The sequence below is a fragment of the Neodiprion lecontei genome, chromosome 6 (genome assembly GCF_021901455.1).
Source record: "Neodiprion lecontei isolate iyNeoLeco1 chromosome 6, iyNeoLeco1.1, whole genome shotgun sequence".
Lineage (NCBI taxonomy): Eukaryota > Metazoa > Arthropoda > Insecta > Hymenoptera > Diprionidae > Neodiprion > Neodiprion lecontei.
The window spans coordinates 4,942,540-5,487,356 of NC_060265.1; the positions used below are offsets into that span (position 1 = coordinate 4,942,540).

A 544,817-nucleotide genomic window follows, 5' to 3' on the forward strand; every position below is an offset into this window, starting at 1 on the left:
AAATTTCGCTCGTATTTTCAAATGTGTGTTAAAATACACTCGAAGTGTTAAGAAGCGTCGTTCTTTCTCTCCCTATCACCTTTCTAGGTCTTTAAACCACTACGCAGCGTTAAATACCGTCTCATATACGAAGCATCCATTTCATCTCGTTCAAAATTAGCGCATCCGTGATGTATTACAGTTACTCTGAATTTTTTTCCATCCGAATGCTTTTCGAAAAACAATTCTGCTCCTCCACCCAACGCAGATACTTCACTTGCGACCAGCTAAAACAACGTTTCGATTCTATGCCTATGAAAATTCAAGATCGAGAGAGCAAATGAAAAGTTGTTGGAATAATTATGAATACTAATGTTATGGAATACATCGAGCGGAAAGGAAATTCGCAAGGCGTGGTATTCTAGATATGTCAAAACTAAGCTAGCGGCACGTGTTTGCATTGTTAGAAAAATACCCGTACTCTACATACACTGTTTCTAATCTTTTGCTACATTTGGTTTAATCCCCATGCTTCTACAGCACGAATAGTCGGAAATGTTTTTGATTATCCATAATAAAATAAAAGAAGTAACAAAGCTCAAGTTTATTGTTAAAGCTCTAATGAATACATCAAACTGCGGTCGAATTAATTCATTTATTATAAGCACATGACCTCTGTATATTTGATAAATTATTCCTAAATACATTGAAACATGTATTTATAATGAAAAATCATGCAATGGGCTGTGTAAACTATAAACTATAATCTCTATCGAATAGCTGCTTTTGTGTCAACAGGGCTTTGAGACTCAGTTCAGTTCGTCCTCCTCCTCGTCCACCTCCGACCACCTCCAATAATCGCCAACCACCTCGAACAACCACCGATAACCACCTCGGGTTGTACCTGGAATAGCAATGAATATTTTCAGTATAAGAACACATCAAAAATATTGTTCAAGGATTAATATAATTAATCAATTAATTAATAACATAATCAAATTATTAGCGCATTTGAAGCTACTGAACATGTGCTTGCGCGAAAAATGAATGGAAATAATTTATTGTAAACGTGACAAGTTTGTAATATTTCAGATGAAATATAATTGCAATTGCCAGCAAATATTATAAAAATGTTTTACTCACCGAGCACAAATCCTCGTCCTCCTCGTCCACCGTGTTCTCCTCGTCTTCCTCGTCCTCCTCCTCGTGCACCTCCGACCACTTCCAACCACCGCCAACTACCTCCAACAACTACCGCTAACCACCACGGATTATACCTGGAATAGTAATAAATATTTTAAGTATCAGAACACATCAAAAATATTATGTGAGGATTAATATAATTGATTAATTAATTAATTGATAATATACTAAATTTCATTAGCGCATTTATAGTTACTGAATTTGTGCTTTCGCGAAAAATGAATTGAAATAATTAACTGTAAACATGAAACAGGAACCACGGAGCGCTTGTCCTGGAAGTCTAGTTTCACCGGGTAGCGGACCCGGAGCGCAGAAACTACGGAGCGCTTGTCTCTGAAATCGAATTGCACCAAGAAGCAGACCCGGAGCGCAGGCTCCAAGAGGTTGAGAACCCGGTATTCGAAATTAGCGGAGCGCGACTCTCATCCGTCCGCTCTACTGCGCGGTTGTTTCCAGACTGAGGAATTCGGCTAGCTGATTTTCGTCTATATAGATTGATGACGTCAAGAGAAAAAATTTTTGAGTGACGTCACTTTCTGAACATCCGAACATCCAAACTTTGGTTTCGAACTTTAATACTATGTATGATGATGTATGATGTGATGTATGATGTCTGATGATATGATATGATGTGTAATGGTTTTACTTTTCACATTTCGTACAAGATATACGCACTTTATCGTTCCTGCCGATTCCAGACTCAAGCGGCTAGTCCCTTCGATAGTCAGCCGTTGAATAAAGATATATTCTTCAGTTAAAGGGTCAAGTAATAACGCTGCCGTTCTGCGACAGTTGGATTATCAAAAATTTAGCTCGTACCTTTCAAATGTGTGTTAATATACACTTAAAGTTTCAAGAATCTCCGTTCTTTCTCTCCCTATCACCTTATTAGGTCTTTAAATCACTACACTTCGTTAAATACTCTCTCATATACGGAGCATCCATTTCATCTCGATCAAAATTAGCGCATCCGTGATGTATTACAGTTACTCTGAATTTCTTTCCATCCGAACAATTTTCGCAAATCAATTCTTCGTCTCTACCCAATGTAGATACTTCGCGACTAGCTAAAACAGCGTTTCGATTCTATGCCAACGAAAATTCAAGATCGAGAGACCAAATGAAAAGTTGTTGGAATAATTATGAACAGTATGTAATGTAAATACATGGCGGAGCAGTGGGGCGAAGAGGACGAAGGTGGTCGGGGATGGTTGGAGGTGTTCGGAACTGGTAGGCGGCGGTTCAAATTGCTTCAAAAAATCCTATGACGCAGTATTCAAGACTTTGTGGAGGAGGCTGGGTAGAAATAATGTAACCTAAACTTTTCATAGTCACTTTTGATCGTAGAATCAAAGTTACATCATTCTTATCCTTATTTTTTAATTTATTCGGACGTCTAGAACTAACCGAGGCTGAACCAATTTAAACTGTATTTGATTTAAATATTTCCAGTGTTTGTCATTCAATCACATCATGTATCGTATATTAGTTTTTTTATTTCTGACAATCCTTCACTTTAAGTGGGAAAGCAGCTCTTCCTACGAATGCTATACCATGGAGCCTTTCTTCATGTTATCCTTAACAAAGAAGTTTCAAATCATTGACATTCGATGACCATTGACGTATTGCTGGATTATACTCAGAATGGTGGAATTCATCGTTCCTTTGTATTCGTCGCTCCTCTTTTATCCGTTTCACGTTCACTCGCGACTCGATACCGACAAAGAGGCGTTGAAAACTGGATTCCACAAGTTCCCAGGATGAATTATTTATTCTTCAAGTTCTCCTTCGAAAATTGAACCCTGAGGTAATAGCTGCAGCGGCGTATATCCACGCAGCCATTAAGAAGCAGGCTTGAATAGCGTTTTTAAGGATAAAAATGCCTTGACAGAAAAGAATATTTGTGAATCATACTGGATTATAAAAATTAAGCGTTACTAATCATCGGGACTTCTCAATGACACTTATAACCGTCGACATTACATCTGGCATTTACTTACGTGTCAAGGGTATTGTGGCTAGGAGAGCGACACCGACAACGATATCAGCAGCATCAGATATTCTTGGACATTCTCTTGGCGTCAGGACCTGAAGAGCTGCAGAGGCTGCTCCGCTTCCAATACCAAGGCCAAAACTTGCCAGTGTCATGGCATCCAAAGTCCTCGAAATCCATGTTACTGAAACATAAAAAATTCAAATTCCCAAGAGACACTCAGAGGCTGAAGGTAAGTGAACCACAATATCCGAAAAGTATAATTGTAGTAACTTATATATTAACCCACAATAAAGACCAGCGGAGGCAAAGAAGGGCCCACCAAGAAAGACGAATTGCGATTTTCCGGATTTCTGGTACAGAGCCACGAGCGGTAGCTCAGTTAAAGTCCTGGAGAAGCCACAGAGGCTCACGAGAAAGGCTGTCTCTTCGACCCTGAGGCCGGGCAGAAGCTGGCTCGCGAAGACTGGCAGTATGGAAATGACAACCGCAACGCCGAACTGGTCTCCCAGTCGGAGTAGAACGTTGGCGACAAAAAGCGAGTATGTAAAAGGTGTCAACTCGACGCCTTTCGGCAGGACGTCGATTCCCTTCAAGTTAATATCTCGCGTTTTCTCTTGGAGGTGCGATTCCCGTCCGTGTCTTTCCTCCTGACGGACGCCCCCGTTCACCCCGACGCCCGATTCTTCAGCATTCAGAACCACCGCTGTCTGGTTCTCTTCGTCCTGGTCATGATCACTCTCGCATTCCGATTCCTCGGGAATACCCGGAAGCACCTCAACGTAATAGGGAGGCCGGACTACGTACGAATCGTACTCGATTAGCTGATAAGCCATCCTGTACTGCTCCAGACTTGGAAGCGTTTCAGGAACCGCGGGTGTGCTGCAGGATAAGGAAAGTGTGAAAATACTTCAACCCCAGCAATGCAGGCCACCGCCACTCATCAAGGTCGAGTAAAGACGTAATTATGTCTCATACATGGACACTGTCGTGATACCCTCGTCTGGATTCTGCGGTTCGTCCTCCTCGCAAGCAATTATTGCCTTTGGTTTTACCAGCAGAGCCAGTGGCACCGCATGCAGGGTTATTCCGCTCAGAACCAATAGCGCGTACTTGGGTCCAAGCTTGCGGATGAAGAGGCACGCTATTAGCGGCCACAGCGAAAGACCGATTCCCGAAACACCGGTGCCCATAAGCTTCCATTCTGCTGTACCTTGTGAACGAAGGAAACCGTATCAGAGAATGAAATGATCAGAGTGACATTAGTGCTTGCGGTCACTTTACTTGCAATCTGTATACCTACAGTATACATGAACAGCAATATATGTATATTGTATGTGTATTAAGTGGAAGAAATGAAGGTTTTGCTGAAGTCAAACCAGCAGAATTTTGCCACTCTGGTAAAACTTGTTTGCTGTAATTCACTAGTTACCCGAATGCAACTTCATTAGCTTGATCTGGAGACGAACGAGGCCCATGCCTATTCCCCCCAGAACAACATAGGCCACGTTTCCGGCGAGGATCTCCTGGCACGATGCAGCGATGACGGAAACGGCAACCGTTGTGATTCCAAGGATCGTCGTTACCCGACCCCCGTAACCCCCGATGATCCATCTCCAGCATGCCTCTGATCGTCAATGAAATTTACAGTGAATTTGGACTGTTACTGTTTCGCAAGAAATTAATTACCGAGTCACACGAATACACTTGATACTAACAATTAATCAAACGTGAGCGCATATCGAGGTGCAATCTGCCAATCGTTAATCCCTGATTCTTCGATCGAACGTAACTGCAACTGCAACAATCTATGGGGTGTTCGAACAATAAATATTCGAGAAAATAACAACGCTGATTATTCACCGCTTTACCGATGTTTCAAGAATTTATTTACGGCACCAATGTAGTCATGTAGTGTTTGCGACAAGATTGCTATGATAAAAATCTTGGAATATATGAGTAGAAAAAAACGAACTGAAATAGGTAATCCGATAAAACATGACTCATATACATTCAGCTCTCGCATGTCTGACAATGCGAAAAACACACACGTATCGTGCAAAGTAACCCGTGCATGGTACGCGCGTGAAAATATATGCACCACAGTTTCTATTCCGTAGAGAATCACTGAATAACATTCTCAATCCAATAAACTGTTATATCGTCAAATGCTCAATCCATGTTATCCACTATAATCCAATTTTATTGCTATAAAAACACGTACTTCTATCGAGCGTAGCGGCAGAGGCTTATAATGTGAGTTATACGGCAGTCTATTTGCGCTACACCGTCAACCCGATGATGGATTAATGTCTGGAAGGGCTGCATGTTACCGATAACATCGATAGTCGGTTGTGCATTGGAATAGGGTTTAGCATCGCTTAAGATCGGAAAATATGTAGTAAAAGTAAGAGGTGAGAATGATGGAACACAAGAAAAAAAAACATAAAAAAATTAAAGAATAACATGCAAAATTACCAGATATGTGACGTGTGACGGCGTAGAAGAGGGGCACGCATATTCGAATCCAGTCCAGTTCCGTTTCCTCGTGACTTTTTTCTTCACTGGCAAAGATTCCTTGGGCGAAGAACACGCACTCACTCAGCACCTGTTCACGCGTTCGTTATATACGCGAATTTTAATACTTGCGGCACATTCCCTGTTTTCTGTACGAGTGCGTAATTTACATGCATATATTGTGTGCACTCAATCGTGACTTATACCTGGACCGCCGACACCGATGTAACGATCTTCCAAGTCTCGAACGACATCTCACGTGCTTTTCCGGCAATAAACTTTGCTATCCGATTTTTCTAATTTCTTCTGCACTCCCCTTCTCTATTTTCTTCACTCTATTGCCATCCCTTCAGTTCTTCGATCCTTCTTCGGTGATGAGTTTGACACTACGACTTGCGCCAGACCGCGGAGATTTCAGCGAAAGATTATCTTCCGATTTTCAGGATATAGGAAGGGGGTGGCGAGACGGGGGAGAAAAATTCTGGGAAAATGAACAAATATAAATACAGGAAATACGATGTAATATTGGAGATTATTTACGGTGGCTGTACACGCGATGGACAGTGGTCAAGTATTGAATGCAGGTCTGTAGAAGCGGCTGAAAAAATCTTCGGGAACGAACTGTATACATGTGGGTAATACTCCCGTATATTGCTGATCTTATCGATATCCAGCTACAAGCATTATCTTATCGCGAACTACGGTGCGCCGTATGTACAACGTGCAACCAACATGGGTGACGATGAACGATGGATGCGGAGGTCCGTCACCTCGATCGTGTCAGTGTCATTGCTCACGAATATGATTAACACGTACATATTATGCACTCTGGGTGTATATAAGAGTACATTTAATACAATATTAGGTCTATGTATACTTGCGCACGGACTCGAGTCTTATCCGCGACTGTTGCCATCGACAGCTGCCACTGCGGCGGCTTAAGGACAATTTTTTCTTACTCATCTATACGTACATACAACACGTTTATGTACTTGCTCAACAGACTTTATTTATTGAGAATAATAAGAACGTGCCAAGTTAGCGTTGTTTGATCGGAATGTGTTGTAATATGGCCGCAGAATTAATATCGATCTCTACATGTTACCACTCCTCGAGTCGATTCCTTCGCATCGCTGGATCATCTCGAAAGTCCTTCGAATCAGTGATAAGCTTCACTGGATTTGGTTAATCGAATGGATCATTAACGGGTGATGAAGTATTATCTATTATTGTGTGATCCATGTCTTCACTCCAGGATATTCACGTCTCATTTTTGGTAGGAGTGGATAGTTACTGACGATGATTTTATGTCGAGTTCCAGGATAGGTACATACGTCATAACTGATGTACTGGAACCACTTGGTCATGATGAACATAGTTTCATAACATAGTTTCGTTAAATTAACGAGCTGTTAGATCAAGCGGAGTTTGTACGTTTGGACAAGGGTTATTGCATGAAATAATAAAAAGCATCGAGACATAAAAATTGTTTTATTGATATACGAACGGAGACAGTATAAACGTACGAACAGCCTGGATTACAATTAAGATAGCAATTTAATGACGTTTGCAGATATTTGCGCAGTTGTTTCGCGCGTTGGCATTTTGAAAAAACGCAAACTCACTTATACCCTCCCCACTTTTCCGGCTCCACGTGCCTTGCTGATCGTTACACGTATCACACGCCAAGAAAAAAATATAATGCTGCGTTGGCGATTTGTTAAGTTTCATAGTCGTCGATCGATGTATTAATGATTAACGAAGCGCCAGAGACACTGTTATTAAATTTAGAAAATAGTCAAAACTTTTAATAGCGTCGCATAACATTGTGAAAAATCTAAATCAAGCGCACACTGAATGTGTCAGATTTTGCGATGGTTAGGATAAGAGTGTGGCGTGATTAAGGTAAAAATTGTTAATCAAAAATAAACTAAATACAGGCGTTGAATCCGGCGAACGGTGCGGATTCATATAATAATGAAACGTAATCGGTCTTTACGGTACAACGGTGACCAATCGAATAATATTGCGACTAATATCGATTAATATCGAGGCTATCGTGATGTAGTTATTCGCACATTCGTTCTCGTCCACGTCCCCGCGTGTATACCGAATTTAAAAGATATAAGGCTGTTCCCGTGACAAACGCGCTGCTGGGATTTCGTAACGACAAAGTCAATTGCTCTGATTAGATTAGAATTTTAGAGGCGGCTCGGTACGCAATTCCGTATCATTAATATTGGTATCACTATTGTTGTTATCGACATTATTATTTGGATTATTTTTATGATCGTTGTTATACTTTAGCCACGTATAGTTACTCCTTTATCGAATCATCGAGCAGTGACATGCCCCGTATGCTCTGACACTGTTTATATATACGGAAATTTTACCCACAAAAATCATGTACCATAATTATTTCACATTATAAATACACACAATAAACTTACAATACGCATTACAGCTGGTATGCTTAATTTCCTATCTGTAATACGTAAGCGATCGATCATTGATTCAATCAATCACTCGATTCCAGTCGATCGAAAAATCTCTATCAACCTGTGACGTGAGAAACGTCGAGATCGATTCTACCATGTCAATCAATAGCCCAGTTCAACTGAAAATCTCTTCGAGAACTATTTCTTCGCCATTTTATCTCTAAGGTTTTTTTTCTCTCTAGAATTAGTTGTTCATAACGTAGACATTGTACCATGACTTGTCAAGGGTTGATTCTTATAAAAATTTATGGTAATATCTACCTCGATCGGACTCCAGCTATGAGGGAAAAGCGTTAGAATTTTGCATTGAATAACCCGTTTCTCGATTCCTGAATCCTTCCTTTCCCTGATCCGGAGTAGTCTCTACTGTACTGCAGAGCACAGTCCGGAGTCGTGTGTACGCTCTGTAATAACTAGGTATGCTTCTAATTAGATCACTTTCTTATCACTTGCTGACTGGTTCTGAGAGAAATCGAGTGAAACTGATGCATAGATCGTAGATATGCAGATTGAAAGTAAAATTACTGCAGTAAAATTGGGCAGAAAAGATGGCCAGTGAATTCTGTAAAAACACATAATGTAAGTTTAAACTTCGTCAGTAAAAATGATCCAAAGAATTGTAAATGATCGCAAAACTCTTGAGCTGATATGTTTTTTTTTCTCGTAAATTTCACAATGCGATATGGTACTTTAAAAAAAGAAATTCAACTTTAATCTTTTAGAACAAGATTTCTATTTGCAACACTATTAGTAAGATATTACGGCATTCCAGAACGGCTGATGAGTTCATTTAGCAGCAACAAATCCTTGATTTCATCTTGCTCTGGCTTTATCTGCGATAACTGTGCGACTCATTCTGTTTCATTCTGAAATGTAGGAAGATGAAATTTCGCCTGGAGCTGTAGATATCGCGCCATAGCGTCTTTCTTATCAAAATCAAAACTCATTAAAGAGTCACTATTTGTACGCAGTATCGATACAATTAAGAATTGCCGAAGCTCTAGATTCGCGACGAACGACTGGCAATAGTTCTCCTGTGCATATTGCATCGAATGGAAATAATTTGTACCAACTAGCGTACGGTAAAAATGAAATCATTGGGTTTTCAAAGGAAGATTATTCGAACTGGAGTTTTCACCCCTACGCGCAATCCAGATTTAATAACTTAACAAAGTTGAACCAAATAGTAGCAGGTGGACAATTGTGTGTATAACGGAGGTGAAAATTATTCTCTCTGGTTCGTACAGCCGGAAGTATTCGATCCATGGTTATTATGAATAGAAATTGTGAATTATGAACAGAATTTTACGTAAGTAGTTCCGTCTTATTGACTCTGAGGTTGGCAACTATCAAGCTCTTTGTGGTCCCACAGACGTCATCGCAAAAACAGAGGTGTGATTACACGATCTTAATAGCATCAGTACAGTGGTAGGAACCATTTCTGTTCACGGATGCAGAGTAATGAAGAACGAATTATTATGACCGTGTTAAGACGTCGTTGCTACACCCACACAATGCTCCTGTTCTACCGATCAACAAACACCTACGCGTCGATAAATGAACAGCGAAAGAGAGAAAGAGTGAAGGCGCGAGAAGTTTGAGAAAGAAAGAAAAAAAGAGGAGGAATAAAGGGGGGAAAAGCCAAGACCCGTACTCATCAGTACTTGGGTGTGTTTGGACCCTGTAGTGATAGGGCACAGCTGTAACACTCGTTGGAAATTGTGGTGCCTGTTCGCCATCTTCGAACCCATAAAGTCGCGGCTTTGATCTACCGTAAAAACGGTTTTCCTCCTTTTTTGATCTTCTCACCTCTCGTATTTTCGGTTCAGAGAGCTCAGTTGGCAGTAAGAAACCGCCAATCTACCTGAAATCGGTCTGCGGTGAATTAGTCACAAGGCCATTGTCATATTCATAGTGGAAAACTGAGATACGCGATTTACGCATAAGGTGCCAGAAGGAATATCGAGCTGAAGACATGCAGGGACGAATCACCCGTGGATATTTTATAGTAGTAGCATTGTTTCTGGTAAGCCTGCTTCTTGGCACTTCGCCATTATCTTTCTTTTCGTCATCTTTGCTCGATTTTTTCTTCGACCATTCGATAAACAGCTCTTTGAACCGTTATAGAAATCCTTCGTTAACACTCGCAGCAAATCTAGTGATGGAAAATAAAACAACAAGGCTTCAAACTGATTCGGAAAGTTTCTCTGCGTCGACTTATGAAATGGTTTACATCTTTTTTGTTCTTTTCAAAATTTGATCAAGTTGAGATTTTCTGTCGACTTTTTTACTCCAAGTTGCAATCAATTATAAGTTTATCGAGATTTTTATTATACGCTGAAGCGAACTTTCTGATCAATTTGAAATCTTGGTTTTATGTTTCAAATCTCCAGCTTTGTCACCAGCTTTGGTATCGCAGTGTAGAGCGAAATTGCAAGCCCATTTTGAGCCTGCAACAAAGTTGCAGTTGCAGTATATTCTTGTTGCGAACTACGCTACAAGTAATACGTGAATAGATAGCGATGAAAAATTAAATTATATCAAACAAGAAATGCGTATCGTCAGTTCTTCCGGAATGTTTCATTTATAGGGTTTCACCATCGACGATTGAATTTCGTGATAATAGCGACAGCGTCAGTTCCGTATTTCATTATTAGCCTATTGTTCAAAGAAATTTCACGTTAAAAAATAGAAAGCAAGTTGCAAAGGGTACGCCAAAATATATTGCAATTGTAAATATATAACTAGTTTTTCTCTATTTAGATTTGAATCGAAATGTGCCTTTATTGACTGTTACGTATGTATTAATAATAATAACTGCGTCGGACAATTTGCGGTTTGGCCCGAAATCACGCAAACAATTATTTTCTACTTATCATGTACTTGACGAAAAAATAATAAAATACCAGATTAAACCATGTCTTCTTTTTAACAACCCAATCCCGAAGAATAAACTTGAGCTTTCACATGAATGGGAATAGGAACGAAGTATAGGTCAGCTTGGTTTGATTAATTTGTAACATTTCTAATTAATTTTCGGGATGTTGGTTGCGGTACGCTTATACGCAAACGCTCGCTAAATCACTTTTCAATCTCGACCATATACGAAAGCACTGGTTTGGCGATAAATCATTGCCTTGCAATTATATTCCTAGTGTACCAATAAGTGAGTATGCGGAATATCCATTATTAGAAAATGATTTCATGTTTGTGCCTTAGTTCACAGTCTTTCAATAGCAATCACTAGAAAAATATCTCACAATTACCCTAATTTACTAAAATTATCACATTTATGAGTGTAACGATTTTCCAGTTTTGACACATCCATTGATAACGATTTTATTTTCATACGGTCTTATTCGGTATAATTTACTCACATTATAAGTATAGATTTCAGTAAAATCCTAAACTGAGAACGCTGAAATAAATGAAAAATTATTATGGTATAAAACCAATTATATATATCTTTGAACAGGCTTGCTGCTGGATGAATCCGAATGACGCGATCCCGCACCAAATACGTTCACGTACAAAAAAGCAGGTATATTTTCGCGTGGTACCGAATTATTATCGGCATATTACATCTCATTTCACGAGAAATTTTTGGTTCTTCATTTCTAATCAAGTTTTTCCATTTTATAGCTCACACTTACCTTCCTGTTCAGAAGTGGCATATAACACATATGCATATAAAACACACGATTGGGCAGCGGGTATCAGCTTGAAATTGGATTTCAGAACACATTTCGTCTTACTTTATAGTTCATTTTTGCATTTATGAACAGAACAAACGGGTGGGGTACAAAAATACAAAAGATTAAAACGTTGACGGCACGAAATCCTGAAAGTCAAACTACCGACAGTTGAAAACGTAGGAAGACCATAAATACGAAAGAGATAACTTGTAGAAAAATATAAATTGATAACGCGAAAATGTATAAATAAATTTATACCGATTTTTTTTTTTTTGACTGGCCAAGATTTTGAAGGGCAATATGATTCCATGTGGTTAGCTAGTAATAACAGTACAGTATTTTTTTTAATTTCCCGCGACTCTCTTTCAACCTTTGTTTTAAATTTTAACCGTAATACGTCAGACCTCGAATAATCGTGATTCGATTTTTATTTAACGTTGAACAGGTAAGTCATCGGGTCAACCACAAGTCAGCTGCAAATACAGCGAGCCTGTCTTACGATGCACTTGGACATTTGGACCTAAGACGAGACCGGAAGTCGGTACTACCGGGTGGCCGTGAGAAATGGAGGTCCTTGAAACGAACGCTGAGTTCAGGAGGTAAAATGAGAAACATTAACGTGAGCGAAAACAAAAATATTGCACCCTACTTGCTCAAGAATGTTGAACTCAATCGAAAGATCGGGTTTCTGGAACATTTGACTCAATCGGAGGATCGAGTTCCAGAGTTTCCGTGGACGGTGATGGAACCGTTGAAAGTACAGGCGAAAAACTGCACCGAACCCCATAACTCGGATGACAGATATTCGAGCAGCTTCAACGTGAATTCGACAGTTAAATCTATCTACGCTGGTAACGATTTCGAAGTAGCAGGTGAAGCCGAGACGAAAAGAACCAGCAGCGTACACGTTGGCGAGGATATCACGCTGTGTTGGATAGAGACTACGACCATCAAGGAGGACCACCACATGCATCCAGTGCAGAGACAAGTGCTCAGAGAGTACACTATATCCTTCGAGAATGCTGCAACCATACCAGAACGGTATCTTGAATGTATTCAGCTGGAGGGCGAGGTCGATTCAACGGACAGCAGCTTTCCAAAATCGACCTTGTTCGAAGTGGTGGATGAAAACACTCGGCATAGTCGTGTTGTCAACTTTACTACGGTGAGTCACACCGACGACTTAACCGTATGGCAGCACAAGCGAGTCCAGTGCGGAGTAGGCCCAGTTGTCACCAAAAACGTCATTGAGTGGGCCGCGGAACGAGCGGAACATCCGAAGAGGAGAATCGAGATCAAGGTCAGTCCCAAGATCCACCGGCTCACCGCTGTTCCCACCGAGACCGAACCCTGCACAACGGACCTCATAGACTGGCAAGTTACGTCAACCACCACTTCTTCCTTCATCGTGGACTGTGGCCCAGGATCAACCTGCGAGAGCTACAGCAACTGCGCCGAAGAAAACTGTGGCTATTCTTCGACTTCTGAGGTAGACGTGTCTAACAATCTTTGGCAGGAACAAGCTACCACGGCTTCCATAACACTCTCGGATAGTTCGGAATCGGAAACGTCAGTGACTACGACCACCGAAGTCTCAACTGCAATGTCGTCAAACTCGTATAACCAGGACTGTGGCCCAGGATCGACCTGCGAGAGCTACAGCGACTGCGCCGACGAAAACTGTGGTTATTCTTCCATTTCTGAGACAGACGTGACTGACGATTTTCGGCAAGAACAAGCTACCACGGCATCCATAACACTCTCGGATAGTTCAGAATCGGAAATTTTAGTGACTACGACCACCGAAGTCTCAACTGCAATGTCTTCAAACTCGTATAACCAAGACTGCAGCCCAGGATCGACCTGCGAGAGCTACAGCGACTGCGCTGACGAAAACTGTGGCTATTCTTCGATTTCTGAGACAGACGTGACTGATGATCTTCGGCAGGAACAAGCTACCACGGCTTCCATAAAACTCTCGGACAGTTCGGAATCGGAAATTTTAGTGACTACGACCACCGAAGTCTCAACTGCAATGTCTTCAAACTCGTATAACCAAGACTGCAGCCCAGGATCGACCTGCGAGAGCTACAGCGACTGCGCCGACGAAAACTGTGGCTATTCTTCGATTTCTGAGACAGACGTGACTGACGATCTTCGGCAGGAACAAGCTACCACGGCTTCCATAACACTCTCGGATAGTTCGGAATCGGAAACGTCAGTGACTACGACCACCGAAGTCTCAACTGCGATGTCGTCAATCTCGTATAACCAAGACTGCAGCCCAGGATCGACCTGCGAGAGCTACAGCGACTGCGCCGACGAAAACTGTGGCTATTCTTCCATTTCTGAGACAGACGTGACTGACGATTTTCGGCAAGAACAAGCTACCACGGCATCCATAACACTCTCGGATAGTTCAGAATCGGAAATTTTAGTGACTACGACCACCGAAGTCTCAACTGCAATGTCTTCAAACTCGTATAACCAAGACTGCAGCCCAGGATCGACCTGCGAGAGCTACAGCGACTGCGCTGACGAAAACTGTGGCTATTCTTCGATTTCTGAGACAGACGTGACTGATGATCTTCGGCAGGAACAAGCTACCACGGCTTCCATAACACTCTCGGATAGTTCGGAATCGGAAATTTTAGTGACTACGACCACCGAAGTCTCAACTGCAATGTCTTCAAACTCGTATAACCAAGACTGCAGCCCAGGATCGACCTGCGAGAGCTACAGCGACTGCGCCGACGAAAACTGTGGCTATTCTTCGATTTCTGAGACAGACGTGACTGACGATCTTCGGCAGGAACAAGCTACCACGGCTTCCATAACACTCTCGGATAGTTCGGAATCGGAAACGTCAGTGACTACGACCACCGAAGTCTCAACTGCGATGTCGTCAATCTCGTATAACCAAGACTGCAGCCCAGGATCGACCTGCGAGAGCTACAGCGACTGCGCCGACGAAAACTGTGGCTATTCTTCGATTTCTGAGACAGACGTGACTGACGATCTTCGGCAGGAACAAGCTACCACGGCTTCCATAACACTCTCGGATAGTTCGGAATCGGAAACGTCAGTGACTACGACCACCGAAGTCTCAACTGCGATGTCGTCAATCTCGTATAACCAAGACTGTGGCCCAGGATCGACCTGCGAGAGCTACAGTGACTGCGCCGACGAAAACTGTGGCTATTCTTCGATTTCTGAGACAGACGTGACTGATGATCTTCGGCAGGAACAAGCTACCACGGCTTCCATAACACTCTCGGATAGTTCGGAATCGGAAACGTCAGTGACTACGACCACCGAAGTCTCAACTGCGATGTCGTCAATCTCGTATAACCAAGACTGTGGCCCAGGATCGACCTGCGAGAGCTACAGTGACTGCGCCGACGAAAACTGTGGCTATTCTTCGATTTCTGAGACAGACGTGACTGATGATCTTCGGCAGGAACAAGCTACCACGGCTTCCATAACACTCTCGGATAGTTCGGAATCGGAAACGTCAGTGACTACGACCACCGAAGTCTCAACTGCGATGTCGTCAATCTCGTATAACCAAGACTGTGGCCCAGGATCGACCTGCGAGAGCTACAGCGACTGTGCCGACGAAAACTGTGGCTATTCTTCGATTTCTGAGACGGACGTGACTGATGATCTTTGGCAGGAACAAGCTACCACGGCTTCCATAACACTCTCGGATAGTTCGGAATCGGAAACGTCAGTAACTACGACCACCGAAGTCTCAACTGCAATGTCTTCAAACTCGTATAACGAAGACTGTGGCCCAGGATCGACCTGCGAGAGCTACAGCGACTGCGCTGACGAAAACTGTGGCTATTCTTTGATTTCTGAGATAGACGTGACTGACGATCTTCGGCAGGAACAAGCTACCACGGCTTCCATAACACTCTCGGACAGTTCGGAATCGGAAACGTCAGTGACTACGACCACCGAAGTCTCAACTGCAATGTCGTCATTCTCGTATAACCAAGACTGTGGCCCAGGATCAACCTGCGAGAGCTACAGCGACTGCGCCGTCGAAAACTGTGGCTATTCTTCGATTTCTGAGATAGACGTGACTGACGATCTTCGGCAAGAAAAAGCTACCACGGCATCCATAACACTCTCGGACAGTTCGGAATCGGAAACGTCAGTGACTACGACCACCGAAGTCTCAACTGCAATGTCTTCAAACTCGTATAACCAAGACTGCAGGCCAGGATCGACCTGCGAGAGCTACAGCGACTGCGCCGACGAAAACTGTGGCTATTCTTCGATTTCTGAGACAGACGTGACTGATGATCTTCGGCAGGAACAAGCTACCACGGCTTCCATAACACTCTCGGATAGTTCGGAATCGGAAACGTCAGTGACTACGACCACCGAAGTCTCAACTGCGATGTCGTCAATCTCGTATAACCAAGACTGTGGCCCAGGATCGACCTGCGAGAGCTACAGCGACTGTGCCGACGAAAACTGTGGCTATTCTTCGATTTCTGAGACGGACGTGACTGATGATCTTTGGCAGGAACAAGCTACCACGGCTTCCATAACACTCTCGGATAGTTCGGAATCGGAAACGTCGGTAACTACGACCACCGAAGTCTCAACTGCAATGTCGTCAATCTCGTATAACGAAGACTGTGGCCCAGGATCAACCTGCGAGAGCTACAGTGACTGCGCTGACGAAAACTGTGGCTATTCTTCGATTTCTGAGATAGACGTGACTGACGATCTTCGGCAGGAACAAGCTACCACGGCTTCCATAACACTCTCGGATAGTTCGGAATCGGAAACATCAGTGACTACGACCACCGAAGTCTCAACTGCGATGTCGTCAATCTCGTATAACCAAGACTGTGGCCCAGGATCGACCTGCGAGAGCTACAGCGACTGCGCCGACGAAAACTGTGGCTATTCTTCGATTTCTGAGACAGACGTGACTGATGATCTTCGGCAGGAACAAGCTACCACGGCTTCCATAACACTCTCGGATAGTTCGGAATCGGAAACGTCAGTAACTACGACCACCGAAGTCTCAACTGCAATGTCGTCAATCTCGTATAACGAAGACTGTGGCCCAGGATCAACCTGCGAGAGCTACAGCGACTGCGTCGATGAAAACTGTGGCTATTCTTCGATTTCTGAGACAGACGTGACTGACGATCTTCGGCAGGAACAAGTTACCACGGCTTCCATAACACTCTTGGATAGTTCGGAATCGGAAACGTTAGTGACTACGACCACCGAAGTCTCAACTGCAATGTCGTCAATCTCGTATAACGAAGACTGTGGCCCAGGATCAACCTGCGAGAGCTACAGCGACTGCGCCGATGAAAACTGTGGCTATTCTTCGATTTCTGAGATAGACGTAACTGACGATCTTCGGCAAGAACAAGCTACCACGGCATCCACAACACTCTCGGATAGTTCGGAATCGGAAATTTTAGTGACTACGACCACCGAAGTCTCAACTGCAATGTCTTCAAACTCGTATAACCAAGACTGCAGCCCAGGATCGACCTGCGAGAGCTACAGCGACTGCGCCGACGAAAACTGTGGCTATTCTTCGATTTCTGAGACAGACGTGACTGATGATCTTCGGCAGGAACAAGCTACCACGGCTTCCATAACACTCTCGGATAGTTCGGAATCGGAAATTTTAGTGACTACGACCACCGAAGTCTCAACTGCGATGTCGTCAATCTCGTATAACCAAGACTGTGGCCCAGGATCGACCTGCGAGAGCTACAGCGACTGCGCCGACGAAAACTGTGGCTATTCTTCGATTTCTGAGATAGACGTGACTGACGATCTTCGGCAGGAACCAACTACCGCGGCTTATATAATATCTTCGAATAGTTTGGAATCGGAAACTTCAGTTACTACCTTCACCGAAGCCTCAACGGCGATGTTCTCAATTGCGAATAACGAACACAAAATCGTTAACTATCTTCCACCTCCTGTCTTCGAAAGACCCACACCAATGACTGATCAGCCTATCGATCCTTCTGAAGCGACCACCGCGTCACTTGCATCATTGTATGACATTCCGAACGCCGGCTTTGACAAACTCACCACAACGTCCTTTCACGAAATCACGACCTCAGCGCTATCAGACGTCAAGTCACCTGAATTCACAGAAGACGTCTCGATCTTGAGCGTGACGATGAATCACGATATAGTACACGATGTAGAGACCGGTGATCAGACGGTGGATTTCTCGCCAGCTAATGATGATTCGTATTTCAGCCCTAGCGATTCAGATGAAACAAGCAAATCGAACGCTTCTGACGAAACATCAGTGTCCTGTGAAAGTGGGGGGTCCTGCGTTCATTCGATACTCTTTGAGCGAACAACAAACTCTTGGGAAGACGAAACCAGCATTGAGACCGAAACCCGTAGAGACGGAAAAAAGACTAATATTGAACAACTTCCCGTGACTTTGACGACCGACACCGGCTACATTCAGATTACGAAATTCGGCAGTTATGATAGTGTGGAATACCTTGCTGACAAAAATGTGGCGTCCACCACTAAGACCGGCGAAACTCATAATGGAGACGAGTTTTCGCCACGCGTGACGATTGTTGGTTTGCTAGATTTCGAAAGTAATCGAGCGACTCAGTTACCTTCTTGCGATTCTAACTCAGAAAATTGCAGTTATACTAGGGAAAGCACCAACTCATCTTGCGACAAAGAGTCTGGTGGCTGCTCTCCAGACAACTTAAAAATCTGTGACAGTGATTCAACTGGCAGTTGTGCTTCACCACAGCACGCTCGAGATTTCCCTGAATTACCATCAATGACAAGCTCAACCCCCATTGAAGTCAGTAACACTTCAACGACCATGAATGATGTACCAACAATTAATTTAAAGCAGAGACACAAGTTGGGACTGAGGATCAAGATACTGCTTGAGCATGTAGATGACAATAAAGAGAAGCAGAAGCTAGTTGAGGTCAATAAGCATTTACTGTTTCGTGAGCAGGCGGATGAACAAACGGACCAGACACTGATTAATCAAATCGGGGCGTTGAACAACAATATTGACATTCAGACCGTTCAAGCATTATTCAATTGTTCGACTGTAGAAAAACTCGCTGGAGATCTGGGTAATATTTCAGCTGAATATCTCGCGTTGCACGGTGGAGCCAAAAATATACGCGTTAACAATTCCAGGAACTCACACTGGCGCAAGAAAAGGGACGTGAGTTCACTGTCCAAACGAGACGTGGATTCAAATTTGAAAATGAGTCTGCCAGAAATACTCGCTGATGTTCATGCCGGATTGGATCACGTTATGAGTCAAATACCGTCAGAACACGCAGTGGTTAAACGGAGCGGAAGAATGATAGAACACGAGATCCCACAATCTCACATACTGGAACTCATATCGAATCCGCAGGATAATCGCATCCACGCTAGAATTAAAAGAAACATAGGTATCAATGACGTAGCAATTAATGAAAAAGATATGCCGAAAGACCTTCAGGAAGTTGGTCACTGGTCCAACGAGGGAGTAAGAAGGGGATTGAACAGCGGTTACGTTCGGACTCTCACTGAGTTTACTATTTACAGGGGTCCATAAGCACAGTGCTAAATATAGGATAGACCAACGATAATTGTATTATAAACGATCGTGCAAATAAAAAGTTATGTAGTTACACACGAGTCTTGTACCACGTGGTGAAAATGATGTATTTAGGTTGATTCACATTTGAAACGATACTTCATTTGCTCAATTATTTTACTCAACAAAAATCTGACTAATTCGATTAATCACGAAGCTATGTGTGAAATACAAACTTGGAATTAGACCGGATAAATGTGCGATTTCGCGTAACTATAGCTGCCAACACGTCATAGCAATAAGTCAATTTTATTCATAATAAAATATTTTTAAGTGATTCCCATGCATGTTCTCAGTCTAATTTGTACAAGTATACGCAGACGGTGCGACGCACTTTGACTTTGTCGGATTAAAGATCGTTGTTGTTGGACAAGTGAATTCTTCCATGGTAAAACTTCCGTCACTGTTCAGGGTGCAGAAATAATACGTTTTACACGTTGTGTCCGTAGTTATCGCATATCTACCATATGCAGTGCAGGCAAATATTGTAGTAGTTGCAGCTTCGGTAGTGGTTGCAGCTTCGGTAGTGGTTGCAGCTACGGTAGTGGTTGCAGCATCGGTGGTAGTCGTAGAATCTGTGGTAGTTGCAGAATCTGTGGTAGTTGCAGCATCAGTGGTAGTTGCATCGTTGGTGCAGGTATAGGCACTTGAGTTAACGCACTTTGCAACTGTTGGATCAAACACCGTCGTCGTTGGGCAAGTTTCATTGTACCGGGTGTAGGTCCCGTCATCTTCAGGAAAGCACAAGTAATAGGACTGACAAGTTGTGTCCGTAGTTATAGCATATCTGCCATACGTAGTGCAGTCATATGCTGCTGTTGTGGTGGTTTCTGTTGCCTCAGTGGTCGTTGAATCTTCTCCATTTGTACAAGTATAGGAACTAGAGTTAACGCAATTCGCTGTCGTTGGATCGAAAAGCGTCGTCGTTGGGCAAGTTTCATTGTAAACGGTGTAGGTCCCGTCGTCTTCAGGAAAGCACAAGTAATAGGACTGACAAGTTGTATCCGTAGTTATAGCATATCTGCCGTACGTCGTACAGTTATATGCTGCGGCCTCGGAGGTCGGAATCAATGCTGCGATGCTCGCAGCGATCTGTTAGAAATGAAATTCGACTTTACAGAAATTCAAGATTTTTTAGCAATCAAAAACGAGTTCGATTATTAGATATGAGATACGTACAATTACAGCAAAGACCTGCTTCTCCATGATCACTTCAAGCGACGTTGATATACTCCTGAAGAATGATCGAACGATCGGGTGAATAGTCTGCTTTATATCGGTTAATAAGCTGAGTAATTCATAGATTGTATGTTTATTGAACCAGTAAGTAAGTCACGTGTGTCATTTAATTATTACATCCAGAATTGTCAGGGTCGTATTTGCCAATAATTAAATTGATAACGCTATGTTATCTCTCCTTCAGAGTTTTTGAAATTTTATAATTAGATACACATCACGTCTTGCAGCTCGAATGTATTCAAGAGAGTCCTGCCACAAAGGTTGCCGGATATCAATACTGTCGCGAAATTCTTCCAATTCCATATTCACGAGGGCAGCCATCTCATTGAATTTCGGTTTCCATTTTGCGAGCGATAATTTTATTCGTATAGATTGCGAATAGGTGAAAGCAGGAGATTCGTTATGAATTCGTTAGTCGTCTTAAGACCTAATTCAGATTCCGTCGAGCAGATGTTCGCCGACTTGATTCGTTGGTCGGCTTAACTCGCAACTTGCGCTATCGTCTTTGCGTACACGCGAAAGTAAAAGTCCCCTCGTGAGTTGACCCAGGCTTTTCTCGACGCTTGACACTCGTTGCTATTTTAATCACGTTGAACCGGTCCCTCTTCCAATTGCACTCGCATTAATTTACTCAGCTGCGACATGCCTATACCGCCTACACAAACTAAGGAAAAAAGTCAGTGCATTGATAATAAAATATTATCAAGCATACATACGCTCGATTTATGGAGTACTGAAAATAACGCGCCCTACTAACGCAGCGGTGGATTTCGCAGATAAGATATCTTGCCAGTCGTAATAATAAAAAAATTTATTTACTCTCGATTCGACCAAGGATTTTTCGTCACCACATTTCCGTCTTATTCTTTGTAAACCCAGGTCTGAAAACCTAAAAAGTTACAAAACCTTCATAAATCGCAGGAAAGTATATTTGTCAGTAAATGGCTTGCTCGCGATGCTCCGGTTGTCAACGACTTTCGTTTCGTTTACCTTTCGTTTGAATTTTCAACACGTTTGCTTCAACGTGGCGTCACGTTTGCAGTTAGTTACTGTTTCTTTCATTTTATACCTGTCTTGATACAATCTTTTGGCTTCTCCGTTAGCTACCGACACATATCATCAATCATTTTGCTATCCCAAACGGTTTTTAGCTACATTAACGTCTCATCTGACACTCACGGTGACAACGATAACGAACACGACTGACAAAAAGGTACATAATACCAGAGGAGGCCATCAAACTCATGACTACTTTCACGTCACTTTCTGGCGATTTTGTATTCCGCAGGAGCGAGTGCTATCCGAAGATTTCCTCATTCTACTACGCGATCCGATCGTTTGCTCGCAGTCTGTCAACGCCAGTGTTAGGTGCGGCTTTTTCGAGGATCAGTACGTCCCTGAAATATTTATTACACATTATTATATTACGAATTCTAACCTGCTGCGCATTGGTTAGGTATCGTTGCCTATGGTATGAACGCTGTGACGATGCTATAGGACGACTTCGAGATAATCATAGAGTATTTTTCGTTCCTCGACACTGCACTATTGAGGATCGGAATTTGAGATAAGATCATTTCGGTGAATCATACTTTCTTCTTCGTCTTAATGGTTTGGTCAGATTCCTGCGAAAAGAAATAATCACCTGTCTGGAATTCGTTTGTCGAATGCCGCGCAGCCCCTTTTTCGGAGGGATAAGTCAGGGTAAAAAATGATGGCGTCGATCGTTGCTGGCCATTCCCTGAGACCCGAGCAGCTAGCAGGTAAAATATCACCTGTTTAAAGTGTTCACGGTGGGCAGGTATGCGGGTGGGTGTTTGTTCAGGTATCCTTAGACCTGGGACCGGCGGCAGCCCCCCTCCGAAAGAAATGGAGCCGAGGACCACTAGAAGTAGCCTTCGCATGCCTCGTCGAAGGAGAGAATCATGCGTACCAGGGTTTTCGTCGTGGATATAAGCAACCCGGGGTACGGGGACGACCGACTCTCTCTTTGACCCTCACCAAGAGCTCGTCTACCTAGTGCTTACACATAATTTCATTCTTCGACATCCTTTCGTTTTGGAACAACGCGCGCTGCACCATCGGTATCTATCGGAGCGTTGTGTTACGTTGATTACCAAAATTTTAGAATCATATTATTCTTAGTTTGTACATGTTTAAACTCATTTTGCATTTAGCTAAGACGTGGAAAAATATTTCATATCTATGATCCTCATCCCGGATGATTTGATTTATGCATTTTACCTGTTTCCAATTGTGTGTTCAACGTTTGTGATTAAATTCGGTGTTTCGCAGTTAATGTGTGATGCTACAACATAAGGAGAGTTAAAATGGATATCAAGCTTGTGAGTAATTATACAAATTCTGATCACAGACGTTCCTCAGTCTTGTTCTCTGCATGTTAATAAACCTGATCATTATTAAAGACGGTGCCTGTGGCATGATTTTCTATGCAATGTTGTCCCCGTCAGGTGATATCCTTAAAAATGATTCTATATAAGACATTTTGACTGTAACACCGAGTCGAAGGAGGAAATAAATCTCATTTTGTCACGTTTATTATAGAATTACCATAATCGCGTTTCAGCTGATCAATCGATGGAATACGTATATGGGACAGAAGAAAGTGTCTCAATATCTGTTTGTCTGTTTGTTATTCTCTGGGCAAGGACTCTCAGCGAATCAGCAATCGTTAAATCCGTCAACTGATATACGTGCGATTGAATGAAGTTCGACGTTTCGCACTGCAGCCGCGTTTCTGCAGACGTATGTATCTGGGTTTGGTTTGAGTCCAAAAGGAAACTTCGCGATACGTGACCTTAATAGTAAATGCAACATAGTCGTTCACACTTTTCTCTCCTCAATTCTCGAGTTGCATCGGTGATGAGAATTTCGAATGGTCGTGGTCTTCGAATTCGACACAGTTTTCGTTTTTCAATGAACACAATATTTCGCCCGTACAGTCGAAAGCCGACATTGACGAAATTCGACATGGTTCTAACAATTATCGGGAGTACTCTAACTCGGGGTCCTCACGTGCTGCTGATGCGTGCCCGCAGTGTCTCTTCCTCTTCTACAGCTTCTGAGCTTCCGTACAGCTCTCGCATGAACCGCCAACCCACTTACCTACATTACACAGCGTCATCCCGTGCTGTACTTATGGATATATTATACACACACTTCACGTGTCCGTATAGTCACTCACGCTACAGCCAGTGGTACTTACGGATTGTCGTTACCTGCATTGCGGCTCGTTATCGTTCGCGTGTTGACTGTTGTCGATCTTATGTCACGCGCTTTGAAACTTTCATCTCTATATATCTCTTCTTCGACCATGACCCGATCTCATTCGAGTTTTCCATACAAGGATCATTCGGATGCAGGTCCAATTCAGGTCTGAGATCCAGTTCTCAGGGCCATGGCGAATCAGAGAATTCATGATATTTATAACATCTTATGCAATTTATTCTTGATTATTATACTATGCACAAAAACTTAAAATATGCGATTTTTTTTTTTTACCATCGAGTTGAATAAGGTGATGATTCATTATCGACCAGAAACTTTTAATTGGTCTCCATAAAGCTGTAAAATAATAAACCAAACCCCAGTTATAGTAACACACCTGTATAAGTCTGGCTCTGACATTGACTCTGACACTGGTTCTGAACATACATTTGAAATCTATTGGTGAGAAAAAAAAAATGGCACAGATGAGATAGAAGAATGTGTATTACGAGGGCAAAGAGAATAGAAAAATAGAGAGATAAGATTACCTGGTGCTTGAGCAGCGTGCGAAACTCTCACGCACCAGCTCTCCCTCTTTTCTTCTCTCTCTTGTTATCTCAGTATTTTCTCCGGTTCCGCGTGCTTCAGGGCCTTCTTGAATGAAACTATATCTACATAGGCAGGTAAGTGCATAAGGAGAGCAAGAGGCCGTATCATTCGACGATAAACCGGAAACAGTCGTAGGAAAGTGAACTTCGTGCTATTGACGTGAATACTAATTGTAAAGCTATCCGAATATTCGAATATATGTTGTGACTATAATAGTTTAGCAAGTCCTAGGCTTTGCATACTACGGAATAATTCGACACTCTGTATAACCGTATAATAGAGGTATATCAATAATGATCACAAAAGTCAACTACTACCATTGTAATCTCGAAGAACGAGACTCGAAACATAATTCACGTTGGCATCTAACAGCAAAGTTTTTTCATAGTGCCATTCACCTATGCCGATAAATTGCGACTTGCAAAATTATACGAAGTTTCTTGTTATGAGTTTAGAAACTGCACGTTACTATATAGCTCCAATCAGACTAGTCGTATTGCACATGTGACATTAGTTTTCACGCAAGTAAATTACCATCATTAAATATAACGTGGAACAAGGAAAATAAACATGAAGAAACCAATCGTTTCCCCGAGATACGACTGGAAAGACGCAGTAATTTCTTTGTCACCATTAGTAGTATTTATCGGTGGTAGGACTGAAGGGGAAACTGGTACACGGTCGTGTTAGTATAGAAATCGATCTCCAGCTGCAATCTCGATGTGTACGCGTCTACTTACTCTCTATGAGACCGTGCGTGAATTTCTAATTAAACAGTAAATACAGAATGAAAATGTCAGTGTGCAGGTAACAGCCTGGTACGATGGCTGCGAACATACTGCGAACGATGCTTCAATTTTCATGTTACTACTCAATAGCCGAAATTCCGTAACAATTCAATTACTTTGTTTCAAGGAAGTTTTAACTTGCCGTGACGTTTTATCATGAGATATTGATTGTTGTAATATCGAGAGTACCCGCGTTTGTATTTTCTTACGGCAGCCGCACTCCGACGCGTTGAAACGAAAGTAATGCCGATGCGAGTTGTAGCGCTAATTTACCAGCAACTCTTGCATTGGCTACTTGGGGCGTTGGAGATAACTGCAGAGATAACGAAGCTAAGGTACACAGCCACAGGGCCTGAGAACTCTTCCACTTTCATTGACCCCAGACTTCTAATCTCTGGGAACCGCGGCTGTGGCCACGATGGATTAGACGTACTTACCACGAATTTTCCTCCATCTACCAAAAATTACCCGTCAACTTAGAGTTTCTACTAATTAAATGTTATTCTGTGGTTTAACACCTCGGCGTTAGTCGACTTAAAAGGGTTCGAGGCGAAAGCGAATGATTTCGACTTTCCTAATTAGCTTGATTTCACGCCTTAACCACCACTCGAAGGTTGGTCTGGACCATCCTGCAGCTGCATAAACAATTCCACGTGAAAACATTATTCTAGTAAAACCCACGAGACGTGCAGTACTGAGCAGAGCACAGCCATGCAGGCAGGTTCTCACGGCGTGGCCCACTTAAACGTGGTTTCCTTGTTCTACACTCGACGCATCCGCACGCTATATGATCGCTTCACTAGCTTTAACGCCGTCTTCTATCATCCAGACGCGGATCAAGCACCAGAATCATCTTTCACAATCAGCAGCTACACTGCTTTTCTCGCAGTTACCTGTAGTTGCATCGAGTCCAATTTTACCGCCAATAATGCATCTGACCGCGTCCATAAGCACGCCTACTTTACGAGCAACCGATACCCGGGTAATAACCAGGGGCACCGATAGCACGTACAGTGTTGGCGCAATGTAATCGTCTATGCAGCCGGCACACTTTAGCGAATCGATTCCGTTTACCGGTGGTTGGCTAAGCCTCGATTACGTGACCAATAATAGAAACAGGGATGAAAATTTTTCTGGAAATAAGAATTTGTAATTGATTTCGTTTCAGAATTCCACCTGGGTGGCTCTGGTACTTGCCGTTCTCGTTCTCGTCATCGCGACGAGTTCCGCTGGTCACAGGAGTCGCGGATCGGGCAGAATCGCTTACAGAGGTCACAATCGACGGGAAGTTCGCGACTACCTCGCCCCGCCGTCACAAAACGCTTTCGACACGAGCTACGGAATTCCGTCGCGCCGGCCGTCTCCGCTGATACCCTATCGACCTGGCAGATACTTGGACCCTCCTCCAACTCCGTCGACCGAAGCACCGGGCTACTTTTCCAGGTTCATGAGCTGGATTAATCCATGGGGAGGAACTACAACAGTCGCGCCATCCGGCTACCTACCTCCAGAGGTCAAGGCGAAAGAAAACAAATGCAGTCCGTGCAACAAGATACCCTGGAACCCGATGGCAAATAACGGTCAGCACGATGCATACGGGTCAGGCACGACGAACGTAGAGATCCAACCTAGCGATGGTCAGGAGGGGAAGAACAACGGTGGTTCATTCACATTGAGCTACTCGGAAGGCATCCGTGTCCCTGACTTCAGCTATGGACGTCCCACCAGCCCGCAAACCGAAGGTTTGCAACCGCCACCGGCGGACTTGAGTGCATCACCACCGATTCCGTTTCCTTATTTATATCCAGGCCCAATGCCGCCCCTCTTCAAGGCCAAGCCGTTCCACTCTTCGCCGGATTTCTTCAAGCCTACGCCTTCCATCCAACTGACATCAGGTCTGCCAGAATTTACTCCCGAGTCAATACCGAACTTTTCCGGCCCCGAGCAACAGCATCTTGACGATGGACACGTGGACGTTCTGCCCCCAGGCGCAGAGGTCGATATTTCGGGTCATGGTACCGAAATTCGTGACACGCCACCCCCTGGATACGGGGGATCGTCTTTCGAAAGTGAAGGGTATCACGAAATCGGGTACGGAAGCACCACACTGAACGTTGACCAGTCAAAGACAGTTACGGCCGGCTACAATGTTCAGCCCCCAGTAACCGTTGAGGTAATTCATAGCGTTCCTGCAGCTGAATTTTCGGCGTCAGTAGATCACCCTGTACACTATGAGGAGTCACCGATTATTGATCTGAGCAAAGATGATCAGAGGGAACCCCAGGGTGCGGTGCAGCAAAATGGCGGCAGTGATTATACGCCCGGATTAAATCCACCGCCGAATGAAGCAGTCTATTCCTACAATAGCAATAGCGGAGATTCACTCACAACGGTCGCAGCGAAGGATGAAAGTCGTAAAAACTCCTACGGTATTCCCGTGAACAATAATCTACTCGCGGACTCACTGGCTGCTTCATCTTCTACAAACGGAACCAGTTTTTCACCCACGCCGTCTTACAACATTCTAGGTGTCGACGAACTCCCCGTCAGTCATGAAACTGCCAAATCAAACGCTTACGAGAGCTTTCCGCCCTCGACGGAGAAACTTTTAATATCTGTCCAAAATTCAGAGCAGAATTTTCAAGAACCGAGCAAACAGCCACTGAATGGCTCTACTCTACAACAGCAGACTCCGCTGAATCATGGGAAGATCGTCGACAGTTATCAACAGAACATAAAACAACCGTCCAGCGGTCAGTCAGCCGTCATCCAAAATCCAGAACCTCTTGTCTCGTATCGCCCCGATTCGCTCTACGTACCTTATCCCCCGTATTCTGGAACTAACACCCAACAGGTAGGCGTCAAATCCACTGGAAACTCCCAGCCGCCCGTAGCCATAGGTCCAACCACCGAGGAGCCGTTCTTAGATGCTCTGCTCAAATCCTACGACAATTTCAAACAGGAGATGGCTGTGAAGGACTATCAGGAAAGATTGAGGACAGAGAGCCAGCAGAATCAGGGATCATGGAATTCGCCTTCACTCAGAGGCACGACTTGGGTCTCGCAACCGCAGCCGAGTTTCGCAGTGCCGGGGAGCATAAATCCCAGCGTTTTCCCCGGTGGGAATACGATCAACTCCCAGAACCAGCGGCAACAGTCGGGAGTCAAAAGAAACAAGCAGGTGATTGAGAAGTGTTGTTGTGTATTTTATCATTATCATAAGTATCGATAACCGTATGGGATTGGAGATGTCATACCTCATGTCATATGCTTTACACCATTTTTTCTTCCAGGTACAGATCATAATTCCTTACACCTCACAGTACACGCCGAGTCCATTTCAGCCTGTCCCGGATGATTGGAGTGGCCGCGGTTCCCTTGAACAAACTCAAGGAAGGAAAGTTCCTGTGATTGATGAAGCAGATCACAACTATGTTGGACAAGAGTCTCAGAATGTTGAGATTAAGAGGCCATTAAGGCCCTTGGAAAACCTGTTATCTAAAGAAATTTCCAAGAAACCATTTGTCAAGCAGGAGAACAATTCCATCGACGTCACGAGGCTTCAGAAGAACATCGACAATTGGACTATTCAGGTGAGCGAAGGTTTCGAATGTTGTTCCTTACGGCTTTTGCATTTCCCACATTCTTATTTGCGATTCATTTACTTTAGGAATACTCGCGTGGAATGACTTCGAGCACCGCTCTACCCAGTTCTTCGCATCCTTACCTTCTGCCGTCTAAAAAAATACCAAATGAATACTTGACCAGCACTCAGTCCTCGGCTCCCCAGGAAAGGATTGACACGAATCAGTCCGACTTACCCGGCCTTAACTACAATGATCTCGAACACGAAGGTGCTGCAAGTGGCCGTGTCGACGTTCCTCATATTCAGGTTACTCTTCTGAGCATTTAATCCACCACAATTACCATCCGTATATATTGATTCCTATAAGTTGAAATTCGTGACTCGAGATTTATTTAGCAGATGGAATCAGTCGGTGAAGGTCAGAGGAAGAAGGACTAATGATGTGCAAAAACATCACACACAACGTAAATGCAAAACAAGGCAGTTTTTTTCTCCTTCTGACCTTCACCGACTAATTTAATTTTCTTAATATACTGACTCCAAAACTCAACACTTGTTTTTTGACTAGGTATTTCGCGTCGAGAGCGTGTCTAAGTCAACTGAGACCGATAAAAGCCCGATAACCACGTCCACAACAACAGAGAGTACGACCTCCGCATCTTCACCTTCATCTTTCACATCGACGTCACCGACGACGACGACGACTCAACAGTCATGGGCTGAGCTTCCGGTGTCTATTTCACCGCACAACAACGAACGAGTTTACGTTGTCACGCCACAGCCGGTGAGAACGTCCAAATCAGAGAAATACGAGGCAATCGAGAGAGCCTACCAGGTGCTACCCCAGGCGGTTAATAATCTGGCATCCGCGTCTGTGAGCGCTCCCGAAGATTCCCCCCTTTGGGGAATTATGGAACACGAAAAATACGCGAGAAACGACGAAAGAAACCCGAACGCTACCGTTCCGATTCTCTATTCCGGACATTCTAAGGCAAGCATTGATTATCCGACCCAGAACCAAGTTTCGCGATTTTAACACGAAAACGCGAAAAACTAGAATACCTCTTACTTGGATAACTCATATCTCATTTTTTCAGGTTTCCAACGCAAAATATTGACCGTCTTAAAAGATGATCCACGACTGCTCAAACTGTCGAAGTAATTTACGATTGAAACAATTTTCGAGTGAACGTGAAGCTTATATAGTATTTATACGTAGATAAAATATCATATTGTGATTTCTGTGCGAATGATTTGTGCATGGTGTAGATGGACAACTTGGGTTGCCTACAATAAGACTGTGTTTTGACATTAATGTAATTGATAACGTAGTTTTTAGTTAGATTATATTAATCCTATGCTTACAATGTAAATGCGCAATAGTCATGTCCTGTGTATATTTCTTGTGCAGCAAGTTTTCCTTTTTCTTGCTGAAAAGGACCTAATTGCCAGTTATATAATGTATTGTACACGTGTGCACTCTGCACACATACACTGTAAAGTCGAGATAAGTAAACGGCGAATTTTCAAGCTTCAAAATAACACGTGCCTTTCAAACGTAGACAGTCGTAATCCTCTTCTATCGTTGCTTCTATTAGTCATCAACTGGATCATTTGACAACTCGACGACGTAAAGATTTACAGCACTAACGTAACTGCTAGTCGCTATCTGCGGAGCGCTTTCTCTGTTCGCCATAAAATTGGTTCACAGTTTAATTTTCATTCCTTGCAGTTCGTCTTTTATTAATCTAGATAAAAAAAATCTCTTCTACTACTTTAACGTGACAAGATTTCTTACCCAAATGGACAAGGAAGCTGAGATGGCTTTTGAGTTTTTTGTTTCATCCTGAGCCGCGTTAGCGACGAGAGGAAGTGAGATCGAGGAATGTTATTCAGAAGTGTTGAGCACTTAATATCATGGGAATTCCAAGCCGGAAGTCGATGAGAAAAACTGACATTGTCTTTCCTTCCTCTCGTCCACCATTGAGATTCTCTGCGTGTAATTCGACGGCCTACGAAACGTGAGATAAAAACCACAGGGAAACGTAGAAATCCGAAAAAAGTGGTTAAAAAATGTCTGGAGCACCAGTAAAACCTAAGATTAAGTTTTGCTGCGTCGTTTTTTTTTTATTTTTCTGTCGCTTATGAGGTTAAGGTGAGTAAATGAGAGAGTCCGTGGGTACCTTAGAGAAGATTTTATTCGCTACGCTGATGATTACCGCTGAAACAACCAAAATAATTAAATTTTTCTTTTCACTGATGTTCTGTATCTATGCGGTTATGCAAACAAAATAGTAAATATGTATCTGAATGTATATATAATGTGTATTACATGCAGGTATGGCGAACCGTGGCTCAGTTAAATAGTGAAAAGAGCCTGAGTTGATAATTCTGCTTCCGTCTTCTACGATGTGATGGCTTCATCATTATTTTCAGCATTCTTTGACCGTCTACTCATTATCTTACGTACGATTATTTCCAACGTCCACATCATCACGGTGATACTGGTTATCCCGTTTATGAACAGTAAGCACAAGTCGTAGTTTCCCGTCTTGTCCCTCAGAAGACCTACGATGAAACACAAAAATCACATTTTCTCCCACAGCGGATTTCCAGTATTCTATTAACAGCTACAATAGCACTCCAATGAAATCTTGTCTATAAATTCTGTTGATAATCAGTGAAGTCCCAAGGGTATATTTTGAAAACTTACCGAGCAAAGGACCAAGGATTAAAAGTATGATTCCGTTGGTCACCATTTGGATCCCAGTAGCTGACGCGAGTTTTTCTATTGGTATATAACTAGCGAGTGTCAATGACATGTAAACGGATCGAACCCCCTTCGCAACGCCAAGACCAAATCCAATGATCACAATACTTCGGAAATTTCCAGCTAAGAAAAGACCTACAGAGAAAAAACAATACCTCATCTGTAAAGACACTGGGTCACATGTGGTCCTTGGATCTATAAAACTTTGCTCTTTTTAGAGCATTACTTACTCAGTCTCGTGGCAATCAGCATGATTAGACTGAGAAGGTACATGACCCTAGGCGGTTGTTTGAGAAACTCCCCAATGAATGGGGCGAGTGCTCTGAAGATCAGATCTGTAATTGCCACACAGCTCATCACTGTAGCAATCTGCTCCGTGTTCAAGCTCATGTCGCTTAGGATGAAAGGTGTCAGAATTGAAAAGTTCAACTCGGCAAATACCGCTATCGACATGCCGAGCATTATGCTTACGTAGACAGGATCACGAAGTAGGTCTAAATCGAAGAAGACGACCACCGAATGCAGCATGCTACTTATTCTCGACTTCTTGTTTTTGATCTCTTTCTGTTCGCGGTTTCTGAAAATGCGTAGCTACGTACTATCGATAACTAGTTAAGAAGGGCGGGTTGGGACTTACGTCTGCTTATCATCATCATTCTCAAAATCATCCTCCTCCTCGTGAACAGTTTCCACCTTCTTCTTTTGCATCAGGACTTGGGACTCACTAGCCCTTCGCTCATCGTCTTTTCCACCTTCGAATATCTTTATGCTGCTACCCAGATTGATTGTGTCCAAGCTTTTCCCTGCAATAATTGAAAATTTGCGTAAGATCTTGCTGGTGTGGGTGCCACAAAATATTCAAACTCATCTACAGCTTATCGAAAACTCACCAGAGCTCCACCATTTGTATGTAGGATCGGAACGTTCCACAGGCGTAGTGGTTGTTGACGAACCGTCTACCTGGCTGACACTCCTTCTATATGATTTTTTGGCTGCTTAAAACCGTGGTTATCATATCATTGTCGGCTCTTGTAAGAGACATTAGGCAGTTTATTGCATTTCATGGCGCATTACCTGTATTCACCGTGTAAGTTATTGACTGCTTTCTTGGCACGAGGGTTTCAAAGCCGTAGAGGCTACCGGAATCAACTTCGTGATCAACGCTAGACATGGTAAGTATGCGTTTTCGTTCAGTTGCTACTATGTCCTCGTTAGATCTGCCGATGCAGTGCCGGCTGTTCTTTCTACCTTCAAAAATTAATTTCATTCCTAGGCGTTAGTTAATTTATATTCAAGGAAATTTTCATTTCATCATTTTATCTTTAACTATTATTCATAATGAGGATGAAAAAAATTTAATGGATTTGAACGTAGAAACAAATATAATACTTCAGGAACACGTCATGCTTAAGACGTCATATCAGGTACTTCGCTGGTAATGAACCGTAAAAAATGTAATGATAGGACTATCAGAAACACGGTTCTGAGATTACATCTAACACACGCTTGAATTGTGTTCAATATGACGTATCTTGTAATTGCAAAAAAGCTGAATGCCTCAAAATGGTTCGTCAGACATCTGCGTACCAACCTTTCTCCTCAGTTTCGACGAGCTTTGGCATAGCTTCCGGGTCTGATTCCTGAGTGTCCTCTATCAGATGCCGTTCTATTGGCTGCAAAAGAAGAGCTGCTACCAGCACGTGAAGACACAAGCCGCCCAAGATAAAAGTTGTTCCCTGTCCTCCATAAGAAAAGGAAATGACACAAAGAAAAAATGTTAATTGTTTCCTCGCCTTTGTATCAACAAACTGATACACAATGAAAGAATTCTTTATGCAAATCAGTTCTTCGTTGTTAAAGATACTGCGATACGTACCGTAACATCGTATTTCAACAGCAGCACCGATATTAACTGGGGTACAACAATTGGGCCTAGTCCATTTAGAGTCATCGCCAAGCCCACAGCTCGACCTCTTTTTTTCATGAAGTAGGAGTTCAGAGACAGAGAAAATGCCGAATTCATTACGGAGGTGCTGATAGCTGAAATGTTGATTGAGAGTGAGTTAATTTTTTCACTTTCCATACACGTCACAGCAATTATGCTCTACTTTGAACTCACAGCATATAACGCCGTAGGTGATGATGAAGTAAATAAACGAGTTTGCCCAGGCGCAGAGCATTAGTCCTAATGCGTAGAATATGGCTGCACATACCGCGACTTTTCTGCATCCAAAGTAGCGAAGAAGTGGACCATTAGCGAGGCCCAAGGCCATCCCACAAGCGGAGTTAACATTTAAAATAATAGAAATGTCCGTTCCGGACATGCCAAGGTCCGCGCAGGTGCCTCTGAAAAGCAGCCCGAATCCTTGCATTACAGGAATTGTACAGATCTGAAGGAACAAGAATTTGGCTAAAACTATTTCTGACTGAAAACCACGTATAATTTATATGAAATAAAACTTACCCCGTTTATAGCATAAGCTACAACGATCAGCCATCCCCAACCTCCATCCGGTGGAACAAGCCTTTTCGACATGATGACTTCACTTCTTTGATTTTTGCACTCACGTTTCTTCATTTCCTCTATTTATTTTTAAATTACAGTTCTGACCATTTAGTTTGCCAGTACAGATCATTCGGATATCACGGTTAATAAAATAGCTGTCAAAATGATCTTGTCAATTTTGCAATGATAACATTTCAAGAATCCGACCATGAATAACTATACTCGTTTTTATGGTAAATGGTTTATTGTTATGTCATAAGATACCGGGTCTATCTATTGCAAGACCAGGGCGTGTTAACGAATCTCGAAGGTACGTATGCTTCGTCACGACTCGTAGACCGTTTGAATTAAAGTATTTTCGCATTTACACCTGTTACTGGCGATAAATGATACAATGACTGGTATTATTCACTCTTCGACCGATATCTGAATAAATTTACCGTGTCCACGTACTGGGCCGATACAAGAGATAAGCTTTCGTCTAATCTAATCGGCTCGCTTATTCTGACCTTCACAGTCGCGTCATAATCTGTAACTACTTTGAAGATAAAAATCTTTGGCATTATTCGACACCAAAACTTGGCGTATCAATTCATAATTCGCTGATGAATAAGAATTCTCGACCTCGTATATAATCTATTATAGAATCTTGGTGATCGGTCAATTAAGTAAACGTAATTTTAGTTAACGTTTCGATCCGGATATGGGCCCTCCTCAGAACGAATTATTTATTTAACTGTCAAGAACAACAAAAAATTTTTTTATAAATAATAATACTAGAAGTAATCAGACATTAAATATTGTAGATGTAATACTCTTAGGGCTATTACATATTGTTGGTTAGTAAGAACATTTTGATTAATTGAAAAAAAAGAATGGCTTTAAGTGTTATTTACCTTTTTTTATAAGTAAGTGGACTAAGATGTAGTCGAATTCACAATTTACAATTAGTGGAGACAATGTTCTTTGAGTGACGGTAGTCAATGTCAATCTTCTAGTTATTTTACATGTAGGAGTTAATAGTTGGAAGTCATTAATTAAAAAGGTTAAAGAACTATGTTTCTTCACAGTCAGTATGTCATTGTGTTAAAAGGTTTTTAAAGAAGATCTCTTTGGCAGTAAAATTAATTTGCAAGTGTCCAAGAAGTGGAGGTAACATCTTGTCTAAGATTAACAGAATTGGTGTGACCTACAATGTTGCTACATTTCTAGTAATAGTCTTTTATAATAATTGTGTTCTTCACAAAGGATGTTTGTATTGTCGTAATTAAAAGTATGTTGTTTATCGATACTATGTTTTGTTAGAGCCGTGTGACGTTCTTCAATCTCATATACATTGCGTTGGTGTTCCCTGATTCTGGTGTTAAGGTGGCGGCTAGTTTGATCTATGTAAACTTGGTTGTAATCATTGCAAGGTATTTTATACACAACATTGGATCGTTTGCCAATGGGGATCTTATCTTTTCCCGTATCAAAAGCTAGTTGTAAATCTTTTGAATTTTTTCCAACAAACTTGACATTATGTTTGGCGAATAGGCGGTTCAAAGACTCAAAGAGACCAGATACATATGGGATGGGGATATATGTAGTAACAGGTCTATTGTTATCGTCTGCGGGAGCAGAGTCAATATTATTGTCAGGTAAGTTGTTGATGTAGGTGCGTCTCTTATTAATATGTTGGTGTAATAGGCCATGAGGGTAATCATTCCATCTTAGTATATTGTATATGAGCGACAGGTTTTTTTCGTGGAACTCTGTACTGGAAAGTTTGATGGCTCCGTCAACTAGGTTAATGATGGTGCCTATTTTTTACAGTTAAATAAATAATTCGTTCTGAGGAGGGCCCATATCCGGGTCGAAACGTTAACTAACATTACGTTTACTTAATTGACCGATCACCAAGATTCTATAATAGATAATTCGCTGATCTTATCTGGCTATGAAAAAAAAAATGTCAGATTTTTGATTAATTTTAATCTCTTTTTTCCGCCGTCCCACATAAAATTGAGAATTTTATGCCTAATAGTAACTACTAGCTCAACAAAAGATTCTACTTTGCATAGTAGAAAATAAGTAGGTATTACGCTCTAATGATATACGAAGCGATAAGACGAAGATCAAGCACGCCCAGAGCAAACTCTTGGTGAAGATTTGGTTTATCTCCAACTGACCTACCGGTGGCGGCGTTAATTATTGATTTGTTACCAAGTACAAAAAATAAAATTTATTGTACTCAGCAATTGATTATTTTTTGTACATATCTCTGTCTGGTATTATAAATTAATTCTAGTAAGATATTATTAGTTACTTGAGGCACGTCATTGGTGTTCAGTTTTATCTTCCGGTTACTCGACTATTTTTTGTTCTCATGATCCCAAAGAGCAAGAGTCCAGTATTCAAGTTCGTACGTGTTGGTGACCCATGGTCGTTACAAATACACGTATATATAATATGCTACCTACGATACAACTGTTAATATTTATAGGTGAAGAGGAACAGCGTTCCTTCTTCGTATGCCAACCGATTAATACTGCTATAGATTTCTTCCGAGATCCGTTTTGGTTAATGTACTCATATTCATATTATATACATCAGGTTCCGAATTCACGATCTATTTCACCGCCGCATCAGACGACTGTTAAAATATCATCAAGACTTCTCAACGTCTCCGGTGCACTCTTCTTCTGCGATCCTCTTCCTCTGCCGCCATTTGGTTATCCATTTTTCGGTAATCCAAGATATGGACGTCATGAACGTGAAGACGTTTAGAAAATGGAGCATCAGGGTATAATCACCGGTCGTATCACGAACCCAGCCAACAACTGGACCCAGGACGAGGAACATGATGCCACTGAAGATGAGTTGCAGGCCAGTAGCTCCTGGCAGCCGATCTAGGGTCACATGCGTCGGAATAACCAGAGCCATGAATATGGTCTTGAATCCTTTTCCTACCCCGATCCATACAGACAGGAACATCATCATCCAGTAGCTGTGCATGTGGGCGAGAACTGAAATAAAGAGGAAAGGATGGAGGCTCGCGTCAGCTTGCAAGGATTACTATTTGCGGAATCTTGGGTCCAGGGCATTACCGGCACGACCAACTGCCATTAGGCAGACACCGAAGACGAAGAAGAACTTGTTTTGCCATCCGATGTACCCGGCCACGAACGGTATCAACAGCCTGGTCGCAACGTCGACGCCAGCCAGAATTGACATGGCCATTGCCCTTTCCGTGGGGTCAAGACCGTACTCAGCCAGGATGAAAGGTGTTAACAGGGAGAAATTGATCTCTGCAAAGTTCGCAAACGTCACGCCCATCATCAAGTTCACGTAACTCAGGTCCTTCAGTAGGTCAAGATCGAAGAAGATAACTACCATTTTGAAGAACCGCTTGTACCACGGTGCCCCGGGATCGTACTGAAAGGTGATTTTATCATGCGCCAATGGATACATCGACTCGAATCGTTGCTTAACGCTATTCATTGGTAATCAAGGCATTACTTGAACCGGTTTGTATTCGTTCTCGGTTTCAGCGACTTGATTGTCCGGCGCAGTTTCCGGGGTGTTCACCCTAGTTTCGAAGATTTGAGCCAACCTTCTCTTAACGCACTCCTCGTTGTTGCATTTTTCCTTGTTACAACCTTCGTCCAGGTGTTCACAGGACTCGCTCACCATAACCAACGGGGAATTGATCGCCGATGGTAGATTCGAGAGTTTTCGTTTCGGGAGCTTTTCAGAAAGGTTGCTTCGCGATTCGCTCTCGCTGTTTTGCCTGTCGAAAAGAAATTTTATAGTTCAATCATTTATTCAAGACGAGCAATTTTCACCGTGTGCATGTTATTACCTGCTCAGAGCTTTGCAGCTTGAATGTCTGCTTAAACTCACTGACGGGTACCTGCTCAAATTTTTCTGAGAATTCTCCCGATTTGATATTTTATTCGAAGCCAGGGAGTTGTTCGAAGCCGCGATTGACTGTCGGGAATACCTGAAAAAAAGGGATATTTTTGACAAGAGGTTTCGTCATTTTTTGGCGTTATTAATTCTAGCGCAGAATTATACTGAAGACAGTCTTTGACTGTTGTTAACAGACCATCCATCGTTAGCTCTTGACATCATCGGTGTTCCGGGGTTGAAGACGTCGATTCCAGAAGCGCCGTGCTCCTCATCATCGTAGTAAAGATACTGACTGCTGAACCTTTCGCTGAACCGATTCTCCCTGGCCAATTTCGTATTTTCATTAACATTCTCCAAAGATTTACTCTGCGATTCGTTCAAAAGACTTTTCCCGCTTTCGTCAATTTCCTGTTAAAGCAAAGTGCGGTCATGTCTTGTGATTCGTCCAAGCTTCGTTGACCAATGTGAGTAAATCTACAGGATCTTACCGCTCGATCGATGGCTTTCTTTTTCTTTATGTGCCACGAAACTGGCTGCAGTAGAAGGGCGCAGGGAACAGCGTTGAACGCAAATCCGCCGAAAATTAGCACAGTTCCTGCGACTCCAAAAATCGGCAACAGCGGAGTGATGATCTGTGGAAAAAACCAATGCAGGTTGATCAGCTATCGGCATCACTCGACCTTCATTTATGGAAGTGTGTAAGGACAGGCTGATAAGTGCGTAATGATTACGGCAGTTCAAAATCGCTACAGTGTGTATTCGGCACTCAGACCGCAAAATAACACACAGGTGATAATTATCAATACAACTGCAAGTAATTAATTAACAGTGATAAGTTACGAGCCACACGAAATCCCATTGAACAGAGGGATAAAAAAAAAAAATGAGAAGAAAGGAATAAAAACGATTCATCTTTCCAATTGAATACTTTCCTTTGAACAGGTTTGCACTTCTATTATAACCGGTTTATCGAGCCGGAAATTACTTTCCCTGAATTCTATTCACGTTCTCGATGTCTGCAGTTGTCCGGCGCTGCATGTCAATGACCGAACACAGCTCAACACAGAACGGGTATAATTAATGCCAATAATAAAAATTTACGATCTTTATTTAGGGGTCAACCAGTTTTGCGAAATCAATGTACTTCGACCTTGTTTTTGTTCGAATCGTGACTTGAACGGGCTTTATTACACTCCAAGATAAAACCGTGTAGATATTTGCCTCATTATTATTTCCATGTAATGTCTACAACGTTTTATTACGCTTAATGAATAATAACGTTTGTCATGCAATTCATTTTTGTTTGTTTCTTCGTTGCGACAGTGATGTGCAGAATTATCTGAACGTAAATCAAATTCGAATACATGATTTTTTCCTTCGTACCGGAGATTATTTTTTTGCTTTCAGCTCACGCAGGCGCGTCAGCTGTAGACGTGTGGCGGCTTATTGATTCCAGTGAAACGATTCCGAGCAGTAGAAGTCATATCTATTATTGGGACGATGCAGTGTACGCAATTCTGATCTGATAATTACTTGATTTAATCAATGTACAATGATTTGATGGTGATCGAATATATATGGAAAAAAATTGATCACAATTAAGACAACGATTAAGAACCTTGCAAGCATAAAGCGGCAAGCATTGAGTAAATATATTGCGATTATCGATATTCGAGGTTTTGAAAGATTCCAAACATCTGGCGATAAGTTGAGTATTTTTTCTACCAATCCCGGATTACCTGAGGCATGATAATTGGTCCTAGACCAGTACACGTCCAGCTCAAACCCGTTGCAATTCTTCTTTTTTTCTTGAAGTAGGTATTCAAAGCCAACGAGTTTGCTGATGACGAAATTCCGGTACCCGCGCCTAGATGCAAAAGTCGTTAGTTACAAATTCGAGTCAATGTAAACTGCTCGGAGAGTTGTATCCATGCTGAACATCTGAATATGTACTTCTGTTTCATTCGGGTAAACTCAACTGGGAATTAATTAATTCTAATTAAAAGTGTGGTTCGTATACCGCACCGAAAAGAATGGAGAAAAATATTAAAATCCCGGTGAAGGTCTTCATGGTGGACAAAGTAGTCACGCATATTGCACAGATCAGAGCTCCGGAGAGTGATACTTGTCTGTAAGTGAATCTTCTGAAGAGGGGTCCATTGGCCAAACCTGTGGGATAAAATGTGCAGATCAGAAAAAAAATCGATCAATATCAACGGCAGATAAAGAAGTAGCAGCAATATTTGTGTCTTGCCGATTATCAATCGGATCAAGACTTGTTTTCAAGTGAGACACCCGCTTCGGTCGTAGTAATTACACTTGACGATCAGTATGAATTTGTTTGTTTCCAGGCTAATAAAAATTTGATTGCCCAATCGTCTTATCAGAACTGGCATTATTTCAAGGATTTAATCTAGTACGTATACAATATTTGCCGAGATATTTGCGGCTTGCAGACTTACAAATGAAGAAAAAAAAAAGACTAGTGAGATCATCCAGATTATTCTGCAGGATCTTCTTGCTGCGCCTTACTCTGATAGCACTTAACAATTGTGATAATTATGTATTTGAGATATATTATCACAGCACGAAATTTGGCACGTTTAAATTTTAGGATCTCAGTTAAAAGTAACCTTTTTTAATGGGTGTCACAAGATTTTACTGAATTTAACTTTTTCATGCTTGAGGATAATTGTAAGCAACTGCTTGCGGTGTTAATTATGCAAGTCTCACAGATACTTTCACTTGTGAAATTGTTCGACTTTCACGATATTCGTCTAACTTGATTTCATTTATGGGCTAGCCGTGAAATTGTGGACAGCAATTTAAACTATCATTTCTTCACATGTCCCAGCCATGCAAATTGTGTAGTAAACGTAAAGCATGCTGTTTCCTTGTGTACATAGAGTAAGTAAGTACAGGTGTCTTCCACACAGAAACACTTCGGGGCTTATTGCTGGCTTGTTGGTGTTTTTGTGTTCGTCTTTCTTGTTGTTGTCTTTCTTTCGTGTGATACCACGTGATCGCACTTGTAGTGTGTGATGCACCGGATGACCCTACTGACTTTTTTAGATTGTTTGAAGTTCTTCGTGTTTTCAGATCCGCTGCTTGCTTATCTGCCATTTAGACCATTTTGCTGAATCCACGAACTCGCCCAGGGGTTTATTGGATGCGTTCAATAATTCGTAGCGCATCAGCTGATGATTAACTCCAGAAATTAATTGGTCCATGATGTGGTTCTTTATCTCAGCTGCTGGGAATTTACATTTTTCTGCGAGGCTTCTGAGTATCTGGACGTATTCTTGGATCGATTCGTTCGATTTCTGCTTACGTTTTCGAAATGTGAATCGAAGTAAGCATTCGTTCGCGGCATGGCTATAGCGGCTTGCTAATTTATTTTTCACCTTGGCGTAGCTTGGAGTCTTCGATCCCATCTTCGTTGTTATGACTATGAGGGAAGACGGTTAGAAGTTGGGGGTATTAAACCGGACAGTCGATTGGAGCGAGGCTCGTTTATTCACGATGAGTTGACCCACGGGCAGTCTACAGTACACTGCTCTCTTACGTTCTAGGTGGGTGGTTTTCTGGTGGGGGAAAACACCTATTCTTACTTACTCTATGTGTATGAGGATACAGCAAAGCGTTTCAAATGTCAGCAAAGCAGCCTTGGTAAATTTTGCCAAGCTTTGAAACGTTCCACGTACATTAAAGCGAATAAATTTTCCATTCATTTTGTGCGTTCTCTCCAGCAACGGAAGACGGCTGTAGAGCGTCAGTAATCGATACTCTGTGACGCCGACGTAGACGCAATTCCTCGATCCTCTATAATTATCGTCGTCTGGTTTATTTCAGGCATCGTTTTTCGAACGTGCGGCGTTGGTTTAAGCACGGACATGTGAATGTGTCTCATTGACGTACTTACTCCACAGGATTTTAGCGACATGCACGGTACAAAATTGTGCAACACGTTTTGAAAATAGTCAAACACAGATTTGGTCGTGTAGAAATTTTCGATTGGAATCCGGACACTCACCTATGCACGCGGTCACCGCACTGTTCGTATTGATAATGGTGGTCGTCTGCGCGGAGGTGATTCCCAGATCTTCAAACTTGTCTCGGAATATGATACCGAAGGACTGGAGGACCGGGAATATGCAGAACTGTAATGGGAATAGGGTCATGACTTACTTTTCAGAAGACGTAATTGAGTATCGAAGGAAGAATGTCAACTCACATTGGCGAAGCCTGCTCCAAGGACCACAATCCAACCCCAACCCCCATCCGGAGCGATAAACGGCTCTTGCTGCTTCTTATCATCGTCATCGTGCTTCTCTTGTTGTTTCATTTCTTCCTTATTCTAGCCAATCACTTGACCGTAACTTTATTTGCTAATTTCAACAGTCAGACAACGTCACTTGAGACATTGACCACATCGGAACAGTATTTCAAGTTCAACGACTACTACAGTGAATTTACTGTAACCGCAACTGGCACATTTTTCCCATACTTAGCGAGGTATTTGATTCTTGACTTGTTTTCACCTCTCACATTGATTGAATTCTCGGATTATTCGATCTACGATAGAAAATAAACGATCAGAGATATTTAAATGAAGAGAATCGAAATCGTCTACAACCTGATCTGCACCCACACTCACTGATCAGGCCCATTCACGCCCCTCAATATTCAAGTAACTGTATTCTGTGTAAGAAAAAAAAAAACAATTCTACGCAAATACTATAATATAACAGTAAACCGCTATTCGGCTGATCAGGTGACCGATTAGTTTGGGTTAAACTGGTTCGTTTTTCGACTGCACGAGATCTCGTCGAACCTGCAGATTGTCGTAGATGGTACGATCTTGTTTCCGTAGTTGGTGAACCTTACTCTACCACGACAAGAAAGAAATGAGATCGTCGTATCGGTGCCAACGTTTCATTACTATACGCAGGGCACAGGCCTTGAGTAGTGTTCATGCAATCACTGCAGTCGATCTTTCTCAGTTTCCAGCTGACTCGTATTATTGTTACTGTTTGAATCACGCACGCATGGCTGCGCGCACCATCCTCTCTCTTACAACTGCTTGTACGCAACCGCGTGCTCTTGCCTTAAACGGCCTTCTAACCGCAGTCCCATTCATTTCAAAACTGTCACTTTGGACCCACGATATGAGAACGCACGTAAGATCAAATCACGATTACTTTGTCTCGTGGTCTCTTCATATCTACACACTACATCGCGGATATTTGTGAAAACCTTTTAACAAGCAAAAAACTCGGCACATATCTTATCTGTAACTTTACCGTCTGCATCGGAGTAATACAAACTGATTTAAACTATACACCTGTATCGGGTGAGCATCTGAGAAAATCAGCTGTAAATGCATAACATTACGTTTTACACGTATCGTACGTTTTAAAATCGATTTAATTCGAGTGACGACGTCAGTCGTTCAGAGCCAAGTGCCCAAGTGCATACCACGCGCGTTTGAACTTGAGGGTCATCAGAGAACGAGACGAGCTTTGATAAATATCGGGAACCTCGGCCGTTCAAACGAAACACATTCGCATCTCCGAGTGTGGAGAAAACCAAACCACTTGTAATTAACGGAATGCCTTGAGAGCTTGTTCACTCACGATTCGCACGACTTTCTTCAAGTATCGGTTCCTACATGGGAACGAAAGAATTTCTCGGATATTTTCCTGCACAACTTGACGACTCAATATCAACCACGAAACCGACGGATTAATATCCGCCCCTAGGTTAAAGTCGCTCATCACGATTCATTAATTCCAGAATCAGCTATTCTGGTCTAGCTATCGCATGTTTGTGGCGATACGCGGTAATGTCGTAATTTCTTATATTTTCCCTCTTCTCGTGCGACCTTTACCTCCAGTAGTTCGTGAGCCTACAGCATTTCATCGATGATAGCGTGCAAAAAAGGCCGCGGTGATTATCGTACAGATATGGATAGTCAATCATCTCACAGGCCCTAAAAACATTCAATAGATGTCTAATTTATTGCTTCTAGCTTGGTCTTATCAACTTTGGACGTAAAATTAACGACTACCCGATTCAATGGTATATTATACAACGAGTGCGGAAATCACCTGTTTCGCGCACGAGGTCCATATACTATTTTTCCTAACAAGTGTGCGAAATTCCAGACAATGGCGAATAACGACAACAACAATAACAGAAAAATTTAATAAACCATGTAACGCTATATTCCGGCAGAAAGCTGTAAAGAAAACATACACGAGTAGACACAGATGACCCATCCGATAATCCTATACCTCTGTATTTCGTACAAATGAATGTAAATAAAAAATCATCTTTCCCGTCTTTTCATTTATACAATTAATCAAATACGGGTATTTCTGCAAGATCCGTTCTAAAGATTTATCTTTATCGCTTGCACTGAGTGAATAGCTCGCTTATAGGTATAATAATACTCATGTACACGATTATAGGTATGCTTATTTACACGGTCTGGGAACAGTTGTTTATCCTTATCTCGCAAACAAGAAGAATAAAAAATCAACTGCAAGCTAATTTTTATTCTACTTATCAGTCGCTAGTTATATATGTAGTTTCGAATTTCATGGTGCTACAGAATTCACAGTCATTATTATGTAATGTTTAGGTGATTTCGATCCCAATATAATATACACGAACATAATTCGTAGCTTAAATTTTAACCAAACTGTACCCTGAACTGATTTTATTTCAACAAATTAAACTACTTAATTTCAAATACGGTTCTCCTATTCCTTAAGATCATTGGACAGTCTCAAGGACGTATGGAACTTCGCGTCATTGTGATTATGGCCTTGGTTGTACAACGTACCACGTGAAAATAATATAATTGAAAAACGTATTCAATCATCATAATTATCAACACAGTACTTCTATATGGACAGCAGAATATCTTAATTATAGTTTCACCTAACCGGGTAGATGGAACGGTTCTAGAATTCTCTAAACTGTGTCAGGGAAAATTTGAATGTATTTCAATAGAAGAATTTCAAATACGCATGCACGGTCACGAGGGCGCGAATGGAGCACAACAGCTGATTGAACCCTAATTCAATGGATGACATAATTAGAATCTGCTAAAAACTCGTAGTACAACAAATTTCACCTTACTTATAAACTACACACACTTCAGTAACCACACAAACAGGCAACACCGATCACGTGCGTCACGAAGCTTCCGATAATAACGTCCGAGCAATAGGTTACAAGGGAGGGAGGGTAAGAAAAATTTGTTAAAAAAATACAGCAACCGTCGATGATTTTTTTATAAAATATAAAAACTAGCTAAAGGAGAGGGAAATTTGTTTTGAAAAATAAGTTTTCGTCAAGCATCGTAACGGGAATAACGGGAAGCCATGAACACGCGGTGGCGGATAACCGAGAACTGGTCACGCGGCGGAGAAACGACTCCATGAAACGCGAGGTGGATACGAGATTCTCGAAGCATACACCAGAAGCGCTGCACGTGCGCAGAGGCTGCGTAGGCATCAGACTTGCGTAAACGACGATGAATAAAGTCGACAAATTTTCCTAAGGTCGAAACTACGAGAAGTTCGGACGATCACGACCGTCAAACGGAAAGGGAATCACCTTCGGCCAAATTCCGGGATACGTGCCAATTCTTCTTTCCGACCTTGCCTTTTATACTTCGTCGTATTTCTTATCCGCTGTTTTTCTCAGCCTCGTGGCAGGCGAATGATATTCATTTAGTTTCGCCGCGAGAGGATTGCAGATGACGATTCTAATTCAACGACCCGAACCTAATGTAATAATAAATCTGTGATGATATTCAAATCGTATTCGTAGTACGCATGACCACGTGCAAAGTATATCAAATTAAACGAGGACGTACTCGGACTGTTACGGATCATTAAGTATTGCCACATGTAAAAACGACTAGTTAATTTATTGAACGAAAGTGCGCGGATCACGCGCTTCGGGTTTACAAATTAAACGTTATGGTCCAATATGACTTTGAACTCGACATCGATATTGGAACGTGGTTATGTACAATACATGCATGCATATGTGCATGTTACAGATTAAACTTACCCAGATCTGTAGAGGCATGGATTATTTATTAATTGCTTTGATTTCAATAATTGATATAAAGCTTCCGAATTTTCATAATAAATTCTCCATCATTTTTGCTCGACGTTCCGAACAGCTGCTGAATTTTAGCCACTCGACTTGCTACTTACGATTAGAGTCAAGTTTGCCTCGCCCCGGTTTGTTCTGCATTCGATTTTGAAGATGTACAGGTCAAAACCGTGCTAGATTAATGAAGATTATACAAATTGTCCTCACTTTCGTTTTAAACATCTGTGTAAAATTTGAAAATCAATTGTCTGAACCATATCGGATTTATATTACTTTTAATTTTTCGTGATTCAACATTGAGCCTGACAGTTTCCCATGAGAATTAATGTAAAATCACAAAAATGAATGTGAGAACAATTTGCATAATTTTCATTGACCTGTCACGACTTCGACCTACACTCCTGTACATCCTTCAGTCGTTACGCGCAAGTGACCGTACGCTGATTGAGAAATACTTTCGTCGTTGCAATTCATTATTTCCAATTCAATTGTACAATTCTATAAGAGTCCTTGTGCATGCATGCAAAACAGCTGTATGCTACGAGCAAGATGACTAATTTTCTTCACAGTTTTTCCCATCTTGGCTCGGTTCTTTTGAAGTTTTCCTGCTCGAATTGTATACGCGTTCGCCGATCCATAGAAGGATGCAGGAGAGACTCAAGGCTGACGTGAAATGAAGAGACGTCACATAGCTGTGAGTCTTGTCATGAACCAAGCCTACGAAATTCACGATTATCCAATCATTTTTGCCTATCGTTAAAATTTACTTTAGGCATATTTCTAGCATTAAGATAGCCGGAGCTTAAGAGTAGAATGGCGAGGTCATACAGGAGTCACAATACCAAATTTTCGCAGAGCTAGAAATGGATTCATAGAATTAATACACATAGGTAAAGGGTGGTGGTCAAAATCCCGAAAGACCAAAAGGGCGCGAATCTGACATTTGAAAAGGCAACTATCTGACTTTTCGGTACTTTCACGATTCAATATCTTATCCTTCGATTCCTGGCCATTCTTAAAAAAAAAATGACGACATAAATTCATGTATACGTCTTGTCGTATTGACGGTCTTTCCACGTTATTAATTGTCGGTAGTTTGACTTTCGGTATTTCGTCTCGTCGAATTTTTTATCTTTCGCATTTTTGTACTCCACCCATCTTATTTGTTCCAAAGATTCTATATTTTGGATTTCATATTTTACCTTCCAACGTTTTAAATTTTTTATACCACAACTTCCCACGTTTGAAACTCCACGAAACAGGTTTTCGCATCTTTGAAAATTCGGTATTTTGAGACTTTTACTTGCAGCCACTTTACTTTTTGACTCTCATCCGGATATTATCGACCATGGATAACAATCTTACCTATCAATGGACCCAGGGTTATCGAGAGGACACCATTGCAAATCATCAGGAGACCGGAAGCGGCTGGTAACTTTGCCAGGGGAACATTGTCTGGAACAACCAGGGCTTGGAATACGGCTTTGGTACCTTTGGCGATGCCAATGAGCAGAGAGGCCGCAATTATTACCATGTACGAGCTGCTCCACGATGCGAGAACTGGGGGATATTTTTTTAACTGGTTTTGAGCGTGTTAAATCACGTTCCAATACAAGTATTCCTTTTCTGACGTTATTATTTCTAATCATCCTTATCGTTTGCTCAAATGAAAATATTATTCCTGTTCCAAGAAGGAACAGAACACAAGTTGCTAATCATTGAAAAGAGGCATAACATGGACCTCGAAATAACGACGTGCATTGTTTCAATTCTCACCCGATCGTCCTAGGATGGAGCCCAAGAGGGAAACGGCGTAGAGGTTCATAGAAGACCAGCCGAACTTCTGCGTGATCAGGGGAACGCAGAGCCTTCCGCTTATATCCGCCGAGGCCTGGACAGACATTACCGTCGCGACTTCGGAGGGTGTGAGGTTCGCCAGTTCTGAGAGTATCAAGGGTATCATCGAGTTGAAATTGTACTCGGATACGAGTGTTATCCCCATTCCTGAAACAAGTGGAAACAGACAGATGAAGAGGATTGACGATCGGTAAGCCAGATGGAAGATCAATGCGTCAATAAAGAGTAATTAATCACCCAGGACGATGACCACGAAGTGGTTGTTACGGAGAAGATCGAGGTCGAGGCTGGCTGAAATTTTCGACAGTATGCTCTCGCTTTTCATTTTCGATTCTTCCAGCGCGGAAAAGGGCAATAAGTTATCCTCGACTACGATGGTATCGCATTTTTTATCCTTGCTTTCATCCCCGCGAAGGTTGACGATCAGCTTGACTTCCTCCAGAGCAGCGGGGGCGGAACTTTTGCTGGAATCATCGGCCGTCTCGATTTTGTTTTTGGTTTCAATGTCGCGACTCCGGGCTTCCGGGTCTCCAGAAGCCACTGGGACTTGTTCCACGTCCGAAATCTCTGGGAATTGAAAAATAACACATTCTGTACTCCTAGTATTTCACAGCTCCCTAGCGCAGTGTTACCTTGCCGTTTGTATCCAGAGGACGCAGTAAACTCGCCCCGATAAAAGAGTGCAGCGCAATTGCCGCCAGAATCAGTATCGTTCCCGTCGTTCCGTAGTTATTCAGAAGCCTGACTATCAGCTGGGGCATCACTATTGGACCCAAGCCAGAAAGTGTAATCGTCAGGCCCATTGCGACGCTCCGTTTCTTACAGAAGTATGTGTTCAGAGCCAAGCTGATTGCGGAGTACATCATGCTTTGTCCGATGGCTGCAGGAAAAGCAAAGTGTGTGATTAATACAACTCAGTGGTCGAATCGATAATATGAATACTTTACTATCGCCCCTTCGTATCAGAGGTTGACGAAAAATTCTCTTCGGGACGTTATTATGTCATTGAAACATTAAGGTATGAAACGCCGGATGTCGTATGGAAAAAGCAACAACTTCCCCTGCTCTCTTGTTTTCACGACCCGGTAGTAATTAATACATATTGCTTGACTTGAAGATTGTCCTAAAACGCTCGGGTGAAGTAGGCGCAAAGTCATGAAAACCGTGTTCGACACTTAATTATGTCTTTTTTCATCCATCTCCGCAATAATAACAGGAATAGAAGACAGTTTGACATGAACATTCGGCAAGAACATTGAATCGTTTTGCTTCAATTTCGATAGCACGATTCAATTACGAAGTGACTTTTAGTGAGGAGATTAGATAAGCAGTCGTCTACAGATTTACTTCTTATCAATTACGGCAGCACGCAACAAAAGTTTGTAGTTACTTTGTTAAATACAAGACTTTTTTCTTAATAGTCAACGATCTCCGAATCTTGTATACCTTTTGAATGCTGTTTTCGCACTTTGAATTTTATGGTGTTTAAACGACGTGTCGAAAGCAAACTTTAACGAAACTCAGCGACGTTATCACGAGACAACCGTTCGACTCGACTTCACGAAAATTCAAGGTGTGGCTATCGCACCGTTAATATCATACCTATGAAAATACAGTAGGCGGCGACTATAGTCCCCAAAGAATCGGCAAAGGCGGTAAGACAGATTCCGAAGAAGATGACAGTTGTTCCCAAGTGGGCGACGGTTCGGAACGAGAATTTCTTCATTAGAGGTCCGTTTATCAGCCCAAGACTGCCCATAATCGCCGCGGTGAGAGAGAAAATGAATGACATCTCCGTTGCCGTCATTCCTAGCTCTGTAAACCGGCTCTTGAACACGAGACCGAAGCTTTGCTGAAGCGGTAAGAGCGCCAGCTGGAACATGTTACAAATTATTACGAAGACAAAGAATAAGAAATTATCAATCTTTCATCTCTAAACTGTAGAGCTTACGATTATTACTACAGTTCTTTTAGTTTATTGGTCAGAAAAGAACGAATTTCACGTCATCTTACGTTACTGATGGTGACGGCGGCCACGACGACCCATCCCCAGCCTCCGTCAGGGGCACTGGACATCTTCGGGATCAAAATTTGTTTACGGATTTCTGAAAGAAGAAAAACAATGATAGTAGTGAATTGTCGGAACCCGATATATCGGTAGGAGTGTTCGATTTGGCCAGATTACGTTAAGTCGTGTCACCGGTTACAGCTAGACGTAACTCGTGATTTACCACCAGCTTTGATAAAGTAAGCCGTGAAAATGTCACCTCTCAAAATCCTGCACTTTATGACGCTTGAGATAATAGGAGAGGATTTCGTAAAGATCATCAGCGTCCCCCGTGACTGAGTCTCGCTTTTCAAGCAGTCGTAAGGGCCTGACCTCTTGGAGTGAAAACTCACAATTGCAATTTAGTCATGTTATCTCGTGATGTGCCGACACGAAATGTCGCCTCTTTGCGCATCACTTATAGCGCAGATATAACAGTAGATATAGATAATAGCTGTTAGACCCAGTTGATAAGATAATTGGAAAAGTAGGATAGATACACACGAAGACCGACTTCGTTAGACGGAGAGAAAGAGGCAATTATCAGCCGCTGTAATTGCCTCCGATTTTCTTCGTTTAATCTGACGGTACGATTGCGATGATTTAAACATTGGGTTCTACTATCTACTCTGAAAATTACCAACTCGTTCTGCATTGTGGTTCATGTGTTCAAAGAGCAGAACAGTGTCGTTTTGGGTCTGAACGTACGCAAACACGATTATTGGCTTTTCAATTTACCTGTTGACAAAGAAAGAAAACGAGGAGCATACGGACCTTGTTCCAACGATGATCCATCGGTAACTTTCTTTATCGGTTCTTATCTTTCTCGCACAGACAACTCATTGAATTTCTTTGGATATAAAATTCCGGGTATATCTCGAGGACGATTTGCCGTATGGGTTCAAATCGTTTGATAATCCACAATTTTCACGATTTCAAATAACTTAAAAGTCGGATCGTCAATTAAAATTTGGAGCCAAGTCTCACCTTTCTCGTAAAATCTCCCCCCATTTTTCCAAGTCGATGTTGCACAAGAATTAATCTACAGACTTATGTAGATGCGGGAAATCGGTGTGTTTGGTTTAATGTCTGCTCGATATTTACGTCTTTTCTCAAAAGACCCTCGTTCACGACTTCAATAATCAGCATTCTGATGAAGCGTTCGTCACACATCAAACACCGAGAGCGGAAAAACACTATTCACACTTACATTAGTCGATTACAAACAATACGAACGTAATGTCGCAGCGTCACAACGGTTCGAAGTCGTATGCAGGGCGACAGGGCCGACTACGAATCAAGTCCGTCGCAGCAGAACACAATGCGGGGCGAATGGCCAGCTTCACTCTTGCCCCGCGTGCTAACGGTAAGAGAGAAATAGAGAGGCAAGAAGAGAGCACGCTTGAACGACGGAGAAAGATAACCGGTCATTCCCGCATGCTACAAACTGGATCCGTAAGAGTTGGAGTTGAAAACCGACTACAGATCGCACCACGTGTTGTAAAACTTGTTGCAGGTCGGCAAGCAAGTTGGTTTCGAATTTTGGTTCAAATTACCCGTCAAAACCTGAATAACAATTTGATTCATGGCGAAATTTGATAGAGCGATAGACTCTGTTATCTTGATAATTTCACCTCGGGCGAAGCAGCCAACGAGACCCAATGGACCGACATGAAGTATAGAATGAAATAGAATAAATAACGTATTTATTTTACAGCTTGAATATCTAAAGTTCCATCGCTAAGCATTTTATATCGCGGTGTTTTGTACATGAATATCTACCAACTTATTTTGTACTCTCGCTTACATATTGTGGATTTAGACGGATATAGCGGTCACAGAATAAATTATTTAAGAACCAGCGAAGTTGATCCCAGTGGATAAAGATAACTGAATCGCCATTAATCGCTTCAGATGCTTATCCACGCAAATGTTTCACAGTTGATATGCGCTTTTATCACAGACACGAGCTACGCATGTATCTAGACAACGCTGCTCATGCATTGAAATAATTATCGATCACTCTCTTAATCTTGCCTCCGTATAAATTAAACCTGACGAACGAATTGTTCGACAGTTTTGGCAAAAAATAAAAAAGGAAAAGAAAATGAGAACAGCATTACTGTCCTCTTTTTCTTCAATCTTATTTTCACTTGCGATCATCGATCAATGAGGTCTACGGATCAGCAGTGCAGACAGTAATTCACTACGGTGATGATCATTGCGCCAATTCCCTGGTAGTTTAAACCATTTTACTCCTGGCACCAACCTCGCGTTGGGAACTGCTATCCATTCGCTTGCGAATCTCTTTCACTGCAAATTCTATCCCCCATGATGTTGTACACAGCATAATCGATGCCGTCATCGAGTGTATGCATATTTGATAGCTTCCAGTCCAGTCCCTGATGTGCCCTGAAAATTATAGGCGGTGAATCAGCTTAAATTTGAATGACACATTTTGTTAGCTCCAAAAGATCGTTGAGAATATGTTCAACGTACCTAATACAGGCCCTAAGCCAGCAACGAACAGACCCTTGAAAACCATCAACATTCCCAGGGCCGAGGGGACTTTGGAGGGTGGGCAACTTTCGGTAACGCTAAGATTGAGATTCGTCAACGTAATGCCTCGTAAGAATCCATTGAAAATCAGATTGGCCATCAGAATTTTGCCCGCCACTTGTTGCGCCATCGCTGAAAATCAATTTCCACACGTAACCTCGCTGTTTATTCGGTGTCATGAAACTACGAGCACCTAACACTTACTCGAACGGCTGATGCCAACCAGAAATGAACTGACCCAAAAGACCTTCCTGTTCGCGAGTTTCAACTTTCCGAATATCATTGGCATCGTTAGTCTGGTCACGACATCCGCAAAGGCGGTGAGAGAAAGGCAAAAGGCTATCTCACCTGGCACCATCCCTGAAAATACGTTTCATATCACTTTTACTGTTGCGAAAACCCCGTTCAATCAAGAATGGAGACTAGAAGCGTTTGTTTTGAGCTCACCGATGCTTGCTAAGAAAAACGGTGTTATCATTTTGAAGTTCGATTCCGCCAACGAGAACAAGCCAACGCCGATAACGGTGTTAAGGTACGTGATATTTGTGAGTAAATCCAAGTCGAAAAAGGCGATAATTTTTGCCTTAGCCGACTGCCATGCCGTTTGCTCGTCACTCGGTTCATTTTTCTCAGAGTCTTCCTCGTGATCTTGTAATTTTTTATCTAAAAACCGTTCGACTCAATCATCTTTGCACCTCGTGGTTCACCACGTTACACCGCAACTCACTATTGTTCCCGTTCGATACGCTATTCGTCGATAGATCCACGCTAGACATGTCAGAGGAAGTGCTTTTTCGCCGATGTCCATTCGACTTCCCGTTGTCATCTTTCTTCAATAGCTTCTCTCCTTCCGACACCCTCCCGTTTGACTTTAAAGTTTCCGACTTCAGCTAGAACATTTTTCATGTCTTAACACCATTTCTCTTCTTTTGGTTTACAAATATCTCCTCACCAAATTAAAGAATTTAAAGTATCAGTGTGATCAGACTGGACAGTTTTGCGCGCTTTAATTCTCGTACGGTTTTAGACATTGTCCTACCTTGTTGTTGGGATCTGGTACCAAGTGCCAGGATACAGGTTGAAGGAGGCAAGAACCAAGGACTGAGTGCAAAGCCAAGCCACCGATGATGAGAACGGCACCGCGAAAATTGTAGTGAATCAGAAGTAAGTGCACGATCTACAAAACCAGCGTATTCACAATTTCATCCACCATTCATCGTCGTGTGCATCATTTGGCAAAGAGGAACATGGCGGTGGAGGGCAAATAATAAATCAGCTCCGAGATAAAACCCACGTCTTATAGATCAAGTCTATGCGACCGTCTATAATATGTATATTATCCACAATTAATGCATTTTACGGATATTATACGCATTTTAGACGGTCATTTAGACTTTACCTACACGTGTGTTCTATCTGGGAGCCCTACCTGCGGCATGCACATCATTCCCAGAGTAGTACCGGCCATTGAAAGTCCAACAGCTTGGGTTCGTTTCTGAATAAAGTAGCTATGCAGTGAAACGAAACCTGCTGACATTGCAAATCCTATCCCAATTCCTGGGGGAAATCATCAATAACCATACAGTACTGTACGTAATAGTTACAGACTCACTTTCTCGTGAATTATTTTAGTTTCATCAATTATCATACTAACCACCGAGGACGCTGTAGGTACAGATTATGTAAGCTATGCTGTTTGCTTGCGACGTTAGGATTAAACCTGTGCAGCTTAAGCAGGCGCCGATTATTCCAATTTTACGACAGCCGAATTTCTTTATCGCCGGACCCACGAACATACCTACGTCAACAGGTCTGATTACTTTTCATTTTTACAAATTTATCGGATACAATGGAAGATAATATGAAGATATATTTACCTGAGAAATTCACCACTGATTCGAGGATCCCTATTATCAAGGTGCCTCCAACCGTTGTTACGTTCAGTTCCTTCAGCATATCTCCAAAAAGTAGGCCAAATGATGGGTCCAAAGAACGAAGCGAGATCTGAAAAATATTTGCACGTAATTACTCACCCTACAATATAAGTTTATTGCTGTTATTTCATCTTTTCCATTACTTTGTGCAAGAGAAATAGTGTTGAGACATCTTTATGATTCTTGAAATTGATGTCAACGAACGTGCTTGGATAAGAAACGTGGCAAATAAAATTTCAGAACTGGTGGGTATTGCGTAGATTTAATTATCACGCCGAGAAAACCGTTTTATCTCGGCATTGGAAGACTGTTCACAAGTAATGTTATAATGTTCGGAAAATTTTTTTCTGATTACGTTTATCAGACTGTTTCCCAGACAAGCCATCCATCCCCACCCACCATCCGGTGGCACGAGCTTCTTGGTCTGTCCCTTCATGATGAGATCCTCTTAAACTTTTCCGGTCTCAACAGGACGAGCTTCCCGTTTCTGACGATGCGAAATACAACGTTCCATCAGGTGAACCGAGACTCAAAGAATTCGTCAGGCGAATTCCACGGGCGATATCGGCATTAGGCAATATCAATTGACAATGAGACCATTTTATCACTACTTCGATCGATGGATTGTCAGTTCGAAACGAGATGGTGCGATTGCGTATCATCTATATCAACGTAAACGGTAATCGGATTACGCACAACTGCGTGACAGTTTGGCGATATGTCCAATCCACCTTCATGTGATCATGCGTGTCATTTACAATTAAGCGAACTTTAACATATCTCATTGTTGGTAGATTTTACAGAACAGCCGTACCACCACCTATGTTTCATCCTCTGAATGCTCAGTTCCATAAGCACAGAAAACTGTCCCGTTTATCCATCAATTCTCAAACAGTATAAAGTTGAAAATCTTCAACGCAACCAACCGAAAGGACATGAATACTTGTTTCCGTCAATGTAACGGTATATAACTGAAGCTACTTTTGCGAAACAAATTACGTTTCAGTGTAAAAGTTGCGATTCCGAAATAAAAAAAAAAAATGTTACACTTCTATATCTATTTGTTCGAAACAGTAATTAACGTCGTTGATTTTCGCTAAAGTATAAGAGAAGTAATCGAACGCTACGATAATTTCTACTTCTTTATAGTACGTTCAACATTATCTCTGAACTGTGAACCCTCCACGCATAATTTGAATCTGTATCTATAATGATTACAAATATGTGACTCACGTTTTCCCACCATGTGATCACGGTCAACAGTCGGGACGAAAGATTCAGACTCCTTGTTTTTGAATCAATCGGTCCAGCTGGGCGACATTCTTGCACCCTTGAAGTTTCACCATTTTGGTCAAGTGATTAGATACGCGTTCCCGGTTCATTGCTGTCGATCCAAATAGGTATTCTGCGAAAAGAAAAGAAAAATATTATGCATCGACAAATTATTAAAGATAGTATTCCGCGAAGCGCTGCGATGATAAACGAGTGGCCTTGCTTCAGGTGTGAAGCGTAGCTTCCAAGAATGTCATCCGTATTCGATGTAACGGCTGAAATCAGAGAGCTTGCCTGTGACCCCTGGATGATCTAAAATATTTTAAACCAAAATCAGCCTGACCAAAACGTCATACTACGAGACAGCAAATACCGTTCTTTCCCTATTCAAATTGTCTTAAGAGAATGCAGCATCGTTTTTTCGTTCTTCAGTAAATTATACGTCACAACAAATGGGCAACTTGTCTGTAGTTATAACATCAGAGTATAAGATTGTACGGGTGGCGTTATCGTTTATCGGCGTATTGCTGCAAAATGACCAGAATTTTCAAAGATATACGCAAAAGTAGAGCATCCAAACACAAAACCTGCACAAGCATGCAGGTTTAGATATTTTGGTTTACTTAAACTATCGGCAAGAAATTATTATTCTGATACTCGTCTATTCGTCGAAGTGAAGAATCGTTAGGGACGAATTTAGGTTGGCTGCAGATGAAGTTATCGATATGGAGCGCATAATCTTGCAGTGCAAACACGACGCACAATTTAATTCATAATCGATTCTGTTACATAGATTTTCTGGTTCAAGGATGTTGCGCAATAGAAAAAAAAAAAATGGACACCGAGATTAAAAAGAGGGAAAATAAGGTTCGTGTTATGTTGGTGAACATGGATACACGATTTTTTTTCTAGAAGCTGAGACCTCATGACTATTGAGGAGATAACGCTGTGAGAACTTGTGTACACAATCGTTGTTATTTGCCGCGTGACTACGCAAGTATTTACAAATTTATTTTATCCGGAATACGGGCGAGAGTAGGTAAAACTCGCAAGTCACAGTGATTTACCACGTGAGGTTTATTACACGATTTAGATGCAATCGGACAGCTCGGCTGATCTCTGTGGAAAACGCTGGATTCAATGCAAACAGGCACTCCACTTTGAGTGGGAGATTTTCCACTAATTGCACAAGGTCATCTGCACAAACATTGAGAATGAATCAGACTAGGGACATTCGTGTTGCCTATTTTAAAAATTACTAACATTACTTGAATCTGAAAAACGGAACGTTATGATACAATATGCATGTGTCTTTCGAACAAATTATCCCTGCTGATTTTTATTTGGGTCAAACGGGTAGATATCGCCTGTAATTAAAAATAATCTGGACCGAAAATTGTCACCGACGTTTTACTCCAAATGGTCATTGAGAGTCTCGAGAAATTGCAACGATTTTATTTTTCACTCGCCCTGCGATTACTGCTAAAAATAAGGTGATTATGACACGACCAAGGCTGAAAAAGAACAAGATTTCATGCAGTAGGGGGTTCAATGAACAGGTTTATCAGAATTGCGACGAACGTGAGTTGCGCTTTTAATTGTTTGATTAATATCCAGTATTTGTTGTAGGAAAAGAGTACTAATCACAAGCCCACGTTTCGTCACGTTGAATATAAAACAACGTATTCAACTAAATCTTTGTCGTTATGAACGAAAATTTCAACCAGATGAGGTAAATGGGTCGGTGGAGCAAGGATGATTGTTGAATTTTTTTCATTCCAATAGAACGATATCTCAATGCAACTAACCCCCGACGTTCGTACGTGTGGCGGATAAGAGCGGTGATGAACTCATGAGACACCCATATGTACAGTTAGTCTGACTACAGATAAAGTCTTTTCCATAAACAAGCCGGGTAAGAGTGGTAGACGTTCGGCTCCTTTTATTGGACTCTAGTCCGTTCTCTGTGCGGTTGAAATTGGACGGCGTTGTCCGACAAAAGTTTAATTCTCACTTTTCCAATAGACGTCGTAGGAGACACGTTAAACTTTGACTTAAAAAATTTACCTGCTGTTAATTGAACTGGATTATTATGCTGGTGTCACGAGGACTGCCATAATAAGAGAAAAGAAGACTGTTTCGCAAAAGCAATGCGTGTAAAAAAATAAATAAAAAGGACGTTGTACGTAAATAAATATTGAAACGAGATAAAAAGGTGCTTATTTACCAAAATTGGTGAGTTTCACGATGACGATGACACAAAACGTTGACGGACATCGTCAGGATGAATCGAAAAAGGAAATCGCTTCGCCTCTTCCACAGCGCGTCTTGCAACTGACTGCGGAAGAATTGGCACCCGATGGGGGCTGGGGATGGATGGTTGCCGCAGGGACTGCCATATCATACGTAGGCACTCAATATGTGTCTATATATTTTTTTTTGCATCTCAATGATTGCACCGTTAAATTCCGAAATCTAGTCTATAAAACGTTCCTCTTCAAACCCGCAACGTTTTCTTTTTCTTCTACTAGTAATAACCTCTTTTTCTGAGGATAACGGGCAGTATTAACCAGGATTGTAACATTTTTAATTGAAAGCGATGTATTGACCTTTAATTTTTTATGCCGCAATGAAAATAATTTTCTTTGAGATTTAGGCTTTCGTATTTTACGGAGGCTCATGTACGTGTGTAACCGTTTCCTCAGATAGTTTGTCTCTGCCCGACATCATCGCTTGGATTAGTATACGGCGATTTTTTAGAAACGACCGGGAGTGATGGATCAGCCCTAACTTTGATGAACGCCATGTTCATGCTCAGTTTTTCATTTGCCGGTAAGTTATTCAAATCGTCGATCAATGATTAATACGGACATTTCTTGTTTTCTCGAATAATAATAAAAAGGTGAAGTAGAAAGAAAAAGCAAAACGATTAGCGATCTAACCGCTACATTATCGCAATCGCAAAAGATACGTGTAAATAAAATAGACTCATTTCAGACATGGATCACTTCTTCGATTCAATTAGTAGTGTTTCTTTTTATCTCGCACAAGGTTAATTAAACGTGACACGCATCATTTAAGCTCAAGTCAAACACGTCAGTTGTGAAAGAAAGAATGATAACTACGTAAATTGGGTAATTTTGAGAACGTGAGAAAAATTCTCGTTACACGGGACATTATTTATGAGCGAAGCCCAGAAAACTACGTTGCTAAGATTCACCGTCAGCTTTGTATAATGTTAAAAAATTTTCAAATCACTTCATCCTCTTCAGACTGCTTCATCAACAGAGGCTAACATGCGGAGCAGATATTTTCATAGTAGGATTGAAAGTTGACGCGACCAATTCCGTTCATATCTTGCGTGTTCTCAGGACAGTGACGTAGTTGGAAAAAATAATACTCGTAAATAAATACGCATGCATTTTATACAAACGGTCAGAGTCTGAGAGAAAGAAATGCACCCGATAAAATTTGTACATTGATCCATGTGCAAATCAATGTCGTTTACTTCAAGGTCTTTTCTGCAACGAGCTTCTCAAGAGGCACAACATTAGGCATGTCGCTGTGTGCGGAGCCATGATTTTTTCAATTGCAAATTTTGCCACGATTTTTATCCCGAACGTACCCTATCTGGCGGCCTGCTTTTTTATCCAAGGGATGGGAGTTGGCATGGTTCTCAGCATCATCAACACCAGTATGAACGCATACTTTGTCAAGCGCAGGGCATTGGTAACCAATAATAATCAACCTCTCTTGTCGATCGAGATTTTTTAAAATAAACCTCCTCTTTCGCTGACAATAAACTTGGATTCCAGGTGATGACTGCGCAACAAGTGGTTGTTGGTTTTGGCGCAATATTCTATCCGTCCCTAATCGAGTATTTCCTAAGAACTTATGGTTTTCGGGGTGAGAAACTACTCTTAAACTTGCACCAAATAGTTTTTTCTTAATTTTCGGCACGCCATCAGGCCATCCTTCATGATATTTTTTCCGGCCTCAGGCTGTTTGACTTTGCTTGCTGGGCTGAGCTTCCACGCAATCCTTGGAATGTTCACGATAAGTCCAGTGGAGAACCACTTCAAAAAACCAAAAATAATTAGGCATAAGCCCGGCGGAAATGTTGGACATGTAACGAACTTTAAATCCAGTGGTAATAATGACATTTTAATCGAGGGGAAAAAAATTATTCCAATTGAAAGAAAATATTTGGACGATGAACAAGGCTGGGAGAAAAATAAAAGCGTTCCGAGCCTCAGAGTCGAATTGGAGAACGAGAAGCCGCTATTGATCGATCGCTTGAAGGTGCACTTGAAAGTTTTATACTCTAATTTCAGTCAGCATAGCTTTTTTTGTAACGAGCTTATCCTGCCATGCACAACTCGTTTATTTTTTCAGGCACCTCGTCGGTCTGAGGATCACGTCGATTCCGATTATGATATTGAGAATGGATGTCATTTTAGGAAAAGCAAGGGGTCAACTCTGGACATGCTGTCGAATCAAATTCCCATGATAACGGCTACAAGTGTGTCCAGCATGCCGGGTATCGGGGCGTTTGGTGATGTGGGTCATTCGATCTCCGATATGACAAAGAAGAACGAATCTACGGAGAAAAAGACGATACTGTAAGATATTTGGTAATTCTTCAGCTAAAATCGGAACGATTCGTAAATTGTCAACCTTTCATTATTCAGGTCAATCTTGGGAAACTTCTTCGAAGTGTCGCTGCTGCACGACCATTCCTTTGTTAATATATGTACGGGAATGAGCTTCATTTTTGTGAGTGACCTGACGTTCGGTGCATTTGTTCCAATAATAATGGCCAACGGTGGATACAACAAGCAGGAGACTGCTCTGGCCCTTACTGCAGGCGCCATTGCTGAGTTGGTATCCAGAGTTGCTCTCGTCGTCTTCGCCATGTTCTTCAAGGTGAAAGCCAGGAATTTAGTCCTTGGGGCGACCTATGCTCTGCTCTGTGGTCGATTAGGTGAGCTTTCAATTACCATTTACATTTTCGGCTCACCCTTCACATCGGTCCACCGTTCACAGCGTTTTTATACTGCACCTCTCTGATTGACATCGTCGTCGTGATGTCATTCTCTGGACTAGCGCGTTCCTGGTTTCTAGTACCTCAGCCACTGGTTCTCGCCGAACATTTCTGCATCGAAAAATTCTCCGCAGCCTACGGGCTCTTCTCAGTCATCAATGGATGTCTTACGATTTTTATTTCCCCAGCGACAGGTGAGTGTCACGCATCCGAAGCATCATCGAATGGCATATGTCGAGCTACGTAACACAATGTGTCGAACTTTTTTGTACACAGGATTCGTGAAAGATTGGACCGGCAGCTATGTTATTGCACAGTACATGCTTATAGGGGTAATGTTACTCTGCATCATACCTTGGACTATCGAACTTTTGGCTCACAAATATGTTCTCAAACAACAAAAAGCTGGAATAGCGACCGGGAATTGACCCTTGTTACTTTTAGCTTAACTACCATGTCCATGCGAACTTGGCGCAAATACTGTTTTACTTATGTTAAGTTATTTTTATGTATTTATGATTAATAATTAGTATTATTTCTTGATTGAGGTGCAGTTGTAATTTCTCTCTCAATGCCCATTTCCGGTTTTCGCAAAAATTAACCATAAAGATCTCGCTACCGAAAGCTAATTCTTGATCGACTTCGCCAATCTTGACGTCTTGACTCCTTCGTTTTTTTCGCGTGAATGTCACTTCAGGATGGTGAATTTTCAAAATGTGACAGACCGGAGGTGACTTACATTCTTGTAAACTGGTGGATCTTGGACTTTGACTATAGTCTTGGGAGAAACTTGGAACGGAGCTTTGGCTCAATTTACAAGTGTCGCGGAACGGGGCACTCTACACCCAAGCAATTCATGGGGGACGCAGCCAACGGAAAGAAATTATTCACGAAACTCTGCGCCACTTGTCACACGATGGATAAAGGTGGAAAGCACAAGATTGGACCTAACCTTAACGGCATCTTAGGCCGGTCAAGTGGCAGTGAGTCTTACCAGGCGAGGTCATTTCGCTTCCTTATATTCAACGTGATTTAAAAGTTCCGGTAATATGCGGTCAGCGTGATTTAGGTTTTGATTGATGTAGGGGAGAATATTAAAGTCGGTAGAACCGGCTGTGACCGTTATGCCCGATTAGTGCCTGCTTTAGCCGTTTTTTAACGAGTGCCAATACATAGGTGCAGCTGGCTTCGCATACAGCGAAGCGATGAAGTCGAAAATGGTTACTTGGAACGACAACAATATGGACGAGTATCTAAAAGCGCCAAAGAAATTCATACCTGGTACCAAAATGGTATTTCCCGGAATTAAAAAGGCCGAGGATCGACGAGACGTTATCGCCTTTCTGAACAGTCAGAAGTAATCAGGACGCTGAAACAGCATCTTCGTTAAATTGTAAATTTGGAACTACGTTTTGTCAAACTGATAATCGTACGTGATTTCTGGCAAAGAATTAATTTTATTCATTATCATGAACTCGAGACCCCGGACTCGTTTCAAACAAACACAAATTGTTCTCGGTAATCTTAGTCCGAAATCTGTGTGATGTAGCACAAATGAGTCTTGGGTAATTAACAATGTTATTCTCTGTTGATGTAAATTGAGCCTCTTCTTTCCCGCGATTTATTTACCTACGTACAGTCAACCTAAAGTCAAAACTCCGTGATCTCGTCGATGTTACGTATGTACTACACGCCTGTTTTCAAGCTTCTTCATTCGTTCAGGTCCGATATTGAATGCGGCTTTTGCTCATGGTTAGAAAAATAAACGCATCACGTTACAGGCATTTCTACAGTTCTTTAACTTTTTACGTTCATAAAAAATACTCAACCATGCATACACTTAGTATACATCGTATATCTTGACCTGCTAGTGGTTGCCGCTTCCGTTTAACCTTTTAATTACGTATGCAAATCGAACTTTGCTACTTATACTTTCTAAGCCTATTAGAAATGTATACGAACAGTTTTGATCAATCAAGTGATCTGCTGATACATTCAAGTAATCGTGATGGTAAATTAATACACGGGTGAAAAAAAAAGTTGCAAATCATGCACAGGACTACTTTATCATTCGATGACCGAGTTTTACCGACGCTGTTGTTATGAGAAATAGAACATTTATTCATGGTGTGAAAAGAAATTCACAACGGGAGATACATCGTTTCCTTATACCTACTACAGAATATGGGACACAAAATAAAGCTGCAGGTTAGCCGAGAATAACAGTGACCGGAATGAAAACTGACAACCATGTTTCCCACCTCACTTGCCAAAAAACGTTATCAATTTAATGGGCAGAATGCGATTCAGACCTCACACGAGCATTACGCGGTTCGATCCTAATCCGAAATCCATCCGCTCGCTTCAGTATGATATCAGGCACAAGGTGGAACTCCTTTATCGGTACGTCTGACAGGATTTTATAATGCCGGAGGACAGTTGACAGCAGAACCTTGAGCTTCAACATCGCGTATTTCCTCCCGACGCAGGATCTGTTTCCAAAATATTTATTTCCGTGGTGAATCCCGAGATTTTCGTAATCACGGAAGCAAACTTAAGCTCACCTAGGTCCGGCACTGAAAGGTATAAAGCCGTAGTAGTGTCTCTGCTGCATATTCTCGGGTAAAAAATTGTCCGGATTGAACTGTTCCGGATTCGGATAAATCTCCTCTTGCCGGTGAACCTGATACGGCGGTATCAAAACGGTGGCTCCTTCGGGTATAACGTAGCCTCCGGTTACTGAAATGATTGACAGTTAATCTTTCTTTCCGGTAGCTCTCTTTTACGAAAGATTAAATCGTTCGAAATAATCCATTGAATACCGAGCTTGACGTCTTCATTGAGCTTTCGCGCGATCAATGGAACTGGAGGAAACAGCCTGAGCGTTTCCAAAATCACTCTCTCGAGGTACTTCATTTCCAAAGTGTCGTTGAACGTCGTCTCCCTGTCCGAACCTTCAAAAATTTCGTCCAATTCTTGACAGACTTTTTCCTGAAGAAAAAAAAAAAAAAGTTAAAGAAAACGATGAGATCCATCTACGACTTTAATCCGTGTTTCACCTATTATCTTCTCACGTCGCACGTTCAACACAATTTTTTCAAACACATGACCAATTATTAGCACCAACCTGAATGTCCTGGTAATATCCAAGCAAGCACAGAACAAAACTCGATCCAGCAGCCGTTGTGTCGTGTCCCTGAAATTACATCAGACTTCATAAACAACCGGAATTAATGATATCGGTATATCCTTCATCAAACTCACTTCAAACATAATCGTATCGACTTCTTCCTTTATTTCTACGTCGGTTAAATTTGCCCCATTCCGGGCGAGTTCCATCATCAAGTCCAAAAATGCCAACCGTTTCTTTTCCCCTGGGTTATAAGAATTTTCAGACTTTATCGCCGTAAATTTAAAACCATCATTACTGGGCGTAGAACAGAGAAACGTGCTACGAACTCACCGACATCATTCTCATCAATATCGTCCAGGTCGTCTCTAACATAATCATACCCCACTTTCTCCTCGGTTGAATTTTTTTCGAAAACTTCGGGTTCAATATTCTTACAACTGTCGACTGATTTGATTCGTATTTTATCTTGTGTCGCCATCGCGTCGTATTTACTCCTCTTTTCTTTTATCACATTGTTAGTCAAGCCGTGAATAGTACCTAATAATTTTTCTTGCGTTTTGGCAGGCTTGGTTAAATTAAAAAAGAAGTCAAAACGTGTCCACAACTTGTATGACCGCCGATGAACTATATCGCACATTCTGTTGAACAAAGATATAACTTTTTTACGAATCGCTGATATCACAATATTACGAAATGCATCTCAAACCCTTGAGAAGAAGACTCACTTCATAACTGCCATCGCGTATTCGAAGCCTGCTCCGTCCATCTTAGTGTCTTTGACGCCCATGGCTGTTTCCAACAAAATGTCGACGGTAGTAGCAGACAGGTAATCATGACAATCAAATTCCTTGCCTACTACCTCCCGCATCTTCGATACTAAGACTTTACTGTTCTCGTAGAATAACGGCACGAATGTTCTGAGGATACTCAAATGAAAGGTTGGTGCGATGATTTTCCGATGCGACCTCCACTTTTCACCGGTGCTGATGAGCAAGCCTTCGCCGAGCCAGGGTTTGAAAAACCTACGGCAGACAACCAAGAATTATGCTTCATCTTACGGGGACTGGCTAAGTTTTGGGTAGTCTGAAAAGTACCGGTATTCAAAGGACTTGTCGATGTGCACGTGACTGCTTAAAATGATCTCGATATCCTTCGGGTCTATGATGAAGACGTACAATAATGGACCCATGAATGCTCTGATCACTTTACCGTACGAAGCAAATTTCGACAGCTTGTCGATTATTTGTGTGGGTTCTACGTTCAACACTATAAGTGCATTACCTAGGAACGGTACAGTCGGTGGTCCTGAAAGCACATCAACCTTATGAACCAAATTTGAAAAACATTCATTGCCTGGTCGCAAATCCACTTTGTGAGTGACTATAATACCTCTGGGAATGTCAAAGCTTATTTCCGATGCATACCTGGTATCAGGTGACCCATTTTAACGATTCTCGAATTTTCCAAGTAATAGTAAATTGCTCCGAAAATTGCACTCAGGATCAAAAGGAGATAAAATACAGCCATGGCTAGATTATGTGACTAAAAGACGGAGATCAAGCACTGAACTGGTGTAAAATGTAGCGCTTAATGTGATTGTCTGCGTTCGTAATTACGCGTCGAGTAAATTGAATAATGCTGCAATGGCAGCGGAAAGTTGCGACCAAACTGTTACGGTGAAAGGCAGAAGCGCGATTGAAGTGCGAGTCCCGAATGTCGGAATCTTATATAAAGCTTGCCCGTAAATGCGTCAAGTATATTTCCACTCGGTAATGCCATAAACCACAGCAGCAGAATGACTTAACCCTGACACGAACGAAATAAGGTTCGTTTCATTGCTTTAAGAATGCCAATACTAAGTGACGTGTTTAATTTCCCCAATCGAAATACCGTAATCGAAATGCAAACAGACAAATAACTTTTCACGCCCAATTATTTGATTTTCAAAACAAGGCCGCAATTTATTTTTATAATCGCATTGCGGGTTACTACGTTGCGGATATATTCTTCATTGACCCATCTAACCAGATAGGCTTTGCATTCAAAGTTGCTTAACTCCACCGCCTTACCTTAGGCAACCCAACGTACACATGACTTATTTTTACACAGTCTAACTTGAGCTTGAATTCCCAGAAAACTGGACAGTATTCGAGCTTTTCGAATTCGGATGAAGATTATATTACAAAAAACAAGCATAAAATTTTCAAATTTCATTACAAGTTTTGAGCTTTTCGTTGCGAGTTGTATTATTTCTTTGGTCCAGGTTGTGGTGCCATCGGTGAGAAAATTTGAAAATAAAGGGCACTCTCTTAATAGGGCCGTGATAGTACAAGAAGGGATGCGATTTTTTCAGGAATCGGATGCCCCCCACCAGTTAACTTCGCACGAGGGTCGCTACCCAAAAAAGTCGCAAGCTCTCTCATTAGGGTCAGCCTCTCACGCAGGTGCAGACACATTGTTTACGGTCCCATTTCATTTTACTTTAGCTTGAAAATATACTTGTTTGTCAATAGTTTAAATGGGAATAAGTTTTTATTTATGCGGTAATAGAAATAACAGCACCATTGCATTTTCTGCGCGGCGCTATTGAGAGAGTGCGCTGTATATTGATAGAAAAGAATTCCCGTGTACACCCGCCGCACGGCTTATTGTTAGCGTGATATTTGTAATACGGAAAAATCCTTTACTCAGACTTGTGAACCTGAATCCAACGAATATTTGTGATAATCACAAGAGTGGGATTGCGAAAGAAAAAACATCCCTTATCGAGAACCGATGAGGAAAAACCCGTAAATCCACGATTAAAAGCGAGCCGGCGTTCCGCGGTTACAGTTGCGTAATTTGATAATTTGGTAATTTTGTTGAATTGGTTTCGCCCGAGTGCTCGGGGTTTTTTTTTTTTTTCTTTTTAATTCAGTTTTGTTGTGTTTTTTCCTATCCGTCTCGAGGGTCGGCTTCCGGGCACGTTCTACGCAGGGGTTACACACGTCATTTCCGGCCCGCGCTTATTTCCGGCTCCCCTGTCGCCAGCGAAAAAGAACAACTCATTACCTGTCGGCAAGGCCTGTTCAATGCCGTGAGTCATTTTTAACGTGCATAAAAATGAGCTATACGCAACAAACAATTTCATTACGGATCAACAGCGCGAGGCATAGCGGATTAAAACGATCGTGTGCGTGTAACTCAATCACAAATTGTAATTTGAATGATTATTTTCACCCCTGAATAAATATTAGGATGTATTTTAAATATTCGATAATGTAAAAAAATATCAAGTACAAAATAGTCTTGTAAAATGTATAAACTTAGCTTAGGTATAATCGTTTTAATGAAGGCACTTGTATTTACACCCTTTTGATTAAATTAATTTCACCGTATTTCAAAATACACAATTCTGAATGATATGATGCGGTCTTGGATTTATCGTATTTCGCCGGAAGTGATCGTTGCGTTGATTATCCGATTAAAAAAATATCATTGGCGTAACATTTGCGGTTCCATTCGTGACCGGAAGGTATTTCCGAGAGTAAAAGCACGGGAACAAAAATATTTAACACCTCTGTCATCCTTTGGAATGCAAAGCGAATTACTTATACCGATATATTATGTAGATGTACGTTGCATATTGTCAAAGAATAATCGTTCTTCCGTAGAATCTACTAGTACTCGTCGTGCCTACAATGGCCTGCTATGTTACATACATGCGTGTATAACTTACATAATTATAACTTAATTTTAATATCATTTTGCAATTTCACTGACATCTTATAAGACTAGTAAACTATAGGCACTTGGGAGTTTATAAGAATATTTACAAATCAACTGGAACATGTGTTATAACTACGATAAACGTTACTAAAATATGGGGCTCAACGCGTGTATAAGTATAAAAATATTTGCAGTTGACGAACTTTTTTTTCTCTTCAACGAATCAGACGAGTCTACACTTTTCAGTTAGTTATATTCGTTTGGGGTGATTATTATGGACGATGCTAAGTAACGGATAAGTACTAGCTCCAAGTATCACGGAATATTTACGTCTATTGTTGCCTTTGGATATAATACTGAACTTATATGAAAATAAAATATATAAATGATAGATAAAAGGATTTTTTTTTTCTTTGTCTGCTTCGTTTCACTTTATAACCATCTGCGCGTGTTTTGAGATAGTGATTACATTCCGTAATTCTCTCAACACCCTTTTGTGTCATGTGTGTGGTTAGAAAATACGTCCTATGGTTTCAAAGAAAATTAGAATTATAACTTTAGAGCTTTTTGTTGAAAAAAAGTTTTTTGAGATCGTGGATTCTCTCCGGCACCTTCTCGCATTTCGGTCATGAAAAAATGTCCGACCCCAGATGTTGAACTGTAATCAAAAAACAGGAGGCGTTATTAGTCGAAAAAATATTCAGGTAAATGTATGAATCAATTCTCTTAACGCACTAAGCCTGTTTGTTGGATATATTAATTTATAGACTCTGTCAATTTAACTAGCGAATTTTCTTCGTTCATATCTTTTTCTTCTATCATCCATCAAATTTATTTATTAGTTTTGAAGCTGACGCAAATTTTGTTTATCGTTCTCCTTTTGTTGGGGAAGTGAACCGTAAAGTGTAATGCATGCATAAAAAGTAAAGAAAATGGATCTGGGTTGTCGGAAGGACCCTGTACTTAAGGAGTGACGCGACGTAAGGAGAATAAACAGCCTCAAGATCCGCTATCTAGCTTCTGTCGCTCCTGGCAAGGGCTGCGCGGGGAGGACGGCACCAGATGACGCAACTGTCTTCTGCACGGTGCCCTGCAGGGTCCCAACTGGCTGCCAGGCTTGAGAAACGGAGAAAGAGAGAAACGGATGAAAAGAAGAGGGAAGATTAATTACGTCTGTCGTAGTTTTTCAGCAGGTGGAGTTCCGGAGAATCGATCGAACGGAAAAGAAAATAAAAAGAAATGTCGTAAATTTCGAGAAACAAGGAAAACAGGAAACTAAGTAACGAAGAGGAAGCGAGGGAATAGAAATAGTACTCGAGTTTTGCTTTTCTCCACACTTAGAAAAATTTTTAATTGTCACTGGTAAAAGTGTGTTATTGTATATAAATTATAGGATCACTGCACAATCCAAATCACGTTTTTTCAATGCAACCAAAAAAATTAATTCTATTATTCTATCCCGTCGAAACAAAACTATTTTAGTCCTTTCGGAGAAAACGTTTGTTAAAAAAATTTGAGAGGTTCAGTTGAAAATGCGAAATCGCAAATCCACACAGTAGAATCATTTTGTAATGTTTGCAAAATCATTTTTCTATTATTGCGTGACTGTTCCGAAATATTGGTTGAAAAACGATGTTATCTTTTCGTATTTTTTTCCAGCGATTAACGCTGCAATTTTTTGGTCGTATTTCTGGGTCACCGATTAGTCGACATAGACGGTAACAAATTGATTTTTTGTTGATAACTGAAAAAGTTTTCCCCGAGTGATCCCGAAGAAAAATCTACTTCCGAAATTTCGATTCTAAGGAATTTCCATAACAATGCGTGGATACAGAGAACGAGATCCATCCGAGAATATTCTCTCCCTCCTTCTCTCTTTTCCCTAAATCTCACTCGCGCAACTACAAGCTACTTCATCTCCCAACCGTTCGCCGTTTCCTCGAGCCATTGTGCAGCCCGATATACGCTGCATTCTGTCCCGCGGAAGACACAATGTGAGCAAAAGTATTTCATTGTCATGCGAGACGGGGACGGTGTCGTGTCAGATCGAGGATACACGTGGGGAAATTGAAATTTTACCTGAAACGGTAGGAAAAGAAGGGAGAAGGGAGAAGAGAGAGAGAGAGAGAGAGAGAGAAAAAGAGAAAGAGGGAAAATTAATCCGCCAGAACGAGAGACCGTGGTCGAATTTACAAAATTTTTATTGAAATACGCATCGACACCCAAGTTCTTCCTTTACGGCCCTTGAGGTCGTGGGAAAGATAAATTCTATTTGGTGACACAAATGCACACAAACGCGCAGCATCTTCTTTGACGCTAGGAAAACTGGGTGGGGAAAAAGAGAATCGAGAGAGAGAGAGAGAGAGAGAGAGAGAGAGAGTGGCGAGGAGAGCATAGCCACGTGAGCCTTCAGTTTCGACGCAAGAACAGTCGGCCTGAATTTTTTTTCCTTTTTCTTTATTTTTATTCCACCCTGTATAATACACGGACAGGTACACTCTTCCCTCGGGATCTCGATAAGGGATCTGAAACAGGCTCGGATCACGGGTGACGAGGCTTCGGGCACTGTTCACGCTCCTCGAAATTCTGGAGAAGACGGCGTCGTACAATCTTCGGAGAGTCGGAGAGCAAGATCAGAAGATCCGACGAGCCGGGCACGCGTCATCGAGCAAAAGGACCGCGAAGAGTTCATCGCCGGAGTTCGGATCGGGAATCCAAGTGATTCTCATGCGGGGCTGCAACATGTGGCACTGAGTGCAAGAGAGAAGAAACCCCCCCACTCCATTCCACGTGCTGTTCCAAACCCAGGGGAACGACGATTTTCCGGTAGAAACGGAAATGCCGGGGATGCGACACTCCGGGTTTTTGAAATATTAGTGTTTTGACGCGACACTCCTAATGGATCTACTGAAATAGTTAAATATCGAGTTTCCTTCTAGCGATGTTTCACGGAAAAACTCATCTTTGATAAAATTTTATACGTAATTACCATACCAACAATAATGTTTGTCTCCGAAGTAGTCGATTTATTACATTATTTCAAATTGCTACACCTTACAAAAAAATTCGAAATTCAAATATATTATGTCCCATAAAATTTCAATTCAACGAAGAAAAATAAAATCGTATGAAAAAATCGTCAAGTGTATATCGTAAATACTTACTGTAACGAATAGACACAACCGTCTGCGGTGGAAATGAAAATTGAGAAAAGAATTTGATAAATTAATTTGCCGCGGCAAGACCGTGCTCGTAAACGGCGAGATGACCTCACTTTATAATTGTACAAATTAACGAATGCCCCCAAGAGGTCGGGGTGATCACGACGTGTTTGTGCATAGGACCGAGTGCTGGAGTATCCGTGTAAGAATGTCGCTCGAGTAGAGATAGAATCGTGGGTAAGCAGCGATGTGTGACGTGTCCAAGGCGGTCGAAATCTCCAAAGACTGAACGGGGAAGCTTCTGCTGAATTTTGCCGCTGCCTTTGAACTGAAAAGAAAAATTTTACCGGCCCAGGACAGAAGCTGTGTGTGAACCGGATAAACCAGAGCGGATCAGAAGAGCTTGAAGCGCTATCTAAAGTGGGACCAACGCGAATGGCCCGACTGCTGGAGTCTGTTCACGGGTTGACGCTACCCAAGTACCCGATCGTCCGATAAACGAGTCGAAAACTTGGACTGCTGAGGGATCGACGTCGAAGGAACCGCATGGAATAACCAAACGAATGACGATTCAAGGTGAAGCGTCTTCCGATGAAAAGCGTCGAAAGTGATTTCGAAACAGCTTCCCACAATCTTTAAAAATTTTATTGCCGAAATCGCGTGATTCTTAGACTCGAGCAACTCACGCAAGTATGATGAGCTCGCGAAATTCGGAGTTGAAAATTTTTCACCGTCACGTCATTAGAGTTCAAGGATAATTGTGAGTGCCGGTTTGTCCTCGAACGTTGAGCCTTCGGACCAGCAGCTCCGAGCCAACGCGTGTTAGCCGGCAACGGGTTTTACACGGGTTTACAGAGGAATGGTATACGAAACAAAAGAGCTAAGTCGTTTGTAGAATTATGCTGGTGAAGAGCCCGCATGGTTGTAGGCGCGACACTCGGACGACACGTCTTCTCTTATCAATATACATTACCGGCATGTTAAAGCGGGCTTCGTATCTACGAAACGAAGCAGCGTGCACGGCTACGTTGTTGAAAAGTTAAATTACGGATTACGTACCACGGATCATAGTCGGAATCCTCCGGGGATGTGAGAGGCGCCGTATTTCCGTTGTGGACCACAAGTTTCCGTAGATGACCCGTTGGAGTTGAACGAAATTGGAGGAAATTGGACGGAATCGTAAACTCATTTCGTTTCCATTTCGAATTATACCGCAGACGGGCTTACCTCCTCGACGAGGACGAAATCGCCAAGGATCGGTGCCGTTGGATTGCCGATCTGGCGGCAAGCATATGGCACTCTTGGCTGACCTCTTACCGTGCCGTAGTTGTGTTCCTAGCCCATATGGTACTCGTTTCGGTAACTCGCGCAACGTCGCAGCTCCACGTCCAGCCTCGAATGTCTACTCCGAATGTATTTATAGTTTGCGGTTTGCGGCTGCATATGGCGTTCTCAACCCCGCGCGTTTGTAATCCGCTTCCACATACCGCTTACATGGAACCGCGACTAGCTGACACACTCGACTTTTAAAAATTTTCGGAAAGGGAGTGAGAGGGATATGACTGGCTTGGATGGACCGGGTCACGCCGCTATTTCGGTCTTTCCGGCACATGGCTGTCACGGACCACTTCCGGTTTGCGGGCTGCCCTCGGACCACAAACGAATTTCGAAAAATCGTTCCCACCTTCGTGCCACGATTTCGAATTAGACGACTCGAGTTGCTGCAGGTTTTGGAAGTTGGTGTGGACATTTTTACCGGCCAACGTATGCGGGCCCTTTCACCTTTCTCTCTTCTCCTGCGAGTCGCCTCGACGAAGCCATGCTCTTGCAAGTAGCACGTGCCGACCCGTGGTAATACACGATTTCTCACTCAGCGTAACTTCGCGAAGTAAAATCGGCCACGTGGCACCGAATATGAACGTTCCGGGAAGTTGCAGCCGCAGGTGTCGACGCTACTCGCCGCGACGGTGGTCCCGCAGAGGGTAATTATTTGCAATAAAGTAAAACGCAGCGCACTTCGAGGAGGAGTAGGAGAAAGAGAAGGAGGAAGAGGAAGAGGAGGAGGAGGTGGAAGAAGAAGACGAAGAAGTCGGATCGACTGGGTTTAATAGTGGCGGTTGGGGCGGTTCGCTGTTTGGTAAGGCGATGCTAATTGACTCTCGCCGACCCCCGGCTTCCAGCTCCTCGACGAAAGTTGTTCGCGTCGATCGAGATGAAAATAAGGAGAGAAAGAAAGAAAGAGAGAGATATAGAGAGAAGGAGCGACTGCTGTCAGTTACGAGGCAATTTTTTGCCAGCATAAAATTAAAAGTCGAAATTACGAAGAGCTGTTTACGATCAACGCATCGCTTAAATATACGACTTAAATGTACGACTTCGTATCGGGAGCTCGCGATCTCCTGCCCCTCATGCGTTAAGTGGCACGCGCGTTATACCTGCCTACCTTCACGATCCGCCCGAGTATGTCCGCTTGGAAGGTACAACATATAACTAACTAACTATATCGTTCGAATTACAAATGAGAAGAAGTAACGCGGCCCACTCGAACCTGATCCGGGCAACGTCTCATCCAGGCCATTCTCGCCCTCAAATTCATCTTGACATCGCGTCAACGCTGCCGAAGTCGATCGACGAACAGAAATTACAGGTCCGGTCTCCGCGTTGTAATTATTTTATGCAACAACGCTCATTTTTCACGATGACGAAAAAAATTTCAATCATACGAAACGGTGTTCGCACTTTCTTAAAGCCTTTCGGTCTTCTGACACAAATTCAAATTGAATGAGGGACAAGAAAGTCAGTTTGTTCGATACTGTCGCTATCAATAACCAATCACGCGAATCGAAAATGCCGAAACTCGATCTCTCGTATCACTAAATTCTCTTCATTACGGTCAAAAAATTGGCCGTCGTGAATAAATAACAACGCGACTGAATCTATATTTCTTCCATACAATCAATTCGTCGTACCAATGTGTATAATTTCGTAGTACCTACTGACGAGGATTGACCATTCAAAATCGGTTGATGAAAAAATGTGTCGCCAATCATAAGGCGCGGTCTGTAACAACTTGGTTACGTCTCAGGACCCAAAGTTGAGCAATAAAGCAGTGAATCTTTACTCACCGTAAGATCGGCGACGCGACATCTCGATTAAATAATTCACGCATGCGTCAGATGCTGCGCGTGTTGATTGAGTCGCCCCTGTTCCTGTTCCCACCAGCTAACAACGTCCATCACATCGCTGGTGCCAGGAAGTTCTTGTTTGTAATAAAGAGCCCCGGAGAAGACCTCGGGACTGGCTGCGTATACGGTACCACCCTCCTCGCTGTCACCCCCGCTATACGGCGAGAGTGGGGCTCGAGGTTCGAGGTTCTCCTCGTTCTGGGTGTAGTACTCGCATGGCGAAGGCGCGGGAGTCGGCGAGAGACGAGAAAACACCTGGTTACCATGGGTCAGCACCCTCGTCGCGTCCAAGGGCTCGAGGTTCTCCTCGTCTCCGACCGACGCTGGGTAGAATTCTGGCCCTGGCGATTCAACCATCGGCGACAACCTATATTCAGAAATTCACTATCATCTAGGAACAAAGAACCGCTGCAACATCGAGGGTATAGGTTTGGTTTCATCGCAAACAGGTCACTCCGATGAATTTTGTCGGGTTTTGGGATCTATATATCACCTAAAAAGAGCCAACTCTATATTCTCACATCTCAAAACATCAGTTCTACACTATCCCCAATTAATTGTGATCAAGTGAAATTGATGACCAAAAGAATAGCGTCAAAGTTCGAAGTAACCGTAAATATTTCTCGACCGAATTGAGTGACGGAAGTTCCTTGAGGAACCTGAATGTCTGCTAGAATGAATTATTATAGACATGTCTTACCTCAAGCAGGGCGGGGGCTTGACGTCCTCGTCGTCGGCCTCGTCGTCGAGGACGAGTCGTTCCCCGGACCCGTTATGGCTCGAGGAGATGATGCTGCTGGTCGGTGAAGGTACGTTTTGTCCCATTCCAGTGTTGGGGTCGTACTCCAGTCCGTCAGCCTCGGCGAGAAGCCGCTGCAGCCCCCTGATGTACTCGACGGCCATACGGAGGGTCTCAACCTTGGACAGTTTTTTCCCCCGGTCCCCGTAGCCGGCGGCAATGTGTCCAGGAATGTGCTGCCTGAGGGTGGCGAACCCGTTGTTGACTTGCTTGACGCGGTTTCTTTCCCGCGCGTTTCTCCGCGCAACCGCAACCGGCGGCGGTTGTCCGTTCTTTCCGTGCTTTTTCAACCGCGACGGATCGTAAGGCGGCAAAACGCTGGCACTCGACGCGCTGGTTGTCTTTGGTACTATCAGGTGCGGCTGGTTACTCAAAATGTTGGTCTCGTTGTCCTGCAGCGTCCGCAAGAGCATCAGCTGTTCCTGATCGCCCCCGTTTATCTGCAACCGGTTGCAGAAGACCGTGACACCCATCGTCGTCATCGTGCCAGTTTGTTTTTCTCACCGAGTGTGAAAAAAGCAAACGGATGATGGTGAAAAAGTTGGAAATTCCTTGCGAGGTTTTTTTATTGGACGGAATATGTTTTCGCGGTTTTCATTACGCCGATTACGGACGATTCGTGAAAAGAGTCAGACTTGCGGAGAACTGAGGATGAGGAAGGAGAGGGCAGTGGAACGATGTTAAATCAGAATTGACTGTAAATTAGGACGGAGAAAAAAAAGAGAAAAATCGGTATCGTGATTCGTGATCACATACGGAGACCGAGAGACGAGTTCGTTGCCACCACGCTACGAGTTTACGTTTACAAACGATTCAAACACATCTTATTCTCTCGGTGGCCTAAACTACACTCTAATTGTCTCGTTGTGTCGTTGGTTAAGTAAAGCATGAGGTCACCATCTATTCCGACGGTTGTCAACTTGGAATTTGTCCACACACTCGAGGCCCGTTGTAACCGAACGTTCGAGGAAACCTTGACTAAGTACCCGACGCTTCGTGCACTGTGTTTTTCCTCCTCCGATATCAGGAACTGAATGTCTATTGTATCCGACGAACAACGAAAGAACTGTTAACGCCACACACAACACAGGCTTGGTCGGTAGTCCGATTATCGGATCAAGCTGCGATGAACTTTGGTCACGAATTCACTGCGAGTTTTATCCACGAAGGGTGTTCGACCGTTGCGAAGAGCGGGTGAAACTTTTCACCGGTTATCAAATCGCGGTTAGTTGCACGGGATGATTAAAAATTTCACGATCAGTGAACGAAGGTGCGAACCCCGTGCAGACGGTGAGTCGCGACTGTTGGTGGGTCGATCCGACAACCGATGGTATCACAACTTGGTTCGCACTGCATGGCGTCTGAATTGAGAATGAGTCGACATCGACTAGATGGGTTATAGCCTTAGCATTTTGCGGGGTACAGAGCAGGCTGGCATTAGGGGATACGTCGAGGGGCCCGTAGCTCGGTGGTGGGGATTTCGAGCACGCGCCACCGGGCTGTCTCCCTCAGGGTACCCCGTGTTTTCCCGTCTCCCCTGCAGCCCCCGGAACTGGAAATAAAGGGGAGCGACCATATGCCCGAGGGAGGCTGCCGGTATAATGCCCGTCGGAACCATACGTGTCGCGTATCACAGTGTGCGTAGAGTTTACACAGGCCCACTTACGCGAGTTATCTCCGCCGCACGCATGCACGCACATTTGTATGTACGACCGAGCATTCGCCCATCGACCGAATATTGCATTACGATCTGTAATGGGGTCTGGCGAACGGATCGTGGATCGAGGAAAGCGAGATCTCGGGGCGATAGGAGCTAACAAATGGATTTCGTGATTTGCATTTTTCCGCAACCATTTTCCGCCCCGCGTCTTCCTGCCCCGGACTCTCGATTTTCCCCGACGAAGTCGCGTCGCGGATGAAAAAATCGGACCGAATCGCGTCCGGCTAAACCGGATTTTTCACCACAGGTAAGACCCGGCGTTTCAGGCTCGGAACTTTTCACGAGGCTGATTTAATTTTGAATATAATCTAGGCCAGTCAGTCTAGGGACCGCCTTACCTACTCCTGCACAATGCGCCCTGTATAATAAAAGAATGGAAAGGTCTGCAATCGTAAAATGCCGCGACTCTCGTCTAGGCTCAATTCCCTCGCGCGGGGTACGCGAGGCACAGGATGAACCAGAATGAAACGAACCTAGGTGGGTACCTAGTACCAACACACGCTTATAGCCGTGCTCTGTGCATGTTCGAGCACTAGATTTCAGGCCAATTCTTGATCGGGGAACGAACCCTGCACCTCGCGGCCGGGGCGCGGCACAATTTACAACACAAAATATAAAGTGGGTTCGGGGTCTGTGTGAACCTTTATGAACTTTAATCCGCGCCACTAACCAGTCCGCTACTCGTTTCGGGACCGGCGCAGATGGGGCAGCCCTTCAACGTTTCTGTTTTTCAACATTTTCCAACTGAATTCGATTCCGGGTTGGAAAACTAGAGGAAATGTTTCTTCGTCCAAGAGCAGCGTGAGCCGAACGAGCGGCTGTTGACTGGCTGCGTCACCTCAGAGCCTTTTCGGGCCCAGTGAAAAGGGCGCTTATAGGTATCAACGCTTATCCATGACTCTCGGTGAGTCAGGGTGGCAACACACGTGCGGGTTGTTAACGGGGGTTAGAATATTAATGACGGGTTAAAGTTGTGATTTATGGAAGAGGGGGTGGATGAATTTCTCTTGGCCTTTCCGAAATACCCATTTCCATAGATTATGGTTTCCTGATTGATTCTCAACGCTTGTAGAAGCCGGCGAGGCAACGTTCTGAACGCCTTTATCATTTCACCTGAATTAATTTATCTTCAATTCAGATTTCGAGAAGGAGGAAAATTAAATGGAATAACAAGCAGGCAGGATCGATCTATTCATCCTTGATACTCTAGATTCTCGGTTTGATCCTGCGAGAAAGAATCCCGTACAAATGAGAGCTTTTCGGGCAATGTATATCGAGTTTCACCGGCAATAGACTCTTCCCTCGATTCTTCCACAGAAAATAGAGGAAAAAAATATAATGGGATATGGACTACCCAGCGCATATCCCAAGTCTCACGGAAGTGTCGGATTTCTGGGATCCGAGATCCCGGGATTCCGTTCCTTCTTTCGGTTTCACAGACTCTCTTTATCCCTCCTTACTGCTTCTTTAGCATCAGCGCCACGTGCTAACCGTGTCCAAACTTTCCTCCATGTGCTTTCAGTTGTCTCCCAACCGCGTTAAATCTGTGCTTGAGATTCATCGCCAAAAGAGTTTACAAAAAGTTGGGCAAAAAACTTAGAAGGTGACAAAAAAAAATTCGAGATAACGCATGAAAGCCTTCCGGCAAGCCGCACAACGTGATTTCTTTCCTTCGTGGTGGAAAAAGCTTTCAGTTTCGCGTACTTAAACTTTTATAGTCAGTTTCGTGAACATGGAAAGTTGCTACAAGCGAACTTGCATCATCGTGGCAATTAACTCACCGTCAAAAAATTTCAACGTACATAATTTATTCCCTATGCCATGCGAAGAATTTTCGCCATATGTTCCAATACAACGCGTGCATTGGAATCTCTCGCTTCCTCCCTCTCCCCACGCACTCTCGTTTATATAAATCAAAGGCTTCACGCAGGTTTCGAAAATTGTTATAGTTCCGTGCACAGTGGGAGTTTGAACACGTGTGTGCTCACTCATTGTGCCGAGGGGACGGCGGGCGACCGGAGAGCGAACGACGGAAGGCAGAGGAGATAGGGAGAGAAAGAGAGAGATGAAAATCTAGGGGGTGGGCTAGTGCGGGCCCTTTGTTGGGACGCGTGCCTGCGCACGTGTTCGCGACCAATAGCGGTGGAAATGGTAATGGCAATGCCAATGGCCACCGCCATTCCACTCCACTCCCCTCTCCCTCTCGTTCTCTTTCTCTCTCACCGCTCTCACTACTTCGTACACGGTAATTGCGCGCATTCGTGTGAGCTCACATCTTTGGGTGTAATAACACGCACGCAACCTCTCGTTATGCAACTGCACCATGGGTATTCGCACCTAGAGCGGTCTCCCAATTATGCATTCCGAATGGCAACTGCACTGGCACACGCTTCGCTGATTTTTGGACCGTACAGAATCACTCGATAATTCCATCCTCCCTTTTCCTTTTTTGTTACCTCTTTGTCTCCGTCCGTAATCCAGGACAGTCGGGTAACTATACTCGTAAGGGATACCCAAACACACGTGCAACTAATTTTTCCTATATCATTTCCATTTTCAGCAGTGTCGACAAGTTTTTCGACTCCGGTTTCGGTCCGGTTTCACAGTTCTACTCCGCGTGAATTACGACAGTGTGGTTTGCATGTGGTTCATCCTTCGTCTGACTTAATCAGGTTACGAGGAAGAGGAAAGAAATTAACAGAAAAAGAACGACGGATTATCGAGCAATGGATTAACGGGAGTACCAGTGCTTCGGCCACAAGTCGCATTTGTGCAACCTGCGAGTACGTGTGATTCACGAATCGACTCGTTCGTGAGCCTCTACGTTAATCGTCTCGGTCATTAAAGGACCGTTAAAGTCGTTAGTACACTCGAAAGACACATATGTCAATTTTGTGTGCAAGCCTGCGTCCGTTCAGGAACCAAAAGTTGAGCTAATTAATAAACCTGTAGTATGCGAAAGGCGATGATGAAAGCGTTGTGATAAATCGACGGATCGGTTATCAATAAGACGAAATGTATTCGGTGTGAAGAGAGCCTTACGTGCGACGTGTGGCCGAAGCGTGGCTCTCTCTGGTCCTCCGAGGCTCTCGAGGATCCGGCACTCGCAATGGGAGGAGCGCGCGCGCGCCCGAGGGAGAGACGAGGAGAAACGCGTGCCCGAAGTAGGTATTTGACGTGGGACCAGCTGCCCTTCGGGCTTTATTTCACGTACGGCGGCTCGGGCTGGAAGGACCGTAACGTGAGGTAAGCAATACTCCAGAAAAGGGAATAACTCTTTAACTCGTCACCTTGCACGCGTTATGGTACACAAGACGTGACACGCACTACCTAAAATGTATTTTTCATCGAGTATGCACAACAAGCGCCGGTTGATTATGCCCTCGTCATCGTTTCCTCCTTATCATTTTTAATTACGTCTGCTTATATTCTCGATGCCGAAAACGTGCATGCCATCTTCCGGCCAAGTCCTCGTCTCGAGAACCGGAATTCTGCCCCAACATCACGGGAAGAGAGCGCTCAACAAGTGGTTCTGAAATGTCCAAGGAGAGAGCCACTGCGACCCTCCGGTGGTGGTTGGGGTGGTTGGGGTGTCTCGGCTCCCTCTGCACTCCGAGTAGAGGGTGCCTAGGGGGCTTTTTTGGATCGAGGGGGAACCAAGCCATCTGTCCGCATATGTTATCCCCCCACGCCGGGGGACACCGTTGCACGGTATACCGTAAGGGAACTTGGCGCTCGTCCGAGACCGAAACTACCATTGCACACATATGCGTGTAGGCGAGCGCAGGAACTCGTACGAGGACTCGCGAGGAACGACTGGTAGGACACTGTCCGATGAGGAGGAAGTAGGAAATAGCCACCGTGCCACCGTCTCCGCCCCGTCCGTCACTGCCGTCCACTCCCCAAGGGATCCGAAAATAAATGCAGCTTTGGCATATAATTAGAAAAACATGAAACGTAAACAACGGTCACGTGGCTGCGACCGACGGCAGTTGCGAAGAAATTTTACACCGAATCCTATATATATATATATGTATATTATTTGCCTTTCAATCTGCACAGTGGAATACGAAGAATGATCAGTGAACGAATTATGGCTGGCAGAGGTCAGATGCGCCTGCGTAAAGGAGTTTGAATTTATTCGTTTCCCGCTGAAATCATATCTCGGTGACGTCACACGACTTTAGCCAATGGGCAAATGAGTGAACGGTCGCCGCTGTGCGCGCGCAGCGCGTTTCCAACTGAATTTTAAAGTATCACCTCTTCCCGACGTTCCGTAAGGATCCAGGCTTGCGATTTCGAACGGAAGAGAACAAAAAATGAGTTCTCAGTCCAGCACCCTTGACGCTTAACTGTTTCTCTTGGTTTTTGTTTTTTTTTTTGTTTCTTTTTTTGCCGTTTCGTGTAAAACTTCCGGTAGAGAAAGGCGCACCGTGGTTCTCCGCGGATTGATTCAGGGACCTTTCGCCTTACGGTGCATCAAGAGTTTTTTTTTCTTTCTATTTTTCGTTATACCTGCATGAGCCGCGGTGCGTATGCGTGGTTACGCGAAGCACGCTTATGCGTGTCTACACGCACCGAGGCAGGGGATTAGCGAGAGGTTCGAGGTAGCGCAGCTACCTTGCACCTTAGGGGCATGTTGGGGCATCACGCACACGGACGCATTCACACAGGCGACGCGGCGCGACGTATAAAGGCGAGTGAATTTATTTCGGGGTGGAAATCGGGGACCCGTGCCCTGTGCAACGCGATTCTTTTGTTCAATTCCGTACCCAACCCGGGGCCCCCGATGCACTCACACACGCACCCGACACCGCACAAAGCGCTATTTCATTCCGTAGCACGACGACGGCGCGCAGTCTAGCCCTCCCCCCCTCAGGAAGGGTGCCTCGTTCCCCGCCCCGCCGAACCTCCGATCCTTCTTGCCCCGCTACGCATGCTCACCTTTCCTTTCCCCGCGTCCACGCACGGAATCCTGTATGTACGCACTTTGGGGTGCCTATTGCTTAGCGCGAGCTTACCTGCAGGCCCCGGTTTAATATCTCGCTCGAGGGGAACGCCGTACGTGGTAAGTTAACTTTTACGAATAAGGAAAATAGCCACCGTGCGACTGCAGGCTTGTTGTAATTACTTTACGAAAAATATCAAATTTTATAGATCGACGATGAGAAATTTAATCTTACACACGTTGCGATCATCGAAATCCTCAATAACGAAGCATTCGACGTGTGGAGAAATCATCCAGGATGATGTTCTACACCTGAATATTATAATTGCAATTTGTTTCGGCGTATTTCGAGTTTTCCTATTTTCGAATTAGAAATAAACTTGTATGCAATATTATTTAAAAATTCCTTCTTTCGTCGTTCGCTTCTTTTGAAACATTCTTCTCTCAGAAAGAAGAGTTCACTTTTTCGGGTAAAATTGTTAGGGGTGAGGAGAGGCCGATCAATGAGAACCTCTGGCACGCGCCATGCGCGCTTCTATAAGCACCGCGGTTATTCTTACGTCGATTATAACGTAGGTATGGGTGGTGTACCTACTCGCGTGTGTATGAATACGAATACGCCGATGTACGCATGTGAGCCACCTGAACAGGAGCAGCGCAACCAGGGCGGGGCAAGCCGGGTAGAGTCAGGTTCCAAGGGCTGCAAATCAAGGCCAAACTACCGCACCATTCCTGAAGAAAAATTTATTTATACCACGATGCAAAATAGAACTGGTTGCATTGGAAAAGAGAATCTAGGCGCGCCAATTTAATCATCGTTTCGTCAAATAATTGCTTAGGTTTTTAGTAACTTCAACATTTAAACCGACGATCAAGGGTGCAGCGACAGTTTTTAGGGTGCGGTTGAGGCAGCGAAAAGAAACGGTGATTTCTTATAGCCGGTTTGAAGACGCTTCGAATTTCGTATCTAAGTGTGTGTAGGATGAAACGGCGGAACGGTGCAGGATCGTCCTTTGAAAAGGAACCGTTAAACGTACGTCGGAGCTGGTACACCGGGTGTCCTCCTCCTCCTCCACCTCCTCCTCCTCCTTTCCATTCTTCTTCTTCTCCTGTGCACGGGGCTTTTTTTTATAACTTGTCTAGACAAACTCGGTGGAATGAGTGTTGACAGCGTTCATGGATTCCGAACTTATTCGAGTCCATCCGTCGGGCTCGTCGAAGCTCTTGAGACTCCCGACTATCAGGACTCGAAAGCTCGGCCGAAACCCGTTCGATCACTCACAGTGAAGCACGAAACAGAGTTCACTTTCTCGATTCAAAGATCTCACCGACCAGTGAAGCTTTCCAATGTAAGAATTTCGTCGAATTTTTTTTACAACGGTACAGTTACTCTTTAATAACAGAAAATTGTAAATTCTGCAAAGGGATCAAAAGATGCCTCAATTTTCAAAAACAAACGACGAAGTCCGCAGGATCGATATCAAAATTGTGCAGCAGCAGTTATATTATACACACGAAAATTGAATTATTGATTTGAGACGAGATCGGAAAAAAATTGAACGTTTTTTCGAAAAAAGCTGGGTCGTTTCGCGGAACGGTTGAGTTGGATGTTGAAACGATGATCTCGATCATTTAGAACGCCCGTTAGATTCGGGTGTAGTCGAAGCGAAAATGGAAACTGTTTGCACGGGGGAACATATACTGCTGCGGCGAGTATAAAGAAGATCCAGAGATCCCGTTCGATCAGTTTCGATCAGCGTCTGCATTTGGGTTGCATAGTTACAGCGATCGAGAAAGCTAGAATTTGGGTCCGGATATCCGCGATCTTACAATTAGTTCCGTCTGACGTGAAATTTGCTTTTTCAAAGAGCAAAAGAGATCGAAATCGCAACCCTCGGATCGGATCGAATTATCGATCACGTGTGATCGTTCGGCTTATATGTAAATGCGAAATTGGAAGAGTTTCTCAATTACGGTCCATATTATAATTTATGCTTCTACTGCACGCTTTTGCTCCTTCGGTTATACCAAACATACATACGTAAATGCAAACAGGCACACGCACATTTACAGACACAAGCGACAGTCGAGGCGGTTTGAACGTCCGTCGCTGGTTCCGATGCACGGCTACAGGGCACCAGTTTGATATGTGAGTGGTGGCACGCGTCCCCGAGTTATCGGAGTGGGGGGGGGGGGGGGGGGGGGGGCAGGCAGGTGCGTCGCGGCGCCAATTATATTTCAGAAGGTAGAGAAGGAGGCAGAAAAAAAAAAATGGGGGTTAAAAAACGTGAGGTAAAAACCTGGAGAACAAAAAGGAGATTATGAATCGGAGAAAAAGAAGAGGAGAAAATAAATGAAAATCACGCCGGTGTATAACGAAGAAGTAAAAACGCAAATCGTGCACGCGCGTCGCGAAAGAGAAATAGGTATAACGTTAGAGTGAAACGTGAAAGTAAGAACGAAAAGGAAATAATGAAGTGAAATAATTGAGACACTCGACGCGAAATGATATAACGAGCCACGCGGGCGCATAAAGAGAGCTAAAGACTATGTACCCATGATAAATTCAAGCCTGTGTTGTAAAGCCAGTTGCGATACGTGTACGTGGATGGATTGCCTTGAGGGTATTTACGTTATTAATGGTTAGTGATCTGCATACCGTTCGGCTGCTGCCTCGATCGTCTCGTCGATAAATCAACCTTCAGGGTCGTCAGGATTCCCATATTCCGAGAACATCCTTGAGCTTAAAATACGGTAGCGCAATCTGCCGCAGAAAGCCCTCTCTTTAAATCTCTTTCCTTACCTCTCGATACAAATTTCATAAATATAAATTGCGTATATTTTTCACCGATGAGAAGAATCCTCGCGAGTGCGCGCAAAGCAGATTCTCTGATTTCCGCATAGTGCCAATCAACAAACATTATGCGTGCAAGGTTACATTGTAAGCCAAACTTTGCCAGTCATCGGCTATTTGCAATGTAAATGTTCATTAAGCTTTGAACAGTTTCTATTAAACAGGTTAAATATGTCACAATAGACGAATTCATTTGTCGCAGTAATGAATTAAGTATAATCCAACCCTTTGTCTGTAGTAACGGCCACTGAAAAATTCACACTTATTTATCATGACGGAATATATCCTATCGGCAAGGAAAAATTGCTAGTTCACGGGTTACAATTGTGTCACGATGAAATAAAGCGAGAGCATCGCGTTTACCGGATACTGAGGTAACTGAAAAGATGCGATACATATCGAGAAACACAAAGAGTGAACCGTGCAGATCGACGATCGGACGAAGTACGAACTATAAATAAAAATAAAACCGCGGTAAGATCAAGATCATAAAAGGATGAAAAATAAAGTAGTGAAAAGTCGGCACGGCACGCGCCTCGATCTCTTCATATGTCGAAGTGACATTGAGGTAGGAGGTAGAAATATCGTCGAGAGTGGCGTGCGAACGGCAGGTGCTCCGAGCCCTCATCTCCGTCTCACGACAAACTTGCCTGCACGATCGAGTCACCCTCGTTTCTCCGTCAACTCAACCTTCCCCCCTTCCTCTAATTGTAACAATAACGAGAAAGCGACTAATCAAGGAAAAATCGACAAACCAATTTCCATACGTACTCACGAAATCGATCGTCCCCGTTAGTGAAATACATTTTAGAACTATCAGGCGGCAACAACGCCGCGCGCATTTCATTCCGATCGAATCGAGGTGACGGACAGCGTAATTTTCGTACCGTCGCTTCTGTGCCACGTGCCGTAATCGTCGTCGTACAGTCTTGGTAAATTTACTCCCCGGTTTAATCTCGTTACCGGAGTAAGGAGGACGGGGCGGTATCGAGTGGCACGAAAGAGGCGAGGATAAAAAAAAGTCTGAGCTCGATAAGATGCACCTGTCCACCACCCGGAGGATGCCGACCGGCCGACGACGGGCAGCAAGGTGTCCGCAATGTCCTGCAGCACGTTCGCCGCGACCAACACACGCGCCCCTTCGTACGTCGTAATAAGAAGTGGTGGGTACCCACTGAACGAATGCCGATCATATCCGATAGCGGGACTAATGAGCTATGGGCCTCTCTTCGCTCGGCCGGCTGACCGACGCGACGGCCTTCCCTCCGCGGCTCGTTTCGAGGATTACGCCCCGACACCCGGACTGTTTTCCATAAACACGAGAAATTTACAACCCGGTCGATTCGGAGAGCAGATTATACGAATTTTTATCGGCTCGACGTCGCGCCTTCTTATACTTACCCTTATGTACGAAAAGGTGGCCGCAACTGATGTACCGTTTCCCCCCCCCATCCCAACTGCCGCCCCGATTCGCGCGATTAAATTGTCTTTCACTAATTGCCAGTGGCATGGTTTCTTTCCTTATTGTTGTTGTTGTTGCTATTTTAAAATTCGTTCGATTGAAACCAGTCTACTTGGCGTGAGCGATGTCTGTAATTTCCCTGCATATCCCTGACCGCTTGCGTGAATTTTTACTTTTTTTGCATCTAATGGACGTTCCCAACGGTTCAGAGACTCGGTGTCACTGTCGCTCTCCGTCGCTCGCGATTATCTATCGGAAATCGCTACCAGCTCTGGATAACCAAAGTCAATGTTTGAATTTTGCGCCGAAATTCACATCCCCCAAAAGAAGAATTCGAAATTTCCGGCGGCCCAAGGCCTGGGGGGTAGGCAGTCGGCGGCGGCGTGCGCGATGCGTGGTGAGGTCGGTCAGGCTACGCTGAATGTCGAGAGTTCCCCGAGGACTCGAGAAGAGAAGAAAAGGGAAGAAAGGGGAGCGAGGAGAACGAGGGCACGGGTGTTCCGGTATCGACGCGTGCGACTAATTTCGTTGCACAAAGTCGGGTAATTGGTAAATTTTTATTTTCTCTCTTTTACCGAATCAATTTTTCTTCCTCTCCTCTTTATTCCGCGACGTGCTTTTCGCCATTGGTTCCGCCCGCGCGGTTCTCGCAACCTGTACACGGAGTGACTCGGGTGAAAATATTACGCGGGCAACAGACGCGGAATATGGTCCGACGCAAGCTGAATGGTCGTCTCGTTAACACACATTTCGTCGGTGAAAGAAATCCCCCGAAGCCCGCGATCATACCGAACGGCACGGGTCTCGCCTCGGCGCAACACCTGCACGTCCACCTCGCTTCGATCTCAAATGAAATTACCCGCTCTAGCGATACAACGGTGGCCGAGAAGATTTATACGGGAACCAACCGGACATCTGAATTCAGGTTTGCTCGTGTTTGACGTGCCGTTTTACCGCTCGGGTTGTAGCTCGTGGGCGATGTCGGATTAAGCACCGAGGGCGAGAGCTTTTCGAATTTGGACATTTCGCTGAATTTGTGCAAGAGTCGAAAAATTGAATGGTCGCAGTTGTTTCTTGCAGACATAAATATGTGCTCTACGACAACTGTTATTGTTTAGACGCGTTGAAAATTTATATTGTAGCGTGCTTCGAAACGGAGATAAACTTAGGCCAGAAGTGTGACTTTAGTGTTCCACCGCCGTAAAACCAATTTATCAACCCTCTGTTCTTGTCTCGACGTCATAAAAAATAGCTCGCACTTAACGGTGTCGAGCCTATCTGGGTGAAACTTGCACCTTTTATTGGCTTCATCTTCGACTTTTCATTAGGCGAGACGCTTGACAGAGAGGCCGTAGAATATCTGAGAATATGTCTGAAGAAACTCACCAGTCGAGATTCCTTGCAAACGACCGTCATTCGCATGAGTAAAATTGTCGAAATTACTACATTAAGAAACACTGGAAATCGAGAACTCTTGATACATATTTACTACAAATATTTTCACGTGATGTTCCAAACCCCGAGTGTTGAGTACGAATACGATTATACACGGACTTACACAAGCGTGGGGATTCAATTTGACACGGTGAAAAAATAATTGGTAAATTCCGAGTCCCTGCCGGTTTCGTGCGGCTGATTCAGCCCTCGGATAGAAACGTTGAATTCTCGAAGTCTGTCGACTGCGACAGAGATTCGAGCTGATGGCCACCCCGTCGGGGGGCGGGTCTCCAAATTCATAATAATTTTTATGTGCGACCGCACGGACGGGGCTGACGTCTTCAGCCGAGGAACCCGACGCTGACTTGTTGTTGGAAGGGCGGAGTGCGCATGAAAAGTCGAAGATCATTTGAGCGCGTTCGGATTGTGTGTGGTAATTGAATAGGTGAAAAGTTGATACCGGTATTGAACCGCGCTGTTAGAAACGATAGTGATTCTCTGGCCCGAAGCCCGGTTACGAAGACTCTGTGCGTAGGATACTTTTTTTTTTTGACTCCAGACGATCGCTGCAGAGCATCGAATTAAAGTTCCTGCAGGGCATAAACGCGTCTGGACTCTGGAGGCGAGGGGTCGTTATCGTCGGATATCCCGCGTGGCGCACCGCGGGCTACGGCAATAAAGGAAATTTCCAGAGGATCATTTTCATTTTCATTCCCATTCCCATACCCATCTCGCAGACGCGTTTCGCCTCGCGACCGTCCACGGACAGCCGGATAGCCGGCCCCCGGGGGTTGGGAATTACACACCTCCGAGCGCGCTATCGTAAAGTAGCTAAACTTTACAGCTTTATAATTTCATTAAAATTCCCATGCTTCGGAGGTACCCGAAAATCCCCCGGGATCTCCTTCTGTCTCGGCTCAAGCTCGAACTCCACGGTGTCGTTTGCTTTTCATCGTTCTTTCCGAGACATGAAATTGAACTAAAAACAGAAACACCGAGAAGATGTCGGAAGTTTTTCACAGTCGACCGAAAAAAGGTTTTTTTTTTTTTTGCGCAATCGATGCGTAAATTGACGTTCCGATTTTGACAACCGTATTTTTTTGTTTTTTTTTTTTGGTTCTTAATACCACACCAATTCCGTCGAGGTCTTCTTTTCGCTCGCGTAGGAGGGCTGAGATGTGATATTTGTTCTCAAAGATTACCATAACAATGGCGACGCATAAAACAAAAGTGTTCTTTTATGTGTCGGATATAGGTACGGTAACTATACCTGCAGTGCGTCTCGCGAGATACGGAGTTTGAAAAAAGGATCCTTCCTCCCGTATAAGATGATTCCTAACGATAAGCCAGACGCCTAGAGCGCATCTAACAATACCTCGCCTCCATGCTACACCATCTTGATAATAACACCCCGCTGTCAGACAATTTGACAACGGATTCGTCTCTTTCTGCTCCTCCTGCCTACCGCACTATTTTTCTGATGTTTATTTTTCTTCGTTTTTCGTTATTGTTTTCTCTGTTTTCACTTGTAGGATTTTGGAATTAAGAATTAGGAGAACGGAATTCAATCGCGAAATTATCAAACGAAACAAAGACGGACGAGAGCGAGGCTTCGATCGCCTAATGAGATAGTCCTGGAAAGCACGCGCGTGTTCGACACACGCATAAAAGCTCCAGATCCAATCTGTGCGCGCGAATAATGGGCCGAGGAGTCGGATCCACTGATTGGTAGACGTGTTTGGATAGAAAATAATAGACTCTGTTATTTCCCTTTGTGTTTCCTATTTGTTAAATTCCAATCTCGAGCACCCTTTGTCTCGGTTGTTGTTTTTCTTTAACGGGAAAAAGTGGTGTAGAAGAGGATCTTCCAGATCGCATTTAAGAGAGTTGCAACGTTTTGTTGATTAGAGATTTCTGGTTGCGATAAATTCGGTTAATTTGGAAAGTTGTTTCCGAAGGAAAAACCAGGCACCTTTTCGATCCTCGACTTCTCCCCGGTCGGTTCGGCTAAACAAAAATAATTTAGTTTCGGAGGTCGTAGATTTTCTAGACGATCGAGCTCGTCCGGTAACGCAAGATCGTTATCGGAAGTCAGTTACCGGTTGTTACCGCTATTTATGGGGAATCCCTAAAGGAGATTTTTCTAACGAAGCTCGTGTCGAAGGATGGTTACGATAATAACCCGGCCTAAACGCGTTCGGAATAAAATCTTTTTCATTCCACGAACGGGTTTATGGCTCTCACTACGCGTATTCTCAACTACCTCACAGGCAACACACAAAATTATCACACTAGTATATGGTTGGTGATTCAATTCCGTACATGAATTTAGGGCTCCAAAAATCCCTAGAAAATCACAAAAAAAAAAGAATCGTACATAAATTCCGTTGGCAAAATAATTTCTAATTTCAAAACTGAATTGAAGAATAATAAGCAAAGAAATTCCTAAATTTTGGTTTTGAGCTTCGAAGTTCAGAGACTTGATTCGACGAAAAAATTACGAGACTCAGACAATTAATCGAAAAAGGGGATTAAATCAAAGCGAAAAGCCTTATGGTATTTTTTGAAGTGCACAAGCTTCCTTTCGTTAATGTTTTTTTTCTCCCCTTCAAAGTGAATGACGAATCAGTTGATGAAAGTTGAGAAATGTGGAAATGCGTCGCGTCGCCGCATCTTAGCCAGCGGCGGGATTAATCAGCCTCGAAGAAAGTGGTGCGTAAGAGACGAGAGATGAGCGAGTTTCTGGAGCCCCGCACGCGTCGGCGTCGCCGTCTTTGGTCGGCGATCCAAAGTGTCCTGCACCCGTTCCCGTTGCCCCGCTTCGTCCTGGCCCAGGTCTCGCATCAGGAGCGACGGTGTATCATTATGAACTCGCGTGCGCAGCCTCCGGTCATTCTCATCTGATCCTCAACTCCCTGGGCTCTGGGGCCGGGACTGGACTGGGTCCCGAACCGGGGGCCCGACACATACACGCCCAACTCGCCTTTCCACGCGCTAGTGTCGGTGCTCCGCGTCAATTTTTTCCTTTCTTATTGCTCCCTCGGATTCTCCTTTTTCTCACCGCGGGCCCTGCGGCGAACGTCCGAGTCCGCCTCACACCGCGCGCAAATTGTTCCATTCTACAGGATGGATTTATCCCTGTGCATGGATTTCTATAAGCAGGATTACTCTCAACATTTACTTTATTCTCTCTTTGGCTTATGACTTGTGGTTTCGAGCTCGGTTTGCAAAAAATTCGTAACAATATTTTCGGAACTTTCATCGCCAGTGTTTAAGGGTCCAGTTCGTGGACCAGCGTAAGTACTCCGAGTTTCGTAGGCTGTACGTCCGAACCGCGGAGTGGCGGCGGCGAGCTTCGTAAAGGCCGCACGAGCCTCGGAGGATCGAAAAGGTAAGATAGATGGTGGGCCCCGTGTGCGGGAAAGCGACGCGGCTACGATCTCGCCGAATGAATTCCCTGCCCGAGGGGGAGATGCGAGGAGGGGGAGTAAGATGAGGAAGGATAAACTACGGGTCCGAGGGTTGGTGGGGGGGAGAGGGCCGAGGCTCTGTGGGAACTCGAGAAGTTGCCGGTGCCGGTGCTCCGAGCAACAGAAGTAACAGAAGACCATCGGGGGGCGGAGGAGGGTGGTGGAGGGGTTGGCGCGCGTCTTGAAATGCCGCAGGACTAGAGGGAGACGGGAAGATGCCGGGAGAGAGAAAGAGAGGGGGGTGGTGGGGGGTGGAGAGAGGGAGAGTCGAGAGCGCGAGACCGGCGAAGACGCGGCGAGATACCAGGAGGCAGAGAAGCCGCGCACGTCGGTCGCGTGGCGACGTCGGAGGGGCGCATGCGCGCATACCTTTCCTCCACATTCATCCAGGTACCTACACATTTACAAGGTATACATTCGGAGACGAGAAGCGTCCAGTATTAGGCTTCCATATCAGCAGCTTCTCTTCGTTCAACGGCTAGACCGGCAATGTGCTTTCAAGGTTAGAGGTCGTGGTACAGCTACTGGATAACAACTTCCAACACACATTTTAAATTGGTATCAATCCTCGAACGTTCACTAGTTGGTTATATACACGAAATGTTAAGGTACTGGATTGTTACACAGACATTTTTTTAATACACATTATATAGTGAAGCAGAGGCGGAAAACAAGACGATTTAATAGAACGATCGCTCGCTTTTGGTACCAATAATCACTTATCGCGCGGCTCGGGAAATTTCACGAAGCTTCTTCATTACCGAGGCGTAGATCGAAGTGAATCACTTTTGGGTACAAAGTGTTTTCGTTTCAGGAATTCTGCCCAAGTATCTGAGAAGACCGAAGAACAGTACGCACAGAAACGAAGGTAGATAATGACGACTGCAGGAGTATAGGCACATTCCATATGGGCATACATTTATATATCCCCTTATACTCCGCACGATCAACTTGTCTTACTGTACTCATGGATACGCGGTACGCGGTGAGTTGGAAGGCACGCATAGCCGCGTAACCAGCAGGTTGATACGGAAAGAGGCGATGGGCAGGGATCGTGGGGGGGCAAAGTAACGCACGGTGGAAAAGGACAAACTTGAGCCCTGCGATAAACTGGATGGTAGTACTCTCGGTACCGTTGGGTCGAAGCCGGCCAACTTATTTCAGTCCCAACGCGTACCGTGCGTTTGTACCGCAAGTAGGTAGGTGGGTAACTGCCGTGTAAGGAGTCCGGGTTTTGAAACAGGCTGGAGGCCCGAACCCCGTTCCTGGTGCGAGTCCGTGGAGGAAAAACCAATCGTACGTGTTGCTCCCCGCACTTCTCGGGTCCGCTTCACCTCACCGAGGCGCGTTGACCAGGTACCAGTTTCGAATTCGAGCAGATTGCACTGCGGCCATACGTGAAGAGGCGAGCACCTTATACCTGCAAGCCCGCGTCACCTACGGCACCGATTCCCTTTACGATCTCTCAGATTTAAAGGGGCTGTTCCCACGGGATGGTAGACAATAGCTCGACGAGTTTGGACTGCGGAGAAAGAGAAAGAGGCAGACTGGTTTCTTCTTCAGGTCTCGTTCCGGTAACGAGACAAAACGCCGACGGAGTTAATTAGGGGCGTGTAATAAAGTTTCTCGTTTTCTTTTTCCTTTTTTATAACGTGCATTAGTTTCTCAGCTTTTATCACAGAAAAACTAACCGATCGCTAATTGCACGCCTATCGATATCAGTGACACTGGCACCAACCGTACTCAGCCGATCGAAATACCTCGACACCAACGTACACGCGATATAATGACAATTTAGCAAAAAGTTGTGTAAATTGTATCTGTCTTGTTACTCTCATCTGACTTCAGTTTTTCTCAATGATTACAGGCCACGTCGAGATCAGGCGTTCGCCGAACGATTCCACGTTGCAAGGTATCCGCTGCACCGATTTCCATCTCGCATTTCTCTTCCTCGTATTACGGTATAAGGTTTGGGTACGGTCTTGGAAAGCCGTTCTTGATTCCACTTCTTCGTTGCTAGAACTCGTTCGGCGAATTTACATCCCGCGAAGAACAAATAATGTAGAAAGAAGAAAAAGTTAGGATAAAATTACGGTTTTCAGCGGGTCCACAATAAGACGTGGCTGAGGCAAGGAGAAAAATGGAGCACGAAGCAAGCGTGAGTTCGGTAGTACGAAGCTTCCAATTTGGACTCTTGGTGAACATACGATTCCGAGAGTGTGCCTTGCCCCGCCCTTCGTTGGCTTCTCTCTCTCGCGTTTTTTCTCGGATCTTGTTACACCGGCGCTCGTATATTGTTTACGGCTGGTACCAGAGCAAAGTGAAAAAGAAATCGCCGCCACTGCAGAACCGTGCAATCGAAACCGCGCCGAACGACGTCAGTAGGTCCGTGGGCCACTCGGCCAGTGGGATTGGTTCGATTCCGGGTCGCGAAATTCCCGTCGAGTCGATGGTAGCGGAGCAGGTTGAGAGACCGGGGCTCGTTCTTTACGGTTGCACTTCGATTCATTACCGAATTACATAGACCAAAGAACGGGACGAAAGCGTACACTAATCATAGATGAATGGTATCAGATTAGCCGTATGTAATGGGCCCCTTGCCGCACGAAAGTTAATGGATCGGAGGAGCTGGAAGCGTCTTGGAGGCTCGCCGGGCAATCGACGGTCATCTAACGATCGGTCCGAAGAGCATGAGGGTCCGGTGTATGGGACGTACAAGGTTGTACATATGTACACAACCGCGTCCGATATGTGTAACAACGAGAGCCTCACCCCGAGATCCATTTCTCTCTCATTAGTCCTGCCAGTGAGATCCAGATCTCGGCAGTGCGGGAATAGACAAAGACCAGAGCGAGGAAAGATGTATCATTTCGAAACACAATGGCATCGGTTCCGACCTCCGAAACGCGGCTCGTTCCTCCTGAGCGATGACCATGGTCACCTCCTATCGCCGTGTAGATCAAACTTGTCTCGCACCTACCAGACAGTCGCTCGAACATACGGCACGATGTAAATCATTTCGAACCTCTTTCGCCCCGATTATCCGTCTCCTTTTTCACTCTCAGATCACAGCGCCATCACGAAGTACAGTATAACCAGGAATTGGATAACAGAAAAAGCTTTTCCGCCATCAGCCCGATTTCTTCAGCTTCAAGATGTCCATGATCCAAGAACGTTACACCCGACGACAAGTAACCGCTGATCCTAATTCAAGATCGTTATCCTTCGATCGAAGCCTCCTCGTTGTGGTTTGTTGAAATTCCTGTTGGACATTCGAAGCCCCGGCGAGATGCTGCGCGCTTCGGGAGTGGGATTGTAACGGCGAGAGAGAGAGAGAAAGAGAGAGAAAGGGATAGGGAGATGGGGGAATTTCTGGCCCCGAGCACGTGCGGAGGAGCGAGGCACGCGAGGACCAGCAATAATTACAGCCTCCCCTTACCGGTACGCGAGGAGCCAGCGAGGCCAAGCCGAAGGAGCCGAGCCGCGCCGCCGCTTCGGGTGAGCCAGGTTATCGCTGTATTTCGGCGGGTTGCCGATCCCGGGACTCCCGAGCACCGAGTGCAGTGCGGTAGACTCGGTCGTCGAGGACAGGTTTTCGAGGTGCAATTATTAATAAGAGATGCTCCCGGCTCTCGGGATCCAGCCACTCAAGGACCGGCCGCCGCGTCTGGTTCCGTTCATTCATTCCCCTATTTATTCGTCCAATTCCAGGGACCAGGAAACCGTCGGTACAGGTCGTTAACGATTCCCAGATGCTGTGACTTTCCTTGCCTCGTAGAAAGAACACTGTTCCAATAAGCCAACTCTCGGTTTGAATTGAGTTTTACGAAAACGGGATGAATCTTCGCTTCCACAACACAGAGCTACTCGCTCCCTAGGGACGGCGTTGAATGGAGGCATTGTCGAGGAGAAGAATTCGGAGGAAGTTTGTTCCCGTAGCGCCGAGCGGTCTCTAAGGCATTGCGCAAATCGGCTGTACCTAGTCGTCTGTATTGTCGGTAGAGACACGGACCTTTGTCAGGTTAGTACCTTACACTCGGTCTGGGAAGTTGAATGGACCTGAAGTGTACTAAACATAACGACAATTACGCGGATTCCCTCGGTGTGAATGGCCCAGTGCTAGTTTAACTCCAATTACCGTCTTCGCCTTGTGCTCCGGGCTTATTCTCTCGGATCGCCCATGGTTGAGGAACAAACCCGAAACCCGGAGGAGCGCTTCTGAGGTCGTTAGAATCCCATCGCAGGTTTCGGGTGAAAGGGCTCTCCTCGTGACTCGAGGCTTCGGTTCTGGAAATAGTCGCGCGCGGTTCTCCCTCGAATTTGCAGCAAGGAGAAGAAGGAAGAAAAAAAAAAAAAAAAACATGTTCGCAGCGGAACTTACGGAATATTTCTCACGGGCTACACTTTCTCGAAATTGGTCTTCCTTCCGCTCCCGATCTTCGGTCTTGATCTCTGCATCCGAAAAAAGTCCAACCATTGATTCAATTAAGACAAAAGGCGGGGCAAAAAATTTTCTGTTTAACTAACCCATAGTTTTTCATCGTCCGTTCCTGTCCCAGTGCTAATACACCTTTATCTCGTCTAGCTCGGCAAGTCGTTGGTTTCTTCCTTCCCCTCCCCCTGCTCTTTTTAATTTTCAATTTATTCTTACCGGAATCTTTTTGTGGGTCGTATCAATTTATTACTTTTTGTGTCGGCACATACCAGGTGGTCAGAAGGGTTGATCCCGCTCCCTGAGCCTCTCAGGGATAATTAATCTACTTAATATCAGCGCCTCCGAGAGCCCCGGGCCGTTTGGCAAAGTCACATCCTTCCTGCTCGTCCGCAGGCAAGGATCGCTTGATCATTTTGAAAAAGTTTGTAAGAGGATATCGAGCGTTTAGAGGATCATTAGCGGGTTTCCCGAGACCCCCAAGGGTCAAACCTCATCGATGGAACCCGGCCGGCAGACGATCTCATGTATATCCAACGAGAAGAGAGAATTAAATATAATAAAACAAGAAACCAATTAGTCCGAAAATTGCCTGCAAACTATGTATGTATATCGTGGCCTGCCAGAAGCCACGCAGGCACCGGAAAGGTCCGACTGAACACGGACAAGTCAAACTTGTATTATACCTATATGTTTACGAACAATAAATCTCCGTCTCTATCAGCTCCTCATCCCCCCCCCCCCCCCTGTACGTACCGATTCCAAAAGTATTTTTTAAGGCCTCCCGTGGGACGTGGAAGGCGCGTCGGAGCCGCCGTTCGAAGCCTCGTGTATATTTAGGCTGGCATTAGACTGGCTTGACGAACCTCGCTGGTTATTAGCGTCGGCTTATCCTGCAGACCCGAGTTTTTTCTTTTTTTTTTTTTTTGTTTCACCATACAACCACTCAGACGGTCGTATCACGGGCCCAAACTCCGTACCGCAATACCCCGCAGGGTAACGCACTCCACGACTCTGGCTGGGGGCATACAGGGTAAATAGAAATTTACCAAAGAAGAATACTCGTATATATCGAGCATGAGAGGATCGAAAAGCTGCAGGATCGAGGAGGCGGAGGCTGCAACAGCGATCCTAGAAAAATATTTATATTCTTTGGTTGCGTTCGAACGCACCCAGCGACCGAGATTCTAATTGTTTTCCCGAATTCTGTTCGACCAGACGACTCGATGCGTTCCGCGGTCTCATTTAGGACCTCTCCTCTTCAACGCCATTATTCTGGTCCATTCACCGAGGGTTTTCACTCCATTCGAAAAACCGCCGTACGGGGCAGAGAGAACGGAGCGAATACGCGCGTGACAGAATCTCACGCCTCGCCATTCATCCCTGCGGGCTTCCCGGTGGGCAGGTTATTCTTTCGACGGAGGCAGTGCTCTTTGTCGCCCCGAAAGAGGAGAGAGAAATAAAAGTGAAAGAGAATCGGGGAAGAAGAGGAGCTGAAACGCGCGAGCGCCGAACGTACGCTACTGCGGCTCTGTCGAATTGCCGTGCAAGAAACGACCGTTTGTGTGGTCAGCATGAATGCCCCCCCAAATCGGCATCATTTTCGAGAGGTTTTTCTCCATTATTCGCAGACACTTCGGGGCGCATGAAAATCGCCATCCCGCCTCCTCGAGGACAATACCCTATGAGTATGAAAAGTCGTCCCTGGCTCGACGCTCGATCACGATCTATAGACGCCTCGGGCACAAATCCCGGTAACGAAACGGCCGACGTCGTATACAGTCAGTTCATTATTAACGTCGTCGAATATATTTCCAAAGAATCAGATTGACCGATAGATCCCGTACGAACTTTGCACCACGTGGCCTCGGCGTGAATTTTTCTCCGAGATGAATCCGGGGCTAAAGAGAGGAATGCATTTTTTTTTTCTTCCCTTTTTTTTTCTCTTCTCCGATTCACCGCGCGGATGAAATACAGAGGATTTCTCGCGGAGACATCTCAATAATCACGATCATATATCGTCGACTCTTTTCCCGGGATATCTAACTGCAGTGTATACAAGCGGGGCCCTAAATCCCTCGGCGACTCACGGTCCGAGGTTTAAGGGATATAATGGGCTGAAAAAATAAAACGTTTTAGAAGCAACAAAATACCAAATTAGGAACCGAATGTCACACTCGATCCACGCGGCCCTGCGGCGTACGGTGAATCGGCTTCCAGAGCCCGATCGCTTATCCCCGGTTGGTCGGCTCGTCCCGAGGAAGAGGCAGACACGAAGTGGAAAAGGGACGAGGCGCGGGTAAACGCGCTGCACACACCCGAAGAGATAAGGACGAAACGTGAAGCTTCGGGGTGTGTGGAAGCTCGGACCCGCACGAAGAAGACGGAACCCGGGCGAACCTAACGGCGTGCCACAGGTGGATTACCATTACAACCAACGGGCAATATATTTCCCGATCCTTTTACCGGGCGCATTTGGTTCGTTAGGGTTGCACGGGCCATCCCGCGACCCGCTCGCGTAAGTGGTGATGTATATTCAACAAGTAGGCGTTCGTTCCTTCGTTCCTTCGTTCAACGACCCTCCCCGTCCCCCGTCCCCCCGACACCGACGTCCAGCCAAAAGCTCCGCTCCCTTCGAACGGACGAGTTTTATACGTCCGTATAATACTCGTATCCACAACTTGTGTATACGTACGAGGCTTGGATGCCTTCATTATCTCGACCCCAGCCACGCCGCAGCGCCAGCTCATCCGACGATCGTGTATATTATATGCGTTATGCGCACCAAATCTCGTCGCACGCTTTCAAAGAGATACCGAGAGGGGAATTCGGAGCTTTTCGTGCGTACCTACTGGGAATTGGCAAATGACCGGAGATGTATTGTACAGTGTATTTGAAGGGCGATGGACCAGCTTTGCGTTCTTTCGCGAGCATCACCTGAACGCAAAAGTCTCTCGTTAGCTCTGAAATTGATTTCGGACATTTGATTCCCAGACTCGATAAGGTATTCATGGGAAATGTCCGGTCGAGTATGACTTAATTCAAGTCGAAGGTGATAAGACATGGCGCAAGAAAATTTTAAATTTCAAATTAGGTATGTAAGCAACAGTGTGTTACTCGTCGTCGAAGCGAAGCAGTTCGTTAGGTCCGAGAATGTAAACGACTATAAAGACGTCAGAGAAGCGTCCCTTTGTTCGTTGGCTTAGCCGTGGGCAAGAAGGAGAAAGAGATATTGGAACTCGTAGCCGAGATCAACGATCAAAATTCGTTTGACCGAATTCCTGGTCTCGCGGTGACATCTCGACTTTGACTCGAAGCCGCTGAACGAACTACAAAAACGTAGATTAAAATCGTCGGTGAACGCGGAGGTTCCTCACCGGTTTTCCGTATCGCGGAGATACGACAAAGACGTCATTTCGTGTAATTGGCACTGCATCGGCTCGTTCCTTATATCGCGGGACTGCATCTCGGCGAACAATTCGATGATATCTTCGCGACGATCTGCCGCGTTCTGAGCATTTTTCCCGACTCACCTTATCATCGCGCGCTCAATCGCTTCTCCCAAAATAGACGATCGCAATTTCCCGTCTTTCAACTCGGGATGCTCAGGGCTTTCCCCGCAGTCCTCGAACGGATTGCAGGGTCGAGCATCGGAACGAACCGGTGGACCACACGTAGTCTAGTCGGCCCCAATCTCGGCGAATATCTAAGTAGTTTTTCGTGGGAGATTCACATCGCCAGATTAATACCATCGAGCTCCAGTTTAAAAACGTGGGAAGACCCGGACCGCCCTTGGAGAACCACAAAAAATAATCTCAACGTCATCTGGAAAACAGAAGTGGGATTTTTAGAGCATCGCGATCTCGTAATGCCTCTACCTACTGGACGGATGGATGACCGATCGTCTGCCGCGCAGCTGGGCAAACCTCGTCCAAAGGTCAAAGGTTCGCGATCTTGAACGCCGGCACGGTGCCACCGATCCGAAACGAGCTTTTTACTGGCCTAACGACGATTACAGTTACGTTGCAAGCGATTTGAGAAAAAAAAATTCCAAATAATGTATGGCAGCTTTATAGTCTTAATTACGAATCGACCGTTCGGGTAAAATCTTGATTGGTTCCCGGTTCTGATAAACGACGCATCCCGATCGCGTCGAGCTTTCGGATCTGGATCGAGACAACTCCGAAACAGTTTTTCCTTCGTGCTTTTCGTTTCGGGTATATTTTGTGGCGACGGGAGGTAAAAGGCGCGTGGGTGGTCACCGATCGGAATTACTTTTCAATCCTGAAAGACCTCGGTGGGCGAGTGATATTTACTGTGCGATTCATCGGACGTCACAGCTGCGGGTCACGTCAGGGCGCCACAAGCCAGCCAACGGAAACGGCCCCCCGCTGGCGTAAATTTGACGAGGCAAAACAGCAGCGCACGTCAAAAAATAGGCGAGTGATAATTGAAGGAAGCGTATTTTCGTGCAGGTCGGAAGTTTGCGCGTGAATCGCATATATGGAAATGCGAAATGGTGCGAAGTGAGGCGATTGTTCGCCATGCGCTAAAGCTGGATGTGCAATCGACGTTTCACCGCATGCGTAATTGATCAGTGTATGTTATTACTCGCGTTTCGTTACCGGGTCAAGCTCGATCACGACTGGTGTGAAAAACAAGGATTCAAGTTATTTCGTGTCAATGACGCCCAATGACAATGAAAGGTCGCCGCAATCTGCTTTGAATATTTTCACGCGTACAACGAGTGAGCATCGTACGTCGCTTTGATCGCATGTACGAATATCTTTTCACTGGTAGTTTGCACGTGTAACACCCTTAACGACCCGCCGTCTCATCTGAGATTTCAGAAAAGAGTAGATATCACGAATGCGCTGTGATAAATACTTGGATATACTAAAAAAAATACAATTACGAATCTTCGTTTTACAAATTTTTTTTCAGGTGTCACCAATTTAAGTGTGATAAAATCAGCGATTTTTATAAGAAAATTTAAGATTTCATTTCAATCAAAACTATTTGTATTCCAAGACACCCGAGCTATGAATATATCTGACATTCGGCATTAAATTATTTCCAGCGGATGAAATCGACGCGCGTGAGTTTCTCAGATGCGTTGATGCGTCAAGTCTTATCTAGCTCTGTACATAAAATAAAGGTCGAAGCACCCCAACGGTGGGGATCAGGACTCAGGGTCCTATCCCAACTTTTAACTGCAGCGGTTCGCCCAGGTATACAGTGCATACGAGTTTCTTCGAAAGAGAGAGAGAGAGAGAGAGAGAGAGCGTGAGAGAGAGAGAGGGAGGAAGGGAGAGGCTCCTTGGATCGGCGATGGGAATACAAGAGGCTTGAGAAGAGGAATGGAAAGGGGGAAGAGATCGGCCGAGCGGCATCCCCGGGGCGCAGGGGAGGAGAGGATGTAGCCACCCTTAGCGTGTATCGTAATAATTGAAATGAACGTTAATGTCGCGCCGATCCTGTCGAGTAGTTGAGTCCAGAGGAGAATGATGTTGATTTCATTGAAACTTTATTCGCGGTCATTCGCCGTTATTGCATTGCCGCGTCTCGTTCGATGCATCAATGTGCAGGGTGATCAACCCTCGACGCGAAGCCGTTGAGGTTTTGTTAAGGGAGCCGTGATCTCGTCTTGTTCGGTCACTTCATTGCTCTTATTATACCGAACATCATCTTGTAGACATATATTTACCCGAAATCGTCCCCGAACTTTTTCTTCACCCTTCCTGAACACGTAACGATCCGACTTGTTGCTGCCGATCCAGCTGTATGCCCCTGTATCGCACCCCTTATGGCCGTTATTATGTACGTGATACGCTTTTAAAAAAAAATATTATCAAACGTTGTAAACAACGCTTGGTATTGTCGTTTTTTACAACACCACCTTTCAACGATATTCGAAATCAGTTTTAGGGTTTACCTGATCGTAAGGGGTTAATCAAGCTACATTAAAAAGTCGAATTTATAATCAGTCATTATATACCGCTGTAGCTATGGGAGTGAGAAAACCGTATTTCAAACAGATTTCTGTTCCTAATAAGACTCCTATTTTAAGTGTTAGGTGATTCTTTGAGAATCTCTAGGACTTAGATCGGCAAAAACCTTTTTGAAACTGATAAATTCAACAGGTTTTTGCCACGTCCCGTTTGTAATATACTCATCCAGAACCGAACGTCTCGATGCATAAAAAATTCTAAAGAAGTTTTCGTGAACCTTAATGAAACCCATTCGATTCCAAATTTTTGACAAAGATCTAATGGACACTTTTCCAATAAATTACTTCATCACAGCTACTACTCGTCACCGTTACGGGGGATACTAAAATAGACTGAAACCAGGTTAAGCCTGAAGTCGGAATCTTTCGTGCGTGCAATGGGGAAACTTAATAGGGTATATTGATTTTTTATTTTTACGTTGAACGTCTTATGCTAAACTCAGTAAGCTGACTCATGCCCACTTCCTCTTCAAAAAATTCCTGCGTACGCTACGCCGTAATTCAATTTCAAATATCGTGAAACTCATCCTATGTAATCACTTGTAATTACCTCCTATCGAACACCTCGGACATTGATCGGTCATTGATATTCTTGGAAACTATTTCTGGAATTTTTTTTTTTCACACGTATCCGTTAAATTCCAAAAACTAAAATTAATATCCGACCGAATTGCGCATATCTGACGGCGTACGCAACTGTCTCTCGACGTTTGGCTCCGCTGCGGTCGTGAAAGCCTCGGATGCGCGGGCCGTTTCATGAAGAACAAAGAAGGAATTAAATTAAAAGAGAAGGCCAAGGTAGAAGCCGCTGCTGCTGCTGCTGCTGCTGCTGAGAGTCCGTAAGCCAGTATTATCCGGACGCAATGCGCGAGTCCGAAGAGCCGAGATTACACGGTTAAGATTCGCAGCTTCGAAGAGACGTCGCTAAGCCGATTTCAAGGAATAATATTCTAATTTTCGGTATAGTTTTCCCGGATGCGAATGGCGAGCCTTGAGAAATATCCCAGCGTTTTTTTTTTTTTTCTTTTTTTTTACCTCTTGTTTGGATTTTTCTACCGAAGTTCCAATTTGGTAAAACCAATCTTGCAGAATCGTGTTTTCTTATTTGTATTTTTTTATTTTTCTTCTTCTTCTCGTCTTTCTCATATCTAACCTCGGGATCGCAATATATAATTGGACTCGCGGGCAATTGTATCCGGGCAATCTTCTTGCGGTTTGACGCAGGAAATAGCTACCGTGAACGTCATCAGTGCGGGAGAGTATAGAAAAATGAAAGAATAAAAGTAAAAATAACAGAAGGATTGGAATAAAGTAAAATTGTATACGCTGCAACGTGATAGATGTACAGTACCGATCCGATCGATCGCGTCGATCAAGCTTCGCGCTGCTATAACTTCGTGATCGATTTGTGAATCGTTCGTCATTAGAATCGATCATTGCCATGTTTAGGGGGCGAAGAGTATAATTCTCCGCAATTTCGACTGGTGGATTTCAAAAGGATCTCAAAATCGTACGCGAGAATAAATCACCGCCTTGTAAATACGAAATTCGTGCACGCAACGAACGTATCGAAAATTTTCATCTGAGAGCCGTTACATTCTCGACGAAGAACGATCGTTAATTTTCAAGACTTTGAACCACGTTTCTATTTACTTTAAAGTTTAGATTTCCCCTGTGTTCAATTAATTTTTATCATTCTGCTTTCCTTCTCTCTTCTCCCGTCGTACCATCCCGTGAAAAAGAGTCTTAAAATGAATCCGAGCATCCCGCAAGACCTCCGTAATCTTCTCCTGAGAACCGAACAGCCTAAAGCTATTCTCCTCAAGTTCCTTCAGGATGATTATTGAGCGCGCCGCACGCTGAGGTAGCTCAACTTTAACCCAGAGATGTATTATTTTCTCACACAATACTCGATGTTTCATTTGTGGTGAGAGAAATTTTTAAAAATAAAAAAAATTAAAGAAAATAAATTCCTGATGGTGACATCCTTCTCTGACAAAATCCTTTCGTAATTTGTCAAAGATGGAAGGAAGTAATGGATCTTGTCCATCCTCCATCCTGCGATATCCCTTTCCTGGTCTCCTGTACCTGGTAAACCGGCTCAATTCTGTCGACGGTTCGTCGATTTGTTGAAGAAATATTTCCACCGAGACTGGCACAATGAGATTCTGGGGATATTATTGTCACCGTACCGGTATTAATGTCTCGAAGTTTTAAATTTTTCGTTGAAATTAGGTACAAGTGTTTAAGCCCGTAGAGTCAGGTGCTTTCGTGAATAGATTTCAGGTTAAGGTCATCGTTTTATTATCCTTCGGGGTGTACTTATTTCTACCTGCTCCGATGCTTATCGCTTTTCCGGCAATAAACTTCGTGAATTTCATTATTTTCCCGATTTTTCATTCTCGTTTACGAAGCGCCACAGTTGAATACATTCGACTTTGAATTATACACCGTTTCGCCCCGGATTTAGATCGACGTTGCGAATATCGTCAATCAACAGCTGATTTGTTTTGTCTACGTTTTTCATTTTTTGTCGGCAAAAAAATTTTACCGAGGGTAAAATGTGCAACATTAATTATGAACACGTGTTGGTTTAATCGGAAATAAATAACGATAATTTTTTATAGGCATATTTAACATTTTATTATATATTTAACAATTTATTTTCAGTTTCTCCGTCATCTATGTATTTACAAATTCTATATATAAGGCACTGGCATGAATCATTCGCATGTAAAAATTTATATGGCCAGTATTTTTTTCTTTTCTTTTGTTTTCATTACAGCGTTCCTTGTACGATTCAACCGAGAATATTATACGTGGTTCATTATTGTACGTAATACACAACTGGCCCTGCAACACGAGTGTGCGCACGATAATAAATATACAAAATATAAAGTTTACGAAACCACTGACCGTACGACAAATGTTCGGGAATCGAGTAGAAAAATGAGTATACCGATTCCTCAGTGAATGCTTTTTAAGCGAATACGATTCTTTTCTTTTTACTAGTATAGCCGGATGAAGATGCAGATGCATGTATATAAACATATGCATAATTATATATATATATAAATTGGGTTGTACCCGTTTATCGAAAAATAAATATTACAACGAGCTTATAGTACATACTGCAGTCAATATTTTTCCTGTCCATGCTGAAAATTCGTTGCGAGTCCAAAAAAAAAAAAACCATATTGTAAAATCTTGCGCATGACGTACAATGCCGCACGATTCTTATACACGTAATAGACAAATTATGACAATTCTATGCAATGGCAGTTTACACTATACGTGTAACATATATGATATGCGTATAAAATACTATTACTCGGGCATTCTACTTCAGAGAATTGATGTACGTATTCTGTATATAATAATAATAATAATAATAATAATTATTATAATAATAATACTAGAAATAATAATAATAATAATAAGTTATACGATTTATGTAAAAGTTATAATATCTCATAAGGCACCTTGGAATGCTCATCTTTAAGTCGCGCCCATTCAACGCGAGCTCACGTATTGCTAGATCAATTTTTTGTTTTACAAGGATCCCGCGGCTCAGCATCTAAAACAGTATCTGCTTATCGAAATAAAGAACACGCGTTCAATTTATGATCAAAAGCTGCTGAAATAAACTACGTATCAAATGTCTTGGAAATCAATTTTTGTAGCTATCATTATTATCTTCATATTTCTCTTAATTTGAAGTTTTTAATATTTCCTATCCTCGATCTCCTCCCTATTTTCTCAATACTAAATATATCTATATAAAAAAAAAAAAAAAAATATTAAAAATCTAATAGTAGGATTTTCGTTTTTCTACGTGTACTACAGTTATCGTACCTACAGTATATGTACATTGTACAAGTTTCACGCTGTACAATATAACGCTAATTGATACACGTATATGTATGTACAAATATATATATATAATTTTAAAAATGGAAAAATTATATGTATACATGTATATATCTGCATATCTCTCTATACATATATATATATATATGTATAGAAAGATATGCACATATATACATGTATACATATAATTTTTACAGAGTATGACTAGATCACATATAAAACAGCCACCGTGTTTCTCTCTATATCTTTTCATCAGCGTATTTCTCGTCTCTCTCTCTCTCTCTCTCCCTCTTTCATCTTTGTCTACTTCCTTTTTCCGCGTAACCTCGGTTTTACTGGCCGTTATGCTGTAACAAAGTAAGGAGGTCATCGTTAGTTACAATCGATATCATAGATCTATCTGTTTTCGCATTGACAGTTATATCGGAATATATCGATAGTTGAACTATAACACGAATCAAGATGTACGAAGAATCTTTTTTTAACCAATCAATGCGGTAAAATTTATACGCAAAAATATGTAATTTCCGAGTAAAAATCCTAGGCAGAAGACGAAGTCTGTCTTTTCCCAGGAACACGTGGTTTCGCAGTATCTCCTCGGAAGGCTCGACGCCAGAAAGGCTGGATCCGAATATTCGGCTCAACAACTCAGGTAGTCGGCTATGGGGAATGATTTCAGGTAAGGGCGCGTTTTCCAAGCGATGACGTCGAGGGGACCGAAGAGAGAATCTTAGGGACCACCGTCGTCCTTACACTCTTGACGATCGTCGTAGCGACGAGCAACGCTGCCTGAACACACCGAAAGCAGCGCGACGGGCAAGAACGAACACACACGGGAAGAGAATAGCGACCGGTTGAAAAACCGACAAAAGGCGAGGGGTGGGGCTATGGAACCAAGGAGAGACTGGTATATCCTGAAAGATGCATTCATTCGAGTTAAATGCAGCGCGCGAGACGAAATCTCGGAGGGCCCGGAGAGAATGGAGCTGACGAGGACGAAGGAATGATCCTTTGCGTGTGCGTACAGGCGCGGGAAATCCTCCGGAAAAATATCAGCGACAATTGTTTTCAATATCAAAAAAAAAAAAAAAAACGTTGATAAGAATTCGATGAAAAAATTTTTGCGGCACATCTTGTCGCCGGAATCAACAATTATGGAATACGGAGAGAAAATTGATTTCGGTTTTTATACGCGCTGTCGCAAAAACGATATCAGGGGGCGAGTATGAGAGAAAAAAGAGAGAAACAAAGTGATAGAGTGGGAGGGTAAAGGGGGTGAAAAAAAAAAAAAAAAATTAATTCGAAAGACTGCAGCGAAGAGAGGTGGAGGAGGAGGACCAGGAGGAGGAGTACATACGGTTTCGAAGGAAGAGAAGCTCGGAAGAACGTGAAAGAAGAAGTGTCGAACAAAAGCTTCTTCTTCTCTACCTCTCGGATGTGTACTGGTCCACCGTTCTCGCCGGCGCGTTCTTTGAATGGAGTCTGTGCATTGAATGGTCGAGATTTCGGCGAGGGTTCGCTCGCCCCATTGTAAATGGCAAGGTCACAAATCTAGCCGGAGGAAACTCTTCTTTGAACGTCACATTCATACACACATATACGTCGATACGTATAATATAATACGTGCCGGGTATTATGCACGGTCGGTTGGCAACAAATATATCGGTGGAAGAGAAAAAAAAAATAAATAAATAATAAAATTAAGAAAAACTGAAAGATCAAAGCTTGCGGGTCGAACGCTTGCAAGGAACTCGGAAGACTCCCTACGACGAACGGTAAAAAACGTGAGTGATCGCGATCGCGACGACTAATGTAAACCGTAATCGCACCGTCAGTCGTAACGGGGTGCAAAACAAGAAGTTAGAGAGCGTGTACCAACCTGACGATGCCACGGTGGGAAAGCCTAGGTGGCGCGTGAACCGGCCTCATTGACTCTGCTGCCACCACGTGATGACGTCGAGGAGTTCCTCGTCCTCGGGACTCATCGGTTCGTAGTTGTCGTAGCTGTCGGAGTGCTGGGCGTAGAGGGTGCCGGTGGCGGTTCCGTAGCCCTGACTTCCACCCCCCGAAGACGCCTCGGAAACGAAGCTGGGCGTCGGAGAACTGGAAGCCTCTGACGAGGGTGGCGGGTTGAACGAGGATTCCGCACTCTGTCTGAGGTGGTGATGGATCTCGGAACTGTGGGACCGGAGCTCGGCGGAAAGCCGGAGCTCGCCTGCCGATTGGTGGCCGGAATCGGCACTCGAAGAGGTGCCGAAAGCGGTTGAACCGGAGGACTCCGAGGAGCCGTCGTTCTCCTCGAGCAGGCGCTGAAGACTGCGGATGTACTCTACGGCCATCCGCAGCGTTTCGACCTTCGAGAGCTTCTTGCTTCCGGCCCGAGACGCGCCTCCGGTCCCGGCCGTGTTTCCGCCGAGAGCCTGAGCCACGCTCTGCGGGATATGCTGGCGCAGGGTCGCGAACCCGTTGTTAACCTGTTTCACGCGATTCCGCTCGCGGGCGTTTCGCCGCGCTACGGAGGCCGGTTGGTGCGGAACGGCGCTGTAGGGTGTCGCCTGGGCGTAGAGCTTCGCCCGCTTGCACCCGTGCTGCAAGCTCTTCGACTCCATGCTCCCGGTGATCCCGCCGCTGCTCGTCGACACGATCACGTTGCTCCGATGAACCTGGGACCCAACACCCGAGCCCAACATGCCGGCGTGATGCTGCTGGACGGTCAACATAACTGGCAACTCGTTAAGTTTCTCTTCCTTAAGTCCCACTAAGGTCATGTCACAGTGTACTTCGCTGTTTCTATCCCACTTGCGCTCACGCTGGGACTCACACCCGGATTTCAAGTTCTGCGCGCCAATCACGCGGTTTTGTGAAAGTAAAACGTTGTTTCAAAAACGGGCAACGAGCACGAGGAAAAACGTGTTAGTCGGTTGTCGGCCGATTGACGTTTCGTTGGATAATACGAAACGAAAAAAAACGTAACTTGCGAACGGTTTCAACGTTTGTAACTGGGAGTACGCACCCCCAATGCTTACTGAGTGGTTGTGGCTCCCGAAATGCTTGCCCGTGGAGGGTTCGGGGCCTTATATAGCCGGGCGGGCACGCGCCTATCCCCACCAGTCGGTCCCCGCACTCGATCGGATCGGGCCCTAAAGGCCCCCTTCCCCTGCCGCCCCGCCCCTGTCTCGCGCACCTCAGTCGAGCGCCCCTTAGGCCCTAAGCCCCGTGATTCTCATCTGACCAAAAACCGTTCCCTGCTCGACGACTTATCGCTGGTACTAGGTTGACGGGTAAAAAACGTGTTTGGCTTTGCGATACCGAGTCGAACGTTTAAAAATTTTCCAAACGTGAATCAGCCGCTGTTTTACCCGCGTACCGGGACAACTTATCCTGCGGCAAAGAGATCATCGGTACTAGTCGTTAAACCACCCTAAAATCGTTTCATCGTCATCCTCAAATTTTTTCGGCCCGCCGCCTACCTCGCCTGCGAGAAGGATTTCGGTTACAGTTGCATAGATGCGGGGGAAAAAAAAAATCGTACCCCTGGGAACCGGGGTCTCGCAGGAAGAGGAGGATCGACGTTGACGAGAGAGACGCCGAGTCGCCGTTTCGAGGGGAAGCTGTACGCGGCGAGCGTCTCTCCCTTCCACTGGACCTGGCGCGCGCCATGGCCCCTCCGACGATCTCTCCTTCTCTCTCTCTCTCTCTCTCTCTCGCTCTCTCGGTTCGTCTTCTTCTTCGTTTTTTCTCTCATCCTCCAGAGGCACCCGACCGACGGCGGCGGCATACGCGCGCGCCTGATTCCGAGGAGAGAGAGAGAGAGAGAGAAAAAGAGGGGATTCAGCACGTGTGCGTGAGTGCCTATACTCGTTTGAACACACGCACGCACACCAACGCAGAATCCCAATCCAGACTGCACACCGCGCTCGATGAGGAACAGGTATACCCTGTTCCTAGTTCCTCTTTCAGCTCCACAACCCCGGTGCTCTCTGTCATACACTCTGATGTCACGCGAAGGGGTGTCGAGACGTTGAAAACCAAACGACTATTTTAACCCACACTTTGCTGACCCCCACATTTTGCGCAATGCGACCTCACTGCACAAATTGCAATTTCATCGGGGTAAGACTTAGCGTCGGTGAATCTTGGGATGTGCGATACTTGGGAAACCAGTTTTATAAATCTGTCAGGGTCGCAAATATCGCTGACGCCATTTTGGCAATTTGGAACTGTTTTTTAGTCAGCGAGCTAAGAGTCCGACTAATTTTCAGTATACCTTACCACCCTTAGGGATATCTCACCAAATACAAAATAACCGCTCACCGTAATCCGGTGTGTTGACCTGACAATTGCACTGGTAAATACTCGGTTCTTCTTCCTTCCAAACCATTACCAACTTTACAACGCATCGAGTCCCCCAAAAACGATATCCAATGTGTAGGAAACATCTGTAAAAGCCGTGTACGGTAAAGTTTATAGCGGTATAGCCGACTCTTGTTCCCGAAGAGTTACTCGTCCCGATATTTAGCACAGGCTTCCCGAGGACTGCGGAGCTAATTTGTCCGTTTGCATACAACCTGCGAGACCGACTAATTCGGGTTGAGGGTAAGGGACCCTGCGGTGTACACCGATCGGTGCCTAGTAAACGGTCTCGGTTACCGTTAAGCCGTAATCCAATTTGACCAAGACTAATTTCCCAAGATCAACGCGTACCTACGTACGATGCAACGAAAAAGAAGAAACTGTCCCTTTTTCCCATGGCTCCGTAATCTTTCGGCGCGCATTGCACGACGATACCTCTCGACCGGATTCGTTGCCCCTCACGGATTACGTGGTCTGGGCATCGGAACGCGGGCATTACCGGCCGGATCCACCCTTTGAGGAAACAATCGTGACTCGATAAAGCGCGGCGCATAAGCCAACGTAAATTCCGGGGGAGCGAGATAAGATAGGGCGCCGGCTCAACGGTCAACTCCGAATCCCGTCGAGGCGTACGCCGCTTGCAGGCGGTTACGTTCGCCTCTGAAACGGATAAACCGGGTCGTTCCCTGCCCGTCCGAGGTCCTCGGCTCCTCTCGTCCTCCAGATCAGGTCAGTCCGGCTCGGCCCTACCCCAATGCGCGTGTGTTACGTCGTCACAATGCGGTCGCACACGTGTGCCGCGGGGATTCCGTGTCGGTGTGGAACTTCGGTGGCGCGGAAAGAGGTGGCGGAGAAGGGGGGGGGGGGGGGGGGGAAGCTCAAAGGATGATCCATGTAACAATTAAAATCCTAATCTCCGTAGTCACATGAACTCCTATCCGGGGACGATGAGTCGTCTCCTCCTTATTCAGGATCGACCGCGTTATGTCCTGCGATATTGTGTCCACCCTATCCTCTTGCCGTGCAGCATTGCATAACCTGATCCTTTTAACGAGGTTCGTGAGGCTGGAATCGATAAGTTTTCGGCAACTTTAACGCGAGGTTGAGTATTCGTTGAATTTGAATATTCGTGAGTTGGAATGATTTTCTGAAAATTGCGACGATAAAACAGGAAAAGGAAATGAAAAAAGTCGTACCGAAATTATTATTAACATGGATATCGATTGCTTGTTTTAAAATCGTCAAAATACTGTTAGATTCGTTCGATTTCATCCTGTCACTATTCCCTTTATTCGAAACCTGATTATTCTCTGTGATTCAACTAAGACACTTTTTTTATTATCTTGGTATCGTTGAGTATCTAATGTTTCAAGATTGCCAACGATATCGATTCTGACCACCAAATATAGCGTTGCTGAATCGACCAATGAATGAAAAATGAATTTGTGATAAATGGTAGTCTCAAAAAAATGATAGGGATGGTTGAGTAAAATTGGACAAATCAACGGAATTTTTGCCTTTCCAATGTGATTTCAAATGAAAACTCTATATTTTAGCTCTTGCTCTATTAGTTACAACAGCCTTATTTCTTGCATATTCAAGAAAGTCGTCTCAGTTTATGTCTATGAATTTTGTACTATATATATAGATATATGTTATAATTAACAATAAGTATTCACCTTCGACTCACCAACGTGAGGTTTTCGTTAATACCGTCCGGACATCGATCTTCCTACCACTCTGTGTAGCCGGTAATTTATTCCGGGATGATTACCGGGGTCAGAGCTGCACCCCTCAACTACAATGAAATTATAAAAAATAATAACGGTGTAGCTTCTCTCACGGCCGAAAGTTATCTTCGCGTCAAGCTACGCGAGGCATCAGAGATAGATAAATTTTCTTATACATCGTTATCGGATATTATTGTCCTTAGAAATCGATATCTCGCGTTTTTAATTCCGATCAATTGCTCGCTGCAAGTCTTTGCTCATATCAGCAGACCATTTTGTCACGGCTTAGATTACTTTAACTCAGTTTTGAACGGCGATGAGTTTAATTCTGTTTAACAACGTGAACAGACCCCGATAAGATATTGAGAAATGCAATGGTTTTTCGCTTGATGAAACCAGCTTACAAAAAAAAAAAAAAAAGAAAGAAAAACTGAATCTGTTCGCGCAAATTCCACCCCTAAAATCGGGTCAAGCGAACGATAAATATCCGAGGTCTAATTACTGGATGAATATATATAAAAAAAAAAAAAAAAAACTTCACCACTCGACCAGTCAGGCATATATGGGAGGAAAACACGTGAATACCATAGACGGTGCAGTGTGGCGGCTGGTGGGGTCGCAGGGGTAGGCGACACATGGTGCACAGCTCGTCGACGACAGGTACGCGCAGCACCGACATGGTGGAGCCGTATTATATGCATAGGTACGTCGCATTCCTCCCTTCTTCGTGGCACATAGTCAGGTAGGTATGTATACAACGAGCGCATACCGTGGCACCGGGTATATGAATGTAGGTACAATACGTAGGTACGTACTGTACGCGAATATCACCCGGTGCGGCCGGCGGGCCAACGTATGCCACATATGTCACGTTCGTTGCAGGTTACTGAATTTCTAAACATTCTCAGCACCTTCTGTTTGCTGGGGTGAAGGCGGGGCTGCCTGCAGTTAGCCTCAAACCTGGGGTCACATCGTTACAATGCACATGCGAAAGCACGATTTACCTGCCGCTGCAGGTCACGCGTGGTTTCTTTCCTTTTTTTTTTTTTTTTTACATTCGTTTTTTGACGCGTATTTTTGGCCCTTGATACTTTGTTGGAGAAATTAGGCAACCAAGGTGAATAATAGCAGACTGAGCAGAATCTGGTTGAAATAACCTCTTCGCAATAATAATAAAGAAGAAAAATAAGTCACTGATTTAAAAACATAAAATTTACTTATTGTTCGAAAACTGCTGTAATTAATATAACAATCCTATCACTCTGTCCAATTTTGATTTAGGATGAATTTTGCTTAGGTACGTTGAAAGAGTTTCTTTTGTTTAAATTTAATTCAATAAACTTGAGCTGAAATTTCTAAGCACTGATATTATTATTATCATCGTCACTTCTATACAAGACTGATATTGTTCCACTGTATTCTATAACCAGAACACTCCCTGCTTTCCTTTTCACACCGAGCTCTTCCACGATTGACTGGAAATTTGGAGGGTGTACGACAGAGCGGGATGAATATCTAGTTGAATAAAAACTGACTCCGATTCACTCCACGTATCGACGGATGATCGATCTCGAAACGAGCTGACTCGGAATATAGCTGTGTCATTTATATTTATTGAAGAGATAATTACAAGGATCTGGGCGCGTGTGTATCGCGATAACGAATGGAACTGTAAATCACTGTTAGAAAATTTCGTGTAATAGCTGTGACCGAGCAAATGGTTATCCCTGTTTAGCGATCCTCATAGATTTCGAGGGTCCGTTGCAGGCCGCGTGTTCGTGACATGATTAATGATCCGGATCTCGTCACAACGTCGGCGTATCACCGATCCCGGGTTTCCTTCCCCTTGATCGCATCCACAGCTCGCGACACTATCGCTTACGAGAGGGAGAAAATTTCTTCTTCATCCCTGCGGGTTGGTTGTTTATTTTGTTTTTTATTTTTTATTTTCTTTTTTTTTTTTTTTTTGGTTTCATTTATTTATTTTCTTTCTTCTTTTTTTTTCATTCTTCTTTTCTCTTTTCTTCTTCAAGAAAGGGCCCCGCAAAGATTGATCCACCGAGGCGAAGATGGATGATGATGCGGAGCCCAGGGTCCGTCGGTCCCGAACTTTCGGGATGCGTGCGGCCGTCCGAGGAACCGAGCGCTTGCTGACCGCCTCGAGAAGAGGAGCCAGCTTCTTCGCTCGATGAAATTATAAATTAATAATCCGACCGATCACCCCTCCTCCCTCCCTACCGCCGCCATATTTTCTATGGGCGTCGAAATTGGCCCGACCGATACCTGGTAGCTCCCTTCAACATCGGCGCACAGCCGCGCATAAACCTCCGTATAATTCGATGAAAACTTGCCTATTAGCCTTTCCTCTATCGTTACGTGTAAGTATAATACTGCACTCGGCAGGATGCAACCGACGAAGAGAAAAATTAGTGATCATTCTTATACGCAACCCGTCTGTAATCAAAAGCCTCACATCCACCCCTTTTTCTTCACCGCATCTATTGAAAAATGATGGATTTTCATCACGAACACAATTAAATCTTATCCTGCGTTCCTAAGCTCGAATACTTCTATCCTCGTCTTCTTTCAGCAGTATCACGCACTGTTAAGCCAGAACCAGGGAAGAAAAGATATTTTCACTGCCATGCCGTTTAACCGATGAGCAATGGCTCGGATGGCGCGGGGATTTGACAAAGTGTCCAGATATGTATCAGAGATTCCGAGGTGCGAATATAATCTGCGGCCTCGGCTATGCTTCACGGAGAGTTGAAGCTGCGGAGTCTCGATGGCGAGTCGGAGTTTAGCCTGAAAAATGCCGTCCGCTCTTCGCAATGAGTTGTTGATCCGGCCGCCGCGGTATTCTCGGACTTTTATCTTTATTAATTAGGAACCTGCTCCGGAGATTTTATCCTCTTTAAGTCCAGCACCTTATAACTCGGTATTTCCGCAACGGTAAGAAGAAAGACAGAGAGAACGAAGGAGAGATAAAGAGAGGGGGAGAGAGTAAAAGAGGAGAGGAGATCGCCACTCTCCGTTTGCAGTGAACAGAGATGAAAATCGAAATTATACAGGAAATCAGTGGGATGTGGGAGGCATTTTGGGCGATCAGATCAATTTTCGTGCGATCGTTGGGGAGGTTAATCTTCGGTGAATTAAAGTTATCTCAAATATCCGAGATTTTTTCTTTTTCCCTTCGCCTCTTCTGTGAAATACGGAGCTGGAAGGATCCGTTCTTCCGGGCGGTCGCCGCCAAAGAGAAACGTTTACCGACCTACGAGAAACGACGATTTAGATAGTTGCACGTTAAAACGACGAGATCAACCGGCTAGATATACTGGCAAAGATAACGAAAATTCAAAAACCGATGGAGGACGAAGAAGAGGAGGAAACGCTTTCCAAGGAAGGAAGAAAAATCCAGCACCTTTTGTACCGCCGGATTACGAGAGGGGGGAATGGCAATAAACGTGTCTAAACAAATATTTTCTATTCCTTTTATTCCTCTCAACTCCCCTGAACAAACGGACCGTCGTCGTCGCAATGTTTCAGTGAGAAATTTCGCGATCCTAGTTTAGTTACCACGATCAAAATCCCAATTCCTTTTCCGTTTCGAGGCAGGAATCGTCGCGTCAAAGTTCAGAGGCGTAGATCTGACGGCGGTCTTCGCCGCTACGTCACGTCCTGAATAGACATCGATCAATGAGGTATCTGAGCGACGAGTATTTGCTCGGGAAAGATAAACCGGGGCTCCGATTTATCTCCGAGTGAACAGAGCCGCCGTTGATCGGCCTACGCAAGTCGCATGTCCGGTTCTCCGGACAACAGAGAAACCCTTTGAGCCGATCTCCGTAATCGGACTCCGTCTCTGACTCATACCGCGAACGAGAATATTCCTTCATTATTTTACGCCCCTCGATACGGCCCAGATCGGGAAACAATGAGACACCGATTCCCGGTTTTTGCCAGAGGTTCCACGAACGTCCGCGGACTCTGTGAATGGAGTCCCGATCGTCCCTCGGGTTCGCCTCAATGAAGGATGAACGTGGATTGAATGCGTAATCGAGTCTGATGCCGGGGTTGAAAAGGACCACTTGCTTGTCTCTCGGTTGTTTGCTCGCGGACTCGACGCATCTAATGCAACAAAAACACCTCGCACGCTGAGAGAAGAGAGAAATTAAATCGCCCCCTCGATTGTCAGTCGACTCCAGTCTGGTCAGAAAAGCGTTCTTGGGTACAACAGTTTTTGCAAGACCGAATATTCGTGCCGAAGGGCATGATTAACGACGATTAAGGAAAGTAAAACGAAACGAGAGAAAAAAAAAACAGTATACGAGCTCATTTTCAAATCTTCGAGTATACCGATAGAAAAAAAAAAAGTATCGATTCGTAAATTTTGTTTGGTTAAAATACATTTTCAAACGAATCAGATTAGACTTTCTTGCCTACGCCAAGTAAACTAATAATCGATAAGGTGATATTTAAATCGAATCTTTTTGCGTCGATCGAGTGCACGTGATTTTTTTCATGAATGTATCATTTTCACATGGGGGAATAAAATATTCGAAATGACGAATCTTCAAAAAAACTTGAAATCTTATTCGTATAGAATTTCAAAATACGAAGATACGAGGTATGGAAAAATGAGAAAAGGGATAAGAAAAGCAGGATATTAATCTGTGTTTGTCCACCTGTAGGCCGATAAAAATTTTTAGAAATTTTACCGTCAACGCGGTTCATAATGTTGATTCAACAATCATGGATGCGAAAATTTGCTTTGCAGGGATTCCGAGAAATCTTCGTATCTCCCTCACGCGCTTCCGCGTGGCGCTTTTACGTAGTTCCAGAGTTTTCCGGTGTCCCTCGGGACGCGATCGTCGTCATTCGAATAATAAAATAAAAGTGCCACGCGACGCCCGACGTCGGCGATTCGAGATTCTGTGAGAACATCGGGCTTGAAGGTATAAGAAAATCGAGCGAGACTCGCAGCAGCGTAGAAAATTATAGCCGGACCACCGCGGGACAGGGGCGTTAATTATCAGGGTTAATTATCAACGTGTTCTCGTAATTGTTCGACTTTATTGTCCCTCGTTTCGTTTGACGATGCTGTGGCCCATCTTCCGACTAATTAGAATAAAAATTCTGACTAATTAATATACCGATCGTTTGTCCGAAGCGGTTTGCTTTGCTCCGCGTTCTCAAAACCTCTAGCCTTTCGTTATTGTTAACGTCCGATGTGTTTCTCTACACGGCGATGATCGCTTGCCACGTTTCGAACATACCCGAGTTCAGATCCCAAAAAAATTCTTCAACATGGGTCAAAAATATACCGGTGCTTTTTCTACCCTCTGTGGGTGGTCCTGTTTACCTTTGCTCAAACTCCCCGGGAACGATTTGCCTCGAGAACGAGATCCCGCTTCGGGGATCGTTTTAAATGCCCCCGGCGTATCCGTGATACGGAGAACCGCGTGCTCTGCACACGGATTTACAACATTTTCCGAATTCCTGCGAATCATCGAGCGGACTCGCGTAATTTGGGACCAACCCGTTCCTTCTGGAATACCGACGACTGCGGAGTAATTCGCTCTCGAATCGGAAGTGCCTCCGAAAATTTTCAAACCCTCCTTTTACAGAAAACAAAAAAGAAGAATAAAAAAGAAACATTCACCGACAGAAACGCCCCGCTTGGCGGCCGCTTTGTACCCGCCAGCTTCCCAATTTTACGGGGGTGTGACATACTTTTTATTCAATTTACTAATTTCACGCTGACTTCGCCTCCGTCAGCCATTCATCCGACCTCTCACGCTGCACGACCGCGTTTAATCAGCTCGGTGCACGCAGATACGAATTTTCCGCTGCGGTCACACCGTGGAAATACTCCGATTTAATTGGAAGAAAAAAAAAAAAAAAAAAACAGAATCCCTACCGCACGGGGAGTACGACGAGTTTCTAGAATTTGATTGAACCGTAAAGTAAGACTAATTTTTCATTTAACAAAAAATCAAAAAAATACGTAATAGGTGAGTTTCTCAGGGTTGATAAACAATTCCTTGTATTTTCATTAAAAAATCTAAGTCAAAGTCGAATAGCGTGCGCAACGCTCTTCCTTTTTTCTTTTTCAATTAGTCTCCATTCGCACTCGATCGATCATACGTATAATTAAATTTTCTCGAATTCGAACAATCCGCGAACAATACGAAATGAAAACATGTTAGGGCTTTCCTTATGTATGGATGTAGATCTAATGACCGGTAGTGAACCACTCTAAAAAAAAACAATCCAGAAATCCCAGCCATGGTATAAATGCAAGAAGCGCATTCCCACGAGGGTTGAAAAAAGAATAGAAGAGCGCAAAGGAAACAGAGTTGAAAAAATCGGTACAAAAAGGTAGCAGAGCAAATACTAGAGAAGAATATCAGGAACGCGTAGGGCAGAGCCCCAGATTTGACTGTTTTTTTTTTTTAATTTTTGTTACCTTTCTTTCCTTTTTTTTTCCCTCCGACCCATAATTTCTATTAATTTTCAAATTCAATAATAATTCTCCACGCTACAAAAACCCGTTTTTTGTTCCCCCATCGACGCCCTCTAGTTTCTCTTAGTCCACTCCCCTCGGACAAGTCCTCTATTTTTCTCTCCCTTTCCCCCCGTCGGATTCTCGAAATGTCCAGCTTGGCAGCGTGCAGGGCGGTCCGAGAACCCCGAGTACGGGACTTGATTCCGTTTTTTTATTTACTCATTTTCTTTTTCTTCGTAATTAGACGAACAAATCGAAAGTCGCGCGTGCATTCTGGACTTATTACGTAGTTTCACCGGCCGGCATGTGTGTCGCCTGAACGCGTATATTAATTCAGGCATCTCGGCTGGTTATATACTCACAACTCATGCGCCGAAAGGGATGAGAGGCAAGCGCACTTTGTAACGCGACAGTTATAATTCCGAGGGAGAGTTATGCGGAGGATTGATTGTGAGGAGGACGACTGGACCACACAGAACGAGTAGGTTGTACTTTTTTATCGTCATCAAATTAACTTTCCGTGTTTCCCTATCCAATTTGTCCGACGAGATTTCTTCCATTACCTTCCCGTACCTCACCGAATACAACTGGAACCGTTCCCTTCGTAAACTTTAGCTACGAACGATGCGCTTTGCGCGATACGATGCATTGTATTTATAAAATCGCAAGTCAGCCGATTTTGTCCGTTAGTTTCTACACACTCGAAATTTGGACCACGATTCCGGCAGGTGAAACGGCGACTCGAGAACGGTATTTTTTTAGCGATACCGAGATGCGGCAGACCACCCGATAATTACCATCGTGCAAAATCGTTCCCAGCTCGTTGCCAACTGTAATTACACCGATCCTCAGGAGCTCCCAAGTCGGAGACGAACTCCTTGGATGTTGCTATCGAACGATCGGCAAATCTCCGCCCAGCAGAACGCGATCACCTGTCGTCGAATTTCCGGCTCACGGAATTTAAAACAATTCCGGAATATTCGAGATTTCCATACATTTTCATCGTATGAAAAGTTATTAAGTCAATAATAGTAGAAACGATTATGAAGTACATTTTGAAAAAAATCGATTGCGTTGAAACGAACCAATATTTTTATCGGTTCGAGGTTCGAAATTGCAAAAAGACAATTCATTACCATCCGCCTACCATTCCATGCAACGCAAGTCTAATTTCTCCATTAAAATATGCCCATCAACTTCACCGTATTCACCGCAAACCGCAACAAGGATCGACAAATAATGATGGTGATTTTAGCTTCGAGATGAAAATCGAAAGGGAGTTCGAGACAAACGTCTTCGCTCGCTTATTGCAATCAAGGACGCAAGTTGCCCTGCATAAAAAGCCAATAACAAGAGATACCTGCGAAATGAAAGAATCAAAAGTAACCGGTCGATGGTTACCTCGTGAGCGATGAGTCGTATTACATTTACGAGGATCTGTAATAACTCGGGGTAAAGTGTGAGATGAAAAATCAACAGTAAGAGATCATAAACATCGCAGTTGAATAAATAACTGCAATAACAGGCAGTTCTTGGAACACCTTGCGCATGGATCTTCCAAGCATTGCTCTCGCGGTGCAAGTGTGATTATTGTTCAGTGTTTAGCCAGAGGGAAATATCACATAAAATTAGAATATTTTGATGTAATTGCATCGTATTTTTTCATATCCGATACAAAAGATAATTGCAAAAGTTACATGTCATTTAATTACACATTGTCCAGCTGATGTCACGCTGTGCATTTTTTCAACTCTTCAAACTTGCTTCGATTTTGCAGTTTCGAATAAGAAGAAAAATCAGAAAAGACGAGTATTCAAACTGCAAGAATATTGAGTTGACAAATAACAAAACAGAAACTTGATAAAATCTACCGCAGAAACATCGACAATTAGCATCACTCAATCTTTACGTATGAGAAAAAAAATGTTCAGCTTCCATAATCAACGGTACCCTCAACCTCTAAATCGCAATTTTTTGCAAAAAAACTTTTCTCGCAGGTCGTAGGTGATCGGGAAGACAAGCGCAAGGTGCCGACAGGGCGCGCACCGCGTTGCAGCGACTCGGGGACCATGGGCCCGGGGGCCCGTTGAGAGGCGCTGCAGGTGTGACAAGTCCGGTGGTCCCCCCGAACGTGAGTCCCCATGGCCGTGTGGGGAGCGACGCGACGTTCCGTCGGATTCGGAGGAGAAGGTGGAGGGACGTAGCCGCCGTAGGTAGGTAGGTAGGTACCTACTTCGGGTTTGTAAAAATAGTGGATAGGTACGAAGGCGAGCGGGGTCGTCGCGTGGCGCTGAGAGCCTCAACCCAGTCGCAGCTGTCCCTCAACTGCAGAGATCAGCTATACTATACGCGTCAGGCCCCGTTCCCCGAGTCGAGTATGCAGAGGGGCCCGTCCGCGTAGCGGCTCCTTATTTTCGGGCAAATATCAACGTGCGGACGAGAATTGCGCCCCCGAATTCTTCGGGCCCGTCGGTCCGACCGTCGAGAGCGGCGGTAATTTTGAAAAGTGGGCCCGTCTTTCCCCAGTTTCTATCTCCCGGCGGATCGTCTTCAACTTCGTACCCGGTTCGTCATCGCCGTCTCGTTTTTGACGGTCCATTGCCTTCGCTCTCCCCTCCCACTGCTCCTCTTCCACCTCCTCGTCCCCGTCATCCGCTTCCTCAAAAACTGCTCTCAGCACGCGTGCGGTAAACGGACAGCTATATGCGGCCCAAGTTTGCGGTCGGCTGATCACCGACCGCAGAGCTGGACCGCGGCCGGTAGCCGTGTCTCGGCTTTTGTGTGCATAACAATACACACGTTTGGTCCGACGTTAACGAAGCGACGGTTCGTCGGCGATGTGAAGCCGGAGTGAAGCGGTCCGCTTTTTCTCACACAAGTGTGGTCGACCGCACACTCACGTTAATTGCATCGAAGCATTGAACTTGAAGAAGAAACGTTGTCCGACATGCTCCGATATCCCTAATTTGTACAAACGATGCAAATCTCGACGTAATCGAATTATCGGCCGTCATACGCTATTTTTTTGCCGACGGTACCACGCGATCAGGTAAACGCTTAATTTTTGATCATCGCGACGAGAGATCGTGTCGTTTCGTTTTTTATCTATTGCTTGTAAAAGCAGTTGTAATTTTCTTCACCAGTTGACCATCGCCTGACTAACGATTCATCTTACAATTGCATCCGAAAAACGTCGCGCGTCACCGATTCTTCGGAATATTTTACTCCCAGCATTCCACGTCCAAGTACCTTTTCATCGCGAAAATATCTTTCTCGCCTCAGGTTAAAAAATTTTGCGCGTTCGGAACGAGGTGGAAACACGAAACAGCGAGGACGATACCCGGAGGAACCCAAGGAAATGGGGAAAAGTTCCTCCGTGTCCAGGTTGTAGGTACATTGAACGGTGAGTCTTCGGATCCTGTGGTTTCAGTCTCGACATTGTCAAGGCCACACGATGTGCTTACGTGTCCATGCCGCGCGTTCACAGGACACACGATACACACGGTCGTCCGTGTATCCTGCACTGCCTACAGAATGAAATGATATTTTTTCGTTTCTTTTTTACCACGTCGAAGAATTTCCTCAAGTCGGTTTTTTGCCAATTAGTTGTCTCAGCAGTCCGCGATGTATTCAGTTAGTGAACCGTTGAAATCCTGTTCTATTTATAGAAAGAGAAAAACCTTGAAAAAACTCGGCAGTCATCGACGAAGTGCTGCTTTTTCAGCTGCATCTTGCACCGGCATAAATGTTAAATAGTTGCAAGCATAAGAGACTGGCGGCGCTAACCACAGGCCGTAAGTACTACAAAAACCGTAATACTGCCACGGATTTGAATGATTTTTAAACTTTCAGTGGATTCATTCGGACACGTTTAACTCAACGGCTATCGAATTGTCATTTTCGTTGTGAGCCAACGTTTGCTTCATTCTACATATTCGCTATTCTTCAGTCTGTTAAATCTTACGCATGGAGCTCGGTCTGAAAATTTGAATTCGATATTGATCTCGGGGAATTATCGTTTTTCATTTGGTTAATGTGATTGCATAGATTTTTCCAACGAAAACGATGACATTGAGAACCTTACTGACGTTCGTTGCATCCAGCGACTAAATAACGATTTTTAAAAGAGACAACCTTGGCGGTTGCGAATATCGCAAAATCGGAACGAGTAAGATCACTTTCCTTTTCTACACCGATTGTACAAGTTGAATATAACAGCAGTGTACGAATTGTATATAAATTGCATACACCTACTTTGTCGAGTAATGCAGTACTCGGAAGAGACGGTGCTTACTTTGTGTAACATTATCCGCCATATCATCCTCTAATTACACGGTATGATTTATCCAGCGTCACGTCCAAGGTTTACAGATGTAAGCTACAAGGATACGCGTACGTACGCGACATGCGTAGATAGGTATGAACGTAACCGAGGCTCACCGTCGGCGCGTGGCTACTGCAGGGCTGTTGGAGGGGATGGAGAGATGAGGACAGGGTGATGAGGGAAAGTCGTGGAGAGAGAAAAGGAGGGGAGAGGCGACGGGTACGCGCCTCTGACAAGAGGACATCAAAACGCCATCGGAGGGACCAAGAGAGTCTTGCAGGAGGATAGAGATGGCCGATGCACCTGCCCTGCAGGGGGACGCGACGTACGCTCGAGGTGCCCGTGGCGTGCCCCTATGCCCACATCACCGCGGGTGAAAAAAGCCGAGATAAGTCGCGTAGCCGTCACTACGACCGTAGATAATAATTAAACCCGATGTTTGCTGTCCGAGCTGAGCAGACGCGAGGAATGAGAAGAAGAAGAAGAAGAAGAAGGGAGATAATGGAAAACATTGTACCGGGAGCAAGGACAACGATCGATTGTCCGCGTAACCGAGGATTTATTGTGTCAACGAGTCCTCCTCCTCCTCCTCCTCTGGTAAAAGAAGATGGATAAAAGGAGGCGAGGAATGGCCAATTATCGCAGGGTGATCGTTAGGCTTCAATTCGCAATTCATGACTTCATTCCCGTTCCAATTTACTCAATTACCGTGGTCAGGAGGACGTTGCGCCGGGGGAAAAACTCGCCTCCGGAATCCGCCGCGAGGCTAGAGCCGAGCCAGCTGGCCCCGGACCGCAGACTAGACCTAGACATCGGTGGACCGGTCCCAAGGCAAAAAGCGCACCTCGAGCCGAGCTTAACAGCGTACGCGCGCTCCTGACCAACTGAAACACTGAGACGGCGAGAAGAGATGAGAGGAGAAGAGAGGATAAGAGGAAAGTGGTACCGCTGCAGGACTGGGTTAGCGCCGCGGGAAACGCGAGGCCAGCAGCATCTCAATACCTACGCTTCGAGCGATGCGATCCCGCCGTGCCGCGCTTGTTTTAGGAGGGTTAAAAATAAACGAATTTCACCCGCAGGCGGTACCGCCCGTCTTTAGGTACATGATCGCCTCATGCGGGTACCTTACCTTACCTCGACTCGTCACACGTGCGACGAGAAGAACTCTCTCTCTCCGCCTCGATCCGCCGTTGCGAAGCTCGAAAGCTCGACTGTCTCGAGTTTAACTGCCGGCACTTCGCGTCTTCGAGTATCCAGACTCTTGTTGACGGTACGCGTCACCTTAAGCATTCAATTTGAGGAATTTTGTCGATTAGAGACAGACTCTTGACGCGGATGTACTGCAAGTCGGAAATTCTAAAACGGATCGTGCTCTCCAATTGTAAATTAACTTGTAGCGAAAACTGCGGAAATCGCACAACGGATTGAATGCTCACTCCGCAAAAGTGAACTTTTTCACTCCAAACGCTTGGAACTTCATTCGATTTGAAGTTGCGCAGTTCTCACTCTCTTGCTTCATGATTTTTCATTCCATTGGAGTGAAATCTTACTCCAAGCGAAAATTAAGATAGTGATTTTCCCCGATACACCCAACGCCCGGAGGATCGTACCAGCGATCCGCATTGCGACGTCGAGCTGAGGGAGCTTTCGGGCTGGCCGTAGGGCTCGAGGCTCCCGGACCTAGGCCAACGATACCTAGCCTCGATGGAAGAGGTGCGCCGGCGCAGCTTGCGGCAGGAAGTCGTTTCGTCCGTCCCACTGGTATCTCGGTTGCGGAGCGGAATAATATTGGTGTGCTGCGCACGAGTGTGATAGATCAAGGCGACTCGGATAACGGCATTCAACCGGGATTTGGTGTTTGGCCAGATTCCACGCACGGTAATCAAGGGCAGGTTATAGATTGAGCTCTGTTCTCCATTCTTATCCCTGGTCCTCCGTGTTTGGAGGTCGTTTTTTCTTGCCTTCTTTTTTTCTCTTCTTCTTCTTCTTTTTTACACACAAGTCACACCGACCTCGGTATATGTGTACGAAAATTTACGACGGCACCTGAAAAAACCTGCTGCACGCGTTATCTCCTTGGTGCCCGAGACCTCCGCAGCCGAAGGAGACACCGAAGACGGTGTCGTTGTTCGTTGGTTACGGTGACGTCGCAGTTTTCTCCTTTCAAGGACCTCATTGTTCGACGAAGACGAAAAGAGTCGTCCCGTCCATATTTATCGCGACAACTATTTCACACGGTCTCGAGACGAACCATCTTCACCTCACTTCCGGTACACCCTCATCAACTGACGTCCACATATTGTAGCGTCGGATGGATCGCACAATCCGGTGGATGATTTGTACCGAATCGAAACGTTGGCGTATCTCGAGCCCGATTCTTTTTACAATCCGTCGCTGTACTGTATGGAATGTTCATTAATTGGCGAAAAAGTATATAATTATCGGGCCGATGCTGGGAAACCAAGGAACCGGATGAGCGACGATCGCGTCTGTAATTTTCGTCGAACACTGCGCCTTGATGCGTAATGCAGACTCTGGAGAACTCGCGTCGAGAACAGAGCGTTCCACAATGGTTATGCATGCGTCGGTATTCGGGGGCTGCACGGGTGTGAGCGTTTTGTGTTTTTGCCCTCGGGCCTTTTCACTCTCCCCTGTAATACATCTCGGAGATTTTAGAATCCCGCGGGAATGAATGAAAGGGAGATGTTTCCCAGCCGAGATTAAGATATCACGCTTCACTTGTGTTATACTGGAGTTAGACACCTCGCCGTAATCCAGACAATAGCTGCTCCCTCGCTCGCGGGCTTGTAACGGTACACCGTGCATCAGACACCGTCATCTTCACTTTCTTCACTTTTATTATTTCACCAAGTTCAAAAAATGATAAAAAACAAAAAGAATTGAATAGACAAACAAGTAAATAAAATAAAATTAACTCAAGAGAGAAAGGAAAACGAATGTTTTAATATTTTCCCGTACTCTCTTCGCTCTCTCTCTCTCTTTCTCTCTCTCGTTTTTCCCACTTTTTATTGCTATCTCCATTGTTGTACGAGCCTGCGAGATACGCCGACCAGTCAGCTAAATGTGAGAATTAAACGTTGGACTATACGTGTCACGATTTTTGTGTAATAGCTTGATAATTTTATTCTACCAATTTTTCGACAGATTGAAAAATTGTTAAAGAAATTATATGAACAGTTGGGCAACTTTTCAAAGTCACCGGTAGTTATTCATTCGTACGTATACATTCAACGTTCAACTAACAAATATTAGAAAATAATAGGACGGTGCTGGGTCCCAAAATCTTGGGAAGAAAAGCTCGGATCCCGGAGGGATTGGGAAACCCGAAATTTTCGGGACTCCCGAGGTTTTCCGGGTATTTCTTGATTTCGAGAACGCGATCCGAATGGAATTTATAAATCGTATTTCAAATCTTCATACGGGTTTACAAGTTGAAAATAAATAACAATAGACAAACGGATGAGTGAAATACAATCGACAAATTCGATGAAAAAATTTAATTTAACCCGTTCGTACAGCACTTGGATATGAAAGTTGTGAAAATTTGACTTAAATACCGTCACGTTACAACTGCCGGATGCTAGATTATCATCATTTTTATAATAACAACGAGTATAAAGGGTGGTTCCCGTGTTTGTTACCCACTCACATGTCTCAACCGACACGAAGTTTGGCAAAGTTGAAATATCTACATTATTCAAAACCGTGGTCAACGAGCGTCGAGTATCAGATACCCATAGACAGCACCGCGCATAGCTTTGTTGCACGGTATGTAAGCGCTTATACCGTACATGTATGCGTATATTGTGTATATAACACAGGTTTGACAAAACGCGGGAGTAGTACAGCCATGTGTTTCGATACACTCATGCAGCTCGTGGAAGGTTGGCGCCCTGCCCTGATTACACCGAGCATCACCTGCCTCTCGCAGGTGGTGGAAGTGCATACATTGAAATAGTTGCTTCTACATGTTTTATCCCCCTCTTATTCCCCCCCCATCCGTCGCAAGCACGCGCTCCACTCTGTACAGCGGTCGATTGATAGGGTGGCACTGACATGCACACACACACGAACACAAAACCACTGACCATCATCTATATCGAAACACGAGTGTAATATCGCCAAGAGCGATTACGGCCGGTGGTTGGTGACACTAGCGTTTGATCACCGGGGTGAACGGCGTGAGATAATTTCAAACATGGGTACCTATAACCGGCCGTGGAACGCCTGATCGGTTCACAGGAGCATCTGTTTGTGCATGACTATTTCGAACGAGGATACAAGTACGATGTAAGCGACCCCCTCGATAGTCCGTAAACCGGATGTATTGATTTTTTATAACCCCCTTGAGCTGAAAACCCGTCACAAGTGTAGGGAAAGTAAGGAAGAACGCGATATTTGGGACGATTATACCTATACCGAGGGTCAGTTGAGCCAAGCGTGATAATTATTTTAGGAAACTTGGTGTTTTCCCTTGAATATTACCACGTTTATAGATAACCCTTTTCCAAATAAATTTATTCCTTCCGACAAACGCTGTATCAATCGAGGGTTGAATTTTTCATGCAAAAAGGGTCGTCCGAACCAGCAGAACGCTCGACCGTCCGATGAGGGGGAGGATACCTGCTTAGCGAACCCGGATATAAACGCATCTGCAGTTCGCCCCTCGACCCCGAGAATCAAGATTTCGATATTTCAGCAAAAGGGTTTCTCTCTCCCGAGGGGATGCAGGGAATGGCGCGTGCCCGCATCACCTGGCCCGCCCTCGCGATGCTACGCACCGATTTTAAGGGTGCTGCGTAGGGTCCTCGAAAAGAGAGAGGTGAAGAAGAAGGAGAAAAATAAAAAAAAAAAAAAAAAAGGAAAATAGAATGAAGAAATCACAGAGCGAAGATAGGTAGGAGGTAGGTATATACGGAGATTCGGGTAAACACAGTCGCATGAGCGCAGCTGTCCCGGAGCCTCGACGTCTCATTCAAAAGGATAAAAATTCGCACTGCATATTATACGTGCATATATATCGGGAAGGGGTTGTTTGTCCTGCCGATGGCGGAAGGGTTGCGCCGCTCCCCGAATTTCCCCCATTATGCATTTTCGATTCTCCCCGTCACCCATCGATGCCGGACCATTCTACAAGAGCACCGGGCATCTGCCGGTCCCCGGCTCGATTGCCGCGTTCGTATCGATGCTCTCTCTACCCTATACCGGCAGCGTCAAGGAATTGTAAACACAAGGTTCGGTGCGGGTGTTGCGACGCGGCTCGGTACCGGGCTGCACACCTCCGAGGTGCAGCAGCGCGTGCGGACGCGGGGGTGGCCGCCAGGTGCTCACGATCGGTGGGAGGGAGAGGGGGCGAAAAAAATGAAAATAAGAAAGAGGAGAAAAATTTGAAGCCGCGGCGAGGGGGGGGAGAGGGGGGTAGGAGGAGGAAAGGAAGCAGCGCAAGCACCCCCACCTACGTGACCGTGTACGTGTAACATACTTACATAGTATATATAACCTTAGGACTGATCTATCTGTATGCTGAAGGATAGACGGGGGCCTTTGGTCACCGATGATATATCATACTGCAGAGGGAATAACTATAGTGTTGTGGTAACGTGCTGTAACATGTATAATTCAGGTATGTATATACTTGAAGAACTTCGTCGATCATCGTTTCGTGAAAATTGTCATCGGTTTACTTGAACCAGACGATGTGTGCAGTTGGGAGGGTAGTTTCTATGTTTGAGATACTCGCAGTTTGTTGGGTTGGTTTTCTTATAGGGTTGACGGGTATTGTTTGTCTGTGGTATATTTGTACGAGTACTTGATTGAAGCGATGAGAAAAACTTGACAAGTATACGGGGGTTAGAAATGTGAGGAATTTACAGATTTTCAGTGGGCATCACGTGAGTACAATCGTATAACCTGAAACTGAAAAAAACTGTCAGATAACTAATGGCTGACAAATTTAAAACCGCACGAAATTCAACCGCATACCTGCACAGCACACCGTAAAATAAAACTCGAGTTGAAAAAACCGCGCTCGAATCCAGGCAATTGAAATGGGGCGCAAAATGGGAAAGGGGGCGCGAATCGACGTACCGATATCATCGAGTTTCCCACGGCCGTAAAGGGTGCGTGACGCAGTCCTGGTCATACGTATCAACGGGAGTCTGCCTTGCGTGGGGTATACGTGTAATAAAAGCGAAGGCCTGAATCGTGAGCCGGGGCCGGTTAATTATTCGTTTCTGGTTGACGGGGAGAAAAACGTGGGCGCCATATGGCGCTGAATGACTGTTTTCGGAAGCAACCTGTGCCCGTGAGTAACGGCTTTTTTTAAAATCGCGTGAGCGCGCGGAATCGCGGTTAAACAATATCGGCGGAATCGCAGGAACGCATTCATTTCGTCGCTTGTGTTATCATCCGGAAAAATTGTAACGAACACCGCGTAGCCGTTCAGCTCGCGCAGCGGTTTTACGTCGGGTGCAAATCCAGGCTCGGGAATTAACGGAACAGAATCGCATCTCCGCGGCCATATGGTCGGCATGATCCACGGTCCAGGGCATCCGGGTGCCAAACGGCCTGCGTTCGCCGAGCATACGGCGAGCACGAAAACGGACACTGGATACCCCGCAAGAGTCTCGGAGATTTTCGGGCCCCGTATGTCGTCGTCTGGCCAAAAATAAGCCTGTCGGATCCCGGCGATCCATGGAGCGGATCGAATTTGCCTGCACCGAGAATAATTTCGTTTGTTAAAGTAACTAGAAAAATTGAACAAAACAGGTATCGTTAGATAAAACTGTTTGAATATTGTTGGGATTACGAAAAACGAGGTACGCGTAACCATTTTGCGCCATTGTCAATCCTTTTTTGGTAATTGCAACGCAAAATCAGTTTGTGAGGTTTACTCTACTTTTTTAGCTAAGCAAGGCTTTAACGTCAATTTATCGTTGCACAAGCATTAAATTTTCACAACAGTTGCGAGAAAATATAGCAACAACGATCGTAATGAGAAAGAACAGTAACGGATACTAGACTTTCCGGTAAAAGCTAGAAAACTAATTTTCATTTTCTAAATCCTGGATCGTGAGTTTGAGAGTCGGCTAATTCGACCGAATGATGAATAAATTATTGATGCTCTAGAGAAAGAAAGGCCTGAGAAATCGATCGAGAGTCTGGTGTCGTTATTGTTACTTTCAACAGAAAATGATACAAATTTTTACGCTCAGAGGATAGTCGGTTAAAAAATGGTCTTAGGACCGGTTAGGATCCAGGAAATTCTAGATCAATGGTGATTAAAAAAAGTTGGATCAAAGTATCTCCGTTTTTGACTGTATAATGTACCTTTTGAAATATTTTTTGAACATTTGTCTCTTGTCATTTCACGGTTCTTTCTTTATCAACTCACTCTGAATCATCGGATATCCTTGTCAATCATTTCGATATTGCATGTCGGTCCATATACTTGATGAACGTGTGCCAGAAAGTCGACACATTTCCGATTTGCCCTGGGTGTAAAAAAAAAACCTGGTTACCGTGCTGCCAAGCGTGTTTCGCGTGTGAATTTGTACTTAAAACTCATGCTGCACGAAGGAGTTGCATTGCAGCGTCTTCGAGGCACGTGCGGCACGCGTGCTTCGGCGCCAAGACGAAAAGAATAAAATGAAATTTGAACGTAAGTTGCATACAGGCGCGGGTTGGGTATGAAATTGCGTGAGTAAAGAGGCTGCAGAGCTGAGGAGAAAAGGAGAATCAGAAATGATGTTTGGAGTAAGTAGACGGCGTACAAATGAAACGGTGTCAAGGCCGGTACAAACCGGAGAAATTCTGACCATAAAAATTAACCCGACACTCTTTTGTGCTTCGGCCTGTGAGTTACGAGTCTCCGCGAGCTTTTCTCCTTCTCCCCGCGGATCAGCAACGCGTGGACTCCGGTTTTTGAGACAAAAAATATTCATCAAAGATTTGACCGTCGCATCGATCGATCCGATTGACCCGCGATCAAGGACCGCGGCGATCACTGGACCGCGCAAGGAACACCGCGAAGATCGAGAGATCATCGACGGAGCGAAACGGTCGGCCAGAAAGCGGCCGATTCTACCCCCGGAGAAATCATCCGGAACCTCATCATCCCCGTTTCAACGATCCTTCGATCTACACCGCGAACAAAACCCGAAATTACCCCACCGGCGTCGACTTAGTTTTACCAAAATTATACCCCCCAGCAGCGTGTCAATTTGTTTTGTAATTCTCAAAGTCGGGTAGAAATTTCTTTTCTTTAGCATAGAACGGTGCCGGTGTTCTGAGAAGGTGAAAACCCCTCCAACTCAATATGGGAACCATATTAACAGAGTTCGAACATTTTTTTGTAATTTTCGAATAGATATCGGAAGGTGTTTGCGCTCTGATGAAATGGAAACTGCAGTAAACTGACTGTCAGTGTTTCGAGTATCTTTTTGCGAAATTGAAGCAGGTACCCAGATATCGCTGGTCAAGCTCTCCGAGCTGAAAAGGTCTACCAAAATTCAAAGACTTCGGCATTGTCCGAAGTAAGTAGAAGCCTGACGGTAGGCACGTACCTTTACGATAGAGTGATTTATAATTCACTCTTGCGTGCAGAGGCAGGTGTTATACTAGGATGGAGTCTGGATCGTTGATCCATCGAGCTTTGTGCGTGTGTGTCTGGTTAATTCGCTCGAATCGAGTAGATAGTCGATAAGTGTACAACGAAATCGTCCCAACAGGCATGCGTGAACGGAGTTTGGAGGGTCTTAATAAAGTTGCAGGTTTCCAACATAAATCAACGTATGCGTAGGTACAATGAGTTTTTCGCCCTCCCTCACCTTCTCGACGAATACTTCTGAATTTATTTAAAACGTTAACGGGAGTCCCGTGCGTTTGCGCATAAATGTTGAGAGGCCGAGTTGCACGCGTGCAACGCAGAAACGCAAACAGGTGCTTCGAAACACGCGCGTTTTTAACGGGGCACAAACGGTCGACCGGCGCTCGAGGTGACTAGCTTCGCGGTGTATACCCAACACAAAAAGGTGGTTATAAAGCGCGCGGTAAGAGAATCCACCTTTTTTACTCTCCTCCTTTATTTAGCCTCCAGAGCCAGCCGAGCGTGAAACCACCGTCCGCGGGGGTCCGGAATTACCCCACGTACGTTGCCGATGTTGGCGGTGGTGGTTCGATTATCGGGATCAATCGCGTCGGGGTTGGCGTACAAAAAATTTTAAACAAAGAGGAAGATGAGGAAATAAAATGGAATAAAACGAAGATGAAGAAGAAGAAGAAGAAGATCGACTCGACTCCGTAAATAAAAGTGAAAGGAAAAAATAAAAAGGGAATAATATACCACACAAAGACGGTGCCGACCGGCCGCTCAACCGTTTACCCCTGGTTTTTCCCACTCTGCAAGCGTATTACTTTATACAAGTACGATCATGTAGATGGTCTAAGAACACACTGACGATCGGAGTCAAGCCGGTTTTGCGAGTGCGATATGAATTTATTTGTTCATCCGATTCGTGATCTTTTTCTCTGCATTATACGTATCGTGATCGGTATAGAATCGGACTGATTTTGTCGAATTCGAGCGGGAACGACTCGCTCGAGAGAGAGAGAGAGAGAATTTATTCATTACCGCCTAGTCTGCGGGTGGTGCAATTCCCGTAACCCTAAATCGCAGGGGTTATGAAAAAAATTTGAATTTCAATTTAAAAAATTAAGAACGAAAGGTAAGGAACCGGGAACGACGAGGCCGTCTTTGATCGCGATCTGGGATCCACTCGGTGCCCCAAAGAGTAACGTACGCATGAATATATGCATGCGCGGGACGGAGTATCATTTTTTCTTCCTAATCCCGTGGCGTCCCACCCTCACCCGGTTCCTATGGTGTTTATGGCGCTCCCACGGCGACGGGGATGGCGCCGTTTCGAGGTGCGTGCGAACAGGCAATAACGCGCAACGGAGGTGAATAAGAGCTGTTAGAAATCGAGGGAGAATTTAAGCCGTAGGTGGTCCGCGGCGTGAAACGCATTTTCAGTCGAACAAGTTGACCGAAGAAATTTCTCTCCTTATTGAATCGAATTGGAAGTGCAGTAGGTACGCCGCGGATGAAGCTGTGCGGATAAATCGTTCCTCGATCTTCGATCGATCCTCCAAATATCGTCCGAGGTCGGAGCAATCGCTCGGCCGTGTCAATTACGCAATAGAGATTTCGTCCCCATTTTCTGTCAATGGATTCGAAAATTACGTGTTTCGCTGTCGCAAAGTCGGGCTGATACTCGAGTAATATTATAAATCATTTCCAACTTGTTCGGTTCGCCAAAGTTACTCGTTTTTCTATTATACCGCGGCGATTTCGATTGCAAGCAGCTTCGGAGAGTTGAATTACTACACGAAAGTGAATTAAAAATTTAACAGAAACCAACTCGTTCGATTTGAGAGAAATATCAACGATCAATAAATTCCTTTCCCATTTCTCTTATACGTTTGAAATGATTATTTTTATCTTTTTTTTTGTTCACAATGGAAGACAATTTTCGTACAAAGTGATCGATGCGTTCCAATGAAACTCTGTATAACACCATTTTCGCGATTGATCGACGCGAGTCTCAATCCGCACGGTTTTCAGAAATATATGGACAGAAGCATGGTCACGTCCCGGTAAGATATGCCGGTTTTATTCCGTTGGCGTCCACCAGGAAGGACGCGAAGAGACGGGTGAAGCTATCGCGGGGTCCGTGTAGAATTTACTAATTTCTGGAACGAACGAACGCATGCATATGGAATTCAGAGGAGCCCAGTTTTCGCTTCGGGAGGTAGAAAAAAGCACCCGCGAGACAAAAATAACAGAAAGAAAAACGAAGAAAAATTATGAGAAAAAAAAAAACAAAAAGAAAAAAAAAAACCAGACATACGTTATATCACATGCACACGTACACGTGATAGATACAATTTCGAATTCCGAGCGTGATTCTGTTTAGCATGTGGCATTGAGACGCGGCGTACGCATGCCAACCGTTATTACTCGTTGAGATTTCTTGGGATTTTCTTTATACGACGACGCGATGCATATGCAGCGGATCCAGCCGCACGCGCCGCGACGCACGCCGTCTTCTCAGCTGCTGGTGGCGGTGCCGCCGCCTCCTTCTTCTCCTTCTCCTTCTCCTTCTCCTCTTCCTCTTCCTCTTTCTCCTCCTCTTCCCTACTTTGAGCCAAGAGAGAAAAAGAGAGAGAGAGAGAGAGAGAGAGAGAGAGAGAGAGAGACTCTGATTTATGGAGCTGCAGCCTGTGTTTACTCGTCTATTACAACAGCTGGCGCCCACCGCGCGTTCAATTATCGCGGTGAAATGTGTAACGCACAAATACGTAAACGTGTAAGGTATGTATCCTAGGTAAGATGAATTACGCTTCATTTTTTAATCGCCACCGTCGACGCGTCGCTCGGCGATTAGCGTCGCGACGTTTATTCTCGACGAGAATCTATCGAGGGATGAAAACCCCACTGCGTGTCACCGAGATCTTCATCCCCCGAACCGCGGGATATTATTATGCCGCTTTTCTAAAGGGTTGAACGTATATCTCGTAGGTCTGGTTTATACCTGCGGTCATTTTCTTTTCTTATACCACACGGAAGACGATGAACGTTTTGGGGACAGTGAAGTTCATAACCCATACCAGGATACGCAGAGTGGTATGATTTCCCGTGAGAAAATGTGGAAAAATTCACCGCGTCAAGGTAGAGGAAAAGAAAACTACAGTCATTCGGAATCGTGTCGTCGATCCTCGTTCCCACGACAGTTTCGTCGTAAGAACGAAATATTTCAACGATTCTCGTTTATCGAGTTTCAAAAATTCGTGAACCATTTATAAAATGGAATATTGGACGATTGATTATTCAGAAAGAGAAAGGTGATTTTTTGATTTACATTTTTTCGCACAATTTTTCATTCTGCGGAATTATTTTTTCTCGACGCGAAATTCCACGCGGTAGTATCAACCTGCGAAAATACGATCTCCTTTTCTTCACCGAAACTCGATTCCCAATCCACTCAAGATTTATATTTGTCATTCGAGGTGGTGTGCACACCTGGGCAAACCGCAACCCTTTGAGGTAGGCCTTGTGTGCCGGAAATCGGTTCCGCGTTCTTTGAAAAATATCAAGATTACGGTAGAAAAGGAGTCGAACAGAGCAAAGAAATATGAATATAAGATCGTGAATGGCCGCATACGTAGTCGTGGGCCACCCGGGTGAATGTGGCGAATTTATTCGCCCCGCTTGACAAAAGTTTCATAATTTGGTCATTGTCGTTTGTCAAAGTGATTGACGCTGTGGGCGCGAGTTTAAGAATCACCGAAACCGAGGGAATTCTTCGTTTGTGAATTCAGCATAAAACGCAGCTTGACAAATATCCAAAAACTTCCATCGATCCATACGCGATGAGTAATCAAAGGCCAAAATCTCGGATCAGCAGCCACTGCGCGACCTGCATTATTCCCACAATCATTACATTAGCCGTATCACCGCCCCCCGGGATTTTTAATTGAAACGCAATGATCCCCGTTCTTCGCTGGGTCGGAGCATAAACAATCCAGGAAGGCGTGGATGAATACGAGGGTCTCTCGCCCTCGGCGCAAGCGTTAAAGCTTAGCTTCTTCTCGTAAAAAGATTTCCCGAAACTCCATCTACGTGCTAGACAAGGTGGGCCTGAGCGGTTGTATAATCTATTTCCCAGAGCGAACCGATATATCAAAAAATAATTAGCCCTGGTACACCCTGGGCGCCTGGGCTCGGGATTTTATAACACCATTTTTACGTACGGCTGACCTCCCACTGACCATCGTCTAAAAGCGCTCTTCGGTCGTTCGGCACTTTTCCAACCCCCAAGACGCTCCGGAGCTCCCGGAATCAGGTTGCAAATTTTCAGAAGCCGGCTAGCCGAACCTGCGCCCGTATACCAGGCGACATCCGGGACTTGTTACAACCGGGTAAAAGGACCGCGACGGCACTCAAAAAAACCCCGATGTTTGTCCCCGCGTTAAGTGACTTCTTGACTTCTTCCCGTCCGTCCGTAACGCGGCGTTCCGCACAGGGGATGGGAAATGCAAACTTTAGGTACACGCCTGCGACATTGGAAAAACACTTCCGAGTTTGAAGAGGACCCGGACTTACAAACGTGAAAGGACGCAGGCTTCTGCCCCCGGATTCGGTTCCCTCGTTAATCGTAAGTCGGGCCGCAAGTCTCGCCCTGCGATCGTCCCGATCGATTATTAAATAAAATTGTCAATTTAACCCCGCAGAGCCATCGCTCGGCGCTAATTAACCACCGTCGTCCTCCATTCCAGGCACGTTTCGAATACATTCCGACCCTCCAATCACCGCTGAACGTACATTATAATGCGTTACAGCTACGGTATAAACGCGTTCGTGTCAAGCTGTTACGCTACTCGCCAGTCGGTTGATTAAATTTCGGGACATTAATCAAGCCCGGTTTTAACCCGCGATAGGTAGTAATTACCTAATCACCCGGGCCGGTGACGCGCGGGGCACGATCAGCTTTCGACCGAGAATCATCCTGGTCCATATACCATGTACCCGTAATAACCAGGCCAGGTTTGAATATTACACGTAGGTAACTACGCCCGATCATCCCCGACGCGAAAGGCAGCTGCCGGCCGGTCAGTTCGGATCGTTCGTTCGATCCTGTAAAAGATTTTTCCGAAGCCGTTTCGTTGCCCCTCGCGGAGGAGATGATAAATAGAATGAGAAAATCTGTGCCTATTTGCGGCATTATTCCGCCGCTCGGTGTCACGTTACAGGAATTAGTTCTGCAGATGCGGTTTGAGGGGAGAGATTAACGAGATGGAAAGTATTACGCGCATTGCTTGCGCCTTGGCGGCTTCGGACAGAGAAAAAAGCCACTCGCCACGGGGTCCCGGTTTCGATTTCCACGGATAATCTTTCCCCGAGCTTGTTTCTTTCTTACAGCCGCGTTTCTGACCGATCCTGATCTAAGACAACGCTGCGTTTGCTCATGAATGAAATTTACAAACCCAAACACCGGATTTACTTCCTTTGTCAGGAAACGATACACCGTGACCCTCGGCTATACGATTACGAGCCCCTCGCTCACCTTCGTTGCTTTGCGCTTTTCTTGTCTTCCTTTACACCCGAGAACAGGCTTCAGGTGCGTAACACGGAAAACCGATTATCCTTCAACCGCACTCGTTTCTATTCGTTTCTTCGCGTGCTGAATTAAGAGATTCATAGTAAATCCTCTTACATTTTGAAACTTTGTTTCGACGTTTTCCTCGGAAACTGAAAGCGAAACTCTCGCTAATCGTCTCTCTAAATTATGTGGAGTGAAGACCGAGTCACGGATTTTACTACAGAAAATTTTCTCCTGACAAATCTCTCTCGCGTTCGAAAAATTTATAAGAGAATTTCACAGTGGCTCCGTTTTTACTCCGCAAAATTTGGGAACCTAGTTCATCGATTTCGAATCATAAAATGTCATTCGCGTTACAACCGTCGTGCTTGTCAAATTTTTCAAGCGAACCTGATTTCCATATTGATTAACCGAACAAGTCCCACAATATATCTTCTCACGAAAAATTGGTCGCATAAAATACATAAAATACCCCGATGAAATTATACTGAAAATTTTCCAGATGCTCATGAGAATTTATTACACAGGATCTGAAATATTATAAAGTTATAAATATATTCCAGCAGCTCCTTAACGCCGAGCAATAAAATGACAACACCTGCAGTCCTCCGACACTGAAGTTGAAATCGTTTCTTAACAGCATCGCTAATAAGCCGTGCGTGTAATTATTCGAAGCTCGAATCTGCGGTTTAATTAAGGCAGGTAGAACTCGACAACTTCAGAAAGAAGTGGAAAAAATATAACCCAGCCTACGTCGCATTTTGAAATCGTTGGAAATTTTTACAGACGGGAATGACGTTCACGTATCTGAATTTCATTTTTTCTCATTATACTTTTGTTGTGAAAATTTACTATCAAGGTGCGCGTGTTCGTCGAGATGTCCTTGACGATACGAGTCGCTTCGACTCGACCGAGACAAGATAAACCGCGGAATTATACGGGTACAACAAATCATAATGTCTGACTCTACAATGCCGCTTATATTTCCCTCAAACGAACACACACGGCGTCTCGTTTTTAGCGCGAAAGTGATTAAACAACAAATAAAATAGATCGAAGCCGCTGATTTTTTTTTTAAATTTTTTCTCCACTCATTTTTAATTATACAGATACGCACATTGATTAATTATTTTAAATTGCACCGATTCAAGCGTTTCAGCTTTCACCAAGAGAATTAGCCGCGAATATTTTCGACCGGTCCGATCGACTTTTACTCCCCTTACACGCACCTTGGTACAGAATTGATACACGAAGTCCGTACGGCTCGAGTGTGATGCAGAAATACCAAAGACCAGAGAAAGCGAACGCTGTATTAACACATACAAATTATACGCAGGTACGCTGATTGTGAGCGTTTCACGCACAGAGTTTGCGTGGCGCGTGCCTCGCTTACAAGTCTCCTGGTCAAACAAAATAAAAAAATGTTTAAAAAAAATAACAAGAATTATCAACCACGTTACTGGCAAATTGGCAATTATATTCTCAAGCCTTGGGATTTATTCTGCGATATTAATAATCGTGCACAGCGTTTATTAATACACGTATAATACAGCTGCCTCTGGACACGCTTGCGGATTCTTGTTTTTTTATTTCTTTTTTCCTCTACGGGCAAATGGTGAGGCTAAAAATCCGTTTCTAACGGAATTACGGAACGCAGCCATCTTTTTCTTTGTCTTTTTTTTTTATTTTTTTTTTTTTTACAACACTATAAATACCTGTGCATGGTTTTTTTTTTTTCACCGCGCTTCCATTTCGAAGAGAGAAAAAAATCGTCGCATTTCAGTGCAAATACGGGCAGGAAGGCTGGTGAAACGGGCTTTCAAGATTTTTACCTGAATCTCGAATACAGGCAGATCCAAGATTTGGTAAACGGTGTTTATTTTTTGCCCGATATTTTATCCCGTTGTCGGGGACACGGAAAAAACGATTCTCGCACCTCGAAATAAATCCGAACCGATTTTTTTACCTTACGATCGCAGAGTCGACTTGTTCCGTTAAATTTTTTTTTTTTCCCCCCTCCCCATGTTCTCTTCATTCCACGCGACTGCGTGTTTACCACACAGTTAGAAACTGCGAAATCCCGATTCGATGTGCCGGTAGATATATTCATTTTGACGAATGAGTAGAAAAAGAAAAAAAAATTATCCCGTCAGCATAATCCTCGGCCGGAGAGAAGAAAGAAGAATTTTTCACTTGTCACCTAGGGTTCCAACACCATTTCACCGTGTAACATGGTGCGAAAAAAAATGTGGAAAACCTTTGCAGGGTGCATATATAATTATCAAGAATGAAAATTCCGGCTCGTCGAGTATAGGTAGGAGAAATAACAAACGACGTACAAATTAACCAGCGAATCAGATCCGATCCGTCAAATTGCGGGGTCCGTCAGCATCGTCGAGCGATTATGGAAATGGTGGATCCCATGCACCGAATAAGAACAGGGCCTTCTTTCGAAACCCGGCATAAAATTAAAGGGCAAAAAGTAATCTCTGATCGTATGCGTACGAGTTTGAGCGATGCGCGATCCTCGAGCCCCCCCGCCCCATAAAAATAGGGGGTGCCAATTGTTCGCGACGTACCTGCGAGGGCAACAAGTATTATAAAAACGGCGCGTATATGTGCGATGTATAAATCGACGTGGATCCAGGTCGGGCGCATTGTGCCGACGCTTTGTTCGCACGTTGACCGAGTCCCAGGGTGCTTGGCTTGGTTGCCATATTCCGATTCTAACTTTGAAATGATTTTAGCTGGGAGCGAAGGGCGAAGATTTGGGACCGAGGGTCCCAGCCCTTAATCCATCTTCGCTCACGAACGCGGTGAGCGCGTAACGGTTCCATTGTAATTTTCGCGTTCGTTGCGTGGGAGGAATTCGAATCTCTCCTGCAATTCGTGATTTTTTTTTACACCGTTGCGGTACGAAAGTGTGGAAATTTGAATCATTTTCAGCTTGAATATCGAAGGGTTAGAGAGGGTTTGGAAAGTTCGTTCTCAGCGTGAACCGATTTCAGTGTTTTGGAACGAGATTTTTTTTTTTTTTCTTAGACACCCGTTAGACTTCTCTGATCCAGTTCCCGGTCTCATCCCCCTCGAAGAGCGAGCAGGTAGAAATACGTTGAATGATACTGGGCCTAGTCGAGACAGAGAGAGAGAGAGAGAGAGAGAGGCTGAAAGGATGGGATAAAAAAGATCCTGCCCCAAATATCGTTGATTGAAGGGAGCCCGGGATCCGGGGCTAGGAAAACTGGTACCCGCGGGTAAGATCCATGCGAGAGACTTTGAAATCGACGCAGGTAGAACCGTTATAGTTTAACCGGGACAATGCCGGGCGCCCCGTATAATAACAATATAAATTTAGGTTACCGGGGGCAGCAGCAACAACAACGCTGGATTTCAAAATTGGAGTGCACAGTGTTTCTGAAACGTGCAAGAAAGCGGAGAATCGTTTGAAAAACATTACGCGACTGAAAGCGACCATCAGTGCACAAATATAGAGTGATCAGAAAATAGAAGAAAATTCATCGAATAGAATTTCAACATGTAGAAAATGGGAGTAAATAAAGGTAAAAATAAGAATGATCACACGAGAGAGCGAAACGTCAAAATATCGAAATTTTAAATAGTCAAGTATCGAGTTCATATCATTTCAAAACACAGAGGCAAATTATACAAAATACAAATTATAGAAAGCTCAATACGTATATGTCAGGTAATCGTCAGGCTTAACAAAAATTTACCAAGACGCTTAAAAATGTAGAATCGACAAAAATCCTAACGAGTTCATATTTTGGCTTTCAATATTTCACCCCTCCACACTTGGACTTTTCCATACTTCAACTATCTACGTTTTAACAAGTAACGAAATAAATTTTTCCGTCTTCGAAAATTAAATAATCTGACTTTTTCATTTTCTGATCCCTCAACACATTTCTAACCCCAAACCGCTTTACCACACACCAGACAGGGAAAAGGTTTTCGAAAAATATCCATTAACGGAGGTCGGAAGTGGCGGAAAGTCGATCCTGATGTCCCGTTGGCAAACCAAGGTCAGAAACCAGAATACAGGAAAATTGTAAGGGGCGGGGGGGGGGGGGGGGCGGAGGATGGGGGAATTTTCATGGTCAACAGGGTACAGATTCGTCCGACTCCCGATTCGGCTGGTGGTATTTTTTTTTTTCTTTTTTCTCTAGGGGAGGTTCTCGTCGCAGCGTCGAATGGTCGGACCGCATCGAGCGGCTTAATTGATGTGACAATATTTATCATGTGAAAATAAAATGAAGGGACCTTCTTCTTTACCTGCAGCGAAAAATTTATTTAGGACAATACCCCGCGGTAGCTTATGCGGCGTTTCGGTAAGTAGCCGAGAGGCTACGCATCGATGGTTGCGCTACCTGATATATTAACACATACATACATACCTACGGTCACATTGTCAAGAGTAAAAATTACCCAAATTCACTTCACAAACCGCGGGTCCTAGGACCTGGTCCGATATCAAGATGCCTCGTACCTACAATTCCTTGGTAAATGAAAAAGGTCTTCCTTGGCTTCCGGCAAAAGCTCCACGGTATTAATTAGGTCGACGATAATTTTGGATTGATTCAAGATGGAATTATAATATCTTACTTTCGTTTATCCTTCTTCCTTTTTCAACTTCACTATTAGTGACGTTGCGCGTAGTGCCCATTAGAAAAGTTATCTGTATCTTCATAGTTCGGCCGGGCGATGATCGGGTCGAGAGGTTCCGAGAGAGCCTTTATGGTAGCCGCCCGAGCGGCTTTATTAATATAATTAACTTATAATTAGTATCTTCAAAGGGCTGGGTAGTCTGCTGGACCGAGTTTTCCATCTCTCTCTTTTCACTCCCTGCCTACCTCGGAGTCCGGTCACTCCCGCATTTCTTCTTTGGTTCCTGTTCACTCTCACCGATGAGCAGCTACCTGTCTTGGACGCTGACGGATTGCACGTGGAAATTGGTCTCAAGCTCCCCCCTTTTCATACACGTACGAGGAGAATTTCTCCCAGCGCAAATTTCCCGAGTCCCTCTGCAGGCCCCGTTCCTGCAGGTAGTTATAAAAAACGCATTGCGGGGCATGACGCAGGGCGAGGAACGTGGAATGGGTTTATTAAAAGTGTAGACTCTAGACGATCGCTGGCATCAGGTATAATACACGTTTGTGTAACCTTTATCGCGTACGGGTTCCGACGGTCATATATTTCGTGTAGGGTTACCAATTATTATTTTTTGTCCCTAAAAGGGACCAGGTAGTACATAACTCATTTCGAAGCAGCGCGGGGTTTTTCGGCTCGCTTCTGGAATTTTTATTAATCAAGATTTATCGCACGAGAATATGTATACACACACATACATGTATATATGTATGCATGCATACGTTGCTGCTGCTGTTGCCGTCGCTGTTGTCTCTTGTACAGCACGACGTAGGTACGAGTCAAATAAATTATCGTAAAGTTGTTGCGCATAGCGTAATTTTATACCGATTCCACCCATCCACGAAGGCTTTCGTTAACGATTCGAGTTACGTGAGTGGAGTTCATTCTCGTCTTCTCTCAACGTTGATCTTTCGCAAATTTATCTAAATAAATCTAATTTTCCTTTCGTCGTAGAAACACGAGCGGTAGAACATCGCTAAGCGTCTACCAAAAACATTCGAGAAGAACGAACGTTGGTTAATTGAGAGGGGTGGATAGGTGTAGGATGAATGGGGGGTGGGGGCCTTATAGACACGCAGCAGGTTACTTGATACTTTTCCTCAATTGTTCAGCTACCAAAATATCATCGAGGTTACATAACTGGCTGACTCCTCACCGAAGCAAGCTGAACGAGTTCGAGTGCCGAGTGTCGAGTGTCGAGCCTGAAAGAAAAACATTTCTCAAGAGCCTTAGGCAAATGTTGTTTTAGTTGGCGATGAAAAAAAAAAAAAAAAAGACGAAGAATGAAAAGAAGGCGAGAGGGAATTTTAAAAAGGGACGAAAAATGAATCTTTCCGTCTATACGTCACGCTCTCGAAGCACGTGCGGCTCGTTCCGAACACTAAGTTTCATCAAGATATTCGTCAAGTCAAGTGACCACGTATCGACACAGGCAAACAAGTCCGTACAACTATTGGGTTGGGTTAGGTTCGGTAACGAGGTACAAGTTTCTCAACATTGAACCAGAAACGATCGTGGCCTCGATCAGCGGCAGATGTTTCACGTCGAGTGTTCGATGACGAGTGAATATTATACGTTCTCTTAACGCGTCACAGAGCTTTCATGTATAACCGCTATGGTCAAGTAATTTTTCATATTCGTGAGACATCGATTTTCACCTATTCTCTAAAGAAGAAAATAATATCAATAATAACAACAACAACAACAACAAAGTATACATATCAATAATTAATTGGGACTCTCCGGGAAACGCAACAAGTCCCCAAATAACGATCTATCTATAAGGAAGAAAAGGACATAAATTCCGACTAGCCTTGAGAGTTCTGAAACGTTAACCGGTCAGTTCGATCGCAGCTTTAATAATTCCATCGACTTTCGAACGGGAATATCATCGATCGCGCTGACTCACCCTTGCAGGCGAGTAACGTGAATCACCCTGTATAACTCGGTATAGTAAAAGGTTATAACGAGGTGTGAGAATGATCGGCGGCGACGTCGAGGGTTACAATCAATCCTGATTACTCTTCTATCGCGTACAGGCAACTTGGAACCAAACCACCACGCGGTTCGTGAATCGTGATTCACTCTTTGGCGGAGTTTGTCAGATCAAAGCGCTCCGTCTCGTTTGCGCAGACGCCGAAGCGACTCGGGGCGTCCTTCTCGCGCGTCGCGCGCATCCAGGGCCCCTCGGCACGAGAGAATCGTGCAGGACACCCTCTGGGCCCAAAGCGAAACGTCGGGCGCACGAACAGACAATCGGGTACAGCTGCTCCCTTGCGGGGGCGCATCTGCCTCCTCCCCAAAGAAGGGTGGGGGGGAGGTCGTTGAATCGAGATCCGAGGGCCCGGAGCGAGAGCTTGTTCGAAGGTGAGGTCCACCCCCGACTCCGTGGCGACCGATAGACAATGCCGGGAGTTTTGTTAATTGAAAATTTCAATCCCCGATAAAAGAAATTCCCCCTCGTCAGGGCTGGTCAGGCACCTTTTTGTCCCTTTCAAAGGAAAATCTTATACTTCGGCCTGTCCGCGGACACTTTCAAAGGTGCGAAGATCCTTTTTGCTCCTCTAAGAGCGCTGACACCTCTGAAGAAGGACACACTCGAAATCCCCGCCTTGAGAGGTGAAGTACCTCTCCGAAAAAGGGTTGCGTCAACATTATATATACCTAACAATGAACGCGCTCAGGAGTAGGGAAAATTCGTCATACCTTGCCGAAATCATAACATTCGTTCCTACCGACGTTTCTACATTCCACGTTCTATTTTTCGACACGGTATGTCGAGGAATTTACGAAAATCAGTATTAATGCGCTGTGAGAATGATATCGTGCCATCCCGTTATTACGGATTCGAAAACGAACTTGAATAACGATCTTCAAGATCTACGAAGACCGCAACAATTGCACAAGAATCTCGATTGACCGTCTCTCGGGAAGTTGGAAAGCTGCAACAAAGTTATACCGCGGTGGGTGGAGCGCACTTGACGACTTTGTACGCACAAGGGTAGGTACACAAAAGGCACGTCTTGCTGGCTTTCCTTCTTTTCCATTGTAATTCACTTTTGTCGTCGGTCAGCAGGGGCCAGAGTCCAGATTCCATTCTCGCAAAACGCCGCGGTCAAATTATAAGCTAAGAGGGAATTAGCGCAAGGTACTATTCCGTCGTCCATCCCGAGTTACGTGGCGTTGCGTCGCCGTTATGCGTCGTCCGTGGAGCAGCGTTGCGTTCAGGAAACTCGAGCACCCGTGAAATCGATTTCTGCCGATCGGATTTGCGATCGATGGCCCCGGCGGTCTCGGCCCGCTCCTAATCCGACCGTCTTAAAAACCCTCTCGAACCCCTCGTGAGACGCAAGACCTAAGACTTCCGGTTTTAATAAGATTTAGTGACCACCGTTTTCGGTCCAAGAATCTGCGGCTTGTTGCTCTCGCGTGTGACGACAAAGCCCGACGAAAATTAATCATCGAGCAAGAAGTAAAACGAAAATAGGGGTAGTTCCGAGTCCGCGGGGCAAAGGGAAATCCTACAATGCTTCGACGATGCGGCATTAACTCGGACTTTCCGCCGTTGAGTTCCCTCGACAAAGGTATACAAATTGCCACTTCTTCTATGCGAGACTCGAATCGGACTTGGAATAAAGCGACACGATCGTAAAATCTAGCTTCAACGCCGAATGGTGAACCCCCGCGTCTTTTTACAGACGTAGAAAATACTCCCAGGCGACGGGGATCTTATCGCGGTAGATGAATCCCGAGATAAAATGTTCCGTAGATGTGTTCTCTCCGTCTCGCCTCTGCGATTCGTTTCCAAGTTCAACAAAGTTCTCTTACACAATTTTCCTTTTCCAAACAAAACAATCCCGCGTACCCTGCGACCAAGAAGGAAAAGGATACCTTAAAAATTCCCCGTATCCGCTTTGTCGACGAAACGAGACGCCGTGTAGCCTCTTTAACCGTTTTCACATCGGATATTGCCGACGAAAATCGACGTGCGGAGAAAAAGAAGAAGAAGAAAAAAAAAATAAAGTAAAATAAAATTCACGCCGAATGAATGTAGAAAAATACTCACTTTTGCGGTAACCCGAGACCCAACCCTTTTTCTGTATCGTTAGGTATCCCTCCCCATTGATCCTTGCACGCTGCCTCGAGAAACCCGAACACTCAGGGTCAATAGTCTCCTCGTATATCCTCTCGAAATTTTCCCGGAACTCAACCCTTTTTACTCCCCCAAGATTTTCTGAACCCGTTGTTGCGCAGCCAACGCGGAATAAAATCTCGTCCAGCCGAAATAAGGATGCTGGACAAAGAAAGCCGCGATGACGACGGAAGAAGAGGAAAATTCGGAGTATAAACTATAATAAACATGCAATGTTTTTCCTGCGAAACGACCGTATCAACAACTGCGATTAGGTAATCGAACGAGTATACATGTGTCAATTAAATTTGGGCTACCACGCATCGTCGGGTCAAAGACCGGATGAAATTTATTTTGAATTTAGTCCGGTGATTATTAGTCGTAACGAAAATATCGGTCGTGGCACCTGCTGCAAGCACTTGAGCTTAATCGCTTTGTAGAGAAGTGTGCGTAGCCACGAACCTACAGGGTAGAAGAATTTCTTAATTCGCCGCTCTAATTGCACTTAAGCTGGTTACGAAGTTTATTTTTCATGTAGGTACACCTTTCTCACTCGGCCATCTCTCTCGCACTTTCTTCGCGCCGATGAGAAGACGAGAAGTTGGTAAGGTGGCCGAATTTCTACGCCGAACGTCTTACGTACCCACCGCGCTTATTGCACCCTTCAATTATGAATTTCAGGGACTTTTAAAAACCCGTCGTAAAAACGCCGCTGCCTCTCAATAATTGTTTAATTACTCGCTTTTTAGTCACATTCGAAGGACTCGTTCGAGACAACGCGCCGCTCTTCTTCTACCCCTGCAGCTCGAGAACTGCCTTGTCACCTAACAATTAGTCGATCATATCTGCTCCCGAGCGGCGAGGCCTGATCGTGCGCCACGGTGAAAACAATCACCAGAGTGAAAAGAAAAAAAAAAAAAAAAAAAAAAAACGAATGAAATATAAAGCTAGAGAATAGTGCTTGGAAAAAAGAGAAAAGAAAAATCAAAATTGTTCGTGTAAAAAAAGAAAAAGTAACAAAAACCGAGATTGCGAAGGATAGCTGATCAAAAACCGCGAGAGCAGCAAAAACCCTCGTTATCGATGAATTTCTTTTCTCTTTCTTCGCTCCTTGTTAAAACGCGTCGTAATTACTATCCGCACATTTTATACTCGAGTTACTCTATTTGTTTTTCACAAGACGGAGGACTGGAAGAAATAGTGTCGGATAAAGATTTGGGGATGAGTGAAAAAATTTTCGCTTACTCGGTACGGCGTTGGAATTAGAGGGTAGAGCGGCTGAAAGACAAGGCTTGTATTTATTTACCTTGGTAAATATATTTTTTCGCGTCTCGTGTCCGCCAGTCCAGCTCGCTCCTTCGTCTTTCGGATGCCGGATTTGAGTTGGAGAGCAAGAGCGCGTGCGCCCGCGGTGTGTAACCAGCGTCGATCCGAGGCACCTGTATTTTTTTCACATACACCTGCTCCTACGGTTTCTACCGGACCAGCAGAGTCGAGCTGCAGCGTCTTTAATGCTTCAGGATGCGAGACGCGAGACGCCGAGGCGAGGCGGCCTCTCAAATAATCCCCGTCCTCTCCTCTCTCTTTTCTCACTTCTTACTCCGCACGAAATCCGTCCATCAACTTCGTCATTATTACCCCTCGAACGCGTGCCTCGAATCCCGTCCGTATTATACATATACACGTTCAATTATCTCAGTTTTCTTCATCGATTTTGGTAATTGCCGAGGTATACGAAATGAAGAGCTTGGTTAAACCTTTCCGGTAGCACGTTGTTGTACCGAGTCAACTTTTAGTACCGGATAGTATTCCATGGTTTTCGGGGTCGCTGTTTACGAATCTGAGAACAGATTTTCAAAATTTAAGATGGTGGACCCAACATGGTGGTCCAAAATTTCAAATTTCATCGAATACGGTCAAAAAACTCGGTGCAGGAGTTTTCGGGGTCGCTGATTCGATTCGCCATACTGAATTTTCAGAATCTAATTTCAGGTTCGTAATCAGTGACTCCAAAAACCTCTGCACGCAATTTTTCCTCCAGATTCGATCTAATTTGAAATTTTCGTCCACCTCAGTGGATACGCCATCTTGAATTTTTAAAATTCGATTTTATATTCGTAATCAGCAACCCCTGAAGCATACAATTGATGTCAAACATGTATACGTGTAGAAGGGTAAGTTTCTCGGAAATAAATTGCTCCTTCAATTTTCACGATTCTTGTCAATCGATCTGTTTCTAACAATAATGATTTACATTATACAGCAACGGTAACTCTCGAATATTGAAAACCTATCAGTATACTATCAGAAATAGAAAAACACCGCAAAGAAACATGTTGAAAAGTTCTCTAAATATACAAAAAATGGATATAAAATATGTGGTAAGAATAATTACTTATTATTTGATAGAAAAAATGTTGAGTTGATGAAGCGCCGATCGATCGATTGATCGAAGAAACGGTCGAGTAATCGGGAAAACAACGCATCAAAATTTGAATTACTCCGCGCCCTTACAACGCTGAGAACGGAATTTCAATAAAACTACAAAGTTAATTTTCTTAATATGCGTACATGTTTTATTCTCCCCAATATTTCTCTTTGGATGAAAATTGACTTCAGTTTTGATCGTTCCATAGCAAAAAGCTGTTTTCAATCGAATTAAACCTATTTACAGCTGTCACCGAATATTCATTCGAGTACCGTTTTCTTCGCGTTTTTGTTCCCTCATCCCGATTTCACTTCATCGAAACTGCGTTGCTCCAATATTTTCCAGTCGTAGTTTACGGCGGACCGATTTTCGGATCCTTAAAGCTCGGCAGGATCGCGCGTGCCGGACACACTTTTAGGGTCTTAAAGTGTCGGGGTCAGAAAACGCCGGTTAAAACGCCCATCGAACGAACGAACGGTAGAGCATTATAGAGGCTGTAGGAAGTGCCAATTATGGGGTGTCCGGCCGCTGACCGGAGATCATAGAACATCTGTTCTCGAAGCTTAGAGGCGCAAACCGACACCCGCAAGCCCGTTCCGCAGCTCGTCGGCAAAATATTATACGGTGATGACCCGGAGCCCCTCGGCGAAGCCGCGAGATTCGCTCGCCACTTTTATCTCCTGCTCGTCCCTTTTTAAGACTCAATTTTTGTTTGTTTCTCAGGCCGACTTTTACGCACCATACATAAGCACGCGTTATAGCCGAAGCCCAGCCATAGACAACATCGGCTCGAACGGCAGCTGCGCTAGTCTCGCGGACCCAATTTAATCCGAATATATTAACATCCCTGTGTGTTGGTCTATATATGATGCCCTCACGTGTGCGACGGGATTTTCAGATCGACTCGTGCTCGATCCCTCGCCGCATCGCTTTTTCCTCCGATCATTCAATTTTTCTGTTATTTAATATCGTTGTATAGGCCTGACTCGTATGGCTAACATTTTTTGCCGTATAAAGGAGCAACATTCCTCGACGATCGATCGGATTCGCCTCGTTTCAGTAACGTGTTTTTGTGCGATCTTTGAAAAACGGCAGGCTCGACATTTCCATTCGTATCGCAAACGTAGACCGCGTTCTTCTTTTGCGAGACATCGAATAATATCTGGCCTAAACTGATGAACAGAATCAGCATCCAAACAAGTGTTCATGTTTGGTTTAAAAGAAACTCTACCGAGTAGCCGATATTCCTAGGATAATACATGAAAAGTATAAAGAATTGAAAATATCCCCTCGGCGAGATTTTTCCAAACATAAAAACGGAATCCTTCGACAATTCGTCCCTCGGCCAGCGAGAAAGAAGGCCGTTCGTTTCACCGAAAACCTGCCTGCGATCACATTCATAGGACGCGTGGCAAACGGCCAGCTGAACACGCGTTATCCAGTTTATCCCGTCCGGGTTTTTCAATCGCTGGATCCTTATCGGCGGGCGATCTTCCTCGTTAGCTGGCAAAGTGTGACTCTCGGAGTGCTAGGATCTAGGACTGAGGACGAGGGTCGCGGCTTGGAGGAAGATTAGCGGAGGCTAGTTGCATCAGTTGCAGCGATACGCGGGACCAGGAAACCCTTTTGCAAGGGGTCCGAGACCCGATGCGCGCTGATATCCTGCGGGGATATCTCGCAGGGATCCTGAGAGAACGAGTCGCAGGAGTCGCCCCCTTTTATCGCCCTTCGAAGGAAATTTTCGAAAAATTTTTCGAATTTTTCTAACCATCGTTTCGAGAACCGCAGCAAGCTTTGATCTCAGGACTCGTCGGTTGCGTGTCCGAGGGTGATTTGTGCCCGGGTATACAAAGTCAACCCGGAATCGAGAATAGTCGAAATGACGGGTCGAAGTTTCCCACAGAATGCGGGGTGGACTCCCGATCTACTTGTTTCTCAAAATCGAAAGAATTTCAATTCACCGGCAATAAAACCGCACGGTTCACCCTGGACCGCGGTATTTTATACGAGAATAGACGCGCCACACTCGCTCTTTGTGCTACCGATTTATTTATTTTTTACCAGCTTCCTGTTGGGCGAGAAGAGCCAGAAAAATAGAGAGACAAAAAGAGTTTCAAACGACGCGGATCTCTGCTCATATTCTCCCGGTATTTATCAACGTCTGCAGGATACGAATCAAGGGGGAGTTTCATTTACAATACAAAGCTGCCGGCCGGTGCACTTCGGTGCTTCGGTGTGTGGCTTGATGCGTTATATGCATGTGTGCGTGTTTAGGTACCGCGGATTTACGCCGAGACACACACGGGACGAAACGTTAAATCGATGCCAAATTTTCGATCTAGATTTGACGCTTTTTTTTTTGCGATTTCTTTCTCATCTTTATTTTCATACTTTGGAAATCGCAACCAATAATTTCCACCTGGATTGCAAGGAATTGATTTGATTACGCAAAAGTTCAATTCCAATCCAACTTCAATCATCGCTTATACAGCTTTCTTGTAAATAATCTCAGTAACGAAATTATAAATCTAACCAACTTTTAAAAAAATTGATACAATCGTATCGCAAGCTTTGTGAAACGACATATTCACTGATCGTTATTCGTTCTCCTTACGTCGATGCAATTGTGAAAGAGAAAAAGAATTTGCGTATAATTTCTATCGAAAGGTAATTAGCTCCGACTTAAAGCTCAGAGAATCCGTATAAATTTACAGTCGTTCGCATAATTAGACACGGAGTATAAATCTGTCAAGTCCGTATACACAAGCCATCGTGTATACTACATAGTTTCAGCCACGTGACATCGGCGGAGTTCGCCCACACGGGAGTACTCGGAACTCGATTTCCATTGAGTGAAACGTCGATCGGTTGGCCAGACTCGATCACGAATAGGGCAGGGAAGATTTAATCAGAGACAATCGAGAGATATTCGGTTTAAAAGACAATCGACTCGCCTCCTACCGAGCGTCTTAATTAGTGGAACTTAATCCGGAGTCTCCGCGCGGCGACAACGATCGATATTCTCCCTTTCTTCTTCCCTCGAGAAACCCGAGTCCAAGTTACGTGTGGGTGAAACGAATAGTAATAAAAGAGAAAATACGAAAAATTCTGAAAAATTTCCAACTCCGTTAATTGGAGATTCGAGGTAATGAGTCTGAAAGAAATGAGTTAATAAGACCGTTCGATTTTCAGAGAGAAGATCGTGCCCGTGGAGTGATTACATTTTTTTTCGAAACCTTAGATCTATGCAGACGCGAGGAGCGCGAGGGCGAGAGATAATCGAGCGAGAAATGACGTCGTTTCAAAGTAGCGATAATCTCTGTTTCAGCCCCGAACTTTTTTCCAAGTTAATTGGGAATGATGGGCATCAATCTCGGATCGAATAAGTACGTGTATACATATAGCATAGAATACGCGGCCTAGGTGATCGCTTAATTATATCTCGTGATCTGAAAAATGACCGTTGTTACAGGATTTCTTCTTCTCGGGACTCACGGAGGCGTATCGCACGTATGGTTGAACGTTTTCTTCCCCCCTCGGTTATTCGTTTGATTTTTATTTCTTGCCCCTCATTCGCTTGCCTCGGTATTTTCATAATTTATTCATTTTTCTTCTCCGTTTTTCCCTCTCTCTGTCTTTCTGCGTCTCTCGCCAGTTCAGCAATTTCAATCTTCGCCACCTTCTTTTCGTCGTCTCGAGAACATCCTCGTCCTTCGGCCTCTCCGCTGCCCGATCCTTAAAGTAACGAATCAGGCTGAAAGTCGGCTCGAGTTACGCGTAGCGTCGCGGCGTCCGTCCTTTCAACTCGGCGATAATCAGCACCCGGCGAGTTCTTAGAGTACGTATACCTTAGTTTCCGCGCGAACGTTTATGCATATCGTCCCTTGAATATCTCGAGAACATGTCAGCGCCGGTGAGCCGCGGACTTTCGAGAGGATCGAGGCTAATCACTCCGTTTTCTCGTTTTAAGCAGGACTACTCGAGGCATTAGGTATGTATCAACGTACCCAAGTGTTCTGGGAATTTTATTTTCAATCAAACCTGAGACGATAAATCGGCCTCGCAATAGTCGGAAAAAATCGTGGAATAACAATCGATCCAGCGCCTAGCAGGACGAATCGAATAGATTACAACCTCCTTATAAATACCCGCTTTATAGTTACGGGCCGTGGAAGAATCGAAAATTCGAAAACGGCGTCGCGTCACGGCGTCTTTGCCGCTGGCAGAGGCGAGTGCCGTAGAGTATAGATCAAGGAGAAACCGGGGCCATTGTTTTCGGATAACTTTTTGGTAGACCCTCGTTCAAAAATTGGGTCGCGCCAATGATCGCGGAGCTAAAAGCGGGGCGCTACAAGGAACCGGGACGAATCTCGGATGGTTAACTAAACAAACTATGAGACTGCGTTTAAAGCGAGCAACGGAATGTCAGGAGAGGGAGAGTACCGATCGAAAAAGTGATCCAGCCCCGTAGGACGATCCTGGTGCACCCAATTTCGAGATAACCGAACCTCTTCCTCCGGGTGCCCGAATACTCGGCGGAATCCATTCAAGGGGCGATTTTTCACGGACCCGAAAATCGGTGTATGTTGTGTATATACCGGTCCTCGGATTGATCGGAAAGACCGAGGGATATTTTTCCCCACCTTTGTCGATTCTCTTCGGGGGTGGTTAACGATTTTTAATCGGGTTCTCGACGTTTTCCTTTATCGCATACCCTCTTCTTCTTCTTCCTTTTCTTCTTATTTTCACTTCCTTTTCTACCTTCCTCGTCGCATTCAAACTTTCTTTCAGGACCACGTGAGGCTCCATTATGAACCGATCTCTGCGCGAGGGATGGCCATTCATCACTTTCAAGGGGGTGGGATTTTTTTCCCCCTTCTGACCACTCCCATCATGCTCTCTGGCCGGCGGTAATAACGTGTTTAATAACACCGATACATTCAAATATCTCGATTTTCAACCGTTTTCAGAATATGCCGCACGCGTCTATATCTTATTGGGTATAGCAAAGTGTGTTCGTATTTTACAGTTTTCTCTCTTTTCACTGCACGCTTCCGCGCGTCAAACCAGCAGCATCCTAACGATCTCCCGCCACTCCCATGAGAGGGACGGGGGGGAAAAAAAAAAATTCACCGATTCCTTCCGCCGCGGACGTCAGAGGCGTTTCGTAACACGCGTAGACGGGGGTGTTAATCTCAAGCTGGGATAATTAGCCGGCCGGAAAGCGAAGATAATCGATTTTTCGTACTGTATGCACATTGTCAGAAATGTAAAAAAAAAATTTTCCAACATCATTTTTCCAACGCCAAAAACTCGAGGCGAGTAAGGAAGCTAAGGGAGAAATCCACCCACTCAAACCGGACGAAAATACCAACATAGAAGATTTTGGTCGAAAGCGTTCTGCCGAGTACAAACGCGAACAATCGAGAACAGCCTTTTCGCAGTTTTCTAGGCAAACATTCAGCAACAGGGCTTCGATTTTCGCCAAGTTTACGGTAAGTCTGCGCATTGAGCTGGAAAGAGCGCCACCCCCGCCTGAAGTTTTTCCAGTGATCATTTCGTGTAGCTTCTGCTATTGTTGGTCGTAAATCGCGGTGATAATTCTTACGGAAGAGGATTAAATTAACTCGGATCAGCAAACGGTGGTATTTGAAGGGGCTGAAAAGGGGCGCTGTTTCGAGTTGTTAATTTCTCGTAATAGGAATAAGTAGGTACGTACCGACCTAAGTCGAGATTATAACTACCCTTTGAAACCTATAGCCCACTAATCTAGTTTTAATAGTCGGCAAGAGCTGGCTTGTAACCTGGCGACGAAACGGGGATACTGGACACCTCGGATATATTATTCCTGAGGAGTAAGTTGGACGGCTAATCTGGGACGCGCGACAACGTCCAAGGAATTTGGGATAGCTCGGCACTAAGAAAAACTACGGGGTATTTCCAAAGAGCGGAAACATTAATTTTCAACCACCAAAAGACTGCAGTTTCCCCAATAATGGTGCAGGCTTCGGTCATCGTTGTATCCATGGATGCCGCCTGCCGATCCATGGATTTTTCCTTACATTCGTTGGGTACTTGTTATACCTATACAGTGCGTATTTGTTGTGCGCCAATTTTGATCTTCTCCTTCTCTCTCGCTCCGTTACTCCGAGAATCTCTCGTTTCGTGCTTGTGTACAGATTAACCAAAACTTTCAAATCGAACTCGTTATTTCTACACCCGCGGCATTGTCCCTATTCTAGCCATAAGAATTCAGTTTTCAAATACATCGACACGCAATTGCTGCAAACATACTGGATTCATCGGTATCAAGGAAGAGCGCAGTAGAAAAACCGACCAAGTAAATTCCGCTGCGACACACCGTGTGTCTTCCCGAATGTTCTATATCCGGTGTATTTCAGCCGCGAGAATCATCGACGCGCGTCTTTGAAGTTTAGGATCGACGAGGAATAGTAAGGAGTAAGGATAAAATCGAAGGGATGCGAAGGAGAGCGGCGACGCGGCGAAGGGCGAATTAACATCTCAGGAATTACGGAATGCCCTCGGGTTCTTGTCGGAATTCTCATTCTTATTCCCTCGCGTCTGATCCTCCGCATCCCTCAAGTCCGAGTCGAGGAATATCCGAACTGATGCGGCGAGATCCTCCGGGACGAAGTTTCGTTCGACTGCGAGCATCTCCCTCCCTTCCTCTCGCCCTCTTCTCGTCCTACGCACAAAGGAGGAAGGAACCCCTGCGCCTCATGCTCCTCCGAGTCCTGCGGCACTAAATCAAGTTTCGTTTCGTTTCGTTTCGTATCGTTTCGTTCACGTCCGCGTACCTGCGGCGGTACACGCGTGCACGCGTACATGCGAGGACCAGCAGGACAAACAGGATCGGGACGAAGCGGCGTGGAGAGGCGGTGAAGGGAGGAGGAGGAGGAGGTCGAGGAGGAGGAGGAGGAGGGGGAGGGGGAGGGAGCGCGTGGACAGGCGAAAAGGACCCATAATGCATCTCGAGCCATTGATCCCGAGCGCTGCTGCTGCTGCTGCTGCTCCTGCCGCCGCTACGTTGCACGCTTGCCTTCTTCTCTTGGCCTCTGTCACTTCATTTCCATCCCTTCCCTCCTCGCTTTGTACTCGCCGCTTCGCTTTCCTCCTCGGCAGAGCTACAACTCTGCATCTTTGTAATATAGCGGCTCCGATCAGCGACGGCCGTATAACAAACTGTGTCCTGAATCCTTATCCTGTTACGCTTGCCTGTGCGAAAATCGCGAGAAAACGGTTTTTTCGCATTTTTCGACGATCGACGCCGCCAAATTTGGTTCAAATATATTATATCGCGGTTCTTATGGATTTCAGGGATGAAAAATAATATACATGATTTCATATTGCTTATGTACAAGTGTTTCGATATTCTTAATTTCCACTTTCATCACGACTGAGGTTATTAATGTTCTCCGTAATCACAGTTTATTACCGCGTATATTTTTTACATTCGAAATACTCCTCCGTACTCAACGTCTACGAAACTGCTATAGAAAGTTTGTAAAATCTTTGGAAATCAAGTTATAATTCGATTCAGAGAACATAACTGTGGAAATATTTGTGAAAGTCTCCAGTACGACGTCAAATACCCATCGATCTGTACTTTATATTACATACTTCTGCTATAAATCGAGATGAATGTGTTGTGATAAAGTTTAAATCAAGCTTCAAAATTCACACAACAAAATCTAGAAAACCGGAACTTGATCATCGTGCGAATTCATTGATCACGTGATAAAAATCGCGCAGATAAGATCGAAAACATCGTAGATTCGAAACATCGAGGGTGAGAACGAATTCGATTCAAACCATCGAATAATTGATAATCGACGTGATGAGACGGGGTGACGTTGAGAAGATCCCAAGGGGCAGGTTACAGACAGGTACAAGGAAGTGGTCGACGAGTGGAGCACTCGGGGTCCAAAGGATGTGCTCGCAGGTACCGCAGGAGTTGCACAAGTGAACGATGTACAAGGTATACCCACGTCTTGACGATACGATACGACGCGATAGGATAGGGATACATGTATAATACGAAACGTAGGTTGGTTGGTTGTGTTTCGCTTCCCCGGTTCCCAGGCTCTCTCGCGGCCGCAAGCTCGCGCGATCGTATCTCAGGGAGGATTTATTGTTTGGTAAATCATTTAGTCCCTGCCAAGCTGCCGCAGGGCCCGATTCCCGGTCCTGCCCGGCAGTCCTCGGACCGCAGGATTACCAACTTGACCGCAACGCTTGCGCTTGCCTTTATTTTTCACTCGACATTTCCCCCCTCCTGAATCCCCTTACTTTTCCACCCCCCTTCCCAGCGCCCCTCACACTCCCTTGGTACGCCCGCGTATCGTATTCTCTTATTCAATTCGTACAGACCTACGCATTCCCGGCTCGAACTGCACTCAGGCCCCAGAGCCAAACCGCCTACGTATAATTCGCAGCGCGGGATCGGGCGAATCGTGGGCGTGTATATACACATATGCGCGCGCGAAGCGAGAGAGGATATCTCCTGCCCTCTCGAACCAGTCTCTGTGAGACGCTATCTCACCCGTGCTTCGGACATGCGCTCGGGATATGTTCGAGGGAAGTGGGTTGGCTAAATAATTAATAATCCCTTCCTCGACGCGCCGGCTCTGTGTAAGGTAGGTGCGCATGTTCCTCCGCGAGTACGATGCGCGCGGGCGAACCGCGCACTGCGTATTCGGCGCCACGCATCTGGATTATCATCGTCCTGCGCACATCTATGCGCATTAACTTGTTACATGACTGTAGCGTGGATGGTCAGGGTCCTTGCACCGCACCGCGTGCACTTGCTCACGAATTATAGTGGCTGATCGTTTTACTAACGCTACCGTACGCGATGATCCTTTTCTTTCGGTTGCATTCCTCATATTTCGTAGATACGCAACGCTGCAGGCGAAGAAGATTTTCGTTTCGAAGCAAATCTCTAAATACACTTGGGGTTATCAGAGAAATTTTTTTTCTTTTTCCAATCCAGCCAATTCGTCAATTGTGAAATTTTTTATAAAAAAGCTTGTAATAATTCGAAAACGTTCAGTTTTGTATGTCGAAAAAATTTTCCCCTATCGGGCCCAATCGGGTCTTAATAGTATGAACATATTTTACATGGGTATAAAGCAGAAGAATCAGAAATAACTGAGTGATGTTTCTTTTTCTTTTTTTCTTTTTTATGGTTGATCGAACGATCATTGAAGCAAATGCAGTATGTTAAATCGTCAACAATATTTATAGATAATTACGCAATCAATGCAATTAAATGGCCTGTAGCATCAGCAGCTGTGTTACTTGGACAGAAAGAAAGAAACATTATACGACCTGATTACATTCTATTCCTGTGCTTTCTGCTTCTTATATAAAATTTGCATTTGATTTTAGCCTGTTTAATATTGCGATTTGTCGATAATAATCTACGTCTTTGCAATATCGTGAAATTGAATATTTATCGATACCGAAATGATAACGAAAATAAAAAGAGTGTTTCGTCGAATTAGTAGAGAGTAGTCTTTTGAATAAAAATAGCCAACGAGTGAAATCGATCGAAACATTTGATACATTTGCGAACATCTTCGAATCTAAGCTTTCGTCTAAAATTCCATTAGCTATATTCCGTCTGTTACGATCCTTAAGTTCCACGTGCCAGGCTAGTCGACCGAACAGGATCTGAACAAGAATTAGCAACCAAACGTTCCAATGTTCATTCGAATAAGTTGGTGAAGTCCATAAATGTAAATTTGTTGAAATACCTTGAATTACGAGGATAAAACTAAACTGCGTTATTCAATTTTCGAAAAATTTAAAAACGTTCGGCCGCTACCTCTGGCTACTAGCTTCAGGTTCATTCCGGCGCACCTGTACTCCGAAACCCGAGAGCGCGGTGCCCTGAAGATTCGTATTTGATTTTTTCGTCTACTCCGCCTCGTCCCTCCCCGCGGGCAAAGTCCTCTATTTTTCCATCCGTCCGATGCCCACCCTCCGCCCCTCTCCAACTCGGCCCTCCGCCTCCGAGACGCGTGCCCGTCGCGCGCTCCACCCTCTCACCCTCTCGCCTTCCGCCTTCCGCCCTTCGGCCGGCTTCGGTCTCTTCTTTTCTCGGCGACGGCACCGTCGGCCAAAGGATAATAAAGATTCGTTGGAGAAAACTTGATCGGTGGTCGGGCGGACGTCGTGATTCGGGGTTCCTCGGACGTGAGGGGCAGGAGCTCTCTTTTGTTTAAAACGGGGGACGATATCAAATTTCAAACGAACAAAACTCGGAGAACGCACTGTGCGCTGCGGGCCGAAGCACGCGTGTCCTTCCTGCACGCGACGCGATATCAACCCTGCACGATCCTTGCTACGGGAATTTCAACCGTTGGATGTCACTCGAGCTTTTTAGGATTCGGGGATGTGAGATTGTGGGGAGAGAGATTGAAAAACGGAAAGGTCGGGATATGGAATTTTTGAAAAAACGAGGACAGAATCTACTTTATAGGTACAATTTTGAAATGTTGAAAGTCGAAGTATACGGTAAAGTTAAAAAAAAAATTGCAAAGCTTATGGCGGAAAAAATTCAAAATGTAGAATCGTCAGAATTCTAAGCTTGACTTTCTATCTTTCGATTTTCTATGTATTTTTAACATCGAAAATCTGATATTCTCACTTGACCATTTCCTGATCCTGCCACGTTTTTACCCCTAGACCGAGAAGATTTTTCTCTCCAACCTACAGCTCGATTGAAAATTAAATCTCGTAAAAAGAAATGGGTAGATATTCAAAAATACACGTGTTGGTATAAATATTTAAAAACCTTGAGTGATAAAATAAGATCTTGAGTTGCGTTTACAAGTACAGCACATACGGAAGAGAAATAAGAGATGTAGATTGCCAAGGCGAGCTGATTATTACCCGACCAATAATCCCGACGCTAAGTGCGTCGATAATCAGGGCTGCAGGTAAAAAGAGCCGACCTGCACAGAGGTTTGAGCCAGTCACTTTGGCGGCGCGTTTATTTTCCATCCCGACTCGTTTCCCACCGAGAACTCGTTCAAGTGTCTCGATTATTTCCAACGCGTGTGGGTGAATGAAACGAGGCTCTTGCTCAGGTCACGTGCGTGTGGATCGACGCGGGGAATGATCTAGGAAAATAACAGGGCAAGGATCACACACACACGCACATACACACAGACACAAACGACGGATTTCTACCGGGTCGTTTGCATATGTTAAAACTGTCTTAATAGCCGCTGCTTATCGAGGCCGACTGTACGAGAGGCGATCAAATTTGTATTCATCTCAGAACGGTCGAATTGAGAGATGGGAAGAAAAGGAGAAGCGAGAGAGAGAGAGGGAGAGAGAGAAAGAGAGACGGAATAAGAAAAAGAAGACAAGAAAGTTGTAGAGAAACGTATATTAATACTGGAATATGACCAGCACTGGCGAGATAAGAGTTTGCCTTTCTCTAAATATCCATCCTCACAAAACGTAGAAAAATTCAAAACAGATCGATAGAGATCTTTCAACGAAAACAAGAGTTCGCGGTAAAAAAGTGAAAGGGATTGGTTCGGCAAAAAATTAACCGCAAAGGTGATCATTGAGAGGAAGATTTGCGATAAGGGGTGAATGTTGCGACGTAATACGATTTAATTACCTCATAACCCCGTCTCGCCGCAGTTTCTTCACTTTGTTAGAATAAAATTTAATTTATACGCTGTTGCGCTGTAAAAAAATTAGTTAAAAAAAAAGGATCTTCATATCGCGCAACGTTCGAGAAATTCGTTATACGTTATAACGATCGGCACAAGATATTCCTTCGTCTGTTTATTGTAGCTATCATTTTGACATGTATTTTTATTACGCAAAAAGAACGCGGCAACACTTTTTATCTGGTACTTCATATTCTGCTTTATATTCCAGTAACTTTGCATACGAGGATCAGAGGTAGCCATTTCAATTTCTCTGCAGCTGCGTTTTTCGCCACAAAGTTGTTACGTCTTTGTCAGACGCAATATTTTTAACATTTTACTCACACTTCTGACAATTCTCTAAATGCAGGTGAAGAATGACCCACGTCCCGTTACCTGGACCATCGAAAGTAAAATAAAAAAAAAAAGTCACTGTGAAAGAGGTCTGAATTTGAAGTTACAACCTCTCGCCAGATCGCATATTATATATATTCACTCACAAATTCCTCCCCCATAATTTGTTTGAAATATATTTTCGAAACGAAACCCTAAAATCACGGATACCTAACGGTATACCTGCTCTGCTATATAATATACCAAAGCTGGCTACCCAAACTAGCCGAGTTTCAGGGACGAATCAGAATTAGGGGCCCGTTTATCAGAAAATTTTAACATTTTGTTTATTGATGGTTGAACGTACAAGTAGCGAAATAAAAAATAAAATTACAAACAAACAAGTAGGTGTCGAAGACTGAGTACAAATAATTTTTCCATGACATGTCTAAAATCCTGACGGACATGATAAGTTGCATTTTTTCGTAGGTAATACGTAAATGCAATTTCTTTTCGCTGAACGCACATTTTATCCCCAGTTATTAACATGAACAATTTCTACATAGTTTATAAATGATTTTCCGACAATTTTACTCATTTTGAGACTCCAGTGATTGGATCATTTGAAAAATTTGTCAATCCTGAGGCCCCTGCGAGTTTGATTCGTCCCTGAAAATCGGTCAGTTCAGCCGGCCAGTAATTCAGCGTCACATTAATGCTACTAATGCTCCTCGGTATTGCTAAATTACAACAAATTAAATTGATATTAGGTGTGTGTAAAGTGTAACATATACATAGAGCGTTGTAACAGGCACTCAAGAGTCCCGATCCGAAACTCAGAATTCACGATCCGAGGGCCTATCGCCCCCGGGGAATCCGGAAAAAAAGGGCTCGCTGAAATAAAATGACATAGAATTTGGTGCTATCATTTCAAAACCGTACCGCAAAGTATACGCCGATTTGTTTCCCGTTCGAATGGTATATGCTGGGCTAGGAGAGACGTCTTGAGATAATTTGGTCAATATCGGAGCAGAGTAATTTAAAAATTAATACGTATTATAGATTTCCAGAGAAATTTTCTACCGCAAGATTGATCCCCTCAAGGAATACAATATTTTTATTTTTACTATCATTCATTTTTACCGCGTTTGTTCCTTCTCTTGCAGATTCGTATTATACTTATTTCGTGCAGTGTTCTTTTCTGAAAATTGCTTCTAATATTTCTCTCTTAACTGAGAGAGAAAACCATATTGAGGAAAGAGAGAGTGAGAAGGAAAACAACAAAATTTTCGGTATAAATTGACAGAGGGTTATACAAAAAAATTTCGGAAGCAGACAAAGAATTTTTTTTTTTTTTTTTCTTCCACCACTATTTCGCTCTACTTAGCCGTTGATTTTTCGTGCCGACAGAATACTTAGCACTGTTACACACGCAGCTGCAGTTTCGTCGGAGAACGGCAGCGTGCCGCGAAACCGCGATGAGAATTAGGAATTTATGAAACGATCTTTCGCCAATTTTTACGGTATATATACACACAAAGTTGTGTATATCGGGCAAAAAATAGGGAAGATACGAGCAAAAAATAATACGGCTACTTATAACCAACCGCACCGAAATTGATTCGTTCGTATATTTCTGCGGGCTTTTTAGCAGCTGCTTCTGCTCTTCCAACAGCGGGAACCCTGCGTTTCCGCTACAAGCATTTTAAATATGACGTTCGCTTTTCGAAGCGTAAACGAGAGCTGCCTTTCAGCTTCGTATTCGTGACGCTAATTGGAACGAGTCTGGCAAAAATCTACGCAGAGCCGATGTATTCGTTATACGAAGATTGAAACGTGTATGAGTGTATAAGGATTGGCAAGTTTGACGGTTCGAATTTTTTTTTTTTTTTTTCAAGATTGATTGACATTAAAGATTTCTACCAATTTTATAAAATCAAAGATTCAAACTAGCGGTAGTATAACTTTAAATTCTGTAAAGATATTAAGAAAAGTATGCTATATATTCTTGTTCTTCTAAACTTTTTTTCTGGCTTCCTGTTTTCTTCTTTTGCGTTGGTATAAGATAATCCATGTAAGGCAGAAGGTGGATGAGAAAAATGAGAGGAATATTAGAGGGAGGGAACATCAGGGTTCGGGGGGCAAAGCCGTTCTAAGAGAAACTGTGTATAATAAATTTGAGGGATCGCTTAATGAAGTCATTTGAAAATACGCCACCCAACGAAAACGAGATTCTATCGCCTCGGAGTTAATTGGATAAATCGTATTTCACGGAGCGTGCGGTCGACGCCGACGCCGACGTCGTCGATTATCCGTACTTCGGTGTCATGCCTCAGGGGGGTAAGAATGCGAAGGAGTATTAAAAAGAGGGTGATAGAAATCGGTGGAAGAATTATACTTCACACGTCGAGCGAAAGATGCGATAGCAGAACGACGAGATTATCAACCGTCTGGAAAAAGCGATCAACTACATTCCTACATTGAGAATGTAAAACAATTTTTCCCACTGCCGCAGGGGAATTGTAAAAGGAAAAAAATCAAATCTAATCAAATTTGGCCCACGCCCGTAATGTGTGTTTTTTTTTTTTTTTTTGTTTTTAATATTCCATTCACGTATGCACGTGAGGTCGACCCCCCGTGACATAATTCTTTTACTCGACGCACGGGGGGCTCGTGTAGATACGGAATGGTTATTTACTTGTTTCTTTTTCCTCCTCTCAATTTTGTAATATATATCTCCCCGTTGGAACGCCTCGTTTTTTTCAAACCTGGCCACCCCTTGACCAAACAACTACAAAAGCGGCTGATGCGCGGTGTAATATAACCGAGCAATAATGCGCCCCTTAAAAACGCTCGAACGACTCTCGACGATGCTGGACATGAAAGAGAAAATTATATCATTTGGGAATAGGTACCCACCTTAACCTAAGAGAACCGAGGTGGCGTGTGAGATGAACGTGAATGTGAAAACACAGAGTCACGATTCTTCCCCGAATCGAGTCTGAGCTTGAACGGAAGTCGTTACGGGATTATGGTATAAAAATTTTTTCAAATCTAGCCACAAACATGAGGAGATTTATGGCGAGAACATTAGATCCTCTTCTAGAAAAATTTCGGGATGAAACCGCAGATAGAGACGTTTACCTGTAAGATGATCGTTTAGATATCCTTTCTCTTCTCCCCGTTTTCTTTTTTTGCACGATTAGAAAAAAAAAATACCAAACCCAGGACACAGGATGAGTGTCCAGGCGCGAGAGAAGTCGTACACCTGAAAGCTGATTGTAAGAGGGGCGAGTTGATGTTTATCAACGAAAAAACTAACCGCGAGGACAAGAATGATGGAGTATAAAAATGGAGAAATCAGGAAAGGAAGAGAAGGGTTGCGCTCACAAAGGACCTCCCCCCCCCCCCCCCCCCCAAAAAAAAAAAAAGCTCGTCACGCGACGGAGCGACGCCGCATCAGATATCCATTTAGCACTGTAGCATATCAAAAAATCTAGCGGCGAAAGAAGATGCATTCTCCCTTTATGTTCTGTGATTTTCCACTTTTCTCTTCTTTCTCATTTTACTTTTATTTTTTCCTTCACCCTTTATTTCCCACCCTTCGACCACTACGCGTCCCGCTTCCGCAGCTTACACGATCAGCTTGCGGACCGCGCGGCTCGTTTTCGCTCGTGCCCTTGTCCAAGCCTCTCCTTTTTTTTTCTCCCCGGCAACTAGCTCTTTTTATCCTCTTTCAGGCATCCTCTTTTTCATCTCCGGGGCCCCCGGTGTAATATTCGAACTTTGATAATAATTCCTCCCCCCCCCCCCAACGCCACCTCCCCTTACCCTCCGTCCACCCTCTTTCCCCCCTTTCCTCGTCGCCGTCATCGGGTGCCGCGCTCGTTAGCCGATGCACCTGTACTGCAGTTCACCGTGCGGCCAGAGTTAAAGTTGCCCGCTTCTCCGACCGACTGAAATTTTTCATTTCGGCTCGGTTCCTCTCCATCTTTGTCTCCTCCCCCCTCCCCCCACCCCCCCCCCCCTCCCCCCGGCCCTTTTCACTACCGCCTTGTCCGGAATCTCCATCCCCCTCGTCTTCCCGGTTTAATTGCCACGTATTACTTTCCGATTTTTCATCCCACCCTCGACCCTTGCCGGCATCATCGTGCCTCTATCCTAGAAATAGAGCGCGGCCAGCACCCTTCCCTCGACAACGGCTTATACATCTCGTTTGTCCTCACAATCCACGAATTTTCCACTCGCTTATACACCGGCCGACGCGAATCGGTGTAGAAAAAAACAAAAAAAAAAATAAGATGAAGATATTTCGACACACCTGCTGTCGAGAAGTGTTAATCAAGGAGTACAGTTTTTTATTCAAATTTTTTTAGATATATTTTTCCAAACGTAGGGTAGTCGCGTTGACGGTGTTCGGAAGAAAATCTCTGAAATTTTAAAAACCTAGGAGGTAATCAGCAGCTTTCGATGATTGCGACAAGAGTCAAGAAAATGTCGGGAAATTTTGTCTGCTTGTGAAAGTAAAATGAGTAAGGCCCAATTTTTTTCAAATCTAATCAAAGCTCTTTTTTTTCTCTTGCCGCGGCATCAGAGTTTATTCAGCGCGATCAATTGAAGTAACGATTTTTTCGAAAACAACCAGACAATTATCATTTGAACTGCTCTGAAATTGTGAAATCGCATCGACGCCAAAAATGCAAGTGAGCAGTAGTTGGAATCGATCATTCATTAGTCCTGATCGGAGAAATCTTGGAATTTCATTCAGGGGTACCAGACAGGCAATTTCTTTTTATTCTGTTCGCTCTTCGTGAGTACTTTGTATACATTGACGAGGTCCGCCAATGCGACGATAACTGTAGCGTATGTGCGTCCGTGTGGATGCGTATGTGTAAATAACTACGCAAGGTGAATTTTTTCGCGTCGAAATAAATAATTGAACATTATTTCCAAAAGTGTGTGTGTGTGTGTCTGTGTGTGGAAAAAAGTGGCAATTCTGTATAAGATAATGAACCGATCATTGAAACGCGAAACTCGTAAAACTGGACCGTTCGTATTTTGAAAGTGTAATAAATATCGTTTCGGGTGCATCAGGAGCAGCGAACGAGGCGCGGCGAAGGCAGCCAAGGAGCTGCGGTAGAACGAAACGAAAGGAAGGAAACGAAACTGCTACGTTCGCGTTGGACGTGCAATGCACCTGCTGCCGGACTCTCTCAATCTCCCTTCCTCTTTTCTCCGCTCTCTCCTCTCTCCTCTTTCTCTCCTCTCCGCTGTCCCAAAATACACATCGAAAAGAACCCGGCGTCGCCTCCTCGGACGTAACGTAACGCAGCGCAACGCAACGCAAGGCAACGCACCGACACGCGTGCGCTGCGCTCAAGACGCACGCGCGTGTGTTGCGCAGCGTGCGAAGCGAGGCGCGCGCCGGCGCGCGCGTCTCTTCTCCCACCCCGTTTCCCATACGCGTGCCATTCCTACGGATATATAAACCCGTACCTCCTGCTCCGTACACGCCTGGAGAGCGTCATTATGCACCGTCTACGTGCAAGCCGATGCGCCACGCGCACTTCACCAACACCAAACTGACCATCGCGGCACGACGTTGCATCTACTATCGACCTAAGCCTCGTAGTGTTACGCATTTTACGGATTTATTTTTTACGCATTTGGTGCAAGACTTTGCATACTTGGTACTTCCATTCTCTGGCTAGATGAAGAAAATCGCGCTGCAAGAAATTAGTGTGACAGATATTTTCTGTCAGTGTCTCGTCGTTGCGAATATTATATAACTTTCAAAGATCAAAAATTTTAATATGCCAATAAACTCTAGCCTGATGAGTGTTGTATACTAATTGATTGCATTGTATTTGAACCGTCACGAAAAAAAAAAACCCAATTTGGGTGTAAATTTGTATCCCCAACTCATGGATAATGCTAATTGCCCATAAGAAAAAAGTTGGGGGTACGAATTTACACCCAAGGTGGGGTTTTTTTCCGTGAAAGAAGTGGCAGAATTTAATAATGAATTTTTTGTTCTATCGAAATAGTTGTATTAAAAAATTTACTCTCTTTATTTCGGAATCGAATTTGTATTAGAAACATCCTGCTTTCGGCTTGAAAATAAATATTTCCAGATAGATTGTTCACCAACGATTTATTCATACTTGAAAAATAGTAGAATACTTTCGTCATGAAGCTCAAAAAAGCTTAATGAGAGAAATTTTCTAAAATCATTTAATCATAAATAAAACAAAAACAAATAACAATACTGCAACAATCGACACGAGTGGCTTTTAGTCCCGAAACAATGCAATGTATAAGAAAATGGAACGAATTTGAGACTGTCCCAAAATCTTAACTAATTGTCTGTGAATGTCACCATTGGATATTCTCAAATTTGATGCAACCCGTTGCGACCACATACCGATCTTGTACAGCCAGTGAAAATATGTCCCAAGCATATGGAGAGAATTAATTTTCACACGTAATATTTTCCATTAAAGGAGGTCTTTAAACGTATCGTGAGAAAAACGAAGTGATTCCGAGGTATTTAACGAATGCAAGCCTGCACGCGTCCACACTCATGATGTATGCAGCGAACGCGAGAGTAAATACAAATCGCCTCGAGGGGTTTCGCGCCGGTATCGAAAAGAAGCGGATAAATAAAACACTTTTCACTCGGTGATTGTATAATGTACGGCTGGACCGCTTTGAGTCGGTGAAGAACCGCAGGTACGCACTTAACGTTGAATGACGAAGTATAAGGAGGCATCGACGAAAGATGAATGACAGGTATCGAACGGTTGACGTGGTATTATCGCTTATAAAAGGATTGACGATTCGCTTTAAAGCCCGCACGAAATAAGGAACGAAAATTACTCTCGCAAAATCAACCGGCTCTTACGTAACAGGCGCTAATTGTCCCTTCGTTACGTCGACTCTTGCACTCAATCCTGCATCTTGCATCCTCTTCAATCCAGCGATGCAGAAAAACGTGGAGAAACAAGTCGAACCATTCTATTACTCTTTCTAATTTAAATTAATTCCTTTTAAAAATTCACGCATATTTTCTAATATGAATGTAAAATTTGAAAATCGGAATTATTTTACAAAGGTTTTATCTTCTTTTCTGGACAAGTTTGAGACGGGTTGTTTTTTGTAATGGCTATGGCTTTTTTTTTTTTTTTTAATCTTTTTTTCTTTGATATATGAAATTTCATCCAAAATTTTATTATAATCTCCAAACGAATTCCAGTTTCCATCAAAACACATAAAAAATTGGGAATTTCCGAACGATTGTCAACAGGAAATGAGAAAAGCATTGAAAAACGACAGCTAATTGCGACTGAAAGTGAAAGAAAAACTAGGTAAGCGAAAAAATCAAAAACCAGCCAAGAAGTTTATGAATGATATAATCAACTATAAATTAGGTAAAACGTATAGGTGAAAATGGTATGAAAACAATTGAACAGAAACAAGAAGTATATCACAAGTTGTACAATAGCTTGGTGATGTTGGAAAGATCAATACGATTGAAAATAAAACCCTTGAGGAAACATTAAAGCCATGAATTTTTAATAAAAATATACCCCCAGGGGTAGGCAACCAGACTGACGCTTCTGTCGGTGGATTGAACAGCTTAAAGGCGTCGAGATTACAGCGGCTCGATTTCTGGTCAAAGATATAGCCCGAAGGTGATCGGAGTTGGTGCAGGTCCATAACGAATCGGTCTGATCGCTTCAATTAAGCGTTTAGAAGCATTAGTTGGCCGTTAATAAGCCCGATTCGATCGACGTTGGAAATTTCTAATTCATATCTCATGATCTATAGTCCTTTCTTTTCTGCTCGTTAACTATTTCTCAAAAGTCCTGCACGATTCGGGGGTTTGAAGTTGAGTGCGCTAACATTTTTCTCTGTCCTTACTGTGACACAATTTTTATTTTGCGCTAATTGTCAAGTTAAACCGTATTTTGTTATCATTGTGATAACCGAGAAAGTAAGGATGTTGAGTGTATAAAGATCAGAGAGTTAATTTAAATTATTAAAAATATTGAAGTAAAATGATAAATGTAAAGGGTAAAAGAATATTGTCAGAAATAACGAACAATGTCAAATCGGTGCATTGGAACAAATATCGCAAGGCTGTCAAGCTGTTTTTCATCTATTTTAACAGGCCACGGGAAAAGGTTTGAAATAATGTTCGTGACGCATTTATATGATCAATGTTTGCCATACCGCTGGTCATTTTAATATAACAGATTTCTAGCACCATTATATAGAAACCTAGACCTAGACCAATAGATATTTTTCACACTTACATACGAGTCAAAAGTCACACTTTTGACGATACTGGATACTTTACCAAAATTAACACCCGGCACACTGCTGGCATTATATTTGAATAACTTTCCCTCAAGTACCGTTAACGATTTCATAATTTCCACCAACAGTATTATACGGTATTAACGTCATAGAGCTGTCGTGGATCGTGGACAGAGTCAGGTGCGCGCATAAAGATCTTTATTTCCGCGCACAGTATGCAAATATGCAGAGATCGAATGTGAACGATACGAATGTAGATTTACTGTAATATCTAGCTTTGCATATACCGGCTTTCTCTCTCATACAACTGCGGCTTATTCAATCACTCGACTATTAGTGGAAATTCAGAAATGGCGAAGGGAAGATCGTTTCCGTTTAGAACCCGTCTTGCAAAGCGTGACCGGAAATCGGTTTTCATGTCATTCGAGATGGTCGATCATTTGAATCACGCATGCCTCTGGAATTCCAACGGCGTTGCAGCTACCTGACGACTTCCATGCCTGTCTTAGTCTCACTTCCCGACTTGGATATACATATTCGAACTAATACAGTAAAAGAGAGTGAGAGGTAAAAATTGTGAGAAAGTAATAATTCGTGTGCATGGTATGGTATTGGCATAAGCGAGTTGCTGATCGTCATAGTTGACTGGATTTGGAACTGGTTATTAACCTGTTTTAAATACACGGTAATGTATTCATAGAATTTCAAATTGGTGCCGGTTAATGGCCATTGATTATTAGACCGAAATATTCAATCCATCACACCCGCCAAGGTTTTAAGAATATCGATATTGAAGTGCTTCTGCGTGCGATGCCTGATTAGACCCGAATTATTCCCCTCATTCAGCAATCGCTTACGTCCGGATTAGGCCAATAGAGAAGTGAAAAAGTTGCCCAACCCATGCGATAATATAGTGTATAATATAGATCTGCCAATCACCACAGTTTGGCAATTAACTTTGTAGCAATGAATTTCCTACCACGTACCTTGTTCCAACGAAACTATAAATCTGAATCTAATCACCCCAAGAATTAATTCTCACAAATTATTTCCTCTGCTGTCTAATAATTTTTTTTTTTTTTTTTTCTCCTCAAACTTGAAACCGCATCCATAGCTTCAACCGTCAATTCGTACAAGTATGAGAAACAGCGAGGAATCGGAATCGACAGTATCACAAAGTGTAGTAATCGATGGGAGTAAGTATATTATAACAACATTGGCTATAATTATTTCCACCAAGTGATTAAACGCGCGTTACGCTATTAAATCGTGATACCCGAGCCGCACCTCGTATGCTACACAATTTTGCCCTAAGTAGGCCGAGTCTGGACGGGTTTATGACTTTGCGAAGTCTCAATATTCGAGCCGAGTTTTACCCCACCTATTCACGCTTCACACGTTCCAACCTCCAAGGATTTTTCCACCACCCGTTGTTGATCTACCGTGCGGAACACTTGTTACACATCAAATGGGGGTATTGGGTTACGGAACGATACGGACACGTTCGACTCCTAATAAACGAGATCAATCAAATCGACATGCGCGTGGCTAAGGTCGCCGATCGTTGCAGAGTTGCGCAAGCAGATCCTCGTAACATGAAATCAAAATTCTGTCTTTCTTTGGAGTAAAACTTGTTTAAACTTCACATCTGCCGCGCCGTTTTTCGCAGAGATCATCTTACTTCGGCCGAGCGCATCTTCCGCGAGAGAGACTCAAGTCTGGCGGAAATGTCGCGAATTAACGCCTGGTATTTCATTCGGCTAATGAAATTGGTAGAGTTTCCGTGTTTCGTAACAATTAAACATATTCACCTACCCAACCATTCGCCTAACACATTATTCTAATTGGCAATCACATTGCGAATGGACGTCGAAATGTTTATTGCATATGTATATAGTTCAACGCACTGACCTGCTTTGCAGTATTCGCGTGCAAATTTTTACGTTAAATTTCTATACCGTGCAGCTGTGTAATAACCTTACTCGTGACAGGTGGCAAGCTCGTGTGCCTAAACCAGTTTGACCTTTTTCTCCAACGGATAATTAACGCTGTACAAGAACAAACGCATCTGTATCTTTCTCTCCGTTTCGCGTATTTTCCCTTTCATAATCATCGCTTGATGAAAAATTAATGAATATAAATAAATTTGATTATTAAATAGGTATTCGTGTGATAGAGAAAAAATATTCTTCACCAAACAACGTGACCTGTGCCAATTGCGCAAGTTTGAAGAATCGGAAACCGCAGATTCAGACCGTATTACAAGAAGGAAATGTAAATCTTACAATAAAATGTCCAACCAACGCAATGGTTCAACGGTTTCAATCCAATCTACTATTCACGATCTTTCACAAATCCTGCGAAAATCTTCAGTCATGATAACATCAGATCTCGTGAATAATAATCAGGGTATTTCTAACGTTACGGTATTCACAAAAATTTGGACACCTTGAGGTTTCCAAAAACTTTCTAGTTCTGGGCGATCCCACTATTCCATCATTCCGCAACTACTCGCGTTACTCCCGTTTTGAGCCGATACACGCAATTACGTCACTCTGACCGACCCACGAAGCGTATTTTGTAATTTGCCCGGAAGCCAATGCTCCAGAGATTCGGAGGCCGAGGCCATTGTACCTTTTCGATACCCACAATAAATCACAAAAATCCTTCAGCGTTGAAGCCTGAATATTTTCCAAATCCTGTTCACCTTTACTCCGGTTCTTCTCTCTCTCTCTCTCTCTCTCTCTCTCTCTCTCTCTCTCTCTCTCTCTCTCTCTCTCTCTCTCTCTCTCTTGCTGTCTCCTTCTCTTTGACCGCCACTATGTATTCTATCCCAACCAGCTTTGTTTGATAAATCGCTCCACAAGTACAAATTCCTGCAGGAATGTTATACCGTATGGTGCAGAGTGTAAAATTTTCTGTTCCATATCTTAGCTATATCTTCGTGTAGCCAAGCAGTTTTAATATATAACGATGAAAGTTAGGAATTGGAAGATTCGTAATCGTTATTAACATGTTACACAGGCTAGCTGAAAGGAATCAAAGAAACACGCAAGACTCTATTCCCCGTGTCAATAATTAGTTTCTCCCTCTAGCCTCGACTTCCCATCATAATTTGCATCCTACGAATATACAGTATAAATGTAGATGACTTACACACGTCGGATAAAACTACCAACGTTTTCTCTTTCTTTTATTTTCATTGCCTAGACCGTACGTGTTTGTGCGTAATGATGATTATACCGCGTTATAATAACTCCGTAAATCGTAAATGGACATTCGCCTTAAATGCACAGAACCTCACGGAATTCTGCCGCAGTGGTTTCACACGAGTTTTCTTTTTATTTTTTATTTCATTCCATTCTTTCGTTCGCATTTAAATGCATTCTTGTCTCGAGCTTTATAAAATATACGTACAACATACTTTGATTTCACAAAATATTCCACGATCGCGTACAAGAACGCGCAGGATTTGTAATCGACACCGTTCCACGTACTGCCTGAAATATATTACGTAGTCGGAGCGTTATGACAGATATATTAATTTCATTCCGCCCGCCTCGTTGCATGTCGAGTGGCTCAATATAAATATTCATAGTAAGGGTTTTTTTTTCAGCGCGAATGTTATCGTGAAAACCAACATTTCGATTACAAAAATAAACAAAATAAAAGGAATAAAATCCGTTCTCACCTGACAATTATTCAAATGAAAACACCCTTGGTACGTCAAAGCAACACGTGCGGTGGAATATGGCGTAGGCAAAATCTTACAAGTAGACATGTTTCCCTTCATTCAGGTAACTTCTCACCCGTGACTTTATTCGCGAGGTTCGTTATAAGCACACGGGTGCCCGGAAAAACTGGTTATGCAGTCAAGTAGACAGTTTCGATAAGCGTTAAGGGACACAGCGCGGTACGTCAAGCCCACATCGTGTCCGGTCCATGAGTAAAAACGCAAACAACACAATGGAATCACATCTGTCGTATAGGATATGGAAGATCGATATCTCAAGGATAATAAATTCCGGTCCACGGAGGCGATTGCACGAGTTGCAGAATTGTCACGCACGGCACGTTGGCTCAAGTAAACACGCGATGAAAATTAGCTCGTAAAGTTTTAGGACACACCTCGAAGGATAATTACGATGTACGGATAAGGCAGAAGAGAAAGGAGCGAGAGGATACGTTGCGCTCTGCAGTTACACGGAGGAAAACACCGGTGTAATAATATCATCGCAGGAAAGTGAAATTTCCTGGTCACTACCGCATGTAACGAAGGTGGAGGTGGTGAGCTCGCTCGCAAGCAGTCATAATACGTGCGGACCTTTCGACTCTGATTGATATCTGCACTAAGTGCCCGCTGAGCGAAGTCGGTGAAGAACTCGCGTGTTTGTGCAATTCCGTAATGCTTGGAACGATTGAGCTAATGCGTGTTTCAAAGCGTGCGCAGAGGGCGGAATTAATTCTACGAGAAAATAGTTAATCAGGCAAACCGTCGAGACGCGGATTATCATGTTGTACCAGAAATGACGAGGGGTGAAATAAATGCTTGGAAAAGGCTGCGTCTTCGTTTTGAGTACCTAAAACGTCGCTGATCTCAAAACTAATCTCTCAATAAACGACTTTACTATTGTAAGAACACTCAACGGTAAGCACGATTATCTCCCGATGCCGGTATGAAATTTGAAGGCAGTAAAACATTAAAACCGCAAATGTTGCAAATTGGAGATGAAATTTGGGGCTTTCTTAATCGTTTCCTGATCGTGACTCGCGTCGATTTAACGAATAAACCACCCGTGTGAAATAATCATCCAGCATTTTCCTCGACGCGTATCCTGTATTTTGTCCTTACAAAGTCGAGGCCCTCAATAATTAGTGGCAAACCCTGAAGCCGTGTTCCCGAAGTGCAGAATTAGGCAGGGCCGTGCTGAGAGGTATCAGGACCCTTGGAAAAATATCACAGAGTTTTACCCATCTAAATAACATGTCTCCGACACTTTTGAGAAAATAACGCCAATTTCCTAGAACGGTATTCTGATTGTTTGTAACGAGAAGAATTTTTCAAAGCCTGAAACGCAGAGGGCAATGATTCTCACGTTTCTCGAGGTTGGAACGTCCCTGAGATTCGTGAGAGGATATCCTCAGATTCAGCTTGTCCGGCATGCATTACGCTGCAGCTATTACATCAATTGAACTGCACGCGGCATACGCATCGGCTAGTCTGTGGTTAGCTGATATCCGATACGCTCGATTATGTGCGCGTTAAAGACGATTTTTCAAACACCAATTTTCGGGAGCGTTACAAACCGGCCGCATCAGGAAGCGTGACGAATATTCAAGATTGATTCTCGAAGGAATTCATCCCGCGCAAGCGCCTCGGGGTGTGAATCGACTTTGGTAAAGTATCACCTACGGTGCATCATACGGGTGAGAATTTTATGCAGTCAGACGATACATACCGGTTGGGTAAATCGAATTTTTCTGACAATTTTTATTCCTCTTCTTCAAAATCTAATCCACATACAAGCTGATTGAAAAAGTGACCCGCAACGTTTTTTCGATTTTATAAATTCAATCCTCTTCAATCCAGTTTGAGACGATGAAATTCGTTTCAAACCGACCGAAAAAAGTTCACGTTTACACCTGTAATTTGGACCATGAAGATTGCGCTTTGATGTTATCATACATTGTAGACGGATCGCGAAGCACGGACGGAATTCGATCCGAATTAATTACACGGACACTTTACGCAGGCGCTTGTGATTAAGCGGAGAAAATTACACGCTCGAGAGTTTGATTAATTACTCGTAATACCGATACCGGTAATTAGCCAGCAGGAAGCTATATGCCGGAATCCAGTTTGGGAGCCTATGCGATAGATTTATAAGGTTTCGGTGGATAAAACTTCAGATCAAATGCGACGTTTGGTGGATCATTTATTTTATTCTAAATTAGCTTAACGCTCTCAAACGCGTGTGCCAAGCAGGTTTGCCCGTGATATCCGATCGTAAATTGCCGCGGTCACGAAGCGTGAATACATATTAATAGTATTTATTTATGTCTAGTCGACACGGTTCCGCGATAATTGATCACCAAGGATGCGTTTGACGGCCGAAGTAAGATCGCTAACTATTAAGGATGAAAGTTAGATGAAGATAAAAAAAGCCATTCACCAATTTCGTTCTCATGCCAATCACGGTGAACACCAATTACGCAACACATCTGCTAGCAAATTTGAATGACAAACCACTAAGATATCAATAATTTTAGAAGAGGTTTTATAATTGGAACTTTCAAGATATTCAAATTCTCGTGTTTTCTGTTCTGTTTTAATTTTTCGAGGCTTCTTTGTTCGCGACAAAAATCTCCCGGTATCGCCTTGGTAAAATTTTATAAATACGGATAAAAACGTATTTTTGTAAATACAGGTCAACGAATGCTCGTCAACATTTGCATATGCGCATTATAACTATACTGTGATGTAAAGTTTCTTGAATGTTCGAAATTTGTGGGAATCTGGTTAGACAACAAAATGAGCCCCAAACATTAGACTCGGCTAAGAAATTAGCAATTGCGTGGATTCAAATTTTCTCTGCGGATGATTCGCTTCTATCGCACAGTACGGACGTTATTTCATTCGTGTTTTCCACGATTGGCGCAAATTATACAATTACCAGACTTTCCTCAAAGGGTGTTTTTTTTTTTTGTTTAAATCTATCCAAACTTTTGATACGGACGGTCCAACGAATTCATGTAACCTTAAATCGATTTGAAAATCAGTCTGCGGAGGAGGCGTACTGGTCCGAGTTTAACTTTCGAAAAATAAATATCGCGTGACTGGTATTCAGACGAATTTAAATGACGAGCCAGATGTTGATCAACGATGATTATCTCGATCGAAAATAAGGAGGATCAAAAATTTGCATTACGGACAGGCTATAATGAAATGGTTTTAATAAATCACAAAAGCTCCGACTCTCGATTGATTCTCTGATCGAAATGGCCAGGTAACGTTGAGATGAATATCAAAACCACCGCCTAAGACTGCGGGTAAAATAAATCGACAACAAAAAAAAATAAATAAAACAAAAAAACGTGACAGGGTTTTAGCCCCCCACCCCCCCATATCCCAGGACGAGGGCGACAGTCGCGGTGAAAGGCAGTGTTTTGGAATCGGTATCGAATCCCAGCGTGAAGTCCAGGTCTTAAATGTTTTCCCATGCATGCTTGCACGTATTCACGCCGATTCGATGGTATATGTGGCCCCGGATTGCAGAAGGGGCTTCCGCAAGATCCAATGGGAGGGCGAGTCGGACATACCTCGAAGCTATATATACGGGGAATAATATCTGGTCACCTAGACAGTTGGTGCCATCATCTAGTGCGGCATTAGTGAGACGGGAAGATTGGATTAACCCGATTAGGCATTAGTCGTTTGCTGGGAGAGCGTAAATCGGAATTTCATATCCGGAGGGAATTCCCATTTTTTTTTTTCTTTTACCATTGAAACGTAAGTCGTCGATAAGCGAAATTTTATTCTTATTCCTTTCTCTATCTTCGAGTATTTCGAAGTGTTATAACTGTGATCAAACAATGTTGCATGTGTCATTGTTCCTTTAGATCACAGTCATTCACGGTGTATAATTGTCTTGTAACTATTGCGATAATTCAATGTTGATGCAAAAATGAATTTTATTTGAAACCTTATCTGACTAAAAAAAAATATAAGTGGAACGAAAGAATAGATTTATCGTTCGCATAATGAGAATATGTGGTATTGACAGCCATGATCAAACTAAATATTTACTCGCGCAATATTTTCTTGTAATTCCAACAATATCCAAACCGTTATTGTACATCGATATCCATCTGTTTTTTTATTTATTATTATAAATTATTAGTAACCTTAACAAAAAAACATTATTCCGTGTAATCTCGCACTCGAAACGCTACGAAGTTTGCATATGGAAGAAATCGCGCTACCAGTTGCAATCATATGAAGATTGAGTGAGAGTAGAGTCCCCGAATAAGGCTGCGACGAGCTCGGATGCAGTGCGAAAATTCCGCAGGATTTCCGGTATTTGCGAAATCAACTGCAGCAACGACTCACCGGAGTTTCTCTCTGCGAGTTTATATAGCCTGTCAGGAAGAATTGGTTTTTTATCGAGATATCACCAATGAGCGCCGATTAAGACAAACGTACATTAACGTACCGCATGCATGATCGTATAACAGAAATAACTGGCTCGTCAAGTTTCTACGCATTCAAATCTGCACGACACAAGCGCGCAACCTGCGTCAATTTGCATATTTCAACAGACCGGAATAATTGAAACTTTATAAATATCAATTTATGATCGAAATCACCACCGGTTCGATTACTTCGACCTAATTAACATTTTATTTAATTTTTTTTTTTTTTTTCTTATATGCAAAACAATCAGGATGTTGATTTATAAATACGTTTCACTCGAAAAATTTAATTATAATGCAGGTGTTAGGAATTGGTATTCATTTGTCATACGAAACCGGAAATCGTAGACATCTGTCCACGCACTAATGTTAAAAAAATATCTGATAAAAGAAAACGATTCCTTCGAGACGACAATAAAATTTTCTTATCAATTCACAATCATGATTTCATAATTATGTAATTGCATTCGTTACTCTTCTACTTTAATTCTCTTATGCCATTTATGCGCACAATACGTTACGTACAGGAAAAAATTGTGATAGATAGTCGATTACGCTCAAAAACAAGAAAAAAATTAATGGTGAAGCTTTCCCTTGGTAGAAATCTATCTAGTTTTTTCCATAATTTTGCGATGCCGTCCAGGGTACGAAAATTGATACGATTACTTTACACCAGGAAAAACCATCCCAAATGTGAACAAAAACTTGTCAGAAAAATTACAATCAATTTTCTGTAAAAATACTGCATCAATTTTTTTAACAAATCAGTATTTACGGAGTATCAAGCTCCGTAACAAGAAATCATATTTCACTCATTTTTTGTCAAGATCCTGAATATCTTCCCACTTAGTTTCTAGATAATTTCCCACACCCAGGATTCTTTGATTCTAATTAGAATGATAAAAAAAAAAAAAAATACGCGATTCGAAATTAAACGATTACGAACGAGGCACCGTGTAGATGGAATGCAAAACGGGCGCATAATAAATCGTAGCTCGATGCGTACGGTAAACCGTGGTTTCGGTTTTGCTTGAACGATCGTCTTCACTTTCAATGCCGTAAGCTTGACCTTTCGTTTTTTATGCAAACAACTACGGCAGACCGCAGAATCTCATTAGCAAATATGCATACCTATTCATTCAATTTCATTAATTTCCTGCGGAATTTGATTTGTCAGATGAAGATGAGCTCGTCGTTGCGAGTTTCCCTCGTCCTGGGAATGACGATGATTTTCGTCGGTGTGGCAAACGGCTGGGGTTCGAACCTCGGCCACGCTGCCCTCCTCGAACGATTCTCATGGAACATCCTGGACTTTGCATATCCTGACGAGCTCAGCAGACAGCTCGCAATAGCGAGGGGTGAATACGTTCCCGAAAACGCCCTTCCCGTAGGTATCGAGATATGGAAGAACAAGCTGTTTGTCACGGTGCCAAGGTGGAAAGACGGTGAGTGCTTCACCTGCATAAGGACTTCTCTTCCATCGTAAAAAAATTGATCTATGGTAAAAACTGGTCTTGCGTACGTTCCGCGAGTTCATTCATCGCCAGTCGCGAAGAGAAATCAGGTTCCTATCATTGAGTTGTATTGTAGGAGCGTGTATAACAAAGTTGCTGCTGCGTGTTTTACTTATACGTTTACTATGCCAAATACGGAACGGGACGACTCGAGTTCTGTCCACCAGCAAATTTCGTTTTGTAGTAACATTTTTCTGCAGCAATGAGATAAGACCGATAGCTGGATGTGAATATAACCAGTGATTTGGAGCTGCTTGGTTTTGCAAAAAAAAAAAAAAATTAAGAACAATTTATCGAAGTAACTTCGTCGTCTGAATAGAATTAAAAATTCACCATCGTATCGACATATCGAGAAAATCATTTGAAATTCTAAATACCTGCAGCTTCCGAGATCGCGCAAGGAATTACAATCATCTGCAAACAGTGCAAATTGTGTAGAAATTTGAATTCTAAAATTAGATTCGAGCGATGTATGTCTTGAAAAACTTCATAAAATTTTACTTCCGAAATCGTAATCAAACATCCCGGTAATTTCTACACAGGTATGCATGGCAGGTAACCAAAGTGTTAAACGAGATGAAAGATCGCGGTTTTACGCAAATTTAGTTGAAAAATCGTGATGATCATTAGAGTGCAGAATATATTTCCATAAATTAGACTGCGATTCGGTACTTAAAATATCAATCTACAGACCTTTTCACTATAAGCGGAAAGACACACGAATATAAGATCCAGGCGTTAAGATAAGCGTCGACAGGAATGAAGAAACTTCGTTTATAATAACAAGATTCCGCTAAGCACGTGATAAAAATCACACGACGAATGACGACTCGAATTCTCTCTGGACTTTCACGCGTACGATATTGCACAAGACTTTCCATCTCGGTGGAAACTGAAATTAGGTTCTCCAAGCGGGCGATCACCTGCGTTGGACCAGTCTAGGCAAATATAAAGCCCTCGTTGTCCATCTTAAAAGGCACAGGAAGCCCGATCTTGGTTCCCGTCTGGGCAGCTTCCGGTTCCTTCTCTCTCTCTCTCTTTCTCTTTTAATTCTGACCGGAAAAAAAAACAAATAAAATAAAAAATACCAGGAAGAACCGAAAGCGCCGAAAATTTCCTGCCCCAAGGAACAATATTCGTCCGCTTCGCCGATATTCGCAATGGTTTTTTGGCATTTTTTTTTCGTCTTGTTTCTCTCTCCTCTTTTCATATTCGCGATTCTTACTCACTACCCCTTTTCTCTTCTTATATTTCTTGTTTATTTATTATTTTCTCAGCCATCGTTTGGCGCGCGCCAGTCCGCATTATTTAAAAGTACGCTGACAATGCGAGGCGGCACGCCTATATGTCGAGGGGTACTTCTTGTACCATCTAGAACAAGATTTCGGCCGGTTTCTCAGGGGGCTTTTGTCTTTTCACTCGTTCGGAACGTTGAGAGAGAGACAGAGAGAGAGAGAGAGAGAAATAGAAAGGGAAAGAGGAGGTTGTGTTTTTTGTTATTACCATTATTATTATGCAATGCCCCGAACCCCGGGATGTCATTCATCCGCGTTTAACGTCAGGTTAAACCAGACTCAGCCTCCCCACAGTTTCTACAGAGCAACGAAAAATCGTTCGTTGAACCGCGATTCTTCTCCCTCTGCCTCCGCCTTCTCAATCTTCCGTTTCCTTAGTACCCGTGATACAATTAAAGGGAAATAATTCCGGCGAGGAGACAAGTGCCGATTATTTTTGAGAGCCCTGATCGTTGTGCGTTATGCATATGTATGTACGTATACCTGTATATCCATATCGTACCACAGGCTACTTCAATGTCGAAATCGTATTTTCTTCTCCCGTTGCTACGTTAGAAGAAAAAAATTTCACCGGTGCAAAGTTTTTATCGAAGAATCGTGGCACCCATAAGGAAAGTCGTAAAATTCTAACCGTTCTATCTGATCCGCTGAGAAATTACCATATTGTATTTTATTGATCGTGTTATGGACGTTTTCGAATTCGATGAACGATTCACACGTGTTGTGCATGAATATATACTTCTGATAAGTTTACGATGGTGTCGATTATCGGGGGGCCAAACCTTTCTTTTTTAATAACACTTTGGACAACATCTGCGAAGTAGAGAAGATTGTTTATCATACACGCGACGTGTATAAAAGGGATGAGAGAAAGATCTAGCCGTACGTGAATATGTCCGCATCGCACGTTATACACGGTCAGAATTATAGTTCAACTTACGGGATTTCTCAAGCTGATTTCAAACCTGAATAAATCGCCTCATTCTTACATTTCCTTATAAGCGTCAGGCATAAATTCTCAGCGTTTCAATTCACCGCGAATCGCGTATATATGCGATCAGCCGAGTTTTCTCCTTGCATACACACGATACTCCCGCCGGAATAACCGCGGCGGCAACTTTGTCATATACAGCGAACTACACGGAATGACATGCACCGTGCGATATCTTGTAAAACGGAATGGGACTAATCAAAGTTCTTAAAGTCGCCCCGCCGTAATTACCGGACCCGTAGTTTGTAATGCTTTTCTTGCTTTCGTTCAACGAGACACCGAGCTGCTTGCACGTCCATTACGTCCATTCCATGTCCGCGATTGCATGTCGCGGTCTCTAACAGAATGCAGTTCAGATTCACGCGAAGCGTTGCCTATTTCAGCGAATGGAGAAATTTGCGTCACTTTCATTCTTTAACGGGAAATATGCCGATCGGAAACTATATACGGTCGTCGGCTAATGGGCCGTAAGTTTTACGGTCCCCAAATTTAACAAGCATGCAATTTATATGATCTTGTTGTCCGGGCGAGTAGTTGAGATACTCGATGCAAGCGAGATTGTTTGTCTTCCACATTTCGACCGGTTGATCGGTAATCAGTCCTCGTCAATTTATTACCACGACTGTGTTCAGCGTATTTTTTCATACCGATACGTAACCGTGAATTCTTAATACGAGCGCATACGCGCTACGTTACGTAGATACAAAATGAGTCGGCGGGTGGCTTACTGAAAAAAAAAAATTTCTACGGTACAGGTCGGCGAAACGATTGATTTACTCGCTACGGGTCGGTCGTAAGTTATGCGCTTTCTGATCGCAAAATGTCAAGCCCCGGTTATGAGATAGATGAATTCCCCACAGGTTCCCAGAATAATTAACGAGATTGTCTTAACGAGCCGCTCGATATTTTTATAATTAAATCGATATATTGGCGTCGGTTGTAAGAAAGAAGCTGCGTATACGGTTCATTATAATCAGTCACCTTTGCTATAAATACGATGGATATTAACGAACCTTGTAATAATTTTCCGGTTCGCTTTCAGGATTAGTGATCAATTATAATTGCAAGCTTGACAAGAAAGGAGAAAACGTGCAGCGCGAGCTGTAAATTTCTCGATTCTCCATCTCAATCTCAGCTACTCCTTTTTCCACGTCAATTACACCTTCGTCTTTCTACATCGAGTCGTGAGAAAAATTGAATGATAGATCATAAAAGGTTGCCGTTTCATAATGACCTAATCTTACGTAGAAACCTTGACATATTATAACCGCGAACGAAACTGGTACCTACCATAGTCGTATAATTATTCGGGTACTGGGATTAGCCATAATTACAGGAAAGTACCTGGGTTAGTTATTTACTAATTGTGCGGATGATAATTATACCTGAATCGCATCGACGCGCAAGACTCGCGTTAGAAATCGTGTAACTCAAAACGGAAACCATGCTTACAGGAATCCCCGCGACACTGAACTACGTATCTCTCGATGCGAACTTGGGTGGATCTCCAAAATTAACGCCGTACCCGAACTGGGCACAAAATGAAGCCGGCAATTGCGGACAAGGTCTGACGACAGTTTACAGGTAAACACGAATGCAGCATTACATTTTCACGAAGTATCGAAGGGTTAAAAATAATTCGGAACGCTCCGATCATCGACTCGTTAATACCTAAGAATTTGTCCTGCTCATGGCATTACCGATATGCTCCAGAATCCACGCTGACAAATGCGACAGACTTTGGGTCCTGGACACGGGAACCATCGGGATCGGAAACACGACGGTCCAGGCGTGTCCCTACACTCTGAACGTCTTCGATCTAACGACCGACAAACTGATTAGAGAGTACAAGCTTCGACCAGAGGATACCAACCAGGTGATTAGCCGCCATTTGTTTAACAATGGTTCTTTTGATAGAAACAGTTATCGTGTTCTCTAGTTTTCAAGTCTAGAGTACAACCATTTTCCGATCAACGTTTCAAAAGATCTTCTAAAAGAATGTACGGTTTTCGATGATCTTGGTCTCAACGAACGTGGTGCTTACGTACCTACATAATTTTTTGACAATCACAAGCCATTCCCGAGTTACCGACATCTTCAATTTAAAAAACCGACAGACCAATTCAAACGAAGTTTAGTTCTCGATTGGTCTTGCTTCTCGGAACCAAAGGGATTTTTTTTTTTTTATTTTATGTAAAATCGAGGAACCAACCCTGCAGAATTTTCCTTCACGTTAATGGACGGTGTTTAAAATTTTCCCCGCAGAACACGTTCATAGCAAACATCGCTGTGGACCTTGGAAAGGGTGGATGCAACGACGCCTACGCGTACATGTCGGACGAGCTGGGCTACGGTTTGATAGTGTACTCATGGAGCGATCACAAGTCCTGGCGACTGACCCACAGCTACTTCATGCCGGACCCGTTGACCGGGGACTTCAACATCGGAGGTCTGAACTTCCAGTGGGGAGAAGAGGGCATATTCGGGATGAGTCTCTCACCCCTGGGAGTCGACGGATATCGCACCTTGTTCTTCCACCCGCTTAGCAGCAACCGGGAATTCGCTGTCTCGACGCGGATCCTGAGGGACGAAAAGCTGGCCGAGGACAGTTACCACGAGTTCGATGTCCTGCCGGAGCGAGGACCGCTCGGACACTGCACGGCGTCGGTGATGGACGACACTGGACTCCAGTTCTACAACCTGATCGACCGCAACGCCGTCGGTTGTTGGAACTCTCGTCTACCTTACACCCCGGCGAATCAGGCGATAGTCGCCAAGCACGACGAGGCGATAATTTTCCCGGCTGACGTCAAGGTGCGAACGATGGCCCCTCATTTTCCCCGATAATCCGCGCGGACTTTGACCTCGACTTTGTCTATTCCGCAGGTTCACGAAGGCCTCTTGTGGTTCATCTCTGACCGTATGCCGAACTTCCTTATCTCCAAGCTAAACTACCGAGACGTAAACTTCCGGATCTTTACGGTAGGAGTGGAGGAAGCGATCGCGGGAACGGTGTGCGAAGATCCGTCACTCAAGTTCTCGGGGAACCAGATATGGTGGAGACGCTGAGTGTTTTTTAAAGTCTGCCGAGTATCTCGAAACGAGACCTGATCAAGAAGCTAGCTCATTACAGACGAATAACAAACGGACCGGACGCAGTTTTAAGACAGAGAGAAAAGAAAAAATCTAAATCCATTCCCGGCGCAATTATAATCTCATCATACCTCTCATCTATGTTCATTCACGCTCTCATTAGGTGAAAAACGGAAACGAAAGTTTCTCCGTCGTCGATAAAAATTTACCGAAATTATCGTAAGCCATTCATTTCACCGTTTCACTATTGCTGTTTTAAATCCGGTTGAGTAACGGCCAGTTTGCATCGTGGACCCGTATATCATGTCTATATCGAACCCACGCACTTAAGACCCGCGTGTTATAACCACTTATCGTTACGCAATGGTCATCGGCAGGCTTTAAGTTGAGCCTGGCTCCGAATGTAGGATCGTTCGACTTTGGTACTTATGATAACGAGGATAACTTACCCACTAGTTTCACTTATACGTCGCTAACCATACGATATTTATGTTGATTAGATATATAAGTGCATGTATATGCGAGTGTATAATCGATCTCGTTACCTTCCTGTATATAATGCTTCACCTTCAGATTAAACGAAGCGTGTTTTCATTTCCATGTACAGATGATTTTCACTTCGTATACGAGAAATCTATATCGTCTAGGTTCGACTTGGTACCAATTTTTTCACCAAATCTTGACCAATTATAATATCAAGGTGTAAATTATAGCCATCGTACTCTCTACCATAGAATCTGTAACTCCTCGCCAAGGCCGGTTATTATGGGCAAGCCATTCATAACCGTTACACAGAGTCGAATCCTAACGTAACACGTGTGTAGATAATTATACATACGCCGAGGTCTCTTTGTCTCGAATGGAAAGTGAAATCCGTCCCGCGAATCCGAGTCTATCGCGTCGATTCCAAGGAGAACGGACCAAAAAAACTAACGAACATTCTTTTACGAATAGGAACTCAGTTAGGTAAGTGAACGTAATTTTGTAATCAGAAATAATGTTAAATATGTGGAAAGTGAAGGAAAAAAAAAAAAAAAAAAACATTAGGAATAAGATCGAAAAGATTTACCGTAGCTCTTCTGCGGATTCTCCGCGTTTATGTGTCGCGGACGTAATTCTGTTCGACCGTGAGATTTCATCTGCGAAGAAACGCGTGTTAATTTTGTTAAAGAAGATAAAAAATCTCAACGCGCCCTTTCCCTCTATCTTCTCTAAAGAATAATTTTAAACAAAGGTATCTAACTTTGATCCAAAAATTACCCGATTAGTCTGCAACTTTTTTTGCTACGGGCCCTTAACACCGACGTTACCAACTTGCAGGTGTCACGAAAGCGGTAGTATTGGAAAAGAAAAAGGTAGGTTAGAGGGTGAATTGCGTAGGCGGTGTTCGCCACCCCGAAGAATGATGGATCAGAGCGAGAGCGGCGCGAGCGGATCTGAGTATCGATCAAAGACCGATCTCGATTTAATGCCAGGTTAGGGGGGCCGAAAAGCGTCTGCAGCTCCCGACGATCGTCTCGATATGTACCGACGCACGTGAATACGGATCTAGGTGTATATTTAGCCGTAACGATAACGAGGCAGCAGCTTTATCGGGCAATACCTCACCGAAAATATCCTGACAAAATCTAATAAATAATGCATGAACGAGCGGCGTAGGTTGGTTTTTTTTTCACCACGGCCGAGAAACACCCGTAATAACACCCTGTATTCCCCTTTGGAGGCTGGCTAGGACACGCCGAGTCGGGTTGGCGATGGTCAGGCCGATCATCGTCGATTCCTCCCCCGCCTTTTTACCATCTAGACGCATAGCTCCCGGTAATCGGCGCCGAAAATCGACCCAGAAATCGGACCGGTACCTACTTAAGGCTTCTCGGCCGATTTTATCGCGGGTTCCAGAGGCGATCGGAGCTGCCGCGAACTCCCTCGTCCATCCCCCGCCTCCGTCTTTTCGGGGGAGTAAACTGACCGCCGGTACAACGACGGTGGGCCACGCGTCTCAATATAAATCCTCCTCACTCGGGGTCTGACATTAGAAGGTAAATTCGTCCCTAATTTTTGGCCCGCTTTCACAGCGCTAGAGCCGTTTTGGCGTGAATTTATAGGTTGAGGAATCACGCCGATCGCGTGCTCAATAATTTCAAGCCTTGTTTCGATAATTTCGAAGTTAGTTGGAAAACGCGGCACCTCGAGGCGAATAATTCAACGTCACGTTATAGTCGAGTACAAGCTTGCGACGTCCGTTGTATTCGGTGAAAATCTGGCCCGAGAAACTTGGACGGATAACGGAAACGATGAAAGAGAAAAACTTTTCACATGATCGCCAGAGGAGTGCAAGTTGCGTTGGATATTTTAAAATTTCTCGTCAAGGTGATGACTGATCGCTGTAAATACAATCCTACAAATGAATTTCGATCGCGGGCAAAAGGGAAACTAAAATTAATACGCCTGCCAACACACTGTAACAACATAACGACGGAGATGCGTCAAGTTTCACTTGCCTAATGGTTACGATGAGCAGACAAAAATCACAGCAGCCGAAATTTGCTCGAGGCGAATCGCACGTGTAGCAGAATTTGTACCGTAAGTAGCCCAGCGAAAAACGCGTGTTTATAAGTATAACGAGAAGACGTGGGTTAGCGATTAGAGAGCAAGTGGAACGATGATACGTGTGAGTTAGAGATTTATTACACCTGTTGCGAGCGTGGATTGCCAAGAGGTGTATTTTCGAAATGAATTAGAATAGCCTTCTCCTTCTACGTAATACAAACATACGACTACGTGTAGATTCACTCGCAACCGTTCGTATCGGAAGGGAAAGGGATCTTAAATTAGAGGAAAGGAAACCCGCGTTGGCCGGTTGAAGCGGCAATTCGTAGCGTATAATCATCGCTCCCAAATCCACGTGCGCTCCAGACTATTGGCCAATTTTTCTTTCCCTCCTTCCTTTCCCTTTTCGTTTTAGTTTCATATTTCTTTTTTTTTTTTTTATTTTTTATTTCATACCGTAATTAACCTCTGGGCGAAGCCACGCTTAAAGTTTTACGATCGATGTTATGACTCGCGATTCTAGCTCTCCGTGGGATAATCGTTTCTAACCGTGATGTTACTTTACCCCGATTTTACGACCAGCCAGCCGTAGGTACGAGCTTAACCAGCCTTCGTGGCTTCTGCATTCAAAAGACATGCGCAAATTCAGCTGCCACAATCAGGTTCAAAGTGCGATTCGACCGAAGGATACGAAATTCTTCCACCTGTGATCTAAAGCTTTCAGATATTCGTTATAAATATAGATTAAAGAGCGTAAAAAATTTTATCAGAGATTATAAAAATATAATACCACATTATGCCTTCACGTTATTATCACCGGAGACCCAAATCATGAATTTTTTCCAAGGATCTCGCTAATTCCAGGCCAGGATTACGATGTAAAATATAAAATATGAACATCTTCCATGAAATTTCAGCCGCGAGAGGATTAATGAAATTTTTACAGAAATTAACCCCCACCACGTTTTTTTTTTATGCATATATAGAAAGTTTCAAGTTGGGAGCCATAGAAAAAAAGCCAGGTACCAAAAGGTTGCCGTAAATTTTCAACGATAAAGTTCTACACGTCGAGCCTGCTTCGGCACGAGGGCGCAAAACCGTCTATTATACCAATTAAAATGAGTTACCCAGTCATAAGCCGGGGCAACGTATTATATTACACGTATTCCGGGAGAGGATACAGGACCTTGCGTGGCTAAAGGACTCGCCAAACTCCAAGGTCGTAGGATAGCTGCCAACTACTGTGAATTCTATTTTGCAACTTGCGCAAGTGTTGCATACCGCAGATAAAAAATGTCTGATGACAATTTCCAAAATATTCATTAACATGACACATTTTTATGCTATCTTCGACTTTTTCGGTGAACTGCGAATATCAGCAGTTCGTGCACTTAAAACATGAATGAAAATTCGGGGTAACGAACTATACTGTTTTCTAAGTTGGATATAAAAAATTCACGATCGAATTTATTTACTCTCGAGTCACGATTTTTGATTTAAAAATCAAAATAAGAAATAATACAAATTGATTTATCGTACAGTCCAACCGAATCAAAATTCCCAATGCTGAACAACGGCAGGTTTCAGATGAAGATCATGCCTAAATTCGCGCTACTCTTCAGGACGAGATTGCAGATCTACTGAGAAACTATGCAGCTTGAATTCATTGGTCGATTGAAACTGGTTGGATCAAGACAACCCGCATAAAAAGATCGCGAAACGATATCGGCAAATCAGTAATAAAAAAACATTGTAGTTTTGTTTAAAATGGCAACTGAATAAATCCAAATGGTAATTTCCTCAGTTCAGCAGGAGTTCATATCAATTCGTCGTATAATACGAGAAATAATTTACTGATCATAAGTCAATTGGTACAATAAAAATTTCAGGTGAAAATCATCAGTGCTTGATACCGATGGCTAATCGCGATGCGTTGATATCAGCGTTACAAAAGCGACTCAAGTTCTTTTTCGAGTGATCACGAATCTTGACTGCACAAGTCCAATTTCGTCCTCTGATCCTTCTCGATGCGCAGACACCGTCTCCGTCATCCAGGCATAGAATTCACCGCGTCTCAGGAAGCCACCGCAGGGTAGTTTTCACCAACGGATGAGCCCAAGATCACCTCGAAAATCATGAGTCGCATTTTGTACCGATGATATCAGCGATCGTGAGCCTATCGGTAACGAATCCTCTTTGTTGAACCCTTTTCCTCGTGGAAGATCGAGATCCTGATCCTGATCCAGACGCAGAGCGGTTCCTCTCCCATCCTCTCCTCGTCCATCCAGTCGACGACGACAGCACCAAAGGGAAGTAAACTTACCATAATTCCTGAATACCGCAGATTGGGCCGATCGGATCGTGATTCGTTGTCATCGGTGTTATTCGTTCCGAGGCTTTCAGTACCAGATAATTTTCACCCATGTAATTCTTAATTTACAAATTTATCAGGATCCCACTGAACTGAGCAAATCACAATTCTTTTCCATTCGATCGGCTGCCGTTCCGATCAATGATCGGCATTGTAGAAACTATTTTTTGACTCTTTATGTCACCTGCATATAATTTATCTCTGTGAATCGAGATTGAATCTGAAAAATTACAATTTCATTCCAAGCAGATACTGTTATCGTACCTCAAATTTTTTTGGAATGAAATGAGTAAAATTGGAAAGAGGAAACGAAATCAAAAACTTCAAATTTGAACCGTAGGCGAACAATAAAGTCTCGTTCAAGTTACGAAGACAAGGTGGCGTAGGTTCTCTGCGTCTAAAATACGCGTGAAAAATTATTGAAACGTTTAAAGTAAATATCAGTCATGGGCACGGCAGTGTTCCTACAACCTCGGTCTTGTCCTCCCTGCACAACGTCGCCGGGCTGATGTGACAGGCGGCTACCACACCGACCACAGAAATATCAACCAACATTTTTGCCGATTGTTGAGTAACGGAATCGAGTTACCCTCGCTTCTGTGAGTTGTATTTATCTGCAGGTGCTACTGCAGGCGGCCAGATAACGAATCAGCCATAGAGGTTACTACGATCAAATCGCCCAGAAATAATAATAATCCAAAAACAACACATATGAAATTTAATTTTACTTAATTTCATTAAATTTAAGTTAATGTGATTTGATTTTTTCACAACTTTATTGACAATGTTTTTCTTTTTTTTTTTTTTAATGCGTTATTTTTGGATTGGGTTATTTTTACACGTGTAGAAACTTCAAAGAATCAATTTCTTTCCCTTATAAAACGTTAGTGTAATATCTTAAGAAAATCTTAATATAATTTGTTACACATTTTCTCAACATTTTTCCCTAGGGATTATCCTTCGATAATCTGTAAAATGTTAATTACAAAGTGCTTTCTTAATTTCAAATAGAAATTTTTCGTAAACAATTCGCACACGATTTTCATAAGCGTGTCATTCCGTCAATTTTTTATATTTTTAAACCGAGTTAGGTGCAATTCCAGCGTTATTCTATCAACTTTTGAAATAAAAATATGGTTTTTATTTCAGATGATTAGGACGAACGTTAGACTGCACGATGTGAGACAACGTACTTCAAGACGTTTCGAGGTGAACGAGAACAATAAACAGAAAAAAAAAATTCTCTTCGCTAATAAAAGATGACATATAATCATGTGGAAATATCAAAAGTGTAGAGTAACTCCTTCCTTGTGAAAAAAAAACTCCTGAAAATCGCATAATTTTAGGCCTTCTGAAAATAGCGTTTAAAAACGGGCTAAAAAATCAAAGACCAAAGGTTCGAGATGTCGTGACAGATTGTTTCAATCAATCGACAAAAAACTTACAGACTAACAATAAGCAGTATTTGCCAAAGTTTTGATTCAGTGCCAATTATAAGGCTGCAGTGATCCGAACGACCAAGAAACACGCGAAATATCATATTTCGATAAAAAGAGACAGAAAATCAATCATACCGATCTCCGCCATGATGAAAATCCCCTGCGTTGAAATCGACGCGTCACAGCTTTGCATTCAGACCGTAGATTCTGCTGTTTGAAAAATCACCAAATTGCAGGGCTACGATCGTGGCTCCGTCTCCGTAAAATTTGTCTCTTCATTACTGTGAAAAGAAGAGAAACAAAAATTTATTTGGATGCTTGAAATATTCGGAATTACGTGTATAGCAGTTTACAATCAAAGAATCGACAAGTAGGAAAACTGCCGGAGTGATGAATGAAAATAACCGATTGAATTGAACGAAGATTTGACCGTTGGGAAAAATTTCCCTGATTAAGTTCTCGATGTGTATTTATAAGTAAGTCAGCTTCAAGCTTTGTAGGTACATCCCATGAATTCGATAAAGTATTGCCCACATATTATAGGTGAGCGGAATATTACCACGTCGCGGATAATGAGATGATATTGAAGACGATAAATCTTCGGAGACGTCCGGCTAAGGTGGAAAATAGCTTTGGAAATCCTTTACCGTGGATTTATTTATACATTTATCCCGAAGAAAATGTTTCCGCTTTTATTATCCGTATCGATTGGTTACTCGCGAGATTGAGGGAGCTATATCTATACATATACAATATATACCTATATATATTAAGCCTGAAATCCTGAAACGTCAAATCGTTTCGCAAAAATTCATAAGCTGGCTCAATTCACCGTATATTTTTAATTTTTGACTGTTTCCCTCTTTGGTTCATGTATTCAGCTCTTCCTTTTTGAGTAATTGTTTTCATAAATCTGGGAGTGCCATGTTGAGCCGTTGCTTTACTTGTTTTACTTTTCTTTTTTTTTTTTCACCTTTTTTTCCACGGTTTTATTTAATCTTCCAGATAAAATTGCCTGGGTGTGTATGTAATACATATTGTATGGAACTTGAAGCAGAGCGGTTAACGCTTTCTGCACACCTAAGAACTTGCCAACACTGGTAATTGCACGTTTCCTTTTTTTGTTTTGTTTCCCAAGTTTTTTTTTTTTTTTCTTTTTTTTTCTACCTTTTTGCCAGACTCCCTCGCGTCTGCGGCAGATAGGCACGTATAAAAAGTACAAGCGTGTGGAAAATCCGCTTCTGCTCTCTTCCACCGTCTTGACGAACATCGAGGGATGGCAAACGCTTAATGGATAAACGATAATTTCCACCGTCACTATAAATTCTTTCCGTCCTGATTCCAACTCCAATTTGAATCAGCGCACGCGAACCTTCGTCGTTCCGGTCTCAATATCTCGCTATTATCCCTACCCCGTTATCTCTTTTTTTTTTTCTTTTTTCTTATTTGCTCCTCCTTTCCCGACATCAAATCGAATATTTAACGTGTCAATATATATATGTATATAATACAATCTATCCCAGTATCGCCTGATATTAACCCGGTATCGATCAGTCTTCGAAATTTATTTCACGAGAGAAATGCTCGTAGATATAGACGCATGTTGTAATATATCACAAGACAGCGTCACGATCAGTCTCGTACTCGAATCGTCTTCATTGTCCGTTAGGCGAACCTGCCGGAGAAAAGAGGATTGAAAGTGATTGAGTTTTGTCAAAGAAAATGAACGCGGACTTACAAGTAGCTCTGAGAAAGTTTGAAATAAGTAATTGCCAAGTTTTTCTTATTCGGGTTCGCGTAACGAGCTGTCGAAATCAACGCCACGATACGCCGAACGGATTCCGAAGGGTCGCGGGGGTTTTTGTCGATAATTCGACTGTCCCCGGGATTTCTGGAAATAACGGAAAGTCCGTTTACCGAATTCCTTGGCGCAAAGCTCACCCTGAAAACTTCAAGTATGTATGAGATTGAAGAGCGTATCTAGGACGGCCACGGGAACGGCGGTCAGGTCAAGTATAAACTGAGAAAGTTTCGGTACCTGGATCTCCGAGGGTACGTAACGAGTCCTGGGGCCCTACAATCTCGGCGGCAACTACCCGTCCGAAACTCGCCACCGTAATTTCTGTCTTCCATCCGACCGTCGTCGCAGCTTCGCCCCGTAGAGAATTACAAAGCAACCCGCGCGCTTGCAGCCCAACCGACGACACTCTAATTCCGAACTAAAACCTGCGCGCGACCTTATAAGTAGAAGTTGAATATCGCGCGGGGTGCAAAAAAAAAATATCCCCCAAGCTTATCGGGATTTTGACTGTTTTTCTAAAAATATATAATCCACGCTTCTAATACCTTATACTCGTCCCATTTCTTATACGACTTTCGTCCAAGTTCAAGCCGCAATCGTGCCGGGGATTATTTCTGATGCGGGGATCAAGGAAAATCGGTAGCCGCGGACTCGAATTAGCGACGAAACCGAAACTCGAGTCGAAGAAGTAGCAATTGTTTTGTAAAAAATAAAATGGAACAAAAATATTCAATATCAAAAACGATAATGAAAAACCCCGAGCAGCTGGAAACGATCAGCTGAAGTAGCGAGAACGAGGATTGCGAAATAGTTTGGAGGAGTGAAACGTAATTGATCAATTACCGCTAGTCGAATAGTAAATGGTTTCTGGGTAATTGACAGGCATCTGCAAGGTGTGCGTGCAGTTATATTAAGTACCGTTTCTTGGGCTGCTTCGGGAGGATTTTCAACGAAGCTCCGAGGGGTCGAAAGCGATTTATATCCGTCTGCACGTCTTTTTACACTTTGGCAAAACACTATGTTAATATACTTGACAGCGTACAGTCAGCCTGGTATACTTACATAAATAAATATATGTATATGGATTGTGTCGTCTGCTACATCTCGATTTATTGTCAACTCAGACCTATAACGTTGGTTTATTACCGTGTCGAGGGAGGCGCGTTTCGCATGCGAAATCTTCACCAATCAACCTTCGAAATACTCTCTGATATTGGGAAGTTGGATTCTGATATTAAGACTCGAATAAAACTTCCACGAAATAAACTCGTGCATCGGGCGTGTGTACAGAACGGATGAAGAAATTTCGAAAATGACTAGAAATAAGAAGTGAAACGGCATCTTCCATAATCTCGCATCTTGCATAATTGTTTTTTTACCATAACGCCAAAAAATAGTCCACTTATTAATTACTATGAATTATTAATACTATCTTGCTCGTGAATAAATTCGCCACTAATGGCCTGAAACTTTTTTTTCCTTCTCTTCTCTAATGTTCAATTTACTGTGTTCCGGTTCACACGTAAATGAATTACATCGTCTATTCAGTTAAATTACCACTGTTACAGAATAAGGGGGAGGGGGTAGTGAAAAAAAAAAGAAGAAAATTGAGAAGAGAAGAACAGACTGATGATTAAAAATTTACTACAGTAATTAAGGTCGTTGGTAAAGGGTCGATCGAACCAAAATTTATAGCTTCAGTTAATTTTCAAGCTCATTGCCCTTCTTGAATTTTTATTTTTCTTCCGTTTTTTAGACACAGAAAACTGAGCTCGTCGAACGTACAAGGATGAAAGAGAGAGACGTGAAAGAATCTCGCATAATTTCTCGAAATAATCAGTCTATAATTGATGTACCGCGTATCAGAGGTTCCTATATAGGCTGACAAAAAGCGGCAAAAAAGCTCGCCTCTTTCGACTCCGTTATCACTTAGAGCGTACTCGAGGAATGAAAAAACGGCATTTCAACTTCGCGATTTAGAAGGGCGAGGCGCAGTTGCCATAGTAAGCGTGCCCTATCTCGGAAAAATTCGGCGGCGACGTTTTCGCGTAACCCTAATCGACTCGAACCCTGCCTGCAATATTCACGTCCCTCTCGAAAGAATTGATCGATCGGTATCTACCCGGTAATACCCGGGGGTATAAGCCATCGCTTAGCATTGACCTTTGGATATTCTCCTCAAGGGGAAAGTATACATGCCGGGCGAGCGAAACCTCGCAAACGGTAATCGAGTATCCGCGAAAAACTTGATCAAAGCAATCGGCGAGATTAGGGCTAATCAGGTTACAGTGAATCCGAATTTCACTCACACCTTTCACCGACTTTTATGTTACACGTTTCTCTTGCCCGGCGCGGCGGCTTTTTTTCCTCCAAATTCAATTTTCAAAACAGGAGAGAAAAAATATCTTTGCTGCCGACGCGTTGACTCGTACAACTGTTTTTTGCTTTACTTTTCCTCCGTGTTTCCCAGAATGTTTGGTCAAGATTTCAACATTTCACAGACTGACCAACGGAAATATGCGATAAGAATTACGGGAAAAATAAACGAAATCGCATCTGTGAATTGAAATTAACGAAATAGAGGATTGATTGTACAATAATTACACATAGACCGAAAGTGACCCATATTTTTACGTCGTATGCGAAATAATAGCGGAATATAACGTAACGAAAAGATAATTTAGCAATTTGGTAAAGGTTCCTCTAAACCATCACGCGCAAATTTCGTCGAGTTAAAATTTGCGAATTCCTGTTAAATCCAGCGGCGCGTTTAACGGTGCGTAATAGACGTGAAATGGGAATTAGACGAGGGTAAATTTCAGCACGAAAAATTTAACAATATCATAGATTATTTCCGCGAGCCTGTATAATAATAACAGTAGTAATAGCAATAATAACGCCGTTGAGAATGATTCGGGTGTACAAAGTGGGGACTGGGTCCCTCTTCGCAATTACGCATAAATACAGAACAATAATAAGAACAAGGTTCAATATTGCGCTGTAAATACATATATATAGGGTGAAGCGTTTAAGTTGGCAAACGCGAATAACTTGAAAATGAAGCATTTTCGAGAAACGTGTTTCAAAGCAAAGTTTCATCATCTCCGAAGCGGGATCTAATGGCTATAATTTTTTTCAGGTCAGTGGAGAAGTTCACGGACACGTGAAGGTAATCTTAGTTTTTTTTTTTTTAAAGGGACATCCCCATTCCTTTGAAGGTTCGTATTTTACGTGAGAAAATACGCAATTTTTTTATTTGGTCCAATTGCTTGCGACTGATTGAGCATTCTACAAATTTACGAATGCTTCAGAAGTAATTATCTTTTGGACAAACTGCTTCAAAAACATAATAAACAGAACGATTCACTTTGTTCAAGCGATAACCAGTGTAAAGTGGAAGCTTATCAAGTAGTTTGTGCGAAAGATATTTATTTGTGAAGTATTCGTAAATATTTAGAATGCCAGAACGAATAATCGGTTTAAACAAAAATCTAGTATATTCTCACATAAATGACGAATCTGTAAAAAAAGAAAACAGGGTTGTTCGTTTAAAAAAACGAAGCTGGCCTTCGTATAATCGTAAACTCCTCGACCAATCCGAAACAAAATTGTAGCCTCTGGATTTCGCTTTGAAGATGATGAATCTTTTGTCTGAAACATTTTTCTCGAAAATACTCAATTTTGAAGTTATTCGCGTTTGCCAAGTTAAATACCTCAGCCTGTATACATGTTACAGATTATTGGCTGGGGAAGTTAGTCGCAAATAACTCGCGTCAATTTTCGGTAATTAACGAGGCACGCGTTTGTTCCCTAATATAATTACTTCGAACCTTGGCCATATTTTCATCGAGTAATTCTAAACCCGGGTCAACTGTCTCCGTATATAATCTAAACTATGCTTATTTGTCGTTAAATAGACGCAGCCGAGTCTCTCTCTCTCTCTCTCACTTTATCTCTCCCTCTCACCCTTTTCTCTGTAACATTCTTGTATTTGTCCAGCATTATCACGGGCATAATAAATTTCTATTCTACTCTATTCTCTTCTCTCTCTCTCTCTCTTCTCTCTTCTCTATCGCAGAGTCGTGGATGCGGACGAGAAACCGAGGAAACCAAACCGACTGAACGCTGCGACGTCGAGACGACGGTGGCCAATTTCAGCTGAATATCAAGCCGATGTTTGGGGGAAATTCCGCTTCATGCCCGCGTATTATTCGGTCTATAGTCTGCGCCTACCCCGTCCGTTTAATTATTCAACGAGGTCCTCGATTTCCAGTCCCTAATTGCCAAGACGTCGGAGCAGTCGTGTCGCCGTGCGCAACTTGGCCGTTTCGCCACGGGGTGGAAAATTGCGCGTTCAAAAATTATGCCGGGCAGAATTCTGCGTCTCGTCAAGATTTTAACACAATTTCATCAGTCGTCTGAATTACATACATACATATATATGTATAAATTTTCAGAAACAATTTTGCAATTTTACACCGATTTCGCAACGATTCACATCGTACGACCCTTTTTAATTAAGAATCTATTACAGATTCGTAACGATTAATCCGAGGAAATATTTGATCAAAATATATTCCTGAAAGCTTTGTTCGTAATTACGATCACGGTGACACCACTCGTTTCGTAAACAGTTAATTATTTGTTCTCCCCACAATTAATGTTCCGGCACAAACTGATCGGGGTTGTTGATTTTCGGGAAGAGGATTAGGGGTAGACTCTGATCGTGTTGAGAATTTGTATACATGTACACGTACGTAATACAGGGAACGGATTTTTCCCGGGAATCAGGGGTGCAAAAAAAAAAAAAAAAAAAACCCCCGAATATTACACTTGACGGTGGGATACGGGAATGAAAAATTTACAAAATCACACCGCGATTCCCGCAACGATCTTAACACCAGTATTTCTGACGCCGTACGGTTAGCGAAGAGAAAGAGAAATAGAATGAGAAAGAGGGAGAACAAATGAATTTCGCAACGACGGGTTATTTTCCCACCGATTGACGCGAACGAAGAGAAATAAAAAAGATGGGGGTGTAGGAGAAGAAAAAAAAAAAAAAACAAAGAAGGAAAAGAAAATGCCGTCTAAGAAAAGCCGAATACCATTTTTGGACAAAGGAACGAACGAGGCTGAGCAAGTGATCCGAAAATTTACAAATCGTGGTACATTCGTCAAAACTGTGCCAGGATGGAAGATCGGCGCTTGAAACTTACGGCATCGATTTGCTCCGGCACATGACTCGATCTCCGTAAGCCTTCCGCCGACACTTTTCCTCTCAATAAAATTGGATCGGGTATATTTATATGATTATTCGATATTTGTCAATTTCAAAGCCCGCCCGAGTCGATCCGCGCCCTCAAATGACAGCGAAGAGTGATGAACGAGGGAGCGTAAGAAGAAGCCAGAAATTTTCAATAACAACGAATATACGATCGAGTATTGCGGCGAATAATGGATTACCGGCTAATTCACTCCTCCTTTTTCACCACAAAAAATAAAGGAGAGAAATAAATTCCCCGCTAATCTATTTGCCAGCCAAAGGGTTGTACGCGAAAATGTCGAATCAACGTTTAACGGTTGCGCGTAAAATCGATCGCATCTGCGCAGAGCTCTCTCCGTTCGACCATTCGGTAAAAAAGTAGGTATGCATATACGCGTAAAATATTTATCAGCGTTGTAAAAGGCGCGTCTGAGTCTATCGTGAAAAAACCTACCCCGGAATCGTAAGCGTATACATTATACATGTATCTACACATATCTGTATATATCGCAACCCTTAACCCGCGTCCAGGCGACCCGGTGAACTTTGGTCAACGTTCCAGAGGTTGGAGGGGTCAACGAAATTTTTGTCGGCCTAAAGCGGGGAAAGATCGGTCTCTCAGATTCAAAATCCCCTCCGAAGATTGAAAAAAGTTTATGTCGAGGAAACGACAAAACGATGATGCATATATACCGTTGTAAAAAATTCGTAAGCTGGATTCGCGTACACAGTTTATCAAACCTGCACGATTCGAATGACGAGACAAAAAAAAAAAAAGTATGCTGTCGGTAAACTAACGGAATATTCCATTATTTTCATTCAATCTCAAAGAATAACAAAACGAAGAAAAAAGAGCAGCGAAAGAATAACATTTTCCAACCCAACCAATCACTTATAATACAATTTGTTCGCGAGGTGGTAAAGTTGGCATAAAATAGTTACCAGCCACTCGTAAAAGAGACTCCGAAGTATATTTCGAAAACGTTGATCGCGCCGCGTGTGTTTATAAATAACGCAGAAAAGTAAGTACATAAAAAAAAAAAAAAAAAAAAACGAAGGGCATTACAGCCAGCTAATTTATACTCCTTCAATAATGAGATAAATTATAGTCGAAAACAGTTTCACTCACCTCGAGCATCGTGCGAATGTCACGAATGTTTCGTGACCTCTTCAGTCTCTCGCCCAACTAACGGCGTCACTTGCACGAATTCACCGCTTGCACGGTTTCACCGCTGAACTGCAATTTAATTTACACACCACCAGCAGAGAGACGTGTCCGTTACGATATGCGCATAGCCAGTAATAATTAACAATTGTCAGATGCAACTCACTCGAATTATCAATCAGGGAAAATTCCGAGAGCTTCCTTCAAACCGGTAAGCATTACGTGCGCGACGCGATCGGATCAAGACTGCCGAATGAAGATGAGGGGGGTGGTCCGATGTTTACCTGGCGGTATTATCGCCGATGTTTACACGGATTTGAGGTATCCGAGCCCCGGACGTTATGACCCATCGTGCCTCTGTGTATGTGTAGGTTTTTTCCGTATGTGTAGGTGTGTAGGACTCGTACACCGCTATACGCAAGTGGAAAAGCCTAGTTCGTGGTGCGACGCGAGCGGAGCCACGGATCAACCCCGAGACGCACGCGGCTCACGCAACCGACAGACCCACACAATCATCCCTGACTCGATCCCAGTCGTCAGCCACCGGCTCTCCGGGACGCACGTGGCTGTGGCTTCATCTTGATACACGTAATCAAGTCGTAATTACCCACTTCCTACTGTAAATACACGCACGATGTGATAAAACGTACGTCTCGGCGTTGATCGACGCACGCGGTGCTTTTTTCACTTCGTAGGATTTTTTTTTTTTCTTTTTCTCTCTCTCGATATTCAAATCGGATCGGATAATTATATTCCAAGGCTTAACGCGCGGTCGTATTGATTGTTTTTTTACCCCACGGCGATCAGGGGCGTGTGGATTTTTTTTTTTTTTTTTTTTTTTTTGTTCTTTTCTTTCACACTAGCGAATTTTTGACACGGTGAATTTAAACGAAAGAATAATGACGATGATTTGAGGAAATTTGTTGATTTGTTTTTTTTTCGCCTTTTTCTTTTTATATCCTTTCGCCTGGCGAGTAAACGAGTTTAAAGCTTTCGAAAGCTTTCGAAAGCATTTTAAACTCGATTCGCGATACGCGCGCATCTTAATTGCTTTACGATTTCACGAACACGTCCTGGTTGTGATTATTTACCGACATTATCGTAGATTGTGTTGTTGGTAATGCGAGTATAATGGAGGCACCGGCTGATTGTCCGATTCATTTTAATTAACCCAACGAACCAAGCCGTCTAAAATATTGATAGTAATACACACTGGAGCAAGAGTTCTGTAAGCGTCAGCGGTACCTAATCCTTGTAACAGCTGGTAGAAACACACTATGATTTAATAAAATTTTGTGAATAATTTCACCGGGAAGCTTGTCTTCTTGTTCAAATATCGGAGGATCATATTTCGATATTAGATTGCAATAAAATAAAAATACCAAGGTTTCAGAATCTGCAGATACATTAAACAATTTCCTATTTTTTCATACAATCCAGCCAATTAATTTATCATCACCGCGTCCCGAAGAAAACTTGAAAATTTCATATTGCTGTTTTGATTCCGTTGACAATGTTTATTTTCTTTTTGGCAACTTTGCTCTTAACTCCCGCCGTCTGGTTTGTTCTCCAAGAATAATTGTACAAGTGTTTATATTTGAGCGTGTATACATACACACTGCAACGCACTCCATTCATACAAACACACGCATTCTCATCTAAAGTCGGGTGTATAATTATCGCACGAGTTCTGCTAACTCGACTGGCATCAAACGTCCCACGTACCTGTGTACAATATAATCCACGATTCACGTCGAGTCATTATCCATTCAACGAAATGACGGTTATTACACGAGTTTGTTTGTCCAAATACTGGCACAGCTTTATCAAAGTCAGATAAGCTGATTAATAATTGAGGATTCTCTACCCTTGTGACAAAAGGGATTAAGGGTGACGACAATAAAATAAACGATCCGACGATCCTGTCGCGCAATTTAAAATCGCCTGCAATAGAGGCTGAAATTTTTGTCGCGTATACTTAAATTTATATCGCGATATCCGCGAAGACGTAATTTCGCACTTACGCTGTCTGCCACGTGATGAGGTGACGAGACCGTTCTTTTGACTGAGGAAAGGGCTGCTGGTTATAAAAATTTATAAAGGGGAGCAGAAGGCGCGAAAATTCAATTACGTGTTTTTTCTTTATCTCCGTGTGTTTTTTTTTTTTTTTTTGTTTTTTTTTTCTCCTCTTCCTCCTTCGTTTTTATTCTCACTTAAGATTTTTTATCACTCGTACAGCACCCTCGCAAGGAAGAGAATTTAATCTCTCTCCTTGGAGCTTTTATGAAACTCGAGGTGAAAATTTGATCCGAATTTGGATTATCCCTATTACTTGTCGAATGAATGAACGAACGAATGAATGAACCAACGCACCTCCATTGCGCAGATACTAATTACGAGAATTATTGAAGGTCCTTAAAGCATCTTGAGTGTAGGGACTAGCTCCTCCTTTATATCCTTTCATCAATCTCCAGGATCAACATAAATTTCAAAGGTGCATCGATTCGCCGGCCCCAATGTAATCATCATTTAACAACCTTGACGTCATGCCTGTAATCAAATAACGTGTCACCCCCGTTAATCATCGTACGAATCTGAAGATTCATAAACAAATCATCAGTCATATTATTTGACGATTTGTTTAAATTTGTTTTGTTTTTGTCCAGTCTTCCTCTGACCCACAAAATATTCACCTCGTTTGAATAAATTTCTGCAATTCAACGTAACTAAGCCGAGAATGATTTCGACCGAGACTCGGTGAAGCTAAAACACAGATTTCACGCTTTTCATTGAATAAATAATCATGAAATGACGATTGACGATATTTCACTACTAATACCTCACAGTGAAAAATGAACATCGATTGAACCAAGGTTTTTCTCGCTAAGTCAAAGATTCGAAACTGTAACGCCGGCCGATATTTTTCTCGAAAAAAGTGAAACGAGGTGCTTACAAAAGTAAACTCGAACCTGACAAAACGACGAAGTGATGAAGCAACGACTGTTTCGGTTGTGCAAAGTGGTGACAATATAGTCGGGAATAAAGAAGAACACATGCACGAGAATGGAGAAATCGGATTCGAGCTTTTCGACGAGAATCGCCAACGCCCGGTGGGACATGGTCTACGTCCAGATACCGCTTTACTCCCTGATATTCCTCGCCGGAGTAATCGGGAACATCCTTGTGATCCTGACCCTCGTACAGCACCAGCGAATGCGGACGGTGACGAACGTCTTCCTCCTGAACCTCGCTGCCTCGGACATAATGCTCGGTGTTCTCTGCATGCCGTTCACCCTCGTCGGCGCCATCCTGAGGGACTTTGTCTTCGGCGAGGTGATGTGCAAGCTGGTACCCTACCTCCAGGGTGAGTCGGACACGTTTTTAATATTCGTTTTATCCCTCTTCCGTAAGTTGCATGCGCATTAAGCTCGCAAGCGTCGTTCGTGTTCGCTCGTACGCGTAACTGATATATCGCAACGATACACGCCCTTCTATTTGCATACGTTGTACGCGTAACGTCACGCGGCCTCGTGTGATAACGGCGTTATTCGACCGGGCGAAAATCTCTCTGTTTCTGACTAAACGGTCGTAAAGAACGAGGCGAGATCCATCCGTCAAACAACCGCGACTCCTTATATCGCCTTTCCGGCGGTAAATCCACCCCTCAAATTCGAGATATTGTATTACACAGAGGGTGGATTTTGTCATCACGTTCCTTTTTACTCATTTTTATATCCGTACCTTCGTCAAATTTATTCGCTCTCCTGGCATTTCGGGGGGAGGGGGGATTTATGTTATCTCTTACTCTTGGGATTTAGTCGCAGTCTCGAGGAAAATAATATGCGACGTATAATCGCGTGGCGGTAAACATCTTCTCAACGAAATATTAATATTCCCTAATACTTTTATATGTTATGTATAGGTATGTTATGTATATAAAAATATTATTGATACGAAATACGATATATCATTAAACGATACGAGGATGACTTACGAACGGGTATCGTTAAAACTGAAGTGTCGCGAGAAATTTTTCTCAACTCTTACCGCATCAATCAGCATGTACGTAAGAAACGCGCTCTTCGAATTAATCTCGCGAATTGAAATTCTTTCGAGTTTGAAGCGCGGCTACAGCTGAAAGAATAAGGATCAAAAAAGGGCTAGGCAAAAGGCCTGTATGTAGACGAGGATACGTTCGGGTATGTATACGTATGTATATTCCCACGAGAGAGAACGGGATGGAAATGATATTGAAAAGTTTCGAAAGGACGCGACGGCCGCGACCTTTCTTCCACCCTTTGGATTGTGTCTATCTAGGCATGAGACTGACAGGAGCTGTACTTTTTGCCGACCCGACTAGAAAACGAGCGCTCTATTTTCCCGTTTTTTTTTTTTTCAATTTCTCGACTTCTCCTTTCTCATTCTATAGTATATTTTTCTCGCAACGACTTTACCGGGGATTTTCTCATATCGACGATGTTATTTTCAGCCTTGCCCTGTTTCAGCCTTACGCTACCTGTTCGATATCGCTCACGATTTATTCGCATACTTCTTTTACTTCAGCCAGGTACTCTACATGATCTGGAATTCGGTGTGTCCGGTATCGAAACGCGATATCTCAGCGTTGCGCTTGCGTGTGTATAAGCAAACTAGATTGGAGATGATCACGAATCGGGGGGGGGGATAAATCAAGCTGCCCGAGCTTTTTTCACTCTCGGGATTATTATACCGATTGATCACGAATTCCGCTCTCTTATCAGACCGAAGAACATTTTGCCCGACGATTTGGAGGAATAAGAAAATATACAGATTCGCTAACATTACGCGTAATTTTCACAAATTGGGTCTTTCCATTCCCCTGAGCAATTGGTCCGAATCCTTCCTAACTAGACGATAATGTAGGTGCAGTTCAACGATATTGAATGAATCACATACTCGTATTTTCGATAAAAGCCGATCGATTCTCATATTCGAAAAAAAATAGTACATCGCGCCGGTGTCTCCAAAGAGAATCAGAAGGAGGATTTCTAGACAATTTCTAGAGAGTGAAAAAAGAGTTCGAAATTTTTTTTAAAGAGGGGCGGACAAGAAGAGAGTCACGTTGATGAGACGGTCGGGCGGAAAATAAGCGGAGGGGGAAGTTACGGCCAGAACAGGGTCCACTTTGGGCTGAGTGCTTCTCAAGTTTCTAGACCAACACGTATGTAGCAGCACGGTGCTGATTAAACGTCGTGCCAAAAAGAAAGGGATTAATAGAGTGAGCAAAAAAAGGGTTAAGTTGGGTTAATAATAGTAACATGAAAAAGGTAAATGAAACGAGTGTCAGGAAAAGAAGAGAGGGGAAAAAAATAAATAAAAAAAAAAAAAATGAAACGAAAATGAAAACGAGAATGAAAACACACCGGACGAAAGAAGTCACCCTCTGGCAAATTGTTACCGCCGCTCGAATAAAAACTCGAAGGAGAACTGTAGCGTATGAAACAATGACGAAAGAGAATATAATAATAATAATAATAATAATAATGATAATAATAATGACAATAACAATAATCGTATAAATAATAACAGTAATGAGAATAACAATTCGTAGAGCTGTTCGGTAGATGTGGACCTGCAGGCGTTTCGTGACGACGCGCATAACTGTTGATCGTTCTTCCAGCGATTTAGCAATCTCTGCTGAAAGGGCGTTTTATAGGTATACCATATTGGCAGGACATGTGTGTGTGCGTAGGTACCTATGTTCGTATTCACGGGAAAGTAATGGAGAGACAAGCAACGTTTCGTGATATCTTTTATTACATTCGCGGAGAGAAGAGAGTAAGAGTTGCACTTAAAATAGCGCGCGTAGTTATGTGCAGACTGAGGAAGAAATGTCCGTTCTCTACCTTGTAGGTATTCACGTGGTAGGAAAATCGCAAGGAGAAGTAGGCGTGTGTAAACAAGCGAATGAATATCCTACTCGAGATCCTGGCGGATGAGGGGAAGGAGAGGAAAAAATGAAGACATCATGGGCAAGAGGGAGGGGAGCTTCGAAATCGGAGAAACAAGCTGGCCGGCGCAAAAGCTCGTAAGCGCAAAACAAAACCATACATTACGTGTATTATGTATGTGCGTGCACATATTTCGCGAGAGTCGAGTGGCTTCTCCTTCTTCGTCGTAAGCAGCTTCCACTCCTTCGCTGTACAAGGGTTGATATTCAAAGAGCAGAATGGACTTTACGACCCCGGCGTGCATGCGCGGTCTGAATATTCCACTCTCGATCTTCCAAGGCTTACGCTGAGGTTTCGAGGCTTCGTCTAGTAACCGAAATACCTGGGCATCCTCAGACGACCTCATAACTATGTCTGACAATGAGCCCGCCTCCTCCTCAACCTCCTCAACCTCCTCAACCTCCTCAACCTCGTCGTCCGCAGAGATACCGAGGTACCGAAATTACAGATAGACCATCGTAACGTCAGCATAATTATATCACTAATCGCGATGGCGGCGATGCTTTGACGTAGTTTTCATCGTGGAACGGCCACCTCGTTAGGTACTGCGAAAATTGCCGAGATGAATATCGATTCCGTAATTTTGTAATCAATCTCTTTATTCCCGCAAACATCGAATTCTTAGATCACGATTCAACGGAACGAAGTTGAGAAGAAAAAAGATACCAACCAACTTTTACGAATAAAGCTTTGAATTACGTAAATGTTGTTTAAGATCCTTGCAGTTTGTCGACATTCTGTTGAGAACAGTTGCTTGACTGTTTATTCTAGAGTGTAAATCTTACGCATGTATAATAACTATTAGCATCATACGTATTTTCAAGCAAGTTTTCAACAGTTTTTCTACAGCGAAATCCATCGTACGCGTAAATCTTTCACAATTAAAAATCGTAGACAGTTTTACGAGTCAAAAAAAAAAAAATGGTACCCGCTGTTTCCAAATAAATTCAAATTTTAGGGTACAAATACTTAGGGAGAAAGTACGTCAGAAAAAATGCCCGTTTTGACGCGATAGGCTGAACCCTGATTTTATCATCAGATCTTGGGAGGTAGTCTTTTTTTTTCGCAAAAACTGACCCCAGCATAAGAAGATAAAAATTTCCCAATGCCCACCCATCCGTCTTCGCTTCTTGTTTGGCTCAGACCATTTTCGATGCATAGTAAGTTGTTGGGCGGTCTTATCAGGGTGAGCTTTCAGACTGCCTTAGATTTTGCCAGTTATCTGTAATTCGGTAGGCTTTTTTTTTTCTCCATCCGTCCCTCTCGAAGAGCCGAGCGATAAATTTTTGTCCGAAAATTGGAAGTGAATTAAATTTTTTTTATGAATTTTTTTCCAAAGCGTCACAGGGACGATGGGATTATCGCGTCGGCGGTAGGGATGTTGTCGAGCTTTCACGCGAGCTTTCGACACCCGGGGTAAAAGACGACGGAATTGAATCTGGTTTTCGAAATAATGCCCAACAGCTACGTGTGATAATAAAAGCGACACCTTGGATTTCAGGCCTTCTAAGCCACTCGAACCTCCGGCGCCACGCCCCGTCTGACCTCCACATAACCGGGGTTAAGGCCTCGCGTGAGTCCGCTTAACGAGAGAAGACAGCTAAATCTCAGGCTCGAGCCGATCTAAAGCCGAAAAAAAGAACGCGACCATCGATTCTGCGCCACAGACAGCTTGTCGAAACACCGTCTTCCCTCAGCGTACACTCTCTTCTCTCTCTCTCTCTCTCTCTCTCCTTGATTACACATCCCTTTATAACACCGCAGATTAAGGGCTCATCGAACTTATACAAGTGGACAAGCAACACGTTTGACAGTTGCGAAGGTGAAAGCCATCGGCGAAAGAAAGCAAGTAAAACGTAGACGGTGAGAAATCGGAGAGGGATGAAATAATTAATCGACGGTGCGGAGAGTGAATTAATCGATCGGTGTCCTTGTCCCGAAATCCCCTCGAGATCAATTCCCGAAGTTACGAAGGAAACGCTGAAAATCATTGCAATATTGCCGTCGTCGAAGAAAGCTTCGTGAATTAGCGAAAGCCATGCAGCTCGAGAGTCGAAATTCGTCCGCGACTCATTATTCCATCGAACTAAATACGTCACCTTCGTATCAATTTTCCTCTGTTATTCTCTGTTATTTTTCCTCCATCACCGCGTTTGATTTTCAAAATACCGGCCTTTTATTTAACCTTGAAAGCGTTCACCGCAGGCTCGAAGCCAACTAGCTTAGGTATGAGGGGATAATTCAGGGCGCACATAGTTCGGTTTGGTATCCAACGGGACACGGGGGATAAAGCCGATGCCACGGCGTAACTAAGGGGCCCCCGAGCTATTGAATAAAACAAACGCGCTAGAATCATTCCTTGGCGTGACTCTGCAAACAGAAGATTCGAGCTTCGGGACGCCTCGACGGCACCGTAACTACTTGCGGTTTCGGAAGTCTGAGCGTGTTGTTTTTTTTTTTTTTTTTTTTTTTTATTTTTTATTTATTTTTCACTTTCCTTTTATTCCGTTTTATTGATATTGAAAAAACGCCCCGCCGTGCTTGACGGAATTTGCAAAACCTCCACGGAGTTCAGACACAAGAGGCCGGCGTTGCTCAACGCAGCAACCAGCCATTTATACCCCTGGGAGAGTAAAATGTTTGCTCAAAGAATTGGTTCGGCTAATTCCTATTCAAATATTTTCCATCTCCCCGGCACCTTCCTCTTTTTTTATCATATCCATAGACCGCGTATGATAAACAAAATTACAAATGATTGTTGATTTTCTTGAAGAAGAAGAAGAAAAAGAAGAAGAAACCGGAGGAGGGGGAGAAGAAAATTTTCTTTCAAATCGCAAACCGCAAACTCACAACTTATTTGTTTATTTATTTTCGTTTTTTCAAAGTTTTATTTAGCGTGAATTCAAAAAATTCAATTCCACGAACAGGATTACCTTCGTTTCTTGTTTATTTTTTTATTCCTCGGCGTGTTTGCGGTACGAGAATTTCTAATTCCGCAAAAATTCCGAATATCATGTACTCCATTCCGGACGCGGTGTGTCCCGGCAAAGATACCTCGGATTTTGCAATTATTGCGATATTCAAGCACGCGGTTATATTTGAAGAGCGAGCGGAGAATCCTCGTAATGATGATAAAAAATGTAAAATCCGTTTACACGTATCCACCGGATCTTTTTTTCTTCTCTCTCTCTCTCTCTCTCTCTCTCTCTCTCTTAGCCCACGCTTTATAAATCTGCTTGTTCGTCCCACTGGTATAATACAGAGGGTTGTTTAAACAAGTTTGAAAATGTTCCCAAAGGTTGTTTTCAGAGCCACCGAGCCCGTAAACTCTTGCCCGAAAACTTAGCTACAAGATAATATATATTTCAACAAAATTAATCCGTTTGAGTCCATTAGACTCACGCTCGCCGCGAGGAAAGGGCTAATATATAACCCCGGTTTAAAGGGGAGCCCCCTTTTGTTGTTTTACACACGCTCGTACGTGCTAATTCACAAACGTGTGTACGTTGTATAATACAAAGAGAGACATTTTCGGTAAACCGGCTCGAACAACAATTATTCTCGGGGGGGGTGGGATATGAAAATTACTTGAATAAATTTCATCCAACCTCGAGCCGATTAAGTCGGCCGATCACGCACTTCGTTTCTCGCGTTTCGTCGCTTCCACTATGACATACTTATGACCCTTTATTTTCGAAGTATTCACCTCGAGATGGTCAGACCTAATTATCATTCGCACACGGCCTCGCCGATATTACGGACGCAGCCAATTAGTTATCAGTGGACCTCAGGCCTAATCTTCTCGTTTATTAACTCAGACCCGAGGGGCTGAAAGCGACCTACCGCAATTCCCAGGGTCTTATATATATATAAGGACCGCGAGTATGAGAGCTCAAATCGGGGGTAGGGGAGGTCGTGGAGCTTCTCGACTTCATCGGGGTCAATTTCCACTCGACCTTATCACCGGGGATTTCTCTACCCGGCAGTTTGTTGCCCGGAGGCAAACTGCGCTGTTCAAATTAGCCCTGGGGGGATCAGGCTGCAAGCAAACAGCAGACACCCTTTGAGTACCGGATTCGTCTGACGAAGCACGACTCTAGGTTTGCCCCGTCGCAAATCCGGCTTAACCACATGATGACCCGTATTTCGGATCGGATCAGGGAGTTATACGTATATGCGCGATATGTGTGTCAAGTATAAGTATATATATACGATATACATATATAATAGCACTCGGTCATCTCGGCAAACCTCTAATAATCGAACCCCATTTTTCCGCCTCTATGATTCGACAGGGTCGGTTACTCATTAGCTGGAAATGGCGAGATAACCGCCGCGCCGTTTATATAAGGGCCTAAACTTTGACTTCGCGGTGTCAAGGTGGTCTTATCGCAACGTGTGCAGCGTTCAAGTGGCCTGATTTCCCGTGAGATATCATCCCTCGCATTCTTCCACACACACACACACACACACACATCCAGGATGCCCCCGTGACCACCTGTTATGCCTTAGTTCTCGTCCTCGACTTCCTCAGACCGACTTTTGCGTCCTATCGACACTTATTCCCAGCCTCGAGCAGTACGTCTCGAGTTATATATCGCAAGAAACACACGTATACCAGCTCTCTCACGCAAGAACGAACTAATTTAGCGATCGTTAGGACTTCGGGCTGTGGAAAAATTCCCAGACTCGTCGTTCTTTCCTTCGGCGGGTATAAGTTGAAGGACGCGCGTTTTCGAGCTCGGTATTTTCGAACGACTCGATGATAAATATTGCATGAAAATGGAGAGGGGAAAAAAAATAATATAAATAAATAAATAAATAAATAAATGATTGAAAATGAGAAACATCCGATTGTGCTCAGGGTGGGTAGAAAACTCGTACGCGACGTCAACCCCGCGAATCTATTTTCCCCGGGAGATTGATCCGCGTTGCAATTAAGGGCCGCGTTTAGTGCTCGGTATGTCTAGGCGCTTACCTAACGCGGAGATAACAGAGTGGTACAAGGTATGTGGGTACATACCAACCCGTGAAGTCGGCGCTATACGCTCGGTAGGAAGTTAATCTCTCGCGCTCTATAAGCCGCGTCTGACGTGGTAAGAATGCCTCGTAATTATTCCGACCAAGTTTTGAAGCTTTCGGCGAAGTTCTCTGCGTAATCCAAAAGCTCCTATCTATCTATCTCTCTCCCTCCCTCCCTCTCTCCCTGCTCAGCTTTGTGCCGTGGAAATCGTGCTGCCATTTGCACGCTAGAGCTCGCGTATATACCGACTTTCTTCGGCCTGACTAATTGCACCCGTAATTGAGAAGTTGCTCGCTCGTTTCTATTCACTTTCGTCCACGGCGGGCCGCCGTTAAAGGCTTCGCCGTATTGTAGTTTTCTGCACCGAAAACTTGCCTGCCATGTCGAAGAAACCTGCGGACGTCGGCACGTACGCGAACTTTGCGCAGAGTTGGTGACTTTGGGTGAATATTCATCGAGCCCCGCCTCCGAGCTTTTGCTTTTGGGAAAATCGATCAAGGATCGGGAATTTGTCGAAGCTTTCAGGTGAAATCCTTCCGCCAGGAAACAAGCAATTAGTTCTACCACTCGTCGACACTCGTTGCGACCCTTTTCCGTGGGACAATGAGATTTCCTTTCCTTCCGAAATGAGAACGGGAGGGGAAGAAAATGAGAAAAGGATTGCAATAAATTTCGTTTGAGCCTGGTATCGAAATTTTTCTCTTCGTCTTATCGGGAAATTGGAGCGTTGCTTGTTTCGTCTTTCAATTACCTTGGATACGAATCTCGGAAAATAAAGTTTAATATCCGTGTACTGAGGATTCTGTTAAGACGAAAAGAAAACGAGATAAAGGAAGGAAATATCAAAGTAAATTCTAACGCGTTAAAGATACGGACTGTTGAACGTCAAAGTACCCTATTATTCTAAAAAAAAAAAAAAAAAAAACCCATCTCTTCAATCGCGCCGAAAGCGTAAAAAATAACTGAACCCTTATTATACAGAGGCTGTAGTTTAACGACTTTTTACTGCAGCGTTAAAGTGAAAGAATAAATGATTTTAACGGCAACCATTCGGTTCAAAGTCTATATAAAAGGAACATTAAAATAAGGGATGGAAAAAAAAACATTGACACTGCTCGCGAAGTCAAATCAATCTTCCATTTTACGACGCGAAACTTTCCGCTGAATATTATCCGAAAAGAAAACCAGCCCATTTTAGTTTGCCAATCTGCAGTCGATATTCCGATCGAGATAATTTATTTCCCATTTATATCCTCACATCAGTATCTCGCAAATGTAAGTAATCTATGAGAGGATATTTTTCTTGCATAATGTATAACATAAATGGATTTATCCCGATACGCTTCAGGCAGAATCGTGCTGACTGTTTAAAAATGCGGGATCAGCGCCGGAAGCAGCCGGAAGTCTATTTTCTATTCAATTTTCTCGTGTTCTTCACATTATTTTCACCACAGCGACCGAGTTAACTCTCGGAAAAAGTAGCAAGGCGTGTTTTATCCTCATTTTTGTTCGTTATTCCGTAACCACTTACCATCGGCATTTCCAAGGCTTGTCAACTTCCGGTGACAAGGGAACGTCATTTCCTTGGTACTCGCGGAGCGAGCCCAAAGCTACGCGGTATACATTATATATTTATACGTCCCTGACCTGCGGGGATAATTCTTCGGTCGTGTTATTTTTCAGAGCTCTCTCGGTTGTTTTTTTTTTTTTTTTTTTTTTTCTTCCCTCCCGCTTCTCTTCCACCGCGAGAGGGAATTAAGGAATCGACGTCCCCTCGCATTAATATTAAAGCTCTAGGAAGGTAAAAATTGCAAGTACAACTCGCCCGTTAACGTACACGTATAAATACAGTGTTGCGAACTTCCTAATTAGGTAATTTTTTGTTTTTCTTTTCTTTTTTTTTTTTTATACACCCCGGCAACTTTGTCCTCCCGCATCGCTCAAGCTAATGCCAACGCTAATGCAACTTCAATATAATACAACTCCAAGTTTCGAACGGGGCGTATAAACTTCCCTCGAAAGCGTCTCGCGTCTCGAGACTCTGCAACGGCTCTTCGCCACCTGCCGCCAATCTCGCACCCATACATAGGACACCGTGTAATATCGAGCCAAAATTCGGGAAGATTTCAGGGGGCTGGGGGGGGAGAAATATGTCAACCCCGTTGACGACGATAAAAAATTCACGAGGCACCGATTCTTTAAGCCTTACTCACACGTCGGGGGCCCGTCTTTCCGCTTTACGATTCCACCGACTGCAGGGGCGGCTGATTCTCGATTATACCCAAGCGTGAGGTATTCGCCGATTTTCACCCCATTAAATAACCGTCGCTGCTGGATGCAAAGCCAGACGATGAGTTACCGTTTTCAGACTAACCCGTGCAACGGCTGATCCTTACCTCAGTTTTCGCCTCGCAATTTGAGCTGAGTGTTGCCCGACTCAAAGTTTGCGAAACTAAATTAATATATTATTTTATTAAATTCCAACCCCAGGCAAATTCTACCGTCGTTTCATCTCCCTTCCTTGAGGGAATTTCAAACGGCTTGGCGAGGCGGATTGCAAGCTCGCGTTTCGATACGGCTGGAACTGCAGAAGCCGACGCGACGCGCCCCGTTTTTCTACCCTCAAATTACCGTCGTGAGAACCGTGCCGGTAATGAATTTAACCGAGCAACGTGACCCGTGTCCGTAGGATCTTGATGGGAAGAATTAAATCTACCATATTTTGGAACTGCAAAGTTACGCAATAAGACGAATGCGGGGTAATTAGAAAGGCAACGGGAGCGAAGTTGCTTCCGGTTTTATTTATCGTTGTACGTTGGAAGAATTTTCTTAAAACCTCCGAGTGAAATGAAAATTCACCGAATAAACTTCGTTCGATCTGTTTTCCTTTGGTCAGCAATCGCGGAGGTGATAAAATACAAATCGTTTGATCGAGCTTCTACGCTATTGGAAAGCCGAGCTTTCAAATGTCACTGTAGAATTTTAATAATAAAACGACAACATTACACAGGCTGCCAACCAGATTGCCACCCCTTGTATATTTGCACTGTATATTTTTTATACGCCTGCAGCTTTATTATGCATATACATATTATACGTAAACGTGTACAAGCAATATCAATATTTGCTTAGGTATTTGTTTATTTTTTTTTTTCCCCCGTTTTTTCTCCAGACCATTTTTCCCTCTGTGCATATTTGCGAGAATGCGTATAACGCGAGAAGGGCTTTTGAAATAATAATCCGTTCGTGCACGCCAAGTGAGAAAAGATTTTATACGTACCTGCATAAAGTCTGATGCGATCGTAAATTCGCGATCAAACAGCAATTGATCTCTCGAATTTCGCACCGTTCGGTGCCAGGGTATAAAAATTTAATTTCGTCGATCGCGTCTGCTCTCTAATTCTCACCCGTAATTTTCATAATTCGAGTCTGCTGATTGTGAGATCCGATCTCCAAAAAATGGGCTGGCTTCGTATACGTATGTATATACACGGATTGTACGTAACATCGACCAAGGCAATGTTACTTTTCAATATTTTTTTTTTTTGTCCGATCTTCTCCTATAAATTCGAAACCTCCGCGCTTTACGTCTGATCAAATCCAATCGTGTCTCCCTTATCTATGCGTAGCTACTTACGGCGTGATATTTCTTCTCTGAGAAAAGCTCTCTCTCTCTCTTTTTTCAAAGTGCAAGAATATGTATATATCCTCGCCCCATTTTCCTCTCACGTCTCAAGGTGACACACGATAACACAAACGCACAGTATCTTTTTCTCTCTGCCCCTCCTAATTTTCTTAAGATTCCATCCAATTCATATATTTGAATAATTTTCCTATCGCGTTACCAGGAGCTTCCAACTTCGCAGCGTTGAATTCTCACGTCGCGTCGCGGGAAAAGGCACCTGCTGCCTTTTCTTGGTGAAAATTCAAAGTGAATGTTGAACCCTTTTGAAGACTCGTCCTAGCTGTTTCACTTAAACAAGATCAATTAGAGGAAAAGCGAGAAAGAAAGAACCAAGAAAGAAACTATATTCACATAATTAATTGGTTTCTCGTTTCCATTCAAATTTTCAATCCAACGGCCGACGCGTCTGTAAAAAAAAAAAAAAAAAATCAAGGCAGAATACGCTCCAACGACAGAGAATTTTCCATAAAAATACATACAACGTCTCCTACTCTACGTATAATAATACGCGGTGTTCATGCATACGATTATGTGGCAATGTTACAGGCATGTATGGCTCAGACACACGTGGCGCAAGGTTTCATATCGTAAATTTTCCAAGCTTTGGCAGCGATTCGGCAGCTTCTCATACCAGGATCTCGTGAGACTTTTCAGGGAGAATGATTTGCCGATCGCGTAAACGTGACCCGGTGCGAAATACGTTCGGGCACGTGGATCGAATGGGGCAAAACTACCAGTCGAACCGAGCATAATGCATCGACACATCGCGAACAAACCCGGACCCCGAATAACCGAAGAAACCAGCCGCGAAAAATACCAAGGCCGTAAATATACGGACATTGATCTATCGCGGTTAAGAAACGGAGGAATTTTGTTTCTACCCCCCGTCTAAGGATCGGTGTGACGCCAAATTAAATTGAAAGAAGAAACGACCAGGGAATGGAAATGAAAACAATTTTATCATATTCTTTGTGTGTGTGTTTTTTTTTTTTTAATCTCCTTTTTCTGTTCGTTTCAAGACACTCGATTGATCACGTGATAATATATTCTTACCGCACCGGGAGGAATTTTTCATAATAGAAATTTCAACCGATTTGCTATTCTTAATCGTTTTATCGATCTTTCGAATATTGTAACACATTTACATACCTGCATACACTGCCGAGCTATGAAAATTTCTTGTGCGAATTTTGTGATTGCGATGCACGGCTGCCCTTCGAAGACCTTGTACTTTTTTTTTTTTTTTGCTCCATACGATTGCAGCCTGCAATTATTCATCTCTGGGCAAAAAACGCGTGACGACGAGCTTACGTGTAATGGAGAAATTCTGAAAAAACCCCGGTCGTATTTTTCTCCATATGACAGAAAATCTGTCCTTCGGTGTTAAATAATGAATTTTCCGAATGTTTCTTTGTGCCATTTTTTATTTTATTTTATTTTTTTCTTGCTGTTTTATTTTTTCTTTTTTCTTTTTTTATGCAAACAACTCTAGCTGCATGCGTTGGGCATAATCGTACGAAGGCGGTTTTTGTCTCGACTGACACATGACGCATTCTCGTTATCAAAAGAGTAAAAAAGCCACAGATGATCAAGCGCGTGAAACGTGACCCCAATTACGAAAGGTCAGAGAAAATTTTTCTAAAGTACGAGATACTCGTCAAATTTCACGTTGATCGAACGACGTATAAAAATCGTAATAACCTCTTTTCTCGCCTTTACTTTGAAAGTTTTCTCGTTTTCGTCCCATCTCATTCCTTGGCATATTGTCCCATTCTTCGGTGGATAAAAACGTGTCAAGAATTTCGATATAAGCAATCAACGTTTCTGATAGAGCGTCTCAATTTCGGGAAACAATTAGACCATAGACGAAGCTAACCCGAGCAAGACTTTTTTTGATGAAGCCAAGTGAGAGAGAAAGAAAAATAAGGACAAACAGATGTAGAAAAAAAATGGAATCCATCAGGACGTAATTCATTTACCTGTGTATTCCTTAGTTAATTTTCAGTCGTCGGTTTTTCTGCCTCGCATTTTATGGCTTACGCATTCGCGTGTAAATATCGAGAAAAGTTCTGGCAGCTCTTATCAAGAGCCCATTGTGGTCCCGTGAAGATAATACATACACCTTCGCGTATACGTATAAATAATCGTGCAAAAAACGAGCGGGACGAAAAAAAAAAAAAAATTTCTCATCAGCCGTCGACAGAGGCAAACCTAATGTCAAGAAAAAATAGTAGACTATTAATTTTTTTATCCGAAGAAACGAAAGAGTCCCAAACTTTTCTTTTCCATCTGTATTACAGGTACGTGGGCAGGTATTACTATACGCATCACGAGACTAATACGCGACAAGTTTTTGAATAAATTTTCGTAGAGTTTATAACTCCTAAAGAGCGATACGATAGAAATGGAGAAACGTAGGGGAATAAACCGGTCGATACAAACTACAGGGATAAAAGCCCGAAGAGTGCGTCTCCTTTTTCGTCCATTAAATCCCCCGAGACTCGGTGCAGTGAAAATTATCTGCACTTTCCTTTCCGCGGGTTTGGATTATCGGATTCCGAGTCTCGTCAGGGAGGAAGAGAGAGAGCAACAGAGAGGTGGGAAAATACTCCGGCGGAGAAAGCAAAGTTTCCTAATCGCGAGTTGGAACACGTGCCTGACCTTTGACAAGGGAGTTACCTCGTATACTTCGTTACTCGGTTAGCCCCGGATTTCCGCGGCACTTCCGACGCCATATGCAGTCGAGTGAAACCTACCCGCGACTAATACACACCTCTATATGCGGTTTTCGAAGGGGCTGCAGCGCAAGCTCCGGCAAATTTTATTCCTCCGGCGAGCTTTTATCGCCCCGCACAGGTATAAGTATGCAATGCACCCGTCATCCCTCGGCCGCGGCCACTCTCCACGATATTATTCTTCTTCCTTTCTCCCCTCCTCTCGTCCCCTACGAAATCAGCATATCCTCTCACGTCTCATATATCCGCGATGTGTTTCAGCCTGCACGGTGTCCGTCTCCGCCTGGACCCTCGTCGCCATTTCCGTCGAGCGTTACTACGCCATATGTCATCCACTGAGATCACGTCGGTGGCAGACCTTGTCCCACTCCTATCGTCTCATCGCCGTCATCTGGACCGGAAGCCTTATTCTCATGTCGCCGATAGCCGTACTCAGCGAGCTCAAACCTACCAGCAACGGTGAGTAGCTGTTTTTCGTTTCACCCTCGCCCGGCCGATTGATCACGGCCGGATTGTTTATTCGAGTCACATTCCTCGGGGTTTCTCCCGGGGTTTAGGGCTGTATCCGTGCATTGCGGTCGAGTGAAATCATATCGCGCGGTTCGGTTCGGTTCGATGTTATCTCGAGTTCCCGGGGAAGTTACCTTGGAAAGTAGGGCGCGACATATGGCGGGAATCGTAGATGGAGAAAGGGAGAAAGTGAATGGCGTAAGCCGGTTGAGTGAGTGCTGCAAGATTTCTCTCGGCTGAAGGGGAAAACTTTTCCGGGATAAGGGTGCGGAATAAGTCCCGTGAGCGAGGCCTGCACCAGAAACTCGAAATCTTAATACGATGACAGCGCGGCAACTCCGCGGTACTTTCGTAAGCGAGAATCAAAAGTTATTGTTTTTCACCCGTCGCGCACCTACCCTTACACCCGCACCCCGGGTCTATAATTCATGAAACTGTCGCAGCCGACTCCGGCGGCGTTTCATTCCCATCGCAAGACTCGTTCGAGCGGCCCCTTGCCTCTAATCCATTAGAGACTCCTATTTTCAACTCTGCCAATTATCCGCGAGCCTTCAGCGTCCCTTCTATCCATCCAACGAAAGCTGCGCGGCTCTGCGCGAGCGCAATAAACGATCATCACTTCGCTCGTTTCCTTCTTGATTAACCGTCTCATTCTTCTTCGGCTTTCTTGCACCGACTTTCTTCCACTAGCTAATCTTTTTCTGTTCAATTAACCGAGTACAGGGTAAATAAAATCGCGAACGAGCTAATTCTTCGAGACAATCTAAACTCCCCGGCGAATAATCGATCGATGAATGCCTTGCGATTTTTACAATCAATACAAAAACACCTTATACAATTAACTATCACAGCACGCGAATATCAGATTCTATGCGACGAAGCACGAGACAAAAGAGCTCGCTCGACTTAACGGTCGAAAGGTTAAAGGGTCGCCGAGTAATGATCTGGGTATCAAATTAATTAAACGACTGATTATAACAGGCGTCGAGGGGCGTAATTAAGCCCTAATTAAACGACTTGGAAAGTGGGATACGTATAGTGGTCTCAAATGCGTGCGGAGACCGGCGAGGAACATGTCCGACACGTGATCCGCGCTAGCTAATTTCGCAAATGAATTAACGGATGTTACCCGTTACACGCTGCTAATGCGAACACGCGTTTCGCGTACGTTTGAAGATGCGAAAAATGCCGGGGGTTTGCGGAGGGTTTCGGTAGAGTGGGAAAAAGCTCCGGCAGGAACTGTGCCGGGTTGAGAGTATCATACGTCAGAGTTAGAAGGTGTCAGACTTGCCGGAAGCTCGGCGGCGTATCCGGCCGGGGACCACTTTCTCTTGAAACGTATACCTTCTGTATTTCTTCACCTCCGTTTCCCTCCTTCACCTTGTTTTTGCGACACGTTTTACGACGAAATTTATACACACGAAAAAGTCAGCGGTGTTCCATCACCGTGCAAGCTGCTTTTGCGCATCGGTGAGGAGGAAATTATGCTTTCACTTCGGTTGATTTAGCTCGCCGATCGTTCGCGTGACGGACAAAGGACTTTGGCCTACCATTGTCTTTCGCAGACCGATCCCATCCGGCCGCTGCCCGAGTCCTGACAAAATGGCGATAAAAGCTCGCCTCGAAAAACCTTTGACGGCTTGACGGAGTGCCTTCTATCCTTTTGACGTTGGGAAATTGTTTTCTCATCAGATTTTCACTGTGCTTCTATTTTATTTATTTTTTATATATAATATATATATATATATATATATTATATATGTACACGCAATCTTGCTCTTAGCGTCGATGCGCGGATGCTGACACAGAATTCAAGGTAATTCGTCGATAAAAAAAACCTGCAGCTGTAATCGATCGAGCACTCAAATTTTTTCCAAGCAAGCTGGTCGGTATTTTCAGATAGTGTTTATATTATAGCGTCGAAACTTTGCTCTGTAGAATGACTCGGAGTGATCAATTTTTCGGTGAAATTAAGCGAACGCCGAGACGAGTTTCTCTTGTTTCAGAACTTATCGAGAAATCTTATCAGATAATTAAGAAACATCAATTTTCAGTCTCGGTGTAATAACGGCGCGGAAAAGGTTTAATTTTTTTTCTCCTGCTACTCTACGGAGATAATGATAAAAAAAAAAAGAAAGAAAGAAAAAATAAAAGTCTCGTTTGTAACTCTCGGTTTTCGAGCGAACGGCGTTTTTTACCTAGGCTGGAAATCCGCGTGTATAAATCACCGACGTATCTTGCGGCATGTGTCATGTCACGTCGTTCCACCTCAGCCTCAAAAATTGACTGAAATATTAACGGTGATCGGATCGGGTGTCCGGCAACCCTTCAAAAAATTCCCGGGATTTTCATTCCCCCGTGGTTTCGTCGGTTCGATCACCCTCTCGCGTATCACGCGGTTAGCGATGATTTTTTCCATTCCCATCAAGGTTGTAAGTCTGGAACGTCGTTTCATCTCTGCGGGAAGAAGAGTAGGTACCTGTAATAGCGCCGGGGGGAAGTAGGGAGGGGGAAAGAAGCGTCGGATGAATATCGGCCCAGATTTGATCCCTCTCTTATATTCCACCTCGCAATCTTCACCCCCGAGCTGTGTCCTTTTCTCATTGTATTTCTTCTTTCTTCCTCTTTTTTTTTTCCTCCTTGCACTTCTGATTTTTTTTTTTTTTTCTTTGCTCTCTCTCTCTCTTCTGTCCCGCTTCTCGACGCGGTCGGAAAAGATGCTCGGAATTGCTATGACGCGACTCTGTCACTCGACCTCCGTCACGATTTAAGAGCTCGAACAGAATGGACGAGGGGTTGCGGTGAACAGAAAGGAATGACCGCGTGTATCCCGTTATCGCCAGCACCCCGCTGGCTTTCTGCGACAATCAGCGCCTTCTGCTGGTGGCATTTTGCCATTTCAGGTCCGACCTGCTGGCTCGTATTATACCAAAGAAAGAAAGGATCACCCAAATCGGGGTTATCTCGTCTGCCTCGTAACACCGACTATAATTCTTTGCGGGGTGAAAAAAATTGTCCACTAAAAAAAAGTTGCTAGAAACTTGCGTTAAACGCTGCTAGGTATAAATCAGACAGCAGCCCGTACTTTTCTCCGGGCTTCTTTTAAAGTCGCGTTCGTCAAACTGTCGAGATTGAACGACGAGATTTCATCCCCCGGCTAATTTGAAACCCGCCCCGTTATGATTCGTTGATCATTTTTTACTACGGCGGGAGAAAAATTGAGAATTTCTTGTGAAAATAAACGCAACGAATATACCCGTTCTTGAATCGGTTTTCCGCAGGCACTGATCACCGCTTCTTTCTCCCGTTTCTTGTTCCCAGGGCACCAAAAATGCAGGGAGAACTGGCCCGGTCACGGGGAATACGAAAAGGCCTACAACCTGATCCTCGATGCCGTCTTGCTAATTTTTCCGCTCATCATCCTGGTCACGACTTACACCCTCATCACCATCACTCTTCAGAGCAGCGTTGACCCGACGGTGGTCAGGCATTCAGGTTTGCGAACAGATACTGACAATATATTACCTCGCTTCCTTTTCCTCCGCGGAGCAGCGTGTAAAAATGAAAATCAGAGCGGATTATTATTTTTTATTTTTTTTTTTTTCCACTCTTCCCCCATAAATTTATCCCCAATAATTCATTCGAGTTTTGGGTGAATTTTAATGCCCGCGGTATATTACAACTCGTATATCATCTGTCGCGATACTGCGGCGACGTTCTTATATATATATATATATATATATATATATATTCGTTCCGCGATCTTGAACTCGGAAATTCGTAATTCACTTTGGGAATAATTTTGTAAGCCGGAAAATTAGCGGTCGAGTTCAACCTCGTAATGTATTACGAAAATATTATTACGTATGCGGAATTGTCGAGAGCTTCGTTCGTCGTTTCGTGATTAATTAATTTACTCTTTGTGGCTTAATTATCTGGCCAAAGTTTAATCGTATCTTTGTGCATAATTTGCGGCACGGTTTTACGCGAAAATCTTTTCGCCGACAGACGAGGGTCAAAAATATCTGCACGCTTATTATTCTTACGTTAACGGATTAGTAAAACAAGTTTGCCGCCCAAGGCGAGCGGTTTTTACTCCCGAGATATTCGCCGGCGGAATTGATCTTAGTTATAAATTTGAATATGCGAGATGAAGCTTATGGTAGTTTTATTGAAACTATTTTTATCTCGTCTGACTTTTAGATTCTCGCTATGTTATATCACTCTACCCTGTTCATGTCTTCGCAATGAAAAAAGATACGTTAATTTCAAGTATATATAACATAGTCCTTAACTGTTGTTTCATTTTTAATCTTTTTTTCTTTACATTTACTAAATAAAGACTCGACGATTCAAGCGTGAGTGAAAATTAGTGAAGAATTGTCAAACGTTGCCCTAATTTATTTTTCGGTATTATAATCACAACCGATCAACACGATGAACAAATTTTCATTTGTTACGATTGCTGCGGAAAATTATCATTAAACGAGTATCGTTGGAACAACGGTTTGAACACTGTTCGACTCACAAGAAAACGTGGTGCTTGAATAACTGTTCGGTGTCATTGCAGTTGCGTAGAACAAATTTTCTGGCATTTTATTGCAACATCGCCGTCGGTCCGTTTGATCTACGAGAATTTAATCAGTCTATCTGAACCTCGTGATCGTCTCGTCGTTGCACCGAGATCAATTCGTTGCAACGGCTTCAAGAAAAAGCTTTTTTCGATTCAAGTAACTAACCGGCGATTTCCTTCGAAACGGTGATTTCAGCGGCAAACGGCTCGGTGGTTTCGGAGGTTTACCTGGGATCGCGGGGCGATACGTTGACGCGTTGTTCCTTGAGGACCTTGGACAGGACGCCGTCGTCCCGACGGAGTTTGCGTCTCGTCGCGAAGTCGTCGGTGGGCGGAATGAAGCCGTGGGACGATCAGGGCGAGGCGTCGCAGCGTTCGACTCGGGGCCGTTCGGCGATGTTGAAGCGGAAACGGAAGCGACGGATAGTCGAGATGCTCTGCGTCGTGGTCCTCGAGTTCTTCCTGTTCTGGACGCCGCTCTACGTGATAAACACCGTCGCTCTCTTCAGCCCCGACGCCCTTTACGACGGCCTGAACCCGACCTGGATAAGCTACTTCCACCTCTTGGCGTTCTGCAGCTCATGCTGCAACCCGATAACCTACTGCTTCATGAGCAGCGGATTCCGCAAGAGTTTTTCCGGACTTTTCACCGGCTGCTGCAGCCGGGCTTGCGGCTGTCGAAAACGAGCCGAAGGCCGGTACAGAGAGCCTCCGTAGATCGCGGAGGATTTTGTCGATTTTATTCTACCTGGATGACCGGGAATCGGCGATCAATTTGTCCCGCGTATCGCGCTAAACGCAAGACGATGCATAATTAATCGCTCGAAAATGCCCGAATGGGACGGTGGAAAATCACTCGTTGTTTCACAACGCCGAGAGGCACGCGAGAGGTGGAATTTGAGTCAGCCGCCGATTGTTAAAAATCGGCCGGCTAACCGATCGAGGGGTACGCGTCTGATACGCGGGACGAATGAATAACAATTCGACTATATACGAATTATCTTTTGTACAATGTAATTTCAATACAGTCCGCTTGGCTCGTGAAAATTACAAACGGCTTCGCGTTTAACATCGATTAATTATTTCATAATATATTACGTCGCAAGCTGTAAATTAAGCGATGCCGCAAGTCGAAGATCGATCGTTACGCTTCCTTCGTTTCACTTAAAAATTATCTTAACACGTCTGTACGTATTTGTTTAACGTGTGAATACAATTAGACCGAATCGATCGTCCACTCGCCGCATTAAATAATCAATCGTCACTTGTTTAGTGCTACAATAAATTAACGTGTAACGAAACGATATGTTTTTTTTTTTTCATACTCTTTACGGAATGCGGTGTGCGTATGATACCGAATGTTACAAACCGTCACAGGCTTTTTCTTCAAATTATAATGTAATAAAAATAACAATTGATCTCGCCTCGTCGGTAAAAAGTTATCGTTATTAATATCATATACATATGCTGTATATATGTATATACGTAAATATACGCAGATACGTCGATAATAAGCACGTGTAACAATTGTGCGTATAGAAATATTATTGATAATGGCGTACAATTTGGTAAAACCTATGCGATATGTACATAATTAATTGTATAACAATACAGCCATATACATAGTACTGGATATCTGAATTATATAATACATCGATCGTCAACTATAGATAATTATTTGCAATTTTATACAATATTATCATCAATTTTGTGTATTGATCAGCTGCCTTCGTAGATGAGAAAGATTTTTCAATCTGTATTCTATAATAATTGTCTGATATCGGAGTTGCATTATCAAACGATCATCGATTCGACAAGTCCGTTTGACACTTGGCGATGAAAAATTCGTCATGCAGGAATCCGCTCCGAGTCACCTGAAGTTATTATTACGATATGCATAATTCTCGTTCGATTATAATTTATTGTACGTATACATTACGGTGGTCCTTAATAGGCTTGTTTTCGAATGTTCGTGCTCCCAAGGGCTTGAACGCTTTCAAATTGATAGAAAAAAATTTCCCGATCATTTAATTTCTCCGTGTCGACTCTAAGATAATCCGCTTTGTGATCAAAGTAGGAAATAACATGGAAAATACTTTTTTTGCTCTTTGAAATTGTGTAAGTTGTTGGACGAATACACCGACAGTGATGGAAAATACTATGTATTATATTTTATGACACTAACAATTTTATGTAAATTAAACTTTGAATCTTAATTAACATATGGGCGCTTTCATTTATGAATTTTATGTGGAAGAGCTTTTTAAACGTAAAACGTTCAACTCTCTACAAAAATATGTATTTTGAATTATTGTTGGTATTATTCGTCAACAACTTATGAAAATTTCAAAAAGCAAAAAAAGTTTTTCCCACGTTATTTTTACAAGATACTTCGATCACAAACCGGACTATCTTGAAATTGACACAGAGAGGTGAAATTTTCGGGTAATTTATTTTTCATCAATCTGAAATCGTTCAAGCCCTTGGGAGAGTGAAAATTAAAAAACAAACCCATTAAGGACCACCCTGGTACATATGCTGATCGAATTCTGTGAAATTCACCTGAACTCTGCGCATCCACAGTCCTGGCAGCGCATCAAAGTGCGACGTGTCCAGTCCCCCGATGCGTTTTCATCCCTCGTTTCCGCGCCTCCCTCACAATCAATCGTAAAGGACCCTCGAATCATCCCCGGAACAGGAACCGCCCGACGAGCAGAGATGCAGAGCGGAAAAATAATAGCTCGGACTTCTTTGGCCCGAGATCGAGGTCTGCTGGTTCGGTAGGTACTGACACTGCATGTTCAGGTTATTATGACCCTGGCCTGAGATGGTCGACGGGGTCGATCCTGGACCAGGCCCAGGCGGCGGTCGCCAGGAAATCCGGACCAGAAAACCGTCCGCTTCGCCGTCGGCGCAGACCAATGGCGAGCCAAGACTTCCGGCGGTTCCGACTTTCTGATTGGCTGCCGTTCCGGGCGATGAACTCGGGTTTCCGCTGCCGCCGAGGAGGACTATCGAGGCGCCCCCGCTTCCCGTTGATTCTTGGAATCCGTTCGACCCGCAGCCGCTGCTAAACACGATCCTCCGCTTCGAGGAGGACTACTTCTGGAACAGGTATAACAGGCATACCGGCGAGCACGAGGCGCCCGAAATCGACGGGTGGGGGTGAAAATATAGAAAAATCAAAAAATAGAACGGCCTCGATGTGGAGTTTTTTACAAAAGCGGTAAGCTTAATTTATAGAATTTTAACACGTGGCAAGCTGAAGCGTGGAGAAGTAAAACAATTACAGGATCGGAATACGGAATTCATGTTTCAACCTTTCTGTACTTTCAATTTTCTATGCTTGGATTACATTTCCAAGTCTTTGAAAATTCTATACTTTGGTCCTCTTATCAATCCGCCATTCTAGTTTTTCACCCCAACCCGAATCGATGGGCTGGAACACCGTAAGAGGATGAAATCGAAGTAGGTGTTCATCGTTTCGTTTTTATATTGAACTGATCCGTATTTTTCTTATTTCTTATCGACGTGAACTTTTTTTACGTGCTTTCAAAGTGTTTATTCAAAGGCCGTTATTATCTACTGTGACGAGAGTTGAAACAGGTTAATTTTTGGAAATCAATTTCGAAAGAACTACTAATGCAATATTAATAATTCTATTACCGATACTTTGTTTCAAACGTCGCTTCAAGATTGTTAAAAATCTAGTAAACTCGCTCGATTTCACTCTAAGATGATTCATTTCATTCAGAAAACAACTATTTTCTATCCTAATTCGCCTGTGGAAGAGGTGTTCTCTTTTTTTCATTATGATATCCGACGTTACCATTTTTGATCATAACCAATGTCGGGGTAATGTTGTAAAGTCGAATGGTTAACGAAGCCGATATTGCAAATAATTGAAGCGTTTCGGTCAATTTCTGAAATACAGGCTTGAGAATAGAACGAACCGTCGTAGAGTAACGTCGAAAGAATCAACTAATCGACATCTGATCTTTGGTATATAATTCGAGTATCTTCTATAAGTTTCGTTCATAGATTGATAATAAAATAAATCGGTGAATATTCTAAAGAAAAATACAAAAAAAAAAAGGAAAAAAAAAAAAAAATTGTTCCTCTTAAAGTGAGAAAAATAGTTGAACACCCACTTCTGTTGCAGCCTTTCACGGCGATCTAACAAACCCCACCCTCGTCATGTACGAGTCTACAATTTTCACCTGCAAAACGAGAATTTCGTATTTTACGTCAACTTGACAGAAATCCGGACGCGTTGTTACTGATATTACTGTTTGTAACGCGTGTCGTTTGAACTGCGCGCGGAATTCCACTAGTTGGAAAGCGAACCCAGAGCTATACCTACGCCGGAAAAGTTTCGTCGGAATATCGGAGTAAAGATATGTAATAACGTGTACAACCCTCGTCACCCTCGCGAAGCGAAGGTGAACTCGCGTTAATTAGCACTCCTAGTGCGACTTCCGTGCTCGTGTAACCGAATTCCTGTTTATCGTAATTACACCGTGTCGCACTGCGGGGAGCGAGATGCTGGGAAACATCCTAGGAATAGATTCTCGTCAAGAATTCGCGATGTTTCGACGGTGCGGATTAACTTCCAGGAGGTCTGCGTCAAGCAGAGGGCTCGAAATAGTATCCGAAATTAATGAGACGGATATTCATAAGATGAAAAGAGGGGCACGTACCGGTTCTCGCCATGATGGATGCCCGCCCCAGGTAAATTGTAGAGTCGTTACCGCTCACCTCGCTGTTGGCCCCGTGATGCGGTCCGTTGCGCACGGCGCTTCCAGAACCCCCGATAGTTTCGTTTCCGCATCCGCAGTAAGCGCTAAACGAACAAAATTACCATTCCCCGTGATTCGTGGCTCGTGGTTTAATCGGGGGTGGAAAGTGGGAGGGGGAGGGGGGGGAGGGATAAACGGATCGGAACGCGGGAGGGTCGAGCAGCTAATTAAAACCCGGCCAGGCTCCTAATCTCGATTCGACAAGCTCCCTTTACCCCCAAAATCACCTCTGGTCGGGGCGATAAAGGGTGCACCGAAGGGGCGTCTTATAACAAGAGTTTATACGTTTGATTCCCGGGGTAATTGGTCTCCTATTTCCGTCCTCCTACCTCCAACATTCGTAGGACACGCTCTTCACCGCCTGTCTGAAGTTACGGTTCATGTAGCAGTATATGAACGGGTTGCAGCAGCTCGACCAGTAGGCCAGTAGTTGGATCAGGCTGATTCCAGTCCGTCCGACGATCTTGTAGACCATGTTCGGGGCGAAGAGGTACCACGTGTGAACCACGTAGAGCGGCGTCCAGCAGAGGAAGAACGTCAGCATCACCACGCAGAGCATCACGATCACCTGCGGCGGGAGGAAAAAAGGACTTGATTCGGTCGTGCGGAGGGCGTTAAACGAACCTCGTCCGACTGTTGGTGCGTTCAGTTTTAGACTTCCGGTTACAGACGGTCCACCGCACTCACCTTCTTCTTGGCCTCGATGCTCTTGTCCATGTAGTTGCTGCGTATCGCGTGTCTGCTAAAGGTGTAGGTGGTGTCGTGATGCTCCTCGCCGACGGAATTCTCCGACTCCTCGGCGTTCTCGGACTCGATCTGGATCCCCTTGTCGCGATGGTGGGTCGAGGAGGACAGCGCCGTTCCGCTCCTGCTTCTGCAGGCGACGACCCTCGGAGTTCCAGAGCTTGGTATCTGCACCTGAAAATGCGTGAGTGAAGATCGACGCTTTTTCCTCGCGTATTCGCAACTCGCGAATTAACAGCGTCAGGCGTCGTATTTGTTATACCGCAGTCAAAGGTCAGAGACGATCGGCCCTCGAGTTATTGATTCAGAAATTGGCACTTTGCGAGGATTTTCACAACGACGAACTTTTGTCCGAGATAAAAATTTCATTCGAGTCCTCGGGGAGTCCCGGCTCCTTTGAATCTTAAGCGCCCTTGAGTACCGTCGTCAAAGGTGCCGGATGGAGAAAGAAAAAGGACACGAACCATGCCTCTCATTAGCCAGAGCTTCACCGCCTCGGCTCTTCGCCGTGACGTCACTTGTCGAGGCTTCCTCGACGCCGCGTCCTGGGCCAGGGCTCCTTGCGACGTCGTCCTTCGGACTCCTTGCAGGTACTCGGAGGACGAGAGAGATCTGTGCTGTCTGAGGGATGTGACGATCACCTTGGCGCTGTTGGTCTCGTTGCAGAAATTGGGCCGGCAGGTTCCGTTCACCGTGGCCGATGAGCTCGTCCGCTGGACTGGAGAAGATCGCCGGAACGGTTTTTAATCAGGAACTCGATAAGTCTCGTAAATAAACTCCACTTTCGCCTCGATCGTTACCCCTGATTTAATATCCCCTACTTATTCAACTTCCAAGCCCGGCTGCTTCGATGGGCCGATAAATTTCGTCAATCTCATCATCGTTCGCCGGTCGGTTTATAAACGCTGATCGGGACGATCGGGTTGCGGTAATTATCGAGGTCTCGAAGGTCGCCGCGAGCCCCTGTCGTAAAGTCTCAAGATCAAGGCGCGTCTGGGTTCAACCTTTTCCCGGCCCGAGAGGTCGCTCGTTAATCCCAATGAACGCCCGTAAGGTTAAGAAAAAAGCGGACGGACCCCGTGACGAAAATGAGGGGGCGGAAAATGGTCGCGATTAGAGAAAAATTTGATCCGAGAAAGGGATTCTTATCGCCGAATATCGGCTCCGTCCTCGCGAATGGCGCATTATTCGTTCGGATATTAAATTTCAAATTATTCGAAAATTGTCGTGATTTGGATTGACGGAAAAATTTTCGTAAAACGTTGTCCACCTCAGTGAAGTATCAATGGAATAATCAGACACACCTTTCTCGCAATAAGAACGAGAGTAAAGTACCTCGACGACGAGCGAATCGCGCTGCTGGAAAGTATATATCGTGAGAAAAGTTATTTTCTTCTCGCGTAAAGAATAACCGGATATGCGGAAAGAACTGGAAACGATATGCATATACGTGTTACGGATTTGCGAGTGAAAAGTCGGATTTTATATGGCGGTTTTATGAAAAGTTTCACCGCGGAAGAACGCAAGTTCAGCGAGAGTTTGACGTCTCGAATAGCGGAAGTTCCGGAGTTCGAGAATGAGCTAGTTTGTACTTCTCTGAATGTTACTCGCGAGAGGGAGTATATAGATCGGGCGATAAAGTGAACGGAGTGAAAAAGTTTTGGCAAAAACGCACGCATCGCAAAGCTCGTATACTCACCTTGTCTCTGGCAGCTTGAGCTGTGCTGAATTTCGCGTCGTCGCAACTTCGTTACAATCAGCGAATACGCGAGCGTCATCATTATCAGAGGTATGATCAAGAGTATCACGTCCAGAAATATATTGAACGCTCTTTCCGCGGCGATGCTCGGCCAGTCTTCTCTGCATTTTTGTCGACCTGAAATATGAAGTCCGTTTGTATAATTATGGTAGAAACTTTTGCGAGTACCAAGATCATTAATTTTCAGAGTATAACGGTTATCCGACCCGCGTTAGAAAAATTTTTTCATTATTTTATCAAAACCGAGAAACGAGTGTAAACCGTATAAAAAATAAACGCATAACACAACGTTATTCGCGACGTTTTGCGGGGATATAAAGCGGGTGTGAAAAAAAAATGTTTTGCGACCTTTTAAATTTCCCGTCCCCTTAAATTTTCAACGACAATTACGTATTCGCGAAGAGATATAAAATTACGAGCAAGGAATGAGAAGGGGATAAATGTTATATCGTATTATGCTCTCACGTCCGTTTCCCTTTCTTCGTATTCTCATCTCTATCCCTTCTTATTTTCTCTTCCATTTTCACTGGCACCCGAGGCCTCCCTCGGGGCGGTTCCTAAATCTACCTCACCTACGGGACTCGCTCGAAAAGAGATAGAGAAACAGCGCGATTCCTCGGGGAGCGAGGAACGGAATACCCATTTAATAATTCCACAAAAATTATCGCGAAATGTCACTGCGCCGGTGGTCATGCCGCAACGAAAACGCGACAGAAGATACAGGGAGTGAGAGATGGAGAGAAAAAACAGGGAAAGGGGGAAGTGAAAAAAGGGAAAATTTATCGCCGTTCGAATGGACGCCAGGCTTCCCAGGATTACACTGTCATAAACACGGTTATACCTACGGCAGCTTTTTGCAAACGCTCGTATTGTGCGAGAAACGAACCGGCGCTGCGGAAAATTCGCGAAACACGTGTATAAAGTCGTTGGGAAAATTGAATGAAACGGCGAGAAGGGGACGAAGAGAAGTTGGGCTGATCCTTACCGCCGCTGATATCCTTCAGGCTCGAAACTACCAGGATAGGAGCGTTCCAGACGAGACTTGCCGCCCAGACAACCGCGATCATCTTACAGGCGTGACACCGCGTTTGCCAACGGCGCGACTTGAGCGGTCTGCAAATTGCGAAATATCTCTCCAGGGATATCGCGACCAGAGTCCATACGCTCACCGAAACTGAAACAGCTGCAACGAGACCAAAACCAGAGATTAGGGTCACCAAGTTTAACGAGGAACACAAGGATAAGAGCATTTCTCTCAAGTTACACGCTCCGCCATTATAATGATTACACCGGTCTGTAAGAGTTTCGAGTCTGGGTTCTAAATGTCGAACTTTCATTTATATTCATTTTTTTAATTAATTTTATTTTGTATTATTTTAATCGATGTAGTTTGCTTTTGTAGAAACCAGGACGATACTTTGAATTTTGAGAAAAACTACGTATTTTCTCAAACGTTTGTTGTAAATAACAACTAAACAAACTTCAGTGTTGTATTTAAATCACTTTCATTGAAAAATATTAGTTGACAATAAACTACAAATGTAAAATAATTGATCGACAAAGTTTAAAAATTAAGTAGAATGCGATCCTATGTTTCGAAGTAGTTGAGATCCGTGTTTGGTCGGACACGAGAAATCTCGGAGATTTCTCGGTGACCTTTTTATCGCGACCTGCGGCCGGTGAATAACGGATACGCGGAAAAAGTTTAATCCCAATGCAAAGCTGCAGTGAAGGATACGATATCACGGCAAATGAAAATATATTCTCCGTTTTACACGATTCGCGAAAAACTTTGATGCGGGATAAAAAGTGGAAACGAGAAAACCACGGCTGGTATAACGGAAAGAATAATATACAGGGAACATCGATTTCGCTGCAAGGATCAGTCGTTGAATTTTCCGCTTTTCCTGTTATTTGCACAAATATGAAACTACCGAGAATATCATTCTCGCAAATACGAGCTCGGAAAGGACTCGGCTGATTTAACCTTTGATGGCTGGTCTGGTTCCGTTTGGATCCAGCGGGTAACTCGGGAATGCCACTGGACGTGTTGACTATTGATATTAATAAATAATTCCTCTAAAAAACATCGAATTTCAAGAGAAAAATGCCGGCCCTACGAAGACAAAGTAACTTTTTCAAAGCTATCAAAACGTAGCGAAAATTCAGATGATCCTAATTTTCTAAACGTGATTATAATGAAACAATTATTCTTTTCTCCGAATACAAGTAATAGCGAGAAGTTGATGCGAGAGAGAAAGAATATTAAAAAAAAGAAACAAGAAAACAAACGACGTTGTTGTACCTACGTTATCTTGAAACGCAGGGAATTCACTCGCCTAGTGATACCAGCAGCGCGTGGGGTTGTTTCCCTCGAAAATTTGTCAACCGATTTGCGAGGCGCTTGGTTTTCAAGGCAGCGAAATAACGCGGTGGCATATCCGCGGGACATTTAACACGCCAGAGGAAATTACCGCGAGCCGCGGTAACACTGCACGGATAACTTGGCAGACTCGAGAGCCTTGCACGCTTTGCACGAGCCACCGGGCAGGGAAAATTAATGTACCTTCATAGGTACAAGACCAGCTAGCTTATACGCGAATAATTCCCATCCCAACGTACAGGATGCGTAATATATTCGATGTCAAGCGCAACTCCAGTGTCAGCTGATCTTTGATCGGTAGGCACCCGACGGTAGGATCGACGATGGTTCTGGAAAATCGACGTCGAACAGAACGATTACATAATTAATGCCGCGTTGTACCGGGGAATTTCTGCCTGTGGGTGGTCAGGGGGTATCATCGGAGGGTAAATCGCGGAGAACCGGAGGGTGGAACGAGCGCACAACATTTTTTGCCAGCGTTTTTTTCCGCCCACTTTTCCCTCCCCGATCCCTGTTGCTTCGTTTTTTCCCCGTTGTCATGCCCGCCGCCTCGTAATTCTCGGAGCCCCTTCACCTTGTCGCTGTCACTTTCCCGCACCGTTTTCATCCCGTTTCACGGCTCGACGTTGTAGTCGAAGGCAAAAACTAACTGCGCGGCTTTCCGCAAAAACCACCCCCAGCCGCGTGGATCCTCCGTCTCCGTGCAGTTCCTCTCTCTCTCTCTCTCTCTCTCTCTCTCTCTCGCTCTCTCTCTCGCTCTCTCTCTCGCTCTCTCTCTCTCTACCTTCCCGTTCTAAATTTCCTTTTTCTCAGGGGCAAAACGGCCCGAGTTTTCAAGAGATATTCAAGTCTCTCTCTGCGGAGTCTGCGGAATTCATCCGCCGCCTCCCTCGGCCGAACTGTTGGCTGGGGTATCGTTAAGATAGCGCCGACCCGCGTCTCTCGCATCCAGTTTCACCGGGTCCTTCGGAACCGAGCAGTCGTCGTCCACCCCGATGCCGAGACGTCGTTACCTCCCCTCGGGACAATCTCGGAAGTCATCCTCGCGACGGGCAAGTACGCGGAAAATCGCAATCCGTTCGGTGCATTTCCTGCCGTAGGGGCGAGGGTTGATCGTCCTCCGAATTACCCGTCTTGACGAAATCTTTTAGGCGGCACGACTCGGTGAGATTTCATCGCCTAATCCGGAGATTTGCACAGCCGGCGAGAGGAAGTTTTTCCCGTTCTCGTTCTTGAGAATTAAACTTTCTTTACGCGCGTCTAATTAATTACCTTATATATATATATACGCATAACGCACTTCTGCCTTGACATACCTACGTACATCCTACTAGCTATAGGTTGTAACGATATTACATGCGAGTCACATAGAATATAAAGTAATTCGTATGTACGCGCCTTAAGCACATACAACGTTTCAAAATAAAGGGCAAACGCTTAACTCTAGGTGTCACGTCGGTCAAGATCACCTATCCGGTGAAATAAGTGTAACTCTCTCTCTCTGCGAGCCGGGGTCGAAGCGAACGGTCGATATAAAGTCTAGTCCTGTCATATTCACATTCTTATAATTTCGTTAACATTTGGGAAAACAAAACAAGTAAAAAAAAAAAAAAAAAAAAAAAAAAAAAAAAAAAAATTGAGACGACGATTCATACAAGAAGTGTAACCCAACGCAATCCCAATCTTTCGGAGCCTGTGAGCCTAAAGAACAAATCCAAATATCTGATCGACGAACGACCACGCAGTATAATCGGTGAAGACCGATTCTATAAAAGGAATATCAAAGAACTTCAACATCCATGATCATCTACGGAGCCGTTAGGCCACCTCTCTTCATCAGAGATATTCCGAGCTAAGTCATCTTTTCATTACTGATTTGTAGGTGGATTGTGCCACAAATCTGTAATAGCCTTCTTAAGTCAGTATTTTATATCTTCGTCTGTTAACTTTATTGTAATCTCACCATAATTTAGAGTCCTTTGTCAGTAGATTCATTCTTTCACTAGAATCATTTTTAAATTTGAAGCATAAAGGAAAAGAGAGCCAGTCTTTCGTTAATATGGTACAAAAATTTTACCAGAATAATTATATACAAAACGTCGGTAATCGCGTTGAGTAATTTTAACGTGTGAATGAAAGAGTGAATGAGATTTTCTATGATTGCCTGTTCTTTTAAAAGGTTATACCAAAACTCAATAAATCTGTGTTCTACATTGTTTCCTCCTGATTTAATGTATTTTGTTTATTGAATATATCTAGATTTCTAATATAACATAAAATCAAAACGTATCGGTTGAACCTCAAAAAAAAAAAAACCGTTACAAAATGGCGCCCGAACATAAAGTTTAGACATAAAGAAAGTAAACATAGGATTAAATTTGAAACTTCGTCGTTGAATGTTTGTATGATTGACCTTAGGTAGTAATTGTAAGAAACATATATTACGCGATAAATAGAAATATAAGAATTTCAAAAGTACATGGCACCAACGATTAAAAGAACACCTGTTAAAACTAGGTCAAGGATCACAAATAAACCAAGGAGGTCAGAACCTGACATATCAAAAGCAGGCAATAGTCAAATACGAAATAATACAAGCGAGATGGAGGGAGAACTGGAGCGTTTGAAGGAGGAAATGGCGAGTTTCGCGGGTTTACGAAATGCGATTGAACAGCTACAGGCACAACAAGCAACTAACGCACAGCTGGCAAACGAAGTCGCATTGTTGAAGCTCCAGAACGAACAACAAAGACAGGCTCTTCAACAGATACAGAATCCAGTTCAACAACCAGTTACCAATAACGATCAAATATCGGTGAGTGAGTTAATAGTAAGTTTGCAACGAAGTCACATTGATGCCAAAGCTCCCGAGTTTACAGATGAAGAAGTTATAAATCCTATTGAATATTTGGAAAATTTGGAAAATTATTTCAGGTTAAAATGTGTGAAGGAAGAGTGTAAATTGTCGATAGTCGAAAGTAAATTATCAGGTAGAGCAAAAATATGGTGGGAAGCGAGTAAAGAAACTATCAACACGTATAATGATTTTAAAGAAGCCTTTAAAAATAAATTTTATTCCATTCCAATCCAAGTTAAAGTCAAAACAAAGTGGAGTTCAAGAAGGTATAATCAACAGGATGGTTCACTTCAAACATATTTTTTTAAACAGCTTAAGGAAGCAAAATACCTATTACCGAAACTAGACCAGTTCGAAATAAACTATACCATTATCCAACAATTACCATATAAAATTCGTGATACTCTAGCAACTGTGAATATGGCGGATACAAAAATAATAGAACAAGCTTTATCGCAATTAGATGTAAATTATGAAGAAAGAAACAATAATAAACACAAATATCAAAATCAAAGTAACAACAATCAAGTGAATAATGTAAACAACATGCAAATTCAACATAAACAACAGCAACAGATAAATAATACAAGTAGGCAACAAAATTATCCAAATGCTGCAAACAACTTTTATCAAAATCCTCAATTTGGTACAAACTTATCACCATGGCAATATCAACCGCAAGTTCAAGCATCAACAAGCAACCAAATGAATTTACCAAACGTCAATTATCCACCACCTTATTTCTCAGGAACCAATAATCAGATACAGTCATTACAAACTCAAATGCAAACTAACACCAATAATTTACAAACCAGTCCAAATAGAAATTTAAACTAATAAACAGCTCGATGTGTATAAGTCCGACATCGAGTTGGGATTATGCAAATTTAGTTGAGGACTTAATGCACGAAATTGGTAATGCTGAAGAAAAAATTGAAAGAGTAAAACAAAACTTATCGAAGGGTCCAAATGTAGTAATAAATGTGTTAAATTATCGAATGGTAGCTTTATTTGATTCAGGAAGCCAAGTAACATGTATGTCTGAAAAAGTATATAAATCTCTCAAAGGTAATCATAGTTTAAATGAACTACCAGTTACAAATGTAGTAGTTTTACCAGCAATTGGGAAAAAGCCCACAGCGGTTAAGCGACAAATTTTGGTTGATGTTCATATGGGATCGCAGAAAATCACAACAGCTTTTTTAATTATACCGCATCTGTCTAGTAGTGTGATTTTTGGTAACGATTGGCTTGATATTAATAAAGTAGTTTTAGATTACGGTCAGAAAACAATTAGTATTAAAGGTAAAGTAATAGCTCCACCACTTTTCTCATACGACCGGGAACCTGCGGAAAGGTTGAGCTCATTTGCACAAAACGCGAAAATATATATCAAAATTTTAAGAACTGAAGATTCAGAAAAAGAACATGAAAAAATAGGTAAAGAAATATTTAAAAAGAATTCAAAGAAAGAGAATAATAATGAAGAAAATAAAAATGATGATGAAGATATAAAAACAGTTTTTGAAAATATCACAACTAAAGATCCTGAATGTGATAATGATGATAAAATGTCAGAAACACATGAAAATGTGATGCAAATTGACAATGAATCTGATTGTGTAGAAGAGAATAAAATTGATGAAGAAACAGAAATAAATTTAAAATATATCTTTGTAGAAAATGATGAAATTGATAAAAATATTTTAGTAGATAAGGAAAATATATGTGTAGCAATAAATGAATTTGATAAAATTGCATCGGTAGATCAAAGAGATAATCCGAGAAATAATGAATTAGAAAATCTAAATTTGATGTGTGTAAAAAATAATATAAAATGTAATGAATCTGTATTTCAAAATGTAAACGAACATGAACAAAATAACGCAGAAACAATAGAATCACAAGACCATAATTTTTACAAAAAGAATTTAGTTTGCCAGAAAACAGTAGAATCGGAAGATCACAATTTTTTTAAAGATAAATTGGATGAAAATATCGAATCAATTTTAATAGAACAAATTCAAGTAACAAGATCTCAAACAAATGATCAAAACTTTTTCGAATCTGTCCGGTCGATCGCGAATAATCTTATGGGTACAAGTGAAGAGCAAAAAGTTGAGCTGGAAAAATTGCTAATTAAATATGAAAAACTATTTTCAGAGAAAGCCGGATGTACAAACATTTATGAACACTCTATCAAATTACTAAAAGACAAGCCAATCGTTAAAAAATCATACCCGGTACCATTTAAACTTAGAGAAGCAGTAGATGCAGAGATAAAGAAAATGCTTCAAGCAGGAATTATAGAAAGATCAAATAGTCAATACTGCAATCCATTGCGAATAGTACAAAAGAGGGAGAATGGAGTGAGGTTATGTTTAGATGCCAGATATATAAATGACATAATTGAGTCTGATAACGAATGTCCACCACCAATAAATGAATTATTAAGAAAATATCATGGTGTAAAATACATGACATCTACTGATCTAACACATGGATATTGGCAAATCCCGCTAGAGAGAAATTCACGTCAATATACAGCTTTTTTACACGGTGGCACTTTATACCACTTTTGCAGAATTCCATTTGGTCTCAAGACGGCAGGAAGTGGATTCATACGTGCCCTAAATATGGCATTAGGTAATGAATTTACCTCCTTTCTGACTTGTTATATAGATGATCTTTTAATAACCTCAACTGATTTTGATTCTCATATGAAACACCTAAGCCTAATATTTGATCGTTTAATGAAACACAATTTTACACTTCGTCTAAATAAGTCACTTTTTTGTAAGAAGTCAATCGCATTTCTCGGATACGTTATAACACCTGAGGGAGTTAGTCCCAACCCAGACAAAATCAAGGTGATTAGAGAATTTCCAGTACCAACAAGTAAATTGATTTTACAACGATTTTTAGGAGCGTGTAACTTTTACCGGCAGTTTAGCATAAAATATTCGAACTATGTCACGCCCTTGAGAGATTTATTAACAGACAATACACCGTTTAGATGGACAGAGAAACATACGAAAGCATTTAAAGAGATAAAGGAAAGTTTTATAAACTGTGTAACCCTTAATCACTATTTACCTGGCGTCATATGTAGAGTACAAACAGACGCAAGCGATCTTGGAATAAGTGCGATTTTGTACCAAATTGATGAGGAAGATAACCATAAAATTATTTCACTTATAAGTAAATGTTTGTCGAAAGCAGAATTAAATTACACAACTACGGAAAAGGAATTACTGGCAATAATGTATGCATTAGATAAATTTAGAATTTGGTTAATTGGAAGTCCATTTGAAATAATAACAGATCATAAAGCATTAACTTTTATAAATACAGCACCGTTTTTAAGTCCACGATTATCACGATGGGTTGTAATCTTACAACAGTACACATTCACAGTCAAGCATTGCAAAGGAAAAGATAATGTGGTGGCAGATTTTTTCAGCCGAAATATCAACGGGAAACAAAGTACAAACGAACGTAACAAGTTACTAATAGCAAAAATAAACCAACTGCTAGTAGATAATGTAGAACTCGAACTAAACAAAATCGCATCTCAAACTATTAAAATGAATCCAACGTTGATAAGAAACCTGAAAAATTTAAAACAATTGCAAATAAAAGATGAGGAATTGAAAAATATCATAAATAAATGCAATACAGATTCATCTGATGGTTGTTACAAAGTACATGAAGACTTGTTGTTTTATAAAAGTAAATTCGATCAAAATTGGCGAGTAGTAATCCCACAAAGTATAGTAGATTTACTCGTAATTTCTGTACATGAAAAAATAGGTCATATGGGTGTATATAAAACATACCAATATATTAACAGATATTATTACTGGCGAAAAATGAGAGAAGGTATCAAAAAACGTATTCAAGCATGTGACACATGTCAAAGAACAAAGGCATTATCCTACAGCATGCAAGGAAAGTACAAGCAGGTAACAGCTGATCACCCGAACGAATTGACTACAATTGACTTCTATGGCCCTCTGCCGAGATCTATTGGGGGAGTCCAATATTTGTTAGTTGCAATAGATGCATTTTCAAAACTAGTTACGTTATACCCCATAAAACGAGCTACTACAACAATAGCATTAAATAAAATAATCAACGAGTACTTTAAAAACGTAGGAAAACCAAAAAGATTGCTATCCGACAATGGAACTCAATTCACAGCTGCTAGATGGAAAGTCGAATTAGAAAAACAAGGAGTAGAAGTTTGCTATTCATCAATTAGACACCCACAATCCAATCCTACTGAACGAGTGATGAGAGAACTGGGGAGATTTTTCCGTACCTTCTGCAATGATAAGCATACTAGATGGGCAAAATATGTCAAAGAAATCGAAAAATTATTAAATTTAACAACACACCATAGCACCGGTTTTATTCCATACGAACTTCATTTTAATAAAACAGCGCATGATGAATTAACAAAAATTGTAAAATTTCCAGACAGAATTGAAAATAGTCACGATATTAAAATATTGTTAGCCAAAGAAAACTTGAAGAAAAATTTTGAATATAGAAGCCGGAATCAAAAATCAATTTCAACTGTAATTTTAAATGAAGGAGATCTAGTTTTACTACGTGTACCATATCCATCCTCCGCTATCGATAAATTAACACACAAATTCTTCCATTTGTTTAAAGGTCCGTACAAAATAAACAAAAAAGTTAATGAAAATGCATATAATTTAATAGATACAAAAAATAAAAACAAAAACTTGGGAACTTTCAATCGTGTGAGTTTACGCAAATATTATCAGCCCACAAATCCAAGTGCTAAATAACAGATAATTTTTTGTAATGAAAATTCACGAAAAACTCGTCATGAATCCTTCAAATGTTCTAATAAGTCCAACATGCATAGATTATAGAATTTTTTAGATGTAAGTCCAGTTAAACAAAATGTTTGCTAAAAGAAAATGTGATTAGATTTTAAAATGATAATTTTAATGATGAATGATGAAGGATGAATGGATTGAATGATTGATAAGTAAGAAGTAATTTAAAGAGAGGTTTTTAGATTTTACTGCAAATATAGGATAACGAGTAATTTTCGATATTTTCGTTCTCACAACAATCTCGAAAATGGGGGGGGTGATGTAACGATATTACATGCGAGTCACATAGAATATAAAGTAATTCGTATGTACGCGCCTTAAGCACATACAACGTTTCAAAATAAAGGGCAAACGCTTAACTCTAGGTGTCACGTCGGTCAAGATCACCTATCCGGTGAAATAAGTGTAACTCTCTCTCTCTGCGAGCCGGGGTCGAAGCGAACGGTCGATATAAAGTCTAGTCCTGTCATATTCACATTCTTATAATTTCGTTAACATTTGGGAAAACAAAACAAGTAAAAAAAAAAAAAAAATTGAGACGACGATTCATACAAGAAGTGTAACCCAACGCAATCCCAATCTTTCGGAGCCTGTGAGCCTAAAGAACAAATCCAAATATCTGATCGACGAACGACCACGCAGTATAATCGGTGAAGACCGATTCTATAAAAGGAATATCAAAGAACTTCAACATCCATGATCATCTACGGAGCCGTTAGGCCACCTCTCTTCATCAGAGATATTCCGAGCTAAGTCATCTTTTCATTACTGATTTGTAGGTGGATTGTGCCACAAATCTGTAATAGCCTTCTTAAGTCAGTATTTTATATCTTCGTCTGTTAACTTTATTGTAATCTCACCATAATTTAGAGTCCTTTGTCAGTAGATTCATTCTTTCACTAGAATCATTTTTAAATTTGAAGCATAAAGGAAAAGAGAGCCAGTCTTTCGTTAATATGGTACAAAAATTTTACCAGAATAATTATATACAAAACGTCGGTAATCGCGTTGAGTAATTTTAACGTGTGAATGAAAGAGTGAATGAGATTTTCTATGATTGCCTGTTCTTTTAAAAGGTTATACCAAAACTCAATAAATCTGTGTTCTACATTGTTTCCTCCTGATTTAATGTATTTTGTTTATTGAATATATCTAGATTTCTAATATAACATAAAATCAAAACGTATCGGTTGAACCTCAAAAAAAAAAAAACCGTTACAAGGTATACATCCCACGCGGAAACTTTGGAATTTACGAAACGACGGCGGAAAGCTGTTGCGGCGATGATTTAGAAGTCATAATTTTTTGAAAGGCTGCACGTGCCCTATAAACTACCTACTTGTAAGATAATAAAAAGTTTCTTTCGACGGGTTCGGTCTCTTAACTTTCAAGGCTTTATTAGAGACCTCTTCGTCCAGGCAGCCCCTACCCTTCGCCCTTCCGACTCTCGCAACTTCTTCAACTTTCGCGACGGAAAGACGAAGAAGTCAGCTCTCTTTCGCGAAAACGTACCTATACGAATCGAAGGATACATGTGTACATATATGTATATATATATATATAGGTATACTCGTGTAGAATCATGTCTCAATTTTCCCCGTACGTCCTGCGTGGAATAACATCGTTTCATAATTGAAGCGAAACCCGACTCTCCGCAGGGAAATTGTGAATAAAGGAGGGGGCGGGGGGTGTCTCGACTCTCTTCAAAAATTATCTCACGGTGAGAATGACTTTTTTCGTTTTCTTTTGTTTTATTTCCACCCTTCATCTTCAAGCCCTCGGATATGATTCGAAATTTGAACGTCGAGAGACGTTTTTCGAGTTCGAATTAAAAAAAAAAAAAAATTCTTTTTTCCCCTCTTTCTTTCATCTTTTCTTTTGGTGAAACGTCACGACGAGACGCTCCGGGTTTACGGCCTACCAGCAGCAGATACCGAGGATTGCGAATTACGTCACTTTTGTGCAAACTCGTAAAAGTTGGAAAATCCGAGAGGTGGATACAGATAATGGTATACAAGGGGTGAACGGTCGGAGATCGATGGGGGATATGGCCGACTTTCGGCGTAGGTTCGCTTCGCGATAAAACCGGACTTTCAAAGGGATTCCCAGAGTTCGGCAATCAGTCGGAATTGTCGAGTAATCGTCTCATTGTCGGGCAGAATCGAGCGGCAAAGTGTGCGAAGTGCGAGGGTTGTAACAGACGCGATCCGGAGGAACGGCGAACAGCTGAGGACGAAACTGGGTCAGCGGGGATTTCTTCATCCCTTTCGCAAACTTAATAACAAGAGGGACGCGTGCCGTCGAAGAAAATTAATTTGCGGAATTTGAACGCGAATGTATAACGCGGACAGCGCGTCGCTTCGTTCGTCCTTCCGATAAAGGAAGATCGATCCATATGGATCCCCCACGATTCATCCGTCGAGCCTCAGTCGACTTCCGGTCCTCGATTCCCGCGATTTTCATACAAATTCTCCACGAATCTCGACGACGTTACGGCGAACGGATCCAACCGAATTCATGCAAATTACCAACCGGGGAATAACGCTCACCGCCTAGCGCTTGACGCGAAGCTCCGAGTCGGGATTAATCACGGTTACATTAACGACCGCGTGGCTATGCACAGCCGCCCAGCGATCCGCGGGATCCTTCTTCTTCTTTTTTTTTTTTTTTTTTTTTTTATTTATTTTTTTTTTTTTGTTTTACACCCCCTTACTTGGCCGCGATAAGACGCCGCTGGGAAAAGACGCCCCTAAATCTTTCGAATTGTCTCCGCTCTTCGACCCCCGACTCTGCAAGCTCTCTCTCCAATTTGTCCGTCTAGGCGTCTCAATGAAACGCGTTACGTCGCAGCTTATTCGAGCATTCCGGTTTCCACCTCTTCGTCATACCTACATCGCATTTTTCTCCCCGGCATCCGGAGCTCGGCGATAGTTATATTACTCCTCGAGTACTAGTGTACGTCTGTGTGTGCGTGTGTGTGTATATATATACACGTATACGTAAGCCGGAGGAGTGATCGAGGGTTCCACTACTTTTCTGAGTGCTACTTGATCCTCTTGCAAATAAAACGCAGACGACGCTATGGCCTCCGTCACCCCTTTCGTCCCCCGTCCTCGGTCTACGCTGTCTCATAAATCGTCCGTCTTCAATTTTACCTTCAATTTTTAGCACCCTGCTACAGCTCGAACTACTCCGCTGTGAAAATTTACTACCACGGTGAATATTTCTTAAACCCCAACCGTCCGTACTTCTGCACTCATCTTTCGGAGCAACAACGATCAATCGATATTAACGCCTCGACGTTATTCTAGATACGACACAGGAAAGAAAGAGAGAAGAAATATATTCCATCGCAAAAATTTGGATTCGGTAACTTTCTGAGAATCTTTTCACTCAATCAATCGCACCATGAATTTCAAGACTTGAAAAAATAAAAATGAAGAAAAAAGTACGAATAAATTACTTCGTATCCATGAGTAACAAAATTCTTCTCTTTTACTTTTTTTTTTTTTTTTTAACCGAACAACTATTACAAGCTATATTCCCGATCCACGAAATTTGTCTAAAAATTTCACGTCGGATGCAGCGCGTTATTTCAGACAATTTGTTTTCGCCGTAATCCACGCAACCTGTAGACGGATCAGGGGAGGAGCCGGGGTGTTGCAAAGCTGTAAAATGATGATATATCCCTGAAGGACGTATAAGGTAGCGAAAAGTTGTTAAGCCAAATCTCTCGTCTCCGTTGAACAAAAGGATTCTACGCTGACAAACAGACGGGTCACAATTACCGAAGAGAAAAGGGATCGCGGTATGCGTAGGAAGAGGGGGGTGAAGGGAACGTAAGCCGGGACGTCGCCGTGGCAATTAAGAAAGTTGTCTAATTTAATCTATGGCCACGAGAGCATGAGTGGCGGGGTGGCGAAGGTGCGCGGCCGCATGGCGAAACGAACGTGAAATGAATAAAGTTGAATAGAGCCCAGAGTGCGTGTAAACAGATGGCATCTAGGTTTGCCTGGGTGTGCGGGCGTGTTTGCGTGCTTACAATACGTGTCATCTTACCTTGGAAGTATGGTATCAGCCTGCACATCGTCGTACCAAATACGAAATTCTTGAGCATTTGTCCCAGGAGAGTGAACGGAATACAAAAGACACCGAGCAGCAGGTCTGATAGAGCCTGCGAACAGAACATGAACTTTTCACGTGATTGAAAATGTCCAATTTTTCACTTACTGCCGTACGTTGTACGCGTATGCGTACGCAAAGGAGACGTCGCGACGTCCCGCGGCTCTCGTTCCTCACCATCGAGCTTTGGAACCCCTGGGATATGGAGAAGACGCATTTCTAAGTTTAACGGAATGCGAAATGAGCCGCGCCGATCGCACGGCTCGTTTTACAACCCCCTGACAAGGAGAATTACCGAACGTGCCCTTTAAAATTCTTCGCCGGTACGCGTCTGGCGTCTAACCCAGCTATCGTTTGCTTTTACGAGGGATGAGATTAAAAATAAATAAACCCAGCCCCCCCCCCCCCCCTGCCACCTCCCCTCACCCCGTCGAACAATTCCCACTTTTACACCGATCGCTGTACGTCGATCATGTCGCTTTGCAGACGGATAAAGCTCGACGCTTTAACTTGATCGGGCTGGAAATTACCGACGACCCTCGTCATCTCTAAGCACGTTATAAACAAACCCGGCTTAACTGTTTCTCCGTATCCGCGAGCGGGGAGGAAGACTTTTGAAGCGCCTCAAATTATCAGGATATAATTATATCCTCCTTAATAGTTTAGCGGGCCTACGACCTTACCGCACTTCATGCGGATCGACTAGGGATTATTGTTAGTCGACTTGGTTCCCGGTCTGAAACAGCAATGGCGTAATGATTGCCGGAAGTTAGGACTCGAACTAATCTAATTACGAGGTAATAACTTGCTCCAAGTCACGGCCCTTTGCTCCCAATGAATCGGAGCTTTGAACGCGAATTTCCTAACGTCGTTAAGTTTCCACCTGGGTGGAAATTCTCTCGAGGAAATCGTCTTCCGTCTCCCGAAAGATCGCGACGCATCTTTTCTCTATATATTTTTCTTTCTGTTTGGTTTATTTTATAGGGTTTTTTTCCCCCGCCGTCTGCGGTAAATTCTAGCAAAATTTTGGCCGTAAACGATTTCAGCTCGAAAGATGTTGATTTAATTCAACAACTAGGTGATTTTACCCGCAGGCATCAGACTCGGGCGGAATCTAATTAAAGTACCGATGGGAAATTGGTAAAATGTCGCAATTATAACCGTTAATTGGAACTGATGGTAACAAGACTGTACCCTGTAGGAAAGATTACGAAAAAGCGACGACAGTCTCGCTGCAATCTTACGAGCAGGGAATAACGACTGCTAGTGCATTATTGTAACGACAGTCTGCAGTTTTACTGCCTGACACTTGTAAAATATAGCCAAGGTCTCAGTCAGTCTACCGTTTTATCGCTTAGCGCAATGCACTCGGCTAGCGATCGTCGTAAATGAACAGCAAAAGCTGTGTATATTGTAGACAACTCTGCGGGAATTGTTGAAATTTCATTAAACCTCGTGTAACCCGGATAAACAAGATTGCTCGACGTAATCTACCGGGCGATTTGATTACCGCATAAAAATGTACAGTACTTGAGTAAAGTATCACGCGTAAAAAGGGTTTCGCGATATCAGTCAATGCAAGTGGAAAATTTTTGACGTAAATTTGAGAGAAGTAAATCAAACGTTCCGTCTCCGGTCAATTTTCAATCACGAAACGAAACGTCCGTTTGATACTTTGAGTGGAGAGAAAATAAACGCACGACATGTCGGAGGAATTGAATATGCAAGCGCGAAACCTTTGAGACCAAAACCCTCATTACTCCTGCAAATTTGATATTCGCCACCCTCCGATCCTCGTTTGGCTTCATGATTGTACGCGTGAACAGCGCATGCGGGTGATATCCCGAGTACGAGTTAATTGAACAGTTGAGCCAGACGTTGATTCGAGGTTTCAAATCTCTGGAAAGGGCGAGGAGCGAAAGGATTCTCGAGTCCCGGGTCTCCAATCCGCGTATCTAACCCCGACCGATTAAGCACCCTCGACTCGGGAGCTCTGTGAGAATTTCACCGAGAGAGACGAATGGCAGGATCGAGTAACAGTAGCGCAGGCAACGCGAGGAAAACCTCAGACAGAATTGCGAATTTTGAAAACGACGGTTCCAAGTCTGCGAAAATCGAGTCAATCAAACGGAATCTTGACGGACGGACGCAACAATTATCGAATTTTTTGTATTTAAGGGCGAAGATAATTTCAGTGAATTGCAGGTCAACCGTTTCCAGGTCTGATCACGTATTTACTTTGTTCACTGATTTTTAAGTTTTCACGAGTCGTACGAACCGGGAGTTTTTCCACTGTGCAAACAATCTTCAGGGTAGTTACGGGAAAATATGTTACATGTTTTATTCATTCTTGTTTATTCGCTTTGACGGGAACAATCGCTGTTCTTTACATTTATTCAGTATTCTATTCTGCCTTCGAGTTTCTGAAAGCTGCGGCTGACATCCGGTTTCCGGCTCCTTATCATCGATTCCTGTATAAATCCCTTTGATCCGAGATGGCGTGAGAAGGGATGGATTTCGGTACAGTTGACGAATATCCGGATATTATTCGAGGAGTTTGCCTTTTCTCCTCGCTTTGAGACGTATTAACGTCTTTCCGCTGCACGGGTTACATTCGTTGCGCGGAAATTGAAAAATATCCACACCGGTTTGCCGGAAGGGCACAGAGGCGGTTGTTTTATGACGATATAACGGGAGCGGGCAGCCTATAAACTGGGCTCTAAGGATTGACCGTAACGCTTAACCGGATTCCCCAAAAACGGAATCCTCTAATCTATCAGGATTTCATAGCAAGACCTTAAAACCTGCGATTTAACCTCGCCGGAGGGACGATGCTTACAGGCTTGCATCGATTGCGGGCAAAGCGAAGGGAGAAAGGTAACGACAAGAAAACAGCCCATTCTTAACGCGCGAAAGAAATGGCAAGACACAGAAATTACTGGATATTCGTGCGGTAAGATGGAACGAAAGAGATAGATGGTACGATGATTGTTCAACTTGTGAACAAAAGTGACGCCGATGACTGCGACGCCGTCGGAGATCCATTGTTCTCTGTTTCTTAACCGCTGATATAGCTTCTTTTTCGCTATCAATAATCCGCAATGTAAAACCCCGCGATTCTGTTCCTACTAACGCATTCCTTATCTTCCGAGAGATTTATTAACCTCGCGGAGGAGTTGCAAAACCTGAATCACTCTCGTGTATGATTAGCGATTCCGTTGTTCTCGGGTAAAAAATGAATGAAAATAAAAAGAGACTGAAAGAAACTAATGTTCGGTTAATTTATCATCGAGATCGACGGATAATCCGCGAATTTCGTTAGGATTTCATGCGGGACTTATAACGGAATGATAACGATAAAGCGAAGGCTGGAAAACGCGAAATTTTCAACGGAGGCAAATTCGAAATTTAAATACGCTGCTCAATCGAATTGTTTGAAATGATAAATATGAAAATTCAGACAATTGAATCATAGGCATGTAAACCCAAGTTATGCAATTCGTAAAGCATAAATTCACTCTCACCAACCCTTTTGAACATTTTCATTCCATAATCGATGCGATCCACGTCCGAGTCTTTGTTTCACCGGCACGCGTACGATCGTAATAAGTATAAAATGGACTGTTGATTGCGAAAAGAAAAAACAAATAACAAAAAAAAAAAGAGAAACAACGCACGTTTCTGTCGGAATCCGCGATATTCCCGGTGTGAGGATTTTCAATGAAGTAAGAAATTCTTTTGTCTTGGCGCAATATTTGAATATATAAATTCAACCCGATGTAGTACAAGAAGATCACAGGATGGCTGGTTTAATTTTTTTGTTGGGCATATTACGCAATATATATATATATAAATACATATTATGTATAATTGTATATGTACGAGTATATGATGATGAGCGACGAAACTCCTTTGCGATGTTTTTATATCCGCAGAAAAAATACGGGTATTTGTTTCGGTATGCTTATTTTATGTGTATAAGTATGTAGAATACCTTCCAAGCCTTATAAACAGGCTTTCATAAATTACGGAGAAACCGAAGGCGCCTACCCATAATTCCTTGCAGACTCTCCACGTCGGTGGGATTTTCATTTTTTCCTTCTATTCTCTTCACTCCCTCCGCCCTCCGTTCCGACAATGGTGCTTTCGATATCCACTTTTGGCCCCGGGGCAACCCCTGTTAAGTATATGAGAAGATATGGCTCCCCAGCACCGGGTGAAAATTCATTCTCTCACTCCCGAAGTTGACTTTCGAGCCAATATACAGTTACCGTGGGTTATTTCTCGGACGTGACAGCATGCCGGACGGATTTGTGCCGAGGGAAGGGAAGGCGAAAAAATCCCTACGGGTTCTCGGGAATTAACTTCCAATTCTGTTTATCGTTGCAAGCTCCCGTACAACTCTGAGCTTGTGCAAAAAAATGATTAATTCATCGTACGGTAGGTATATACGATCTTTGAATAGCAGAAATTCATGACGGATTGATAAGTCCGACTCGCTAATCGAGTTTCGTCTAGTCGGTAATATAATTCTGTCTCTCTCTCTCTCTCTCTCTTAGTTTGTTCAATTTGTACTATTTGCTTCGCGACACAATCCCGCTGTAAGAATACTCCGTAATCCTATCGCAGAAACGCTGAAAGAGATATCAAACAAAAAATGAATGATTGATGGAGCGGGCAAGCCTCTTGAATAAAAAGTGATACGAAGCCACTTGCAATCTTCGTCTCGAATCATCGATTTCCTTCGTGTATCAAGTACACCGTTTTCTAATTTCGGGACGCGCATCGTATTTCTTCTAACTTTGCCTCCGCCTTAAAAAGTTTGTAAAGAAATAAGAGCAGCTGAAAATATCGAGAGGCAGAAAAACGGGGTGTTAACCACCTTTGAAAGGTGAAGTATTCGTCGATAAGTGTACTTAGCGTGAAATATATTGACACGGTGTGAAAGCTTATAATCGTAATCCTTCAGTCGCGAAATTGGCGTTGCGGAAAAAAGAAACGGCGAGTGTTCGTGTGGAAAAAAAAAAATAAAATAAAATAAAGAAATTAAAAAAAAAAAAAACGTTTCTCAGACAATACAAATGGACCAAGACGTCTGATCTTTAAACATCCATTCCCTATCCACGTATAAGCCGGTATGAAATTCTTTCTCCATAATTCTGGCGAACATGTAAATACCTAATACCTACCTACAACATGAAGAGAAACGTAATGTAATCAGCCCGGGGCTTTCGTAATACCTAGCCTGGCTATGATAAGGGAACGGCGGTGTATCCGATAAATGACTTTCATCCGTTCGTGATCGAATCGCGCAGAGTAGGCTGGAACGATGGGAGAAAGGAAAAAAAAAAAAAAAAAAAAAACAACTGTGCAAGGGTGGGGGGTGCGAACGCGGGTAACGCTAGGAATATTTTTTCCGCCCCAAGTAGGTATTATATAAGGTGAGTCGAATCCGTCGGGTGTATCTTGAGCCGTATACGCGCCATCGAGACGTGTCAGAAAAGCAGTTGGCTGCTCTCAGGTCGACCCTCGCTCGCTATCTAAGCTTCGCCTCGGCCGGCGCCCCGCGGTTCAACTAAACGACACTTTCGGCGAAGCCTATAAAGAGGCCCGGAGTCCCAGACAAACCGGTGAATGCGAGTCTCTGCCCCGTTGCGGAATATATACATATATATATATATATATATATTCGGATATATATATGAATATATATATGTATGTATGTGCATATACACACACGCGTACATGTGTAATTAAGTCTTATCGCGCAGGACCCGGAGTATCTCATCTCCTTTGCGTTTCTGCCTGGTGTGTGCCGGCTTCTATTTGTACCCATCTCGCGATTAATTATAACTGCAATAATGATACGCAAAACTCGGCTGTTTTGCCTTATCGCGAATGGGGCAACAAAGCTGCCGTCCCACCACCACCACCACCCCCCTACCCTCTTATCCTCCGACACGGTTCTTCGGAACATTTCGGAGCTTCTGAGAGTCACATACAACCTGCCGAAATAACCGGGTCCCGCAACCCCCACCCCATCCTCCTGTTCCTTACCGAAAATCCCTGAAATTTATCACCTTTTCAGCCCCCCCCCCCCCCCCCCCCCCGCCCCCCGGTCGGCAACCCCTTTTATGTCCCATTCCAGCGACTACTTTCCTCTCGCGCTTTTTATACGGCCACCCGGGAAAATCCCCTCAATGACCACGGTTCGATCCGGCTTCTGAAAATGCATTGATATCATTCTTATATCCTTTCGGTATCGCGTTCGTATTATTATTATTATTATTATTATTTTTATTACCGTTATAGACCAAACGAAAGGATCGACGTCATAAATGTTGTTAGCCACACGTGCGAAAGTGATCGAAGTTCGCGTATACCTGTAATATGCGAAAAGAAAAAAACAAACAGTATTGTAAGGATGATTTACTTTATTTCTTCGATTTCGTACGAAAATTTCAGCATATTCGCGCTGTTGAAATACGTGAGTAACACAACGTTTTCAATATCGCAATTTTCTTTTAAATAACTCGAAAATTTCGAATACTACACGAGGAACGTAACGCGGAATGCTGAAGCAAAAAAATTACAGTTAACCCGGGGAAATTTCTTTGATGAAAATTTGTCTAGCACAGTTTCACCTCGCTGTAGCAAAAACATGGGGACAAAAAACAACGCCCGCCTCTTGAGCCTGGCGTGTGCGGTAAGACGACTTTGAGTTTTCAGCCCCAACTCCGTATATAAGACGAGGGTTGAGGTAGTAATACTAATGCGAATAATGACAGTTGCGATGGTAAAAATAATAAGGATAATAGCGATGACGATGATGATAACAACAACAGTCGCGATTGTCTGCATCCGACGATGAGATAAGATCCCGGTCGAGGCTTATTGTCAGCAACAGGATCGCTTCGTAGCTGACCTCGTTTGGAGGAAGCCAAGGACATGAATCAGCCGGAGCTTTTTCGCGTATTTGCGGTGGCAATCTGTTACACAAGTTGGTGCGATCTCCCGCAGCGCAGCGGCACGTATATTCGTCTATTTTTCTTTATTCTTTTTCTCCCGGCCTCCGCAGAATCCTCGGTATAAGCTGATCCTGATGGTGCCTTGGGTGTATCGGTGTTTTCGTGTCTGCGTGCCCGCGTGTTTCGTGCTTGTGACACGACACGGCCCGGCCTAATGAGCCGTGTGAACGAATTTATACCACTTGTCTTTTCCCAATCTCTGCAGCTTTTCTTTTCCACCCGCTTGTTTAATCTTCTTTCGCCCCGGATTTGTCTTCAACGTTTCTTGCCCCTCCTCGTATTACAACACCGGCGAAAATTTCGTCGGCATTTTCACAAGCATACACGTATCTAAGAAGTTTTCGGTGGTTGAATCAAATTTTACCATCTCCAAAAAATCGTCCGTCGACTCGATTTTTCCTTAAATTTAATTTCCGGTTTTTTTTAACGCGTGCACCGTTCGCACTAAATATCAAAGTCTTGCACCTCGTTTCGCTCTAAGGAAAAAATTTCCTATTCACCTAGCGTCTCTACTTCCACACTAGCGTTGTTATTATTATTATTGTTGTTGTTGTTGTTGTTGTTATTATTATTTTACACACGGATGCAGTCGGTCCCGGGTCTTCATCCCTTGCTCATCGTCAATGGAAATTGTATCGTGTATTATACAGTTGCCTTTTCAAACTTTCCCGAGAACTGCACTGGGATTTGCTGCGAGATAAGTCGCGCTGAGAGCGAAATGCGGACCGAATGCCCCTCTGTACGTATATTCCCTCGACTCTGCAAGCACGCGTCTGCGAGAGCTTTTATCGTCAAAAGCGCAACATCGGAGCACGGCTGCTTATCTCACGGTATAATATAATAAGTCTGAGCGGATAATTTATAAATAAATTACCGAGTAAATTATATCTTTCCATTAGACCGTGAGGCGCGGCGCGGTGAAAATCGACGGAAATCGAGTATATTTCTTCTCGGCATTGTAATCGAGAGATTGATGCGTCGCGGAGGAATCCGACCGGAAATTGTCCGGCGAAAAGGGAAGAAGGATTAATCCATGCATCTATCCCGGAGCTCGCTGGGGAAAATTTTTATGGGATATACGTATAGTCGTAGGAAAAAGTCCGTCGTGCCCGCTCTGCAGAATCGCTTAGCATATGGGACGTAATTGCGACGCGATGCAACTTTCGTCGTTATTTACGAGGCAATTCTTAGAGCGTGCAACGGGAGAATTATTAACTACCTTTCTTATGTCTCAGGGTTGAAATTTATTACCCCTAACCGTCCGCTATTCGTGACTCCCGCACATGCGGCGTTGTTTCCCCATTTTAACGTAGGCAACGTTCCGTCTCGTTCTTCCTTACTTTTCGTCTCTATAACTAATTATTTTTCCCCTCTTGTCTCGTTTTCCTGAAGGAGAAGAGAAGAAAAAACGGATTCTCTAACTACGTGCGAAGAGAGGTGTTAACAACGCGAGGGGGCGAAAAAGTTGGCTGAAAAAAACCGTAATTGAAAAACTCGCCGCTAATTAACACCGGCTTTGTAATCCGCCGCTCGTCGTTTGTCCTTTCTGTCGATCCACCAGGCCTCGGTTTATTTGCCCAACCCTCCGCCGTCCCCTCTGAGACGAAGGAGAAGCAATTGCGAACAAGGAATAAAAGTGGAAAAAAAAGGAAAGTATAAGAAGCTGAGGTGAAAAAAGATTCTCTACGCACCTCGAGTCGGCCGTTTCTTCTCTCTCTCTCTCTCTCTCTCTCTCTCTCTCTCTCTCTTCTTACCTAATTGATTATTTCATTTTTTTTCTTTCCCTCGTAAAGTTTAACCGTGAAAAAGAAATATATCGTTTTGGAGGAAATTATGAAAAAACGAAAATTGAACTGCCGGAAAATGGTGCAAGCGCTGTCGAAAGAGTAACCGGAAAATTTCACGTTGGGTAGAATTAAATAAAGAAGAATATAAAAAAAGTGTCCTCGAAAGTGATTCTCTTGGGTTACGACGAATTTGATTTTCATAAATCCAAACGTCTTATCAGAAATTTTTCCGTAGGCATCGGACCTTCTGCAGCAGAAAACTCGCCGCCGTTTCTCGATCCGCGTTCAGCCCCTTCGCCTTTCGTCCGAGCTCTGGATTTCCTATCGGATATCCACTTCGTAATTTATAGCTTGCACGTGAGATTCTAGAGATACCTGGGAGTATACCGACTACGTGAGACTTTGTGAATTTGCGCTAAAACAGCTTCCAGCATTCCTAAATCCGCCTCTTCCTCTCGCCGGTTGTACGTCCTCTTTTCCTGCTGCCAGTTTGTCCAACCCCCGAGCATCGGAATTCTAAACCACGGTCCAGTTTCGTCTGTAAATCTCTCGCGAAATGCAAACGAAGCCGGGAAATAATAAGTAGATAAAATTTAGACACCGCAAGGGTTCGATAAATTTAATTCGCAATTTTTATCCCAGAAACAAAACGAAATGGACTAGCTTTAAAATAAAATTTATCCCACGATGAAATTCAAATGCGAATTGCTGAGAGGATAGGTGGATTATACTCCTGAAATTTTATTAAAGTAGCTACTCTTTTCGATCAATAGAATAGCTTACAATTTAAATGCATAATTTCCTGAGGAAAGAGCAGCCATCGATTTTCTCCTCTGGTGGGCTTGTTCTAGGTATATTACCTCGCATACCGTAAGTAAGTGGAATATTAATTTCAAGCATATTTCGTCTAGCTTCGGTGCATCTGGTAAATTATCGAACAGCTTTCGCGCATTCGAAATTCATCTTGTCGCGCGAAGAATATGTTGTCAAACATTCTATAACGTCAAGTGTTCAACGAAATTGTCAAACGTTGAACTTTGAATTCACTTGAAATCAGATGCAAATTTGTTTAAGAAGATCGACGAGTTGAAAATCAATACTTTCGGTTAAATTTTAAATGGATAAAGAATCCAAAATTAAATATTATTTTCTTATTCCAAAAATCTAGCAGATTCGTTCTATTTTATTCGAGGGTGGCTTACTTCGTTGAGTTTCTCCTCAATAGTTTCATTTCAAAGGTGCTATTCGTTAATGAGAATTGACATCGGTAGAAATTTCCAAAAAAAATGTAATACATTTTCAGTACAACGCATTGAGTAATTAAATCTGTAGTGAGACCGAAAAGAACAAACTATATTCTTTAACAATTTTAAAACGATATAGAATCGATATACCTAAGCTATCATCGTTCAAAATGTGAAAATTTTTTTCTCCACTACTTAAAAAAAAAAAACCTCGAAATTCGATAGACGCGGTAATAAAATAAAATTTTTATTACTCTCCGATTGTATACCAGGTAAAAATCGACCAAAGGGCAGTTAGAAAAAAATCAGGTAAATGTAATATCCAGAGTTGAAGGGGATGAAGACGAGGGTGTAAACTAGGCGGAGATAATCCCCTGGGATAATTTGTTCTGTGTGACGTTTGCGCCGTGCTATAGACTCCGGACGGGGTATACACGGTGCAAGATACTCGGGTCGGAATGTCTGAGGAAACAAATGACCCTGGAGGGAAACGGGCCGGTGGCGGCGTGCCCTTTGTATCCGTGTGCACAGCCACGAGACGCGTCCTTCGCGATACAACGCCAATTCCCCGACAGTTTAACGCAGAATTGGAGAAATCGTTAAGCGGCCGGGGGGGCTCGTCGTTACCCTAGACCCGGAATGGGGGGACATTAGGGGGTGAATAAGGGTAGGAAGGGCGGGGGGGGGGGGGGGGGGGGGGGAGAGCGAAAGAGCGACTGTATACCCGCAATCACGAGAACCGTGTCTCTCCCCGTTTTATTAAATTTTAAGCGTAAGATTTACCCTCCGCCTCACCGCCTCCCCGCCCGCCCGCGACATCCTCCCACATTATGGCCGGGGCAAAAATTTCATCAGAAATGACAAAATGTTGGAAGGAAATATGCACCGGTGGATATTATGCAAACGATATGCCTACCCGGCCACTCCGCCATTCCCCTCTCGCCGTTTCTTCCCAAGCTCTCTTTATCGCCGAATTCGTGTATGCATGTATATATATATATATATATGTATATGTATATGTATATGTATATATATATGTATACGTGTACGTATACTGTACGCAAGGTAGGCGTATCTATGTATAGATAGTGAGTATATTTCCCAGAGGGAAAATTCTCACCCTGCACAAGGTGCAGTGTAAGTGAGGAAAAATAAAATTGGGGACGCTTGTACACCGACTGACTTGATCTTCCGCCTTGTCGTTCCTCAAATTTATACACACGCGTTCATATGCATATATATATATATATATATATATATATATATATATATATATATATATATATATATATATATATACACACATATTTGGTTATAATAATAATAATAATAATCATACGTCACCGCGCGCCGAGATTATTCGATTATCGCGATTTTCCTTGTTTTTTTTTTTTTTTTTAAATTTATATTCTGTTATTTTTCACCCCCTTCCCACTTCCCCAACTTTTATCATCGTATCGCCGATGTGTCAAGCGCTTATCTACGCCTCTCGACTTTGACTCTGCAGTCAGGCATGAAAAAAATATTCCCTCAGGGGCGGAGGGTGTTTGGAGGGTTTGAAATATCGCTGTCACACGTTCCTTCGGGCGACGCGTCGATTCCCTCAACGAGTTCTTCCTACCCTTGTTCCCAACTGTTACCCTTTTCTAATTTCCTTGCCCAGTACTCAAGCGCCGCCGAACAAACCCTCTTGCAGTCTATCCGACAGGGTTCAGGGATATTTGTTACAGACAGGGTTACGTCTCGAGATTGCGGAGCGGGACAATCCGAAATTGAAAAACAAACTTCAGACAGCGGTAAGATCAAAGCGAAACGGAGCGAAGTTTGACCCGACACTCCTTTCTCATCTGTCTCGTCTTACAGTACAATTCCGATTACCTGTCTCCACACTTAAATTTTCCACACGTAAGATTTTATACCGTCCGGAGAGCGCCCGGAACTCAAAGAGACTTTCGATCAGACGGAAATACGTCGGAACTGTCGTTGAAAAGGCGAAGAATATTGAGGAAATCGAATTGAAAATTTTTCTACATTGGACGAAACGCGATTTTTTTGAGGCACGGATGCTAGATCAGGGCATAAAGATGGATAAATATTGCGTTACTTCCATAAATCGCAGCGATCACGAGTAGATCTACTTGCGCGAATAAACGTCCGATCATTTTCTCCGTACTTGGAATTACCGTTCCGTTTGCCCCGAATTTGATCTCATGATTTCCGGGAATCGTTTCGCCGATAGAGTAGTTTGAAAACAAAGCTCGGCACGTCCTCGGTATCCGCGGTTCTTGCAACTTTCGTGAAAGTTTCACGGGATGAAGATCCATCCGAGGCGAGCAGCCTGACTTTACTCCATCCCAACGGGACTTCCGAATGATCGTTCCTCGTTCCAACTCTCAGAGATCCTGCAACCGCAGTAGGACACCTCGGGCTATTTCCGCTCGGACTTTATTAGCAGCTGGATTGAGGGGTGCGCAAGACCCTCGTTCGATGCTCCCGCGGGAAGCCGGGGAACAAACGTCCGATTCGAGAAACTGGGGGATCTTGTCAAAAAAAAAAAAGAAAAAACAAAAAGAAAAAAACATTAAAAAAAGAGAAGAAAAATCGGGATGATCGCGTCGCGTTGTCCCGCAGCGATTGTTGGAGAAATCGCGACGATAGGTGTGAAATTACCGATTACGCACGTACCGAATCCCAGTGTCCTTCTGGGTTTTTGTTACCACGTCCCTTTCAATGAACGGATCGAAGAAAAAACAAACAGTAGAAGAGGACGGAGGAAAAACGGTGAAAAAAAAAAAAAAAATGAAACGGAAAAAAATTTCCCTCCAAATGAAGTGCGGGATGAATTTTCTTCCTTTCGGAGCTTTATTCTCTCTCTGCACAAGTTCTTATCCCGGCGACTCGATCATTTCTCACTCTGATAAAATCCCCGTCTTGAAATCCCCGCCCCTTTCATCGAGGGGAAAAACGGCGGGGGAGAGAATAAGGGAATCCGGGCTACGGGCAGTTGAGGAAAATTTTATTATTTATCAAGGGAAATCCACCGGGCGAACTTTCTTCCGGAGTTGTTCGTGCGTTCAGGTATATAAGGTAAGGTACCCACTTGGGTGTGCCTGCCGCCGCTCCAATTACTTATAGGCGAATCTCACAATTTGAGTGTTCAATTATTTGCTCCCCGCAGGTCTGTTTGTTTGTTTGATTCTCGTTTGCTCGTTTCTCTTGCGCCGTTGTTATCAATCCTCGAACGGAAACGAAGAAACAAAAAACAGAACAATAATTCAAATAAAACACAAAAGTATTTGTTCGACATTTTCGACGGCACGTGTGGAAAAATTTCTCCTACATTGTGAATCGGAGCTTCGAGTATCGTGTGAAAAAAAATATATAACAACAACGTCCGTGTGCACAATTACTGCTGCTGCATCCCCACGCAATATACGAACAAAATTCAAAGCTCGCTCGTGAGATTTTCCTCTATCCGAAGCTCTTATCTCGGACTCGAAGGAGTTTCCGCGATTTTCCTGTTTGCCAGAACCACCCCTGCAGTCGCGGCGTGCAAAACCGCAGAGCCTGGAACTTGTTGCTTCGTTGGGTATCTCGAGTCTAGACTCTGACGGAACTCCGTTGTACGGAAAGCTTCGCTGCGTCGTTCGCAATTTATCGGCGTGTACTTCGGAGGAGTTACAACCCGGAGACTGCGTTGCAACGGCGATACAAGGCAGTTTCCTATAATTTTCCCGCGGTGGACAAATTGTCCCGTAGTAGAGTGAAATAGCCGTTTTCAAATTGAAAGAACCGATCGAGTGATGGTCGCGGCAATTTCTTCGTCTTCTTTTCCTTTCGTCTTCTTCTCTGTTTTTTTTTTTTTCATATTATCATTTTGCCGAAAAAAAAACAACGAACAATAAAATAAAAAATTTGCCACCGCGCGTCGGAAAACGGTCGTAAATAGCGGCCGTCTCGCGCTGCCGTATCTCTGTGGCGATAAATCGCGCGTGAGATATGTGAAATATATGCGGCATGGCAGGACGTTTCTTTCGCATTTTCACCCCGACGAGATGCGTCTGGGTCTGCAACCGGGCGTTACTCTGGCTCAATGTCCTGTCCTGGGTCCTCCAACTTACGTTTTGGGACAAACGAGCCGAGAATAAACGGAAAGGTCGTCAACGTCGAGGAAACCATCCGAGCGGAAACCGACGACGTCTGACGACCATTTTTGAAACGGACTCTCGTGCATTGTCCTCGGATCGAGAGGATTTTATGCATTTTATGCATATTGTTTCACAGCCGAGTTCCGTCGTCTTTGTCACGTCGTTGTGAATGTTCTCGTACAAGTTAATTTCCTGCCTGAAATATTTTTATAACAGTATCAATTCTCTCGGTATAAATTTCTTTTCAATTACAGGCAATTACCTGTGTAATATACACCTTATACGTCTACGGTAGAAAGAATCTTGGATTATTCTTCTGGAGATATTTCAACGAGAGAAGAATGTGACGCCAATTTCGGTACGAATAAACTTAAAATTTGAATTTGTATGAACTTGCAAAAATTTGGGACGTGATATTTCGTGTTTCAAGGGAACGGAACTCGTTCCTCAATTTTTTAATTCAATACTCTTTTATTTCCGGGTAAATGGTGTTAGAAAATAAAAAACAACGACGACAAATCGTTGCGATTCCCAGATTAAAAATTTTCATCACCGCAGACCGCACTGCGCACGTATGTAGCAGGTACACATGTACGTCAACTGGAGAAAAACAAAATTCGCAAAAATTCTTCGTCGTTTATTTTTCGATTTCCAACGTTTTTTTTCGCCCCCTCCTCCTCTCCTCTCGTCATTTCGCACAGTACCTAGACATATCAGTCAACCCAAGCGAAGCTAAATACGCTAAGCGCGCGACGGCGGGGGATGTTTTTATACCAGTGTTAAAGTTTGCTTCTTTTTTTGGTTTTTGTTTTTTTTTTTTTGTTTTTTTGAAAACCTTGCGCGAGGATGAAGCTTTAGGGCATGTACAAATGAAATAGCGTTTTTGGGTTTTCGCGGGACGCGTTTTTCCGATTATTATAAAATCTTTCAATTGGATTGAAAGCGCGCGAAGATCTCGTACGCGGGTGTTTATTTTCCATCGCACACATTAAACTACCCTTAAGATATATGTATAAAGCGCTCTGGCTGATCGTTACTTCGCAATCCCTTCCTCGTCGCAACGCCCGTGGTGTGAAAGATTTTTATCACTTATTTCTCACCCATGAATATACCTGTGATCCGTGATTCGTTATTATTTTTCGTTTTTTTTTTTTTTTTCTTTATTCTGCTGCGGTCGCTTCTTTTCACGCCCCGTGAGTCGGTTGTAATGGATATTTAATTTTCAAAAGGCGAGAAGGAATCGCTAAGCGAAGCTATTTAATGTATCATTTGAGTACACGTGGAAGCAATTTTATTTCCGGTTCGTCTTTTTCTCTCCTCTTCCTCATTCTTCTCTTTGCTATTCATTCGTTTCTCCTTGGGTAGATTTTTCTTCCAGCAAAGTATAATCTTTGTACGTTTTTTATTTCCTATACCCTATAGACCGTATATCGTAGGGTCGTTTTATTCACCCGAGATTATATATCGGAAAAAAGTCTCACGTGAGATTTGAATGCCCGAAACGGCAATGCCGGCGATGTTTTCGGTATTATTTCGAAGATTAGAAAAAGTGACGAAACAAAAGTGAAAGAACGAAAGAAAAAAAAGAAAGAAAAAGGAAGGGAAATAATATTCTCATACACAAGACGCGTATGGAAAATATTCAAATTAATTTTTCCCTCGCCTCGCAAACGTATCACACTTATTCGCGAAGTATATTTGCAAAACGAATAAACCGCGAGAAGAATATATAAGTTAAAAAGTTACAAAAGAACTATGTTGCGAATTATTATACAGTCTTCCAGGGGCGAGTAAATAACTCTCGGTGCTAAAATAAATATTCCAAAGTATAACAGGGAGAGCTCGAGAAAACTGAGAAACTTCAGACAGAAAGTCTGGGAGCAATTTTTTAACTCTTGGGTGAAAAAATACCCCGCCACCCTACGCCCCGGTGTATATTATGTAATCCAATTTTTTTTCTTCCCACTTCTCTCTTTCTTTTTACCTGTTTCTTTCTCGTTCTTAAACGCGGGTGAATTTACTTGTCAATTTTGTCTTTCTTTTTCTCCTCTCTCTCATAATTTATCTTCCCCAGCTTTTAGGTTTCAATTTTCCGGGCAATCTATAAATTGCTTCAAATTTTCCACCCACAATTTCCATCAAAGTTTAACACAATCGGCGAAAGTTCAACCGCTCGGATAATACCGTACCCACGCTTTGGGGAGTTTAGACGTTATAAATCAGTTGGCAACTAGTTTCGCCACATCCCGTTTCGGAATCAGACGGAAACTTCGCAGTTCGGCCGGTTAGTATCGGGATACCCGGCGAGCGGAAACTTTTGAAGACCGCAATAATTTACGCGATATAGCGGAATAGCCGGTTCAATTGACCAATTGGCAACGAAAACACCCGGCATACGTCTCAAATTTCTTGGATCGCACGTCGCCTTACGTATGAATGGAAAATATTTTATTCATTCCTTGTTATGCATTCGCAATGAAACGATACAACTTGTACGCGTAGCGCGGTGAAAATTTATTATCTCGGGTGAAAACTCGCGGTTTTCTTTATCGCTGTCGGTGTGAAAAAATAGTTAAAAAATTGCAAGATTAATGAAATTTCTAAAAACTTGCAGCGATCCAAGCTTGAGTTATAAACTGTAAAATACACGTCGTCGCACAGCTAATATCGCTGTACGCGTACGACAAAAAAAGATACGTGGAAGTGATCGACGAAAACCGGTAACCGGAACAAAAAGGCAAATTGGAAACCAGCAATCGCGTTGGTAACGGTAATTGGATTCCTGGGGGAAAATTAATGACCGCAGTTACTGGCGAGGCGAAGAACTCGATGCCGAACTTGAAACCGGAGCGCCGAGCGATCGAATTTCCGCTGCTTTCTACCCGAATATCCTCGCGATTTTTTCTTTCTTTCCTTTTTTTTTTTTTTTGAAGAGGATTGGGGGGTGGGTCACGTTGGTTAAAAATTCAGTGACCATTTCAGAGTAGAGTAGAAAAAAAAGGAGTAAAACATTGTCTCGAAATTGATTAAGGGCGGTTTTGTTGTATGCTCGTTTACACGCAGCTGCGGAATTTATATGCACAACGGTGAATTCACAGCACCCGACAACCGATTCATCTTACGCGAAGCGTGCGGAAACCGCCATTCGTCTCTTGATAATCCTTCCGCGTCGAGGCGAGAAAGCGAGAGTGAGACTATAGTCGGGCCGAATCCACCCGTCAGAAAGAGACGCCTCTCGCTTCCGGTTCGCTTGACGCCTGTTCCCGACAGCTCTCGTTGCGCCCCTGCATGTTTCCGCCCCCTCCCCGTTTCACGGGGGACAAATGATCCGCTGTGAGAGAGTGAGCTTAATTCCCGCCTCGTGGAAATACCGTGAATTTTACTCTCTGGAATGATAATAATGAACTCGGACGAGTTGGCCTGATCGCGGCAGGTGGTCGTGAATAAGTGCATACTCTTTTCCCGCTTTGTTTCAAAAGCCCCCGTCATATCGAATGGACGGTGCGGACTTAATCAGCCCCCGGTGACATTAATTGCGTGATAATTAAAGAAACGCAGGCAGCTTTCGATCCCTATTGTTTAAGATCGATCGTGACTAATTGAAAGTTTTACCGAGATTCATCTTCTTACATGAATTTCAGTTTCCTGCCACCGAGGAGAAACTATTTATTTATTCGATATTCTTTTGTTTCGTTTATTTATTTATCTTCGACATTTTTTCCACAGATTTTTGGAAATTATGTATCGGTGGCCGATACGGTTTACCCTTACGTAATTTCGTTCCGGAATCCGACGAAGGAATTATTTTTTTTTAATCAAAGCGTCTCAGTTCGTAAAATCATATTTGAGAATAAGAAGACTGAATTCATTTTACAATGCACAATCAATTTACCAACTCACAGAACTAGGCTCTCTCTTTGTACTTAATTAGTGAATTTTTGAATACACTATGGACGATGTAAATGCGAACCATCCTCCACTTTTTCTTCGAAAACCAGCCAATTAAATAAGCTCCTTGTTTGAGCGAAATATTCTTTTCACCAAAGCTTAAGATACGTACTTTCAAAATATTCCCCATTAGTTTCGAACATGCGGAGAGAAGCGAGCAAATTGCACACGCCTACGTGTATAAAAACAAAAAGAGGTCTGGATCTGGAAAAATTTGTCGAAAATTTTTTCCCAAAGTTAAATAACGGCGAATTTCTCACGAGGCGCTTAGTTTACTCACCAAATTGAGCAGATAAACGTTGGTCACGGTGCGCATCCTCTTGTTTTTTGCGAGAGTAATGACGACCAACAAGTTCCCGATGACAGCCAGGACGAATATCGTGGCATAGAGAGGAACTATCAATCCTTCGAGGAAGTCACCGCCGCCGGCAGTACCGGTACTCGATACCGTCGGCGAAACGGTTTCGTTGTACGTCGAGGTGACGGTTGAAAACCGGGTGATAGCCGTCGACGAAGGCTGGCCGAGGCTTAATTGTTGACCCAGCGGTATTCCGCGAACGATGGACGGGCCGAGATCGGAGCTGGAGAACCTTGGCGACGACATCGCGGTCCGTTTAATCGATTTTCACCCGGGGGAATCACCGCGGGAAGAGAATCGCGAGGTGATTAGAAAAAAAAAAAAAAAAAAAACGATTTTTCCCGACCGTATTCGTCGCGCGCGAAGCGCCGATTAAATCCACAGGCGAGACTCGCGCGGTGCTGCTGAAGGAGCGAAATACCGGGGGAAAGAAAGAAAAAAAACGAAAAGTAAAATGTGAAGAAAGAAAAGGTATTAAAGAAGCGAACTTTTACCACTCCGCGGATAGGAATTTAAAGGTTATTTTATACGACGTCCAGGGTCTTTTTGGGCCGATCTTCGGCTCCGTTTTCTTCGGCGCTTCGCTCCGAAATCCTCTTCAAGAACCTGAGAAAAACAACATATAATGTTATATTATTCTGCCGTATTATTTATGTTTATTCTCGTTCTTTTTTAATCGTCTCACAACGGCCAGGGTGGGAAAAACCTGTCGATTTTACGCCTGCTCTGTGGTGTTTTTTTATTCTCTTTCTTTTCTTTTTTTTTTTTTATTTCTTTCAAGAATACATTGTTCGCGAAATTTGTCTTGCATCCCTCTCGGCTGACGGAAAAAAACTGCGAGATTACGCTATATCTTTCGAAATTGATTAAAAGATGGAAATAAATGTGATGTCTGAGCGGGATATTGGAAATGAGTGTTTGTTAATTTGGTAAAATTTATTTCATTCGATTCGCGTTTTCACGACCGATTAAACGAGCGTCGTGAAACGATTTTGGGGTAAGAAAAAAAAAGTTGATTAGCGTAGTTGAAGCGGACGAATAGTTGGCCTGACAGTCCCGACCGCTTCCATGATTTGACATCTCGCGAGTTATACGTTCCATATGTTGATAACGGATTGGGCTGGCGTATATTTTTCTTTCCGAGTACAAGAATATCCATAATTCATTTTGTTTGAAAAATACAGGGTACTGCATAATATATTATTATACAACACGATACACAATATCAGCTCGGCGCGCCACGCGTTCCACGAGCAACGTTTTTATTTAAAACATTTGTCATCGCCGGGGTAAAATACACAACGCCGAGATGAGAGATTCCACGGTCGCGTCGGTGGCGAGGCTTGTTTTTCTAATCGATAAGGGGAAGACGCCCCCAGACGTCTTTTTGACTCCGCAAAGTCAAGCCCGGGGCGCGTTTCTCGGCTCTTAATTTTTCGCCGACAGCCCTCACAGCCCGCCGCTAATTGTAAGTATACCGTAACGAAGGGCGCGGTACGACAACAGTCAACAAGTAGCGAACACCGAATCGCGTCGCGGGTGAAAAGAAACGACGGAAAAGCCCCGCCGGCTGGGAACGGAGACGAGAGAAAAGGGGGCGAGGGAGCTTTTCGCGAAGCTAACGAGACCGACTCTTTGCCTTTCGGGATCGCTCAGGATTAGCGTGCAGCCTCGCAAACGTTACTCTTCGTCTCGAGCGTTTTGGCTTCCTATCGCCCCGAGACGTTGACTGATTTCTGAAAAGTACGGGGGAAATGAAAGCGACAAACGAAGAAATGCGAAACAGGGATACAATGAAACGAAAATAGAATCCGCATCGAGGATACGAAATGTGGGAAAGCGCTGGACATGTATCGGGCATTTCACCGTCCGTAATTCTATTTATTTTTAAGTACGGTGGGGAGCGTAGAAAAATATCGTCTTGCACCGAGTTTCAGATTATTTGGACCGCGAGATTGATTTTTACGGTTTCTTAAAACACGAATACCCAATTTTAGAATGAACAGCTCTAACCGATTAACTCTGAGTTTTTCTCATGATTTCTTTGTTAAGAAACAAAAGTTTCGAGACCAAGGTTGAAGTGGGTGAGCTTTTGGTTCAGAAACTACAGGGAAAACAATTAAATACGAATTTCAAAACTACAAATTTATATTTGATTTGAATTTTCTCACTTCTTAATTACTTTTTTAGCCTCTTTTTTCGTGTTTGACAAAAAATAAAAAAACGCGATAAAAGTTGGAAGCCAATCAATTGGCGCTATTGATTCGAAAATGGGGTTTTCCTGTTTCGGGGAGAAATGGAAATTAAACCGATCGTCTTAAAAATCTGAAACTCGGTGAAAGATGTTCCTTTTGTACAATACACCATACTCGAATGTGACGAGGGTCGTACGCAGGTCGGTTCGGGGTTGAATGCCTGATATACACTAAAAACAAGGATAAACAAAAACCGTCGAGCTTCTTGAACTGATACAGACATCGGAAAGTAGGTCCCCGTCGATGTAAGGGGTTGAATTACTCGAGAGAATTGCGTTATATCCAATTACCCCGGAACATCCCGCAGAGCTTTACGTGCCTCTAATTGCAAGCCTGCAGCTTGAATTTATCGCCGTTTCTTCGGCGCTCTTCCCCGTATACAGCAAAGCGGAAAGTTATCGAGAGTCGGTCCGCCGGAGACGGCGATCGGTGAAAAATTATCGAGGGTCGAACGCGTGGCTCGAAACTTCCCGAGTGTAATTCGAGGGAGGCTCGAGTGTCAAGGGCCGCGTGTCTGCACACAGGGCGAGTTAACGTCGCCCTCGCGACACTTTGACGAAGACTAATTACCGTAATTCAAATACGCGAAGCGTCGCCGTCTCAGCCAAGGATCAAGGTCGACTGCTCGCGGGAACATCAATCAAAAAATGATAAGGAAGGGTCGATTTCCGGGCGCGAATTCGATCGGACCGGATGCAGTTCACCGGCGGTGAAAAATGGCCCTAGCATTTTTCACCCTCTTAGTTACGAATCTACCCCCCATAAAACCGTCGCCACGGGGGTGGAATTCCGACATTCCCGAATTAAATGAAAATCCGGAAATCAGTTTCCCGGCTCGTCTCGCCATTTCCCTACAGTTTGCACTCCGTTCGGATCCCCGGTCAATCGGGGGTCGACTCGAATGGCCCTCCGGGCGGATCCCGTGCTACCTTCAGCCCCAACCCTTGACCCGGAATCACGATTCGTTGCCCGCCCTTGGTAGCACGGCTCACTTCGTTAACCCGCGACGAATCTCGCTGCATCGCCTATCTACCAAGCGGCTAATTTGCGGGGCTACACCTGTGCATACACATGCGTAAAACGCGCATACGTACAAGACCAGCCACGTGCCAAGAATCGTTTGCGTACGTGTGAAAATCGAGGCTGGAGGGATGGTTGAGAAAAAAATTGCGGTTACGGGAGAAAAGGGTGAAAACGTTCTAATTTAATGAGACGATCCCGCACCGAGGGGAACGAAATTATCCTGTTCGTTATTCCGAATGTTGCCAATTTCTTTTTATCCTTGGAAAGGGGTGGGGGGGGGGGGGGGGAGACGAAAGGAGGAAAAAACAAACACACGTTCCTTCGAAGTTTCTCGTTGACCGAGCTACAGGTGGGCAAACTTCGTTGTGATATAATTTTATCTGCAGGGCAGTTTCTCTGACGGTTTCGTTCGAACAGAATTGACCAATATAAATACGCCGTCGTTTCTACGGGAGATACAATCCTCAATTTTCAATTTTATTTCAGGCCGCAATCTAGCCTTAAAGTATATAGTACGAAATCCCCGACGAGAGGAAAACCGATTCAATTATACATCAAAAGCATGCACTCCAAGCAAGATTAATTCCTCGGGCGCAAACGTTACGCAAATAAATTACGCCGTTTTCGAGGGAACCTCCTAACCGCTGTAATAATTTCACTCTCATCTTTCTTCGCTCGGACAAATTTTTGACGAATATTTAATACCGGCTCTGCTGCAATCTAATCCCCGATTTCGACCCGGACTGATTTGGAAATTTTTGCACCCCGAGTTGAAGGTGGAGTCACGCTTTGCAATTACTGGTACAGAAATGAAATAAATTGTACACGGAGGGAAAGGTTTATTTCAATAAAGTTTTTCTTTGTAAACGAAAAAGTTTGCTTTATTTATCTTTTGTTTTCTTGCGGTAACAAATATTCAGTTACCGCAAGTAAGATATCAGTTTTCGTCAGCCGATGAAACATCTCTGTCGATTTAATGAAAACTTTTCCAACAGTCTCCGACAGGTGTAGGAAATGTTGGAAAGATTCAGCAACTCTTAAAACTCATTATTACAAGCATAACTGCTCCCAAGTATGATTTCTTGTTTCGGGATTTTTAGGGAAAGAACTGATTTATCGAGTGCCTTTCCATTACTGCATAAGATGGGGGAGGGTGAGAGAGAGAGAGAGAGAGAGAGATTTATTCTCCCCATCCTGTTTATCGCTTTACCGCCGGGTGGCTGACACCGGGGGGATAATAATACATATATAATGTGTTTTACAAAAAGTGTTAGCGATCCATAGCGAAACGGATGGCGGGTATACGCGAGAGGGAGAGCTTTTCAGCATCCTGTTGGGGATGCAAAAACAGCCTTCACATGCGGATGATAGATGCGCGCGTATATATCCGGCAATTTGATATCGGTATAATGGCCGGAAGGTACGTAAAAAGAAACCGCTTATGTCACCGCGTCATTCCTCCCCCCCCCCCCCCCCCCCCCCTCAGGTGCTGTGCAGCACACATGTCCGCAATTTCGATCGAACGGGAGCCGTTTGACTTCGAGCCGAGGTGAGAAGTCTCACCGCCGCAAATGATTTTCTAAAAAACATGTCGCACGTATTTGAAAAGATTTTTTTCATAATTAAATTAACCCGTCTTGTCTACCATTGTTGCATTACGTGGAATTCATTCCGGGATCGTATATTTTCTAGCGTGCGGAAACTCCGCAATTAAATTCATTAACGAGAAAGGCGTGATACGAGCCTTTCAGCTACATTGCAGACTTTGTTTTTCATCGTTTCTTTTTCTTTCTTTTTTTTTTCGATTGTTTTATTTATTTATCTTTTACTTTTTCCCTTTTCACGTAATGCCAAGGTCTGACGTGACCGTGAAGATTTTTGCTTCGCGATATATCCGCTCTTCAGAATCCTGCGGAATTATAATACAAGTACTTGAGAATTTTTACTGTACACACGTACAAATGGGCATGTATACGCATGTATGTACGTATACGTAAGTGCCCTGAAGGAGGACGTAAATAAAGAAGCTGCGCCCGAGGTTTAAAAATTTATTTGGAATAAAGGAGAAAACAAAAAAAAAAAACAACAAGAAAGAATAATGAAAAGAAAAATTAAATAAAGTGGGTAAGAGAAAAATTAGATCCCGGCATATATTTTCCCACTTTCCAGTATAATGCCTGTGCAAAAAGCATGAAATAACAGCTGCAAGGACCCCGGGATTATTTTCAGCGAAGCGGAGCGATGTGTATCTAAATATATTGGGAATCGGTGAAACGACGGATCGAGGAGCTCGTTAGTTTCTTTTCGAGGGACGAGCGTCGCGACGCGGTGCGTCGAACCGACACGGCAATGGCCTCTTAAATTCCTGCGATTTGACGGCTTGCCTTGTACCGGGGCAGGGTAGAAATTCCGAATTTTGAAAAGTTCCGAAAACGACAAAGCCGAAATTTTTTCGTGACGAAACTTGAAGTAAACAAATCAAACTTTGACAAAACATCAAAGTTTCGAATGGTCCGAAACCCAACGCTCAAAGTTCCGAAAGTGTAAAATTCCGGAAGGACAAAATGCCGAGAGGGCGTAACTCCGATAAGTCAAAGTTTCGAAAGAGCGGAAATGAGAAAATAGAAAAATCTGAAATATCGAAATTCTGAAGGATCGAAGATTTTCGGTTATCTGGTTTTATACACCCACTCGTTGAGTGAACTACCGCTGTGTGAGGATATTTTAAGTTTCGAAATTTTACTCTATCGTAACTTGAATTTTCGAAATCTTACATTTCGGAACATTGAGCCGTCGGATTTCCGACCACTCGAAACTTTGTTGTTCCGTCAAAGTTTGATGTCATTGCTTCAAGTTTCGCTAAAAAATAATTGGGAATTAGGCGCTATCGAAACTTTTCAAATTCAGAACTTCAACACCGCCACCTTATACCTTACTCGCAAAATTTTCAGGTCGAGTGCGCGAGAAGGAACGAAACCGCGATCGGGACTCGGGCAAAAAGGATTCGAGACTCGATTAGTATCGTCGAGCTACGGACGTAATACACTCATCGAATCTTAACGCTGCGCGCTGCTCGGCTCATGACGGCGGCTTTTTACGCCATTATACTCGCTATCGCGATGATTTTCTTCGCCCGACCTTCGCTAATAGCGAGGCAGCTTCGGTTCGCAGAAGTATGAGAAGAGACGGGAGAAAAAACGGAAGGGAAAAACTCCGCAATGGCATATCTCCGTCATAACGATCTCGAGTCCAATTACCCGAGTGAATGGCTGTAATTACGTCGTTGTCCTGTGACGCGATATACGTTGAAAAAGAGAGTCGAAGGGGAGAAAAAAAAAAGCACACACACACACACCCTCGCGCACAGCCCTCATCTTTTTTACCCGGCCAATTTTTACCGATCGAAAGCTCACCCTCCCGACCCAACATCGAATTCACGCATGATCGATTGCTCGCTGGATCGGATAACGGTGAACAATACCGAATTAAACGATTCTTGGATGATTCCAGTTACATACCTGTATGCGTTGATAGTTTGATAGAAGCAAATCAAACGATATTCGCTTCACGTTTTGGCTCTAATTAATTGTTGTTCCACTCCGCATATTAATGCCGCTGTATAAAATTTGCCCGACGGTACGTCGCGAATTTCCTGAATTTATTCAACTTTTTAATTCTATTTGTTGAATTCTACGCGAAATAATTTAATCTCATTCGACTTGAAAACACTCGGCAGGTACGCTTCACTTCACTTAAAGTATTAATTTCTCGTTACCTCCGCAAAATGGCGAGTAATCTTGGAAAATTTAAGAGAGTTTTACCGATTCTATGAAATCATTTCGCGCAACGGTGCGAAATAAATATGTAACATTATACAGACGCAATTGTGTAATATAATTTCACCAAAGAAATAGAACTCGGGTCGTCTGGTAGAAATTATCAATTTCTTGAATTGTGGAAGTAATGAAACATTTCTTTTTTATAATCAAATTGTATCAAATTCAAATTATTTCGCAGAATCACAACCAGGGAATTAATATTCTTCTCGGTACAATGTTGTATAGGTACTCAAATCGGTGACCTTATTATACGTATACTCAAACAATATTCACTTAGCTAATGGATAAACAATACGGTGAATGGAGAATCGAGTATGAAAAACAACGAATATCGGCTATTTTCCATAAAAAAAAACAAAAACTTTCCCGCAATCGAATCCTCAATCTCCTCAGTTTATTCTGATTCGCGAATTGTTTATTCCGATTGTATTTTCTCTCGTCTTTCCGCTTTACTTACTCACAGATACGGTATAACGATTCTTGCGTTACTTCCGCTAGATCAGCGTGGACAAAGTTTCTTCACGAGATATTCGTAACCGGGAATATTTGAAGTTAGATCACGAAAAGTATTCGTTCTCCATGATTAATTCAACGATTTCAATTTGTCGGTGGTATTTTTTTTAAAATACAACGAAAAATTGTTTTTTTGCAAACCTCTGAACACCTCCGCCAAAAGAGTGACCCGCTTAATTTCCACAAATTGAGATGTTGTTTCGATTCATCTGGATTTCGCGAGTCTTGGCGAAGGTTCTTTGGAGCTAAGCTTTCGCCGGAGACTTTGGCCAATTATTTTATAATTTTCGTCGACAAATCCGCGAGGATTATTGAATACATATTATATACAACCGAGTCGGGGGTTTGATTAATGTGGGTCGTTTATATTCTATTAATTTACCGCAAAGTGTTCATTGTACGTAATGTACATTATCGCCCCGTTCAATGCCTCGTTAATCAAATTATCGTTAAGGCAATATCCCCGCGCAGAGCGCACCGTTTTTGCACCATGGGTATGTTATAATACTGCCAACGAGCTTGTCCTGTTTTTTTTTCTCCTTCCCCTTCGTCCCTTATTGCAGTTTGAATTTTGGAGGAAGTTTGAAATTGAACATCGTGCTTCTCAATTCTTGTTTCGCCCCTCAACCGGCTCTTCCTAGTTTGCAAATTCTCGCGAGTGACACGCGTGTTATCCGATGCATTGACTACACGCTTTAGATCATTGGTTAATAACAATTCGAATCCCGCGAGACGATTGATAATTTGTGTGCAAATCACGCGATTGGAAAATTGATTCCGTGCTTTTTCTCACCGAAGGTAAAATGCGTGATGAATTAAAAACGTAACGTGACTACAAATGATAATTTCGTATCGTTGATATAAATTTCTCGCTGCTAATCCGTAATTGCAAAGATACGTGCGGTTAAAGTAATTCGCTTGCTCGTTTATCAAAGCTGCCACACAGTGATTGAATAATACATGACGATTGTTATTCTGGCCGCGTAATTATTCACTCCTTTTTAAATTTTCAAGGGCGGAAGTTTTTACGCATCGAGTGGATAAGCGAACGATTATGTATATTTTCGTTAATTACGATAATGAATATGAAACGAGACAAGAGAAACGGTGGAATATATAATCACAGCTTTTATTTCATGTCCTCGGTCCAGTGTGTCGACGTAATAATGTATAGATAATATCATAGATTGGAACAACAGTGCGAGCTACTTTCCGTAAAATGGCACGATCTAAAGTTTGAGATATTTTAAAAGACTCGAAGGTCGGCGCGTTGTTCTTTTATCAACACTACTATTGTTATGTTTCGAGTTACGAACGAATACACACGATAAGACCTTACAATTCCGTAAATTTATTTCAGCAATAAGCGAAGATAATAATTGGAGGGTTAAAGGTAGACATAAATTCTAAAAATGCGTCAATAAATTTAGAGTAAATCGTAAATCCGGAGTTACGTGTTCTCTCGCACCGGGCGAATGCTACGGTGCTCCTATTATACATGTACATGTATACATGTTACGTGTACACGTGTAAACGCTCGGTGAGAATTTCATTTTATTTCATTATTTATATACCCCGCTTCTATTTCGATTAGTTTTTCTTTCATTTTTCCACGATTTTTTTCAAACGAGAAATAAGCGTACAGAAGGGGAGAAAGAGCGAGTGGAACCCTCGGCCATAATTCTCTTTAATTGGATTATTTCTCTCAGAGACTCAACTCTCCTCGCCGGAGCATGAAGCGACTCGCAAAACCGTTGAGAAAATTTACTCCGGTTCGAGATTTCGCGAATCCCGTAGGTGACAGCGGAAAACGCATTAAACGTCAATTATTCCCCCCGCAATCGGCCGCCAAAGGACGTCGCCTCGCGTAATACATTGTACAACTTGAATTATATCCCCGATATTTTTCACCTCGTGCGAATTTCCGAAGCGTCATTGGCTTCCGGTTTTTTTCCCCCGACAATTTTTTACCACCCAGCTTTCGAACCTCCGGTAAAATCGACGTTGAATGTATCGCGGTTCGCGGGTCAATCGGATAAATTCGTGACGGCATACGCGCTGCGTCTAGGCTGCGAAATCTGGCCCGGGTGATTAATAGATCGGCGCTCGGATGGGCGCGCCCAACTTTTTGCCGCGCCTTCGAAATATCGCACCGGCGAAACAGTTGCGGCCAATGGGAACGAAAGACGAGAAAGCGGGAAGTTTCGAGAGCGTTGAAGAAAATACGTATAAGACGATGCAGGGCTCCGTTTTCTCGGTTATTATTTCGCCGCGACGGGAACGACGACGTCCGAAAGTTTGCGAAAATATTGACGCGCCGCGAGCCGCAGTCGTAAAGCGCTGCCGCGATTGTTAATAAGGGATTTTCGCCGGGTTCGTCGCTTCGCTTCGCTTCCAATTATCCCCCGGGAACTCGCGAATCGCGTGACAAGACCGGATCGAAACATCCCTCCCCCCCCAACCCCGAGACGCGATATCGCTCACAATCAGTTACGAGTGATGTTCCTATGCCGGCGGGGCTCCAATTACTCAAATCGCATCGGCTGACCTCATCGTCACTCTTACTACTGCCCCGAAGTCACCTTAAAAACGCGACGATACACCGAAACACAACCTCGAACCAACGGGCATCTCATTATTCGGCTCGCTCATCCACAAATTTCCGACACAATGACAAATGCGACGAAAAAGCTGGATAAAAAAATAACGTCTCCACCGAACTCTGCCACCCTCCGATATTCTCCCTAAATTCGTGTCGCTGAATGGGAAGAAATAATGTTATACAACGCAAGTTATTCATACCTCGATGCGTTGAGATGCGACGAAGTCGTAGTTACGTACATATAATACGCCTACTTCGTTGTCAGTGACGATCATAAACCGATGTACAAGTAAATAACCAAATGACTGAAAATGAATTTGATGCACCCTCTAGGTACGTGAAATGCAACAATTTTAAGGTAATACTTGTACAGATTTTCCACGGTTTTTTTCCCCTTACCTGCGGGAAAATCGTGAAAAGGTCGGCCTGAAAGCCGGATATGGAAGTTAAAAGTTCGACTTGAAGAGGAACGATAAGAGTCTAAGCGACGGAAGTAAATCGGGGATATATTTTTGAACGGAGGGCTCAATGCCACGTTAATTATATAAACTTTCCGCTGCTAGGGAATTGATATCTATATTTGCGCATGAGAATAAGTACGTGCATTGTATGTATAACTGCGTACAATGTTTAAAAAAAGTTATTCCGATTCTGGGTGATCGCTCAGCATTTCGTATTTTGCATTCCTCCTTCGTATTGTACAGATTATAAGCTGTCGAGTAGCCCCTCGTCTCCGATAGTCCTTCCTTCTCTTACGAGGAGCCGTGAAAGGAGATTAGCTCCGTGGCTAAAGCTCCTCGTTTTTGTACCACCCTTAACTTCGCGGTCTAATTAGCTCTGCGTTCATCGATTGTGCTTACGATAAGTCGCGGCGTGAAACTGCAGCGCAAACGAATTTTGCTTGATGATATCAGAGAGAGGGAGTGAAGAAAAAAGTCAAGAAAATTGTCTAAAAACTCACCAAAATTTTGCCGAGATTCGCATAGTCACTGGTATTGCCGGGGAAATGTTTCGAATAGTAAAAATCGAGCCATGATTACGTGATGAGTAATTTACCGTCGTCCGTAAAACTTTCGATTGATTCTTGGATCGGTTCTGTGGATGAAATATATTCGGCGGTATTATAATATGATAATTTTCAACGATTGAAAGCCAAAAGTTTGAATTTGCGGGAATAAACTTCACGCCGATTAGATAACCGCTCGTGTATTAATTGTCATAGCCAATAAAACTGAGCCGCACGCGATTATAGAATCCGCACGATTTCGAAAGTTTGAAAACTGTGTGAACGCGAACCAGTATTAAACTTTGAGAATATTTCCTAGCCGATAAAGCGCGGCGCGACCAAACTTTACATGGGTTAAACTTTTCTCGCTAGAGAAGTATAGTGAGGAAAGAAAAAATTTTTCGCGTGGAACGAGGCGAGTGGCTCGAAGCGGTTCTGCAGACGAACCGCGAAAATTGCGCATCTCGAAACAGGACGAGAGTGAGAAAGAGAAAAGACAGAGGAAAAGAGAGACAGAGACAAAGACGGAGAGGAAAGATGCGCTCGATGCTCTCGGATCCTCGAAAACAAACTCAAACCCGTATGAAATCCATTTATTTATATATCTCGGGAGGTGATCCCGAGGTTCGGCGACGCGCGCCCGGCGATTCTGAAGCGGCGACTGAGCTGGCGTCGCGACGCTTCGCGTCGACCCGCTGAGCACGCTTTCGTAAGCCGGCTCATTCATCCCCGCGTGCCGAGAGCTGCTCCGCCGTCCCGCGCCCCGTTCACCCCTTCTTCCGAATCCCAGCCTCCCCGGCGTCGCCGGCGCCGCGACGCCCCGATAAGATAAGGGAAATAAGAGCCCACGTCCTGCAAGGGTTGCCCGGGTTGACGGGATGTGTCGTAGTATCGAAAACGACGAGTCTTCGCGCCGTTAACCGCGTCCGCGATCGTCTCGTCAACTCCGACCCCGGAAAAAGAGGAAAAAAACATAAAAAAAAACACAAAAAACCCTCGAATACGTAAAAATTCAGGTCGTTAACTGGGAACGGCTCGACTCGTTCACCGCGGTTTTTTACTCGGCGTTACATGCTTCGGTAGTCGTTATTTTTCGATACACAAATTTCCATCGCGACGTGCGCGATTAGTTAATTCGATTAACGAATGAGATTGTTTCAATGATCGTTAGGAGGAATTTTTTATTTTTTTTTTCTTCTATTCCTCGCGGAGTAAGAATTTGCAACTGAAGAATATATTCGATATTGTAAATTGTAGGAGTAACAATTTTCGTCCGGCTTGAAATAACGAGGAAAAGGAATGTCCGTGGGATTTCACATCGCTTCTCTTACAGTTAACTGCGAGGATAAAGAAGAAGCATGACGAAGTTCAGGATTGAAGCTCAAATTCTGCTTCGTACCTCTGTGTAAATCAAACATTTCTACTCGATGTTCGTACGAGACGAAGAAATCATTCGGAATCACCACTCCGAAGGGTAAAAACGTCCGCAGATTCTTGAAGTGTACACTTTTTGCTCAAAGTCTCCGCGATCTTACCCGCCGAGTTATTAGATCTCGAACTATTGAAAGTGAAGGGAATCGACTCGCAAAATGGATAGGAATAGCCGGTATTACGCCCTCCGGCAAAACTTATGTACCTACAAGTCTCGGCGTCCGCAGCCTGGCGTCGCGTTAACTTGATCGAGTCACGTGATAAATTCCATCAACTATTTTCAAGCTGTACCAATCCGAAAATAAATCGAAAAAGGATTGCCAAGCTGCGTTGCCTTGGGGCCAATTTTTCAACCCCCTGACCCCAGATATCGCGACCTGACAAAGATAAGAGCGTTGAAATTGCACGACTCGCGTAACTAAAAATAAACCAATAACACTTTTTACCCAGGCAGCTTCCGTAATCATTTTATTATTTGGGCTTGATCGCGAAGTAGGCATGCGAGCTTTTCTAGGGTGGGTAACGGCAGGGTGCAGCGGAGCATTATGGGTGAAATTCACTTCTGCCCGGCATCCGAGACGTCCGCTTTCCTCCCAGGAGATCAAAGATATTCCGCTTTAAATATTCCCAGTATTTTGCTTATTACATCAAAACTCCTTTTCGCCAAACCGCGAACCTCCCTCGTGACCTCTTGCTAATTTTCTGCAAACTCCGTTTCATCGAAGCCTGCGACGGGACAGTCGACTCGCAACAGGTCCGCGACGCCTCGCGTCGCGTCCTCGAGACGAGGGGCGAGGAAGAGGGAGAAAAATTAACCCCGTCATCAACGAGTTCAGAAAAGTTCATCCCGACTGTCCCGTTTACCGATAACTCGTATTTCAAGGTATAGAAAACTCGTGCCCGTAGAGTTTCGCTTCGGATGAGTAAAGAATTGTATTAAATAATATCGGCAATCGAGGCGTTGTATCCTTCGAAAATGGCTTTCGATATTCGATACAGTCAATTTTTTAAGACTCTCAGCTTGGATATTTTTCGTGGAACTGGAAAATTTTACAAACTTTCTTCTTCGAGTGCGCTGTGTTGATTTACAGCTGAGCAACGAACATATGATAGTACCGGTGCCTGTTCAATTAAATTCAATTAACTTAGATTGAACATGACAAGCGGTGTAAGCCTCACGACAGAATTTTAGCAGTGAAATTACTAAGAGAATTATTTACCCGATTGCTGACGCGTGTGTCTATAGATTGACTCGCGTTTGACGTGCATTCGCGGCGTAATTCGAGGATCGAAATAATCCGGCAGCGAATGAAGAGTAACATTGCTAGCCGAACCAATTTTGAAAATTGTTGAATTCCGTGGAGGGTTGTGCAATTCGGTGAACGCTGTAATCGTGCGGTCTTTGCAAGTCCGATGCAACTTGTTTCGTTTATTATTCCTGTGACGCATCTTCTGCCCTAAATAAAAATTCGACACACCAGCGATCCACGATTTGCTCGGACTATCTACCATCGCAAACCGCGTACGTAAAATACTCATTGAAGTGGCGAGTAGATTTCATCAAGGAAAGTAATCGAAAGGTGAAAACTGGCGGAGGGCAATCAGCTTAACTGGTTTAAAAAAATCTAGAAAACGAGGCTGAATCAACTTCAGCGAAGCTTACACAGGGCGTGAAAATTTTATATCTCGAGAAACGAACTCCCGAATCCCTTGGCCGGTGAAAACTTTGATCCGACCCTCGGTGTTCGGGTAAGAATAATTCTCTGTTCTATATTCGAAACAGTAAACAAGCTGCACCTGCATCAAGGCGGTGAAATAAAATCGAGGGGAGGAAAAAACGAGAGAATCGAGACGGCATCGGCGTTGATCGCGGAGCGGCCCTAAGCCACCCTAAGCCACTCGGGACCGGATCGCGGGCGAAAACCAAGGGAGGTAAGGGGAAGGGGGAAAAAGGGAACGGTCACGCAGACGTCGCACGACCCAATACGTTACCCTTAGGCCCAGCGGCCCGGGCCTTGCTAGCCGCTACGATGTCCACCCGCTCTGCCTTAACCCCCAGTTTGTACTCGTTACCTTATCATTAGCGCACGTGTACGATTCGAGAACGGGGGTTTCGGGCGATACGGATGCGGTTAGCGGGAGCGGCTCCTAACGGCCCTGCGCATCGTATCGAGTTTAAATGTATTCTGTTAATCCCTAAAAGCCCGCCAGTTTAACCCCCGACACTGATTGGGAGAAGGAGGTCCCGTCTCGCAGCCCGGCTTTCCGCCGCTGCGTACACAGCGAGACGGCAAAACGGTCGTAAAACGACCGACCGGGGTTCGGGGGAGAATCCCGTCCGCCGATTGCCGCGGGGATTTTATACCCCGCGTCGTAGATTTCTCTGTATTATTAATCAAGACCGCGGTGAGCGGCGCGGGTCTGTGCGGAAATCAATTGAAAAATCACTTCGCGTCGGTCTTCACCCCCCGGAAGTGGTAGCTTCCGTGTACTCTCCGCCGTTAGCGCGGAAATTGGAAAAGTATGTTCGGAAAATTTCCCACTTCTCGCACGAGCACCTCGTGATTCGTCCCGCGCCGCGATCTTACTCGCTCGGTGTTTAAGGGCGGAAAAATGGGTTGCTTTTAGAACGAAAAAAAGGAAAAAATATAACTCGGCCGAGACCCGGATCCATCGGATTACCCCGCGAAGGGAATCACCAAAACCTCTATGAGAGGGATACGTGTCGATTTATAAATCAGCCGCGATACGGATACCTCCGTATCGATGAACCTTGGTGAAAAGTTCGATGGTTGAAAATATCCAGCGCGGCGCGATACCGAGTCGATCCTGGTACTTTGACGCCAAAGGATCAACCGAGCACCCACACAACCGACTTTCGCCGTCCGTGTGTATGAGAAGGAGATGGAAGAAAGGAGGATCGCCGCCGCTTCCCAAAGGGCGAACTGTCCTTCGCGTAGGGATTCGCAGCGCCAGGAATCCGGCTTATTTCCGCCACCGACGCGCTTCTTTATTTCTTTACTCTTTCACGTTTTTTCTTCTTTCTTTTCCTTTTTTCCCCATCCCTCTTCGCCTTATTCCTCTCGTTTCTTGCCTCCGGAAGGGAGAGAAGGTCCGTCGAATTAGGTCGTGCCTCGGCGCGAATGGATCCGATATCTTTATGTACCGATATTGGTGGAAATTCCGGGCTGTTCCTTCACGTGTTTTTCACCCCTCAAACCCGTCGACGGCCCCCGCGAAATGTTAACTTATTTCTTTGTCTGCCACTCCCCGCGATTCTTTCTCGCACCCCTCGCGCGAACATGACGTGTTCAATATCGTTTCCGAATCCCGAGAGTACCGGCCGCGATGGGACCTCCGAAATCGTTATCCACTCATTCATTCGGTATCGGTCGCCTATACAATACACGTATATACCGTACGTACGTACGTGTGACCCACCCCGCGGGGACGAAAATATAGGTCAGACTCTGTCAGATTTAAGACTCGCGTCTCGCGCCCCTTCGAGCACATGCGAAGTAATTTGAAATCTCGACTGAATATTCAATGAGATCCTAATCTCTCCGGGGAGCGAGGAAACTGAAAACCTCGGCTCGGGTTCACGCTTTTTGATAGTTAGACAACCCCGGGGAAAAAAGCACACGTGCGGGATAACGGTATTGCATGAAAGCCTGTACGCCCAAGTAGGTACGCTCAATTTTTATTACGCTCGAGTATTTTTTTCACCCAATTTCATTATTATTGTTATTACTGTTATTATCGTCTGGTTTGTTTCGCGCTTAATTCCTGCATTGCTTCGATTCTTCAACTCGCGTTATTCGCTCGATTGTATTTAATTTCCCGCCCCTCGAATCGCAATTTATAGGCACATACCTATAAGACCATTTGAGCTTTGTTTCGAACAACCGTCAAACTTTAAAACTCAATCCCGTTCGTCAATGAGAGATACGAATCGTAACTAAGTTTTATTGTTTCTTGTTGTCGTTATTCTCTTTATACACGTATATTACGAATGTGTACATGATCAACGACGAGCTTTCCCTGTGAGACAGAAAGAAGAGAGAAGAAAAACCCTCCGTTTCAATTAGCTCCGAGTCGTCGAAAGTTTGATAATTCAAACAGACTCGTATACGTATAATTATAGGACCTGAAAGATCGACGACGCAGCCTCGTCTCGTTTTTTTTTTTTTTTTTTTTTTGCGTGTATATACAAATACAAGAGAATGGAGACGCGCGAAACGCCTTAATTCCATCCGTCGCGTACAATAAATGAAAAATGTACGTGTAATTTGTGTGAAAAAAACTGCCGATACGACGATTCTCACACCCGTAGAAACGGAGAACATCAAATCTAAACCTCCCCGGCTATACGTCAAGGCTCGACTCCAGGGTGGCCGGTCTAATGATAGTAGCAATGATTGATACATTTTTCGATTTTTTCCCTTCCTTCCTTCCATTTTTTTTTTTTTTCTTTTTTTTTTTTTCTCACCTCCCGACGTTTTTTTCACCCTTCTGAGATCCCCGCGAAGGGGTTATTGATCGAAGTCGCGGGTAGCACATGCCGCGATAGACACGTACAGACGCCGTTTCGGCCTCATCGAAGATATAAATCTGCAGAAAAATTGTTTCCCCAAAAATTCCAGACGTACCGGCCGTTTCAAATAGGCGTCTACGGGTGGTAAAAATGGTTGGAAATCAACGATCAATGTTCAATATAATTCCAAAGGCGAAAAATCGCGGAACGTGCAACGGCGACTGCCACACCGCGTGGGTATAAATGATCAAAGACCGCGACCTCGGAGCTGTTTTTAATACCGGCGACGTAATCCGGGCCGAATATAACGGCGCGGTTTTGCGGTTTAGCGGTTGCTTCGAGATTAGCCAAGATTTCTCCGAAATTCGGGAATTCGGGACGCGCGGTCTTCAGCGGGACTCCCGTCTACGGTTTTTCATGGAATTTTTGGATCCCGGCACACGCCACGCGCGGAAAAGATCAATCGTTGTCGTGGGCGGATTACGCCTCGAGTCGATTATCAAATTCCTGCCGTATCCGCCCGTTTTCATCCCTGATTCTTTGTCAGACATAACATTCGACGGGAACTGAACTGAAATCTTCGCGGTACCGACGAGCTGTCCGAAATCGAACATGCAGCCTGCGGCGTTGAATGTTTCGTACTTCTCTCGTGAAAAGTAATTATCAGCCTGGCGTATACCTCCCTCCCTCCCTGCAGAAACTGCCGACATCCCCGCAGGGCCATTTGCCGACGACCCTGCACGGAGGAAAAGGGATTCGCATAATGGTAACCAATCTCGGCTCACCGCACGGTCGACGTTCGTAAATTAGAAAGGACATAAAAGGAGGAGGAACTGGTATTAAGTGAAATGAAGTAAAGTTGAACGGAATGGATTAGGACGGGATGCGTGAGCTCGTTTCAAGAAGCCTGATTGTTCACCTGGACGGAGAGAACTAGTCGTCATTCGGTTAACTGCATCGCGGTCGTGACAACGGTAGGTATCCGTAAAACAACAACAATTAACACGTCCTCGCAACGAGGCTTCAAAGTGCTTTTTGCGGTAATACAGAGAATTAAACTTTTCCCTTCAACCGACAAGCTGCTCCAACTTCTCAGGGCTTCTTGCTTGATTCGTACACGAGTACGTCGTGCCGTACAGCGTCTTCGAGTGCGTATCGTCCGTAAGGCCGAAGTGCAGCAGGATTAATGACGCTGCTCGAAGTCAGCACCGAGTATCGAATGTGGAACGAAGCGGCGTCGATTCAGCTCAATCTCGAAAACAAAAGGTTGGCCGAAAATCGACACTTCGTTATCGCAGCCCGCGGCCGGAGAACAAAGTCGAGCGATTCTCGTTGCGAGGGTGGATATCGCGTCAAAAGTTGAAATTTAACAAGCCTCCCGGCGAGCCGGCATCGCCCAGCAGGCAATTCCTCAAAGAGAGCGACAATCTCCGCAATTCTCCGTCCCGCAACGGCGGATGAATTAACGAACGTAATCACCGTCGTTACGCTGAAGACGCACAGAAATGGCGGACGATTTTCATTTCAAGCGTAACGACAGCAGCCGTGCCGCCGTCTCGGAGGAGGAATGCCTCCAAGGCGACGAAAACTCCCCGAGGAGATCCAACGAACCGTCGGAGGACTCGACGTCCTGGATTTTGCAGGGCCGCGACGACGTCCGTCTCGAAAATTACTCCTCGCCACAAAAGGTTCGTTCCTCCGGAGAACCTCTCTCGACGATTCCGACCTTCTTCATTTTTATCCTCAGGATGCTGCGGATCCGACGATCCAGGACGACCCCAACCTCCACTTCGACCGGACCACCGCATCCTCCCCTAGAGGCGTCTCGGTTCCAGGTACCCGAATTTCTCCTTTTTTTTTAAATTTTTTTTTACTCTATTTTCATTCATTCGCATCGATAGGACTCAGGAGCGAGTCGCCGGGTTGGAAATTTGATTGAGCAGCCGCTGTACATGTCCGGGATATCAGCGTCCCCCGTCAAAGCCTGGATTTCACGAAAATTTTAATCAAATTTGAACAGCCGCCGCGTCCCGGCCCTCCAGCAACAAATAACTCCCGTACGGGTCAAACAAGAGTTTGATATTGGCTGACGAAAGCTTGACTGCTAACTAAATTTCTCTCCTTTTACTCCTTTTTTTTCTGATTACTTTTTTTCCTGCTCTTATGATACGCATACCGGAGCCGGCGTATCGCTTGCTCGCTTCGTCGCACACCGCATATTTAATTATAATATCCTTTTGCCTGCTGAGCCAGCTCCGTCACAAGTATATAGTCGTTACGCGACGACCATATTTGTAGAGGCAATTCTTCGTAAGTATTTTTCTTTTTTTCTTTTTTTCATCCAACCTTCGCTTAATATTCGACGTAGTTATCATTCCGTTCACATTTTTTTTTTTTTTTTGCTTCTCAAATATATTTTTCGGGGTATTTTTCCATCACCGCGAGCTTTTATTCGCGATGTTTTGTACTCCTCGAACTTCACAGGTATAATCATTCGAAAGATTGAAATATTTCCAACCGATTTTTTCTAAGGGTTTCGATCTCCAAGTTATTTGGTCCTGATTTTCCTCGCGGGATTTGGAATTATCGCAATTTGGGCGAGTAACCTGAATCTCTGTGTTCCCGCAGGATCGTCGTCCTCGAACGTCAACCCGGTGATCGAAATTGCAGCTGAGGCCTATGAAGCGATCGGCGCGTCGAAGGAGCTGAACGAATTAAACCGACCGTCCGAATCGGTCTCAAGATTGTCCAGACTAGACGGGAAAAAAATCGACGCGAAGAATCTGAGGAGCGCAACGCTCGGTCGTATGGGAAAAATGTTTAAAATTCGACCACCGACTCCGGCAGGTCGGGAAATATCGGAAAGCAACGATTCCGAGCGTGAAAGTCACGTGAGTGAATCCAACCCAAAGTAGGGAAAATACTGAAAAAAAAAATTACGCTGTTTGGAAGGATCGCGTCGCGTCAAACAATGCGAAGATACGACGGAATCGAAGGGCTGCTTCTATGACGTCGAAACCTTCCATTAATCAATTAACCGGTTAATTTATTCACCGGCTAATCGGCTGGCAGCGGAACAAATCCCTTTGATCTTACACAAGTGCGATTCTGATTCGAAAATTGAATATATTCACCAGGAGCTTGTGACCGCCGGTGAAGAACAATACGGTCGGGATCCAACGCGCAAGGATAAGACCCATTCCCTCGGGAGGATGCTGCGACTGGTCGACAAGGATGGCACACCGAGAAAGCTGTTCGCCCATTCGAGAACCGGCTCGCTTACCAGACTGAGGAAGGCAAATCCGACCGTCGGCAAGGACGAATCGCGTAACATTTTCGCAAGGATGATAAGCCAGTTAAAAAGTGAGTCGATTACCCGCACTCGTCCACTTTTCCCAGCAGTAAGTAAGTCGGTTTTCCACGTCCAACACCCTCTTCACCCTCATTTTACTCCTGATTTTATTTATTTTTATCGATGTATCCTCATTTTTTTTTACATTTGTTCTTTATTGTTTTATTTATCTTCCCCGTGTGTAATTGTTGCACAGTCCTTAGGGGAACATAGTGTCCCAGGACTTATTATAAACCCGTTTCTCTCCCCTCTCCCTCGGATGAGTCGACAGGTCGAAATCCCAGCAGTGCAAACGCGGAGCCGAACCTTCAGGCGAGTGGGAATTCGGTGAAACCGTCCCTGGGAACCCGGCTGATGATGAGCTTGTCGGCCAGAGGTCATCCTCCGGTTGCCGCATCGGCAGGTGTATCCGGACCCGAGGTGTCGGTGGAACAGGTCTCTGTTTAGAACACCGCATGACAGAGTGGAGGGTGGAACGGGCGGAAAAAGGCGCACGGAGAAAAGCGTGAGATTTCTCTACCGAAAGACGAAGTCTGGAAACGATGTTGTGCTGTCGAAATTTTGTCAAATTTCAGAATAAAGATTTGACTTGTATTCGTAGTCCCGGATAATAATCTAGCCTGTTATTAAATACTCTTTGCCTTTGATACAAGTAATTCTGGGTGTAAATGAATATCACCCTGGGTTTTAAATGGGCAATTCGCTGGAAAACTGAAGGGAGGAAAAATGCAAGCGCTATATGAGCTGCGAAACGGTAAGAAAATACTCAAAGAATTAAATTATTCTTAATCATCGTATATAATAATAATAATAATAATAATATCGATGATGATTTATTCGGAGCTTCCTTCATCATATAATTATCACTAATCACGGAAAGGATTCACAATAATTATTGGGATTTTATTATTTATAATTGACAAGGCTGAAGTCTACTTGTTACTCACCCGCCTGCCGGTAAAATATCTTGAAGCAATTTGATAAGGAATGACACTGTAAAATCAGTAAACTGCTTCGGCGCTTCGAGTCTCGTTCTTTTTTGGGTGGTGTAGCCTAGCTTATTTCAGCCTTCGGAGTATGTGCCACTTAAAAGCCTAATTTATTCGAGTACATTTAAAATCCTTATCAAATATACGTATCGACCATACTAAACGCCATTTGCATTCCCTATCGCTTTATATGGTTATAATAACGGTTACAAACATACAATGATATTTAAGATTTATAAAATTTAGCAACAGTTACATCTTACGTATACGTGTACCTATGTACCTATGCATGTATATATATATATATCTAGATGTATGACGTTACTCATACCCATAATACACGTGATGCACTGTCGAACATCATTATTACATCTACACGTATCCGGATATGTAGCCAAGAGTGATCGTGCAGGAGGTAATATACCAGATATAAAACAAAATTTCTAAAAAAAATTACAAGTGCTCTATTCACATTGACAAGATAATCAATATTTTAACAAACCGAGCACTGTTTTCACATTCCAAAAGTCTTTCCAGAATGAAATTTTGCTATTTTTTTTCTTCTCGTCGCTTCTCTACTCTCCTTTAGCCTTTTTTCTTTTAAGTACAATTATTTAAAATCGACATACAATTTTGCCAAAAGCACATTTTGAGATGACTTGAGCTGGCGTGCTAGTTGCTTATTATTAATACTATATTATTGTTAATATTATTATTATTGGTATTATTGGTATTGTTATTATTATTATTATTACATCTCTAGAAGATCAACATATAGAGAAACAATCGAACTCAAATGATACAGATAAAAAAATTTAACAAAAAACTTGCATGTCCAGACAAGCGATTTTCCCCACAGAGAATCTCACTCGTTGTAGGTGATAGGAGTTCTATTTTCAGGACATAAGTATGAAATTGTATGATGAGCTGCACAAATTTTACACGTACACATTCCTATAAACCGAAAGTATTATAACGAATTAACACACATTTATACGTTGCATATAATCTCACATGTTTATGTTGATCGAGAGCTAAACTTTATCACAGAATAACATAAAATACCCTAGTTATTATAAATCATAAATCAATTAATAACAAATATATTTTTAATTCTAAATAATCTAATAATATTATTATAAATTACAATACGAATATCAGCGTGTTTAATATCATGGATGCGTTACACTTTGGGCGCTTCGCAAATACAAGAGTCACATGCAGTTCGTATTTTGCATGGGTAAATAGCGAATGAATTTTTGCTATTGAATTTTCTCTGTCATAATCCAATACTCGGAAGGCGTTTCAAAGACTTTGACGGCACGAGATGATTAATGATCAATTCGCCAAAACTCAAAGTTTCCAGTTTCAAATCTTGCCTTTCGCAAATCCTCATCCTGATTCGTGAGACTCGTGACAGAAGCGCCGTGAGCGTGATTTGCAATTGAGTTGAATCGAGTAGACTATTTATCGACCTTTTAAATCGTTCCTCAGTTTTGTCCGATGTATAAAAAAGTTTGTTTTTTTTTTTTTTTATTCTCGCATTGTTCCATCTATTTTTTGTGAATAGCAGCAAGATTTTACCACTGATATTAATCTAATTTTTTTTTTTCTACTTCTTCTTTTCGCATAATATTCTTTCAATCCGAATAAATCCTTACAAATTACATACGTACTAAGCTGAATGTACATGTGCAATGAAATTATGTATATCGGCCTAGCGCTAAACATTGGAATAACCTCCTAACCCACGATTTAATACTGGTTAACAAGATTATCTTTGCTATTGAATTTTGCGAACGAGGTCGATGTGGTTTTTAGTCGTTGCATTCGAAACTTGGACCCCGGTGTTTGCAAAATTAATATTACCGTGAGAAATCAATTCCCGCCACGTGTAGTATTTTTAAGTACAAGTACGTTCATTTTACGCATATATGTGCGCGCGTGTTTGTGTGACGGTCAGCAATTTATCGCGAGCCGGAGTTTTGCGTTTAGTAAAACTATTAAATGCACCTATAACGTAGCTGTGGTAATAATCAGCGTTATATAATCGCTGTGTACCACTCGAAATGGCAGGTCGAAATGGTAATAATAATTTCTCGGTAAATTACACAATTTTTACTACCTTCAATTGATATCATACAAATAATATGTATATTGTATTATATTATATCGTACATGTATAATGTATATATGTATATACAGTGGTCCATTTAACCAGAAAATAACAAATTGTAAAAACGGGGACTGAGAAAGCGCGGAGAAAATTCAGTGACGATACCGTTGTGATTTGCGTACAAAAATCTCTCTAAACGTCGTCAGTCTGAAACGCCGAATAAATTGCATCTAGGCATGTCCTTGTTACCCTTATTTCATTACTATACAATGAGATCCTGCGCAGTAGTAAAAAGGTAACTCGATATTATAATAATCAAATACGTAAGTACATCCCGAACCGTTCTGCCTGCAAAAACAACAAAAAAACAAAAAAAAAAAAACACGTACACCGCTTGGTGACGGGTAGTCTATGATTCAACGTGTTCGACTATTTTATACTTCAAAAATGAGACTCGGTACGTGCGATTGGAGTAAAAAATTAAGTACGTACGTCCGTAGATGTATGCAAACACTGCACTATCGGTAGATATTACAACATCATATTTCATCGACTTTTAAATTCGATTGCCGCGATTTATGTATGCCTGTAATATACAGGTATATCTACGATTTTTTTTATACATTACAGTAACAGACAGTGATATTTATTACGCTTGACTTTTTTTCTTCTTGCAATAAAAATGATATGGCTTCTACGAAGATGCGAGTTTCTTGTTCCCACCGACTTATCTATCTCGAGCGAGTATCAATCAAACAATGTAATTTCTACTAAAACTTTTTGTTGATTATTATTATTGTTATTTTTTTTTCACCCCTCTTCTCCTTTAATCACCTTTCTCGACACTTTTTAAATACTTACGTTCTACATAGGTTGTCTAATATGGCTCTTGGACGGATCTTAATTCATTTTTTGAACGTTGCATATTCGGTATATCGTGTGGATTAAAATTTTTCCGCAACAGTTCGATGCCGATTTTTTGCACTATCTATATTCGCGAAAAAAAAAAATACGTTACACACCGGTTTTCACTATCGCGGCATTAAGATTTCACAGATCGAATTTTTATCCGAGCCATGAATGACATTAAGCAAAGGCTGTGAAAATATTACTGATAATTATCACTCGTAATTGTGTATCATTATAATAATAGAACCGTATTAAATTACGTGAATTCTGAACTCAGCTAAGACAATTATTCTACCCCGTATTATGCAATACCTAGTCAATGGCGATTCTCGACGTTCGTATTTCCGTGTAATTGAAAGAGAGAGAGAGAGAAATGAGTATAAGAAACAAAACCTGTTGCCGAAAGATAAAAATTCAGCTGCCAATAAACAAGTAACAACCGAATCAGCTGCATCTACGAGTATGAAGTTTAAATTTTTTTTTCCTCCTTTCCATTTTATCTTTCAAATATCCAGCACTCGTCCAAAGTCATACATTATAAAACTTATCAATATACATAACTAAAATCGATTACATATATACTCATTCTACAATTATTGATATTAATAGAGAAATAAAAACAACAAAAATATTAATAATTTATGTACACGAATAATGATTTGGACCAGCCAACATATAGCACAGATATGTTCAATTCTGAATTCACATATACCTCTATATCGGACGATATCTAAAGCATAATCAAAGTTTGCGAATTCTTCCACTTTTATTACGCTTCCTCTTTCACCAGTCATTTTCCTTCGTTTCAACTCATCGCCCGATGAAACATCTACGCAGTTTTCTTTATAATAATAAATTACTATTTTCTACCGTGACCCTGGCCTATTACAGCAGGCTTTGGGTGCCCTAAGAGACGCGCTTCGACGTTCTTCGTTTCGCTGATCCAACCGCGGTATACCGTAAAAGAGAGATTTCTTTGACGGAAAAATAACAATCCGCTCGGCTCGTTACATTCCTGACTCAGCTATGCCCTCGTCATCTGAAAATCATTCGGATCTTTCGTTTCTCTCATTAATTCCGCGCGACGATTATCCTACACACCTTCCACAACCATGCCCAATGCAATAACGACAAAATTATACTCTCTGCATGTATTCGTTTCTAATCTAATCGCAAATGAACGTCAAGTAGTCGAGAATCAGTACAGCAAAGGACCAGAGTTACGGTTGTTAGTGAGAACCAATATGGCGAAAGCATCGCGTTACTCGTTTATCCACTCATTTCTGTTCTCCTTTCACTTCACATTTCTCGTTAGGCGCATGCATCACACATATCTAGTGTACAAAAAGCGTGCATGAAAAACAGCAAATGAAATTTACCCTCGTCGGAGGAATGACCAGAGTCTGAAGGTCACCTTTCCTTCTCAGCCTCGGCTGGGTTCTTTGAATTTTCAACAGAGCTTCGGTTCTTCCCTAAATTCAAAATTAATAAAGGTACAGAAGTAAGCGGATCCGCTCCACTTAGCGATTCGTTAATACGGCAGCTATACCCTCCGGTTTGTGAATTTCGTTCGTGTTTCAACGTCGGTCGCACAGTTCCGTAACGTATGTAATTAACCAAGCGCCATCACCACGTAAGATTAGGAGCCAAGTATACGAATATATGTAGACCGACTTCGCTATATTACGGACAATTAATCGTCACTTGAAAACTATCGAATTGGACCATTGCTCGAAAAAGAAGCGAGGGTAAAAAAAATCGACCCGCTACCACGAAGCAATATTCCTTGGCGGTTTTAAAGACAGTCGGCCGTTATCCCGCCACCAAGATAGATCGTATCGTAATATTATATGTAAGTGTGAGCGATAAAATGATTTTCACTTTCAACAAGTATCCGCGCCGCTTGGAAGACGTCTCCTCACTTACCTTCGAATCCTTGATTGTCGTGAATTTCCCTAATCGGTCCGATGTTGTCCTGCCCTTCCAAGACAGCAAGCAAACACTGATGTATGCAAATGTACTGCTGCTCGGTCTGCACCATCCAGACCCTCTCCTTCCTCATGGCGCAGACAATGCCGAATATATCGACGTAATCTGATACCAAAATCTGTTGCAGTATCCTGTCCAAGGTGATGAAAGTGCCGCTTCTGCCGACCCCGGCGCTGCAGTGAACCACGATGGGTCTCTGATCGGGCCCAACGCGTTCCCTGAAAGCTCGCACAAATCTCGCCAAGGTTTGCGGCGGGCTTGGAACCCCGAAGTCGGGCCAGGTCATGAAGTGGAAGTGCTGGATTTCCCGCTCGACTTTGCCCTGTTCAACCGTGGGTATTCGGAATAAAAATCTATGCCCAGAAAACGTTGGATTTCAAATGGTGCACCGCTCACCTTGCACAACATGAAGTTCCTTATGCGCCAGTCGGGATATTGCCACTCGTTCAGCATAGTGACGCAAATCTCGTCGTAGTATGCCGGAAGCGTGTCCTCGGGAAAGTAACGATCGCATTTCTCTCTTCCCTTCTCTATGCAACGCGTCAGCATCACTATTGCCTGACTATTGCTCTCCCAAACCATTCGCCAGAAGTCGCCGCGCGTCGAATGCAGCGGTCCTTGCGTGACGATGAACTCCCTCGGCGAGTTGTGACCCTGCATGTGTCGGAAATCGCGAGTTTAAATTCCCTGCGCCTCGAGGCGGTACACGGGTTTTTTATACCCGGATCTACTTACCGGCACGTAGTTCGCGTTTATGTAGTCCGAACCTTCCTCGTCGTCGACTGGCTGCAGTTTAAACCTGCTATGATCGTAAGGGAGGATGTTGGTGAAGCGGTTCTTCGGCCGATTGCAAGGTAGATCGGCCGCCGTGCAGGGCTGATCTCTGCCGACGTGTTTCAGCTCCTCAAACTCCTCGGAGAAACGGAAATCGGAATCCGCGGACATCATTCGATAGTGATCCGCGAAGTTTTCCACCCGTATTGGACGGCTGCGGAAATTCGTGGTATTAGTTTGAGGAAAGCCGTATTTCCGCAAAGGGAAATCACATTCACTCACCTTATCTCAATTACACTTCCAGGCAACGATAGATCGTCGGTAACTCGTGTTTCCGTCGTTTTTCTACCTTGACTTCTCCTTCGTCTTATTATCAGACCGAGCCCTAAGAATGTCAGCAGTAAAACGATCGGAACTGTAACGCCGACAATGATAGCCGTATTGTCCTTGTCTGTTGAGAAAATTTTTGGAAAGCATTATATTGTGCGTCTACGTATCATCTAGAACGAATATATACAATTTATGCTGTTTGGCAAGACGATAATCTCACCTGCGACTAGTAATCCTGTGGAAAGACATGAGTAGAAATTTTACGTAAATTATTTTCATTTATAATGTCGTCGTGACAAATTGAACCGGGAATCAAGCTTACCTGTCTGAATGGGAAAACTGTAACTGGTATCGGTGAACTTGTCAGGAGCCGTGAATGCCCGGACCTTTACTTTGTACGTCGAGCCAGATTTCAACGGGCCGTTACAGTAGCCGGTTTTACCGTCGCAATTTTCTCCACCGATCGTAAAGTCTTCGACGGAGCCATTTTTGAACGGGTAATAAGGTTCCATTACCTGCAAAGGTAATGCGCGGATAATATAAAATTGGTTTCATTCCAGTGAGCAATGTTATAGTCGAAGTAAGAAATAGCGGATGAGAGGCGGAAGACACTCGATCTGAAACGCGTCGTGCATAATACTGCTTTGTGAAGATTCGAAGGCTACCTGAACGATCAGTTGCCTCGTACGAGAAACGAGATAAATCAGTGTTTCCATGATGCACCTGCCGCGATTAATCAATTCCGATCACCTCAGCACCAGAGGCAACACTAGCGAGTGTGGATCACATGAAATTATCAGTAGTGTCTTCTTCACCAGTACTGTTTACTGGCGTGTATAATACGCTCTGGCAACGTGCATGAGCACACGAGTCCCCCCAGAGGGATTGCGAATTCATGAGCAGGCTCGACGGCCGTTCGCTGAATTCAATGCAAACAACGAGCCATTGAATACTAATGAAATCTTTGTCTATATGCACGTTTCGTCGTAACTACCCACAGCTCAACTGGTGGGCACATTGTTAATTTTCCTTATCCAAAAACGTGTGACCTTCAGTTGTCGGCGATTTGCAATCGGGATTTGATTCGCCAATTACAATCAGTTTTTTACCTCAGGTCAAATACCCTGTTCCTCAAGGCTGAATGCTGTTGTCGAATATTACCTGATACGGAGGCCAGATGCTGTAACCTTGGACGTCTTTCCAGCTGGGCATTTCCAGACCGGAGGCATTTTTGCTGTCGTCCTCGGCGACGATGATGGTGTAGGAAGTGACAGCTCCGTTCTGTTCGCTGAAGTAGTTTTTCCTGAAACGTATCTGGATGGTGGTGCTGCTTCTGCATACCTCCGAGGGTACGACCTGAGTCGGAGGCTTCGGAGGCGCCAGAATTGGCATTTTTTGTTTCCAAACGACCTCCGGCCCGAAGCCGATCCTCGTTTCCGCCTGGATTCGAAATATGTACGTCTTTCCTGGTATCAGCGATTTGATCACGCCCTGCAACTCGGTCGGTTTGAAGTCCTTGACTTGCGTGTGAGTCGAGCCCTGAAATTGGGATGGAAAATACTGTGAGTCCAATTTTTTCCTCGTTCTTTGAACGACCGCAGAATTGAAATTCAGAAAATGGTATGTACCGCGTCTCTGCATATCGGTCTCTCTCTTTCAATTCTAGGATACAATAAAATATTCATTCATTCATTCTCTCACCTCCAGTCCGTACGTGATGCTGAACTTCCGAATGACTCCATTCTGATCCTGGCTCGGCAGGGACCACTCGAAGGTGATGTCGCTTGGCGAGACGTTCGAAGGTTGGAACACCTCGACTTTTCCCGGATAAGATTCGCTCGTTGTAAAGCTGGCGCTTACCGGACTTGATTTTCTCAAGAAGGTCGACTCGGTTCCGGATATCACGACCAGCGTGAATGTGTAATTGCGATGAGGCCTCAGATTGTTTATGGTAATCGAGTTGCGATTTGTCACGTTTTGGATCAGGCTCTCCTCCAGACTTTCGTCCGTGCTTATGTACTGCACTTCGAACGCGTCGTATTCGCCTCGAGGCACATCCCATTCCAACGTTATCCTCGTATCGTTTATGTTCACCGCGTGTATCCTCGTCACTCGTTCAGGGACTATGAGAAGACGACGAAAGTTGAGTTAGTAAGTGGTCGGACCAAAACGGATCTGATTCTGTATTGAACTCTTGATACGTTTTCACTTCAAGAAACTGATACTTCAACAGGAAAAGCGTGACTGCTGATTTTTCGAGCAGTTAAACACCAAGCACATAAAACCACTGACACAGACTCACCTGTACGATATTTGCAGCGAGCCAACCCAAATTGCGATTTGGATAATTACAGTATTTACCGAAGTTATTATTTATCAACTGAATAGTTTTCTACTCACATAATCTGTCCTGCCTGAGTAGCGGTTGACTCTCGACGTTGTCGCTAACCGTCCAGGCAGTTACGTTGTACAATTTTCCCGGTGTCAAACCGCTGAACGTCACCTTGTTCTCGGTATCGTTAACCATTTTTTCTTTAATGGTGTTGTTCGAGTCGCTGATACTGAACCGATAAAGATCGAAACGGGACGACTGTACTGGCGTCGGTGTGTAAAGGAGGGTCAATGAGTCGGGGTAATCTTGGTCGATGACAACCACGACTTCGGACTGGATTAACGGCACTGTGTTAACAAGGTAATCGACGTAAAGTTACGAACAAACAAGACGAAGTTTAGAATCGATAGCTGAATTTTTAAAGATACGTAAATGTTATTGAATTTGCATTTCTTTATTCTGTTCTTCCCGCTGTATTATCTTTCCGCTATTTCGTTTCATTTCTTCTTCGCTGCAGCTGCCACTATTGATATCGTAACAATGGTTCGATTAGTCGTGCGCAAAACACGGTGCTTTGTTAAGGTAACACCGAATGATCGAAAACTGCACGAAGCGAGAAAAACAGGTTAATTGCAACGAAACGAATTCGACTCATTTGCAATTCCACACTTCACGTCATACCAAACAGTCATTTGAAAACTCAGTAAAAAAAAAACAGGCACGTCTGCATGCAAATCTCAAATACGGAATGACTTAGCGTCTCAAGGCAGACATCCTACTCACTTGTTCTCGTAGTGAGATTGGTCACGTCGCTGACCAGGTTGTAGGACACGGTGTAAACCGAGAACGAGTACTCCATGCCTGGTGTCAACTCGCCAATCAGTTCCTTCCTCAATTGCACACCTTCCTTCGGACCAGAAGCAGCAGCAGCGGCAGAAACCGTACTCTCTGTGACGTTCTTAGTGCGAATAGAATCGCTATCGTTCACCAACCACCATCTTATCACATACGTCTCTATCCTGCCCTCTGGCCTCGGCCATTCCAAGGTAACATTAGTAGAGTCCGAAGTCAGCGTGATGTTTAGTACTGGATTTGGTTCTGAAAAAGATTCACGTTACATAGAATCTGCTGAAGGTTTTGAGATTTTTCTTTCCCTGCTTCCGCGTGTCAACAATTATTTCGTACTCACGAATTGTCTGATTTACTTGCAGCGAATCCAAGCTCTCGATCCCGAAGCTGACCGTGTTTACCCTGATGATGTACCGTTCGCCGGGTGTCATGTCATCTATTTCAGCCTCGGTATTGCTCAAGCTCGCCACATCGTGCCAGGTGGTATCATCCTCGGTTTGATAACGAATGGCGAATTCCGTGAACATGGAATCTGTCGGTGCCTCCCACCGTACGACGACCCCGTTCCTCCGCACTTTCTCAATGCTCAAATTCTTCGGCGGATGAGGGACTGAAGAAGTCACAGGTATACAGGTGAATTTAATACCCAATCATTGGAGAGATGTTACATTTGGAAGTCATTGAAAATTTTGATATTACTTACGGACAGCCTGAAAGTGGACGTGGGGCTCACTTCTGAGGCCATGGCTGATCGCGACGACCCGAATCTCGTACCCTGCACCCGGAAACAAGTCCTTTAGATCGATGTGAGACTCGATAGTCGAGGTCGTCGTACTCTCCCCGGTGTCATTTCTGTTGTGAGTAACCTCGAACTTCTCCTGACGCGAGTTTACGTCGCTCTTCCAAGATATGTTCAGCCCCTTTTCGATCGATTTAAGATCCTCGATGATCGGACTGGCCGGTCGGGTCACTTGGTATATCACCGACTCAACTGATTCAGCCTTGTTGCTCATAGCCTGGACACTTATCGAGTAGTTCCGACCCGGAAGAAGCGCGTCCAACGTCACCTTAAATTTTCACAACCGTCACCTATTACGCTATCGTTTCATCGTGAAAATTCCGTAAATGCATGACATGAATTGGCTTTGTGCCAGAAATTTCGACTCTGCGAAGCGTGTCGATACCTTTACCTTCGTTTTATCGACTGTCAGAGACGTCGTATCGCCGGTAAGTCTTTCCACTTCGTCGTACGAAAGCTTGTAGCTGTCCTGAGTGCTAGCGTTGTTTGGAGTCCAGGAGACCTCGACCATTCCGGTCTGCTCATCCGTCACAGCTCGGAGATCTCTGACAGGTAACGGTTCTGAAGAAAGTGCAATTAGTCATGACAATCGCAATGAAAACACGAGGATTCCCTTCCTGCGACGATACTCACCCAACGTTATATCCCCGGTCGCTGGCCAGCTGGTGACTTTGCCAGACACCGTCTTTACAATCACCTGATAGGTCTTTCCGGGCTCCAAATCCTTGAAATCGAGCCACCTCTCATCGTCCCGGCTTCTGGTGACCGGAGTCTGCCGCCTCGTCGCCAGAGACACTTGGTACTTGTCGAACTCGGACGTCCCGTTCTGGGAGTCCCAGAGGACTCGGAAAGACGTCGGAGTCAGGTACCTTCTATCGAAAGTGACGTTCAACGGGCGAAGCGGAACTGTTCGATATTGGGCGGTCGTTGGGGCCGAAGTCTCGTCCTCCGACACGGTTTGTACCGATATGTTGTAGGCTCTTCCTGAAGGAATAAATAAACGGAAGATTCGAAGCTGCGTCCGGCGTTTAACGCCGATTGCTGCTCCTTGGAAGTGGAAACTCACCTGGAACGAGGCCTTTGAATGCAGCCTGCGCTGGTCCCGGGGGTTCGCCCTCCTTCTCGACGTACAAAACGGACTCGATCGCATCCGGTGGATCGATGCTCACCTTGTAGTGGGTGTATATACCGGCTGGATACGGCGGCTGCCACAACACCAGAAGCGTTGTCTCGTTTCGGAACCAAACGATGAACTTTCCCGGTGTATTTGGCTCTGGGGATTGAGAGCATTAAGCCGTTAGGGGTCATCTGCCGAAATTCGAGACGTCAAGGCTTCTCAAACACTTTATCGAGAAGCGAATATGGTGCAAGAAAGCAAGAACACTTGATTAAATAAACGGACGGTCAGATAAATCCGTAAATATTGCGACAGTTGCTGATCGCGCGAACAAACATCGCGAGGCTTCGATCCGAACGATAAACAACACTGTAAGTGTAAGAAGAACAAGGGAGATGATGACGATTAGTCATCCAACTTGTTGAAAAATATATCCTACAAGATGGCCGTGCATGTTTTTATCGCCGTCATAGAAGACGTGAAAATTGAGCGTCAATGACTTACTGGTCGTGAAGTTCCTGCTCGTGTAGGCCACGCTCTCGTTCGCATCGAGCACGGTGAACAGCTGCAAAGAATATGTAGCTCCGGGTATGAGATCCTGAAATGTATAGGTGGCCACATCGGCCGGAACAAGGCTTGTCTTGGGACTACTCGTGTCACTGAAACTCTGAACCCGCAGTCGGAATCCGGAATAATTACCCTGCGCGGGTGGAGCCCAAGAAACGGTAGCCGATTTTCCATTGCGAACGGTCACCGTGAGATTCGAGGGTGGATCGGGTGCTGAAAATTATTACATCGATCAGGTTTGAGCTAGTGCTAACGGTAAGTAGCCGGGAATCGAATGTGGAAACGTTCGTCACCGGCAAGGGCCGATGACCAAAGTACTTTTCCACGTTTGCTTCAGCTCCGAGGCACGTTTAGCTTAACACTTATCATAACGCCATTATACACTGCAGAACGGACGTTAATTAATGACCTGTAGTTATCGAGGCGGTCCACGTGAGCCAGTCGTTGAGCGTCGAGTTGCTGTAGTAGAGCCAGAACTCGTACTTTGTACCGGGAAGAACGTTCGTGAATTTGATCTCGTCGCCAATTTCATCCGACGATATCCTCGTGTTCGGCGGCGGATAACCGATCGCCGGACTGTAATCGAGCCTGTACCACGAGTCCCCTTGACTCAGATTTCCCGGTATCTCGATCGCCAAATCGGTCGAGTACGTCACCTGAAAAGAAGGATAAGAAGCCACATGTAGAGGACCCTCTCACCGCCAGTTACTGGGGGAAAAGATCTTTCGAGCTTTCGATCGCCGTTGAAAACGCAAGTAAAAGACCAAGGGAAATGATAGCAAAAGTGTACCGCAACAACCATAATCACAATCCGGTCCATCAAGAGCCTTTTGATTCTTGACCCGGATCGTGAACGACGAGCACGCTGAAAGTCCGTACTTGGATTACATACCTAGAACGACGCGACACGCGATATTGTTTCAGCTCGTATAAACAATTAAGTCAGGACGTTCGTACTATGTGGGCTAAATTCCAGCACCATTGTACGACGGCATGCGGTATAAGAACGGACGGCTGCAGGCGACGAACGCATTAAGCATTACAATAAAGCGTTAAGTAGGTGTGACGTCACGAGGATCGTTCGCCGGTTGTCGATGGTGTGTATCATTACACGCACGTGTATGTGGAAAACGAAAAAAATATTATATGACGTCTGCGGTGTACACGGTGCGCGTATAACACATTCGAAATAATATAACGAGCGAATGTGAGTTCTCACATGCGCGTGCACCAGGTAGAGTTTGGACTCTTCTCCATTGCTTGTAATATTACACTCCGTAGCGTTACTGTTTATCGACGATGCAAGAATAGGTATTTAACAACTGTCCGTGCGTGTGTACGTACACTAGGCATACGTTGTAATGGAGGTGCCGGTGGGCTTTCTAACGGGTCTTAAAATTAGCTCGTTTATAACGTACGCGGCTCGGCGTTGCCGTACACCTGTAACCTTTCCGCGTAATAAATATAAAATTACAAGTAAACATAAAAAACAAAAAAAAATATAAAATAAAAAGAGGGAAAAAAATCGGTGTGTATGAAAAAGAAAGATGGGGGATAAAAAGAAAGAAATCCCCGTTACGAGACGCTAAACAACATCACAGCACCGAGTGTCGGGTGTGGGTGAAGCTCGACGGGAGGCGATGAACCTGCAACGTCGTGTTTGTTGCACGTATAACCACCTATATGTAAAACATTCTGTACACCTATATATGCATATACATATGTATACAGGTATGCATGCTTTGCACGCAGCCAGAAATAAATACACGGCTTAATCCGCGTGCATACATCGCGCTCAGGTGGGTGCAGCTCATGAATTTTCTTCCGTATCTCTCCCCTGCGCACGGCTGATACATATTATATGCGTGCAGCGTTTGAGGATAATGCTGAGATAAGTAATTGAAGTGATTCCGGGATAGGGACAGTCGGGAATTACCGGAATTAATTATTCCATGACAACGCTGTGTTATATGTACATGCATGTTGTAACGTGCTTGGACATTACGGAAAATAAATATGGATTCGTGAGCTTAATTAATGAGCCAAAATCAAAGGCGTAATCAAATGTTGGGAAAAAGCTTTAATTGCAAGATACGTGTTTCACGTTTTAAGTCTGAAACAAGACTGTTTTTACAATAATGTTGGTTGACGCAGCAACCTTATTCTTTTTAAAGACATAAGAGGTTTATAAACGTCTCTTATCTATGATGACTACTGGATCATTAACGGGTGATTTCACCCTTTGTAACAATATGTATGTATAATGTAGGAATGCGAATGTACGGATATGGTGGCCTAACCGAGCCTGTTGAGCAACTGCAGGATGTGCCCGGTTTCAATTGGATAACGAACCCGACAGCAAGAATCGACCGCAGTGATGAGACGGCTGTTTAATGCTCCGCAGCCGGCCGGCCGTAGCTGAATAACCAGAAGCGAGTCATTACTTCGGACGAATAATTGCGATAGAGTAAAAGCGGTAAGCAAGCCACAGGATTTCGCTGTTTAATAATTATGAGGATCGATTCCACGGGGCTTTGGAAATAATCCGTATGAAAACCGAGCGCTGAATCAGCGCTCCGCATTTAACGCGATATAACCGATTTCCGGAGGATTTTCGACGAATCGTTACGGTTTTTCTTGCAAAGCATTTGTATTATTCATTCGCGCTGTAAATAATGAAGCAGTTATAATCCACTCGCGATTATTCACGATCGTTTTGCAATACCTCGCGCGGTGAAGAAATAATTATACCTAGATCGCAGTTCCCGATCATTCGACCAGCCGATGTTCTGCTCTTATAAGGATCATCGAAACCCGGACGGCGGAATGCATACGAGCATAAAGAGGATATATATACACCTGTTCGACAGTGGCGTTACGCAAAACTGACGCTTCTTTACTACGGCCTTTCAACTTCCGGTCGGCGACTTCCGGCATAACATTGCCCGTACAACCGACTGACTGACGGACCGATGCAGACGCGGCTGTACGTCGGATGCTGCGGATACGTATCCCGCAGACGATGCACATGTGCCTAGATGAATTCCGCTATATTCTCGGCTCGAAATTCAGGCTGAGCATTTCGTTTTTCATCTCCTGCGGTTTCTCTCTCCCGCCTCTCTGTCACTCATTCTTTTCCTTTTCTCTCTCTCTCTTCCCCCGGGATATTTTCACACATGCAACGGCAGACGGCCTGCCTCGTCCGCCTCTGATTCTTCTCGCAATTAAGCCTGGGACCTCTCTAGCACCGAGGGGTGGGCGGCAGAAGGAAGGGAGGCAAGGAGGGCAGGAGGGATCGATATGAGCTAGACTGCAGGAATACCGAGCCCTGATGCGCGGGAGGGAGAACAAGATCCAGGAACGAGGGACGCCGAGTCCACCCTCCGTCAACCGGGGGTCGAGAGCTACGTGAGAGGATCTGAGGTGTAGCCAGCAACAGACGACTCAGATTTTCGTTCCGCTAGTCAGGCTCGGAGACGAAGCACCTCGCTTCGCCCTTCGGTGAACTCCCCGCAATTTGTCTTATGGAGATTTTTCATTTTTATCTCAAAGCGGATGAGAAGGAGGACAAGGAAGGAGACGGATACTCTTGCGATTAAAAACCTGCGACGCTCGTAGATCTAGAAATGTGACGATTGAACCTTGTTCATTCGGTATGTAATTGAAGTTTGAGTTTCAACACAGTTTTCGACTAATTTGCTCCGTCATCTTCTTTTTTTTTTTTTATCTCAACAATCAAAACAAATGCGTCTCGTAAACCGGTATCAGGATTTTCATTAACTGCTAATTGTTTTTGCGACGGCACGGAATACAAAGAACTACAGTGACTTAGGCACATGGTAGATCGTAAATGAACGAACGATACGTTCTCTCGCTATTGAGTATAGTTACGCAACCATTCGTTGCGTGTTGGTATAAGCTTATGGAGCGACTGCCTGGCTTACACCACGCCTTGTATTACGGTTCTGTATCTATGATAATCGTGATTAATTTAATTAGACGGCCGATCGCGTATACGCGAGTAAACCGTAGAATGGTGAATCGCGTTTACAATTTATCGTCGAGCAAAATGTTAACGCAGGTGCGTGTTTAATGTTTATTAAGATGGGCATAAGTTGGGTGTATATTTGCAGGTCCCGTCACTGCGAGAACGACGCGGAATTCTCGTAATTAACCTGCGGGCGTGTCTCACGAGGTTTCTCAAGTAGTAGTTATATTTGCCTACGCGTTTGTACTCGTACATGAAAATAAGATTTCTACACCTTGTTCGGACGACGGACAAAAGACTAGTCTGTGAACTTCGTTAACTCCGTAGTTCCACCTAAACCCGTGTTCTTCGACTCGTTTTTACCTCTCCAATTTGTCGTCTAAGAACCACAAAATTATGCCACGGCAATTTCACGTGCGATTATTATACGATACGATTATTGTCGGTAAAAAATATTCTCAGATAAAAGCAAAACGAACACAGCTTGTGCTAATATTTGGCCGCTCATCTGTCTAACGTTTGTCCGAAATCTGCAGTGACGACAAGTTTACTCTCTGAACGTGTGTCGTTACCATTTCCGGTAGCCGCTGATCTATCGCTTACTCCGGTAGTGCTTATTCGCTGAACTGAAAGTGCAAAACAAAGCTACGAGATAGGATGTTTGCGGTTTGCGTAACGGAACTGCAGTCTCTATTATACAAATGTAGACGTTGGTAAGGAGCAGATTCGTTGTAATTAGATATTTCTCACGCGTACTTAGATGGTATACAAATTACTCATTGTTCTTCGGTATAATGTGCGGTAATTAAGCATATAGTGTATCGCCACGATATACGTACGCGATTATTGCAAGGCAGTGGCAGAGGCGTTTTCCTTGCTTAATAAAGCGAAATCATTAAAGCTCCGTTGATCCGACCTTCTGCGAAAATCCCCGTCGGTTGATTAGCTGGGAAATGTAAACCGCAAGGAAACGTATAATCTTTCTTCAATGCGTAAAAGCAACGAGCTCGTTCAATTTATAGATACAATCCGCTCGAGCCGCAAGCTCAAAATCAGCCGATTCCGCAAGCTCCCAGTGATAAATTTATGCGTAAGAAAAGACAAGTCGCGGGCACGCTAGTTACAACGAGAGAATGAAAAGTGCAGATTTTACTCTCAAAACTGCCGGAAAAGAGGAAGAGTTCAAGGTTTTTGGCAAATAATACCCATGGCAGCTGTAATTTTTACCATTGACGTGAAATATTTCACTTTGCGCACGGTAGTTTTCACCATTTTTATAGTAAATTCTGCATTTCGCGGTGTATATTTTACAATAAAACCTCGACGCGTCCCTCTTTTCTTACAGTTTTGAGTAAAACCTGCTCTTTTATTCTCTCCGTGTAGCACTGAACTTTCGGGCGTCGTTTCCTGCTCGGCTTCGCGTACGATCATAGCTAAACGATCATTGTACAATCGCTATTAACGCGGCACATTCGACATCGTCGCATGCGTCAGTCAACAAGCGGCTTTCGCCGCTTTCCCCGCTTCCGTATTCGAGTGCAGATTGAGTCGCGGTCGAACCCCTTTGCGAACGAAATGAACGCGCGTGAGAATTTAGATTTTCTAATTTTTCCCGGGCTCGAAGCGCAGCCGAGATTTACTCAGTGTTTGGAAAATTTATCACTCGATCGCAATCGAGGCGTACTTTACCTATACGTAGGTGGAGCAGGCGAGTCGAGTTACATAAAATCGTTAGCCCTGCAATTACTCGCTGCAGTTTACCGTTACATAACGCATCAGCGCTCGGAGCACACACCAACTTTGATTCGCGTGTACAAGCTGAAATTCAACGCGGTCGGCTTGACCAACGTGCAACCTTGCAAATTTTAGCAGCTCAGTTTTGCGCGTATTGCACGAGACTGGCGTGGCTCGCTTTCCCTGTTAAGCAATTCGAATGAATTCAAAAGCTGACCGCGTTGCGTATAGACGCTCCGTTGCGCATGCTGGATATAATATAATTAACCGCGCACGATTCACGCATTTAACTAACTGCTCAGATTATTTGGTCCACGCGGCAGACTTGTGTCACTAAAAATTATTGTAAATTTACCACACTGTACAAAAGTGTTGTAAATATACAAAATCAGCTTGCAAATTTACAAATTCGGTGTAGCGACGTAAATTATTACTATATACTTGTGACAAATTTACAACAAAGTTTCTGATGTTACTAATTGTAAAATTTATAAGAAAAAACACGAAAAAAATCATTCGAATTCACTTTATTGTGTAGTGAATTGATTGTAGTTGTAAAATGAATATATAGTAAGTGTTGGGTGAATTCACTCTTCCGTATCGGAATAAAACTTCCAATACAGTGTAGGAAGCTACGTTCGGAAAATTTTAACAGTGTACACAAACCGGAGGATTAAAAACTAGCGATTTTGCAACTACGTGCGAATATAAAACCACCTTTGCCTAGTTTGTATACCTAGTATAAAATAATATGTGTCACAGAACTACGAAAATCTGAGCTTTGGTGTTCAGGGTAAAGAAAAAAAAAAAAAAAAAAATTGACAACCTTCACGCTTTTACTTGCAATGCGAAGGCCGCGGCGATTTCCGTATCCAACTTCTGTGTTATGTTTCAGTCTGCTGCGTTATTGACGAATACTGTACGCAAACTAGACGAATATTGACGGCGAATACTAATTTAAATTCTTTTATTTGCGTATGTTATCTTCGAGACGGTTGATTCGAAAGTTAGAATTAAATAAACAAATCAACCGGTGACTGTTTACTATGTGTATACAGTTCAAAGATAAAGTGGGCCTGGTATCTCGCGTGATGTAATTATAACGGAAGTTCAAAACTTCCTTGGCCTTCCGGTTAATCATCAAAGCAGCTCGGTTCTTTCTTTTTTCTAAATAAGGACACACGTTTGCTCGTTTTCTTGATTAGAGTATCGTATCTACGGAACGATCTACGACAGGACTTAACGTCTAGCTCGAGTAACTATACGGTGTTTTTTCTTTTTTCCTTAGTTTCGTTTTATTTCTCACACGTCGTACAAATTAGGAACATGACGTAATACAAAAAAAAACGCACGATTTCGTATTCCATGAATAAATCAATTGTCTTTAGATCAAAATTTATAGAATATCTTTTTTTTTGACACCACAATATTAGAAAGAATTCGAATGCGATTAATGGAAACTAGTTTTTAGCCACATAAAAATTAAAAATACGTGGAATCAATGTTTGAAAGGTCAAGTCTTGGCACGGGCGTGAGTGAAGTGAACATATCTCACATTCCTAAAATTAAACAGTGGTCATGGCAATATCCAAACATGCCCGAGGGTTTGATTGATAATGTACAATTTATATATATTTTTTTATTAATAACAGGTTATTCGAAAGGTCCGTGCCGACTCGAACGAGATCAAACGCGCATCCCTTCCCAGTCCAAGGGCCGGATATCATCTTCACACTCGACATCTGTTCGCCGCAAGGTGCAGAAAGAAATGCAGCGATGACTCGGCCTCGTTATCCGCTCGGGATTTCCGTCTGACCGTCAGCCTTGTTTCCGCAGCGGTTTCGTCACATTTCCCTGTTAAGCGGCAACGGCAGAAAGCGGAGATGAGAAAACGAGCAGACGCACGAATGCCTGAATGAACAAACGTGCGCTTTTCCCACCTCGGGGGACCCGGGACCCGAAACGCTGCTTCTGACCCGCTGACCCCATGACCCGGGAACACGGGTCCCAGAAAGAGACACTTCACTCGTTATCCAACGATTCCGACTGCCGTCGAAGGAGTTTATTTTAGCACGCTACGGTCATCCGCCCCGCATTCTGGGCCAAAGAAGCCGGAGCTTTTCTTTCTCTCGGTGTCTCTCTCTCGCTCAGCTGTCTTCGCCAAATATCTACGATGCGTCTATCGCGTTGCCGCATTTTCTTACTCCGCCGATTGACTTCTTACGCGCATTCTCTTAAGTCATGCGACCGCCTTCGAGGTCCGCGGTAAAACCGCACTAGGGTCGTTATTCGCAATTAAACGGGAAGATGTTGGCGATCGGGGAATTTTTGGAGGTATAATTTAACGGAGAAGCAGCAAGACTACACCTATCCTAGCTCGGCATCTTTCTCGAGGTCAGTTTCGAGACGAGAGGCTTCCTCGAAACCGCGGTAAACATGCCAAGATCTCGATTATACCGCGGAATTGCTCAGGAGGCCTTTGGTCAGGAACCCGCTGTTGTAACGCGTTAATAATATGCGTGACGACGCGTTGAAGTGCAGCAGGTGCAAAATACGCTTCAAAGTCAGTACGGAGGACGCTGTTTTCGAACAACGAAAGGATATTCCAGAAACCGGATTTGCCGCGCGAGAGGATAACCTGTTTTCAACGCGACAACGAGTCGCGTACATGGCCAAATACCCGGCGGTATGTTCAAAAAAATATTTTTTTTACCACGATTGTGGCGTTACATGAAACTTTCGACGCTGCGATTGTCTCGCCGGTTTTCATATCGGATCCACTTATCGCGTTTCAATGCAGAGACAAGTGGATTGGAGTTAATAAGAATGAATGAAACCACCGGCTGTTGGTGATCGCTTCTCATTGATACATTGTTGAACCTCTTGTCTTCGTTGTCGGATGGAACCTCTTTCAATTCGGAATTCAAATAACAAACGATAGATTACGTTTGAACAGTCGGACAAGGGCCTGTTAAACACACGTCGTCGTGTCGAGGAAAAAGAAACAATATGTAACTTTGACTAACAGGGAAAGTACAAATTTAAGCGTAGCGTCATCGTTTTCTGAAAAAACTTGAGTAAAATGGACCAGCTACCAGACTTCGGTAAAATGACCTGATCTTTGGCTCGGTTGAAAAATCTGAAAATTTATAACGATCCTGAAGAGATTGAAATCCGACCAACGCCGAATTCGACATGGCTTGCTCCAAGCATTCATCGACAATCGCTGACGATGGATAAATCACTATGTTTTTATATAAATTTGTACGACTTCGCGAATCTCGTTTTCGTCAATTACCTGTGCGTGGACAGTAAATCAGTAGGCTACCTATACTCGATTCCAGTAATATACGCGCGAAGGTCGCGGTAAGCAGAGAAAAACGAGAGGAATGAATAAAAGCGGAATTCGAGAGATCCCAAGGATTTAATCGAACGATGAAGACGTAAAGAACTGAAATTCGACAGTGCCGAAATGGGATTCGAATCGAGCCCGCTGGCTGTCTGGCTGATCGATCATGGGACTTTACACCTCATTTGATATGCGTGAGCTATCAAACGACGCACTTACGTCCAACTCTTTCGTACCAGGAGAGTTGGGTTACTACGAAAGGCCTTTATCGCTGTCCCAACTGAACGCGCGTGAACTGTACTCAGTGAGAGAGTGCGGAGTTCTTTCACCTGTCGAAAGACCAGCGTATTTGTCCAGAGTAACCTGGACACCTCGCCCATCCACCGATCCTTTTTCCAACAATAAAAAACCGATAACGTTCTCTACGCCTTAACGTACAACAGCCTTCCGCGGATTTCACACTTCTAGCAATCAGGCTACGGAGTGTACAATTCCCCAGCACGGCGTACCGACTGTCAAATTTAATCGAAAGCTGCATTAGAATGTTCCCACGGTTGGACAGAGCTGATGGAAAGTTCGATTTGACGTGACGCAAAACTGAAAATCGCCGCCATCGATCGCTCGAACAAATCGGAACGGTTCCATCTGGTCTCCAATTGATCTAACGCCGTTAATTAACCCAACGCGATGTACTCAGATTCGACTTCCCGCAGCGGATTGAAACGATTGAGAAGCTGCGGGCCTGATCTCTGGATCATATTCCAAACTCGACGTAGACCAGCCGTTGTAAAAGTAACCTTCGTACGCGATTGTTAGAGCAAGCCGTTCTCCGTCTACGCACAGGCTTGCACCGAATCTGGTACCTTCTACCTACAGAATTATAATCACCGAGGAAGATCGTGAGCCATCGATTTACGTTGCGGGCACAAAAATGAAAATTGGCACCCACAACATCCGCTGTAATGATTCCTCGGGACGCTGGGCGTTCCGTTATAGTCTCCAAGCGGAGCTAAACATAATTTTTCAAATATCGTGCATTTAAGTCGTTCACGTTATGCAATGCTCAGTCAACCAAGTCCGTGCACACCTATAGTCACCTACGTCAGTTTGCATAGGAGCCAAACAGGCAGTCCTAGGTATCGATAATATGCCTCCATCTGCCTGTTCCGTGTGTCTGCTTTTACCTGCCGTGGCTAAGACCCTGAGGCAGTGTACGTATGCGGTTAAAGACGAAGTGTGTCGTGCTTTGCCAAGTGGTGTGAGTGAGCGGAGGTATACTAACTCCCTACACTACGGTCAGACGCTCCGCAGGTAGCCGAAGCGGGTTATAAAGTTTAACGTTGAGCTGTAAATCGTTCCTTCGGTCAGGTCAGGGTTTGCCAAATTTCCCATACAGTTAGGCAAGTTCTGTGCAAATACGGCCTCGGGAATATTTCGGACTCTGTGAAGGTTCGGAATTTATTACCCACAATTCTTGGCCGGGACAGTTATTCCAAGCGCGAAACGATGGTCTAATTCGAAAGGCGCAGGGTGACGATCTGACTCGATGTTAATCGATTCTGGAGAATTGATCGATTCGGCGGGGAGCCACGATCGATCTTCAAGAGCCACGGTAGAAAGTATTTCGAAAAGCAAAACAAGGTTGTAGGTGAATCGGGGAGCGTATAGGAGCGCAAAAAATTGACCAATCGACGATGTCTGTAACGTGTAACTTACCTCCGCTAACAGAACGAGAAAGATTCCTGACCACCGCGAGATAACGATCGGTCGTTTCATTGTCACCGTGTGTTATACTCGGCGACGAAGAAACGGGGTGATCGGTAGCTGGAAGAGGACGGTTATCACTGCAGGCACTGGTTCACACTATCCCGACTGAAACGCGGCCGCCTGGAATAAAGCGTCGCGATAGGAAGCAGCGACAGGTGATTCTCACCAATTGATAACCGCACTTGGCACCTGCACGGTTGACACAAAACACCTGTGAACCCGGGGCACTAATTCCGACGGCATCTCCGGGGCGGCAGGGCCGTGAGTCCAGGAGCCTTTTCGACAGATTTCCAATTGATTCGAATTCGAGAAAGAGTGAGCTCCCGACCGTCCTCGCCCTTCCTCGTGTCCGGGTTCCCGGCTCTCTACGTCGCACCCTTCGCCCAGGGTCGCGGTCCCTCCTCGATTTCCGGCACTCCAGTCGCTCCCTCGCGTTTTCAAATTCGATTGTTATTGTACCGTCAAATCTCTGGCTTATACCTTCGACCGTCTAGCGCGCTTTCATTTCGTCCGACTCGCGTACACTTTCATGTTTTCTGTGCCAACGAGGCTCGACTCGCCGCCAGTCGTCGACCAGCCAGCCTGCCTTTCCATTCGCCTCCTCCTCCTCCTCCTCCTCCTCCTCCTCCTCCTCATCCTTCTCCAACAACGCCGCCGTCGCCGCCACCACCTGGTTTCCTCTCACTCCCGCTTTAGTAGACCTATGCTGTCCCTCATCCGCCCACGAATAGCGCGCCTCGGCGCATGCGCCGAACCAAAACCAGATGCAAAGCCAACGCTACACGAGGCGAAGCGCGGTACGTTGGTACTTTGAGCTTCCCCGAGAGCCCGGCAATCGATGGTCGAACCAGCGAAGCTCTTCCGGCGGTCGAAACGTCAGCGCAATTTCAGGGGATGTTTGACAAGGAACAACAGCGGCAGAGATATTTCAATGAAAATCATCCGCAGATTGGAACAGTGAGCGTGTGAGATGAGATACGGATCGTCGAAGACGCATTCTCTTCGTTTCTGTGGAAATTCGAAGCTCATGATTTTACGTAATTCATCTGGCAATCGAACCCGTCACGCTTCTTGATCACGCACCGCGGACAAAACCAGACGTAATGAGATAGGGATACTATTTAGAGACGCGATGAGGGTACGGATGATAACAGATGGTGCGGTGGCAAACCCTGGGCCGTGATCGATAGCTTTTGAAAACGGCGTGTTTAACTACTGCGGAATTTTATCCCTTCGCGCTGGTTGACAAAATTTTTGGCGCCTATTATAAGCCCGTTGCGAGCAATCCGTAACGTGACCGATAAAATATTTCCTCCTATTTTTCACCCACGATCCAATGTTTATTAATAAACTAGGCCGCACGCGTCACCGCTAGATAGACACTGGGACTCCACATGCGGTTTATTATACATTTCGGCGCCAGAATTGTACTCGGGCGTTACGTTGGTAAAAAGAGTCCGCGATGCGGGAGAGCTTGAAAAGCACGCGCCTACCGAATAACCTACCTTTTTCGTTCTCAAGAACTAGTCGTTAAACTGTCTGCCATGTGTCTGCACGTAGAACTTGGAAATAGCAGAGTAATTACAGATAGCATTCGAAAATGGGTGCAACGATCCGCCTAGCTATATGCAACCCGCAAATCACACACTTCGTTCCAACGAGACCAAGTGACTTTGACTTGCCGACATTGCGACTCCGTGCTCTCTTGGTTACAAAACATTCCGTAAGATGGCGCAGACAAATAATCTGAACAGCGCCGCAGCCCTGCTGAGGATCGTATAAACTATTTTTGCCGCAAACTACAGCGCGAAATAATATAAACAGGTGAATTTATCGAGCACCGATGCACGATTGGTCGTGCTAATTAGAATTCAGGATTAAGTATCAAGAGCGGTTTAGAGCACTGATGAGAGTAGATTTTCAAAGCATGTGAGTGCCAAAAGGTGGGTTACTTCAACTATGCATATTTCGAAACTAATAATCCCGGCATTGCAATAATAATTACCGTGTCATTCGTGTTCTGGCGAAACCATCTCGCGGTTACTAATTGCGAAAGTCAGCATTCGAGATGAAATCCAGAAAATAAGTACTTGGACTGTTTCGATCTACATACCTGTGTACATTCTTTGCTTTCGAGTTTTATCGTACGAACTGCACCGGTGAAAGAGATTGATAAAGTCTCCGCTAGATGGCGAAACATTGTTCCGCGCAAGTTGGCATCCAGCGGAGCAACGGGCAAGGGCAACGAACTTGAAACCGCGGCGGTAAAGGACACGCAAGAATTCTCTCGAGGAGCGACTAGAACGAACGACTTAGGTGGTACTTAGAAAACGAGGAACAAAGCGAATGCCCTATGAAGGAACGAATTGACCGAGGTAAGCCGTTGGAGGGACGAAGCTTCCCCGGAACTCTCGCTAATACTCCAAATAAGCATTCGAGAATTTTCCCCCGATCGAAGTGAGCCACATAACTATTTTCTTTGCCGTATAGCCGTGGAGAGTAGCAGCAAGCTGTTTATCTTTCTGGCGGAAACGTCCACGGTCTGCCGCACAGCAGAAAGACTTTGTCTTCCCGGCTCGCGGATGTTCACCGCGGAAAACAAGTCGCTAGACTTGAATGCGGTTCCAGGTTCGAGGCGGAGACGAAGCGGAATGCGGTATACAACTAGGAGGATTGTTGTTACGTCTCCGCGTCGTCAGGATAAACCGTGGCATTAAATTATACGCGGAGGTAATTTCGCGCCAAGCACGGAGCAGGTACATGCACACGTATGGCGGCCGTACGGACTCGTGGCGGCTTAACACAAACCGGAGACAAAGGCAATTCTCGCTTCCGACGCAAGGCTCGCGGATAAGATCAAATCAAGATCGAGACTCGCCGCGACTCTGACGGCCGTGAACTTTGCGGCTTGGGAGAGACTGTTTCACCGCGTCCTCCACGGTATATATTCTCTTTCACGGAGGGGCATTATGCCCCGGCATCACGCTTCCTTCGCTTCAACTACGATAGAATTCATATACCTTACCAACGAGCGTAAACAAGTTAGAAAGAAACGCGGACGTTCCCGTGGCAAAAACACAATGAAACGGTCTCGGTTTCTCTCTCTCTCTCTCTCTCTTTTTTTTCTACATTACTGTAAGTCTCCAAATGCCCTCCAAAATGGCGGCCGCGCCATCCGGTTCTGCAGGTCTCGTATTTGCGCGGAAGAATAAAATGGCCGGAAGAGCGAGGTGAGTTTTATCACGAACGGTCTTCGCTGAAGAAATCGTCATTCGCCTGCAGTGCAACCAGCTAATAGCCGTCGCCGATCGCGGCTGACTGTCGGGTATAGAGACGTCCATCTCGAGAAATTGCAGAATGAGAGGCGCTCGTAGCATATGGCAGGCGCTACCTCGAGATAAGTTCCGCAGGGTTGAGGGTACAGAAGCCGCGTCGGAGGAGCTCGAGACGAGCGAGTCGCGTCGGGGAATCCCCGGGAAGCTATTTCGCGTATTTGCCGTCCTTTTTACGAGCGGTAATTCCTCACTTGGCGGAGCCGCTTGATTCCCTCTCGTATACCTACCGTCGTGAAAGCCAGCTGGAGGAGAAGCTGTCCGAGCCTTGTGTCTTCCGCAGGCATGCTCGCGAGAGCATGCGACAGGAAATCGAGATGAGAAATAGCTACGAGATGGTTTTGCCGTTGAATTCCTGCAAGGTACACACGTACAACAGGTACATGTATACAACGGAGGAGGAAAAACCGGGGTGCGCAAGAAAGGCGTTCTCGAGGAAACGACAATGGCGCTGGAGTAGGATACCCCGGAGGAATTACCGCGCTGCGTAATCACGTACGCGATTCATTATACCTATATGTATGTACAGTCGGCGAAGGCTGCTGCAAGCAGGCGAGGCCCATGCTGCCAAGGAGAAAGGTTCGATGCAGGAAGGAATCCGCTGCACACATCGAAAGATGGCTTGCGCAAAGGCGATTTATATCGTATAGACGGGACCTGGGGGCCCTGCAGCAGGAGTGGTGGTCAGGCGGCAAGTTAATTCCCATGAACCTGCGATGCACGATCTCGAAATCACTCCGGTCCCGCCGGTACGTGCTTCAAGGGCCTCGCCGTAGTCTCGCGCACACCGACAAGCCGCCCTTCGCTTCACCCCCACCGCGGAAAAAGGCTTCTGCACAGGTCCCGTCGGTGTACGATGCAGGGTAACGAACAGTGAGACTGGTACCACGTTCGCACGTGTACGTGAAGCCTCGAAGAGAAGGGGCAGGGGGGTAAGGGTGGAGGACTGGAGGCGCATTGTACGTGGGTTGCGCACGTATACCTACCAACCTACCTACCTACCTACCTACCTGTACTGTAACAGACGTCTGCAGCGCGGTGCGCTGACACGAACTCGTTTTAAAATTCTCGCGAGGCTCGCGGTGAGCGAGCGAAGCAAAGGGAGAGGAGGCGAGGCGAGGGAGAGAAGTTAGCGCGAACGAAGCTACGGGAAGGACGAAGCGGGAGCGAACAGCGAAAGAGCCGCGATGAAGGGGGGGAGGTGGTGGACGAGGTACCGGGGAACGTAGTGGTCCCGGGAATCCTCGCACCGTTGCGCGCACCTGTATCTCTTCACCGTGGCACTCCTACCTTACTGATCTCATGCCCGCTCATGCCGACAACACCGTTCCGCCTTACCCCGGTCTTCTGCACCGTGGTGTGCTCCCTGAACGCGGTCCCTTTCGTACCCACGTTTGTGCGAGCTCAGATTTTCTCAGACATTTACGTTGTATGCGTTCACGCGATACGGATTGTGGTCTTGGAGGAAACACGAGAACTGGTCATTGAGTCGGGCATCATATGCTAATTTTTGGAACAAAAACGAAAACAGATAAAAAAAATCTATCGATGTCCTGCGAGATCCGAGGACGTATAATAACGTCTCCCGCTACCTACGGTATCTATAATTTTTATTGCTGAATGAGCAGAGGTGGGTCACGGACGTTTGAACGGTTCAATTTGCTCTCGAATAAACTATAGGTATTACACATTTTACGGTATGTATATGTATACAAAAACAGATGACAGCGTTTGAGGCCTAGGCCGTAAGTCGGCGAGCCTTGAAATAGGCGAGAAGGTGGTGGGATAGGGAAGGACGAGGATAGATGGCTGGGGGGTTGACCCGGTCCCGTTTATGGGAGTGAAAAAGTGCTTATTATTGCGAAAACGCGTCTCGTCAGGCTGAATTAGCAGCGAAAGGCTGGCCTTAGTGGCGATTATCTACATGCCATAGACGTAATTGCGAGTCTGAAATTAGTTATGTAACGTATTACGGTTGTTGAAAAGTCAACATTAGGTCTCGGCCAGCTGCTGCAGCAACGGATGTTGCGAGCTGGAAGTGGCCCCAAAGATTTTAGTGTTATTATCGTTGAAACAAACCTCGGACTTTTTCCATCCCGCCTCGAGACTCCGGATGTTTGATTTTTATCTACGCTTCGAGTACCTACACGGAATCTCCGTGCTTGGTATGTGGGTCGAAACTTGTTGCCACATCGAGAAAAACAAATAAGAAAGAAAACGGGGACCTCCTTTGACCGAAAGAAGTCTCGAACTGATAAAGAGATGATAATTATAGGACGGATTGTGGATGGATTCGGAGCAAAACGGTTGTTTTGGAATTCAGAAAAGGGAGCTGCATAGCTCGTAAAGCCAATCGGGTACTCGTTTCAAAACCGCATAATGTGTAGACGCTCGACTGCAGCTGATAACGTGAAAATTTGGGACAAAACATGCGGATCGGAGTGAAACGAAACTTCATATGTATAAACAAAACGGAACGAGTAGAATGAATTATTCAAATTCAATCTTGCGTATTTATCTGACCGGAGATATGGCAACGTGTGATTTGTTGATATCTATAATATATATTCAAACAATTTTGCGCAATCCTATGGCTCCGTAACTGTTTACTGCACGTTTTGTGTCAGGCATTACCATCTAGATCTAGATGAGTTGTCCGACAATCGCTCGAAATCAGGGGCATTTGATACTTGAAGAAAAATAAGAATCGCTGAACGTATAAATTAGAAACTTTAACTTTAATGGAAATATCTAGAACAATTGACATGTATGTATAGTAGTCATCTCTAGGGTATGGAACCTAGTGCAAAAGGTTTTTTCAATCTGATACCTACATCGTTCTAATATGGTAATTCTTACATCCTAGTATCACGTGAGTCTGGTACGTTTTTTTTTTCTTTCTACCAGGAAAATGTTGCACGTACGCAGGGATCGAAATATTCCGATCGAATTTGCAAGCGAACAGATCGCAAACCGAGCAGCCTACTACGCAGATCCGAATCCGCTCTCGGTGTTCTCCGTATCGCTTAAATTCAAATCCTTGAAAGTTAAATCGGCGAAGCGGCGATTGTGACCAGATATACCATCTTCGCCTCGACCTTGACCGGGTGGGATTAGACTTTTGTCGGTTACCGATGACCGTTCACAGCGCGGAGCGGGAAAGAAGTTCGAATCCGATGTGGTCTCGCTCAGATCGCAACATTTTACACCAGCGGGTAATTCCCGGGGCACGTTATCGTAGCTGATAGTCTTTATCCCATTACATTCGCGGATCGTTCTTACGGAGGCCTGAAGCGTTCTCGGTTTCATCTTCGGTTTTTCACCGACGGTTCGCGGCTGCTTCATCCTCCGCTTTTCGTCTAATTTTTTCGCAAGCTCGGCTTTTGCGTTCTTGTAGCATTCGATCAGTTTGTCTCGAAGCGCCTCGCTACTGCTATGGTCGGTATTTTTCTCAAGGTATATCTGCATCCTGCGAGCGTGCATTTCGAACGCCGAAGGCGGATCACCGGAGAAAATCGAATGCTTGGTGCTCGACACCGCCAATCCTGAAGAAAGGACCTCGTCATTGGTCGGCGAATCGGCCGGGTTCGATTCCTGGATGCAAAAATTATCGCATCCTTTATCGCCGTTAAAAGACAATTCGAATTAAGGTCTCGTACCGCGAGCGAAATCGTGAATTAACGTATATTTATAGCCATGCTTAAAAAAAACTTACCCGAAATTTTTTGTAACGCGGAAGCGTGACGTTGCGCGGAACGGGTCGTTGCCACGTTGAGCATCGCGTACTCGTGTGAAAGTAGTAAACTTTGCCCGGAAAAGTGGTCGACATGCACTCGATCCATCCATGCTTCGCAGCTACTACGGACCTGGAACAGAATTATTATTCCCCGCCCCAGTGTTTCAATAAGCAAATTTTCTCGTGGGAATCAAATTCAATCTTCTATATAGTAATCGGTATAAGCTGTACTCGTCAAATAATTCTTCAATTTTCAGGCTATGTGAAACAAGATACCCAAGATACATAGTAAGATACGATACAAGATACAAGATCGGAATTCATTTGATCTTCGATAAATGTTTTTCCTCCTCTACACAAGAAATTAAAATTCTTCAAGGAAAAAGTAGGCAACGAACAACCCCCACGTAATATATAATTTTCAGAAATATACCGACGCAATTACAAAGGATTGCAAACAATACTAATAACCGACATTGTATATACCTATACAGTTATTACAGCTTGATCCCGGTTCAGGAAAAAAAAAAAACAACAAACGGCGAAGCCTTGACCGTGATTCGAACTTCGATACACAGACGCACGGCTTTTGTTTTTATCCGCCTCATACGTTGTAACGACATCGAACTTACTTGGCACAAGAGTCGCATCCAAAAGTAACGCAGGTCCCTCCGCACATCGCAGTGAAAATGTTCGTGCTTCGTACACCGTGGCTAAGAAAAATCAACTGCAGCAAGTCGCTGTGGTTGACAATGAAGTGCGCGCAGTAAACAAGTGAAAATTTCGGGTGTGTGTGAACTCGGTGAGGTTAGATTTACAAGATCCTGCGATACACGCTAATAGTCCGAGATCGACGTATCGAACATTCGGCTTCCGGTCCGAACTTCGCGTCGCGTCGCGTTCATTCTGCTTCGATACATCGGCGCCAGAGTTCGCGGGATGCGAGTGAAATGGTCTGCACAGAAATCCGTGGCATCGTGATCCATTCCCATGCTCTCCAGGTATTAGGTATGTAACAACGTGAATTTACACACCTTCCGGCGTTTACGCCTCGCATTTTTCAGTCATCTAGCTCTCAGGTGTTTCAGGCGAAACGCTGAATTTTCATTGCTACCTAAATATTCGGTGCTAGTTGTCCGCGTCGAAAAATTTGAAACAAAAACGAATCGGCGACAGCGATGTTTGTACCGGCGATTCGTTTTCATTTGCTCGCGTCACGCCTGTGACAATTGTAATCATGGGAAAAAGCTGCGAGGGGGAATTCACTGGCCTGGATATAAATCTGCATTTCCCAACATATTTCCAAGCAACGCGTACCTGTAACGAGTTGAATCGGTGTGCGAATCCACGCTATATCTATAGTTCCATAGATGTACAGATAAACCCCGCACAGAGAAAGCGTTTCTCTGGATTATATTAGGCATGTACGACTATTCAAACATACGTTTCATGCGTGAGCTATTTCATGCGCCGTTTTCCTACTGGCGGAGGTTTATTATCCACTAAAAACCAAATGTAGCGTAACGATATAATGATAAGAAATCAACAGGTATCGTTCGCGGGCGAATTATTGGTAATCAGGTTATCAGTTACAAACTCTTTTCCGCAAACTTCCGTGACATATTGTAACCAATAAAAATCTATTTCAGGCCGGGTTCCCGACAATTTCGGGAATCTCTGGAAGAAATGGAGGGCTCTACTCACAGCAGTGCCGTATGCTTTATTATCGTACGCCCGGCGCTGTACCGGCATTTACAACAAACGATCGACGGGAATAATTACTCGTAAGTAATAAGCTTGTAACCTAAAAATTAGCCAATTACATACCTAATACTTATTGAACAATTTTGATCCACATTTTGTTTGTAAATTTCAGTATCGATCTTTATGATATACAAATATTGCACAGTGATATCAATACAATGAAAGTTGATATACTTTTTACTAAAAATATGTCTGTCATAAAATGTACTAGTTTTTATTAATGTTTAGTGGAAAGAGAAATCTTGACCCCAGAGTGTATTATGCAGAATGCACACGTTGTTAACTGCCAAAGTTTCAGCCGTGGGTGTGAGCCCTCCTCAGAACACAATTTATTAATCTAATTAAACAAAAGAATTTGACAATAAATAACAACAGGAAGGGAGAGCTTGTTCATACTCCGAACTAAACCGCACAAATTTTCTTGGTTCTAGTTTTCCGCCGGTGTGGTTTGGTTCGGAATACGAACAAGCTCCCCCTTTCTGTCGTTATTTATTGTAAAATTCTTTTGTTTAATTAGATTGATAAATTGTGTCCTGGGACTACATCCAGGGACGAAACGCTCACAGTTAACGATGCGTTCCATTCTATCCTACACATCCAAGAATTCTTTCTACATTAATATTTGGTATTAGTCCGATATTACAAATATTAAGTAAGTCAGGTTACCCACCTTTCGGGTCTTTCAAAGATTCCGGGATCGCCAAAAAACCCGATCCGATATAAACCTGTGTTGAGAAAAATCTTGACCTCAATAATCTAATTGCGCGGAGAATTTCTTGGAAATGTAGGTCAGGGAACGTCGAAATACAGACTCCAATTTTTTTTCACCTTTCGGCCCGTTCTGTGGGTCCTCCTCGGGGAAACAATTTTATTCTATGCAGACAGTAGGACAAAAAAAAATAATTGTTTGATTAACAATTTGTACAATCGTATAGAACTTAGACAACAGAACAAACTTATTATATACTAACCAATACTAGTTGGGCGCACACAAATATTACACTATTGCTGTGGAGATCGTCTTCAGACGGTTTTAATTTATTTACAATACATTGTAAACATGGTTAACGTTCTTCAGGTCCATAACATTGTTAAATAAAAACGTGCAACAAGTTTATAATCCTATTGTAGAATAAACACGAAGAGATTTACTTAACTGAACTTAGTTTGAACGTAGACTTTTTTTTTATTTAAATGACATCTATATATACAACTGGTCTTATGTCGACCAGTCATCCAAAGCAATCAAAATAAAAAAAAAAAACGATCAAAAAAATAATAATGAAAAAACAAAAATAGGAGTTTATTCGTAATCCGGAACTATATATAACTCCGAATGCTCGTAAATAAGACCATTTGTATATATAGATGTCATTTAAATAAAAGAAAGGTCTACGTTCAAACTAACGTCAGTTAAATAAATCTGTTCGTGTTTCTTCTACAAAAAATTAGATTATAAACTTGTTGCACGTTTTTGTTTAGCAATGTTATAGACACGAAGGACGTTAACCATGTTTACAATGTATTATAAATAAATTAAAACCGTCTCAAGACGATCTCCACAGCAACAGTTTAATATACGTGTCCGCCTAACTCTTATTGGTTAGTATATAATAAGTTTGTTCTGTTATCTTTAACATATCATTGATGCTGCTACTTCGTGACACGGTGTCCACTGCTCCTGGAAGTCCTTGAGGTCCTGGAAAAGCTCTTGAACTTTGCTTTTCTTTAAAAGGTTCTGGGAATATACTTGAATTTTTCTTGTATCCCGGAAATATTTGATTTTTGAGGTTTGGCTGCGAATGATATATTTATTTTTTTTCACCGAGTTACTATTTAAAAAAAATGGATTCCCACCTCGAATCTCGTTTTTCGTTTTTCCCTACCAACAGGTTGTAGTACATGTAACGGATATCTCGTACATCACGCCGATTATGTATGTACAGTGCCCTTTGCCCTCTGCATTCGTGTATTTTGATTTTTTCTAAGTGTCTTAAAAAACCTGAAAACGTTTTTGAACGTTGTTACGGATTTTCATACCTAACACCATACGTGATTTCGCTTGAAGCAAATTCCTGTTTGGCATATATTTCTCGTTACAAAGAAAAACACAAAGACATTTCATATATTGTAACCTGCGTCGTCGCCGAAAAGTATTACGCTTAATCGACCGGTCGCATCGGAGGCACGAAGGGCGTGAGTAATGCCGTCCAATTAGTCGCGACGGCGGTGAAAGGTAACGAGAGCAAGGTGAACCCTTTGAGGAAAAGGAATTATCATTAGGCAGAAACATCGCCTTACACACCGCATACAACACTGCGGGGGATGAGTGGTTTTGCAGATATGATGGCACACAGAGAGAGAGAGAGAGAGAGAGAGAGAGGCGTAGGTCAATTAACGTACATTAACACCGCATGGCATACCCGTAATGATGCAGGTATATGCCGTATAGGAAGTAGTGCCATCCGACAACAATTCCCCCCCTTATTGTTAGTGCGATGCAACGAACGCCCGTTTCCCGTTAACCCGAGCGCACCACCGAGGATCGAGATCGTCGTTGCAATTATCGTTTATAATCTAATCTGAACAACCGCAACCTTATTGCGCTCAAAATTGCGTACGAGTTAAACGGTCGCCGCCGCATTCTCGGCGAACAAGTTTACAATCAGTCGATTAACACCGAGAACTTGTAATCGGTTGCTTTTAACCCAGTTCGTTCGTTGACTAACAATTTCAAAATTACCAACCGATGATGCACAGCCACGGTACAAGGATTCCCTCATCTTCTCAACCTGCCTGCTTATGCTATTTTACAATCCACTTCCTGCTAGCGGGCTGGAGAATGTGTAATTAGGAGTTAGGACCAATTAACGAAAATATTCCCAACCGCTCGTCCTTCTCCAACGTAAAATACACATATACTTATATAGCTAGGTTCATACTCAAAAGCCGCTCAGTGATTTATATACCCGGTTACACGAATCTACACACCTTTCACATGTCGCTCTTTTATAACGATAATCTACAGCCGTATAACGAACGGATCGCCTAATTTAATTACTTATTGTTTACAACGATCGGTGTGTGCAGGGTTCGTAAACCGCGTTCATTAGCTCGGCGAATGACGATAGAAGGGGGAGGAGGGAAGAAACGGCGTCTGTAAAAAAAAAAAAAAAAACAAATAGCCGCAATCAACGACGCTAATGACACGATACCAGGCGACATGATTCGCGCTTTAGTGCAAAGAGCGATGAGAACGTTGGCTCTGTTGTTGCAGCTTCGGTATTCCTACAGGAAACAGCGACGCGTGATACAAATCTGAACGACGTTGATGTGTGGGTGACGGCTTTGTGTGACGGGGATACGACGTACACTCGTCCATGGGGACATGCGGGGAACGTGGATGTTCAGAAACGGAAATCCATAGTGAGTAGGTACGTAGTGCGATACAGTATGAACATGCAGTAATAGCGCAAGGGGTACGCGAACTTCCGGAGCTGCCGACGTGCAACTATTTAGTCAAATTTACAAACCAAATGATCTGAGTATGCTAATTCTGTCGCGTAATTAAGGAAGGTATGTAACACCGTATGGACAATTTTAATACGGAGTAGTTTTCTACCTGTGTGCACGTATACGTGAATATACTCGTCGGCTAATGACCGAGTCGGTGATAATCTTGTGCGATTAGATCGAGACGGTACCGCGTGTCCGAATCGTTTGCCTTGCATTATCGATCGCCGTCAACTTCAACTCTTTGCGAGTCATTCGAAGAAAGAAGGCGAACTTGCCTACCCCGCTTCCAACTCGTTTAACCTCCAATTAACACGATTGCTCGGGTCGTACCTTCGAGAGCTGATTAAATCACACCTCGTTAACTGAAATAAAGTCTACGGTCATTACGCGCGCATAAAGTCTATCCCGAAACGATAAGCTCTGGCTACTTTCTAACTTACCCCAAATGCAAAAATACATTCTCCGTTATATTTAGGTCGTAATTTTCGCCGATTATACGAATATGGGTACGCAATGAATGCGTAATTTGGGAATGCGGGGAAACTTTTCAGACAGGTCGTTATTTCAACGAACACACATTTACATCCGATAACGTCCCGAAAACGCAACGATTACGCGAAGGCCGTAATCTTGAATGGGCGTTGTGAAACCGAGTCGGGATGGTAAAAATTCTTCCCCGTCGGAGGAAAAACTGCGGTGTGCATTGTTGGAGGCATTACCATAGAGAACAATGGTGAAACTATTTTGGAAGCAGCAAACGCGACTTACGATATCCACGACGCTCCTCACAGCGTGCGGCGGAACGCTTGTATAAATGGTATCCCTTACTTGGAGGGAAGGTCTCGGACTAACTACGACTCGCCTTATTCTCCGCACTCCGCAGGGCGCATTGTGGGAGTTGCGCAGGATGCAAGATGCGGGGTGCAGGACGAGGAGCAGGGCGCACCCACGAGGAAGGAAGAAGGAGGAGGATGGACCAGCGGATGCATAGGATGCACTGCGTACGGATATTGAAAAACCCATTGTGAGTCGGGGTGTTTTCTGCTTTTTTTTTTCATCATTTTCCTTTTTATAACGCTTTTCTTTTACACCGCTGGAAGGGATACTTGATACGGGCTATTTCGAATGGTTTTTTACGCGAGGGTCATCTTGAGAGTGGAGAGAACAAGCGGGAGGAGGGGGAGAATTATCCAGGTATAACCTCACTGTCCGTTGTTAACAATCTTCAACGCTTTTTCGATCCTCGTCCCTCTCCCACTATGGTCATACGAATTATATACATATATATACTTGTATAACGTCACAGGTGAAAAGTAAGAGCGAGTAAAAAATCGCCGGACATATGCGTGCCGAAAAAATATATATCTCGCGCGAAAAGAAAAAAATTAATGTTTGGGAATCGATCATTTTCTCAGGGAAGATGCGTCCGGAGGAGAATCAGAGCTTTTGAGGGACGGGACCGGGACGTTATAAATTTCCGCCCGTGACCCGTGATAATCCAATTTTTGTCCCCGATTCTCTCTTCCGGGTCCGAGTCGCCGCCTGCTGGGTGGCGGAATTTGAAAGATGAAGATTTTTACGAGGACGATGACAAAGAAGCCAAGGTTTTTCGGCCTATCATCGCGACCGCTGGAGATTTACGAGCCAGGCTGCGTTGCCGGCTGTGTACCTGTTCCGATGTCCTTTCGGCGTCTACCGTCTCCGAAAATGAACTTGTAAATTACGCAAACGATTATTGCGAAAGCTTTCTCTGAACGTCATTTGACTCTCCCTCGTTACCGGGGCTCATCCTTGCAGATCCCGGGGGAATCGAGGACCGATCGGTCTCGCCGCCGATGAGCGATGATCCTCTTCCGTTCCACTGAGAAATAATTCGACCAACTGGCCCCTCGTCGACGCGCAAGCTCCGGAAAAAGCGACAGGAAGCGTGGTTTTTGCTATCGCGCAGACACCCATTCGACGCTCTGTAAAAATCTGTGGTATAAAAATTTGAAAATCAACACGGGGAGCACATGACGTTCCTCGAACCCGGAACACTTTTTCTTTCGCCCCTGCTGCACGTTGCCCCGCATTGTCCTGCGCCTCACCAATTTGTGCAACCTCCTTCATGTTTTTTGCGCCCTTCGCTGCGGCTCTTTATGCATCGGGATAGCTACCTGTCATTAAAATCGTTCGATTCCCTCGCTCCTTCGTAACTCGAAACCATCCATTCTCTACACCGCCGCGTCAGGTAGATTCTCTTATTATTCCGCAGGAGCAAGATGATCTCCATTGATCAGGCCAGCTGTGTACAAAATTTTCGCCGAAATCCCTGCACCGAGAGAAATTTTTCTTACGGATTCCACGATCCACGCTATGTTATTTAACGTTAATTATTGATTATACGTCACGACGCATTATGCGGATACCTGTAGAATTTGTTGACGAATAATGAAAAAAAAATTTATCAAACCCGGTGCGATGATCAGTATTTTGCAAAGTCACTCAGCAGCGGAACCGTCTGAACAACGTGTATCCAATTTCATTCACACTAAACGAGTGTTTCGCAAAAAGGATATCCGCCGATTATCTTGTCTTTGAAAAACTGTTTATCAAAGATTCTGTGAATTATGAAATTCGCAGGGTGACCGTATAAAAATTTCGGCTCGACCACGCCCGAGTTCATTTATTTCGCCCCGGATGAATCAGCGGGTAAACAATTTTCAACCTCGAAATGCCGGAGCGTAATTTTTTATTATAACAGCTAGAACATTTTTCCAGCTACCTCATTTCTTCCTCGTTTTTATATTTTCACTTGGTTTGTATTTTCCTTTTTCTTTTCCGCGCCGCGGCGATCGGCACGTTAGTCATCGTCATCTATACGTGTTCGAATGGCGACGAAAAGGAAGCGGAGAGAGAAAGGAAGATAGAAAAAAAGAGAGAGACAGAGAGGAGAGTGGAGATGGCGAGGACCGTTAGTTGGCCCCGGCTCTGCGGGAGCGTTGCCCGGGCATCGCCGTCGCCTCCGTCTGTCCATCCGTCGAACCTTCGTCCTCCTCTTCCTCCTCCTCCTCGTCGTCGTTGCGAATATGCCGCCAACTGTAAGCTCTTACACAGGCCTTAATCCGCCCGCCGTGCCTGGGACAAGTTTAGGGGTCTTATTCCCGGGGCCCGAGCCGCTGAGAAGTCCCTTGACTTTGGCCGTCGCCTTGGCCTTTAACCACTGCACGTATAAGGCCGCTGATCTTTGCGATGCTGCGGGAAATGTTGCCGCGATCCCACCTCCGTCGGTATTACAGTAATCCTCGCCAGGATTTCACACTCCGCTCTGCACGTTTATCGTCATGCATGCGTGTATGTACGTACGTACATGTCGCGATTCGCACACCCGCAAACAAGTTCCACGAAACGTCACGACAATTACTGTTTTACCATCCGAGCATCGCCTAGTAACTTCTTATAATTTTCCCAGACGATGTACCGTATAATACACGCGCATTCATTGAACCTGTATTACATCTTATCGTACCCTGTACCGAGGTTCGGATATCGCAATAATCATTCACGTTCAAGCTGTTTCTTCGATTGCTTTCGCTTACAAACAACAGGTATAATTTCGTGTGTGTGTGTCTTTTTTCTCTTTCTCGTTTGTCAGTTATCAAACAATCATTAGAATATCAATTGAACGAAAAAACATTCAGACGTTTAATCTGATCTCACTGAGTTGCTGGGACTTGAGTTCTGTCAAATAAAAAACAAAAAAAAAAAAAAAAAAAAAACTTGTTTCAAAATTTCCGTTCCTTCGTATATGACAAGATTCGAAGGCATGTGTAGATTCAAACTCTTTCACACGATACGAAGTTTGACCGAAGTGTCACCTTGAATTTTGCTCCACTCGTTATTTCCCCGAGTCTTTTAGTCGATAATTGTCTCATTAGACCGTGATTTTGCTCTTTCGAGAAAACCGTGCTCGCTCGGACACCTATATTTGCTTGCGCAACGCGTTAATTAGCCATGACCCGTTCTCTTCCCACGAAACGAGGCTCCTCTCACCTTCCTCCCGCTTCCAGTCCCCTTCCGCTTGCGCATTCCCTGCACTCAACCGTCTCACTTACTTGACTTCTTCGTTCAGCGGCATGCTCTTTTACATTCTACACACTCGCTCCGTCTGCAATGGCCGACTAGAGATGTTTATACACCCCCTCCTCCGTTTGTCCTCCAAGATTCAGCGTTTCGGTTCCAAAAATTAATAAAAATAAGTGGAATCGAGTAAATCTGCAAAAATCCCACCATCTTACGGTTCGATCATCGAGTTCAAACCTCTCCCATCTTTTCAGCTGTAAAGATCCGTTCGAATCTGCCGAATCAGAGATCCGAGACTACAAGACGTGATCCAACGACCGCTAGATTTTCATTAGCCACAAACTTGCAGGGTTATTAATTATGTAAATTGCACATACCAGTTAAACAATTTATTTAGGATGAATAAATTTTATTTGCCGTTAGAAAAAAAATGGGTTCATCATTTTACAGCACATCGAATACAGCAGATATATGTTTGATTCAGTTAGACGCTTGATTAATTTTCATTACAACTTTAAAAGCAGTTTATTGTTTCTCATTTAATTCGATTTAATATTCAGCACGTAATTCGGTAAAAATTTCTTCCTACCATCATGGTATATCAGGTGTAATAATGCTACCCTAAGTGTAAATTCCAAATCACTTTGTTGCACAGCAGACGTAGGAACAGTCATTAAAATGCTACGCGTACAAATTAGAGCAGAAGGGAAAATTTGGAGCAATAAATATTTCGAGTTTTAAATTGGGGCAATAACGTATATAAATATAATATACCGACCTACAATCCTCCTGTTCACAAAGGATAACGTGCAGTACCTACTTTTCTGCAACGAGTATATAAGTATATATACACGTCCCTGCAATAAAACCGAACCCACCTCAACTGCACAGTAATGCCATGCTCATCCGTTTCACTGAAACTGACAAAAATTTCGGCTTGTGTAAAAATTACAGACAAAAATATGCATACATAAGTTGAAATCAGAGAATACGAGAATATAATGCAAGTGATTTTTCTCTCTCTCTCTCTCTCTCTTTCTCTCTCTCAAGTGTCCTGTCATTTTTTCAAGAGCTTACCGATTTACGTACGCAAGCTTAAAAAGGACGATAAATTCCCTCGAAGATCACACCGCGACTTTTTATTTCACGAACAAAAGTGCGCAAGCTCCAACGCACTTTGCAGGCGTAAGAAAGAAATGGATAAATCTTCTCTCGCAATCGATGGAAAATAGAGAAAAACATCGAGTCCAGGCACTCTGCTCGTGGCTTCGAAGGTTGGTGGAGTAATTTCACACTACGGTCAGTTTCGGCGAAGCGACAGCAAACAGAAACTGAAACTGGCACCAACCTCTTGTTCGCTCAGCTTGTCAACCGCTTCGGAAAATCCCGTCAACGGTGTCCTTTGGCCTTCCACGATTCTGATCCTCGCGACAACCCGCGGTCGTATCATCGAAATGATCCAACGAAAAAAAAAAAAAAAAGAACAAAATCCAAAACGCGTTATAATCACTTACGAAGCACAAGACGTCTCGGTACACGATCGAAGAATCGAAACGCGTTCTTTTCCCACGTATAACGATTAACGAAACTCCGCACATTTCGCGAACAATTCGAACGGTGTTCCCCGGGATCCTCGGGAGTCCTTCGGGAGAGTATCGCCTCGGTACTTGGGAGGTTCTTTAAGCACCTCGGCAAAGACCCGATCGTCGACGTTAAATGTAAACTGAGAGGAATCAGAGGCGGTAGGAATGGACTGACGTAGCCCGGCCGGGTCCCGTCGGGAGGATAACAGTTCACCACTGTACCGTTCCCGTTCCCGCTAACGGGCGATATTCGCTCTTATTCATTCCGGCACCGCGCATACGCCTCCATGTGTGCAGACGACCACCAGCCGAGTATACGTGCAAGCACACGGACGTGGAGCGAAGAAAGTGTGCGTGTCGCCGACGGTTTTCTCTCTTCCGCAAAGGATGCCACCGGCCTCCGGTGCCGTGCAACCTCTTCTCGCCTCCACGCCGACCTCCACCTCCTTAACGTGACCTTGACTCGATCCGCGAGGCGCCCTCCCGGCACAGGGCTATAATTCCCCGACTCCCATCCCCGGGGATCGACCTCGGATGATATGCCGATTACCTTACCGCGATATCGGAGAAAGACTTTCCTTTGCTCGAATCTCGGGCGTGTAGCTGTAATTTGATATACGTAATATCGTATTGCGGTTTGATTTGCGCTGAGACGGTGAATTAGCGCCCGAAGAAAGTCCGAGGCTCCTTACAACTTGATTCTCACTTTCCGTACCGTTTTCGTCATTCATCCGCAGCACTCTTGTATAACCGCGCTCGAGTCTCGAGCATCGTTTGCTCGCTTAAACTCCTCGCTATAGTTTGTCCGTATCTTCGTGGATACCGACGCGGAATCGGAGCAGTCTGAAATTTATCATCACCTTAATTGTTTCAAATTTATTTTACCTCACTGTCACTTTTAAATCTAGTCAAATTTGCTCAGCTGTCGAAAAATTTTCATCGGTACAAGATCAGCTATTAGTGGTGATACTTCGCGTTACAAACTATTTGGAAATGGTCCTACATCCATATCCTCGAAATGGGTATTAGCTTTTCTTTAAACCATGATTCAGTGGTTTTCAGTGCTTCGATCTTACACCGCGGTGACATTTTAGTGGTCGGTTATTCACCGCACGGTATAAAACTCATCACTGATTCATGTTTGGATAGTGAACTCGAGGATTTTAGGGGACACTTTTAGTCCGTGTTATACCGTACGCGGTTGAAAGTTCATGACAGATGTTGACACCGCGCGTGTGACGCGGAAGAGCTTGGCGGAGAGCCGAGTCGATTGATCGTGCGGAAAAGAAATTGCTAACTCGAGTCTGTTTCTTCCGAGTGATGGATAGGCGTATCCTGAAATTAGACACTCGCAATTGACGTCAAGCCGACGCGTCTGCGACGAATTTGGAATAATCGTTGGCGAAAATAAATGACTAACATGCGGTATTCGCCTGGCCCAACTGTCGGATTTGACTATGAATCTCATATCAAGAGAAATCTGATTGGGTCAACGTACACCGGTATGTGTTTAAAATACCTCAAAGGTACGACTGTCATATATTTTTTTTTTTTGCGACGTGACCTATAAGCCGAGGTTGAAATAGTCGATAACGAGATACATTGTTTAACAAAAAAAAAAAAAATATCACTATTCCTCGACTTCGGAATGACAAAGAACGAGTCCAGTTTCCAAAGTATATAAGTTGAATCTAATCACGGTTTACCATGAATTTCAGACAATTATAAAACTGCGTTGACGCATACTTAACAACGCCAAATCCGTTTGCTCGATAGTTGATTGAAAATCTGTCAAGAACGGCGTGGGTAAATTTAAATTTCCTGGTCCGAGTTGAACGCGGTATTACAAAGATGAGCCGATGAAGGCCTTCGCGAACTCGATAAGTGAAACATCGTCACTTGTGAGAAGAGAAAAACAAAATAAAAATGCGGTGTAGACTCGTGTAGAATATTTTTTGGTGTCAATCTGCCACTATTCGACTTACAAGTTCCGAATTGACGACAAAAATTGTTGCGCATAGCGTTTCACACCGGCGACTATTGGTGAATTTTAACACCTCCATTTTTTTTTTTTTTTTTTTTTTTTATTTTTGTGCAGCAAGGATGCAAAGTTCGTAAAAATCGCGCGTCCATTAAGAGAGGATCGAGCTGTCAGCCAAGACCCGGTATGCAAATATGTCCTACAAACATTGATCTAACGGTGCCGCAAGTCCGTCGGACTCGCCTGGTTACCCGATGTCCGTTTGCGTATCTGTGATACACCACAAGCAAAATATCCGAAAGATTCCGTGGCCGAGATTATAACATACATTCGCTTTGACGCAACCCATGCGAGCCCACCTACCTGCTGTAATATATACAGGTATTGCGCAACGAAAAAACGGAACGCTGCGCGAGCAGGCGTATCGGAAGTTTACGCGTGTGTGCCGTCGCAGATCCTAGTTTTTACACACACGGACACACACCCTCAATCCGGGCTCTTTGAGTTCAATGTTCTCACTTTTGGGTTCTCACTTTTTTGAGACGACTTGACTGCTGCCGGTCCTGTTTGCGTTTTTATCAATTCGCTTGATAACTGAAGAAGACGACGTTTGTTGTCGGAGTGAGGGAAGAGAGATTCGGAGAAATTTATTCTCCTCACAGCCCGTGACCGGCTCTATTGAGAGGTTGCACTGTACCGATGGTGGCTTCGAAGACATTTTCAAATGCAGCCGAGTGCTCAAGGTTAAAGAGTTTGAGATTTATTTGAAATCTTCATCCTATCATTTATTCGGTACATCTCCGACTCGACTTGTAAAAAAAAAAGTGGAAGATTCCTGTGGTTTCGTTTTTGTTTTTTTGTTTTTTTTTGTTTTTTTTAATATTGTTCAACTACTGTGTAATGCTAGAAAAAGTAAAAATGTGACTTCAAATTTGAACTTTTTTTTTACCCTTACACCAAAAATATGGTACCCCATATATACTTCCAAGTTTCTAAATCGGTTTCTATAACTATGGGTGTCGATGAAAATGTGTAAAATTCGTATACCATACTGTCTTTAATTTTGATTGCAAGTTTTTGTGTCTTCTTTTTCGACGCATTTTTATCGAACCTTGTCCAGCTTTCCCCGTCCTCGAGGAAGACCGGTGACGTTTAATAATCACGTCTCACGAACCGCGCTCAAAATTTCTCCCCGTATCTGGTGGCTTTCCTCGGTATTTACATACCGTTTTATGTGTTACACGTTACGTTACGTTACGTTACGTTATAAGCTGTTTAAGATTACTCTAATGAAACTCTCTCTACATCCAGCCTTGACCCACTGAACTCGCGACGATCGAGTTACTCCTTTCTTCGTCCCATTTTATAATACATATACATTTACATATATACATCGGTTTCTTACAAACCACGCGGAGAACAAAAACAAACGTTTGCGACATACCCCGCAGAACGGTTTAAACCAGCAGCTCGAGCATTATAGAAGTACAACTTCATTTCGAAATATTCAAATTATACACACCTGCAGTATCTCGTTATTATACATAAATACATGAATTTATAGCCGCAGTGCATACAACGTACAATTTTTCAGTCATTCCAGAATCGAGACTCGCTGACTACCTATTTTTACCAGTATTTTAGATTCGATGAGAAACGAACTTTTTAAACGAAAAGCTTGTTATTTTTGCAACGATCAGAAAAGTAAAGTCGGCGCGAAAGTTTGCGAAAACCGTTAATCGTTTCGTATTGCATCTATACGTTCGCGCAACATACATATGTATACACGTATATATTCATATATGTGCGAGTGTATGTACACATATTATACATATCGCGGCGAGTCGAGGCGGTAATGCGTTACCCGGGCCCGAGCATATCCATTACCGGAGATTATCTAACGGAAGAAAGTAGTGCAAGGCCGCTTTCTTCTTATCCAATATATACGACCCACTGTTACTTTACCATCTCACTGCATCACGCAGGCATCTACGTGTCATCTTCTTTCTTCCGCACTGCAGCCTCACGCCGCGACGCAACGCCGACGGATTGTGTAATAATAAAGACGATGTGATTTTCCAAGTCTTTCCGCGAGGCTGATAAGTCTGAAATTCGGTAAACCCTCTGAGAAGAATGTGTATCAATATTTTGCAAACTAAACTAATCGAGCGTTGACGTTGACAAGGCGTTTACAATTTCAATTCGTGCAAACATGTCCGTGTAAAATCTGCCGGTACATGACGCGATACTTACATCGAAAGATAACTCGCGTACAGGTATTTATCAATTAATGTCACAGCAATGATATCTTGCGAAAGTTTAAGAGGAAAGAACAAACCGGTTTCCATCGGGCGGCTACGTCTTTGTGATCGTACAAGACAATTACACTTCGCCGATCGTGTTCGCAAACTGTACCCGCGTCGTGATCAAGACCGGTAAATTCGTCGCTGTCGATGAGATGCAGATTTTACGGGGAAAATCTTTGAATCCTTCTTCTCGTCTCTCGGTTTCAACGACGATTACGTATTCAAGGCGTCGCGCTTCCGCGTTGGCGTCTCGCCACGCCACCTCGCCCTCTTCGCCCTCTTCGCCCTCTTCGCCCTCTTCGCGACGCGTCGTCGTCGACGTCGACGTCTCCGTCGACGGGGGCCGCCGCCCTAGGCGCGATCCTAGCTTGTCACGTGCGGTCCCCGTGGGGCCCGTCTAAGTAGGTCGAGCGCGCAAGAGTTGCCATCCCGTTATCGGCGCGGACACGTGGGGACCCCGTCCAGAGTCCAAGACAAGCCTCCTCCTCGAGCGAGACGCCTCGGAAACTCGTCATCCGTTGAAAACAACGAGAACCGTTTCCGCCGCATCGTCTTTCGGACGATTTTTCCACCGTGAGAACCTAATTGCCTATCGCCTATGCATTTTTACATTCATCCTGAATTCAGCGAGCTCATTATCGTACGGTATAACGGTACAACAAAATTGAAAATAAATACTGTTTATCAAAAAAGAGTTAAAAACTTGCGTTATGTGTGAATGAGAACAAAGAGACGAATCAGCTAGACCCTATCTTTTATTTTCTCTTTACTCAGAACTTTATACTCATTTATTTATTTGTTTTTTTTTCTTTCTTTCTTTTTTTGCAAATAATTTATACGTTTCGGTACGGACAGTATCGGGCGCGTCTACCTAGTACGATATTCTCATCTGCAATGCAACGGCAGCGGCGGCAGCCTCGCGTAACATGGCGTAATCGTTACACACTCGGTGACTATCAGTTACCAGCAGCAGCAGCAGCAGCAACAACAGCAGCAACACCGGCATCAGTAACGACGGAAAGAGAAGGGATGTGGCGAGAACCCGTTTCCGCGGTTGTTGCTTTACGCGTGCTGTGAACGCTTCGCGACACGGTTGAAAACAATTTTTGAGAGAAATGGAATCGGCCTCTGTATATTATACGTGCAACGCCGCAGTTCAGAAAAGGAAACTTGAAGTATTAAATGTTATTACACGCATGTCTGCTCGCCATTGATTGAGAAATATCTGGTGAATTTATTGGGAATTTATTAGAAATTTTCTTGACTTTTTTCAGCTAGTTAAAATTGAATTTTCGTTTACTTTGGTCGGTAAAATTTTTGGACGCGTATTAATTGAATTAGAAAGTACAGAGTTTTTACTCTAAGGGGATATTTTTCTTGCCTCTTTAGAAAGTTTTTTACCGTCTATATATATATATATATATATATATATATATATATATATATATATATATATATATATATATATATATATATATATATATATATATATATATATATATATATATATATATATATATATATATATATATATATATATATATATATATATATATATATATATATATATATATATATATATATATATATATATATATATATATATATATATATATATATATATATATATATATATATATATATATATATATATATATATATATATATATATATATATATATATATATATATATATATATATATATATGTATGTATATATATATTGTTTTGGTACCGGAAGCAGGGCTATAAGCTATTGGAACACCTGAATTTTTGAAAGTTCGTGTCGATTGCGTCAGATGCATGATCTACTTTCATGGAAAAGAGAAGAAAAAAAAACCACGTATAAAATGTGAAAAAATGTAAATAAATTCATTGAGAAAATCGTGGGAGAAGAAGAATTGGCTAGATGTTTTGTTGGGCGGCACACGTATCGACCTTCAAACTGCGAATTCGATCGAGAGCGTGATAAAGCATTTGTGAACAAAATTTTTTAAGTGTGTCGATTTTTGATAGTCTAATTTTGTAGGGTATAACCAAGGTAAATATAAAATTCGAAGAAGAATATACGGCAAGGAGGAAATAAATAAATAAATAAATAACGAGCAACCGACGGACAGGTATAATAAATATGTCCCGATTTTCCTACTATGTATACATCTATGTAGAACACAAAGAAATTCAAAAGCGTCCGTTTCTGCAGTATACGACGTATTTTTATATCGACTTTATCGTTTTGGTTCGCACAACTCCGGCCGTCCCATCGATAGAGACGATAATTTTCCTCGTCACCCGAGTCAAATCTGGAACCTCGGATCCGCGCATTTTGGTACCTACATGCACGATGTAGATATATTTCACGAACGCGTGACACTGGTCAAGATGGGTCTTCCACTTTAGAGGCCATTACTCCGTGACTTAGTATTCTCGATGGTTCGACGTTCTTCATGCATGCAGCGACCTGCGGATATACGTACGCATGTAATCGTATCGGTTTTTAAGGCATAATGCAACGCGTCGAAGAGGGCGTCTCTCGAAATATACAAAAATCAAACAACTCCAACGGCGAGTTGTTTGATCTTCGATGTCGTACTTGTACGACTTTCCACAACGCCGAGTCTTGCTCGAGAGATCGAGAAATTTAAGAGCCGCTGACTTTTATCCCTGGGAGCGGATCCCGGGATCGGTAGAATCGCCTCGAACCGTTCAAGCGCGTCCGGTGGATTTGGTCCAAGATCGTCAAAGATGTCCGCAGCGAGCTGTGACATCGAGTAATGCAGAGTTGAACGACTCTCAGCTCGAGTTATCGCACCATTTTGCTTCGGCTGCCCGGACTGCAGGACTTGGAAAATCGTGCGGTAACGGGTCGCCTCCCAGGAATATTTGATCCTTGTGTGAATGGTGGCGGAAGAATGATCGATGACCGGTAAATCAATACGGGGATACGTGTAAACCGATTAATTTTCTGCCGCGCAATAATTCGCCGCTTCACACGTCCCGCAACGTTTCTAACGTCAGGCTACGTCGCTAGGAATTAAAAGTCGTAGATGTGAGGTGGTAGGAGAGGGAGGAGTGTACAGTACACAAGAGTAATTATTCCTGCTGAATTAATGAACAATTTATATTCACAAGGAAGTAATCTAAGATCTTGTGTTACAGCCGACTCTCATCATCGCTGTGACTTCATTAAAGTATTGACCCTTCTTCTTCCTCCTCCCGCTTCTTATCCTCGTCGAACGTGCATCTCCTCCAATGATGCAGAAGTTTCACGTACCTGCACTCGACGCTAATTCCAACTCCCGGGCGTTATTATCCCCTGATATTATAACAACGTGCCGGTATCCCCGTCACGGATAGACAGAGTTTGGTGCATGTGTACCGTCTACCCATCGACCGGTTGCTGTGGTGCAGAGGCTTTATTATCCTACTTTGAATGCAGACCCGCAGGTCTAGGGTACCGACTGCATCGAAGGGTGTCCGAGGTGTTGCTTGCAGTTGCGAGTGCATCAGCTATGCCGGGAATAACGGAGGGCGCTTCATCGCGGCTACTTTTTACTCCACACCTTTCTAACGATTGCTAAAATTTTTTAATCCTCTCTCACCTTTCGCACGTATAAATAAATATGTATCGTCGAAGTTCGAGGTTTGTCAGCGTTTTTATATGTACGATATATGGGAAACCGAAGGAATCCAAGGCATTCCAGTTTTGCACCGGTGATTCGGCTGCCCGAGCGCGCATAACCCGCAACTGATGGAGCGAAAACTTGCTCGTCAAACTCCTCGAATTTCCATACTACCGTATAACGTGCCGCACAACGCTGTCCGAGGTTACGATCGAGATATGTATTACGTGTAATCTTCGTTTCGAAACTAGCCATGACCGTGCCAGGACCGCACCGCAGACCATGCAGCAATCTTTCACGGGTTTATGGCCTCGCGCTGGAAATTCTAGGCTCGTGAACTAGCCGCTTCCACGGGCAGGAAGGTGAAGAAGAAGAAAAAAAAAAGAAAGAACGAGTAGAAAAAGAAAACGCAAAATAAAAATATAGCTGCAGCTTAAGCCTGTGCACAGTTATAATAAATATAGAGAACGCTCGACTTCAGGAAATCAGCCAAGTTGCTTATAATGGACGCAATTTTTTCTCTCTCTTTTTCTCATTGTTTATCCGACAAAGAAGCTTTAAAACTCTGGTACAAGAGCCGGCCAAGGTCTTAACGCGTCCGAAAATACGCGATGACTTTTATACCGGTTGCACCATTCGGATCCCATTTTCGGGATATCGGTGAGTCAGAAATCGAATAGACCGAAAATATCATTGAGGGGTAAAAATCGCGTACCTACTTCCAGAATGGCGATAAACGCGCTCTGTCTTACGGATAACACGTGTATATGTATATTTCTGTATATATACATACTTATACATATATCCATCTTGGTACCAGACTTACCGGAGAACAGATTCTGAAAGGCGTGTATATATATATATATATAAGCCTGCGTTGCAACGCCTTTCAGAATCTGTTCTCCGGTAAGTCTGGTACCAAGATGGCGTCGAAGCGCGACCCAGCGAACCCGGGCTCTCCGCGCAGCTCGTGCAGGCAACAGGAAAGGTGAACGTCCCGCGAGTCTTGTCCTCTTTGCCTCCCCCCCCCCATCCTTCGCCGCTCTTTCTCGCTCTTCTTCTCCCTCTCCGACTCCTCCTCTTACATCTGTCTCTCTTTAAATGCAGATAGATATACTCGCGAGCAAGGTATACGCCGTATATACATATAAGTTATACGCGATCAGTGAAGTCTTGGAACAAACCAGCGTCCGCGACTTTGTTCGAAAGCTCGCTGCTCTGGAGAACCCAGCCGGAAGCCGCTTGCCAACGCTCCCTGTTGTCCGCAAGCGGAGAAAAATCTCACGATAAAGCTTCGGAAGCTTATTCCGCCACGGATTCGCGGATCTTCGATGAGAGACTTGGCCAATTCCTCGCGATTTCGCGAGCGGTTCTCAATCATCGCTATATCACGGCCGTGCCCGTTGTTCGGTACCACTGTCACTGCCACGGCTCCGCGGCGGTGAGGTAATATCGGATTCCATGCCACAAGGCAGTCGGCGAGTCGCCATATTGGTTTCATTATTCTTACCGAAGCGCATTGTATCGTTGAATCACGCTCACTGCCACGCCGCATGCAGCTTACCCTCTACAGCTGTATTATACGAGTCAAATGAACGGTTCAAAATCGTTTTCAAGATGTTTAAAATTGCGGAACCGAGCCGGCCGCTTCTACATTTCTAAAGGCAGGAATTGTCTGGCCTCCGGGTAACTAGGTGTGTGGGTATGTATTATGTATACATACATTTATTTACATACACGCACACGGGGTGCATGCCGATAGCATCGCTCATTACGCCTATACGTGTACGTGTGTATTTCTCTGCCTGATACGCGACGTGCGAATAATATATCGGGAGATGATTACAACAGCTGTATTACTCGTGTTATACATATATCGCTAATCGTATGTCGATAATTTACGTGCCTATAACAGAAGAACATTATAATATAGATATCGGGGTTTGATTGTTAACCGAAAAGCTATTTGTAACGGAAATTATCCGTCATATATATATACATATATATGTATATATTTTAACGCCGCGAGTCAAACGCGGCTGGAGTGTAATAAAATTGTAATATAGCCACATGTGTATACGTATATATACTTATATATATATATATATATATATATTGTGCAAACTCAAGAGCGACTCGATAACGATGCGCGGACCGAAAAATCTAATTGGCAAACGGAAGGACTCGATATAAGCCATTCGTATTCCTAGCGCATGGCGTACGATCGCCGATCGATTTTCGACCGGACATCGCGTCCTCCGGATATTATATACGCAGGTATAAAGTACACCGATTCTCCTCGACGATTCAATCCTGTCAGCTGTACGTATAAGTTGGCGGATGAGCCTATAATAAATGAATGGTGAATGGTTTTTAATGAATATTTTTCAAAAGTTTTACTGAAACGCGAGTACATGAACCCGATCGATAACACATGTATGTCTGTATAATACCTTAGCTCGGCTTATGTACTATATATACATGCATGTATTTTGTACGTACGTATCTAATAGGGAATGTCATTACGAGTCGAGTTCAGATAGAGATCCACACATTTTTGCACTAATGGGCCAACAGGTTAACAGGTAATTCAGTCAGACGGCCTACTACAGATATAGATTTACATTATATATAGTACAGACGACGCTGCGGCGCGATGCTGTCTGCATTTCGTTGCCTTACAGATTACGGATAGTAATCTATACATAGACCGGGGAGGACTCGGGTTTGCTGTTAATTGTATTCCAAGAAAATCTCGATAATCAGCACACTAACGATCTTTTTAATTGGCCGAATTCTAACTATGTGACCAATTTTGAGGATCGATTTCACTTCGGCTTATCGTTTTTCAAAATCGTTCACGAACATTGTAATGTTGCATACCTGCAGAATATCGTAAGACCACAATATTCGCGCTCAAGTCGAGTCAAGTGTCTCTGCAACTTGCAAAAAGAAATAAGAAAAAAAGAAAACCGACCGGTTGAACGTTACTGACACTTTTGCAAATCGAGTCTGCAAGGTGATGGCGACAATATATGTATAATTGCCAGACTCCTACACTTGCCTAAGACTTTTATTCTGCATGCATCAGTTGCAACCTCAGCATAAATCTTGTACAAAAAAAAACAAAAAAAAAACATAATGATAAAAAACAAAAATCGCAACGACTCCGATCAGAAGCGAAATTGATTTTCTTCGACGTATTCATCTGATCTGTTAAACAAATAAAATCAATCACTCAGCATTACGTAACATCAATATCGAAATGAATAACGTGGTAAAAACAAAAAAAAAAGTTTCTCAAATTAATTACCGGCGCAGGTATAAAAGCTCGTTCGCAATTTGTACGTTGGTACATAAGGAAGCCAACGAGTATACAAGTTGAATCGAATTAATAATACTGGGTCGCGATTTATGCACGTCACGAATTGACACATACGATTTACAAGAGAGACAGTAGGACGAATAGACCATACGGAGTAGGTATGTATGTAACGCACAAAGTGATTCATTTCGCGAGGTTTTATTTATTATTTTGCCTTTTAAAAACCCACGACTGTTATTACATGTATACATACATGTGTGTACATGAATATGTATAACGTACGTGTACACTGTAGTGTTGCGGCGTTACCGAACTGCGCAGATTGTTAAAGACTCGGTAAGCCGGTATGCCTACTCGTTTCTTCCAGAGACACGCTCGTGTGATCTCCGGACTGCGCTGGTACGCGTGTGTTCATGTGCGAGGACTCATCCATGCAGCAGCGAGTCACACAAGCTCGTATCTGCAAAAGCGTAGCTCGTTCGCTCGTCACTAAGCGAACTGTCGGGTTTTGTTTGCCAATAAACAAGACAGACTTGTCTCCGGTTAGCGGTCCCATAGCCCAAGGATTACGGAGTGCGGATCACCGGGTACGGCATGGTGGATACGAACGAGCTGAGAGGAGGACGTGGAAGAGGAGGAGAAGAGCGACTAGCGGTGACTCTTGCGTCCGTAATATGTTGCACGTCTGTACGACTCGCCAGAGTCAAGGACATAACGCGAAGACACTCGGGATCGAGTTCGACCAACGACTGACTGACCTGCAGCCCCTTGGCATGCTACGTACTCTTATGATTTCTCTGCGGCAAACGAACCCCCGACACCGTTTTCCGCAAGAGAGGAACCCACTGCCCCTGGCATTGGACTACAATGTCAGCTCGGTATTTCTCACGGTCCGTAATCGTGCAATTCGCTTGGAGTCGTTTGCAACTCTGGGCTGTTGACTTTCTACCTCTCGTGATCGAACGTTGATTACGTAACCTCTTGCACGGTATATTGAATTGCCGATGGTGAAAATTGACTTGCGGAATAGCTAGTTTGTCTATCATCGACCTTAAGGAAAGTCCAGCTCGTAGGTCAAAGGACGGCTTCGCTGTCACGGAGAGTGATGGAATCGTTTGGTTCGACCTTTTTTTCCGTCCTTTCTTAAGCTCGGGGTCTGTTGGAAAAAGAAACTGGGTTCTGCGACGATGATTGGATGGTCAGTGCTGCGTTGAGACGAGCAAGACCGCAAGCTTGGTACCTGCAGGGCCGGTGAGTTACAAGTTTAGAAACGGCACTCGACGCGAGTCTCGGTCAATTTTTCGAGATCCATGGATCCGTGGAAGAAAGTGCCTGGCTCGGGATGATCCGGTGACGGTGTCGTAAGTAGCTGCGGTAAGTCGAGGATGACGCGATCCTCGAGAGGTACGAGCGATGAGGAACGAAGAAACGAACGACGAGCGACGGGTCAAGAGGCGGAAGTAAGCCTCGTGGATAGCGAAGGTGTATGACCGAAATCGGGGCCAAATCCAACTGGTAAACAAGACTTGGTGAGTCCAGCCGGTCGCTGCGCTCGTCTCTCCCTCTACCTTCCTGTATCATCTTCTCTTCCTTTCTCCGTCCCGTCTCTCTCTTTCGTTCCTCCAAGTGTGCAGGTATACCACGTCTATTCGTTACACGCTATCCTACCGTGTACTTAGCCGCGTACAGAGACCCCACGTACGTGCCAACATCGCGTCGCATCGATGAGCAAGCAGCGCCGGATATCCAGAAACCCATTACAACATTTTTCTTTCTCATTTTTCACGACCGTTCCAAAGATAGGCTCTCGATGGTGCGAACGTCGTCCCAGCAACAACTCATCTGGGTTCGAACGCCTCGTGCCTTTCTCACTGGATTCTCGATCCCTCGATCCTCTGATCGTATGGAAAATATTGCGCGTAAGAAAATTACGGGCACCTGCTACATTGGAATCAATATTTTCCGGTGCTCGGATCTGCTTGGCATTTTTAATCAGTGTCCATCGGAGTGCGAGCATAAATTTTCGCGCATGCATGACTGACTAGAGTGCGGTTCGCGGATTCCACCACGATGCGATCCTGACCTCGTGACGCGACCAGTTGCAGAAAGGAATGCCACGCGCGATCCGAGGTGTGGCTGTAAACCGATCCGCACTCCAAGATGTGTACGTTGTACAAGTCTCACAGTCACACGCAAGTGCATCCATTAATTTGCATGGGCACGAGGAAAACACATGCAATTTGCAGTGCGTGGACCGAAGTCGTCTGCTTGTATACATATACCCACCTACTGCCGCAGCGTGCCGATCAACACCGAAAGCAAAACTCAAGACCCCCGAGTGCTCACCAGTGGTCCAAAACGGGGCAAGTTGTTTCAAAAATGACTAGAGAACGGCAGAAATCTGTGCCGAATCGGAATTTTATTTTTTTTGTTTGCTTGTTTTTTTTCAATAGAAAGGTTGGAAAGCTTACAACAGGATGTCGGAGGCCATTTCTTAAAAGAAAAATTTCATTTTCCCTTACATCGAACCAATTTTCGAAAAAATGACACATTGAATTAAGCCTGAAATTAAAATTGATTCAGAAATTGTAAAATTCTGACTTTAGATTCGTGATCAGCACCCGAAAAAAACCCAGGAGTAGAGAAATGTATGACTCCAAGGGTTAAATCGAATTGCCATTTTTTCGAAAATGGGATCCAAGTTAACGAAAATGAAATTTTTTTTTCTAAGAAACGCCCTTTGACAATCTGTTGCAAATTTTCCTATCCTTTTATTAAATGAGAGAAAAAAACGGCGCAAATGGCCGTCCTCCAGCCATTTTTGAAACAACCAATCCCGTTTTGTACCACCGCGCGCTGCCTCGGAGCTTTTAGACCGCGGATACGATCCTGCGTAACTCTGACTCACGCTCATGGTCTCCTTCGACGACCGACTCGATTTGCTTCCAGTGGATAGTTGTGCTAGTGAATATGCTAATCCACGTGTCCGAGCCTACATTATTACACGTAATAACACACATCGGCTATTTCATCGGACAACAAGCCGTTTCCATTCCACAGTACCGGGTACTACTACAACGCGATGCAAGTTTTTAATTGCAATGTGTTGGAAGACCTTGATCTTGAGATCAAGTTCTCCGTTTCTCTATTGTTGACGATATCTCGCTTCGCTCCTGCGTTCGGTCGCACGTGTTGTAATTTCCTGCGTTAAAAAAAAAAAATAGAAAAATGACTCGGTTCTTATACGTACCGTGGAAAGAAAATCACCAGCTGTTACGACGAAGGTCGGGAACTCTTGTGGAAATCTTTCGAGCTCATCGATAACTGGCAATTATCGATCAAAGTGGCATGAAAATAAACAGATTATTACAAGTTGATCGCCGGTCTTTGACTCTTCGGTAAACAAACGTCTGTCGTATTTTTGTCAAAGGTTATTCGATTTCGGTATGTGTGGTTTTGAAAGTGTCTGTATCTTCCAACGCGCCGTTTAGCTGTCAGTGAAATCTTGTAAACCGAGAATTTGCAGAGAATTTTCACGCGTCTCGAAAATATGGGAACCGTCCGGCAATTTTTGTATTTTTTTCCTCACTAGTGTACGATTCTTTGGAATGTAGAAAATTACTCTCCGTGATACAATTGGAGGGATTAATGTGAAAAGGGTATATTAATTGACGAAAAACATGATTTTTGGAGTAATTTTAAGACTTGATTAATAATTAATTAAAGTAAAATTTATAAAAAAAAAAAAACCAAGCGCCAAAAACAGTTAATACTCTCAGACTGACGTTTCTATCTTCACGTTTCGAGAGAATGGCCAATCCTAATCTTCCGTTAGTTTCTTAAACTCGCAGTGTTTACGGATATCTTTAGTAAGTAGAAAAATTGGACTATTTCAACTTACGATGGAGACATCTTGTGTCTAATATTTGACTAATTTGCATGAAAAAAGTGAGGTTGTCAGTAAAGTTAGATCGAAACGAGTCGTGCGAAACGCCTAGTTCCGTTTGAAAAATCTGCAAATGCCAGGGAATTTGACAGCGTAATCGACGCTAAACGACTTCCGATTTTCGACAAAGACCGTCCAAAGAGCCCGAGCAAAAGCAGCGGGCAATTGTTCGCAGAGATAGCCGAACGCGGCCTCTCAAGTCGGTCGTGAAAACGAGAAACATCGAACGGCGAGTCGCCCGCACGCACGCGCAATGAGAGCGGTCAAGGCCATCGCGCGGCTCACCGCGGAGAACCTGAGGACACGGAGAACGCGGAGAACACGTTTCACATCGGCGGCGGCGGGGAGAAACGAGCGTTATTTCGTCTCTGTTTCAGCCGCGTTCTTCATCTGCGTACTTAGTCGGTATCTGTATAAAAATGGAACTACGTACGAACCTACAATGCGCCAGGGTACGTAAGAACAAAATTAACGTAAATGAGAGTCTCGGGTAACGCTAACGCGTTCCGTACATGCTTCTTGTTAAAAATCTACCAAGTAATTTACCCCGCATATTTTTTTTCCTCTTTCTTTGGTACCCGTGTACACTTGTACAGAGTTAACTGCTTTCACCACCTCGGCGTTATCCTCACGGAGTTATGAAAAACTTGGTGAAGAAAGTTCTCGGGAATTTTCGCAAACGAGAATTTATCATAATACGGAATCATTCGCCAGCGGAGCATCTGGCTCTAACCGTAAAACCCGTCCTGCCGCGACTCGGACAGGGTGTCGTCTCTCTCTCTCTCTTTCTCTCTCTCTCTCTACGTGTATACCGACACAGCTATTCCCACCTATAGCAATATTATATCCTGATCGTTGGCTGTGTCGTAAAATTCGATGATGAAATAACTGACCGGAGCGGTACAATGATTTCTGAAAGTCGAATTGGACGAGGATAATAATATTTTCTGAACGGTCTTACGTCGGTCGTAGAGTCGTTGTATCGTCTGCGAGCGAATTTTCGACCGTAGGGTGAAACTTAAGGGCTTGAAAGATCGTTCCTGGAAAATTTGAATCCCTTTATTACGGTTAACCCTGACCAATTGACCCAGTTTCAAATACCGAAATTTTCATGTTGGGCGCATTCCTTATTGCGCCAATAAAAAGTTTCGTCGGCATCGAGTCTCGAGCATTCGGTCGAACTATCTCCATGCTCAGGTATATAGAGCTGTGCTGTGTAAACTGCACGTAGAACAATGCAAAACAGGCGTTTTGTCCGTGGGCCTTATTGCGTGCCCGAATTTATGCGCCACGCGCTTTTCGAGTAACGAGATTATAAGAGAGTATTCGAACTCGTTTTGCGTCAATACCTACCAGCCCCTGTGCATATCCAAAGGCAGTTTACAAGCCGCAACGCACGAACGGCGCGACCCGAGTCCGTTCAAGGAAAACCGTTTTACGATCGGTTCAGCCTCGGCCATGAAACTTCCAACTGAAGTCGGCACGTTGCTCAGGGGTAAAATACGTACGGTATTGACGCTGGTATGTCGATATGGTAAAAATACATCGTTAAACGACGAAGATTTTTCGATCATCGTCGATCGACGGTGCAGGTGTACAACGTTTGATTGAAAATCGACAATTACCGTCGCTTTGAACATATCTGTAAACGATTTACTCGAACGTTACGGTGATTAACAGGTCTTCGAAAATCGACAAGCGATCGTCTTGGATGACCCTACCGTGAGACGATAATAATTCGGCAACATCGGACCGAGATTTTTCCTTTCTTTCCTCCCAACGACCACCAGCGAGGGGAAAGGAATTCACGAGCGTGGAATATTATCCTCGGTTCTCGTTCCCCTCGTTCTTCGTCGTTGCCTCGCTACAAGGTACCTTATATACCTGTAATAAGCGAAGGTAAAGGAGGCAAAGTGTGGAGCAGCGGAGCAGCGACGGCAGCTTCCTCGCGGCGCGGTTACGCGTTTCGGTTGGATCGGCGAGCGGGTGTCCTTGAACGCTCGCGGATCGGCGGCCACCGCCAGTCAATGACCCAGCATTCTCACGTAGAATAATCCCGTCCGCTCGCGATTCCCTCGCTGCCCGTTGCCGAGGAACGGGAACCCTCGGGAACCGTCGCGACGTCCTTGCGTCCCGAAGCCGACGGCGGCGCCTACGGTCTTTCCGCTCAAACAACCCGGCCAGGGCCCTTTCTCCAATTTCCAATATTTTCATTCCCACGACGCGCTATTTGAATATCCTCCGGGATCCTTTCGGGGTGGGTGAAGGGGTCGAACCGCGTGATCTGGGTCATGGGAACCACCGGGAAGCGCGGGGGCGGCTGTCGCATGTGGGCCAATTCTCGAAATCGAAAACGATTTTGTCGTTCGAACGATCCGTCGAAGGGATCGTTTTCGCCTTTACATATCCCACAACCGCTCTTCTCTGAGTCTCTGGGTCTGTGTGTCGTGCGAATATTGAAAGGGTTTTTGACGCGAACATGAATGACCGTAGCAACCGGCAAATCGAACCTTTCAGTGGCGCAAGAACACGCTAAATCTATCCAAACAGATTTCCGGACGCAGGGTATTCGGAAATCTGACGACTCGTCGTTCCCGAATTTCGTTTAAGACAAAATCACCCCATTATTCCAGGTTTTCGGTTTACCGCGGTGACAATTTCTTGAGGGATTTAACGATAAGAATAACGGAATATCTGTCGTCGGAGTTGACTGAATTATGACTCGGATGGGATTAGCTCGGATTAAAAGGGTTAGGTAGCCTCGAGGTCTCGAGGAAACAAAAGGGTTGGCAAGAATTGGAGGCGAAGCGTCGACAGTAGACAGAAGGTTGTAACAACTGTCCGTAAGATTTGTGGTAAGCAAGTTACCCACGACCCACAAGCTTTGCGGCGATTTTCGCACGGTTTTCAGGTCTGCAAACAAGAATTTACACGATAATTCGAAAGCTGAAGGAGCGTAATTTACATCGTCGAGTGAAAAGGATTACCGTGCCGGACTCGCCGCACTTGAAAATTTCAGTACACGACGCACGGATTATCATCCGCATCGTAAGCTCGCCCATCTTCCAATACAATGGATTTGGAAAATTTTTCCGCATGAGTGAACATCGTGACGTTGAAGTTTCACGTCACCACGTCTGCGCGACAGCCTTTCGCAATATCCGGTAATTTCAACCACCACGCGTGACAGAGCCAGAGTTAGTCAGTGAGTCTAGTGATGAGAATTCAGCGTTCTTCGAATCGCTTCCAGTTCGTGGCCGTCGAACATATGGACCACGGCCAAAGGCCGGCTGTTCCCTTCCATTTCGGTCGCGCAACGACCGGTGTGACTCGCTTTTCGATTCGCGCGATTGGAATTTCGGGTGACTCGGCCGAGTCCCTCTTTCTCCTTCTCTCCCTCCTCCGTCTCCCACCATGCTCAATACCGTTACTTAACGATAAGTCGAATTTAAATTCTTATATTCTTATTATTCATTGCACGATCATCTTTTACTTCGCGTTATTATACCACGTCGTGATGCAACTTTCATACGCGACGCGTAACTCCGTGGCCGTTGATCGAACGCCGAATTTCTTCCTATTTCTTTCCCGTTTTATTCTCATTTCTGACTCGTCTCCCATCGCGAGGGTCTGCATATTTTCAACCCGAAATTTTCAATCAGAGTTTAAGTTAACATACCCGATTTATTTAGACGTAGGTACTCATCGGAGATCCTTCGATACTGACTCGGTGAGTTTCTCGTTACGCTGGACTGATCCCGTCGTGAAAGGTTGAAAATTGATCGAAGAATCCTGTCCCCAACCTGATTTTTCACTGCGCTTGTCTTCCGGGATGAGAAGAAAAAAAAAAAAACGACAGAGAAAGGGGAAAGAAGAATATGCCTGCCAGGGATAGGAGGATTTCCGGCAGCGATAAATTACAATTCTCATGGATCCCCGTCGAGTCCTACAGGCATCCTACCTGAAGCATCCTCGGGAGAAATCTCGACCCTGTACACATGACCAGATCCGATCGGTTCGATACATTTTAAACTCGGTATAATACGAATCGGTTGAGAGGGTGAATTTCGCGCGCGCGTATCCCGGCCCTAGGGGATGCTCCTCGAGTTTCCCACAAGGTGCGCGGTTGCCGAGAGTGTTTGAAAGGCGGGATTGCTCTCCTAGCAAGGTGTTACACAGGAGGCATCCGTAGGTGGATCGGGCTGGCCCAAACCAGGTTGGTCCCCACCTGTCCGGCTCTCCCACGCTCCCTCGTCGAGGGATGGATGCTGCGAGGGATGAATGATCCAGAACAGTCTGAGGAAAAGCACTTACACCGAGTCCATTCAGTGGCGTAAACGTCGCGCCGTTCGAGAGGAATTGGAGTCCGTGAAATACTCTGTCTTCCGTTTATGAACTCCATGCGATATTGGATCGTTCCGTTAATTTTCAGAACCGGAAATGTGGAAAAGCCGGGATCAGAGCCTTGGCATTGTCCGTGTTTATCCGGAGTCCATTCCCTTCGTTTACCTCGGCGTTGTAAACCGATTCGAAAAATTCACTTTTTACTGCTCGTGTTTACTGATTTTAGGTACAGGAATTATTGACTTAGCGGCCGAATTGCAGGTCTTAAGCCTTTACAGGTAATAAAGGGCGATCGAAATTTATAATTTAATTAAGAACGGTCGAGGCTTGAAGCAAGGATTATCCTTTCGGCCTGCCGGCGTTGTTGGTGTACAAATGTACCGGAGACGGTGCGCAAGGGGGGCAGTAAATAAAACTTTTCCCAAAACAGACGGTCTGCGAGTAGCCGCGGCAATAAAGAGTTTAAAAAATTTTCGGAAACCGGCTTAAGCCTTGCCTACTATCCGTAACGGAATCGGCGGTTTTTTTTCTAACCAAAATTTTCAGTAAACGTGAGGCTTTTCGCACAATGGCGAACCCTTTTTTTATTACTGTTTTGTATGATTTTTAAACATCCTCCGTGAGCTGAGCGCGGAAGAAAAATTGCCGTCGCATAAAAAGTGATTGAGGCATTTCCTACCGTGTCTGACTGCCAGAGACTGCCTACTATCCCTTTCAATGAGAACCATTTTAACAAACGGTCTTTTCGTAAAATAGTGAAAAAGTCTGTTGTCACCCGCTGCACGGACAATTTTTACGGCCGTCCCCCTTTAGGACCAGCCTCGTAACCCTTCTGCGTTCTGAAAAGCAAATGAATAAGTGAAAAGCAAAATTTTTTCGAACCCTGGAACGTCGATGTTTAACTCAAATTTAATGTTCTCAAATTTCTTGTTCCTGTTCAACCGCGTTTGCGGCGGAAATATCTGAAAAAATCTATAAACCCCGGGTCCTTTTCGTTGGTGAAAGAAATGCGCGTAAAAAAAAAGAAATTTTTACGTTAAAGAAAAATTTCCCGAATGAAATGGTCCTGCCCACATCCTTGATGTTCAAGGGTTCATCCCGCGGTCCGTCCCGGGCGAGATATCTGCTCTCTTTTTCCACACCCAAGCCAGATTCCGCTTCAATCTTCTTTGAAAAATTGCCCGCCAGAACTTTGAGTGATTTTCGCATCCGGGCAGCTGTTGCAACCTCATGCGGTAACACCCCGTGGCTATAATTTCAGCTCTTCATTATTCATTATCAATTTTGAACCCTCGGCTAGCGGGTTATTCGAATCATGGGAGTGTAAAAATTGCTTCGTCTGCTTTGGACTCAAACCGCTAATGAATTGAGACGCTGAGTAAATACCTAGATGGCTGATATTTGAGCAGATCGAAAAACATTCGGATCCGGCAGAAGCGCACACGAGTCTTTTATCTATTCATTGTACACACACACACGATTTTACAATTCGTATGGTTGTCATCCGAGGACGTAGACCCCGGAGTGACTGCGGCATCCAGCCATTGACATTTCGAGAGAGAGTTGGCTCGTCGGTTTAATAATCTTCTATTCGTAGGCTCGAGGTTAAGGACAACTCGCGGCTCCACGACTTGGTCGTACGACGTAATATATAGAGGTAAACTTCGGGTACTGTTGCGTGGTTTTCGGACGGAGGCGTCCATATCATGCGTAAAGATACAGGAACGGAGTCGCGAATTATCGCGATAAGAGTATCGCTAGTTGTTGCCTTGTCTCAATCGGTCTCGCTCCCTTTGAAATTAGTATTTGCAAACTATCCAACAATCGATCGCTATCCCATATTCCGATTACAATCACCGCGGTATCGTACGAACGTCGACACTTTCATTTTTCCCCTCACGGACTCATCCGTAATCCTTAACTCGACGAACTTGTTACGCACGTTTCACGATTTACGCCAGTAAGCAAGTTCTGCTGGTTACGCTTTAAAAAAAAAAAAAAAAAAAAAACGATGGTCCTAAATACCGGTCACGATCAATGGATTGCCTTCTCTATGACATATTTTAGTTCGTCGCTAATCACAGAGTGTTTTTCGGGAAATGAGTAGCGAAAGAAACGAAAAAAGAAAAAAAGAAACAGGTTATTCGGTCTTTTCAATACCAGTTATATGGACGTTGAAGTATCGTTCTACCTATGTATGTTACGTACAACAAAAACGGACTGTTATTTGTCCGCCGAAAAAATAGTCGCATTGTTTTCACGAGCTGTGGCGTTTGTTCGACTACAAAGCTGAGCGCTTGCACGCACGGCAAGCGGATATAGTTGGCTGTTCACGTCGAGCATTTATTTAACATCGTTGCATTTCTGGTTTATATTCGGAGCCGCTTTGGCTACGTACAGCAGCGTTTTATAAGTCTTTTTAACAGCTATACACGGACCCGTATAATCCTTTACGCTGCTATCATCCACCCGGGTGGACAAAAAATTTACCTGCAATTATTCAAAGTGCCGAAATCTCATCGTGTTTACCCAACAGGCTTGTTGAACTGCGAGCCAGGAGTTAATTCCGGCGTTTAAGCCGCGGCAACCCTTTTCAAAGATCGTAAAATAGAGTCAGCCAGCTTCTTGTTGCGCAGGACCTTTCAATAAATATTTATTTCCTCAACCCTTCGAGCTTAGCTCCTTTGCACTGTCGTATAAAACAGCCTACTCAACATTCAAGCCTGGAAGATAATCCTTTCCCCTGTAGACGAGCTGTTTTTCCATCTCGAAGTCCCATTATCACTTCCACCAAAAGCTACTCACGAGAGTCAAGCTTTTTCCCCTCTTTTTTGCTCTACTTCTTTAGTAGCCAAAACCAAAAGCGGATTTAAAAGTCAATTTTTTCTTCTCTTATACACAGGGCGCAGTAATTCATCCGGCGATTTCGCACGTGTCGGATTCAAATTCTGTTAGAGAACACCCGGAAGTTTGACAGACGGACAGCCGGGCATGTCCTTCACCGTTTCTGGCCAGTTCATTGGCATTCTCAATCCGCATGAGCCACCATCAAGGCCATCGTTACACCGAGAAAGACTTAACGGCAGCTTCTGCAGCTCACCGATCGCGTATCGTTGTTCAAATGGTGATTTTGTTGCTAGGCTAATTCGTCGGACATCGGGAACCTCGGACGTCTGATCACCTGCCAAACTCCTGGTTCGATAATTCCAACGCGTAAATTCCTAAACAGGTCTAATAACAGCGCACCAAACGCGCGAGGTGTTAAATATTACGGAAGCAGCTGCGCGAGGGGGTGAAAAACGAGCGAAAGAAAAAATCTGCCAAATCCGTTTTACCCTCTTTCTCTCCTTATTGTTTTGACCCACCCCTGCTGTCTGAAAATAATTTCGAGACACACGGAAGGCGTAAGCGAAAGAAGAAGTCCCGCTTCGGTGTGGCGAGCCTTCAGCTCCACACTTCTTCGATCCAAAGGTGGACGTTTTTCTACTTCGGAGAAGAAATTTTTTTTCAACCCTCCCCTCACCGCCACCCCTTCCATTTTTCTTTCATTACTTTCATTTTCGTTTGTGTATACAAAAGGGTTGCGGAGGATCGACGCCATATGGGGAACGAGGGTGGTTTCGAGGAGGCATTTAACTCATTTCAGGGGTTTGCCAGGAGAGAAATAACCCGTCTTCTTATACCCGCAGAGTATCCACCCGCCTCACGAAACGCCCTTCGCCCACCCTCGAATGGTTGCAAGAAGCAATTATGAACTGACGGGTCGTCTTCTTCTTCTTCTTCTTCTTCTTCCACCTCCTCTTCTCCTCCTCATCTTCTTCTATTCCCTCTTACCTGCACCCTCCGCCTCGTTTAAAAGCTAACCGCATCACTCGAGAGGAGAGCAGTGTTAGGTATACATACCGCACCCTTGTCTACAGACGGAGAATAAGAGCTGAGCTGGATGGCAATGAAAGCAGCGATAATTGTTATATTTCCGGTCGCTACGGGACCTTTTCATTCCCCTTTAACCGATCCGTTTCTCCTCCTCGTACGATCATTATCTATCAGCGAGTGACATGTGCCTCGTGGAAGTCAGCCACGGCTCCCTTCTTCGCCTCGGGTGCTTCTGAACCCTGTTCGACCGTTGAATATCGCCGATCAGACTTATTTATAAATCGTATCTAGCAAACCAAACGGAGTCGAAAAAGACCATACGGTGCTTGTGGACGTTGGCTTGGTCGAAATGATCGGTACCCGAAAGTCAGGTGAAGCTAGATATATCAGAAGAAACGTGATCTGCAAGTTTCACCTCTTTTTATTCTTATTTCTTCCCTTCTAATTCACTTTGATCTTAAAGCCAAGCCTTATGCGCTATTCAGACGCGCACCTTGGGTGGTGTCTTGTACGATTAGATTAGATACTATTTAGGACACGAAAAAAAACGTCGTTAACGTTTCGTTGGAGCTTTTTCTCACCGTCTTGAAAATCCAACGAGAATGTCCGAGGATCGTTTCATACCTGGGCCAACCGGCGACCGTAACGGAGCGAAAAACGCGACCAAGAAGACCGCGATTATACATCCAAGAGGAATAAAAGAAAGGCGGCAGCGGCAGCGATGATGCAATCGACGAAGAAGACGGTTCCTCGCGTAACAACGCTTTGCAGGAATGTTCTCAACTCGACTCGCTGGAAATTCGTCGCCATTTCGAAGAACGCAACGTAACTAACGATCGAACCTCAACGTGTGGTTTTTATCATTGATGAGAACCTCTTCGATCATCGTCGAACTCGATGGAAGAGGACTCTCCAAAGTCGGAAATATTCATATCGCGAAACAAGGATGCCGAAGAAGGAAGAAGGAAGGAGAACAGAGGCGAAGAAGATCAGAAACGCGATCGCGGGCGCCGCCGGAAGCCGCGGGTGAGGTGCGGCCGTCGAGGAGGTTGGCGGGCCTGACGTACGTCTCACGTGTTCGATACCGCAAGCTCCAGAGACACGACTCACATTATAGTTCACTTTTGCCGGTAACGGTAAATCTTTGAGGAGTCAGTAGGTAAGTCAAGAAGTCGACGTTCCTACGACTCGCAGGGCATTGAGTCGTGGACTCTATAACGCGATACTTGAATGACGCAATTTTCAAACCGATTCCCCTTTCGTTCGTTAACTGCTGCGTTACCGTTCCGAAGCGTCCTGACGTCTGTAACGGATTCCAAGCGAGCATCGTACGTTCTTTGCAGTATCACAACCGTTTCCGAAAAGTTCCTCGCCAACCGGCAACGCCATGTTTTCTTCTTTGTCTCCCCGCACCAGCGGCTGATCCAATTATAATTATTATATCCACCTACGGCAACTCGACACCATTTTCTATAAACGTTCATCGTTTCACTCGACGAATGCTTCGAAACAATCCGGATGGATGCGGATCGACTTGCAGCGTATGCACACCTTCGCGCCTATCTTCTCTTCGGCACGCTGCAGCGACGAGTTGCGTAAGAGTTTTTTCATTTCAATAACTCGCTTTGCTTCGGGACTGGAATGACGAGTGGTTGGATTTGGGACAGTATAACCCGTCTTCCCTCCCGCCTCGTTCCTCACTCCTTTTCGCTCTTTGGTCAGCCCTCGCGCACTTACGCGGCGGCCAAAGACTGCGGCACGTACGCCAAAACCGAACGTGGGACGAGTTGCTGATGGGCACGAGGAAAATTCGGCTCACATTTCCTTCTGACTTCGAGTAGGTTCATATATGGACACTCTTGGAGGTAGGAAGCAGCAGCGTGTTTACTTTTAACATTATTGAAAATGACGTATCACGAAACATTTCAAATAAAAAAACACGCTCGTTCCCAAAAATTTTTTGCTTTAATTTTTTCCATTTTTTGGAATCAATCGCGCGACGTTCGTCGATTCCAAAGACTTGCCAGAACTTTCCATTTTCGGGACTTGGGAACGGTGAATGAGAACTGACGCAGTACTGGATATTATTTATCTTTTCATTACTTCCAATTTGTGGATCATCGTAGTCCCGAATCTTACAGGATAAATGTTGAATCCATTCGAGGCTGGTCTGACTAATTAGAAATTCGGCAAATCGGTGAATCGCGAAATTCGGAAACTCGTTCGAAGATGAAGAGAAACCTTGACTTCCATTCGGCTCACGGTGACTCCGAGTACACGACGTCATTCGTTGGGTATTTAGCGACGACACGGTAATCATGCACAGATTATTCAGCACACACGTAATTCTGACTCATTTTCGATCAGGAGCAAACCTGCAAACCTATTCCAACCCGCGCCTCCTCTTCTTTTAAATTCCTTCGGCTCCTTCCCTCCTTCCTTCCTTCAATCCCTCGCTTTTTCTCTCCTCCTGATTTTTCTCCTCGCCTCGAAAGCTGCGCGTGAATTTCCCCGCGGGGGGGAATGCCGCAAGGGCCACTTCGGGTTCTCCGGGTTCTCCGACCGCTTGTTTGCACCGCGACTCGACTCGACCGGGGGTCCGTCGGAGGAAGGAACGCCGAGTTCGCGGTGCCGGAATCGAGGTAGAATATACAGTTATCTCTTCTGCAGGTAGCCAGCCGAGATACGGGAGAAGCGCGGCGGAACGTCGGAGTTGCGCCATCGATGGAAAATATTGGTGGGCTGGTTCAACACTCACCGATGCGTGTGCGCGCATCCGTCTGTGTGTCCATAATACGCCTGAATTACGATACGTCCATATATTAGGAAAACAAGCTCCGAGAAGGGGACAAACTCGCGAGGATGAAGTTGGTAAAGATGCTCTAGCGATGCGTGTTTAAGAGAAATCGCTAACTCGCACCATTGTGACTTTTACGAAATTTAGTAAACCATTGTAAACAAAATGTACGCTGATTCCGAAAAGCTAACTCCTTGAAAATTGTCCTAAAATTGACCAATAATTATTTCTTCTCCGGATATATCGTTACGTTAACGTTAATATAGATAGGTATTTTTTTTTTTTTTCTTTTTTGTATAACTCAAGTTATTTCAAATAGGATTTTCATATTTCTGAGGAGGGCGCCCACCAAAGGACTGAAACATCTGTGGATGTTTCGTTATCATTGACCTTGGATACCAAAAAAAGAAATCTATCATATAAATCAAGAAGGTCGATTAATTCGTAAATTATCAAACGATCATTTGCCTCGTTTGCAAACATGCAGCGCCTGCTTTCGTACCTATTCTATTACCTTTTATACCATCACACCATTCACGCTTCGATCTTGGAGAAATGTATTTTCTTATTATCATTTCTCCTCTCGGTTCGTATTATACATATCCAGTTATAACGATAAGGTACACGATATCGCACGACAGATACAACATTTACGCGTACATATTATATTCTACCCGGAGGACATCGTTTCGAGTGAGTCTCTCCCTCTTTCGTTACTAGAGAATTTTTTACTCTCTTCAAGTCTACCCTGTGCAGTGAGCCCCTAATTCCTAGTTGAAAAATAATTTCACACCCGCAGGCGGCCTTATTACCCACAGTTCTTGGCAGTTCCCGATGAATTTTCAGTCCTCGGATCGATCAAATTTTCAGTTTAAGTCGATTCCTTTTTTTTTTTCCACCTCCATTTTTTCACCCCGTGCAGTTATGCAGCTTCGGTAACGAATTAGGGTTGAACATATCCGACCGATAATTATTACCTGTCACGGCCACGAGAAAAGAAAAAGAAAAAAAAAAAAAGGAAAAAAAAAGTTGAAAACCGAACTTCACAGGATAAAATCGTACGCTACGTCTGTCTCGTTCATGGTCAAATTATCATTTCTACAGCGTAAAACACCGTGCGGATGGTGGTATAAATTTCACACCGTATAACAAATCGTGGGCGTCGCTGTTCACCACGCACGCATAATATAACAACATACAGCTTGTAAAGCCATCGTTACGGGTCAGTTGGTCGTGATCAAAGGTGGTATGCGATATAACGGTGCTTTTCGACCCCGCGGGTCAAGGGCGCTCGATTTCAATTTCGCAAAATCATTCGTTCCCCGTCGTAACGCGGCGATCGGGAACACCTCCGTATTCCTCAAACTTTACCGCCTTCTTTCTTATATTTTCTCCTTCTTCGTTCATCGTATCTTTTCCGAGGCTCAATTCGACTACGAACGTTTTCTAACCGAGCGATAATCGAGACGATATATCCACAGGACCGACCGCGAGCTTGCAGGAGGCTGAATTTAGCCACGACAAACGTAACAAAACCTGAGGGGAGGGGGTGGAAAAAAACGTGTGTTTCAAAATTTTATCGATATCGAGGTAGGTATTTGAGTTTTAAAAATATATTTTTTTTTTTTCGAAAACGTCAATCGTCGCAATAACATTTGTATTTCATGTTCGTCTTCATTAACTTGCCGAGGGCGTCGCGACGCCAATGATCGGCGTCGTCGACCCACTTCTTTACAGCCACTCTTGCGGCGTGTCGAGGGTGTGCGTCCTAGGATCGTGTACGTATACATTCGTACATTGATACATTGTATGCGCACACGGACGCATGACGTAACGCTAAAATTCTATTCGTGTCGTAAGAAGGTTGGCGGCGAGGAAGTCGATGTGCGCCGCCGCGGCTCCGCCGGTGCGCGGGTTCATTGGACGGCGTCGGCCGCGCGGATTTACCGTTACCCGCGGCGCTTCTTGGCAAAACCTGCGTTCGCTGCTCGCCCCGGCGAAAGGAGGGTGGAGGACGGAGGGGGAGTGGTTTTTTCCTCTTGATTATACTCTCTCGCACGGCTCTCGGCTCCTTTTCTTTCTCTTTCTCTTTCTCTTTCCCCGCCGCCACCCCGCTTCCGTACAATAATATCGCGGGGAGAAGGGGACCGTCCTTGTCCTTGAACTCTCGCGCGAAATTCTTTCGGGAATTTAACCGTGCGCCAAAATCCTCGGCGAACTAACGCTCCCTCTTTTCGTTTTTTTTTTGGTTAACGTAACTGTTTGACACTTAGTTCTAAAGTTACTAAAAAATTGATTCACGGTTTCTAACCCTCTAGCGATTGGCTTTATTTAGCGAGAATTTCACGATTCGTACCGTCAGTTTATAATTTTGGAAAATAAACGGCTCAATAATTGGGTCTAAACTTGTCGATAACTGATAGGTTTACCTTACAGGTACGTACGTGCTAGGTTTATCCCTGTACCTAAGAGCTTTTAGTTATTTTCTATCCGGTGACTGTCCAGCCGTGAAGAGGCGCTGCGACGCGTCCTCCGCAATTCCAACGAGGAAGTCGAAGAGCGTCATCGCGCTTTGGCCTACTTCGCGCTTAGCCGATTCTCTTGCATCCTTACACGTGACTCGCCTCAAAGGATCGAGAGAATCGTTACGCGTTGACGGAACGCGGTTCCGGTCCGGTTATATCCGTACTTCTTCGGACCATCGGATCGTTTCTTTCGGCGAACCGGAAGCAGCGACATCTGGATCGATCGTATCGATACTCTGGCCGAAAATCATACACGTTCGTACGTATGTCACGCGCGTGTAATCGGCTCTTCACGCTGGTCACGTTCACTCGGCGAACAAATTCTATCGCCACGTAATGCAGAACCAGGTCGCTTAACATCGTCGACTCTGAATCCGCCGTCAGCCAATGATGCAGGCTCTGTAAAACTCATCGACGACGGGAAATACACTGGAGATAAAAATGCTGGATGCTGGAGAACGCACTAAAGGACACATCGTTTCGTTTTCTCAAATTATTCAGACATCGAACCCGCGATTCTACCATAGGCTCTTTTGCGTCTCAAGTTCTCACTCGTATCTAGCTCTGTTCCAATTCACCATCAGATCGATTTCCTGCCGCACAGCGAAAATTTCAAAATCACGTTGCGCGCCAGGAGAATTAATTTTTAAACGTGTTCTATGGGAGAGTGAGGAGAGTGAAGAGTAACAAGTAGAAATAGGCAGCGGAAAAAGTCGGTAACGCTTTTAACCGAACGGCGAAGAAGGAAGAAAGAACAATGACGATACGCCCGAGTCCGCGGTCACACTTCGCGAATCCGAGGTCGTCGACGTTATTTTTATTCGTCAAGGGGAAGTCGGGACTTTCAATTAACTGCCGTTACCGTCGTGTTCGGATGTACACGACTACGTCGTCTCCGTCGTCTCGGCAGGTGCAACAGGTGACTGTAAAAATTATACCTTCGCGGTGTCATGCATTTTCATTAATTCGGGTAGCTCCTCCGAGAATGGATCGTTGAAGGAATCGCATCGAGATTCGATCCCGAGGACAAAAGTCGGTGACACCAATGAAGCTCGAAGCTTCAAGTCTGCGGGCGTAAATTTGCGAGTGAATAAAAACGACGGAGTAACGAATTCTCGAGGAAAACAATTTCATCCGCGAGAGTTCCAAGTCGTTGTTTGACTCTTGAATTTATTCGGCTTCAAATTCTGATTCACGTTTTTCTGCGCCATACGATGATGCGCGAAACTGCGAAAGCATGGATTTTAATGTCCTCGTCGTTGGACATCCGATTCCAAAGAATCCCGATGACCGATCGAACGCCAAGCGATTGATCGCGATCATCGCATGACCGTGACGCAACGTCGTCAAGGTAATCGCTGAATTTCTATACGTTTCAACCGGAAGCGCGACATGTCTGGGTCAACTTACGTCAGGTTAGGGATTAACTCGGTCCCTCGACGGGCCGCGAGAGTCCGCTGTTTAAACGGCGAGCCACATCCATACATACACACATACACACGGTATAATAAACGGGGGCCCCCGATCTACTGTTATGTTTTCGATGCTGTAATAGATTCGACGGAGAGCAGCTGTGTACCGTTTTGCCAGCCGCTAGCGGATTTCAGTTGTGGCCGCAACGACGGCGCAGAGAGTGAAATTACCGCCTCTTCTCTCTTCTCTCTTTTCTCTTTTCTCTTCGCACACGTTGCGCCGAAACCCGTAACACATTCCGCCGTAACAGTGGAAACGATAGATCGGGAAGAAGGGACACCTCGCGTCCAATGACGTACGATCGATACAAGCGGGCTTGCGAAAGAAAAATGTACAGCAGTAAAAGTGAAAATTGAACAGAAGTGATATCCGAACCCGTGCCTCGCGTGTCTTTGGCTGTCGCGATAACGGCGTACCTCTGCGATAGTTGCCCGTGCAACGATGCGTAAAACAAAGAACCACACTGGTACCTATCATCGATGCAGGTACCCGCTTCTGAAACTCAGTTTGATACCGTATCCCGCCGATTGACGGGGCGCCACGGCTAACGTATCTCGAATTGCGCCTACATTGCTCGCTCCGACACGATTACCGTATACGCCTGACTAATTGTAAATAAATAAGGTGTAATTCCTGAGATCGGGTAGCGACGCAAGCGTTTCGACGGTCGGGAGGAATCGATCTCAACTCTGCTTTTTCAAAAATCCGTTTTACGTTCGATCCAATTTAAGGGGCGTATCGATCAAAATAGCCTGTATAATCGTAGACGCGATTCGCTGCGTTTACACCCGACACGCGCATACGTGTATGTAACGTATGTGCTCGGAAAGAGACTGGCTCGAGTATTTTTCTCACCGATTCGTGGGACCTCCGCGGGTTTATACTCGAGAGAAGTCATGGGAAGCTCGCGACTCAAAAGTGTAGCAACAACGGTAAGGTTGCCGCTGAGGGTAACGCGTCGAGCAGAAGGTGAGTGCCAGGTAATGGCCCCGAGTGCCTACCTCGAGGACAGGACGTCGTGTCAAAGATGAAAAAGTTGGCCGGGGAGTTTACAGCCTTACCTGTGCGGCTACCGCTTCACTCCCCGAGTCACATTACGCGTTATTTATCCTTGTTTTCATTCGCGTTCAGCGCTCGTGCAGTCTATTTTACATCGTTAGGTGCGCCTCGTGTCGTAATTGCTTTTTCCAATGGGAAAAAGAAAATTTATACTTGACACCTGTTGACCTGCGCGTGCGAGTCAGAATTGCGGTGTAAAATTTTCCGCAACATAGGTACTCTTGTACCGAAATTTTCCAGGCATTCGCGATTAAAGCTCCGGTACGAAACTTTCGGAAAGGGATGAACGGAGTGAGTACCGATTACGGTACGGATCTGTAATACCGTTCAAAAGGGATCGGCTAGTTCTGCTAATCTCATGACCGCCGGCCCAATTCTCAACGGGAAATTCTGTCTTTCCAAGAAAATTTCTATAGAAATAGAATTCGTTTCAGAGTCAAGGGACAGTTCAATTTACGAGGCATCGCTACGCTGGTTCTGGTGAATTTTCCTCAACTGTTTGCCGATGGTATGAATGCTTGCGGTAAAGGCGTTCAACGAACAGCCCAAGTGTTTTTGTTATCCGTACGTCTCGAGACCGCGGTTAAAGAGATAATTGCGCTCGAATAATCCTTTCATTTTACACGCGGTTAAGGTGATCGCCGAGACAAAGTCGCGGGTCAAAGTTCGAGGGCAGTCTTAAAAAACAGTCGTTGCGCTCTTCGCGTAATTAGCTGTAAGCACTAAAGCTTTCACGCCTCGAAAGAAACTCGACATCTTTTCAATTCGACGTCATCACTGAGAGCTTAAGATGGATCTGACGGAACCGCTGCGTTATAAGTATTTCACATTTTACCACGCAACTCACACGGAGACACTCGTCGAAGCTCCTTGTGTCAAAGGCTCGGGTCGCTGCTTAGAGGGTCCTTTTTGCGACGGACATACGTAGGCACATGATTCGTTATGCAAATGGAACGGAGAACTGCATCGCGCAGGTTCCGAAGTACAAATCACGTCCCGCAGCTCGGGAAAAAACTAATTACACATATTATTACAGATACACGTGTATATATATATATATATATATATACACGTGCATGTGTATTTGTAGTAAAAAATGTAAAAAATGTAGTCATAAATTTACATCCGATGATTCAACCGTGCAATGTACTTCGCTTGAATATTTCTGCAGTACAAGTTTGTATGTACATCGATCGTGCGTTGAATTTAGTAATTAGCATCGTCAAGTCGTTATAGAGTTTAACGTGCAGTTATACGTTCGACGATTAACACTGCGGTTGTAAAATTAACGCTATTGTTGTAACTTTTATTGCAAACAGAGAAGAAACAATTACAACACCGCGGTGTGAAATCGGTATTCATAATTTTTTCACTTTGTGATTATACCGAATTCAGAAACAGAAGTAGAAACCAGCGAGCAGTCAGGTTATCAACATATTATACCCGTAATGCGTCAGTATCATTGCTCTGAAGACAAGTTTCCGCGTAAATTGTACGAATTGCCGTAACATGAAAACTCCTACGTTGTCCTCAACGTGGAATCAAGCCGGGTATTTCCTCGCCTCATCTCGGAGGTCCGAGTCTCGGTTTTCGAATTAACGATCACGGAATGTCCGCAGTCCGTGATTTCTTCACCATGCTGAGGAGCGGGATTGTACGGCATGTAAGCAATCGGTTTCGCCTCGGCATCACGTCCGGAATCCCGTAAGTTTCTTCTCGCAGGGCGGCAACTCTTCCGATTTCAGAGCCTGATCCATGATCCAGGATCCAAGATGCTCGCCGGTGCAACAACTATTCGCTTATTCCGCGCGATTTTTTCATCACGAAGAAAGATCTGTCTGTTGATTTAAAAAATAGACAGGTGTAGGTTTAGGTGCTTAAAAAATTGCGATCGTTCATCTACCCGAACGATGTAGATCCGTCGTCAAAATGGCGGGATAATGTTACAGCCAGCACGAGTAAGGTAATTCATCTCCGAGTCGATGGCACAAAAATTACTGTTATTCACCCGCGTCCTGCCTGCCGCATGTTTCGCGGATTAAATACCGCGAGCGGGATGCATTCTGGGTCGAAGGCGAAACTCGCACTTTCCGACGAGAAGAGAGTCGCTGCAACGCTGCAGCGAATAGCCGCGAATTCTTCGGACCATCGTTATCCCTCGGCACGATTTCGCGAAACGATTATTCATTCAGCCTCGTTCTTCGATTCTTTAAGTTATCCTTGGAAATTCAGTGATAAAAGAAAAATTCAAATTCGATATTTTGATACATCATTTATTTACTTTCAACAAAATCAACATATTTATAAGTTAAACGTTCGTCGAGCGTCGACAAAAATATATTTCAATTTCAATTACTTTATTACAAATTTTTATTTTCTCACGTTTTGCTTCATGTTCGGCAATAACTCGCACAAAATCATTCGAGACAAAACATGAACAGCTTATCGCACGCGTAACAGTAAATTGCATTGAAGAAAACCAAGCACATGCACTGTAAGTTCGTCGATCGCAATCATTTTTTGTCCAGCTATTATACCTACGCATGCTTCCAAACATTTTTTTTTTTTTTTTTGTTTTTCTTTATCGTTACATCGTTATCTGTATCAGTTCCACGCTGGAAAGAAATCTCCCCCTCAAAAAAAAAAAAAAAAAAAAAAAAAACAAAGGGGGGAGGGGGGGGGGGAGAAAGAAATAAAACGAAATAAATCACCCGATCATCGTGCACCGGAAATTCGGTCCGCGGCTACGTTACGAACTAGGCGAATTATCCGCGAAGATCAGCCAAGTCGATCTCCGAAGGTACGTATGTAAAAATACCTGATATTCTCGAACGGCTCTCAAGTTCAGTGGCACCGTGGCGGTTAGCTGCGCAGTTTTCGGTCGCTGCCTATCATCCTCCATCCCACACGGAGTGACTCGCTCGAACGAAGACAGAAACGACGACGTTACGCGTCACGGCACTTACCTGTGCCAACCGTAACGCCGTTACTTTGTTCATCTTGGTTTTCATTTTATTTATTTATTTATTTATTTATTTGTTTTTCTTTTCTCATTTTTTCCAATATCGATCACGCTCGTCACACAGGCGTACCATTATTCCCGAGGGGTTCGCAGTGCCGAGAGAGCCAAGGGGAAGATCCAACGAATTATTTTGGATCGGGCGAATCGCCCCGGCTGCTTTCGAATCCGTGGAATTTTACGTCGAGACCGATCGGTATAACGAAATCGATGAGTGGTCCTCAACGGGCCCGCGTCTCTTGACCATAACCGGTAACCGTTAAGCAACCATTTATGCACTCTCAGCTTGTAATACGTGCCCGATCGTACGAGTGATCTGTGTCATTGAGTGACCTTGAACATATTACACCCGACGTCGAACGATCCGCTGCGAACTGCACGTACTGTATTGATTTACAGCCGCAATTCGCACTTGATCGCGATACAGGCGAGCCAGTCTCGCACTTGTAAATCCGCGAATCTTTAACATCGCCTAACGTTTATTACACGACGAAGGAGAAATATCTCCCAACGTCGATACGGGTGTCGAAATTCCAACGATTCGACGGAGAGATAACTCGGGTCGGGTATTTAGGAAATTTTCACCGTCGTCGATCTGAATTTCAGACATCGATAAAAGCCTCGAGAAATGGGACTCGCAACACCCATTCAACCTCCGAGCGAAGGATGCGATCGATTTCATCCGCTATTGCATTCGCTTCTCATTCGTGCGTTATTACGGACACGCCACCAACGCAGGGTGGTCATTGATAATTACCGCATTTCAATGTCTAACGGTACAACAATAAGATAGGTCTACACGTGACCACGCCTTGACCGTCACGCAGCCGGCTCTTAGTTTCAACCCAAAGGAATCGTGCGGCTCGTGCAGGTACGTCCATCCTCAATTTGTGGAAAACGCTCGGCGATGGTTTATTGGGGATCCACCGGGGGTCCTTCCGAAGTGTGTCGAGGCGTCGAACAGAGTCGTTGGGCCCTGTGGTCCCCGGCTAAGTGCCGACGGTTTACCTGAAATTACTATATTACCCTTTTGTTCCTAATCTCCAACCCCTCGCTCCGCACCGGCGTTGTTCGCAGGGTCAAGTTTTATGCTAATTTTCCAATCTCTCGAGGACGCAGTCAAACGGCGACCGACAGAAGAAGCGTCACAAACAATTTGGGAAAATCCTCTTACAGCGGCGACTGTTGTGTACACAACTGCTTGACATTCTGCTTTTGCCAATAACCTGCCACGTACCGTATTCTATGGGTTTTCACGCGGGGAAAATTTGGCAGGGCACTTCCAGGATACGGGGATAATCCGTGTTGTTAGGGGCATTTAATTAGCTGTAACGATTCATTTCGCAAAACTTTTCTGTAATAAATATACGCTCGCTTTCGACTATCGGAAAGTTACGAATAACTCTCACCCGATATATCTTTGAGCCAGTCATCGATTCTAACCGTTCGTTTAATCCGTTCCGAACGGTTTTTTGGAATTTCGTTTCGACTGTCGATTATTTCAACGTATCTCGCGTGTTAAAAATTCTGTTTCCGTTTACGACCCTGCACTTTGAAGTAGCTTGAAACTCGGCTGAAAGATGATGTACAAGGTCGATGTTTCCGAAACGCGAGCGATGAACCGAACTACACGCGAATCGGTGCATCGGTAGCAAATCCGTAAGCAAAGACGCGAATCGTAAGGCATGCAATGGAAATAAAAGCCAGGCTATTAATACAACATCCACACCGGTATCTCTGTCCTTTTTAAAACTTATACGCGTGTCTATCGGTCCATCTGTCTGCCTGCCTGTCCGTTACGTAAGATAGGTATTCTCCGATAAATGGGTATCTGCAAATAGCGATAATTTGCCAGCCTAGCCGTACAGCTAACTATGCCTGCTGACTCGCTTTACGGCTATAACAACCTCAGCAGCACTATAGGTAAGCTGTTGTGACGCGAAAGGCGCGCATAAGATCAGGCGAACGCACGAGATGTGCCAGTCTTTGCCGCATTGTAATATTTTGCTCATAAATACATGTATGTATAATATACAGCTGTACAATAATTGTGTATTCGCAGCGGTAAATTTTGCAAACAGACGCAAACGCGTAGGTAAGCGTTGTAAGCGAACGTGTGAGTGCGATACTCCTAAAACCGTCGCAAAAAACATATATCCATACGTGAAGAGGTCGATAGATAATTTACCTTGTACAGAGAGCTTTTTAGAGGAACCGTAATTACAGATATACAGCTAGGATGACGTAAAGCTTGCTTCGCGTCGCGCGAACGTCACCGATGAAAATAAAGCTCTACGAGCGATCTTCGACGAGGAATAAACGAGAAGAAAAAGACGCGCAAGCTTTGAAAAGGAACAAGGTAAATAAATATTAACGAGCGTTTTAACCGCTATACGCCGTAAACCGACAGCTCGTCTCGTATCCAAGCTGCGCTGGTATACCATATCCGTCAATTGCGTCACTTCGTCTCATACCCACAGGTATAAGAACAACTCCGTGCACACACGATTCTCCGCTAGTCCCGACGACGTGTGCCTAGATATTACAAGCCCAACTCCGACACCGACAAACACACTCGTGATTGCGAGATTACGATCGAGCTCGAAGCCGGGCTGGCTGGGCTAAGAGTTGCGCAACTCCTCGCCTTACCCTTGACTTTGACTCGAGACTCGAGTTACGCCGCGGTATAATTGTACGATACTAGCTCTGCTCTAGCGTAGTGTGTGCACCTACCCTACCTATCTGCAACGCGAAACTACCTTTGCAACGCGATATGTATCGGTGAATCGGTCACCGTATATCTCCGGGAGTGCAGAGGTGTGCAGATCGCCGGGAAAACCGCAGCCATGTTTTCATCGACTCGCGAGCCCGGAGCCAAGGTGTTAAGGACGAGATAAAGCGACCCCGTTTTATACACGGTCATCGTTACGCGGTCGGTTCAACGTCTAACCGAACATCCTCCTCCTCCTCCTTGTTTTTCTTCTCCTCCACTCTTGGCGGAGGAGGGACCGCGCAGAGGACACCCGGAGAAAGTATGTACCGGGTCTGTTGCACGGTCCTCTGATCTCTCTCACCTTGGACTTGAGCCACCGAGTCGCGACGAGCCGGGCGTGCGGTGTATCTATTATAATACTACTCTCTTCTTCGTGACCCGTTATAAGATTTTGCTTTTTACTCAACGAAGGTTGAATCGTTCGGTGTGACGGATCGCGAACGGAAGAGGGAAGTTTGAGACGATGGGTGTACGCGATTCGAGTTGGCGAACGCGGAAGTCCTTTCGAAGGTAGGAAAAAGGGAGATGATAGCTGAGAGAGAGAGAGAGAGAGAGAGAAGATGGAAGAGGAGGAAGAAGGCTTCCTCCACACGCTCGCCACATGCCGTGACGAGTCAAGTCTCATTTTTATCCCTCGGCTTGTTATTACACAGTCTATGAACGCACGAGTTAAGTGCATCTTGTGCGATCTGTACGGTTGATGATCGTTACCATTCCAGTCATGTTACGTGCTTGCTCATGTACGGATGCCGTGTAAGCGCGTATAGTGTTCAAAGACGGGAGCTGGCCAGCCTATATCTTTTCATCTCAAGCCCGGCTAACGCCGCTAATAGGTTGCGTTTTAACACATGTCGAGTACTATTATTTCATACTCGCTTACGGGCGGTGGGCAGGATCGGTACAAGCGGAAACTCGTTTTGGTTCGAGGACATCGCGATGCCGGAATGGACGTGGATCCTGTCTTTCGACTTCGCCTCTGTGTGCGCGAATATCAACTTGTGACGTAATGCTCGTGAGAAATATTAAAGTTAATTGCCAGAACGGTATATAACGCGCGTGTTATGCGAATAATTTAACACGTCGGGATGACGATTATACTTATTACGATTCGTCCCGCAATACGGAATATTATACCGGACGATTTTACCAACGCGAATATATCATTAGATTTACGATACGATCGAAGAGGTGATCGCCCGCCTGCAGCCATGTTAGACGTCGCGGTTATAAACGATCGTTGACAATTTTTCTCACATTTCTAATTATACTCCGGATTCTCGATCGGCAGCTGCAGCTGCCGTTACTTACACGAAGAAATTAAGGAAAATACCGATCGACGGTACGATCCTTTAAATTGTCTCGAACTTGATTCTTTGACCTGATTTTCGTTCCAAGGGTTCCGCAAGCTTCCGTCACAGAGGCAAATAGGTATGAACTTTAGAAAAGATTTACCGACGACGGTATTTGCGTTCCGTGCATCGATGAGATCGAACGGTGGCTAGTGACAACCTCTCTTCCAAAGCATGACATTCCAAAAAGACCAGAATTCAACGAGATCTAATTTCAACGTTTTCGTTACGAATGGAAATCGCCTCGCCCCGAAAGACCTGATTTTAGGGCCCCGCGCTCTCCACGAATTATATCCGTGTGCCGATCTCCGGTTCGTTATATAGCCAAGCTCCGAGGCTTGGTGAACCCGGGAGCAACGCTATATTCCAAAATGTATACCAGACGCATCTAGGAGCCAAATCACGGGAGTATAAACCGGATAGATATACTTCGTCGTGTCGCAGAGAACCTGTCACGGTTTACGACTTGGAGGAGAAGAGGGTCCTCCAAGGATCAGCCAAAGAATTCTGGGCTACGTATGCAGGTCGCCCTCGCAGCTCGGCGTCCCTATAGTTTCCCTTCCTCGTTTTTTTTATACTTTCATATTCTTTTTCTTGTTTTTTTTCGCACTCCTGCGAGACTTCGAGGCATCGATAATACTTGTTGCTTTATGAAGCAAACGCCCTCGCGTCTTGAATTTCGATGTGCGCTGCACACTGCGGACTTAGCAGGTATCCACGGCCGAGATAAGTCGAGACAACCGTCTAAGAATAGGATATAACACAATGCGTTACGCGAAAAACGAAAGGGAAAAAAATTTTCAAAGTTACATCGGATGCGAGAAGATCGTTCGGTCAAGGTTTTGGTCCGATCTGTTCGATAAGGTGCGACGAACGTCGATGTGTAAAGAAATTTGATCGAGCGTTGCGTTCAAACGAGTAAAAAGATAACCTTGACAGTACCTACAGACAGAACGGATGAACGAAGTGAAAGCATAAACGTGACGGTGTAGGTAAATCCTAGGTACACGTGATATGTAACAGGAGTATGGTGAAAATGTGAAAAATTGATTTACGGTACAGGGATAAATGAGAACCTCGTTGCACGCGATGCGAAATTAAAACGATACCTCGCCGGAGACTTGAACGCGTGGAAGATGCATATCTTCGAAAATTTCACAGCGGCAATGTGTTCGATGCCTATTAGTAAATTGAACGCGCGAGTTATCTTTGGTAAGAAATTACCGTAACCCAATAACGTTACGTAGAAGGTTACAGAGAAGTTTGTTACTCCGGGGTTGACCGCGGTGTTATACAAACAAAGTTCCAACTTCTTCACCGTTCGAAAGTCAATCAACCGATACGTTCCGCGTTGTATGAGAACGATTGAAAAATAATGGTTAAATCGATGCACGCGTATGTGGGTAACGTGTGCATTATAGGTGAAGGAGAGACTCGTCACGACGACCGGTTAACGCACACACATCCATCCATCCATCCATCCATCCATCCATCCGCACAAGTCGTGTGTGCGGTATCCGAGTGTAATGCCGTGAGGTTCGAGGAGGAGGCGGAGGTTCGCCGCACGCAACCTTGCCCGTTACGCGCATGCGTCGTCTTCCCTCCGTGCGTTTCCCTCTTCCTCTTTCTCCCTCTCCTCACTCTCTCTCTCTCTCTCTCTCTCCCCCCACCGTCGAGCGGCCATTCCGAACGGCAAAAGAAGGACCCAAATGCAGCGCCGTCGGCGTCGGCCGCAGTTAACGATGGTGGGGGAATTCACGGCCGGCGGACTCTCAGGGGGTCCCGTCCAAGAACTCTTGGACGTCTCAGTCGCTCGCGAGATTTCAGTCGTAGTGAGCGTCGGTCCGAGTTTTGTTGGTACTGTTAACAGTTAACCGAGGAAAAATAAAAATAAACGTCATACGTAATAATAATAATAACAATAATAACAAGGAGAAGAAGAAAACAGATAAAAGCTGCGCCGATAATACCCTTTGCTTTGCTTTGCTTTTTTTAATTTATTTTTTTTTTCTCGTTCATCGTTCTGGACATAATATTTCTACATTTATAAACGTGCGAAGTGTGACAAAATTTACTATACTCCACCTGTTGCATGTGTATTCGATTTTTCTATTCCCGTACACGTACGTATGTAGACTTTTGTTTTTAGGCAAATTTTTTTTCTTCGTTTATTTATTTATTTATTTATTTTTTTTTTTTATTTTTTATTTTTTTTCTCACCTTCGTTCTCCGTACGTGTATCGCTTGTGTTTTTCGACGGTATAAAAAATAGCCAATCAATGCAGAACTGTAAATAAACTTTCTCGGTGATTTGATTTTTTTTGGATTGTCTTAAAGCCGTGTATGTTAATCGACGACGCGTTGAAATTAAAGATGTGCCGTGTATGAAGAGGATGAAAAAAGAATTGTAGATAAATGTAAAAATCGTTGAGACAGGAAACTGGCAGCTGGGATGAATGGAACCCCCCTTGATCGAATACGCGATCATTGGTAGCGGGTCGAAGGTGTAACATAATCAATGCGATACATAATCGTATAATAACAAGCAGTGCGCGGGACCGAAGTGAAAGAACGTTGAAGGTAGTAGCTGTTAAAAATCGTTAGATAACCGGTTGTTAAGCGGTATATAATTAGCCGAAGATACGCTCAACCGTATCAACGTTCTCGTCCTTGAACTTAAAACATTCCAACACACGGTCGGCCGATATTAAAATTTATACCCCGCGAAGTGCAAGTACTCGGTGTACTTTCTCTTTTGTCTTTATCTCGGGTGCAACCGCAAATCAAGCGCGATACTATCGACGATACTCTTTACGAAACACACACACACACAAAAACACCTGACCGACAGTGAGCTCGGTTCAAATGGTGTCATCAACGCACAGTGAAGTGTCGGGAATTTGAAACGCATCTAAAACTCGTTCATCGTTGCTGTAAACAGTGACGTGGTAGAGCGTGAATTCGGTACAAAATGCCGAAGATATTTTTGATAAAAAATCGGCTGCACCAGCAGCAGCTCAGACTACTCGAGACTCAACATCTCAGCAAGAGTCCACCACCGTCCTCGGGAAAGGAGAGTCCTTTGGGGGGATCGGAACCTCTCAGTTTGATCGTCAATAAGCACCAATGTGAGTATGCGTATTGCTACACCTATGCCTAAATAAGTCGACAAAGCTTGGCTTGTGCATTATACGCGCAACGGTGAAAGCTCAGGAGCGAAAATTCAACGACGTCTAGGCGTACGTTTAATCGAACCGCGTCGCGAACCAGTTTCGAGAAATTGCGCGCCCGGTTTGCAGGTGCAACCACCTGAGATCCGCAGGTGTATCAGGAGTCAAGGTCAAGTGCCAAAGGCCACAAGGACCCGGAATCCTGCGAGCTTAACGACGCCTGAATCGTCCAGGATTCGCGGACGCCTTTAACTGCTTTCCGGAATCCGGGATCCGATTCGCGAAAGTCGAAAAAAGGTAGACCGAAAAATAACGGTGGGATAGCCGGCGTTGCTGCTGCTGCTGCTGATGCAACGGTATTGTGAGTAGGCGGCAGCCGATGGACACCTACCGGAGAAGCCGCTGGTATACTCTCGGGACGCATTATAATCCTAAAACTGGTTTCTCGAAACGGGGGAAGATCGTCCTGAAGCTCTGCCGCGCCTCGATCTTCGCCTCGAAATACGAAAATTTTCTTCCCCTTACCGCCGAGCAGATCGTCGCTCTGTCTTTTCTCCACTCGTTAACGCGTAGCGATTGAAAGATGCAATCAAGCTGATTATTATCGGGGTGTAAGAGATAGTTGCGTCTGTTCGCACGGCAGCATATTCCTGTAAGATGAGAAGTAACGGCGTTCAAAATCCTCGTAAACCCGTCGAGTATTTGTAACGAATCTCGCGACTCGTCGTGCTCGGCCGCAAACGCCGGCGATTACTCGGTATCGAGAAGAGGGCAGGCTCTCCTGCAACGGCAACACGTCGCCGAGGTATGCGATCCAACCGCGGAGACCTCGATGCCTGGGAAACGACAACCGTCGAGTCACGAACCAGCCAGCCGGCACATATATTGACCATATTCGGCCGACTCGACTCGGTGACTCGCCGAGTTCCGCGGCCGAAGAATCCGCGAAACGCGCAATCGAACCGTGAAAATTTGTCCGAAACGTCAGTTTCCGTTTACCATTCGTCGCAGGTACCTGCCGTACCAGCAATGCGAATCGGAATCGAATCCGTAACGCGTCAACGAGTCGTATATTATCCGGCTGTCTTGATTTCGAGTAAATATCGAGAATCACGTCGTCGCGTTGATTGCTGGTAGCAACGAAATCGAATCGACGAAAAGTCTGCGATCTTTTCGCGCTGTAAAGTCGCCGCACAGCCGCTCCGCGTATCGCGGCTCAGAGACAATACTTCTTCACCTCGTGTAATTGCCTCTCCGTCCTCCTCACGGTCAGGTATAATATTATAGAGTGGCGAGCGGACCGGTAGGCCGGGGGTGGGTGGGGGGCTCGGGACCAGTTCTTACGGGCCCGGTCTCAGGGCCCACGACTGAACGGGCCCCGTACAGCACTGCGCGTATATGTGTATAAACGCCGAGGCCTGCGTGCGGTGGAAGGGACGGCTACCGGACGGATTAGACACCCACAAAAGCACTGCGCGAGAACGATGCGGATGCGTGTTTATAACAGGGCAGGTATCGCGTCCAGACACCTGTGCAACGGCTTACAGTAGCGAAATTACGCGAGCGCCGGGCTGGAACGCGACGAACGGTTTTATTCTACGCCGTGTCGTCGTCGGGCGGACTGATAAAATACCCGCGTATACCTTGAGGCCCAACCGTGCGGATTCTCCGCGAGGTCGTCATCGCGGTCATCTACCGGGGCCAGGGCCGCGATAATTCTACGCGGAATCTGGACGATTGCGAAGTCTAAGATGCCGGTCGCACCGTCGATCGTGTCGTACGTAGAAATATGAAAAATTTCACGATTATGCAATTACGCGTTTCGCGATTCATCGGCAGGTCGGATGAATTTCTCTTTCAATAATTCTTCCGTTATACATATGTATGCGCAGAAATTATTGCGACAGGTCAACTCGGGGTTTTATTTTTGCAATCGTATTGCATGTTTGTAGTAGATGAATATTGAATATATATATATATGTATGTATGCACATTAAATTTTCGTAATATTTAATTTTCATTGTTACATATGTAATTTTAATATCTAGACTATGCTGTATTACTATCCGTATAGTAATTGTGAAAAGTAAATCGTTTCGATTTGGTTTTTATCCAAGAGTTTTCCGTTCCGGTAATTATTTGTGATCTGAGAAACCAGCGTACAAAATTCTCTGTGCACACAAGTTATATACATAGCGAAAATTATACATTATTCATAATTTATAGATATCTGTATATTTTTCACAGCTAAAATAATTGAACAGAATTTTTTATTCAGATCGCAAAACTATATTTCGAATCGTTCCGAATGTAGATACCAGTTTACTAATGCTGCATGCTGTTAAACTCTCGTCGATATCGTTCCAATATATTATGAAATTGTTATTCTCGCGATCGTCGTGAATTTTACCAAATCATTAAAAAAAGCTTTCGAACGACGCTTGCCGGGCAGCCGATGATCAATCGTCACTGCAACGCATACGCCGTTATATTAAAAATTACATATCATCATGTACGCGCGAGTTATCGTCCGTTACGAGTGTTTAGATGTATACCTATGCATGCATGTATACGCCTCGTACCACCGCTTGGTACAAAGTCGAGAAAAGTGATAAATAATGACGAAAAAGGTTGAGGCAAAGAAGTTGATGCAAATTTATGAAAGCAATTTTTAAAAACACATAATCCCGTCAAGCCCATTTCCCAGGTACTTTACATACGTACGGATTACGAAACCCACTCGCATACATATATAATAGCTGCTCGTTTCAACGATTCATATAGCAAATATTAATCACTTGATCGTAAATAACGTAAGAAATATGCGCGTGTTAAAATTTTGGTATACATATATATATACATACAGGGAAGGTTTATATGGACATATTATAAGCACATAACAGATATCGATTCGAGAGCCTTAGAAGTATATAGTAAGTACCCGACGTATGCAGGAATCTGTTGCACATCCAGAATTAAATATATTCAATACAAATAACTTGATGATTGTTGAATAAAGTCGAGGTTTAACTTTCCGCACTTGTAGCCTCAGCGTGGTACGAACGTACGTGCGATATGCATATTCCCGTAAGACTGAAAGATCTCTAAATCACTGAACACCCCCGCGGACGGTAAAATACAGCGGCATGCTGCACCGTGTATATACGGTATATAACAGAGGGTCATGCACAGCAGGTTGACATCACCGCAAGCCTTGTGTGTGCGGTGCAATCGGGCAGGTACATTATATGCCTGTTTATTGTGCTCCGCACGAGACGAGGGGCCGATTGACGATCAGAGCCGTTGAACCAGGGAGCGCGTAATAAGAACCGCGATCAACAGCCGTTGGTACATACATACGTACATACATACATAGGTGTATACCACCTATGTTGTTTTACATTCCTTTCGCGTTATCTGTATTTTAAGTATTAATTCTTCTTCTTTTTTCTTTGATTTTTTTCTTTCCTCCTTTCCTTTCGTAGCTAATTGTTTCTCCTTTCGTCATTTTTTCAATAATACGTACGTTACGTAGGTAACTGCAAGGATGCATGTACGTACGGATACGTACCTGCTTATACTACACCTGCAGCACAACGAGAGAGAAAAACCTCACTCACGATACCGCTATAAAAGTGGGTCTCGCTCTACTGTTCTTACGCGCTCTCCTGTACCATGTGTGTATGTGTGTATATACAGGTACCGATGTAAATGTACACGTATGCATATGCGTATGTATATATATATATATATATGGCCGTACAAGGTCGCGAGGACGCGAATATCGTGGTACATACATATATAGGCGTGTCTCTGTGTAATATTTGGCTTGCAAAATAATATACTTGTGTACAATACACCTGCACTTAGCTGTATTGCTAATGCTACGCGCACAGTAAACCCGCGTAATTGCTTATACGTTGTGGATTTGTTTATATAGTTACTTAAACATAGTCGAGTCGTTGCAATTAAAAAATCGCTTGCCTTGATTATAAATACAGGGGCAGGTATCGATATCGTATATAATCGAATGTTGAATTTTTTTATTTCTTTTTTTTTTTTTTTTTTTTTTTATTTGCCTCTTATATTCTTATGGAGAAACTGATTCGCATATTACAGCCGGTTATGGATATAGTGAGCTGCGGTACCGAATCGGACGCAATTCTCTGATGACGCGCAGTTTTGGACCCAATACGTGATACTTTCGGTTTACAATGAGATGTAATGAAAACACGCTGCACATCGTGGTCGAGCTGTTTCTTTTCTTCTTCTTTATTTTTCAAACTCCTAGACATACGTTTGTCTCTTTTCCCTGTATACCTAAACCTCGATCATTGGTACTACGAGAATTGGAATGGAAATGAAAAAAAAAAAATAAAAAAAAAAAAAAATAAATAAATAAATAAATAAAGAAAAAGAAACTTGCAATTTCATATCGACAGACGTGCAGTATTGGAATATCTCGGTTTCCTCTATCGACTTTATCAATTCAAATACATAACGAAACGAATAAATGTATGCAGTCATGTACGAATAACCCTGGGTAGGGTAAAGTACAGCATACATGCAGAGAGAGTCATTCAGTAATTCAGTCAGTCAGTCAGTCAGTCAGACAGACAGTCCCTAGGTGACCTGACGTAATTGATCGTGTGGTCGATTACCGGCGCACATCCAGATTTCACTTTCGGTCGGTCGACGAACAACGCGGCGCTCTGAAAACTGCACGTGAATCGTCTCTGTGTACACATACACGCGTACACGCATACCTAGGACCAAATATCCTCGCACGTATAGGTCTGCCTGTGTTATAATTTGAGTGTGCGACCCGGGCGCCGTCGATCATACATAAGCGTACGTACCTGAAGCGCCGAAGACAGGTGGCCCAAGGGAAGAGAGGAGGAGGAGGAGGAGGAGGAGGAGGATGATGGCCGTAGAACCACAAGTGGAGAGGAGAGGAGAGGTCGCCGTTAGGCGAACGCGTTTTACCTGACATTGAGCCTGTTCCTAACGCGGAATGGCGCAACGACTGTCACCGCGCCGAGTTTACGCGGGTATAACCATGCCTTCATGGGTATACGTATTACACATACGCATGGTTGCGGTCTGCAATCCGCACATGCCTACACAGACGCGTGCCGAATACATCGAATGCACGGATCCGTGATCGCGGATAGAAGAATTTTAAAACGATTATACGCTCTTAGCGACGATCTACATATTATACCCATGCGCTGTTATGCGTTTACATTTTATCGGACCGATGTTATAATAGCTGTATTATTATAGAGGCGTATGTTACTATAAACTTGCTCCGAAGACATCAAACCTTTCCCATGCGCTCGACACTCGTATACCTACAAGTCGAGTATTTGTGTGTGATTACTAATTGTATAATGCGTAGAGCGGAGGAATTTAAACAGCGTCGCAATCGGATACCTGAACATTTTTTAACACATCTATATTAACGTAGCGAACAAATGCGACAGATAGCAGTTACCGAATTGACTCGTTCTACCCGTTACAATATAACACAACGGAGCGCGCAGGCGAAATGGTAAAGCGGTGCTGGCATTGACCTGAATTTTCCCTGTGTTTTAACCGTACACACGATATATGTAGGTACATAGGTACGCATACATACATATTGTGCATGCCCATAGCGCCCGACGAGAACAGCGATTGGTGGATAATGCATACGATGATGCGTAACCTGAATTGATTCGCGTTCGAGTTTTATGCTTGTTAAGATTAGAACCCGAGTAGGGGGGTATGTGGCTAAAATTAAAACGGATACGCTAATGGCAAACGGTTAACGAGACACGATTCTCTATCCGGGCATTCAAGTCTCGGATATTGCCGAGTTTTGCTCACACGCGTAGCCTCCGGGTCTTTATCCGTTTTATCCGATTTATCCGATTTCGTATCTCTCTTGCTCGCGAGTGATCTCACACTTGGCCGTTATAAGATCTAACACTTTGGACCGAATGGTTTCCTCCTCGACAATCTTTCACAGCGTGTACCTGCACGTACAGGATTATGTCACGCACACTTACTCGCAACGCAAGCCCAGCTACAAAATTATACCAGATCTTAAATGCGTATATATTTCACGTACGTTTACTTACACCCATGCACAACGTACGTAGATATAACACTTGACTCGGCAGGCAATGGCGGGCGAACGGTGAGCGATGTTAGCGCGTTTTTTCACGTCCATTCCATGCCTCTATCTCCGAGCGTGTTCTCTTCGCCTAACGTTTTTCCCCTCTCTTCTCACCTCTCGCACGTATATCCTTCTGCCCACGGCGCAGACATTAGCATCCCGATCACGAGTCACGGCGTTTACGTTCAATACATTACGTTTATAGCACGGACGACGGCGCTTTGCTTTGCACCGTGTGTGCCTAAGGATTTTGGTGGTGCCACACGGCGACGATGCCTCGTCCTCGGCGTATCCTCACCGTTTCTTCTCCATACCCACGTCCGCGCGTTATGTGTGTACCTATAATGCTTTCGAAGGTTGCTCAATGATTTCCAGTTTACGCTTAGTCCCGGCCGGACAGCCATTTTCGATCCTCTTGTAACGCTCGGCGTTAGAATGCACGTGACGCAAGGCCCTGTTACGCAATGCGAACGGACCACTAAATAAAACTGTACAATTTTACGTCCTCAAATTTTTTCAATTCATCGTTCTCGCACTTACCTGCTACTATGTATCCACCTACATCCGTAGCAATACCCTGTCCAGCTCTTTCGCTCTACAGATTCGATTTTCGTTACTGGGGCGAACGAGGTTCCGGACAAAAATTTCCAACAATTATATATACACGAATTGCGAAATGAAAAGGAATATATAAAGTACCTTATGTACCGGTCTGCAGACGCGGAGTCGTGCGCATGGTTCACGGTCGCCCGATTTACGCTCGAACGCTGACGTCCTCGTCCCGCATTCGATAAAATCGATATACTTATATTTCGCTGTCAAAGTCAAGAGAATTAAGCCGGCGAGACGCGACTCGTTCCCAGTTTTTTCCCCCACATACATATACCTTATACCTATATGTGAGTATTTTTATTTTTTTTTTTTCTCCTACCGGTCTGACCGGTACCCGCTGCACAGTCTCGTTCGCGACTCCTTTTGGGCGATGCTGCGGCATGCGGTTGCATATTCAGTGCGTTTGGAGAACAGGTGGTAATTTGCAGGCAAGAATAAGTAATCGATTTTTTAAATTTGAATTTCTTTATTCTTTGAATTGTGGGAAAATTTAAGCTGTTTCGTTGAAAATTAATCACTTTATCGGACGCATCAAATATTATATATGTGTAATACAACAGTAAACTGTGCGGCTGAGCCGTCGTAAAGGTCAACCGATTAATACAGCTTCGAAATATATGTATGTACAGTCCAGCGTTCCGAGAGTTCAAGAATCTCGGCAACGCGTCGTTATTGCATATACGTATAGGTGTGTGTATGGAAGTAAGAAAAAATAAACAAAAATCAAAAATACTCGGCATCAAACCGAATTATATGATGTAAATTAGCATGTTCTCCGGGACGACGACTTAATCTTGGCTAAATTATACACGGAATCGCGTCACGATGCAACGGTTTAGCATACTGCAGATGAAACGTTAGGTAAGAGAGGGAGAGTGAGATGAAAAAAAGGAAGAGGAGAAATACGCTGAACCCGTTTCCGACGCGCCAAAAAACAATACAGGTATAAGGCACGGTCAGATGGGCGTTGGATAGCGACCTTCTCGAGTTGATCCGGGGGTCAGTTACGAGCTGGTCATAGCCGAGAGACAGAGGCGAGATGAGAGAAAAATAGAAAAAAGAAAGGTATAAATAAATAAATAAATAAATAAATCAAGTGTCGGGTTCGAGGAAGAAACGAATTCATGAATAAGTGCGCAGCGCACACATACAGCGATTTGCGTATCACGCCTGTATCTACATACTATAATCCGGTATTTCTGTTTCGCGGGTTTCAGTTTGCACGTCATTCTGCATGATACAGGTATACATCTGCACGCATGCTTAAACCGTGATGGAAAGTTGGCAAAGTGTTCTGAAATTGTAATTAGAATTGAAATTGAAATTGAATTCATCCGTCAGCCTATCTGCACGGAGAAACGGAGTTTTACCGACGAGAAACCGTCGCGCGCGGCAGTGACGTCGACGTCCCAGCTCAAACCGACGCTCTGACATGAAGAGAGATAGTGATGGAGAGAGTGGTGGGGAGAGGGAGGGAGCGATGTAATATTGAAACGAAGGTGTATGCTGAACCGGGTCTCTTATCTATGTTTCAGATCGCGACAGGTCAGAGGACGACCGAGCAACTACTCCAGAATCGCTGCGCAGCACGAGTCCGGTTGGGTCTCCTCCTCCACCGCTGCCGCCTGCGTCGGGAAGACCGTCGACGCCGACGAACACCCTTCCGCGACGGTTCATCTCCAGCATACTCGGCGGCGATGTGCCATACGGAAGCCGGGGCCACGTGCTCACACGAGCCGAACGCAAGGAGTACAGCAGCCCTCCGATTGCTCCCACCGAGCAGCTACCAACTGCCGAAAAAATCACACTTCCACCGGCTCAGACACCCCCGAAAACACCGCACGTCGAGCCGCCGACTAGAGTCTCTGTGATTCGGAGGGTCCCGCCCCAGGCGCAAACACCGCGACGTGAAGAGACGAATCTCGAGGTGCCGAGGACACGGGAACCGGAACAAGAACAGCCGATAGACTACGCGGTGCCGAAGAGGAAGGGCGAGGTCGAGGAGGAGCGCGGCAGAGACGGAGCGAAAGCCAGCTGGATCGGGAACTCGATCGCACGGCCGCTTTTGGCGATGCGTTTGTCGAACACCAGTCAGGTCGTGCAGGTTGTTCACGTGGCCGCCGGTCACGGGAGGAATTCTTCCGGTACCGGAAGCGGCGGCTCGAGTGGCCAAAACTCCGGCTCCTCCGGGGGCGGATCATCGGGTGGCAGCGTAAGCTTCTCGGGCGGCGGTGGCGGGGGCGGCGGAGGCGGCGGATCCTCCTTGGGGGGTGGTGGTGGCGTTGGCGGAGGAGTCGGCGGTGGAGCCGGGGGCGGTGGAATGAATCCAGGAGGAAACGGGGGTCGCGGCAATTACGGACCCAGCTCACCGCCGACCGGATCCTTGCCGCCGTTTTACGAATCCCTCAAGGGCGGCAACAACCTCGCCAATTTTGCCAACCAGTACAATGGCAGTGCCGGAAATACACAAGGTACGTATAAAAGACTTGTGGTCCGCGCGAATGCGATGAGACATGTGCCGATCATTCCACTTCTCGAGACTCGCGTAGCCCGTTGTATGCTTCATGATTCATTTCGTGACGATTTCAGGAAACAACTACCTCACACCATCGCCAGCGGTGGGAATGGAGTGCGACACCGGTCAGCAGGACCTCGGTGGACAAAACCAGTACGGTGCGCAAGAGGGAAAACAGTACTCATTGCTCCAGAACGTCTGCGCCTCGTACGGACTGACCTTGAAAGAGGAGGAGGACTTCTCGGCGTACAAGATTCAGCCCGGTGACCTTTTGTCCGGGCAGTACGGCGCCTACGACGTTAACGACACGGGGATGATAGTGGACGTAGTGACCGGAGCGGTGGTGGATCCCCTACATTTCACGGCGAACCTGACCAACTTCCCTTCGCCGTCGGATCACACGGCCCTCCTCGAGAGCCTGGGCGATGCGGCTGACCTATTTTTGCCGAGGTTGCCAGCCAACGAGGGCGGCAACGACCTTCTGGACGACTCGCTTCACTCGCCACCCTCCTCCGGGAGCACGATAGGTCAGGACGGGCAGATATCGACCCCAGTCGAGCCCAGCGTCGATCCATTTCCGGAGCACAATATCGCCCTCGCCAGAGGATTCGACGCCTCCAGGTAAGAGGAAAACACCGAGAAACCGACGACACCTGGATTCGGTAACGCCAAGATTCGAACGTACGACAAGAAACTTAGCGATTCTCTGTTTTATTGCAGGAACTACACCACGACTCAGCACTTCAACGGCACCTCGAAGATACCATCCACCCTCAACTATCCTCCCGGCGAATCCAGCTATCAAACTCTTCCCAAAGAACGCCCAGAACTGGCTCTCCACATAAACCAGCAACAGTCGAACGAGCCCCAACTTCAGCAGCTACAGATTCAGGTCCAACTTCAACAGCAGGGTGCCTCGTCCTCGCCCCATCAACACCATCATCAGAGTCTTCTCAGTCCTGGTCTCAGTTTCACCGGAAGTGGTAAATGCCCGATCGCGCGATGAAAAAAATTCTTTGCCCTTCGGTATTCGTTCTCATGTACGGTTTTGTCGCACGAACTTGTCATGCTTTCAGGTCTTGACCTCGACTCGGCCAGTAGTGCCGGTGGCAGTCTGCCCAGCCCCGGAGCCGCTAGCTGCTCCCTCGACACCGCCTCGGCCAGCGTGTCATCGCCCAGCACCATGATGGACCATGGCCAAGTACCCAGCCCGGCCAGTGTCACCGCCAGCGTGAGTGCAACTTCCGCAATCTCCAATTCCAAACATACCTCCCCGGTCGGAGATCCCCCGCTACCACAGCGCGTCAACGTCCTTCAGCAGCGGGTAAGCACCCTGGATCGATAGAGGCAAACGCATACGTAGTAAATTCCCTATTCGCGAAAAGATACGTTAACTCACCAAGTATCCTGGTACGGTTTGAATTTTTGGCAGGAGAAAATTGAAGACCGTTTTCCAAATGCGGAAGTTATCTCAGCGAACACTCTGGGGTACCAGCTGTATAGGTATTATTAATCTTTGATAATAGGGCACGGCAGATTCGCTAAGACGTAGTGTCCATGATCTGTCGTAAAGAATTAAACAATATGAACTATGTAGGTATATCATGTACAAACACCTGGTAGCTAAAGACGTCAACGGTCAAACGACATCGATGAATGCTAACGTAAGTGCTGTAGTAATGTTCTACCGATTTATTTCGTCGGTATACGATAACACCGTGATGAGATTTTTCAAAAAACATTGGACACCCTCATGATGAGGATCATTTTAACGCTAGCGTAATGACGATTTTACAGCGGTATCCGTTATCGAAATTAGTACGGCCACGAGTCGATGAACTGTTTCCTAATTTGATAATGTAGGAAACGTTGGTTGATATTGATTTCGTGAAAAAGTATCTCATACACACTTCGAACCCTGTTTACGATGGATCACCTATATGCAATGCCAATCATCTTGAGTGCTTTACCGACCGCGCTGGGCCACGTATTTCGGTTTTGAAATTCCGCTAAGAAAAATGTCTCTGCATTTTTTGATTACAGTTGGGACTTCCGGGCGATGTACAGCTTGAATTTGTAAACGGTGGACACGGTATTAAAAATCCATTAGCGGTCGAAGGTCAGCGGCAAGCGGCGGCGACTCGTGAAGAAGAAAAAACCGCGCGCCCAGCACCTGGCAAAGTAAGTCAATAGTCGAGGATTTCGCTGTAATCCCGCGAACGGATCCCCAAAACATCGGTTACTGATAATCATTTACTCAATCTACTTCAGGACGACGATCCAAACAGATTCACCTGCCGCGTATGCAGCAAAAACTTCAGTCTTCAGAGACTCCTTAACCGCCACATGAAATGTCACAGCGATGTGAAACGCTACCTCTGCACATTTTGCGGAAAGGGATTCAACGACACCTTCGACCTTAAAAGGCACACCAGAACGCACACAGGCGTCCGACCTTACAAGTGCAATCTTTGCGAGAAGAGCTTTACCCAGCGTTGTTCTCTAGAGAGTCACTGTCTCAAGGTCCACGGTGTTCAGCATCAGTACGCCTACAAAGAACGCCGCACTAAGGTGAGTTGGGTGTCCTCGAGGATTAAGGGGTTACGGTCAATAATTTCGTTGCAAGGAAGGCTGAGACTTCAACCTGCAGTATGACTTCACAATGAAAACGAAAGAATTTCTTGAGCTGTCTTTTATTTTAATAATATCTGGCATAAAAATAAAAACAAATATGTATCAGTTCCGATGTTGAATCAAAAAAATCTAACAGGTGTACGTCTGCGAGGAGTGCGGCCACACGACGCAAGAACCGGAAGTCCACTACCTACACCTTAAAGACAAGCACCCGTATAGTCCGGCTCTCCTAAAGTTCTACGACAAACGTCACTTCAAGTTCACAAATAGCAACTTCGCTAACATGCTGCTGCAAGTTCGCACGTAAGTCCAAGTCTGAGAAATCAGAGAGGTGCGTATAGAGAAAGCGGAGAAGGGGGAACAAATGAAGAAAAATTAGGGGAGTTAGGTGGAGGTGCGGCCCGATGGCTGGCAGAATTTTTAAAATCTGAAAATCGACTAGTTCTGCAAATGACGGTCGTTTCTGGGTTTTCAAAAAGCGCAAGGCCATCGTTGGGACACATATGATGACCTGAGTCTAACGCCGGCATATTTCACGGCCGCGTTTTGAGGGAAAGGGAGTGAGTCGTATGCAAAAATCGTGTTTCTTATTTTCCATCTCTTGATGCGGGGCGTGAAATGGGCAGGCAGTAGGCCTTTTATTTAATTTTAAGGTAACTTTTAGCGGCAGTATTTAACTTTAATTATAATTAATGATTATTCAGGACTATAGTAAGTTAATCGTATATGAAAATACGACAACAGCATAGCTGAAGTGCCTGTAAACTCGGATTCAACGTTTCAGGAATGCTTATTTCACATTTGTTTTAATTTTTTTATATTATTCTATCAATGTGCAAATGAACTGATAAAGAGACTTTTGAACGAGACTCGATGTGATTTTGGAGAGTTACGTTGCTTTCCGACTTGACGGGCGGGGGGCAAAAGATCTCGACTTTCGTCTCCAGGAATTGATGTAAACGAGAGACTATCATGATGATTTTCTCGTTGCGTAAAGTAACGACGTCGCAGATCTTTTGCAGCACCGCATATGTAATAATTTGCCGTGGCTATTGCATCTTAGAAGACTTTATTGTACAGTTCAGGCATGAATTACAGCTGTAAACAATTTTTTTAATTTAAATCATTATCTATAATAATAAGCCTATCTATAATAACAGTTTCATTCGTCCTCATCCAAAACTCTCATTTGAAATTATTTAACACTACTAGTATGTCCGTGTAATTTGACATTGATTTGACGATAAAAAAAAAATAAAACGAGTATCAACCTTGATCATTCCTCGCATCTTCATTTATGACATAATTATCACAATTTGTTTTTTCATTTTTTCGTTTATTCAATACTTTTGTTTCTTAATTCATCACATGCATAGAATAATCGCTATCACATAGTCGAAACGGGGATTTGTGCAATTTGGTGGTAGATTTAGAGTTAAATACACACATCACACTGAGAAGACGTATAAACAGTGAACATAACGCACACCGCGCACAAATTACAGTATCAATAGGTAAACCGTATAGAGTTAAAGTACCTAAACACTATACACAGGCGAACAAGGTGCAAATGTTTTAAGGTACTTTACCAATTGATTATATACAGCAATATGGATAGTAGTTGAAAATATGAAAAAGCAAAAAGAAACTCAATATGCAACAGCGGACGAAGAATAAGTAATGTTACTCTCGAAGAAGGTGCTAAAGTCCATCCATTATATTACCTATATATTTGATAAATATTAGGAGTAACTATAGCCGATCAAAGAACGATCAAAACAAGGTTTTAGGGTACAGAGACGAAAAATTTCATGAAAGAGAAAATGAAAAACATTAATGATAGGAAGAATCGATCGAACAACGTTACTGTACATATTTATAATGTACATAATTAATAAAACTGTTCCACAGATTTCGGTATTCAGAGATTGGTGAAAACCTCACTCTTGTCTCTCGTCCGTGTTAGTCCATTTTGTTCAAGCGAGCCGCGTTCGAAAAATGTATATACATAATCTAAGTTAAACGTTTGGAAAGAATAACTCTCGCCTTGTAAACCATTTTTTTTTTTCGTCTGAATATTAATATAGACAAATTGTACCTTGTGACAGATATTTTTTTGTACAATAGGATGAAAATTCGTAATCCATTTTTAAGTCTTAGAAATACTCAAGTTATAATCGTATTTACTGAAATATAATCTATTATTTAATTTACATCCAGTATTGTTTCATATATGATAATAATATTATATTTATCGTCGTTAACTTTTAATAGAATCATTTCCGCAAAAGATTCGAACGAAGATAGAGCTATTCATAAGCACATTATAGAAATGTGTATGAATATATTGCAGAACGTCGTGATTATTAATCTACGCACGTTGAAAGGTCTGTCTCGAACGTGGTTATGCATTCTGTATGTAGAAGTTAAAGAGATAATAAAAAAAATCTTAATTTAAGCATATTAGAAACCTTTGGTCCACACAGTGTTGGTATTTAAAATTAAGGAAACATACATAATTTATTTATAAAATCTGTACTTTCAATACATTTCGGTATGAAAATAATCATGGTAAACTTATTTTATTTTTTTTATTTTTGCCTCTAAAACCAACTGTCTGTATGAGTATCCTTAAGAATTCACATGGGACGGAAACTCATATCATTCCGATCAGTTCCTACATTTTGTAAGGGTACGCTTACCGATATACGTATTTATATATCAGAAGGTATCGTGTATGATAGACATAAGATTATTATTAAACCACAACACCGTGATGGGTTTTGTCTGAAAAAAAATATTCGTCAATCTTTAATGAGTAATTTTCAATCGTCTGTCAAAGTAATTCATGTTTATTTAACGATCGTCCATTCGTTGAGTTGAAAGTGAATCGAGCATTTATGCAACAAACGAAATTTTCAACTATCTAATTCAGAAAAACAATGGAAAATGTTTGATAAGGCGAATTTTGAGTTTTACTTACTCGTTGTATTAAGTCGAATAGGAGGAAGAGTAGACTTTGCTGAAACACTGGGTTCGTTATTTTGTGCCCGGTGCGTCTTATCATCAGAGCCTATTCGTCTGAGCTGTAATCGAGATGGAAAACATGTATTATCATAGTTTATCTATTATAGAATCTTGGTGATCGGTCAATTAAGTAAACGTATTCTTAGTTAACGTTTCGACCCGGATATGGGCCCTCCTCAGAACGATTTATTTATTTAACTGTCAAGAACAACAAAAAATTTTTTCTTAAATAATAATACTAGAAGTACAATCGGACATTAAATATTGTAGATGTAATACTCTTAGGGCTATTATATATTATTGGTTAGTGAGAACAATTTGATTAATTGGAAAAAGAAAGGCTTAAAGCGTTATTTACCTTTTTTTAAAAGTAAGTGGACAAAGATGTAGTCGAATTCACAATTTACAATTAGTGGAGACAATGTTCTTTGAGTTCAATGTTAATTTGCAAAGTGTCCAAGAAGTGGAGCTAGGCTCTTTATGACTATGTTCCTCATGTCTAACAAAAATTATTATCGGTTGAACCGATTGGGTCAACAGGTGAATAACGACTGATGGGAGAAACAAATATGATCCAGAGTGAAGGTGAACCTAATATAAACAATTATACAGAAAAACAAAAACATTTTGTGAAAAAAAATTATGTAGAAAAACTGTGTTATGGGGACAAAAATTTTGTGTATCTAGTTAAGGTTAAACAATATTTGTTGTGTGGGCGGAGATTAGAGGTTTGTAAATATTACTTAAATGTTCAACATCTTGTCGAAGATTAACGGAATTGGTGTGACCTATTTTGTAGGACATTGGATGGTGAGAATTAAAATTCAAATATCTTTGAGACCAGGTTTTTTTGTGGAACCAATCTGTTTTGATATTATTGTTGTTGTGTATCAGCAATACATCTAAGAAATTGATGGCGTCATTTTCTTCTATTTCGATAGTAAATTGTAATCGTGGATGATATCGGTTTAAAATATTAAGAGTGTGATCTATTTATATACATAGACATAGTCATAAAGAGCCTAGCTCCACTTCTTGGATACTTTGCAAATTAATTTTACTGCTAAAAAGACCTTCTTTAAAACCTTTTAACACAATGACATATTGACTGTGAAGAAACATAGTTCTTTAATCTTTTTAATTAATGACTTCCAACTATTAACTCCTACATGTAAAATAACTAGAAGATTGACATTGACTACCGTCACTCAAAGAACATTGTCTCCACTAATTGTAAATTGTGGATTCGACTACATCTTTGTCCACTTACTTTTAAAAAAATGTAAATAACACTTTAAGCCTTTCTTTTTTCAATTAATCAAATTGTTCTCACTAACCAATAATATATAATAGCCCTAAGAGTATTACATCTACAATATTTAATGTCCGATTGTACTTCTAGTATTATTATTTAAAAAAAAATTTTTTGTTGTTCTTGACAGTTAAATAAATAAATCGTTCTGAGGAGGGCCCATATCCGGGTCGAAACGTTAACTAAAAATACGTTTACTTAATTGACCGATCACCAAGATTCTATAATAGATTATATACGAGGTCGAGAATTCTTATTCATCATTATCATAGTTTCCGGTAGATTAATTATAATAGAAACATTAGAAGTAATACAACATTTCAGTTCTATTATCTCACAACTCACACGGGTAATTAGCGAAGCCAAACAAATAAAAAACGAGCAAAATATCGTTTGATAGTGATGACGATGTGCAAAGTGTATGAGAAAAAAGCAAATGCTTGTACTCAATTACTGTAAAGTACGTACGTACTTTCACTTAAGTTGGTTCGGACCCATTCGCTCGTAGTACCTAGATTAATATCCTCATGTTATTCACAAGAAAATGAGAATGAATGAAGTAGAAGAATTAGTCTCATTTACGTGTTCAGCCAAAAAGTTTTCTCTGAGTAGTTGTTACAATCAGATTTCAGTTAAACTTTGTGAAAAACTAAAAAGTGCACTTCAAAAACGTTGTGAGAGCGTTTCGTAATAATATCTACTCAAATCTAAAAGCCAATTTGTATGCTACCCGAACACGAATATCATTTACCACGAAAGTATATCTCTTACTATTGACACGCGAACAATGAGATTGCATCTGATTTTCCATGCCAACCGTTCCCCGTTGCCTCTTAGCAACTCCTTCGACGGCTGAAGAACTTCGAAGCGTTTTTCCGTCTTGTAATAAACTCACCTGGTCATCGATCGCCTTAAACTGCCACTTCCAAGTGTGATTGTAAAGGAAAGGCCGATGGTCAAACCGATTATCGTCGGGACTATACGTTTCGGCGTGGCATGATGGCGTAAGGACGGTCATCTTGTGCCGATTTATCGCGTAACAGCGATAAAAATGTTTCACTTTATCGGCAATCTACGATTAAGAGAATGTAATCGTAGAAACATAGAAATGTTGCAACAATTTTAAATCTTTGTTCGAAAAAACTCAATCAATTAATCACCTCTTTAGGAGTACAATCCTCCCACATATGTAACAATTTGCAGAACATAGAAAATGGACCTGCACAATTTTGCTTTCTCAATTTTCCGAAAGCCCCGAGCTCTTTGTACGTCATTCCCATATCGATTTCGTCCAATTGAGCCAACTGACCGTGTTGTAAAGGCTCCAATTCGGCTGTAGGTGGAGCATCCAATATTGCGTCCAGGGTGTGCATGTTATGTTTCTTTCTGAAATATTCCTACAACTTGTAGACACGAAATTCAATATTTTTTTTTACATTAGAATAAAGTTTTTCCAATATTTCTGGGTCATTCGCGAATCCGTTAATTCTCTTACCTAAAGTAGATGAGAAACTTCTTCAGATCAGTCTTTGTTACCCCTCCAATTGGATTGACGTCCGCACTACTGCAGTCATATTTAGTAAAGTAGCCCCTCAAAGCCTCGTCTACATTACCACTTCCCAATACCAAAAGCCCACCAGGTCTCCCTCTAACCCATAACATCAGTTGCGCAAACAGATAGGCAATAACCATTCGTAAGCGAGCCTGCACAATTCATTCATTTCGAGTTAATGTTCACTGACAATGGGTCAAATTGTTTTCGTACTAATTGTTTATTAAGATATTGACTGTAAGTGTTTAATTAAACATTGCCTGAATATTTTGGAGTGCCAAGCTTTCCCTTGGCGAGCCACCGTGCACTTTAAATCTTGGCGTCAATTTGGTAACTTGTTGAAATATGCCAAGAACTGCAGAGACTGCTGTATCAATAACAATACCGTGATGATACGCGCCGATTTGACTGGCCAGTTCAGCAGCTCGCGTCTTTGTTTCAATTGAAGAATTTTCTGTAGCCATGTAGCAAGTGAACAGAATAACGTTACATAACTGCTTCGGATCAGTGGGAACGTATTCACCATCACCCACGATTTTTCTTATATCCGAAAGAACTTGGGAATCTATAATTAATTGTACAAATTAGGATACACCTGGGATTGCGAAAGTTCCGCGAGTCTCCAAATTTTCCCAGATACTGTATCAGACAAATAACTTGCCGCCTTTGCTGACAGAGCTGACGATCATGTCGCACATCGAATAAACCAAACACGCAACAGCGGTTGAATCTACACCGCCACTGAGAGGTAAGAAAAAACCTCCCTGACAAGATCGCCTGTAAGATAACAAGGTATGCATTAAATCATTTTGTGACCCTTAATGATGTTACGATTTATATATCAAACCTCAAATAATCCCACAACCAGCAAGCCGGAGCCAGAGAGATTTCTTCTTCTGGGGTGTGATACCTCCACCTCGACGACTCATTTTCCTCCATTGAATAATAATCACAACTAATTGGAATAGTTGGACGGTTTGAAATTACACCGTCAGATGTTAATGCATAGTCAACCTTAACCCGAGGGTAAGGTTGAGCTCTCGCAGCTAAGTGTGTTCGAGACCTGATATTGTTTCGATAAGACCTGCGGCGAAAAAACCATTTTAAGACTATTGTTTTTTTTAAAGATGACCTTTTCATATCTTCTACACATTCTACATCAAAAGCTCACTCCAGCTTGCCTTATATCTTCCAAATCAAGCGTCGCTACCGTTACTTCAACATCCTGGAGGGCAAACTCTTTTCCACGATTCAATATTTTACCATTCAAAGTAATACTCGAACCACCGTTGAAATAAATCCGAGCACCGTCACATCCGCGCAAGTTACTGAATATGTAGCACCCGCCAGCCTTGAAGGTAGCTGCTTTCACTAGATCGACGGTAACGTAAGCCTTCCGTAGTTCAAAATGTGACCCACTTCCTGCAATAATGACATTTTTTTTAACAGATTGAAAATGGACACAGACCTCTACAATTTGTTACCATTAACAATTATTTCAACGCCATCCAGACTCATCGGTATATGATTGCTGCTCGGATTCCACAACTCTTCGCATATCTCAAAACCTATGCATGTATCCTTGGTCGAAATGATAGCGTCACCAAAAGGTACTATCGATTGGTCAGTTATAGCTGATATCATTCTAGGTAAAAAATAATCCTCAACCATACGCTCCTGCAAATTATTACAGGAAATTTTTTCTTTTCATTTTTTTCTCCGATTAGGCGCATCTTTTGACCATTGCCATAATTTCACTTACCTTAGTCCAAGCAGAAAACCATCTTGATTCTCTGTAATTCCCATCTTCGCACATTCTCATTTTTGGTCTAATCAGTAAGATCTTTTTATTTATGAAAGCTACTCTGCAATTATAATTCACATTCTTGTGCATAACAGGCATCCCAACATCGATCAATATATCCTCGCATATTGGTGATTTTAGAAGCTCGGCTAATACTTCCCAGCTATGCAACAGCGTGTCTGATTCATAAAAGTGATCCTCGCAACTATAACCACTGTGAGAAAAGGTTTGAGGTACCGCAAATTGCTTTTTTATTTTCATTTCTTTGACAAATATTCATTAGTTTACCATATTTCAAGCTCTGGACCGCTTCTATAAGTTGCTCCCATCTCCTTGGCTTGCTGTATACTTTGAAATATCCTTCTTAGGTTCCCATCAAAGTCCATCGCCCATTGGTTCAGCGTGCAAGCTGCTACTGTCACAGTTCGCCCCATATTCCAAGTATTAGTCCCTTTGATAAATTTTATACGTTCAGCACTGCAATGTGAAATTGGAGTTTTCAAAACCTAGATACCACATAATGTAGAATAACGATGAATTAAATCAATCAATAAATCCGGGATAGGCTTCTACGTATATATAAAAAAACTGAAATATCGTTAAGAAATGTAAACAAATCTCCTCAAGTAAATGCTAGCTATATCTAATAAGCAGTTCGACTGTAATTATAATTCCGACTCTTTTCATAAATCTACAATGCCAGGAGAATCTGCCTGCACATTAGCTCGTGCTATAATGAATTTGATTGATCAATACTTTAGAACTTACACAGGAATGCTAGATAGAAAACAGATTTCATTAATATTTTCACCTTTCTCAAATATCACCATTCCACTTTAGTTTTGTAGTTTTCAATATAATGGGATAGACCATTTCAAAAAATATCAACTGATGATTACAATTGCCTGACTTAAAACGTGCAAATTAACGTGACTCAGGCAGAAAAGGAAGAATAGGAATAAATCAATGTTAGTCTGTTGTGATTCATTTTTTGGTAAAATTGTTAACTTGCTTGAAACTGACGTCAGTGGAGCAGATTATCTGACGCAGCAATGTTATTAGTAGCAGCCATCAATCATGATCCATTAATGGAATATTTAAAATTCCTTTGAAGTTTGAAATCTATATCGCCTCATATTCCAGCGTGCTGACGTAGGAGATAGTCAACAAACTGTGTGTGTGTACGCGGAACACCTGTTATAATTTTATGCCATATACATGTAAATTGAACCCTTTCTGATTCAGAAAGATATCAGAACAGACTAGTACTGTGAAGAAAAAGCTCGAAAGTAAGGAGGTTTGATAGGCGAAAAAGAAGAACCTGACGGTAACTGGTACTAGAATAATATCGGTATGCGAGTGTAATAGATAGAAAATAACGCTTCTAGAATTTGCAAGTAATTTAACACCATCAGCAAAATGCATCTGAAGGTCGTTTGATTTAGATAAAGTTGTATACAAGTTAGAAAAAATTCATTTCTTCACCTCACACAAGCAAAGGCACGTTACCTCACGCAATCATACTCACCTAAGGTAATGCGAGACCTAAATAGATCAAAACCTAATCAAAGTAGACCGTTCAAATATCAATATTTCTCTGCATCGCCTTGTACATATAACAGATACCAATGCAAGCAACCCTCCAAGCAACCATTGGCTCCACCCCCTGCTTTGATGGTTGTTAGGGAATAGTTATACACAGGTCAATCTACTAGCCAAGAGTTAACTTGCAGCTTGGAAGCCCAGGTGCAAAGTGAAAGAGCAACGGCTATGTGGAACAAAAACTGCGATTATTTATAAAGGAATCTTTTTTTATTTTTGTAAAATAATTCGTACAAGAAGCTGCGTGTGATAATGTTAAAAGCTAAAAACTACTGATGACGCAATCATATTTAAATACTAAATAATAAAATCCTTATAACATCTACTTAACAATCATCAGAAATGATTTAAGAAACAGATCAATTCTGCTGTCCTGTAGACCCCAGTAAAAATTTTTTCAAGAATGACTGTCTATTATTACCAAAATAAACAAAGCAGTACGCTACATAGGCTGTAATGTTTTATACTAGTTACAAAATGATATAATGTGTAACGCTTACTGAAAAAAAAAGAACATTTCACCAAAACTACAGGCCCTAGATTTAAAATTTAGACTGGTGCATTGATAGTTGGAAATGTATGTATAGTGAATGGCACATTAAATTGAAAAGGCCAAGGACCAATAATGATAAATGAAGAAATTATAATGTTAGTCAAGTTGTTCAAATTGTTTGGCGTCGAAGCGCTGAGAAATGGATTTCGCTGTAAACAGCAGAGTGAAAGAACTTCAAGCAGCTCTATTTCCAATTCACCCAATTCCAAGTGAGTTTAATTGCGTAATGCGAAAGCTTGTTTATCAAGATAAAGTCAAGTCAGTATCACCAACTTATAAATGGCTATTTTTCATCCAAGTATTATAGAACAGAAAAGGTAGAGAGTGTATGTCCATTTTTCAGCATCGTTACATAACACCGCATCATTCGAAGTTAAAAACACAATGCCGGACTATTGCGAATTGGTATCCGAACGTACAGAAAGAATTGGTGAATATTCTACGGAATGGCAATGAGAACACAAACTTATTTTCAACTAGAAATAGTTTTTAGAAGCCAAATAAATTTGTTTGTAGTTCCACATTCATATGTTAGAAAAACAAAACTGGAGAAACATGTTTCAACGAATGACCTCATCTGTTATCTTTTATATTCATTATTTGCCGTTAGTAGCTGTTAAATTAATCAAAATCTCTGTATTGCAATTCTATCTTGCTTAGATTCATTTGTCACAAACATGTTGCCTGCAACCTCAACGTTAGCCACACATAAAGCACAAAAAACGTATCATTATATTAGTCAAATTCATGCTTTTCATTATGAAACAGAACCTTACGATTAGTTTGACAATTCAAAACTGGCACGTAAAAGTATTATTTTATTAGAAAAAAATAAGCAATCGAAATAATGGGATTAACATGTAAATATTTTATTTACTATTTTTACAGTTCTAACTATTATGAACCAGAGAATGCTAATATATATCAAACTTAATTACAACAATTAGACAGTGCGCCTCAACTTTTTGCGAGCGTGACTGTGATCCACTTACAATCTGATGTGTGTGTTTAAACCTTTATCTATGATCAATGAAGCATTTCCTATACAAGCCTAAATGAATGAGCAAAATAATACAGTGATCCTTCAAGTGGGAATACAATAATCTATAGCAATACAATAATAATAGCACTGATAAAGTTAGAATAAACATACAGACAAATTGCGTTAGACACTAGTTCTAGCAATAAGGTTTATTCATTTAAATTTATCAAATTTTGTTAATCAATAGGGTCTTATTCGCAGACAGTTACATCACAAGCCAATGCCTACAAGGTCGTCTCGGCATTACGAGAAGAGATATAGAAACTGCTTTGAATTTGTCTGCAAGTGTTGCGAGATACCGAGACTCCAAAGAAGCCTTTCCAACTATACCAGATGCCCATTCTGGCATCGATGGTATAACACAAGAAGCGAGATGGCCGACAGAGTGTCAAGTAAGATCTTCTAGCTTTCTTAATTTTCATTATTTGAAACTTATTAAAGTTAGAGTGATATTAGGTAATACAGGAGAGGATACGCCATATAGAATATTTTCCGGCTACACCAGAACCATATTATGTGCCGAGTGGAAAAGAACCAAAGCCAAAACCAATTGGAGAGGAATCCGGAACAGTCATTTTTCGATACTGCCCTATGAGTGCCACAAATTATGTACGTATCAACTAATTCTGCTAATGATTCTTTTTTATCGAAGAAGATAAAATTCAAAACCATTGGCAATATTAGACAAAGCTGAATTGCATGTTACAGTTCAGCAGATCATGTATCGGCGGGACCATTTTTATACAGGAGCCAATAACAAGTGCATCAAACACAAATTTGAATTGCCTAGATAACTCTGTAGCAAATAATTTCGCTAACTGTAATTCGGACCTAAAATTTGAATCGAGATTTGAATCTGGAAACTTGGGCAAGGTCATTAAAATAACGGACACTTACTATCAACTTCACTTGAGGAAGGATCTTTATACTCAAAGACACATGCAATGGTATTATTTTAGAATATCAAACACCAAAAGTAGGACAATATACAGGTCAGTTGTAATCTCATTACAGACAAGAATAGGTGTGTACAAAAAACATTTACAAACAGATGAATCCGATACTTTCAATCTATTGTTAACAACAGGTTGTCCATTGTAAATTTTTGTAAAGAAGATAGTTTGTATAATGAAGGACTAAAGCCTCTGCTATACTCTACCAAAGATGCATCGTTGCACGCTGTCGGGTGGAGAAGGTGCGGCGACAACATCACCTACTACAAGAACGATTCCTCGTAAGTAATTAAATTATAATTTTTTTCAAATTGAACATTTTTATTCATTTGGATTTGTTTTAGCGACGAAGAGAAAGAGAAACATACGTTGACATTTAATCTGTCTTTCCCGCACGACCAGGACACTGTGTACTTAGCTCATTGTTACCCATATACATACACAGATCTTCAGGTAATGAGTGAATCGGCAATATTCAAATGTTTGTGACCACTGGAATATCAGTATTGCGCAATTTATCAACTTATGTAACGTTCATTCAGAAATTATTAATCGAACAAGAAAAACTAACAATGAACTAACGTGAGTCTAATTTCTTTCAGGAATATCTGGGTTCAATTATCAATGACCCTGCCAAAACCAAGTACACCAAACTCAGATTGTTGTGTCGAAGTCTGGCAGGAAACAATGTCTACTATCTAACTATAACCGCGCCAATGTTCAATGATGACGGAAGAAAGAAAAAAGGTGTTGTTATAACTGCACGTGTACATCCTGGGGAAACACCATCGAGTTGGATGATGAAAGGAATTATTGACTTTCTGACCGGGGATTCTAATCAGGCTAAAGTTAAATACTTTCCGATGAAATTTCTTCAGAAATCTCATCGTAGAAAAGTAATGTACTGATTATTGATACAATTTTACAGGAATTGCGGGAACGATTTATCTTCAAGTTGGTACCAATGCTAAATCCGGATGGAGTTATAGTTGGGAATAACAGATGCTCTTTGTCTGGGAAGGACTTGAATCGACAATACAGAACTGTAATGCGAGAGAGTTATCCTTCGGTATGGCATACCAAACTCATGATTCGCAGGTAAGGCACAAGGAAAGAGACGAGGAAAAATAAGCACAAAAAATGTAGCCAATTCAACATTGATAATATAGCTTTGAGTTTTCGTCATATACCTAATAATTATGCATGCAACGACAGATTGATGGAGGAATGCGGTATTGCAATATACTGCGATTTACACGCGCACTCAAGGAGACACAACATATTCATTTATGGTTGTGAAAGTAAAAGGGGTGGATCTGGTGGAAAACTGTCAGAACAAGTTTTTCCTTTAATGTTACACAAGAATGCTGCTGATAAAGTGAGTAGTCTACCGGATCATACAAGTGAATGAAACACTGAGGTGTTGGTTTTCATTTGAGAATTCAACCTGTTTCAGTTTTCATTTGAGAATTGCAAATTCCATATTGAAAAGGGAAAAGAAGGCACAGGGAGAGTAGTTGTCTGGCTAATGGGTGTTCAAAACAGTTATACCATGGAGGCTTCCTTGAGTGGTTCTAAAATTGGCTCCAGAGCTGATACGCACTTTTCGACACAAGATTACGAACAAATTGGTAAAGCTTTTTGTGAAACCCTACTGGATTTCTCCGACGAAGATCCTACGAAGGTGAGGTTTCAAGCAATCTCAGTTCTTGTATTTCATAGTAGTCATAACTATATTTATTAGAATTGTAATTCTGATTATGTTTGATGCTGCGTGGAAATTTTTGGGTAAGCTGAACTTGCAGTACTCAAAATAATGAAACTTTGCGGAAATACATTTGTTGTAACATCTTCTTACAAAATCGAAAATATCTAGAATAATTTCGGGCATGCTTCAACTTGCAGGATGAAATTGAATGTCAATGTAGGAACGACTACGAAATAAAATTCTTGCAAGACTTATGAAGGAAGGATCAAGCGCTGATGAACCAACAAATATCAATCTAACCGATTACTCTAGGTACGTTGATTAGAATAAATTTCTTTTTTTAATGCTGATTACACATTTCACTAATATTTCTTGGAATTTCTCTACTTGTGAAAATAAAAGCGATGAGGGCGATACATCCGATAGCTCATCGCAAGACGATAGACGAGAAAGGGCTGACGAAGAATCAAAACGAGATACGGATGACAGTTACCCATACCTATCTGTTCCACCGCCGTCGCCAATACTACCAAGAGCCAAAGGCAATGGAAAAATAAGAAATGGAGCGAGGAAAAAATTTTTGGAAAAGAACTCTCAAGTCAAAAAGAAAATATTGGTACAAAATTTGACTGAAAAAACTAAAACGTAGATGAATATTTGCTCACACTCGCTTCCCGTGCCATATTTGTGTTACAGACTCAAAGAGCTGTTATGGACGTACCGATTACCGATCCAGGAAGTGATTTATACGATGTCAGTGAGTCAGGAGATGAGTATTATTTGGAATCATCTATAGCAACCTCCAGGCTTCCGCAAGGTATACAAAAACCTGAAATATGATGAATTCCAGTATGATAATTCACTTGTCTTTTGAATTGTAGAGAGTCGCTCTAATTTAATGGAAAGGTCTGATATATCAGAAAAAGATGAAGATTATAGGAAAGATTCTCGCAAAGACTATTTACCATTACCATCGATAATAAGGCCTCACAGTCTGTCTTTAGGAGAGGAATTACCTCCGGCAAAGACAACTCACAAATCAAGACAGCAGCCACGTTATCTGCCTCAGCCAAAGCAAGTTTTCATTTCAAATTACCAAAAGTCAAAGAAAGGTCAATCGGTTATAAATTCATTAGGTAACATCTTGTTTCTCTATTGTTTCAGAACATCGAGACACCTGTCTCCTATATTCTCAAAGCATCAGGATGTTCAAATAAAAATGGCCTCTTTGCGTCAGCAACTTTGGACGGGCGTTCCAATGAGGAGCCAATACAAAGAAGATAGAGGAAATCCATTCATTCAAAGTTCTAATGGCTGGGGAGCATCGAGCCTGGCCTTGGCCTATCAAACCGATAGCGAAACTCTGCTAAAGTAAGAAAACAGGTTGTTGTAAGCATGAAATAACAATGGACCTTTTTAAGGCTAAAATCCAATAAATTTCAGATCTTGCTCAAAAAAATTAGAGGCATTAGACTATACTCAGAAAACGAACGGAGAGTCAAGAAAAGTAAAGAAAAAATTGCTGAAAAAGCAGGCAAAGGTAATCAACATTCTACCAATCCATGTAGATGAGGAAGAAGTCCCAAAGCCAATTAAAAAGAAAAGGACACGGCTAAGACGCCAAAAGACTGTGAATATGAACACGATTGGAGCAGAGAGTAACGCGATATCGACAAGGGCAGATAAAATAGATTCCCTAAGATTGTTCGGGATTGCAAAGCTACCGAAACCAGAAGCTAAGCACAAATCTGAATCTAAACGAAAATTCCGTAAAGGAGGTCTAGTTGTTACCGCCGCTACCAGCATGCCCAAAACAAAACAAAAGTTAATGATTGACCCCACAACAGACAGTTCTAGTTCAGATGAAGTTCAGCTTAGTGTGCGGCCAAGAACTGCGAAGAAAAAAAAGAAATCACTGGTAAAGAAGAAACGAGTACTTAGCGCCAGTGTTATGCTCGGGGCTATGGCAGTAAAATAGTAAATTTAAGAATAAGGAACCATGATAGTTCCACATTTACAATAAAAGCAAAGCCTATCACACGGCCCAGGGAACGTATCCCCATTTCCCCTGTACTTGAAAAATCGATTTAGCGTGAAAGATAATTGAACACATATTCTCGTCTACCCATTTTATACCACAGTCCCAAAAATGTAGTATACGTGTAACGAATTTAATAAAAATATACATCTCGATTAGTTCAGAGAATTTGCTTAAGACTCAGGAATATGGATTAAAAGACGCAGTAATAAAATGAAAAAAATGTGCGAAAACCGGTGAGGACAAATTTCGTAAATCTCTATTCAAATAATGGGAATTTTTAAATAGTTCAACTTAGCTTACCCTCACCTAACCTAGTTTAGCCCTGGCCGAGCCTGGGGCAAACCTAACCTGATCCGGAAGAAAAGTTGCAATATAAGAATAAGAGTGAGCTATTGAATTTAGGAGGATTGTTGAATTAGATTCGTAAAATAATTTTCGTTTTTACGACGAATATAAGTCAACGGTGAGATTTTTTAAACAGGTGTAATTTAACCTTTCAGTTCTCTGCGGCTCGCACTCTTCTCTCCGTCTGGAAGGATTTCCACTGCGGTGTTTGCGTTTCCTGTTATGCATCTACATAAATAGTGAGAAAAAAAATTATGTTCCTGGTAAAGAAAATTACTAAACAAGCAAAAAAATGCAAAACAAAAGGCTATCCTATCACGATATGTAAACTATTGTCGCATTGTTTGTAACGTGGAAGTCGATGAGTTTTTCTTCACCGTTCGCAAGTAAAATAAACTCACCCGCGGTAACTCGCAGCAGTCGTTAATCAACGGGATTACAGTACATGCATATACTGAATTCAATCACAGGACAGAAACAAAGCATTAATAGAAAATTACCTAAGTACCTTTCACTGTTCGGTAATAACACGAGTAATAACGTGATAATAGTGTGCAACCGTACAAACGTCAACGACACGCGGAGATAAAAAACTAGAGCCTAATGCAAAAGAATTCGTGGGATTCACGCATGGACTATTTTCCGTTCGAATACCACAAGCATCTCTCGCTCCATTCCCTAGGATTCCACGGGCTCAAAAACAATCGCAAGGAACCTCACGGGAAAAATCTGCGGGTTGTCTTCGTAACGTAATATCTCTCGGCCAACTTAATTACAATTACAGTGCATGAGGAATTTCTTAATTTCACCTTTCGCGAACCGCTTGCTCAAGCTGCCTCTGCAGGCCTACAGTTTTGGCACCCTCTCCGTGCTTTGCCGCCTTGAATTAATTTCAAACCAGGCAAATACTCTGACTCCAGAATCTGCATTAAAAGTTGGTCGAGTAGAATAATAATAAAGCACCATCGACGGTACTATTTGTAGCAATGGAAAATGGTGAGAATGATGATGAAAAAGCAGGAAATTTAATTGATGTACATCTCCAAATGTTCTTACAAAAAAATTTATTTTACCAAACTTTACTTTACCTCAGAAATTAACAATTCGTGGGGCAAATTTACAATTTATAGAAAAACAAATTTGTCCCAAGAAGTGTAATGCATACGCAAATTATGAATATGAATAAACATTCCTAAAATGTGTATGAAATTTGCTTGATTAATGTAAAGTAATGTAAAAATCGACACGCGATAGCCTCGCAAATCTTGCACCGTAGTGCCATCATATGTACGCCTCATAACTCTACAAACACGAAAGTTTTGCACTTGTGGACTGCATGCAAGCAAGGTCATTATATACACATAAAAGATGCTTCAACACTATCTGATCCATGTGGAATACATACCTGATTTAACGTCATTAATTAAGCATTATTTTGGACCTTATGCAAAACTACTAGAAACAACAATAATAGATAATTCCAACATAACTGCTAAGATAAGTTGCTTCCAACGTAATCGAAGCGATAAGCTGTTTCTATTAGCAGGTATCGGTCTGTGTTATAAACAAAACATGAAAAATTGGCCCGATTTGTCAGGCTATCGAAACATTTGACTAGTTGAAAAGAATAGCTTAATATTTTTTTACTTGTGTGCATAAAACAGACTCGCTCTTAGTCAGAAGCTGCGTGATCTTGATTCTTGACGTGATCGAGGACGGGATAGTATCTGTTTATGTATAATACATATAATGATACTGCGATGGTTGATCATTTCACGGAACGTTATTCCCGAAGTGAAGAAATATTGCAAGAAATCGTGTTTCAACTAATGCTACTTTATTCTTTCCTTTTAAATAGGCGAATTTTTAAATATTCATTATTCGATGCTTGAACGTCACAAATTGAACAGCATCGTGTATTTACCCATCCTTTTGACCGCCATGGAAATGGTTCGATGGGTCAACGCAATGACCTGGATATCCGCCGATTGTGAAAATAATTTAAATATTCACACGTAACGCTACCTAATATAAATAATTATTGACTATAACATTAACTGTAACGGCAATACAATCACGAGGACAGTCGGTACAAGGCTGCTTACGTGTATTTAAATCATTCTTATACTATATTTACAGATAATATAATAATCTGTACCATCGCCGTGATCGGTTTATGTCATTTTCATAAATTACAGAGTTTTTTGAACCCAGGAAACGCAGTCCACGACCATGGGATCCGTGCAACCTTCGTGCAGTTCTCTATTTATACAGATTGATTTAAAATGCTATAAACAATTTCCCTACTTCAAAGGCAGAAAGCCATTTCTGGTGGAGTCGATCGCGGTAGAAGTGCGTGTCATATTCTCGTTACAATTTATAGTTTTTTCTACGCAAGAAAGATCCGGATCTCATGAAATACCGCAAGCCGCATGAACAGCCGCAAGTAAACTGCGTGAGAAACGAAACGCACGATCAAACTAAACCTTATGCAAACGAATGATCCATTTTTTTAAATAAAAGAAAATTTATTCCACTCAAACCTGATCACAAACTTTTGCATCAGTGGCAAGCACCTGTATAAACCGAGGATGATTATACTGGCGTAAAATGCAGCCAGAACTCTTTCAGCAGGCATCGCAGTTTAAGTTGCATACTTTTTTTTTCAGACCGCGGACTTTGGGCATTGCGATACAGTTGCGACTATACATATATCGCCTTACATGATGTGCAAATATATAGGAACAAGTAACATCATGCTTTACACGTATCGCGTCGTAATAACGATGACCATTTTTTGCCCGAAATAATATGACCTCTCCATTATACATCCGTAGGCTAAATGTTAATAAACGATGGACTATCGAGGCGTAAATGATCTGCAGGTGTATCAAGTCGAGTCAAAAACCTCCAGGTATCCAAAATACACGTTTGGCAAAACACGTCACCAATACACATAACGTATTTTTAAAACAAACACAACAGTGGACATACTTGAATGGCAGTGCATCAGAATAACACCTTGGTTCGCACATTAAGAAGTGGATTCTACCTGACCATCCACCAGTCTTTAAACTTTCCGATTCAAAACTTGTTCGAAGCAGAAATAATAATAATAATAATAATAATAATAATAATAATAATACGTGATTTTTTTGTTCAAACCTTGAAAGCACAACGTCAAATTCAATATCAGCACTAAAAAACATTCAAGTACCATAGTACACGAAAATCAGATGCGTTCTGGGCTTTGGACTACTATATTTGACCTGTAGTTATAAGGTACAATTTTTTTTCAACTGACCTGGGATTCATGATTAGCGACCATAAGAACCTTGCAGTACCAATTTTGATCAAATTCCGTTGATCCATTCTCAAGATATCATCATTTTAGTTTTATTTGTCAAAATTTTGTTATTTAAATAATACGAAAAGCATGAAACAATTAAAGTCAAATTGATTGAGACCAAAATCATAAAAATGTGGTTACTCGTTCTCGAGATATCGTAAAGAAAGAAGTACCTTGTTGGAAATAATATTTACTACACCGGGAAAATAAAAATATCTGCGTATGAATAGAGTAGAACGTGAGTTGTACGCACCAACCGAGGACGCATTGTTTGTTAATAAGATCAAAAGGAAGTGTGTGGTGTCACATCGATCACACGCGGTCGTGACTTGCGGAATCGCGAATTCGGTTTCACGATATCTGAAATGAAAATGATTTTTCAAATTTGTCCTTGTCCATTCTTTAACTTTTATTTTGTTTTATCGTGAATCGCATCCATCCTCATCATTAAAAATTTTTCACACTCAAGTCAGTTGAATGTCGCAAACATATGACCGCGCTTTGTGGCCTTGTGTATTTCTAAAATATATACGTGTACATGTTTGTTACAGAGCTATATACAAGACAAGGAAATCCTCGCTAAATACAACGCAAGTAAAAGCCGACCAGCAGTTACGAAAACCGGCTAAAAGTTAATTATCTCTCGCAGCAAGAGCGTTCGACACGATGTGAAACGTCGGTGGAAAATACCGTGGGACGATCCAAATTCAAGTGTACATAACATATTGCACGTTTATTCCAAATACAAGAGGAGGGGGAGGGGGGTACAAGGAACAACTACGCAAGAATGATCCGAAGAAACAGTTTGCATGCGATTAATTAGCGATTCTAATCAAAGCATTATACGTATATCTGATAATAATTGGCGTCAGCTAGTAAGCTAATGCAAAGGTGGGGGGAGGCGGTCATCGAGGAAGGATATAAAAGCTTACCCACCTCCGACCGAGAGTCAGTTCGGTGGTGTTTCATCAACTGTTAAAACTCGATCAACCGCAACCCCACATAGAAAAAAAAAAGAGGTAAGTGTGACCAATAGCGAATCGATCGGTTTTACCTCCACATACTTGGATTAACGCTCGTCTCCATTATTTCCTACCAGTATCACACTCGAGACAAAGATGTCTGCAGCTGGACCCGATGTGGTAGCCGGGACGGTGGCTACAGCCGCCGCCAGCGGACTATCGGCGACCACTATCTTCTTCTCACTCCTCGTCCCGGCAATAGTTTTGTACTATATTTACTTCCGAATTTCTCGACGACACATGATCGAGCTTGCCGATAAACTTCCTGGCCCTGACGGAGTACCATTCCTCGGAAATGCTCTCGAGTTTCTGGGAAGCTCAGACAGTACGTGATGATACTAAAGGCGAAGCTCTTGTACCGAGTCTCTTGACGAAAGTCAGAAAACGTGTATTCACTTACATATAAATTATTTTTGTCATTTTTTAAGCCATCTTCCGGAACGTCTACCAGAAGTCTTTCGAGTTTGACCAGGTCATCAAGCTATGGATCGGGCCCAAACTTCTCATCTTCTTGGTCGATCCCCGAGATGTGGAAGTCATCCTGTCGAGTCACGTTTACATCGACAAGTCCAGCGAGTACCGATTCTTCAAACCTTGGTTGGGAAACGGTCTTCTCATCTCCACTGGTGCGTTACAAAGCATTATCCGATCGTGAAGCTGACACTCTGCTTTCTCTATCAGCTTGTGCTTTTGCCTTTTGCCTTTTGCTTACTTCCTGCACAAGGAAATTTCCGGCTTCTGCGAAGTCAAGACTCAGACATGCGATAGGCTACCTGTGCGTAACAGCAGAGGTGAGAGTTTCACGGGGGAATTTATAATGTCTCTGTAATTTTTGCATTCATCCTTACAGGGCAGAAGTGGCGGGCTCACCGCAAGCTGATTGCTCCCACTTTCCACTTGAACGTGTTGAAGAGCTTTATTGACCTATTCAACGCAAACTCCCGCGCCGTTGTCGAGAAGATGCGTCAGGAACAAGGCAAGGAATTCGACTGTCACGATTACATGTCCGAGTGTACCGTTGAGATTCTTCTGGAGACTGCTATGGGAGTTTCCAAGAGTACCCAAGATCGCAGCGGATTCGAATACGCCATTGCCGTGATGAAGTGAGTATCCCCAAAAAATCAACTGCTTCCAGCCACTCTGGACTCTGACTCTGTCTCAACTAATATGCCCGGTTTGTCAGGATGTGCGACATTCTTCACCTCCGTCATACCCGCGTATGGCTCAGGCCGGACTGGTTATTCAACCTTACTAAATACGGCAAGGACCAGGTCCAACTCCTCGACATCATCCACGGGCTCACCAAGAAGGTCATCAAGCGCAAGAAGGAGGACTACAAGGGTGGAAAGCGCAACCTGATCGACGCTGCCGCAAATCAGGCTGACGGAAAGGCCAAGGTACGATTCGGTGTGACTGTCCACGCGTAATGTTCTCATTTTACAATAATATACCGCTGTGCAGAACACAACTGTCGTCGAGGGTCTGTCCTTCGGACAATCCGCTGGACTCAAGGATGACTTGGACGTCGATGACAACGACGTTGGTGAGAAGAAGAGGCTCGCCTTCCTCGACCTGCTCATCGAGTCTGGACAAAACGGAGTCGTCCTGACCGATACCGAGATCAAGGAACAAGTGGACACGATCATGTTCGAGGTCTGTCGTAAAATCCAATTCCCGCTGAGTCCGCGTCCGTTCACCGTACAGCTCAACGAATCTATTGATTTTAGGGACACGACACAACCGCTGCCGGATCAAGCTTCTTCCTATCGTTGATGGGCATACACCAAGATATCCAGGAGAAGGTAATCGAAGAGCTGGATGAAATCTTCGGAGACAGTGATAGGCCAGTCACGTTCCAAGACACTTTGGAGATGAAGTACCTCGAACGATGCCTCATGGAAACTCTCCGAATGTACCCACCCGTGCCCATAATTGCCCGCGAAATCAAAACGGATCTTAAGCTAGGTACCTGGCTGCTACTATAATCGTAATTGCATCGATCCCTTCTAGTTCTTACGCACGCGTAAGCTATCCTAAAATCTTAATCTACCTTGACAGCGTCCGGGGATTACACCTTACCCGCTGGTGCCACCGTGGTAATCGGTACCTTCAAGATGCACCGTCAGGCCAACATCTACCCGAACCCGGATGTCTTTAACCCCGATAATTTCCTTCCCGAGAAGACAGCGAACCGTCACTATTACGCGTTCGTGCCCTTCTCAGCCGGGCCCCGTTCCTGTGTGGGCCGTAAATACGCCATGCTTAAACTGAAGATAATCCTCTCGACAATATTGAGGAACTTCAGAATCAAGTCCGACCTGAAAGAGGAGGACTTCCGGCTGCAAGCTGACATTATCCTGAAACGTGCCGAGGGATTCAAGATCCGGTTGGAACCCAGGAAGCCTGGCGTCAAGGCCTAAACTAAACAACCGTATACTTACAATCATCTGGTCAAAGGCTCGAGTGAGCTATACGCATAGGATAACATATTCCGTGTATATGTTTTATATTGATCTGTTTAATTGTAAAATTATAACGTTGTACCTTATGTACACCATATTTTGTTGATATTTAACGAGGAATAAATCACACAGCAGTGTTTCCTGGAAAATAATTAAACGTACGAGCCTATCTTCGCTCGGCGGCGGTCGGTTGTTTCGGTTGCAAGGTGTCAAATCGTTGTCAATCTGCAGCCGAAAATCGCACAAAAAAAAAAACAAATTATGTCACAAGCGTATCGACCGTATTGGGATTTCTGTAAAGCCTTCAAAAATCAAGTTCCACAAGCAGCAGAAAATTATGGCGAAACTTCCGAAACCCCCGAAAACCAAGTGGATACTCCTCCACCTCCTCCCCCTCCTCCTCCAAGAGTGAAGACTATAGCTAAGGCGTTCAGGAAAGAACTTCCAAAAGTCAAAGCGGCCTGGAAATCTTTTCTACCTGATCTGTCGACCGAAGACGTCAGGAGGTGAGCCCTATATCGCTATATATACATACATAAGCGCTGCAGATCATCGAATATTACAGCAACGCGCTATTTTGTTCATCACTCGCAATTGCGGGTGAAAGGTAAATGCTAATTGCCGGTACAATAAGATCATCTCGAGAACAAGGAAATTTATGACCGTGGTCCTTTCAGACCTATAAAGCTTGTGTATTACTAGAAGGATGTAATAAATTAAATTAAATTAAAATAGATTAAGCCTCACAAGTCTCGTGATCCCGCCACATCGAGCTCACATGATCACTTATTTGCTGATCAATAACGGTGTCGCAGGTACCACTTTGCGCATCACGAGATAGTTTGTCTGGAACTCGAAGAGGCTGGCTACGAGAACGCTGCTCAATATCTGAGGATGCTATTTGACTTGGACGAGGAGATGAGAGTCAAAGCTGGACCCGGGACGATAATTTGGACTAATCCACGGATCAAAGATGACGGTGCTTCAATTGATCGTCTGAAGATCGGCTTGGCTGAAGCGAACAAAGCGATGCTGAATGGTTGATTCGTCACATAGTTTCATTCAATTGATTCTTGGACGATAATAAAATCCTTGTGTGTTGTCTAAATAAAAATATTTACGTGTTCCACAGAGCAGCCGATCGCGCAAGCAGCTGCTCTTCTAGACACAGCGTTACACTTTCAAGGAACCAGTTGGGAATGGTGGTGGGTTGCAGAAAAACTCTTCAGAAGCGCCATGGCCGCTAGTGAAGCTGTTGAAAATGATGACCACCAAACCTTAACGACGATAAAGTATCTCTACGGACGTTTCCTCTTCAAAGAAAGTATAACTCGACTGAATATTCATCACTAGATGCCGGCATCCGCAGATACCGTTTACAGTTATCGTATATGAAATATTTTGTCTTGATACGCAACAGTGAAGGAGACTAAAGTGTCCTTAAAATTTTTGGACGAAGCCAGGCAGGCGTCGGAGGATAAATCGTGGAACGCATCGAAGATACTTGGTATTAAGCAGGACAGCGTCTTCAGGGAGTGCTGCACCCTTCTCTATCGCGCCATGCTGGAAATGGCTATAAGGGCGCAAAGAAACCACGAGACCGATATCGCGATTGCAGCTTGCCAGAAGGCCCTGAAGCATGCTACAGACTGTAAGACAATGCAGCTTGTCCAATTCATTATGGGCATAAAAATAAATTACGTTTTCAGCGGACCACGAGGAGTACATAACCGATGTGTTGTGCGTACTGGGAAGAAGCTACCTGGCTTCAGATCAGCCGCAACTGGCCCTGCAGAATTTCATCAAGTACTTAAACCTCTCCAGGCAGATATTCGACCACAACGGAATATGCGACGCCCACATGGAGCTGGCCTTCACCTACAAAGTAACTGCAGAATCTACTATATCTTTGTCGGAAAGGATTCTAGACATGTCACTGATCTATGTTTCTTTCTGAGTCCAGGAACTGGGCGATCCGATGAACACCATGGAACACCTGGAACGTCTCCGAGAGACAGCCTCCAAGTTCGAACTGCCCTACAAACTCGCGCAAGCCCATTACTACATCGGAGAGCATCTTCTGACTCACGTAAGGTCCAAATACCAAATTAATCGTATTGTGGTATGTATGAAAATTATCCTTCTTCCAAAATAGGGTGTACTTCCCGCGGCCACCTCGCATCTGGAATTTGCTTTCACTCTCTATAACGGATTGGGCCAGACGCTGGAAGCTAATCATGCTCGATGTATAGCGGCAGTATCGAAAGGTGATTTTTAATGCCATCAGGATGAACATTGCTGATTGGATGTCACTTTTCGTCAACGCCATTGCCTTAGTCGACTGGTTCGGTTCTGGTTCTTCGTAAATTACCAGTTTCGTTATTACAGGGCAAGAATTCATCGACCAATATATAGAATTGATACTCCAGTCCGGAGAGTACGATCAAGCGGCTACCGTAAGGCTATGTGATTGGAAAAATAATAGAGTACCATTTTGGAGGGGAAAAAAATACACCTGCGAAACCTACGGTGAAAGCGATGATGGTAAAGAGACATACAAGACGCGGTAAACTAAGGAATAAATTATTGGAATAAATAACCCAAATAAAACAGATGATTCGCTTGACTACATGAGAAAACGTGAATTTTAGGAGAATATCAGGAATTTCACCAGCCTCTGCAAAGATCCGAGAATCAGATTTACTGGTCTGCGTCTGATTACGAGAATTCATCACACTCTGAAGTTGTAAAAGTTGAAAGCCTACAATCGGCGGTTAGTGTCCTCTCCGTAGATTCCGTACCACATGAAGCCTCTGATGAGAACGATTAGCACAACACAAGGATGCATAACTAAGCATTTGTTTGATGTGAGTGCATTTTTTTATCCTATCACCGAACCGTTAATTTTCGTAATTTTTGCGACTCTAAAAAAATATGACTTTTATCGTTTAGGAATAAGCGAGCTATATTTTCGTATGAAAATGCGCAGTATAAATACATTTCAATTTTTTTCACTTGGAGTGATCGATTATCTTATATAGAACACGCAGAAATTCCGGAGCTTTCATAATCATAAGACGTTTTAAAGTCGATTCATGACGCTAGCATCTCGTTAATACAAATCTATTAATTTCGTGATAGATCAATCGCGGATAAAACATATTAAGTATAGTATATTTGAAAATCATGACTTTATTTTTTTTTTTTTACTTCTCTATATAACCATGAGATAGAGCTGTTGATACATTAATCCTTATGATATACGTAGGTATAATCTGTGTATTCATACACATACTCATTTTGTGTACGCACAATATACATATAATATATGTACAAAACATGTGCACACCTTTAAAATGTAACTAGACGAATAGTTGTAATTTTTAACATAGATGAGTATCATTTGAAATTGGACCAGGGAAAAAACTGAAGCAAATATAAAATACAAACGTATATGCAAAAACAAGTCAACGACTATCTACCGCTTTATCGGTAACTTAATTGAAGTAAGAAACGCTTCTGAACGGCGGAATATCGCTTACAATTAGCTGCAGCCTTGGCTATGTCATGTATATCGGTATATAACTGCTATTTTCGTATCAAGGGTGTAAAGTGTTACGCCCGTGATGCGAAAATTTTTCATCTTACGTAGGCGTAAAACGGGATTTTATGATCCGTGTGCGGGCGTAAAATTCCGTTTTCCACCTACCACGACGGAAAATTAATTTAAAATCGTGAAATTTCACCGTACTGAATAAATATTGACGTGAATAAAAGTAATACATGTTTGCATTGGTTGATTTTCCTATTACAGCCATGGCGGGATATGACGTTGTTTAAAACTTGAAAATATCGTTTTCCTTCGCAATAGCGATATTATTATCCGTGCTACCGCGTGCTGGGAAACAATCTGAAACATACGTAATACAAAGAACTGTATAATTTCGCAAGGAAATCAGGAATTGTTTACATGTTTCCTTTTATTCATCACACATCAATTTTTTAATCTTGTGTATTTCTAATTTTTTTTCAACAAAGTACAGTAGCCAATACTTGACGGTACTTCATAAAGGTTTCTGGACCACGTGAATTACCAATGTTTATGCAACACTGCCCATTTAGACAACGCAGTTTTATGTCAGCATTACGATTGCTACTACCGATATTCAATTTGAAAGTCACTAATTCTCATTCGACGTTGATAAAAATAAATCTTCATTGTAGATCTTGCATATTCTTCTACCGCAAAATTCTTCCAATCCTACTCAATCATTTATCGTACAATTACTATTTACTCAATTTATTTCACAATTTTACCCGTAACTGCAGCGATGACTAAAATCTATTAAGAGAGATGACGCATTATCGTGGTCGAGTAATTTCGAATAATGTCGTTGAATTTTAATAGAAATATACCTGTACACTAAGAACTTAAACTGCGATAGTTCAAACACTCGTAGTGACAGCAGATATAATTCGTTATTGGATTCACAATTAAATATATATATCCAATGGAAGTATATCATTTCCAAGTCACTCAGAGACTAACTTTTCTTGTGCCTCGACCAAACAGCTTGTTGATATTTCATCTGTGCTCTTCTCTATCTCTTTCGAAATGCTTTCCAATGTTTCAGGTTCCGATATTAGGTCTTTTTCACCTCGCTTTTGTACCTCTGCAGTTGCAAGATCGATAACTTCCTGCAGGATTTCAGTAACTGTAGATAACGCATGGTTATTGCTTCCGTTGTTGGGTTCTTCAATATCTTGAGGAGACTCGCTCATCGATTCTTGAGGGACGTTGTCTGTCATGCTTTGTTCATTACCTTCCAAGCTCGGGTTTATTGATTCGTTTTTCGTGTCAAGGTCCTTATCTACAGTACCAATTTTTGTGGTGGTCACTACATCTAGTTCGTCATCAATAATTTCTTTACTGTCGTTCGTTTCTATTAGCTCCCCATCAACATGATTCGCATCATTTATGGCCAAAACATCGTTTTTGTTCTTGGTTTCATCTTCTAGCTTCTCTGTGTGCTCATTGAAGTCTTCCAACAAGTTTTCCGTGTCTGCGATAAGACTATGCACATCGGTTTCTTCATTGTTACCTAACCCTGGAACTTTTTCTACGACTTCACAGCTCTCATTCGATGGTGCAGCAGTCACTATGACATCCTCATCATTCGTATGCTCTACAACGTTTGTTTCTTCGGTATTTGTGATAGTTTGCTCAAGTTCCTTCGGTAATTCTGCAGACAAACTTTCATCCAATTTTTTATTTGATATTTCTTCCGTAGAATCGTTATCATCGTCACAATTTGATTCCGTGAGCAAATTTGGTCCGGAATGAATTTCATCTACCTTGGTTTCTGGCATTTGATTATTTTCGGACCGATTGTCACTACCCAGATCTGAATCTTGCGCAATAACCTCTGTGGTAACATTTAGTGAATTAATAATAACTGAAGTCGACTCTTCTGAGAGTGGCCTATTCAACGTGTTAACACTATCGATCTCTCTAGTGCTCTCAAATTCCTCAGATTTGTTGTTGCCTAGTAACAACTGTGACGGTAAATCACGACGAACAATTTCTGTATTATCTATGTTAGACTCAGCTTCTTTAGTCTGTTCCGCATCACCAGCTGAAGTAGGTATTTCCGGATCGAGAAGTTTTTCATTCACCTCAGGCAGATCTAGCAAACAGGTAACGTCAGAGGACTCTTGGGCGATTTCTTTCATCTCCGAATTTTCATTGAGCGTCTGAAAATGATTATCGATATTCAGCTTCTCTACTTTAATTTCTACCTGCTTGAAATGTGTCAATTCGTGCTTCATTCCAATCACTTTATTTTTATATTCTGTTTTGCAAACTTTGCATACATATGGATTTTTGAGTTTGAAGGGAAAGCTAACCATCATCAATTTTTTAGGTCGTTTAGGAGAAGCTTTGACTTTCAAAGGCAAACGTCGATTGGCGATTGATTCGTCACTCGATTTATTGCATTCAATGTTTTTTACATCCTGTCTCGATCCAGGGCTAGCTGATCTTTGTTTGGCGCGTATGGGAAGGTTTCTGATTTTTGGACTGGCTGGTAATGCGGACTCTGAAATCAACGGAACTTTGTTGCGTACCTTTCTCAGTTCTTTCCCAGCTTCTGTTTCAGCCTCAGAAGGTGGGTCCTCACTTTTAGACTCCGCATGACGAGTCTTCAGTTTCTTACTATTGCCAGGCGATTTAACCTTACTGGACTTATTCTTAACATGAAGATTATTCAATTTTTCTTCGGTTTTAATTTTTTTCGCTTCAAAGATATCGTTGCAGTTGTCCTGTAGAGTGATACCCTCAGAATCAGAACTTTGGAGACGGGTACTTCTCCTTAACTTCTCCTTCTCCAACGGAATGGTCACCATTGTATTTTGTACGGATTTTAATCTCTTATTTGATCTACTGTCGCTGTCAGCTTCCTCCTTAGCGTTTCGCTTTGTTCGTGACCATGAAGTTGTTAACGGTTCTGCTTCCGACTTAATATCATCAATACCTCGTTTTTGCCGGGTTTTTCTGGCAGCTTTAGTATCTGGTATCTCGTTGCCACTATCATCAGATATAACATAAATTGCGCCTCCTTTTTCATCTTTTTCAACATTATATGATCCATTATCTTTCGACGAGGCTGCACTCAGCACATCCTTGACAAACACTGCACAAAGTCTAGTGTTTTTAGATTCAGTCTGAGTGTTTGGCTTACGTTTATTACCTGTCGTCGTACTTATTGGATCCATTGTTATCCAGCACGCTTTACACACTGTGAGGCCCGTTCTGTGTAATCTGTACATATCGATACCATCTTCTATTAAGGTTTGACATTGACCGCAGGTACGGAACTTTAATTGCTGAGGGTGCTTGGAGTTCTTAAGCCTTTTTGCGCGCAACTGTTTGGGAGCCATTTTGTTGTACTCACTATCCGAGTCAGAAGTATAGTGAAGTTTAGCCGCAGAATGGATGGTTGTCTTACGACTCACCACAAACGTCTCTGTCTGAAATAAAGTTAGGACCATTAGGCCTAGATCTTTACAAGCTGTGCAACAATTTATTAAAATACTCATATGCACACCTTTGGTAAACTAGCTACAACAGCTTTACACTCAGTTATTTTCTCTAATTTAGACCTCACTTCTCGAGCCAATTTCTTCAAATCGTATAAAATGTCCAAGTTGTAGCGGCAGAAGAGGCATATCAATAGACCTTCAGACTCTTCCCGAGTTATCTGTGAAGAATTATAAAACGTATTTGAATTCAAGGGTTAAGAACAAGAGTGGAAATTCATCATAACTATATACTTATAACTGAAATCCAAGAACAACGCCAGTTTTAGGTTACAGAGTACATTTCACTTGTTGAAAATAGAGGAAGCGTGGCAAGTCAAGGTCGAATTAGCAGCTTACCGATTTATGAAAGCATTCATATATCTTCTGAATAGGGTCGATTTTGGACTGGAAATCTTTGGCAAGTTGGAACAAATACTTGTTTTTGACACCAGTGAAACACAGGCAGCAGGATTTCTTTGCCACAGTCTTCTTAACCTTAGCAGCTTTAGATGCTTCGTTATAAGTTTCAACAAACTGGTGACATTCGCCCAATTCAATTGCACACTTGTGACAAATTTTCGACGATAGCGTCCCCTTTCTGTCAACCTGAAAGTAATATTTTCAATATGATATAAAATTAAATAATAGGATTAGTATGATCGTTGAAAATACTTTTTAAACATACGATGATCAATAAATTAAAAAAAATAAAACAGTATAATTTGCCGAAGAAAAAAAATTAACTAATAATACGTGAAAGTAAAGGTCAGTGAAACAAATCAATGCAGTGTCGTGTTGCGTATACCAACCAAAGCGTAAATAGAAAAGAGGTTATGTCAAAACAGTCTCTGACGATTACCAGCCAAAAAGGCAAGTGAAGTTTCGAAATTCGCGAAACGTGTTTTCAGGATATCTTGTTTCCATACCGCTCGGGTTTACTGATTACCGATTAAACGATAGGAAAAAGACAAGAGTACGGAATACGAAATACCGTCCAGGATCGTGAATTGAAAATGCGCTCAGACGCCGGTCGGTTACGGCGGAATTTCGGTGCCTTATACTCTGTTTTATACTTTAAGCGAACTTGAATCAGTTGATTCCTGATTCTTGTAGGGCCTGTGGCGTTCCGGATGGAATGTTTCCCAGGAGCCCAACTCCGTATCGACGGTTTTCGAGCGTTTCGGGTAAAAACGGGGTGTGATGATTTATACCTTGACGGACAAGCACGTTTCAAGTTCCTTGAGGAGGGATCTGTTCCCTAGCTGTCGATGGGTGGCCTTAAATATGTCCAGGAATATTCCCTCGTCGCTTGCGCACAGACAACAGTAATTGGAGTCTGTCATGTTGCGATGTAAATGAAAGGTGTCCGCGATCGTTCGCGATTATGGCACAATTTTTGAAAAGTATTAGCGTTCTCGGACGCTGTTACTTCAAGTCGATTGATTGAAAAAATTCAACGATCATTTTTTTATTCGTCACGATCCCACATTGTATTTATACATGAGCCCTTACCTTAATCAGTATTTCGATTTTATTCAGTACTTTTTTATTATCAATACTGTTTACGGTCGGCAAAGAACGCGGCAAAATTCACCTTACAACGATTAACGTTTTCGCAATGAATGAACGCGGACGATTAGGTCACACCAAAGTATTTGTTATTCACGATATTTTACCAACGCGCAACGAGACTGTGGTAAGCACGTTATCACTGAAGTTATTTCGTTTGACGATAAAAACTCGTCAACGTTTCAGAAAGCCAACAAATAAACTGGAATCCATAAGTTATGCAGGTTACGCTATCTGTTAATCCTATAAAATTACACACTAGAACCAAAATGGACGCGTCCAGTACTCCGAAAACCCGTTTTCACCGGCATGGCATCAATGTCGTGTCCGGTGTTTCGCGCCAATATTTTACAGATGGCAGCAGTTCTACTCGTTGCATAGAATGTCAGAATTAAAGAGATTGCTCCTACAGTCGGTGAGTATACGTTCTTGAAGTCACACGTGACAGTCTTTTGCTGCCTAGTTCTTGACCAATAGGAATGGCAATACAATACCGGTGATTTGCAAAATTTATAATCATCGTCAGTGGGTAACAGAGTGCGTTCCAAAACCTAAGCCGAGAGTTGAGTCGAGTAATCAGCTGATTCTCGAGTTGGCCAGACTGGTATTAAGAATGACCAAAGATAATCGATCATTTTACAAACTGGATTAATCCACCGACTCGATTATTTTTCAACTCTACTCCAGGTAGGCGTTGACTGAAATTGTCAAGTCGCAAGTCTCGGAACGGTCAAAATTCACGACCAATATTTAGGGTTACGGCCTTGGAACGCATAGAGTTGGCCAAAGTTGACTAGAATTGAGTTTTGAAACGTACCCCCAGGTAGCACTTTCCTACTTTGTTGGCCTTTCTATTGGTCAAAAACTCGGCGGCAAAAATACTGCGGCCAATTCCTCAAACGGAATGTGCAATTGTGGAGCTTTGTTCAGAAGTCAAATTATCACGGGACTATTCGTCCTGTATTTCGATAGAAATATCTCAAAATGACTACTCAGAATTGGATACGATTTTGTAGCCGAAATTTAATCGCAAGTGTGCTACGTCGGCTATATTGAATTTGTGTCGTCGTTTGATCATTTGGTTAATTAATAAATAGTAATTTTCAGGTCGAAGTGTCGCAGGAAGAAAGATAACGATGTTGAAAAAATAAATATATTATACCTGGTTTTTACGAAACACGCGATAGCGTAACAATTATGCCATGAGGATATCTGCGGCACGTATCGTCGCACATAACACGCATGTACGACGAAGATCTTTGTGAAGGAAAAAATCTCAAGTAAATGAAAAGTATGCGTCGAAAATCTTGTTACTCCCGTTTTCCTGTAGCGATCATTTTTGATTTTTCGAAGCCTCGTTGGTTTTGCTGACATTTTCCGTGTTTGCCTTATCTTCCCCGTCGCCAGTTTTCGCAAACTGTGACACTTGATCTCGAACGTTTTCCAGCATCCTGCAAGTGAAATGTACGGCTGGCTCCAGGACATTACGATTCATGTAGTCCTTCGACTTTTCGTACAACTCATCCGGCGGCAGCTTTACGGATGGAATCTTCTCCTCGACGAAGTCCAGACCCACGCAGGCAGCGTTATCAATCGTCCTCAAGGGACGCTCCAGGGTTTCTTCAATTTTAGCGGTCACAGGACTGACAATTTCTACGCCCTTACTCCAGCCCTCCTCGACGTTCTCGAACATCGTCTGGACCATGCAATGCGACTGTTTTACGCTCGAGTAAAAATCCGACATCGCCAAAACTGTAACCTCGACGATTGGGATCTTGGCAATACGCCCCATGCATTCGTATTCTTTACTCGATCTTCTACCTTCACCATCAACTGAACCATCCGTGCTGCAAGATCTGGAATGGCCCCTGGACATGATACTCGCCACCTGAAAAAATATCACAACCAGGAGTTGCGACTTGAATACGAACTAGACGGACAAAAAGCTAAAATTTTTTCAAACCAATTAATCAAACACATTTAGTGTCAAAAGAAGACCAACTTAAGTCGCGAGATACTCTACAGTTCTCACAGAGAAGATAAAAAAAAAAAATTAGAGTTCATGTACCCACGCTGTAAGCAGTGTCGACGATGCTGAACGGTGCAGGCTTCTGGATTGAATTTAGTTCCTTCTCCGCTGTGTCGCTCTTCTTCGTCATCTTAAAAACGTTTCGGAGCTCGATCAGAAAGAAGATTCGCGTGCGAGAGCACCGGTTTAAATCCTTGTAATAAAAATTTTAAGCCTGATACCGTTAAGGTCACGATCTCCGTATGTTTCACGCGAGAGAATATCTCATTGTTAAAACGAAAACTCTATATTTAGCACAGCTTCTGCTTCCAATTAGCATAGTCGCACAGCGCTGAGTTGCCAGTGAAAATCAAAATTAGACCTACAGAATGTAATTGGCAAGCAAACTGTCCGGCCCCGTTGGAACATTGACGCGGTATTTCCGGTGTTGGATATATCATGAATGAATATAGTTGTACCCATCACTAGCCAAACTGCAGCCCAGATCAATCCCAGTATATCATTCGTTCTTGCAGACTTAATAGACACATAAATGCACGTCGTGCAATAACCTAGGCATGTATGCGTACATACGTATAGTTGAATCGTTGAATACAGTTCATATTTATACATACAGATGCACTGACCTGTTTCGATTGTGAAATTTTTGGCCGATCCTTAGCGATGACTCGTCATACAACGTAGATGAACATAATAGAAAAAAAGTATAGAATATACACACAATAAATCAAATGTATTTCCCGTGCGACATATCATTCGATGAAACCGCTAATTTATATACACCTGACGTTTGCTGTTAAAGTAGTTTAAAAAGATGACGACGATGAATAAGCGAGATAATTACGAGTGTCGGTCGAGTTCCTCGTCTTGTTTCTCATCAAATCTCCTATTCAACAAGTGTTCGCCAATTATGCAGTCTATCGCAAAACAACAAATTAGTATTCAGCATTCATTACTGCAGCCATCAATACTGCGCGCTAATTAGAGGGATGAACAGACAGGACTGCAAACGGCCCTCTCATCCAGTATTATACTTCATAAATAACGTACAACATGACACAGTCTCAAAATACACTTTTATCTTCAATTTAATCAGGGTTATCGGAATCCCACGATGTGACCTTGTCGGGTTAAGCAACAGCGAGAGACTCTATATACCTTTGTTATTTTATTATTTACACAAACGTGCCTGAAAAATATCTCGCCAGTCACGTACCGGGGATCAGGGTGGTCGGTATGCGTGATTTTGAATCGTAAGCACGTGAATCATTCGATATTTTGAATTTTAGAATAAATATCTATGGAAAGGCGGAGGATGAGGAGTCATCAGAGATAAAAATAATTGCCTGCGAGATAATGGATCTGCGTCCAAAAACATTTTACGACTTTCGACTAAACCTTTGGAATTAAGTAATGGTGGTACCCGAAGTGCAGTTCTATTATTACCCATCAGTTTACAGAATGTTTATTTATATACATGCTCACACTGCCATTTGAAACTGTTTTCAACGGATCATTAACGATTATATCGTAATGTTATGAGTACAAAAAAAAGGTGCACAAGTATTTCACAATATGTTTATTATGTACATATCTACATAATTATTGTTATATTATAAGCGTAATTTAACTAAACACTGGACTCGTAGATGACGATTTGAACAATCGGCTTGTCGGGCTGCGGCGAGGACGGAACGGCGGCCGTAATGTCGCGGATTACAGCCTCGACGGCTTCTTCCCACTCTCGTTGCCTTCTGTCGCCGTCGGTCCCCGATCCACCTCCAGCACCTGCTATTCCTCCGCCACGTTTCATCCGCGGCATCGACACCACGGTCAAAACCTTGCGCAAATCATTCTGGAACGCTGACATGTCGCCCCCCGCATGTTCCCCCAACCTCTTCAAAGCCTCTGCCAGGGGTCCTCCTAGGGCCTGAAGTTGCCGCCAGGACTGAGCATACTGTCGTCGAACCAGCTCTATTATCGTACTGGTCAGCGCCAAACCGACCAAAATGTACAACGTGCAGAGGAGCATGTATTTCGGCTTTTCTGGAAATAATATATAGAAGAGTTTAACCGAATCTGTGTAGTAACAGATTAAGAATTTTGTAAATTCAGCGCTGCCGCGAAACGGTTTCTTATACCCAGCATATATAGAAAGGCGTGTCTTGTATACAGAGAAGTTATTGTAATGATAATTTCCGTTTGAATTTTATTAGGGAACTGACACGTGTTCAAAATTGGATTTCACGCCTTCGTCGACTCATAATTTATCGAAAAAAAGGCAAATGTAATACATGAGCCCCACTATTTTTATTTATAGATATACTTCGTGCACGTGTATACAATATAAGTTAATACCAGTCATAATCGAATGTAATCTCTGATAGTCGGAGCTTGGTACAATATGGAGTGGTTGAGCTATGCGCCGGGCTTTGGGCTTTCTTACAATCTACGTTAACACGAAACATCCATCATACATCGTTCAGTTTGATTGCCTCCGACGTGTCGTCACGCGATCGTCACGCAACTTTGTATCGCAAGTTCACGGAACTGGTAATAAAATGCAAAAAGTGATCTTCTTGATGGACGGCGGGCCCACGCCTCCCATATATTATCTTTCGAATATCTTCTCATTATATACTGTTGGATCTTATTAATCTCCCGAACTTTGGGGCTAATAACGTCGGACTCACTGGGAACCAGGTCGCCAAAGCCGATGGTGGTCATGGTGACGAAGCAGAAGTAAAATCCCTCAAAGAATCCCCAGTCCTCCTCCCAAAGCATGAACATCCCAGCTCCGCAGGAGAGATAGAGGAAGAGGAAAACCACCGCAACGAACGCTCCTGGAATACGGAATCGCATAAGTACACCTTGGATCGTTTCAAGCTCACTTCAAACTCAGATCAAGTCCTCACCCAAGGACCGCCTGCCGGCCATGTGGGTAGGCATGCACGTGGACCAGGACGCTGGAATTCGGGGCTTGATCCTCCGTCCGACGTTACTCAGGGCCCCAGCAAAGATTTTCCCCCAGTCAGCGATCACTGTTAAGGTTAACGGGATGCCGACCAGGGCAAAGAAGATGCAGAACACCCGTCCTCCGAACGTTGTCGGGACCATGTTTCCGTATCCTAGAGAATAGTACGAGAATAATTAGCGTCACAGAGGTTCATTAAGCGTGCTGTCGCATCTGAGTCTTCGAACCCGAACCACTAAAGAAAAGTATCACAGTATAATCTCGGCTCTTGGTTAATGAATGTCCTAACGAACAATCAAGACCCTGACGAAAAGGGGGTATAATACCCAACTTTTGGAGACGTGGATTCGCTGGTCTAAGCCGCTGGCGATGGGGCAAAGGCATATATATATATATACCTATACCCGTGCCAGCGAGGACGGAACCACAAAGAGAACGTACCCCAGGGCGGGGTGCCGTGTCGGAGACGTTGATTAAAATATTTCCATTCATTGTTCCGGCGTTATTATAAGCCAGATTCCTGCAGCGGCCTGATTTCAACGGTTCGCCGGCGTAACGCGGTCACATATTTTGTCGACAGTCGTTGAAAACCCGGTCGAGAAATCAACTATACTAATTACTCACCAATCGTCGTCAGGACGGTGCTAGCGAAAAATACCGCCTGGAGAACGCTCCATCTGTCGCTGATTAGCGGCAGGCTCGACGTCTCGTCGGCATTTTGATTTACGGGATGTCCTTTTAGGGAATCCTTTGCTGCAAAACTCACGAGGAGGCCTGCTTGAGCTGCTTCCTGGACGACGACCTCGTACGCTTCCAATTCTAGGCTGACCTGTCCTCGCAACCATGTCGCGTCACACAGTGTGCTGCATCGCGAATACCAAAAGAACCAAAGTTCCGTGCAGATTCTACTACTGTTACTATTACTACTTACCAAGGTGGCCAAATTCGAAACGTCCGTGTTGTTCGTGATGGTGCCGACCAAGTGACGCCGTTGTGTCTGAACTATGGAACGGAGCTTGGTAAGCCGGGACAGCTCTGCCGGAAGTTCAAGTTCTCGAAATACCTGTCCACGCGTAGAAGTGTAAAATATTTTACGTTGTCATCGATAAAACTGTTCAGTAAATTCCCAATTTGATTATTACGCAAATGATGTTAACATGGACAACTGTAGAATAGCTTCAAGGTTTTGAAGAGCTTACCCGTCGACCCATTATTCAATTGTACTTTTCGAATTCAGTTGCAATGCAACCTTCCTCGATGGTTACAAACTGCTGTCAATATTTCCCATATTCGTATATCATAGTTTAATAAAGAAACGCGTATCTATATCGTGTGAATTGCAGTATTAATTATCCATCGAAGTAGACGAGGGCTGCATTAAGCGAAAGGTAATCCGTCTACCACCGTAGTTGATTAACGACTTGAACCCGAGCTCATCGTCGTTTGTAATACAAAGCGCGTTGGTTGGTGGAGGTATAAATGGAATCGGAAAAACAACCCCTCGTTGAGTCAATCTAGAATCGCTGTTGGCAATTAGCGGTCAAATTTCACGATGATGAAACGACAAACGTAAAAAATACTGCTGCTAAGAACGTTAGCATTGGATTGTAGATTGCCCTGCTATTTAATGAGTAAAACAATTTTTCTCTCTCTTTTTTTTACCGTCAAAAGATTTTATGTAATGTACGTTTGTTTTCAACAGTCCGTTAATTATTAATAGGTGCAGAACCATTCGCCAGATCGTTGAAGTATATCGAGATGTTATCCTGTAGCTGCATAATGGTTTGGAAAATTAGGAATCGAAGGGCTAGTGGCGGCGGAAAATGTTGACGTATGTAAAGTGTTGATTGTTCTTGCAAGTACGACAGTGAAACGAGCCATCAGGGAATCAGAGTAGAATTCAATTCACTCAACACATACATCAGACTTGTCTTTTATTTTTCGTGTATTGTATATACAATGGTTGAATTTACATCGGAGCATTGATTCGAAAGCTCATTGATTATTTGAAACGAAACAGTGATACGATTTCTGATGAAATGTAAACAATCGTTTCTCCTAATGCTTCGGTCTATAATCAAACTTAAACAACTTCGAAACTTTGACGCCTGTAGTAAGCTAGGTCGTTTCAGCCATAGTAGATATTTATACCGAATGTTTTTAAAATCAATTTGCCTAACCAATGGGCATTACGTCCGTATTTAGATCGAGAATATGTCCTGGTAACTCAAGCATTAATCTATGTTTGAAACTAAAGTCATGCCACTGCCAATGACGAACATACATATGTACTGTGAATAAGAATCGAAAATTCGAATATATGTATCTATTAGGCATTTGTTATTAAAATTTAATCCGAACGAGCTATGCACTTATACTTTCGACGATTTGAAACATTGTCACATATTAATTTTGATTTCCCCAAAATTTTGCGTTTTAACTTAACCAAGCGAGTATTTTGCAGAAGTTAAATGCACGTCAATCCTCGCTAAAAAATTTTGGCTCGAATATTTCTACTCCCACCTTCTTACAATTGAGAGTAATATCGATGTCCTCGATTCAAGCACGCGTTCACCCTTCTCAGAGTACCATGAGAATTATTCAGTTTTCTTTTCATCGGTGCTCTTTTTATATCGCGATGCTGATACATAATATTTCACTCCGCTCTCGCTAAGGATGTCGCACATACATATCGATTATGGCCAACACGATACCTACAAATCACAATTTATTTCCGAAATATATGGCGCTCTTAGTGAATCGAGGGGAGGTTGTAAAAAGAAGAAATATACTTGGACTGGGTTCGATTATAGGCTGTATGACTCCATAGAAAGTGCTCAAAGTGACGGAAAAAAGCCCAATTTACCCCGTGCAGACATCGTGGTATAATCGTATATATTTACGTTGGTTTGAGGATCATTAAAAGATTATGCTGATCTCCGGTAGTTTATCCTTTCGAGTTTTAAATGCACCGAAATTGCCTAGCTGCGAATTTCAAAGATATGTAACATATGCCTACGTATACAAACGACTTGGCGTGGGCGTGCCACATTCTATCTGCCTAGTGGTACTTACCTTTGAAATATTGAGAGGTTTTTATGATTCCTCGAAAAAGCATCGTTTCCACAAGTCTGACGATAATTCTAGAAGCGGTTGAATTTGTGTTTGTATATGCATACCGCGACGCTAAGGGTATGGAGAACCGAATATCTATTCAGTTGCTAGGATAGTTCTCGAGTTCAGCTGCGTTACTACGGCAGTTTCGATAATTCATTGAAACAACAAGGAAGAACTTTTTCAACCATGCCCTAATTGGACTAACGAGAAAACGGGAATTTAACTAATCAAGTGTATTTCAATCATCCTTCAGGTCGAAAGCAAACCGCATACGATCAGTCCGCTGAAGAGGCTTGTACAAAGTTTACCTATTGGTCTCGCGTATCAAGTGAGTGGTAACATAAAAATAACTCTTCGAATGTGAACATTGTATGAAAGACGAAGGAAGATAAATGGGTCAAACAAACCGACTGCCAACTGTTAGCAAGGTGGTATCATTCAGAAGAGACTAAAACAACGTCGAAGAAGCCTAAATTATAACTGAGGGGTGAAGAAGAAAGAAAAATAACTAATCACTCTAAGAGCGAGTAACTGAGGTTTTTCAATCTTGAATTCTCGAATCACGCTCATCATTAAAAAATTTTAACAATTACAAGAATTTCAGACTTAACAACTCACCACCCCGCCAACGGCAGTGTAAAGCATCAGGGTGAATAGCAGCCCAACGTGACTTGCGACGGACTTGAATTTCCGAATAGTTTCCGCCTTCAAGAACTGTCTTTTTACCGAATTCACGACACTCGCTTTCCGTTTCCCTCTCTCCGTTTTTTCACCCCTGGATTGCTTTCCTTCGACCTCTGAATCCTCGGGTTCTTCAGGGTCCTCCGGTTCACCCGATGCTCCGTTGCATCCTCGAGTCAGTTCCGTCTTTTCGGAGACAGTCATCGCGGAGTTAATTTAACCGCAGTTCGTTGTTCGCGGTAATTTATTTGCAGCCACACGCGGATCAAATATGTATTTCAGACCTAATTCTATAAATTGTATGACTATTTTTATCTTCGAATCTTATTCCGCCAAATCGAGACTATCCACTGTCGATCGCGACACAGCTTGCATGGTTCTCTTCTTTACTCGAATGAGAGTACAACGCATTGTGGGGACGTTTCGAATACATAAAAATTCCATAACATCTTCAACTACGTCTTATTCATTCGCTGGGCGCGTTATCGCTGGAATCGTTTTACAGCTTCGTGAGAGTATGAATAATAAATCGTAATAGTAAAAACAGAGAAATCAATCTCTAGGGCGAAAAATAGATATTGCGAGAAATAAAATCACTTGCAAACGCTCGGTTACGTATGGGAAGCTGGTCTGCGTTAGCTGCGATTAATTATAATCTTGCACTGGAATTGTCATTTGGAAAAGATGCTGTTTGGGGAACCGCTTTAAAGCGACTGAACCAAATCTATCCTCCGCAGATAACTGTCGCGCTAAACTATCTCTCTGTCCATTCGACTTAACTGTATCGCTAGCAGTCCGAGGGCTGCTCCAGCTTGTCGAAACACGCAGCCGCGCGTTCAGATCTCGCGAGGATCTGGCGGTAAGCGCATCTTGTGCGAATTCCAAAAATTCAAATACATACATGCTTATAAATGGATATATATTCGCATAGTCTGTGTTACGAACACGCAGTCGTAATCTAATTGATGCAATACTATTTTTTCGTAACTACTCGAACTGGTATCAAAGTTATTGTAGTATTATTTTCCAGAAAAACCTCGCTAATTGCACCCACCTGCAGTCTCGTTCTGCGTTGCAGGCAAATGGAGCAACCTGATCACATGATATTTGACATCCAGTGAGCGATAGTACGCGAATTATCAGACATTCGGCACGGATTCATCCCTGTGCAGTCAAGATGGTATCGCTCTAAACAATACATGGTGATAATTCGCATGAATGTAACACATGCGACACATGCGTAGTCGGTCTGCACCGCCAAACTTGTCTGAAAATGGCGGGATACGGAAGAACTAAAATCACTGTGTCAACTGTCGAGAGTTAGTGAAAAAGCCGGTGGTTTACTGAAACTTTTGTGAGGTTTACTAATTTTCCGGATGTTTTAATTTTTCCATAATTCGTCGCAGGTAAAGGGATCGATGCCGTGTTCTATTTACCAAGATTTTACACCCGACCTTTATTTACACCGGTCGTCCGGTGTCGATTATTGGTCTGTTAGTCTAACGGAGAGGTTATGTTGTTGCCAAAGGCGAATACGCTGTTTAAATAACACCTTATTTCTAATGTTGATTGGATTACGCCCTCGATGATAGAAACCCGTCGACAAAGATTTTATCATGATTTTTTTGAGAACATTATCCGCAAGTAGGATTTCACCTTCTTATTACAGATATGACGACGGTGAAAATTCACGGAGGCATTGATATCCTGCGACTCCCTGTCAATGAAGAGGAACATTTATTTCCACCTTGGCATTTAAAGTACACCCAATCTCACATACTTCATTCAAAATGTTCGCGAAGCGAAAATGCCTGCGGAGACAATGACGCCGATTCCTGCCAGTTTTGTGTGTACGTCATAGTTATCATAGTCTCAAGATTCCATATGATTGAACATGATTATTCGTGTTGAAACTGAGATGGCTGTATGGAATATGTTATTCCGTTCTTTTCTTATTTACCTGTTTATTCATCAAAATACGAGCAATTTTGCGAAACGAAATATGTGCTGAGTAGAGAACGTTGCAGGTTTAACAGAACATTGGACCTTCCACATATGCCTGACATGGTATTTCCAAACAACATATTAACCCTGAAGTATGAGGACAAAGCTATTATAGAATTCAATGCCTTAGATGCTCTCAAACGAGTTTCTAATGGAAAAATTAATCTTCAGCTGGCCTGTGCCGAGGCTTGGAAAGAGTCGAGGTATTATATTTGATGTCATTTTTAAAAATTCAACTGGTTACAGAGTACATTCAATAATTATGTACTATGACAAATAGATCAGAAAGTAGCGAATATCTGGAAGAAAAAGTAAAACCATTTGATTGGACATTCACAACGGATTACATGGGTACCATGAAAGGTTTCGATGTCGTTGAGACTAGTGAAAAAATTGATGTTAATAAGCTGAAACAGAAAGAAAAAATACTGTTCTATCATGATCTGACGTTATTTGAAGATGAGCTTCACGATAATGGAATCGCTGTATGCTCCGTGAAGATTGTAAGTTTCTTTTGAATATAATTATTGTTCTAACATACAATTATCATCAATACGAATGATTTCTTTCATGTGTTGTACAGCGTGTGATGCCCAGCAGTTTTTTTGTATTGTTACGTTACTTCCTACGGGTGGACAATGTTATGCTGAAAATTAACGATACGCGACTTTTTTATGAGTTTGGCCAGGATTACCTTTTACGGGAATTCACATCCAGGGAAGACAAGGTCGCAAATTTGCGAGTGAGTCATGCTTATTATTATTATTACTATTATTATCATTATTAAAATTTCTGTAAATACTGGTTTATTGTTAATAATTTTTCCTTAGGTATCACCTGTAATATTCACAGAACCAAATGAAATAGCTCAGTATTTACCGATAACCAAAAGTAAATGTCACAAGCTAACTATTTCTGAAAAATCAAACGTTAAACCGGAAAATCTTGCTACGCAGATTGAATCGACATCAACATTGGGCACTGTATCCAGTACCACAACTACGTCAACAACGAATAGTGTTTCTATGTAAAAAAAAATATATTGTAATGGTGTGAACTGTGTTGTTTGCTATGTGAACTGACATACAGGAAAAATATAGGCAAATCTTAATACCAGATGTTCATGTTCGAATCAATAACATTCAAAAAGGCATAATATAACTTATTCTATTTCCTAACATCTAATGATTTGTCTATTGCTGCTTCTTATCTATGAACTGTTGCCACGATACTTTTTTTTGGATCAAAGTATTGATGCACAGAACTCAGTTTTTACTATTAAAATCGTAAATATAGAAATCATTATCATTTGACGTAACTAATGGGTATGCAAATACACAAAATGAAATAAAAAATAAAAAATTGTTACATAATTTCTCATTATCAATATTTCAGTACAACAATACACATCCCATATTTTTGCTTTGATAAAGTAACCCATTATATTTTATTCAAAGTGTAGATATCCTCATTAGTGGGAAGAAGTGCCTATCTTAAAGTATATGCCGATAATCTTGATGAAGGCAATTGATTTCAAGGCAAAAATATAATAATCAAGTTCACGTTAGATATTGATGATAATACGATAATCAGACAATAGTTAAATTACAGTTATATCAGGTTTGGCATAAGTTTATAAGCAAATGTACACGTATAATTTGTCTGTGATTTTCAGATTACCGTCCTATCAATAAGTATTTTATCGCAGGTTTTATTAACACGACTATTACACATGATATTATATACATATTATCACTTGATTTTCTGAAATTGTAGTGAACTGTACTGATAGTACCATGTTCATAATCAATAGCAAAAAGACTTGGAAAGTCTCTAACACTCTATTGATGGTGAATGCAACAATAAACCAGTAAACGAGACAATAAAATTTATTGCCGTACAGAGTTATATCAAGAATCATGCTACATGATAGTTAAAACTTCATGATCTAACACCTGACAACAGTACTAGGCATGTTGCGTGCGTGATAAATATCAGTCCATGAAGTAGGTTTAAGATTTTAACACTGAGTGGGGACAACCGAATGATAGATATACGAAGTGCCAATCATAAATTTGTGAAAGATACTTTGCACTCTGATCAGTTATCATTCAGTTACCTACACCATTCAGGGTACATTGTACCATTATTGTCACAATGTGGCTACCAGTGTCATTACTCATAGTTTCCCTGGTCGCTGGTATGTAGGAATTCAATCGAAAATATTAATTAAGAAAGTAAAATAGTTGAGCCAATTGAACATATTGTTTAGAAACTTTAGAAACTATTTGTTAGCACCGTTTCACATGTTATTATATTTTCTTCACCTTCGGTTCAAATTTTTGTTAATTCCAAGTCTGAAAATCAGTGACTCAGACCAATTTTACTGTATTCACTATTCCATGTCCTTTTTAAACAGGCCAATGCCAGACGATCGTCGAAATCGATGTTTCTGAGTCAAGGGCTTTCCAATACAGTATCAGTAACACAGAAATTGAAGATTGTCGTGTCACACTGCCGAGTGGAGATACATACGAACTGCTACCTAATGACACTCTTATATCGCTGGTCGATGAGAGGTACACAGTCTCCAGCTCTGATCAAACTGTAACGTGTGGTCTTTCCATCGATGCCACTACTTTCTCAGATAGCGGATCATATTTGTTGAACATAACAGATACAGATGGTGTTTCTTACCAAGCCAACTACGTCTTGCGAGTTCAAGGTTCGTATTGTTACTATCGCTTAAATATATCTTAGACTAGTTGTACCTTACTTTGTGATCTAAAAAATGACTTATCTCAATAATCCTAATCACTGTATTGTGCGTGATAGTAAATAAAAAGATGCCACTTTAGAATACTTGAATAATAAGGGGATAAAATCGAAACATGAAATGTCATCATTTTTCAAATCTCGTTACAGAGAGGACTTTCATTTGGCCATCAAGTACAATTGATCTTATCGCCACTGGATCAGTGTATATATTTCTTCCAAACATTGAAGAAACTGTTCAAAATTGTTATGTAACTCCCCCCGGGAGTGAGGAAGTAGAAGTGAAATACGGTGCCACAGTTAGCAGCACTATTACACAATGGAGTCCCAGTTCAAACTGTAAGTATATCGTATATGAAAAAAGAACATTTTCTTTAATTCAAACTCACAATCAGCATTGCACTGATCTTTAATTGTAATGAATTTCTACAGCATGGTGTGGTGTAGAGATTATGGATGTCAGCAGCGCGGGATACTGGAAGTTGACAGCAGCTGTAAATTCCACCCATCATTATTACAATAGGACTTTGTTAAAGCCGCAAGGTAATTAGACAAGTTTTTTGAAAACTAAAGTTAGATGACTAGAAATTTTCAGATTGAGGAAAGAATCGTTGTAACCAACTATTTATAAATGTTTCTTAGATTCTTCAATTCTGACTAGTACTTCAACGGTTGTTACTTCGGCTGTAGGTCAAAGTTTGACCGATTATATTGGTCACCAGAATGCCAGTTATTGCCAATTGACAAATCCGCAAGTAAGAAACTATAACTTGCACACATACATAATATATGTGAAATAACTTACATAAGTTAATTGACCACTCTATAAAAATTGTTACTGCTATATCGACGTTTCATGCATTGACCTTTAATTATAGTTTCAAACAGAAACTAAATAACATTCCTAATGTAATTCAGGGAGAAATCGAACAAGTAGTGGCTGGACGTTGCAGCTTCAATTTATCGATGGTTACCACTCAACATAATGGAACTTGGATAGCTTCTACAGGATTGAAGGGGTTTGCTACTGAGATAACGGAAGAGATTGAATTGGATGTTGCGGGTAATGCCTTTAAAACACTGTAGAAAATCTTGTATAGCTTGAAGCACAACACTCTGGATGAAAATTTATTGACTAATGAATTTTTATATAGCAATCTCATACATCTATGCTGCATCTTCTGAGAATGAAGTTATCAGTGGAGCAATTGATCTGTATTGCAGAGTTGATGGAGTGGAAAGCGAGGTAAAAAGAAATCAATCTTCATCTGTGCAAAGTATTTCCTGTTTTTAGCACGTGAAAAGGACCTTGTCATATTTGAAATGTCCTATTTCAGGTCTGTCGGTTTGTATCCCCAGACGGTACTGGTGTCTCTATGGTAATTGGTGTAGGTAATGAAAAGTATGCACCTTATTACGATCCTGACGGGTTGTACACGTGTGGTTTGACTATCTTGGAGTTATCCAGCAATGATTATGGAACTTGGACATGTTATACCGGCACCGCAAGTGACTTGAGAATAGGATATATTTCAGTTACAGCGGATGAAACTGAAAACGATACCACCCGATGTACGACTACATATTGATACTGATAATCTTTTCCACAACATCCTCAATACATAGATAATTGGTGAACTAATTTTTAGAATCAATTCAATCTTTCGAAATTGTATACATTACCTCCTTTGATATTCAGATCTTTGTGAATAATTATTGTTCATTTATGAAACAATAAGTACACAACATTTTATAGAGAGTGCAAGCAAATCATTGTATGCTGTAACAAGAATTTTCCCATTTATTTCTAGCCTCGAGCTCTTCGACTACGTCGATCTCGGTTTCGGAGTCGTACACGGCATACAGTGTTTACAACGAGTCTTTAACATTGACCTGTAGTGCTTTAACAAGTCTGAACTATTGCTGGTTCAAGCATCCGAATGGTTCTTATTACGCAGCTGTCCCTGATGCATCTGATAATGGGTTATGGGTTTATTCTGGAAATGGCTTGTCCCTTGGTTCGTGTGCAATCACTTTTACATATTCAACATATAATGATACTGGGACTTGGACATGTAACATGGGTATTACTGGGCAACCGACAGATGTCAGTGTCGATATCACCGTTAAGATAACATGTAAGTGTTTGAATCATACACTAGTTATCTAGTGTGATGAAACTTCTATTAGAAATGTTACTTTGCTAATCAGTGCATAATATTATTTGCAGATCTTCACCTTCTGTTTTAATTTAAATAATAATTTGCTACATTTAAAACCTTGCAGCAAGCGCTTTGGCAGCTACATCTATTGAAGAAAGTGATGGTAATGCAGCTGTTGTGTGTACTGTTTTGAATACCACAAAAGCATTGTCCTACTGTCGTTTTATTAGGCCTGACGGTGTTGGCATCAATGCTCTGTATGCTGATAGCGATTCTAGATATAGGTGAGTCTCAAATTAATAAAAAATTGATTATACGAATTATCTTCAGAAAATGAATTTTAATCTTATCTGGCTTAGTTTGAATGTAAGTGACACATTTTCATCAACAGTATCATCACAGTAATGCCGTGTCTGCAGATTGATCTCACATGTTCTTATCTACTTGTACTTGTATTGGGCGTTGTAGAGTAAATCTTTTAATATTGATCTATCGATTCTCACGTTTTAAAAAGATACTAGGTGTTAATCGTATACCTAATTTATACTATGAAATATAAACTGTTTTCAAACAGCACACACCTCTGGTTTTGTAGTAGAACACATTCGATTACATTGGTTCATTATTCCAGCCTGACCGGAACTCCTGCCCGAGGAACATGTGGCCTTGCAATCTCTGAAGTTGAAGATGTTGATATAGGGACATGGGTTTGTGCTGGAAGACTAGAATCTTACAGTTCTGAAATTTCCGATACATTCAGCCTGAGTTCAGGTAAACGTTCTTCTACGCGATAAAAAACTAAGGTATCGACATGTATCCAAGTTCCTTGAGCATATGTTTGAAACTAATGATATTTTCTTTCTTTTAGCATCGAAAATTGGATTCAGCTTACTTCTGCTAGGAACTACTACACTCAAAACTTTCTTTTCCTGAGACCGTTTGCTTACATTTTGATTAGGTTTGAAATCTGTGTAATTTTCACTTCATTCTCGATGAAATAAAAGTGATTTACCCGGTATGTCTAAAGATTACTACACGTTTGAAAGCTAGGATGAGGTTGGCATGTCTGTTCTTTTGATACATTGTTCTTGTGTAACTGATAAATATAGGACATTGTGTAGATTAAAAGTTGGGTACGGTAAACGAGTACATAATTGATGCATTTTCTACTCAGCATTGCGTTGGAAATGGCACGACCAGCATCAATGGTTTCTAAAAACTACCTAACGCTAAGTCTTGGCTTTGCCGTTTTTACTTCTGTGATAGGTAATTACGTATATTAAGGTATCAGCAATTGTAAAATATGAATTTTGCGTTACGTATCACACTTACATGACAGATTAAATATATATTGCCACACAAATACGGATTATACATTTTTTTTTTTTTTTGCGATAAAAATAATTTTCAATCATAAATCAAATATATTATATGTTGCAATCACTAACTTTAAGCGTAATTATACTAGCATCAGATCTAAGGCGTATCTTACCGCTGGATTTGAAAATTCGAGAAGGAGAAGATCTTCAGCTTCGGCTGACAAGTGCATTACCTAACACGGTGTCGTGCTATGTAAAGACACCGTTATTAACAAGCTTTAACCTCGAGAGCGGAGAATCTGACAGTTCGAACAGAATAAACTACTGGACAGAGAATGGGGAATGTGGCGTTAGAGCACAAAGTGTAACGAAAGATGATACAGGAAGGTGGAGACTTACTGCTAAAAATGCTAGTCATACGCTTGTAGATGCAACGTTCGTCGAGGTCTTAGGTAAGTAACTTATATGCAGAAACTTTGAATTAGCTGAACCAAGTGATTATGGAAAGTAATCCATCGTAATAACCAGAATAAAAATAACTGAGCGTTGTTGTGTCATTAATTTTAGATAAAGTGAGCGAGTCAGAGAAAAGTTATGATATCGAAAGTGGCTTAGAATACACTCTGATGCTTAAAGAAAACACCAAGTATTGCTCGGTAAGTTATATTATTTCTTTATGACCGAGAAAAATTTTTATTTTTAATTTTAACCGGACTTAATTACATGAATCTGATTGTGGGTACAGGTTGACCAACCTCATTCTGAAGTGACTCTCCTCGTAGGTGGGGATTGTAAAGTTGAACTACAGCAACCTACCGCTGCCATTCGGGGCAACTGGAAGGCAACAACAGGAGTAGTTGGTCAATTGCAGGAAATACCTGCTAAGGTGGAACTAAATGTTTACCGTAAGTCTCGGAACATACACATTTGTCAAGTAGCGTCTTGTTACTGAAAAATTTTCTAACACTATGTTATACCCTGTAGAAGACCAGCTTGCAGTTGGATATGTAATACATCATGATTCCAATACCATAAATGCTTACTGCAACCTTAGGGATAGTGAAAAGGAATTGGAGTTTTGTCGATTTGTACGACCTGACAGCACACAGGTATTTATTACCGCTTGCAAGAATACATAGAATTTCACGAAAAGAACGAATGGACACGATACGACTTGCTTCGTTGGGCTGCTATTAATTTTGGAAATATTTGATATTTTGGTTGTTGAATACTGATTTGTGAAGGTTTATAAAAGTGACTTTCAGACAGGCTATCAATTGAGTGAGGGCTTACACAGCGGAAGGTACGGGTACTATGGAGCAGGACTCAAGAATGGCGAGTGCGGTATAACAATTGAAACGCCCACGCAAGAGGATTATGGGCAATGGCAGTGCTCTGTTGGTGTTAAGGATGAAGTCCCATTTGGTACCTACGTTCAGATATCAAGTGGTACTAATCGTGCTGCAGTTATTAGAGGTAAATTGGAGAATGGGAACTGATGACACAGTTATGTAAATAAAGATATCAGTGAAACAAAATTGTTTTTAGGCGAAGCTTTACCAACAGAAGCAACAGCTACTTACGTACATGGCAAATTACAGCTCAGATGTGAAGCTAATGTCCCAATAAGTTACTGTTGGTTCCTCGGACCAGATGGCGAAATTTTCACACCGACCCAATCACTGCAGCAAGAAGACCTACCATACAAGTATTAATCTATACCACTGCGATGTTTTAACTTTAACTAAAATTTAACTTTTTCACAGGTATATTGGTAACGGATTCGGGAAAGGGCAATGTGGTATGGAGATAAAGACTGCAGAAGTTAAACACGAGGGACAGTGGACATGTCACATGGGTCCTAGTACACCTGGGTTTGAACTAATATCCACTATTGATGTTGCGGTTTCAGGTAAGATTAACTTGAAAAATCTGAATATTATGCTTTCGACAAAGCAATCAAAACATGCATAATTTTGAAGTTTAAATTTCAGAGACACCTCTGGCAGCAAAGAATCGTCACATCAGTACTATAAATCAACGAACTTTGACCTTAGAATGCAGAACTGTTCCCGAAAAAATTTCGATCAGTTATTGTAGATTCCTCATGCCTGATGGTACCGGAATTCATATAAGTGATGAAATATCTGAAAATAAGTAAGAAATAATACGTGATCAAACGGGCGTCAGACTATTTGTAACAAGCACGAGTGACGTAATTATATCTGTGCATTATTTACAGCCCATTGTTACTTGGAAACGCACATTATTCATTTTATGGCGATGGCTTGCGATTAGGTGGCTGTGGATTGAAAGTCGACAGGATATTGCCTAAGCACTTAGGCACTTGGACTTGTGCTGCTCGTTTAGAAGTTTCGATAAACAATAGCGAAGTATTTGACACGATCGTCGTATCAACTACAGAATCATCATCACAAAACGCTGCTGGAGAAGGTGCAGGTCTTATTTAGTAATGTTTATAAATATCAGTTTTAGGAAAAGTCATCTTTTCAGCCGAAGATGATTTTATTTTTTTAATCATTAGTAACTATGACATACGCTGTTTTAAAAGAATGCGTTAATCTATAATAATTTTTTTTGTAACTATAGAAAATCTAACTGCCAGTGCAACTGCTGGTATAGTATCTGGAGTACTAATCTTGGCAGGACTTCTCGCAGCAGGATCTGTGTACACGGTGAAATGGATTAAGGCCAGACAATTGCAGGTAATTTGAATGTCTTAACAATGTGTAAAAATTATAAAATTTACGAGCTATATAATCGGAATTTTTATGAGAATTATATTTCTACATAAACAGATTTCACATGCAAACTTTATATGATTGCCTTTATTACGTTTCAGGACAATACCAGCAGACTAGAAGTAATTTCTGCATCCACAGACGAATCCAGAAGAAGTTCTAGTTCAACGAATTCTGGCATTAGTTTAGCAGACATGGCACCTCGCAATGGACGGGCATAAGTTATCGGATTGTAGTATAAAAATACGAATGCTTTTGTTAAAAATTGAGAATGGCTAACAACTGAAATCCCCGAAAATTTTTTTTTTTTTTGTTTTATCGTTAAACTGAAGTCAATAAATCAAATTATCGTGCAATGCACGGATTGATGAAAGTTTCTTCAGAACGACAAGTAAACGAATGAATGACTTAGTTTCGTTTTACAGCGGCGTAAAATCATCTTTTTTCTCTGCCATTCTTTAATCAGTCGCATTGACACAGCCCGGAATAATTTTCGAATATAGCTTATAAAAGTATCAAGCTAACTTTTGAAACGCTTTGATATCGCGTCATGCGATGCTCTTCTAATCATTTTAAGTTCAAAAATGGCGCCATGCGCACCAATCGATAGTCCATCTGAAGTTGGCTTCAACGATTATGTGTATGCGACTGTATCCGATAGGTGCGATAGCACGATCAAAGCGCTGCCCATGTGGTCGAAAATCGGTTACCTTCGTACCCGTGAGGTCTCTCTCTGTTACGGTCACGTTCGTCTTCGAAGAAAAAACCGGTGCCTGTACCGTTTTTCACGGAAGGAAAATTTTATTTTCATGTTGCAAAAACCCGTGAATTCAGACAAATATATCAGCAAGCGTAAAAAGATTGTCAAACAGTGCGTACGAGATCAAGATGGGTAAAGCAAAGAAAGGAAAACGAGCTGGCAAGGAGGAGGAGATGTGAGTTTATTTTCAGACAGATTGCAGCATTTCTTGTGCCTTGAAGGTCGACCACTTAGATCTTTCTCTTTTATTATTTAATTTCTAATGTCACTTAACGTAAGAAATGACTTGTGTCAAAAATTATTCCCATAACCAATGGTCAAACTTTCTCTAACCAATCAAGAAACATATGTTAACTTCGTTGCATAGGTTATGTTAGATGCTAACAGCAACACAAACCTATTTATGTCTGCAATGAATACTGGATTTCTATTTCCTTTGCAAACCTTCTCGAGCAGTCGATACTTCCTGTGGAATTGAATAAAATTCAATTTTACAATTTAATCTATTTATTTCTCACTATTTACTCTGTAAACATTCATCCTACGATACAGTTCATCATGTCCTAAGATGCAGTGGTATTATTTGTTCTCTGAATTTGCAGGGACAGTGATGTCGACGTAGAAGATCAAACCATCGAAGAGCCTGTGAAAGCAAAGGTCAAAGGAAAAGATAAGAAAAAGAAACAGGGAACTGATACAAGTTCTGAGAAGTTTAATGAAAAAAAGAGGGATGAGTCTACTGATGAGTCCGAAGATGAAAAACCTAGGGCGAAGGGAAAACCTAAAAAAGGAAAAAAATCACAAGATTCAGATGATGATTTTGAAATGGAAAAGCCAAAAGTTGTGGCTAAAGCAAAGGCAAAAGGCAAGGCATTCAATTAGTTCAAACAATTCTGGACTTGCTTTGTACCCAAACGCTGATTGCAACTTTATTTTTGACTCTAGTTCCAGCTAAAGCTGGCTTTGCTCTTCTGCAAATGGAAGGCGATGATGATGATGATAATGATGACGATGAGGAGGATATACACCTGAGCGACGATGATTCTGAGGAAGCTGTTAGCGTGAAGAATACTAAGCTGCAACAACAACAAAAGAAACAAGAGCCTCAAGGAAAAAAAGGAAAAAAAGGTATTTACTCAATTGTTCAATAAGGAATCGCCCTAGGGCGGCTAGGTGGTCTAGTGGAGTAAGGCTCCGGTAAAGCATCGCTAGATACCAGGTTCGATTCCTGGCTCCGTCGTTAATTTTTCGAATTCACCAGTTTTTCAAAAATTATATACGTTTCACAAAATGAATATTGCCTCGTGATTAATATTAATATTGATGATGCATATCCGCATTTCAATATTAGACGATCCGCATTTCAATATTAGACAGTCATTGACTGTCTTACGAGCTTCGCACCAAGAAGCGTAAGATGCCAAAATGTAAACACACTTACAGACATTCTTACAAGTCGTGTCTTGAAGAGGAAGAATACTTTCTATATTCACTCGTATCTTAATAAAGCCTTAGTTTTACGATTTTTATCAGCAGTCCAGAATTTTTCCGATATTTGATAGGTAAAAAGAAACGTAACGACAGCGAAGAAGACATTGAGAAAGTGCTGGCTGAATTAGAGCTTGAATATTCTGGACGAAAGAAAGAGCCGGCAATTGTAGAAACTGTAACGGAAAAACTTCAAACAACGAATATATCGAAGAAAGATATCGAAGAAAAAGATGAAAATAAGGAAGACGAGCTTAATGGGAATGAAGGAGAAGGTGGAACTGTGAAAACGGCTGCTCAGAAAAAAAAGGAAAAGAAAGAACGAGAAAGGCAAAAGAAGTTAGCCCAGAAAAAAGCTGTGAGTAATCCCAAATTGCATTTAAGAGTACTTGATTTTTCGAAACGGTTTAATCTATCAATTACTTTACATTACAGGAAGCGGTTAAAAAATCCGAAGGTGTCACTTTGTCACAAGAAAACAAAACAACGGTTGAAGTGATACCCAAACCGACTGAAGAAAAGGTTGATCGTACAGAAAAAGAAACGGATTTAGTTGAAGGTGACGATGATGGTGGTGAAGAAGATAATAAGAAGAAAAAGAAAAAAGGTGCCAAAGAAGATCCAAAAGACAAAGGTATTATTGACTACAATATAGTTTCTGTAATAGTTACAAAGCTTGTGTCACATATTTCTTCTTGTATGCATTTACTGGTTTATCTTGTTATTGTAACTTTTGCTTATATTATATTTGTTTACAGACAAAGGGAAAGGTCCTGGCAAGAAAACTATTGCTGCAATGCAAGAAGCTTTGAAAAAACTCAAAGAGGATGAAGAAAAATTGAGACGTGAAGAAGAAGAGAGAATTAGGGAAGAAGAGATGCGGGAAAAAGCGAGATTAGAACAATTACAGTTGGAACAAGAAAGGAAGGAGAAGAAGAAACTAAAGGAGAAACAAAGAAAAGAACGGTTGAAAGCAGAAGGAAAACTTCTAACAAGCAAGCAGAAATTAGACAGGGCAAGAGCGCAGGCGATGATTGATGCTCTGAAAGCAAAAGGTGTAGATCTGCCAGATGTTGGCGAAAAGAAAGCACGGCCAGGTGAGTAAATATTCTAATGCTTTTGAATATTCGAACCCCCTGAATGTAGAGTACTTAATTTAAACAATATTCAATATCTAGGTACCCGAGTGAGACCCAGCAAGGTGAAGCAACAGCTGAGTACGGAAGAAAAAGAGAAAGATGAAGAAAAAAAATCAGAGAGCGTCGAAAATCCAGATCAAGTGCAAGTGGAAATAGTAGATCAGCAGTTGCCAGAAGAGCCTAAAAAAGAAGCTGAGGTTAAGGACTCTTGGGATGCTGAATCTACAGAAGAAGAGCAGGAAGAAGGTATCTTACGCTTGTTTTAGTTCATTTTTCCATATTCTAAACTTCACAGACACGTTATTTCACAGTTTCTTTAATTTTATTTTTTATTATTGAAGATCAATTTGAGGAAACGTCGAAACCGGAAAAACCAACAGCGCAACAAATAGCCAAGTCCCAACAGTCACCGGGCAAGAAGGAATCGTCTGCAAGTGAATCTGAGACTGTTAGCGGTAGCGAATCTGAAACACAATCTGAATCTGACGATGACAGTGAACCTGATGACAAAAAGACTGATGCCGAACGTAAAAAAGAACGTGCCAGAAACAGGATACAAACTCGCAGAATTGAAGCAGAAAAGAAAAAAACCCTAGACAACCTTCGAGCAGCTGTGGTATGCGTACTGGGGCATGTAGATACCGGGAAAACGAAAATTCTCGATAAACTCAGGAGAACAAATGTTCAAGACGGGGAGGCGGGTGGTATTACTCAACAAATTGGTGCAACCAACGTACCGATAGAAGCCATTCAAGAATCTACTCGCCATGTCAAAGGCGTAAGTTTTTTCAGTACCATGAATTTTAACGGATTGTCAATGAGAGTTTTGATTTTTATCTTACGGAAAGGTATTCTTATGAAATGTATTAACGAAATTTCTGTATTTTAGTTTGCAGACAAAAAATTCAAGATTCCCGGTCTTCTGATTATAGACACACCTGGGCACGAATCGTTTAGTAATTTGAGGAACAGAGGATCATCACTCTGTGATATCGCCATCTTGGTCGTTGATATAATGCACGGACTGGAACCGCAAACAATCGAAAGTATTAATTTGCTCAAAGCAAAGAAGTGCCCGTTCGTTGTTGCTCTCAACAAAATAGACAGGTAAACAATGCACAGATCAGAAGTTATTTGAATCATAGAAATTGCCTTGATTCTTCCTATTCAATTCGATCAAACTTTCCAAACCGCTATGAAATCTCTGCCTAACATTGCGTGACTTTTTCATCATCAGATTATACGATTGGCAAACAATGAGTCGAAAGGATGTGCAAGACGTTATAAAAAATCAGGCGCCCAATACGCAACGAGAATTTGAAACAAGGGCGAAGGAAGTGGTCGTCCAGTTCGCAGAGCAGGCTTTAAACGCAGCATTATTCTATGAGAATCCAGATCCTCGGAGTTACATCTCTTTAGTGCCAACCAGTGCCGTAACGGGTAATATGTAATACCGAACTTAAGTTTTGAGTCGTTTAATTAAGTTTACGTATAGCAAAATATATATTTCAATAATTGGAACCGAGTTTCAAAAATTTTTTATTAACGTTCACAATTTCACAATATCCACAGGCGAAGGGATGGGTAATCTTCTCGGGCTAGTGGTCGACGCCTGTCAAGGACCTCTGGCCAAGCGACTGATGTTCAGCGAAGAGCTGCAGGCAACCGTTCTTGAGGTTAAGGCTCTCCCTGGTCTCGGGACAACGATCGATTGCATTCTTGTAAACGGCACGTTGCGGGAGGGAGATACTATGATAGTCGCCGGTACAGACGGACCAATCGTGACGCAAATCAGGTCTCTACTCATGCCACAACCCCTGAAAGAACTCAGAGTGAAGGTAAGAAGTTGCAAAAGTCGGGAAATTTCGAAATTCATATTTGGTAGTCTACTTGTCTCTATTGTTTGTTTTTTTTTTTCATTATTTTAGAATGCCTACATCGAGTACAGGGAAATAAAAGCAGCTCAAGGAGTAAAAATTGCTGCTAAGGATCTAGAAAAGGCAATAGCAGGTAAAATTGTTTATAAATTTGTGTGATTAAATTTACAAAATAATTTGTTCATTCCGAAAAAATAATTTCCTCGCGAATTTCTGCTCAGGTCTGAATCTCCAAGTTGCGCAAAAACCAGATGAAGTTGAATTATTGCGAGAAGAAACCGCCAGGGAACTCACCAGTGCTTTAGGACACATAAAACTCGCCGAACGAGGCGTCTACGTCCAGGCTTCGACCTTGGGAGCTCTGGAAGCTCTTTTAGATTTTCTAAGAAGCAGTAAAATTCCGGTGAGTTGAAATATGTTTTTAGTTGTTTTCTCTTAAAATGTGGACTTTATCGCAAATGCCTCACATTCATTGTCCTACATACATCACTTCCGTGAAATTTTTGTTGATATATTTCGAATAATTTCTCTCGTCGGACGAGAATCCGACGTTTATATCAACCGAGAATGACACGAAATTGCGAAACAGTGCAATCTATACCGCCAGCTTATTATAAATAACATTCTCTGAACGCTAGGTCAGCTACCCTCATTCACTAAGAATATAATAAATTCCTATTAAAATCTGCGCTTCACTGGTAGACTAAAAAAATACCAATGCTGTATTTTTGAACATGGACGAAACATCGTCAGCGAGATACGTAAATCTGTACGTTTCCGCGACAATTATTAACGGAGTTGCAGGTATAAGGTATTTAAAATTCGGTGTCTCCAAAGGTGCACCGAAACAAATCTAGTATTTTTAAAAGTGAAGTAATAGTAATAATTCTATTAAAATATAGTGAAAGATCGAGCGTTTAATTTGAGAGGTACGAATTTCTGTAAAACTTTCCTGATTCCAGATCTACAGGTCGTGTTACGGATCTGAATCACGTAGATATTCGTATATAGGTGCGTAGATGCGCATAAAATAGGTGCATAAAAGCGTTGAGATTGAGCCAGTCGGTCAGTCAGTAAGTCAGTCAGTCAGTCAGTCAGTCAGTCAGTCAGTCAGTCAGTCAGTCGCCCAACGGACAGGGTAGCCGAGCCAGCAAAGGCAACGCTAGAACGCGGGGCAACCACCAATCAGCCACTTCCTTCTTAACAGTTTAGCAGGATACGGCTCGTTGCTTGCGTACAGTAGTTGCGGCTGTGATCTGCCACGTCGGCAGCGACCAATGCCGCTTGTAAAAAGAATGTTTATAGCTCTCCGTGTGTACCTTGTCGGAAACAAATCTTAAAATTTTATTGTACACGCGTTAGGAGCGTCACGGTAATCGGTCATTGTTACATGACGCCTAGGAATATCATTTCTCGCCGGCTTTACAAATGCTCGAGAAACTTGTATGAACGAATATCGGTGAAAAAGAACGAAAATTCACTCGCAGATCGTACATTTTTTCCTCGACATGGTATATCATTTACATGTACAGCGGCCTCGTTGGGTATTATTCTTCTTCTCCCACTGCGGAGCTTTAAACGGCTTGTAAGCCAGATGCCCCGATTTTCCTGAGCTATGATACGCGTTTCGATGTAGCTGGCATACGTATGCACATACATACATACATCCCTAGTCTGTCTAATTATAATATCCTAGATCGTGAGGCGTGCGTCGCGACGCCACGTGTTACGTTGAGTTTTGTTGTGCGCCGTAGTTGTACATACATATCTACATTGCAAGCATGCATGGATGGTCGAATGGTTGAATGGATGGATGGATGGATCGATGGGTGGGCGTAATATTCCGTGACAAATACCCACTGCTGCCTAGATATCGTTAAACGCATCTGTTTTTCCTCTCTTGTCATTCTGTTTTCTCATCATTTTCCATACAACACGAGCTAATCTGCAATTGCAAATCGTTGGACCGCGGTCTAACCGACGCAGCAATTACACGACTGCGCATCTACGATTGTTAAAACATTACGAAGAACAACAAGGAAATCGTCAACCTCTGTAAGGATCGCTCCTACAGATCCACGGGTTCGCTTGTGTGACGTTCGTATCGCGTTCGCCCGACACTCTCTCACACACACACACACACACACACACGACTTCGCAAAGTCAGTATGTGATACAACGTCGGCTCTCGACTGTCGTAGTTGGTTGCGTGTTCGAACGAACGAACGGTTGGGGGAGTCGTCCTTGCTCAGGTTATGAATGGGTTCCCTCCCTCCCTTCCCTCCCTTCTCTCCCTTCCTTCCTTCCCGCCGGCTCGTCTCCCCCCCCCCCCCCCCCCCCCATTCGTCCCACTATGATGGTCATTCTGTTCTCGTGGTTCGTGACGTCACACGGCACGAGACACAACACAGACACACACACACATATGCATGGTGGATTGTTTGTGCCGGTAGGCGGAACGAGGCCATCCTCTCTTTACCGAAACGCAAAACGCACGATGTTATAGACGTATAGACGTACCTCTGAAATCTTTCCCTCCCTACCCCGTTGCCTTGGTACTTGGGCGAAGATGTTTAATGTATGCCACGTTTATCCGGATGTAATGATAATAATGATGATGAGAATAAGAATAATAAATTTATACGACGAGACGCGGTGTTTTGCATGAAATGTTTATACCGCCACCGCTTCGCAACCTTGAGCTTGAAATAATTGTTATTGTTCGTTGAACGATGATGATGATTATGATGATGATCGGCGGATGTCGCAACAATGTGTAGGTGAATAAATATAATGAAATGATTGTCTGTCTTGATCTTCAAATGTAGAGTTGCGTCGAAGTTATTGTTATTCTAGTTATATTTCATTATCGAATTTCAATAACACGCGTGTATAATGTACGCGTACAACTGGTGAATTGTTAAAACAGAGGACAGACTAAAACCGGGATAACATATCGCTCGAGAGTATCACTTTTCGCAATGGATTCGTTTTACGTCGAAATAAAAATTTACAACAACTTCTGCCCTTTTTTTACTATATTTTTTCTTTTTTATTTTCTACGTATCATCCATATATCAAGAAACAAAAAACCTACCAGCTGCTAGTCGCTCGGTATTTTTGTTCGGGCTTCGACCGTATATGTCATACGCGCGTAAACGTACGATATACCTATACGCACTTCCGGTTCCGGTTCCGCTTCCGCATCCGGTTTCGGACGTGTCAACGTGAAACAACGTGACGTTCGTCAGCACTAGGACGTCACGCGATTCAACGACATATTATGTCGTTCCACTTCGCCAACGTTGTGTAGTAATTTATCTCTCATTATTTTCTAACACTAAACAAATTTTCGCATCAATATTCGTACACGCTTTGTGACAATACACGACATTTTTCGAAAAGTAAGACGGGAGACATTTTTATATACCGAAATTTTTAATAGGTACACATACGCACGTACACGCATACGTTTGAATTTTACTTGCCGACTTTTGCTCGGCGATACGCAACTATATGTGTTTATTTTGTTTATATAAAATTGTATGTTTCTCGTCTTGTTTGTTGCGGCAAACAAACTGTCGTTGGACCATAGACCTTGCATACGCCGTGTTTGCGCGCTACGCGAGCGTGCTTGCGTGTATCTATTTATATGTATGTATGCACATGCGTATACCATATTACACGTATACGTATAATACCGATACGTGTATTATGACTGCTCAGTGTTTTTTTTTTTTTTAATCTTTTTCTTTTTCGCGTTAGCTTTGTATTTTTTAATTTATTTATCTTTTTTTTCTTCTCTTCTCACACGCTCTTCCGTCGCTCCTCAGCGAGCGCAATTATCGTTTCCGGTTTTCAAGTTATTATCTATCGCAACTCGTCAATAAACACACAATTCCTAAACGATGCGTAAATACATGTACATATATTGTACGTATAATGTAAGATATAATGGCAATGAACACGATCGGCAGCATACGTTTGATTGATCTTGAATTTTTTTCTCTTTCACTTTTTTCCTTCTTCGTCTTCAGTCCCCACCATCATGGCATTGCTTCCCATGTCGCGTTCAACATTAATACGCGCCAGCCAGCTGACGGTGAATCGTGCCTCAGAGAAAAATGTACCTACGTGCATGTGCATACGCTTAATTATATTAACGAACATGTGTTTGTCGTAGGTAGATAAACTAAGTATATGCATGCATGCGCATGTGCATGTGATGATAATAATAACAAGCACGCGTACAGGTTTTGTCGACGCGTTCATCTTTATTACTATGCGAATTATCGACTTCGTTCGCTGGCTGAATGCAACTTACAATCAGACTCCGAGGTTGATGCCGGTTGGATGAAATAATACAAGTATTACTTACCGCGTGCCATTCGTCACGTAGTATAAACTGCTTACACCGGCGGACACGCGCTTGTACGACGCCAATTGCTTCCTCTTGATATTATTAGTTGTATATAAGAGATATCGCATGCGTATAATTAACTTGCGACAATTATTCACCCGTAACATATCTATAATTATGTGTACAGCGTATATGCGAAAACTCGCGATAATGATAACTCGTATTTAAGTTGAAATATGTTTTAAACAATCAGCTTTCGCGAATATTGGAAATTTTCAAACATCCAATTTAACGACTACGTTTCTCAATTCATACTCGTATGGATACCTGTTACGATTAACCGTCTCTGCTAGTTTCGAAACATTCGCGGGTGGGAAGATTTAAAAGGAAACAAAGAGAGAGAGAGAGAAAAATCGATGATCAAATTCGACGTTGTCAAATGAAACGTGGGCAAAAACGGTGATTTCAATTTGCCCTGTGCAGCATATAACGCGTGTTATACATACATACGTACACCTGTATACCTGTATATGCGTATATGTTGCGCAAACGAATCGAAAGAGATGCAAAGGTTGGCCCCTCGTGTGATATTTGGGACACGTGTGAAAACGGGTAACGCACGCGCTCCTCCCTCCCTCCCTATACAATATTTATATGCACAGTATACGCATGCGTGTGTAATGCGTAACTATATATAGACACGGACTATATTGATAAGGTGATAACACTCGCAGCGATAATATTTAACGTTAGACCCGCCGCCAGTATACGTGCACATACGCACGTATATAATACCTATATTACGTATAATACGGGGTCGAAATTATATCTCGAAGCAATTTCAATTCCATTCTCATGATCCCCCCTCCCTCTCATCCGTCTACCCCCTCCCTTGTTTCGTCCTCCAGTTTGCTCCGATCACGGGACCGAGTTGTTGAGTTGTTTTAACACATGAATGAATATAAACGAATGAACGAACGAAAGTCGTCCCCCACCAACTTCTCTCTCTCTCTCTCTCTCTCTCGTACACCGCGTGCACCCGTATTATAAACGAGGAAGATATTCCTGAATGGCGACTACCGCACGTGTTAGTCGATCCTCGGATACGGTCTATATACCTGCGAACATATACGCCCATATACATATAATCTTACACGTATGCGGTGTGCCTGATATACGTATGTATGTACGTACATAGGCGGGTTGGCAAACGTAAATACATGCGCACGTGGTATATGCAAGTGTAATATCATAGCGGTGAACGGTGAGTAGGAGGCAAAAGCGGCTGTATATGCGGTACATGTGTCGTATACATTCGTAGGTGTGTATCAAACCTTTCAAACGTGGTGAAAAAGCGGATGGCGCTAGCCGAGATCGGGAAAGGGAGGGAATGATATTGCTAGCGAGAAGACGAGGGGAGAGGCTTGGCTGTAATACAAATGTAATAAGAAAACGCAAATGCGCGAAAAAAGAATTTAAAAAAAAAACACACGAACCGTTCAACGATTGATCAGGTTTGATTATACGAGAAAAAAAATTTCAAGTCGTTGTATAATTCATAACGCCCAGATACACACAATGGTGAATTCGGAATTTACATTAGGAATCTGTGTGCGCGCAATGTGTAAAAAGAATAGCTACCGAGGTATTCCGAAGGCGGCGAGGGGCGGGGAAGGGAGGGTGGAGCGCCGGCGTCGTCGTCGTTCCTAAATCGACTTACCTCAACGTAAAGATAGATGTGTGAGTGTGTGGATTCGCGTCGAGGTGATACGGCGTGGATAGCGTTATGAGGAGGCCTTGGGGAGGGATCGCGATATCATTGGAATGTCTTTGCGCAAATTGTATGCAAATATGTACGCAGGTATACACGTGTACGTGCATACATAGATAATATTTCCTATCAATACGCGATGTTATACAATAATTTGACATGTAGGTATGTGTGCGAGGCGTATATACACGTGCGTACTTACGTATGTATACAAATTATGTATGCGTGTCGATACATGCGTGTATGGAACGCGGAGGCCGCTCGCCTTGACACAATCGCGAATTATTGTTGTTATTCTTATCCTACGGTACATACGAACACGAGTGTTTATATAAATTTTCAATATACACGTGAAATTTATACGCACACCACGCATCTGCATCGCAGCTTTACCTCGCATATATTCTCGTATGTATGGTAAAACAGCGTGCATCGAAGAGTTCGGAACTACTTTCGCAAGAATTTTAAAACCTGTATATTACGCTCGTGTTTAGGCATATGTATACAGTCGGTATATCTGAGTTGCGCGGTTGTAACTTTTTTTTTTTTATTAATTAACCTTTTGCTCAATTCAAGTTTTATCGCGATCTATGATTTTCCTCCATCTCAATTCTTTGGGTATAAATTAGCAACCGATTTGTGCAAAGGAATGCTATTTACCTGTACAGGTACCTGTATTTAGTCTGTATAACACACGTATAAACGTAATTATGGATATGACGTTACTGCAAATTTCAAAGTGAAATTCTTTCTTTTTTAATACGCACACTTTTAAATACGTTAATTTTTTTTCGTCTTCCATACGCATCGCTTGCGAAAATTGTTACAATTAAATTAAATACACCTGTGCTAACTTTGTTAATATTTGTAACCCGCGTACTTTTGTTATCAACTTTTACAACGTATGTAAGCGGTGGCTTAAAAGCCATATACATTTATGTATACAATATATAGATATATTTGCAGTATGTTATAACGGAAACAGAAATGCGGCCGTACGAAAGCGGGGCAAAAAAACTAGTGCTCGGATATCACGATCCGGAAACCAGACGGTTGGACTGAGTCCGTCTCGAGTGTCATTCTTCCTTCTTTTCTCTTTCCCTCATTTCCGCATCTTATCCTCTCTTATCCTCTCTTGTTTCTTACCCCGTATACGTACACACTTAACCCTTTTAGTCGCACATTATTGTGCCGAGTCGACTTTTATAACAAGATGGTATTCGTAATCAGCGACCCCAAAAACTTGTAATTTATGTAAAACGTGTGTATATGTGTAGAGGGTTAATTTTATTGGATATGAATTATTCCTTCAATTTTCGCGATTTTTTTCAATCAATTTGTTCCTGTAACAATAATAATTTACATTATATCGCAATAATTACTATTATGCTGTCAGAAATAGAAAAGGACCGCTAAGGAATATGTTTTCACAAATTCTTTAAATACACAGAAGAATGCATGTAAAATGGGCGGTAAGAATACTCAGAATTATGACTCAAATGATTATAAACCGTACTTCGGTCAATTTTATACATGTGTACGCATATATCTTGAAGATCTTGTGCACCGAAAAGCACATTTTACAGTCGGATGTCGCAACAGCCTTATGCGATTAACATTCCCACCGATATCGTATCGCCTTTATATTTGTATTAAAATATTCGTTGTACGCACGGTGCGATAGAAAAAATTGCTCAATTCACATTTCCCGGGCAGAGAAGAAAATAATATCAGCGAAAGGGAAATTTACTCCGGGCAAAATATCTAGGCTTGAATTTTTCGTCTCTCTTCAGACTTTACAATGGTACATAATATCAACGCAGTTACCTACTCGACGTTCGAGTATTTTTAACTTTTTATCATATTATGTTAACGTACCTCTGTAATAAAAAGCCTCGTACTCGTTGTCCTCTTCGTGTAATATTCTTCTTCTGTGTCACGATTCGTGACAAGGTGACATTCTCCCGGCGACCGCGGCTTCGGACTTACGCATTCACGAGTATGGCGTAAGCCCGTAATATGCATGCCGCATGCGGTAGACGGGCTTAAAACACTCCGTGATACTTTTAACGTCCGACAAGGACCGGCGAACAAAGCTACACATATGCACGACTCCTCCGCTCGCTACGCAGCTACGTACGAAATCATCCCGAAATTCACCCTGACATAAAATCTACCTACATACGTGTGAATATGTATGATCGAAATCTTTCCACGATAAAATCACGCGTGCGTTGTAAAATTTACTTACAACGGCTATCGTCGTGCGATATACATATATATATGCGGTATCTAATTGAAAACGTAACGTGAACAGGCACTAATTACTAATTACTAATTAACCGCTCGAACAATTGAACGGCAGATTACAACGCGGTACATGTATAATACCTACAATAATTATCATCTTCTCGATCTCCGCAGCGTAACTGCACAGCCACGCAATTAATATACATTATACTGCGGATTCGAAACGCCGCGTTACTATTATTATTGTTGTTGTTATCGTTATTATAGTTGTAATATACGCTGCGGATGTGTTTTTTTTTTTTCTTCCCTTCTTTTTCTCGCAATTAATTGATCGCGTTAAGTTGCAGGTACAAGCTTTTAGAACGTGATATGTGATATATATATATATATATATATATATATATATGGCAATTCGTGGTGAAATTTTCATAACACTTATTTTTCGATGATTATATACTGTACTAGCGGTATTAAAGACCGTATGATGATAATAATTATATTTTACTCGCACGTATAATTCACAAAGATTTTGCAACGATTGCAATCTAGTTGTACTGCGATGAGAAGAGAAAAAAGAAAAAGAAGAGAAAAAAGGAAAGGAAAGATAAAATTCGAGATTATACCAGGACACAGGTATTATTGAACTCTGCGGCGGCTTCAGGATTATCGATTGATCGTTTCGGCTACCGGAAGTCACCGGTACGCACGAACTTCCCTGCATTGTGCGCGGCTCCTTCCATTCATAACGCCTCCGATTCTTTCGTTCCTAAATTCTGGAATCTTGGGAGGCGAATAGCGTGAGAGCCGATTAGTTTCCGCTATGGGATTTTCACCGTAGGATACACCGAGAGAAGCGTTTTATTCACCGTTAATAAAAGTACATTTGGATATAGCGAAGTAATGGTTTCGTTATTATTATCAAAATTTTAGTTCAGTGAAATTTGATTTGTTTGTTGTGTTTTTTTTTTTTTTTTTTTATTTCCTTCCAACTACAAGCAAGTTTCTATCGATCATTATTTGGCTCAACTAGAATTTGATGATAATAACGAAAAATTTATTTCGTTATATCGAAATAGTCGTTAACAGTAAACAAAGTCTTTTCTCGGTGTGAGATATTTATAACTACTAAAACAATTCTCGAAAACTTCGTTAAATGTCATTTATTTCGAAAGATTTGGAAATCGTTTGCGGATATCCGGTAGATTATAGCCGGTAGGCTTTATTAATTTTCGGTGTTTTCTTCATATTATTCACCTCGCTTCTCGTCCATTCGCTTTCACAACTCCGCGGGGCAGGGTTCCTTTCGAGCTTGTTGTATGAACTCCAGAATGCAGCAGGTGTACCGAAATAGCTTTATGCCAATCAGCGATTTTCATTCATTCATGCATGCATGTATGAGACATGACTTGTATATTCGTATCTCAAGCCGCAAGGATTTCCCTCTCTCTCTCTCTCTCTCTCTCTCTCTCTCTCTCTCTCTCTCTCTCTCTCTCTCTCTCTCTCTCTCTCTCTCTCTCTCTCTCTCTCTCTCTCTCTCTCTCGAGCCGCAATCGGGAGCGTAAGGCGAGACTTTCAAAAATTTATGCGAATTCACAGAAACGGAAGAATTGCCATTTTTCACCAAATCAAGTCCGGCAGAATAATATGACGTATGGAAGTCAATAAATTCGTCCAATTTTAGAGTCTAAATTTTTTTAATACACTACAATATTTATAAATTTGTATTACTTATGATTTCTGAAAATCAACATGTCTTACGCGTCGTGATATAAAAATCTGCAATAATTCTCATACGTATAAATATTTGAATGGTGCCAAAAAAAAAAAAAAAAAATGTGCGCGTAATTACTTCACGTACGTATATAGTAACATTATCGCTTGACAAGTAAAAATTGTCGAAAAATCAGGAAACAAAGGATTGGCAAAATCGGAATATAACCGCAGCAGCGTTCGCTTCTGTCTGTTCATTGATTCACGGCATCCGACTCGCTCGCTCTTTCGCGTCCTTCTCTCCTCGGTTAGGTTCATTCATTCGGCACCCGATCGACCTGGCAGCTGCCTCTTCTCCTCCCTCTGCCAAGGCAAATTATCTCTGCGACGCTGAACCCATTTACTACCCGGAGGGCCAGGTGATGATTCCGACGAAGAATGTCTGCCCGTTCACTCTGCGCCCAAGATATATACCGTGATATAGGTATGTAGGTGTCTCTGGGTATATACACATGCACATGGATAAACTTGCGTACCTATGTAAGAATATTGCATGTGTGTGTGTGTGTGTGAATATGTATCTCGTGCCCGCAGGTAAATCCACATATTTACGTATACATGTGTGTCTGTGAAAAGACGGCAGATGCACGTGCCAACCTGGCAGACCGGCTACAGGAATTATTGTAAGCCGCTTTTCTCTTTCTTTCTTTCTTTCTTTTTTTTTTCTTTTCTTTTTTTTTTTCTTGACATCTAGATCGACTTCACTTTTGACTCATTGTTGAACGGGAAAATTTAAAGCGCACGCAATCGTATCTCGTTTTTGAGTCAGCTCTACCCGCGGGGATAAGTCACTGAAAGAAGAAATGAAATTGTACGGTACGAATTGTAAATCAAAGTAACTTGACTGAACGAAGTTTTTTTTTAAATACAACGAGGCATCTATAGGGATTAATGAAGTTATTGCCAATCGCTTGAAAAAGCTTAAATCACCGCACGATTGCGGTGAACTGATCGTGTGGTAATATGGCTGGAAATTATTGGAATCTTTAAAAGTTTCGCTGCAATCACGAAATTTTTTGACATCGAGTTATTCGGGGATTTTTTTGAGATCTATTGTTATTCTATCCCATACGGATATCAATGAAAATCGCATGGAACCCTCGGAGATCAATCGAAGTCAATGATCAACGAATTGGAATCATTGAATGACGCGTCGGATTCAAAGTCCCCTTTTTAAGAAGATCAAAATACCGATTAAATTGCCTTTTTCTACAGAATTATCGATTTATTTTGCATCATCTCGAAGGGGTGTTTCACCGGTGCGCTTTAGTTGTAAATATCCTTCGAAATGATTTCATAATCTCCGAAATCACACTGAAATTCGTGATATTAGAATAAAGTTCTGCATTAATAATCATCAAGGTGATCTTTGATAGTTGTGAGAAATCATTTGGGATTACAGGAATCTCTGTGTAACCTTAAGAAATCACCAAAAAAATCACATGATCAAAATAAAATTTATCTGTCACGTAATCTCTCCATAACAGTAACTAATCACGAAATACGCAATCATTGCGTCAATTTTTTTTACGGTGAAACAATATTTAAGCGTGTGTGTTTTTAAACGAATTTTTATTCGTCGGTTTTTTTTCTATCTTCTTTTTTTATTCATCACGATCCGGATGCCGGATAAGAAGAAGAGACGCGCGCCGAGTAGCTCGCACTTCCTTTCCCATGCATAACGTGTCGAAACTGGGCATCGTTCTTATTGCCGGTATTCTTGCACGAGATACGAACTTAGGCACAATACATACACGGTGTACAAGACAACGTATAAAGGCACAGACAATGCAAGGAAAGAGTTCGTTTCCACGGTTAGTCTTCCTCATTCGTGCAGACGGAAGATGAGATATATCATATACACACTAAGTGACGTTGTGTAAGTTCCTTATACGCGTATCTTCCTCTTTTTGCCCACTTTCGTTGTTGCTGTGGATATGTGGATGCAGGTATTCGTTCCACTCTTTGGGCGTCATTGTGTTTGCCTGATACGTTGTCATATTGCTTGTAGTGCGTAATTCTTTCTGCACTTCGGCCAAGTATGTGCAAAGTCTGTCTTGAGGAACATTCTTCTTGTTTCAAGCAAAATTACGTTTTCGAAAATCGGCCGACGCGTTCGGATTTTATTCACGTTTCAAATCAAGTTCCGTTTTTGTTTGGCCCACCCTGTATATTATACCACGTAGTGTCTCGTATTCACAAACTGATCTCTACGCAGTGATATAACCCTGCGTTGTGAAAATCTCTGACTCTGAATCTCTTTGACTCTTCGAAACAAGCGTTTTTCATTTCGTTGTTCTTATTATAGTTTTTTTTTTTCTTTTCTTTTGTCTTTGTTTTATCTTCTTCCGAAGATGTGACGAGGTGATCGGGATCCACTCTGTTATTAAGTTCCTTCCCGCATGCGGCGAAAGAATTTTAGTCCATTACAACGTACGTAAAGAGGAAACGGAGGAACGGTTGTTCTTTTAAAAAAGAAAAAAAAGAAAAATTCCGAATCGTGGTAAAGTAAAAATTCACATAGCGTAACAGACACATGCGCAGTGATCCGCGGTGGGAGGAAAGGAAACCAGCATCTCGAATCTGCATCCGGTTGTGTTTTCTGACTGTATTTATTACACGGACGAGGCTCGTCTCCGTTTCTCCGCCATCAATGGACCGTGACTATTACAGTATTTTACTAGAACGGAGGTACGGACGATGAGTCGTGGTAAAAGTATGCGGCGATGCCGAGTGAATCGGTGCATCCTTTCATCTTCTCTTTCCAAATTCCGTCGCCCTCTTACACTCCTCTCAACCCTTTGACCGCCGTGTTGTAGCGTATTTGCTACAACGACTAAACGGATATTTTTGAAAGTATCTTCCTCGATTACAATTTAAAAATTTTGAAATAGATTCGACAAATAGCAACGCACTCCGGAGAAAGTATTTACCACTGAATAATTTGATTTGAAAAATTCTGTTTCTAAAAATGGTAAATTTTCTTAAATTAAGACAAAACGATGTTTTGTTTTCAACGGGAAAGAGACTTGGCCGTTGAAGGGGGTTAATTCTACCGGTATGATCGTGCACGTTGACGATTCCCATTTATTTCGCCATATTCAGTGCGCAGCCGTGCCGTGGATCGATTAAATGCCTTTCTGCAAGTTTTGTAGCATTTTGCATGCACGCATATATATATAGCAGAGTCGCAGGCGACGCAGACCAGCTTCAGCTTCGGCTTCTGCTGGTTCTGCGGTCGGCTAGCCACTTCCTTACCGAGAAAGACCGCGCAATTACCGCACCGCCACGGTACGGTTACACAGATTGGAAAAAGGAACCGTCCTAATAGGAAAGATCCTGCTCTTTGCCGCTCCGCGTGATGCCCTGAAACGCGCGTAGGTATATTTCTCCTGCGTTTGCAGCTTAGCTACTTGCCAACATCCGCCAGGCAAGATCATGCGGAGTGCCAGGGGAAGAGAAAAGAAGAGAATAGGAGAGAAACGCTGCGCTAAGCGACGCTCCACGTCCTTCTCTCTTCCGGTACTGCACGGTATCAAGTATTATTATTCGTGCGGCGTATACCCGCGGTTAAATTGCAGCTACGCATCGACGATACCGGAATGTTGTTGTTGATTTGTTCATTTCATTTTTATTTCTTTCCATATTCTATATTTATTTTTTATTTTTTCGTCCACTCGCAGGTATTTACAATTTAAACCACCCACATTTCGATGACGCACGATTCGTAAAGGTTTCCCGAGTGTTTTTGGTGCGTTCGTACGTTGTAATTCGAATGCCGTACGCGTTACGTTTCTACGTACACGTATATACGTAGCGTCGCATGTATCACGGGTACTAAAAATTCCAGACGATAATCCTGCGAGGCGAGGCAATTGACGACAGATGAGGCAAGACCTGCAAACGAACTTACAATAATTCTAATTACAATTGATAAGGTGTTGTAATTGCGGAACGGTATGCGCCCGACTTCCGTCCGCCGTTTAAATTCATTCTTATTGACGAATGGAGCTATAAGCTATACAAACACGCCGCGAATTTAAATCGATTAGAAAACGGACACGTCGCCGTTTATTATATGCCGACACGACCTGAATACGAATTTTCATCGTCGATACCTGCTGCAGGTATCCATCTATAAGGCTGTACGACGTACTATAGAGCTTATAAATATGTACAACGTGTCATCCCCATCGTCGTATACGTGTGTTTGTACAGGTTGCGATGGTAATGAACGGTATACGCTTTGTACGCCTCGAGTTGTCGCAACCTTCGATTCCTTTGCAAAATGTCAATTTTCCACGATTTTGTAACTTTTATACTTGCCTTTGATTTCCCTCCTTATTACGCGTAACGAGTTTACTTAATAATTTTATCCGTCGGGCGATTGAGGTTGTTACACAATTTAACCAAAGTCAGAAACGCCGAGTTTATCCAACCTCCGCAACTTCTCGCAGACTATTTCATTCTACATTCGTGGAAACAAATATGTGATCAGGCACACCTCCGATGCAGCGTCGTTACGCGTAATAGGTAATGCCAATAGTAGTCGTGCCCACGACAATTAATGGCTTTTTAACATTTTAATACAACTCGGCAACCGCTCGTACGCACGTATACATGTACAGGTATGGTATACGTATAATGTAAAGTCTTGTGAAGACACCGTACAAACATTGGATACCCGGCATATTTATCTACGTGAATAATATAACGAGAAGAACGAAAAAACGTAGGAAAAGAAAAGAAAAGAAACGCAGGAAATACCGAAAATGGAAACAAAACTGTATAAAGAGACCTTAATAGGGCGTCCATTAACTGCGTGGGAAGATAGGCGGATGCCTAATTTCATGAGGGATATAAATTTGGTTGAAAATTTTCAATTTCAACGCCGGAATTAGGGGAGGCTTTTATACGTACAGATTGCCATCCCTCTCCCCCCAAGGTGTGTTATACAGCTGAGTCTCCAATTTAGGGAGGCTAATCTTCTAAAACTACATTCATATACCTGCGTATAATTCCAGGGTAAGCATGTATGTGTGTATATATGTATGTATGTATGGGTGTATGTATGTATAAGCTGCACGTACAACGGGCCGGAAATAAGATCCGGTCGGGACTCACTTCTGTCGGTTGCAAACCCCCGGAGGGATGAATGGAGGGATGCGAATACAGTGCCTGTTGGGCTTCGGAACGACTTCCGGTGTTCGGGGTAAACTACGGAATCAGGCTTTTGTGCTGCAGCCCGAACTGCAGGGTGCAACAAATCTCGTTTAGATCCGGGTGAAAAACCGCGAAATGGGCCAAGACGATTTCTTTCAATATTATTCTTCGGACGTTCTTTGACACGAAGAGTTGCCAACAGCAGCCGGGACCCGCCTTCCGGCCGACGCCGTGTCTTCCATATAAATCACCCGTCGTCTCAATCTTGGCATGACAAAATTATCGGTATGCAGGATAATTCTTACTCTGTTCGATATTCTTTAACGCGAAATGAGAATAATTTGTGATTTAAGGCGATGCTGTACAGTCACTCTTTACCCATCGAGTAAAATGGCACTCTTTTTTACCACCGTTCCAGGCCAAAATTCCACAGTCAACGTAATTATACACGCAATTCTGAACAATGATGTCCGGAAAATTTTATGGCCGAGAAATTTTTTCGACGATAAGTGCTTATCGAATTACAGGGATAAGTTTACTGGCATCATTGATGTGTAAAACAAAACTTGCTTTTTTTTTCTGCAATTTATTGGTAATTATGGACGGAAATTAACTTTTCCTCAACAGGATCTTTTTGTCGCCTGTTTGCGATGCGTGTTTCAATTGTCAAACAAATTGCAATTTTATTTATTGCCTGCGTATTTTCTCAATTCTTATTGTTTTCCTTACCCTTCTTGCGATTCTCCACTTCGTCTTGTTTTTCGATATCCTTACAAACTGTTCTTATTATGCGCGCGTAGGACTCGTACGCTTCGCAGCGGGGCTCGAACCATTTCCGGTCCCACTTCCGTCTCCTGTTTGCCATGTGCCTTCTCGGTCATGCCACGCCTTTGAATTTTCCGTTCCGTTCCGTTTCCTTTCCTTTCCTTTTCCCTCTTTTCCTCCCCTCAGTCTCTCTTCTTTCTGCCTTTTCTTATTTATACCACACGCTGCACACCGTTTCAACGATTTCCTTGCTCGGCTAGTCTTCGCCTTCTCGTTCTTTCAAATTCTTCTCGCTTGTTCACAATTAGACAAACTTTACTACATTCAGGTACAATCTATTCGCCATTACGGGGATCCGTTCGACATTTTCATTGTACACTGCATGTTGGTTGCTCGTCAAGTATATATAATACAGTAACAAGTAAATGGAATTTGCGAAAATGATGGACGGTATCGCGAATCAAACGTTCCTCGCTGATCAGCCGGCTCGCTAGTTATTTATAATTCTTCTTTGCGAGACATTCGACACATTGTGTTACAGAGACGAGTTGTTACAAACGACAATAGCGTATTCGAAATGATCCCCGACACACCTATACGGCCCTGGAATTTCACCCACATACCGAGGCGCGTGACGTAAGCAGCAGGCTGGATATAGCGGTCGCGTATATAACGCGTCGTGAAACATTATAAGCCATCGCCGAAGAATGTTTCATGCTTTGCTTTTTCATTTTCGTTACAGTTATACGTATATGCACACACATGTCGTAACATATACGGAGGAAAAATGAATAGGCAGGAGTCAAGTTATACGTTTCATCCCGCACACCGACACCTCGACTATCCGTCCCTTTCCCTTTATTGTGCTTGCACTCTGTATATTTCCAAAAACAAGAAGAAAAAAAAAAGACTCAATACTTACTTCGTATCTTTGTCCGACTTGGCACGATTCTAGTTACACCTACAATGATCCTTACACCTGATATATTCCACTGTTACTCTGAATTTTTACGATTACGATGATGACGACGACGACGATGAGGATGACGATGCTTGCAATGCAGCGTCAAATGTTTGGTCAGCACTTGCACAGCTATATAGTATGTACACGGTGTAATATCAACCTACGCCCATAGATTCGTTGCACATACATTGACGTCTTTTTATGTTGGTACCTGCATATTTAACCCGGCTCCGTGATACTCAGATTATATTCATGTGCGTATACACATTATATCCATGGCGCATCGTTTCGTTGTTCAATGGCTCATCAACCCCCCTTCTTTTCATCTCTGCCAAACGCAGTACGATATTAAATTGAAAATCGGGATCGAGAGATAGATAGATAGATAAGTTTATTACGTCCTAGCTATGCTTGGGGGTCAGAAGAGAATAGGCAAAATAATACAATGTGATACAAATACATCTCGAGAATGATAACATAGCACATACAGTACGTGAAAGTAACAAAGTGATCACTGCAATAGGATACAAGCTTAACGCGCTGTAGTGATCAGGGGAAAATTTAATAGATCGCAATAGTACTTACAGAATAAGACGTAAAATAGACAAAACTACGAGCAATAATAAAGAGTTTGAACTAAGTAAAGAAAAGTTGAAACAGCAGAGTAGAATGTAATCGTTAGTGCAAATTTCTAGTTAATCAGGTGAAAAGGGAAGTGGCCGAAATAAAAGAAGATAAAGATGCAGACGCAGAGATAGAGAGAGAGAGAGATTGATTGGTTAAACTTTATTTATATCCTAGGAATACTGTGGGTCAAATGAAGATACATACATCATGTATCGAATAAGAGGTATGGTATGCGAACATTGGGTATAAAGATGGGTACGTAGAATTTAAAAAGAACACTAAGAGTCTAGGAAATACTTAGAAATTACGTAAGTACATAGAATTACATGTCAATTTAATTCAAATCGATAGACTACGGTTGCTTAGGTTATTTTTACTTAAAATTAAAGCAAATCGGAGTGAGATTAAATTGAACTGATTAGAATAAAACGAGATAGATAGATATAGAAGCGTTTATTTCGTACTCTGGGTCACCTAAAAGCACCGTGCAAAAAAAAAAAAATCTACAATAGTATATGCGGGCGAGAGTATATAAACTCAAGTAACTACTTATAGTAAGTCAAAGCTAAAAAGTAAACTAAACCTAACGAGACACTTATCCAGGCTGAAATTACCCATTTAGAGAGATAGATAGATAGATAGATCGTATATTTTATGCCTTAGAACACTTTCGGGCAAAATAGATACGTAGCAAGTTTAACCCTAGAGAGAGAGAGAGGGGGGGAGGGGGGGGGGGGGAGAAGGATGCTCGACATTTCGTTGCATACGTACATACATGTAGAGTAACAATGCGCAAGAGGTAAAATCCTGGTTATGATCCGGTGATGACCCGCGACCATGACGACGACCATCATCTCCTGCTGCGGAGCACCGGAGCAAGAGCAGGACAGCCCACATTCTTTCGACCTTCTTCTTCTTCTCTTCTTATTCTTCTTCTTCTTCTCCTCCTTCTTCTTCTTCGTCTTCTTCTTCTTCAACTTCTTTCCCCCGAACCTTGTGGCCGGTTTACCAGTTACGAGACGCCTTCTTCGCGTCGACTCGGGGATCTCGTCGCGAGTAGAAGAGACTAGCCTAAGTTTTACGCACACTAACCGGCAACCCCTTCCTCCCCCCTTTCACAATATGTTATTTATCGTTTTACGTTATACCTGTTTATACTGTTTCTATACGTATTCACGTACCTAACGGCCTAAATTAATTATCATTCGACAGTCCGCGGTGTGATATCTAACCGGGCTGCAATGGAGGGGAAAATGAAATGATACAAACCAGATATTTATCCTCGTATATACACTTATCTATATTTATATCTAGCTTTTTTTGCATTCCGGTATTTCTAAGACTATTTTTATTCTTATTTTATTTTTTTTTTTATTTTTCACTCAACTTCGTTCGAAGAAGAATTTATCGCGATTCATACACGCGTTCATTCAATTCGCCGAAATTTTCTGCACGCAGGTCATACCGTTTAATATAATCATCTCAAGACGTCACTAATATGGTTATGTATTATAATCAGACACCCTCCGAAATTCTTGAGAAACAAATTCTTCGCATATTTCATGCGTACGTGTTACACACATTTACCTACCGATCACGTCATCGTTTTCATCAATCTTTCAACGACTGACTTAAACAGTTCGGAGTATTCCGCAGTTGTTATACAATCTTTAGGAATTTATAGGCTTCTTTTTCTCCTTTATTTTTTTACTACGCTTCTCAAGTGTGTTATCCAAATCGCAAACACTTGACGCCCTGTGAATCGTGTTTGTAGTTTTTGAACCGGAAAACCGATTTTAACTGCGTTTATGTCCACTGTTATTTTTTTTTTGACAAACTTGCGTGTAATCAAGGATCGAAATAACCGATCGAACGATATTTTCTAATTTTGCAGTACGCCGGGATAAGGATAGGTCCAGTGGTCAAAAAGGACATCATGAAGGCATCGATTATGCTGGAGCACGATAGCCAGTGAGTGATTATATTTTACCATTTTACCATTTTATTTATTTATCTCTCCTTTTTTTCTTTCCTTTTACACATCTTCATTCGATTATCTTACAAACTATTTCTACCACGTGACCATGCACGTTATACGTTTACAGATACGCAACAATTCTGGCATTCGACGTGAAGATAGAAAAGGACGCGCAGGAATTGGCCGATTCGGTCGGGGTCAAGATATTCCAGGCTGACATAATCTATCATCTCTTCGACAAGTTCACCGCCTATAGGGAGGAACTGAAACAACGGAAACGGGACGAGAACAAGCACATCGCCGTATTTCCCTGTAAACTGCGTGTTCTTCCGCAGGTTCGCATCCTCCATTGTACCCTCGATTTACCGATCGTGACTTTGACAAAAAATGAAAAAAAGTAATAAAACTGTCAAAGTTACGGGTTGAGACGAATGAAAAATCTCAATCGAATACGTCGCTGTTCACAGTTTATTTTCAACTCGAGAGATCCTATCGTCGTTGGCGTTATGGTGGAGGCCGGTATCGTCAAGGAAGGAACGCCGATCTGCGTGCCCAGCAAAGAGGTGAGTCGTCAACGATTGGTATTAATTTTTTTTCATCAAAATTCTACGCTCCCCGCATTGTTATACGCGTGGAAGAAAAAAGCGACTCTCGAGGACTGCGGAGGAAGTTAAGGAGAGTATCCGGTGATCTAATTATTATTGCTATCGTCGTCGTCGTTATTTTCTAACCGCTACCTTATGAAGCCGGCGGTGAAAATGACCGCGGGATGAACGAGAAACTATTAGGCGAAAAGCCGCGTGCCATTTAGAGCGGATGGCGTAGGTATCCATGCGCGATATAACCCCACGTGCAACGTGTCTCTGCCTACCTGCACTGAAATCTACCTACCCAACTACCTACCAGCCTCTCTACAGACGGCATAGGTGGATCGTATATAGGCGTTGTAGTAGGTACGGCATGCAGGCGAGCCTCTGCAACCTCCTCCACCTTCGTCCCACGCTTTGTATACCTTCGGACGAGCAGGAAACTTGAAGATTACACTCGAGGCGCTCTCGATACGTTACGACTCTTGCCATTATACCTACTACCTGTACAGGTATAATGATATTATACAGGATGCGTAGGTTAATTGTAAATATACGCCGTACCAGAGACGTAACGGATAACAAAACGCTTTGGACTCGAGACGACTCTCGGATCTGCGAGGTAAATTATTTGGCTTGATGTTGAATTAATCCCTAAAGCGTCCCGCCTGTAAGGTGTAGGTTCTTACGTAAATCTCATATATGCCAGAAGGTGATAACGAGGTTCCAGATATAAATAGTTTGAAACGAGGAACGAAGGTGGGAGAGGGTAGAAAACTCCTGTACCCGATGATAAACTGTCAACAACGAACGTGGGAGAGGAGGATTAAGATAACGGAATTGGATTTAAACTAAGGCGTTTAACGCGTGGGTGGGTTGAATAGCGCACATTACGCGTACAGTCTGTATCTGTTTATGTTACATTGCTTTTTAAACAAGAGAATCGAACGACGAGGTCGAAGTGAAAAATGTTTCTACAACGGATACTGTAATGAGAGAGTGTCTTCGTTACAACTTTACTCTCGTCATTCTTGTTGTTTCTTTTCATCATCGTCATCGTTATTGTTACTATCAATTCTTTTTCCCCTCATCTTCGGAGTCTGCTTAACACGGGAAACTCCTTAGTACCTGTACATAGTCACGGGCGTCAATAACCAGTTCGCGATTAATTTATGAATGGCTGAGAGCGTCTATTCGTAATTTCCTCCTCCTTCCACTCTCTCCCTGACTCTGACCGATCGAACGAGCCGTAGGTACATACCTTTCTCTTCGCGTATCTCACAAGTATCTCTCTCTTTCTCTCTCTTTCCTTCTTTAGCTGCGTTTGTGCACGCGTGTGATGGCGGATGATCTCGTACACGGTTCCAATCCACTCTATACACACCTTCACTCACGTTCCTTTGAACTTTGATGCGAGGTTCGGATCAGGTACGAGGTGGGTTTCGTATAATAGGCTGGTGGCATATCCGGGCCACTTGAGTTGGCAGTGTACGTTATTAGTGCCTACCTTTTACGTGACGATATCGTGTTTCCATCGGAGTTTGCTTACTGCAACGGCGGCACCATCCTTGCTGTATCATAAAATTCCCCGCCACCTCCTCCTCTTCCGCCTCCTTCTTATTCAGTCGAACACTTGTGTCAAGTGTGCAGGCAACTCACGCATTTTTTCATACACTTGAATTGGGAAAGAAATATGTTGTCGCGGTGCAGCGGCCTTTTTTCCCCTCCCCAAACCGTACGAGAAAATCTTGAATCGCGTTGAATTTTAATGCGAACGCTGACGCAGCGAATTACAATTGTCAGAGATATCCATACGTGAGTAGTACGCGGTTAATACAGAGGCATGAGACCGGAGTACGCGATGAATTACGTAAACTGGAACGTACCGAGATCTAAATTGAGAAGAACTCGACTGCAACTGGAACGAACCGGGTCCAACTAGGGCGAGGCCTATAAATCGTACGTACTTGAGGTATAATTTGGAAGAGATTTGAGCAGCATGATTTTTAAATACCGGTCTCGTTGTCCTTGTCGCAACGAATCGGCTGAAGGGAGATCGGAAACGTAGAACGGTATTACAACCGCGCGAAGAGAAGATGTTGGGCGAAAGGAAGAAGAAGAAGAAGAAGTAGTAGAAAAAGAAGAAAGAAAGAAAAAAACGGGGCCGAGGAGGGGGAGAAAACGAAAAGAGGAAAGAGAAGTGTACATGTGACACGGGTTTCGGAAGAGGGAAGAAAACATAAACGTGAACGGAACCCCGTCAGGGGATCATCCGGACCGGATGTTACCGGTCACGAAGTGTTGCCTCAGGTCGGGAATAAGGCCGAAGGGAACGAAGGAGTTAATTCCGGGGGATTAAAGGAGGGGGGGTTTGAAACGGACGGTGGTCCAACCGCGAATCCCTTTTCTTACTCGATGTCCCTGGTGGTGGTTCTTATTCTTCTTTTTCTTTTTCTTTTTCTTCTTCTCTTCCCGAACGAGTGCAAATGAAAGAGAAGAGAAAAACGAAGAATGAGAATGCAAATAAGAAAAAAGAAAAAAAATAAGGAACGAAACTACGACGGCACGTCCTTTTATTTATCCTTCGGGGGAATTCTCGTCCGTCTCGACCCTGGTCGACTCTCTTGGAAATCTTGCCGGAGCGTCTCTGACGGCTATACGTGATCTTGCCTTAATCGTACGAATTTTAACCCTGCGTCACTTCCGCCCCGTTGCATGCCGGAGGCGGTTGGCTCGCTCTTTGAGTTTTACTGAAGAATGCTTCCGTCGACACCGATCCACCCCTCTCGCCCTCGTCGTCTCGTCGTGTTCGCCGTTCGTATTGCTCGAATTACCTGCACCTTATACCATCAACTTGACGCGTTATAAAAGTTCGTGCAAATCTAGCGAAACTCGATACGTACTTTGCCACGTGATTCTCGGCCACATCATTTTCTCACACGTAACAATACAATTTCTCACGTAGGTTTTTGTACGGAAGAAAGCGCGAATTCTATATGCGTTCTTTATTTTTTTTTTTTTTATTTATTTATTTATTTATTTTTTTTTTTTATTATTATCTTTCTTTACCGCGGTGACGTTTCTCCTGCTGACACTTCAACATTCCTTCCTGTCGAATTGACTGTTTGAAGAGAGCTAAAATCCTAAATAATGAAATATCATGATGCAATGGAGGAAAAAAAAGAAAAAAAAAAGAAAGAAATTGGAAATATTTTCTGGAAACGTGAACGGGGGTGACGGTTAAGTTCACAAATTCGACATTTTTATCGTATCGTGAAATATATCCATCTTCCGTTCAAAGATTAAGGATTTATTTGTTTTTTTTTCTATTGACATTAAATTACGAACCATAAAATGTCAAGAATTTTACACCGGTGATTCATTGAAATCTGTGAATATAGGCCATGGCAACGAAACTGTACCGCATTGTAATGGACGCAGTGTCCGAGACGCGAGTTGAAAAGCACGTGTACGTGTAAGAAAAGGGAGGTGTGTGGATTTTCTTCTCTATTTTTCTATCTTTTTTTTCTCCTTCTTTAACGTACAATTCTATTTTCTCTCCCCCAGGTTTTTCTTGTTTTTTTTTCCTTCTTCTTTTTTTTTTTTCTAGAAACGTTCAAACCTTATCGAAGACAAGTTCAACAACACGTTATCTGTTTACCACGTTACTCGACGCTCCACGAGACCGAACGTTTTCACTTACCGAGAGTTTTATATATATATAAATATATATATATATATATACTACAATATATTATTACATACACATCTATGTATGTATGTATTTATTTATTTGTTTATACACCTTGTTAATAATGAAAAAAAGCAAATACCGGACAGTAGGTACAATTTCAAATTTCTAGCGAGGTGTTACCTGTATATCCCGTGACGAAAGAAAAAAAAAGAGGCGGGGGGGGGGCGAAACAAAAAAAATTCCCCCTGCAGATTATACTCGCACTGATCAAATTCCTTGCAATGTATCCTCGAGAAAGATATATATATATATATATAAAAGTTTTTTTTTTTTTTAATCGGGAGAGAGAGGTGAAACGAAAAAGATAAGAGTACATAAGAGTTGAGCGTAGAGCGAAGAGACCTGGCCTCCGAAAGCACGGAGCTGACTGACTTCGAGAAAGATATAACCACCATGCTGCCAGATGTGTGGCTCCGTAGTTCGTTTTACATATATCGCGGTGGGATGGTATGGGCTACGGATATGGGTATCAACCGAGTGGAGTTAGTTGTGCGGTCGTGCTCTCTCTCTTTCTCTCTCTCTCTCTCTCTCTCTCTCTCTCTCTCTCTCTCGCTCTCTCTCTCTCTCTCTCTCTCTCTCAAGCAAGAAGCGCGTGTTATTCGATACCGGCCGTGGGATCGTGTCGATTGTGATGCTGCTTCTACTGCCTTATCCACGTTTGACTTCTCACAGTTTGCGTTGCTGCCCTCAATGGACGAACGGTTGTCAATATTCAATAACCTTGTGAATAAGGTACTGGATTGTGCTGTTCCTGTCAGGGAACTTACTTTGCGGCGATCACCCGCGCCTTGGATATCGCTAGAAATCAGAAGTTTGATGAAAAAGCGCAATGCCTGTTACCGGTCCTTTAAGAGATCTCGCAGTGTGGAAGTTTTCGCCGAATATGTTGCGTACCGTAGAGATGTGAAGCGTGCTTTAGCAGCCGCCAAGACTACTTACATACAAGAGCGGTTCAATACTTGTGGTGGTGCGCGATCGTTTTGGCGTGAGATGGAGAACCTTGGCCTTGCCAAGTGTAAAAAACCACCGGCTGCTCTACCTAGTGGTATTACTGTCGATGATCTTAATGAACACTTTCTGCCTAGTACTGTTACTGTGCGGTATGACTGCCCGGTGGTACAGAACCTTGCCGAGAGGCAGATAGAATCCTTCATCTTCTCACCGATCACGAACAGATGTGTCAACAGTGCGCTGTCACGTATTACAACTCGTGCATGTGGCCCTGATAACCTTCCGATACAGGCGTTTAAGACATTAAAAGATCTACTGATGCCGCTGATTGTATATTTTCTGAACTCTCTACTAACAACGGCATCGGTTCCTTTGTTGTGGAAATCCTCAATTGTCGTGCCTATAGCGAAGGTCCCCGATCCCACTGGCCCGTCAGATTTTAGGCCAATATCTCTTCTCTGCTCGCTGTCTAAAGTGCTTGAACGGATAGTATACGATCAACTCACGGTGCATCTTGCTCGTGGTAATTATCTCGATCCACGTCAGACTGGATTTCGTGAGGGTATGGGAACGCAATCAGCCGTCTTGCGTTTGGTGGATGACTGTAGGATTGCGATTGATGATCGCATGGTTACTTTGGTGGTGTTTTTAGACTTCTCCAAAGCATTTGACATGGTAAACCATGCGCTGCTTCTGTCGAAGCTGCGAACTTTCGGACTATCTGACAATGTACTTGAGTGGTTCAACTCATACCTATCTGACCGTATGCAAGTGGTTCGCGATTCTAGTGGTACGACCTCGCGGGTACGTCCTCTCCTGACAGGTGTACCGCAAGGCAGTGTTCTCGGACCGTTACTATTTTCACTTTTCATAAACGATCTCCCCCATTGCCTCTCGCGATGTCGCCATCTACTTTACGCAGATGATCTTGTGATATATCTTAGTTGCTTGCCGTCTAAAATGAGCGAAACATTAGCCTTGGTTAATGCTGATATTGAGAGTATCTGGTTATGGAGTGTAGAGAACCGTCTTAGACTGAATGTAGATAAAACTAAAGCCATGGTTATTGGCAGCTCTAAATATGTAAACGTGGTCTGTGCAACGCAGCTTCCTTCTCTCAGTCTGGGGGGTCATCCTATCGATTTTGTAACCAGTTTTAGGTATCTTGGGGTTATAATAGATAGAACGCTGTCATGGACGGAACACATTACTGAAGTGTGTAAACGTAGCGCGTCTACTCTGTATCGGTTGAGGATGACAACCTACGACGTGGATGTTGCGCTTAAGAGGCGCCTGGTCGCGTCTCTTGTCCTACCGATAAGTGACTACTGTGCAGGAGTGTTCACTAACCTTTCCGAAGGCTTAGATAGAAAAATTTCTGTTGCGCTCAACAATTGTGTGCGCTATGTTTTTCGTCAAACGCGGTTTGTGCACATATCTGACTTTCGACGAAGGCTCGGCTGGCTCACCATGCGCGATCGCCGATTGTACATCATTGGTTGCATTTTCTATAAGGCCATACATGAAGGGCTTCCTGGCCTATTCGACTGTTTTCAGCCAAGTCAGTATGCATCACGTCGTCGTGACCCGTCGCGAACTGACACTCTTGTCCTACCATCGGCTCGTACGGTGACGTATCAAAAGTCTTTTGCGTATGTTGGCGTTAACCTTTGGAACTCTTTGCCTCCGTCAATCACATCAGCGTCCACTTTGCCGGTGTTTCGTATTGGCCTGCTAGAATATCTGCGAGCGGAAGAGGCTGAGCGTGTGCAGCGAGGGTGACGCGTGTGAAATTATTGAAATCGACAGATGTATTGTATGATGTATGCTGTATGATGTATGATGAATGCTGTACGATGTGTTATGCGCGCAGAATGTGGCTGCCCTCTCTGTATGTACGCTTTTTCATTCGGCTTGTGTCTATTTCTATTTCTATTTTTATTTATTTATTTTTTTTTTTTTTTTTTTTTTTTTTTTCTTTTTTATTTTATTTTATTTTATTTTTGTATTATTTTATATTATATTATTTCGGTACTGTTCACCAACCGCCATATTATGTATATTATATATAATGTATATTATGCCTATGGTTGCTAGGGGGTATTACCCCGCGATCAAATAAATACTCTCTCTCTCTCTCTCTCTCTCTCTTTCTCTACACTCGATACAAATCACAGCGAGAGACTGTCGCTGTATACGAGTCTACCAATCACTCGGAATACAGTAGGGTACGTTATACGCGCCCGTCCATCCTGTCCTATCAGTTTTGCCCTCCACCCTCCGTTCGGGCGAACCGATTTCTCGGTAACCATCTACACTCTTCTTGATAGAGATAAATAATTGAGGGAGGGAGGGAGGGGGAGGAAGTGGGATCCCTTCGCGTTACTCTTCGACGGTAAAAAATGATTTAAAGCCTGTCTGCTGCCGATGCGTGTCGTCCGTTTATATATGTATATTCATACGTGTGTATATGTATATGTATTATACACACGCCTGTAACGTGTCTTGTATTATATGCACACTTGAGCGATCCTGATAAAGGCACGTGCATGCGTATCATAGGATAGTTTCGCGATGTGCTGAATACTTTATCCCTGAGGTTATTTTTTTTTCTTTTATCCCCTCTTCTTCTTAATCTTCTTCTTCTTCTTCTTCTTCGTATTCTTCTTCTTGCCTCCTTACTCTCGACTCCGTGTTACTGCATCGTTAATCCGTGCAACGATATTATATTATACGCTATAAATGAGAAGACGGTACACTTTGGCATCTTGGGTTGAATGTCGCTGTATTCGATATCCCATATGTCGAGAGGTACCTTATACGTACATATAGACTGCAATAGCATTCACGAAGCGAATAAATTATCTATAGGACTTGTTTTATTTTAAATATAATATTTCACGCCCCACTTGAACTTGCGTAAACCCTGGCGGATATTTATATTTATTAGATGGGAGAAACAATTTATTTATTTATTTTTTTTTCTTTATTTTCGTTTTCAACTACAACGAAACAAGGTTTCGAACACGTGTCTAATGCGCGTCGATCTAATGTACCTAAAAAATTATCGCCGATATTCAAACTACACTTCGGGTTGAAATATTCTTTTCCGCTTTGTCTTTCTGGGCCGCAACTGCATGTGTTGATGAATTTACAATTCCTCAGGGATTGTCTGTTATTGTTATATTTGTTCTATCGTAGTGTAACACCACGTTGCATAGAACGGTAAGTCCCTGTTCAAGTACACTTTGGCTGTGCGTCTATAACTGAATGGGGGGGAAAAAAAAAAAAAAAACAGGGACAATCACATTATCACCGTGAGTTTGTAAGTACGGACGTACGTACTTTACATACATACAGTACCTAAGTACGACCCGCGTCTATATCTGTACGAGGAATTGAAAAACGATAATGAAACATCGAAGACCGGATGTACGTATAATGTGGTTATCGGCAGAGGCGCGGTGCGATAGCTTCTCATTGTCTTCACGCGCTTCGACCCGCGATTCGAGAAGTCGGTTCGCCATTGCAGCACCTAATACTGTCTCGAGTTTCCAAAGAGTTTATCTCTCTCTCTCTCTCTCTCTCTCTCTCTCTCTCTCTGCAGGTATGATGCACATGGCATAACGCGCTGAGCAAGGCGAAGCGAAATTATCCGCCAGTATATGCACGGGAGTAAATTCCGCGAGCACGATGATTCGGCAATTTCTGTTTATCAGTTTTTTTTTTTTCCACACTCTTCTCATTTTTCTTATTACGAACATATTCTTCCATGTTTCCGCATCGCTGCAGTCTTCGACTCGTGACTCACGCGTCGCGGTTGACACCGGAAACGGACATTCGATTCTCGACTCGTCGGTAGCGACACGCACGCACACATCCGCGCGCATGGCCAATCTAAAGCAATTCGCAATCTGAGTCCATATCTTTTGTATTACGCAGTCGTGTTGTACCTACTCGTGTAGAATGTGACGTGTTCTCCTTATAATCGGTTGCGGGAAACCGTATGGTTGAATTTCCGTTTTCCGGAATTGAACGAATAAGTCAGTGTTGCGGTGAGTTTCGAGGAAATGGGAAAGCGAACGAGTCCAAGAGCGCTTTCCTCGCGTCCCGGATGCCTCTGGCCAAAGGAAAAATAATATTTCTTTTTAAAATATCAGTTTAGGAATTCATTTAAATCTACAAGATCAATTTGTATGTTATGTAATATGTATAGAGAAAATATATGGTTAGTTGTTTTCTTTCATATTTTCATCATCGATTCCTTGCGTACATAATCGCGAGATTTATAAATTTGCCGTCATGCCTCTTCCTCTCTTTTTCTCTCCCTTTCCTGTTTCTCCGCACTTTAAGAAAAACGCAAGCGCAGTGCGGTGCGATAAAACGCGCGCATGTTGGACGAGAATATTATGGACGGAGGCGTGAGTAAGCGGGCGAGCGATAAAACCGGATAACATTGGTCGGGAAACAGGATGTTGGGGGAAAGCGAAGAGAGGAGAGGAGAGGAGAGGAGAGGAGAGGAGAGGAGAGGAGAGGAGAGGAGAGGAGAGGAGAGAAGACCTGCAAAGAGAGGAAACGAGACGAACATCGAGACAGATTCTCTTTTCTGCTAGAAACGTGTATCATTATTCTACGCGTGTATGTACATTAGGATGATTCATTCTCGAACCTTTTTTTTTCCTTCTTTCTTTCTTTCTTTCTAAGGTCGTGCTAGAAATATTTGTGACAAATATTGAAAGAGAAAAAAAAAAAAAAAAACACCGCCGTAAAACCTGGAGGAGGTAGAAAAATATTTAGAAGTCGTTACGAATTATTGAAATATTTTTTGTTCACTTTTATGCGTACATCTCACAGACTTATATACATATATATATATACTGATATATGATACTGAATGAATGATACTGATTTTCAATTATTTATTTATTGTATTTCAATTATTGTTAGTGACGACATGTTTTACGACAATTTATTTTTTTTTTTTTAACCTTTGTTTTTTCAATATTTGTCACACATTTTTCAAACATCTGTTTAAAAAATAAGAAAAAAAATAAATGTTGACAAATTCAACCACCCCAATTATACATACACACGTATACGCGCCGAGACACCGTCGGATTTCCATCGATCAAACACGACACGTTCTGGGTATAAAACGAAAAATTTTCCACCGGAATTCCACCGACGCCGATGCAGCCATATATTATACGCGTGTACAACGCGTCCTGCCGCCATTGCAGCTACCGTTTTTGTCACCCCAACGAGATAAGGGCTCCGTCGCTCCTACGGCTCAGGTGTAGGCGTAATACTACGCGAACAGATAATGATGTTATGTGTGAGTGTGTGGAAAAATATGCGTGCACGCATGAACGCCGCGTCCGTGTCCCGCAACGAGAGATGAACCACGTGGCATCGAAAAGTCACCTATTCGATGCGATAGTAATTTATTAGTATTATAATATATGGATGATTCCAGTCGATACGCGCGGGTGATGGATAGGAAATTTTTCATCTCATTTGCGAGGGATGGGGGGGGTGGGGGGTGGGAGGGGGGACGTTGATACGTTACACGCGTACGTGGACAAGAAAGTGGAGAGATCTCGACGATATTCTGGTTTCATGTTCATGGCTGAAAAGTATATCTCATTGATTGACTTGATTGACAAGGGTGAATTGTATTCGCGAGTCTACGATGATTTCGTGAGTAGATAAGGAACGGAGATGGGTGAGAAGAGAAGTGAAAAGAAGAATGGAGAGAGAGAGAGAAAAAAAAATTAAATCTACGGGATGATTTGCAACCAATGATACGATACGTATTTGCGCGTGTGTGTTTGTGGCGAACGGTAATGCAAAACGTCATCGCTGTACTCTTTGTATAATGAATATATAACGTGGAAATGAATCTGAGGAAATTGAAATAACACCGAGTTACCAAAGTCATTTTCTATTTCCATTGCCGGAAATAATAAGATCCTTTTTTTTTTTAAAAAAAAAAAACATTCCTTCCCCCTCCCCGCCGTTTCCCAATTATTTGTTTACAATCCAAACCGCGTGTTTCGAATTGATTTTCAAACTGGCGACGGTTCCGAAAGATGTACAGGCATGATGTGGACAAAAAATTGCAGCTCTTTGACTCTCCGAGAGAGGCGGAGCTGGATACAATCCCATTTCGTACCTTCCTCGTCGAGTCTACGTACGCAATATCTATCGCGTCGAGGAGAATCGACGACCCACCCGGCGTCCGATGACGGGCGCGTGGGCCAACTTCCGCCGGAAGACGTATCCCCCTTCCTCGCCCCTCGTTTTCCGCCTTCCTCCAACATCGCCTTCTCGGCTGACGCACCGCTACGACGGACCGGAAGGAAGCGCTCCCTGCCTCTCCGTCCACCCTATATATAGGATTCCTAGGTGTATACACACGTGCGTGCGTGTGCGTGTGTGTGTGGTATATGTATATTTATATACGCACGGTGTGTCCATGTGTTATATAGTAACGCGATCGATGCCCTTCCTCGACGTATGTACACACACATACCTGTTATATGCCGTTACGCAGGGATGTTCTGGGTAGGAAAATTTCAGCGACGATATATTTATCACCAATTTTTCCGATCGACAATTTAATTCGTGAATTTTCAATTTTTCCTCATCACGAACCGGCTGTTCGATATTCGTGATGTGAAATTATTTACACGCAGTTTAGTTATAAATTATAAACGAATGCAGTCGCTTCTTCTTTATTTTTTTTTTTTCTTTTTTACTCTTTTTTGAATATTTACTTTTACCGTATAATTATGTTATTTCTAGAGTCGAGAGAAGGGGGAAACATTATGCTACTCGATTCTCGTTCGGGTGTAACTCGCCTTACGTTACGCACTCACACTCGCGTGCGCGCAACGTTTCATAGCCGTAGCCTGCATGCCTCGTTCTTACTTGTATGCTATGCTGCCCCCATCGCCAAGGAGCAGACCGCCGAGCCGCCTTGCAAGACGGAAACCGGAAGTCTATTTTCGTTCGGCGAACCGAATTAGAATCCTTTATAGTTTATAGCTTCTCGGGTGCGATACGGATATACGTTTATGCCTTGGGTTATATGGTGGGTAGGTGTACACGCACGCGAATACCGTGTATTCCTTTGGAATTTCCCGTTCACGACGGTGTATCGAAAGATTTTTATATTCTCGTATTATCGTATCTTTGTTCTCTTTCTCTCTCTCTCTCTCTCTCTCACTCTGTCCCTCTCTCATCGATCACGCGTTATTCCAATCGAATAGATCGATGGATCTTCGCCGCTCTACATTTTCGGGAAATATACAGACGATAAGTATCAATCCGATCGTATCGAAGTAATGCCTGATTCGCGGGTTGTGTTTGACCGATGTGTTCGATACGTAGGTACACGAGTTTAGTTAGAAACACAAAGGTGAATAACGTACGGAGAAGACGACTACGGGTCCCGCGGTATTCAAAATGGCCCAGACTTTGGAATAGGAATTTGAAAAGCATGCATCGAAATAATTATTGTCCGGTGGAAACAACCCAGACGTCTCTAATGCGATTATAATTGCTTATCGCGTATACCTGCATCAATGTGTGTGTGTGTGCGCGCACGTGCGTATATACTCCGATGTGTATCCTTTCTTTCTTACTTTCTTTCTTTTACTTGCGTTCCTTTTTCCTTACTTATCCACTTTTTGGTCAACATTTTATAACCCTGCACCGAAGGCCTGTCCGGTTCTCTTCTTTCTTCACCTCGCGGACAATTCGTTATCCTCACAGCTGATCATTCGGCTCAATCGCGTGTCCGTATTCTATAAAAATAACTGCTGTAATATCTGGTAACTTTTCGTTGTTAAAAATATTTTTCTATAAAGTTATCGCACGAGACGCGATTCGGAGATGTTACTTAGCGCGTACGTTTTATTTTAACCCTACCAATCACGCGTGTATATCGCATTTATGCATACGTGACCGAATTCTCCTGCAACCGGCAGTCTGCGTACGATCGTGTATTACAGGTACAATCCTTGTACCTAACCGGGAACTCGAACCACCCACGCAAACTCGTCTCGTTTCTATCCCCCGTGGATGACGGAAGACAGTCTCGTCCTTACATCTTTAACTTTTTTATATTTGTATACCTTGTACGAGTATCACGGTGCAGCTGATATGCCGACCAGCTGATGTTGGACGGTGAGCGAGTGATCGAAGGTTAGTTTATATAATATATATGTATATATATATATATTGGTATTCGGTCGACAAGATGATGCGATTTCGTAGAAGAGATTCCACGCGAGAGACGCGCGACGCTTCGTACCTAACTAACGATCGAAGATTATTTTACGTATCACTTGACCGAAGGAACGGACGGACCAACCTTTAAATCAACCAACGTCCAAGCAGAGTACAGATAATTTATCAACTTGCGGGTTATAAACGCGGTTGGCTACTCCTAATCCTAATACGCGGCTCTATATCTCTTGTATTATTACTCGAGATACTGCAGGTAAATATTACTTGGGTGGATGTGTATATATATACATACATACATATATCTGTGCAAACATATTACGCATATGGTCTGTACGACGTTGTGGTTTCGTTCTTGGATCTTTCGATCCGTTACGGCGTTAAGAGAATCTGCAATCACCGAGTTTATTTTCGTTTAGAATTTCTTTGAACCTGTTATATTGGTTTCGTTTTTCGTTTCTTCTATCGAATTCCATTCCTTGGGTCAAAATATTTTTTCATATATGTATTTTGTTTTATATTTATACACGGATCCGGTAAACGGTTTCGTTTTTCCGAGCAAACAGTCGAAAAGAGATTAGGGTATACGTACTTTAACGTAGAATTTTTTGATATCGATGAATAAACAGTGAGCATGTTATTTTCTTTCTTTCTTTCTTTTTTTTTTTTTTGTTTTTTTTCGAAAAAATCGTTACTACGTTGTTTAACGTTCAAGTAATTCTTGAAATACCAGCGTTCCCGCCTGGCATAATATTGATTAAAAAACAAGAAATATCGCGGGAATTTGCAAACGTTTGAGCAATCGGATGGATGGGTTTGCAATTTCTCGGTAATGCATTCCTTTCCTTTTCTCTCTCATCTCGTCTCATCGAATATATATATATATGTAAATGTATATATACACATATGTAAGTCAGTAGCAGGATCATACAGAAATATTATACGATGCTCGGTCGCATAAAGTATAATATTTCACACCTCCGACGACACGGTTATATAGCTGTAACAGACACACGCAGGATACAATTTCTACATATATTGATATAGATATATTATTTTTATATTGGTCGTACATGCTGCATACACAATACAGACATGCATGTGTGTGTGTGTGAGCGTAATCATCGTGGCGGATGGGGAGAGTGAGATATACCAGCGAAGCTACGACATCCGTATCCTACCTAACCTTTAAATACGTTTCTACGGGTAAATAATAATGTTATTCGGGATGGATTTCCCATCTCTTAACGCGAGAGGCTGCACGCGGAATTACCGTGTCGAAAATTCGACAAGGTATCATTTATTAATTTCAAAATTACCTGCAATGCACGATCTTATTTGTTACTGTAGACACGCACACAATGATCACACTTCCTTTCTCATATTTATCATCCTATACGTGCATTCGTGTCGACCACTATTACCCCGGAATACCTATACTTTTTCGTTGGATTATGTATGTATGTATATATATATATATATATTATTCATAGTGTATTCGTTTGAAATTCCTTAGGATTCCGGAACACGGTTGACCGGATTTCTTGTCCGTGGCCGACTCGCGGGCAGAGATTACAATTCCCTTCTATCATTTTCTCTCGCTCTCTTTCTGTTTCTCTGTAACACGTGTACAGTATATATACACATTTTACATACATTCTTTCTCTGCGTCCATTCCGTTTTCCTATTTTATTTCACGCTTAGCCTGTCGTTCGAGTCACTTGTTCGTGGATCAAACGCGGTACGTCTGATATTCGAATGCTGGGATTTTATAGATAATGATAGTCTTAACAATTATTAACGTTTTCTATGTCTGTCTCTGTTTTTATAAACACATCATTTTTCTCATTCAACATTTTCTCTCCATCTCCATGATTGTTATTCCTTAAGCGTTTAAATTCGACAAGTTGACCCAACTTCCAATTCTGGAGCATGATACTCGGTAGGCACGGTTTGTTTGGATTTCTGTTTTTTTTTGGGGGGGGTGGGGCTGGGATTAATAAATTGATCACCGTTTATGAATTACAATTTTTTATTTCAAAGTAATCTACCTTACCATGTATAAAAATAATCTATATCACCTTTGAAATTTTTTTTTTCATTTTCTTTACTTTTTCTTGTACGTTCTAAAAATTACATTTTCCCGAATTTACATCTTGAAGAATCTTTCGGTACCTACATGTCGTTGTCGTTCAAAGAATCAATATGCCAATAATTTTTCGCGCGCTACGAATCGGATCAATAGCTCAATTCTTAACGTGAATACGGTGTTTAATTTGACAAAATCTATGCGAGGGGATCAATTCGACACTGTTATTCGTGCGACAATGATGGGATGAAAAGTAATTGAACAAAGCATTCCGGCATCCAGTAGAACCTCGTTATCGTCAATGGCAGGTTGTCGCGAGGATCTAAAAGAAAATTACAGCTTGAGAGAGAGAGAGAGAGAGAGTGAGAGAGGGAGAGCGAATAGAATAGAATAGAATTTTATTACCAGAGAGATGAGGCAGAGAAATTCAAGCCTCGGTCTCACAGATCGAAGGGTGAGCTCTTCATACCCTGCATAATACCATCTATTACAGCTGTATGCCTGCATATAAACGCGCGAGCGGTATATATAATAGATAACTTCTACCTGCAGTTGTGCCCAGGCAAAGATGTACGATCGCGACGTGCCGCGCTTCCAAGTTCGATTTTTTGTTCTTTGGTAAGGGCAAGGTGGAGGAACGAGGTATAAGGTATAAGGTATAAGGTATAAGGTATAAGGAAGGTGGAAGGCGTGTTCTTGTACGCTTGTAGATATCTTGGAAAAAGACGCGTGGGTCGCACGGCGATCCGGCCTGTCCGCCTCAATTTATTTCTTCCTAAAGGCCCGACGTTGCTGCGTGCACGTGGGTTCTCGAAAAGGCTCGTCGACGTCGACGTCGACGTTACTCCTCGAGCATTTATCCCCGTAATCCACGCCGAGCGAGTCTATCCCGAAATATAATAAGTGATCTTGGGGGGGAATTAACAAGTCGCAGATACAACGTGAACGTGAGTTCCTCGGTCACTTGGGCGTTTTTCAAAATGAAAAACCGTCGATTGCTTGACGTTTCGGCCCTTTGACGGAAGGGTTTGCGATCCTGATACCTACTTACGTCCTGTGACGCGTACCTGCAAGATTTAAGATTGGCCGCATTTTTTCTATTCCCGGCATCCTCGGACTCGATTTCGACTTCGACGAAAGCTCCGAACGACGTTACATCCGCGACTCGAGAGCGAAAATCGTCACGTTCCTCTTTATTTCTTTTTGGTTTTTGGTTTTTTTTTTTCTCTCTCTCTTTTTTTCTTCCAATTTTTATTACCCCAATCGTTAAGCGCAGTGGTTATAGGTTTGATTCATTATTTTATTATCACATACTCGTGCAGTTATGTACGATATGGAAATTTAACGATTCGTTGATTAACACTGCGATAATTAATAGCTGCGGGTATACCGCCGGTATCTGCGGATTTTGTAACATATGTCTGCGGCTGTGAATTTAAAACAATTTCAAAGAAAAGAGTTAGAAAAAAAAAACCGGTTTCATTAAAATCCCACGCATATATTATACGCGGACAAAAATAACGTTTATGAGTTTGAGACGATTTATATGTAGGTAGATGTGTATGCATTCATACATATCTATACGTATATATATATTGCTTGTATGCCGACGAATTTATTTGGTAATTAAATATCTTAATACGATATTTTTTGTATTTTATTTGTTTTACATTCGTACAAGGTGAATACATTACATATACTATGTGAAAATCAGAACTATACTGAAAAAGTTTCATTTTATAACTGCAGTAACACATTAATCAACAGTTTTAAACGTATTATACGATTATTCGGGTATGTACATTGATTGAAAACTGACGATATATATATATATATATATATATATATATATATATATATATATATATATATATATATATATATATATATATATGTGTGTAATATTACATTTACGATATTTTCAATCTCAATTCGAGTTACAATATGACTTGGCAATAGTTTATTCCCAGAAAATCGTGAAACCGCGAAACGGAAACTATTTGTACCCGACAACGTTTATACTTTCACGAAATTTCTTGAGTGGAAAAAAGAAAAGAAGAAATTGCCGCGAACATTTTTTCGTCTCCGCAAGCCTTATCTTTAATATGTAAATAATAATTTTTTTATTTTTTCTTTTTTGTTTTTTCTTCCTTTTTTCAACTATATAAACAATAATATTCAATTTCCTGCTTCGCAATCGCGGGAACGTGTAGGTAGAGACAGGTAGGTATTTATTCTTCGTCCGAATGTACGGTACCATCTACTCGAGTAGGTACCTGTATACCCACCTATAACTACAGATGCAGGAGAAGGACAGGTATAGCCGGTCCGTAATCCATAGGTGCAAGGTATACACACACGTTATGTGTTTATATACCTATGTACGTACGTATTTTTGTATCCACATACACACGTATACACCTCCGGATAGGTATATAATCCTTTCTTCGATTGACGGGATGCGCATTCGATTCAACTGCACCGGCGGACCGGAGGCTGAGGCAAAATGAGAAAAATAAGAAGCCGTAGAAGAAGAAGAAGAAGAAGAAGAAGGAGAAGAAGAAGGAGCAGCTAATTTAAAATCACGTTACACCCGTTCGGCTCGTTCCTTCACTCGGGGACCGATCTCCGTGGGCAGTGACTATAACTAAGCCTCGATTATCGTCCGAATGGACAATGGCCGACCGGATGTTGTCCGTGTTCTGCCCGACTCCTAAACCCACGCGATGCGCCGACGGTCGTCCGTCTGAAGAGGGTCGTCTCCCGGCGGTCCAGAGAGAAGAGAGTCCCCCAGGTCCTCTCTTACTCCCCCGCCGTTCTCACTCGGGGGCCGGGCGGTCGCTCCACGTATCGCCATATACAGGTGCAGCCGCGGATACACGACGAATTTAACCAAAGTTAACGGGTGCCCGGGCTGCCTGGGCCGCCCTCGGCCCAAAATGGTCATATCCCTCCTACCGTGGGTCCGGACGCGTAGGCAGGGGACCGCAGTGCCTTTGTGTGTTTGCTGTTTGAGAAAAAAGCAAAAAATAAAAAAAACAAAAAAAACGTTGCAATTTATCAAATTTATTTTTATTTATTCGTTATCGTATATCGTAGTATCTGTAATCGCGTATATTCTCTACCAGCGACGCTGCGGTGCGGAGTTATCGACGAAACGAGAGGCTATCGATCGATCGATCCTCTAGCTTATTGTTAGTTACACCTCTGGGTAGGTGGATAATAAATACACTTGACTCGGGAGAGCCTCGGAACGTACCAATAACCCCAGTCCGTCCAGACATTGCCTCGTACAACCAACTACTCGGGTAGCTTGGCACCTTTATCACGCGGCTGTGTACACACTCCACCTTACACCTACCCCCGGTGTGACAAAACAAATTTACAACCCACGCCCCCGGCCCTCGGACCCCCCGTGACGAGAAGGACTTGGACGAACGGTTGTCGTAGAGACTACGTATCCGATTCTCGGTCCGTGTCTCTCCTTCTCTCGTCGTCGTTCCCCGCCTTTCCAGAGTAGCTTGACGTTGGATGGAATAACGCGAACATCCAACTAATGGTGCGTTACGCGATGCGTAGCCCAGACTCTCCGCGGCTATATTATTGTATCGTTGCAATGTTGCAGTTTGGATATAATGCGGAGAACTTATCGGGGAAGGAAAGGAAAGGAAAGGAAAGCGCGTACCGCGGATAAGATGCAACTTATACGGTGGGTGGTAAGGCGATGTCGTGTTACTCGGGAAACGCGTAGGTATCGCAACGTACGACCAGGTGAAACGAGGGGCGTGGGCCACGTGGGATCGGCTCGCCGGTACGTAGGCTTTGCCCCCGCGAACCTGCACCGGCACTCGACCGAGTCTTTAACGTCGCACGGATCATACGCGTTACACGTACCTACGTGCACCGAAGGTGCGCGAGCGTCTGATATGCGTCTAGCCGCACACCCTCGGTCGCGTGCCAATTTGCCTCTTTTAACTCTACGGATACCAGACTTTCCGGCAAGATCTGTAAAACTAATTTTCATTTTAAAATGAGAATAGTCAAGGACTGAGCGGTAACCGAAACTAACAAATTTCTCTCGGTCTATCTCGAATTTCTTTACACTTGCCAAATTGTCGTACCGCGCGACGTGAGTGGTACTTGGGATGGAATTGGATCGGGCTTCGACCAGCTGCAGGTTCCTCGTTGTACGCAGTGTCGATCACGTTGACGACATCTGGCATCAGCGTCCGTGTCCGCGTACCAACGTCGTGGGAAATATTTTTCATCGCGTAAAGAAAAGCCTGTATAAGCGAGGATATTCTCTCGTTGTGTGTATATGTAGTATACATATATGTATATGTACATGTATACATGCGCGCAAGATCCGGTCGAGACACTCGGCTCTTCTACACATAGATGAATACATACGCGCGTGCATGTGGTATCGAGTGCCTGTACCATTGGCATAACGTGTAGTATCAAGTATGCGCCAGGCAATTGCGCAATTACGCCCTCGTGGCTAATTGCGGTGCTTTTCGGTACGCACTGTAAGGATATCGGAGCCACGTGCCCAACACCGTTTGGGACAATTTTTTCCGCCCTTGGGTGTCCTGCGTCCTTTGAAGGATACCGGCGGCTACACGTGGCGACAATTTACTTTCGGCATTTTCTATCTGCGGGAGTATGCGTACGAGTATATGTGCGTGTGTGTCTGTTTAAGAATTATAGAAATTTAGCGAATTCGCTTCTATCACATACATAACCTTATTAAACATGTAACACCTAACGACATGGTCGTAAATCTCTGCAATTGTTTAAAAAGCGTGACAACGTTTTCTGGTTTGTTCCAGTTCGTCGAGCTCGGGATTGTCACCAGTATCGAGTACAATCACAAGTCCGTTGAAACGGCGAGAAAGGGGCAAGAAGTTTGTGTGAAAATTGAACCGGTTCCCGGCGAAGCGCCGAAGATGTTTGGCCGACACTTCGACGAGAAGGACTTCCTCGTCAGTAAGGTAATAGACGATAGAATAATCAAAAACACAGCCTGCGTGCCCTTTGAATTGTTTAAAAGAAAAAAAAAAAAAAAAAACTACCAAATGTTTTCAGACTTTTATCTTAACCCTAACCCGTGCCTGTGATAGTGAGGATTTCTACATTTAAAATTCACGTGTTTCGGACACATTCTCAGTATATATTTTACTGTACAAGAGTAATAATGGTTGAGAAAAATTTATCATTGCGAGATTTTAGTGGACATCAGTGCTACTGTCCGAGAAAAAAATTCACATCATTGTACCAGGCAATACATAGGCAAATTGAACTTTTTATAAATGGATAAAAAAAAAAAAATCATGTATATATTATTGCTCTTACAATAAAATACATGCTGAGAACGTGTCCGAAACACTCGTATTTCAAACGGGGAAATCAGGCACAGGTTAGAGTTGAAATAAAAGTCTGAAAAAATAAAGGAATCGCTTTTGAATTATTTAAAGTTGACTTCGGGGGTGGCTCGTAAAAAATCGTCAACACAGACTAAACAAGGAGCACCCTGTTGCCCCACTCATTCGTCGAATACGAAATTTATAACGACTCTCGTCTCGTCGACCGAGTCCCTCCACCCTCGAACCCTCCCTCACGATTTTTACCTGTATTTTGCGCGCATCGTCGCCTCGAATCGACGTCGACATCAACGAAGTCGGAGGCAGGCACGTCGCCGTGGGAGCTGGGCAACCGATCCTCCTCCCCGAGGCGCGGGAACCCCTCCTCGGAAGTAGCCGAGCGTAACCGAGTTCAGCCGAGCGTGGGTGTCGGGGGAAAAGAGGTTAAGGGAGGAAGAAGGGGGGAGCGGCCCATGCGCTCGGGGCTCATTCATTGAAATTCGTCAATGAACGGAGTCAATGGCGGCGGCGGCGGCGGCGGCGGCAGCTCTGAACCACTCCTGAAACGCGTTCCCTTCGTGTTCGCACCGTTATGGCTGTGTAACTGCTACATACACGCACACGCACGACCCTGTGTGTGCGACTAATTTATGTTCGTCTCTTAATGCTCCACATCGGGACTGCCGGTTCCGGTCGTTTCACCGTGCACGGTATATATATATATATAACGCGGAACGTTATACGTATAGACGTAAATTCACGACGGATTATTTTTCAACCGTAATTGCTGGTGCGGAATATATGTAACCACGGATTAAGAGAGAGAGAGAGCATGACACTTGTGCAACGAATTCCGCAAATTCGTACGTTATAAGTCGAGTTTACTGTGTAATATCAGTCCGTTAAGGAAAGAGAAATGAATTTCACCAAAAACTAGGGAGCGAAAATTAAAAAAAAAAAACAAATTATTAATTTCCTCTTTTTTATTTATCCGTTTGCGTGATTCGAAATTGCCTAAAAAGCGCAATAGGTACTTGACATATTTTTTTATATATATGCTTTTTCTTTTTTCTTTTTCTTACTTTAACGCACGGAGGCGGACAGGTATTTGGACATTTGAAAGACGTGGGAAACCGGGAACGCGAGGAGAATTAGTGATGGTATACGGAACCTTGGCGCGCGACCTTTTCTCTTATAACATTTTACGCGTCGTCGTCGTCGTCGTCTTCTTCGTCGAATAGCTTAGCGTAAATTTCACCTATTCCACTCGTACGTATACGCGATGTATCGCCTGTACCTAGGCATCAATATCACAACCGATCTATACCGATGAAAGAAAGAACTCGGCTCGTTGTCGGATAGGAAACTGTGCGAATCGTTATCTCGATCCTTTCGCTTTGCTGCAACGTCGACGCACAAACGACGTATGCGACGCAGAGAGTATGCATAGGTGTACGTATATACGCGCGTGTGTGTACGCAACAACGTGTAATACGGACAACGTCTTTTGCCTCCGCAGCATCGTCGTCTTTTCTACCTTGGCATTTTCAGCGTAGGTAGGGGATCCCTGTGGGTGGTTAAATGGTGGGCAAACGCAACGTATAAAGGCCGCTGTCGCTGGGTAGGCGAGAGCGTATTTTATTAATGAAAACGGTTCACGGGGCCCACGCCGCAGCGCCGTGTCTCTCTAATTTTCTCTCTTTATACTACCGACGAGACGCGTGTTATACCTGAGTGCAAGTCTCGAGTTTCGATACCGGTGCAACCGACACGTTCGGATCATTTTCACTCCTCTTATACGATTGTGAAACAGCCGCACGTACCTGCCTGTATAACCCTTGCTGCAATTGTCACAACAACGTCTTTTTATTCTTCGTCTTGGGTATGTCCCGAGAGAACGTGCGGCTAACTAACTACAGCGACGGATTGTCTACGTTGAAATTTTCAACTACACGCATCATTTTTTTTTACATTCTTCTCCCTGCTTTTTTTTTTTTATTTTCTTTTTCTTTCTTTCTTTCTCGACCCTCGATTCGTCCCTAGACGAGATAACGATCGCTACGGAAGCTGCAGGAGACTGCGGTTTCCGGGGACGGCTAGACGGGATGCGGGTCTTCGTGCCTATGAGCACGTGGTTATGCGGGCGATTGGATGGATGGGTATAGGTGTAAGGTGCAGGTGCAGCGGGGCCTTATCTTTGCGAATCAATCCGAAATTCTTCTTCCATTTTATCCTTTGGTCAAAGCGCCCTTCGTTCACTCTTTCAGTCACGCGTTATTCGTGTGCCGAGTCGAACTTTTATAACAGGATAGTATTTTATGGTTTTTAAGGTCGCTCGTTACGAATATTATATCAGATTTCGAAAATTCAAGATGCTGGATGTAAGACGGTGGACGTAGACTTCAAGTTTCGTCGAATACGGTCAAACAACTCTATGCAGGGATTTCCAGGCTCGGTGATTAGAGTTGCCGTACTGAATTTTCAAAATCTGACTTCAGATTCGCAATCACCGGTCCCAAAAACTCCTGGACAGAGTTTTTTTTGTCTCCGAATTAGATCGAATTTGAAATTTTCATTTTTAATATCGAATCCGGCGTTTTGAATTTTGAAAACCGGTTTTGAGATTGAGATCAGCGACCCCAAAAACTTGTAATTTATTTAAAACGTGTGCATGCGTAGAGAGGTAATTTTCTCGGAAATGAATTATTCCTTCAATTTTCACCATTATTTTCAATCAATTTGTTTCTAACAGTAATAATTTACATTACGTCGCAACCATTACTCTAGAGCATTGAAAACCTATCAGTATATCATCACAAATAGCAATACACCGCAAAGAAATATGTTTTCAAAGTTCTCCAAACATACAAAAAATGGATATAAAATAGTTGTTAAGAATACTTACAACTATGACTCAAAGGGTTAATATCGCTGCAACACTCACGTATAACATTATAAGTATTTATAGTATGAAGCAGAAAACTAGACGTATACATATATAGATGCAGGTTGTGCTTCGTTACGCCAGTTTTTATATATATACACACATATACATATATATACACGTAAGTATTTTCGTGTGGGTGTTCGTGCAGATTTGACGAGGGTAAAAAGGCGTGTATTATTGTTGTTGCATAGATACGGTGAGAGGTGGCTAGGAAATGTTATCATAGATGTAATATACTCGCGTTTTACTCGGTTATCGAAACCGCCGGACGACCTCGTCTCTCCGATCCGATAGTTCTGCAATCGATAACTTATATGCACGTGTACGCATCACGCACACTTGTTACATGCGCGTATACGCATTCACGCGTCTACCGCATATCGCAATGATATTTATAACGATCGGTTCGAACGGTGTATGTATAATCAGATGCTGCCGTTTACCTACGACAGTCTTGGCTAACGGTGCCTGAGCCAATTCAGCCCAATTCGAATTCTCTACAATAATATAATAATATAATAATATTCGCGTTACAGTTTTTTAAACGTTGCTTAACTCTAGTGGGTATAACGCTCCGGCAGAATCGCATATAACAGTCGTACAAGGTGAAATTCACCCTAGAAGTGATATTTTGCTTGCAAAATGAGGTCTAACGATCTTTAAAAAAATATCAGGGTACTGTTTAGGGATCGCAGAAAAAGCTCTCTCTCATATTGTAAAATATGAAAAAATGGTCTTCATTTCGCACGAAGAATGGCGCCAAGAGGCCCCATTTCCACGACTAAGAAACTCCGCGAAGTGTTTGAAAATTTTTTGAATGAAATTTACCCAAATAACAACAGTGATACCGCATCAGCATTTGTTGCACGGCATCGTTACGGGCATAAGTTTTCACCCATTCCCGTCACTCTCGCATATCTTTAATTGTACAGCGATGTTTCACGGTCTTCTCTATAATTTTATCTTGGCGGGTCAATTTGCAAATTGACAAGCGAGTAATGGGCGTGAAACGAAAAAACTCACGCGGGAGGTTATCGCGTTTCCCGTTTCAAGGCGTTTCCCCGCTAGAACGGGGCGAGGTCGGTCAATTCGCGTAATGGGACCCGCCCCTGGTAATCTAGGCACCCAGGGTGCGGACACCGCGCCCTGAACACGGGCCTCGAACGCGTCTCGTGCTTAGAAGCCCCGGGTTTCAGCGGCGGTAAGTATATTTAAGTAAAACACGCGACCGCGGGGCTTGTTTGCGTAATAAACAATGTCACACCCACGCAGCGTCAGCTTCCTTCCTTTTTCGATCGGTTTCTTTCCACGGCATGTCGCGTTTATCGCAATCAAACTATAATTGCTAATTAGTCGCGATAGCGATTAGCCGTGCTCGTACAAGATCCAGCCATCCCTCTCAACGCGACGAATTAATCATCCAGCGTGATTGTTATTCGCTTTATTTATGATTCGTTCGATCCGCGTACGTACCACCTACCCCGTAAGCAAAATCGCGGTGATCTAACCGTCATTCCGAACCGCAATAACCGACCGGCAGTGACGGAATTCATGTTCATGACGACGGTCTCGAGATGGGTATAAAAATAAACGTTGCGTCACACGGGGTGATGATTTTTCCTACTTCTTTGACGCTCGTTTGAAGTGACGATCGACGTGGGTGCGTTACGTGTGTGTATCAAAGTTCTGCAATCTTGTTGAAGAATAAAAAAAAAAAAAAGTCAGAGATGTATGTATATGCCGCTCTCAGGCACCGCGAAACGGACCAGCAGTCTCCGATTTCGTTTACTCGTTCGGTCGTTCATTCATCGGACAGACGAACAGTCAGTCGGGCGCCTCGCCCTCCCCGGGTTTTCCTCTCCTCATTGACGAGAGATCGAACGCCGGAGTGAAACCCCGAAACCTCCCCCCCCGACGACCCCGCGACGGCCACCAAAAAGTCTGCGGTCGGATCGTTTGCGAGCGGCAAACTTTGGCCCTGTGACGTGTAGGTATTAATTCGGCAGCTGCCTCGATACCCGGGGATGGATACGAGCACCGTCAGCTCGTAACCCAGTTTCGCGAGGCGGTTGCTGCTGCTGATGATGATGATTATTATGATTATTATGATGGTGATGTTGATATCGACGTCGACGACGATGATTCTACTCTTCTATACCTATACGTACGTGCGTTATAAACGAAAGCTCCGTTTCATTCACGAGCTTTTCTCCCATCTAACTGGGTCAAGATGGGGGATGACGACACGAACGAATATCTAACGGGTGGGCTTTAGTGAAAAATATTCAGAAATTCGGTAGAACCTGCGGTACCTACTCGAAATTATCGTAGTCTCGTAAAGTTTCGAATGTTGCGGAAATATTTTGCTGTACGTAGAGGTCAGGGATGTTTTTCGAAATTAACGGCTATTAGTTCAACATCTGTTATTTTTTGTTTCAGCGATACTTGAGGATACAGTTTTAATTTTCATTACGTTTTTTGGATAGTTCGAAATATGCGAAAATAAGGGGCTTTAGATACCTACCTAATGTCAATTTTGCGGAATTCTAGTACTTGAACGATTTCTTTTATTTATACGTATATATATATATATATATACATATATATGTATATATTTTTTTATATATTTTTTTTAAAGTACGCTGAGGGGACAAAAACGATTTTACCAAATTTGTTCAGTACACAGATACGCAGGTAATGATTCGTCCTTTTTCTCATCAACTACAGAAAACTTCCAATCTAGACATTTTCGCCCTTTTATCTGATTTCCCGACCTGAAAAGCGCAACATCTACGATCTAATATTTTCTTGGCCCAATTTGATGGGGGAAAAAACGTGTCATCTTATAATATCCCCGTTCGTACGGCAAGCCTCCGGGATTCCCGGAGTTCGATGCTCCTGGTCCGGAGGTTCTAGGGGGATGTTGCAGGCACCCGTAAACAGACACACCTATACAGTCGAGAAACGGGGACACGTCTGACGTCATTCATCCCCCTGGCAACGCCCCGGAACCGACAGAATCAGGTCAGCGTTGCCCTCAATGAAAATACTCGAGCCGAACCAAACTTCGCTACAGCAAGCTCCGTTATCGGTGTGCGTGTAATCTGTACCTTTGCTCATGCCTGTCGTAGTCCGGATCTATAAAAGCGGGACTGTTGTGCGTCTGTGTGCAACCCGAATAACGTACATCGGCGTGGAAAAATACATTATTGCGAGGGCAATTCATTCGTTTATTCATTCATTCATTCGCTCATTCATTCATTCATTCGTCCGTTCGTTTGTTCCCGCTTGCGCGCGTATGTAGGTATGTACAATTTGGAGCGAATGAAAAGAGAGAAACGTTGCGTACAATATGTCACGTAATAATCGTCCACCTCGCTTGACGCCGGTCCGGCTGTAGGCATATGTTTCATACATACGTGTATATGTATGCGTGTATATACGACGGTGAATGAGGCGAGCGTGTAATAGCTGCATAGCGTAAACCGGCACCATCTGCGGACAGGAAACACGCCTCGGTTTGATCTCGGGCTTTTTTCTCTTTACTCTCCGAAATCCGGTTGCCGAACTTGCGTCGTATCGCGTATCCTCTGATATTGTAACGTCGGCACCGTCGAACTAGCGTAAAACATGCTTGCATGTATTTATTTTTACGTAATTGTTGCGTAATACGATCGTACAAAGAGAGATTAATTATACGCTACATTTATCATCGATCAGCCAACTAGATCTTATGATTTCTTGACTTTAATGCGCCGTTTTACCGACGGTGCATGTACAGAGTCACTTCCGGTATACGTGTTTCACCCGACAACGAGAGTATCGGACCTCCCCGGTTCGTGGATTTTGCTTAACGTTTAAAGATGTTTCTTGGTTTCAAAATACAACCCTTTCACCACAGATCCGAGGTAATGATACGTCCTCTTTTTTACACTTGAATCTATAAGATTCTAGTCATTGAAACTTCAACTGAGATCTCGAAAATTGATATTCAAGGGAAAAATACACGACAGGTTTAATTTTTCACGGCAATTTCACCCATCAAATTCACGATATTATCAATTTTATCCTCCGTGAAAACATGGAACTGTGTGGATATCACAGGTTTCATATTTTAGACCAAGGAAACGATCCTAGGAGTTTGACGGAGTTTCGGGTCTGACAATCTCCTTCTGAGATTTCAAAATTCAACTCCTACAACTCGGGACTCGGAATCAACCCTCGAAAGAATTGGGTCATTGGGGCAGGGATGACGTCACTGGTTCCCATAGCGACGAGCCGAGGACGTCACGTGACACGTGTAACCCAGTTTTTTTTCTACTTCTTACCATTTCCTGCTTCTTCGAGGTTCCTCGTCGCCCGGATCAAACCCGTCAACGGTCGAATATTTTTTGTTACACGAGAACGAACGAGGATATCTATAGAACGAAATTCGATTTCAAACTTCAGGGATTCTTCATCCATGAACGGTCTTTGTCCCTGCAGTTGGGTGTTTGAGGCAGGGCTGCGTTTTGTGCGTTAAACGCATTTAGTATGCAAGGACTCGCCGAGCGGAGGAAGGAAGAAGATTCGACGTCCGGTGACCACCTGCGGTCTCCACCGTCCACCCTATCTATCTCCTTCTTCCTTTTTTGCCTAGAGACTCTGTCTTCCGGCGCATCCACGGGCACTTCCGGTATTCACGGAAATTCTTCCTTCACGGCTTACGGGACACGCGTTCCTACCGCCATGCAGCTCTTTCGGATCTACCTCGATGCATTCATTCATGAGGCTGGTCGGGCTTCCTTTTTTCTCCCTCCCTTCTTTTTCTTATCTTTCACTTATCGAAATCAGCCCCCACCCCCTTTTATTATTATTATAATAGAAGGTATCGTAATACCTACGCGACTCGAGGCGGCCCGACAAAGCCGATCCTTTCACCAATAAATATCTTATTCTCACCTTGCACACATTTCTATTCTATATTCAGTTTTCCTTTATCACGTACGTCATTTTGTCGCCTCCCGCTTCGTGAGCTTAAGTTTAACCACGCATACATTGAATCGGTTTACGCCTTCTAATGTACAGCCAATTTAAATAAACGTTGAGGAAAAACTGCACTTCACATTTTGTCTTATCTTTTCTTTATGTACATATATGTATATTGTATATGTATTTCTAAATTTACACGTGAATATTATACGTATAATAATTGCTATGGCAAACGCGATTCAAACTCTTATCGGAAATTGGCATTTATTAACCGCGTTACGTATCTGATAGAACGATGATAAACAGTCGTTTGATTTACGAATGAAAAAATCGATGTCGAAATCTATACTGCTTGCAAAAATTTCCCTCAGAGAATAAGGGAAAAATATGTATGTAAATATATATATATACTCGTATGTATTGTCGTAACGTTTAATATGCTTTATCTTCACAAGTAATCGTCATTCAAGATTTATTTTTCTCAAATTTATCCTCATGCTATATATTGTATCTAATCCACTAACAGTTTATCCTTCATTTCTATACATGTATCAGAATTTCTCCCACCATTTTTTCTTGCTTTTGTCCCCAGCCTCTCACGCTCTCTTTGTCTTTCTCTTCCCCTCTGCCCCTCTCATCGCTCCACGGCAGTCAATTTTACTCGCCTCTCGGGCTGTACGATTCTTCTCTTTATAAATCCAGTCGACTCAACTTCCGCCCTGTGCAGAGCTGCAGCGGCTAATGTATGTATACGGTGTACCCGAGGACCGCCGGAAAATGAAGGAGTATATTTTTATCCCGTCGTTGAATTATAGTTCTACATGATTATTACGCCCTTCTCTTTTACTTACAAGGATCAAGCATTTTTATACGGGGAAAATATTGAATTTAATTTTCTCTTCACATTTCTGTTACAGATAAGCAGACAGAGTATCGACGCGTGCAAGGATTACTTCAGGGACGATTTGCACAAAACGGATTGGCAGTTGATGGTAGAATTAAAGAAACTCTTCCAAATTCTCTAGTCGATAAACGAGTTTTATACACACTTACCACGAGCCGGCAAAGATGACGGTATGACAATGCGCGGATGGCAACGAGAGAAGGAGAAGCTAGTAAATAATAATAATAATAATAATAATTACGATAAAAATAACAGCAACAACAACGATAATAACGTTACACGTGACAAATATACCCAATACGCGGTATCTGCACCCGACATATAACCCCGAGGTGTTACATACACGTGTACGTCTACCTATAAAAGTAGGGAAAAACACATGTGTTAACAAATAGAGAGAGGGAGAGACGTTAGATTTGCGAATAATCGTTCAGTATTTATACCGACCCGCGGCAGGTGAAATTCTTATATTTACAATTATATCGGCGACATTTTGTGTGTTTTACGAACTGAGAATAACGCGGACATGGAAAATGTTGACAAAAAAATATGACACGTGTGTAAAACTTGGCGTGATCGTTACGTCTATGTCCCATGCGTATAGGTATGTGTATTCGTGCGCTGTGCTACCTACGATAATGTACACCTATTATACCTACGTATAACATGATCCCTGCATACACGCTTATCCACGTATATATAGGTATACACGAAACTTGTGTATACGATGATGGAGTCGTAAATCAACCGGATACAGTTGTCGACTAATTTTTCACTTCCGGGAAGCCTGCAGCAGCACCACCACCACCACCAGCTTTAGCAGAACCGACATCGTCGTCATCATCATCGTCATCGCCCGTATACTGTGTACACGTAGCTACACTAATATCCAGGTATATGTCACGTATACTCACGTAGGTACGTAGAGGGTGGGACATTTAAAGTTTTACAGAGCAATGGCACTCCCAACTATTGGTGATATCGGAAAAAAAGAAAAAGAAAAAAGTTTTTGGAAGTAAGTTGTATTGTTCGAGAAGAACGTCGTGCAGGATAATCGTTATTTTTTCGATCTAGGAGACAAAGCCACTTCAAGGTCAGCTCCACTTTTTCAAATCTAGCCGTTTATTCTTTATTCTAATGACATCGTTACCGACGTAACGACGAGTTCATTGGTCTATGATACAAGGTTATTTCTAATCGGCCAAAGTATGAAAATAGTCACTTTTAAACGATTTACGTGCGTTTCGTTGGGTCAATCGAAACATTTCTTCACAAAGTACCATAAAAAGAAATCCAGTGATGTCAAATCTGGCGAACGAGGTGGACAAGCCGCAGGGCAGGCTCGTCCTGTCAACTTTTCGCCAAAAACATCACTCGTGACTTGTCTTGATTTTTCGACTATTTTCATACTTTTCGTGAACAAAATGACCTTGCATTATAGATCAATGAACTCGTCTCTACGTCAACAATGTTGTCGTGGACAAAAAACAAAACAGTTTTTTGAAATAAATAAAATGCACGGTTTGATTTAAAAAGTGGAACGTTGACCTCGTGACGTGGCTTTGGCGCCTTGGCCGAAAAAAATTACGATAGTCCCGTACGACGACCTTCTCGAACAATGCAACTTTTCTCTCAAACTATTTTAAACATCAACAATAGTTTTAGCGCTATTGCACCGTAACGCTTTAAACGCTTTAAACCCTGCATGTATTTTATTCACGCCCATACACACACTCGATGGTGTAACAAATGCGGGATATAGTTTCTTTCTGATTACCGGATTAAAATTTTTATACAATAGAACCTCGCTTGTCCAAGCCTTCGATTAACCGAGGTTCCGCATTATCCGGGAAATCCTCTCCCCATGTTACTTCGGATAAACGGAAGTTCTACCGTGTTCCGTTATCGGTTTTTCTACGTGTGTCAGATCTTAGAAAAAGAGGTAGAAAAAAAATACAATGAAATAAAATATCCGCATCACTTTTGTATACGCAAAATCGTATATTATATCAGTCTATACACATATTTATAATGTATATGTATATTGTAAATCAATTAAATCGATCGATTATATTATAATTAGTCTAGATTTTAATATTTTTTAATCGGTAATAGTTGTACAAGCTAATTGTTTGTGGGGTTACACAGTCACGGGTATGATATTTAAAATCCAAAATTTAGGCCGTATGATACTTGTGACACATCGCGTAATATACGAATACAGAATACGCATGAAATAATGAAAACAAAGAAACTCACGCACAATTACATTGGGAGAGGAGCAAAGGAAACGGTTTTAAGTGACTCGTTCGCTACGTGTATAGACCAAGATGAAAATGCGTATTCTTATTTGCTTGTTGATACATGTAACTGTTTTTTTTTTTAATTTTACATGTTTTCTTTCCGTCAATTGTTTTGCGACTTTATTTAATTTTATTTAAATCTTTCAAATTTTATTACTCTCTTGCCACTTATTTTTATCTGATTAATTCACCAGCTTTAAATCCGCGGTGGTTATAATTGGATAATTCACGTGTTGCGGTACAAGCGGCCGGATGTTCAAAATACGATTACATTAAGTATAAAATAATACAGTACAACATTATTGTGTACACAAAGAATAAAACGAAAAATAGAGAGAAAAAATAAAAGAAAGAATGACGTGCGCGTGTGCATGTGAACGAAGCATAAACGAACACATTGCGAAATTAATTTGTTTTCTTTTTAAATTTTTTTATCACTATTATTATTATTAATTTTCTTTTCTTTTTTTTTTCTCTCCTCTTCTTCACCAACAATCTCTGCACGCAAATTAAAACTTCACACGTACACACATCGTCAGCTAAATTTTATCTAAACTGCCGATGCCAAACAGGAAATGGTATACATACATCATACACATACAATGATATTTTCTCGCCTATAATTTATCTGTGTAGTATTTAGTTTTGAATTTATTTTTTTGTTTTTCTCTTGTTTCATTCTTTCTATTTATCGTTAAAACAAGCGAAGAAATCTTTTGATCAATCGAGAATTCAAGCACTGGTTTATCCCTGAAACGTTTCATTGGCTTTTCGTTCTCGTCTTCTGTAAAATGTAACGTAAGTATTGCGTAACTAGTTTACCTCGGTCGCGTATATTGTGTTTATAAATTGAGTACATACCGCATCTCACAGCCACGGGATGCGGGATGAAAAGAAAATTTGTTTTTCTCTGTCGAATACGAAATACGTGACGAGGTTTTTTCTTTTCCTTTTCTTTTTCTATTGCGAATAAACAAAATATTACGAATACCGCAAATAAAATTTATGCACGACAAAGCCGCGGGTCCTTCGAACGAACTCTTATTATATGTATATACACATATGATAAGCATATGTGAGGTTCGACGGATTATAGGTATACTGGAAGTATAAGGAAGTGGATTGTCAGGTCGGAGAGAAAGCTGGCTATGTTGAACGTAGACGTTTCTTAGGAATAAATAACGATAGTAATAACAATGATGATAATGATAATGGTAATAGGATAAATGACGATAACAAGCGAATAGTAATGAATATATGAAACGAAATTATATTGTACAGCTCGAGATGCGGGTTAGGTATAATTATAATCGTCGCCTCGAGTTTGCTGAGTAATTATGAAGTCACAAAATTAAGAATCGCAAAAATCACTGTAGAATTGTATAACTATTATAATAATCGTATTATAATATACGTAGGTACATACATATTATGCAACTCGACACGCATGTATATATCCATACCTACAATAACTACGTAAGATTATTACGTTATGTAAATCTAGCTAAAGGTAGAGGGTTGTGTGTCAGCCCCTCTCACATCTGCTCCGCGACTCGTGCCGAGCGAATATATCCTATATTATATTTACTATGCGTGTACGTTTGTGTATGCGTATGCACGTGCGTGACGTAGAAAATTATGTCACTTGTGCATCTGTACATATTATATACACGTACATGTGCGTACGCGTACGCGAGTGTATGTTTTATATAAATATATAAGCTCTTTATACATGTATAAAATTGCGTATACGGAATGGTAAAATCAAAAGTTAGAAAGAGGAAAATGACGGGAAGGGGGGGGGGGGGAGGGACTACGAGAAAACGAAAACTTAGAAACGAAATAAGAAAAGGATAAGAATTTAGGAAAAAAAAAAAAAATTTGCCAAGATAATAATCGAACCTTAAATATTTTTAATCTTTTACGTAATATATATGTAGGCATAAAATAAATCTGAGGAAATATGAAAAAAAAAAGAAACGACAGTCAATATTAACGTACGCTGTTTAATTAAGAATTTTCGAAAATTTTCGCGCACGCATCGAGCGAGAAGTGTGATTAATTTTTTCTCGATATTTGTGAAAATTTATACATTTTTTGTTACACTTCCATTAGTTTTTTTTTCTTTTTAGCGTTAAGTTATACAAACGAAGAATTAATAACTGTCGCGGTCTTACTCGATATTATAAAATATATCCTTAATTCGAAAATTCATTTGCCTGTAATTTTTGAACATTTATTATTATTCTAGTATCCATGCGTGGTCTTTACGTTACGACGACCGCTTTTACTTTGACCGCACCTGTCTATAATAATAATAGGGCAACTCTCAGGAGGAAAAGTTTCCAAAGTCCAAGCTATTGACTTACGATTTTACGTTAAAAAATTGAAAAGAAAAAGGGAAAAAAATCACAGGATTTCGACAGCAAAACCAATTCGATAAATGTGAAAATTTTACTCATACCTACTTATTTATTTTCGTCGCGTCACTTATACGTACATACATAATATACCGTCGATTTCAGTGATATCCGGAGTCTCGATCCCTCCCCATCGGATGTACGCTGTGCGCTATACAACAGACTTACTTGTATAATATAATCGACGGTGTGGGCACGGTTCAATCACCTGGACATGAAAATTTGGAATATATCCGCAGGACTGAATCGGTGAACGTAAATGGGATTATAGCATTTTTTTTTTTTTTTTTTTCTCTCAGTTTTACCGATGGAAGCATCGAACCTCTTATACCTTCCCGAATCTCACCGTATACACAGTATATACATTAGAGTGGTTCACAAAAAAAATAAAAAATAAAAATAAAAACTCGAAAGTCGGACCTCTGAATCACTAAATCCGATCGAGCTCAAATTCACAGGTGATGTTTATTTCGTTATAAACCACAGTTTTATAAGGAAATCCGCATTGAAAAAAAATACATTACATTTTTTTTTTTTTTTTTTTTGTTAACCACTCTAATGTACATGTATACGTACACACATATGTATATCTCGACGACATTGTCCGCATGTAATATCGGACTCTTTATTGTAGGTGGGGGGGGGGGGATATTTACCCGCCTCTGTACAATAATCCCTGCTCAAACCCCGGGCCTACTTGTAGTTATATTCACACATATGCCCAGAGAGATTATCATATTGCGCGAGTTGAACATCTAAACGCGTATCGCGTGACTTTGGCAAACGAGCGTACGTCAGTGTTTGCGCACGCGTGTGTACGTTTATGATACATATGTAGGAGTATTGTATATGGGATCGTGGAAGACGCGACGTTCCCGAAGGGGGCACGGTTCTTTCTTACATACATACATGCATGCATTCGTACACAGATAGGTTCCGCGATGTATATTACGATAGTTTGGCATGAATGAAATTTGCAAGGCACGGATCTCCTTATGGTTCTCTGTTCAATGGACAATAAAACGCCGCTTGCCGCCGCGTGTCTTGACCGATTCCAACAGCAGCTCGACACTTACGTAATAACCAACCGCGCGTAATCTGTTTACCAATACCACTCGCACATAACGAACTTGTCCTTGTATAACGGTAATAACGAACGAGAAGGCCTCGCTTTCTAGCGGGAGATTAGAACGAGCCTCGAACACGATCAAGACACCCGAATATCCGGATGAGATTTACGCGAGTTAAATCTTTCGTCGATCCACAATTCAAGACAGATTTGAAAAAACTAACGCGCGTACCGAAGAGTCCTGAAACCGGGAAGTTTGACAGCTACTTCCGTTCGCAATTCAAAATTTTTCCAGCACGAGCCTGGTCGAAGACTTTCCTATCAGGGTGATCTTCCGAGTACCGGAACGCGTCTACGATCCGCATATTCATTCACGTGCGATTCGCGAGTTTCTCTCTTCACTCATCATCGGTCTTACTAACTACATCTGGGTAGATGTAGACGCCCGTCGCGATTCTTAGATATATTCTTCGTCGTCCGGTGTCTGCCGTGCTTCGGGCCTGGTTAGAAACCGGACGCTCACTTATATCGCGTATACCTTATACCTTATACTTCGTACCCTGCAGCCCACCTTTGCGGCAGCTGCGCGAATGTAACGGCGTTACGTACCGCAAGACATACGCTGATTACCTCTACCGCCTCTCTTTATACACATTCATGCTTCTCTTTAATTCAGAGACACCTCCTCCTCCTTCACCGTTTCCCTCTTGCCATGTGTCGCTATTAATTCGCTCTCCTGCCTTCCATCCATCCATCTCCCTCTCTGAGAACGTACAACACCCGTACACATATACACACACACACACACACACACACACACACACACACACACACACACACACACACACATGCATATACGCACGATGCATGCACGAGTGTTCGACAATCCCACTGCCCGAGACTAAGATCTCGATTCAACGAGATCTTTTGACCGATATATATGCATATTTACCTATTCCTGTAACGTACCTACATACATATTTGCTGACCAGTGCAGAGCGTGCGTGTGTAACGCGGACAACGCTTTATACGTATGATACCCACTCCGTGACTTACTTCCGGTGAAGTGATATCGGCTTACATATATGTACAAAGGTTGATATTATATACCGCGGACCGTATCGCTGTAGTCGAGGGTGACATTTAGAATACGAACAAGCATACGCGCATACTTATGTATCGCTAGGAATTCGCTGGGTATAGTGGGTGTACAAATACAATTTTACGAATTCATTAGACGATTGGTATTCCGGATGAGAAAATACCTGCAGACTATTATTCGTAAAACGCCGACAGGTTATGGTCTGAAAATCGATTCTCGAAACTGACGATTAGTTTAAGGTATAATTATAGGTGTACCAAGTATGACGGCATAGTTCGAAACGTAGAATTTTCCTCCTACCCTGTCGCGTCGCCAGGTACACGCACGGTGTCGTGTGTTACCACTTACGTAGTCCCGTAATATACTAGAATTGTGAATGGTACGGATGTGTACAGATATAATACGCATGCCTCGGTGCCAGGTGCCTAATTAGTCTCTACAGCTTTGTCGCATGTCGTTCGAGTCGGGTTTTCACTGGCATAGGTGTACAAAACGTATCGTCACGCGTATACGTGTATCATGTGCGCCTACCGCAGTCTTTTGGAATATACTTGATACCACGTTACGTGAATACGTACGTTTTATACGTGCGTAGTATTGGGTACATCGTCCCCTGGACCTCACTCGTTTGCGCAAAGTCCAACGACAATGCGATACTATAGGTACACACCTAGGTATACGTATGGATATACGTGTTTGCTTAGCGTAGATAATTTATACCGAGAAATATCCACGGATATCCGGACTGTGATGTGTCGTTCGTTTATACTCTTCTGGAACGTCTGAATCCCGCCATAGATTTCGGAGTATGTCGAGTAACCAAATACAGTTCGGATACACTGTAATGGATGTATAGGGGGCATGCCACGTGAAATTTGCAACCCATGTACCCCCTTCGATTTTCATCATTTTTTAGTATGATGTTGTAACTGGTATTTGGTATTCTTTTTTCTTACTATCCCCGATTTACATAGATCGCGAAATCATGAAAATAATGTGATACTGCAATCTATTTAGATCGAAGCATGTAAGAAATAACAAAGCAAAAACAATTCCGAGACGAAAAAAAGTATTGGTAAGTATTGAGATTCCACTAACTTGTCATGCTTAAAAATGATATTTTAAATAATAAAACCAGTGTGAATTGTTTCAGATTTCAAAAAATGGCGTTTGAGAATTGGTTGTTGAAATTTTTTTTAAATTTCACTGTTGTCTGAAAAAAATCTGAAAAGAATTGCGAGACCCTTGTGGGTTCGGCTGCCGCATCGTACTAAAAAATTATAAAAATCGAAAGGGATGAGGTAAATGGGTTGCAAATTTGACGCGGAATATCCCATATATATACATATATAAGTTGTAATAAGTATACCCTGTGTGTTCGAGTGAACGACGGAAGTTGTGCTATCGTTGCGCAAATATGTACCTACCGCAGATATTGTATTACGTACACAAGTCGCAGCAGCGCCTTCTCGATACAATCCATTTCGACGTAATATTTCAATTTGAAATCGTTGCTCGCGATAAAATTGTTACTCAGCCTTGAATCGTCGCGCGCGCGTGACCGAGATTTTAATAAAATAATATTCCGATTTGAGATACATCTAACGTAACGAAGAACGATCGCCGTCAGCCGTACAGCAACGGCTTACCGTATAACAGTTTTAACATCATGAATGAATCTGGGCCTTAAGAATGAGAGGAAAAAGTAGGTGTAGGTAATCGAGTTTCGTCTAGCGCTCGATGTCTCAAGGCTGATTGTGAGTTAAAAACTATGCGATCCGTCGATGGTAAAGGACCGCGAGTAAAATTACACATTCGTAACTATATTAAGGATATGTTACAATCGTGTTCAGTAGTATGTGTACGGGAGGAAGACCACCACGGTGAAACCGGTCAGTATTTCCTACCTGTAAGTTTATCCTGCAGTGTGTATGCCTACGGAGGTACGTACTTTATACACTGAGAAAATTTTTATTTGGCATAGTAACTAGAAAAATTCAGTAAAACAGGTATCGTTGAAAGAACTGTTTGAATATTGTTGGAATTACGAAAAACGACGTACGCCTAACCATTTTTTGGTAATTGCGACGCAAAATCAGTTTGTGAGGTTTACTCTACTTTTTTAGTCAAGGCTTTAACGTCAATTTATCGTTGCACGAGCATTAAATTTTCGCAACAGTTACGAGAAAATATAGCAACAGTGATCGCAATGAGACAGAACGGTAACAGCTATAAAACTAATTTTCATTTTCCACCTAGAACAATATTTTTCGATTGTGGTAAAAAATGAAAATAGTCAAGGACTGAGCGGTAACCGGAACTAAAAATTTCTCTCAGTGTACCTATATGTATAACCGACAAACTTCCCTTTCCCCAGGGTGAGGTGGGATTTTTACGCCTAGTCGCGTATTTAGTTTGTACCGCACACGTGCGAACCAATAATCGGGTCTGGGGAGGATATCCGGAACGGAAATACTTCCCGTCGGGCGGCAGCTCGTTGAGACAACCAACCCTCCGAACCTCCTTTGACAGAGCAAACCCAACTCGTGTCAGCTGACAATGCCGACCAGGCGTTTTCGGCACTTCCGTTCTGCAATTAGGGACTCCGATTCTGTTCCAAGATTCAGCGGAACTCCGACGCTTACCGACTTCCTTGTACATACCTACACCCATACGCACGCCGTACCTTTCGGCGTAGCGTCGACTTTGAGATCTGGGAAGGAGCTACCGGATGACCTTGAGAAGGTTGACGAAAATCCGGGATAATTTATGGTCAGATACATCGAATAGCCCGCAACGATTCCGCTGCTGCAAGCTGCTGGTCATCGGCCGTTCGAACTCGCGTGCGTGATCCAGGGTCGTTACCGAGGTTGTGATTAATAAATAGGCACTTTTACCTGCAGGATATACAAATGTTTTCTTGTACGTGCCGGCGTGTATGACGTGTGTATTGAGTGGATGTATAATACCGAAGCTGAAACGGTGTACGCTTGGCTTTACGTACACGGTTTATACATGTATATTTCGTTTTACTGTACAGGCATGTAGTGTTTGGAATGCCGTTGATAGCCATGCGGCTTCCTTGGACCTAGATCGTCGGAGTTCTCGGCGCACTTCTTCCCTCTTATAGTCATTACAGGGTTAATTGATTAATTAACTTACATTCACAAGAATACATGTATGTATATATGTATGTACGTATAATACATAACACGCCATCGCGCCCGAATGATGCTGGGAGTTTATTACTTGCACGCTGTTGTCCGTTTCTTGGATATGCGATGCGACGAATCGGACCGCGCGATCTTGGTGTATGTATAATTCACGTTTTATGGTATAATTCTGTTCGATTTTTGATTCGTAAACGGAAACCGTGCGTTCAGGTATTGAATTCACGAGGAGCAAGGAATCAGAGTATAACATCAGCGGAATCATGATCATTCCCCGAAATATTTACATCTCGCGTGTAACATAAATCCGCGAATTTTTACCGCACACGTGCGAAGGAAGTTGAATTGTTAACGAAGAAGGGAAAGGAAATGAGAGAGACTCGAGCCTTGAACTACTTCCCACGCGGAAGCTGTCGTTTTATGCTAAGTATAGTCCTAAGTGTCGCCTCAGTCAACCTTATTAGTTCATTCTTTAAATAGATGCATTATACATATATCCCGTTACGCGCAAGCGCGCCACATATTTAAACTAGAATCAACGCGCGCTGTAATCATGCACGAAGCTTCGTCAAAGAGACAATGACGAAAATAACTCTCTGGTTTATCTTCTCCTTCCTTAATTCCCTGTTGGGTTCTTTTTTTCCTTCTTTTTCTTTTTATTTTTATGACACTAATTTCTCACGCTGTGCAGTGCTGTTGTACTTGAACGTCGCTGCAAGTACATACGTAACAACATCTAATCATTGGCTTCACAGGTTCTTGGCATTGCGACTGTAATAAAACATTGACCTGGGAAGTCTCCGGCCTCGTAATGTTGCAAGAGCACAGGAATACAGCTCTCAATGAATTTCAGAACGAGGTGGAAGGGGAAGGGAGGCGTGCGAAATAATGAAAGATAGCATTATTTGCGTATTGTGGATTGTCTCTTTATTGTTATTATCATGCCCAGTACCATCATTATCGAATAGACCTCCGGTTGTTTGGCAGAGTCTCAGAGCGCAGTGAGGACGGTTCGCCTCTTCTTGACTCAACTCTACTCGCCTCGCCTCGCTGTGCTTCCTTTCGTATATTCTCTCTCTCTCCCCATCTCTCGGAGCAGCGAGTGAGCGAGTGGGACAGAAAAAGAGATATAGAGAGGCGCTGACGATGAGGCGACTCCGCGTAAGTATCTTGCGTGTAGATGGTGAAGTAGAAGGACCTATACCTACACGCCTGTAGCGCACAGGTATAGTTGCACAAACGTGACCGAGGCGGTAGGATACGAATGAGCCAACAACACGAGGCTAGAAGTCTACGCGCAGACGATGGGAGAGCCATGCGAGGGAAAAGGACGGGCGAGTACGCCGATGCCCATTTCCGACGAGCGTGTAAAAGGAGGAAAGAGAGAGACGGAGAGAGAGAGAGAAAGCCGAGTCTTTCGCGGCCGGTCGAAGCGGTGCGGAGGAGAGGGGAAAAGGGGACACCCACGAACTTTTACGGAGGTTACCGAACGCCTCCGAAGCCGCGAGACGCCCCGTAAAGGCGCAACACGAGCATGAATGAAGTATCACGGTACCCAACCAGCACAAACGCGCCTCGTCGTCGCCGCGTTCCCCGTTCGAGGCGCGGGGCGTCAAAGCGCATGCGCGCTGCGTGCCGCCCCCCCGCCCCGCCCTCCGCCGTTGGCGCAACTTCTTGCCCCACTCTCCGCTACCCCTCTCGCCGCCGAGACAGAGAAACAAGCGAGCGAGCGACGGGGTCGCGGCGACTCGAAGAACCCGGCTTCAGAAACGAACAGGGAACCGTCGCGAGTGTGTGACGTTGGCGCGCCGCCTAGTGTGATGTTAGGAGAAAAGAGGGGAAGAGAAAAAAAAAACGGAAGTCCTGCTGCAGTTTTTAGAGCGATAATAATATACCGCCTATGCAAGCCCGGTGTGAACGGTCATTGTGAATCGCGGTGTATCGGGTTTCGGGGAAAGATATTGTAATATATCTAACATAAAGAGTGTGTTCGTTCAGTCGTCCGGAGTAGAGTGGCGGAGTTGTCTTGTATTTTTCTTCGCTCCCTCTCGCTACTACTGCTCCGTGGTTATCCGATAATAACAATAGTGCGTCAATCACGTGTCCGGAAACCAGTGGGCCCCTCCACCTCCCCTCCCTCTTCCCGATCACCGATCACCGAGAACGTTTGCTGAATAAACGGGGAATAAGCTGTTGCGCGTATGCGGCGTAAGAAGAATTGAGAGAGAGGGAGAGAAGAGGAAGGAAAGAAGAGAGAAAGAGAGCGTGTTGGACGCGCTGTGGATACGGAGAGAGACGGAGATAGGAGAGAAAGAGCCGGGGCAAAGCAGAGCAGAGTGTGCACTACCAACTAGCAGTGAAGTGAGTGTCCCGAAGCAGCAGCAGCAGCACCGAGCAGCCGCCACGAGATCCACGCCTCGGTTACACCGACATGGCCGCCGAGGCCAGCTGAAATTATCAAGCGATACGTACCGTCGTCGTTCCCGTTCGTTGGCTCGCCGCAACGTCCTCCTCCTCTCCTCGTTGTTATGCTTCTTTTCTCGGGCAAACTTATTGTTGGTAGCTTATTTCCAGATACGTACGCAACTGATTCACGGACGTGAACGGGACACGTGCCCTTTGTAGAAAACTCGTCGTAGGAAACTGTTCACCTCTGACAATCCTGCGTTTATATTTTATTTTCTTTTTTTTATCTCGCATCGATATTTTCCATCGTCTGTCGACCGACCACCTTACTTACGGATCCGTGTCGAAGAGAAGAAACAGCGGACAACGGATACGTTTGTTAATACAGGAGATAAACGCATGTGTTGTAACGATACGACGCCGAACGAAAGGGATCGTCGTCGAGTTTATTGTAACGAATCTCTCTATCTCGTACAAATGCGCGAGTGTTGGATTCGTCGTGAGGATCCCGTGTGCGGTAACCGTGTGTGTTTAATATTGCTCGGTTGATTATTTAAACTATTTCAACATTAATATAACACGTTCGTTCGGACACATGTAGACGTGAAAAACTACGTCGTCTAACGTCTCTCTCGCTCTCCTGTACATTCGAACAATGCAAGAGAGTTGAAATAAGGTGGTTAAATCGTATACCCAGTTATAAAACGTCATACACGGTGTATAATAACAACACGGGTCAATCAAGAAAGAGAGAGAGAGAGAGGGAGGAGTGATAAAACAGGCAATAGGGGAAGAAGAAGAAGAAGAAGAAGAAGCAGCAGCAGCAGTAGAAGATAGTAGTAGTAGTAGTAGTAAATGTACGAGAAGAATTTATTCTCGCATTCGCTACGGGAAAGAAAAAGGTCACTGCCATCGAGACGTCTCCTCAGCCAACGGTGCGTGAAAAGTTTAAGAGCCGGAGAGCGAGTATAGCTGTTCCGATCTTTGGAAGTGAAATAAAAAAAAAACAAAAAGAAAAATAAGCAAAAGAATAAAACAACTAACAACTGAAAATATGGTATAAATATCGAGAAGGGAAAAACAAAAAATAAAAATAAAAAAAAGAACACCGCGTCGAGTACCGAAGAATAATAACAAAAAGGTTCGCGGAACCTTCGTCGACCCCTGTGACTCCCCTCTTCTCCGCTCCTCCTTCGTCCGACTGGTCGCCCTTCCCCCCCCCCATCCCTCGATATCGCAAAGGTAGTGGCAGTGTACGTGTGGTAGTGGTGACGGTGGCGGTGGCAGTTGGCAGTGCGCTGGTGGTGGTGCCGGTCGGTCGGTTCGGTTCTCTCTCTACGCACTTGGGGGAACGAGCCCAGAGTCGAGTCGAGTCGAGCCGAGCTGCCGAGAGAAGTTTTTGGCGTGTGTAAATGTGCGCGCGTGACACGAATATATACGGTGGTGTGGGAAAGAGAAGCGACGAGGACCGACGACGCGTATGTACGCCCGGTTATTTCTGTTACTTGTGGGGACGGCGTCGTGTTAAAATAAGCGGTGAATGAAGCGGCCTGTTGACTGCCGGCGGCGCGGCTTACGCGACGAATCGAGCGACGACGAAACTACTACGGGGGACGAGGGCGCGAAACCGGACGCGGAAACACCCTCGACGGATAGTTCGGAGGAAGTTTAACGTCGCGTTTCATCGTCGTTACGGAGACTCGAGGAGACCTCGAGGCGACTCTCGTCGATACCTACTTCGGACAATCGGCCGTGTCTACGTGTACGCTCTGTGTGACTTTTCTATACGCGAATATCGACAATCTTGAACTACGACGAGACCCATCCGAGTTATTTTTCGCGAAAAAACGCGTGATTTTATTATTGCGGATGTATTCGATTATTATTATTTATTTTTATTTTTTTCCACACGTGACGCGGTGAGGCGGTACAAGTGAAGTTGATTCAAGTGTTATTTCTCTTGATCCGACGATCCTTATTGTGGGATTGAAAAAATCGATCTTATTACGCGAGTGACGGAGACGGTTGTATCGAAGATCGTTTTCGTTACGGAATACGGAATACCGGAAGGTGCGGTATGAGAAGCGACCAAGTGCTTCGAGCCGAAGTTGTATAATCGATTTTTATTGGTTCTTTTTTTCTTTACAATTCTCTTACCTCCAACGACGTTACGGAACAAATCCGCAGCTGAATCATAACAGCAGCGACTGACGCGTGTAAAACAAGAGTGTGTTTTGTTTCTGTATATGATACAAGGGGCTCGTACTGTAGCCTGTGTGTTGCACGCGTCGTACAAGGGAGAGTTGAGAAGAAGAAGAAAAAACAAGAGGAGCTAAAGAGGGAGGAAAAAAAGGCGACAAAGTGCGCGGTAAAAAGTGGAAGAGAAGAGGGAAGGTAATTCGGTGCGGTCGGTGGATTAAAAGTGTAGAAGTGTGGATACCTTGGACTGCCCCCCGCCCCCGGCGCTGCCCCCGCGGCGCCCCCCCTGGCCCCCCAACAACCTAAGTGCCGCGACTCTAAGGAGCCTCAGTTTGGCGGGAAGTAGTCTAGCAACCGGTAACACGCGCTCTTCCAGCTCCAGTTCAACATCCAGTTCCGGTTCCTGCAGTTCGAGTCATTCCTCGAGCGAGCAACCCTTGCTCATTCAACAACACAGGAAGACCTCGTCGGCCCCCAACAACCAATTTCTGCACCAGCTGACACCGCCCAAGTATCCAGCGCCGCCGCGACCCCCCAGTCGAAACGGTTAGTAATCATGTTTCTTTTTGTTTTTTTTTTTTTGTTTTTCATGTCACGAACAAGAGCAGAAATTATTGCTCGTTTCGTGGTTGGCAAATACCTCAACGTCTTCCTAACATCGATTACGCAATATATTTGATTCTAAGTCTGCGTATCCTTGTACACTGCGACTGAATCGTTCGACTCGTGTAGCGCGAATGGTTGTACGTTACGGCGAAAATCTAATCGCCCTTTTAATATTATCGATTAATCGTATGCTCCTAGGAATTTTTGTTAATTGGAAAAATGGATGGTTAAAACTGACCCGATAAACCCTGTCGCGTAGTAAAAATAACGTCTTTTGAATTTGTACAGGAAAATTCCTGCGACAACTGTTGCTTGGCAGCGTGACCGTTATTCGCATTCGCGTTTTCATTCATTCCGGCTGGCTATATTCCTTGTACGTAACGTAACGCTGCTTCTGTTTTTCCATTTTATCGTTACCTTACACACGCGGGCTAAACTCTTGTTCTAGGCCTATCCGTACGCTATGATAATATCGCGCGGCACACGACGTGAGAGTCTAGGTCTCTACGTTTACGTTACTAGGCTCTCGACGAAGGTTGATACCGACCCCGTTACCGCAACGCCAGTGGTATGCGGTACAGGCGATTCTCTACAACCTGGCTCTGTCTATGTACGTTCGAGGTTACGGTGCCCGTTCGTTTGTCTCTCCATACGTATAAACGCGTATTATAGCCTTTACGGTGAAGGTAAAGAGCCCCCCACCCCCCACCTTGCGCCGCTCTCGAGGTGAATAACTAATCGTAAATCGTCGTCCGAGAAGAAACCCCGGAATGAAGGAACGGTGAATGAACGAACCGTCGCGGCTAGAAAGTTTTGCGAGAAAGTCTTCTTCCACACAACAAGCGTATAACGATAATGATAATATTACACGCCGGTATTATACGCGACATGCCTCAGTGAGTATGCGGGAACGGGGTCTGGAATGAATGTAATCGTTTCATCGAACATTTATACGCGCGCGCAGATGCGTGCAACGTGTGTGCGTGCGCGTGTATGCACATGCATATATACATATATATATATATATATATATATATATATATATATATGTATGCAAAACCTCGTCGGCGGCAAGCACACTGTCTCTTTTCAATTGATACACGGCGTGGCTGCTGATTGCACGCATGTTGTACGATTGTACAACGGGTGATATGTGGCACGGATGTTATAATATAATGTGTAGACAGGTGGAAGGAAGGAAGGAAGGTAGGAAGAAGGTAGGCAGGCAGGCGGCATCGTCGCATCTCGTCGCGTAACGCGCGAGTTCTCCGCAGCAAAAGTAATCGAGGTGCAGGGGAGCCATTCATGAAACAAACTCGCAAGTTTGCCGACGGCACATGCGCGGATATGCCAGGTACACACGTGTCCCTGCTGCTTGCTTGAATGTTACGGGTTGGTGGTACGAATGCTCTACACCTTGGAGGGAACGGTAGCCTGTATGAGCTGCCTTGCCTCGATTTTCTGAGCATTGCACGCCATACGCAAAGATAGATGTCCGCGATTTTAACACCGATTTACACGACTTACCGGATCGCTGTGAACGAATGGACGAATGACTGACTGACTTTTATTGTGTTGATAAAAGAAGAAATTGTGGGTAATTATATTTGTACCGCGGTGCGTGCTCGTGGACTACAAACGTCACACGATCAGACGTAAGATGTAATTATATTATGTTATAACGTGATACACAACGCAGGATTTGTACTACTACGACGAATTTACACGTTTGAAATTTTATTTGACACAGCTGTGTCGTGTTATCGTTGTACGTAATAATTATAAACTCGTGACTGTTTGTAATTTGTGTTATTTTCGTAATCGACGATAGTTTTTGTACTTTTATTTACTTCCTTCCACTTTCGTAAGTGACAAATTTATTTCTCGTACACCGCAGCAAACTTCTTTGTTTTATACGCATTTTAACCGTCCCGCATAATGCGAAAGAGAACCTCTTTATCGAGACCGTGAATGACTATGATCTTGTATGAACGCGAATTCTGGAACTACCCAACGAAGCCCTCCTATTTCCCTTGCTGCTGTTGCTGTTGCTGCAGAATCGACAGTCTTGTACGCAACATCGACCGCTCTCGCAACTCGCGCGGTTTATCTTGACTTCTTTAATTCTCTCTTCGTATTTTGCTGCTCGCTCGATGCCTTGGCTGGCTGGTTGGCCTCGGTGTGCGTACAGCCAGATCATCGTCAGCTCCTCTCCTCCTCGTCCGAACGCCCGCCGTGTATATCAGAGAGAGCCTCCGCCGCCGGGCGCCGCGTTACACGCGTGCACGTCACATCCGGTCAGCAATAGCTAGCCTACGTCCTCGTCGTCTAGTTTATCTCACGAAAAGAAGATACTACTCCGTTAGTGTGCGTCTGTGTTTGTGAAGTACGCGTTTCGTGCTCTTTCGATCGAGCCAGCAGCAGAGTCAAGCCGCCGCGTACGGGCTTGCGTCTTTTTTCTCGCACTCGTGCTATCCTCGAAAATCATGCATCGTGCTCTTGCACGTTATACGTGTGCGGAATGTGAATTTAATCATCGACGAATTCGTACGTAATATCCAATGTATCGATCTGCAGTAATTATCCGTCAGACTTACGGAAAATTGGCCTCGCACTACCGTTTACATACGAGGGGGAGTAAATAATTAAACGCATACGGAATCGTTAAATTCCTGCTACTATAATACACCGCAAGGAATCGGGTGCGCCGGATGCTGCGCTTCGATCTTGCAGCGAATGCCGATGCATGGATTGCTACATACTTTCTTGGTACAGTGGTATATAACGTGTGTAGGGATACGTCGGTCGTGTGGTGGACGCGTTGCGTTTGGCGAGGTTGTGTTCGTGCGACGACCGACGACCGACGACCGACGACGACGACGGCTCTCTACTGCAGCATCATGTGGGTGGGCAAAGGCTTCGCGCCATATGGTGTCCACATTCCATCTCCTCCCGTCAGCCAACGATCTTGTCGACTTGCCTGTGTATATACCTACATATACATATATATATAAATATATATAGATACCCAACATATATACATTGACTGCAGCATGCATGCGGCATGTACGAGGATACGATGAGGACTCTAGGGCGGCGACCCGAGCTTATAATGTCTTGTAACATCACGCGTTGTCATTTTTCTACACCTATATATATAATACACGTGTATATATATACACATGCATTATCGCGTTCAAACATGGCGTGTAGAGCTGTATAATACGATCAGGAAATAGAAGATTTGAATATATGTACAATTAAGACCGATGTTGATTATTATATATATATATATACGTAAATTTAAATAAAGTTTTGCCCCAAAAGGAAAAAAATTTTTTAAAAAATTGATAAAAAATTTGGATATATTTTTTTTTCTGCTACTTTCTTATCGCTGTTTTATTCGTTCGATTACTCGTCTTCATTGAGGTAATTTTTGTTTTCCGTCCACTAGTTCGGACGATTTATGAAACAGCATAAATGTAGGTATATGGTAGTTTAATTTGTTATACGGATGTCGTTTCTCTGCTGGTCATTTATTACATGTATACGTATAACGTCTAATATCACGTTTGAATACCACACGTATAATTATACAGCGGTTTTCCGGTGCTGTGTGTCGATCAGGAAACCTCAGACGTTCGCTTTATAACGTATTCTCTGATTTGTTGTTATTCTTTTATTTCGTTCAATTAAGAACGTTCGTATGTAACCCATATCCGGGATGTCTGTTCGACGTCGAGATGCTTCAGCTATACGTACACGATCGCTATGTCGTACGAATTGTTGCTCACGGAGCTCGTATTATATATACTGTTTCATCATTTTTTTACGGGACAATATGGGGTGGAATTATTCATGGCGGTGAAAAGTTTTTCATCGTTTATCGAGATGTCTTATCGCTGTGCACGTACATTGTTAGCCTTTCTGTTTATCATTATTTAATAAATTGTCAATCTGTTATGTATAACGCAATCTCTTTGCCCTCGTGAAACTTAACTTGTTTATCTGTCTAATATAATCGTCTGGAGAATATTTAAAAAAATAAATAAGTAAACAAAAAACACATTGCGAGGAAATAACACTCCTATTTTGCAACTTTCGAATGACTTGGAAGCTGTTTGCTTGTATGTTTGCAAAATATGAGCACAGGCACTGGGATAATTTCTGCACTTTGTTGTGAAATAGCAATTTTTCATGAATTTGCATCGTCAACACTAACTTCGCAAACCTCAATCTCGCGTATGTATTACACGTCTCTTTAGGTTTCACGTATCCGCTACAAATAACAATTTATCCAACGCAAGCACGCAGATTAATTCGCTGGATCTGCTTGTGTGCGTTTAGTTCATACCCTGTGTAAATAAATATTATTCCTATGCGTACATAGGCCTAATATACGTATGTTTGTACGCATGTGTGTATGTATTTACGTACGTAGTGCATGCTTAGAGTTTCCGGTGTAGGTTCGTTCGTTCGTTCGTTCGGTCGGTCGCGTTCGTCGTACGCACGTGATGTCATACGTGGCGTTCATTGATAAACCGGCTAAACGCGCGAGTCCCGAGCTGTTGTATAGTATGGACCTATATAGATGTTGTATGTATGGCGCCGTTTCGCTGCCGTGCTGCGTGAAACCCGGTAATTTCAATAACGGGAACGTATAAAATCACTTTATCCTTGTATATGCATACCTGTATGCATAATACATTATATTCTTGTATAATAAGGCCTCATTTTTGTGCCGCGTTTGCGGGTTATTGCGGATATACGCGTTTGCGTCTGTTTTAACGGATAATTTGAAAAAATTCCGAATGTACGTAAATCTGCGAAGAAATTACATTTTTACTCCGTGTATACAGACGTCAGACAACACGGTTTATTGTGTGGCGTAGGTATAGGTACGTGTAAACAACGTTAGATCCCGGATATCATATTTTAACATCATATAATTATACAAGCAGAAAATTGCGAAGCGATGTTCCGTAGTACTTGAAGTAGTGTTTGCTGCAAAAATATACACCAACGAAATATTATACCTATATGTATACAAAAGTGATAAACTTGCTTAGCAAATGGTTTTGATAATTTTCACAATCGATGAAACGCGTTACGCATGTACCTACGTTTGTAGGTATTGCTTTTGATTATTATTCAATATGATATTGTTTTTCATTTCTTATTTTTTTTTTTTTTCCCAAGTACTGTTCGATCACGACGTTATTTATCGAAAAATGAAATTTCTCAGCCGATTTATTAACATCCGGATTTTGAACTCAATAATCCATCCCCTCGATTATATCTTGCATTATCGAACACCGCGTGCAGGCGTCAGGCTCTCACACCTAAATTCCTCCAATTCATTCGTAGGTGTGTGTAAATATATGTACATGTATCTCTCTGACAATGCGGCATGGATCGGAAGACCAAGGACGGTTGAAATGCGCGTGCGTGGGCGATGATGTGGGCAGCGTGGGCAACGTCTGGAGGATATCCGGTGCCTCCAGGTTTTTGTCCCGTTCGCATAGCTCTCTTCAAAATTTCTCCCCGCATCCCTGTTATATGTATATACGAACTCGCTTTCTTCTCTCCAAACGTCAAACTTCCTTCTTCCTCTCTCTCTCTCTCTCAAACCGAACATTTTGTCATGTTACGACATTTATTTATACATTGATTATTTTACTTCCTTACTGAATTGATAACGATTTAGATGACGCGTTTCATACAAATTGTTCATCATGTGCCGCATATAATATATACAACCGCTCAATGAAAACCTTTTATTTAATTTGATGTCCGGAAAATCAATGTTAACACGCGTTCGCCTCTTGTATATTATTAGGTATCTATGTTGTAAAATAATCGTGTGGCATCGATTCTGAAGGCGAAATAGGACCGGTTTTCTTCATATTGCAACGTCCATTGTGGGGGTGATAATTATACAAGTATTGTTAGTACTTGGAAGGAATCGTTAGAAGAGCGAAAGACGAAAAGAGAGGATCGTCGCAATTGCGGTGAGTGAAGAACGCGCATCCGCATCTGAGGATGTAACGTCGAGGGGAATGTAAGATCTGAAGAGAGCAAGAGAGTGAGAGTGAGAGTACGAAAGCGCGATTGCTGTGACGAGCAGAGGGGAATAGGGCGGATGTTATTTTAGAGGCTGGAGAGAAGGACGGAGAGTTTGGTAGAGTTGCGAAGTTTTTGCGCCCGTAATGAAGGCCGCCCCACGCGGCGAATCCCTACCAGATGTTTTAAAGATAGCACTTCGATGTGTGTAATATGCTCGCGATCCTCCTCCTCCTCCTCCTCCTCCAACTCATCGCTAGCTGGCTAACTTTCCGTAGTAACGTCACAGATCCTAAACGCATGTATTTCATACCTAGATATATTCCTATGCAATATGAATTTTTGAACGATCGAGAAACTCGCGAGATTTTACCAAGCGCAGGCGGCGAGGTGTGAAAAATGGTGGAGATGAAATATTGTGGAAATAGAAGCGAGTATGAAGAAGTGGAGTGAATTTTTTAATTTAGAAATTCGCGATACACACACAGAACAAATGTAGAAGTATAAGAAGAACAAAATATATCTATACGTATGTATAAATTTTTATGTATATTTTAACGATTTTGAGTTACGAGTTTGTTTGTTGTTTTTTTTTCAATTCTGTTAAACTAATCTATATATTTTTGTCTCTGAAAATTCGACGTCGTGACCCGTCTATCGGCATATTGCTTCACTGTTTTCAAATAATCGTTTTGTGTCAAGTATATTCAGTTAAATTTCTCGTCCCAAACAACGAAGCGCGTGTTTAAAAATATACCGCAGGAATCACGTATCCGCAAATTTCTCGCTCTCGAAATTCTGTATAAATAGTATCGTTGATAGGAAAAAAAGAAGACGAAGAAGAAGAAGAAGAAGAAAACAGACGAAATTTGCGGTAAACATAGATGAAACGTATTGTCGGGTTTGATAAACGGCGTTATTACGTTACATTATTCGCCGGTGTAAAGCATTCGCGAATCTCCTCTTTTCTCCCTCGGCTTCCTCTCGTCACGTCATACGCCCCACGGTTATATCGCCTGGGTACTTATATTAAACTTGCATACGACGACGATCCGCAGGAGTTGGGAGATGATATCAAGCTCGGTCGGAGGCGGCGAGCGTTCGTTCGCGTTTATACAGACGAGGGTCGAAAATAGAAGCGCGTCGACGACGTTTCGGGTCCCGTTCGTCGAACGGGGCGCACTTTGGCACGATTTTCGTCGAGGCATCGCCGAGTTGTTTACATCGTAACGAATTAAGACTGGTTAACGTTTTCGCAACGGACCGTATCCCCGGGGTGTGTATAACGATATTATGGGTGCAGGATGCTCGGCGTTGGACCAATTTTTCTTATCCGTTTTCCACTTCGTCTTTTTCTTCTTCCTCTTCTTCCTTTTCTCGCCCCCGAACGGCGCTACCGACTTTACGACAGAATTACAGGTACTTTTTGTTTACTGTCAATCGTGACTTTGAGGAATACGTTATTTTTTCCAGGGGTTATCCTAAATTGATGTTTTTATGCCCGCGGCCAAATCATCTGCTAAGCGATTATCCCGTACCGAGCTGTCTACGATCACCTGACGTTGACTGAAATTCATAATACTTTGCCTGGCAAGTATTCTCTGCGATTAGGCTTATCGTTGTCTTCAATTTTCTATTGTCAAATATAGTCGGGAAGAAGAAGTTGATTACAATTGTTCGACCCTGTATAAACTTTCGTAAGATATCGAAGAATCTATGCAGGATATCATTATTAACCGAACGTGCGCTTTATATTTCTGTTTTTTTTTTTTTTTTTTTTCCTGGTCCAACAACATGTTTGTTTCAAACGAGTTTTTACACGTATAATATTATAATTGTCACAAGTTTTCTAATCCCTTGATCAATTCATGTACCTGTAAGTACCTGCTTTGCCGAGTATCTACCTGTGCACAGTAATTTCGGAAGTATGTAGCAAGTTTGGTTTTTTTCCTCATTTCGTTTTTCATGAATAATCTCCAGGATGCGGTTAATACACGGCGTGTAACGTGAAAATCGAGACTGATCGCGAGGTGTGCGAGTGCACGAGCCGAACAGCCGGCGATTAAACACTGGGTGCTGCACGGCTGCCGGATGCACATCGTGGCCTTACCGAACCAACGTATAATGTGTGTGCGTGTGTGTGTATAAACGTATAACGTACACGCACGCACATGCGTGCGTGAGTTTGTTCGGTTTTCGGTTCGATCGACGGTGTCCATACGAAGCCAGCCTACTTACGGCAACAGCAGCAGAACCAGAAGGAACAACGCCGTGTGCGAAAGAGATGGGATGAATGAACGTGCGTATACGGTAGAGCGCGAGCGCAGTGACGTGAGCGAACAGAGAGAGAGAGAGAGAGTGAGGGAGCGAGGGAGCGCGAGAGGGGGGGAGGGGGATAGATAATGGTGAATGAACGATGTACGCCTGCGAAAGAAAGAGAGACGTCGAGGGGGGGTGGGGGGAGATGGGCACATGGAGAGATAAAGAGCGAGGATATATGCGGAGTCACAGCCGGCTGTGACTCCTGTCTGCTTGCCTGCTTGCCTGCGCCTACTATACTTTTGCGTGTATGTATTCGTACGTACGTATGAATAAATAGCTTTAGAATGAATATGGAATAGACAAAAGAACGAAAGAACGAATGACGGAACATAAAGGAGGGAAGGGAGACGAAGTTGACGGAGAGACGACGGAAATCGCTCGTATAACGTTACGCCGGCAAGAGAAGTTTTGTTATTCCGCGATGTTTCACGAATACTTTTCATCGCAAAAGAAAATGCTTTTTGTGCGCACGTTCGGTTTCAGCTGTGTTGTTGTTTTTTTTTTTTTTTTCTGTTCGTTTTTAATTTTCAATAACATATGTCGATTTCATCGTTCTTGAAGAATCTCTGTTGTTGTTGTTATACGGAGGAAATGGTATCTAATTGTGGATGGACGTTTACGATTATACGTGATTCCGAATAAAAATCGATAACAAATAAAACGTTCGGATCTTCATTGTGGAAACAATTTCAATTTTTTGCACGTAAGATGCGTTATAACGAAATTGTAGAATAATTCTGGAGAGCAATTTTAAGTTTGACGAAATTGATATCATTTTAAATTTATACGTGTTTCAAGAAACTCATTTTACATGTATTATGTACTCAATTTCTTTGTATAATGTAATGTATAAGGGTTCTCGGATATTGATTCGGCACTACTACATATATATATATTAGGCTATATCCGGTGTTGCTTTTTATGTACAATCGCGTTTCGAAATCTACCAGCAAACACTGTAGGGCGTCCTCAAACCAGTGGCTATATAAGCCGAGTACAGGATACAGGTTGACTCGATCTCCGTTCAAGTTTCGGGTTTCGATTTCCGTTACTCTTTTTTACTTATATTTTACTATACATATACAGATATCCGTCTTCAGCTTTTATAACCTGCACTCCTCCAATCGTATTTGAGAAACCACGAGATTTTTTATTTCTAATTTCGTTGAAATTTTTTTTCGTCTCGCCTCTCATTCGATATCCCGAAACGATCCAGCATTGCGGAAAACCACAGCGATCTTATATTCCTACACGCACGAATGCTGCATCTCGCAGTCTGTATAGGAAACAAGAAAGAATTAAGTATGCGGAATAAAAATCTGGTGTACAGTATTTTACAATTTTCCTTGACTTTCCTTGGATGTATTGTAGCAGGTATGTGTAGTAAACTATGTGACGTGTAAACTTCTCCGTTCGTAATGAATGAAACTTGGCGTGGTGCGCGCTAAACTGAAACCGGTGTATGTAGGAAAAAATAAGGTATGCGTATATGTACTACGTATGTAGATGTATATAACGTACACCGACAGCCTTGTAACGCGGCTGAATAATCAGTTCGGCTCGAGTGATTCGCTATTCGTAATTACAATTGCACGGAGCTGCGGATACACCGTATTTATGCAGAAAATTTTCACTCACTTCATTTATCAACCCATGATGTGTGTGTAAATAATGCAATATAGGGTAAACGTTTATGACACTGTATTTATTATCCACATACTACGCATCGTTTATTCCAACAAAAAAAAAAATATATATATACACATATATATACGTATAAACATTATCCGTGATTGAAAAAATTTCCCGATTATTCGCTTCGCGTACGTATAATGTATTCGTATATGTATATATAATGTGAAGGAAAAATAAATAAAAAAAAAATAAAATAAAAATAAAATATCTACAATATACCGTAAAAACATGCTAACCTTTACCAAGAAGTATACCTACGGCGCGTACAACGCAAGCTGGTCCTCGGAATGGCGGTGAGGATGACGGGAGTCGTGGCGGGCTGGGGGGGGGGGGGGGGGGGGTCGTCCGGAGGCCCGCTGGGTGACCTTCCTTGGGGCCTTGCTACACGGTGCGGACCTGAAAACATTGACCCAGGCGCGCCGAGGGCTCGTCGTCGCCGGCAGACGACGCACGCTTGGGCATCGGGCCCCAACGAAAAGTCGAAAGATATACTTTACGTGCGCACGGTCCCACACAGTTATCGAACCTTACTACTCCTCCTCGACGGCACAACCCCCGGGGGCCCGCGAAGAAGAGGTCTTCACCCTCGAAGGAACGTATATAAAGACCTCATCACAATGGGGCAACGTGACGAGTCACATTTATTCGGTGCCGTGCGAGAAGCACTTCTTGGAATACAAATGCTCTCTCTGCTGCTTCTCTTTCTCTTTCTCCTCGTCGTTCGTGAAGATGGTTCTATACACAGGTAAAGGTATGCTGCTGCTGCTGTTGACGATGACGATGTTTGCTGTAGCAGAGTGCGCAGTTTTATACCGCGATCGGCTTTGAAATTGAAGTATTTCTGTTTTTTTGTTGTTTTTTTTTTCCGTCTCTCCTGTTTTGTCTACAACGAGAGTTTAAGGCGGTAGTAAAAAATGAAACAAAATATTATCGATAATCGTGTTGTATGATTCGGACTTTTCAGACACCCGGTATATCGGACGCGTGGTCAGGCAGGTTCTTCACTGTAATCTGATGCAGAGGCCCGTGCACACTGCAGTAAACCGCACGTGTCAGTATTTTTCGTATATCATCTCGAATCTCCCTGATGGTAAATCGTCGATGATCTCGAATTTACGCTTATATTAATATACGTAATACCTGTGTGGAAACTCGTTTATAATATCTACACACACATGTATGGCATGTACGGATAACCCGTTTTTTCCGTCGTATTATACGTTTTGTAAAGATCGATAATAATCCTCCAACAATTTGTCTATATATTTTTAGTAATTTTCCGCATGCAGAATTTACCACGGCAAGTAATGGTGAAAGAATTTTTTTATGCCTATAGTTATATATTCTTGAAAAATATTCCGCATTCGCTTCTTCGGGTTGCATCGGAGAGAAAATCGTAAAATTCTTTCAGTGATATAGTTTTCTCGGCAAAGCCGCTGCAGGCATGCCTCGAGATGCAGAGGAGAAAATATTTCTAAAGTGACCCATGGCTTACGGGGAGGACATTACCTCCTGCCCTCTTCGGCCCCGTCCCTCCAGGACTTTGCTGTCGGTATTATAGCCGTATTGTCGTTGCTCGTTGTACCGCACGCGGTAACCGGATCCAGCAGGAATATACTTTATTCCTTTAGGACGGGTACCTGTTGCCAGGTATATACATGCGTACATACCTGTGATACACGTCGTACGCAAGGCTCGTCGATTCGACGTTGGCTGTATCAGGGATATTTAGAATTTCGATATTTCATTTGAAGTTTAATTATCAATTGTCAGAAAAGTAAAGAAAAGTAGGTATCTAACGTTTTCGGGCAATAACAAGTTTTGCGAATTAATGATTATTCGAGGATTCATCGTCGAATACTTACGTTGTACAATATCAAATTTACAGATCGTGTATCGTGTATTAATTCTTCAAAGTTTTACTAAATTCGTCCACCACACCGCCGCGTTCTCTGCATTCTTTGCACTCGATGACGATTCAAACTCTCCACTCGCGCTGGATGTAACGCGATTTGATCCTCTCGCTTAAATACGACGACCGGACAACACATGTCAGTGTAATACGGTATACGTACTTGTACGTACGCATAGGTACGTGAGATATCGTGCGACTCGAAGGGGAGAAACTTTCTCTCGAAAGAATATAAGCTGCGGTTCGCGGTCGTCATCGTCACGATGATGATGATGATGATGATGATGATGATAACGATGATGATGACCGTAATGACGACTATGATGATGATTAAGATGATGATGGTAGTGACGGTAGCGGCAGCACCATCATCGGCAGCAGGAGAAACAGCAGCAGCAGCAGCAGCAGCGGTGGGACAGTGGTAATGTTTTCATTCAACTCGAAACTTCAATGATAGCTTCCATCCATTCATAAAAAGCTTCGAGGCGCAGTCATAGTACCGACGACGACCGTCAGATGGTGGGAGGTTGCAGCCCCGCCCCTCCGCCCCGCCGATCCCCGCCGCTGCTCGGCCGTTCAGTCAGCGGCCGGCGCTCGGTTCGCGCGTATCGCACGGATCGCTGTCGCAACGCGAAACCCGGAGGGCCTTGATCCGATTCATATACGTGGCTGATTCGCGTATCGTCGTCTACGCGCTGCGATAAAACGAGAAACCGGCCCTTACGCCCTTTCGTTTCATTATATTTAACCCCGTAGACTCGAGGACACACTTATATCTGTACTACACTGTCGGCATCCCCTCGTCACGAGGTAATTTATCGTATACATGCATGATTTACTTTGTTAATTAATTAAAATTAGGGTAATTAAGTTTTTTCGTACGTTCGGTTGCACAATCGAGCTCGTAAGAATTTCACCGTTTCAGGTGGAAAATCGGACAATGTGCTCTGATTTCGTGTCAGTTTGTTTATCGACGTTTGTAAAAATGTTTAAACGCCGTTGTTATTATACTGTTAATGTTGCATCGAGTTTCTCTGAGGATATTCGATGTACCGTATTTTCATCCAATTTAAATAGTGGAAACCGACGGCGAATTCCTCCAAGTTCGTTTCGTTTCGTTTCGGTTCGTTTCGGTCGTCTGCTTCTTATTCTTCTTCTTTTTTTCCAATTCTTTTATAGTCATTCTTAGTTAGTCACCGGAAGTACGCGATCGTCAAGGTTGAATGATTCGAGAATTTTATAGCCGATCTTACAATTAAACGAGTCGAGGGGAGAGGAGAGTAAAGGAAAGGAAAGGAAAGGAAAGGAAGTGAGTGAGTGAGCGAATGAAAAATCGTGAATTCAATGAAGCGATAGCCAAGCCAATTATTTATCGTAACTGCTGTACAAAAATATATACGTATGTAAATATACTCTACGACGTGTCAAACGCACGTTTTACGCTTTAAGGCTTTGACCGTAATTCCCGCTCCCCGAGTTAGTCGAGAGAGTTATTTCCTCTATTATCACCCTGGCAACGATTCCGTGGTATCTGACGATGTATAGACACGTGTAGAAAAGTTACGGTGTGTGCATCGTCGACCTATGATGCGCTAATATTCAGCTGGCAATAAAATTCCTATGGAATATTCTACAACCGAATAATAGTTTTTACGCAAGAACTGACTATTAGACCCATACGATAACGAATCACACACTACGGTTTATAATATGAAAGACTTTTATTTCCTCTAAAATATGTCAAACCTTTCTTTCACAATCTTAACAATTTGTTTTTCCCATCGCTCTATATTTTCCACAAAGTTTTTTGTTTTCATCTTTTTTTTTTTTTTTTTTATTGCAGTAGTAGCAGCAGCAGCATAATGTCAATTGGTTGGCACGTCTAACATATGCAAAAAATGGGAAAAATAATCTGTCCAATTCGTTGAATGTTCAATTTTCATCTCTTTCAAGAAGAAGAACAATGAAAAATAGATGGTGGATTTTTTTTTCTTTTTTCGACTTTGCAGAGGACAGTTGTGTCGCGGTTGGAAGCTTTGACCTGTGGCAATCACCCGTTGATATACCCAACATTCCTTCGACCTCTATTCCGCCCCACTGGGATACTTGCATACTATATATCCTTTCATACCGTTGGTCTAGAGCCAAACGTCTTGCCGCACGCGCACACACACGCCTATGTGTGCATAATACTCGAGCGAAAAAAAGATTGTATATAGGAGCATTATATACGTAACATAACGTTCGAGGTGTTTGCCAATCGTATGACTAACGGACTTGTATTATACCTATCGTTTCGCGTATAAATATTTCTCTATCGAAACTGGATTTTCAGCTGGCTTGTTAGAGAAACCGGGGGAATTGGATTGATATTCTGGGAAACTTGAAAGACGGTGTTGATATTTATTTAAAAGTAAAAAAAAAAAAGAAAAAAAAGAAAAACGTATTTTACCTCGAGTTCTGCGACACCGATGAAAATTTTGTAAATTGCTATCGAACCGTTTGTTCTTCTCTAAAACTCCAAGCGAAGGAAGTTGGGGACCGAATGATCGTTGTTAGATTTGTAATTTGTAACAATCCCCGTGTACGTAACCGCGCGTCATCGGCTGGAAATAAACCTACGCCGACGACACAGAACCCCAGAAAGTCCCGAGTCTGACAGGAAGTCTATTGTGATGTTTCAGGTGGGGATGAAGGGCGCGTCGCGAGGACGGGAAGCGGCCGCTTCGGAGCCTCGCCGAGGGGGGGGCCGCAGCAACGAGTCGGTTCTGGGGCAGGACGAGCAGTGCGAACGAGCTGCAGCGGCGACGAGACGACGAGCATCGCCGGAAACCCGGTACTGCGTTACAATCCCGGATCAGCCCCGGCATCGGTGTTTGAAAATCGCGGCACGTCGAGCGATTTGCAATGGAGTAGAAACGGCGGGGCGTCTGGATCACCGGGAAGGAGTCCAAGAGCGATCGGACGGCAATCCGCATCTTCATCGCCGGCACCAACAGCGACGCGAAACAGTTACAGGCACCACCCGCCGACGTCGGATATCGTCGTACAACCGGATATCTGCAGGTGGTCAGATCGCCTCGAACTGAGAGGCGGCGTCGTCCCGATGTCACGGCCGCCCTCCTCATCCTCGTCGTCGTCATTCTCCTCCTCCGTCGCCCCCGCACCCTCCCCGGCGATATCCGCTTCCGCCCTGGCCAGGGTCCACGGCCACGATCACAACCGGCCCCTCCCTCCCCCCAGATTGCCCGAAACGGCGACGGGCCCCGCGGGTCATCAGTCCCTCCATCAGGCGCCCCTAACCGCGCCGCTCACTCCGCTGTCTTCCTCGTCGCCGCCCTCGTCGCTCACCGCGATAGGGACTTTAAGGACGAGCTCACGGGCACCCGCGCCTCCGCCTGCGCCGATTCACGACGCTGTCAGGATACCGCCAGTCTCCGATCAGGATTCGCTTAACCTGCAGAACAGGAACGCGACGCCGACGCCGACATCGAGGAGTCCCGTGCAGGTTGCGAGCGAGGTTACGCTGACGGTGCCGAGGCCCGACGGGGAAAGGGCGGTGAACGAGTACGTAGAGACGCCGTTCAGGCCCACGGGCAACGTCGTGAGCAGCCAAAAGTCATGCCTGAAATCGGAGAGGAGGACGAAGCGTCACCTTCACCATCACCTGCATCATCATCATCACCTGCACCATCATCATCATCAGCACGGTCGGAACGCGGCGACGATACCGGTAACGCCGGCGTCATCGTCGCCCGGGAAGAAGAATTCTTCGACGGCCGTAACGAAGCAGCCGGTATCGTTCACCAAGGAACCGACGAACCCGCCGGGCGCTTTGTCTCAGCAGATACAGCTTCAGCAGCAGCAGCAAATACTACAGCAACAGAGGTCCTCCTTGTTTCCGGGGGGCATTGGCTTCGGGGCTGGAGGTGGAGGCCTAGGAGGCGGCGGAAGCGGGGGTGGAAACGGAGGCGCGATGATACCTCTGGACGAGGGACTGTCGATAATGTGCGAATACTGCGGCAGGTGTCGTTGCGAATCCTGCAGGGAACCACCGCCGTTGCCGAGCCGTTGGCTGTGCGACAACGCTTGTTTTTGCTCCGCCGAAACGGCACTGGACTACGCCTCGTGTCTCTGTTGCGTTAAGGGTTTGTTTTATCACTGCGGCGACGCCGGTAACGGCGTTGAAAACGAGGGCGAGGGCGCCGGAAGCTGCGCCGACGAACCTTGCTCGTGCAACGGATCTAGCCGATTGGCGCGATGGACTTGCCTCGGTGCCTTGGCCCTCGCTTTACCTTGTCTGTTGTGCTACTGGCCGTTGAAGGGCTGCGTGGCCGTTTGCGAGGCTTGTTACGCGCGTCACGCGTCTCACGGATGCAGATGCGATCCGTCGGCCGCAGCCGTCGCTGCCGCGAACGCCGCCGCGAACGCCGCGGCCGCCGCCAGGCATTTGGCACCTTCGAATTTAAGGGACTCGAGGGATCCCGAAAAGAGATTACTCGATCCTGTCACACCCGAGCTATGAGAGACACGGCGGCGAGTGTGTTTTTACGCGTTGTTGCAGAGACACGATATCGCAGGTATACGCCGATGCCGATCGAACCGACTTGGACGCTCGGAGCTGTGCGCCCATTCCCCTCCGTTTCACGAACGATTCGTCATGTACATATTATATTATACTATATTATGTTATATTATATATTATGTATCACAGGTCAATATATATGTATATAGTAATATATATATATATATATATATATATATATATATATATATTACTGTATTAATTGTAAATCGTTGTGTGTTACACAAAACTCACCGTTGCATATAACTTACTGCACGGACGGACACGCGCCGGTTTTTTCCTCATTTTGTGTACACAAATACACACTCCCATCCTTCGTACACACAGTCATACGGCACGTTATCCAACGCGCAGAGAGGGAAAGGATGAGACTCGTTTGGATGGGTGGTTTGGAGAAATGAAATGTTAAACATTCTCTATGTTCAATGAAGGGCGTGAGAGATAGAGACTAATATGATATATACAATTATTATAAAATAAAGAAATAAGCTGTGTGCGAGGTGGTTTTCGGTATATGTGTGTAGGGAGAGAGAAAGAGAGAGAGAGAGATTCGTGGTGGCATAACGATATGAAAAATCGAAACTGGATAAAAGCAAAGAGAAGTAAATGATAGAGAAGAATGAAAAAAAAAAACAACAAAGAATGAGAACTGATTCAAATCAGTAGAAGTGTAGTAAACAAGTGTATTGGTTGCGTTTAGTACAACAGTTGCATTTAAGGTGAAAATTTGATAAAAAAGTTAAGAAATCTAAAATTAAGAACGAAGAAATAATAATAATAACAACAACAAATATAATAATAGTAATAATAATAATAATAATAATAATAATAAAAGACGAGAGTGTCCTGCATCCAGGGCACGGAACGAGTCGATCCTATGTATAAACTTGTAATTTCGGATAGCTTCGTGTTTATTTATTATTCTCCTTTAATATACCATGCAGACATATAATATATATATGTATATATGACTGCATGGTATATATATGTGTGTGTGTGTGTGTATGTATGTACGCATGCACGTGCATATACTTGTACGTATATAAAATTCATGACGGTGTACACGAAAATACATACAGATTTTAACCTACACGCACATGTGTGTCTATATGTTATAATACGATTACAGAATACATGCACATAAGCCGGGCGCCGAACTAAGGTACATCATCCGCATTATACCTATAGATATATTATAGGTGTGAATAATTTACACCGTGTAAAAAATTCAATTCCCTTAGCTATACGTATATACTATAGGTATTTAGTTATACCTGTAATTATGTGCGATAAATAATCTGTAACGATTTTCTGTCCAAAGTTCAATAAGCTATCTATCATTATACGATTGAATTTGAACTTTTAAATTCTTCTTTTTTTTTTTTTAAAGATTTTAAGTTTTCGCGCCAAAAATCGAAATTTTTCACCATTTTAACTCTCACCTTAATTCTCGCGCGTACAAATCCTTCCTGTTTACGTATTTCTCACATCGTACGTAGTATACAAACGTTGAGCTAACGTTGTAATTACAATTTCGGCACACGGTTATGCGTAGGTGTACGTGTCACAAATATATGTATAAATATTATTATTACTATTACTGTCATTACTATTATTATTACTATTGTCATTAACTACTACTACTACTATTATTACTATTACTATTATTATTATTATTATTATCACTATTATTATATAGTAAAAGAAAACTAAAATATATTGTATATTACATGTGTATAAAGCAACAAAAAAAAACCTTTTTTTACGTTTAATTTATTTGTGGGCGTATATATATAGAGCAAGCGTAAAAGTATAGTAGTATGTATAATAGGAAGGTTGAGAGGTAGGGAGAGCGCAAGAGAGAGATTAGAAAGGAAACTAAATGAAAACCCGAGAACGTTGGCAGAAAAAAAACGTGTGAAGATAAAAATTAAAAAAAAAATATATATAATATATATATAGCGGAGCGATGGAAGCAAATATAAATAATCAAACGAGTAAATAGAAGAAACTGAGAGTAGCGTGAAAAGGAAACAACACTTTTGAAATTAAATGACAAACAAATCGATGAATTGAATTGGAAAGATGAAGAAGGAAAAGTATATTCCATTCTGTATACGTATACACTCGCAGCGACGAAACCGATAAAAAATGGTTGGAGAGCTGCGACGTGATCAAGCTTTCCTCGTTTCATTTCTGCGATTTTAAAATTTGAAAAAAATACCCTACAGGTGTAGATAAAATTTTAAATTACGTCTTGAGAGAAGTTTGAAAAATCAGCCATCAATTATTCAAATCTGATTATTATGATTGTGGTATCTTTTTGCTTTATGCTTTTGTTTTTCTCGTTATCTTTTTTTGGCGTTTCCTAATATATTCTCGTTGCAAATGACGTATCTGCGACGCCGGTAAATATGGAACTGGAAAGTTTAACCGATTATTTAACTTCTTCGTCGACGGCGTTGTCCTCTGATCCGTACGCCGTGCAGCCCCCCCCTCTTCCCGAATTCATGTCTATGATCAGATTTCAAATGCTGGATTAAGGTGCATTTTTGTTCGAACTCATTGTTGATCGATAAAGATGATGGTGATGATGATGATAATAATGAATATGATGATGATGATAATGATAGTTATAATAATGGTGATACGACCGCACGAAAAGGACGACGATTTCACATTTACGGTTGTTATAAAATATACACGTAATGTATCCTAGTCTTGAGAATAATACAAGGAACGAGATACACGGGTATTGTTCTGATTTAAATATTCGATATTGCAGTGCGTTTGTAAAAGTATGTTTCTTTTTTTTTTTTTTTCTTCAACATCCTATCGTTGTCAAATGAATTTTGCAGTGTTTTTGGAGGATTGCAAGTGCAGAAGGACCAAATCGAATGAAAGAATGGGGAAAACTGTTCGTAAAGAAAGAAAAAACAAAGATAGAACGAAAGAAAAGAAAAAATAGAGACGGAGAGAGAGAAAGAGAGAGAGAGAGAGAGAGAGATGGCGGTTTTTATTTTAATAATTTTTTTCCAGTATTATCTAGTCTCGCGAAAGTTTCGGGAACGCGAAAGGAACGAATACAGTTGGTGTTCTTTTTTCCTTTTATCATATTTACATGTATAATTGTATATGCAACGAACATTTCACACGCTAAAACGTTTCGCGAATATACATAAATATATATTATAGTAGTAGTAGACGTAGGTGCAAGTGTCGAAAATCCATTTCAATTATCTGACGTGTATTACGGTACTGTCTACACATCGGGAGAGATGGAAGACGAAGAGTGGTTCCTAATTTAAATTTGAGAAAATTTTGCCAACGGTAAAAAGAAAAGAAAAAAAACGAAAGCAAAATATACCTTCGCCATGTATACTTGTCATTGATCATGTATACAGATATCGTATCGATATTGTAGAGAATTGGAAAGGATTTAGATTATTTTCATCTTATAGTTTAGATCTACAATGTGTGTTGTGTGCAAGAAACGAAAGTATACGTACATACATGTGAATTTTTTGTAAAATTTCACTTTCACGTGCAATTGTAATCACGCAAAGTCACGAGGCACTCTTTTCACGATACCTGTTTAAAATTTAATCGAAGTATGTAACACATACTCAAATTCGACATTATTAATTGTAAAACGAATGGATAATTTGAAAAAACTTGTACAGCAATGGTAATAATGATAACAATGCTGAAGAAACAACGGTGTTCGTACAATGAACCGAAAGTGAAATCATACTCCACGCGCAGGTCAAGTCGATTGATGTATACTCCTAGAAGTAAATAATACTGGAAATACATAGGTCGTCATATATATATATATATATATATATATATTGGTAGATAGTATCCAATGAATGAAACAAATTTATAAAGGTTCGATATTTCTAAGTCGTTTCTTTTTTATTTTTCTTATCCCGAGAATACATCGTTACTGCACCTTTGCCTGACTCTCATTAAATTTTCAAACAAATCTTCCGTCTACCTTTACGATTTTTTGAAGATTAATCGGACATTTTTATTTCCCCCTTTAGTCATAAAATTCTATTCCCTAACCGTCTTAGTCTCTCCCTCGCCTTGGCTCCTTGCATAGATAACAAGAAGACACCGTTTTCGAATGCTGGTCAATAAATGGACAGTAAATAACACATGCATAATATGATATGACATACGTAATCGCAGTGGAGAATTATCGAAACTAGAAGAGGGACTCGCCTGTGCCGAATAGCGTGCATGCGATTTGCTCTTCTCTCTTTCACTTCGCTTATTGTTGTTGTTATTCTTATTATTATTCTTATTATTATTATTATTATTATTATTAAACTATAAAATCTCGATCATTGAACATTATATGCGTTGTTTCTCTGTACCTCGTTGACTTGTGAAAAGAATCGATTTTTTTTTTTTGTCGATACGTCTCACGCGCACGTCAGTGAGACATTATTACTGCACATATGTGTATGTATATGTATATGTATATCTTCCTCGTGTATCGCCTTGCGAAAAAGCGTCGTGTATTTACTATTTTTGAATAGGCAGAAACCCAAAAAAAAAACAAAAAAAGAAAAAAGAACACCTTCATACTTCACGTAAAGACTTACCTGTACACGCTCTGTAAATGTCTCTTGTAAATACACCTAGGTAGGCATTACGGTATTTGAAAAATTGAAAATTGTAATTATTATTATTGCTATCTATTATTATCGCTGTACTGCTACTACCACTACTACTATTACCACTCTACTACTCCTACTACCACTACTGCTATTATTATTATTATTATTATTATTAATATAGTTATTATCGCTATTGTCATTGCTATAATTATTATTACTGTAATCTTTATTATTATAATTATAATTGTAACTATTATTAATTATTACTATTAATTATTATTATTATGATTATTACTAATATGAATAACATGAGACCAACATAAACCATAAAACATTAAACTGTTTTTGATACTTCTTTTTCAAAATATTCCATCATCCTATATTCTACATACGTCCTGTTCTGCCGAAGGAGACGCAACCTACACACGCACCTGCAATGCTAAAGAAAAGCGCTCCTGAGTTATCTGTGCAGAGCTATCCAAAATAATAATCGGAAAATTCAACGAGTGAGTACATATAGGTCTATAAATGATATACGCAATACGTGAATTATTATTATTCACGATACGATTATAATAACGGAGATTTTCTGCAAGGCATTGCTGCGTGGGATTGGCCAGTGAGATATGCATATACCTATATGGATCATGCAGCAATTTCGTCGAGTATTCTATCGCTGCAGTTGCAAGATATCGGTGGAATTATCATCTATGTAACGGTAAGTTATAAGAAACTAAATAATATACTCTACTGGTGTATAAGGTGTGATATATTCCAAGTAAACATAAAAAATTAATTGAAAAATAAATAGGGCTAGCTTAGCGACCAGCAACTGACAATTATGTAATATTATACCAAGTTATAAACTGGTTTGCATATTATGCACAGTTATTAAGTTATATATTATTACCGCTATGTATGTATATATATATATATATGTATATGTATGTATATCACGTATGCCTCCGCGTATAATAATATCAGCCGAACGAAAAAGCCCTGCAACGAGTCCCGGCGTATAACGTGCGCGACGGTCTGCAGGAAGAGGCCATGGATGCAGAAGAAGGGAACACGCCGCACGACCTGGACCCTCCTCCTCCCCGTGTATATCGTCGCTCGCCGCATGAGAGCGGATGTGACGTGGAAAACGACACGGACGGAGGGCTTAGGGCCGAGATAGCGCTATGCATGAGAGGGCTGGAGCCGGAGAAGAAGGGGGGGGAGGAGGATGATGAGGAGGAGGAGGAGGATGAAGAGGAGGAGGAGGAGGAGTGTATGGTACAGGACCACCGGAAACGCCAGTTAGGCGAGCAAGCGGGCCGCATCCGGCTGTAAGGCCACAGCTTCCCTTTTATAGAACGAGCTGCAAACCTATAGAGCCAAGCAGTAGGCACTATAATTCACGCACGCAACGCGCACAGGCATACACGGCATATCCGTGATCTTGCAGAGGCTGAGCGTTGTGTGTGTCCGATGTGTGCGCGGATGCGAGTGTGGGTAAACGACTTCCCACTGGCACGAGGTGGGTAGCTGGGTTTCATGACATACCTGATGAAAACGAACTGCAACCACTACTCGACGCAGGCTCCTGCGGATCAACGAATATTGCAATCTGGTTATCCTAACATGTCGTATACCTGCCACAGTTCCCGCGGACTTGTTGCAAACTCTGACGAAAAGATATATGTATGTATATATTGTCACAACTTTGAGATGCCTCTGTGTCTGGAAGCTGGTATCTTACATTTTCTCTCAAAGACCATCCACGTTCTTTCATGCTCGCCAGACCCCGTTGAATTACGTTCGTAAGTAATGTACGTACGTCGCAGGTTCCTCCACCTCCCTCCCTACCAGTATCTCTCCTCTTTCCCTCTTTTTCCTTCTCTCTCTCTCTCTATCTGTATCCCCCCTCCCCTGCCCCTCTCTCATCCGTTCCGGGAGGCCAGGAACAGCCGGGTTATTAAGTAGCGGATGCTACGGACGGGCTAAGAATAAGAAGAAAGAAAAATAAGCGCGGCCGTGCGGCGTCACGTGACCGGAAGTAGTCTCCCCCGGGCGGCGCTCCCCCTCTTATCCCCTACCCTGTGATTCTCCTATCCGCTCGACGCGACTCTCCTCCACCGCGGGACGGAGGACGGATGGCCTTGCCGGTGCCGGGTATCGTACCGTTATCGAGACTTGTATCAAAACCACTATAAAACTGGCGTTTGACCGCGCCAACGCGCCGGAGAGGGCTATTCGAAGATGTCGGTGCGATGTCACACGCCGAGTCGCGGCCCTCGTTTAGTCCTACCTGCTTCCCTACGCCCGCGGGACCTACGACCCGGGCTGACGCACCTACCTGAGAGCCAAGAGCCAACGAATTCCCGCGTCTTCCACTTCCCGATGACGGTCCTGCATCTCGCGTTGAGATTCGGGCGAAGAGGCAAAGTAAAAGTACCTCTCAGGTTTTTGAGAGAGTAAAAAGGTGGGTATATCAATCAATGGTAACGAAATTCGATGAAATCCATACACCTGTTTCTTCATACGTGATTGATTATTGGACCATGCGGTACGAGCTGTATCGCACCGATTCTGGGAAATACAAGTCTGCGAAATGTACGAAGAAGCCGATCAAGACTGATTGCGTGCCGGTCATTGGGATTCGCTATCTTCTCTCCGAGCTTTGACGCTCGCCGATGATCGTTCCGGGTTACTTGACGCGTTGAAAAACATTCTTGGCTTTCGCGATTATTGCGTGCCCGCTGTAAAAAGGTCTTCGCCGATAGTCGGTGTATCGCGCCGCTGTCTTTTCTCCCTGCCTACGACTCGGGCTCGGGCCTCCTCGAGACTCTTGGCACGTTTCGAAACCGACGAGACCGGCAGATACGAACTACGAGGACCGCGCAGCACGTACGGCGCAGCCATCGGACAAGGACTTGGCGATGCAAGGCGGGGGCGTTTCCGGTCTTTGCCGGTCGAACGAACCGGAAGCAGTTACTCGTTGTCAACGGCACGAAAACATCAGCGCGGAACCGAGAAAACGCATTTTACTTGTACGATAATAGGAAGAAGGGAGAACACGAGATGACGAACGACCAGACCTTGAATCTGATTCGAGCTCTCTTCTGAATTAGGTAAATCGGGACCGGTTTGACTTATGGAAACAGTTGCAAGACGTACGAGTCGAAGATTTTCGAATAGCTGTGTAGTTCGATTCGATGGAATGTCGGAAATGTTGTAGAAACGAACCAGAGACAAGCATATTCATTTTCTTTCGAACGTGAGATTGCGATCTTGACCAATCCCAGCTTCGCGTAAATCGTATACATGTACGGACACGAAACCGAGCGAACGAGATACCCACAAAGTTGTCACATCGAAGTAAGTTGTCTACTTGTGTTTTTTTTTTTTTTTTTTCACGATACAACTATCTGAAACTCTTTAAACGTCGGGGATAAACTCTTCGTTAGCCAAACTTTTGTGCACAAAGCTTTTACGAGGCAAAAAGCATATTGTCACGTTTCAGTGTGCAGGTATACACATACATGTACGTTTATTGCCGTTGAACAAAATTACGAGTGTAATAACGATACGATTAAAGTTTTCCTTTTCGCGCTCGTTAATGGCGTGGGCGGCGGGGGGTTGGGGGGTGGGGGGGCGAGGGAAGTATCTTCTACGACCGGCCGGAGTCGCGGCAGTTTTTACGCACCCGTGCGTCTTGCGTGGGTCCGAAGTTGACTGTCAGGGCTATCGGTAACGAGATGATAGTTACACGGGGGAGGATGAGGCGTCGTCGATAGTCGGTTTATTCCAGGAGTGTGCACCGCGATCGCGAGAAGAGTTTCGTTAGCTTCCAGGTATCGGAGGGCTGTGGGCTGTGCACGGTGTGTTATACGGTACGCCGTCGGGTTTGTGAAGAGGACGATGGGAGCGGACGCGGGAGGGCATTGCACCTACGTACGTAGTATGCCGCGAGTCCCCGAGGGCGAGCGTCCTTCCCTTCCTTCCTTCGACTTCCTTCCCCTCCGCTCTCCTTCTCCCTCTCCACCTCCTCATCCTCCTCATCCTCCTACTCCGCAGTCGCCGGTTCTTTCGTATAGACTCCGTATATTATTATTACACGACTATGGTGCGTACGGTGCACCTCTGCGACTGCGACACGTTTGTGTACACCCACTCAAAGTGCGCTGTGCGTCGCGTGGATGCAGTGGTCGAGAAATGCACCTTCTCGCACAGACGAGGAGACACGTCCACAGGTAGGAAGGTGGGTGGGTGGGTAGGTAGGCAGCCCGCACCTTATATATCACCTTCGTGAAATACGCGAACCGGGCAAAGATCGGACGGCTGCACCGGACCGAGGGGGACGGACGTCGCGACGCGTGGCTGGGCGTTGGACGCTGGGCACCGTTTGTGTGGGACGGATCGCGTGGGCGCGCGGATCTCCCCACGTGCACACCTGGTCGGTTTAACGCAATCTTCTCACTCACTGCTCGCCGCCTCGTACGGAAATAAACTAACGAAGGAACGAAGTATAAACGAATAATAGGAGTCGTAAGTGAAATGAGACGCGACGCGGAGTACCTGCGTGCAGAGAAGAGTGCAACTGCGTGTACAATGTACCGTAGAAACGCTACGCGGGGGGAAACTAGAGAATAGAAACTCTCAATTGCAGGCGTTATATTGAGGTCGTTGGATCTTCGACCGCGCCTCTCTCTCTCCCTCTCTCTCTCTTTTTTGTAGGTATAACGTAAAGTCGAGGAACGCGTGGGCGAGACTATGCACCAGTGACGGAGGATTACCGGAGGAGGGAGAGAGGTATTCGACGAGCGTGCGAAGGAAAGAAGGAACGACGAACGCCACCGCGGAACCCGCGACCCGTGACTCGCGTCACGGCAACGCGGTGCGTGTACGACGCGTGACCTTGCCAAGGACACGCGCTGTGGAGAACAATGCTCAGGTGCAACAAACTCCGCAGAGGTTGGTGGTTGGTAGGTTGGTTATAGGTGCACGCGGCGTTGCGTCGAGGGCAGGAAGGGATCTCTCTTTCTCTCTCTCTCTCTTTATCTCTATACGTACGTATAAGTATATGTATCTTTATCTCTTTCTCTCCCTCACCTCGCTGGGCCGTGCCGCTTGTGCAGCATCGAGAGGACTGACTGGTCTTTCTCTCTGCATTTAAAACACACCTTCGCTGTACGTGTACGATATACGTCCAACGTAATCGGCGTACGTAATGTAATTTATATTATGGATACAAGCGACACAGTCTTCGCCCTGCCAGCTGCGCTTTCGTATGTCCCTGCGTAACTCGCGTATAATATATTGCTGTGTGTTGCTTTTATAAACACTAACGTGCGGTGCACGTGACGATCGATGCGGGATGTAATTCAGTATCGAAGATGTAGCGTATATCGCGATAAACGGTGGCTGTAATCAATCTCTTATAAATTGCAATTCTTGATCGATCGTTTCGAATTTGAAATGTCGAAGAAATTCAATATAAATATCGTGCGTATTGAGGTATGTAACAAATAAAAGTAAACCTGCAACTTATTCGCAAATCGTGTAATACCAGCAGTAACTGAACAAAATATACGTGACACATTATATTACAGATACCGCATATTTTGTACAACCGTATAGACGATCATTATTTTTGTACCGTAAAATTTTTCACAACTCGACGCTGTTGAGTAAAAATCTTTACGCACAGTAGACGCATTGCGATATAGAGCATTACGTCCTGCTCTTGCCTCTCGGTGATGCATACATACTACACGCGTCGCATGCGAGATGCGTAATGTATTTTGACGACCCTAGCGCGATAGCCCAGGCCGGAAGTACTCCCCCCTCTCTCTCTCTCTCTCTCTCTCTCTCTGAGAAGGACGCACACAAGAATAGACGAGTACGAATGAAAGAAGACTTCGCCGACTCCTCGCCGTAACTCTTTCATACGCACGTCCACCGCCTTTAAGGACCGTTCACATCGTCCGCGCTCCGGGACTCCGAGCTATGAATCTACTCAGGACTAATTAACCACGCGATTCGTGATGCGCGAGCTCGTGACCCGGGCATGACCTTGGGCTAGGTATAATCTACATGCAGGCAAAGCGATGTACGATATGTACGTTACTCGTGAAACGAACGGTTCCGATTCTTGCGAATTCCCGCGGGGCATTCGACTCTCGCGTCTCGAACGGGCGGCTGGTGACCTAGCCGCGTGGGCGCACCTTCATCTCGCCTACGTCTGTCTGCCTATGTGCGAACGAGCACATGCACGTGCATACGGAGGTACCCGACGTGTGTATGTCCCGTACATGCATAAGCGTACGGGAGGCCGCCGAGGAGGTCGTCTCCCTCCGCCCTCCCCCTCCCGCACGGCGTAACGTTACACAAAGCGCGCCATTGACGCGCATCTCGCCAGCTACCAATCTACCCGCCTATAGTATCGACGATGATGTATGCGTGCAGCGCGCGTGTATACACGCGTATAACACGCCGTTGCACGAACGAGAACGGAGATTGGAGGAGTTTATGAAGCTGCTGCTGCTGCTGCTGCTGCTGCGAGCGTTCCCCCTTATGTCTCGACGACGTTGCAACGATCAATGCGCGCGGGTGAAAGCAATTCCCCCTGTACACGCAACGTGTTGTATATCGGCGGGGAGCAAGTGCTCGCGTACAGCGTTTATGCATCGACGCAATCGCCAATTCGCGTCGAAGAATATTCCTCAGAGTCCAAATTGGGATGTTGAAGTTTAGCGCAGTTTATCAACGATCGATTATAATCTAACGGTGATGTATTGATGTTTGGACGAGAAACCGGGTTCTGTACTCGCCGTAGGTACCGAAAATAGATTGACCGTCCGCTAATTCCGAATCAACGTTACAGCGAGAGTATAGATATAAGCTGTTTTGATACACGCCGGATGTTACCATTTCGGGGTGGCTTCCGCCCGGCTAAAATTACTTCCGGTCCATGCGGCTGTCGAACGCCGAAGGTATACAAACTCTGACGCGAAACGCGGGGGATGCTAATTAGGTTTTCATCCTTCCTGAAATTAATATCACAGAGACACGTCTTTTTCAAAAAACAGACATCAAAATCGCGATATACCCAATGGTTGGATTTATTCTTGGGCGTTGACGAACTTTCAAGGACTAGGGAGGTTTTAAATCAGAATTTTGAAAAATTTTAATAAAATACGCTTACACTTTATTAAATTACATCGGTTGATGGGAAAAACAATATCTGTGTAGGCAAGGGGAGTTACGAACATGCGCTTACAACAGGCCATACAGAAGCATAATATGTCGGTTTGGCATAAAAACATAAATAAAAAAGATACATGTAGGATTTATAAAAACACAGTTAAAAGTGAGTACTGCGTACACTTCAGTCGTGCGAAACCAAAAAAATATCATTTGTATTTAAAACTAAGGTTGCCGATGAAATCAAACAAAGAAACGAACGTCAGGAGTTCCAAAAAGAAAAAATTGCAATTAAAACTATCATTTTTCTTTTCGTTGCTATTCGTACGATTTTTTAAGCCACTGGATTCAAGATCGTACAGAAAGAAAACGGTCCTCTTATTTTTAACGCACAGTTACCTGCCGAGCACCGCAAATAAAAAGTAAGGCAAAGGGGGAATTTTCGTTCGTTCCTTTGCTTTGTTGAAGCAAGCGACTCATAACGAATTTTGTGCATGAATAAATAATATAATGGTAATAACGATAACGATACTGATCGGAATGGTGGGATTATACTAGAATTAATATCGAACACAACAAATTAAGGGAGATCCACCGTTTTAAGATGCAGAAAATTAGAATTCAAATATTTCTGTCCTTTAATGGTGTCGTCGGCTTGTGTGGGGATGCCACGACGGAGGATGGCAGATTTTCTTTCTCTTTTAAAAGCTGCCGGTTACGCTCCTCGGAGCGCAGCTTCTCGATTGTACGCTGTTGCTGCGCTATTATTCTCTTCGCTGCTTCTACGTCCTAAGACAAAATTTAGCGACAAATTAGTTTAGCCTGAATAACAAGGCCGAGGTCGTGCCATATCAAGTCTTCTTCACCTTTCCTTGAACGATTAAACGTGCCAAACAAGACCGAGTAACAATGGTCATTATTGATTACGATAGATCCAGATGACGGAATAAAACGTACGATACAACGAAAAGTAACACTGCGAATAATATACTAACCTCCTTTAATTGCAGTTTTTCTTTCTTCATTTGTATCATATGTTGAATTTTTTGCTTATGATTATTGTGGCCAATAACTGCGGCATATTTGTCTGCAAGGTCCTTGTACTCTGCCTCGGTTTTTCGCAAGTTAGATTCGAGCAGCTCCCGATCTTTGAGGAACTTTGAAAGGTCGCTGTAAAACAATCGATACGTCAACGGGTACAAATTTTGCGGTGAACGGAATTCAAAATTTCCAATTTATAACATTATTAATAGATGTATTTAAGTATTCCAGATATAGTACTGTCAACTTACGCCGCCGATTTGAACTCCGTTCCAAGCTCCGATTTTGGTTCAGCTTCGACCTTATCTACCTTGTCTTTATCCTTTTCTATTTTCACGGAGTGTTCCTAGAACACGAAGTATAACAATTAATAATTTCACAAAATACCTTCAATAACAGAGTGATAAATTTTACTGAAATGAGGATTATGTACCTTGCAACTTCTCCTTTCTTGCATCATGTCGAGTTTGTCGGTAAATTCGGCGATGTAGCTCTTTGCCTGAAACATTGGTAATCCATTTGTAAAATATAGACGATAGGTAACGTAAAAAGTAGACTAAATTTGCCTACTGATGATTAAATCAGGCGCTTACCTTGTCGATGACAACTTGCTGCTCCATCAACTGTGCTGTACTTTCTTCATACTTTTTATTTGTCTCCTTGTACAATTTATCCAGCTTATGACAGGTCAGTTCCAGCTGCGCTAACTCAATGCTTTGGCCATCATACTGCTCTTCAACTCTAAGTAACATGTCTCGAGCTTCACCCAGTTTTCCAGTCATTTCTGTCAGTTGCTGCTTCAGCTGCAGAAATGCGAGATGATGCATTCAAATCAAACATTTTTCAATACCAAATACCAATTTAAGTTATTTTGAATTAGTTATTTCAGCCATTTTCAATATGAGGTTTATCTGATTTCCTTTCAAGTAAACATTTGTTTAGACATACCTCTCTGTTATAGCCATTCACCTTATCACACTCAGCTTCGAGTCTTGTAATTTCGGCAGCCGCAACGTCGTTCAATTCTTTTATCTTAGCGTCAAATAAGGATTTCATTGTGTCAAACTTTATTACGTTGTTGACAACCAACTGATCTATGTCCTCTTTCTTTCCATCCAACTGTTGGAGTAAGTTTAACAATTGATCGTATGCATGGGTAGAATTGGTGCGCATAGTATTTAGTAAATCTTTATGTTCCCGCAGTCGGATTCTCTCCCATTCTAATTCACTCTGCAGACGCTCAACCTCAGTATCACTTTTGGCCAATCTTTCGCTGATAGCAGAAACAGTCAATTGATTTTCTGCCATGACGAGGTCCAGCCTGGAAAGTGTAAAAGTTATTATAATATTAGAACATTTTTACCACTCATATTTGGTACACGGTTTTTTTTCTCATCTGATAAAATCTTAACCGTCTTCGTCGTGTAACCATCTCAGCTGCTTCATTACGAAGTTGGTCTTTCAAAACTTTTACTTCTTCTCTCTTTTCAGCTAATTCAGCTTCTGTCCGGTCAAGTTCGGACTGTAAACTTTGATTGGAACTCTCCTGAACAATAGGAATCAGATAGCGTAATATTATTTTCCTGATATGAAGCAGAAGAAACTCAGATTTACCAAAGGGAAATTCGCAACTAAAATTTTACCTTTGTGGCAGAAGAATTTTTGAGTTCCTCAACTTGAATCGATAGCTCCATAGCTTCAGTTTCCTTTTGCGCCAAATTTTCTTGTGCAGTTTGCAGTTTGGATTCCATCAATAACAAAGATCCAGCATACTTTTCAACAGCTTTCCGCACCTCTTCATCAACTGAGTTTTTTGCTTCCTGTATTTTACTCATTGCCTTTTCCTCAATTACTCTACCCTTAAAGAAGAAAATCAAGAATCACAGGTATTAATAATTTGGGTTATGTTTGGTATTGTTATTCATGTGTCGAGCTAATAGATATGTGCAAATACCTTTTCACGTTCCGTTGCACATTCCTGCTTAAATTCCTCCGATCTCTGTACAAGCCGAGCAATTTCTTCTGCATGACGATGCATCAAGGTTTCAATTTCCTGTGAATGATTCTTTAGAACCTGTGAGTGATGATCTTTGATCTCTTGAAGTTCGCCTTCGGCCTCTTCTAAGCGACTTTTAACCTGTGGATTATTATTTTTAATGGAATAATAATTGAAGTGAATCACTATACTAATACTTCAACATTCGTGGTGGACATCAATCGTGAATATGGAAACAGTCCGATGGACTTCACAATACTCACATCTGAATACAAACACTGTAGTTTTGCCAATTTCTCTTCTGAACATTTCTTAGAAGTAGTTTCAAAATGCAGGTTATCCTGCAATTGTACTATTTCACGTCTTTCACTCTGATACTGATTCAGTAAGTCATCCTTCTCTCGTTGAAAGTCTTCTCTCAAAATTTTTATTTCAGTCTCATGGTTAGCGGTAAGGGTTGTGTCCCATTTATCAGACTCTGCAGCTAGATTTTCATTTTCAGCTTTACATTCATCTAGTTCACATTCAAGCATTGATAATTGTGATTGTAACTGAATAACCAAATGTTGACGTTGCTGCAGTTTGGATTCAAGATCATTTCGAATCTCTGCTAGATTTATCAATTCGGTTTTAAGCTTGCACTCTTCATCTTTCATTTTGCTTATCTCCATCTGAAAATCTTCATGAACTTTTTGCATTTTAGTCTTCATCTCTATGTCTGCCAGATGACGGTCTTGTGTCTGAAAATAAATTATCAGTAAACTAAGTGTTGTACTACCACCGATCAACTGGCAAAGTCATAATTGATTTATACCATTTCATCTAGATCCTTTTTATGCCGAGCCTCGATTTCTATTTGTTTATCTTTGAGTTCCATCAATTGCTTTTCGAGCCTTTGAATGTCGTCCTTCATTTCTTCCATCTGTTTCTCGTACTCCTGTATAGTTCTGTCTTTGTTGATGCATTCGACCTTCAAGTCGGCCAATTCCTTGGTTGGGTCGTATTTGGAGTCGCATTTTTTATTAGTTTTTACAGATGGTGAAGTGAGTACAGACTTTGTCGTGGTTTTCTTCTTTGGTAATTGGGGCTAAGAAATTCGTTGAAAAATAATTTGTTACAATTAGAACACCACCATATTCATGACAATTCAATCATTATCTATCACAATGAACTTACTACTTTGAATGCAGAGGAGCTTGTGAGACTAGCAGACTTGCTTGATGTCGATGTGTTGCAATCGGCACAGCTACTCGATATACTTTTGCTGTCAAGGAATCTATCTGTTTTCTCAATTACTAATCCCTTAATTTTGTTTTTAATCTTTGGGTCGTAAGAACCTGGAGGTGGTACGTCATCTGTTATAAATTAGAAGAAATCAATTCGGCCATTAGCTTACAGTTGACTAAATGGAATAAAGACAATAGAAATCTTTGACAGGTTAGCATGTGAGAACTAGAAAAAATCAAAAAGACGCTCGTCGAAATGCCAGTTTAGCAACTGTAACTGCGATTGCGTACTATGCACATCACAACCCAACGAAACAATGTAGCTGATTGGTAGATACGACCATCGAAAATTGCTAATCAAAACCTGCGATGTTTATCTACTGAAATCTGCAACTGCTGAATGAATATTTATACGTAAACGGTACTCGTGCGCGAAATAATCTATTGTGAATTCATGAAATGTCTTACAGTCTCGATATGAGGGAAAAGAATATTGTATTTCGGTGTAAAACACTACTCACTGGAAAATTCGTTGAAACGTTGTATTCTTGCTCTTGGGAAGGACATGCCTAAGCTTCCACGATTAACAAAATCTTAAAAATGCGATGTTGTGGCAGATTTTGTACCCCCAAGATTGCCGTAACGCAACCGTTGCGTATTGAATACAACGAACTTTTGCGAGGGAAAATTCCTAACGTCGTTTGTACAGATTTTCTGGCTACGTTGCGTGGTGCAACGGTGGAGGATAGAAACTATTCAAATGCTTGAAAGGAACGGTTACGCAATACAATAGATGACCAATTGTAGGATGGCTTTTGCTGCAGCGGCGCTGGATCGTCCAATCACGAAGAAGGTGTTTAACGGAGGGCAGGGGCGTACGTAGTGCAAATTTCGTTCAATTAAATTCTGTCTTTTCAAAGAATAATTATAAACCCTCCACTTTATTATGGTAGAAAACAAATGCTACGTCATTTTATATTTTTTAACGAACCATTCGTACACCCTGAAATACCATTTTGTTTTATTCAATTGACCGTTTGATCAGAGCGCGAGGTGCAGGCTAGTCTTGTCCAGATTTCTGAATTTTGTCCACTTGTATTTCGAACAGCGGAATATACAATGTTCCATGGCGATATGACTTATTTCTTACCAGTTGGATGTAGTTGACACCATTTTTTTACTCCCCATTTTTTTTCAATTCATTTCTTTGCCATTATCTATTAACAAATATTTAATCCTGGACCTTTATGGATCTCCCATTGGGGGTTGACACGTTCTTAGTCATTGGGCCAATCATGTGTCAGGTTCGTTCGTTTCGTCTGCTTATAGCTGATTGTTGAGTGTCGACCGTAGACGTGTCATGAAAGGTTGAAGCTGTTAGGTATTTTCGTTAAAAACGTTTCACTATGCGGTGTGGATTTTATTTAACCCTTTTCAGTGTCACCATTTTATATTTAAATCATGTCAGTGGTCAGTACAGGACTAAAGGCGTAAGTATTATTCTAGCAGGCGTACTACAAATATTATTCTTGAGTATATTTTCCGGCTGACGTATCAGCGCAGTTCGCCTTCTACGGTTGTTACATTAAAGTACAAAATATTTATAACTTTTTTCAGTCATCTTCTATTCCATTATCGACTTTCTATACTTACAAATACATTTTTTTTTAATAATGTTCACTATAATTGCAACAACATAACCTCAATTCTACGACTGTATTATCCGACCGGAAAGCAAGAAATTTATATGTGTGTTTGTAATTATTCAATTACTATGGTTTAACGACTAAATTTAATCTTTGTACTTTTCGATCCATTGATCACTGTTAATACAGAGTTTGATTATTTCTAGAACCAGGGTCCTTCTCTCGGAGAACGGGTTCAACAGCTGAGTGAAATGGCTATGAAGAGACCAGTGCTCCGATTCAATGGGGGAAAATTCAAAGAATTTGTCAAGACTACACCAAGGAATTATTCAGTTATTGTTATGTTTACAGCCATGGCACCACAGAGGCAATGTCAAATTTGCAGGCAAGTTATTCAAACAGTTATATATATCTGAGCATATGTGCACCAACTACCATCTATTGCAGTAACAATATTATTATTTTAATTTCAGACACGCAAGTGATGAATTCACCATAGTGGCAAACTCGTTCAGATATTCCCAGTCGTATTCAAACAAGTTGTTCTTTGCAGTTGTAGACTTTGATGAGGGTGCTGATGTTTTCCAAATGGTAAACAGATCTTATCAGACATTCTGCAGATATGTAAATGCTTGCCTTATTTGTTACAGTTAAGGTTGAATACAGCACCTGTATACATACACTTCCCACCTAAAGGGAAACCAAAATCTACTGATACTATGGACATTCAAAGAGTCGGATTTGCCGCTGAAGCTATTGCCAAATGGATTTCTGAGCGCACTGATATTCAGGTAATTTTAAATATATTTTAAGTTAAATTAAATACATGGCTTTAATATCTCCTTAGGTACTACCTTAATTTTACTTATTATCATGTTTTCTACAGATCAGGGTATTCAGACCGCCAAATTATTCTGGTACGGTGGCTGTGGTGATGCTACTAGTATTGATCGGTGGTTTCTTGTACCTCAGACGAAATAACTTGGATTTCATATACAACAAGACGATTTGGGGCCTCAATGCTTTGGTGCGGTCCTCAAATTCAATGAAATATTTAACTCAACTTCACATCGCTTATCTGGAAATCGTCTCATCTTGTATTATTATTTGGACGATTTCAGTTCTTCACGTTTGCAATGGTCTCTGGACAGATGTGGAACCATATCAGAGGACCCCCATTCATCCACAAATCGCAAAACGGTGCTGTTGCTTATATCCACGGGTCGTCCCAGGGTCAATTTATTCTTGAAACTTACATAGTCATGGTCCTGAGTATCCTTCTAATGTAAATGCAAATGTGATTTTCGTACATTTATGTTGAATGGTTTCCAAATGTATAGTTTTCTTAGCATAGTAATTTAGATGGTGCTGTGGTACTGGGAATGATTATGATGACCGAAGCTGCGGCTCGGAAAGGAGATGTCAGAAAACGAAGAATTTTCGCTGTTATTGGATTAGGGCTCGTAGCAGTTTTCTTCAGCTTAATTCTCTCTATATTTAGAAATAAGGCTCAAGGATATCCGTATAGGTATATAAATTTTTTAATATAATTTTAAACTATTTGGCATTTCATTACAGAATAATAACATTTGTTTGTTGCATTTTACAGTCTTCTCTTCAAATAAGAAACTCGGACGTAACACAGAAGAAATACATAACTCCTTCAAGACCAACATTTAGCGATAATTTATTATCGTCAATCGATGGAATAAATTATTTACAATACAATTCTCTGCAAATGCGACGGTTTGAAATTTATTGTAGAGATGGAAAGATCTAAGTTAAATGTCCATTTACACTAACATATTATATTCACTATGTCCAAAACAGCATTCCAGGTCTAATTTGTCCACATAATTACCATTTGTGTGATAGGAGTGAAAGTTTTAATTCTTTGCATAAGGTGAAAATAATGGAAATCGTTTTCAGTTTTTTTTAGAAACAGCGTTTACAATAACATAGTTAGATTATTCACTGTTTCCAGAAAGTTGAACGTAGTTGAAATATTTTAAGACTTCTTTGCTTTTATGGATTGAGTGCTCTGCTGCTATATTTGCATCATACACTTATATCACAGCTCAAGATAACATCACACCGTTCAAACCAACAGGTACTTTTAGTAATATTTAAAAATTTTAATATCAAAATACAATTTATAATTTTCAAAAAAATACCGTAGTGTTAATCAATAGTGAATGTTGTACAATTACAATATCCATGGTATCAAAGCTCTTCTCTGTTTTGGATATTCCTTAAATGACTCGACGTACCACCAATGACCAAGTAGACCAGTTGCTACCTAAAAATAACAATTTTGTTTGTAACGTAAGCTTGAAAGAGAAAACAAACACTTGGTACTGAAAAGTTCAATGAATTCTTACCTGGTTCAAAAGCACCCACAAGAATATGTAATAGAATGTTTGGCTGTTTCTTAGTATAATTGTCAGCATCAAGTACACAAGAATTTCAGACAATTGTAGCGGAGACGAGATGTATTCGAAAAGATCACCTTTCGGAATTTTGTGTTGCAAAGTGACAGTTTCGCCTTTTTTATTTTTGCGTAAATTCGATAGAATTTTGTTGCAAATAAGCTGTTTATAAGTTGCCCACAAGAATATAATAGAGCAACTATAATCTATATATGTCAACCCGTTCCAATTCACAATAGGTCTGGATCCTGGAAAAAAATTTGTGTCATATTAATGAGTAATTCAAAATAATTCCCAAGTTTCTGTTTTTGGAGAATTAGTAAAATACCTTTAAAAAATCCATTTGACTCTCCTATCAGACACGATATAGTTCCCACATAATGAACAAAACCCACGATGTAATGCGATAGATTTATTTTTACATTACTGAAAATACTGACATAATGTGTTTCGTAGAAACGTTTCCAACAGTGAATTGTTACGAGCACTAGAGCCAGTGTAGTGTGCTCCGGGGATACTGAAAATAAGAGCTTGATTAGGTACCACTAAGAAAAGGGTACTGCAAAAATTGATCATAGTGTTTTTCTAACAATGTACACAGAAATCTCGTCGCAAGAGTAACACGGAATTCAAGTCACATATTAAAATAGAAGAAAATTTACCTAGTGATTGCCGATTCACCCCAAATAGAATATCGAGGATTTGAAGTATGTTTACTGGTACATTTCCAACTCCAAGATAAAATCTTAATGTAATTAACAAGGTGTAGGTTGATAGAGGTGCAGCAAATTCATAGAAATGTTTGAACCATCTGAAAATTTGATACAGGATAATTAGCGATCGTTTTTAGTCATCTCAAAAACATGGCAGCTTCATAGATTTAGTATAGTTTCCTCAAATTCCGAGTTAGGACCCGGAAAATTTGTACACAGTACTATAACTTTTTTTCTCATACCTTTTCGGAACTTCTATTGGTGGAATTAGTGCTGCCTTTCCTTCTGCAGCATACCTTCCATACCGATATGTGCTTGTAATTGCTATAGGAAGGTAAGTCTCTGCAAATGCGACTAGCAGTCCCAATATAGTTACTGTTATTGAATTAAATATGAATATAGCTCGCACTAGATTCACCTCCATTGTGCACTGTACACGTCTCTTTATCGTCTCGCCGATACTACCTGTCTTCCTGAATTCTCTAGCGTTTTAGAAAGTCGTAGCGTTGACCCGAATGAAATCGTTCAAATTAACGGTACTCTGTGCTGGAGAAAATAACTTTCGATGCAGGTTTCGCATTACTACGGCATTAGACAATATCGATGTACACACTGTGTTAGATGCATTATAATAGTTTTTGAACGTGCTAAAGTATCTGCAAACATGTGGATATCACCCACTAATTGTTAAACTGGAACAAAATTAACAAATTGAGGGGGCCTCATACCCGGCTTGAGGTTAGGTATCGTAGGGCGCACACACGCGTATTTACTTTGCCGTCAAATAAATTGCCTACATTCAGTGCAGGTATATTTCAGGGCAGATCAGAGAGATTGTAGCAACGACTGTGCGAAATCTTTCAGTATCGTTGCAGTACTCTTTCGATATTTAGCTTGCATGCATAGACATCACAATGTCAGTCGGATAAAACACATTTGTACACAGCTAGAGGCAAACACAAACTTACCATTTTGAGGACGTTCCAGTTCCGATTAAGTTTTTCAAATTCAGGGGATTTTGTACTGGGCTGGAATGTTTGACTGATAGTCGACTGCGTTTCGACCCGTGTGCTACTTGAAATATATGTGTATACATATCAGCTTATACTTATCATTTGTGTCTACGTGTCGGTAACAGCAATGTCAGGGGGATGGTCAGCTAAACGCTGACACACAATGATGGAATATATTGCATGCCCCAGTAGATAATTACGACGCTTCATTATGCAGGAAATGTTACTAGGCGTCTGAGAAAACTATTGCTTTCCTGTCGTAGGAAAATATGATATGTTATTTATACAGTGTACGAGTCGTGCAAAATTGTCCCATAATCTCATCTGCACTTTTTAATATTTTTATTTCACAAAGAATGTAGATATTTTAAATTCTAGCAGAAATATTGACAACTGTAGAATAGATAAGTTTGAAATATATTTGAGAGATGTTATCCATAAATATGCCTCTGACATAATACGATAACAACTGTGTGAGCTGAGACATTCTTCGACGGATGTGTTGGAACATAACTCCACTCAGTTTCCAGTCGCTACAACATACGAATTATAGCTTACGGCAAGCGAACTTGGCATTTCTACGCTTATTCATCGTAATTTCTGGGCTGTTGGTACGTCAATGTTCTGATTCCCTTCTTTGCCCAGAAAACTCAATTAAAGACCCCAAAAAGAGTAAGGCTAACCCGTTTGCATTTTCGGCGTAAATTTTCGCGATTTTGAAAAGTGTCGGAATAAATTAATTGTGGCAGTATTCCGACGTAATTTTGCGAGGGGAATCGAATGGGCGCAGTTCCAATACGCTGCGATCAACGCGTCAAAAGTTACAGCCAAAAAACGAGAACCTGTGTTTTCGACATTTTTTCAGCAGGTGCTTTGTCGTACGTAACTTCTTTCCTGTTGATCCCACGCTCCTTTTGCTGCGTTTTCTGAGTTCCGGGGGGCCCACTTAGTCAGAAAACGGTCGTACGAATCTAATCTGAGACCAGAAATTTTCGGTCGAAAAATGGAGAAAAAGTAGGGCTAACCCCTTTGCATTTTTGGCGAAAATTTTCGGCATTTTGAAACGTGCTGAAATAAATTTTTTCTGGCACTGTTCTGACGTAATTTTGCGAGAGAAATCGATTGGGCGCAGTCCCAATACGCTGCGATCAACGCATCAAATGTTACAGCCAAAAAACGAGAACCTGTGTTTTCGACATTTTTCAGCAGGTGCTTTTTCCTTCGTAACTTCTCTCCTGTTGATCCCACGCTCTTTTCGCTGCGTTTTCTGAGTTCCTGGGGGTCCAATTAGTCAGGAAAGGGTCATTTAAATCGAATCTGAGACCAAAACTTTTCGGCCCCAAAAATGAAAAAAAAGTGAGGCTAACCCCTTTGCATTTTTGGCGAAAATTTTCGGCATTTTGAAAAGTGCTGAAATAAATTCTTTCTGGCACTCTTCCGACGTAATTTTGCGAGAGAAATCGATTGGGCGCAATCCCAATACGCTGCGATCAACGCATCAAAAGTTACAGCCAAAAAACGAGAACCTGTGATTATATGAATCCTTACGTAATGTTTTTAATGTGTTCTTATACTGAAAATATTTATTGCTATTCCAGGTACAACCTGAGGTGGTTATCGGTGGTTGTTCGAGGTGGTTGGTGATTGTTGGAGGTGGTCGGAGGTGGACGAGGAGGAGGACGAACTGAACTGAGTCTCAAAGCCCTGTTGACACAAAAGCAGCTATTCGATAGAAATTATAGTTTATAGTTTACACAGCCCATTGCATGATATTTCATTATAAATACATATGTTTCAATGTATTTAGAAATAATTTATCAAATATACAGAGGTCATGTGCTAATAATAAATGAATTGATTCGACCGCAGTTTGATATATTCATTAGAGCTTTAACAATAAATTTAAGCCTTGTTACTTCTTTTATTTTATTATGGATAATCAAAAACATTTCCGACTATTCGTGCTGTGGAAGCATGGGGATTAAGCCGAATGTAGCAAAAGATTAGAAACAGTGTATGTAGAGTACGGGTATTTTTCTAATAATGCAAATAGAATAGAATACCACGCCTTGCGAATTAGCTTTCCAGACAGAGATGAATGATGAATTTTAAGGACTGCATTATCGTTGTTGAATACTCTATGCCTCATGGGAAAAGAAAATCTGTAACGATAAAATTATACACCGGATCATCGTCGACTTTAACTTTTGAAATGTCCTACAATTTTCGAATCCCTCCTACCTCCCCCTGCCACCTCCCACCATCAATGGCCACTTTCGACCATCCCCTATCACCTTCTGCCAGCGCCGACCACCTCCTACCATTTCCGAACACCTCCAAACATCCTATTTACCTATATTACTAGATTAGCTATGATATGAAAAGAGAAGAATTATTCATTTCGAAATGGGATTCTATTCGACGCGCGCTCGATGTATTCCATAACATTAGTATTCATAATTATTCCAACAACTTTTCATTTGCTCTCTCGATCTTGAATTTTCATAGGCATAGAATCGAAACGTTGTTTTAGCTGGTCGCAAGTGAAGTATCTGCGTTGGGTGGAGGAGCAGAATTGTTTTTCGAAAAGCATTTGGATGGAAAAAAATTCAGAGTAACTGTAATACATCACGGATGCGCTAATTTTGAACGAGATGAAATGGATGCTTCGTATATGGGACGGTATTTAACGCTGCGTAGTGGTTTAAAGACCTAGAAAGGTGATAGGGAGAGAAAGAACGACGCTTCTTAACACTTCGAGTGTATTTTAACACACATTTGAAAGATACGAGCGAAATTTTTCATCATCCAACTGTCGCAGAACGGCAGCGTTATTGGCCGACCCGTATCTTCAGTCAACGGCTGACCATCGAAGGGCCTGGCCGGTTGAGTCTGGAATCGGCAGGAGAGATAAGGTGTGTATTTCTTGTATGAAATGTGAAAGCTAAAATCATTATACATCATATCATATCATCATACCTCATACATCATACATCATACATCATACATCATACATCATACATCGTACATCATACATCATCATACATAGTATCAAAGTTCGAAACCATAGTTTGGATGTCGGACGTTCAGAAAGTGACGTCACCAATTCAAAATCAGCTAGCCGAATTCCTCAGTCGGGAAACAACCGCGCAGTAGAGCGGACGCATGAGAGTCGCGCTCCGCAAATTTCGAGTACCGGGTTCTCAACCTCACGGATCCCGCGCTTCGGGTCCGCTACGTATTTCGAGTACCGGGTTCTCAACCTCCCGGATCCCGCGCTTCGGGTCCGCTACGCGGTGAAACTGGACTTCCAGGATAAGCGCTCCGTGGTTCCTGATTCACATTTACAATAAATTATTTCAATTCGTTTTTCGCGCAACCCCAAATTCGGTAGCTGTCAGTCCGCTAATAAAATTTCTCGACTTCCAGGATAAGCGCTCCGTGGTTCCTGGTTCACGTTTACAATAAATTATTTCAATTCGTTTTTCGCGCAACCCCAAATTCGGTAGCTGTCAGTCCGCTAATAAAATTTCTCGACTTCCAGGATAAGCGCTCCGTGGTTCCTGGTTCACGTTTACAATAAATTATTTCAATTCGTTTTTCGCGCAAACCCAAATTCGGTAGCTGTCAGTCCGCTAATAAAATTTCTCGACTTCCAGGATAAGCGCTCCGTGGTTCCTCGTTCACGTTTACAATAAATTATTTCAATTCGTTTTTCGCGCAACCCCAAATTCGGTAGCTGTCAGTCCGCTAATAAAATTTCTCGACTTCCAGGATAAACGCTCCGTGGTTCCTGGTTCACGTTTACAATAAATTATTTCAATTCGTTTTTCGCGCAACCCCAAATTCGGTAGCTGTCAGTCCGCTAATAAAATTTCTCGACTTCCAGGATAAGCGCTCCGTGGTTCCTGGTTCACGTTTACAATAAATTATTTCAATTCGTTTTTCGCGCAAACCCAAATTCGGTAGCTGTCAGTCCGCTAATAAAATTTCTCGACTTCCAGGATAAGCGCTCCGTGGTTCCTGGTTCACGTTTACAATAAATTATTTCAATTCGTTTTTCGCGCAAACCCAAATTCGGTAGCTGTCAGTCCGCTAATAAAATTTCTCGACTTCCAGGATAAGCGCTCCGTGGTTCCTCGTTCACGTTTACAATAAATTATTTCAATTCGTTTTTCGCGCAAACCCAAATTCGGTAGCTGTCAGTCCGCTAATAAAATTTCTCGACTTCCAGGATAAGCGCTCCGTGGTTCCTCGTTCACGTTTACAATAAATTATTTCAATTCGTTTTTCGCGCAACCCCAAATTCGGTAGCTGTCAGTCCGCTAATAAAATTTCTCGACTTCCAGGATAAACGCTCCGTGGTTCCTGGTTCACGTTTACAATAAATTATTTCAATTCGTTTTTCGCGCAACCCCAAATTCGGTAGCTGTCAGTCCGCTAATAAAATTTCTCGACTTCCAGGATAAGCGCTCCGTGGTTCCTGGTTCACGTTTACAATAAATTATTTCAATTCGTTTTTCGCGCAAACCCAAATTCGGTAGCTGTCAGTCCGCTAATAAAATTTCTCGACTTCCAGGATAAGCGCTCCGTGGTTCCTGGTTCACGTTTACAATAAATTATTTCAATTCGTTTTTCGCGCAAACCCAAATTCGGTAGCTGTCAGTCCGCTAATAAAATTTCTCGACTTCCAGGATAAGCGCTCCGAGGTTCCTGGTTCACGTTTACAATAAATTATTTCAATTCGTTTTTCGCGCAACCCCAAATTCGGTAGCTGTCAGTCCGCTAATAAAATTTCTCGACTTCCAGGATAAACGCTCCGTGGTTCCTGGTTCACGTTTACAATAAATTATTTCAATTCGTTTTTCGCGCAACCCCAAATTCGGTAGCTGTCAGTCCGCTAATAAAATTTCTCGACTTCCAGGATAAGCGCTCCGTGGTTCCTGGTTCACGTTTACAATAAATTATTTCAATTCGTTTTTCGCGCAAACCCAAATTCGGTAGCTGTCAGTCCGCTAATAAAATTTCTCGACTTCCAGGATAAGCGCTCCGAGGTTCCTGGTTCACGTTTACAATAAATTATTTCAATTCGTTTTTCGCGCAACCCCAAATTCGGTAGCTGTCAGTCCGCTAATAAAATTTCTCGACTTCCAGGATAAACGCTCCGTGGTTCCTGGTTCACGTTTACAATAAATTATTTCAATTCGTTTTTCGCGCAACCCCAAATTCGGTAGCTGTCAGTCCGTTAATAAAATGTCTCGACTTCCAGGATAAGCGCTCCGTGGTTCCTGGTTCACGTTTACAATAAATTATTTCAATTCGTTTTTCGCGCAACCCCAAATTCGGTAGCTGTCAGTCCTATTCAAGGTATAACCTGAGGTGGTTATCGGTGGTTGTTCGAGGTGGTTGAAGGTGGTCGGAGGTGGGCGAGGAGGACGAGGATTTGTGCTGGGTGAGTAAAACACTTTTATAATATTTCATGGCAATTGTAATTATATTTCATCTGAAATATTACAAACTTGTCACGTTTACAATAAATTATTTCAATTCATTTTTCGTGCAAGCACATATTCAGTGGCTATGAATAATCTTGTACAATTTATTATATTATTAATTAATTAATTAATATTCCTATAATATTTAATGGCAATTGTAATTATATTTCATCTGAAATATTACAAACTTGTCACGTTTACAATAAATTATTTCAATTCATCTTTCGTGCAAGCACATATTCAGTAGCTATGAATAATCTTATACAATTTATTATATTATTAATTAATTAATTAATATTCCTATAATATTTAATGGCAATTGTAATTATATTTCATCTGAAATATTACAAACTTGTCACGTTTACAATGAATTATTTCAATTCATTTTCCGTGCAAGCACATATTCAGTGGCTATGAATAATCTTGTACAATTTATTATATTATTAATTAATTCATTAATTACATTAATCCTTACACAATATTTTTGATGTGTTCCTATACTAAATATATTCATTACTATTCCAGGTATTACCCGAGGTGGTCGGAGGTGGACGAGGAGGAGGACGAGCTGGACGAGGAGGAGGACCAGGTGGACGAGGAGGAGGACGAGGTGGACGAGGAGGAGGCGGGGTGGGTCGTGGGAGAGGACCTCTCTCTCCTCAGAGGAGAGGAGGGGGAGGGGCAGGGAAGGGGAGAGGTGGCGGGGAGGGGGAAGGGAAGGGAAGGGGAGGGGAGGGCGGCGGGGCGGGGAGGGCGGCGGGAGGGGAGGGAGGCGGCGGGGAGGGGGAAGGGAAGGGAAGGGGGAGGGGAGGGAAGGGAAGGGACGGGAAGGGGAGGGGTGGGCCGGGGGGAGGGGGGGGGGGGGGTGGGGGGGAGGGGGAGGGCGGGCGGGAGGGAGGGAGGGGGGGAGGGCGGGAGGGAGGGAGGGCGGGGGGGGAGAGGAGGACGGATGTCGATGCGAGCCCGTTAGAGTTAAAAGAGCAGTACACCCCCCCCCCCCCAACGCCCTCCCTCCCTCCCCTCCCTCCCTCCCTCCCTCCCTCCCTCCCGCCCTCCCTCCCTCCCGCCCGCCCTCCCCGCCCCCCCCCCCCTCCCCGCCCCCCCCCCCCGCCCCACCCCCCCCCCCCCCCCCCCCCCCCCTCCCCCCCCTCCCCCCCGGCCCCACCCCACCCTTCCCGTCCCTTCCGTCCCTTCCCTTCCCTTCCCTTCCCTTCCCTTCCCTTCCCTTCCCTTCCCCCTCCCCGCCCACCTCTCCCCCTTCCCTGCCCCTCCCCCTCCCCTCCTCTGAGGAGAGGAGAGGTCCTCTCCCACGACCCACCCCGCCTCCTCCTCGTCCCACCTGGTCCTCCTCCTCGTCCAGCTCGTCCTCCTCCTCGTCCACCTCCGACCACCTCGGGTAATACCTGGAATAGTAATGAATATATTTAGTATAGGAACACATCAAAATATTGTGTAAGGATTAATGTAATTAATGAATTAATTAATAATATAATAAATTGTACAAGATTATTCATAGCCACTGAATATGTGCTTGCACGAAAAATGAATTGAAATAATTTATTGTAAACGTGACAAGTTTGTAATATTTCAGATGAAATATAATTACAATTGCCATTAAATATTATAGGAATATTAATTAATTAATTAATAATATATAAATTGTATAAGATTATTCATAGCTACTGAATATGTGCTTGCACGAAAGATGAATTGAAATAATTTATTGTAAACGTGACAAGTTTGTAATATTTCAGATGAAATATAATTACAATTGCCATTAAATATTATAGGAATATTAATTAATTAATTAATAATATAATAAATTGTATAAGATTATTCATAGCTACTGAATATGTGCTTGCACGAAAGATGAATTGAAATAATTTATTGTAAATGTGACAAGTTTGTAATATTTCAGATGAAATATAATTACAATTGCCATGAAATATTATAAAAGTGTTTTACTCACCCAGCACAAATCCTCGTCCTCCTCGTCCTTTTCCTCGTCCACCTCCGACCACCTTCAACCACCTCGAACAACCACCGATAACCACCTCAGGTTATACCTTGAATAGGACTGACAGCTACCGAATTTGGGGTTGCGCGAAAAACGAATTGAAATAATTTATTGTAAACGTGAACCAGGAACCACGGAGCGGCTTATCCTGGAAGTCGAGAAATTTTATTAGCGGACTGACAGGCTACCGAATTTGGGGGTTGCGCGAAAAACGAATTGAAATAATTTATTGTGAACGTGAACCAGGAACCACGGAGCGTTTATCCTGGAAGTCGAGAAATTTTATTAGCGGACTGACAGCTACCGAATTTGGGGTTGCGCGAAAAACGAATTGAAATAATTTATTGTAAACGTGAACCAGGAACCTCGGAGCGCTTATCCTGGAAGTCGAGAAATTTTATTAGCGGTCTGACAGCTACCGAATTTGGGTTTGCGCGAAAAACGAATTGAAATAATTTATTGTAAACGTGAACCAGGAACCACGGAGCGCTTATCCTGGAAGTCGAGAAATTTTATTAGCGGACTGACAGCTACCGAATTTGGGGTTGCGCGAAAAACGAATTGAAATAATTTATTGTAAACGTGAACCAGGAACCACGGAGCGTTTATCCTGGAAGTCGAGAATTTTATTAGCGACTGACAGCTACCGAATTTGGGGTTGCGCGAAAAACGAATTGAAATAATTTATTGTAAACGTGAACCAGGAACCACGGAGCGCTTATCTGGAAGTCGAGAAATTTTATTAGCGGACTGACAGCTACCGAATTTGGGTTTGCGCGAAAAACGAATTGAAATAATTTATTGTAAACGTGAACCAGGAACCACGGAGCGCTTATCCTGGAAGTCGAGAAATTTTATTAGCGGACTGACAGCTACCGAATTTGGGTTTGCGCGAAAAACGAATTGAAATAATTTATTGTAAACGTGAACCAGGAACCACGGAGCGCTTATCCTGGAAGTCGAGAAATTTTATTAGCGGACTGACAGCTACCGAATTTGGGGTTGCGCGAAAAACGAATTGAAATAATTTATTGTAACGTGAACCAGGAACCACGGAGCGCTTATCCTGGAAGTCGAGAAATTTTATTAGCGGACTGACAGCTACCGAATTTGGGGTTGCGCGAAAAACGAATTGAAATAATTTATTGTAAACGTGAACCAGGAACCACGGAGCGCTTATCCTGGAAGTCGAGACATTTTATTAGCGGACTGACAGCTACTGAATTTGGGGTTGCGCGTAAAACGAATTGAAATAATTTATTGTAAACGTGAACCAGAAACCACGGAGCGCTTATCCTGGAAGTCGAGAAATTTATTAGCGGACTGACAGCTACCGAATTTGGGTTGCGCGAAAAACGAATTGAAATAATTTATTGTAAACGTGAACCAGGAACCACGGAGCGTTTATCCTGGAAGTCGAGAAATTTTATTAGCGGACTGACAGCTACCGAATTTGGGGTTGCGCGAAAAACGAATTGAAATAATTTATTGTAAACGTGAACCAGGAACCTCGGAGCGCTTATCCTGGAAGTCGAGAAATTTTATTAGCGGACTGACAGCTACCGAATTTGGGTTTGCGCGAAAAACGAATTGAAATAATTTATTGTAAACGTGAACCAGGAACCACGGAGCGCTTATCCTGGAAGTCGAGAAATTTTATTAGCGGACTGACAGCTACGTATTTGGGGTTGCGCGAAAAACGAATTGAAATAATTTATTGTAAACGTGAACCAGGAACCACGGAGCGCTTATCCTGGAAGTCGAGAAATTTTATTAGCGGACTGACAGCTACCGAATTGGGGTTGCGCGAAAAACGAATTGAAATAATTTATTGT

At 43.0% G+C, this 544,817-nt stretch overlaps 32 protein-coding genes and 1 long non-coding RNA gene across 73 annotated transcripts; 16 read left to right on the plus strand and 17 right to left on the minus strand.

Moving 5' to 3' along the window:
• Positions 1 to 1,127: 1,127 nt before the first annotated feature.
• LOC107222437 lies at positions 1,128 to 7,064 on the minus strand. 2 transcript variants are annotated; one of them, XM_015661811.2, is made up of 8 exons: positions 5,899 to 7,064; positions 5,654 to 5,783; positions 4,608 to 4,802; positions 4,154 to 4,382; positions 3,465 to 4,057; positions 3,183 to 3,359; positions 1,858 to 3,065; positions 1,128 to 1,256 (listed from the first exon to the last, which is right to left on the minus strand). In XM_015661811.2, the coding sequence occupies exons 1-7, from the start codon at positions 5,944 to 5,946 to the stop codon at positions 2,959 to 2,961; spliced, it is 1,479 nt and encodes a 492-aa protein (XP_015517297.1). In that variant the 5' UTR covers positions 5,947 to 7,064; the 3' UTR covers positions 1,128 to 1,256; positions 1,858 to 2,958. The 2 variants fall into 2 exon arrangements, with proteins under 2 accessions (XP_015517297.1, XP_015517296.1); XM_015661810.2 differs by having other exon boundaries at positions 4,154 to 4,388; positions 5,899 to 7,062.
• A 2,728-nt stretch (positions 7,065 to 9,792) lies between these two features.
• On the plus strand, positions 9,793 to 19,593 carry LOC107222402 (platelet binding protein GspB). 3 transcript variants are annotated; one of them, XM_046744211.1, is made up of 5 exons: positions 9,793 to 10,216; positions 11,666 to 11,731; positions 12,331 to 12,484; positions 12,611 to 19,012; positions 19,080 to 19,245. In XM_046744211.1, the coding sequence occupies exons 1-5, from the start codon at positions 10,166 to 10,168 to the stop codon at positions 19,109 to 19,111; spliced, it is 6,705 nt and encodes a 2,234-aa protein (XP_046600167.1). In that variant the 5' UTR covers positions 9,793 to 10,165; the 3' UTR covers positions 19,112 to 19,245. The 3 variants fall into 3 exon arrangements, with proteins under 3 accessions (XP_046600167.1, XP_046600168.1, XP_015517247.2); XM_046744212.1 differs by having other exon boundaries at positions 9,796 to 10,216; positions 12,611 to 14,532; positions 15,607 to 19,593; XM_015661761.2 differs by having other exon boundaries at positions 9,798 to 10,216; positions 12,611 to 19,593.
• A 17-nt stretch (positions 19,594 to 19,610) lies between these two features.
• On the minus strand, positions 19,611 to 21,150 carry LOC107222434 (uncharacterized protein PB18E9.04c). The gene is made up of 2 exons (XM_015661805.2): positions 20,710 to 21,150; positions 19,611 to 20,622 (listed from the first exon to the last, which is right to left on the minus strand). The coding sequence occupies exons 1-2, from the start codon at positions 20,734 to 20,736 to the stop codon at positions 19,828 to 19,830; spliced, it is 822 nt and encodes a 273-aa protein (XP_015517291.1). The 5' UTR covers positions 20,737 to 21,150; the 3' UTR covers positions 19,611 to 19,827.
• A 653-nt stretch (positions 21,151 to 21,803) lies between these two features.
• LOC107222403 lies at positions 21,804 to 30,660 on the plus strand. 2 transcript variants are annotated; one of them, XM_046744213.1, is made up of 7 exons: positions 21,804 to 23,114; positions 26,563 to 28,248; positions 28,357 to 28,575; positions 28,688 to 28,987; positions 29,065 to 29,286; positions 29,549 to 29,971; positions 30,078 to 30,660. In XM_046744213.1, the coding sequence occupies exons 1-7, from the start codon at positions 23,100 to 23,102 to the stop codon at positions 30,096 to 30,098; spliced, it is 2,886 nt and encodes a 961-aa protein (XP_046600169.1). In that variant the 5' UTR covers positions 21,804 to 23,099; the 3' UTR covers positions 30,099 to 30,660. The 2 variants fall into 2 exon arrangements, with proteins under 2 accessions (XP_046600169.1, XP_015517248.2); XM_015661762.2 differs by having other exon boundaries at positions 21,804 to 22,853; positions 23,065 to 23,114; positions 26,563 to 28,575.
• On the minus strand, positions 28,982 to 45,600 carry LOC107222432. The gene is made up of 24 exons (XM_046743112.1): positions 45,300 to 45,600; positions 42,385 to 42,725; positions 42,184 to 42,310; positions 40,176 to 40,319; positions 39,890 to 40,017; positions 38,639 to 38,782; positions 38,347 to 38,558; positions 38,101 to 38,241; positions 37,758 to 38,028; positions 37,346 to 37,673; positions 36,909 to 37,264; positions 34,215 to 34,331; positions 33,870 to 34,140; positions 33,627 to 33,790; positions 33,342 to 33,486; positions 32,825 to 32,998; positions 32,641 to 32,745; positions 32,388 to 32,553; positions 31,981 to 32,327; positions 31,694 to 31,885; positions 31,313 to 31,548; positions 30,779 to 31,201; positions 29,216 to 29,340; positions 28,982 to 29,131 (listed from the first exon to the last, which is right to left on the minus strand). The coding sequence occupies exons 2-21, from the start codon at positions 42,493 to 42,495 to the stop codon at positions 31,385 to 31,387; spliced, it is 3,807 nt and encodes a 1,268-aa protein (XP_046599068.1). The 5' UTR covers positions 42,496 to 42,725; positions 45,300 to 45,600; the 3' UTR covers positions 28,982 to 29,131; positions 29,216 to 29,340; positions 30,779 to 31,201; positions 31,313 to 31,384.
• A 476-nt stretch (positions 45,601 to 46,076) lies between these two features.
• Positions 46,077 to 52,562, minus strand: LOC107222433 (monocarboxylate transporter 9). 3 transcript variants are annotated; one of them, XM_046744216.1, is made up of 8 exons: positions 52,463 to 52,562; positions 50,160 to 50,251; positions 49,749 to 50,019; positions 48,779 to 49,026; positions 48,384 to 48,711; positions 48,066 to 48,293; positions 47,655 to 47,849; positions 46,077 to 47,006 (listed from the first exon to the last, which is right to left on the minus strand). In XM_046744216.1, exons 2-8 carry the CDS (start codon positions 50,220 to 50,222, stop codon positions 46,843 to 46,845), a joined length of 1,497 nt encoding a protein of 498 aa, XP_046600172.1. In that variant the 5' UTR covers positions 50,223 to 50,251; positions 52,463 to 52,562; the 3' UTR covers positions 46,077 to 46,842. The 3 variants fall into 3 exon arrangements, with proteins under 3 accessions (XP_046600172.1, XP_046600171.1, XP_015517290.2); XM_046744215.1 differs by lacking the exon at positions 52,463 to 52,562 and adding an exon at positions 51,181 to 51,540; XM_015661804.2 differs by lacking the exon at positions 52,463 to 52,562 and adding an exon at positions 50,414 to 50,560.
• On the minus strand, positions 51,635 to 58,289 carry LOC107222405 (monocarboxylate transporter 2). Of its 4 annotated transcripts, XM_046744218.1 has the most exons (11): positions 58,186 to 58,289; positions 55,920 to 56,091; positions 54,630 to 54,756; positions 54,407 to 54,550; positions 54,182 to 54,309; positions 53,792 to 53,929; positions 53,480 to 53,642; positions 53,200 to 53,415; positions 52,957 to 53,112; positions 52,693 to 52,884; positions 51,638 to 52,605 (listed from the first exon to the last, which is right to left on the minus strand). In XM_046744218.1, the coding sequence occupies exons 3-11, from the start codon at positions 54,706 to 54,708 to the stop codon at positions 52,436 to 52,438; spliced, it is 1,386 nt and encodes a 461-aa protein (XP_046600174.1). In that variant the 5' UTR covers positions 54,709 to 54,756; positions 55,920 to 56,091; positions 58,186 to 58,289; the 3' UTR covers positions 51,638 to 52,435. The 4 variants fall into 4 exon arrangements, with proteins under 4 accessions (XP_046600175.1, XP_046600176.1, XP_046600173.1 ...); XM_046744219.1 differs by lacking the exon at positions 58,186 to 58,289 and having other exon boundaries at positions 51,635 to 52,605; positions 55,920 to 56,044; XM_046744220.1 differs by lacking the exons at positions 55,920 to 56,091; positions 58,186 to 58,289 and adding an exon at positions 54,830 to 54,913 and having other exon boundaries at positions 51,636 to 52,605.
• Positions 57,850 to 61,549, plus strand: LOC107222406 (monocarboxylate transporter 9). Its single transcript, XM_015661766.2, has 9 exons — positions 57,850 to 58,364; positions 58,664 to 58,790; positions 59,473 to 59,687; positions 59,774 to 59,864; positions 59,959 to 60,260; positions 60,354 to 60,580; positions 60,650 to 60,942; positions 61,005 to 61,196; positions 61,279 to 61,549. Exons 1-9 carry the CDS (start codon positions 58,206 to 58,208, stop codon positions 61,428 to 61,430), a joined length of 1,758 nt encoding a protein of 585 aa, XP_015517252.1. The 5' UTR covers positions 57,850 to 58,205; the 3' UTR covers positions 61,431 to 61,549.
• A 146-nt stretch (positions 61,550 to 61,695) lies between these two features.
• On the plus strand, positions 61,696 to 62,389 carry LOC107222407 (cytochrome c-1-like). Its single transcript, XM_015661767.2, has 2 exons — positions 61,696 to 61,985; positions 62,179 to 62,389. The coding sequence occupies exons 1-2, from the start codon at positions 61,859 to 61,861 to the stop codon at positions 62,361 to 62,363; spliced, it is 312 nt and encodes a 103-aa protein (XP_015517253.1). The 5' UTR covers positions 61,696 to 61,858; the 3' UTR covers positions 62,364 to 62,389.
• Positions 62,390 to 63,102: 713 nt separating this feature from the next.
• LOC107222429 (cytochrome P450 4g15) lies at positions 63,103 to 65,833 on the minus strand. The gene is made up of 9 exons (XM_015661799.2): positions 65,560 to 65,833; positions 65,230 to 65,440; positions 64,861 to 65,157; positions 64,466 to 64,773; positions 64,267 to 64,376; positions 64,130 to 64,198; positions 63,825 to 63,993; positions 63,567 to 63,741; positions 63,103 to 63,494 (listed from the first exon to the last, which is right to left on the minus strand). Exons 1-9 carry the CDS (start codon positions 65,660 to 65,662, stop codon positions 63,290 to 63,292), a joined length of 1,647 nt encoding a protein of 548 aa, XP_015517285.1. The 5' UTR covers positions 65,663 to 65,833; the 3' UTR covers positions 63,103 to 63,289.
• Positions 65,834 to 67,362: 1,529 nt separating this feature from the next.
• LOC107222420 (achaete-scute complex protein T8-like) lies at positions 67,363 to 197,776 on the minus strand. 4 transcript variants are annotated; one of them, XM_046744387.1, is made up of 6 exons: positions 197,710 to 197,776; positions 197,508 to 197,615; positions 189,450 to 189,595; positions 74,890 to 75,428; positions 74,130 to 74,556; positions 67,363 to 68,501 (listed from the first exon to the last, which is right to left on the minus strand). In XM_046744387.1, exons 4-5 carry the CDS (start codon positions 75,399 to 75,401, stop codon positions 74,166 to 74,168), a joined length of 903 nt encoding a protein of 300 aa, XP_046600343.1. In that variant the 5' UTR covers positions 75,402 to 75,428; positions 189,450 to 189,595; positions 197,508 to 197,615; positions 197,710 to 197,776; the 3' UTR covers positions 67,363 to 68,501; positions 74,130 to 74,165. The 4 variants fall into 4 exon arrangements, 3 of the variants coding, with proteins under 3 accessions (XP_046600343.1, XP_015517267.2, XP_046600342.1); XM_015661781.2 differs by having other exon boundaries at positions 197,508 to 197,769; XR_006905122.1 differs by lacking the exons at positions 189,450 to 189,595; positions 197,508 to 197,615; positions 197,710 to 197,776 and adding an exon at positions 68,807 to 68,959 and having other exon boundaries at positions 74,890 to 76,326.
• On the minus strand, positions 105,459 to 109,563 carry LOC107222421 (achaete-scute complex protein T3-like). The gene is made up of 4 exons (XM_046744389.1): positions 109,506 to 109,563; positions 107,469 to 108,028; positions 107,071 to 107,369; positions 105,459 to 105,538 (listed from the first exon to the last, which is right to left on the minus strand). The coding sequence occupies exons 2-3, from the start codon at positions 107,957 to 107,959 to the stop codon at positions 107,117 to 107,119; spliced, it is 744 nt and encodes a 247-aa protein (XP_046600345.1). The 5' UTR covers positions 107,960 to 108,028; positions 109,506 to 109,563; the 3' UTR covers positions 105,459 to 105,538; positions 107,071 to 107,116.
• Positions 175,219 to 183,554, plus strand: LOC107222436 (protein yellow). Its single transcript, XM_015661809.2, has 6 exons — positions 175,219 to 175,378; positions 177,239 to 177,506; positions 181,316 to 181,445; positions 181,575 to 181,737; positions 182,127 to 182,675; positions 182,748 to 183,554. Exons 2-6 carry the CDS (start codon positions 177,239 to 177,241, stop codon positions 182,928 to 182,930), a joined length of 1,293 nt encoding a protein of 430 aa, XP_015517295.2. The 5' UTR covers positions 175,219 to 175,378; the 3' UTR covers positions 182,931 to 183,554.
• A 306-nt stretch (positions 197,777 to 198,082) lies between the features above and the next one.
• LOC107222408 (cholecystokinin receptor-like) lies at positions 198,083 to 221,360 on the plus strand. Of its 4 annotated transcripts, none has more exons than XM_046744383.1 (5): positions 198,083 to 198,131; positions 200,210 to 200,907; positions 215,238 to 215,435; positions 218,808 to 218,981; positions 220,256 to 221,360. In XM_046744383.1, exons 2-5 carry the CDS (start codon positions 200,607 to 200,609, stop codon positions 220,774 to 220,776), a joined length of 1,194 nt encoding a protein of 397 aa, XP_046600339.1. In that variant the 5' UTR covers positions 198,083 to 198,131; positions 200,210 to 200,606; the 3' UTR covers positions 220,777 to 221,360. The 4 variants fall into 4 exon arrangements, with proteins under 4 accessions (XP_046600339.1, XP_046600341.1, XP_046600338.1 ...); XM_046744385.1 differs by having other exon boundaries at positions 198,086 to 198,131; positions 200,390 to 200,907; XM_046744382.1 differs by having other exon boundaries at positions 198,092 to 198,142.
• Positions 221,361 to 221,487: 127 nt separating this feature from the next.
• Positions 221,488 to 271,664, minus strand: LOC107222418 (cholecystokinin receptor type A-like). Of its 3 annotated transcripts, none has more exons than XR_006905121.1 (11): positions 271,304 to 271,664; positions 260,033 to 260,716; positions 241,535 to 241,649; positions 228,347 to 228,544; positions 227,302 to 227,478; positions 226,067 to 226,320; positions 225,546 to 225,776; positions 225,188 to 225,426; positions 224,760 to 224,902; positions 222,622 to 223,161; positions 221,488 to 221,933 (listed from the first exon to the last, which is right to left on the minus strand). XR_006905121.1 is itself a non-coding variant. In XM_046744380.1 (10 exons), the coding sequence occupies exons 2-10, from the start codon at positions 260,354 to 260,356 to the stop codon at positions 224,634 to 224,636; spliced, it is 1,728 nt and encodes a 575-aa protein (XP_046600336.1). In that variant the 5' UTR covers positions 260,357 to 260,716; positions 271,304 to 271,664; the 3' UTR covers positions 223,183 to 224,633. The 3 variants fall into 3 exon arrangements, 1 of the variants encoding a protein (XP_046600336.1); XR_006905120.1 differs by having other exon boundaries at positions 222,622 to 223,164; XM_046744380.1 differs by lacking the exons at positions 221,488 to 221,933; positions 222,622 to 223,161 and adding an exon at positions 223,183 to 224,680.
• A 10,984-nt stretch (positions 271,665 to 282,648) lies between these two features.
• Positions 282,649 to 304,854, minus strand: LOC107222428 (tyrosine-protein phosphatase 10D). 6 transcript variants are annotated; one of them, XM_046744376.1, is made up of 20 exons: positions 304,224 to 304,854; positions 293,846 to 294,092; positions 293,374 to 293,649; positions 292,819 to 293,025; positions 292,386 to 292,736; positions 292,144 to 292,313; positions 291,657 to 292,020; positions 291,294 to 291,563; positions 290,888 to 291,202; positions 290,173 to 290,451; positions 289,474 to 289,895; positions 288,934 to 289,311; positions 288,095 to 288,287; positions 287,993 to 288,007; positions 287,725 to 287,893; positions 287,404 to 287,656; positions 287,065 to 287,322; positions 286,606 to 286,990; positions 286,059 to 286,151; positions 282,649 to 285,718 (listed from the first exon to the last, which is right to left on the minus strand). In XM_046744376.1, exons 1-19 carry the CDS (start codon positions 304,281 to 304,283, stop codon positions 286,090 to 286,092), a joined length of 4,674 nt encoding a protein of 1,557 aa, XP_046600332.1. In that variant the 5' UTR covers positions 304,284 to 304,854; the 3' UTR covers positions 282,649 to 285,718; positions 286,059 to 286,089. The 6 variants fall into 6 exon arrangements, with proteins under 6 accessions (XP_046600332.1, XP_046600331.1, XP_046600334.1 ...); XM_046744375.1 differs by having other exon boundaries at positions 292,138 to 292,313; XM_046744378.1 differs by lacking the exon at positions 287,993 to 288,007.
• Positions 304,855 to 310,343: 5,489 nt separating this feature from the next.
• On the minus strand, positions 310,344 to 312,105 carry LOC107222423. 2 transcript variants are annotated; one of them, XM_046743391.1, is made up of 3 exons: positions 311,975 to 312,105; positions 311,322 to 311,472; positions 310,344 to 311,223 (listed from the first exon to the last, which is right to left on the minus strand). In XM_046743391.1, exons 1-3 carry the CDS (start codon positions 311,990 to 311,992, stop codon positions 310,592 to 310,594), a joined length of 801 nt encoding a protein of 266 aa, XP_046599347.1. In that variant the 5' UTR covers positions 311,993 to 312,105; the 3' UTR covers positions 310,344 to 310,591. The 2 variants fall into 2 exon arrangements, with proteins under 2 accessions (XP_046599347.1, XP_015517275.1); XM_015661789.2 differs by having other exon boundaries at positions 310,344 to 311,200; positions 311,975 to 312,099.
• A 119-nt stretch (positions 312,106 to 312,224) lies between these two features.
• Positions 312,225 to 376,811, plus strand: LOC107222422 (transcriptional regulator ovo). 5 transcript variants are annotated; one of them, XM_015661784.2, is made up of 9 exons: positions 312,225 to 312,350; positions 312,992 to 313,126; positions 372,144 to 373,079; positions 373,198 to 373,744; positions 373,823 to 374,106; positions 374,200 to 374,447; positions 375,167 to 375,304; positions 375,395 to 375,694; positions 375,894 to 376,811. In XM_015661784.2, the coding sequence occupies exons 1-9, from the start codon at positions 312,293 to 312,295 to the stop codon at positions 376,062 to 376,064; spliced, it is 2,817 nt and encodes a 938-aa protein (XP_015517270.2). In that variant the 5' UTR covers positions 312,225 to 312,292; the 3' UTR covers positions 376,065 to 376,811. The 5 variants fall into 5 exon arrangements, with proteins under 5 accessions (XP_015517270.2, XP_015517274.2, XP_015517271.2 ...); XM_015661788.2 differs by having other exon boundaries at positions 374,200 to 374,354; XM_015661785.2 differs by having other exon boundaries at positions 373,844 to 374,106.
• Positions 376,812 to 377,092: 281 nt separating this feature from the next.
• On the minus strand, positions 377,093 to 392,204 carry LOC107222424 (glutamine-dependent NAD(+) synthetase). Of its 4 annotated transcripts, none has more exons than XM_046743384.1 (14): positions 392,098 to 392,204; positions 391,845 to 391,924; positions 383,741 to 383,929; positions 383,411 to 383,666; positions 383,133 to 383,325; positions 382,830 to 383,070; positions 382,496 to 382,732; positions 382,310 to 382,425; positions 381,909 to 382,213; positions 381,592 to 381,800; positions 381,257 to 381,482; positions 380,992 to 381,168; positions 378,741 to 378,843; positions 377,093 to 378,544 (listed from the first exon to the last, which is right to left on the minus strand). In XM_046743384.1, the coding sequence occupies exons 2-14, from the start codon at positions 391,922 to 391,924 to the stop codon at positions 378,516 to 378,518; spliced, it is 2,361 nt and encodes a 786-aa protein (XP_046599340.1). In that variant the 5' UTR covers positions 392,098 to 392,204; the 3' UTR covers positions 377,093 to 378,515. The 4 variants fall into 4 exon arrangements, with proteins under 4 accessions (XP_046599340.1, XP_046599341.1, XP_015517276.2 ...); XM_046743385.1 differs by lacking the exons at positions 391,845 to 391,924; positions 392,098 to 392,204 and adding exons at positions 387,809 to 387,865; positions 387,971 to 388,242; XM_046743386.1 differs by lacking the exon at positions 377,093 to 378,544 and adding an exon at positions 380,569 to 380,607.
• Positions 385,588 to 391,506, plus strand: LOC107222409 (cytosolic carboxypeptidase 2). The gene is made up of 16 exons (XM_015661769.2): positions 385,588 to 385,816; positions 386,851 to 387,041; positions 387,106 to 387,258; positions 387,358 to 387,641; positions 387,737 to 387,883; positions 387,947 to 388,055; positions 388,205 to 388,450; positions 388,531 to 388,700; positions 388,818 to 388,980; positions 389,059 to 389,286; positions 389,531 to 389,622; positions 389,713 to 389,926; positions 390,007 to 390,127; positions 390,192 to 390,384; positions 390,475 to 390,681; positions 390,754 to 391,506. The coding sequence occupies exons 1-16, from the start codon at positions 385,747 to 385,749 to the stop codon at positions 391,286 to 391,288; spliced, it is 3,123 nt and encodes a 1,040-aa protein (XP_015517255.2). The 5' UTR covers positions 385,588 to 385,746; the 3' UTR covers positions 391,289 to 391,506.
• Positions 392,205 to 395,981: 3,777 nt separating the features above from the next.
• On the plus strand, positions 395,982 to 398,681 carry LOC107222427 (cytochrome P450 4g15). The gene is made up of 8 exons (XM_015661793.2): positions 395,982 to 396,064; positions 396,143 to 396,392; positions 396,496 to 396,693; positions 396,918 to 397,170; positions 397,251 to 397,464; positions 397,529 to 397,720; positions 397,795 to 398,032; positions 398,126 to 398,681. Exons 2-8 carry the CDS (start codon positions 396,164 to 396,166, stop codon positions 398,485 to 398,487), a joined length of 1,686 nt encoding a protein of 561 aa, XP_015517279.1. The 5' UTR covers positions 395,982 to 396,064; positions 396,143 to 396,163; the 3' UTR covers positions 398,488 to 398,681.
• A 94-nt stretch (positions 398,682 to 398,775) lies between these two features.
• On the plus strand, positions 398,776 to 413,920 carry LOC107222410. Of its 4 annotated transcripts, none has more exons than XM_046743388.1 (10): positions 398,776 to 399,035; positions 399,345 to 399,568; positions 399,662 to 399,853; positions 399,950 to 400,180; positions 400,239 to 400,414; positions 400,493 to 400,618; positions 400,685 to 400,796; positions 400,918 to 401,073; positions 401,181 to 401,396; positions 413,902 to 413,920. In XM_046743388.1, the coding sequence occupies exons 1-9, from the start codon at positions 398,791 to 398,793 to the stop codon at positions 401,357 to 401,359; spliced, it is 1,641 nt and encodes a 546-aa protein (XP_046599344.1). In that variant the 5' UTR covers positions 398,776 to 398,790; the 3' UTR covers positions 401,360 to 401,396; positions 413,902 to 413,920. The 4 variants fall into 4 exon arrangements, with proteins under 4 accessions (XP_046599344.1, XP_046599343.1, XP_046599345.1 ...); XM_046743387.1 differs by lacking the exon at positions 413,902 to 413,920 and adding an exon at positions 408,626 to 409,820; XM_046743389.1 differs by lacking the exon at positions 413,902 to 413,920 and adding an exon at positions 408,286 to 408,423.
• On the minus strand, positions 401,925 to 407,513 carry LOC107222425. Of its 4 annotated transcripts, none has more exons than XM_046743383.1 (6): positions 406,821 to 407,513; positions 405,967 to 406,215; positions 405,636 to 405,788; positions 404,437 to 405,558; positions 403,079 to 404,283; positions 401,925 to 402,439 (listed from the first exon to the last, which is right to left on the minus strand). In XM_046743383.1, the coding sequence occupies exons 1-6, from the start codon at positions 406,950 to 406,952 to the stop codon at positions 402,418 to 402,420; spliced, it is 2,883 nt and encodes a 960-aa protein (XP_046599339.1). In that variant the 5' UTR covers positions 406,953 to 407,513; the 3' UTR covers positions 401,925 to 402,417. The 4 variants fall into 4 exon arrangements, with proteins under 4 accessions (XP_046599339.1, XP_015517278.2, XP_015517277.2 ...); XM_015661792.2 differs by having other exon boundaries at positions 404,656 to 405,558; positions 406,821 to 407,511; XM_015661791.2 differs by having other exon boundaries at positions 403,079 to 405,558.
• On the minus strand, positions 410,722 to 416,814 carry LOC107222414 (TWiK family of potassium channels protein 7). The gene is made up of 6 exons (XM_015661774.2): positions 415,917 to 416,814; positions 413,113 to 413,244; positions 412,806 to 413,010; positions 412,123 to 412,335; positions 411,901 to 412,050; positions 410,722 to 411,253 (listed from the first exon to the last, which is right to left on the minus strand). The coding sequence occupies exons 1-6, from the start codon at positions 416,181 to 416,183 to the stop codon at positions 410,838 to 410,840; spliced, it is 1,383 nt and encodes a 460-aa protein (XP_015517260.2). The 5' UTR covers positions 416,184 to 416,814; the 3' UTR covers positions 410,722 to 410,837.
• Positions 416,815 to 417,235: 421 nt separating this feature from the next.
• LOC107222415 (TIP41-like protein) lies at positions 417,236 to 419,101 on the plus strand. The gene is made up of 6 exons (XM_015661775.2): positions 417,236 to 417,385; positions 417,649 to 417,829; positions 418,007 to 418,186; positions 418,264 to 418,486; positions 418,567 to 418,725; positions 418,814 to 419,101. The coding sequence occupies exons 2-6, from the start codon at positions 417,651 to 417,653 to the stop codon at positions 419,012 to 419,014; spliced, it is 942 nt and encodes a 313-aa protein (XP_015517261.1). The 5' UTR covers positions 417,236 to 417,385; positions 417,649 to 417,650; the 3' UTR covers positions 419,015 to 419,101.
• A 124-nt stretch (positions 419,102 to 419,225) lies between these two features.
• On the plus strand, positions 419,226 to 424,289 carry LOC107222416. Its single transcript, XM_015661777.2, has 12 exons — positions 419,226 to 420,183; positions 420,403 to 420,708; positions 420,909 to 421,097; positions 421,191 to 421,301; positions 421,401 to 421,513; positions 421,677 to 421,821; positions 421,913 to 422,004; positions 422,096 to 422,330; positions 422,570 to 422,896; positions 423,045 to 423,204; positions 423,552 to 423,691; positions 423,789 to 424,289. Exons 1-12 carry the CDS (start codon positions 420,141 to 420,143, stop codon positions 423,851 to 423,853), a joined length of 1,926 nt encoding a protein of 641 aa, XP_015517263.1. The 5' UTR covers positions 419,226 to 420,140; the 3' UTR covers positions 423,854 to 424,289.
• Positions 424,078 to 427,564, plus strand: LOC107222417. Its single transcript, XM_015661778.2, has 12 exons — positions 424,078 to 424,186; positions 424,389 to 424,691; positions 424,807 to 424,895; positions 424,985 to 425,144; positions 425,224 to 425,348; positions 425,505 to 425,715; positions 425,788 to 425,947; positions 426,006 to 426,151; positions 426,234 to 426,396; positions 426,482 to 426,693; positions 426,850 to 426,965; positions 427,103 to 427,564. Exons 1-12 carry the CDS (start codon positions 424,078 to 424,080, stop codon positions 427,220 to 427,222), a joined length of 1,914 nt encoding a protein of 637 aa, XP_015517264.1. The 3' UTR covers positions 427,223 to 427,564.
• Positions 427,565 to 427,719: 155 nt separating this feature from the next.
• Positions 427,720 to 485,622, plus strand: LOC107222411 (eukaryotic translation initiation factor 5B). The gene is made up of 18 exons (XM_046743381.1): positions 427,720 to 427,936; positions 428,364 to 428,626; positions 428,707 to 428,889; positions 429,324 to 429,607; positions 429,685 to 429,883; positions 430,008 to 430,346; positions 430,428 to 430,634; positions 430,730 to 431,166; positions 431,278 to 431,495; positions 431,626 to 431,828; positions 431,961 to 432,226; positions 432,317 to 432,398; positions 432,487 to 432,668; positions 451,830 to 451,906; positions 452,041 to 452,248; positions 452,381 to 452,476; positions 472,380 to 472,541; positions 481,746 to 485,622. Exons 1-18 carry the CDS (start codon positions 427,890 to 427,892, stop codon positions 481,851 to 481,853), a joined length of 3,561 nt encoding a protein of 1,186 aa, XP_046599337.1. The 5' UTR covers positions 427,720 to 427,889; the 3' UTR covers positions 481,854 to 485,622.
• On the minus strand, positions 431,915 to 436,237 carry LOC124295081. Its single transcript, XR_006904973.1, has 2 exons — positions 435,363 to 436,237; positions 431,915 to 432,205 (listed from the first exon to the last, which is right to left on the minus strand). It is a non-coding gene; the product is annotated as an uncharacterized LOC124295081 (long non-coding RNA).
• A 2,228-nt stretch (positions 485,623 to 487,850) lies between the features above and the next one.
• On the plus strand, positions 487,851 to 516,925 carry LOC107222413 (protein sprouty homolog 2). Of its 3 annotated transcripts, XM_046742714.1 has the most exons (4): positions 487,851 to 487,862; positions 489,090 to 489,093; positions 493,574 to 496,947; positions 511,684 to 516,925. In XM_046742714.1, the coding sequence occupies exon 4, from the start codon at positions 512,106 to 512,108 to the stop codon at positions 513,522 to 513,524; it is 1,419 nt and encodes a 472-aa protein (XP_046598670.1). In that variant the 5' UTR covers positions 487,851 to 487,862; positions 489,090 to 489,093; positions 493,574 to 496,947; positions 511,684 to 512,105; the 3' UTR covers positions 513,525 to 516,925. The 3 variants fall into 3 exon arrangements, with proteins under 3 accessions (XP_046598670.1, XP_046598669.1, XP_046598671.1); XM_046742713.1 differs by lacking the exons at positions 487,851 to 487,862; positions 489,090 to 489,093 and having other exon boundaries at positions 493,505 to 496,947; XM_046742715.1 differs by lacking the exons at positions 487,851 to 487,862; positions 489,090 to 489,093; positions 493,574 to 496,947 and adding an exon at positions 509,597 to 509,809.
• An 8,468-nt stretch (positions 516,926 to 525,393) lies between these two features.
• On the minus strand, positions 525,394 to 530,441 carry LOC107222430 (hyaluronan mediated motility receptor). The gene is made up of 13 exons (XM_015661800.2): positions 530,191 to 530,441; positions 529,620 to 529,798; positions 529,258 to 529,530; positions 528,707 to 529,183; positions 528,402 to 528,584; positions 528,091 to 528,306; positions 527,860 to 527,993; positions 527,396 to 527,768; positions 527,041 to 527,250; positions 526,881 to 526,946; positions 526,699 to 526,793; positions 526,402 to 526,576; positions 525,394 to 526,195 (listed from the first exon to the last, which is right to left on the minus strand). The coding sequence occupies exons 1-13, from the start codon at positions 530,234 to 530,236 to the stop codon at positions 526,028 to 526,030; spliced, it is 2,595 nt and encodes an 864-aa protein (XP_015517286.1). The 5' UTR covers positions 530,237 to 530,441; the 3' UTR covers positions 525,394 to 526,027.
• Positions 530,442 to 530,992: 551 nt separating this feature from the next.
• On the plus strand, positions 530,993 to 534,314 carry LOC107222431 (tumor suppressor candidate 3). Its single transcript, XM_015661801.2, has 8 exons — positions 530,993 to 531,159; positions 531,522 to 531,700; positions 531,789 to 531,906; positions 531,966 to 532,106; positions 532,202 to 532,342; positions 532,437 to 532,587; positions 532,678 to 532,843; positions 532,925 to 534,314. Exons 1-8 carry the CDS (start codon positions 531,076 to 531,078, stop codon positions 532,938 to 532,940), a joined length of 996 nt encoding a protein of 331 aa, XP_015517287.1. The 5' UTR covers positions 530,993 to 531,075; the 3' UTR covers positions 532,941 to 534,314.
• Positions 533,260 to 535,714, minus strand: LOC107222435 (polyprenol reductase). 3 transcript variants are annotated; one of them, XM_015661808.2, is made up of 6 exons: positions 535,426 to 535,714; positions 534,700 to 535,003; positions 534,407 to 534,555; positions 534,073 to 534,261; positions 533,697 to 533,992; positions 533,260 to 533,614 (listed from the first exon to the last, which is right to left on the minus strand). In XM_015661808.2, the coding sequence occupies exons 2-6, from the start codon at positions 534,879 to 534,881 to the stop codon at positions 533,522 to 533,524; spliced, it is 909 nt and encodes a 302-aa protein (XP_015517294.1). In that variant the 5' UTR covers positions 534,882 to 535,003; positions 535,426 to 535,714; the 3' UTR covers positions 533,260 to 533,521. The 3 variants fall into 3 exon arrangements, with proteins under 3 accessions (XP_015517294.1, XP_015517292.1, XP_046598888.1); XM_015661806.2 differs by having other exon boundaries at positions 534,700 to 535,149; XM_046742932.1 differs by having other exon boundaries at positions 534,700 to 535,714.
• Positions 535,715 to 544,817: the final 9,103 nt, after the last annotated feature.

Coding starts and splice junctions, on each gene's coding strand:
- LOC107222437 (XM_015661810.2), bottom strand. CDS start 5,946: ATGTCGTTCGAGACTTGGAAGATCGTTACATCGGTGTCGGCGGTCCAG. Junction 4,058..4,153: donor GGTATCACGACAGTGTCCAT/GTATGAGACATA, acceptor CTTATCCTGCAG/CACACCCGCGGTTCCTGAAA. Junction 3,066..3,182: donor AGCCACAATACCCTTGACAC/GTAAGTAAATGC, acceptor TTTTCTGTCAAG/GCATTTTTATCCTTAAAAAC.
- LOC107222402 (XM_015661761.2), top strand. CDS start 10,166: ATGCAGGGACGAATCACCCGTGGATATTTTATAGTAGTAGCATTGTTT. Junction 10,217..11,665: donor TAGTAGTAGCATTGTTTCTG/GTAAGCCTGCTT, acceptor ATCTTTGAACAG/GCTTGCTGCTGGATGAATCC. Junction 12,485..12,610: donor ACGAACGCTGAGTTCAGGAG/GTAAAATGAGAA, acceptor ATCGAGTTCCAG/AGTTTCCGTGGACGGTGATG.
- LOC107222434 (XM_015661805.2), bottom strand. CDS start 20,736: ATGGAGAAGCAGGTCTTTGCTGTAATT. Junction 20,623..20,709: donor AGCAGGTCTTTGCTGTAATT/GTACGTATCTCA, acceptor CATTTCTAACAG/ATCGCTGCGAGCATCGCAGC.
- LOC107222403 (XM_015661762.2), top strand. Junction 28,576..28,687: donor GAGTCAAAAGAAACAAGCAG/GTGATTGAGAAG, acceptor TTTTTCTTCCAG/GTACAGATCATAATTCCTTA. Junction 29,287..29,548: donor TCGACGTTCCTCATATTCAG/GTTACTCTTCTG, acceptor TTTTTTGACTAG/GTATTTCGCGTCGAGAGCGT.
- LOC107222432 (XM_046743112.1), bottom strand. CDS start 42,495: ATGAAACAACAAGAGAAGCACGATGACGATGATAAGAAGCAGCAAGAG. Junction 32,328..32,387: donor AATGATGATGATAAGCAGAC/GTAAGTCCCAAC, acceptor ACGCATTTTCAG/AAACCGCGAACAGAAAGAGA. Junction 31,886..31,980: donor GCTGATTGCCACGAGACTGA/GTAAGTAATGCT, acceptor TTTTCTCTGTAG/GTCTTTTCTTAGCTGGAAAT.
- LOC107222433 (XM_015661804.2), bottom strand. CDS start 50,474: ATGATCTTTACGAAATCCTCTCCTATTATCTCAAGCGTCATAAAGTGC. Junction 50,252..50,413: donor AAAGTGCAGGATTTTGAGAG/GTGACATTTTCA, acceptor TTCTTCTTTCAG/AAATCCGTAAACAAATTTTG. Junction 47,850..48,065: donor CTCCATCCTAGGACGATCGG/GTGAGAATTGAA, acceptor AATATCCCCCAG/TTCTCGCATCGTGGAGCAGC.
- LOC107222405 (XM_046744217.1), bottom strand. CDS start 55,122: ATGAAGGGACAGACCAAGAAGCTCGTGCCACCGGATGGTGGGTGGGGA. Junction 53,416..53,479: donor CGTATCGAACGGGAACAATA/GTGAGTTGCGGT, acceptor AACGGTTTTTAG/ATAAAAAATTACAAGATCAC. Junction 52,606..52,692: donor TGGCTTAGGGCCTGTATTAG/GTACGTTGAACA, acceptor TATAATTTTCAG/GGCACATCAGGGACTGGACT.
- LOC107222406 (XM_015661766.2), top strand. CDS start 58,206: ATGACGATGACACAAAACGTTGACGGACATCGTCAGGATGAATCGAAA. Junction 58,365..58,663: donor CAGGGACTGCCATATCATAC/GTAGGCACTCAA, acceptor CCGTTTCCTCAG/ATAGTTTGTCTCTGCCCGAC. Junction 59,865..59,958: donor AAGAACTTATGGTTTTCGGG/GTGAGAAACTAC, acceptor TTCCGGCCTCAG/GCTGTTTGACTTTGCTTGCT.
- LOC107222407 (XM_015661767.2), top strand. CDS start 61,859: ATGGGGGACGCAGCCAACGGAAAGAAATTATTCACGAAACTCTGCGCC. Junction 61,986..62,178: donor CTTAGGCCGGTCAAGTGGCA/GTGAGTCTTACC, acceptor GCCAATACATAG/GTGCAGCTGGCTTCGCATAC.
- LOC107222429 (XM_015661799.2), bottom strand. CDS start 65,662: ATGGCTGTATTTTATCTCCTTTTGATCCTGAGTGCAATTTTCGGAGCA. Junction 64,377..64,465: donor TATTGATGAGAATGATGTCG/GTGAGTTCGTAG, acceptor CTTATAACCCAG/GGGAAAAGAAACGGTTGGCA. Junction 64,199..64,266: donor TCGATACGATTATGTTTGAA/GTGAGTTTGATG, acceptor ATGTAATTTCAG/GGACACGACACAACGGCTGC.
- LOC107222420 (XM_046744386.1), bottom strand. CDS start 75,470: ATGACGACGATGGGTGTCACGGTCTTCTGCAACCGGTTGCAGATAAAC. Junction 74,557..74,889: donor AAGCCCCCGCCCTGCTTGAG/GTAAGACATGTC, acceptor TTCTGAATATAG/GTTGTCGCCGATGGTTGAAT.
- LOC107222421 (XM_046744389.1), bottom strand. CDS start 107,959: ATGACCTTAGTGGGACTTAAGGAAGAGAAACTTAACGAGTTGCCAGTT. Junction 107,370..107,468: donor GAGAACGACGGCTCCTCGGA/GTCCTCCGGTTC, acceptor CCGGTCCCACAG/TTCCGAGATCCATCACCACC.
- LOC107222436 (XM_015661809.2), top strand. CDS start 177,239: ATGAAGATGAGCTCGTCGTTGCGAGTTTCCCTCGTCCTGGGAATGACG. Junction 177,507..181,315: donor GGTGCCAAGGTGGAAAGACG/GTGAGTGCTTCA, acceptor CCATGCTTACAG/GAATCCCCGCGACACTGAAC. Junction 181,738..182,126: donor GACCAGAGGATACCAACCAG/GTGATTAGCCGC, acceptor TTTTCCCCGCAG/AACACGTTCATAGCAAACAT.
- LOC107222408 (XM_046744383.1), top strand. CDS start 200,607: ATGGAGAAATCGGATTCGAGCTTTTCGACGAGAATCGCCAACGCCCGG. Junction 200,908..215,237: donor GCTGGTACCCTACCTCCAGG/GTGAGTCGGACA, acceptor GATGTGTTTCAG/CCTGCACGGTGTCCGTCTCC. Junction 218,982..220,255: donor GACGGTGGTCAGGCATTCAG/GTTTGCGAACAG, acceptor CGGTGATTTCAG/CGGCAAACGGCTCGGTGGTT.
- LOC107222418 (XM_046744380.1), bottom strand. CDS start 260,356: ATGTCGTCGCCAAGGTTCTCCAGCTCCGATCTCGGCCCGTCCATCGTT. Junction 226,321..227,301: donor CTCAAGCTGCCAGAGACAAG/GTGAGTATACGA, acceptor GATCTTCTCCAG/TCCAGCGGACGAGCTCATCG. Junction 224,903..225,187: donor GTGTCCTACGAATGTTGGAG/GTAGGAGGACGG, acceptor TTGTTCGTTTAG/CGCTTACTGCGGATGCGGAA.
- LOC107222428 (XM_046744375.1), bottom strand. CDS start 304,283: ATGAAACGACCGATCGTTATCTCGCGGTGGTCAGGAATCTTTCTCGTT. Junction 290,452..290,887: donor CAATCTCACTACGAGAACAA/GTGAGTAGGATG, acceptor TTGTTAACACAG/TGCCGTTAATCCAGTCCGAA. Junction 286,152..286,605: donor CGACAATCAAGGATTCGAAG/GTAAGTGAGGAG, acceptor TTTTGAATTTAG/GGAAGAACCGAAGCTCTGTT.
- LOC107222423 (XM_015661789.2), bottom strand. CDS start 312,021: ATGTGCGGAGGGACCTGCGTTACTTTTGGATGCGACTCTTGTGCCAA. Junction 311,473..311,974: donor GGATGCGACTCTTGTGCCAA/GTAAGTTCGATG, acceptor ATTCTGTTCCAG/GTCCGTAGTAGCTGCGAAGC. Junction 311,201..311,321: donor CGCGTTACAAAAAATTTCGG/GTAAGTTTTTTT, acceptor TTTTGCATCCAG/GAATCGAACCCGGCCGATTC.
- LOC107222422 (XM_015661784.2), top strand. CDS start 312,293: ATGGTCTGCACAGAAATCCGTGGCATCGTGATCCATTCCCATGCTCTC. Junction 312,351..312,991: donor CCATGCTCTCCAGGTATTAG/GTATGTAACAAC, acceptor AATCTATTTCAG/GCCGGGTTCCCGACAATTTC. Junction 373,080..373,197: donor CAGTGCCGGAAATACACAAG/GTACGTATAAAA, acceptor TGACGATTTCAG/GAAACAACTACCTCACACCA.
- LOC107222409 (XM_015661769.2), top strand. CDS start 385,747: ATGGATTTCGCTGTAAACAGCAGAGTGAAAGAACTTCAAGCAGCTCTA. Junction 387,259..387,357: donor CTATGAGTGCCACAAATTAT/GTACGTATCAAC, acceptor TGCATGTTACAG/TTCAGCAGATCATGTATCGG. Junction 389,287..389,530: donor CCGACGAAGATCCTACGAAG/GTGAGGTTTCAA, acceptor ATGTCAATGTAG/GAACGACTACGAAATAAAAT.
- LOC107222424 (XM_046743384.1), bottom strand. CDS start 391,924: ATGCATAACAGGAAACGCAAACACCGCAGTGGAAATCCTTCCAGACGG. Junction 383,930..391,844: donor GAGCCGCAGAGAACTGAAAG/GTTAAATTACAC, acceptor TTCACATTGCAG/TGCTGAACGTATAAAATTTA. Junction 382,426..382,495: donor TGGTTGTGGGATTATTTGAG/GTTTGATATATA, acceptor GTTATCTTACAG/GCGATCTTGTCAGGGAGGTT.
- LOC107222427 (XM_015661793.2), top strand. CDS start 396,164: ATGTCTGCAGCTGGACCCGATGTGGTAGCCGGGACGGTGGCTACAGCC. Junction 396,694..396,917: donor CGGTCTTCTCATCTCCACTG/GTGCGTTACAAA, acceptor TCATCCTTACAG/GGCAGAAGTGGCGGGCTCAC. Junction 398,033..398,125: donor CAAAACGGATCTTAAGCTAG/GTACCTGGCTGC, acceptor CTACCTTGACAG/CGTCCGGGGATTACACCTTA.
- LOC107222410 (XM_046743388.1), top strand. CDS start 398,791: ATGTCACAAGCGTATCGACCGTATTGGGATTTCTGTAAAGCCTTCAAA. Junction 400,619..400,684: donor GAGAGCATCTTCTGACTCAC/GTAAGGTCCAAA, acceptor CTTCCAAAATAG/GGTGTACTTCCCGCGGCCAC. Junction 400,797..400,917: donor TATAGCGGCAGTATCGAAAG/GTGATTTTTAAT, acceptor TCGTTATTACAG/GGCAAGAATTCATCGACCAA.
- LOC107222425 (XM_015661791.2), bottom strand. CDS start 406,952: ATGACAGACTCCAATTACTGTTGTCTGTGCGCAAGCGACGAGGGAATA. Junction 406,216..406,820: donor AAACGTGCTTGTCCGTCAAG/GTATAAATCATC, acceptor TATTACTTTCAG/GTTGACAGAAAGGGGACGCT. Junction 405,559..405,635: donor TTGTAGCTAGTTTACCAAAG/GTGTGCATATGA, acceptor ACTTTATTTCAG/ACAGAGACGTTTGTGGTGAG.
- LOC107222414 (XM_015661774.2), bottom strand. CDS start 416,183: ATGACTGTCTCCGAAAAGACGGAACTGACTCGAGGATGCAACGGAGCA. Junction 413,245..415,916: donor ACACTGCCGTTGGCGGGGTG/GTGAGTTGTTAA, acceptor ACGCGTGGACAG/GTATTTCGAGAACTTGAACT. Junction 411,254..411,900: donor CTTTGGCGACCTGGTTCCCA/GTGAGTCCGACG, acceptor TATTATTTCCAG/AAAAGCCGAAATACATGCTC.
- LOC107222415 (XM_015661775.2), top strand. CDS start 417,651: ATGACGACGGTGAAAATTCACGGAGGCATTGATATCCTGCGACTCCCT. Junction 418,187..418,263: donor GAGGCTTGGAAAGAGTCGAG/GTATTATATTTG, acceptor TATGACAAATAG/ATCAGAAAGTAGCGAATATC. Junction 418,726..418,813: donor ACAAGGTCGCAAATTTGCGA/GTGAGTCATGCT, acceptor ATTTTTCCTTAG/GTATCACCTGTAATATTCAC.
- LOC107222416 (XM_015661777.2), top strand. CDS start 420,141: ATGTGGCTACCAGTGTCATTACTCATAGTTTCCCTGGTCGCTG. Junction 423,205..423,551: donor GATAGCGATTCTAGATATAG/GTGAGTCTCAAA, acceptor TCATTATTCCAG/CCTGACCGGAACTCCTGCCC. Junction 423,692..423,788: donor TACATTCAGCCTGAGTTCAG/GTAAACGTTCTT, acceptor TCTTTCTTTTAG/CATCGAAAATTGGATTCAGC.
- LOC107222417 (XM_015661778.2), top strand. CDS start 424,078: ATGCATTTTCTACTCAGCATTGCGTTGGAAATGGCACGACCAGCATCA. Junction 424,187..424,388: donor CGTTTTTACTTCTGTGATAG/GTAATTACGTAT, acceptor TAATTATACTAG/CATCAGATCTAAGGCGTATC. Junction 426,397..426,481: donor GATGAAATATCTGAAAATAA/GTAAGAAATAAT, acceptor CATTATTTACAG/CCCATTGTTACTTGGAAACG.
- LOC107222411 (XM_046743381.1), top strand. CDS start 427,890: ATGGGTAAAGCAAAGAAAGGAAAACGAGCTGGCAAGGAGGAGGAGAT. Junction 428,890..429,323: donor AGGAAAAAAAGGAAAAAAAG/GTATTTACTCAA, acceptor GATATTTGATAG/GTAAAAAGAAACGTAACGAC. Junction 451,907..452,040: donor ATGCTGGAGCACGATAGCCA/GTGAGTGATTAT, acceptor ATACGTTTACAG/ATACGCAACAATTCTGGCAT.
- LOC107222413 (XM_046742714.1), top strand. CDS start 512,106: ATGTCACGGCCGCCCTCCTCATCCTCGTCGTCGTCATTCTCCTCCTCC.
- LOC107222430 (XM_015661800.2), bottom strand. CDS start 530,236: ATGTCCTTCCCAAGAGCAAGAATACAACGTTTCAACGAATTTTCCA. Junction 529,799..530,190: donor ACGTTTCAACGAATTTTCCA/GTGAGTAGTGTT, acceptor AATTTATAACAG/ATGACGTACCACCTCCAGGT. Junction 526,196..526,401: donor AAAAACTGCAATTAAAGGAG/GTTAGTATATTA, acceptor ATTTTGTCTTAG/GACGTAGAAGCAGCGAAGAG.
- LOC107222431 (XM_015661801.2), top strand. CDS start 531,076: ATGCGGTGTGGATTTTATTTAACCCTTTTCAGTGTCACCATTTTATAT. Junction 532,107..532,201: donor CTGAGCGCACTGATATTCAG/GTAATTTTAAAT, acceptor TGTTTTCTACAG/ATCAGGGTATTCAGACCGCC. Junction 532,588..532,677: donor TTACATAGTCATGGTCCTGA/GTATCCTTCTAA, acceptor ATAGTAATTTAG/ATGGTGCTGTGGTACTGGGA.
- LOC107222435 (XM_015661808.2), bottom strand. CDS start 534,881: ATGGAGGTGAATCTAGTGCGAGCTATATTCATATTTAATTCAATAACA. Junction 534,556..534,699: donor CCAATAGAAGTTCCGAAAAG/GTATGAGAAAAA, acceptor TCAAATTTTCAG/ATGGTTCAAACATTTCTATG. Junction 533,615..533,696: donor TGTGGGTGCTTTTGAACCAG/GTAAGAATTCAT, acceptor TGTTATTTTTAG/GTAGCAACTGGTCTACTTGG.